Here is a 496,669-nt window from a genome sequence, read left to right as displayed (position 1 = left end):
GCAGTTAATTTGCATATCGCCCTGATTAGCCAATGGGAAGAGTGTTGGAGCCACGGTTAATTACCATGTTTCTCTTTTATTAGAGAGGATTTTACCAATATTTTCTTGTTTTTACCAACCCATTCTTCCAAAGATACCATAGTTTTCTGTCCTGATTTCTTTTAAAAAGTTCAGTGAAAAGGTTGCCAAATGCTGTAGGGAATCACAGACCTAATCAGATAACTTAGGCAGAAAACAGAAGTGTCTTTGTGCACAGTCCCTGGACTGAGGTACTTGACTTTTGGTTGATGAGCCGAAGAGAGGAACCATCCGTGGCTGGTGTCAAAGTGGCACATGTTTACTGTATTCTAATCTATTTTTAACAGTGTTGTCTTAATTCCAACACCTTTGCATTTTGCATGTCCTCTAAATCAGTGAGAAACACGACTGTCATTTTCAACTCCATACCCACACCACTATGCTTCTATTTTGTTCTTTGACAAAACAGACCGTCAGGTTGTGCAAGGGAAGCCTGGCAGAAAAATGAGCATTGCTCTGCAGGACATGATGGGCTCTCAGCTTGTGCAGTGTAGAAAGACTAGGAAGTCTAGCCATTGTGACTAATTTGTACATTTGTGGATTTTCTTTCTACCCAGAAACTGACAATTTTTTTTTCAGGTATCATTCATGTTAACATCTGATTCTACCTCTTTAAATGAACTTGATGTCATCTCTGATCTGATCACCTCAAATTATAATGCACCCTAAAAGTTTCCTTCATATCCAGGAAGATGAAAGTGGGATCAAGTATCTAGATTATCATCGCCTTGGTGAAAATCTCACAACACACTCGCTATCCATGCCCTGTCCCCTGAAATACAGCATCAAATATGTAATGATAAAATGTTTATTGCAGTTTTGTCTATAATATGGAAGAAAGGGGGAGAAAAAACTAAATAGCTGCAAACATTTACATTTGTACAAAGAAAATATGAAAAGAATGCAATGTTGGATATTCATTAGAATGTCAACTATGTTAAAATATTGCTGCATAGAAAAAGTTGGAAGAATATATACCAAAAATTAATAGGGAATATCTCTGAGTGGTGCAATATATGTGATTCTTAGTTCCTTCCCCCCCCCCCCCCGAATTTTAAATATTTCTGTAAGCTGAAACATTACATTTAATATATATATATATATATATATATATATATATATATATATATATTATTGATTTCAGAGAGGAAGGAAGAGGGAGAGAGAGAGATAGAAACATCAATGATCAGAGAGAATCATTGATCTGCTGCCTCCTGCATGCCCCCTACTGAGAAGTAAGCCCACAACCTGGGCGTGTGCCCTTGACCAGAATTGAACCCAGGACCCTTCAGTCCGCAGGCTGACACTCTATATACTGAGCCAAACCAGCTAGGCTGAAACATTACATTTTAAAAGTCATCTAAAAAATGTTGTTTGGAAGAAAGGAGGTAGTAAGGGAGAAAAGATGGAAGGGAGGGAAATGAGGGGGAAATTGACCAAAAAATTGAAACATAATTCCATTGAATTTAAGATGTGTTCATTTATTTAAGAAGCTGTTCAGTTTTGTATCTTAAGGAATCCAGCCAATGCAGTTTGGTCAGCAGCTCTCCCTCCTCCACACCCCAACAGGCCAGATCTCAGTTTTATGAACTGGCTTTGAAACACGCTGCTTAACACAGAGCAGGGATGTTTGGTGGACCTTCTGCTGATCGTGCTTGAAGTGGTTCTGTGAGAACAAAGCCTTGTACTCTCGAGGTGTGTGTGTGTGTGTGTGTGTGTGTGTGTGTTCTGAAATGCTGAAGGGTTCACTGATCTGGCCACACTCTCCCACCTGGCCTCCCTCCTTACAAAATCCTAGCATCTGTCAAACCCTGACTAAGGTTAAGGATACAACCTATAATGTGAAACAGGAGCCAGTAAATTATACTGTGATCAGACCTGAATGTTCCACCTGGTAGGCACCATGATTTACCTGGGTGTCAGGTGCTAAAATTTAGAGGTTGAACAGGGAGGAGGCAGAAGGAGACAGCTAATCCCAGGTGACTCACTAGTTATATGTGCTTATATTTGACTTTGGTTGTAAATGTGAAAATCAAACATTTTCTGGTTTAGCCAGAAGTAGGGGCTTTGTTGAGCCAACACTACCAAACCTGGGCATGTGTGAGTAATTTGGCCTTCCTTCCATGTGTCGACGTGACTGTTGCAGACTGGCTTTCTCCAAAAGAAAGCCATGAAGGCCTGTCCAGTGTGGCTCAGTGATTGGGTGTCGACCTATGAACCAGAAGGTCATGGTTCGATTCCTAGTCAGGGCACATGCCAGGGTTGTGGGTTTGATCCCCAGTGGGGGTCGAGCAAGAGGCAGCTGATCAATGATCCTCTCATTATTAATGTTTCTACCTCTCTTCTCCCTTCCTCTCTAAAATCAATAAAAATATAAAATTTTTTAAAATGATGGTCAACCACACTCAGGCTCGAAGATGTTCTGCTTCCTTTCCAGGGGAAGGATCGCTCTAACTGCAGTCTGTTAAACCCTAGAGGAAACCTGATTGGCCATTTAGGAAACATGCCTACCCCTGTGGGTAGGGCATGAGGAATGGGGGGAGGGTATAGAAATGATGATCCATGAACCCCTACAGAGTCAGAGAAGGGGAGTTTCCCAAAAGAAAAACACCGTTCCTAGAAGGGAGAGGAGAAGAAACAGATGTCTAAACACCCATGATACTAGATACTCCTTGAGCGCTTTGCAAAACATCTCAGTGTGGATTGCATTGTGCATGTTAAAATGTTATGTGTCGACTTTAATTTTGTGTGAGCAAAATGAAGACGTTGTGCATTTTGGTTAGATTTAATACTTAAGAAAATTAAAAACTATTAACAAAAGAGAGTGGAAAGGAAAAGAAATCATCCTTATTTTTGTTGAGTGAGGCATAAAATCTAGCTGTTTGTAGAGACTTTCCATTTAATATAGCTAACCTGTGAGCTAATGTTAGTACCCCTGATTTTACAAGTGGTGAATTTTCACTTCACAGATTTGTCCAAATTCACACAGTAAGTGACAAGGCCAGGGACCAAACCACGAATGTTGAAGACCAAAATCTACATAAACTTACCATCAAAGCGCTCTACCTAAAGAGTATTTTAGATCAACTCATTTGTAGGTCATCATTCCCAAAACATATATCTTTAAAGAAAAATGAACAAAAAATATTTTCAATTACTTTTATTACTTTGCATAAGCTTTTGATATTTTTAAAAGAATATTAAGTATTTTAATTGTATCAGCAAACATCTATGTTCAAGGTACTATATTAGAAGCAAAAATAAAAACAGCTGAAAAGAAAAACAAGGTAAAGTAATATTCTTGGGATTGGCATTATACTTGTCCAATACATCCATTCACATATTCACCGATGAAACATCGAGCACCTTTTATGTGTGATGTGCTATATCACACGTTAAAGGGCCTATTAGAAGGTTATTAGAAAATGAAAACAAATGAAAATCGCTGACCTTTTAATATAGGGCAGACATTAAAAATACACACAAATAAATGTAGTAGAATGTGTGATATGCCAAGAGATATCAGGAAAAAAAAATTGAGAAGTCAGGGAAATTTTGATTCCTAGCATGCCAAAGACATTCTGGAGAAAGTAACATTTATGTTGCATTTGAGAGTATGGATGGGATTTTGACAATTGGAGAAGGAGGCAAGGACATATTTTGGCTAAGTGTATCTCGTATTCAAAATTACACAATTACTCTATGGAGCAATACTAGTTCTGGAAAAACAGAAAAGGGCGTATACACCCTGAGACTGCTGACCGTTATGCACAGTTGGCTCTTCAACATGTTTTGTACCAAGAAAACAGTATTCCTATGTATTTAAATATTCTATGCTATTCTCAAAGTGTACTCATTATCATTCCACTTTGATAGAAGTCCTGTGCACTGCTCACATTTACTAGAAGTTGAATGATGAGGATAGTATTTGTCTTCTTCCTGGGGATTTAGAAGTCTACTCTTAGTCCGGTCCTATTGTGAAATCACTGCCCAGAGCAAATAACTAGTTCTCTGTATTTTCGTGTCTCAGGATTAAAATCAGAGTTGGGGTCAAGGCCTCCTCAAAATCAGAAGACAGGCAGATGGAATGTTTTGCAAATCAAATTCCTTGGAGGTTGCAAAAGATACCTTTGTGCAGAGAAACTAGGGCATGGAGTCATGGAAAAATTCAAATGCAGAGAGAGCCAGCTAGACTCAGGGACACTCAAGGTCAAAGCGTGGCTACATGCAACATTTGGCTCCTCTAAGCCTCAATTTCCTCCTCTTTGAAATGGTCATAATCACATATACCTCTCTGGGAAGGATGCTGTATCAGCTGCCAAAAAATTGTTTTCAACTGCATTGAAGTTTAATACTTTGATCGTTACCTCTGACTTTTCCTTGATGCTAATTAAGCCTGTGAGTTTTTAAAAGCCTAAGGAGTTTTGGCTAAAAGACTAGAATTTTATTTTTTTTTTATTTACCATATTGTCTTTTATTTTACTGTGGGTGAGTCACTTACTTGATCCCTTTTAAATCATTTTTCTCACTAGATACTCATGAAACAGAAAAGGTACAAAACATGCAACCTTTTCAATAGCAGAGAATTTCTTAAAAAATCAAAAGAGCAAAAGGTAGAACACACTCAGAACAAAATCGAAGTTCTGAAAGAGATGATTAAAATTTGGGGGAAAATAGTTTACGCAAGTACCATTACTTGGCTCACAAATATATCATTGGCCCAGAGACCTTAGAAAAGCTAACTCCTTTGAAACTTAGCTTGCTCAGAAGCAAAGTATAAAAATGTAGACATACTTTTGTCACCTAGTTAGGTAAAAGGTAGAATAATTACCCCTCTCCTTCCCCCTCCCCCTCATAAAAAAATATGTTCACATCCTAACTTCCAGAACCTGTAGAAATCAGGGCACATTTCTAAGGGGAATTAAAGGTTGTAAATGGAATTAAGGTTGCTAATCAGCTGACATACAGAGGGTGATTATCCTGGGTTATCCAGGGGGGCCCAGTGTAGTCATTAGGGTTCTTAACAGTGAAGAGAGAGGACGAGAGGCCAGAGTGATGTGAGGTGAGCACTTGGCCAGCTGTGGCTCACAGGAGTGCAGACAGCCTCTGGGAGCTGCAGAGGACAAGGAACAGATCCCGCCCCAGAGCCTCCAAAAGAAACAGCCCTGCCCATGGCCCCAGGAGACTGCTGTCAGATTTCTGCCCTGCAGAACTCTCAAATAATAAATGTGTTTTGCCTCAGTGGTTGAGCATTGACCTATGAACCAGAAGGTCACAGTTTGATTCCCGGCCAGGGCACATGCCCAGGTTGCAGGTTCAATCCCCAGTAGGGGCATGCAGGAGTCAGATGATTAATGATTCTCATCATCGATGTTTCTATCTCTCTCTTCCTCTCCCTTCCTCTCTGAAATCAATAAAAATATACTTAAAAATTAATAATAAATGTGTTTTAAGCCACTAAGTTTGTGGTAATTTATTATAGCAGTTATAGAAAACAAACCATATATGTAAATTCATGATATAATCCTATATAATTAAAGGCTAATACGAAAATCCTCTGAACAGTGGAACAACCGGTTGTGATGCACACTGACCACCAGGGGGCAGATGCTCAACACAGGAGCTGCCCCCTGGTGGTCAATGCAATTCCACAGGGGGAGCACTGCTCAGGTAGAAGCCGGGCTCATGGGTGCCAAGTGCAGCGGTGGTGGTGGGAGCCTCTCCTGCTTCTGTGGCAGCACTAAGGATGTCCGATTGCCAGCTTAGGCCCACTCCCTGGGTCAGTTGGACATCCCCCAAGGGCTCCCAGACTGCAAGAGGGCACAAGCCGGGCTGAGGAACCCCTCTGAGTGCATGAATTTCATGCACTGGGCCTCTAGTATTTCATATTTATTTACATTTTTTAAAATTATGCTAAGCTTAGATATTATCATTTAATAGAAAAAACATATAACTATAAAATTTGGTCAAAAATATTTACTATTCTTCACTTACCTGTTCTTAAATAATGAAATATGTGGATACAACATCAATTTGGGATAACTAGGTATGAGTTGTCATTATTCTAAACAAATATGAGTAGTCATAATTGATTCACTCACACAGAGACTAAAACAGTGGCCTTTATAAAATAAACATAATTCATCTTATGGACATCAGCTATTTGACACTTACTAAGCCTTGCCCATCACCCACCTTTCATCTCAGCATGCAAACTAATTAACCACTGAGAGGACCTTCCTGGTATAAGCACTAATATGTCAGGAAAATATTTATGACTTTATCCATTAAAATAGATAAAATATAAATTGCTTAGGCAGAGCTTTGAGAAAATAGAAACCCAAGACCATGGAGATGCTAATCATAAAGCAGTCTTGAGATTTTACTGCAGGTGGCACAATGCATTTTCCTGAAAGGTTGTTTAAAGGTAATATTTTTACTTTAGACAAGCTAATGAATAATGAATTGCTATGTCTCAGGAACTTCTATGCAGCCTCAGGAGTCTGCCATAAAAAAAGGCCTATTGCCCCAATGGTCAAACATTAAAAATAAAGAGATAGTTGCACTGGCAAGTGCGTGCTGTCCTTGGTAGCAACAAGAATATTCCCTGATTTTTTAAATGTACAACACCTTTCCATATTCACATTACCCCGGACTTATTCAATACTTACTGAGTTCCATAGAGAGCAAAATGAATGAACAGCCTCACTCTGGCTTACCTCCAATCCATCATGCAGGAACAAACTCCCTATCCTCTCAACTTTCTTCCAACTATTTCTTCAGGGTCCTATGGAGGCCACACACATGTTCCATGTAAGTGGAACCAAGTCCATTAGTCTTTACCATTGAAGAATTTCCTCCTCTCTGGCTTCAATGTTCACACTTCTATTAGTGCCGATTCCTAATGCAGTGGCCATTCTCCAATGCCCACAAAAGGGGCTACAGCTGCTAATCCCCACCAAAGGGACAGCCAGACACACCTACCTGTCTCCAGTGATACAGCTCTGAGTGCTGGTGCCAGGCATTGAGGGCATTGTCATCTGACCTGAGGGCTCTGTCTCTCGTTACTGCCAACGATTTTCTAGCATAGGATTTTCCCATTGTGTCAACTACCATGTCATTGACATTCTGTGTTCTCACATCTCCTCAATACAAAGAAAAGATTTTTCTTTGTATTGAGGGGAGGGAAGAAACATATACATACTATATGCTACATATAATATATGCTATATATAATAAAGCCTATATATATTAAAGCCTAAGCGACCATTATGACTGGACGACCAGATAACCGGCCAGTAGCTATGATGTGCACTGACCACCAGGGGGAGGAAGCTCAATGCAGAATCTGCCCCCTGGTGGTCAGTGCACTCCCACAGCCAACCTCCAACGGTCCCTCCCCGTGGCTGGCCGGCCCTGATGGCCCCAATCAGGCTGGCCGACCAACCTCCTGTGGTTTCTCCTCCCAGCTGGCCAACCTCCCGGCCCCGATCAGCCCAATGGGGACTGGGCGAGATGGCCCCAATTGGCCCCGATCACCGGCCAGGCCAAGGGACCCCACCTGTGCATGAATTCATGCACCAGGCCTCTAGTAGAATATATTATGCTATATAGCATAGAATATATAATACTATATATATATATATATTAAAATCAATGACATATATAGTGTTCATTTGCTTTGTTATTGCAGACCCCTTGATATAGGACTCAAATTTGAGCTCATGGCAACACTTTGAATGGCAGAATCACAACTCTCACTTTCCTTAAGACACACCATTTCCTCTGAGGCTCCTCACTTCACTCTAAACACAGACTCCTGTTGCGCATGCCCAGCCCTAGACAGCGCTGCACTAGGCTAGGAGGCATCTGTATGAATATGCTATGTGTTTACAGCTGGAACCCATTCTGATGGGTCAGTAGGAAATATTTCGGCTAGTCTCTTGCCTCCAGGACTTCCTAAATCCTAGTGTAAATATGGTGGAGGCTCACAAGGACACATTGAAAGGAATCACAGGGAAGTGCATTTCCCATGCCTTAGTTCCTTAACAATGGGAAAGATATTATTGCTAAATGATAATAAAGGCATCAATGTTTTATTTCAGGGTGTGTCAATGGATCTCATTTGCAAGGATATTTACTATAGAACAGAACAAACTATGACAAACTATTCCTTTCTGATACTGAAATGTGGCTCAAGGTCCCAATGTAGTCCATCAAGTAGAAACTGCTGTGTTCCAATGGCCATTCTCCTCTTCCTTTTTATAACAGACTAGAGGCCTGGTGCATGACATATGTGCACTGGGGTGGGGGGAGGGTCCACAGCCTGGCCAGCGCCCTCTCACAGTTCCGGACCCCTTGGGGGAGAGGACGTCCCCCATGGGGTCCCTAGCACTGTTGTGGAGGCGGGAGAGGCTCCCACCACCGCTACTGCACTCACCAGCTGTGAGCCTGGCTTCTGGCTGAGCAGCGCTCCCAGTGTGGGAGAACACTGACCACAAGGGGGCTGCTCCTGCGTTGAGCGTTTGCCCCCTGGTGGTCAGTGTGTGTCATAGCAACCGGTCATTCTGCTGTTCAGTCAATTTGCACATTAGCCTTTTATTATATAGGACTAGGGTCCCGGTGCACGAAATTCGTGCACTGGGTGGGGGCGGGGGGAGTGTCCCTCAGCCCAGCCTGCCCCCTCTCACATACTGGGAGCCCTCAGGCGTTGACCCCCATCACCCTCCAATCTCAGGATCGGCCCCTTGCCCAGGCCTGACGCCTCCGCCAGAGGTGTCAGGCTTGGACAGGGGACCCCCATTTCCCCCCGATCACTGGCTCTGACCCCTGCCCAGGCCTGATACCTCTGGCCCAGGAATCATGCCTGGGCAGGGGACCCCCATCTCCCTCTGATCACTTGCTCCACCCCCTGCCCAAGCCTGACACCTCTGACCCAGGCTTCAGGCCTGGGCAAGGGGACCCTCATATCCCCCCAATCACCAGCTCCGCCCCCTACCCAGGCCTGATGCCTCTGGCCCAGGCATCAGGCCTGGGCAGGGGACCCCCAGCCCCCTCCGATTGCTGGCTCCGCCCCCCGCCCAGGCCTGATGCCTCGGCCAGAGGAGTTGACCCTCATCACCCTCCAATCGCCGATCACCGGATCGGCCCCTTGCCCAGGCCTGAGGCCTCCGGCAGAGGTGTCAGGCCTGGGCAGGGGACCCCCAGCTCCCACCATTCCCGGCTCCGCCCCTGCTACCCACAATCTCTGGCACCACCCCTGCCAAGACCTAAGGCCTCTGGTGGAGGCATTAGTCCTGGGCAGGAGACCCCCCAGCTCCCCGCGATCTCCCGCTCTGCCCCTGCCTAGACCTAATGCCTCTGGCCAAGGCATTAGGCCTGGGCAGGGGACCCCCAGCTCCCTGCGGTTGCAGGTTCCACCCCTGCCTAGACCTAACACCTCTGGCCGAGGCTTCCGGCCTGGGCAGCGGGGACCCGCAGCTGCAGCGGCCCAGCAATCACGGGCTCCACTTTAGGCCCAGGCAAGGGACCCCTAGCTCCTGGGACTGCCAGCTTCGCCCATGCCCAGCTCCCATCACTGGCTCCACCCCTACTTCCCGCTATCACTGGCCAGGGCGGCAAAGGCACCCGATTCTCCGATCATGGCTGGGGGGCAGGGCAAAGGCGGCCTCTTAGCTCCCCTCTGGGTTTCCGATCACTGTCAGTGGCAGGGGGCTTTTTCCTGCTTTCCCTTTCGCCTCCCCGCATTGTGCCTACATATGCAAATTAACCACCATCTTTGTTGGCGGTTAACCGCCATCTTAGTTGGCAGTTAATTTGCATATTGCCCTGATTAGCCAATGAAAAAGTTAGCGGTCGTACGCTAATTACCATGTTTCTCTTTTATTAGATTAGATTCCTGAGATTTGTCTGAGCACATAGCCACTCAGTTAGAGAGGGGTAGACATGTGATTATGTTTCAGCAAATAGAATGTGAACAGAAGCACAGTGTACAACTTCTGGGTCATATTACTTAGGAAGGAGATTGGTTGCATTCCATGGTGCAGACTGAAACATGCAAACGTGCTGATGAGCTAGTTTCAACCAGGAAAAGTAACATGATAGATAGAACCTGGGTCCCTGGACAAGCTTACTCTGGGCCTATTCTGGACTGTGAAATGAGAAAGAAAAAATGTCTTATCTTGTTTGAGCCTGAGGAGAAGGGTTTCTTTGTTACAACAACTTAGTCTCTGTGCTAACAAATACAATGAGTCATTATAGAGCCATTAGCTTCTGAATAGATGAAACAGAGATTTAAAATTTGTATGTGACTAACCAGAGAAACTGTATGATACAAATTCAGGAACTGTGTAGTCAATGTGGGCCTATTGAGAAGAAAAACTGTGGGCTTAAATCTTAGATGTTACACTTTACAAATAGCATGATAGTCTGGAAATCAACCCTATACAAGATTTCATATGACAAAAGAGAATTATGTTAAAATAAAGAAAATTTTTGATGTCCTCTGTAGCCACTTCTCTCATATTAGTTCCTAGGCCATCATAGTAAAATGAGTAAATAAATAAAATTTAAAAGACAGTGATATCTAGTCTAGCTGCTATAACAAACACTCCCAAATTGGAAAGTACGATGAAAATTTTGTTCACCTTCATTTGACATCCAATGCAGCTGGGTATATTTCCCATGGGGCTCTTCTGTAACCCATGACTGCTACCTGGCTCCTTGTAACATTTTACTCACCATCTTGAAATTCTTTGCTCTCACTACATGGATGGGAGGAATATAGGGAAAGGGCCTAGGGAAGACACAGAGATACATTTTTATGCAGGCTTAGACATAAGAGCCAACATTTTCACTCACATTTCAATGGCTAGTCACACGCAAGACTGGGAATTATAGAGAGCTCATGAATATTCATAAGTATTTACAGTCTCTTCCACAGCAGCCATTTTGACTGCTCTGGAAAGCAAAATCCCCAAACATATTGGTTATGATCTGTTGTCCCCTTAAAGTCCTGATCCCCTGCAATTCTGTAAAATATTCTCTGAAGTGTAGTCTGCAACATATGCCAGATAGGAAGGATTCAGAAATAACCTCCATTCTGTTGGTGGGCAGAGAAAACAGCACCGGGGATTAGACCGACGGGGTCAGACTGGTCCTGGGTTCAGCAAACTTGGTACTTGAGTTCTGGCTAGGAAAGAATTCCGAGTCAACACTCAAAACTATAAGAACATTTATTTGTAAAATCACAGAGGTGGAAGAAGTAATTTGTAGAATAAATGGGCTTAGGAAGCAAATTATAGAGGCAAAGGAAGGGCCCTTGGAGCTTAGAAGTGGTGAAGGTAAAGGTGACACACCTGGGGAGATGGGGAGGGGACAGGGGAGGGAAAGGCTCCGCTGTGCTCTTGGGAGGAAGAGTGCTCTGGGTCCTCTGTCCTAAGGGGTTTAAGGGTGGAGTTTTAGGGGCGGTCCCAGGGGAAGATCTTAATAGACTACTCAGCAGCTTTCCAGGTGTGTCCTTTCAGGGTACAGGTCTTCACTGATTGATAGGTCGGTGCCAGGGCAGAGGGTCATTATTCAATGCACCTGGTCCTCAAGTCAGCCATGGCGTGGGGTTGCTTGTCTGATTTGCTGCTTTTCTGGGCTTGAAGCTGAAATACAACTGAGGCCTAGATGTTATCTCTAGGGAGGAAAGGTCAGGGGGTCCAAACCAAATCAACAGCAATATGCTAGGGTCGGAAAGATCACCCTGGGGGTGAGGTCCTGCCCTACAATTGTCCTTTGCTAGGCACCTAGGACTTTCTGCCCTGCTGACCTTCTGTTCCTGGCCCATCATCCTTGTTCTGCTCATGTTTGTCTAACTGCCTACCATATTTCTACAACCCTGGTCCTAATTTTATGGAAGTTGAGAGATCAAAATTTACTTTCACATTATTTCATTTGAAATTCGTGCTGAAATTATAAATTGCATCCTAACTTAGTTCTGAGTCAGAATTTATTTGGCCTTTCCAAGATATACCCATCACTGCTGTGGGCAATAATGAACCACCTTAAAAAAAGGGCTGGGCTAGGAGACAGAAGACTTGTGCTCATAGTCTGGCTGCATTCCCTACCTGTCTGTGTGGATTTGGGAGAATCACCCTCTCTGGACTCTGTTTTCTTATCTGTGAGAAAATAAGCAAGCAAAACACTAAAAGCTGGATGATCCTCCAAAGAATCCTTCTTCAGATTCTCACAAAACGGATTTCACTGTGGCTCAGTGGGATCCACCATGCAGGGCTCCTCCAAAGTGGAACATATATTGAAACACACTAGTCTTAAGAAACGGTGAGTGCACAAGTCCCTGCACACACTTGGGAAGTCACAGGAGCTGGACTACGATTTGGCAGAAAGGGGAGCCTAGCATGAAAGGAGACCCAGAGCTATTTAAGCCATGCGGGTCAGCAGCCTTGATGGCTGTTATATGCTCTCCCCATGTGATTGTGGGGGCACCTTTGGTGTATTTAAAAGGATCTAGAGATTTGAAACAATTTAATTTTATGTGGAAACATTTACAGCAGTCGAGGTATGAGAAAGTGGGAAGTAGACACCTAAAAAAATTACATGGGTTATTATATGGGTCTCTAGAGAATTCAGTGGGTTGAGTCCTTCCTGCAAAAAGTTAGACAGCATGCACAATCAACATTTCACACTGACCTCCATGAGCTCAGTGAGAACTGTTGGCTAACGTGTATGTCTTCCCTATTCCCCAGAAGGGCAATCCAGCTGGAGACACTCCTGAGATGTTCATGAAAAGAACAGCACTCCTTCAAAAGGACATTCTGCTTAGGGATCTCTGACCCTGTAAATCCAGACTCAGCCCAGCCAGGCATTCAGCCAGGTCTACCCACTCACACTGCTCACTTCTGAAGATTCCAGCTCTTCCTGCATAAGTCATCTGGGGGTCAGTGCAGATCATCTGAGCTGATGAAGACTTTGTCAACCCAATAAATTCTTAACAGGCACACCAATATGCCATGCAACAGCCAAAATAAAACATTTGTGGCAACGAAGACTTCCAAAATGTCTATCACCACAGGTTGGCCTGATGGCTAATAACCTTATTTATCACTTGGATCTACAGAGGGAAGATAGGGAGGACTTCTTTCTTAACACTGATAAATTTGGATCTTTACGTAATTAATGCCTGCAAGATACCAGCCTTATTAAGAAATATGAAACTTACATAATAATCTTTTTATTTGAATGCCTGTGGCTTATGTACTATGAAGAAAAAACTTAGAATTACTTGGCCTTCCCAGCCTGATGATTATGAGATACGTCTATTTTTTAAAAAAAATTCAAGATTACAAATAAAGCTGTCATGTAAGGCCAGGAGTAAAAATTAGGGAAAACTATTTTAAAACCTTGGTTCATACTGAAATCGCCTGGCTTTGGCAAGCATCTAACTAATTACAGACCTATTTTGTAATTTGGAATTAGGCCAAGCCATTAAGAGAGCTTATACGAAACAGCCCAGACTAATAAAAGAGGAACTCAAAAATGAGGATGAACCAAAAATGAGCAGAGCAGCTGCCGAACACCTGGTAGTTAATAAAAATTGAAGTCAAATGGCTGAACTATACAGTAAAAACCATGTCAAGATGACTATTTACAGAAAAAGAAGGAACCCTACAAAGAGAAGAAAAGAATTCAAGTTTCCCAAAGTAATGAATTCTATTTCAAATAATCCAAGATTAAACCACAGAGGATCTCAGGAGCAACCAGTAACTTGATTTCTATAGAAGTGGAAAAAAGATAGCAGAAAATTCATGTTCTATCTATAAGTACATGTAGAGAAATTGACAATTAGAAAATTAAAATGATCTTATTGCTTTTTCTTATTAAAAACTCCAAAAGAAAAGAGAATAGGACTGGAAGTAAGGAAACTTGTCATGAAGGAGGCTGTGACCTTGGGCAAATTATTGAACCTCTTTGTGCTTCAATTTCTCTTCTAAATTGAGGGACTTGTACTAGACAACATCTAAAGTTTGTTCCAATTCCAACATTCTGTCTCACGGAAACACTTGCAAAGTCTCAGCATGACTAAATCGGGGGAATGGTATGTTACTGAGAACAAGAGCCTGAGAGGGACTTTTTCACTTCTCATCATCGAATTAGGCCCACAGAGCCTAGAGTCAAAATTATCCCCTAATTTCCTGAATAGGACATTGTTTCTTGTGCCTAACAGACAATATGGCTGCCCCCAGGATACTGTGCAAAGTTGCCTAGAAACTTCTCAGTGTGCTTTGTCTTGAAGTGGATTCTTAACAGCACAGCCACAGTAAAAACATTTGCCCTTACAGTGGGGCCTTGACTTACGAGTTTAATTCGTTGGGAGACGGAGCTCGTTAAGGAGCTCGTTAACTCAAATTACTCTATCAACTCAATGCAAAAAATCACCCGAGAGACAGCTGGTATCTCAAAAAACTCATTAGTCGGGACACTCGTAAGTCAAGGCCCCACTGTACTTTGTCACAATAACTCCTGTTTAAGGGGCAGACCGGTTCTAATGTATAAGTGAAGAGAGTCCTTGGAGCTTTGCCTTTCTTGCCCACAATTCTTTTTTTTTTCTTTTAATATATTTTTATTGATTTCAGCGAGTAAGGGAGAGGGAGAGAGAGATGCAAACATCAATGATGAGTGAGAATCATTGAGCAACTGCCTCCTGCATGCCCCTACAGGGCATGTGCCTTGACCAGGAATCAAACCGTGACCTCCTGGTTCATGGGTTGACACTCAACCACTGAGTACACTGGCCAGGCTTGCCCATAATTCTAATAGCATCTTTTCCTCAGTACCCTCCCTCTGGCTTCACCCAATCCTCACATGCAGGACTGTGCCTGTGCAGACACCACTCATGATTAGAAGCACAGGTTTTCATGGTAGGAAAAGGTGAGCTTGTCAAAGGCAGACAGACACCTAGCACCAATCACAACCCCTGGCACAGAATAGGAGCTTAATAAATACCAGCAAATGGCTCACAAAGCACTTTAAGAGTAACCAACTTGATCTTATATTCCCTCAAGACCCTGCTGCCTCATCCAAAAAAGACCTCCCATCAGAGTCATTGGATGCTAATGTGTTTGCATGACCACTTACCAGGTCAGAGGAAAGCGTTCTAAAACAGACCAAATACCTTAACCCTAACGTTTAACCCAGCACTCAGAATGGGAGACAGAGAACAGTTCAGAATTTCTTCAATTTTTCCAATACACACACAGCCTCACCTTTCAATCACTTACCTTAATTACAATATGATGGCATAAAACCTTCACTTATTTGAAACCACAAGGATGGGCAATTTAAGAGTTAAAGGAAAGAGGGAAGGAGAATGGAAAAGGGAATCTAAGAGAAGAGAAGGAAAGCTCTATTTTTGAGCTCTGCTGAATTACAGGTACCATTCTCGGCACTTTACATAGTGTCTCCTTTAGGCCTCACGCTGTTAGATCTTCTGTTTACAGAAAAAGGAAAAGAGGTTCGCAGAAGCTGATTTACTTAACTGGAAAAATGGCAGAGCTGGGATTGAAGTCCAGCTATTTAAACAAAAAAAAATTTTTTTTTACTATTTATCTCTTTCAAAAAAATATTTTCATCTGTGTTTGGCTCAGGTGTTACACACTAGTACAAAGGGATCAGAGTAAAGCCCTACTCCCTCGGCTTGTGGCACATCTGTCTTTCTCTCTGCCAGGCCTCATACTCTGCCCTTTCAGGGCCCAACTCAACACTTCAAAGAAATTCTATTTTTTATTCAACTTGCCTTACACCAGCCAATGATATGCCACTATTATAGGTTGAATTGTGTTCCTCTGAAAGATGTTGAAGTCCTAAGCAATAGTACCTTATTTGAAAATAGGGTCTTTGCAGATATTGGCGTTAAGATAAGTTCATTAGGGTGGGCCCTAATCCAATCAGACTGGTGTCTGTATAAGAAGAGGAAATATGGACACTAACAGACACGCACACAGGGAGAATGCTACATGGAGACAAAGGCAGAGATCAGGGTGATGCATCTACATGCTAAGGAATGCCAACATGGGCAGCAAAGCACCAAAAGCTAGGAGAGAGTCTTGGAACAGCATCTCCTGCACACCCTCCGAAGGAATTAACCTTGATGACACCCTGGTTTTGGACATCCAGCCTCCTGAACTGTGAGACAGTACATTTCTGTTGTGCAAGCCACTCTGCTTTGGGACTTTGTTAAGACAGCCACTATGCAGCAAACACTAATAATACATAAGGCAACAGGAGAACAGCTGCAAATTATATAACACCAATTATTCAGAAAGATCAAGTAGAAATTCAGAAGGCAGAAGTAATCCAATATTTGTTCAATATATATTTATTCTACTCTGATCAGCCTAATATTCAGAAATGAGGCCATCAGATGTAAGCAAGTATTTTAATTACATTAATTGCTCACGAAAATAAAAGCTTTTAGTCTGCTAAGTAATTGTAATGCTCCCTAGAACTACAGTCTCTGAGATTCATGCATTGACAAATGTGTTTTTAATTCACAGAGGAAATTGATATTGCCCAGAAACTGGAAGAAGTTTAACTATTGAAACTCAGGCATAAGTTTCAACTCAGTGCAGGCAGGTTATGAGTTTGAAGACCCAGGGAATAAACAGCAACAGGCAAGGACACGCTTCATAGACACCTTTTTCCAGAACTCTTAGGAGTAGCCTCTAACAAACCCAATGCAGGATATACTTGCATATGCATTTCTAGTTTGTTTAAAAGCACAAAGGGAATAGAATTCAAATAGTATGGAAAATAAGTTTGTGCTTTAGTGGACCCAATTCCATTTGTTGGCAAATAGTGAAATCTACTTGTGAACTAGTTGGAAAAATCATCAAACACAGAGTTTAGATAACTTCCATTGTGTATCAAATGAGGGTAGTTGGCACCCAGAAAAGAAAAAGGGACCATGATAATCAGTTATATAGATCAGCACATTCTGTATTCTTCTGCATCTTATTGCTCATCAGCCTCCAGCCACCACTTTTCTTCCAGCTCCAGCTCATCAGAATGTAATATTTAAGAAAATATTTTAAAATTTACTGAGCAACTATAAATTGTTCTCATTAATGGAACAAATATGCATTTTTCTCGTATAGTAGGCCAGGCACCGTCCTAGGGTATAGTGGTAAACTGAACAGCTACAATTTCTGCCCTCTTAAAACCCACCCTTGAGCTCATTTGTAAACCTGTGTTTGAGGCAAAGGGAGTGCTTAGAAATATAATATACCTACAAGAAGTTTATGGTGTTTTGTGATGGCCAGACCCATTCAAGATCTCTCAAATAACAATTCAATGTACAACACAAGAGTGAGAATCCAAGAGGTGATATTAACAATTACTCCTGAGTTACATTTTAAAAAAAAATCATTGTCACAGACACCCACTGTTTTCTGCCTAACCCCTCTCCCCTTCCTCTATGAATTGTTCTAGCCCCACTCCAGCAGAGGCAGCCATGATTTAATGTAACCCTGCCCTCAGGGACTATATACATTGCCTCTATCATCTATAATCTAAAATGGACCATGATCACTGCTATAAACCCAGATAGCAGCTCAGGTTTTGCTGTCCTTTGGGATCCAAGGAAGATTGACTTAAATCCCCAGTTTTGTCCTGAAACTCACAAACACTTTCAGCTTCTACATTCTGCTCTGCCAACTTATTTTCACTCTGCCTCATGAGATTGCCTTTATTTTTACCATTTTCAAACTAAATGTGCCTCTCAAAAATAAATCACAAAATAAAAGCCTCACTCTAAAACACCCTAAAATGAAATACCAATGTCTATATCCTGACTCTTGAGTGTACTCTTGTGTTGAGGTAAAAAAAAAAAAAAAAAATCCAAATCTTTAAAGAATTTTTTAAAAATACATTTTTATTGATTTCAGAGTGAGAGAGAAAGATAGAAACATCAATGATGAGAGAAACTCATTGATCAGCTGCCTCCTGCATGTGTCCCACACTGGGGATCTAGCCCACAACCTGGCATGTGCCCTGACGGGAATTAAACCATGACCTCCTGGTTCATAGATTGACGTTCAACCACTGAGCCACATAGGCCAGGTTGTAAAGAATTTTTATGAGTTTATTTGAGCCAAACTGACGACATATGCAGGGAGCAAAATCTCAAATGCTCTGGAGAATAAGTTTTGCAGCTTCTTTTATGCATTTGGAATTAAGGAGGGAATGCAAGGAAGATGCCATGGAGGTGGGAGAAAGAAAGGTGGGCCTTGGACTACATGATAGTTAACAAGGTCATGTGCTCTCTTGAGGGTGGTCCGCTTTAGAAGGAGGGGTCTGAAAGAGGCATTTCAAAGGAGTGTTAACCTAGATGCACAAAAACAATGGACAGGGCTTGCTTGGGACAAAGGTAAGTAAATTTTCTCCTAAAAATGTCATATGCCTGGGGCATGACTATCCCGCATGACCTGCCCAGTTAGGAAGTTATGATCAGATCACCCAGTGAGGTTACTTTCCACAGAACCATTTTCTCACCCGCATCCGCCATGTCACTGGGCTGTTTCCCCCAGCCCCTGCTTGTCTCACAAACCCAGATTCATTGCTCATGCCCAGTGATTGGGCCACTTCTTTTATTGCCCTATCTTTTGCTCTTCTATTACCTATTTGAGGGATCATCAAGACCTTATTCTAAACAAAAGCAATTTCTTCCCTACGAATTCTGTTACCTGTTAATGAGATATTTAAAAAAAATCTCCCCTATGGACTATTAACCAAGTACTTTGGTAAAACATAAAATGGAGATAGTGATTCTGAAAAGACTTAAGTGAGAAGAAAACACTTAATGGGGTTTTAAAGGCTCAGCAAGTTTCCTCAGGCCAAAAATGAGAGAAGGAGATCACATAAAAAGGGGAAAGAAATGTAAGAACACAGAGCAGGTTTCAGGAACCTTAAGTGGTATCCCAGACATTTCACAAGTTCAATTCCAGGTCAGTTTGAAAAGTACCTGAAGGTGAGAGAGAGAGAGCATCTTGGAAAATGACCTATGGAAGTAAGGCTTTGTTATTGATCCCCCACAGTTTTTGCTTTTCATGATATGGCTAATCAGAGTTTCACATTGTCAGCTCTACAAATTGGTTTGTACCAATTCAGTGCCATGTATTAGGTACTTAATATGTGATAGGCAACCTGCTAAGAATTGGTGATGTAAGATGAATAAATGCTCAAAATGTTAATACACTGAGAAGAATTGGTGAAGAGCTTCCTACATAGCATGTCAGGACAGACACACCATCCACATCAGTAGCTGCATCAAGATATTGATCCCTTAAGTCTTTGGGACAACTAGGAAGAACCTGGTGTGGCCAGAACCTCCATCTAGTTGTCTCCAGCCATAAGCACCCTTCTCAGTTGACATCAGTGTGCAATACAAATATTGTGTGCCATGGGTACCATGCTGTGGAAATGGTTGGGACACACTAGTAGAGGTTAAGTCACTTGCAGAAACCCAGGTGAGCTGGATGAGTGTGCCGCCGTGTGATGGTGAAGAACACATGAACTTGAGAGCTACTAGTATTTATGAGGTAGAATCAACAGATGTTAACCTTATATCTCATCAGCTGCCAACCACAACATTGCTTCCAGCTCCAACTCATTAGAAAGCATTATCTAAGAACCTATTTTAAAAGGTACTGAGCAACTACTGATTTTTTTTAATGAATTGAACAAATATTTTGCTTCTGTAGTGGGCCAGGCACTGTGCTGAGATATAGTGGTAAACAGAATAGGTACAGTTTCTGTCCTCATAAAACCTATCCTTAATCTCAGTTATATACTTGGTACTTAAGGAATTTTAATCGGTTTTTTATTTTTATTTATTTATTTATTATTTTTTTAAAAATATGTTTTATTGATTTTTTACAGAGAGGAAGGGAGAGGGATAGAGAGTTAGGAACATTGATGAGAGAGAAACATCGATCAGCTGCCTCTTGCACACCCCCTACTGGGGATGTGTCTGCAACCAAGGTACATGCCCTTGACTGGAATCGAACCTGGGACCCTTCAGTCCACAAGCTGACGCTCTATCCACTGAGCCAAACCAGTTAGGGCAGGTTTTTTATTTTTTATGGGAGGTGAGGCTGAAGGAGAGGACAATGGGGGTTTAGATGAGGGGACCTTCTACAACAAGCCATTCATTAGAGAAGAGTAGGTACAAAGTTTGGAGAATTAAAAATGGTTGAACCTGGTCCTTGGGGGAGAGATTTTTATAGTGAAAAAATGGCTGAGAAGTTCTGAATTTCAGTAATTTGTTTTCTGCTGTACCTCTAAATATTTCTCTTGTTGGACAGCTCCAAATATGGGCCTTGAGAGAGTATTAGCAGAGGGAAGTCAGAAGTGGAGTATCCTGGGAGCTTTATAGGAGCTTTTCTCAACTTCACAGTATTAATCTTATTTTCTTATATCTACTATACATTCTTTTAAATTTCTCATTTGTGTGTTAATGTCCATTTAGAATAGCATCTTGCTCATGCCTTAAGGATGCACAATCTTGTCTTATCTCTTTAAGGATATCAAATGGCAGTTTTCTCTTTGATGTTTGTAAGTTTCTGCATAGTTTCTGGTTTCTTCAGATTGTCTATATCTGTGTGCTTTTTATTTTTATCTTTTATGTTAAGGTTCTTTGAGTATCTGGTTATCTGCTCATCTTTTAAGGAAAGGCAATAAAAAGCTGGACTAAGTTCTGTGGGGTGGATGCATTTTTGACTGTGGGCTCATGCTTTTTGGTCTTTAACCCAAGGGCACAAAACTAGCAATCCACAGGCTGAATCTGAGACCAATGTGTCTGTGCTTTGTTTTTGTTTTCAGTTTGATTTGCGTGCCTCTCACTATGGTTGTAACCTTTAACTCCCTATAAATCCCACCACTCCTTTTTGGTTAAGCTACTTTTAAGCTTGACATTCCTACCTAATACTTTTTGAAGGAGTCAAAATCTTGCTTATTTTTTAACATAAACTCAGATGCCCCTTGCTCTGTGACATCTTCCTTAATACCCTCAGGCCAACTGAAACTAGCCTCATCTGGGTTCCACCAGGTTTCATTCCTCTATCAGAGTCCTTGCCCCAGTCCTCCTTACTGCGACATATATGATGTGTACGTGGACATGGGATCCTCCATGTGACTGCACATCCTGTGGAAGCAGGGACTCTATTTCAGGCATGTTAGTCTCTCCTATAATAGCTTTAGTTAAAAAAAAATCAAGAAAGGTTACTTAAAAACCTTTGTGTTCAATGGGGCAGGGGTTGAAGGTAGAAAAGGAGAATAGGGAATCATAGATCAAACTTGATGCTCATCCCTGAGTATTTGATTATTAAAATCATGACCTGTAATCCCCCCACCTCAACCCCCAAAGTAAGCAACATGCCATGCCAGGCTGCAGTGTGGCTTCAATCTACTCGCCAGTGACTTCACAGAGCCTAATCTGTTTCACATGATAGAACGTTTCTCAAGCTGTAGGAGAAAGAAGAAAAAAACAACCCCCCAACATATCCAAATGAAAGAAGGAAGAGTTCTGCATTTGAAAAGGTAATTTATCCTCATTTGTGATCATGTGCCCTTTGAGAATTCAAATCAGATAAAGCATAAATCTTGGCATAGCTGCAAAGGTGCCCAGGCACGATAAATCATAGTTTGTGGCAAATGTTTTGAAGGCAGTTTTCAGACATCTGAGGCCTTAGCATCTCTCTGGTTTTATTTCACCATGGCCTTGATTGTAAAGTATCCTCAATGTTCCTAAGCAGCATGCATTATTTTATTTATCTATTTTTATTAAGATATATTTGACATATAGCACTGTATAAGATTAAGGCAGCAGTTCTCAACCTGTGGGTCGCGACCATCAGAAAACACATATAGCATGTCAGATATTTACATTACGATTCATAACAGTAGCAAAATTACAGTTATGAAGTAGCAATGAAAATAATTTTATGGTTGGGGGTCACCACTACATGAGGAACTGTATTAAAGGGTCACGGCATTAGGAAGGTTGAGAACCACTAGTTTAAGGTGTACACATATTGATTTGACACACTTATATTGCAATAAGATTGCCCTTGTAGCAATAGCTAACATCACATAATTATTATTTCTCCTAGGGCTGTGGACTAAGATCTAGTCTCTTAGCAAGTTTAATGTTTCTAATACAGTGTTGTTGTCTATAATCACTGTCCTGTGAAGTAGATCTCCGCGACTTATTTATCCACAAGTATATACTCTCAACATCTCTCCCACTCCCCTACCTCCTACCCCCTCAGCCCTTGGTACTCACCATTTTACTCTCTGCTTTTTAAAAAAATATATATTTTATTGATTTTTTACAGAGAGGAAGGGAGAGAGATAGAGAGTTAGAAACATCGATGAGAGAGAAACATCTATCAGCTGCCTCCTGCACACCCCTCACTGGGGATGTGTCCGCAATCAAGGCACATGCCCTTGACTGGAATCGAACCTGGGACCCTTTAGTCTGCAGCCTGAGGCTCTATCCACTGAACCAAACCGGTTAGGGCTACTCTCTGCTTTTTACAAGTTTGTTGTTTTAGATTCCACATATAAGAGGTATCACACAGTATTTGTCTTTGCCTGATTTATCTTACTCCTTTTCTTAAGAATCTTTTGCTTTTATTTGTACCATAACGTCTTCAAGATCCACTCATGCTGTGTTGTGGCAGGATTTCTAAGCAGCAGGGACTTTGGCCTCGCCTCGCATCCGTTTCCACTGAAAGCTCCAGGAACACAATCTGCACTCTCCTCCGTGCAGCTTTCCACCAGAGCTGAACCGGTCTTTTCCTGTTTTATTCAGCCACTCACGCTGGCCCAATGACACAGCATCAGCTAACTCTTCCTAATAATCTTTCCCTTCCAGGATGGTTTCAACACTGTGGGTTTGAAATTATTTGAGAGAGCCCTGGAAGTTACCAAATATAGGCGCATCCATGGGAACAGTAAGCAAAGTATGTTTGGATTCACACAAAGTTATGACTCTGCAAAGACCTTGAAGAACCAGATGGAGTTTAAGGACTGTATCTCCAAGTCCTGCACAACTGGACATGGGAGTTAAAGGGCAGACTGTGGTGCAGGCGGCCGCCTGAGTTCCTCCCCTTCCCGCCACTGCTCCATACAAACAGGGTGGTCTTGGGAGCTATATAAACTCTCTACGAGCCCAACCCCCATCTGTGAAATGGGCAAAATAATTGCTCCTACTTCAGAAGATGTTTGTGAAGATCAAATAAAATAATGTGCTTGAAACACATTTCATAAATATCAGTTGCCTTACTTTTTATTAACAAGACCACCAAGGCTGAAACACGCTGTCATACAAATAAACTACCAGAACAGTTGTCCATAGTTTTAGAAACTGGTTAGACCTCTATACCTGCCAAGTCCAAAGCCAGAATAAGCTGGTTGAATAAAACCAGAAGTGTTCAGAATTTAATATTTAAGCAAATAATTTTTAATACAACATTTGGAAGCAAGTATCATAAAGAAATGAGAAGCATATGGCTTCCAATTTTTTATTATTATAAAGAAAACTTTAGAAGGAATGCAATAAACTGCCAGGTCAATAACAATATTTTAACAATCTTTTGCTTTTATTAGAAATGCGACGGGACCTAAAATTCAAATTTTTCCTCCTGCCTAAAGGTGTATATCATGATCCATATGCAGAAACCCCTTACTCACCCAACAGAGGCCTAGATGGTAATGACAAAGGCTCTGGTAACCCAAACTGAACAAAAGAATAAACCATTGCCTAAGAGAATCCTCTTAATCACTTTTATTTGCCTTTCTAGGTCAAAAAACAAATAAGCAATATTTTTAAGACAAAGCACTTTATAAAATGTAATTTGTTTTGCTACCAATGTGTTTATTTTGTCTGGTTTAACTAAGTCAGTAGTAAGTTGACATATACAAAATAGTTAATGTTTTTTTTATGTATTTGGATAAGTTGGCTGATTTAAAATTAATCTAAATTAGTTTTTCTCTAACCGTCATCCTACAGAACACTGTTCCTGGAATGTTAATAAATATGCTAAGAGAAAAGCCTAGGAACACAAATGAGTTTGAGATAGAGGCATTCATTATATATATTTATCAGCATGTCAAATGCACATTAGCATATAAAAGACTGTAAGATGTCCTGTGCTGGAGAAATCTACTTTTTCTTTAACCCATTGTTTCCCAAAGTTATTTGAGCCCGGAACCCATTTTTCCCAGCTCCTCTTTTAGCATCCCACAGAACACAATTTGCAGAATTAAAATTTGAGGATGCATTGATTAAAATTAGGCAGGGTTCATTTTGCAATTCACTAAAAGGCTGTTAAACTGAAGATTGTCAAGGTTCTGCATATTAATAATAGCAATAACAACTATAATAATATGTAGCACTTATTGAGGACTTACTAAATCTTAAGGAAAAGCATGTCTTCCCTATTCCTTGCTTTCGATTCCCTTGAAAAGAGTTTTTCCTCAATATTTCCTGCCTCTTGTCCCAACCTTGCCTCTTCTTTTGTGAGGTGGAATGGTATCTTTGGCCAAAAGCCACTGGTCAATGTTTCTCTGTTAAGTGGAGGCTAACAGATTGAAAGTGAGCATGAACAAAGACACTAATCTTCCTCTATTTTCTCTGCATCTGGACCAGGGGCAATTAGTTAAGTGTCTGCTCCGCTGAAGCAAATTCTTTCTGGTAGATTGTTTCAAGGCCAAGAATGAAAAGTAGGGAGTTAGGAAGCCCATTTCATTGTTCATACTAAGTTGTGTCTTGTAACTTGGCCCTTATCATTGATGATGTGGATATTTTAGTTCTCCATGGAATAACTTTATTATATTTCAACTGATTCAGATTGGGCAGTGAATAGGGGTGTTGTTTTGGGCCCCCCTCATAACTTCAACAGCATATACCATTAATTCTGCACCACAGCATTTAGTCCTCACAACAACCAATTGCTGTAGATACCAGTAAATCCCCTTTTTACTGCTGAGGAAATGGAATCAGAGAGATTACGTAACTTACCAGAGGCGATGTAGTAAGTGGTCAATTTCAACATTAAAGAATGAAACATCATGCACATGATTTAATTACACTGTTACTATAACTAGTGCATCTCCTAGAATGGTGGTTGTTTTTGGACCCCTTTATTATTTATCTCTCAGTCCCACCTCAGTTATATAAAATGAACATTAAAAAACAACAACCTGGTCAGTGAATGAGATACTCAGGGAAGGTCTAAAATCAGAGAGATCTAAGTTAGAAAGTTCCAACTGACAGCTACCCCATCCACATGTCTTATTAGGCCCCCAAAGCATTAAAGATCTGAGTTAGTTATTCTGAAAAGATAGATTTCTGGCTTCTCTTGGAAAATGTGAACATCTGGGCAGCAGTGAGCCGGAGATGAAGAGCTACTGTCTCCTTTGGATGGAGCATGTATAGCACAGTTCACCTCGGCCTCCACTACATCACTTCATTTAAGTACTTTGCCTGCATGTGGTTCTGTAAACATTTCAATGTGCAGACATCCCCGCTCCATTTGCCCCTGTGGAACATCATGGCCATTGCAAGAATCCTGAGGCTAGATGTCCACATTTGTGGTCCAGCCACTCAATGAACATTAGGTGTCAATGTGAAACAGTCAAACGGTAGGTGGCATCTCTACAGAGGAGTGTCATTCAGTGTGGGTGCCCGTTTCAATCCCTCCAGCAAAAATGTTCAAGCTGCATCTGTAGAGACAGCATGGAGTGAGGAGGGCAGCTGGACTAGTAGGGGTCTGAGTCCACCACACACACTCAGCTCAGTGTGAATCTGCGTTGGGTATGAGGCGTCTGTGTAAATGTTAATGAATCAGGCTCTTCTGTGGCTCTAAAAATGTTGTAAAACTATTGTCCTCAAGCCCCTTATATTCTCATCTTCAATAATGACAATTCTTTTTATATCAGTGTCTTTCATGTAGCAGTTGCTCAATAAAAGTTTGTTCAATGAGTAAGTGAATAGACAGACTATGTGCATACTAGGGCAGTGATTGTCCTTCTCTTAAGAAATGTATATTTGAATTAGAGAGAAACACTCTGCTAAGGCCTCTTTCCATCTTCTGTGAGGTTCCATTTCTGAATCTCACTCCCACCCATCACCAGGATGAGGGAGGTTATTCCCCATTAGATTAGGTATTACCTCTTCCATCAGGATCTATTGAAAGGATTCTCTAATGACAATGATAAAAATATGTTCCCTCTTTGTAGGTACATCAAATATCAGAAAGCAGTGGACGATATATTTGGGGGAGGCACATTCTCATCCTGAAATAAGGTTTTATAGACCTGATTTTAAGATCAAAAGAAATGGCAGGTTCAAAATGTAAATAAACCATGGCTTATATTTTTCTCATGTTTTTTTCTTTTCTTTTCTTTTTTCTAATTTAAATTCTTTATTGTTTAAAGTATTACGTGAGTCTCATTTTTCCCCCATTGACCTCTCCCAGGCTGCTCCAACCCCCTAGCACAGGCCCTCACCCCTCTACTGTCAGTGTCCATTGGTTATGCTCACATGCATGCATACAAGTCCTTTGGTTGATCTCTTACCCCCTCACCCCGAGTCTTCCCTCATAGGTTGGACAGTCTGTTTGATGCTTCTATGTCTCTGGTTCTGCTTTTTGTTTTTTTGTTTTGTATGTGCTTCATTATTATATTTTTTTCTTTTTTATTGTTTAAAGTATTACATGTCTCCTTTCCCCCTGTTTGAACCCTCCCCAGCCACTCCCACCCTCCAGGACTAGCCCCCATGGCCCCAGTGTCCAAGCCCATTGGTTATGCCTAACATGCATGCATACAAGTCCTTTAGTTGATCTCTTACCTACCTCCCCCACTCCTTCCCCTGTCTTCCCTCTGACGTTGGACAGTCTGCTTGGTGTTTCTTTGCCTCTGGATCTATTTTTGGTCATCAGTTTATGTTGTTCATTATAGCCCACATATGAGTGAGATCATGTGGCATTTATCTTTCTCTGACTGGCTTCTTTTGCTTAGCATAATGCTCTCCAGTTCCATCCATGTTGTTGCAAATGGTAAGAAGTTCTTTTTTACAGCAGCATAATGTTCCATTGTGTAGATGTACCACAGTTTTCTAATCCACTCATCTGCTGATGGACACTTAGGCTGTTTCCAAATCTTAGCTATTGTAAACTGTGCTGCTTGGAACATAAGGGTGCATATATCCTTTCTGATTGGGGTTTCTCTTTTCTTGGGACCATGGCTTATATTTAAACATGCACAACTGTAGAATCACAGAACTTGAGAAGGAGTTGGAAGGAATCATCAGACAGAGTCTATTGTGCCAATCATAATGTTGAAATGCTGTACCGTGTTATTATACATATCAATTTGCTGAATGTCTATACAGTGTTAAGTATAGTGTGTTTCTTTTTAAAAAAATATTTTTTGTTGATTTCAAAGAGGAAGGGAGGAAGAGATAGAAACATCAATGATAAGAGAGAATCATTTTTCGGCTGCCTCTTGTACTCCCACAACCAAAGCATATGCCCTGACTGGGAATCGAACTGTGACTTCCTGGTTTATAGGTCAATGCTCAACCACTGAGCCATACTGGCTGGGCAGGTATAGTGTCTTTCTTAAAACAGCTGGTCATTAAAAAGTTTTCAAGATTGGATTTTAATAGGGGGAGTATTTAAATTATTCTTCAGTGCCATATAAGTCTGTTGGAGAGAAGTCATGCTTTGGGGTGATGGCAGATAAACACCATAATAAAACTATTTCCTGATTAGGGGTATTTGCTTGCATTTTACAAGACTTGGCTTAGACAAATTATTTGACTGGGCTGAGAGGTCATATGCAAATCTCTGATAGTCAAATGTTCAGAACTTCCTTTCAAGCTGCCAACAGTGCTGAAATAATCTAAGGAGCTCAAGGCTGAGAGATTTATCACCAGGGGATATCTTGAAGTGCGACTCTGCCCATTAGGGTAGTCAGCGAACAGACTTCCTCAAAAGGTCATGAAAGTGCTTACTGATAGCCATTTTTAAAGTTTAAGATTTCATAATAATATGAGCAGGGGATTTAAATGGTATTATTTTAAAGGGCATTATACTTGGACAGCTACAGAAAATTTAGCTGGGTAGTTCCTAGAGGGTATAGGCCCAGGAAATTCAAAGAAATCTCATTTCATTGTCCTTTGCTACAGGCGAACTCAGCCTCAAGTTAGCCTCCAGCTGGAGATCTGTGAGGGATCAAGTGAACAATGGACTTGAAGAGGCTCTGGACAGTGTATTCATCGCCAGGTGGCCTATGGGTCTCACCTGGGCAGACATTATAAGTAGCCCCATGCTTATCCTTGGGATACATCCAAGACCCCTAGTGGATGCCTGAAGCCACGGAGAGTACAGAACCCTATATATACTATGTTTTCCCCCTATACATACATACCTATGATAAAGTTTGATTTATAAATTACATACAGTAAGAAATGAACAAAAATAACTAATAATCAAATAGAACAACCATCACAATATCCTATATAATAAAAGGCTAATATGCAAATAGACTGAATGGCAAAACAACCAGAACAACCAAACAACCGGTCGCTATGATGTGTGCTGACCACCAGGGAGCATGTGCGGAACATGGCGGGTGTTGGCCATGGTGGGATGGTGGAGCAGGTAACTGGGGGTACCAGACCAAGGTGGGGGCACCAGTCGCTGGAGCGAGCCTCTGGTAGTTACTGAAAATTCTTTGCTCCCGCACACCGTGATACCCGGCGCTGGTCCTGATCACTCAGTGCCATCTGAGGGTGCAAGCGGCGGCTGCTGGCCTGATTGCCCCTGAGGGCTTCTCCACCTCCCTCTGCTCCTGAGGGGCGATAGGGGCAGCAGCCGCCACTCCCACCCACTGACAGCACCAGCCCCTCCCCCACTTGCTGCTGGCACCAGCCCCAATTGCTCTGTACCATCAGCAGGTGGGAGCAGGGCCGGCGCCGTCAGCACGTGGGAGCAGTGGCAGCAGGAGTAGGGCTGCCAGCAGACAGGGGACCATGGGGCCGTGGTGGGAGGGGCTGGGAAGGGGCCTGCAGGATGGGCCAAGACCCGCACCTGTGCCTACTGAGGCCTCATGGCCCACAGATCCTTTCAAGGTGCATGAATTCGTGCACTAGGCCCCTAGTCTACACTAATAAAAGACAAAGATGCTAATTGACCATACCTTCGCTATGCCCACCAGCCAATCAGAGCAACTATATGCAAATTAACCCAGCCAAAAAGGCGGTTAATTTGCATATACCAGCTGGGAGCAAAGACTGAAGACGACATAGAAGGAAGCCAAGCGCTGCAGAAGGGAGCAAAGTAGAGGTGGCGGAGATAGGAACGGAGCCAAGGCGGCCGGGGCGGGAGGCAGGAGGCAGGAGCGGAGCCGGGGCGTGGTGGGTGGTGGGGGTGTGGGGGGCGGGGAGGGCGGCTGCTGGCGGGCGGCAGGAGGTGGGAGGCGGCAGGCGGCGGTGGGAGGTGGGAGGGAGCCGAGGCGGCAGAGGCAAGAGCAAAGCCCTATTCTTGCAGGAATCTTCCTGCAACGGGCCTCTAGTATTATAATAAAAGTTATGTGAACATGGTCTCTCTCAACATATCTTATTGTACTTACTCACCATCTCACCTCAAGGAAGCACTTTATGGCTTCTCTGTGGCATCTCTGAATAGCCAGCATCACTGCTCTCCTGCTTTGGGGTCAGGATTAAGTAACATAAGGGTACGTTGGACATGGGCACTGTGATACTTTGACACTCAATCTGATAACCATGCTGGCTACTAAGTGACTAACGGGTGGGGTGTGTATACAGTGTGGATACACCCAACACAGGGATGATTCAAGTCCTGGGAGAGACTTCGTCATGCTACACAAACAGCATGCAATTTAAAACTTATGAATTATGTCCGAAATATTTCATTTAATATCTTTGGACTGCAGGTAACTGCAGGCAACCGAAACCATGGGAAAACAAAACTGCAGATAAGAGGGACTACTGTAGGCTAGCTAACCCAGCTCACCTTTCCAGTGCTCTTGTCCCTTCCCACGGAAGTTGACAAAGCTAAATACTAGCTACCCCAATCTATACCCTTGAGTTTAGAAATGGCCACATGACCCAGTACGCCAGTGAGGCAAGAAAAAAGTATGCTGGGGGATTGGGGCAAAGTAGTGTTTTTTCTTATAAAAACGGTGGCTAGCACTCACTTCCTCCTCTTCATCATTTTTGAGCATGCATGCTCATGTTTGGGGCTTTGGAAGCAATTTTGTAACATTGATTCTTGAACCAATGTCAGAGACCTGCTTCCTCCTGGTGGTGACATCATAAAAAGGGTTTTTGTGTTGTTTGTTTCTTGCAGCCAAAATACATAGTTGAGGACTAGTAATTCATTTTGTGTGGTTTTTAGCCTCTTTGTAATAACAGTTCACTGGATGGATTTCTCTCATTCAGAAAGAAAAAAAATCTTTAAACACCTAGAGCTGGGACCAGGGGATTGACTTTTACAGGAAGTTCTCAGATGATTGTCAGGTAGGTGGGTCTGCAAAAGTCAGTGAACTCCCACCTCTGGACCGCTGACTTCTAGCCTGAAAAAACAAAGGGCAGAAGCCAAGTTCAGAGCCACAGAGCCAGAAAGAATGAGAAGGAATGATCGGCCCCAACCCATTGTCTTCATTGTAAGCGAAGGATTCACATGAGCCTTGTCTCTCCACATGTCTAGGAAATCCACAAACACCATCAGAAGCTCAATTTCAAAGTCATCACCCCAACCATCAAGAATTCTTGTCTTTCCACAAATGGTCTGTCTGGCTTTAGTTTGAATCACTTTCTTTGTGTTAAATTCGACCCCAAGAAAAGGAAAAAAAAGAAAAAAGGAAAAAAGAATATCCTCTGAGTTTTAAAAGTGTGCCAGGAACTTCACGTGTCATGAACTTTTAACTTGGCTTTTCCACAAACCTTGTGAAGTGGATATTAGTGTCTCATATTCACAGTTAAGAAAAGGGAGGCTGGGAGAGATTATGTAACTAGTCCAAGGACCATCAGTGTTAGGGAACCCTTTTGTCAAATCTTTCTAGAGAGAATAAAATGATTAATCAGCATCTTTCTATGACCCTGCAGACAAAACACAGGATTATTTAAAGATACAGTCATCAAGCAATTTTTAGTCTTGATATATTTACATTCTCTTAGATACTACATTGGACCTAAGGAACATATTTTTTAAAACATCCTTTTAAACTCATCCCTCTCTTTCACCTGCCTGGTGTTCCCTCAACCCACTCCTCTGCACCTGATAGTATATGCTCTCATCTCCACCCATATTGCCTGCCTTGCCACTATGGCAGCAGTTCTCAACCTGTGGGTCGCGACCCCTTTGGCAGTCGAACGACCCTTTCACAGGGGTCACCTAAGACCATCCTGCATATCAGATATTTACATTATGATTCATAACAGTAGCAACATTACAGTTATGAAGTAGCAACGAAAATAATTTTAAGGTTGGGTCACAACATGAGGGACTGTATTTAAAGGGCCAGAAGGTTGAGAACCACTGCACTATGGGCTTTTAGGCTACTAAGAGTTCCAAAGGCCTGTCAATCAAGTATCAGCTTCGTGAAGCAAAGACAGGGGAAACATCACATTTCTTTACTTTCCTTAATTGTGCTAAATATGGTTCATTCCATAACCCACTAAGGTCTGTGGGAAATGTAACCTTGGTCATTTTGTGCGATGGATCAGTTGGAAAATGCCTTCAGTTGTATGTAACTGAGACTTAATGTGGCTTAAAGAAATAATGGTTATTGCATCAAGTGAAAGACATTGGAAGTAAGGAGTCCAGATATGGAAGCTTCACAGTCTTTAATTCCCAGGATCCTTTCCACGTTCTGCTCTGCCATTTCTGGTGCAGCATTTTCATGCTGGAGCTCCACCCATGGCATCAGAAATCCAGACAGGCAGGGAGGAGAAATGGCGAAAGGACATTTCCAAAGGCTCGACCCATCCAGTTCCTCCACCCTCTCTGCCAGATGTGTCCATGGAAACCTTCTCCGTGGCTTCTGCTGACAGGCACTTGGTGCTCAGTTTCCTGACAACCGTGCAGCTCAGAATGCATGGGAGAAAAGTGCATTGTGGAGACAGAACAAGATGCAAGTTTAAGCCACCACATTACCTACCACCAACTCTTCATTCCCAGTCCTCAGCCATCTATTAGTTATCTTTTTTTCTATCCTCACTCGAGGATTATTTTTTTATTTATTTTAGAGAGAGTGGAAGAGAGAGGGAAAGACAGAGAGAAATATCGATGTGAGAGAAACACATCAATTGGCTGCTTCCTGCATGTGCCCTGACCAGGGCCCCAGGCCAGGGAGGAGCCTGCAACCAAGGTATGTGCCCTTGACTGGAATCAAACCCAGGACCCTTCAGTCTGCAGGCCAACACTCTATCCACTGAGCCAAACCAGCTAGGGCAGTGATGGCGAAACTTTTGAGCTCGGCGTGTCAGCATTTTGAAAAACCCTAACTTAACTCTGGTGCTGTATCACATATAGAAATTTTTTGATATTTGCAACCATAGTAAAACAAAGACTTATATTTTTTATATTTATTTTATATCTTTAAATGCCATTTAACAAAGAAAAACCAACCAAAAAAATGAGTTCGCATGTCACCTCTGACACGCGTGTCATAGGTTCGCCATCACTGAGCTAGGGCTACTAGTTATCTTTTGATGATAACAAATAACCCCCACACTTAATAGCTTAAAATACAACCAGGTATTTACTCATGGGCTTGAATGCAATGATTCCCTTCCTGGGAGTTATTACCTCCAAGAGTGTCCTAGAAACGGGTAACTTGTGGCCTGACCTGAATGGTGTGGTGTTTCTTGCTCAGGAGTCTTCAATCTGGGCAGATCTTAATAGGAAAGTTTCATCTTTGTTCCAAAGGTATTGACTGGGAACATTCATGCAACTGCTTTCAGCGGGGGGCACTACTGGAGCTAGAAAGTCCAAGATGGTCTTTCCTTTTCCTCCAGGGCTTCTGTGGCCTTTTATCACTTAGTGTTCTAGACCATGCTTCTCCCATGGTGGCTGGATCCTTTGAGGGAGTATTCAAAGAAGGAGTAAAGAGAGGCTGAGAGTCCTTTAAGGAACTGGACTTGAAACGAGCCAGGAATCACTTCCTCCATATTCCATTGGTCAATGTGAGCCATAAGACCAGCCCAGATTCAAGGGGAGGGGAAAGAACCTCCACCACATTAAGGAATATGATCAGTGTAATCCCCATTCTATGCTTTCCCTTTGAGGTTAGACCATTCTTACTTTTTTTAAACAACAGGGTCCACATACTACATCCTCTTGGGACAAGCCTATGATAATTTCTTGGTGGACCTCACCTTTCAAAACAAAGATTTCCAGGCCTGCAAGAAAAAAGTTGCTACCACTATCCATGTGCCTTCCAGGAGGCAAGGGAGGGAACTTAACATAAATAGACTTTTTATGAAAGAGAAGTATCCTTGTCTTTCCTTTTGGGACTGAGAAAACAGCAGCAAAAAAGTAAACAAAATTTCAATAACTTATCCACTATGGTCACATTTGTGTGTATTTAAATATAGTTAGCTTTAATTCTCTGTTGTAGTTTGGTAGAATATAGCGATAAGAAACAAAGTTTAATGATGTTTATAAAGACTTGTTTTGACAGTTTCCACCTCATTTGCATTCAAGCCTAGCTATCATACTCCTTAGAAGAAGCAAAAAAATAATTAGATGGCTCGCATCTCCTTCCCCTTCTCATTGTTTAAAAAATATACATGGGGAATCATTACTATTAAAATTCAGCTCAAAGTAGCTAAGACAAAAAAAAGAACTTGTTGGTTCCTAAGCCTGGAAAATCCAAGTTAAGTCTGATTTCAAGTGTAGCCGGGTAGAGGAGCTCCAACATCATCTCTGCCCTTTGTTTTTCATGTTCTTGGCTACAATCCTCAATCACCTGACTCCATTCCCTCCTGCTGCAGATGACCTTCCTCCATGTAACCAGCAAAATAATTGCCAGTGGTCTCCACATAATTTTCTTCAAAAGTAGCCACTCCCGGGAAAAGTATCTTCTCCCATCCTAATAACAACCTCAGGGAAGGCTTTAATTTTCCTTTTTAGGTCACATGTACTCCTTTGGCTGGATTGCTTTCCTAGAGGGATTGTGTTATATACAGAAAAATGACACCACCCACCCCCAAAGATGTTCAAGTCCTAATTTCTGTAACCTGTGAAATATGTTACTTTCCTAGCAAAAGGGACTTTGCAGAAGTAGTTAAATTAAGGAGCTTGAGATGAGGGAATTATCCTGGATTATCTAAACAGGCCCAGTGTAATCAGAAGGATTCTTATAAGAGGGATGCAGGAAGAGCCAGAGTCTGAGAGAATGTAATAGGGTGATAGAAGCCCACGTTGAATTGATGTGAAGATGGAAGGAGCCACAAGCCAAGGGGCACAGGTGGTCTGGAGAGGCCGGGAAAGCCAAGGAAACAGCTTCTTCCCTAGAGCCTCCAGATGGAACCATCCCTTCCAATATCGATCTTGGACTTTGGCCTCTAGAAGTGTGAAAGAATAAATGTTTGTTCTTATAAGCCACTAAGTTTGTAGTCATTTGTTACAGCAGCATAGGAAACTAGTGTAAGTTGGGTTTCCTGATTTGGCTTAGTTTAGTTTATCTGTCTGATCTGTGGTCAGGGAGGGGGTAAGAGTTTCCAAAGGGTGGCGAGAGTGGCAATGCATGATTGATGGCATTGCCAGGACCACATGCAATCAGGCAGAATTTTACCCAGAGGAACATTCTTTGGTTATAAGAGGAAATGAATAAAAGAAAGGCTTAATATATCCAAGAACAAATAGACAACAACAATAGCTACCACAATCTAGTACTACCCAAAAGTAAAAATTCTAAGTCAGGCAGAAGAAAAGAACAAAGGAGGAAAGGGCATGTAGGACTTAGAACTTGGCCTAGATATTTTAAAAAAATCCACAAGCAGTAATAGCCAATGTTTTCCTTCTCTAACATCCTGAAAGACAGCGAATTATGAAGGACAAAGCACATGCCTTAGAATCAGTAACACCTAAGCTCAAATACTCCATGAAGAGCTGACCCTCTAATCAAGGTTTGCCTCAGTGAAGTGAGCGAGCTGGTGCTTTATCAATTCTTCCACAAAGAACACCTATTTTCATGGACAAGGAAAACAAATGCACACACTGAGCCCCTGGGAGTCCCACAAGGGATCTTATGCATGTGAACATTTTCTTGGATATTATTTCTATTATTTAAAGTTCAGGTTACTACTTGCTTTAATACAAAACTAATATTTTGAAAGTTCTGTGAGTTAAATTATTTTCTCTTTCAAGGGTTGAATTTGGTGAATAGTTAGTTCCAAGTAGTGTAATGCTGCCTGAAGATGCAATGTCACCAACTCCATAACCTACCGACTGAGTGATCATGATACTTCATAGCCTAAGACACATTCCTCACACTCAAGTACCTGAAACAATGGAGCCAACTACCTCCCAGAAGTATCAGTTGTACTCTAGTCATTTGTTTTACAAATATTTATTGAAGATCTGTTATATTGCAGACACATAGGCAAGCAATCTAAATTTTTATATTAAAGTAAACACAAATGTATTATAGAGAAGAATGCAAAATTAGCATGGGTTTTTTGTTGTTGTTTTTTTGTTTTTGTTTTTGTTTTTATATTTTATTGATTTTTTACAGAGAGGAAGGGAGAGAGATAGAGGGTTAGAAATATCGATGAGAGAGAAACATCGATCAGCTGCCCCCTGCACATCTCCTACTGGGGATGTGCCCGCAACCCAGGTACATGCCCTTGACCGGAACCGAACCTGGGACCTTTCAGTCCGCAGGCCGACGTTCTATCCACCGAGCCAAACCGGTTTCAGCGTGCATGGGTTTTTAAGAAAAAAATAAAGAACTCTCAAAGAATATTCCACCCTTGCAATGGTCTCATGCTATATCCCCAGAACTTCTCAGCTGGTAGGAGTGCAGAGTTTTATAAACTCCCATGTAAGGCATTAATAAAAATGCGTGTATTGTAATGTTTTCCTGTACCACAGGTCAAAATGGGTAGCTCAGAGCCTAATCTGCAGACATTTCTTATTGGAATCACAGAGTGATTTGTTTTTACCCCTTGAACTAGTGGCTGATATTTAAAACTCAGGGGTCATTTACTAAGTTGAATTTCTGGCTTCTCCTGAAATAAACTGAAAGAGCTAGCAACTTTGGGCCACCTCCTCATATATCAACAATCAGCTGGCTAGACAAGACCCAGCAGCTGGCCACTTCCTGTCCACACCACCAACCAGACTCATGGGCTGCTTCTCTATCCATGGAACCTACCTGGGCCTGGGAAGCATTTGAACCTATATCCTGAGTTCCAGTTTGAGTCATTTGGGTCATTTTGCAGTATTTAACACTGACTGATCCACATTTCTAAACTTGTCTATAATTTTCAGGATACTAGTCTTAATAGTCAGATATAGAAATTGGGCCTTCTCTGCCCAAGCCCCAAATCTGAGAATCAGAGAGCTGGAAGGGACCCACTTTTCTGATCATGATCAGAGGACTCTGAGGGTTGCCACACAACCACAGGGATCAGAAAGAGCCCAAGACTCCAGACTTCCTCTTAGGAAACAAGCAGACTCAAAATGTGTGTCTTCGCCAAACACAGTCCCAAGGAAAGTGGGCAAAGAGGGGATTAATGGAGGCTAAATTTTAGTGCATGCACTCTCCTTATAGGATATAGACTCCTCAGTGTTGAGAAAGGGGGAGAGGGTTCCCAAAATGTCTTTGGATTCTGTCAAGCACAGAGGGGTGGCCTCCTCGCCAGGACAGGGATAGTCAGGTAACGGAGTCCAAGTTCCCACAGCTCCGCTCGCGCGCGCGTGTGTGTGTGTGTGTGTGTGTGTGTGTGTGTCACAGTACCCACCTCGGGGGCAGTGAAGGTTCACCATGAGTCATGCTTTTGTTTTCTGGCCTCGGTACCTTGTGGTCTGGCAAGAATCAAGGCCTGGGATTTTGCAACAGCTGTTCATGTCACTGGGAAGGTGTGCACTGGGGTTACTTTTCTCAGCTCATGAGCACAAGTTTTGCTGCCAAAAGGCCATGTTTCTCAGCTAGAAAAATAATCTATCTGAAACCTGTGTGAAGTCTTAAATGCCAGGGTCTAAATTCTTACTGAAGCCATATAGTCTTTTTTAATACAGGTTTCAAGTGTATTACTCAAGAAAACATCATCTGCATAGTGCACCGTGTGCCCATCACCCCAAGCAAAGTCTCTTTCCTTCCCCACTTATCCCCCCTTTGCCCACCTCCTCCCCTTGCTATCACCACGCTGTGTCTATGTCTATGTGTTTTATGTATATCTTTTTTGCTTAAATCCTTAAGTTGTTCGCAGTCTCTAGTTCCAATTTAAGGTACCTAACTTCTAAAGGGAACAGCTGTGACAACTTTTCAAATGCTACCATAATTCTGGAGAAGCTCATCAGCACATAGTGATGAGCATCCGCATATAGATAAAGGCTCATTCTATATCTTTAACTTATCACAAAATGACTTCCTTATTGTTTCAGGAAACAGCCATTTTGTCCTTCATTCAGAAGTTCAATACACAAACTTCTCTCTACCAGGCCACCATTACAGCCTCCTTCATATCACTTGTAGCCCTGGTCTTTCTTGACCTCATTTTTACCCCATCCTGTGGGGGAAGTCTCCCTAATCCTTGATCTAGCGTTTGCTTCTCCCTGGACCCTTTCCAGCCTCTCCGTGGAGAGAGGCACTGTGTCCTCAGGATTGTGGCCATGGGAGAAATGTTGATTATGTGATGACCACAGGCACTACCTGTTCCCTGCAAACAGCACACAGCAATGCCACAGGGACTGCTGGCTCCCCTCTTGCTGTGGGAACTTGTTTTAACGTGTTTGGGATAATAAAACCAGCTACTTTCGTTAACAGATGTAACATTAAATCTCACCAAGCACACTTAGCTAACAAGCCAAGGATCTGAACCATAATTGTCTTGGGAGACAGTTAAGGGTCTGAAAAGTCATAGTTGGGCTATCAATACCATTAATTGGGAACTCATTAAAGCTCTCTGATCTCAATGCTCTCAAAATAAGATACTTATTTTGAAGGCAGTCATATTAACAAGGAAAGATTTTAAAGCCAACGGCATTTATGTGTATTGGAAGGGAAGAGAGTGGAATTTTTTATTTAGGTTATTATCTTTTTAAAAATCTGCCTCATGTGTCCAGATCCAAAGGTAGTATTAACAGAAAATTCTAGATAACATTTATTGCTGCAAGCATGTGTGATTGTCACTTTCATATGCAATGATATACTTTTAATAGTGATTCTTTGTCATCAATTCTGGGCCTCTTACCACAAAGTATTGACTCCTATACTAATAATTATTCTACTATAATTATTTTTTTCTCTCTGCTTATGTAGAATTCTTAAGGCTTTTGGTCTTGAGTCTTGTATAAGATGCAAATAATGCTGAGAGGAAGCATACCTTTTGTTATTACTAGTGGATATAACTGGAAAAAAATTAAACCTTAAGACAGATTGATTGTCACAGGTAGCCCTACTTCTAAGGCCTCTTGGAACCTATCCACCTACCCACCTTACTCCATTCTGGTCAACTTGTAAACTAAGAAGAAAGCACAAGGTAGCTCTTCTGTGCACAGATCAAGGGAGAGATATTGAGAAGAGTAAACAAGGAAACTACAAGTGGCTGAGAAATACCTAGAGACAAAGAATAATGGATTGGTTCCAAGAAATACCACACCACTCAGATCAGGCCACAAGTTATCTGTTTCCAGGACACCCTTAGGGGTCATTACTCCCAGGAAGGGAATCGTGCGTTCAATCCTCTGAGAAGCCAAGCATGCCTTCCTGATGAAACAGAATGCCAGCGTGCCAGCAGATAAGGATATTGTTCTGGAACAGAGGGGAACATACATAGGCTATTCTGAGAATACTTAAAAGTCATGATTACCCCACACACTGATCCAGACAAGTTAACTAGTGTGTGGGGAATGCAGAAGAGAAGCATTTTATTGACACAATTTTCCTTTTTCTTTAATTGCAACTGGTAATTCTCTTCTAATTACCATGAGTTGACCCAAGAAAGTGCAGAAGAAAAAAATATTTGCATTTGATTATATGCATTGTTGTTTTTCCTTCGGATAGGGGATGGGTGGGAGTGAATATTGAAAAGAAGGAAGCAGAAGCCATAAAGTAGGCCATACCCTGGGCTGAAGGAGACAGGATGTCTGGGGCAATATCACAGTCATCTGTGAAGCATCCCTGCTCCTTGGTCTACCACAAACTGGTACTCTGCAAATCACAAAGATATACATGTTTTTTCCAAAAGAAGAGAGTCAAAACCATTGTGTTATTCACCCTATTTTTCTTAAAAATGTTGTTTCACGTTTTAAAGAACACAATATTATGAAGAATCTTTTTCCAACTCTTTTTCTATTCTTTCTTCTTTTTAAAAGTGAAGGTTTCTTTGTGGGAGATTCTTCGAATTTTTATTGTTGAGGCAATTTCTATAAATAAGCGAAAACATTGCTTTGTGCATAATTTTCTTCTGCACTAAAACAGCTCACTCATTTTGGTTGTTATTGGTAAGAAAATATCCACCTGTTTGATCTTGAATTGTTATTTCCATGAACTGTAAAAAATAGTGACTCAAAGATACTTATGTCCCAGGAAGTTGTTAAGTAAAAGAGAAAAATGTACAAAAAGAATGCCATCTTGTGACTGCACCATTAGAATGACAATAAAACAAACATTTATTACCCGAGAAAGTAATGCTATGGTGTCCAAACAGGGGACCTCACATGGCAATATGAGTGTCTGAGATATTGGTGCACACTGAGAGGACCACAGTCTATGCCACACGATGCAGATGCCATCTTGTCCTTGGGACCCAAAGAGGATGACATTGCTCAGTGTGTTCCCTAGAACCAGGTATACCTGGGAAGGCAAATTATTTGGAGAGACCTACCAAAGGCTCTAGTTCCCTTTGGGCAATGCCACTGGGTGTGATGTTGACTGGTCTAAGGAGTGACACTGATTTCAAGATGACTGAGGAAGGTCCAAGGGACCTTGGGTGTTTGAATTCAGAAGAAAGCTGCTTTCTCGTGGTAGCCTAAAACAAATTTGATTTTTTGACACAGATGTACCCCAAATCCTGGAAATAATAACTTTGAAAATGCCAGTTAAAGTATATGAATTGTTTTTTAGCCAAGTAGTGAAAGACATAAGTTCAGTAAACATTTGTTATTTTAAAATGCTGATTAACAGCCAAAATGAGGTTTAGGTAAGGTCATGGTTTGTAGATCCAGTACTTATCATGAAGAAAAGCTGATGATATTTAGCATACATTTTGTGGTGGATGTCTAGATGGTTAATGATATCCTCCCACAAAACAAAGACTTTCTCCAGATGATACTTAAAAAAATATATAGGGCCTTAGCCAGTTTGGCTCAGTGACTAGAGTGTCGGCGAGCAGACTGAAGGGTCCTGGGTTCGATTAAGGGTATGTACCTGGTCGGGGCACATGCAAGAGGCAACCAATCGATGTGAATCTCTATGTCTCTCTCCCTCCCTTCCACTCTCTCTAAAAACCAATGGAAAAATATCCTCAGGTGAGGATTAACAACAACAAGAAAAATATATACATACACACATTTAGCCATATATGTACATATATGTATACACATATATCCTTTTCCAAGAGATTCAAATGTACATTATCATATAAAAATTCCAAGTAATCTTTCAGTAAAGGAATCTGCTCAACTTTACTAAGCACAGCATTTCCCAAACTTATTCGATTATGAAGCCCTTTTTGCCATGCAACCATTATTAACATCCCATAAAACCAAATCATGAAAATGCTGCCTCAGAACCTCACTTGAATCCATAATTACTCTATTTGGTCTACTGGTTCATTTTTTCCAACCTAGTTGTTTCAAGCTAGAAATATAGTCAACATATAAAAATAGATTCCTAAATAAAACCCCACACAGTTTCACTCAACTCAACCAGCTCACTGAAGTATCAGTGAAATCCCAAGGTTACATGTACACAGATCTGCTGCATAACACAGAACCGATGGCACCTTTGTGGGTTTTTTTTTTTACATTTGCAAACTAATACAGCATTGTCCCACCTTTTCAAAGGCAGATAGTCATAGCATTACCCATATACCAACTTACATTTGAAGAGAATTGTCTTTAGCATTTATTTATAGACATATTTGGCATAAAACAGAAAGTAAGTATTCCACACAACAAAGCAATGCCTGTGAGACTTTAATGTATCATTAAAAGTACCTTTAGCTTGAGCCAGGAATCCTTACCTCTAAATTAAACAAGAAAAGATTCGGCTTCGCTTAGAGAGTTGTATCAAAGCCTTGTTCTATCTTAAAACCTACTCATCAGTGTCTGTGGCATTGTCATCTCATCTTTGTGAAAAGGGAGTATTATGCTGGTAGATGGTATAAAATTCTTGCATTTTTAAGTGTTTGTAAAATCTGGCTCAAGAAAAACGCAAACCTGGAGAGGCAGCATTCACTCCTGCAGACAATGGGAGCACCCTCTGCTAGGTGGACTGACCTTACCCATTTCATCCCTCATGGCTGAATAATTTCTAGTAGAGTCAGGGATGTGCCAACCAATATTAAGGAATCATCTGAGTTCCCTTGAGATTAATATATTTCACACACACACACACACACACACACACACACCCCAAACTCACAAATACCTAGCAGGTATTTGACATCCTCTTGGGCTTAAAATGGGCCCAGCAACCACTTTCTGACTTGATAATTTTAGGAGCCTTCAATGCCAGTCGAGACAAGATTCTGCCCAAGCTTCATCTGTTAGCAATCTGTATTCACGTTAATTCCCCACAATCCAATCCTCTTGAGATAGCTGCTAATTAAATAGAAAAGTACCTAGATAAACTCATGTGATTATCATAATCTAATACTGCTAAATTGAACCCATGGGATAATTTAAATGGAAATTACATCTCCAGTCACTAGACTGATGTTATGACTCATTTTGTAATCAGCAATTCTTTTGACTTTGTTGATCTCCACCCCTAAACGGATGTCTTTAGACTGAGGTGGAAAGGATTGTTGGTTGGAATCTGGTCCTTAATACGGCTTTTGCGTATGTTTCCATACCTATAATTGGCACTGTGAGAATTGGAGGGTAATAAGATTGTTAATAGGGACTAATATCTCTACAATTCCATATGGAATGTTCTGAGTTTCAAAGAATTTATGTAACTTGAAGCAATTGTCTTTGAAGAGTGGTTTCTCCCTAGCTATCTGCCTCATAGAACAGCTAAATCAACCCTGATTGCTTTATAACTCTGGTAAATTGGGGACTGGCTGCCTTGTATTTTAGTTCTTCTAAGACTGCTTGCAATCCAAAAACTTGGAAGAAACAGCAAGACTAGGTGTGCTAATGAGGCCAGGTGAGAGCCAAGTTCTACAATAAATCATGCTTTTGGTGCTAATGGACTAGGGCCTACCAGCCGTGGGCAATCTACGGCCCTTGGGCGGATCCGGCCTATTTGAAATGAATAAAACTAAAAAAAAAAAAAAAAGACCGTACCCTTTTATGTAATGATGCTTACTTTGAATTTATATTAGTTCACACAAACACTCCATCCATGCTTTTGTTCCGGCCCTCCGGTCCAGTTTAAGAACCCATTATGGCCCTCGAGTCAAAAAGTTTGCCCACCCCTGGCTAGTCACTAGGCTAAACCTTTCCAATGCTTACGACTTCAAGTTGTATGAATTCAGCCTCTGCAAGAGATGCCACACCAGCCAGGTCTTAGGTGCAAGAGCCATCTGCTAGTGGGCATCCAAACAGTAACCCCGGAAGAAGATGCTTCAGAGAACACGGTCTCATGCCCATTACTTCTGAGAAAGGCCCCATCCTGTGCTACTAGAGAAAGGGTGCTTAGGTGCTAGTTCTGAGGACTGTAACTGACCCACATACCATTTTTTTAAAATTAACGGACAGCATTTTATTTTATTTATTTTTTAAATCTTTATTGTTAAAAGTGTTACCTATATCCCCCTTTTTCCCCCCATTCACTCCTCTGGCCAACCCTCCCCACCCACCCACCCAGGCCTTCACCACCCTATTGTCTGTGTCCATGGATTATGCATATATGCATACAAGTTCTTTGGTTGATCTCTTCCCACCCACCCACCCACCCAACTATCCACCCTGCCTTCCCTCTGAGATTCAACAGTTTGTTAAAGGAAAACATTTTAAATACAGATATTTCACATGTAAAAATTGGAAATTTTCTGAATCTCCTGAAAAATTGGAAGATCTGATCATATTAGTCTTAAATTCTCAAGAGCCAAAATGTTGTTCTGGCTGAGTAGCAGCTTCCTGCTTCAGATGGGGCATTTGTTTCCAAATCATCAGTTTGCCCCTGACAAGTTTTACTCTCCCCCTCACCTGGGCTCTGTAGGCATTTGAGTTTATAACCCATGCTTCAGTTGGAAGGGAGAACAGAGGAAGAAAGACATGTTTCAGAAATGAGTGATTCAGATTTAGGCTCTATAATTGACCACTTTCTTAGATAAACTTCCAGAATTTTATCTACTTCACTAGAGGCCCAGTGCACGAATTTGTGCACCAGTGGGGTCCCTTAGCTTGGCCTGTGGGATCGGGCCAAAACCAGCTCTCCAACATCCCCCGAGGGGTCCTGGATTGCAAGAGGGTGCAGGGCAGGCTGAGGGACGCCACTGGTGCACAATCAGGGCCGGGGAGGGATGTGGGAGGCTGGCCAGCCAGATCGGGACAGCAGGAGGGCTCCAGGGCATGTCCAGCCCACCTTGCTCAGTCCCGATTGGCCAGACCCCAGCAGCAAGCTAAACTACTGGTTGGAGCATCTGCCCCTTGGTGGTCAGTGCATGTCATAGCAAGCAGTTGAGTGGCCTCAGCATGTCATTAGCATATTATGCTTTGATTGGTTGAACAGCCAACTGGACGACCAGACACTTAACATATTAGGCTTTTATTATATAGGATGTTTGAAAGTCCCAGGATATTGACAATTTCACCATAGCCTAAGCATATGAGTTTTAAAACATATAGATGGCCTTATTTTAAGGAAAACAAAAAAAGACAGCCTATATCTAAAGATTATTTCATTTAATAGTATAGTTTCCAGAGCCCAATAAAACAAATATATTGATTAGTTTAAAAATGTCTACTTTTCAAGTTTTGAGGTGAAGGGGAGGGGAAAATATAAGCTAACCAGAAAGCCAAATCTTCTCTGGAAAGGGGGGGAAAAACCTGGACCTGTCATTTCTTTTTCTAAACCTTCATCAGATGAAAGGAAATCAGTAACACTTGCTTTACTTATAACTCTTTATCCAAAAACCCTAGAGTCCTGTATAGTGGTGATCTTAGATCTAAAAAGTGTATCTTAAGCTGGTTTCTGTGCCTCTCCATGCTTTGATTTCTTTTCAAGTGGCAGCTGTCTTGGATTTGCTCGTGCATATATTTCTTAACCTAATGCTAAATGAAATCAGATGAGGAAATAAAGGCAAGTCATCGCAGAAAGATCTCAAAGCCTGCATAAGTCTTTCAACCTTGTTAGAGACCCCATTTTGATTTTCTAATGTCTAACTCAAAGAATTTTACTGAACTATATATTTTTATTTTCATATATATACATATATATATATGCAATTCCAATAGCAATCAGAATTAAAGTCACTATTTATGAATCCTTTTCTTGAGAATAGACTTTAAATAGATTTTTAAAGTCTTATTGACTACAGTGTAAATTAAAGGTTGTAGACAGACGTGTTCTGTTTTAGCAGACAAGATTCTTTTAATATGAATCTTAATGGATTTGAGCAGGAAGGAGAGAATTCTCCATTGTTCATGTCATTGTTACTATCCTCTATTTTCTTCATTGGTTTTGTATCTCTCACCTATGCTACCTTGTTATCCCCAAAAGCATGTGAGTTTGTGACCCCTGGATTATCAATGAATGTACCAACATACTGTTCCCCACAAGTAAATTAGAGCCAGACTCAGAAAGAGAAAAAAAACTGTTCTGTAATCTTTACTTTAAAAAGAAATTCATGGGTTTTAAGAAACAGACTGTGTCAGGTTGTTTATTGATATATGCCCGAGCTGCAAATATATTTTAGGAGAAAGTTGGAGAGATGGCTCGGAGACAGTGGCTCTCAGATGTGAGCACATGTGCATCAGAATCACCCAGAGGACTTGTTAAAACACAGATTGCTGCCCCCCACCCCCAAGGTTTCTGATTGAATAGCCCTGGAGTCCAAGTATTCGCAGTTCTAACGGGTGTCCAGGGGATGCTGATGTAACTTGTCTAGGGCCCAAATTTTGAGAACTACTGGAGTAAGAAATACCCAGAGACTTGAAATAGTTGTAAAAGAAACTGTCAATTTTATTTTTCATCCCCCCTCTCCCCTCCCCCCGCACACACACACACAGACTTTATTTTCTTTACCAAATGATTAAAATTCCTGTAGACAGAACTTCATGGAGCAATAATGATAATGAATTACTGTGAAGGAATAAGTAATATTTGGAGGGATGTAGAGAGATGGGTTAGAAAGGTGGTTTGGGGTCGTAGGCTTTGTAAATACAGAGTACACTGATTTGAGAGAAACCAATTTCTAACTAGACAACACCAAGCGATGATGTGGGTTTTAGACACTTACTTGCAAAGATGATTCATACTACGGAGGCCTTTGGTCTGGTTATAAAAAAAAATTTATCAATTTTCTAAGAAAACAAAAAACCTTTGTTATGATCTTTTGTCAAATGATGGATGAGTTAGACATGAGAAAAAGCACTGTGCATTGCATAGTTTTGACATAAATCATGCAACAGGATTGACGATCACTGAGCCTTTGTTTTCATTGTTCTGCAAGTCCTTCTCCTATAGGCAATCACCAACGCATGCACCATCTCTCCCAAGGAATTCCTACAGGTTTCCAGAACCAGATATTGAGCCAGACTTTTCCTTTAGACCAAGATGATTAATTAGAAGTTCATTAGTGCTTTCACTACCTGGAATATAGTCTTCTCCTAAATAAATTCCAGTTGATAACGGTTAAGCAAATTTGTTTCAGGCAATGAGTTTTGAATGCTCTCAGTAGCTAAATTTTTTACTGTGACACCAAAGAAAACTCAGGTACGGTTTTGTACATGTGACACCCAGCTCCGCTCACACTTGACCCTGAGTCTGCTTTCCTCCAGATAATGCATCACAACGCCTTGCTTTCTACTTCAACTCTACTTCTATTACCTGCCATGTTTACACAACACATGACTTTTTTTCTCCAAAGTCTTCCTTGTCACTATCTGCAGCTATACTTGTAAAGTTACAAAGATTAATGAGTAGTCACTGTTGCTGCCATTGCTTTCAAACCTCTTTGGATTTCTGGATGTGAGTTGCCACTGAAATGCCCACTGATTTTTCTCTTTTCTCTAAAGTGAATTTATGCAGATCTGGATTATTTTTAAAAAGTCTTCTAAAGGATTATTTTTGTGAGTATTTTTGCATTATTTCTAAATCCCAGGACTGTGAGCAGTCTCTAAACTTGAAAAAATGTTAAATCATCACTTTCTAGAGTCATGTACTATACAAACCCAAGTCAGACCTTCAGAGGACATGCCATCAGAGTTGGTAGGAACACAAATACATCATCCTCTGCCTTAGAAGATGAAGAAGTATAAGGATGAGGATGAGGAGGAGGAGGAGGAGGAGGAGGAGGAGGAGGAGGAGGTAGTGGAGGAGGACGAAGACTAATGAGCACCTCACCCAGGCAGAGCTGTTCAGAGTGCAATGGGATATAAAAATGTAAGCAATATAGATCCGGGCAACAGCATAAATGAGATCTAAATCATTTACTGTAGGAGTACCGCACTCTCTCCCTTTTCATCAGGCTTAAAAATACACACCATGAGAATGCATTTGTTATCTCAGAGAGACTATACAACATAACACAGTAATCTCCAGGCTCAAAAGGAGACTGCCTGGGTTCAAGTTCATCTACTCATCATGTATCTATTGGACATTTTCCTGTCATGTCTAGTGAATCCTATATACAAAGAATTTTTAATCTAGGGGAATATGCAAAGGGAAAAAGGTCTCACTTAGGAAGAACAAAGAAGTGTGTGTGTGTGTGTGTGTGTGTGTGTGTGTGTGTGTGTTTGGAGGTCTAAGTGGTCAGAGATGGTAATATCTAAAAACAGTGTGTTCTAAAGTAATGCTCTTCAAACTATTGATCAATCCTCTGATTTTAAAATGAGTTTGGTGGACTGAGACTAGAATTTTGTTTTAAAGAGATTAACCAATAAATTTATATGCATATATGCATAATCCATGGACAGACAATAGTATGGAGGAGGCCTGGGGAGGGGAGGGGAGCTGGGTGGAGGAGATCAATTCAGGGAGGGAGGGCGGAATCTATAATACTTTCAACAATAAAGATAAGTTTTAAAAATAAAGAAAGAAATTACCACTGACCCCACTTATTTGTATCAAAGGACTTGGACCATGCAGATATGTTGCTCCAGTGGCAGTGGGATCCAAACAGTTCTCAGCATGTTTGGCGTCCTGAGGGGGTAAATGAGCTAGAGCCTGCTTTCAGAAACCTGAGGAACCTCCAGGGAGAACTCATCCTTGTCAAGGAAGAAGCAGGTTTCAGGAACTTGACTCAATCATTGTGAATTCAGTGTGACAGGAGATGGTTCAGTCTGTCTGGCCTTGCCCTGAGCATCCATATGGGTGCTAAAGAAAGAAAGGGAGGCTGAGCACAAAAATTGAAAAAGCTATTTAATTAAGCTCTGAGTACATTGCATCCTAGGCAGCACCGCTTTAAAACTCCACAAAGAGCAACTTGACCACAGACCACCTCACAGGCCCAGTGAGGGTTGTGATGGCAGAGATGGGGAGAAATGCAGAACCATCCACAGTGCCTGGGATCCTGCAGAGGAGAAGTGGTAACTACAAGGAGCAGACATATTTGTAAGTCCATGTGGACCCTCTTGGGTTTCTGTCAGGAGGGAGACAATAGCCGGAGAAATCTGAATTACTGATCTAAAAGTGATACCATTACTCCACACAGGCTACTGAGAGCAGAAAAGAAGTGTTGGTTGCATATACCATGAGAGAGAATCTATATATAGAAAAGTCTAAGCAACTGGCCGACCGGACAACTGGCCAGTCGGTCAGTTGCTATGACACACACTGACCACCAGGGAGTAGATGCTCAATGCAGGAGTGGAAACCACAGGCATGGAAACATGGAACAGACTGATGAATCTCAGAGGGAAGGGGGAGGGGGAAGGGCGGGAAGAGATTAACCAAAGATCTTATAGGTATACTAGAGGTCTGGTGCATGGGTCCCTCGGCCTGGCCTGCGCCCTCTCGCAATCCAGGACCCCTCGGGGGATGCTGGACTGCCGGTTTAGGCCCGATCCCCAAAGGCCAGGCTGAGGGACCCCACAGTTTCACAAATCCATGCACCAGGCCTCTAGTATTAAATAACAAGAGAAGAGAGAAAGCAAAGGGGAAAACAAAATTGGATGAATCTGACCACACACTTGAAGAGTCAGCAGCACTTTGACTCCAAAGCAATCTAGCCATCCATGGTCAGGCTGGAGGGCAAGCTTCTGCCTTCAGCAATATAAATGAGGAATATGCCCGAGGCCTGCAGCATCCTGATGAAATTACCATGCTTATTAGACTAAGGGATTGCTTTTCCCAAATTAAAATGCATCCTGTCCTGAGTGTACCTTCACATGATAGTGATGAGAGAAAATATATAAGGCACCAGTTTAGTGATTTTAAGCATATCTATATGCAAACCACTAAAAAGCCTATTTCCTCTTCACTTATGGGCCAATTTTACAGAGCAGGTGACCTATAACAACTCAAAAACGGCTTCCCCATGATCCTGTTTCATTCAGCATCAACATTCCAATCAGTATCCTATTTCCTTTAATATTCATAGGCATAGGCTTCAAAACAGACCTTTGTCAGCAATATAATTTGAGTCATTTGGAATTGTAAATGTATAAGGGCATGTATGCCCAGCCCAAGAAAATGACTGAAAGTGGACTTAAATCCAGGATAATGACCAAAGTCTGAAACCCTGGAATATTCCTGACCTCCCAAAACAGCCTCAGCTCTGTGCCCACTCATGATTGGTTCAGGTAATTTATAAGACATTGCAAACTCATCTCCCTTTTGCAAGGGAGTCACTTTAGAAAGAGAGTGGAATGAAAGTGAAACATTCAAGCATCTCATTCTCTAAGAAATTACCAGCTCACAATATTATTCTTCTGCTTGTAGTGTTCTTTGCTTTCCTCTAAAGAAATCTTAAGCTCATGTATATTTATGTTTTAAGTGAAACTTATCTGCTTGTCCAAAAAAGAAAGGAAAAGGGAGAAGGGGGGGTGGGGGAGGTCCTGAGAAATAGCAATAAGCAAAAATGAGGGTTTTGAGTACTTAGAAATGGGAAATAATTTTCTCAAAAAATAAAAGAGGATGCAAAAGTCATGTTATTATAAGATCTATGGCTGGTTCTCACTTGAAAACATTACTTCTGTTTGTGCTCAGGGATGTCTTCTCTAGGATCCTCTCCTCTAGGGAATTGTTTTTCTCAGCTCCCCCAGGCTTGGTACTTCATGAGGAGTTGCCTTAGTTCTTTCAAATTTCATTTGGATTTTATCTCGTTTCCAAGGCACAGAGAATAGTAAAAAGCTTTCTTCAAGAGGTTTTTGTATTTTATGCCCTAATACAGAGTACAGAGAAAATAATATTTCTCAGTTCTGACACAAGTATATGTCTTGGGTGGGGGAGGGGTGGGTGTTACGATGACGTGCTGAGCATTACACGATGAAAAAACAATTTAGAAAGCACTTAGCCCATAATCTACTCAAATAATTATATCTGTACTCTGAGAGAATGTCAGCTGAAGATTTTGTAAATTTAAAAACAAATTAAGATTCTATTTCTCAGAAAATTTGTATGCAATTACCTGCCTGAACCTATTGTTCACAGGTTACTAATCACTTCTTTGAGAATTCCAGTCCAGCTTGAATTGCTCCAATGATACCTTTAAAGTTCAAAGTTAGAACATTAACATTGCGTATTCAAGAATATGGTAAGGGGACCAAAAAAGAAAAAAAAGAACATAGGAAGGGTAAATAATTAATCACCTATTTGATATATATTTCTTGTTGCCTATTTTGGACTATATTCTACCAGTCAAAAAAATGAGAAATGGATTCACCCATAAGTAGCTTCAAACTTAATGGGGAAACTAAAACTCTACATAGATTAAAACTAGTGGCCAAATATTATTATGAATCATTATATCTTGTATAATTAGAAATATACTGTATTCCTATATAATAAAAGAGAAACATGTAAATTGACCACCCCCTCTGCTACACTCACCAGCCAATCAGGCGTGAGTATGCAAATTAACTTGACAAAGTAGGCAAGTTAATTTGCATACACAGGCACCAAGCGGCCTGGGTCCCGGGAACATCCTCAAGACCCAGGCTGCTCCTAGCCTGTAGGCCCGCCCATAGGCCCTGAGCGGCCGGGGTCCCAGAATGTCCATGGCCACTCGGGGTCTATGGGTGCAGGCGCCAAACGGATGTTCCCGCTCTGTGGCCACTTGCATGTGCACAAGCACCAAGCGGCGGCCTGGGTCCACGCCCCCCAGCCTGGTGCCCACAATGCACAGGGCTGGCTCCCGGCCTCGGGGGCGTGGCCCCTGGCGGCAGGGTCACACCCCTAGCCCAGTGGACACAACACAGGGCGTCATCTGTGCATGAGCTGCAGAGGAAACATCTTTTCTTTTCTTTTTTTTAAAAAAATATATTTTATTGATTTTTTTACAGAGAAGAGGAGAGAGAGATAGACAGTCAGAAACATCGATGAGAGAGAAACATCTATCATCTGCCTCCTGCACACTCCCCACTGAGGATGTGCCCCCAACCAAGGTACATGCCCTTAACAGGAATCAAACCTGGGACCCTTCAGTCTGCAGGCCAATGCTCTATCCACAGAGCCAAACCAGTTCAAGCTTAAACACCTTTTCTGACTGCTCATTGGCTAAGCTCCCTGTATGCCGCCACTAGCAGTGTTCTTGGTAACTTGGGTTATAAGAATCCAAGAAGGTGATTTAAGGTTTTTCCACCATACTCCTGGAGGAAAAAACGAAGGTCCGCTGCTGGAGGGGCTAATAAATGTCATATCCTGCCCTAGCCAGTTTGGCTCAGTGGATAGAGCCGAACCGCAGGGTCCGGGTTCGATTATGGTCAAGGGCATGTACCTAGGTTGCAGGCTCCTCCCTGGCCGGGGCCCAGGTCAGAGCTCATGCAGGAGGCAACCAATCAAAGTATCCCTCTCACATTGATGTTTCTCTCTATCTCTTCCTCTCTCTTCCACACTCTCTAAAAAAAATGGAAACATATCCTCAGGTGAGGATTAAAAAAAATAATAAATAAATAAATAAATGTCATATCCTATGAAAGACACAACTTGAAAATGCCTAAAGAAAGTTGTCATTTTTTCATGGTGAAGGGACTGGAGTCCGTGTTGATGAAAACACCTTGGCAGCTGCGGTGGCTGGCAGTGGCGGCGGCAGCGGGGTGATGGGGCTGGCACCTTCCCCTGATCAGCCCGGTTGCCTCCTGCAGAGGGAGGCCAGACTGTGGCTTAGGTATGTCCTAAGCCGTTGGTAGGACATCCCCTGAGGGCTCCCAGTCTGTGAGAGGGGGCAGGCTGGGCTAGGGAACCGGCCACCCCAGTGCACAAATTTCGTGCACCAGGCCCCTAGTATTATATAACATAATAAAGTGCTAATTTCTTGTTGCAGCAATAAATAGAAAAGTGGTTGGCTGGGACCCACCAATATAAGCTGTCATAGATCAGTGTCTATATGTATCAGGGAGTAATACACACACACACACACACACACACACATTATAATTATGTTTTCCAAACTTTTGTGATAATAGAAATCCCCCAGAGGACTGATTTTTTTTAATAGGCGTCCTCCAGACCTATTGAAATGAACTCTCCAGAGAAAGAGCTTGAGGATCTGTATTTACAACAAATGACTCAGGTGATTCAGATCAAGTAGGTTTAGAAAACATTACAGTCCTCACCACAATCTCATGAAAATATTATTACTTGTCTTTTATAATTGAGAAAATTAAGGTTAGAGAGATTAATTAACGACTCATAGGGCTCCCAAGTCAGGATAAAGCAATCTGACTTCCCCAACTTTTATTCCTTTCCCTGCACAAAGCTTCCTTTGTTCTCTGAGAAAATGATCAGGTTGGCTGTGGAAACATGGAATTAAAATACTTATTATAAAAAAATTCATTCCTATTGCTGCTTAAAAACAATGTTACAGTCTGTTTTAAAGTTCTGGCGAAGAGAATATTGAGTCCTTGAAATAAGAAAGTCTTTGTCAGAGGTAAAATGTAAAGATTTATGGGGAACACTGAGGCATTTTTTGTTCCAGGGAAACGTTGAGCATACATTTGAACCAAAGGACCAGTGCATGTGGAGAAAAATACTCCAGACTAAAGAAAGGAAGTTGTTCTGACAAACATAAGACGTAGGTTGCCACATTCTCTCTTTCTAACTCTTCCTGTATTACTTGTAATTCACAACTCGGAGCCATAGGGAGAAAAAACAAACTTCTTAAAAAAAATTTTAAAGTCTGGCCGCTGTGTTTCAGTGGTTGAACGTTGACCTATGAACCAAAAAGTCACTGGTTCGAGTCCCAGTTAGGGCATGTGCCCGGGTTTCAGGCTGGATCCCCAGTAGGGGGTGTGCAGGAGGCAGCCAATCAATGATTCTCATCATTGATGTTTCTATTTCTCTCTCCCTCTCCCTTCCTCTCTGAAATCAATAAAAACATATATTAAAAAATATGTACAAGAGTAGAGGAAAGAGTATAATAAATTCTTGTGGAGTTATCTCTTAATTTAAACAAATATCAGCACTTTGCCTGTCTTATTTCCCATCTCCTTTATTTTTTGTTTTGTTTGTTTTCTATGGGAATACTTTAAAGCAATTCCTAGACATCATATAATTTCATCAGTAAATATTTCTGTATGTATCTCTAACAGATAAGAGCCTTTTCTTTTCCATTGCCAATTGCAAACGATATAATGCACAAAATTAATAACAATTTTCTAACATCTCTATTACAGAAATACAACAGTGGTTTCTGTAGTTGGTCCATATATCACATTTATTTGCTGTGTGGTGCTCAGCACAGCCTGGGGTGAACCTGAGGGGGCTGGTGAAGGATTAAAGAAGACAGACAAGAGAATAAAGCTGGTGCTAGGTGGGACACTGCTCTCAGATGGAGAGACAGTGCCACAGCCTGTAAGCAGTCTTTATTTTGTAGCCAGATTCCATGAGGCAAAGTAAGGGCGTGGTCAAGATGTTTAGAATGTTCTCGTGGGTTTCGAATCTACTCAATTACATGCAACTGAACTCTATCAAGCTTTGTTTTGGCAGCACTTGCTGCACCTCCCACAGCCTATATCACTTAGCCACCTGGGACCACAGGTTTGGACCATAGGTCAAGCTTACAACTATAGCCTTTGGTTATAATTGTGCTGGGAGGGCTTTGCCCTCCAAGCTGGGACTTACACGTGGCTTTGCCACGAGAGGACTGTACTCTCTCATTAGTCTGAGGCTTGAACCTGTCCAAACACTGTAGCAGTTCTCAACAATTTGCTATCCTTTTAAATCTCTTTTATTCTATAACTAGAGGCCCGGTGCACGAAATTCATGCACTGGAGGAGGGGGCAGGGTGTCCCTCAGCCCAGCCTGCACCCTCTCCAATCTGGGACCCCTCGGGGGACATCCGACTGCCAGTTTAGGCCTGATCCCTATGGGAAATTCTGGGTCCCTCCAGTGGACACTGGTATTTAGAGACCACAATAAAGGTGTGAGGGTGCTCATCCCTTTTAGGCTTTTTCAGAGGGTGGAGCTAAATAAGATTACCAGGTGTTTGCTTGACTTCTTGTTGCTGATGACATAAATTTGAAACTAACAATACCAATATTAGTACTAACAAAAAGACTTTTGAGTGTGGATAAGATTCCTATCCCAAGAAAGATGTACAGTCAGAAATACTGTGTTTTAAAGTCACTTGAAAGAATATTTTCTTTTTGTAGTTGTGCCACCAACTTGATATACTATTATGTGTATTTGTTTCAGTTTGATTTAAATTGGGGGGATGACCTTTTTTTTCTTTCTGTCTTTTTCTTTTCAGTTTATAAGATTTGAATAATAAAAACTATAAAATAAGGTACAGTCAGAAATGGCCTACAATGTGGTGCCTCTGTTTCAATATTTTAATATAAGTATGTGTGCATATTGGGATAGCCTCCTCTTTTCTGACACAAAAGGTAGCACACACTGTTCTGTACCTGTTTTTTGTTTTTTTTTTCACTTAACATGTTGACCTGGAGATGACATCACATCAGTTGATAGAGACTTTCTTTATTCCTTTTCACAGCTGTGTTAAGTACTACATTTTGTAAATAGAGCACAGTTTTCTCAGTCAGTCCCCTATTAATGGACATTTGGCTTATTTCTAGATTTTTGCTATAACAAATTATGCCATAGTGAATAGAATTGTATATATGCTGTTTTGTATTCTTACCAGCATATCTATGGAAATTGCAATATTTTTAGAAGAGGAATAGTTTGGGCAAAAGGTAAATACATATGTAATTTTAGTAGATACTGATACCAAACAACCCTTAAAATGTTGTACTATTTTTGAATTCCTAAAGACAATATATGAGATTGCTTCTTTCTGCACAGCCTGACCAACACATATATTGTCTTTATTTTCCCCCACCTGATAGGTGAGCAATGGGTCTTCAGTGCAGTTTTAATTACAGTTCTTTTGTTATGAGCAAGAGGTTAAGGACGAAGTTTACATTTACATTCTGTTTTCCGTAAACTATTCCTTCTTGTCTCTAGCTCATTTTTTTCTATTTTTTTTTGGGGGGGGGGCGGGGGGCAAAAATATTTCAATTGTAGTTTAAGCTACCAAACGTTTTCCTATTGCTTATGCATTTAGTCATAAGTAAGAGTGTTTTTCCTACTCCCAGGTTATAGAAAACTTCATCCATACTTTCTTACAGTTCTTATTTGTACCCAAGATTTTAAACACGTTCCCAAAGAGACATTTATGTACATTAAAATATCAGTTTACAAATCCAAGTTTATGAAGTAGTGTCAAACATTGCAGTTGTCTACATGAGACATATTTAATAATCTGTCATGTTCACACTTGTCTTCATTCTTCTAAATGGCATCAGTCTGAAGTCGTCTTGCCTGCATGGTAAAATGATTTGTTAGTAAAGCAGAAAAGAGTATTTCCAGACTAATGTATGCCCTTTATGAATGAACATATTCAATCATTGAAAACTTTACCTTTCTAAAAGAAGGTAATGTAAACCATTACAATGCAGCCCACAATCCAGGCAATCAAGAGAAGAATAGGGACCAGAATGCGTGATGATGTAGATTCTGTTTAAAAATAAACAAAACAGAACAGATTTGGTAGGTCATTGGGGCATTTTATCTCCTGAAACAAGAGAATAAGAGGGATCTGGTGATAACAAAGGAGTAAATACACTCTCTAGTCATACCCATACATGACTATCAGTGTTTTTTCTACAAAAGGTACATGGGACTCAGCTGGGAATTTGGAATAGAAGGCCTGTGTTCACATCATAGGTCTTCCTTTTACAGTTATGTGACCTTGGGCCACTCTGAGCTTGAACTTCCCTATTTGTAAAATATGGATAATGAAACATGTGATATCTATCCCCTGAAGTTGTTTCGAGGATCAGATGAATTTGAATACACGCAAAGGCTTTGTAAACTCTACCCACTGTGTATGTGTAGTGAAGACAGCACACATTCATGTATGTGTGCAATAACACAAAGAGCAGCTGTTTACATACAAACAATTGACAATGACTCTGACGTAATTCCTACTAAACTAAATAATAATCACAACATAGGGAAAGGTATTGAAATTGTTCTTGGCCTTGATGGCTAACTTTACTCTAAAATATCATAGGGGGGAAAGCACTGTATTTTATATGATCATTCTTTTTTTAATCTTCACCCAGGATATTTTTCCATTGATTTTTATAGAGAGTGGAAGAGAGAGGGAAAGACAGAGAAACACTGATGTGAGAAAAACACATCATTTGGTTGCCTCCTGCATGAGTCCCTACAAGGGCCTGGGCTGGGGAGATGTCTGCAACCGAGTTACATGCCCTTGATCAGAATCGAAACCGGGACCTTCGGTCCTCAGGCCAACACTCTATCCACTGAGCCAAACCAGCTAGAGATATATGATCATTCTTGACTAGAGAAGAGAAATTCAGGACTTTTTTAAAAAAATTGTTCAATATAGCAACCAACACTGGACCAACACACACATAAAAGACATGAGTATAATGACTCCTCCTGTGTCTGCTGTTTGTACCCTGACCAATAAAAAACAACTTTTAAAATATATTTTTAAAATAATATTCACTGCATCTCAATCTTATTCTTTCAAACACACACATATCACACAATAGAATTAAAAAACGCACAGAAAGATATCATGTAAAATTAATGTTTTGGGTTAAGGACTCATATATTCTTAATTGAAAAGCACAATTAGATCGTATGCCATCGGCTAACAAAGAGGATGCATAATCTTAGCAATTGCATTTCTTCACTTTATAATTTTCATTACTTTAAAGTGTGGAGTTTTAAAAATACTATTAAAATACAATCATCTGGAAACTTCTAAAGACACGTCTAAAATTAAAAGATATTCTCATTAAAGCAAACTTTCGGAAGTTAAAATAAATATTAATCATTTAAATCTATGTTTCCAGAAATGTTGGAGTCTTTCTTAATTCTCAAAAATTAATTAGGTTTTCCTTGCTTCTCCACCTTCCTGTGACCTTGAACAAAGCATTAACCACTGAATGAAAAACCCTTCTCTTTATCTGCCATGTGGTATTGCTTTAAGGATAAAGTGAACATTAAGACATACCCTTTACTCTTATTTGAATGAAAGCCTTTTATGAATTAAGATGCCATTACAGTGGAAGTACATAATAGTACTTTTTTTGAGCTGTTCATATACGTGATTTAGTATTTCTCCCAATTTCAAAGAACTTAAAAGTGAATATTAATATTTTAATTGAGAATTATAACTGTTTTATATAGGGATATTTTAATATAATTCTAAAATGTACATATTATAAAGCCTTAATTATTTATAATTCCTTGTAAACCAATACAATTGATTGTGCCTTTTGACATTCAAACTATAACTGCATTTTTGTTCTTTAACACTAATATGTTAAGTTTTACCAAAAATCTGTCCCATTGCTCTGAAGTAGGAGTACAGGAACTCAACATAGCACAAATCAGCACAAAACCTTTTTTAAAATATGAAGACCAACTTCAAAATGCTTCTTTCTCTGTCCAGGCCTGAGCATGCCCAAGCAGTTACATCTGGAAGAATTCTTAAGGTCACAGTGCCCTGGAACAAGACTGTCCAAGTTCAAAACATGATGCCATCACTCTCTACGTGCATGGTTGCAGGCAAGTTACAAAATTTTGCTGTCTCTGCTTCCTTATCTGTAAAATTGGAATGATGATAATACTGCATATTTCATGAAACTGTCAGGACTAAAAGTAAGAATTCCTGTAGGCATTTAGAAACTATTTCTTGGACACAGCATATTCAATATCAGCCTTAATCATCTTTCTTAAATATAAAAAATATTTAAAAACCAGGAAAAAAATTTCAGATGCACAGCATATGAGAGATGACTAAGCCCATTTTATTTATTTTAATTTTAGAGTTAGAAAACAGGCTCAGAGAGATTGAGGTACTTCCTCAAACTCGCAGGCCATTCGTAGCAGCTCTGACACAGAATTCAAATGCCCTTAATTCTGGTCCAGCATGCCACAATACCGCAATCTAATCCCTCAAATCTAGTACCACCCTGGAGAATAGCTGACTTCTAACTCATCTTTCAAAACAAGTGTGAACAAATTCAGCTTTTAAATTTGTTTAATCCTTTCAGAATTGTCCACGAATATATAGACATGGTCCATACGCTGCACATCGAATGCACGCTTTTTGGCCACACTAACATACATGGTTAATGCTCTTTTAGCAGATATACCACATTCATCAGAATAACCGAGTAACACCAGATACCGGGAAGCAAAATAAGCCAGGGAGCCTGGGTCTTTTTTTTTTTGCCAAGACAGCCTGACGCTGAAATCTTACCTTTTTCAGCCATTCTTCCTGTCGTTGGGTGGGCTGATCAGCGCCAGGCTTACTTGTTACTGTTTTCCAGGGTCACTTTGAACTTTAAATAGAGAGATTATCTGAAGAGGGCAGCAGCTGCCCCTCTCCTGGCTGCCAATTGTGTGCAAGCAGAGCTCCTCTGGCAACTCTTAGCCTGTTGTGATGGAGGAAACAAGGGGCTGCATGGCCTAAAGAATGAAACAGGCTGAGTTATCCTAACCCAGAGATAGGCAGATTTCTAATTCACCCAATGCCTCCAGCCCACGTGAAGAAAACGCTCAGTGAAGGAATGCACAGAAGAAAAGTGGCATTGCAATTAGAGAAATGCTGCCCAAGAGGGAGGGTGATATATGGAAAAGAAAGGACTTTGAAGCTGGACAGACGTGACCTCAAATTCTAGCTCTGCTATGTCTGTAAGAAAGGTTGAATTGCTTAACACGGGAATCAGCTTCTTTAATTTTAAAATCAGGAGAGCAATACCTACCCATGAAAAAAAGTGTCATAAAAATGAAATGAAAAAGCTCTGGGAAATACAGACAGTTCTTTATTACATTATAGGATGCAAAAGATAAAACACATTAAATGCTGCCCCTTCCTATGAACCATTCTAAAAAGAGAAATTTTAATATAAAGGTACTAGAAGCAAAAACAATAAAAAGATGTTGTATTGCCAAGAATTATCAGAGAGCAGTCATAAGCTTGTTTTTATTAGCCAAAAAATAGGACATTTCATTTTTAAAAGTCCAACATGGTTTATGTAACATGACCTAGACTATGCTTGAGATTCTCATTGGAATAACTTTAATTTTTAGGTTTGGATAGAAAAGTTTTGCCAAATGACCCTGTGACCAACAAATAGCACCAATACTTCCCAAAACTCCAATATGAGATTGAGAGTGTCCTCCTTTAGAAGGTAAGACTTGCGTGATCAAAGCCACCTCCACAGAGTCCAAGAAGGACAGTTCCCTGCAAATGACCATGCCCCATCAAAATCCGCCAATGGGTCTCCATCTCCTAGAGAGTCAAAATCTGAACTCCTTGTTAGGGCACCTAAAAAGCCTCATCTCTACTTCCCCATTTGCAATGATGCTTCAGCCCCTGTGAGTTTCTTGCTGTTATATGAATTCAGGGTATGCTCCCATAGACATAGGTAAGAACACTTGATTTTCTACCTCAAGTCATATAGATTAGAGTATACAGCCAATAATCTGGTAATTTGATTATGTGGCATTTAAGCCAAGTTTATTACATGTCATTTAAGCCAAATTATCCCCTCTCTCTTCCTCTCTCTCTCTCTCTCTCCCTCTTTCATTTAACATTGAAAAAAAAAATGCCTGGCTATACCCAAGTAAGAGGAGAAATGATGTACAATCTATGCAATAAAATTCCTGGTAGAGTCAGATATTGTTTTTCAATCCTATCTAATAAAAGAGAAACATGGTAATTAGCCATATGGCCACTACCCTTCCCATTGGCTAATTAGTGAGATATGCAAATTAACTGCCAGCCAAGATGGCTGCCGGCAGCCAGGCAGCTTGAAGCGAACAGGGAGGCTTGCTTGCTTCAGTGACAGAGGACTCCAACGTTCCCCGCCTGCCTTGCCGGCCTCTGAGCTTGCAGTTTAAAACATTGTAACAAATATAGAAGCTAAACAGAACCCCAGAAACCTGTTTTCAGTCAGCCAGGCTTCAGCCAGCAAGACCGCAACATTGTTTCGAATACAGAAGGTAAACAAAGGCCAGAAACCTGCTTTAGCAGCCGAGCCTCAGAGAGAAGCCAGCTCTCAGCTCCAGTGACAGGCATAGAAGGTAAATAAATGCCAGAATAAAAAAAAAAGAAAAAAAGGAGAGGTTTGGAGCTTCAGTCACCCGCCAGCCTGAAAACAGCCCTCAGCCCCTCACCCAGACTGGCCAGGCACCCCCAGTGGGGACCCCCACCCTGAAGCAACAAGATGGCAGCTAATTTGCATACTGAAGGCAGGCGGCAGCAGGCAAGGCTGTCTGCGGTCTGGGACCCGAATCTGTGACCCTGCTGGGCGGGGGGCAGTGCTTGAGGCTGTCCGCTGTCCCGGGACCCAGATCTGTGACCCTGCCGGGTGGGGGTCAGTGCTTGAGGCTGTCCACGGGACCAAGACACGGATCTGTGACCCTGCCCGTCAGGGGGCAGCGCTTGAGGCTGTGCACGGTCCAGGGACTCAGATCCATGACCCTTCACGGAGGGGAGGCAGCCTTCAGCGCCCAGGAGTGACTGCGCAAGATCCGCCTCCTGGCCCAGAAGGTGCAGGATCGCAGGGACAGCCACCGTGGCGGGCCAGACTGATGTCCTCCTGGCCGCACCATGGGGGTTTGCGGATCTGCAAAGCCAGAGGCTTCCAGTGTGCACATACCCCCCTGGTGTGCGAACATCCCCCAGCACACTGTCACCCTCCCACGCCTGCAGCAGTTGCAAACCAAGGTGTGCACAAGTTCCCCCCGCCTCTCCACCGCACTTCCATCAACCCGGCATGCCTAACACCCCCACAGGATGTGCATACATCCCCTCTGATGCGCTCACGTCTTTTGGAGAGTGTCTGGGTGTTCTGGGTGCTGAGAGTGGGCGCCTGTGAGATGACAGTGAGAGGGCGGAGTGGTGATGCCCTGTTCCCATGGAGGCCAGTGCAGCTACGAGATCACCTCTGGGGGGTTAATGCAGGTGCTGAGGCAGGAGCAGGTGCAGACAGACACACCTGGTGGGCGCGGGCGGCCCTCTCTGAGGTGCCTTCGGTCAGCCTTCAAGATCAAGAGCCCAGAGGCAGAGAGGAATTCCGTCCTCTCAGTGAAACAGTGGGATAGTCGGGGTGACTAGAGGAGGAATGTGCACTTTGGGTGCCAGCACCCATGAATGAAGGCTGCCCTGACTGAGCCTTGCTTGCTTGGGGCCTAGCGCACTCCTGCCAGGCAACAGGTGACAGGACGTGCTTTTCCGAAGTAATGAGAGAAAACATTGATTCTCCTGCTGCCCATGAAGGTGGAAAGTGAAGTGGGGAGACATGTGGGGAATGAGCAAGGTTCCCTGTCTAGGGGTTCCAAATCTGCTTTTGTTTTCTTTCAACACTGACTAGAGATATACAGGGTGTCCCCCCAAAATGTATACACACTTTGAATACCTACTAATTCCAATGGTTTTAAGCATAAGAAAGGAACAACAATGGAGCTGTTATTTGTTAAAAGTGTGGGCACAAACAGGTAGTTGGACATTCCCTGAGGGGTCTCAGATTGGAGAGGGTGAAGGCCAGACTGAGGGGCCCCTTCTCCCCCCCCTACCCCAGTGCACGAATTTTGTGCACTGGGCTACTAGTACTAAATAATTATATATTGAACAAAGACTAATTGAGGACAAGATAGAGACAGAGAAAGAAGAAAAATGGTGATTGATCTCACTTAAATATACTGAAGTTCTTAACTAACTGGGCTGAAATGAATACACTATCTTAAGGCAAACAGGGAGAGAGAGATAAAGAGAAAGAGAAAGAGAGGGAGAGAGAGAAGAAACAGTGAGGTACCCTCCAAAGAACAAACATACATATATATGAGGGTAAAATAATTTGCCTAAAATAAATAAAAATAAAGATATAAAAAGGCCTGTGTTTCTCAGTAGTTAGAACATCAGTCCATGCACCAAAGGGTTTCCAGTTCAATTTCTGGTCAAGGACATGTACCTGTGTTGCAGGTTTACTTCCTACCCCTTGGTTGGGGCATGTGTAGGAAATAACTAGTTGATGTGTCTTATATGGATGTCTCTCTCTCTCTCTCTCTCTCTCTCTCTCTCTCTCCCTCCATCCCTCCCTCCCTTATGGGTACACTTTTTCTGGAAAGCAATGGGAAAAATATTTTTGGTGAGTATTAAGAAAACAAACAAACAAGAAAGATATAAAAAGGTTTCTACATTTTAAATATTTATTGTCATTTTAATTACCTTAATATTTTCCTTTTGCTAGAAAAAGGACTATTATTAACATTGTTGCTATCAGTTTGGATTTTGAGAGGAACTGCTTTATAACACATCATTTATTTTGCTTAGTTTTCTATAGAAAGAGAGAGGAGGAACAAAACTAATTCAGGGAACATTAATTGCTCAGAAAGGGGTACAATCTAGAATTCATTTCCTTGGTATCCTATCAGTAATTTTTTTAAGTTGTATAATATTATTAAGGAGAAAATGTTTTATTCATTAATAGACTAGTTTCACTTTGAATTCATAAACCCAAAGGCAAATATTTAACCATTTTTGAATTTTCCTCTTAAGCCATACTATTTAGGTATATTTTCTATTTCTACTTTGCATACTTAAAGATTTAGCTATCAAATTCCTTATTATCAAGATGACATTCGATTCTTCTAGGCTACTTCAGGTAAAAAAATGAAATATTTGCCTTCTAATGCAAGATAAATCAAACTTCTTTACTTTTCAAATATTTTTAACCACCAATTTAGTGTCTGCAATTGTAGTAGGTAGATATGAACATGGTAGATTAAATGGACAAATTCTATAAAGAGATTAACTACCAAAATGGATCCAAAAAGAAATAGACAATTTTAATAGACTTATATCAAGAGATCCAAGTCATAAACAAAGAATGTCCCACAAAAAAAAGTCCTGGAACAGATGGCTTCACTGGGACCTTCTACCAAACATTTAAAGAGTTAAGACCAATATGTCAAAAGCTCTCACCAAAAATAGAAGAGGAGGAAAGACCTCCCAACTCATTCTATGAAACTACTACTACCCTAATACCAAATCAAACATATGATAAGAAAACTACAGACCAATCTCTCTATTGAATATAGGTGCAAACATTTCAACAATAAACTAACAAACCAAATTCAGCAACATATAAAAAGCATAATACACCATAACCAAGTGGGATTTATTCCAGGAATGCAAAGTCAGCACAACATTTAAATACCAATTAATGTAATACACCATATTAATAGTATAAAAAACAAAAACCATATGATCATCTCAACAGACACAGAAAAAGCATTTGACAAATTCCAACACCATTTCAAGATAAAAACACTCAAGAAATAAGTAATAAAAGGGAACTTCCTCAACCTCATAAAGGGAATCTAAAAAAAAAAACCCATAGCTAACATCATACTTAATGGTGAGAGACTGGATGCTTCCCTCCCCCCCCCCCCACCCCAACATGAACAAGACAAGAATGCTCACCCTCATACTTTGATTCAATATTGTATGGGAGGTTGTAGCAGGAGATTTAGGCAGAATATGAAGTAAAAGGCATCCAAACTGGAAAAGAAATTAAACTATCTCTATTTTCAGATGACATGATCTTATATATAGAAAATCCTAAAGAATCTACAAAAAAAAAAAAAATCTGGTAGAGCCAGTTTTCAAATTCAGCAAGGTTGCAAGATACAAGTTCAACACACAAAAATCGGTTGTATTTCTACAAACTAGCAATGAACAGTTTTTAAATTAAATTAAGAAACAAAGTCATTTAAGTAGCATCAAGAGCCAGAAAATACTTAGAAATAAATTTAACCAAAAAATGTACAGGACTTGTAACTGAAGATTAACCAAAAAAATCCCTGAATGGAATTAAAGAAGATATAAATAAATGGAAAGATATTTTGTGTTCACTTAATATTGTTAAAGGTGGCAATACTACCCTAAGCAATATACAGATTTAAAATACTCTTATCTAAGTACCAATAGCCTCTTTTTTTTTTGCAGAAAGGGAAAAGCTACCCTTAAAATGTATATAAAATTGCAATTGATTCTGAATAATCAAAGCAATCTTGAAAATGAAAAACAAAGTTGGAGGACCCAATCTTACTGATTTCAAAACTTCCTACAAAGCTACAGTAATCAAGAATGTGTGGTATAGGCATAAGGACAGACATAGATTAATGAAATACAATTGAATGTCCAGAAATAAACCCATACACTTACAATCAAGTAATTTCAACAGGTATGCCAAGACAATATTTTAGAAAAAAAACAAAAACACAGACTCTTCAACAAATGATGCTGGGAAGACTAGTTTTCCACATGCAATAGAATGAAGGTGAACCCCCACCTCACACCATATAAAGAAATTAACTCAAAATACATCAAAGTAAATCAGGCAATGGATTCTTAAATAGAACACCTAAACTATAAGCATTTAAAGAAAAAAACAGAAAAATTGGCCTTTATTAAAATTTAAAACTTTTGTACATCAAAGGACACCATTAAGAAAGTAAAAAGAAAATAAATGGAATGAGAAAAAATATTTACAACTCATATGTCTGATAATGGTTTAGTATCCAGAACATATATGTAAGAATGTGTGTGTGTATGTGTGCGTGTGTGTTTATCTCAACAACAGATAACCAATTTAAAAATAGGCAAAGGATTTGAATAGACATTTATCCAAAGAAGATATACAAGTGGCACATGAAAATACATTCAAATCAGTAGTCACTAAGGAAATACAAATCAAAACCACAATAAGCTACCACTTTATCATCACTAAGATTTCTATAATAAAGACAGATAATAACAAGTGTCAACAAAGATATGGATAAATTAGAAAATTTATATAGCATTGGTAAGAATTTAAACTGATAAAGCCATTTTGAAAAAACAGTTTTTCAGTTCCTCAAAATATTAAATATAGAATTGCCTTATAACCCAGAATTGCCTTATAATCCATTCTTAGGTGTATATCCAAGGAATTGAAAACAGGTGTTCAAACAAAAACTATACACAAATGTGCATAGCAGCATTATTCATAATATTGAAAAAGTGAAGCCTGGCTGGTGTGGTTCAGTGGTTGAGCATCGACCCATGAACTAGGAAGATTATGACTTGATTCCTGATCAGGCACATGCCCTGGTTGTGTGCTCCATCCCCAGTAGGGGACATGCAGGAGGCAGCTGATCAATGATTCTCTTTCACTGATGTTTGTTCCTCTCCCTCCCTTCCCCTCCCTCTCTGAAATCAATAAAAATATTTTTAAAAAGTGTCCATAAACTGGTGAATGGATAAACTAAATGTGGTATATCCATATCATGTAATATTATTCAGTCATAAAAACAAATGAAGTTCTGATATATGCCACAACATGGTTGAACATTGAAAATATTATGCTAAGTGAAAGAAGCCATATTATATTCTTTGATTCCATTTATATAAAATGCCCCAAACAGTCAAATCTATAGAGATAGAATGCAGATTAGTGGTTGCTCAGGGTTGGGGGAAGATGGGGTGTGGAGTTTCTTTGGGGAGTGATGAAAATATTCTGGAATCAGATAGTGGCAATCGTTATACAACTTTGTGAATACACTAAAACCACTTTATTGTAAATATTAAAGCAGTGAATTTTATGGTATATAAATTATATCTAAATTTGTTAAAGTTAAAGTTTATATTAGATTTGAAATAAGGAAGTTCTAGAGAAGACCAGCTCCAACCCCGACCCCTAAGACAAAAAAAGGGGTGAGAACCAGAACAGGAGTGGGAGAAATGCCAGGAAAAATAGTAACAAAGTTAAAAATTTGGGGGCTTGAATGAAGTTTTATTGAGCACCTACTATATGCTAGATACCATTATAAGCAATAGGGATACATCAGTGAACAAAGATCCCTGCTCTCCTAAAGTGGCATTAAGAAAGATAATATGTGCTATGAAAAAAAGAAAAAGTGGGGCTGACTAAGATTAATAATTAGATTTATCCTAAAGCTGGCTTTTGCTGCCAGAATTAAAGAAAAGAAAGGAGTGTGGCTCGAGCAGGGTAAGCAAGGGAAGAGCAGGGAAAGAGGTCAGAGAGGTGAATAAGGAGGGTTTAATCAGTCATTGTTAGAATGTTGTTTTTCTCTGCATGGAACAGGTTTTAAAGAGAAAACTAACACGGTCTGACTTACATTTTTAAAGTATTATTCTGGCTGCTGTGTGATTGGGAGCAAAGATAGAAGCAAAGGGACTGACTGGTGAGGAGGCTACTGTAATAATCCAGACAAGAGTTGATGGGGACTCAGACTCGAGTGATGCTTGATGACTCATCAAAAAGGGGGACAATCAATGAGGCCAGAGAGTAGGGCGGTGCATTTATGATGGGTGTGACTAATAGGGTTCTGATAGATCAGGTGGGACTTTCCCATATTAGCAACTTCTGTTGACTGAGTTGCTGTGTGGAGAAATGTATGTGTTCAAAGTCCAATCAAAGGGCTCTGCAAACTGCTGTAGAATATATAGAGCAAGGTTTTTATAATCTGAGACGTTTGAAATGTGAAATGTATTGAAACTAATGAATAAGAAGCAACAAGGGTTACGGGGCTACCTGATCTTCCCCGGGACTCCTCCTTGCGTGTCACGGAAAGGGTGGTTTATCAAGTTTAAATGCCAGCTATGGTTCTAGCTGTGTGAACTGAAACAAGTGACATCTATTTCTTTATTTGGAAAATGAGAGGAAGAGCACTCAAGATTGTTGTAGAATTAGAGATAAGTGCATAAAAAGGGCTCAGCACCAGCCTTACACATAGTAGGTTCCCAGGACACGGTAGTTGTTGATATTAAACCATGATAAGCAGAGATAAAAGGAATGAAAAGTGACATCTACAAAGAATCAGATGTCCCCTGGTACATGTAATACATGTGCCCACAGTCATTGCCAAGACTTGTCTTAGAGGGACCATATCTATGGATCCTCAGGCCACAGAAAAGTTGGGGAGAGGGGTGTTTGCAGGAATCCATTTTTCAACTCCCATTGATTCCTCAATGCACTTATGATTTGGCTTCAGCCTTCGTTTTTCCAATGAAACAACTTATTACTAAGACCTAAGATGTTGCTAAAGACAATGGAAAATTTTCAGTCCTGATCTTACTTACTGGCATCCCTTGACTCCACTGGTTATTTTCTCCTCTTGAAGTTCTCTCTTCTCTTGTCTGCTGTGCTCAGACTTTCATCATTTTTGACTGCTCATTCTTAGTCTAATAGATTTATCCTCATCTACCCAAACATTAAGTATTGGTTCCAATATAAATATATCAGACTGAGTTTTCATGATAGGGAAAATAAATTGGAGAGAGCCAGTAAGTGCAATCACTAAGTCATGTGCACCTGGGACCGTCCAAAGCCTTGGGGAGTTCGGGAGGACCAGATGGGAGCCTGGTCAAGAATGGTGGTAGTGACAGCCACAGGCATGCCTGGATAGCAGCTGTTAATAAATAGGCAGTGAATTTCTGCAGTCAATTATGACACCGCCAGTTTTAAAAACTGCTGCCACTTTGCAGGACAAAATGTACACAGACTTAGATATAGAATTTAAATGTAAAGATTGACATGTTCAAAGGAAAAGAACACTATCTATAATAATAAAAGCATAATATGCAAATCAATGGAACGACCAAACAGAATGACCTTCCAGATGACCATGCACTGGCACCAGGCCAGCCAAGGTGGGTGCGATGTGATTGGTTGGGGGGCCTGGCCCACAATTCCCCCTCTAAGGGAGGTCCAAGCCAGCGGGGAGATCAATCGGGGTGGCTCCACAATCACCCCAAAGAGGGTTGCCCAGGCCACCCTCTGTGGGGTTATCATCGGAGGGTGGGGGAGCTCCACGGAACCAGGAACTGGGGGTGTGTGGCAGCTTACATGGGCAGCTCCAGGCCAAGGCGAGTCGGGGGTGGCGGGGCCACGAGGCAGCCAGGGCCTACCCTTTCATGAATTTCGTGCATCGAGTCTCTAGTTCAATATGATAAAGACAGAGGTAAAAATAAAATGCTATTTCAATGTCTTTCTCAGCGTAGTACTCGTGTTTGTGGAACCTGTGGCCTCAGCAATTTCCACTAAGGCAGAAACCAAAGGTCTTATTACTTCAGATTCAAGTTTATTGATTGAGTTGGATGGTTTTGTCATTCAGAGACTCCCTGTGCTTCAGACATGTCTCGGCTGTAAGAATTATCTGCACAGATATGATAGGTTCTAACATTCTCAGACAACAAACTAACTCATTGCTGAGTCATCACAGAGGGTGGAGTCGCAAGGGCTGTGCAGTCACCTTGAGGTGACAGAGCTTCGAATCTCTGCTTCACTAATATTTGTGGGACCTGGGGGCAGGTTACTGTCAGAAAGATTCTCCAAACTTGTAAAACAAAAAGTTTTGTTTTCACACTGGGACAAAGACAAAAGTCACCCAAGGATTGTCAAGACCTGTACTTAATTCATCTCATGTTTACTAATGATTAACGTTCCTATACTTAGGGAATTTACTTGCTAACTTGCACATTTTTGTCCAGTAGAAATGCAAATAATTTCCAACCAATGGAATAGATAACCCCAACTATCAATGGCCTGCTGGACATTAACCAGAGCTATCTCTACTTCAGCAATCTCATGCTAACATGTCTTTGTTAAGTATCTGATAAACAGACTAGCTTCTTAAATGCTCTTTGAACTGGTCATAACATATTTTCCTTTCTTAATTAATGAGTTCAATAAAATATTTTATTACGTTTATTGGGGTAACGTTGGTTAATAACATTATGTATCAATAAAATATTTGGTCCATGTCCTTTTTATATTTGCCTCAGAACACTGCTTTTATTTTGTAAAATGGAAATAATAAGACTTACTTTACAGGGTAGTTATGAGAATTAAGTGGCAAAGTCCATAAGGCACTTAGCACAGAATCTGTTGCTAAATAAATGTACATGAGGCCTTCTGGAATTTTTTTTTTACAAAATACTTCTATTTAATGTATTCATCTATATATATATAAAAAGCCAGCGACCATAACAGCCATAACGACCATAATGACCAGTCTCTATGATGCCCACTGTGGCCAGCCAACCGGCTCTATCAGGAGGTGGGACCAGCCGGCCAACCTCGAGGCCCCTCCCCCCTCCTAGCCTGCCCCTGATGGGACTCTCCCACCTCGATCAAGAACGAGTGGGGTGGCGGCCAAATGCCCCCTCCCTTTCCAGCCCTGCCCCTGATCAGCCTGCCTCACCATGATAGGCCCGCAGCCCCTTCCCCCGGCCAGCCCTCTCCTGATTGCACCCCTGCACCCCAATAGGGGGTGGGGCTGGCGCGCCAACCTCCTGCAGCTTCTCCCCCCCAGCCAGCCACACCCTGATGGGCTCCCACCACCCTGATTGGCCCACTGCCCCACCCCTGATTGGCCCCCCACCTCAATAGGGGATGGGGCCAGCCAGCCCACCACCCACAGCCCCTTCCCATGGCTGGTCCCACCCCCAGTGGGGGCGGGGCCCACTGGCCAATCAACTGTGGCCCCTCTCCCCAGCTGGCTGGCCCCTGATGGACTCTCACCCTGATCAAGGGTGGGCCGGTCAGCCGAACACCACCCCCCATTACCCCTGGCCAGCTCTGCCCCTGATTGGCCCACCCTGCCCCTGATCGAACCCACCACCCCAATAGGGAACAGGGCTGTCCAGCCAACCTCCTGCAGCCCCTCCCTGCAGCCAGCCCCACTTCTGATGGGCCCCCACAACCCTGATCAGCCCACATCCCCTCCCCTTGGATGGCTCCACCCCTGATCACCTTCCCCACCCCAATAGGGAGCGGGGCTGGCTGGCCAACCACCCATGGCCCCTCCCCCAGGCCGCTGGCCCCTGATTAGCACCCCCCACCCCATTCGGGGGTGGGGCCGGCCCACCGCCCACAGCCCCTTCCCATGGCCAGCCCCAATAGGGGGTTGGGGCTGCCAACCAATCACCCACAACCCCTTCCCTCAGCCAACCCAGCTGGCCAATGTCCTGCCATCTCCTCTTCCCAACAGGCCCAGCCCTGATCCACCCTGATTGGGGCCAGGCTGGCCAAACCCCAACCATGCACAAATTCATGTACTGGGCCTCTAGTATGTACATAAAAGTATATATCCTTAAATACATTTTTAACTAATATATATTATGATGTGCTAGCATTGTATTTGTGACCCAAATACACTAATTGGTTTATTCCTTCATGATCCTCCTTTATTATAGAAAACCAAGTCCCAGAGAGATTAAGCAATTTGTCAAACATCACATAGATCTCAGAATCAGAAGAGCGGAGCCAGGATGCCTGGCCAGGTATGGCTGATTCCAGAGCCAACACAATTCTAGCTCCCTAGACAGCGTCACTAGAACCATGCGAGAAGACAAAGTACAAATTACATACTATCCATAGAAAATATATACCAAACACACCACCATCAACATGCAACCGTTGAGGGTATTAGGGACGCTAAGTGAGGAATGTAAATATGTAATTTCACACGTCATAAAAGCACACGGCTTTTATAGCTTTCCAGTGTAGAGAGTAATCCAGGACAATCCCTCTGCTTTTGGAGTTCCTTCAGATTTCCAAGCATTCCTCCAAGAGATTCCTTTAAATGTTTCACTCTCACCATTAGAAATTCCTCTTCATACCCAACCTAATTACCTCATGCTGAGGGCTAGCCCTCTCCTTGGGATTCTTTAGTGATGGAAAACAGCTGGTCCCCAATCCCTGCATAAACTTGAAGCCCTCCATAGTAATAGTCTCTGAGATAATTCTAATATCTAAATCCTCTCTTTTTTACAAAAACATTTTCTAAAACTATGGTTATTTTATGTCCGGAGGAGAAGGAGGTTGTTGATGTTGCCCATATAAAGTGTTAAGTTGTGCTGACTGTTAAGGGGCTACTTTATAGTGAGGTGGTGAAGGTCATTGCCACACGATTGTTTTATGGTTTCTATGTGTCTGTTCATACCTCCTGAGGCCTTTTAACCTACATCATAACATTCCAGGCATTTGCAGTCCATTTCTCACACTCAGGGCCCTGTGGAAATCAAAACTGTACATGACCAAGGAAAATATGAGAAAAGCATGTAAACAGCAGAGAAATCTGAGGGGCTTTCCGTGTTTTATGTGAAGTGAATTCAGTCTTATTTTTCTAAAAAGAATATGATAGCATAGGAAAGAAATAAAATGAACATCCAACGTCTATAATAATAGGGTAAAAAAATTGTTTAAGTAAAGAAAAGATAGTCCATTCAAGACTCTTCCCGCTTCAGAACTCAGCTCTAGAAATCATAAGATAATGACAGAAATCTAGTCACATGTTAAGGATAGAACAAAAGATGGAAGGACTTACTGGGACTGAGTACTGTCCAAAAGAAAATCATTAACATACAAAAGTGATTTTTATAAAGATAAAAGCATCGATGCCCATTGCTTGAAAGAATTTATGAATGCATATTGCTTCAAAGAATAAAATCATTCTATACAGTGTTACAATTACATATTAATAAAAGATAATTATCAAGAGCTTCTGCCCTAACAGTTTCGAATCGGCCTGCAGACTGAAGGGTTTCAGGTTCAATTCCGGTCAAGGGCATGTACCTTGGTTGAGGGCACGTCCCCAGTAGGGGTGTGCAGGAGGCAGCTGATCGTGGTTTCTCTCATCGATGTTTCTTACTCTCTATCCCTCTCCCTTCCTCTCTGTAAAAATCAATATAAAATAATATATATTTTTTTTTAAAAAAAAGAGCTTCACTAGGAGCCATGCATTGTTTGAGACACATGAGCTACATTAACTCATATAATTCTCACAACACCCTATTAAATAAACTTACTTTTCCCAGTTTTACAGGAGGTTAAGTTACATGGCAAAAGTCAGGCTGGAGATCCATGGCAGATTTGGAATCCTGACACGTGGTCTAACTCCACAGTCTTTGCTTTTTAATTACTCTGCTGTACTAATATCACAAGATGATTTAACAAAGGACTTAGCTATTGAATCCACCAATTGGCAAAACAAATCATTCCCAAGAGTTCAGAGAAATAAAATGTTTTTGATTAATCTTCACTGGAGGATATTTTTCCATTGATTTTTTTAGAGAGTGGAAAAGAGGTGGAGAGACAGAGAGAGAAACATCAATGTGAGAGAGAGATACATTGATTGGTTGCCCCCCCCCGTACCCCCCCCCCCCACTCACCCCAACTGGGACCAGGGATCGATCCTGCAACCGAGGTACATGCCCTTGACTGGAATCGACCTGGGACCCTTCAGTCAGGCTGAAGCTCTATCTACTGGACCAAACCAGCTAGGGAAATAAATTTTAATTGCAACATTCTCTTGTGCTCCAATCACAGGTATGATGAAGCAAGACCATGCCCGTGGTTGGATTTTAAGAGGACCTTCATCAGATGCATGCTGCTGGCTCCAATCGAGATATTCCTGTAACCATCTCCACTGGAATACACTGGGATCTAATACACTCCAACTTCAGTGTTTCTTCTTTGAACTTATAGTCACTCCAGTGTGTCCATGCTTTTATGAAATTCTTCTAAGTATTATGTGTGTCTATATCCTCCTTCACCATGGGATTATGATTCCCCAAAAAGACCCCAAACTCTGCCTTCTTTATCCTTGGACTCTCAGCATCTAACTCTCTGTAATGCTCCTCTCTAACAAGCATGGACCAGTGGAGGGTACACCCAGGAGAGTGGTCACCTGGGGCATAGAGTGAAAACAAAGCACCTTAAAGATAGGGTGTCTGGTGTGAAAAAGCAGATGTTAGGCGCAGAGACCTGAGGTTGCCAACAATGAAGCCAGATAAATAGTCCAAACACATACTGCCTGGCCTACAGATTGAGATGAAAAGTGGGAACGAATAGGGGATAGGGGAAGGGGCTTAAGACTAATGGGTGTCAATGTAAAACCAGACTATTGTACATCAGACAAGCATCTATCTCATTTGGTTCCCATAGTGAAGTCTTTTAAATGGCACCAGTTCCATTTTGGCTGTGTTGCCACTTTTTGTTTGTTCAGTGGTATCTATTTAAATATCATACTATTTTTTTCCTATTTCATAAATGTAAGTGGGAAATGAAAACTGTGATGTACTTATTATAGAAACAAAAAGCACAGGACTTACAAAATTGTTACCCAGAGGTGAGATGTTCTATATGCTTTAGGTGATAACGTCTTAGCATCAATCTACAGTTCACTGGACTTAAACTGGTCAAGTGTGGATTCAATTATGAAGGGAAAATATGAAGTTTAAAAAGATGTAAAAATTGCCACGAAAACATCTTCATAACATATAATCTTCATACTGGCAATCAAATAATTTAATCTTTTTAATCCTCTTATATAACAAAGGTCTTTATCAAATATAACTGTGTTGTTCACCTTTCAGACCTTTGACTTTTAACAGATTTTCCAGAAACTCATTCTATAAAATAGTAGGGGACTCTCTGTGCAAAACTTTTAAGATCAGAAACATCACTATGTTAGGCCAGTGGCCCTCCACCAGGGACAGTTTTGCCCTCAAGGGAGACATTGGAAATGTCTGGAGGCATTTTTTGTTTGTTTATTTTTTAATTCATCTTTATTGTTGAAAGTATTACAGATGTCCCCTGGGCTAGGGGAGGAAGTGCTATTGGCATTCCATGAGTAGAGGCCAACGGATGCTGTTAAACATCCTCCAATGCATAAGCCCCATGACAAAGACTTATCTAGTCCAATAAATCAATAGTGCAAAGTTAAGAAATCTTGACTTAGGGCAAGAAAGGAGCTGTAAAAAACAAACAACCCTACTATCTCTGTGATTTAACATACCAAACGTTTATTGCCCCTGTCAATCCAAAGTGGGTTGGAAGTAGAGGGCCCTGCTCTTTACTGGCATTCAGATAAATAGGTTGCATCCATCCTGTGGCCACTGTAATCCTAGGGCTTCAAAATCTTCCACTAGATCTTTCTGGGAGACAAAGGAAAAGAGCCTTCAGAGAAATGCCTGGGAGATCCTTTGGACATGTTGTGTGTCAATCTATTCACATTCCATTGGCCAGAACTCAGTCCCATGCCTGTATCTCATGCCAAGGGAGGCCAGGAAATGTAGTCTGGTCATGTTTCCAAAAGTGAAAATAAGTTTGAGTACATACAGCCTCTGCTACCATGTCTTCGATACCTTTGTGACTAACAAAATACTTTGCTCATGGGTGCTTAATAACAATCGATTAATAATATGAATGAATACAAAGGAGTTTGTATTATTAGTATGAAGCAGCATTTCCTTTAAAAAAATAGGAACTAAAAGAATCTAAAAATAACATTTACTATTAGGTCATCTATAAATTTTATTTTAAACAATATATGTCTCACTATAATGAAATGTGATGGTTCACTACCCAAATTTTAAGCACTATTTCTAAAATAAAAGCATATATACTAATCGATGTTTACTTCATATCTTATACTTTTCAAAGTCATCATTATATGAACTAACATAACAAGTTTTTTCTCTAATTCATTTTTAAGGTTTCTTTTTGTGGAGTTTTGAATTGCTTGAATTTTAAAATAAAAGGCATACAACATTTACACAAATAACAAAATGACTACTCTTTTGTTTGTTTGTTTTTAATCCTCACCCGAGGATATTTTTCCATTGATCTTTAGAGAGAGAGAGAAATATCGATGTGAGAGAAACACATCGGTTGGTTGCCTCCTGCATGTGCCCAGACCAGGGCCCAGGCCGGGGAGAAGTCTGCAACCGAGGTACGTGCCCTTGACCCTGGGACCCTTCACTCTGCAGGCTGACCTCTATCCACTGAGCCAAACTGTACCGAATATGGCACAAAATGATTATTCTTATAAAATGAATGTAAAACCACCTATTGGCTTTCTCTATTTACCATATTTGCAAGGACGACAGATAAAACAGCAACCATGACCAATAAGATAATATTTCAATTTGACATTTTGACATTTTTAAAGAGATATTTTTAAAACATATGCTTCCTTAAAAAAAATAAAAGAAAAAAAAAGGCTAACTTAAAAATGATGAGTCTTGCATCATATCCCAAATGTCAAATATCTGTTTTCCAGGCCAAATTGAGTGTTTATTTCTATAAGGGAGAAAATAAAATTTTAATACCCTCAGTGAATAAATTAAATTAGTAGGCAACCATCTCCCCAGCTGCCTTGTATTGACATTGTTCTGAAATGAACTATTGGATTTAGTTTAGCAATGGATAGCATATTGCTTAAAAATAACCAGTTGCAGCAACTTCTATGTAATATGTTCCCTTCGTTTCTTTCTGAGTGCTGAAGTTTCTCTCACTATGGATTGTTTATGATATGTTAAGGAGTCCATCACCAGTAGAAAGTAAGGGTAGAGATAGAAAGGGTCATGATGAAACACTGTTTTCCATTGCAGAGGTGATAAAAATGCAGGGTGCCTCATAAATATGTATTTCTGACCCATTTGCTTACAGGGATGAAAGTATTTATGGTTTGGAAATCTCTAGCTATAAAAACATTCTGGTCTCTTCTATGGTATCAAGTAGCCTTTTATTGAAGTAGAGTTTTATGGTTAAGATATTACTGGGAAATCTGCCTTTAGAACATTAGTAATGCAATAAATTCCATCCAGCTCATCTAGGTTATTTTGGGCAGAACTATGTCTGAATGAGCCAACTGCATTTCACCAAAGATATTCTATTCTATTCAGAGGCTCCTATGTGATCTTCTTTGTCCTTGTCTTTTTTGAGATTAGACAAGAGGAGTCAGGATGGGAGTCTCTTGTATTTAGAGAATTTCAATCAAGAGATGACAAAAAAATTACTAAACAAGAATCTGTAGTGAACCCAAGTAACTGAACTGATCTTCACTAGCTATTGAATCACATTGCAGCTCATGAAAATATCATGTTGAGATCCATGAAGATCGTTTTCTATTTTGAATCTTCTGCATATGAAGTTTATAATAATGTTTTTCTTTCAAGTTTGGTATGGACACTATGAAGTCAACATTCTATAGCTGTATCACATATATCTGTTTTGTTTCCAAATTTGACTGAAAACACATGGATATACGAAGTGCATATGTATAAGATGCAGTTCAGTTTTGGAGTCAAATGTTCTGGGTTTCAGTGATGGCTCTACTACCCATTAGTTGTGTGGCCCTGGACAAGTTCCTTAGCAATCCTGTGCCTCACCATCCTGTCCTGTAACAGAATGACAACAAAAATAGCTATTGTGATGAGTAAATAGCATTATTATTCTCCTTCTGTATGTTCTCACATAAAGCACCCCACAAAATAATGGCACCACAGGAGGCATTCTGTACATAGTGATTGAATAAATTGCCCAGGGTTGGTTGAATATGGTCACAGAGGCATGTACTAGTAGTCCAATATGGGTGGGGGGATGTAGGGAGGCAGGGATTGAGAGTCAGAGAGAAATTAAAATCCACTTTAGAAATATAACTTCTGTTGAGTAAGTCAGTATTAGTTTTCTCATCTATAAAATGATGCCAAAAATAATGTTTTAAAAGATCATTGGAATTAGAAACAGTATATGGTGAGCTTTGGCAACATATCTGGCACTCAATAAATGATAGCTTTTACTAACAAGAATCTGTAATACTATGATCTGTTTCTACTCACAGAACAGCTCTGATACCAAATGTGTGGGGGTTTTCCCCACACCAACCAATTCTCCAGCTCTCCTGTCCTACAGTTCAGGTCTGATATTAACTATCCAGAGTTTATGCAGACCCCAAAAGCTAAGAGTTCAGTCCCACAGGCTGCCCCCACTTCAGACACCAATCACAAGTCCAGGTTTTTTCTGACCAACTGGCTACAAAATGAGGGTTCCCACAACCTCTTCTGGTTCAATGATTTTCTACAACAGACCACAGAGTTAATGAAAACAGTTACTGATTTGCACCCACCTACACATGGGAGGTGCTATCAGGCAGTTGGGTACCAAGGGTGACTTCTCCAACCTAACAGACCCCTGCCTCCACATGGACAGCTGAGACCACCAAAGATCAGCATGCTACCGTGAGAACAAGGCTAATACCATAAAGTCCAACTCACTCACATTATCGTGAATCTTTAATCTCCTTGTATATCCTCTAAATTGCTTGTTGGCTGATTAGAAAGTCAAACAGAAAAATGTTATGTTGTTTAAGAAAGGTGTGTTACAAATACAAAAGAAAAAGAAACTTGGGCTGCTCAATAAGTAATTCTCGTTGACCTGCAAATGTGGGATGACTTGCTGTCTTACCAGAGAAGAAATTGAAAGACTTACAATTTATTTTTTCATTACTGTAGTAACTTTCAAAGCATTGGGGGGGGGGGGGGGGGGGGAGGGATCTAAATTTTCCAATTCATTTTACAAAGCTGGAGAAGCTTTTTTAGATACTGAAATAGAAAACAAAACTATAGGTCAGCATTTCCAAAATTGATCCATGGATCACTCTTTCCAATACATAGTAATGAATAACACACACACACACACACAAACGATTTTGTGATCAAATAATTTAGATAAGTGAAACATATGATATCCTTTTCTTGAAGGCTCATATGCATTTTTGTGTAAAAGGCTCTAAGAAATTCTACAGTAAAGAAGCCAATGTAACCAAGACTTTCACATATTTATTTGACTGTAAGCAATCACTCCCTTATGGGAAGCCCAAACCCTTTTCTAAAGCAAAGAAGGTAAGAGACATAAAGCAATGATGACTAACTCAATTTGGAAACATATCAGATTTCATCAGGACAGTAGATAGAGACCACATCCCCTGCCACAGAAGTTCATAATAAATTTGTAATACCTCATAAGTCTGACAAATAATTATATGTATCTCTATGTACACATATAATTATTTAGATCTTTCAAAGAGTATTTATTCCCTTAAATATCAGCATTAATGTGATTTGTTTTTGCATTTATTTTTTTTTGTCGTTGGTTTTACAGACACCAGTGAAATTTGGAAGAATCAGAATTAGCCCCCGCCCTAGCCAGTTTGGCTCAGTGGATAGAGTGCCGTCCTGTGGCCTGAAGGGTCCCAGGTTCGATTCCGGTCAAGGGCACACTCGATCCTCGGTGGGGGGGTGTGTAGGAGGCAGCCACTCAGTGAGTGCTGTTGGAAGCCAAGGAGCTGGGGTGACCCCTCAGAGCTCTGCAGACTTGAGGCCAGGGGCCAGGCCTTTGTACCTCCACATTGACTGGTCTTTGGATGTGGCACCATAGGGAGAAGATAGAGCCTGGCACCCGATCTCCCCCACTTTGGTCAAGAGCTAAGCCTGGGGAAGGATTCAGCTGTGAGCTGGCAGCCTGCAGCCCTCAGAGCAGGGGGTGGGACGAAGGCATCCTGGGAGGTCTAACAAAGCCGCCACTTCCAGTCCCTGGAGTGGGACTGTTACTAATCAGTGATACTGAGCTGCAAGAATGTCTGACATTAGTAAAATGCAGCGAGAACTTCATTTCATGCTTGTCTACTCAGGTAAAATCCAAAGAATGAAAATCACCACAAAAAAATAAAAAAATAGAAGCTTGAGTGCAAGTTTGGTAAGAGGAGAAATAGATGTAGTGCGATTCTGAGATAATTGACATCTGCTGAAGCCTGATATTAAGTATTTATTTATTCCTATTTTAGTTCATTTGTCCTACATTTCACTTTCCTAAATAAATATTCATCTTCCTGGGGCAATGATTGAAATTACAAAATAGGATTCACTTCTTTTAAACTTCACCCGAACACATAAACTACTTATATTAATCTCGACTTCTTTTTACATAAAATCCATCAGTAGCTATCATTTTATGTTAGATGATCTGTGCAATTTCCTATGCAAATATTCCTTTAGTGTACTTGTTGAGTAATGATACAAAAACATAAGAGCAACCATATGTCACACTCTGATATAACGAGTATATGCATGGCCAATAAGGAAGTCTCATAAAGATATTTGTTTTTCTTTACCCTTTTTCCTTCTTTATCCCTTCCATTTAATATTAAAATGTAGAATACGTTAAAAAAGTATTTATTTAGATTCTCTCCCCCCCATACACGCACATACCATGTACGCCATGATCCTTAAATCAAGAAGACGTCGTCTAGCAATAGGTCCCAGTCAGAGAAATGTGACATCACTCTGATGAACGGACCTCAAATGAAGAACTTCACGTGCTTTTACTGACTAGGGCCCAAACTAAAAATATGCGCTTATAGATAAGTAATACAAATGCACAGGAACATTGGCTTAGTGATGGCTTTTTATTTGCCCCTATTACAGTGTGGTGGCTGCGAGATTGTTCTGTTTCCAAGCACCTAATCCACATAAAATGCAAAGTATTAACTCCCTACTTCCTCTTTCTTGGTCTTCACTGCATCTCAAAGCTAAAATGGCTCACATCAGCCTCCCCACCACAGTCACTCAGAGATTTTTTTTCCAAATTAACACGATTTAACAGAGACAAGCTAGGTGCACGATGCTTTCAGTTGCATCCACTAAAACCAACCTGAAAACCAGAAAATCATTAATTATTTTCAAGTCAAAGTTATAAAATGTTTAAAAATTTGATTGATTTTTAGTGGCACAATTTTCCGGGTGAAAGTATAGATGAAATACATATCACGAATTTTTCCTCAACCAGAGACCTGCCTTTTTTTCAAAGCGAATACACACGAATAGTTTGAGGATCATTCCTTCACCTAAATATGTTGAATAAGCTATTACATGTGAAGCATATAGTTTCAGAGCAAGAAAGAATCTTATGCCACCTTGTTTAACCAACCCATTTTATACTATAGATAAGGAAAGTGAGACCAGAATTTGGAAGCCACCCACCAAAGGGCATAGAGATAATTAGTACCCACTGTCACACAAGAATGCAACTCTCAAAGCAGTGTTCCTCCTGCAACAATAGCTCCATTAATATTTCAGAGCGTTTTTGTGTATTCTTGTTTTCGACTGCAATTAATTAATCACTGATTAACTTAATCTAGTAGGAGACCATGGTTCCTAATGCCATGGTTAACATTCATGCTTAAATGCCTAAGCTACTTTAGTATTTTGTGCATAATGAGGAAACTGAGGCCAGATTTTATATTTTGTATAAACCTGGGGAAACGTGGTTATGGAGTCACACAATTTATACACATCTAATATAGATTGCTTACCTGGGCCCCAGGCCCGTGCAAAAGAGCTGAGTCCATGAGACCCATGGAATGGTGGGTCTTATAACCTTCAGCAATGTTCTGCCTGGTAAGATGTTTCCAATTTCAAAGAAGGCATGGCCTAAGGCCAGCCCCGATCCTATAGCACAAATTAAAACCAGAATATAGTTTTGAAATCTGTAAGGCATTTTGAATGTCTGGTTAATCTTGCATTGTAATTTTCATTCTGCTTTCCCACTTTATTCAGAACAGGATTTTGTGGCAGAATTTTTAAAGATAATACAGAGGGTGGGGGGGATTCATCACAATATATCTTCCCAACCCCTCCAAGTCCTCTATTGCTTTTTGCTTTTATTTTGAATCTTACAAGAAGTATTCTCATATTTCACATAATTTCATCTTCATTTCCCGACACGATGAACTTTTGCTGAACGTATATTATAGGTTATCTATGGCAGATTAGTTCAGTCAATGTTTATGAAGCCAAGGTTAAAAGTTCAATTGCAGTAAGAGTCAAAGACCTTTACTCTGGCCCGTGGCCCTAAGACAGGTATGTTCCAGAACCCAACTACGCCTCTAATAAAAGATCGTAGGAAAACCCCACACAAGACTGAATGGCCTCCTCACACTACTTGGCAAATATCTTTTATGACACATCCTTGGTCTGGAAGCCAGTATCACAGTCTCACATACAAAGATCAGAGGGACTAATATTTTTTTTTAAAAAAACCAACTACATTTCAGGCCTTTCCCTGGACCCTAGGGACACAGTAATGAGAAGATTAGTCACTGTGCCTGCCTTCTCAGAGCTGCATTCTAAATTCTGCTTCTTCAGGAAGCTTGTTGGAAAATTTTCAACTAATCCTGATTTTCTTCTTCTCTGAGCTTCTACAGCACTTAGAATCTATAACTGAATACTAGACCACCTGGCACTGAAATTCTGCTTATTTCATTCATTCCTGCAACACTATTCATCTCATTTCCTCGACTAGATTACAAACCCCTTGAAATCAAGACCCATTGCCGTTTATTCTCTACCCCACACAGTGCCTACATGAGTGGTCCTCCGTTGATACCACTGACCGTTGCTTCTTAAACAGCTTTTTTAAAAATCAGAATTATGCCCTAACTGGTTTGGCTCAGTGGATAGAGCGTCGGCTTGTGGACTGAAGGGTCCCAGGTTCAATTCCGGTCAAGGGCATGTACCTTGGTTGCGGGCACATCCCCAGTAGTGGGTGTGCAGGAGGCAGCTGATCGATGTTTCTCTCTCATCGATGTTTGTAACTCTCTATCCCTCTCTCTTCCTCTCTGTAAAAAATCAATAAAATATATTTTTAAAAAATCAGAATTAAGAAAGACTGAATGAGTTCAGATAAAATTTTGACTGAGATTCATTTCCTTGAAAACTATCTTTCAAAACTTTGATAATAACCTTTAATCCACACAATATGCAAGGCCTACACACAAATTAATAAGTAACATATTCATACATAGCTGTTAATACACAGTCTCTATATAATATCAAGCAAAAAAGCAGATTATTAGAAAAAATACTAAAATAATATTAAGTTAAGCCATATGAAATTATGGGTTTTGTTACTCAGGAATGTTCACCACCCAGCAGGTCCACATGGGTAAACCTGTTATGAATTGTGCTTGGTTTTGGATGTGGACATTCTAGGTGAATTAAAATGTTTTTCATATGTTAGGGTATTTTTATGACTCTTCTCTTTGCCTACAGTGAACATTTATTTTAAATTAGAAAAACATTAAAATTATTGATTTATTGACTATAAGATTGAAGTTTTTTTTTTAAATCTCAGAAAAGATGGCTTTGCCACAGTAAGTCTGCCATCTGGCCTCTCGAATTCTTGGTCAGATCTGCTGCATTGGATCCAGCTCAAGGCTCCTTGAGAAATCGGCTCGTTAGTGTCTAACCCCCTCTAGTGAGCAGATCGCAAACCTCCGGTTCATCCCTATAATTACTTTTGAACAGAGGACCCTATACAGTTGATGCCAACATTGCTACTAGTATTTTTAAGTTGTAGAAAATTGTAAGCATGACTTTCTAAATGGGCTCAGTTCTTATTTTTTTCTGGACCAAATGCATCCAATATTTCTGTTATTAATGGGTCCAGTTTTTACCTTCAATTTCAATTGCAAAGACTCTGAGTAAAGAATAGTATCACATTAAGGACATCAGGGTTCGCTGGATCATCTACCACCTTTCTAACTTCAATGCCACGAATCCCTATTACCTAGTGTACATGCATAGGGATGATGCCCATGGGATTGACAGGGAAAACCAAATATGAGTTCGATAGAGGAGGGCTGAAAGTGATGATTAAATGCTACATATAATGAAGCCGGGGCCCAAGCCAAACATGGCTTTCAATGTTGGTATTTACTTAGAAATCAGAGAAGTGTCAGTCATTTATAGAATTTCAATTTAGCCTTCTCTTGAACTTATACTGTGAGTTGAGATTTATTGTGAACATTTTAATTTGATGCATCAAATAAATAAATGAGCATCTAAACTTACATATTCTTTTATAATTGTACCTCACTCACCTCCTAACTTGCTTATTGGTTGTTTTCTGAGGTTGAATTACTTCAGATGGCCCATCTACAGGAAAACTCCCCTCCGCCCCCAGGAAGGTCCCAGCCACAGACCCACACACATCTTTTGCTGCCCTTGACACTGGATGGGCTCTCTGTGAGACACAAGCCCCAGGCTGAAAACCACTCACATTTCCGACTTTTGTTGGTTCAACAAGCATTTCCTATGATCCTATTAGAAGTAAGCTACCCTGCTGCGTGCTGTGTGGAATAGGAAGGTAAATCTTTTCATTTATTCTGGAAATGGAAAAATCCCCAAGACAGCTGATAATCTAGAAAAGAGACTCATATCTGTATGGAAGTTGCTATACAAAGTGAGGCCGACTGTGACAAGGCCCCTGTGTCAGGTGCAAATGAAAGGTTGTGGAGCTGTGAGAATGGACAGGTGTCATCCTCACAGACGACTTTAGGGAGAAGGTGGCACTCGAGCTGGGCCTCAAAAAGTGACCCAACTCAAAATCTTTCCTCTGCCCATTCCCACCCATTCTCCTCTGCGCCAACCTCTTCTCTTCCAATTGTCTTCTCTTTTCTTGCTGATCACTGGTCAGAACTAAGTCATAGTGAGGGGCTGGTCAGACGCCAAGGGGGAGGTGGGCCTGGAAAAGGGAAACAGGAACAACAAGGTAAGAAGCCGGGAGATGGAGAGAAAGACACAAGGTGTCCCTCGGAGACAAGCAAAGACTTGCACTTCAGGACTCAGACGGGGCAACTCAAACTTGCTGTAGGCCCCTTGTAACATGTAGCGTGATACAGACCCAGGGACAAGGGTACAGGGCATGTAAAACACACCTACACCAAGACATGTCAATGCTGAGGGCTCCAGGCAGCAAGGCCTTTCCTTCTGCCAAGCACAGCTCTGGTGCAGGAGGGAAGAGTTGCTTCCACTCACGTGATAGCCAGGGGTCCTCCAGGCCGGGAGTGGGCCACTCTCCCTGGCTTATCCCAGCGAATTCAAAGCTTTGAGCTTAGGTTAACTTTGTTTGGATCATCATGTTTCATATACGTTGCGAAAGCAGAAAAAGCCCCAGTTGGTTTGGCTCAGTGGATAGAGCGTTGGCTGCGGACTGAAAATATATCAGAAAATGACCCATCCTTCTTATAATAGGGAATAGGACGGACTTTTCTTCAATGTCCATAATAATCTCCTGTTATAAGTAAAAAAATAGAGTGGTGTAGACCTGGGGAAACAGTCCTTCAAGGACTCAGCCCCACCTTATATCCTCACACAAATAACAGAAACCCCCAAACACTGAAACATGCAGGGAACAAGCCAGCGGCCCCTTCTGTCTATGCATCAACACTCTTTTCTCCTCCCCTTCTGTTCACTATTGACACCCCACCTTCCCCTGACCTCTGCCTCTGTAAGATAACCCCACCCCCCTCTCCAAGCTTTCAACCTCTGCCCTCCAAAAACACTTGGACTCGAGTCCTCTGAGAACTATCCAAGAGCCATGTAATCTCAGTGCCTCAGTTTCCTCACCTGTAGAATTACAGAAATGTCAAGAGGATCACACCAGATGGTGTTTATAAAGGAAGTGATTTTCATGTGTGTAAATTTTATGCACACGCTTCTTTGCAACTGAATGATTTTACGTGAGGTGATCTGCAAGCACGTTGTCTAGCACACAACAGTTCTCCAGCCCCATTGCTGTTGTCGCCTTGGAGTTGCCATCACTTACGCTATTATGTAAGTTAAGCATCGCATGTGTGAAAGTGGTTTATAAACTGTAAAGATCTATGCAAATGTGATATTGCTAATGATTTACTTACTCCGAGGTGTTACCTTTCCCTAGGGATATTTGTGTTTTATCTATAGACAAAATCTTAAGCTAACGTTGATGCTACATTGGTGGGGATTCAGTCTGCAGTCAAATGGGTTGGGGAAGAGAATGTAGGAAAGATGGACAATTTCCTCAGAGTCCCCCCCAAATTATATTAAGTGGGAAGAGTAAATCAACTTTAGGCTTTCTCTACATATAAAGGCAACTTTAAGTAAAGTTAGTGATTATTAAGGAAAAACAGATAGATTTTTCCAAACAGTGTGGCCTAACAGGATGTATTAGTCCTTGAATATTTCAGGTAGGTATCCTGGGACCTGACCATTACACAAGGACACACCTGCCAGCACACATGAGCAAGCACTCACACAACTGCGATCATGGGGTGCTGAGCCGGCTCCCCTCCCAGCTTTGCCCCTCCCTCACATCAGACAATTGGGAAAGGATCATTCTCTTTGAGGATGAGAATTGGGAAACTTCCATTGGACATGCAGAGGGGAGCCCTGAGAAGAGCTACAGCGAAGCATGAATCAGATGTCTAGAGAGGGCAGACCCAGCTGGAACCCATGCTTCCTCATTCCCACCACCCCACGCCCACACTGCCTTAGGGCAGCATCTAGCTTTTTAGTCCAGGGTCTGGGCAAATACAATCTCCAGTGTATTGGCCATGTAAGTTATTTTAAAAGAGAAGCTTTGTTAAATTACTCTTGTTTAGATTTAGCGCAGCCTCTCATTCCAGCAGATGGCAATGAAGAACTTTATATGGGTAAAGAACCCAGTATATGCCCTTAGATATTTACAACAATGTTTGTTCTGATATAACCAATGTTTAGGAATAAGAAGAAAATAGGAACCCACTCCTTCTCTTCTAAATGACATTTATTTTTCCCTCTTTTTTTGTAAACAAAAAATCCGAAACCCAAGTTTATTAATTCATCTGACCCACAATGTGATGCTGTGGCTCTGAACACGGTGCAGCAGAGGCTCGGTGGGCGATATTGAAATGAATGGCACAGAGAAACACTGGTGGGTCTGGTCTTTCTATACAGGGATAGTCACAAATAGCTCAACAACCATCTTTTAAAGATAACAAGTTTTAAAAAGACCCACTTCCTTCTGATTCTAAATATGAAGACTTGATGAAATCAAGATAGTTGGACCAGACCAGCATTTCCCAGATCAGCCCTTCTTCCAGATCTTCTGGCTTAGTAGGCCCATGTAAGGACTGAGATGTACACAACTTTTTTTTTTTTTTTTTTTTTTTAATAATTTTTATTTCTTAAAGTATTACAAAGAGTATTACATATGTCTCCTTTTTTCCCCCCCTTGACATTCCCCCGACCCCCACCCCCCGCCCCCCCCATCCCCGTGTCTTGTGTCCATTGGTTAATCTTATCTGCATGCATATAAGTCCTTCAGTTGGTCTCTTAATCCCCCCCGCAACCCTCCCCAGGCTTCCCACTGTAGTTTAACATTCTGTTCAATGTTGCTCTGCTTCTGTATCTACCCCTGTTCATCAGTCCATACTGGTCCCCTTTATTTGTCCCAACCTCACTGGAGTAGTCTCAACCTCACCAGGGCCGTCTGAGCCTCACCAGGGCCGTTTCAACCTCACCGGGGCCGTCCCTACCTCACGGGGGCCGTTTCAACCTCACCGGGGTCGTCCCTACCTCACGGGGGCCGTTTCAACCTGACCGGGGTTGTCCCTACCACACCGGGGCTGTTTCAACCTCACCGGGGTCGTCCCTACCACACCGGGGCCGTTTCGACCTGACCAGGGTCGTCCCTACCTCACGGGGGCCGTTTCAACCTCACTGGGGTCGTCCCTACCACACCGGGGCCGTTTCAACCTGACCGGGGTTGTCCCTACCACACCGGGGCCGTTTCAACCTGACCGGGGTTGTCCCTACCACACCGGGGCCGTTTCGACCTGACTGGGGTCGTCCCTACCTCACGGGGGCCGTTCCAACCTCACCGGGGTCGTCCCTACCTCACGGGGGCCGTTTCAACCTGACCGGGGTTGTCCCTACCACACCAGGGCCGTTTCGACCTGACCAGGGTCGTCCCTACCTCATGGGGGCCGTTTCAACCTCACCGGGGTCGTCCCTACCACACCGGGGCCGTTTCGACCTGACCAGGGTGGTCCCTACCTCACGGGGGCTGTTTCAACCTCACCGGGGTCGTCCCTACCACACCGGGGCCGTTTCGACCTGACCGGGGTCGTCCCTACCACACCGGGTCCGTTTCAACCTCACCGGGGCCATCCCGACCTCACCGGGGCCATCCCAGCCTTACCGGGGAAACAGAAAGTTTGGCCCTCTGTCCCCTGCCGGCGGCTCCCCGCTAGACAAAATCTCCAGGCGTTCCTGGTGGTTGAACATCCAGCACTCCTGCCCTCCACCAAGTGCACAGACTGCCTGTCTACTGTCCCCCAGCACCCCACAAGAGACTGGGACCAGTGGGCATGTTTGTGCGCTTGCTGGTACAGCAGTTCCACAGTGCCGGCCGAGTCAGGCCCAGCCCTGGCCGGCCCCGGACCCGACTCTGCCCCCCGATTGCGTCCCTCCCAGATGCAAGGAGCTGAAATCTGCAGCCTGCTGGGATGGGCTCTGTACTTGGTGCCTCTGCACATCCTACTCAGTCTCAATGCGCTTCTTTCTATGCGAGGAGTTGAAATCTGCAGTTTGTTGGGTTGGGCTCTGTACTTGGTGTCACATCCTACTCAGTCTCAATGTTCTTTCTCTCCTTCCAGTTGTAGAGCTTCCACTGGGCCAACTTTCCCATGGTTCTGTATGATAGGTGTTTGTCTGATATTTGGTAGTTTCGATGTTGTTGTGTGAGGTAGCACGCACAGGTCTCTTCCTTATGCCGCCATCCTGGTTCTCCTGGGTCTGCTTCTTGAGTGTGTCTCTCATGGCTGCGAGCAGTTGAAGTCTGCAATTTGTTGGGAAAGGCTGCAAAAGCGCAGGTGGGTCTTTTTGTGCACCTGGCACAGCTTGGATGGGGATGTAAATTGATTAGGGCTGAGACTCAGGGAGTCGCCATGGCGGAGCAAATAGCACTGGCTGAGTCTCCGCGGCCCCTTGACTCTCTGCCAGGGCTTTGTGTCCCCCAGTGCCGGCGAGCAGCTGTGCAACAGAGTCTCCCTCGCTTTCTGATGGCTGCAAGGCCGTGCTGCCTCTCCCCGTAGGGTCTGGTGCTTCATGATCCCGCCTGAACCAGCTCAGTGGATTTGAAAGATTGCCGAAGCAAAGGCGTTTCTACTTGTGAGTCTGGCACAGCCCAGATGGGAATGTAAATTGAGTAGGGCGGGGTCACAGGGAGTCGCCGGGGCGGAGACTCAGCGGCCCCTTGCCTATCCAGGACACCAGGACTTTGCGTCCCCCAGTGCCGGCGAGCAGCCGAGCGCCAGAGCCTCCCTCGCTTTCTGACCGCTGGAAGGCCGTGCTGTCTCTCGCCTTGGGGCCTGGGGCCTCAGAGACCCGCCCGAACCAGCTCAGTGGATTTGAGAGTTTGTAAAAGCACAGTCATTCCCTCTTGTGCCTCTGGGACAGCCCTGAGGGTAGGGCGGGGTCACAGGGAGTCGCCAGCGTGGAGGAAATAGCGATGGCGGCGTCTCCGCGCCCCTCGCCTCCCCGGGACACCAGGACTTCTTGTCCCTCAGTGCCGGCGAGCAGCCGCATGTCAGAGCTTCCCTCGCTCTCCGACCACTGCAAGGCCGTGGCCGCCTCTCCCTGTGGGACCTGGGGCCTCAGAGACCCGCCCCGCGCAAGCCCAGAGGATTCGAGGGTTCGTAAAAAACCGAGAATCCATTTGCAGCCCGCGTGGCGTGTGACTGCGTACCTCTGGTTTTGGTGCCTCCGTAGCTCCCACTCAGTCTCACTGCGCTTCTTTCTTTTCTTCCAGTTGTAGATCTCCCACTGGGCCAACTTCCCCATGGTTCTGAGTGGCGGTTGTTTACTTCATAGTTGATAGTTTCAATGATGCTGTGAGAGAGCAGCACACACAGGTCCGCTCCCTACGCCGCCATCTTGGTTCTTCGAGATGTACACAACTTTAAGTTCCCCAGAGGTTACCTGCCCAGGCTAGGCCAAAGGGGCTGTTAGACTCAGGGTGCAAGTTGACATTGATGCCCAAATATCCAAAGCATCATCCTGGACTTCCTCTTTTAGGGGGGGGTTACAGTGTGATGGGGTCCATTGGTCTGTGAACCTACAAGTGAATATGATAAACCTGATGTTGGGTTTGGGATCTTCCTGTCACATAGATGACCTCTGGTGTCCCTTCCAGCACCAAGGCCCTCACTACAGGAAGAACAGTCAGGGGCAGCAGAACCAGCTCCTGCTGGACCACTTGTCAGCTCAGCTGAAGCCAGAGCTGAGTCCTAAGAGTTCTGAACACAGTCTATTTGTAATACCGAAGAGCCTTTTATTCTGCATATGGACCTTGAATTGTGTATTGGGTACACATATGTATGCAAATACCACTTTTATATATCAACCAAAGGTGGTTATCAATATGAGGATTAAGAAATGCTGTTAATGCCATCTCCAAAAAAGAAAAAGAGCCATTATTTCCGTCTTTCAAAGAGCAACATATGGGATGAATACAGTTTTGAAGAAATACATCAACATTTATAATTATTGAACAAAAACTAACATGAGGCATAATATTGCTAATCTGCTTTACTTGAAAGCAGTTGGAACATGAGTATTAGCATATATTCCCTTTTCAGGGAGCCAATTTAACTTACAGCCAGACAACACAAAGCTCTGTAACTTAGACAGAAATAGCTATTAAAACTGTCAAAGGCAACACACACTTATGGATGAAAGCAAACTGTAGCTGATGGCTTGTCGCTTGCTCATATCTGCATTTCCCTTGGATCTGTGCTTGTCAATTCAAAATTATTCAGTTCCAATGAGTCATTTTTTTTGTTTTGATAGATGTCTGAGATTCCTTTTGGGAGGTGGAGATATTTATTTCTGAAATAAAAATAACAATGTACTCCCGTTGACAGAAGGGAGAAGGCCTCATTTTCCCAGTTTGCTCGTGGGGGTGGATTTCTTGCAATATCTCAAGAAAAGGAATTTTATGAGACTGGCATGGGAGGATGCAATATGGTAGAAATCTTTATTCCCATGGAATTAAATCCCTGAGTTTCCAAAGTCCTATTTCCTTTTGTCCCTCCATAAAAGAAGTGTAGTTTTGGCTTCAGTAGAACTAAAATCAGAGCCAGTGTCCAGCGTTTCCTGTCCATGTCTGCAAAGTCCAACACAGCATCGGGTGAGTTTAATTTTGTTTCCCTGTTGCAGTCCATCAGACCATGACATGTGGGGTCCACAGGTTCACATGGCTAAGAAGGAAACACAGGCAAATGCAAGGAAGCCAAGAATGAGCCACGAGCATAAGAGAGCAAGAACTCTGTTATGTAAAAGATTATGTATTCCCAAATTTTTGCATGCTTGCAGTGGTCACGCCCATTCTGGCCAATGACTTCTGTTCCCAAGTGTGACTGACAGACAAGTACCTTCCCTATGCCATCCCAACTTCACTGGACAGGCATCTGTCTTCCCTTGGTTGGATCCCTTCCCCCAGTATTTTGCAGGGAATAGGCTGGTAGTTCCCTGGAGAGTGCAAAGTTGCAGCTTCCTGGTGAAGCTGCCCAAATGACCATGCTTATAATGTCTGCCTTCCCTTTCTACCTTTCATCTTATTAATAACCAGCTAATTACAATGGTATCACTCCTACTGATTATTAGCAGATTGATTTTTACATATAAACCCCCAAAGAATCCACTTCAGAATATGCTGTATTTACAGAGATTTCTGGATACGGGTCTTCAGTTCCAGTATTCTCCTTCCTGCCCCTGCAGTCATCACTGTCAGTACCATTCTTTTTGCATTTGCTATATATCCCTAATTTGTGAAAACTTATGTTTTTGTTCTGTTTGTTTTTGTTTGCAGCTTGTTTACTGCCCAGACTAGACAGAGGGGGCTGTTAGACCCAGGGTCCAAGTTGACACTGATGCCCAGATATCTGAAGCATCATCCTGGCCCTCCTCTTTTAGGGAAGGGGTTCTGGTGTGATGGAGTCCATTGGGTCTATGAACCCTCCAAGCGAACATTTGCCTGGTTCTTAAATGTATCACTGGGATTGGTATGTTTAGTCAATGTCCGTACCCAGTGGGTGTAACTCCCACATTGGGTTTTCATCCTGTGAAAGAAGGGATCTCATGGTGGGGGAGGTCAAATTAAAGCCTCTAAAACTGCCCACCCCCAAACTTTTAAAAAATCACATCCCAGGGATTGGGAGAGCCCCTTGGTCCTTTCCTTTAATTCTCTAGTCTGGCCCTTGCAGAAACCAGGGGTTCTAGAGTGACTATTGAGAACTCATCCAGATAATATCCCCAATTGCAGTCACTGTGCCAGATGTGGTATTTTTCTAGAGCAGATTAGCACAGCTTCAGGTACATGGTATGTGGTCATGGATTTGGCATTTATGTTCTTTTCTATTCTAATCAGAAAAATGGATCAGAAAAAGTTTGCATTTACATGGTGTGGATAGCACTATACGATTACAATTTGTATTTGTCCCAGAGTTCTGTTAACTCTCCTCTCACTGGTCATAATACATCCCAAAGATATTTGGACTATTTCTATATCTTACAGTGAAGCATATTAATTCACATTATGCTAGGTAGGCTGTATAGTAGGAAGTTTAGCAAGCTGGAGGCCTTGGTAAGACTCATGTGCACTGGGAGGTAAAGATAAGTCTTATAAAGACCCACAGGGCTGCAGCAGTAAAAACTTTAGAGTCCAGAAGTGAGAGGAATGACATTAAATTGTCTCCAAAGTAGGAGGCTCAATGCATTCAGGTTCTGAAGGCAGCATATTGCACACCTGGGAATGCTGCTGCACCTCTACCAGACGGCACAGAAGACTGCCAGCCTTGAGGGAGCCCAGAGGAGAATAGAGCTCTGCAGCAGACCCAGGCTGTGGTGGCACAGGCAGCCCTGCCACCTGGACCCCTCAGCCAGCAGACCCCATGGTATTAGAGGTATTGGTGCTGGGAAAAGATGGTGTGGAGTGATGGTGAGCCCCAGTGGAGGATGACAACACGGGTCCTGGAGGTCTGGAACCAGGCCATGCCATAAGCAGGGAGGAATCTGCATTTGCTCTTGAGCCAGTGAGATGGACCGCTTGTCTGGGGCACCAAGCAGCCATGCCTCCAGAACTGCTCAGCACGCGCTTGGTCCTATCAGACCCCCCAAGTCATGATGTTGAGTGGGCCCAGCAGCAATTCATCACAAGATGGGAATGGTATATCTGGGATCAAAATGAGCTGGATCAGAGGACATGAGGAAGCTGCATGAGCAGGTAGCTCAGATCCTCTTGTCAAACACTTTGCCATCCCCTCCGTTCGAAGCTATGGCTATATGGGGAATTGCTGACAAGCAGCTGATGACCACAGTGCAAGGGTAGGTTGGCCCAGTAGGTGGTACAAGCTGAAAATGAACAGTAACTGTCTCAGCATCCCTCAATGTGGTCCTGAAAGAACAGTTGCAAGTCCTCTGCATGCGTATATCCAGGCCAGAAAATAATCTGGCCCATGGAAGTTGAACACCAGCAACATCTGACCCACACTGGAACAATTTACTGTTCAACTGAGGCCAGTGGTCGGCAAACTCATTAGTCAACACAGCCAAATGTCAACAGGACAATGATTGAAATTTCTTTTGAGAGCCAAATTTTTTAAAACTTAAACTTATAGGTAGATGCATTGTTATTAACTTAATTAGGGTACTCCTAAGGCAGGAAGAGCCACACTCAAGGGGTCAAAGAGCCTCATGTGGCTCACGAGCCGCAGTTTGCCGACCACGGAACTAACCAATACCCAGGATACCGTCACCGTCACAGGTGTTCATTATCCAGCAGATGCTCACTTTTTCATGTCAACTGACAACCTGAAAGCCAGGCAGCTGAGCTACCCTCAAGCTAATTGCAAATGATGTTTTTTGGAGTCCCAGATCTCTGCAGTTTCTAATAGCATCATCTGCACCTGCTGAGGGTGTAAGACTTTGATATTAGGTCACCTCACAAAACAGGTTTTGCCAGAAGCCCACGGGAAGCCTAGGATGCACACCTCCCCAACAATTCAAAGGAACAAATGCAAAGCTCTTCCCATATTAGTTACATTAATATCAAGAAGACCTGGCTGCCACTAAAAACAATAGACAGACTGTCACATATCAGAGGGAAGGCGTGGGTGGGAAAAGATCAACCAAAGAACTTGTATGCATATATGCATAACCCATGGACACAGACAATAGGGGGGCATGTTCGAAGGGGTCAATGGGGGGAAAGGGGAGCATATGTAATACTTTCAACAATAAAGAAGGTTAGTTCTTTGCAAAGTGGTAAAAAAATCGACCTTATTCCTTCTTGTATACCTTCCTCAGAAAAGGCATTACATTTTACATTTGGAAAGACAAATGCATAGTCGTTTGAATCACACTATATTCAGGAATCCAGCCCCGCACCTACTTTTATACATTGCCAGCAACTTAAATCACTTTCTGGTTATGCCAGCCCTGGGCAAACTACGGCCCGCGGGCCGGATCCGGCCCGTTTGAAATGAATAAAACTAAAAAAAAAAAAAAAAAGACCGTACCCTTTTATGTAATGATGTTTACTTTGAATTTATATTAGTTCACACAAACACTCCATCCATGCTTTTGTTCTGGCCCTCCGGTCCAGTTTAAGAACCCATTGTGGCCCTCGAGTCAAAAAGTTTGCCCACCCCTGGGTTATGCTTTCATTTGCTACCACACTTTCTGGAAGGCCTCCTTTCAAACACAATCTTACTGACAGGTTACTCGCTGCTCTGCAACATGGGAGCTGCTCTGTGGCCGTGCTTTTTGCTGAGTCTGACAGGTGCTGCCTCCCCTGGCTAAGCCGCCTACTCTGAACCTGACAGGGACTGTGTGTAACCTCTCTGTCACCTGTCCAGGCGGCGGAACATGCCAGGAAGCCAAATCCTTCTGCTGACTTCACTTAGCCCAGAGCGGGGAAAAATGATAGCTTTTCTGAACTGGCCCTGGGCAAAATCATCAACTATTTCAAGAGAAACTTAGAGCAGAAAGGAAGCATAGAAATCATCTAGTCTAATCCTTACATTTCGCAAATTGAAAAACCCTAAGTAGTGAAGGTACTTCTGCAAGGCCACTCAGCTAGAGAACAGGAAAATGCTAGTAGGCACGCTGTTATGACAAAGCCCCCTGACAAAGCGGAGTCATCTGCTGAGTTAGTTTGATTGGCCTCGAAATAGCCCTCCCCCCCCCCCCGCCCCATTACTTCTTCCCACACTGCCCAGCTCTTTTCTCTAGTTCTGACCCTCTCCTCTATCTTTGGTATCTCTCTGGTGAGTTCTAGCTGTTTCTTCCGGGGTGGTGTCTGCTGGGGTCTATTGAAGAGAATAGTTATGCTAGGTATTTTTTTATTTTCATTTTTGTTGCGTGTGTCTCCTTTTACCCCGATAAAACAGAAGGGTCCTGACCGGTTTGGCTCAGTGAATAGAGCGTAGGGCCAAGGACTGAAAGGTCCCGGGTTCAATTCCCGTGGAGGGCATGTACCTTAGTTGTGAGCTTGATCCCCAGTAGGGGCCGTGCAGGAGGCAGCTGATCCATGTTTCTCTCTCAACAATGTTTCTAACTCTCTATCCCTCTTCCTTCCTCTCTGTAAAAAATCAATGCAAATATATTTTTTTAAAAAAACAACAAAACAGAGGGAATTTAATTCAGGGATTTGGTTATATGGTTGCTGGAACAGTGAAAGAGCACAAAATAGCATGCCAACCTAACCCAGAGGTTAGTGACTGCGGGAAGCAGCTACCACCATGGTGTGTGTGAAGAGGGGTGCGGGGGGTGGGGGGGTGGCAACAGGAAAGAAGTGATGTTACCAGAGGCTAGACACCCACAGGAGGGCTCCTTTGATACAGGTGCTCCAACAGCTGTGGCTGGTGCCTGGATCTATGAAGGACATGCCACATGGTTGTTGTTCAAATCATTGCAACTGGCACGGCCGGAGTGGCTCGGTGGTTGAGTGTCAACATATGAACCAGGAAGTCATGGTTCGATTCCTGGTCAGGGCCCATGCCTGGGTTGCCGGCTCGATCCCCAGGAGGGCAGCCAATCAATGATTCTCTCTCATCATTGATGTTTCCATCTCTCCCTCTCCCTTCCTCTCTGAAATCAATTAAAATCTATTTTAAAAAACAACAACAATTCATTCCAACAGGTTTTATATTGCCACGAAAGAAAACAAAATGCTTAAGAAAAGGAACCATTTTGTAGCAACTGAAAGCCTTGTTGTGCTAACGAAAGAGTATTTTATGTAATCATTAAAGCCAGTCCCTTAAGGATATATACTAGGGAAAACTTTGCAGCCTGGTTCTAATTACTGCATGTACTTAGAAGTAATCAAAAACCATGTCTTAAAAAATATTCTGTAATTAAGACTGCTCACTCAGTTAGCTTTGACTTTTTCCCTATTCCAACTTGTCTGAATTAGTGAAGTTCTGACCAAGAGCAATAAATCAAAGCCATTATAATTACACTGTGTTTAGCATCATCCATCATAGGTCTGTACTAATTTGACTTGTAATTGTTTTTGTCATTGCTTACAGTTTTATTAACAATAGTAATTGCTACTATTTTATGAATGGTTGGTTATATAGCAAGTAATTTATAAAAATTTCACTTAACCATCCCAACTTATCTGTGAGGCACTGGTAAGTGTTATTTTCATTTCAGAGATGAGGAAGCAGTTCTGAAAACATCTGTGACTCACATCCACAAAGTGATTTTAGGGGGTTCTTCCTGATTTACATATTTACCTCAGTCCTTTATGCTATTACAGAAATTAAATGGAATTATATTTAAAATAATTCAAAACAACACATATTAATAAAAAGTATCCAAATGGAGCATATGGAACATCTTTATTATAGTTGTTATAGCATTTGTGTCTGCTAATCCCATCATCTCAGCCATTTCTACTGATTGATTTTTTTTTCTTGTTTATAGGTCTATTTTCCCACTTCTTTGCATACTTCGTTAGAGGTTGAATTTTGTCCCCCAAAAAGAAATATTGAAGTCCTATCCATGGTACCTCAGAATGTGACCTTACTTAGAAATAGGATTGTTGCAGATGTAATTAGTTAAGATAAGGTCATACTGCAGGAGGGTGGGCCCTTCATCCAACATAACTGATGCCCTTGTAAGAGGAGGAGAGGACAGGGGCCCGAGGAGATGTGGTGACAAGCAGAGATTAGAATAATACAGCTACAGGCCAAGGAACCTGAAGGATTGTCAGCTAGGAAGAGATAAGGAAGAATTCTACCCAGAGTCTTGGAGGGAACACGGCCCTGCTGACATCATGATTTTATACTTTGAGCCTCCATTTCTGTGTTTTCAAGCTACCACGTTTGTGTTCCTTTGCTCTGGCAGCCCTGGGACATGAATAAACCTGCTAATTTGGATTGGATGCTGAATATTGTGAACTTGACATTTTGGGGTCCTGGATTTTATTGTATCGCTTTAAAGAGTATTGGACTTATTCTAGCATTCAGTTGACTTACCTAGGAACAGTTTTATCCTTCTGAAAGTTGCTTTCAACGTTCATCAGGATGGATTAGGAGAAGCTATTGGTCTAGTGCTAATACTCTTCTTTAAAACTCTACTCAATGTCCGGGTCTTACAAGAACTCCCCACCCTTGCTGATGGAAATATGAACTATTCCCAGCCCAGGGTGAGCTCTGGAAAAATGTTTGACTTATGATGTCTGAGGGTCTTTGCCTGGCCTCAGGGAATTTCTTCTCATGCATGTGCCAATCTGGACTCAGCCAAAGACTGAAAAAGACCCATTTACAGGTCTCCAGAACTCACAGGGTAGCTCTCCCTTCTCTGGTATTCTGTTCCCAAAATTCTAGACACCTCTTCTCCCGGCATTCCAATTTCTGTCTCTTCAATCAGCCAGACTTCTGGGCTCTGCAACCTGGAAACTGCCCTTGGGCAGTAAGTCAGTCAATTGTAAGCTCACCTTATCATTTAGGTTGTCATTTTCTCAGGGATCACAGTCCTGTACTGCCTCTTAGCCAATGCCTGGAAACCTTGGTTTCATATATTTTATCTGATTTTCCTTTTTTCATGTTGGAGATTGAATCTAGTCCCTATTATATCATCATGGCTGGAAAGAATGTTATTTATCTTTTAAGCAAGAATATGGTGTTTTGAAACATTTCATTTCCCCCCCTTCTTAGTAGCTGAAGGGCACGTCCCACCTCGCTGCACTAATGTGCAACATGTCATGTATCCCTTGACACCAAAAGCTTTTTCTGTGACGCCTCCAAGAAAGAGAAATTTAAAAATTGAACCAGAGCCTGGCAGCTTGGACCCAAGGCACCTACTCTCAATAAACATCTTGTGTTACCGATGACTGTTAGAGGCAAACTGGTGACAGAAAGCACATTTTGCTTTTTTAAGTGATTTCATGAGCCAAGCAGATGGCAAGTTTTCTCACTTGTCAACAAATGCAAACCTAGTGACTCCCATCTTTGAAACAATCTTTACCTCAGCACCATGTTTGAGCCAGGGCAGGGTCGGGGGTTAGGCGGAGACAGGTGTGATGTGGTCACAGTCAGGTGTGATGGGATCATCAGAAACCAAGAAATTCACATAAGAATAAGTTGGACAAAAAGCAACACTCCGTATTAAAAACATGCTAAGTTATAGGCCTTATAAACATGCCAAACTCTATAGACTGACATTTTTACAGCAATTTCTAAATTATAAGACATTGCCACATTTATTTATTCCCTTCAGAACTACTTCATCCACAGTCTTCTATTGCTTGGCTGATGGCAATTCCACTCTCTGGACCCTCAGGCCGAAAGCCTGGAGTCATTATGGCTCATCTCCTCTCAGGCACCTCCTATCCAATCCATCAGCAAATCGAGTAAACTCTAAGTAGAAAATAGATCTAGATGCAACCACACCTCCACACCCCCACTGTCTGTGATACTGTCATCTCCTTCCTGGATTCCTGCAAGAGCCAGGTAGTCAACTTACCCCTGACCCAGCTCCCCAGAACTATTTTCTTTCTTTCTTTAAAAAAACGATATATATATATATATATATATATATATATATATATATATATATATATATTTCAGAGAGGAAGGGAAAGGGAGAGGGCAATAGAAACATCAATGATGAGAGTCATTGACTGGCTGGGAATCAAGCCCGAAACCCAGACATATGCCCTTGACGGGAATTGAACCTGAGACCCTTCCGGTCAACACTGAGCCAAACTGGCCAAAGCTCCCCAGGACTATTTTCAACCCAATAATCAGAATAATCCTAATATAAATCAGATTGTCACTCCCCTGCTCAAAACTTAACCAAGGCAGAGTAGGTTTCTTTTCTTTTTGCAGCCAAACTGTTTGATCAGTTCCTGACATCATGTGACAAGCCTCTAAAACAGAAACTGAAAATCCAATCATAAAGATTTGGAAGGGCAGGAATGTCACATCAAAATTTCTTAAGTCTAAGAAACTGCCTCCTTACCTAGCAAAAATCTCTTGTGTTTGTGGGAAGAAATGATGGAAGCAGCCATCATTAACTCCGAAAACTTCTAAGCTAGAACATACAGTGTAAGGGCAATCAGTCAATCACTTTTCATTCTTTTAAAATAAATCTTTGATGCTTTATAATGTGAATGATTCTGTCGTGAATGTAAAACAATCAGCTTTTTTGTTTAAAAAAGCAATAACGTGTTCCTGGTAAAAATGCTAGACGAAAAATATTCTCTTGGTTGCATGCCAACATGTTTCCTTTTAATGTATGCGAAAGCGTCTGAGCAGATAGAAACATCAGATCAGTGAGACATAAATTTCAATGTAGAAATTATTCATTGTACATGAGTCAACAATATTCCCTACAGGAAGCTCTGCCAGGTGCTACCAATCTAAAAAATATTGCCCTCCCAAGCCATGCATCATTCAGGGAGAGTTAAAAGAAAATCTTTGGTGTTTTTTTGATTGGGTTTCACCTAGCAATATTTCCAATGTCTATGTCCTTCATATCAGAAGGTCTCTAAAACAAGTTATTTCAAAAGAGGTCTTAAAAAGTGTTATAGAAAGCCACCTGGTGTTTCCAAACTTTCACCTATTGATGAACAAAAACAAAACACATGTTGATTCTGGCAGGGCCAACGTGGGGTTAAATAAATAAAATGTCTCTGTCCTCGGAGGAGGCATGACTTGGGCTGGGCCTTTGCTGGTATTTGGCTCATGAGAGAGAGGCAGTGCCATATGCAGTGAGAGCCAAGCACAAGTTTGTCCTGGAGACCAGGGGACTATTAGTCAGGGTGCGAGTGAGGCTGAGGACGGAAGAGCAGAGCAGGAGGGAGAAGGGTCTGAGTGAGGCCCTGGCAAACGAAGGCCCATGATCCAAGCAGCAAATGAAGTACTTGTTTACGGCAGGAGCAAAGCAGAGGCCCCGGAGAAGGAGAAACAAGAAACGTTGCCAAGTGGATTTGCAATTTTGCAAAAACACAATTCTAAAAAGGGGCTGTTTTCATTTCAACGCAGAAGTAACTCCTGTCTTCTACAGATGAGTGATGCTTTATTTGGAATCCTGTAAGGTGGGTGATGAAGGAGGTGTGACCCCATCATCGCCTTAGTTCCGGGGCTCTGGAAGGTCTTATTTGGGCTCCAAGTGGGGCTCTGGAGAAGAAAGCTGGGAAAGGGATAGGAAAAAATGCACCGGCGGGGGAGAGAGAGAAAGCAGCGGCTTGCAGAGATGACTTGAGCAGTGATGTATGAGGTGGCGGGAGCACAGCGAGAACCATTGCATTCCAGGTGTGAGGTGCTGGGAACGGCCAGGAGCACTCGTCCAGCGATAGTTTGAGGAGTCTTTCATTTATCATTATAAAAGGCAGTGTTAAAAGTAGCAGAATCCACTTTCATTCTATATTTGTATGGCAAATGTATCGTACTTATGTAGGTTAAATGTAACTGAAATTGTTAATATCATTTTTCATAGTCTCCCTAGGATAATGTAAAATCTTATAAGACATTACAGATAGATAGATGATAGACATAGATAGATGTGATTACATTACTGAAATTATTCATCAATGAATCTTTTCTGAAAGCTTTGAGATCATAGCTCACATACCATATAATTCGCTCACTTAAAGTGCATAATTGAACAGCTTTTAGTATATTTACAAATATGTGCAAACATCATCACAGTCTATTTTAGCACTTTTAAAAAAATATGTATATTTTATTGATTTTTCACAGAGAGGAAGGGAGAAGGATAGAGAGTTAGAAACATCGATCAGCTGCCTCCTGCACACCCCCTACCCCGCAACCAAGGTATATGCCCTTGACTGGAATCAAACCTGGGACCCTTCAGTCCATAGGCCGACACTCTATCCACTGGCCAAACCAGTTAGGGCTATTTTAGCATATCTTTATCACCTCTAAAATAAACATCACTTCCTTCATAATCACCTTCTACCTCCCTGGTCCACTTCCAGCCCCAGGCAATCACTAACATACTTTCTGTCTCCATAGACTTCCTATTCTGGATAGTTCATATGAATCAAGTCATACAGTATGTGGTCTCTTGTGACTGGTTTCATTCACATATGTTTTCAATGTTCACACATATTGTAGCACATATTAGTACTTCATTCTTTTTTTATGGCTAAATAATACTTCATTGCATGTGTGTACCATGTTTCATTTATCCATTCATCAGTTGATGGACATCTGGGTTGTTCCCACCTTTTGTTCATTAAGAATAACAACTGCAGCTTGCATAATCTTTGCTGGAATAAATATTCACACAAAAACTTTTCTATAGACATATGTTTTCATTTCTTTTGAGTCTATGCCTTAAAGTGGAACTTCTTGATACTATGGTAACTCTGTTAAATCATTTGAGACACTACTGGACTGTTTTTCAAAGTGTCTTCACCATTTTACATTCTCACCAGCTATGTATGAAGGTTTAGATTTCTCCACTTTCTCAACAACATTGGTTATAATCTGACTTTTGGGTCTAGCCATCTTAGTGGGTGTGAAGTGGTATCTCATTGTGGTTTTGGTTTGCATTCACCTGATAACTAGTGATGTTCATGTGCTTATTGGCCATTTATCCATCTTCCTTTAAGTGTCTGTTTAGATCCTTTGCTCACTTTTAAATTAGGTTACTGGGGTTTTTTTTATTATATATATATATATATGTATATATGTATATATATATATATATATATATATATATATATATATATATATATTGGTTTCTGAGAGGAAGGGAGAGGGAGAGATCAAAACAAAAATGATGAGAGAGAATCATTGATTGGCTGCCTTCTGCACGTCCCCTCCTGAGGATCAAGCCAGCAACCCGGGCATGTGCCCTGACCAGGAATCGTGACCTCCTGGTTCATAGGTCAACACTCAACCACTGAAACACGTTGGCTGGGCTTATTATTGAATTTTAAGAATTCTTTATATATTCTGGATGCTACCAGATCCTTATCAAATATATGATTTACAGCGATTTTCTCTCACTATGTCTTTTCACTTTCTTGATGGTATTCAGCGGTTCTCAACCTGTGGGTCGCGACCCCTGAAAATACATCCTGCATATCAGATATTTACATTACAATTCATAACAGTAGCAAAATTACAGTTATGAAGTAGCAACAAAAATAATTTTATGGTTGAGGGTCACCACAACATGAGGAACTGCATTAAAGGGTCGCAGCATCAGGAAGGTTGAGAACCACTGCTAAAGCATAAACATTTTTACCTTTGATGAAGTTCTATCTATTTTTTCCTTTGGTTGCTTGTGTTTTTGGTGTCATATCTAAGGATGATTTGCCAAACCAAAGGTTATGAAGGTTTACCTTTATGTTTCTCCCAAGAGTGTTGCAGTTACAGGTCTTACATGAAGGGCTCTGGTTTATTTTGAGTGAATTTTTGTACATGGCAGGAGGGAAGGGTTCAGTTTCATTGTTTTGCATGTGGCTCTCCAGTTGTTTCAGCACCAAAGACATTTCTTTCCACATTGGATGTTCTTAGAACCTTTTTAAAAACTCAGTTGACCGTAGACGTGCAGGTTTATTTCTAGATACAAAGTATAAATCCTCCAACTTTGTTCTTCTTTTTCAAGATTATTGGGTCCCTTACAATTTCATCTGAATTTTAGAACCATCTTACAGTTTCTACAAAGAGGTCAACTTCTTGCTTGGAAAAAAAAAGTAAAATAACAAATGCATTCCATTTAACACCTGAAAGATATTTTAAAGCCAGGCATCCCAATCGTGCAGGACAGGCACCTTATATTTTTGTCAAGAGCACATAAGAAAATTAAAAACTTTGTGTGTTTTTTAAATTTTTTTCAGCCAGGAAGGTTTAGCACTGTCAGATATTTCATCATATCTTCCTGGAGAGAGATTTAACTTTAAAACAAAACAAAAAAAAAAACAACAACAACAACAACAAAAAACATGGTCAGGTCCTGGGATTAAAGGTCAATGGGAACCATTTCTACTACTTAAATGAGTAAATACCCATCACCTCTTCCAATGTCCTAATTTAGATCTTTCCCCTTAAGTCTAATAAGGATAGAGCAGATGCCCATTTTAAAAATGCTCATTTCCCTTGCTGGTGAGCAGACAATGATCTCAGAGAACCTCTGAAGTTGATTGTCTTTTTGGAATTGGAAGAAATTGGAATTCCAAGAAGAGATCACTGGAGTTAGAGGAGGCTGATAGTGTTAGAAAATTATTGTTTCCTTGGCTTCTGACTGTGGTGATTTATATGAATTTTGTATAAATATGTATCATTGTTGGGTAAAATGTTACTTGTCCTAAAAGGAGCTCAAGAAGATAAAAGAATTTTTACTTTCCCCAACTCATTTTACTCAAAAATTTCTGGAAACACTAAATTCTAAAATACCTCAATGATACACCTTGGAATTTTTTGAATTAAGGAAAACATTCACATACATTCAAAGGGAGTCTCCCACTCCCTTTTCATAAGATATAGCCAAACAATCATTACCTAAAAGATGTAACTAAGCAATGTATTCCTAAATAAGCAAGAATCAAAGTTTGTCACCTCGTTAATCAAAACCATAAACGTCCATGGTCCTTTTCATTATTTCTATTTTTTCTCTAAACTTTTATCCCAAGAATTTATTTAGGCATTTATCATTAGAGCCTTAGAATTACATTTAGATTTTTCTTTCCAGGAAAATAAGACTACATAATCTTTGCTTTTCATAAAAGTATGTTTTTGCCAACAAGTGGAAAACATATTTGGATTTTTCCCATATGAACATGTTTTAGCAGCAAAAATGCTCCTCGTGAGGGGTTGGGCATTTGTGACCAAACACAATTGACTCACTCTGTAGCCATTTAAATTAGCAACATTATGTGACACGGCCAAGAGGCCAAAAAAGAGTTAGACACCCTGGGGTTGAGTTTTAGTGATGCTAACTCTTTAACTACATAATATGGGGCAAATTTATCTGGTTCAATTTCTTTAGCTTTACAAATAGAATAAAAATATAAATCTTATGGAATTACTCTGATTATTTTTTTTAAAGAAAAGAAAAAAAGAAAATTGGGTAATCTTTAACCCACAACAAAACTATAAAATATTCCCACAAGGTTCATGTGTTTTAATGCAAGATGCCCTGAATACTCTGCACTGAGCAGATAATAAACACACACACCAAAAAAAGCTTATGTAATTCTGCCCCAAGTCTGACTTAAAATTAATACTGTAATTTTGCTTATCTTTTAAAACCCACATATTATTTTGAGAAATAATTTGAATGATCTCATAGCACTGATACAGATCTTTGGGGAAAATAAGATTCTACTGCAGGATTTTCAGTCAGTTATCCGTCAGGGAGCAGAGAGAGACTGACTACTCAAATCACACTTTTAGCCACTTCTAAAAATAACATGCATTTCTCATTTTCCACCACTAGATGGCACACCTATACATAAATAAACCAGGGAATTTGTATAGGGGAGAAAATGAAATCTAGCCCAGTCCACATAACAATACCCAAGCTGGGTAGCCAAATTTGGGGCTCAGCTCCACCACTGCCCAGCTGTGAGACGCTAGACAAGTCATGTAACTGGCCTAAGCATTATGTCTTCATCTTAACAGTATGTGCCTCGTAGCATTGTTGTGAGGATTCAATGAAGTAATACATGAAATGCACTTAGTGCCTGGCACACAGTTAAGTACTCAATAATTATTGGCTGTTACTTTAAAAAAAATTAATTGGCATCTATTTCTATTTTTTTAATATGTTTTTACTGCTTTTAGAGAGAGAAGGAGAGAGAGATAGAGAAACATAGATCGGCTGCCTCCTGCACACCCCCTACTGGGGATCAAGCCTACAACTCAGGAATGTGCCCTGACAGGGAATCAAACCGATGACCTTTGGGATGACACTCAACCAACTGAGCCACACTGGCCAGGGCTTAGCTGTTACATTTTTCATTACTATTCTAGCGATTCAAAATCAGAGCCTCTTACTTTGCCTGAAATGAGGGCTCTCTGGTTTGAGTCTCACAAAATGAGGAAGAGGGCAGGATGTATCCCCTGAAGGGCCCAGCCTTGTCTCTGCGCTGTCCTGCCATGACCTTCGTGGCGGGTTTCAGGATCTGAAGGAGGGGCGACGCACAAATAAAAATGCTATACAAGAAATATGAATTTAGAAGGCATTGGGGGCCAGGTGGAGCCTCTTTCTTGAAGAGACACACCGAAACTGGGTCCCATCTGCTTTTACTCAGTTTTAGATACACATCTTGCCCTCAGTAAAGCACAGCAAACAGGTAGCAGACAGACTGTCTCTGAGGTCAGTAAAGACCAGTAAAGATCAGTAAGGTCCAGTAAACATTTAATTGGAGGCTATCAGGTCAGAAGATTGCTTCAAGCCACCACTATCTCACCACGAACAATCGGTGCTTAGCGTCAGCCCTGCTAACGCTCAAGGCCCATCGGCCTTCCACGTTCCTTGGTGCACTCTCATGACAGTATTGGCAAGCGGTGGCATCCCCCTACTAGGAAAGGGCCCCCAAGCTCCTGTGTCTTGATTTTTACCATGTGTGTATTACTTTTCCTGGGGCTACTTTCTAAAAAGGCCTTGTGTTGGCAATGTCCTTGTGCTGTCTGTAGGGTCACCAAAGGAGGAACCACGAGGCTGAAAGTAGAGAAGAATTATAAAGAGATTCCAGCACCCAGGGGGAGGGGTAGTCAGAAGTTTTAAAGGACTCTAGGTGGGCTTTTTCAGCGTGAATTTTCTGGGCAGGTACAGATCCTGGGCAAGTCCGGAGGAGAAAGTTACTGGTCTTAGCAAATGGAATGTGGTCTAAGTGAAAGGGACTGTCAGATGGAAAATGATCTAAAGGTCAGTTTCCCAGGGGAGGGGATATCAATTCAATTTTTTGACCAGACCTAACACTCTCTCCCTGCTTCCTCAGTTTCTAAACATGCCCAGGAAAGGTCTGGACCTGGGAGAGCTCAGGACTCCACAGCATTGCAGCAAAGGGGTATCTAGGGAGTGACCAGATGCAGCCGGCCTCCAACCCGAAGCAGAACTGGCCTGGGACAGGCAAGCCGAGTCCTGCCTGAGCACACAGACGGGGAGGGCCAGGCCGGTCTGGGCAGAATAGCAGAGGTGGGGACAAAATAGTCATGCTGAGGGCCAAAGCCAGAAGCAGATCTCATGGATAGAAGGGGTACTCCATGGGGGGAGCCCTCCGAGGCACTCCGGAGGGAAGGAGTTTGGGGACAACCTGAGAACCAGGAAGGAGAAACGCTTTTATACAGAAGTTGGAAGCAAAGAAACACGGGGTAAGAAGGAAAAACCTCTTTCCAGAGCACCAGCTTCAGTGGACACACAGACTCCATGAACCCCCACCTAGGTGCACCTGGGCACCTCAAATCCATACACAAAAGCAAAACCTCACCCCTGCCGGAGACCTGCTCTGGCATCTGCACCCCCTTTCTCGGGGAAGGCCCCCCAGCTCACTGGCCAAAAGCCAGGGGTCACTCTGAAGCCCTCCCTCACCCCCAGGGCCCACGTCCTTGAGCTCACCAACGTCAGAGTCACATGAACCACCCCCTCTGCCTCGGCCTCTCCCATTACCTGCAGAAGGAAGCCTTTGGCATGAAGCACAGGCCTTCCTAGCCTGAGCCCTGTCTGTCTGTCCTTCCATTCTCACCTGCCTGGTCCCTTCAGGCACCTCGGCTCCCTGTGTGATGAGCTGAATGGGTATAAGACTGAATAAATGCATCGCCACAACCAGAAGGGGATTTGGAATTTCCAAAGGGGTTAGATTTATTCGCAAATATTTTGCTGTCAAAGTCCATCTTTTAATAAAACACTCCTGGGTTTTCTTGTTAGACAGTTTTTTGTGGATTTAAAGGGGCCCTATCCATTGTGAAAGTAGAGATTACATCTTTCTCAGGCCTAGCCTAGCACTTCACATGATATTTGCTGAAAAGCAAGATTTAAATTCCAGGCTCTGGGAACTTCAAGTTCGAGTTTTCTTCCAAGATTGGGTCTTTGATATGGATCCTGACAATCTGTCTTGTACTCGGCAGAAGCAGAAAGGGCTAGAATGGATTCATGCTCCCTGTTTCTGCAGCAAGATGCCTATGGCAGGCAACTCTGACACCAGGCACAGGAAGGAGGAGGGAGAACTGAAGCTGTAGAGGAACCAATGTGTGCAAGGAGACAGGTGAGGAACTAAAGTTGATTTGTGGATAGAGCCTGTTGTAAATATACAGTCAGCCCTTTATATTCCTGGGTTTCATATCCATGGTTTCAACCAACCTCTAATGTAGCAGTTCTAAACCTGTAGGTCGCAACCCCTTTGGGGGTCGAACAACCCTTTCACAGGGGTTGCCTAAGACCATCGGAAAACACATATATAATTACATATTGTTTTTGTGATTAATCACTATGCTTTAATTATGTTCAATTTGTAACAATGAAATTGGGGGTCACCACAACATGAAGAACTGTATTAAGGGTCGTGGCATTAGGAAGGTTGAGAACCACTGGTCTAGGTGCTTTCTTGTTTTACACCTGCAATGAAATCAGACGTCTCTGGAGCTCTGGCATGTCTGAACAATGCATCAACTCCTTCCATCGTTTTCTTTTTGCAGAAAAAACTTTTTAACAAAATTATTGCTTATACCCCATGCAGATGCAATTAGAAAAACTGTTCCCTCCAATCAATCTTTTTTACTATCCCCACCCCCCCACCCCATAATCCAAAAAGAATTTGTTTATATGTTGGCTACAAGTTAATAAACCAGATATCAAAACATTTTTTAAAATGGTTCTATCATTAAATATACAAGTTGGTGTCTCCCCCAACAAGTTCCCCAACAATGCACACATAGAAGTGACCCCACAGTTAAACCCCATGTGTGTAGAAGGCCGGAAACCGTCTCCCCTCTGCCTGTGAGCAGGGATAGTGCTTCGCTTTTTAACCAACTCCAAAAGCAAGTATATCTACTGTTGAAATCCAGTGGACCCAGCACCTCTGTATTCCTGCCTCATTTCAGGAATTTTGCATTTTTGCAAAAAGAGTATTTTGACTATTGGCTTACACGTTCCAGATAGAGATTTGCACCAAACTAATTAACATACCATTACATAAACTTTAAAGAATGCCACCTGGTGCCTTGTGCTTATCACACAGGTCTATTATACTCAAGCACAGTTTCGAATACACTTACCATGCAGTCAAACCACCAAGTTAGGGGGCAGGGGCAGGATGGTCTGCACAGGTTTTAGGAAGTACAACAGCAACTCTGTGAGGCCGACTGTGGTGGGGAGCGCCGTGGGTCAGGAGCCTCGGAATCTGGTCCTCCCTGGCCATTGACAGGTCCAGCTGGATGACCTTGGGAAAGTCTCAGTTTCCATAGTTACACGGTTTTTGAATAATTAATTAAAATAATCAAACAGATGTTGCGTTACCGGTTTACCATTCACAACAAACTTGCACTGAAAATCTTGTTTCGGAACATTTTTCTCTAGGATTTAAAATAAAAAAACAATTTTTTAAAGAAAAATTTAGTCTTTATCCAGTAATATAAAATGTAAATAAAACTGGATATATTTGCTCATTAAAACTAGGATCTATACCTTTGAACTATGTGCTAGCTATCTGTGGGATTCTGGACTGCACTTCTGTCGTTGAACCACCAGGGGTCGTGATTTGAGCGCTGTGGCAGAGAACGGAGCAGGTTGGCTGTGTTATAGAATGTCAAGTGGGATTTTTCTTGATGTCCTAGAACTGTGGTTTAGGCTCTGAGCCAAAAACAAAGCTACTGGAGACCCTTTCTTAGTCCGGAGAGCTGACAACATCTGCCTGCAGGGGGCGCCAGTGGTGGGGCCTGCAGGCTTACAGACAATCCTCAGAATAAACTCGACCTCCCAGGGCATCCCAGCCCCTACTCAGACCATACAAGAGGAGGGAGGGAGTCTCTCATTGGGGGAGAGTAGCATCCATGGAGAGAGGCTAGGCTTACGCTCCCCAAAGTCAAGTGAGAGGCCCCAAGAGACTCTCTCATTACGATGGGGTATTTGCAAGAACGAGGGGGCAGCTCATTCCCTCATGTCTACTTAGCCCCTGACTTGCTGATCTGCCCCCAGAGGAGGACATGAGGCCTGGAATGAGGAGGGGGGAGCAGTGTGTGTGTGTGTGTGTGTGGGGGGGGGCACACTCCGTGAATGGCTGCAGCAGGAAGCCAGTTGGTGGCTGAGCTCATCTTGTCTTGCCTATTCTTCTCCTAACATCCGCCAGCCCAGGAGGGAACCCAGCTGTCCCTCCACAGCTGTCCCCAGCTCCCCCCAAACCTAATCATAATGTTCTCTGTAGCGCTTTCCAGTGGACAAAATGCTTTTGCCTGAGAGCGTGTTACCTAAATTCCATCGCAGTTCTATCTTGTGATTAGGAACTGACCCCATTTATAAAGAGGGACCCTCCCCAGGTGGCAAGCCTCGTGTTAAAACAGGACAATAGTCCTGCCAGCATGGCTCAGTGGTTGAGCATTGACCTATGAACCAGGAGGTCACGGTTCAACTCCCAGTCAGGACACATGCCCGGGTTGCGGGCTCGATCCCCAGTGGGGGTCATGCAGGAGGCAGCGGATCATTGATTCTCTCTCATCGATGTTTCTATCTCTCTCTCCCTCTCCCTTCCTCTCTGAAATCAATAAAAATATATTAAAACAAAACAAAACAGGACAAGCCGAAGATGGAGTTGCTTCGGCAAATAGAGACTTCATTGCAGTCTCTTGGCCCTCCCAGAGAGGAAAGCCTAAACCAGTCTGTCAGGAATTGCTTGGTCAAGCGCCAGTTTGGTAATCTGCTCATAGATCCAGCCATCCCCTCAAGAAAACCAACAACCACTCTGCTGTTTTGCCTCCTATGACATCCTGTGCCTGCTGCCTATAAAAGTCTTTCATTTTGTACAGCTCCTCGGAGCTCCTTGACATCTGCTCGATGGGATGCTGCCTGATTCTAATGGATTGGCTCAAACTCCTAACATTGTCACTATGCCTCAGTTTATCTTTTAACACTATAAATTGTAGGCGTGGGGATGCGTTCTCTGTCTTTGCTCACCCATCTTTCTTCTTCCCCATTGTTTAAGATTGTGATTTTTTTATAAAGGAGAAGCGGCTTTGTTACAGAAAATGGTGTTTGTGCACTTAAAATGCAAATCAGGTTAGTCATGCGTGTTTGATCTTACCACCTACCTGCTGATAATTTGCCCCCTGACGACAACCTCACTGCTCTTATTCTAACTCACTTACATCCACCAAGAAGGCGGGTGTTTCTGTCTTTTGTTGTTGTTCCCACTGGTTGGAGCTGTGCCAGACTGTTCCAGAGAAGAGGTTCAAGACATAATAATTGAATGAGTGAACAAGCCGACCAGTATGAAGTGCCAGTAGACATTCTTAGAGTCGGGAACACAGCCAAAGGCGTTCCTCCTGGCAAAAGTTATTTTTAAGTAAAAATACAATGATTCTAAAAAAATTATTTCAAACCTGATGAGAATTATAATTTGGGTTGAAAAGATGTTTATCTTCTCTTTCTTTTTCCCCGTCCCTCAAACCATTGCTGAGCACTGCCCAAGAGGACGCTTCCCAGCACTGATCTGGGGGTGAAATGAGAATTTAGGGATATGTGAAGGCTCGAGTGCACATGTGAGTGTATATGTGAGTGTGTGTGTGAGTGCGTGTGTGAGTGCGTGTGTGAGTGCGTGTGCCTGTGTGTGTTATAAAGTGGGGGAGGGGAGAGGAGCAGGTGATAGACAAGTAAGAATGGATGGGAAGGGAAAACTCTTGGAAGCAGCCTCCCACCTCTTTGCCACGTAAAGAAGGTTCAGATGAAAGCAAAACATTCAGGAGAAAGAGGCTTTTCCCCGCTACCAGTGGGACAGGTTCCCGATGACAAGGAAGGGCCTCGGAGAGTACAGCTGCCAGAAGCCATGTGGCTGATGGTCTGCATCCTCGCCTTCTGTAAGAAGCTCTCATCGGAACCACAGCCTCGGGTGTCCTCTGCATGTCACCAAAGCAATCATGCTGACGTCATCTCATAAATTCATTCAGAGGCCAACACTTCTCAGAGCAGTGCTGATCCTTCAGAAAGCCTGTCCAAAGCCTCTTGGCCTGAGAGATGTTTACAAAAATCATTGCACAGCGTGGGGTTCACTGGGCTGAAGATGAAGGAAACAGACTGGATTTTAAAAGCATTTGATAAAAATAAATGTCATCATGATGTTCCACCCTTTTCATTCATTTTTTCCAGTAAGATCCTGTTTGCTACTGGGCCATTCATTTCCCATTCCTCCCCGCAAGCATCCCACATCCTGGTTGAAGAACATGACCTGCAAGCGAAGAGAACGGCCTGGCTCCTGCACCTCTGAGGATGTGCTCGCTGGGCCTGTGGCTTGGAGCACAGTGACTGCCGCTCTAGGAGTTAAATGCCACCACCGAATCCCAGCAATCAGCAGAGGCCACCATGGAGAGGTGAGCTGAGCTTTGGGAGAATGCAGCGAGGTGGCCATTGGCTAGATTCCTGAAACGCAGTTATTTTCGAGCATTGTTTAGCAACATTGAAATGGCACTCATCACCTCCATCGTCATCACATCTGATATGTGCATGGCACTTTCTCAGAATTTGTCCAAACACCAAGACTGGCCAGTTGTCAGGATTTTTTGGAGTATGCGTTTTGATTGAATTAGTTGCCATCATTTAAAATTTGGGATACTTTACATTTAAAAAAAAATAGATTTCTAGCTTCTTTTAAGGGATAATATCTTCCCATTTCAGACTTAGGTTTCATCAAGAAACAAAAATCTCTGGAATCAAGTGGCAGCTGACCTTTTCTGACAGGACACGTTATATCTAGTTCACCGCAGTCCCCACTCCTCTCTATTGTCTTGCCATAACCCGTTACAACATATTCTCTGCTTGAACCATTTGCATTTGCAACTTCTGCTGTTCATGCAACAAAGTACTTTTGAAAATGTTCTTTGAGCATTTCAGAATGATTTCTGAAAAGACATTTTGGCTGTAGTGTGAGACTTAAAATGGAGGAAGGCAAGACCAGAATAGGTATCTTTCCTATAAATAAAGGCTTTCCTATATCTCAAAGTAGAATCTTGGCCTTTAATATGGACCTTATATCAAAACTTGGCGCAGTTAATAAATGAAGGTAAATGTTTTGCTGACATTGTCAAACATCTCTAAATATCATCGATGTGACTTCAACCTATTAAAACCATTATTTTGAAAACTATGGTCAACATGAATAGGACTTCCCATCTGAAGAGCACTGGAAATAGGTGTGTATCACAACTATTCAAAATAAATGAATATCTCAGCTCCTATTTGCATCTAAGTGCATACACAGTCACTCAGTCTCACACACTCACACGCATATTCATGCACTCACATGTACTTACATACAGTCACACACTCAATCACAGTCATACACTCATTCATGCACAGACTCATGTAGTTACACATACAGACACACAATCACACATACACTCTAATGTGCATACACTCACACACATGTATGTACAAGTGCTCACACACACACTCTCTCATATACACACTCATGTGAGAGCCAATGCAAAGAACACCATGCATTACACAGAATGGAAAAAGGAAAATGATGAATATCTATTTGGATTTAATTTTTTAAATCTTGCTAGTTCACGCTTATATTTGAAGGAAAGAGGGGACATCAGTCTGGGTCTGGGGATCCAGGTCTTGGAAATTTCCATCTTCAGAATGTATTAAGTCTGTCTGAGGAATGCACTTTGCACATTTCAGCATTAGGCTTCCCGGTGAGTTTGCAACAGCTTTAGTCTCTAAAAGAAAGGGCATCACCAGCTTTCTTGGAATCTGAACTTGCCGAAACATTTTTTAATCTGTATTTATGCTGCTTTATTAAAAGAGGAAAGGGTGAGCTTAACATCTCATTGCTAATAGAAATGATGAAGCAACAGTGAAGGAGGGTATGCTGGCTCTCAAGCACGGTCTGGGGGACTCGGGGGAGTGAGTTTTAGCTCCACCGCGGCCACTGACTAACTTCAGAGGCTTTGGGTAAGTCCCCTGAACTTTCTGAGTCCAGTATTTGCATTCACTGATACCAGGAGTTCTCTTCAGATTCAAGCTCTGCCATTTTTAATTGGGTGACAGTAGGTGAGGCGTTTTTTTCTTGCAGAATCTGCCTCTAAGCAGACCCTGGCACATGCATGCTCTGTGCAGTAAGCTGCCCGGACATCTGAAGCCCCCAATGTGCTCCTTACACCACCAGCACCAATTCAAACCTCTCTCTGCTGCACCACGACACTTTCTCTCAGGGAAGCTTGTGCCCGCACACTGAGGATAGACAAATGTGAGGCAAGGCGGCCGGTCAGCTCTCCAGCTGCTGCCTTCCGTGGGTGGACGTGAGAAAGAGCTGCAGCAGCATCTGCGCTCTGAGACTGACCGCATCCTGCCGGCCTCGGGGAACAAAAATCTGTGTGTGCACAAAGAAGACACACTCTTACCTATGTTGGAACTTGTCATCCTTGATTCCCACCCCTTGAATAAAACCCAGCAGGTTAGACACACCCGTGTCAGACAGCCATATGGGTCTGTCCCAGTTTTCATTCCAACCTTAGAAAACCTGAGAAGTAGGTAATGCGTGTGTGAGCTTAGGGCTGCTCCACGTTTACTCCTCGGACTTCCAACCCCAACACTGAATGCTCCCCACCGATCCCTGGCTTCACAGAGTACTCCACGATAGTACTCCACAATGGCAAAAACATCCTAAGCCTTTGCCCCTTTGTCCCCTTGGAAACCTACAAGTCCTTCATCCCCACCCATTAGTGCACAGCTCTTGGCCAAAAACATGCTATGATAGTGCAGATGGATGCATATTTAACTTGGCGCCAATTGAATTATATACAGTGGGGCCTTGACTTACGAGTGTCCCGACTAACGAGTTTTTTGAGATACCAGCTGTCTCTGGGCCAATTTTTTGCATTGAGTTGATAGAGTAATTTGAGTTAACAAGCTCCTTAATGAGCTTGGTCTCGGAACGAATTAAACTCGTAAATCAAGGCCCCACTGTACAAGGAGGAAAACAAAACAGAAATGTATTTACAGAAGCATGAGCCCAGTGCCTCTCCTGGTGTTCAATGGGAGGAGCAGTAACCTATTCCAGAGGGAAAAACTGCGGTGTGGGGCTCATCGAGAGGCAACAGTATCCACAAAAAAACCAGGTCCACCCAGCACCGTGCAATTCCATTGTAATGCAAGGCAAAGAATTGACATGTGACAAAAGCTTATTATTTCACCCATTATGAGTCATTTTTTTCTACTTTAACAGAGTTCTTCAGTGTCCAATATAAAACTGGGGTTCCTGTCATTTCTTTTTACCTCCGGGTAAGTAAGTGAGCACAATAGTTAGGGCCCACCAGCCTCATCTTCCTCCCCCAGGCCTCCGCTCCAACCACTCCAGGCTTTATTCTGGAAACTGCCATATATTTCCTTTAATGTTCTGACTTCATATTTTCCTATTAAAACAATATAAACCTATAAAAAGCTGAGTTCAAAAGCTATAAAGTAGCAAAATGACATGTACATTTTTCTTCTAAACTTTCATGTACATAAAAGATGAGCTCAATCCCATATAGACAATTATATGTTTTTATTTTTCTCTTAACACCATATAGCACAAGAAATTCCACATATGTTAACATCTCTTTGTAAACACCGTTTAAAGGGTACAGAACTTTGTCTGTCTGTTGTGGCTCAGTGGTTGAGTGTCAACCCATGAACCAGGAGGTCCCTGGTTTGGTTCCTGGTCAGGGCACATGCCCAGGTTGTTGGGCTCGATCCCCAGTAGGGGGTGTGCAGGAGGCAGTTGATAGATGTTTCTATCTCTCCCTTCCTCTCTCTCTAAAAATAAATAAAAACATATTTTAAAATAAATAATAAATAAACAAATAGTTACAGAACAGTCATCACATGAATATTTCATAATGTACTTAGGTGCCACCTGTGGTGTCAAGCATTTAGTTTGCTTCCACTTTTCACTATGACAACATGTCCTGATCATACGCACTTCAGGCTTCTCTGCTGTCATTATGTTGTCACCTATCTATCACATCTTTCCCTCTGTTCTCTGCCTGGTAAACTCCCCCTTACTCTTCAAGTCCCAGCTCAAGCCTTGTCTATTCTGGGACTAACCTGTCTGTAACTAACTCCTCAGGGTGAGTCACTTTCTATTCTGGGGTTCTACATTATCTTGTGTATATCTCTGTTACAATACCAATGATATTGTATAACATTAAGATATATGGGCATCTCTTCCACCAAAATATGACCTTTCTGAATATAGAGTCATGCATTTTTTATCTTTCTAACCATATCTCCTAGCACAATGCCTAGCACATAGTAGACACTCAACAAATATCTGCTAAATAAAAGACTTTCAGAGGAAAAGAGAAGTAGGGGGGAGGAGGTAGAAAGTGACCCAGAGAGGAAGGGAGAGGGAGAGAGAAATAGAAACATCAATGATCAGAGAGGGTCATTGATTGGCTGCCTCCTGCACACCCCAGGAATTGAACCTTGACCTCCTGGTTCATAGGTTGACACTCAACCACTGAGCCACACTGCTGGGCAGAAGGTGACTCCTTTGATAGCATAGGCAGCGGTTGATATTAATGAAAGAGAAGGGAGCCAGACATCTAATTAAAGCTGGATTAACTAGGAAATGGGAGCTTCCAGATGCTCCAGGGAACAGCCGCATTCTCCGCCCAACAGTTGCTAATCATAGTAGGGAGGAAGGACCAGCTTTTCAATCTCCCCAGGGGACAACCTGCCTGCTCTCCTAGATTATGGCGGGGGGGCGGGGGTAGGAACACCAGTAGAGGGGAAATTCCTCTGCTGAGGCATGCACAGTAGAAGCCATGATGGCACAGGGGTAGGGCCCAGCACAAGCCCGCAAAGAGCCAGGGAAGAGATTGGTTCGTTTGAAAGAAAGCCCGCTCTTTCCCAAGCCCGAGCTATATATTCAAATCTTAGCAAAGGCCCATAGGGCATTTTGCCTGTTGCCATGCTCTCCACAGCGCTGGTCATGGCCTGCAGCCTCGGTGATGGACATGCTGGTGGGGAAATGAGACACAGAATGTCTGCATCTTTGGGTTGGCCCTCTTGGGCCTGATGGGCATGGGTGCAGGCTGGCGGCCCCAGAGGCTGGACTTCCTTCACAGTGGGATACAGCCGAGAACCCTGGTCACAGATGAGACACCAGGCACCTGGGGACAGATAGTGCCTTGTTTTCACTCCAGTAAGCCTCAAGTCCTCCTCTGCGTGGGTCCCCAAAACACTTTTCTCCTGACTCGGAGGGAGAATCCCATGTCCACCAGCAACACTTTGTGTGCTGAGTGCCTGCAGAAGGAAGCTGCCCTTTGCTCGGGCATTCTGATGATCAGCCTCCCTCCCCACGGGACAAAAGAGAGTGACTGAATCCGGGCCGTTTGTCACCAGCGTTAGATGAGGCTTTCTCACAGAGGTGTCTAGCTTCCGGGGCCATGACTTCCCAGCTTTACAAACACCTCTTCCTCTCGGGTTTTCCGGAAGCCACAGCTCTGCACTGCTGTTCTCAGCTAAGGAGCACCTGCTGCTACCATGACCTTCCACGGCCCCAGAGCCCCACTTGGCACCACGTGAGGTGAGCTCACACTGTATCCACCCAGGGAATCCACAAGGAGATCTTACTGCCAAGGCTCGGCCCAGGTAATTTAAGATGCTGTTCAAGCAAATGGCATCACGCTGTACCATATCCGGAGGGAAAGTGTAATCTTTTTCCCCAAAATGTTTTTAAAACAACAGCACTGGCAGAAAGATAGTCCAGGCAATCCATAGAGACTATAGTAAATACCACAGATAAAGACCCAAATGCGCTAAACTAAATCACAAGGTGCCTTATATTTTAGTCACATGAAATTCTCCATGCTCACCTCTGTTTTCACAGAACCTCAATGAAAAGCCCTACAAAGAAGAGCCATGTCAGGGGCAGTCACCTCTCTGCCCAAACACACATGCCTATAATCATGGGAAACAACACCCACTACCCCACAAAATGGAAATATTTCAAGAAATTCATGCTAATGGTCTGTCCCAGTCCGGTAAGCTCTAGGTATGTCCAAGTTACCATCGTATCTTGGTAAAAGCCAAAATAAACTTAAATTCCTTGATTCAGAATTCAACTCCCAGGATTTAACCTTAAGAATAACCCAAAAGAAAAGATAAATTACAAATGTTTTTTTAAAATATTATTTGGGATAATGATACTACTATTCAAAAATAGAAGAATGATTACGCAAAGCAAGATGTTTGTACTTAGATGTTAACAGACTGATTTCTGGAACCAGACAGATCAAATAGAATGGATATTGCCTTAGAATAAATCACAGTATAGGAAGATTTGATAGAATTTCCCATGCACATGCTAGGAAGAAGGAACTTCTGCACCCCATACCACATCCAGAAAAAAACCACTACATAATATATGAGAATGAACAGCCTTGTCAGATTAAAGCAGGGCCGGGAAAGGGCTGGAGACGGTTGGTTGCCAGGATCTCATAAAATAAGGAAGGTGGGGACCATATGGCAGCCACAAACATTTTGGCCTCTGCGAGAAACACTGGGGATGTGCGGCATTCTAATAAATGGTGAAGGAAGGGACGTGGTGTTAGTGCACACCAGCTGCGCCACAGATGATCCAAATGACCAGTCAGATCCATGAGAATCAGTCCCTGAACACATGTACACGGAAAATAGCCGGGAAGGAACGCGGTAAGTAAAAACAATTGGTCTGCTCGTGTAGGAAGAGTATGGAGTAATTTTTCCCCTTAGAACTTCCTTTTTATTGATATCACTGTGCAATCAATGATTCAAGCACGTATTCCAATCAGCTTTTACACAGTGGCATGCGTTGGTTGATGGGACGCACTACATATCCTATTCATGATGTAGGGACTCCAACAGAAGGGCCATTGTGCATGTTCAACGGCCAGGAAAGAATCCTGTTTTCACTGATCAGCAGTTTTACGACCTCCTACCTCCTTCCCTTGCTGAGGCACCATGTCAGGGGAAATGACTCCAACACAGACTTCTTGTCCTCTTCCACTCCCGCCATGTGTCACCCACTGTGCCACATCTCAGATCTTAATGTGGTCCCTTGTCAAATCCAAATGGCTGCCCCTGACCCAATGTTCAGGCTAAACTGTGTGGAGGCGAGTTCTCTTCATACCTTTCTTTTAGGAAAGAAGTTCCTTGGCGAAGTCCAAGGCACACCTAGTGGTGATGAGGGTCAAGTATTGGTTCTTACTAACTTAAGTAGCCCCCTCTCCTTTGATATGGAAATGAGAAAGAATAATTCAATTAAGTTCCTCCAGGGTTTTATGCTAATAGCCTACTCTCTGGGACCAATGGTCATACTGCCAGGATCATCATCACCTCAGAGCATTTGCTGATATTAATATTAATAAAATACATGCAAATTGTTCATTCAGTAAATATTCATGGAGACAAGCCATGGGTACTGAGTAGTGACAGAGCTGAGGCAAGGATGCAGGTCCCCCTGCTCAAGGGATCTCGCCCTTACCCCAAGGCGTCCTGAGTGAGCCCTGATGCTGGGCAATTCACTCCTCAAGGAATACGATAGCAACGCTTGCACTGTGCTCACTTGAGGTCAATTTGGCTGCCCAAAGTGCCCTTTTTGTTTTGTTTTGTTTTGTTTTGTTTTGTTTTGTTTTGTTTTGTTTTGTTTTGAAACAGCAGCCTCACAACCCTCCTTGGGAGTTGTACTTTTACCAAAACCATCACCTGGTAACTCCCACCTCCACCCCATACACGCACCTATGTTTCTGTTAGCTTTTTATTTCCACATATTTAGCTCCCACTAAAAAGCTCTCCTTTTGAGGGAATGCTTTCAGCAATTGTGCTACCTACTTTGAAGTTGTTTCTCTTAAGCCATCAGCCTTTCTCTCTTCCCCCACTGTGAAATTGACTAAAAACAGCATGAAGCTAACAGGGTTTTGTATAGAGACTGGACATAGAATTGAAAAAGTCTGAGATTTTTCCCCCCTTCTTTTAACACAAGGCATCTTCTGCTGCATCTTTCATTATTGTTATCATTATTCACCAAAAGCTTTTGCTATCCAAAAAGATAATTCAGAACCAGGGACTTTCTTCAATCAATTGTTTCCAAGTAGAGCTCTCCTGGGGAATAATTTACATTCTAAATACAACATTAAAACCCTTTGTTGAATCGAGTAAGTAAAAGAAACCAACAAACTGGATTCTTCTGATTTTCTTTGCTCATTTGAGTTTATTCAACCCATAGCGCATTTTTTGGTAACGACAAATGGCAGGATATTTACCCCGTTTTGCTCAGAGAGAAATAAAAACAAAGGAGCTTTAAAAAACATCAGTGGTAGAAGTAGAGACACATCTGGGAGTTGTGTCTTACTCAACCTCACACCCACCAGCCCAGCACAACGCCTGGCACCCAACAGATGCCCCAGAAGTGTTTGGCAAATAAATGAGTGAGGGACACTGCTCAGGCACCAGCTCCTTCTTGGAAGAGTGGCTGGGGAGAGGCATTCAGCCAATAGCCTGGCCGCATTCCTGGCCCTGGCCCACTGAACACAGCAGAAGGTGTTATTAAAAATGTATCTCTCCCTGCCCTAGCTGGTTTGGCTCTGGGGATAGAATATCGGCCTGTAGACTGAAGGGTCCCAGGTTTGATTCCAGTCAGGGGCACATGCCGGGTTGTGGGCTCAATCCCCAGTAGGGGGACGGGGGTGGGGGCGTGCAGGAGGCAGCCAATCAATGATTCTCTCTCATCATTGATGTTTCTATCTCTCTCTCCCTTCCTCTCTGAAATCAATAAACATATATTTAAAAAAAATAAAAACGTATCTCTCCCTACAACCTGTGCCCACTTCAGATCATCCTCAAGAGGACTCTGTCTGGACATGAGGGTCCTCTAAAAGCTGTGCCCGAAGAAGCTTTCCGGGCTCCCTCTAGAATTGTAAAGGCCTGGAGTTCCAAGGGCTACCTCTGGGGTACAGGGCCTGAGCCCATCCTGCAGCTCTCCCAGCTGCCCCCACGGGCTCCTGCACAGATGCCAAAGGCTTCCTGGATAACCACGTGCTTTGGTTCCCAACATCATGTCTCCAGTAAGACAGCTTTCCTGAATTTCAAACACATTTCACATTTTCTCTTGAACATCCTTTGGGCATCTTATAGGAACCCTAAACTCAAGTCATTGACTTTCCCCAAGACATAAGCTAACCCTTGTGTGCCTCAATATCAGACTCACTGCTTCTGCATCTCAAGGGTACCCCATCTTCCCTCAGAAACACCTCCAAGCTTTGGTGAGGGCTGTTTGTGGGGGGCTAGGATCTCGTTGCACCAACATCTTGCTTGGAAAACTACTCATCCTTCAAGAACCTGTTCCACGTCACCTCCCCTGGCTGCCTGCCCCACTTCTCCGGAGTGGACGCAGCTTCTGAAGAGCTTTGTTCAAGGGTTTCAATAGCCCTTGTAATTTATCTGTTAGCTTATCTGTCGCCTCCTGACTGTGACCACCTCCCCACGGGTGGTTCTCAAAACCAAGTGAATGTCAAAATCACCCGGGGAGCTTTTAAAGCAGAGATTTTAAAATCTGCCTCATACCTGAAGATTCAGATTCAATAGGTCTGGGATGTGGAATTTCTAAAAGCTCCTGAGAGGATCCTGGGGATCAGCCACACGTGGGAGCTTCACCCTAGGTCATGGCCCCAGTGTTTCATTCAGCTTCTCATCAGCATGCGCATGGCATCAGCAGGTAATAGAAGACCCATTTTTGTTGGTTGTGAGGCTTGTGGGTGAATGGACAGACAGATGTCCAGCAGATGTTCAGGGGAAGTGAGACATTCTGACCTACTACAGATCAGAAGAACCTGAAAGAGAGGCTCACTTTAGTTTAGATTCTCTGGGAATGGACACAGAGCTGAGGCCCATCCCCAGCTCAGAAGAGCCTTGGCTCTCTGAGGGGAGCAGGCTGTCTATAGGCTCTCTCTTCTTCCTCATGCTTTCCTTCCTCACACCTCCTCCTCTTCAAAGGCTTTCATAGACCAGGAGCTGCTCCAATCTTCCCCTTGCATCAGATCAGGTGTCTCCATGGCCCGAGGGGTCACAGGACACAAGCCACAGACCTGAAGAACCTAGCTGAATGCCAAGATCCTGCGAATGGTCCCATAATTGGGGCCCAGGAGTTCAAATGGCCAAATGAGATCGCTGAGACAACCCAATCTCAGGAAGGTGAGGAAGACATGGCGTTGGAGTTGTGTGTGTTTCCTGCTGCACAGAAAAGAGAAAGGGCCTTCCTAGGTGCTGTCTCTCAGAGGCAGCCTCTGCTTCCCTGGCTCCCCCGCCATCTGGCAGCACTTGGAGCCCCTCGTGTGTGCTCTCTTTAAGAGCCATTTGAATCCGTATTTCAAGCTCAAGAGCATTTTCAATATAAAAAGGAGTCATGCTTGACTTAATTGTATTGCCTCGGGCTTCACCAGGAAAAGTAAGTGGGAGGGTAGGTGAGACAGACTCCTCTGCAAGCAGTGACATCTGCTGCTGCTGGTGAGGAGAATGCCCAGGGCATCGCCTTTCCACACAATTAGTCCAGCACATGAAAATAAAAACAACCCACTTTTCTTCCAGTCTGCCAGCCTCTTCGCATCCCTGGAAACAAACTCTCTGCCACTGGGCGACGTGACAGGCTGCCCGGCAACAAGCATCAGCTGTCACAGGCACCGTGCGAGCGGAGGCAAGGCTCCAGGGCCAAGCAGAAGAGTTCAGGACAGCCACCAAAGGGAGCCTCCAGATAAGCATGAGAGCATCAGGGTAGATGCAGGTCCAGAAGATGGGTCTCCAGGGTCTGCCTATGTTTCTAGGTCTGTTTCCACACGGAGAATTCATGGGTAATTTATACAAACACATCTCATCTCCTTGGAAAAACAATGGCACGATTAGAGCAAAAATAGACTCACCTAAACCTATAGCATTGACATTCTTAATCAACATAAAGCTGCAGAAATTCCAGCACTTTCCAAATGTTCCCAGCTGGTGGGTTCCCCATACTCAAGTTGAACGGAGAGGAGGAGATAGGCCTCCTCCTGTGGGTGGAGAGCCAGGTGGCTTCTCTGCTCCCTGCCACCTGCAAACCCTAGAATTGTCTTGTTACGGAATTTACCAGGCGACCAAAAAATACGCAGGAGTACAGGAAAAACACATTTATTTTCAGATGTTTCTCATATACTAGTACAGGACTCAGGGGAGGCTGTTTCTCTCCAAATCCTGAGCAAGCCAATATGGAGGAAGCTTTCCCTTTATACCCTTTGGTTTCTTTGTCCCCCAAATATGGATCATACTTCCGGACCTTTCGCGGGCTTTGCACAAAGCCCTGTGTGTTGGGGTGGGGGCCATGAAACCTCATCTAAAGGCCTGGCCCGGCGCAAGTGCTGATAACTCCGTCTGAGGGTTGTCAATTGTTCATGGTTTATGGCCTCTCTAAAATGGGAATAGTACTTAGGTAAACAGGTCTTGCAGGACCAGATAATTAAAGAAGGGGCAGTGACTAGACTATAGGCTAACAAGAATGTGCATTAGGTTACTGGCACAGATTCAGATTGCTAGCCCCCAAAAAATGTCTCATTTTCCCCATCATTCTGGCCAGAGCCATATGGCTCACTGGAGCCCTGGTCTGCGAATCAAGTGCCCCTGGAAAGGTTGGTGATATGAGTTAGTTCGCACTGCGCTGAGTGTTACCACATTTCAAAGTGAAGGAATTAATCCTGGTGTTGCATGTGGTGGTAGGCAAGTCCTTCAGTGGTTTGCATAGAAATATGTGTGAACAGCAATGCAATGTGTCTGCTAGGCCCACTGCCCCCTCTGGGATGCCATCCAGTTAGCTGTTTGGTATCACATAACCCTGCAACCCTGCTTACAGCTGGTGGACCACGGAGGCCTGCCTGGCTGAAGAGCTGCTTGGCTCAGGGACCTGCCAAACAGGCACAATTGTGACTGAATTGAGCTATTCAGATCTCACCACTTAGACCGTTTGAGAGCCTTGTGTTTAAAAAAAGAATTAACAGTTGGTAGAGGGACTAAAAATATTCTGCTTACCGAATAGGCAGACAAAGTTCCTATCTAATCACCAATGCCAAAAAAGTTATTTTTGGAAAGAATTGCCATTTTTAAATTGTGTAAAGCATTAAAGTAATCATCACAGGGGGTGGGATCAGAACCTCATCTAGTCTTATTTATATTTGCCTTAGAACTTCCTATGACATTTACTTTGAAATCTGGGGTAGGGAGGGGGGATTGGCCTACACATTTTCTAGTCCAAATATCTTTTTAAAAAATATATTTTTGTTGATTTCAGAGAAAAAGAGAGAGGGAGAGAGAGAGAGAAAGATAGAAACATCAATGATGAGAGAGAATCATTGATCGGTTGCCTCCTGCACACCCCACACTGGGGATCGAGCCCGCAACCCGGGCATATGCCCTGACCGGGAATCGAACCGTGACCTCCTGGTTCATAGGTCAATGCTCAACCACTGAACCACGCTGGCTGGGCTCTCATCCAAATATCTTAATGTGAACCTGAAAAAATATACAGAGAAGGGGCAGAAAGAAGCAATAGAAGCCAGGAGAAGGAGAGAAGAGAATTTCCAGCAGTCAGAGGGAAGGAGCAACAGATGCAAAGTCAAGGACTTGCTGGTGACCAGGCAGCAGAGAGGGAACTCAGCACCTGCTTCTGAGGGGACACAGACTGAAATGTCCCAGGTGCCCCAGGGCTGCTGATGGGGCCTCTCTTATCTCCCCACACAGCCTTGCTGCACGACCTTATATCCTGAGCCTGAGTGTGTCTTTGCTTCAGGAAGCTGAAAAGAGCCAAACTATGGCATCATGTTAGCAAGTAAAAGAAATATATTCAGATATTATCACCAAAGCCAAAGGTAAGGAACGTTAAAGGGAGTGGACAGAATATCATGATTTATGTGGCTCAGTTGAGAACTTTAATTCAAGATGAACTTTGAGTCGAAAGGCAAGCTGTGCAGAATGTGGAATACCTTCAAAACATGGAGGCAGGGATGAATACAGGTGAAACAGTCGGGAAGCCAGGGATATGTGGCCCAAGTACTGTGAATATCCAGAATAACTCTACTGTTCACATTTTAAACTCGAATCCCCAGTCTTTCAGCACAATTTCCTGTTCTTATCAGATACCAACTCCATCAATCCCACACCCACTTTCCCACATTTTTGCAGCATCCAGTCCCTTGGTGCCTGCTTGGAAGGTAGTGAGTTCTTATCTCTGTAGATGCTCAGGACGGGGAGGGATGATTGTCTATCAGAGATACGACTCAGGGCTCCCCTGGCCTTCTGAGAGTTATGCTGCTCTGACGGTGGAGAGAATTCAAGGACATATTACAAAGGTGATTCACATGCTTGAGTCTGGTAGCTGCAGGGGCCTGACCTTCCAATAAGCATTCCCTGTTTAAATGACCAAGGTTCTAAATTTTTAGGCTCAAAACGATCACAAAATAATTAAAGTGATAAATACTGAAAAACAGTAGCACTGGATTAGGAAACCACTGTGCCAATTTAAATAAGCTGAGTAATGTTATAGCCAGTGCCTTATAAAAGGCAAGACAGTGATGACATACAAATGACTATAATTAATGTATAACCTAATTTATGGGAGGAAATTGGTGCTGCTCAAGAATCCTACACGGTGTTTCTGTTTAAGACTTTTTAGGGCCATGACATCAGCCTCAAACAAAAAATGCTGAGATCAATTGAAACTTGCCTTAAGTTATTAGACTCCAATTTAGATCGAACTCAATTAAATGAAACCTACTAGTTCTAGGAAAACGTAGCATCAAATAAACTGCTCATAAAGTTGAAAACTGAATGACAACAACAACAAGCCTAATATATTGAATAAACTTGTCACCGATCTGAAATCTGTAAATGGTATTATCCAGACTGCTGTGAAAACTCTTGCATAGAAAGTCTACATTTGTTGGACTTGGGAGTACTATCTTATTATCTTTACATTATCATCAAGGCAGATGATCATTAACTATCCATCTTTATTTAGCCTTTAAAAAAATCAAATAAGAGGGTGTTTTATGCATCAATGAATGTCTCAGACATCTACCGATTTATAAAATTAAGGAGTAGAATTTTAGTAGAAGCCCCCGGAAATCCTAGGACAATCAAAGGTGACCATGTAATTATTTTTCTCTTCCTCAGGGAACAAAAGGAAGTTAATAGAGTGTAACCATTGCTTGTAAGCAAGTTACAAGAAGATCTGTGTGCCTCTTTTCCAGAAGGTAAATACACTGAGAAGAAAATGTAACACCTGCCCAATACGCTGCTCAAAGCTCTCCGTTAGACTGTGCTGACTTGCTTTCTACCGTTCTTATAGAGGAGAGAGAGAATCTCATCTCTCATGGTCCTGAATGAGTTAAAATAATTATTATTGACAGACACAACTGACCCAAAATGTCTGCTCTAAAGAAGGTCTGCCTCCCCGTGACCACTCTTCTCTGCTGGATCAGCCACTGCATTTGTACCCAAGACCTATGAGCAGAACCTCTCTATCACATCCCATTACCGAGCAAGCTCTGTCTTGGGATCCAGACTATGCAGATCTTTAAATCTCACATTCAGCAGAAAGCTGGAAGCAAAGCAGATAATATGTGACTATTTCTTAGCATTGTGCTTGAGTGTAAAAAAAAGGGAAAACAGACCCTTTCACTTAGCATCCTAAAATAGCCATCCAGTTGCAAGGAAAATAATAGCAATAACTACTAACCCGGGCTTTATTTTTTTTTAAATATATTTTATTGATTTTTTACAGAGAGGAAAGGAGAAAGATAGAGAGAGTTAGAAACATCAATGAGAGAGAAATATCAATCCGCTGCCTCCTGCACATCTCCTACTGGGGATGTGCCCGCAGCCCAGGTACATGCCCTTGACCGGAATTGAACCTGAGCCAAACCGGTTTCGGCCTAACCCGGGCTTTAGAAGCATCCTCTAATTTAGAAAAAGACCTATGACACTTTATTCAGTGGTTGATTGACTAATAACTACTCTGTTTCCTTGCAACTCCAGAACATTTACACATGTGCTTATGTGGTGAGCTGCATATATAGCCAGTGAAATAATCTCATGAAAATGTTCAAACAATAGTGAAAGAAATGCAATGAGAACAGCTTTAGCATTTCCACACAGGGTAAATCACGGGGATGTAAAGTACAGAATAGGAAACATAATAACTATATACAGTGCCAGGTGGGTACTAGACTTATGGGGGAATCACTTCATAAGTTATATAAATTTCTAACTATGATGCTGTATACCCAAAACTAATATAATATTGAGTGGCAACTATAATTGAAAATAATTTTTCAACCCTCCTTTCCCAAAAAACTCTTATCATTGTTTATCTGGAAAAGTAAATCCTAATTTGATGTTTAAGGGCTGTCACTATGGTGGTTGTTTTAATCCCTCTTTTAAAATATGTATAGAACTTTGTTAAGTAATAAACAATTTGGAAAATTTGGAAACCTAAAAACAATTTGGAAAATACTTCAGCTGTATGTATGCCATGGGGTATTAAGCAGTTCAAATGAAACAAATAGGGGGAAATGTATCTAGCTCATTAACTTTATTCAGCCACCCCATTTATGACCAAAAATTCTTCAGGAAAATAATACAATACTAAAAGCAAGTTTGAAACTAATGCTGCAGGGGGAAGTGGTCCTAAACCCTAAATAAGTTGAGTTTTAAAAGAAAAATAACAAAACCACTAGCTTGAAATCAAAACAAATTTTAAAAGGAATGCGGTATGGAGACTTTTTTGCAATTTAAATGATGAAACTATTTCATTTCATGCAAGCGAGGTACGATGTTTACACAAACCATTAAAAGTTGCTGGAATATATGAAATCCTAAGGAATCTTATAACACAGGCTGTGTGATGAATCACACAATACTGAATATAAACTAGCAGAGACAACACAAATTGAGATTTTAAATTTCCAAAAATGAGATCTGACATGTTTAATGGAAATGCTTATATTAATTATGGCACTTGGAAGCCTATATTAGAAAGACACTAAGCAAATCCATGTTCTCCTGGAATGCGGCTGCCCATCTGAGAGAACCTAACAAGTCAAATGGGGATAAATGGTTCTGTCTCAAAGCCAGTCCAGGAGAGCCCAGAGCTGACAACTTCCTGTCTCCCAGCCATGTGGAGTTGCCTTGGTGACTCTCTCCCTCCTCCTGGTGTGCTCTCCAAAAATACAACAAGCCAGATGCCTGCGGGTTCGCATGTGCCTAATGGAGCCTCTCGGAGCACCAAATGACCTGGAAATGTTTAATGCAGCTTTTGTCAGACCTAATTACTGGGATGTTCTCATACCCGCTCAGGGACTAATTATGATTGGTTATCAAGTTGGGTACAAAGCTATGGGCCAAGGCCACTGCCCACTTCACCGCTGCATGCAGAGTCTCTGGATATGTGCCCTGTCCGGAGAGGAACTACTCTCAAATGTTTTCTACAAATTGTCTTGTGACAAATTGCCACTGAGTCTATACACCATGTGTGATGGACTAAATATGTGTGACACCCCAAATTCGTATGTTGAAACCCTACCCTCAACATGATGGTATTAGGAGATGAGCCTTTGGAGGTCATTAGAGTTAGATGAGGTCGTGAAGGTAGAGCCCTTGTGAATGGGATTAGTGCCCTTACAAGTCACAAGGGAGATCAAGTGTAGGCAGACAGGAATTCTCCCTCCCTCTCTCTGTTCTCTAAGCTGTGAGGATTCAAGGAGAAGTCAGCATCTGTAACCCCACAGAGGACTCTCACCAGAACCTGGCCATGCTGGCACTCTGACCTTGGATTTCCAGCCTCCAAACTTTAATAGATTTATGTTGTTTATAAGATACCAAGTCTGGCCCTAACTGGTTTGGCTCAGTGGATAGAGAGTCTGCCTGCAGACTCAAGGGTCCCAGGTTTGATTCTGGTCAAGGGCATGTACCTTGGTTGCAGGTCGATGTTTCTCTCTCATCCATGTTTCTAGCACTCTATCTCTCTCCCTTCCTCTCTGTAAAAAACCAATAAAATATATTGAAAAAAAGATACCAAGTCTTTGGTACTTTGTTAAAACAGCCTTAACTAACATACCACCCCATAGCAGTGAGCACTAACATAGCAATTCCAATATGTTCCGTATCAAATTATTCCCATTTTATATGCATATCACTAGGGTACAGGCTCACAGAAATGTGAAAATCAGGCTTGAGCTTGGGTTACATTGATGTCTAGTGGGATAGGCTCAGTCCCTCAGAGCACCCTCTCCACTCTCCACCCTGCCACAGGCCTGGAAAGGGCACAGGATGCCGGCTTCTAAGGGCCCCAGGGAGTCTCTCAGTCTAGATGGCACCTTCTACTTCACTCAACTCCTCACTCAGCCTCAGGGACTCGTGTTGCACACCCCTTACTTTGTTTCATTCTTGTTCTCCTTTGGGACTTTGGAAGGAGAGAGTTGAGTACAATAGTCTTCTGTTTCTGGCTGTCATCATCAATCCTTGCTAAGCCCTTCTCTTATTTCTGTATTTTCTTCATCAAACCCAATCACACGCTTACTTCCCTTCCCCCTGCCCCATTGGCAATCATTCTAATGTGTTTAATATATATCCTTGGGTCTAACTGTGACTTGGAAAGATATGTAAATATGATCTCAATTCATATAAATAATAATATATACATATCATTCAGTTTCCAAGAGGAAACGACTCCTTCCTGGATGTAATATTCCCTGTGACTGCCATGTGGAAGTCTGTTATTTGCACCCACAGTTTATTACCAAGTACAGCCATATGATGCTTCAGGGATGGCTCCTTTACATTCTCAACAGAGAGGCCTGACAATTCCTGCTCCTCCACACAATACCATCCAACTTTCTAACTTTGGGCTGTCTGATGGTTGTAAAGTGACTCTTATTATTTTCAGTTGCATTTCTCTGATTTCTACTAAAATTGGACATCTCTTCACATACTTGTTACCCATTTAGATTTCTCTTTCTGTGGATTGCTTATTCTTTTGACCATTTATGACTCTTATAAGGTTTTTAATTTTTTATTACAACACTTTTCTTCATCCCTTGTAGGTTAATTCTAACTACTTTATTATGTTTGTTGTTAGAAATAGTGTCTTTTTCTATAGCATTTTTTAGTAAATTATTGCTATGGTAGACTTTTCTAAGTTTAACTAGCAAACTTCTAAACACTTTTATTAAACTAAGAGTTTGTTTATTAAGCTCTTATTTCTACGTGAATTCGTATGTCATCTGCAAAAACATGATGAGCTTGCTCTTCCTTCTAATCATTCTCTCTCTCATTTCTATTTCTTGTCTTTCTGCATGAGCCAGGACCTTCAATTATTTGTAGAACAGTAAGCAGTACTGATATGCCATATTCTTCTTTTGCTCCTGATCTAAACAGAAGTAAATTTAAAGTTTCTCCTTAAACATGATGTTTTCTGTAGAGATTTGTACATAATATTTACCTGATTAAGAAATTTGCCTTCATGTCTTAGTTTACTGTGAGGTACTATTTGTCTATTAATAGAAGTTAAAGCATCAATTTTTTTTCTATCTATTAATATGATGAGTTTTAATGATAGATTTTCTGATTTTATGTTAGTCTTACATTTCTGGGATAAATACTACTAGATCATATTATCCAGATATATAAAAGCCTAAGCGACTGTCCAACCATCCGACCAGTAGCAATGATGCACAATGACCACCAGGGGGCAGACGCTCAACGCAGGAGCTGCCAAGCTACGGTGACTTGGCAGCTGTGGTTCTCGGGTGATGCACCTGGAACCAGAGAGGAGGGAGCCTGATTCCAGGGTACATCACCTGAGAACTGCCCTCTCGCAATTCGGGGCTCCTAGGGGGATGTTGGAGAGCTGGTTTCAGCCCAATCTCCACAGGCCAGGCCGAGGAACCGCACCAGTGCATTAATCCGTGCACTGGGCCTCTAATAGTTCTATAATATGTGATTGGCTTTCATTATCTTACATTTTACACAGACATTTTCTTTCTTTGTCATAAATACAATGTACTTAATTTTTCTTTTGTTTTACTGACTCTGTTTTAGGAATCAAAATTATGCCAGCCTCAAAAATAACTAGGGTTGCAGTTAGTCTTTTCAATTTTCTGGAACAATTTACTTAGATGACAATTATTTGCTCCTTGAAATTCTGTTAGAATCCATCCATTAAAATAATAAGACTGAAACTTCTTTTTGAAGGTAGGATAATTTCCCTTTCAATTCCTTTAGTAGCCTTTGGTCCAATTGGAATTTCTGTGTTTAGATCTGAGAGTGATGGTTGTTTATAATTTTATTATTTTAAGACCTCTTTTAGTTGTAATTATTTCCCTCTTTTCATTGAGTATCTTATTTGCATGTTATCTTTTGTCTTTTATTAGTTTTCTCAAAGATTTGTCTCATCTTATTTTTAAAACTAGTATTTTGAAAGTTTTCAATATGTTATTCTCTATTTTTATTGCTCTTTATACTTTTGCTCTAAGATTTATTCTTTCCTTTCTTCATGTTTCTTGGGTTTTTATGGTGTAACTTTTTCTATCTTCTTAGACAAAACACTTTATTTTCTATTATATAAATGAAAGCTATAAATTTTTCTTCACAAATTGATTTAGTTCTACTCAACACATCTTGACATGTAATGCTTTTATTTTCAGTTTCCTTTCTGCAGTTTTTTCTTAAATATTTCTCTTGTAGAAACTTCCAATCTGAGAGTCTTTTTTTATTGGTTTAGTCCATTTACAATTCTGTTACATCAGAATTTTTTGTAACTTTATTTCGTATTTTCAATTATCATGATATTTTCAATTTATCATATATGTGGGAAGGGAGGTTCTTCATTACTAACTTCTATTAGATAAATTAATATATTTTTCTGATAGTTTTACAGTTATACATTCTATTTTTATTCTTCTGTTCATCCCTAACTTATTAAGATCTACATTTCTTTTGATTGTTTCCTATCAATTTCTTAATATTCATATTTATGTATTCCGCTCAAACAAGTCAAGGGTGAGAGATACTATAGATTTGCCCACTCAACAACTGCTTAAACTTCATACCAGCATATGGAGGTTAGAAAGCTGAAAAATGCATTTCTAAGATTTCTGTGCAGCTAGAGTGCCAGATATGGCTTATGCTTCTTCAATTCATTGCATGTACACTAGATCTTGAATTTTACATGTCTAGCAGCACTTTTGCCATCCGTTTCATTTGAATGTTTATTGATGTGAATCTACAATAAAAAAAGTTTTCACAATTGGAATCTATTGTACTAGTACATTTTCAACTGGAATCTACAACGTATACCTGGAGAACATTCTTAACCATCACATTGGAAATAGTTTATTCCCCACTTAGCTGAGCTTTTGAAAGAATTCGCTCGCTCTCTCTCTCTCTCCTTTTTCAGAGAGTTTTTTTTATTTTTTTGTAAGATCTTACTTGAGCCAAATTAACATCATATGCCAGGGAACAAGAACTCAATTGCTCTGGAGATACTATAGATTTGCCCACTCAATAACTGCTTAAACTTCATACCAGCATATGGAGGTATGAAGCTGCTTTTGTGCATTTGAAACTAAGTGTGTGTGTGTGGCGGGGGGGGGAGCTAAAAGAACTTATTAAGTACAAATTTTGAAAGGGATCTTAAAAAGCAATGGAGTAGTTAATGATTGTTATATTCCTTATGTATTCCTTCAATTTTTGAATTGTTTTCTTGCTCTTTGAAATGTTTGGGTGGATTAAGAGGTATTTAATCAAAGTATAACAACTGTTTCTAAAATATGTCATTTGGGACACATTTAGATTTGTTGGAGGTTCAGTCAGAAGTGATACTGAGTTCAGTACGTTGCTACTTGATTGACAGTCAGTGGAATTGGCATTTTTTTCTTGGGTAAGTCTTCCTTGGCACTGAAAATACTGGAAACAACTGTAAGAGTTGGGGTTTTTTATTTTTTATGTGTTCGTTTTATTTTGCTTTTAGGACAAATTGGGAAGCCTTTTTTCTATAAGGCCCCAAATGTGTCCTAAAAATATAATTCCTCTAGCAGGGGCCCAACTCTACTCAATGATAGCCTTCGGCCCAACCACCACAAAACCTGGTGTGAGGGGAGCCCACCCCACTCCATGGCATGGATGCAGCCAGGCCCTCTGGTGCCAGCGAAGTCATGGGGTGGGCCCAGCCTACCCAGCCTCTGTGGAATTGATTGCTTTCTCCAGATGGTTTTGGTTCTAGAGCCCACTTTCACTCTTAGCTCCCTGCTTGCTACCCCCCTGACCTCAGACAAGCCCACTCCATCCCCATATTTCATCTTCGCGCCTGGAACCAGCTGCGTTCCATGCCCCAGCTCCGTGCCCTGCCTAGGAAGGAGGTAACTGAGCAATGTGAAGCGTGGCCATTGTGCCCTCATGAGCCCTTCTTGGTAGCGAGCTGAGTATCAAAATGCTTCCCACTTGGGGGAAGATGGGAGAGAGGAACGTTGACTCGCAAAGAATATAGCATGGCTAAGGTCTACAATGCTACGGTCATTTAGTAGCACGGGAGGTGGAAGGAACCATCTGTTTACTGTGCTAAGTAAGCAAAAAGCAGACATCAGGGGAGACAAGGGACGGAGTGGAAGTAGAGTTGAACTGAAATTCAGGAGGCTCGTGTGATAGCCCCAGCTTTGCAGCAAGATGATCTTGGGGGAGGTCAATTAACCTCTGAGGACCTCAGCAGAACATCAACAGTCTGGGACTAGATGACACCAAAGCATTTTAAACCAACATACTTTTTTTCTTGACCCCAATTGACCGCTGCTACTAATGCAGGCATATATCAAACACAGCTGTTTGTTCATAATAGGGATTCAATATGCTAAACGGAGTGTTTACGGAAAACCTAATTAGGTGGGCTGTTTCTGATGTGATTCCAATGCCTTTGAAAAGTGTCCTTTGGTCTGCGCAGCCCTGACCCCAGCTGACTTATAGAGAACAGTAGCTATATCCGTATTAAAAATGCTTTGTCACCCACACAGTAGTTAATATAGTTCATTCTATGCAGCAAGTTTCAATTTTCAGTCAGTTTGTTTGTAAGCTAAAATGGAGTCACTTTCCACAAAATTATTTTCTACACATCTGGTAATAAAGCAAGACAGTGGCTGACGGGCAAAGAGGAAAGGTCATATCTCGAATGGTGACAAGCATCTCCATTCTCATCTCAGATGGCAAGATCAGAGGTTACTCCTAACATTTCCTTGGGTCCTTTCATTAGCTTGGACATTTACATAAACAAGAATTATTTTCCCCCAAATAGAAAGGCACTTAAGTACCATAAATTCACGTGTCTTTTTCAGAAGTTATTTACTAAGGATTAATTCATCATATAGAAAACCCGCTGTTAATAGGGCAAAGAACATAACTATAACCCAAGGCATGGGTTCAGAAATTTTGTACACATTGCAAAAAAAATAAAATATTGAATAACAACAATAGGCTCATCTCATTTTTCATTGACCCAAATGGTTGGTGTCATGAAAACAGTGTGATTTGTATACTATATCAATAATTCAATAGTCTGAAGTGGCATTAGAGTGAAAGCATTAATGTTGTTAAATTGTTTTACTGCAAAAAGCACTGAACAAAATCAAAGTAAAAAGAGAACATCCTATGAAGACTAATTTACTGGGTTGAGACTATTGTATATAAATAATCCACTAAAATAAATCCCTATTTAAAATAGTAGCATGCATCTTTTTCTCTCTATATTTGACTCTCAAACTGATATTAAGGGCTAACTTGGTTCTATATTAGAATGATCTAAAGATATGTAGTATTTTTGAGACATTATATTTTCTAGTTTTTAATGGTTATTCTTTTTCAAAATATATATTTTTATTGATTTCAGAGAGGAAGGGAAAGGGAGAGATAGAAACATCAATGATGAGAGAGAATCATCAATCTGCTGCCTCCTGCACGCCCCACACTGGGGATTGAGCCTACAGCCCGGACATATGCCCTGACCAGCAATCAAACCCTGACCTCCTGGTTCATAGATCGCTGCTCAACCACTTAGCCACACCAGCCAGGCTTAATGGTTATTCTTAATTCAAGTAAGATTTTTCTATCAAATATACTTTTAAAATCCTTTGTATCTATACTTTAGTGTGTTTCTTCAAAATTCTTTTTATCAGAACTCTTTCACTTAATCAATAGTTACTTAATTGAAATTGCTATGTGCTGGGATGATTAAATTTTCTTTAAAGTATTAATTAAGGTTAAGTGAAATGATGAGGGTGAGTTTCTAGTCCAATGGGACTTGTGTCCATATGGGAAAAGGAAGAGGCACCAAGGATGTTTGCACACAGAGGCAAGACCGTGTGAGGACACAGTGAGGAGGTAGCCATCTTCAGGCCAAGGAGAGGGACCTCATGAAAAACCAAATCTGTGACACTTGATCTTGGACTTCCAGCCTCCAGAACTGTGAGAAATAAATTCCTGTTGTTTAAACCACTCCATCTGTTACAATTTGCTATGGCAGGCTTAGCAGACTACATATATATATATATATATATATATATATATATATATATATATAGTGGGAACTAATCTCAATCCAAAAAATTACATATTCAGAAAATATTAATACTTTGTTATAGATCAATTTACATGGAATTTCAGAATCTGAACCCCACCTCCACCTCAGGTAGTATAGAACTTAACTTCATTCCACCCCAGGTTCTCCCAGGGCCAAGGCATGGAGAACGGGAGGTGAGGGCCCTATCTGGCCTTTGAGCCTTACGACATCCTTTGTCGACATTAGTCCTTCAGGTTGGGATCTCTGTGAAGCTGAAATGGTCCCATTGGCCTGGATGCACCGTTATGTGGTTTTCCTTTTCTGAGGTCACGTCACCTCCTCTTATACTGTATTACTCTTAGACTTGATCATGTTGAGTCCTGTTCTGTGTCCTTTGCTTTAAAGGGCCCCATTCTGTTCCTTCTCTGACCTCACCTCTCCCCATGGGCAAGGAGCCATGAAGCTAAGTGGCATGCCACTTGGAGCTGGTGTCTCCCTTCCAGACCCATTCCTCTGGATTCCTGGGATATTGGAATTCCCTCATCAGAAGGCCCTGAGCCCATTTCTTGAGTCTTTTCCCAGGATGGGGTTGACAGAGAAAAAAGGGGGCAGGTCTAGATAAGGATGGGTATGGAATTCTGAGGATCTTGAGAATTCTACCTTTAAACCTGATCTTTCACATTATCATGAAAGCCTTAAGATCCATCTTGCCAAGGTTTGGACTTGATTGGGACCCATCATCCCTCTTTCCTTCCAATTTCTCCCTTTTGGAATAAGCATGTCTATCCCAGATTCACAGTTGAGAGGAATTTTGGGATGGAATGAATGTATTCTGCATGCAAAAAGGGCACGATTTTAGGGAAGCCAGGGACAGAATGTTATAGACAAAAGGTATGTCCCTCCTAAAATCCATACATAGAAGCCATAACCCTTAATGTGATGATACTTGAAGATAGGGCCTTCAGGAGGTAACAGAGGTTAGATGAGGTCATACAAGTGGGTCCTCGTGATGGAATTGGTGCTGTATAAGAAGACACATGAGAGTGCTTGCTGTTATTCTCTCCCTCTCTTCCCTGTGAGGACACTGCAAGAAGGCAACTGCTTGCAAGCCGGAAATAGAGTCCTTGCTAAATCAGTCAGCACCTTGATCTTGAACTTCTAGCCTCAAGAACTGTGAGAAAATAAATTCTGATGTTTAAGTCACTCAGTCTATGGTATTTTGTTATGGCAGACCAAATGGACTAATTTGGGCAACACCTGGAGACCTGTTGGGAATGCAAATCTCTGAGCTCCACCCCAGACCTACTGAATCAGAAACTCTAGGTCTGGGGCCCAGCAGTCTGTATTTGACAGCACTCCAGGGGATTCTAATGCTTGCTTTTACTGCTCAAGGTGCAGTTTTTATTCTTTTATGTTCCTCCACCAGAACAACTTAGAGAATATTTTTTATGAGAACGTAGCTTTAGCCTTTTTAGAGCTGAAAGTGCTCCTTGTTCCATTATCAGCAGGATCTCAGATTCCCCATCAAGCTTTTGAATACAAAATGCAACTGCTGATAAAATGTGTGTTAAATTGATGTACCTGGTTAAAAATATCCCAAAAATCTACCAATATGCTCGATCTCAAAGAATTTTCAGATGCATCCTTTTGTTTCAAAGAAGATGGGTTTTTTCCCCATTTATTTTATCTTCTTTAAAATCTTGGTGGTAAGGCCTTAGGGAGCACATTTTGGAAACACATATCTCTTTATATGTATGTAGGCATTAAAATCACGAGGAGAGCCTGGCTGGTGTTGCTCAGTGGTTGAACATCAACCCATGCACCAAGAGGCCACCAGTTCAATTCCTGGTCAGGGCACATACCTGGGTTTTGGGCTCAATCCCCTGTGGGGGGCATGCAGGAGGCAGCCAATCAATGTTTCTCTCTCATTGATGTTTCTATCTCTCTTTCCTTCTTCCTACCCTTCTCTCTAAAATCAATAAAAACATATTTTAAAAACATTTTTAAGCCACAAGGGGATATGACAACTGCTTATTGCTTCAACCTCTTTCCTGAGATTCTTGGAAGACTTATGTCTCCCTAGCAATATTTAAATGGGGAGGGAATTTGGTGTAAAAAATAATTAATACTTGGATTTAGGTAAGCACAGCATGGCAAGTTTTTGTATGTGCCCTGTGAGAAGAACAGAAAAAGGAAGTCATATGTCTTAATGTACTTGCAACACATTCTTTACATGCCTCATGTTTTATTCAACCGTCACAGTACCTTGAGGTTGGTAGCATTATCTCCACTTATAAGTGAGCAAAATGTAGACTCAGACAGCGGGCATATGTATCTTACTGAAGGAAACTTGGTCAACCATTAGAAGTCTTGGGATTTGAATCCAAGGCTGCTTATGTCTAGAAAAGCCTCCACATTCCCAGACTATCACGCCGCCTGCGGAAAATGCATGACAACCTTACAGTCTGACCATCTTTGCAAAAACACCTGCAATATTGCAACTGCTTCATTCAGGCTCTCATAACTTTTGCTGTACTTGCTAGAAGAGCCTCCTAATGAATCTTTTAATCTCTAGCTGTTTTACCCATGTACCATGGCTAGAAGTGGTTCTCTGAAAAGTAAATTTAATCACATCACTCTCCCAACTAAAAATTCTCAACATCAGCCTTCAAGATTAAGCCCAAACTCCTTGACATGCCATCCAAGGACCCTCCCAACTTATCATTTGACTGCATGGCCAATGCTCTCCATGTCACCTCCCACCACTCCACTCCAGGAAGTCTATATGCTCTACCTTTACCACTTACAATCCCTGCTCACATCATGTCTCTTGCCTCTCTTCCCTGACACACATCCTTCTTTCTGCTCAGAATGCTCTTCCTGACCCGTTTTCCTTAACCAGCTCCTACTTGTTTTTCCAGGCCAACTTGCAGATTCATCTGTTCTCAGAAGCATCTCTCAATCTTTGCTGTCTAACTGGAGTATGTCTCTTTGTCTTGCTGTTCCTTCTGTCATGGCACTTACCATGGTGTATTAGAACTATATACTTATACAATGCTTTGTCCCAGGGCCTGCCAGTCCAGGACCACTAACTAAGTGAGCTATGGTTTCCTGGTGCGGGCCCTCTCTGCTTGGGCCTTGTGCACCCTTGAAATTGCCCTCCCACGTTCATGGGAATCCTCACGTGAAGTCTCACATTTGCTCATGATTAATTCCCTGTGCCTCCACAGCTACAGGAGACCTGTCTGGAGACTATTTACAGTCTCTGTCTCCAAATAGTTGCCCCTTCAGGACTACTTTTCCTTCTACTACCTACTGCTGCTACTGAGTGTGCTGCACCCATTTAACGTTCCAGGCCCTTTCTCAAGTGTGACAGAATCCATGTGGTGCCAAAGTAGGCCAACTACATTGCTTCGTTAGAGACTTTTGTGTGAAAACAATTACTTCTATTTTATTTTGTGTTTCACTTACAGTTCCCACACTCTGCCAAAGCCTCAGACAAAGGAGGTATGGGCCCCATTCCATTCTCAAAGCTAGTTTGATAACGAAGACCATAAATTTGAGCATAGCTTGTCCTGACTATTTCCCAGGAGAAATTCTTCTCCTGGAGGCTTCTTATTTTCACATGCAAATAGATTCCTAGTAGTCCTGTTCCCTCAGTAATCTAGATTTTCCCCAGAAAGCTCTACTCCCGGAAATAAACTCAATTTAGGCTTAAACTGATTATCCCCAGTACTCTCACCCATAATGCAAGGTACTGAATATTAAAAATAAAATAGGACATGGCTGTTATTTCTCTAAACTGAAGATACTATTGTAACTGAATACTTCACAGAGAGAAAAAAAAATGCATACTTTCCAGAGCCCTATCTTCAGTAAGAGAAAAAACTAATGGTGTTCCTCACAGGGGTGGGCCCTGGCCTTGGTGTTTGTTCATTCGCTTTCTTTATTCTCCCAGCCTGGGAGCCTACCTTACTAGGAAAGGAACAATATATGGGGCTGATTGAAGCCAGAGCTGAACACAAGGAGCCACTATGGTGGTCAGGCAGTGATTAAACCTTTTCAGGGGAAAAAGTTGCATACATACTTTGTCGTTCCCAAACATCCTCACACAGCTACAAATCCCCCCGAATCCAGCATTTTACGGAGAGTGTTTTATTTCCTGGCAGAGCTGATTTGGTCTCCTACAAGAGACAGATGAGAATTTGGCCAATGGGCTTCAAAAAAGCCCCTTTTTTTAAAGAAGGGGATGCATATCGTCAAATTTCTTTCTTTCCCTTCGGAAGTGACACTTTGCTAGATTCCACACATTTTACCCCGATGAGTGTTTACCTAGGGAAGTCCCAACCCAGAAACTTCTAGTTCAAAAACAGCTTGTGTGCCTAGCCAATTTGAGGAAGTCTAGTTGCCGGAAAACCCACTGGTTAAACGTGAGGCTAGAGAGCTATGTGGCAGGATTCAGAAAAGAGAAAGCTTATTTTCCCCCCAAATTGGAAGGCCAAGGCCTGGCTCTTAAAAAAAACAAGCACATCCCTGGTGCTAGGAGTATAGCCGTTGCCATGGCACCCATCCAGCTAAAGCTGCAAATGCTACAGAGGCTCCACAGAGACCAGATCCTCAGAGCTGACAGTGACAGTAAGAAGCAGCTGCTAAGTATATCTTAAAGCAACAAGAAAACCCCTCTGACAGGCTGCAGAGGGTCACATGTTCTAAGGTAAGCTCTTGGCAAGAACAGAGCTGCCATGGATAAATTCCTGTCTGCTCTTTTAAAATGCACTACGCTGGGTCATGTCTAGGGCAACAAAACTCAATCTATAGAACACTGAGAGTATCTACCTCCTTGGGTTTTCTCTACAGTACACATTGTAATTCTGTCCCCTTTTTGTTTTTTACCTTTAGCACATTAGGGAACTATTTTTTTTTAATTTTCATGGTTTGATTTTAGCATCCATTTGTCCAGTTTGCTCATTTAACGCATGAGGAAATTCATGTTCTAAGATGTTTATTATTACCTTGCTCAATCAAGTTCATATCCCTCATAAATAATCGAGCCAGGTCTGTCTAATTCCAAACAAGATCTACACTTTTTTCTCATTGGTCTATATTGCTTCCCTAAAACTAGTGGCAACTATATTTTGTCCTCTATCAGTTAAGAATGATTTGGGCTTCAAGTAACAATAACAACGATAACAAAAAACTGAGTATCTCAAACTATAAAGAAATGAAATCTGGACCTGGGTAGTTACAAAACTGGCTCAAAGGCAACCTAGGGTCAGGACTCTGAGGCAGCATCTCTGCAATTTTCATGACCTTCCTCACATGATCACAACATAGTCATTGCAAATGCATAAGGTCTACATGATCATGTCCAAGGCCAGGACAGGTGGACAGCTGCATAATAGGAGGAGGAAGATGAATTAGAATCATCATGATGGTCTTTCCTTTTATTAGGGAGTAAAATTCTACCTAGATTTCTCCCAGTTGACTTTCTCTTGTCTCACTGGACAGAACCTTGGACAATGGTAGCTGCAAGGGAGGCTGAAAAAGTGAGCATTTGGCTTTTCACTGCTGCTACAACAGGAGGCAGTTAATAGAAGTGCATTAGGATGGCCATTAAGTAGCCAATCAAAAGTGTTTGTCCCATGTCCTCACGGCCTCCAGGGAACCATTGTTGTATGGCACACTTCCTTGGTTCAGTGCTCATAGTCTTTTTCTAGAATTATTCTAAGAGCCTCTTAACTGAGAGTCCCTGTCCATAATCTACTCATTTAGTGGTAGAATTTGACTGAATCTTGAGTTGTCTTATTTATACTTTTCAGCCCTTTCCATCAACAGACCTAACAAACCAGCCATGTATTTAATACATAAGCATTTTGAGAACAGTTGTTTAGATTTTCTATATAGAAAATATTTACAACAAAAATACAGCAGAAGAACCCACTGTCTTTCCTTTCCCCCATAAGCAGTCTCACCCTGCTTAGTCCCAGTGTCAGTCACACAAGCTTTCCATATGATAGAAATCCCAGATGAACTTGAAATGTTGTACAGTGTCTGGAGGAAGAAAGAAGCACACACACACAGAGATGCCAAAATCAAAAGTGGGACTTATAAATTGTATGGAAATACAGGGGTTTTTAATTTTAATTTTAATTTTTTTAAATATATCTTATTGATTTTTTTTTTACAGAGAGGAAGGGAGAGGGATAGAGAGTTAGAAACATTGATGAGAGAGAGAGAAACATCAATTCAGCTGCCTTCTGTACACTCCCTACTGGGGATGTGCCCGCAACCAAGGTACATGCCCTTGGCTGGAATCGAACCTGGGACCCTTCAGTCCACAGGCCGACGCTCTATCCACTGAGCCAAACCCGTTAGGGCAGGGTTCTTTATTTTTAACACAACCATTGCAGTCTCAGTGCTGGTTTTCAGATTTATTGGCTTGGAAAATTAAGACTTTCCTATGGGATGTTTTATGCTTGCCACTTGGTAAAGTCACTAACTACTTGACTTAAAGCCCCAGACTCAAGAAAATTTTATCCGAAAAGCCACAGAGAACATCTGAATTTATTTTTTGTTTCCATAAACAAGGGCTGGAATGGTGCATCAATGAGAATACACAGCAGCAACCCCTAAGCACCTAAGCACCGCAGATTCCTGGAGGGGTCATTAACATTGTATTCCATGTAAATGGGCCCTCCCTGGAGCTTGGCAGCAGCAGCCTACCAATAGCTTCTACAAAACCCAGCAAACAGCACACCATTTAGCCTGAGAGATCGTCCCCACAAGATTTGTGCTCACAGTGATGAGACACTTTTTCCTGCTTGGACTTTGCCTATAAGGTTATGCATAAAAAACCATTCTGCTCAGAGCCCAGGCTGATTGAAATCTGAGCTGAGCAGTTGTCTTTCAGTTTTCATACCATGATGCATAGCTCTGGTTTTTAAATGACAAGAGGGCACCATGGTTCTCCAAATCCCCCACCCCTCTAGACAATGAAGACAAAGGACAGGATGAGGGAATGAAGGTTTGGTGAGGGTCAGAGGTAAGTGCCTGGCACAGACTGAGCAGAACTGGGGGCACACAAGCTATTAGGTTTCTGAAAAAAAGATGAAGGCTACTATTTTTCAGGCAGAAACTATGCCAATTTGGGAGAGCCTGAGTAGAGTGTGTTGGAAGAGAGAATATAGATTAGTCCACGGGAATCAGATTTAGTAGAAGAAAGCAGGCACAGAGTTTTTATTGTGCTTTTCATTCATTTAGCAACAGTAGATTTTGTGTCTATTGTGCAGGCACCCTGCTATGCCAGGCACTAGGGTGGGATTCAGCAGTGGAGGCAGACACGGTCCTTGCCCCCAGGTAGCTTACAGTCTGGTGGGCAAGGCAGACATTAAAAAATTACCATGCTAATAAGTATTCAATTTGAATTGTGAAAAATGATGGGGGTTCAGGACACAGTACCCTGAAACATGGCAATTTGGCATATTGAATATTTCAAGCTGATGAAATTTGAAAAAAAAAATGGCATATGCAGGAAGAACTTTTGACTTGCCCCTGAAGCAGGTCACAGAACCTTCATGTGAGAGATGCCCTCCCTACCCCTGATGGAGTATCCTATCTATTTCAGTCTATCTCCTTGGGCAGAGAGAAATCTGAAATAAGGCCTTGCTCGGTGCCCCCGCTCCCCCCGCCGCCCCGTTTACTACACTGAGCTCACTGCTGTCCGAACTTTTTACCCTTCATCAAACGTAACATAAAAACACTCAAAATTAACCATTTCTTTGGGTCTTCAAGTTCTTATGAAGGCTCCTGTGTCACATAAAACATAAATAAATTTGTATGTTTTTCTCTTTGTTAGTTTAATTTTCAGACCCAGCCAGGAATCCTAAGAGGATCTAGTAAAACTATTTTCTCCCCTCTACAAGCATTTCAAAGGAAAAATGCACAGCAGAAGAGTGAAAAACACAGGAACAAACCCAGACTGAGGCGGAGTGTGCACAGGGAAGTGATGTTTAAGCCCATGACCGATGAGTAGGGTCCAGCCTAGTGAAGAAGCCACTGGGTGCTGGAGGCAGAGGGAACGGCAGGCTGGGAGGCCCTGTGTGCAGAAGAACTTGGCACATTTGAGGACAGAAAGGAGGCTAGTGTGAGCCAACTGGGCACTGCAAAGCCCAGAGCTCAGACTGGCTACAGGAAGCAGAGGCTTTTCGAGAAAACCCCTTTCAGGTCCTGAACTTCAGTTCTGGATCACATCTAACAAAAGAGTCCCACTGGTCAGCACGTTAACCACCGTGTTGGAGGCCACCTTGCTCTGAGGCCACTGTTCTCTGCGCTGAACCGTCAGCAGAGCATAAATGTGTGCCCTAAAGCGATTCAGAGGTATTAGTAGAGGAAGCACCAGGTCTGAAGAGGCCAATGGCTATTCAAATCACTGATATTTGGGGTACTGGGTCAGGTTCCTGGGACCTCCCTTCAATCACATGTTAGCAACTGCCAACCACACAAGGTGGGGGAGCTGGCTTCAGACCAAAGCACCAGTTCCTCTGCAAAAAGCTCCCTCCCCTTCCTGTTGCCTCTGCTGCACACTAGTGATGGGCAGGCAGCCTGGCCAGTGACTTCAAGGTCTCTTTATTTCCTAGCATTTGGAAAGGGAAGAATTTCTATAATATGAGGCTTCAGGATTCAATTATTCCAGTTCCCTGTTAACCTATTGCATCAGCAATCCCTCCCAGTGGACAGGAGGGGAGAGAAGAGCTACATGAGTTTAAGGAGGCTGCCTGCCATCCAAGATGGTTTGAGGGGCAGCTTGTCACCCCACAGCCTTCTGCAGTCCCTCATTTCCATAGCAAACTCAGATCCTGGGGCTCAAGCAGCTAATTAGAAGACAAGTTACTCCCTTAACTGAGGTTGTCTTCCTCCATCATGCAAATAAGTGCAGAAGTTGTTCATTCCTTGCATTCTAATCTAGGCAAAGGCTTGGCCAAAAATAAAAAAAACCTTCCCACACTAACTTCCACTAAAGTGCTAATGCGGAACTAGTTGGAGCTCTTAAGATCTGTGCACCCCAGAAAGAGCCTGCTCCAACACCTAGGAAATAAAGAGACCTTGGAAATAAAGAGAACTTGAAGTCCTTGGGCAAAATAGCAAAGTGGAGGGCATAATTCTGTTTTGTTTTGTTTTAACTAAAGTCTAAAAGGACTCAGTAATGAGAGACTAAATATGCAAAGAGACAACAGCCAGACAATATATAGAATAGACCTCTAACCCACAACCTGCGGCAACGAATCCAGGAAAACAATCCATTATCTACATTAGCCAGGCCGGGAAGCCAACCCGCTGTCTAAATCAAACTTGTAGGAAATCAGACATTATCTCCAGTAAAACCTAGGAAACCAAACAAAAGCCCATGTAAGAATCAGCCCCAAAAGGCCAGGACTTGATTAATAACTGACAGCTTTCCTGCTTCCAATGTAGGACCAATTAGAAAGGCCCAGGTATGCACCCCGAACCAATTACATTGGAACCCAACTAAAGCTCCCCCATGCCACCGCCTCCAAGCAGGCATACCTCAAGCCTTCCCTCTTCCCACTGTAATGCTTTCCCACTCCTCCACCAGTCTTAGAGTATCTGCCAAAACCTTAATGACAATAGCTGGCTCCCTTGTAACAAAGCCAACAACACAGCCTTTGTTGTTTTCATTTGGTCAGTCTCCATTTCTCTCCACACTAGGATCCCATCACTTGCTGGCTACCTGGTACATCACTGGTCATCATCTCTGGACCTCAGTTTCCTTCTCTATACAATTGAGTTAGTATTGCTGCCCCTGTCCCTGTTATAGTATTGTGAGGAAGGAATAAATGCTTTGTAAACTAAAGCACTGAAGCAACTAAATTCTTCGGTTAGCAGAGGCAGCTAGGAGTTAAAAGAGAGGGGAACTAGACTGGCTGGGCCTGATTGAGTTTGGAATTTATACCTAATCAGGTTTAGGTCTAGAAGTTATAGCTTCAAATACCCGCAGGGAATAGCTGAATCTCTGCCAAGGGGATTAACATCTGTTAGTCCCCATATGAGGAGAAAGGACTGGCTTTCCAATCTCCCTAGGGAATCATTATCTGCCCCAATTACTGAGGGGGAGGGCAGGGGCAGTAAAGGAGAAATTCCTCTGTTGAGGCCTACACAGTAGAAGCCAAGATAGATGGCAACCATAAAGGGGAGATGTCTAGCCTGAGAAAAGGATTGGATTGGATGAGGGCATGGAATCCCAGAAGGTTCAAGAAAAGTATAGGATAGGGAAAGGGCTCAGCACAAGCCCACAGAAAGCCAGACAAGAAATTGGATAGCTTGAAAGAAAGCTTACCCCTTCCCAAACTTAAGAGAACACAATCAAAGCTTAACAAAGGCCCTGCTCAGGAGCATCCTCTCTCTGTAGCAGCCCCATGGCTCCAAGTCCAGCTCCAAGCACAGACCTGGTTGCAGGGCAGTCAGTCAGGAAGAGACTAGGCTAACCGGATGGGGCCAGAGACTGAGCTGGCATGTACTGAACTGAACTACGAAAGTGTCTGGTGCCCTGCAGATGCCCGGCCAGTGGCACAGAATCTCTGGACCCTGGCCTTTCTCCTCGGCTTGTGCAGACAAGGTTGGACTTCTTTCACAGCAGGATTGAGCTGACCACCTGTCGCAGATGAGACCCATATTTCTACTCCAATACATCTTATCACCACTCCTCATCCTCTCATGTGTGGGTCCCCTGACTTGCTTTTCTCATGACTGTGGAGGAGTCCCATTTCCACTGGCCACACTTCCTACTCTGGGAGCCCTATTTCCACTGGCCACACTTCCACTGTCTGTCTGTCCACCACTTTCTTCTGATCTTATCCTCCCTCCTCCCATTTCACAACTCTTGGACATAGTTCAGCATTTTGACTTTACTATATAAAACATGTGAAAAGTCATGTAAATGTCCATTGATATAGAATTTTAGAAATTGAGACATGTTGCATTTTTCTCCACTGCCAATGACTTAGCCTCTCTACCATCCATCCTTCTCTCTCTCCCACCCTTAACCCCTTCCATGTGAGTTTCTCTTCCCAAGGTATGCCTTTTATCCTGCCAGCTTCTCTGTGTCTCTTTCTCTCTCCTTCCTCTGTTGTTATTGGTGGCTTCTGTTCTCTGATGCTAGATTTGGGGATTTTCAAACTTATAAAATCCTGGAAGTTTTCCCTATTCGAGGACACATGTTGCTCTGGTGGGTCTGAGAGCATTTTAAAAGAAATACAGTTTCATTACTTTCAAGGACAAAAAGATAACACTGGTTAAAAAGGGAATAACAAAGCCTTGAAGGACTCAGAGTTGCAATTAGCCTATTCATTGTGTGAATGCAAATTCAGGTTCACTGATAGAGGAGCATTTTCTTTGTTTGTGCTCTTAATTCCATTAGCAAATTTTATTCTCTTAGTTGCATAAAATCCCATTACAGAGTAATATTCATCACAAAAATTAATCCCAGGGTCTCCTATAATTGCAAATATGAATCCCTGGTATAGCCCAGTGCTTTGCTCACATGATTGCAGCCAATTCTCCACACAACCTAACTGTGTACCATACACTCTGTGGCAGCAACCAGCCTGCCTTGCACGTGTGGGCCTAGAGCAGTGATTCCTGGGGCAATGGTTCTCAGACTTGAGGATGACCGTGTATGTTGCTGTCGGGGCCAGTAAAACTTTTCCTTTACCCCTTTTGTCCTTCTGCTGGTAAAATAATTTAAATGACATACTGCAGATTAACAGGAGAAAATAAAATTTTAATACATGCATGGGGAATTCACATAAGCATGAAAATTCCAAAAACAGTGAAGCTACTTGAAAAGTAGGTTTCTCGTGCCTGATTGATATGGCTCAGTGGTTGAGCATCGACCTACAAACCAGGAGGTCATGATTCAATTCCCGGACAGGGCACATACCCAGGTTGTGGGCTCCATCCCCAGTATGGGGAGTGCAGAAGGCAGCTGATCAATGATTCTCTCTCATCATTGACGTTTCAATCTCTCCCTTTCTGAAATCAATTGTGTGTGTGTGTGTGTGTGTGTGTGTGTGTAAAAGGAAAGTAGGCTCTTCATCATTAAATTAATACATAAAAGAATAGTCAGTTGACATCCACAAAGAGTCAGCATCAGGCGGCAGCTTTAAACCTACAGTGCTGATGATATATGGAGTGAAATTTTAGTTGATACCGAAAGCATATGATTAGGAGTCCCCTATCAATCATTCCATGTAATCCATGCCATACTCTTTCTTTAAAAAATGTTGCACCATAAATGCTGCCAGAAAGAGTAATTCTTTTCCACAATATTCTGAAGCTTATAATAATGTAAACTCTTTGAGAAATGGTAATAAACACTGGTGATAATAGTTGTGATTTCCTTCTGTTAGACAGTAGGAGGTTCACATATTAAGAATGCCAGAAGTTGGGAAACTAAAGTGTTAAATAAGGGTGCTTCTAGTAGATGTGGTAGGTAAATACCAGTTGTTGGTCTATGGCTGTCAAAGCAGTTAAGTTTGAGAAAAGGCAACATAATCCTGAATAAAAAAATTGTTTCTGACAGAATGAAGAGGATTTTTTATATCCAAGTCATCTTACACAACTGATATGCAATCATCTTGGGAAATATACCCCTGTATAATGACTTATCATCATTAGCATACTATCGCTAATGCAATGGTTAATGATCCTCGTTTTAATAGAATTGATGAGTTGAAATGGAATCATATCATCAATCCTGGGATTATTAATAGGTAATAGGATCAATACTGCTCCTGTTACTGGCCAAGGGTTTGAGCTTCCTATACAGTAAGTATATATTTGGTGGGTCTTGATATACAGATTTCTTTTTTTTTAATATATTTTATTGATTTTTTACAGAGAGGAGGGGAGAGGGATAGAGAGTTAGAAACATCGATGAGAGAGAAACATTAATCAGCTGCCTCCTGCACACTCCCCACTGGATATGTGCCCGCAACCAAGGTACATGCCCTTGACCGGAATCGAACCTGGGACCCTTGAGTCCACAGGCCGATGCTCTATCCTCTGAGCCAAACCGGTTAGGGCGATATACAGATTTCTTAGGAGAGAAGATAAATGGGAATTAAGGCAACTGCTAACTCTAAAACTGTAAGAAGTACTAAAATAATATATTCAATTGAGAGAACCAAAGGGCTAGTTGACAACAGGGCTAACATTCCATCTCTAATTAGGAGAATTACTACGTGGCTAGCTGCCACATTTGCTGTAAGCTGCATGCCAAGGGCTATTGGTTGACTGTTAATATGGTTCAGGGATTAGTGAAACAGATGTTCCATAGGGTACAAGATGTACAGACGAGCTTTTGGTTATACAAGGAAACCAATAATAACTGTCCCTGATACTTGTAGAGTTTTTGAGATTTGAGTGATTGTGGTAAATGTCTGGTATAGCACCCCTAACAGGTTTATAGAATAAATAAATAAAATAAGTCACATAAAGATTAGAGATCAAGCTTGTTCTTAGTGGCTGTGAATTAACTTTAGCTGTTTTTAAAGCAATTAGACTAATCATTGCTGGAATGTAATGAATTATGCAGTTCTTAAAAAAAAAGTTTGGTGGGAGAAACAGAATTGTTGGAAATATCATCAAGATGACAATAAGTAATCCTAATAATGTGGGATACTAAAAAAGACAAATATACTTTGCTTCATTTTGTTTCTCAAGGGGCTGTTTGGGTATTTCAAGTGTTTTGAGCAAGAATAGGCTAAAAAATTTGAATCAGAATTTTTAAATTGAAACTTGCTGTGGTTTTAGAATTTCTGATAAGACAGTAACGTTTCCTGGTGCTGTATCTAATTGGAGTATGTCATCAAGGAACAATTTGTAATCTCAATGTTTAACCAAAATTTTAATGATACAAGCTCCTTAATTAGTTTATAGTAAAGCTGCCGGTCAGCTTTTGAAATAGTCTACAGGTGCCATTTCAAGTGCTACGGTTGAGGCACAATTTCAAAGCACTGCTCTTAACAAATACTAGGTCTTGTGAATATTAACACTTTTTTACTTAAAACTTCTGAAATAGCATCTCTTTTTTGTTTGTTTCTTTTTTGGTCTGCATATGGCATAGCTCATGAGTAGAGCACATCTCTTCATAAGATTAATATATTGATCAGAAGTTCTATAGGTGGTAGGTACTATTTATCAAGTTCCGGGAGACAAAATGTCCCAGGTTTTGAATCTGTTGCTGAAATTATGTATGAATCAAAGTTAATCATAGTCTGTATAATTTCAACATCATTGATGTCCTGTTGTTTTTGTGATTATGAATAGGCTATTAATTTTATCCATTAAGTGCAGAATTCAGCAAAGAATTCATAAAGATTTAAAAAGAATTAAAATAATTGCAGGTAACATTTCAAACTGTTTCCACTTCATGAGTATCTATTGTGCTTAGGTAAGATAATTTGGCACATAATGAAATGCAATTATAAGGGCATAGTCACAGAAATGTAGCTTTTTTTTTATAATAAAAGTTACATTTTGAAACTATAGTTGGAATGGGTGTACCATTATGATATAAGGAATTTTAACCAATAAATAACTTTGACAAATATGTATAACAGTTTTCACTCATAATTAATCTGTAAGAAAAATCTTAGTTATAATGAGATTAAAGCTAATTTTGAGGAATTTGATTTTCCAGTGGATGATTGGTTTAGTGTTTCCAGTGTTTTCAGTACTTAAGATTGTGTATAAGTTGATTTTTCAAATGTTTGATATAATGGAGGGCATACTTCTGTTTTCAGGAAATGTTCCTCTAATTATAAATGTTATTAGCATTACTGTTTTGAGTGAGATAAATGACCCTCAATATGAGAGTGTTTGATGCTTTGTAAGCATGTATAACCTAGATAGTATGAGTATTGTCATAGCATACCAGAAAGACTACAACTATGTTGGGGGTGGTTAAATTAACACTTAGAGATACTATTGTAAAGTGGACTTTTGGCTCCTGTGACATGATGATTATCCTGAAATAATAGGCATCAGTCTGCAAAGCCTCCTGCTGCTACAGACAGGACATGGTGAAAAGGGGCAAAATCACAATATATATTGTTGGGATGATTAATTTTATGTACCAACTTGACTAGACAATGGTAACCAGATATTTGATCAAGTAGAATAGGATGATGCTGTGAAAGTACATTTCAGATGAGATTAACATTTAAATCAGTAGAGTTTGAGTAAAGTGGATTATTATTCATAATGTGGATGGGCCTCGTCCAATCAGTTAAAGGCCTTAAGAAATAAAATTGCTCTCCCTCAAGGAAAAGGAAATTCTGAGAGAATTCTGCAGGCTTTGAACTCAAGCTGCAACATCAATTCTTCCCTGGGTCTCCTGTCAGCCTATCTTACAGATTTTGGATTTGCCAGCCTTCATAATTGTGTAAGCCACTTCCCTAAAATAATCCCTCTCCCTCCTCTCTTCTCTCTCCTCTCTATCTCTCTCTTCTTCACCCTTCATCTCTCTGTCTCTTCTCATGCCTATTTCAAATTTAATTCTTAGAGAGGAAATATCTCAGCTCACTCGAAATAAAACTAAAGGGCAATTCATTCAAAGAATACTAATGAATGACAGATATTGTCAGAGAAAAGTTAACTATGCTAATGATTTTTCCTTGCTTTTGGTAAGAAATTATCTTTCCCTTAAAGAAAAAAGATAAGGAATGCGCTTGGCAAAGTTGAAGTGATTCATCTTATTCCTACAGGGTGAAGTGACCCACACACCATTTCATCATTTCAGACCAGCATTCATGTTAGGTTTCAAAGAAAATGTGATTGCTGAAAGGTAAAAACTAAGCACACCACAGGGAAGTCACAATATTCAACCTTTTCATCCTCCTAGTTTGCCTTTTCTCTCCTTCCAGCTTACATCTCTTTCCAGCTTGCCAAAATGAGACTCATTTATAAAACCAAGTATTTAGATGAGAAACTTTCTGCCTCAGTTTCATTGTATGTGGAAGACGGTTACTGGGGGAAATCTCAAATATTTTCTTTGACCTCCCTATATATCTCAGGTCCTTGATCCTGCTCTTTGAGTAATGCCCACAGTCTAAATCTTATTTTCTTAAGAATTATAACCCCAACTTTAGGAAGGAGAATGATAAATTTGTTTACTCCAAAATGACATGGATTCCCCCAAAACATTCCCCCTAATTGGTTGCATTTCCAGCTTTCTTGCACAGACAACATGGAACTCTGCATATACTTGTTTTGTCCCTCCCCCTTTGGCTCCTGGATAACTCCTTAAGATTTAGTTTAGATGTAACTTCTAAGCTTCTCTCCCTCTTCCTCTAAGGCAGGTGCTCCTCTTTTCTGTTCCCACAGAGACCTATGCATAGAGGCTAAAATATCCAAAGGCCAAGATTTGAACCCTAGTTTTTCATTTATTAACATTTTTTCTCTCATCTAGTATTTTGATTTCAATGTTCTTCATGCAATATAATCCCTTTGTGGACCTGCTTCTAAAACCAAGAATAGATGTTCACCACCAGCATGAGGGATTCTTCTATAGCCAATGGAGAACCTGGATGGAGATGGGCAGAAAGCTGGAAACTTTTCTAGTGTGCTCTAGAGCTATAACAGGACGCTCAGACAATAACAAACCAACAATCAAAACAGAACACCTATTCTCCTTTCTGAGAATGGTGAGAAAGAGCGAATGTAGCCTAAGAGAAGAAAGAATGGGACATTACATGAGCATTAACAGACGTCTTGAGCTTGAAACACTCCTCAGTGTTTATTAGAAGAAACTAAAAACCAAGCATCCTCTATGCTTTTAAAAATGTAACCTTGGTGCATCCAAATGTCATTAAATTATTTTGGAAGAGGAAGCTTTACCATATTTGAGACATGAGAGAATATAAACCCAGCATTTTGGAGTTATGCATATTCTGAATAGAAATAGATTTATTCCAGGCGAATAAGCACGAGGAGGCAGCTACCGAGTGTTCCGCATTCATTTAATTATTCCTCCTTAAGGAAAATATTTTACAACCATAATGGGGCAGCGAGGAGAAATCAAGCAAGTCAAAATGCCTTCAAGTACAACCAATGGCCTGGGGACTGCAGGAAGGATGCCATGTGTTAAGAACCCACTCAACTTGGCAGCCCTTAGGAAATAATTGAGGATCAGGAACTTTGGCCCCTTCAACTGCCCTAACAAGGACTTCTGCGGTACCAACCCGCACCTAACCTGTCAAAACGTAGCAGATAGCAGATTCTGAGGAGGAACTAGATTTTATCCTTAAAACTAGACGTAGAGTTGACAGGGAGGTGGGAAATGATCAGAAATGCCTACATGGAGAAAAATATGAGTAAATTTAGTGTAATTCTCTCATCATCAGCTCATCAAGAACCAAAAATAATTTTCCCTCTGGTTATATCTTATTAGTAGGCTGCATAGCCCCTTGAATATTAATAGTAATCATCTCCTCATATTATATATTAAAAGAAAATAAGCGATTTGTTTCAGAATTCTTGGGAAATTTTTCTGGGTTTCAGACATCATCTATTGCATTCTCTGCTTTTATGCCACTAAATAAAGCATGTGAAGCATTCACTGAGAAATGAGAAAAGCTCCCTCAAGTGTTCTCAACACAGTGCTAAGACTAAACTCGGCTTTGTAAGATCAATAGATTCGGTAACCCTTACAAATCCAAAAGAATGTCAATGTCTTCACTTATATAAGTGGTCAGTGTTGACATCAAGAAAAAGGAAAAATTACTGAGAACCAGCTGGATAAATATGTCCTTAAGAACAGCATAAAATGGACAAGCAAATGAAGGTCTGATCTCCTTATCAAACAGAGGCAAGAATGTCTACACTTAGATTTTTTTCCTGTGATGGTAAGACCTCTGAGAAATAACATTTTCAAAGGTATTTTTTTCTTACCACTATTGACTACAGGATATTTTGAAAAGTGCAGTCATCGAAAAAAGGTAAATGGCACCATATCAACTTCATCATCTGTAGCCATTTGGATTTTAATTTTCACTAAAGGTTATTCCATCCGCCGCCCCCGCCCCCCCCCCCCCCCCCCCGCCGACAACTCCCACTATACAGACCTGGAACTGTCACCTCCAGCTCTTTCTTTGCTCTTTGATGCATTGAAAATAGTTGTTTCCAGAATATGTTGCATGACAGAGAAGAAAGGGATTTAATAATATATTATAATTTACAAATCTCACTTGGCAAAATATGTGCATATAAATCAACATTTCTGGTGAAAGGCCCCAAATCTTTTTAGTCTCCCACTGAATACACTCAGTGTTCCACATGTGAATACATTCAGAGGAATAATGCATAAGGAAAGTGCCTCACTTGATAAAGGTGGATAAAAAAATAATTCAACAAGACAAACCTGACTTTAAGCCTCATTCAAGCCTTCAAGATAGAGATGGGAATCAGTCATATAGTTTTGTCCTAAAGTTGCCAAGGTGAAGGCCTGAGGGAGAAAGGCATCTAGCCTCTAGTCATAATAGTAGTATCATACTACTAAAAAAAAGAACTTACACACACACACACACACACACACGCTCATATACACCCTAGGAAAGAGTTTGATAAAATAAACAAACTGAACAGGGATTTTGGAATAGGGCAGAACTAAATTTGAATCCAAGCTTTTCACCGTGGTCAAACTACTCTTGACCTTGGTCAAATCATTTAATCTTGTTGAACTTCAAGTCCTTCATTTGGAAAATGGAGGAAATTAAATCTACTTTCTGGATTTTGTGAGGATTAGTTAGGTATTACGTGTACATGAACCTGACACATAGTAGGGGCACATCTGATTGTGGTTATCACACCTTTCATGTTCCTCACTCCCCAGATGAAGCAGGCTGGCAAGAAACAATAAAGGAACCATAACTCAAGTAACAGTTCTTAAATTACATCAGATCTTTCAAGCTGTATACTCTGCCTAGTGAAGAAAAACCTCACCTATGTTTCTGAAACCCTAGTATTATTGGCTTCTCCTGGAAAGAGTGAGGTAGTAAAGTTTAGATCTAAATTGTCTTACTATTAGCTCATTAGATACATAGAGTCCAAATAACATATAAAACAGTACATTTCCCTAGATTTGACTTATTTCTGGGGTAAGACCTTAGTTCTTAACTGTTAACACACACCCATACAGCCTTACAGAGAACAGAGAAATCTCCTCGCCTACTTCAGCTTTATCTTCCCTGTGCTTCTTTGGACATTAAAGAGGTTTCTCTTTGACTTTATGCCTTTAGAATATATTTTGTGTGTGTCCAGATAATCATCCCTTCATTCCACCAAATGCCATGTACATGGTTCTTGGATAGATAATTCTGGGCTGTAGAAGAGAGAAGAGAGGGAAAAAGTCCCTCATAGATGTCCTCATTTAAGGTGCGATAGCTTCCCAGTGATGAGCACTTTCACACTGTCCAGAAATCCTCTTGGCATCTCCAGAGTGTTCTTATGTGTTTTTCCACCAATGAGAAAGGAAAAGGAGAAACAGACCAATCCTGCTATGCCGCCCCCCCCCCCCCCCCACCATGGAAACTTCTCATTTCTCACAAAGACCAGTATCCTCAATCCCTTGTGTAGGTGAAAAGATACTGAGTTTTCTCCATTCAGACTTTGACAACACTGTGAGTCTCTAGATTTATTGTAGCTGGTCTCCCAGGGACAACAGATTACACACACTGATGATTGCTCTCCACCACCAACACTCCCTCTGTCATACCCACACACCATATGTCACTCTGCTTCCCGTATACCATTTGCAGACCCATTGAACACTGATGCGCCAGATTAAGTTCTTTACAGTGGGTGCACTTCCTTCCTGTTTAGGAGTGGTAGAAATCTCCCCCACAAACCTGCAGAGAGAAATCACTGAGCTCCAATATCCTAAACCCTCACCTTCAATGTCACCCTCCTTGTACATCTCTCCCTTCCTCTAGAGAAATAGGAGGGATTCTTGACTTTGGAATCAAGCCTTATCACCTCCTCATGGGTGATAAGGTCAACCTTCTGAGAAATAGTAGATCCTCTCTGCCTTCTGACTCCCAGATGAAGGAGAACATTCTGAGCCCTGGTTTGATCCAATCTTCAAACAAACTTTATAAACTTGAAGGTATTCTAGTTAGCCTTTTATTAGATTGAATGTTGTGTTCAAATACTGTTTACTATCCATCTATTAAGTATCCTGGATTGCTGATGCCTCTGCAGGTGATAATGAACTAGTCCTAGAATTTTTAATCCTAAACAATTGAAATTTTTGGTGGTAAACAACTCTCAAAAATTTTTCCTTAATCAGGATGGACCCAAGAGAGAAATCTTTAAATTGTTAAGATTTTTTTCTAACGTGTGTGGTATGTGCCTGGAAGGGAAAAGTGTCTGAACAGTTCATTGCCACCAAGATATCACTATATCTGGCCCACAAACAAAATAAAAGCCAACGTGAATTGTAATTCTAGGGATTTGCTGATTGAATGAGAAGTAGAGAGGCAGCCTTTTGCAGGAAATGTGGATGCAGCAGATCCAAAAGTCTCCTTTTGTCACCACATTCTCACCATCAGAGGCAGAACTGCCCTAAGAATCCCCAGGGCTTCTTTCCTCACCAAGTGGCTCAAGTCATCATGGGTCACTCGGGATCCTAGAAAGGCCTATTTTCAAATACTCCCAAGTCCATCTCTGGTGTGCTCAACAACTTTATACAGCATTTCATTTCTCCTGGTCCTGGAAAAGCCACGTTCCTTCCCTGCTACAGGGCTCCTTTTATCCTTCCTCCACTGTCCACAGCTCTGAGGATTCTCAACAAGGATTTTTTTCCACCCTATCCCACTGGGCCAATGGAAAGAAGTTGCCTAACAACTTCTCAGCAGTATGTGGGCATCTCTCCAAGATTTGTGTGTGTGTGTGTGTGTGTGTGTGTGTGTGTGTGTGTGTGTGTGTTTTCTCAGGAGTCAACTGAAAACAGCGACTCCTTTCCCAACAGTATAAGCCATTCAGAATTTGTAGTAAATATATTAATCCATATTTATCCATCTGTTTAATATTGTTATGCTTTCTTAAAGACTCTGTTTCTTTCTATTATCCTGGCACATTGTTTGTCCAATTCTAGGAAGAGGAAGAGAAAGGAGGAAAATATATGTCCTTCCACTCACAAGCACACAAAATCATGTACACAATTTTAAGATACACACTAACCACCTATACTAGTTTGCTAGGGCTGCCATAAAGTATCACAAATTGGGTGGCAGTAAAGAACTGGTTCATTGTGTCACAATTCTGGAAGCTAAAAATCCACAATCAAGATGTCGGCAGAGTTGGTTTCTTCCGAGAGCTCTAAGGAAAAATCTGTTCCAGGTCTCTCTCGTTGGCCTGTAGATGGCCATATTTCCCCTGTATCTCTCCACACTGTTTCTCCTCTATGCATGCCTATTTCTGGATCCATATTTCCCCTTTTTATACGAACACCATTTATATTGGATTAGAATCCACTTTAATGACCTCATTTTAATTTGATTACCTCAGTAAAGACCCTAGATATTTTGGGGAGAGGGGATCACATACTCAAATCAACACAGCTCATTTATAGACTCTGTTAAAGAACCCCCAGAATAAAGCATCATCCTGGTACAAGACGAAGTCTCTAGTGGCAGTTAGAAAAGAACTCTGTCTGGTTCTTACGTTGAGGCTCAATCAACAACCAAAACATAGTCCTCCCACCCACTAATTCACTGATCTCTTAAATTACATAGAGTTCATAAACATTTTTTTAAATATATTTTATTGATTTTTTTACAGAGAGGAAGGGAGAGAGATAGAGAGTTAGAATTCTCGATGAGAGAGAAACATCGATCAGCTGCCTCCTGCACACCCTCCACTGGGGATGTGCCCGCAACCAAGGTACATGCCCCTGACTGGAATCAAACCCGGGACCCTTCAGTCCGTAGGCCGACACTCCATCCACTGAGCCAAACTGGCCATGGCAATAAACATTTTTTATGCCAAGATTTTATATTTAATGTGAACTTTTTTCTGGCATCTTTAAGCTCAGCTTTCAAGTGGGTAATTTTAAAAATGCTCTTGGTGTTTTTCAGTAATTTTGTTCAAAATATTGTGCATAATTATTGAATTTTTTCATTTATTAACCAATGAATTAACAAAATTTGCTGAACAAGTTGCCAGAGTAAATAAAGTTGCATAGAAAATAAGTTGGCCACTTGCCAATTTTCTGTTTTGCATTTCCAGGCAGTTACCAACATGCTTTTGTACTCAAGCAAGACCAAGAAATTATCATTCATGTATTTACGCATTTTAGCTCAGGGCTTAGAAGAGTTCTTTGAAAGTTAATTGTCACTTTTGAAGAAATGTTTGGTAAAATTTGAAAATTTTCACTTACTTTAGAAGTTTGTTCTCCAACAAAATATTCTTTCTTCCATTGTCCTTTGAGCAAATGGCATTATAAGATATATTAAACCAAAAAGATAATATGGCTTTTAGAAAGGGGTATTGGTTTTATACAAATTTGAAATTTCAAAAGTACACCTGCTCCTCAGTCCCAGAGTCTATTTCAGAAACGAAAATCACTTTTTGCTTTCAGCTTTGATAAAGTTTTTATAAAGCCTACATCTTATTTTCCCCCAAATCCTCTAACTTAAAACAGTACTATCTTTTCATAAAGGTCTAAATATGCTTTCATTTTCTCATACAAACTCCCAAATAATTCTTGAGTTTCCCTCAAATAGAAATCCAATAAGAAAAATCAATGCTGGGAAGCAACATGAGCCTTTTTCTCTCATCATTCCTTTAATATTTAGGTGGAGACCCTCAAGCATTTAGTGACCCAAAGTTTTCCAGAAGGGAGAGGTCATCTGAACCTCAGGTACTTGAATCAAACCAATTCTAGATAGTGAAACTGGTGATGGTGGGGATGGGGGTGGGGAATACCTGAGAGAATATGTCATACTTAATAACTGAGACAGCTTATTAATGTCCAATATCACCTTGGGGTTTGGGTAGTTAATATCCTTCTATGTTAACTTTATTGGGCTTAGCATCTATTTTAGAATTATGTCCTATGTGATATCCCAGCCTATTCATCCACTCTCACTACTATTCAGTCTGAACATTCAAGGAGGTTGAGCCCATTGAACTCATGGCAGACACAGCTATGCCTGGAATGTCAGGTACCAGTCTGAAAAACTGACAGTCCAGCTCACCGGGTTCCTAAAGTGTAACCCCCATTTCTATTTCTACATCTTTACCTCTGGGTTGTCCAATTCCAGGATCTCCTACTTGGCCTGGGTAAATCCAATAGACACAATCATTAATATTTTCATAGTCTGGAATTTGTGAACTAATTTACATCTTACTTTCCAGAAAGAAATTTCCATATCAATATTTAGCAGTTATATAAGCAGTTTGGTCACCCAGGTTTGTGACTTGGTGGGTAGACCCAGTCTAGGAGGACACTTTCAAATAGAATGGTTGGCAATAAGAAGATACTTCCTTTTGAACCATGGCTCAAATGCTTCTGGGTTCCCACTTCGGTTTCTGATTTAGTGAAAGCTGGGAAGTGCAATCAGATCTTGAAGCACTCCCTAAAGGAGCAGGTTACTCTCAGTTCTGTGACCAGGTTCTATCCTCTTCTAGTATTTTTCCTCAAGTCAGTTTTTGGAAATTGAGAATTGTTTTTATTGGCACACACATGAGCCAGAGTTCTCCAGAGAAACAGAACCACTAGGAGATATACATACAGAGATTTATTATAAGGTATTGGCTCACATGAGAAGTCCCATGATCCACCATCTACAAGCTAAAGCTCCAGGAAAGCCAGTGGTGTAGTTTGGGGTTCTGAGAGCTGAAGAGCTGATGGTGTAGATTTCAGTCCAAGTCTGAAAGCCTGAGATGTAGGAGTGCTGATGGCAAGATAAGATCAATAATCAGGACGAGAGCAGCTTCAATCTTCCTCTGCTTTTTTGTTCTATTCAGGCCCTCAATGGATTGGATGAAGCCCACCCACACTGCAGAGGGCCATCAGCTTTACTCAGCCCATCAATTCCCATTTGAACCTATTCCAGAAACACTCTCATAGACACACCTAGAAATAAGGTCCCATGCCTCAGTCAAGTTGACATAAAATTAACTATCAAAGGCCATGCCGCCCAGGATTGCTACATGGACTCACTTCCTTCTAAGTAATGAAAATTGGGTTTTATTTCTCATTGGCACACCAGCTTATATGCTTCTTAGTAAGCCAAAAATGAACAACACTGGGGACCAGCACATATTTGCAACCAGTAGTTACTGCTTTATACAGATTCAATCTATTGTCTTTAACTGGTATGTGCTGTATGTAAACTAATTTAATATTGGCTCCCTTATCTTGTAACGGAGCATTCAGAATCCCCAATACATTCAGGTTAACTTGGCTTAGCATTATATTCTTGAGGAAGGCATGAAGGGGAACACCAACATAGAGAAATTGAATAAAACAGACAAAATGGTGGAGAAAAGGGAGGTGGGAAAAGTTCTACCATCTATCCTTGGGTCTTGGCAATAGGACAAGACAGAGCAGTTTTCCTACATTTTTTGGCAAGTAAAATGACAAGTAAGGATAGAATTCTGAGTTAGAAGCAGTGCATGAAAGTTATTTCTTTTTGAGGTAGTTTGTTTAAGATGGTAATGCCATTAATTAAATATAGTCTGCCAGGCCTAGAGACCCTACCTGGGCCTCTAGTAGTCTGATAAGACAGACATGGCCAGGAGCCTGGTTTACTGGTAGCAGTACTTTACCCAGCGTGAGTGTCCATCTTTATTAATTTATTTCTCCAACTAAATCTCCTCACCGATTTGCTGTGTTTTGGGGCTTCTGGCTTGAAAGATGAACTTTAATTTATAGAGATGTAACAATTTGACCTACAAACAACTATTTCTATAAAATGAAAGGGTTGCATTCAAGGTGAAATGAGTAACTACTATTTTCGCTTGCTCAGTTTCTAGCCTCCATCTTCTAGTAACAACATCCCATTTGGCTTAAGGTAACCACTGAAGCAGACATGTCCATTCCCTGACCGTGTTTTCTCAGTACTCACTTCTACTCTCAGAAGGCAGCTCACTGCAAAAATCCCATGACTCCTTGCCCAAGAAGTTTTGTTACAATAACGTGATCAATTTATACACAGGACAAGCCAGAAGTACCCAAGAGTTAATGTCCCAGAAGCCCTCAACAAATCATGTAAAGGGATACAGTGGGAAAATACCTTGGCTTTCTCATTTCTCAGTTCACATAACTCTGGTGTGTGATCTAAGCTGTCTCCCTGTGAGATTAAATTCCAGTTGCCTCAAGTGGGAACTGCTTTGATAACACATCCTTTATCGGCTTCCTTCCCTTTGCTGCCTCTCTTTCTCACTCCCAAATAAACCTCCTGGGATCAGTTCCCAAATGAACCACTTCCTCTTGAACCCTTGTCTCAGAGTCAGGCTCTGGGGGAACCTGAACCAAGACACTATCCCTGCCCAAGCAGACCCCAGCTTTTGGGGACTGGTAATCATGGTACGTTACATGCCCTGTCTCTGATAGTTGGACCTTGAGTGGAATCACACAAAGACTATTTCAGGGAGGCCAAGGCTGTTCAAAGGGTGTGCTCATTAGTTCTTTATGGATTGCTGTAGCCCCCCTGACACAGGTCATTTTTGAGCCAGATGCCTTAGTTGTTCTGCCCAATTCTATGAGTTACCCTATATAATTTCAATAAGTTCATTTTGGTATAAAATAGCTACAATTGCTTTCCATGACTTGCAGTCAAAGAAACCAATGAATATAGATGGGATGATATGGTAAGCCTTTTACAGCTATAAAGATCTTGTGATAAAAAATGAACGAGTTATTAAGAGTATCAGAGCACTAAATGCTATATATTTATTATTCATAAAGTCAAATCAATAGAAGTCACATTAAAATGTCAGTGTTTTCATTTTTTTTCACATTTTACTTGAAATAACATCTTCAGCTGGTGAGAATGTCTAACATTTTCACCCAATTCCCATGAATGGTGATTGATCTGGAAGAGTAAAATAACTTGGGGGAGGGGGAGGAAGGGGTTATTATGGTTGCCGTTGTTTTGTTTTTATCTGAGGTGGCTATTAAATTCCCATTTCCTAGTGTAGATCTTTAATTAAATGTTTCTAAGAGTAAGACATTCTTACTCTTTTTCTATGCAAATAATCCATAATGCTATAATCCTAGAGAAACCTATTTATGCTAATTTTACATAATTTTTTTTTTTTAAATTAAATCTTTATTGTTCAGATTATTACATTTGTTCCTCTTTTTTCCCCCCATAACTCCCCTCCTTCCAGCTCCCACCCCACCCTCCACCCTCACTCCCCACCCACTGTGTTCATCCATAGGTGCATGATTTTTGTCCAGTCACTTCCTGCATCTCCCACACCCCTTTTTCCCCCAAGAATAGTCAGTCTATTCCCTTTCTATGTCCCTGATTCTATTATAATCACCAGTTCATTCTGTACATCAGGTTATTTATTCACTTGATTCTTAGATTCATTTGTTGATAGATGCATGTTTGTTGTTCATAATTTGTATCTTTACCTTTTTCTTCTTCTTCCTCTTCTTAAAGGATACCTTTCAGCATTTCATATAATACTGGTTTGGCGGTGATGAACTCCTTTAGCTTTTCCTTATCTGTGAAGCTCTTTATTTGACCTTCAATTCTGAATGATAGCTTTGCTGGATAAAGTAATCTTGGTTGTAGGTTCTTGGTATTCAGCACTTTGAATATTTCTTGCCATTCCCTTCTGGCCTGCAAAGTTTCTGTTGAGAAATCAGCTGACAGTCGTATGGGTATTCCCTTGTAGGTAATTGAGCCTCTTTCTCTTGCTGCTTTTAAGATTTTCTCTTTGTCTTTTGCTCTTGGCATTTTAATGATGATGTGTCTTGGTGTGGTCCTCTTTGGATTCCTTTTGTTTGGGGTTCTCTGCGCTTCTTGGACCTGTAAGTCCATTTCTTTCACCAGGTGGGGGAAGTTTTCTGCCATTTTTTCTTGAAATAGGTTTTCAATATCTTGCTGTCTCTCATCTTCTGGCACTCCAATGACTCTGATATTAGACCGCTTAAAGCTGTCCCAGAGGCTCCTTACACTATCTTCACACTTTCGGATTCTTTTTTCATTTTGCTTTTCCAATTGGGTGTTTTTTGTCGAATCTTTTGTTTGATTATTGTACTCCTCTGGTCTGCTATTGGGTATAATATTCTTTATTTCAGTCCGTGTATGCTTACTTTCTAATTTCTTTATCGTAGCATCGAGGGTCTCATTAGTTTTCGTGAGGCTCTGCACAAATTTATGGCAAGCCCTCAAAATTGCGATTCTTAGCTCCATATCCTCCATTTCTGTCATGTTTCTTTGTCTCCGCATCTTTTATGCTTTCTTGGTGCACCCCCTTGTGGTCTCTGTGCGCAGTCTTGTTCTAGCCAAGCCTTAATTGTTGTAGTTAACACTAGAGGGATTTGACCCCCAGGCCGACTGGCTATAGGAATCAGCTGTAAGGAAAACGTCTGCCTTCTGGGGAGGCGCTAATCCAGCCTTTGCCTGAGGCGATCGGCAAATGGCTGTGCGCAGGGTTTGGGCGGGGCGGGATCAACAGGGCGGGCGGAGGGAGCAGTTATGGCCACGCTCAGTCCCGTTCCCAGAGGCTCTGCTTCTCAGAACCCCGGCAGCCGCTGCAAACCTCGGAGAGAAAGCTGCCCTCAGGTTCCAACTGATGCCGGATAATCCCGCTTCTCCCGTTTGAGTCTGGGTCCCTAGAGACTCGCCCGGATCTGGAGCCCAGAGTCTGAGACTCACTCCCGACCGAAAACGACAACCGCGCCCTCAGCCACCAGCCCGCTTTGCGCGCGCACCTCGGTACCTTTGTATTTTCCACACTGCGCCGCCTCTGAGCCTCGATTTGCTGTTCTCTTTCCTTCTAGTTGTAGAGTCTCTCTTCAGCCAGCCTTCCTGTGGTTCTGGGTGATGTCCGTTCAGTCTTTTAGTTGTATTTTTGAAATGGTTGTTTGCGGCAGCGGTCTCCGGTGTTTACCTACGCCGCCATCTTGGTCTCCTCTGTCCTTTTCTTGTTGAGTTGTCTAATTTTACATAATTGAACAAGAGAATTCATAGAGAAAAGCAATTTAAATATGATTTAAAGAGAGGCTCCTAATACCCAAATCTAGGAAAAGTTAAGAAACAAAACAAATAATGAGAGTAATGGATTACAACCCAGAATATAAAATGCATGTATTCATGAGTCCATAGTGATATAACTAGCTGACTAAGAAAATAAATTGGAGAGCAGAATTCCAATTAGTAAATGTGGAAGGAACGATAACAATGTAAAATCATCATTTGGTAACATTACAGTCATAACTATTCCAGCCAAGAATCATTAATAGATGCTAAAATTAGTAGGTGAAAGTGTGATGAGAAACAGAATATTTACAGAGTCTCAAATACCTTCCCCTAATACACCTACCAAATACAAAGTGGAAAATAGTAATGTTACAGTGGAGAGACTTGGAATACTCTGCTTTGTCCAAGTGATCCAAGTTAACATTGGCAGTAATGAGATAAAATGACATCATAGCCTCCTAACTTGATCTGCTAAAAAGGTGATGACTAATTTTCCATGTCAACTTGCCTGGCCCATGGGATACCAATGATATTTGGTTAAACATTATTCTGGGTGTGATTGTGAGGGTGTTTCTGGATGAGGTTAACATTTAAATTGATGGACTGAGTAAAGCAGATTGTGCTCCCCAACATGGGTGGGCTTCGTCCAATCAGCTGAAGGCCAGAGTAGAATAAACAGGTTGAGTAAGAACTCTTTCTCTCTGCCTTACTGCCTTCAAGCTGGGACATCACTCTTCTCCTGCATTTGAACTCAAACTTCCACTGAAACTATACCATTGGCTCTCCTGGACCTGGACTCCTCAGGCTCCATAATCGCATGAGCTAATTCTCTCTCTCTCTCTCTCTCTCTCTCTCTCTATATATATATATATATATATATATATATATATATATATATATATATTTCTCTCTCTCTCTCCTCTGTTTCTCTGGAGAACCCTGACTAATACAGATATTTTGGTACTGTGAGTAGTTGTAGAGTAAAAAAATTTTAAGAATGAGTTTTCTGAATTGATTCTGGTAATTCTGGGCTCTTTTGCTCTCTAATCTGATTAGATTTAAAGATGCTAATGGCTCTATTTCCAGTGGTAGAGAGACCACTGATAGTCCATGGCTTGATCTGGCAATAGAGATACACAAAATGTCTGTATTCGATACTCCTAATCAATCACTTATAAGAAGCAAGGAGCTGAGTGTGTACATGGTACTTAAAAAAATTTTTGGGAATCTAACAAATATAATGAGGTTGACTGGTTGCTCCTAATGTTATTAGACAAATAGTGAAAAGAAAATGATGAGCTCATGGTTACGAATTCCCAAATCAGACACCACATTAAGGACCTGAAAACTTCTGTTTGTGTCCTGAAGGACCCTAATCTCCTGTAGCTGCAGGGCTGAGATGGCTGAAAAGCAAAAGCAGAATCTCATCATGTTATTGGCTGAATTACAATACAAGTTCAACTCCCAGCCTCACAGAGTGTCTACAGTTAAAGTGAGGGCGTTGAATCGGAAAGAATGGGATCCTGAAAGCTAGCATGGGGACATGTGGAGAGACCCTAACAAAGCTGTGGACACTGAGCTCCCAAATTCTGATGAATCTTCTTTGCCAGTGGAAGAGACCACCCACGCTGAGTGGAAGCAGCATTGCACCAGGTATGTGAGATTTTTTATCAATAATGCATAACCTAAATTTAATTATGACAAAATATGAGACAGACCAAAATGGAGGGACATTTTACAAAATAACTGGCCAGTGCTCTTCAGAAGTGTCAAGGCTATGAAAGACAAAAAAACAAACAAACAGGTTGAGGAACTTTCACAGATTAAAGGAGACCAAGAAGATATGCAACTAAATGCAATGTGGAATTCTAGTGTGGAATGTGGTTCAGAAAAAGAAAAAAGATCATTAGTGGGATAATTGATAAAACTTGAATAAAGGCTGTAGATTAGTTAATAGTATTATATCAGTACTGACTTCCTGTTTCTGATCATTGTACTGTGGTTATTATAAGATGTGAACATTTGGGGAAGCTGGATGAAAGCTGTGCAGGAATTCTTTGTGCTATTTTTACAATGGTTTTATCCATCTTAAATGATCTCAAAATGGAAAAAGTTCAGAAATGAAAAAAAAAAGTTCAAAACATTTTTTAAAGTAAGTTACACAAACAAGCACTGAAATAGCAACTGGGGGTGGAGGCTACACTGAGGAAGTAAGTGTGAGAAACCCAGCACATTGATTATGCCCTCTGACACCGTAATGTGTTCAGAACAAGCTGTGATCTCGCTATGAAAAGGAAAATGGAAATAAGGAGCTAGTAGCCTGAAGAATAATGCCGAATATGACTTATTCAATGCGTAAATGTCAAAGGAATGCAGAGTGAAAACAAATTGAAGAGCTTGGAAGTCTTAAGAAAAATGTGACTGGAAACAAGGGGTGAATTTTGACATATGAGTGATTTCTTTCCTCTATAATATTTTGATAATAAAATATAAACATGTGCCTGGCTGCGATGGCTCAGTGGTTGAGCATCGACCTATAAACCTGGAGGGCATGGTTCGATTCCTGTTTGGGGCACATGCTTGGGTTGTGGGCTCCATCTCCAGTGAGGGGATGTGCAGGAGGCAGCCGATCGATGATTCTCTCTCATCACTGAAGTTTGTGTCTCTCTTTCACTCTCCCTTCCTCTCTGAAATCAATAAAAATATTTTTTTAAAAAGAAAAGAAAATTGACTTTCAGGTAGAATTTGATTTGAACTGGCAATGTCAGGCCTTATCACAAGTACCATTTGGCTCCAAATTGGCAGCTGGGAGAATCAGCAGAGGACAGGAGACAGATGCTCCTAAGTGTGAATTTCTATTTGAGAAAACATCCTCAGTCAGTTCATATACTCTGTGTTTCAAAAACATGGACACCAACACTCTGGACTCATGGAGGTTAATTGAGTAGGAAAAATAACATGATGAAACCATTTGAGAAAGATCTGTCCTGGGAACTGAATTTGCAAATGAATTTCAAGTAGGATCAACTCAAAACCCACGGAGATAATGAATTACAATCAAATAAGACAGGCAGGGCTGCTTCTTTGAAGAGGCTATGTTTCTTTATTAAAACACACACACTATTCTTCCCTTCCACAAAGAAATGCACTCTCTCTTTATTTATTTTTTGTTAATCCTCACCCGAGGATATTTTTCCATTGGTTTTTAGAGAGAGTGGAAGGGAGGGGAAGAGACAGAGAAAGAGAAACATCGATGTGAGAGAGACACACCCATTGGTTGCCTCCACACACACCCCAAACAGGGTCAAGGATAGAGCCTGCAACCCAGGTATATGTCCTTGACCAGAATAGAATCCGGGACCCTTCAGTCCACAGGCTGACACTCTATCCACTGAGCCAAACCAGCTAGGGCTCCAAGTTTGCTTTTAAACATGGGCTTTTTGGGGGCATCTCCTGTTTACCTGGCTGTGATGGAGAGAGTTATGCACAGAGAAATAGTTCTCTCCTGTGGACATTTGACAATGGGAGCAGGATAGTAAACGAGGACTGACAAGCCCAAGCAATCAGGGAGATGGGAGGGAGTGGCGATGCGGGGGAGCTGGAGGGTGCATGACCTCTGCTGAGGCCCTCTGTGTGCCTGCAACAGGGGTTTACCTGCAGAATGTGAGCCCCATGTTGTCAGACCTGCCAATTGTTCATGAAAAACTGAAGATCTACATTTTTCTGTGAAATAGCTTGACCTTGCAATGTTTACCTAAAGCTTTTTAAACTAGGTGCAGACTTCCTTCTTCAAATGCTGTCATCTCTTCCTTCCGTGACACTCTCCCAAGTTTCTTCCTTCGTTACTGCATGTTTCTCATCTCCTTTCCTTGGCCTTCCTCTTCTGCTCACCATCTAAAAACCTTCTCTCTACATCCTCTACCTGGGCAACCCCACCTGATCCACCTGTGCTGGACATTCCCAAACCCATATCCAGCCCTGATCTCTACCTGACACTCCAGGCTGTCAACTTGACCTCTCCAAATGTGTGCCTCATGGGAATCTCAAATTATCCTGACCAAGAGGGGCCTTTCCCCTGACCCACCCATACCTTTTCCTCGTCTCAGTAAATGGAACCACCATCCACCAACACATCCGTGATAGGAGAAAAAGAAGCCCCTTCTGCATGTGTGGTAAGATTTTATGCTTCATACATTTGTTCATGTTATTCCCTCTTCTTAGGAGACCCTTCCAGCTCCTTCCCCATCCTTTTCTCCTGGAAATTTTCTATTTATCCTTCAAAAATCAGTTCTAGCATCATCAGCTCCAGGAAGGGCTAAGCACATAATTTTATGGACCTAAGACACAATGAAAATGTGCATGGAGAAGTCAAGATTGACTGCCACCCAACCCAAGGATAGTGCCTCTACACAGGGGCACATGTGGTACCTGAACTGAGGGTGCAAGAGAGATCTCCATCCAATTGCCTGTCAAACATGCCTGTGGTGCTGCCAGCCCAGGTGGGGACACCTGACACCTTGCCTACCCCAGACACTGCAGGGTCCAAGCCTAACCTCTTCCTGCTGCTGGTCTATGCTTGGGATGAAGGGCAAGGTGACGGCAAGCAGCCTCCGGCCCCCTATTGCCTGCCTCTCTGCCCCAGAGCTGCTGAGAACCCCTCCTGGGAAGACAGGGAAGCAGCAGAAGGTAAATCTGAACTAAGCCCCTGACATATGCTCCATGTCCCATTGGACTTTATTTACAAAACATACATTCAAAGATAAAACGAATAAGAATTTCAAAGAAGGGACCACAAAGCATTAAACCTCCAGCATGGGCACTTCTGAGCATGGGCCCTAAGCTACTGGTTGTAAGCCAGTCCTGCCTCAAAGAGATTGTCCCTGACCAGCCCCAACCCCCCAAATTGAGCTAGCTGCCCCTTGCTGTGCTCCCTGCTCACCCCATGTTTGCCTTTGTCAGATTATGTTAATATTGTCTATTTATATGTATGTTTCACAAAATATTTTGTAAAATTCATAAGGTTAGGGAATTCAGCTAAATTTTTAAAAATTAATTTCTAGATCTTGGTATTGAAACTGCTTTTAATGGGCCTTAAAGAAGATGTTAAAATAACCAGACAAATACACTAACTGGCTGAGCTGAACCAAGTATATGCACTGTTGTTGCTTGGCCCTGCCACCACCACTTGCACCATGACAGCTGTCTGCTCACTCCCAGAACATCCCCAGCAATGGATCACACCTGACCCACAGTTTTATATCCCGACTACCATGCCCACTGCCACCACCACTGTTCGGGAAGTTTCCATGTACAGCTCTAGCTGACAAAGAGAGATCACCACATCTGACACCTGCCAGACTATACTCACGGAGGCTCTGGCTTCCTCAGGTAGCTGGGAAAGGCTAGGTAACAACACAGCTGGGAAGGTGGAGAAGACAACACCCTAAGAAAGCAGATGTCAACAATGAAAGGCAGGAGACAGGCAGGAGTCAACAGGTATTTGTCTGTCATTCCTTATCCTAATAGACTGAGCTGAAATGCAGTAATTTCATTTGGCCTCTCTGGAAATGTCTCACAAGACTGAGCAACCAGCTATGTTAGCTCTGAAGCCATGACCAGCTTGGTAATTCTTCTTGTCATTTCCCTCCTTCATTCCTTGCCTGGTTCCTTTCCCCCTTCCTCTTGCTTCCCTGGGACTGTACCTCCATAAAACATTAGCATGAAAGCTTTCCCTCAGATTGTCTTCTATAAAAAGCCAGCCTGAGGCAATTGGTAGCAGAAGTGGGGTAGTGATGATGGTTGGCAGGCTGTGGCATCAGAATTACTAATGCTCTTCCCTGTGGTTGATTGGGATAAGGTGGAGGTTTAGGGTAAGCCTATGGATATCAAGTTGGCACTGCAATTGATCAATATGAGGGTAATGATAATTATGAGACTGCCATGGCTGGCTACTTATGATGGGATTGAATTCCTTGATAGGCTAAGGGCAGCTGATTGTGCTTTTAAGACATTCTGTGAAAGGTAAAGATAGCTCTAAGGCAAGTAGTAAGACCAGATCATAAATATATCAAGAAAGAACCAGAGAAACATCAATGGGGGCAGATCTTGAGGGTGTTAGATCAAGAATCTGGAATTTGACTGAACAAGGAGAATTCATTCAAATGGACAACTCATCCATAACTTGTAATTTAATGTCTAACAGGTCTTAATGATGTCCCAATAACATTTAATGTCTACCAGTCCTAATATTACCTGGTATCACTGCTTAAAGCCTGCATTCAACAATGGCTCAGGAATTTTGTTGGAATTTACTTGGCAGAGTAATGAGGAAGGGTTCAGAAGGCTCAGGAAAAAAAAGAGTATTAGAATGAAGACATGCAAACTCACCTCCTGAGTATATTCTCCAGGGGGGACCAGGGCAGAATCCCTTGACTAAGAAATGTACTGATCATGGGGGCATGGACATTGTTGAGAAACTCACTGTTGGGTGTCCTTTTCAGACCAGGGTTGACAGTGGAAGATCCTGGCATATCCCTGGGCTTCTTAATATCAATGGGGATATTGGGATTCTGGAAAAATCAGAGGCCAGGTGAGTATAATTACCATACTGAGCAGAATGGCTTAGAATGGCAATCAAGGTGTTTTGGCCCCAAATGCCAAATGACCTATTATTACAGTTGATTTATGCTGTTTTTCCCAAAGGTAACACAGACAAACAACCCTCTAGAAAGTGGTTATCAGAGCTTGATCCTAAGAGCAGCAGCTTTAGCATCACCTTGGAACTTGTCTGAAAATGAAAATTCTGGTGACATGACCCAGCAATCTGTTTTAACTAGCCCTCTGGTTGATTGGATACATGTGAAAGCTTGAGAACCATTAAACTAAGGTTTTGTTTGATTTTTAAAGCCAAGAAGAATTGGCCACTGATGAGCATAGGCTGATGTCAGACATTATAATGGAAAATTGCAATTTCTAGTAACTAGATCTAAGTCACTTCACAGATCCAGAGCCCATTGTTGGAAGGAAAATCTGTGTCCCCACAATGACACCAAGAGGATAGCAAATAATTCTCTAACCCTTCCTCAAATTTGCCAGAATAATTGTGCACCAAAAAAAGGGAATAGCCCTGGCTGGTGTGGCTCAGTTGGTTGGGCATCATCACATGCACTGAAAGGTCACCAGTTTGATTCCCAGTCAGGGCATACACCCGAGTTGCTCGCTCAATCCCTGATCAGGGTGTGTGCGGGAGGTAGCTGATACATGTTTCTCTCTCAACTCAATGTTTTTCTCTCTCTCTCTTTCTCTAGGAGCAATAAGAACATTTTTTTTAAAAGAAAGGAAAGGGAATATCCAGTCTTCTTGAGAATGGTGAGACTGAGGTAACATCTGACACTGACATCAAAACATGGTCCTCCAGTTAAAATGGAACCTTATAGATACCAGACTACAAATGGTGTTTGGACTCAAGTCCATCTTACAGTGGATCTAATAGATCTAAGGACTCACTCTGTTGCTATTTCCCTAGTCTCTGAATGCCTAATGACACAGACATGCTTAGAAGTTGGCATTTGGTTTCCTGACCTGTGATTTAAGGAACAGTATGATAAAAAGGTGCAATGCATCTTCCCTCCAGGCCAAGACATTAAATCAGAAGCAGTATCACCTCCCCGAAAAAATTGCAGAAACTTGTTCCAACGAAGATTTAAAAGATTCATGGATGGAGATTCCCATAATATCCCTAGTCATTCCACCCATCTGGCCTCTGCAAAAAAAGGCATATGGCTCGTGGTGGATTGCTGTGGATTATTATAAACAAAGCAGTATCCCTAATGACAGTTTCTGTGCTTAGATATGATTTTTATTGGAGTAAATCAAGTCAACTTCTGGGACATCATTTGAGGCTTTTTCTCTACTGAATGCTTTATTCCTGATTCTTATCAACAGAGAGGACCAAAAGCAGTTAACCTTTATATTGCAAGGAGGGCAGTACATCTTCACTCTCTTGCCCGAGGTCTGTGTTAATTTTCCTGCTGTCTGTCATGGTCTATTCCGGAATGATATCAATCATCTTGATATTCTGCAGTCCATCATGCTAGCCTTCTATACTAATTGACATTTTACTAATTGGACCTAATAAGGAAAATGGGTCAAGTACTTTGAATGCCCTACTAAAACACATATATGTCAGAGGGTAGGTGGGAAGTCCTTGATGTTTAAGGAGCCTGATACATCAGTGAACTTTTTAGGGATCCAGTAGTCTGGAACATGAAGGTACACACCCTCTGAAGTAAAGCCTGACTATGGCACAAGTAACTGTGCAATTGGACTTGCCTGACATGAGCTTGGTGTTAACACAAACTCCCAGAAAAAGATTGAAAGGCATAGAAACAAACTACTGTGTTAAGGAAATGGTATCCTATATAATAAAAGCCTAATAGGCTAAGTGTCTGGTCATCCGGTCAGCCATTCAACCAATCAAAGCATAATATGCTAATGATATGCTAAGGCTGCTCAACTGCTCACTATGACGTGCACTGACCACCAGGGGGCAGACAGTAAATCAGTTGACCAGTCGCTATGATGTGCACCAACCACCAGGGAGCAGACGCTCTGACCAGTAGATTAGCTTGCTGCTGGGGTCCGGCCAATCAGGACTGAGCAAGATGGGCCAAACACACCCTGGAGCCCTACTGCGGTCCCTCCCTGGCCCCGATCATGCACCCATGGGGTCCCTTGGTCTGGCCTGCATCCTTTCAAAATCCAGGCTGAGGGATCCCCTCCCCCGAATGCACAAATTTTGTGCACCAGGCCTCTAGTGTTTAAAAAAAAAAAGACTCAAGTAGCCCAGAAGATGCAAAAACTATGACTTGTTGGCCTAGAACTTCGTATCACCTGCCCCTGTTACACAGGTGCTATTTCCTAAGCTCTCACCTATGGCCTCATGGGAAATTACCTATAACCAACTGATGGAGAAGGAAAAATCTTGAACCCAAGTCTTGATCAAAGACAGTTGCAATGCTATATGGGAGTTCTATAGAAATAAATCACTGTCACAATACAGTCCCTCTCATGAGTGACTCTGAAAATATAGGAATAGCCACAGGAGGTTCAAGAGTGTCAACCAGCTTCTCTTTGGCCAACCCACTGCTTGCACAATAGGCGAATGAACCAAGTAGCCCTGGTGGGAGGCTCAGAACCTATACATGGATCCAAAAGCAGGTGCTCCAGAAACCAAGGGGTAGAACTCGGCTTAGCCTCTCTCACCATCACTCTCAATGACCCAGTTGCAGAATTTGTACTTTCTGTCCCTACAACCTTGTATCTGCTGGGTTTGGAGATCTTGATTCCCAGAGGAGCATTCCTTCCCAGAAAACACATTAAGCATTTTACTGAACTGGAATTGAACTATTTTTAACTCAGCATGCCAATGGACAAGAAAAGGAAAGAATTTCTATACTGTATGGTTTGACTGTCATTCCAGTGGTTGCTACACAATGGGGACAAATACATGTACACCTACATTGCAGGACTCACTGAGGTACCTCTTGGAGATTCTGTGCCCAATGATAGCTATAAATGGACACTTACAGCAACTATTGCCTAACAAAGGAAAACAACAGAGAGTTCATGTATACCAGGGATGAGGGACTGTGCCAACATAACAAGCAAGCAACCTAGAGCATCTGATGGACTGACTAAAGGTGAGAGATACTAGAATGGGTGACAGACAAGGGAGTTGATAAATATCAGCTTTGAACCTGGGTCCCACTGCAGCAGTGAAAACTGTTGCTTGGTTTCTAATCCTCTTTAAAATCTTAGGTGATTGAAACTTACCACTACTTGGAAGGATTGGCCTTGCACCTCCTTTTTTAAGAAGTAGAGAAAGCATCTTGTTCTCATACAAGATCTAGGATATTATAACAGGATGCAAGTGAATCTGATTGGTGCAGGGATGTAGTATAGGAAACTCAGTCTATGCATCACCCTAGATCTACTCCATTCTACCCAGACAGCAACCATTTGCAACGCTTCTAGCTATCTGAAATATGCCCACAGTGTTTAAGTCTCAGCCACTGCCACTGAATACTGAAGGCCCCCACATTTAGCCCCAAATGATAGGGAGTGACTGCTACACTGCAGGCCAGAGGCTCTGCCTGCCCCAGGGGCTGCCTGGAAGGGCTACATACTACAACCTGGACATATAAGAAGTTAATGCCTTGTAAGGTGAACTTTACTACTGAAAGATGGTAAATGGGAAGGACACCAAGAGGTACTTTTCTCACCCTTCCTTCTCTCCGATAGACTGCTCTGAGGTGTGGTGTTTCCAAATGGCTTCTCAGGAGACATCTTGCAAATCTCAGCATCTGGCTGATTGTGTTGGGAAGATATGGCAATCTTATTAGCTCATCCTCTTGAACTTTCTTTCTTTCTTTTTTTTGTTTTTTCTTTTTTTCTTCTTTCTTTCTTTCTTTCTTTCTTTCTTTCTTGCCGCAATTGCCTTTATACTCATTCTTGCTTCCCTAGGAAAGCACCCACCTCACCCCCCCCAATACAATGTTAGCATGTTAGATTTTGCAGTAGGTACTTTTTCTGTAACACTGAGCAAGAAGTCAGCTATTTTCGTTTCTTTTAAAGAGTGGGTGATTCAGGACTCTGTTTCCAATCTGAAATTAAGGAGCTTAGAAGTCACCACTCCATCCTAACAGCAGTTATAAAGCAGAACAAAATGAAAAATTAACAGCTTTTTTTAAAAGATCTGTCACAGATATAAGGTCACAGGGTAAACCACCGCTCCCAAAGTTGGAGAGAATTTTTATATTTGAATACAGAAAATCACAACTTACCAGAGCAGAAACCCAGGAACAGTCACCTCCATGGGAACCAATGCTAGAGTAGGAAAACCTGTAATGGCTGAATTACTGGAGGCTCAGTGCGGACAATCTGAGAATTAAAAACTCCAGAGTGAACCAGTCACAGGGCCCCCACACATTTGTGAGTTTTACCTCCAGGAGCTCCACTAGGTCCTTACAGTGACTATGGAGAAAAATCACCTCAAGTTTCCAGCAGCAGAAGGACAAAAAGAACCATTTTGAAATATGCCAGAGGATTCTGTTCTTAACAAGCCTGGTACCTCTTTGCATCCAGTAAACATTTGATAAATTGATAAGGTAGGCAAATGTGAGAGAAAACATTTGTCCGATGTCTCAGTTTGTTGTATGTGTGGAAGGAGAAAAAAGCACAGAATCTTGTACCAGGCCTTGAGCTAGGGAAAAGGCACAGATCTAAATACTGCCCTCAGAGAAGTCAAAGTCCAATGGAGGAGGCAGACATGTGAACAGATTGATAAAACAGAGGGGAATTGGAGACCCCCAAATGGAATCAAGTAATTCTAGATAGGCTGGGTACAACCAGGGAAGAGAAGACGACAATCAGAGAAGACTCTCTAGAGAACAGGATCTTCCAAGATACATCTTGAAAAATGCAGTGTGCAAAGAAGGAAAGGGCATTCTAAGGTAGAGGAAAATAGGCTGTAGAAACAGACAAGGGTACCAAATCAAAGAAGACCTTGTATGCATCAATATGGAATCTTATTCTATAAATATGGAGATGCACTAAAGCAGCGGTTCTCAACCTGTGGGTAGCGACCCCTTTGGGGGTCAAACGACCCTTTCACAGGGGTCGCCTAAGACCATCGGAAAACACATATATAATTACATATTGTTTTTGTGATTAATCACTATGCTTTAATTATGTTCAATTTGTAACAATAAAAATACATCCTGCATATCAGATATTTACATTACGATTCATAACAGTAGCAAAATTACAGTTATGAAGTAGCAACAAAAATAATTTTATGGTTGGGTCACAACATGAGGAACTGTATTTAAAGGTCCAGAGAACCACTGCACTAAAGGCTTTTAAGCAGGAAAGATGGCTTGATCAGATTTCTGTAAAGAAACTTTACTCTGTCTTCTGTGGATAGTGTCACTGCTGTAGACAACTCTCCGAGCCACCTGTCACTGCTCAGCCTTGGAATATTCCATCTAGCTTATAAGAAACAAGTCAAATGAGAAAACTTTGAAACTACATAGTCAGAGACTGAGGGCTTCCTGGACTTGCTAGCTTGCAAAAGGAAGAAAAAAGTTGCAAGCCTGTTACTATCTTGCTTGAGATCTCACCTGCTGTGTGATTTCCTTGTGACTGTGTGAGTTCCTGATCCATTCTACTAAAAACTGAAAGAAACCATGGTTTGGAATCTAATCTGAGCACTCAAAGTTTGTGGTAAAATTGAAGATGTATTGCCTCCTCTGTGGGAAGCCACCCATTGTCTTCACTATTAGAGAAGTGTAAACAAGGATCCCGGAATGCTGGTGAACCTTGAGCCACTGGCAAGGGCCAGAGCTATGCACCGATTGTTTAGTCCAGACAATGGGGGCTCAAGCTATTTCCTGACCAAATAGTCTCAGAGTAAATCTTTCTAATATTTACTGACCTTTAAGTTAGTCTGTTTGTTATGGCAATTAACTGCCTGACTAATAGCTAGATGTGTATCAAAAATTGAATAAAAGGTTGGCAAGGCTTGGGCACCAGTGGAAGTCCTTTCCCTTGCACTGGGCTTTCTGCCTGGCCCCCAATATTTCCAAATTATTATTTCTTGTCTCGTCTCTTTCATTTACGTGCGGCCCCTTCTCCAGATCCCGAACCCTGAACCACGCGGGACGTGAAACATTCACACTCCTCTGCCTTATCAGGCCATCCTAAAACAGTAATTACGAACTTGCTTTCTCTTCTCTTCCTAAGTTCTATTAGTAGAAGAAGATTGCATGTATGGGCAACAAACACACATGGACACCAAGGGGTTGGTCTGATAACCTATCATTTGGCACCAAACGTATTTTACTATTAGATCACTTTGTGACAGGGTTGACATCCAAATGTAAACTCCTGGATTTCTGTAAGAACACAAATTCTGTCAAATTTCAATGGGCAGGCAGCTTCATTCCATCCCTTTGCAAATGAATTTCAACACATTTCATCATGCCAATCTCTTTTCAGACAAGTACACTTTAAAAACAAGCCAACATCTAAGGATCAAACTTTGTGGGTTCAGAACTCCCAAGAAGACAAAAACATCGCAAGTTCACTAAGGGAATGAAGAGGAGTAACTCTCCCTCTCACCATTACATTTCAATCCCAACCAGTGTCCCAGTACTTGTCCAAAGAGAGGAAGACCCTCAGCACTGGGGGAAGTTCAGAGCTGGGGACTGAGGGTAACCAGGGTCTGATTGCTTTCCTCCCCACTCTTTCCTCACATAACAAAGCTTTACGTAGTCTGATCTGCCAAACAAAGCATCTTGCCTGCTTTTTCCAACACGCCCCCCTCCCCTTCCCCCCCCCCCCCACCCCAGGATTTGGGAAGAAATTTTTAAAAAATCTTTATTGTTTAAAGTATTACATAGGTCCTCCTTTTTTCCCCATTAACCTCTTCCAGCCCACTCCCGTCCTCCCCACATTCCCCCACCCAGGCCCTCACCACCCATTGTCCACGGGTTATGCATATATGCATACAAGTTCATTGGTTGATCTCTTCCCAACCACCCTCCCCTGCAGGAAGGAATATTTTTAAACTAGCAATATCAACACCAAATGCAAGGAACTCATTATATTTGATTTCATTTCAAGTCACCTTACAAATATGGTCTTTGAAGCATAATGAAAACACCCAGAGACATAAACTGCTGCTTAAAACCGTCCCCTGTAGAACTTGTCCCTTCTGCTGCAAAGAGATGAAAAGGAAAATATTTCCAAGTGTTCTGAGTTCCTTACTTAACAGTCATCATATGAACTTCAATTGAAAAAAAAAGAAAGGGTCACCAAGTGTTTAAAAATCTGCTTTAATTATATTTTCATGAATTTCCGGAGAACATCATTGCAGTGAATGTTACAAAAAAGCAAAGAGAGACATCTGAACATGCAATAAAAAATGGATTCACAGTGAAAATAATGTATGTTGGTACTAAAATATAGTTACTTGGCTCCCTGAAGGAAAAGATTTCTTCTAATTATCTATTCACTTGGGTTTTATTAGGATAAAGTTTTGTGGGGGTATTTTTTCTCAAAAGCTTTGGGGGAAGTTTTCAATTTCTGCTACCATTGTTAGCGTCTGGAAGTCCCTCATTCTGAAAGCCATTATTTGCAGCCTATAATTTAATCAGAAAATTTAAAAGTACAACAAACAGCTTGGCAACTGTGTTCTTGTTACATACAAAGCCATTAGCAAAAATATGTAACAAAATTTATGTAAAACAAACAAGTTTGTCCTTATATACAGGAGTTTGCTTTATTCCACCCCCTCACCGCCTGCTGTAAAATGAGAGGGTCTGGGGGGGAGTAGCTACCAGAACTCTTATTCTGGTTGGGGGAGAGAAATCTTAAAAGGTAAGGTAACTATTTTAACCACCTTTTAACCGAGTTGTAAAAACGCATCTGGGCTTCTCAACAAAGGAGGAAAAATAGGAACGATGATAAATGGCTTTAAAATAAAGAATTCATCCCTCCGTCCTTTGCAAAGCTTCTTAGCTAACTCAGGTTAGAGAGTGAAAATGACTACATTGGTGACTGTGATTAGAGGTGAAACATACGTACACTGTCACCCAAGCCACTGAGAAGGTTCGCATGTAGGGCATGCACATATTTCATACCGACAGAGTTTACACCACAGGAGAGAAAGATCATATAGGTGCGTGGGGAGTGCCCCCCAAATCTATACATAAATGCAGGGAGAACTCATGGAGTCAAAGGGAGACCAACACAAGTTTAAAAATACCTGTCCAAATCATTTCAAAGCCAAGGACCCTGTTTACTGAAAACTCTTGACAGTCCTACAGAATACCTTGTAAACATGGAAAATGCGGCATTATGTAACTCACAGTCTCAAAAGAAAATAAATTTCTGGTTTATCATCGCTGCTTGGCTCTGTCTGCAAAACAGAATGATCCGAACAAAGCTGGTCGGTGTGGCCTGCGTGCAGGGCTGTGCATGCGCCTTCGGGGATGCCCCGGCCCTCCACGCCGCTGCCCTTGGCGTTGCTCAGGTAGCCGGCTATGTAGGAGCCCGTGGAGTGCCGGTTCCCTGCGGGCGCGGGCGCCGTGGGCTTGTTTCGAAGAACCACTCCAGCCACGTGGGCGGGGTTCACACCCTTTTGCTTGTTGGCTTCCTGCTTCTCCTTGGCCCGGCTGGCAATATTGCGCACTCTGCTCTGACTCCTGGATGACAGCTTTCTGACCAGCGCCCTGGGGAGCTGATTGGCATCCTGCTTTGCATACAGCACCTGGCAGCTGTCTTCCTGCTCCAAGGACACGAGTTTCCGCAGCTGCTCGGTCAGGGCATCCATAGGCTCTAACGACTGTGTCTTCACAGCCACACCCTTCCTGTCTCGGATGCCCGTTGTCACAAAACTCTTACTGATACACTGGTACTTGCTTTCGAAATTGCAGGCGATGTCCTCCGACGTTAAGTCCCCCAGGCTTTTGGATTTGCAAGGACTGGGCAGCTTCAGAACAGGCAGAGGAGGCTGCTGGGGCTGCTTGGGCGCAGGGGCATGCAAGTCTTGGGCACCAGACGGGGGCGCGCAGGTCTGGTTCATTTTTGCATCTGAATTGGAGAAGTGTTTGTGCATAATACCAGCACCCTGATAGGCTCGACAAGAATGACTTTGATTTTTGACATCTTGACTAGTGTTGAATATTTCTGAGACAGGAGGGTGGAGAGTCGCTTTGCAGTAGCCGTTTCTCAAGCCTCTTTGGAAATGGTCCACCACATCCCGGCTGTACTTCGGTTTGAAAGGAGAAGCAAGGGGACTTGTGCCTTCTCGCCTATAATCATAGGTGGTTATAGACAGATTTGCTGAGTCTCCATCAATTTCCACAAGACTGCTCTCCCCAGAAATTAGACAGAGTGTGGGGTCAGCTATTCCGTCTCCCAGGGTCAGGTCGGGGGAAGGGGCAAGGCTGTTCTTCAGGATTTCCCAGTCTTTCCCATTGGTGGGACTTTTTGGTAACCAGCAGTGAGAAGTGTTAGAGGAACATGGCAGGTTGCTCTCCGTGGCCCCTGTCTTGGCCTTAGCAGAAGGGCCATCATCTAGTTTGGCTTTAGAGATGTTAGGAGTGCAGGTAGTTTCACAAACCACTGTGTGTGTTGAGCGTTCAGAGGCCTCAGGACTTAAGAATGCAATCCGCTCAGGAGTTGAGCAGAATAAGGATGCCTTGGGTTTTCCCTTGGGAAAGTCATGCTGGAAGGGCATTTTTAGGTCCATGTTGGGCAAGGGAGGATGGTCTGACCTCATACGGGTGCCATGAAGAGGAGAAACAACTGTGAGGTTAGCCTGATCCTTGGTCTCCTCAAACTGGCCAATCAGTGCTGAGATGGAGCTGCCCGGCTCATTCTCATTCGTTAAAGTGACATTGTCGATAAGATGGGAAATGTCACTCTCCTGCAGAATCTCAGTAGAATGTAAGTCAGGTGTGTCAGGACAGAGCGTAGAGACATCTGACAAAGAAAAGGATGTTGTAGCTTGACCCTTACCGCAATTACCATCCACGTTTTTAATCTCCAGATCGCTCTGAGAAAGGATGCTTCCTGACAAGGTGCTTTTCCCTTCCACAGAGCCCCCGGCATTCCCATTCTCCTTAGTTTTCACACCATACAGATCTTGCGTTAGGTTAACTGCAGGATTAAGAACCAAATGCTTCCTTGGGGAGAGGGATTTGTTGCGGCAGCGGTGTTCCTGGCCATCACCTGACACTGTTGGTTTGGTTCTCCCACCCTTGGGACCTGGCACTCCCTCCTGTTCTGTGATTGACATCTTGGTAGTAGAAACAGCAGAGTCCCCTTGGCTGATGTCTTTGTGGAGGAGAGCGCTGGAGGAAGAGGATAACTTTTTGCTGAAATGTGGAAAGTGTTGATCTTTTATGCTTGCCTTCCCATTTCTGCTGCCATCCTCAGCTTCTGCTGAAGGAAACAGACAACATTTTAGGTGACATGTAGCACTTTATGTAGAAGCTGCACACACTCATGTTTGTCTTCAGACAGACAAATGGGGAATGTAAATCTGTCACATCATGAAAGGATATAATTATGGATTGCATAGATTTTCAACAAAGTATCTGTGTGATGAAGAAATGGTAAAATATATGTATAGGAATTTCACTGAAGTTTCCCTTTGAATATCTATTACATCAGTGGAGGATGTAATATTCATTATCCAAAAAAAAATGTCAATGAGTTACCATACTTTTACAGTGAGGATTACCTTAAGTTGTTTCCTATTCAGATTTGTACTACACAGAAGCATGGCAATAAAAACAGAACAAGACAGCTCTGTTAAACAAAGTATTGTGGTACCTGTAAGCAAGATACTATAAGTTTTCAGAGTTAAGCATGTTTTAAAAGTACAAATCATATTATTTTTAAAAATCATTCTGGCAAAAGATATAATTAATTTCTAAAACAAAATGGAAGGTGCAATAAATATATTAAAATGTCAATATATTGTCTTTAAAATGTAAAATTGAAGAATTGGTCACTAATTCTATCCCCTTGTGAATGCCTAATTTTCTGTTATCATATTTTTGTTTCTAGTACACACATTTTATATTGCAATCTCCCCGAAAAGAGGCAGCAAAATATCAAGCACAGTAAGGAAAACTGTAAAAACACACAAATCACAGCAATTTGGGGTACCCCATTATGCTTATTATGGTGCTAAGACAATATTGGGTGTTTAAGAATTCTTGAACATATTCTTTTAATAGTATTTCAATGCTTTCAGTCATAATCTATAAAAAAGAATTTGTTTAATTATTAAATATTTTCCTAACTAAAAATATTCATCATAAATCTTTGATAAACCCTAAAATTATAAGGAAAATAATTAAATTTCCAATGATGTTACCACTCAGAGTCAGGCACTGTAAGTTTTGTAGAGGAATAGAACTATGTATAGAATTTTCTATTCAGCATTTTCTCTACTTAATATTTTTTCTACATTATAACTTGAATCATTCCATGGCTATGTATTGCTCCATATTTGCCACAAATTTTATATATACTTATACATATACATATACATATACATATATGAAAGACTAACTTATATAATTGTTTTTTAAATGGAAAAAAGAAACATCACCTCAATATTACTTTCTAACTCACCTTAATAGTATTAACATCTTAATTTTGGCACTGACAGAATAACTACCAATTTTTGTTAAATATAGTTTTATTTTCCCCCAAATGGAGTTCTAATATAAATTTTGAATCATGTATTTCATCTTTCCTCTGATATTCCTCTTAACAAAAAATTTCAGACTTTTAAACTCCCTTTTCTTATTCAAATAAGCCATTCAAAAATTGGTGTGTCTCCCTAGAATATCTTTAAAATAAAAATCAATATAAGCAAAATGGTGCTTGTGAGAACATCGATTATTGAAATTAGATTGTATGATAAAAGGAGAATTTCCCAAAAGAAATAGGTATCACATTCTACTTGTCTGAAATTATTCTGATTTAATTAAAACATACTAGTTTCAGAGACATCAAACGAACACAGTTTTGGTGCTAAATTATCTAGAATAAGGCAGGAGGAGTCACCGACACAAGCCAAGAAGTCTTCGGTACATTGCAAGGCAAGCCTCACTGTTTATCAAGGTCTTGATATGAGTGAGGTATTATGGTCAAATTAGGGGAAAAGCTGGGTAACACGCTTGAGGAGCCTATGACCAGGAAGGAGCTGCAGGCAGGCTGCCTTCCCAGCAGCATCCAGGGATCAGGGAAATGAGGCCACAGGAAAACAGCGCCTGAGCTACCTCTGAGGAATCCGAGATGTTTAAGTGAAGATAGTAACTTGCTTTAACATCTGGTTTTCCCTCTTTCTCCATAAACATTCCCAATCACAGAAATGTATTATATGTTGGGGAGAGAAAAACAACTATATACAACTTCAGAAAAATCAATACATTCCTATTCCACCTGAGAGCAATCAGTATATATGGCACCCACCGGAAGACCAAGGTCTCTGCTCATAGTCTGCAGGCTTCACCTCTCCCTACCAGACCCAACAGATCCCTGCAGTCACACCTGCTGGTGTCTCATCACTCACTGTCACTCTCAGATGTCAATGTGAGTTGAGGCTTAAGCTCTTCTACCACCCTCTCCCCAAAGTTTAAAATCTGGTCTAAAAAAATCACTTTAGTCCGGCCGGTGTGGCTGAGTGTTGACCTATGAACAAGAAAGTTATCGTTCGACTCCCAGTCGGGCACATGCCCGGGGTTGCAGGCTCAATCCCCAGTAGGGGACGTGCAGGAGGCAGCCGATCAATGATTCTCATCATTGGTGTTTCTATCTCTCTCTCCCTCTCCCTTCCTCTCTGAAATCAATACAAATACATTTTTTTTTAAAAAAATAACTTTAACAATTACTTATTTTTCAGTGTGTTTTACTTTGACTACAAAATGTCAACCACATTATAATAACTAGAGATCAAAATGCTGCTTACAGGGGTCTCTTTTTAGAGAAACTTAAAGCATCTTACCCAGAGAGTTTTCTTTCCCGTCGGTGTCTTTTGCTGTTTCGGATACAGGCAGCGACAAAGCCCCCAGAAAGCACTTGTCAACAGGCATCGAGACCGGGCGCACCTGCAGGCTCCTTGTGGTCCTCCTCACAACACCATCCTGATCCCTTGCAGCCTCGGACACGGAGTCCTTTACCTCCACCACTTCCTGGAAGCCCATTTTGCTCTTTTTCCTGCCTTTGGCCGGCGCGCTGGCCGTGCGGCGGAGAATCCGATCTCCAATCGATCGCTTCCGCACGTAATGGGAATTGCTTTCTGAAGAACTGTGCCTGGGATTCTTATTGAACAGTCCCTTCAGACCTTGGAGCTGTCTGTTCTGGAGATACAAAAGGACCAAACTCAAAGTCAGCAAAGGCAGTGGTGTCAACAACTGGCCTTTCTTAAAATGACAGCTCCATGAAAAATGGAATACAAAATGGAAATTTTCAGCCATTGCAATATATTCAGACCAAGAAAACAGCAGCTCACAGCATGTTTGCACAACGTCATGCATGTCTGATCCATCTTTACTTTGTGAGGAAGGCAGCCTTCCAGAAGTTTCCTACCCGGAGGTGACTAGGGGGCAGGAAAAGTTTTCACAGTTAACAGACTGTTAAAAACTTCAGCCGCCTTAAAGCAACGGATGTGTGTTTCAAACTGGTAAGCGGGAAAATGGAGTGACATGAGAGAGCATGAGGCCGTAACTGTTTAAAAAAGACATATGTCAGCAAGAACACAGCACCATGCTGAGCAACTACCTTTGTAGCTCCTAGAAAGTGCAATATAGTGTAACTGGGGTTGAGTATTAAAGGGCTCCACTGCAAGGAAAGAGACAAACAGACAAGACACAATTTGGGCTCAGTTCAAGGTGGCACAAGTGAAAACAAAAGAAAAAAAAAAAGCATATATGCTTCTATAAACCCTGTCTTGAGGTTTCAGTGATTTTAGCCACAGGTTCATTCATGGCTCCACTCACCACCACCACCACCACCGCATGGCGGTTTGTGCATCCCAACCCAAACAGACCTTGAAAGTAATAAACTATATGACTTCTAAATGGACACTTGTTTAGGAGAGAGAAGTCTGTGGAACACTTTCTTTTTCATATTTTAATTTATTTCTGGATCAAGTTTTAAACAGCTTCTGAATTTTATTATTTCTGTCAAGTATGATAAATACTAGAAAAACTACTTCGTTACCCTGGGATTCCTAGAAATTCAAGAGTCATTTTTCGATCGTTTATATTTGTGTGTATTTAGGCCAGAGGAAAAAATATCAACAAGCAGCACAAACAGAAACCCAGGACTAAAACATAGAAAGTCGAGGAATAAAACTACATCACTTTTCGAGATTAGGATTCTTAGACATCCCATCACCTATGACTGATGTGAGAAACATACACGCCTAATCGAGGCTGAATTCATCCATTCCCTAGCAATTGCCTTGTAGTTGTGGTAATATCAATATCAGCCAACATTTTTGAGCATGTATTGTGTGCCAGGCAGATTTCTAAGGATAACATTGATTTATTTACGAGGTAGGTACTATTTTTACTCCACATTTACAGGTGAAAAAGCTGAGGCATAGAGGATGTATATGCATCTGCAGCGAAGCTCCCTGCTACGCATTCTTCCTGGGAAAGAACACAGCATTTCTGGGCCTTACTCAATGCTCCGAGTCCCTCCAAATCCCATCTGGTTCTGCAAGCGCCTTCCCGTGGCCAAGTCTCCAATTACTTGGCATGACTGGAGGACAGCCTGTTGATTTATCAACCTCAAGGGAGCCGCACAATGAAGTGAGCAGTGTCAGGAGAGAACTAGAATACATTTTTGTGGTCTTTTCTCTTAAGTCCTGTGGGTGGCTTTAAATTCATTCTTGAGTTTTAGGTTTTCTATGAAATACAATGGCATCCAATGAAGGCAGCCTGCCTAGAACTGGCTGGAATCATAGCTTGGGTTAGTACAAGTAATTCATCAAACAGCTGAGACACTACATTTCCCATTGCAGCCAGGCGGGACTTTTTAAGAATTAAAATAAAAATCAACATTTAACTCTATCTCCACTGTGTTAACCAATGATCATCTGTGAGAATAGTTTTCAGTCAAGCCCAGAGGGGCCCGCTGAGGGGAAAGGAATGGGTACACACCTCTAAGAGCAGGAGGAGCACATGTGGATGGGGACCTGAGCGCAGGACAGCACAGGGCTCCTGGGCTTCCCTACAATTTATGTTCGGAGGTACAGTCCTTTGATGCAGTCAGTCAATAAGTAACTTTGTTAAGGACAATATGATGGTTGCAAGCGGCTTTAACCCCTATAATCTTTCTCACCTTTCCAAAGATTTCATTGATTGTTATGTGGACAAATATGGATGCTTCTGTCAGCCCTTCCAAATAGACATGCCGGTAGCCTGATAAGAGAAGAAGAGAAAGCAGTTTTCTTTCATTGAACTTGCATTTGGCTTCCCCACTGGTACAGTCAAATTGGGATTTTGACTTTCCATTTCACAGAGCATGTCAACACACATATTATCATACAACGCGTTTAACATGTCATACATTGTGTATATCAACATCATATATTAAATCTTCCAAAGAAAACGGAATGGCCAGTCTAGAGAGGAAAGGCCAGGCCATACCTACCCGGCACTAAGCTGCTGAAGGTCACAGTTCTTTGCCCAACGAAGTCTCGTCCAATAGGATCGTGATCCCACACAAGGAACCGAACCAAAGCTATTTCTGGCATGTGTACTGTAAATGTCAGGGTTTCTTCCCACACAGGGTTAAATCCTCAGAGAAAACAGGAAAAGAAAAATCAGAAAAGTGAAGGGGTTGGATAAAAATGAATTGGCCACAACATCTGCAAAGCAGGCAGTGAAAATTGCTTGCGATGGTTATTAAACTCATGCAGAAGACCAAGCCGCCCCAGGATGCCTTACTGAAATAAAGCCTCGGAATTTACCCCATTGCTAGAAAATAATTGGTAAGAAAATTGCCTGTAAATGATTACATCAATTCTAATAATCTTTGATGCCAAATTGCACTGCAGAGAAAGCTCTTTCATGCCATATTCAGGATGCTTCAATGAGGTCAAAGTAGCTATAGTAGGGATCTCAGAATGTTTTAGCATAAAATGATAAAGGATGATTCCCACCCCCACCCCAACCCCCAGCAGAGAATTATGCCTCTCGCGCATCAAAAATTCTACTGCTGCAATAATCACTAGCAACTGTTTCATAAGGAAGGTTTCTTGCAGATTTCAATGCTTAGATATCACGCTATTTAATTCTTAAGGGAATCTTCTAAGGGTGGTAGGTCACGGTTCGTTTTTGTTTTCTTCTATTTAAGAAAAAAGATGTATATTACCAACTTTCAAAAATTACACAGGTAACACATGCTCCTTTTTTTAAAGTAGGAAAATAAGTATTTATAAATAATTTTATAGTTGAAAAACTGATAATCAGAGAAAATAATGTGCCTAGGGGCACAAAATTAGTACCATAGCCTAATTAGACTATTCATTATTGATTTTCAGTGGCTTCTTGTGAAGCAAGACCTTAATACATTCAGATGACATATTTTATAGCTACCAAAAATAAATAGAAAGGTCTATAATTCAATTTAAATTCTAAAAGCAAAACTCCATTTATTTCTTGGTAAGATTCAGATAAAATAATTATTTAAATTGATAAAAATTTAAGTACTCTAAGTTTTTCCTTTCTAAAAATGAATATAAATTTTATTATAATGTATGCACTAAGGGGCATCAGCATTTAACCATATTAAACACCTTAGTTAATGGCATAATTATGGACTGAAAAGCATTGAAATGCAGTCTCTCCTGAACAAAAGAAGAGATTTTCTTTGTCTTGACTTAGTGATGACCTCTCAATTACTTCTGGGTGAAGAAAATCTATTGAACACTGATAGGAAAATGCAATATAGAAAGTTCTTAAGCATGGTATTCAAGTAAGAAGTTTGTGCTACTCTTTTACCCCCAAATTCCTCTCCTTAAACTAGTGCTTAGAAAAACTCCCCTTTAGGCCTCTCTTTGAATTTCTAATGTCTCCAATGTTTTGAGAATTGAGAAGAACAAGTATGCAATAATGTTTATCAAACATATGAACAAACACAACTTTAGATGATTGCAAAGAAAAAGACACAAAGGTTGGGTAAAGAAAGCGGTCTTTACATTATAGCCAAAAAGACAAGAATGCTGCCCATTCACCACATGTGCATATTTAAGAAGACTTGCCAGAGCATGTTGCCTGAGCCTTAGAGTTTTACATGCTCCAGAAAACAGGAGAAATCATCAGGACATAGATGTGCAAAATAAAAACACAATATAAAAACAGGACGGAGGCATTTTCCTAAGTGGAGTTTTAACTCAGCCCTTTAAAATATAATTTATTCTTTTCATGAGAAAAAAATTTTTGCTTTGAAAGCAAAAATCTTGAGAGCCTGTTCATCAAAACATCTCATTCACTAATCCATGTTTACTTAGTTTTATGTGTTGAATAGCCCTTAACATAAACTCAGATGGCAGTTATGGACTTTAGGAATTTCTGTTCTACGTAGACACATTTTTCTTTTTCAATGCAAATTCTGTTTCTAGAGCACCCTGATTAAAGTGAACACAGATTGTCATCTTACCATTGTCATCCACCACACGGGTTTGATCTTTACAGCAATCTACCGGCAATCCAATAATTTCAACTTCAACAAAAGGATCGATGATCTACAAAGAGAGTGTATTATAATAACTCATACATTTCTACACACGTGTTAATTAATATGACAATACTGGCCAAAATGCCTGCATTTCAGCAGTAACCCATTTTATCAGGTGCTTGACAAGAAAAATAACTGTACTAGGTGCAATAGATTCTGCTACATGGGACAGAAATTTAAAAAATGGATTAAATTTTTGTTTGCCAATATCTATTAATGCTGTCCAAACTTTACCCAATGATCTACAACTTCAGTTCAGGGTATACACCCAACAGATGTGTGAGCTTTTGTCTTTGTACAAATGCTCAGAGCAGCTGTATTCATAATAGTGACATTGGAAACAATCTAAATGTCTATTATGAGTGGGATGGATACATTATGAGATATTCATTTAATGAATACTATACAGCAATGAAAAAGAACAAATTTCTGCTATATAGACATAATGTTGAGCAAGCCAGACCCAAAAGACTGAATACTGTAAAAGTAAGTTTACGAAAAGTTTGAGCACAGACGAAATTACTCTCTTACGATAGGGGTTGGTGTTTGATGAGGGAGCAGTACTGACTAGGAAGGACAGAAGCATTCTGGGGTGATGTCTTTGAACTGGGTTACATAATCATTAAGAGAGCTTATCCTCATTTGATTTGTGAATTTTAATGTAGTTAAATCAGTGGTACTATAATATAAATTTTAAAATATTTAAAAAGATTAAAAAATAATCAAAAGAAAAAATATGAGTGCTTATCTTCCTCCCACCCCCTCCACATTACCCCTCCTCTAGGGGAAGGCATCCTGCATTGCTGACCATCTGGAAGCTCATTACCTGGTGCAGGTTCCAGATAATGAGCAATGCAGGACTCAAACCCGAAGGGACCCAAGAGAGCTGAGAGAATGATTGAAGTCCAAGAAAATACATTTTTAGGAGCTTGGAGAGTAAAGAGAGTACAGATTCCTCATCTGTGAGCCGGAGATAACAGTGTCTGCTTCACCCCACCGTCACCCAGGTGAGACACCAGAAGAATGGAACCAGATAGTGGCAGCAAGACCGGGAAGAGATTTGGTAGGTAGGGCACCTAGCAGATGGTAATTTACTAGATGTGGAAAGAAAAAAAAAAAGGTGAAAATTAAAGATGACAATTTCTGATTGGGAGCAAGAAAAATTGTCATTTCATTCTCAGAAATATGAATAATATGAGAGGATAATGGAAGCCAGGGTGGGGAGAAAAACCTCTATCTTCATTTTCATTACTCTCTGACTAAAGGACAACATAGTAGTATCAGTACTGCAATTCTGTCTCTGATAGAAATCACAGATGTTCTCAAGTCATGTTTTGGTTGCTGCAGAAATCTTCATGTATCAGCTACACTCATCACAACTTAAAATTCCAATAGTTATTAGACCACCTCTAATCCTGCTATTTACTTACTGCCTTAATGAACACATATATTTGCATATCACAATTTTTTTGTAATATTTTGATAAGTGAATTTTAATATAATTGGTTTCTATGTAGCCCTATGGTATTTTATGCATTTAAAAACATTATTTTGAGAAGGGCCTCATGGCTCAAGAAAGTCATAATATCCTGATAAAGAACCTTATAAGCCAAGATAAGGAGGTTGGGTTTTGTTTTAATTACAAAGAAAGACAGTCCCTATACACTTAAAAGATTGCACTAACTCCACAGACTATGTATTAATTACAAAGGTAAAGAGATACCTATTTAATGAAGACAAAGAGTTTAGGTAATACTAAACTGCAGAGCTGCATGGTTTCCCATAACATTCACGGTCCAGAAATAACGGTTTAGCAGGTAGGAGTGGCAAAGAGCCTGAAGTGATGGGCCACTCCTGAGAGGAAAGGCATGAACATAGGAGGGCTGACAGGTCAGGAGAAAACTGTGGCCAAGAAGGTCAAGACCAGGTGTAATGGGAACAATGGAATAAGAGCTCTGGGAAGACAGGATGCTATGCTCATAGAAGAGACATTTTAAAATCATGCTACAGAGGTGTAGCAAGTAATGACAAGGTTCAGCATGTGGCCAGGAGCAGGTATCTGATGTGTAGCAGAGATGAGGGGATGAGGAATGTGGATGGAAAATTAAGACATACTCTTATGCAATGTTTCTATTGATAATAAAGTTGTTTTTGTACCCTAATGTTAGCATTGCCCATGCCAGTCTTGAATAATGAATTGAATCATATGAACTCATGCCTCCAAGGGCTGTGTGTGCTTTGCCCAAAAGAGCTGGTTAATATCTGGTGAGCTGAGATCAGTGGCTCGTTTATAAACACACACACACACACACACACACACACACACACACACACTTGACATTTTGGATGAAGCGTGAACCCAATAAGATAGTCACAAAATTAACCACTGGGTCACTCGTGGCTTACCTCTCCTCGGTCTCCAAACATGGAGTCCGGAGGTTTGGGAAGTTGTTGTCCACTGATCACTTTCAGGATGAGCTGCTTTTTGGGGTTGGCAGGAAGTGGATCACCAGAGAAAGGGTTGAAAGTACCTAAGCCAAGTAAGCAGATGTTAAAATATAACGTTAGTAGCATGGAAACACACACACGTACACACACACAGCTAAAGCTTGTAGAAAAAAGAAATGACAAATGCTGAGTTATTAGAGTGTGTCTTAGAGCCAAGAAACTATCAGGTAACTATCAGTGTGGCTTTTGTGTGAAGGCAACAGCAGCTGGCATTTCCAGAGCTGTGACTTTTGGTAAAATCCATGCTCCCATTCAAAGGAATGGGCCAATTTAAAGCAAGTGTCTGCGATGCAATTATCAACCGTGGCATGGGGGCAGGAGCAGCATTTTACTCAAATGCCAATAGTATAGGGGAGGGGAGCAGTTATGTCAGATTTAAATAATTTCCTAACCTAAACTATCTCGGCTATAGAGTAAATATAACAAACAGAAAGAGGATCTGAAATTAAGTAAATAGCAGAGAGAAAAAAACATACAAAGTAAAGAATCCTGAAGATACACCTGTCAACACATTTAACCTGAATTGTTAAAAATCCAATTTGGAGAATTTTAATAAGCAGAACCAAAAAACATGTTTTTTTTCCCCATCTAAAATGACATTATCTTTATTTCTTGTTAGCACTGTTTTGTATTGGAAATTCAATTTGGAGAATTTTAATAAGCAGAACCAAAAAAACATGTTCTTTTTTTTTTATCTAACACTACATTATCTTTCCTCTTTTGTTAGCACTGTTTTATAATTGGAACATACTGACTACAGAGCTTGATAAGCCCAGCCAGTGTGGCTCAGTGGTTGAGTATCGACCTGTAAAGCAGGAGGTCACGGTTCAATTCCTGGTCAGGGCACATGCTCGGGTTGTGGGCTTGATCCCCAGTGTGGGGCATGCAGGAGGCAGCCAATCAATGATTCTTTCTCATCATTGATGTTTCTCTCTCTCCCTCCCTCCCTTTCCTTTCCTTTCTGAAATCAATAAAAATATATTTTAAAAAATAAAGGGTTTGATAAAATTGTTTCAGGTGGTATTTTAATTTTGCCACTAGATTTCCAACTCATACACCCTAAGAAAGCTTCTGAGATGGCTCAAACCTTAGTAATGGTAGAAAGTCAAATTTAGAAGTAATGCCCAATGAATGTCATGCTGGGCACTAGATTTCAGATGGCAATCCATTGCTACCTCTGCCCTTCTTCACATACAAAACCTCAGGAGGGAACATTCTACACATCATAGCGTGACAATAGTTTTAATTTAGACTCCAACCTGAACCTACCTCTTTTTTGAAATCATGTTGCTAAACACTGGGGCATCACACTTTCCACAGAGCTCCTTCAATAGAGGTCACCTGCCTTCAGATACATGACTAGGAAATTAACACATACCTTTGCACATTTGCTGGGGTTTGAGGACATAGCCACAGTTTCCATTTGTCTTGAATTTGGCTCGGTTTAACTGCATGATTCGCCCTTCAGACTGGTAGTTCAGTGCCACTGTGCAAGTTCAAAGTTTGAGAGAATTAGGCAAAATGTCAGCATAGACTCAAGACAGGCAGAGGACCACGCCTTCCCGAGGGGTACACACCTAGCTGGCAGCCTGCGTTCCAGTAGGGCAATGGGTTGAAGTTACTGGAGTCAATGCGGTAGGCAGAGGGGTAAATCCTTGTGAGTTGCTTTTGGTTATAAATCATAAACTGCTCTGATTTCTGCTGAACCACCTGGTGTGCTCTTGTTTCACTGAATGATAACACATTTCCTATGGTTCCTGGCAATTTTTAATAAAGAAAAAAGAAAAGTGAGAACTACAGCAAAACAAACAAGCAAACCGGCAGTCAGACATCCCCCTCGAAATCTGGGACCACTGGCTCCTAACCGATCACCTGCCTGCCTACCTGATCGCCCCTAACTGCCTCTGCCTGCCTGTCTGATCGCCCCTAACTGCCCTCCCTTGCCAGCCTGATCTTGCCCCTAACTGCTCTCCCCTGCCAGCCTAATCTCTCCTAACTGCCTCTACCTGCCTGATTGCCCCTAACTGCCCTCCCCTGCCGGCCTGATCTTGCCCCCAACTGCCCTCTCTGCCTCGGCCCCCACCACCATGGCTATGTCCAGAAGGAAGTCGGATGTCCAGAAGATGGCCAATCGACCTGGTCTAATTAGCATATTACCCTTTTATTAGTATAGATAGATTATATAGGATAGGATTGCTTAAATGGGGGGGGAGGAGGGCTTTTTCAGCAGGAGGAGGTGCTCTTGGCAGACAAAAATACATAATCCCTATATCTGGACTGATAGCCAACCATATGCACTATACTGCCAAACCAGTCATTAAAAAATTGAACCACTCTCTTACACTGTACACCAAACAGCTGTTTCCCTTAAAACCCTTCCTTAGCCCCCAACTTAGGTTCTGCCTTTGCAGTTCACCCAGATTAGGTTCTGATTGGTCAGTTTCTATGCCAGTCAGTGTCAAAAGCTCCGCCTCCTAGGCAGCCATTGGCTCCTCGCACTTCACCTAGATTTGGTTCTGATTGGTCGGTTTCTATGCCAGTCAGCATCTCCGGGTCTATCTCCGGGCCTGATCAGAGAGGTGAGGCTGATCAGCAGTCCCCACGGAGGCCCGGAGAGAAACAGATGTGCAGCTGCTGGTGAAGCCCGAAGAGAAAAAGAGAGGCAATGGCTTATCAACAGCTGCCACGGAGGCTGTGGATCAGACCCTGCCTCTCTCTTTGGGACTCTCTCTGGGCCTGATCCACAGCCCCTTTGGCAGTCAGTGCTGGGTCACCATGGCAACCCAGCACTGACTGCAGGACTGACTTCCGGTCGGTTGAGCCTTTGGTCATTACGGACCCTGGGTTTTTATATATTAAGATGCCTGTTTGGACATCAGGATGGGTCAATCCAGGGCCAAGGACACTGCAGATTTGGGGTCATGATGAAGTAAACCTCCAAACATTTAATATCCTACCCTTCCCCTAATCATATCTTTTGCACCTTGTCTACAATATCCCCACTACTATCACCCCTTCCCCAAACATCCATACCTCACCCCCAAAATGACTACCATGTCTCCTGGGCCTGCTGGAAAAGGTCAGTCTAGATAAAGAGCCCAACTTGCCCAGAGCCTCATTTTCATTCCAATGTGTTCTGTGACAGCTGAGTGTGTCTAAACCCAGACTGAGTGACATGGCCCATGAAACCAAGGAGTAGAGCTATAGTCCAGCTGGGCCACTGACCTGAATTATATCCTGATTGTGCATGTTTATTAGAGCACAGTCTCCCAGGGCCCTGTTGTCCTTGGGGGTTGTACACCCTTAGATAGAAAATGCTGGCCAAGTGACTAACGACTACATTCCAGAGCTGGAGCTTGGAATAGTCATAAATACAGGTGGGAGGCAAAGCAATTAGAAAATTCATTTTTAATCTGATGATGTGCTTCAAATTAACTCTTTCCTTATCATGTATAGTTTATTGACATTAATTTATTAACTTATTCACAGCACAAGTATTCTAAAAATGATGTTATTTGAGGATTTTGATGAATACTTTGAACATGATAGGAGAAAATACAGTCTTTTTGACAAGTTAATGCAGATAATATAGTACTGTAATCAGTGTCACTGTTTGCTGTCTTTCCACATAAATATGCATACCACATTGTCATCAAGATGACCCTGATAGGCATATGTCAATTAATATATTAATGCAGTTGAGTTGTTTTGCATTAGAATAAGCCATTCACTCATTGTCTATTGTTCATTTTAAGGCTGAAAAGAAAACCCACAAAAGACAAAAACAGCTGAAGTTCAAAAGCTAAACAGTACTCAATACTACTTTTCTCTTAAGCTAATAGAATTATGATTTCCTAAGGCATTTGTTAGAAATTATATTCCTCTAAACCAAAACACCTTCAACTCCATTGAACCACTCCAGGTTTATTTTCTAGCTGTGGGCAGTTATTACAAGAATGTGTTTATTGTTCACATGCTGAGAATCCTACCGGTTATCATGCTTTCACATGAAATTAATTTAAAATGTTTATGTCACTACTTGAAGAAGAAATCAATATAAAAGAAAAGAAAATCTACAGATAGGAAAAGATACACTTGTGAGTTAGAGGGGGGGAAAAGAGATCTGAGGAAAAATCCTGGAGGTTTGAGAGGATATAAGTCGCCACAATGTCATTTCCCTTCACTAAGACTCACTGAGAAAATGGGAGATTCTGATTTACATTTAACTTCCACTCAAATTGAAACTATATTGAAAAGCCACATGAACATAGTTTATGTCTATAAACATTCATTAACTGGACAAAATAGAAATGAGAAGGGCTGAGAATAAAGGGGAATCGAGCAACTAGCAGGAAAGCCCAGGATAAGAACAGTTGTGACTAGAATTTCTCAACCCAATTTGTGGCAATTAATAGGTGAAAATCAGTGAAGAGTCAGCACTTCTGAAATTTTTCCTTCTTTCTTTCTTTTTGTTTTTTTTTGTTGTTGTTGTTGAAACCTCAACCTTTGGGTTAAATTGTTTTCATCAAAGTCAAATTTCCCAATGAGAAAATAGGAGGCTTTTCAAGGTGTTCTTTAGGCCAATTAATTTCTTCTTTTTTCCGGTTGTTCACATTGGGAATGGCCATCAAATCAGGGCAGGTCTCTATAGTTCAAGTGTGAGGGAAGCCCTACTCTGACACATTTGTCTTTTTTATAATAAAGTCCTCCTCTGCCCTGTAGGAAGTTTCTCTGGCCTCTAGACAATCAGGCAACCCCAGTAATCAACAGAGGCCTCCCTATGAGCTAAAAGCTTGGTCCTGGCCGTCAGTTCCCTGACAACTCAAGTGGGATTGTACCCAGTTCCAGAAATGTGTGCTGATGATCTGATTAACAAAAATTAATTAACTGTTGACAAAGAAAGGACAAGGATATTTATCCAGAAGAAAAAACAACACTCAGTCCTCACCATCGTCCACGATGTCTTGGGCCGCCACAGAGTTGGTGTACACCACCAAATCCGACAGCTCTCGGCAGAGCTTCATGGTTTTCCTCCGGCGACCCAACCTGTGAAATGCACAAGGGACTCATGATACTTTAGACCTGGAAGAAGTGTGGGCCTTTGTCTACTCTACCTTTCTTACCTGCTCCTCATGGAGCCAGGATTAGAACCCAGTGTGCTTCCTAGTTCAACACTCTTTCCACTAAAACCCTACTTATGTGGTGAATTCACAGCTCATTCAGAATCAGTCTCATATCCAGTTATCTTTAGGGGCCCCACTGCACTGAGCACTTTATCTTGTGATCCAATTCTCTAGATACATACAACTAAACCAGCCAAGGTGATGGGGATGGAGAGGCCCAGAGAGTCTAAGCAAGAAACATGGAGACACCTTCTTACCTGTACAGCTGGCCTATCTCCTTGCCAGGATTCTGCTGTGCATCTTCCTCATCATCAGTACTGTAAGATTTAGACTGTGATTTTGTGGTTTTCTGCTGGAAAACAGAGGAAGGGAGAGAGGAAGAGAAACATTGATTGTTTGCCTTCCAAGCAGTTCGTATCAACTACCACAATCCTGTTACTTTAAATTTGCACATCTGATCCCCTTCAGGGGATATGAGGCAGTGATCTTCTTATTCATTTTTACTTCCTTAGCACCTAAAGGGTCTGGCACATAATAAATCACAGTAAACTTAACAACAAACTCACTGCATCAGGTACATCTACAACATTCAGAGAATGGACTGGGCTTAAACACACACACACACACACACACACACACACACATACACACACACGGACAATAACTTGGAGGGAGAATAAATGCCCAGATATTGCACCTTGCCTGACCATTAATAACAAGCATGGCCATGGCCATAATTATAATACTAAGGCAAAACTGAGGATTTCATGCTCTAAAATTGACTTCCAAGCCACATAAAATGTAGGTCTTAGAAAGACCTTATTCGTCATGCATTGACGGTCTCTATAAGGAATGACGGTCAAAGAAGTAACATCTATTTAAATACTATTAAGGAATAACATATCATCTTTATAGGAAGCTCACTATTCATGTTGACTTATAAAAGGCAGATTTGATTTTTTTGAAAGCTAGCAGTATTATTTTTAATGATTAACCACCATGCCTGCTTTTGATCAGTATGCACTCAAATAACCATCTATATCAAACTGCTCTGTTGAGGTTTTGACCCCTTTTAATTTCTAGCAGCAGAAAGAAATTGTTACCCATAGGATTCAGGCTGAAAGGCTTCAGGACAAATCTGGTGTTGTCTGGACACATTCGCTGTTAGACATAACACCTTTTTGAAATGATGAGGTTTCGCTCCCATCACATTGGAGAGAACCCCATTATTTGGCAACACATACCTTCACAATACAAATGATGGGGAGGAAATTGCAGAAAACCTTGCCATCAAAACAGTTTCCACAAACCAACAAAGGCGAGACCTTCACACAGAGTAGCCTGGACACCTGGGGAATGTAGCTTTAAAAAAGTAAAGGGACTTCATACTCACATTGCCATTAGACCATGTCACCTTTCCGATCATCTCACGCTCAACAAATACAAAACCAGCTACACTGTTGGAATACACACACTCGACTCTGTTGCACTCAGAGCGAGCCACCAATTTGGTCTGGAACCTTCTCAGGTTCACAAACCTCGGTGCGCATGGTGTGGGAGCCCTAGCCTCTGAGGATCTCCTGTGCAAGCTGGCCAACCTCTCTAGCTTCCTATTGTGTTTCTTAAAAGGGCAGGGCAATAACATCTTTTTTAAAGAATTATTATTGTGGTGGTGATTAAATAAGATGGCATAGGAAGTCATCCTCTAAGCTACAGAATATTAACTTTCAATTTTAAGTACTATTAATACTTATTAAAATAATCTGTAAATAGTCTTGTAGGCATTCATTTTTATGGCATGAGACATAATAAATTCTATTTCTATGGTAGCACAAGTACAGCCTAAAAGGTTTACTTTGGAAAAGAAGTTTAATTTAAATCAGTAGCTGTAATCAAGAAATAAAATATTCTCTAATTCTACATATAATTAGTACCTTGAGGTGTTAAAATAAGTGTCTTTTTGAAGTTCCTTTTTAACATAAAAGGCAAAGAGAATTAAGAAATGAATCACCAATGGCAGATAATATTTGGAAAAATGATGATATATTTTCTTTACATACAGTTCGAACACTTTTTATCATGCTTAATGTACCGTGTAATCAATTTTTCATTTTACTTTTTTACTTAATGTTTTGCATGATGAGCTCTTTAGAGTGATCATCTTTTAGTGGCTGCATAATTGTCCATTGTGTGAATGAATCATGATTCACTTAAGAAGTCCTTATGGGTGAACATTTTGGTTGTTTTCAGTTTTTTGTTATAATGACTATTTTGGGGACCTTTTAAGAAATTATCCTACTGATGGGGCAGGAAATTCCAGATACAATATTCCTTAAAACACAAGAAATGTCCTTACAGAAACCTCACGCACAAAGTTCACCATCCAATAATTGATTAGTTATATAACCTTTTCACTGAGGAAAGTACAAGAATTATAAGCACCCAGCATGATGACATGCACCAAATGAAACCACCAAATGAGGAAATGGAATCTTATCTACCCTCCAAAGCCTTTTGATTCTTCCACTCAGCATTACCTTCTCCCCATAGGTAACTACTAATCTGACTTTTACCCAAATGATTTGGTTTTGCCTGTGTTTAAACTTCATATAAATTGAATCAAATTGCATGTATTCTCTTGGGTCTGGTTTCTTTTGCTCAGTATCATGTTTATAATTATTGTTTATAGTTGCAATTTTGTCATTTTTGCTGATAAATATTACCTTATGTGAAGATACCATAATTTTTATTCATTCTATTATTGATGGACACTTAAACTATTTCCTATTTATACTATTACAAATGCATATTCTCATTAGCATTGTATGAGAGTTTAACTTCCTCACCATCACTGGGTGTTGTCAGTCTCTTTATGTTTGCTATTGTGGTGGGTGTGTATGGAATCTCAATGGCATTTTAATTTGCATTTCCCAGGTAAGGGTGGGCACCTTTTCTAGATTAGCCATTTCAAGTCTTTTGTGAAGTGTCATATAAATCTTTTGCCCAGATTTTTTTATTATTATTATTTAGGGTACCTGTCTTTTTTATTGATTTGTAGGAATTCTTTATATTGTCAGGATACAAGACCTCTATTGCATGTATGTATTGCCAATATTCTTTGCCAGTATTACTTGCTTTTTGATACTTTTGATGAACAGCAATTCCTAAATTTCCAAGTCGTTTAATTATCAATATTTTCCTTTTCTGGAGGCCTATTTAAGCAACCTTCAGTTATTCCAAGGCCATGATGATATTCTCCAGTTACCTTCCAGATTTGATTTAAGTGAATTTCACACATTTTTCAATCTCATTTAGTACCTTATGTTTTCCAAAGTTGGTCATGAGGGATCGTCCATGTGATTTCTTTCCACTCTCCTTCACATCTGGATGCTGAGAAAATAAAGCATAATATAACTATTTTTCTTCTTTACTTTTATTTGTTCCTTCGTTCTGACGAAATGGCAGGCAAACTTCTCTGTCTGCCTCTAAGTGGGAAGCATGAGGTCACTTCCTCCTGCTACGCCCCCTCCAGTACAAGGTGGCAGAGTCTGCCAGGGGAACACTGACACGGAGAGGCCCAGGTACCAGCCAGGAGACAGGAACGGCCAGCAGCTGCCCAAAGCTGGGGTCAAAGGCCTCTCAGTGGCCCATCCAGTACCTGATCACAAGGCTCTCCACAGCATAGGATGTAGTCTTTTGAATGCCATGAGTGGGGATAAAATCACCTTCAGTTAAAATAGATTTAATTTTGAAAAATGGCCAAAAATCATTAAGAGCCAATTCTACCAAAAAACAAAACAAAACACATTGATCAAACACTTATTTGGAATTTTAAAAACATGAAATATAAATAAAATCCAAGCATATGTATGAGGTAATAAGATTATTTTTATTTAACTAAACCAGAGCAAAGCTTAGCTATTCATTGAAATAATTCCCTCTGTGGTCAGCACTGGAAAGATATATGAATTTTCCTCATGTGGGTTAATTTTCTAGGCTAGAGATCTCCTTGCTCAAGCTTCTCTCTTGTTAGGATGCAGGAAGGCCGCTCTGCTAAAAGGGTTTAGATTTTTATTAAGTTATCAACCCTAAAAAGTGTTCACTACTAATGACATGGTTTAAGGAGAGACCAGCACAACAGGCCATGCCCTCCCAGAACTTCCTGCTAAACCAAGAAGAAACAGAGATAACCCCATTCATGGAATGCATGTGGGTAAGTAAAACTATTTAAAATCAAATGGCCAGGGAGGGCATCCATATAGAATAATCAGAGATGCCATTTGGAGTGGGGAGTGGAGAAGACTATTAGTTGGAGAAAGAGGCAGTTCAGAAAATACTAGCGGGGTAGGGGGCTATAGGGTAATTTTAGTTGACGGTTTATATATATGGACTGCCTCTGAAGATCTATTAAAGCTGACCACTATCTGTTCAAAAATCCTGAAATTAAGAAGGTAGCCAGATGCGGTCATAGAAGCAACACTGCTCTCTAAGTTAGGAGACCCAGTCCTGCCACCAAGTGGCTACATGTCCATGGCAAGCCTCTTCTCCTGACCTGTTTTCTTATCTATGAAATGGAGGAGGAATGACCCAATTAACTTCTGAGTTCCTTTCTACTTCTAATAGCCCATCTATAGGGAGATCATGTCACTCATTGTCCCAAGCAGGACCCATTTAAGTGTGAAATGGGGTATTTTTAATAATTACATTAGGACAATAGATATAAAACAGGGTTGTCCCAGGCAAGTTAAGGTAAATGGGCATTCTATTTAGTAGGCACCTACTATGCCCCAAGGATTATGCTAAGTGCATTATATATATTCTCATTTAATATATACAACCATTTTTTGAGATAAGTATGATTAAAATCTCAATTTTACAGATTAAAAAAATCTGAAATATAGTGAAGTTAAAGAATATATCCAAAGTTACAAAGCTACCGCTAGTGATCAAATAGGGATTCTTCTTGCCTGGCTCACCCCCCTCCCACACCCTCTTTATATAGAAGTGTAATATAAAATAGATGTCTCCCAAACCATCCATTCAACAACTATTTATGAAGGTCTTGCTAAGTCCCAAGCACTAGAGAAGCCAGCACAATAATGGTTATCAAGAATGACATGGTTCTGGTCTTCATGGAATCTATAGTCTAGTTAGGTAGACAGATACTGAACAGTAGTTGCAAATGTGGTTTTAAAACTTTAGAAAAGAGAAGATAAAATAGGCTACTATGGGCAATATAAAGGGGATAGCTAACCCAATTCAGCACTCAAGTCAGGACTCACTTAAGACAACACATTGAAGCTGGAATTTAAAAGATTAAGCAGGACTTAGAGCAGATGTGGGAATGGAGTGTTCCAGGCAGAAGAAACGTAATGTGAGGAAGACAATGGAATAAACAGTTATGGCTGGTATGACAATTGTGAGAGGTGGTATGACAAGGAAAATGAGGAGATCTGAGACTGGAAAGGTAGGCAAGGATGCAATGATGCAGGTTCTTGGAAAGCCTAGTCAAAGAATTTGTTAGTTATCCCCAGCATAAAGGGAACCCACCAAAGAATTTTGAACAGTAGAGTAACATGATCAGATTTGCATTTTTTAAAGAACCATGCTAATTTCAGAGTGGAGATTCTATTGAAGAAGGGCAAGAGAAGTCTAGTTGAGAGTTGACATTGACCTAGATTGGGACACAGCCATGAAGAAGAAGGGAAGTAGACAGATGGGAGATGCGTCCAGGAAGTGCAATCAACAGGGCATGGAGGCTGCCCAAACCCAGACAGGTGGGAGGCTGCAGTATGTGGTGGGCTCAAGCTTCTCGGCTCACCTGCGCAAGCATGAGGAAGGTGAGTCCAGGGGTACTGGGCTTTCTCCTGTCATTTTCAGCCCTACCCATCCAACTTTTAACTATTTCTCACATTATTTTGCAACAGGAGATTTTTATTTCTCAAGCAATAGGAAGATAGAAATGGATGAAACTGGAGAAGCATTTCCCAAATGACAAATGTTCAGAAACAACACATATGATATGCTTTCTTTTTCCTGTCAAAGGACAAGTACCAGAGGGCATCTTATACCTGCTTCAGGTGTGCATGTAAGCCTTCATGCGTGGCCTTCAGTAGAGCCCTCACTGTGAAACTATCAGGATCTTCTTTGTCTCGAATCTGAGATTCTTTTAACAGTGACTCCAGTTTTTTCCTTATGAAAGACTCCACCTGGTGCTCAGTGGTCCCGTTATTCTGCAAAGAATTAAGCGATGGAAATGATTGTCCTTAAGAAACACAGAATCCATTAGAATACACCCTTCATTCAAGCCAACATTGCTTTTATAATTTGATTCTCTCTCAATTAACTGTAATAAGTTAACCTCATTGTACCATTTTGGTCCTCCCTCTCCCCCCACCAATCCCATTAAAAAATTATTATCATGATTGCATTCAACCCTCAAGAACCTTATAAAGTCTTATTGTCATTTCTATTTCAGAGATGCAAAATCTGATGCTTTGAGAAATTAAATAAGCTGCTCAAGTTTCCAGAGCTGGCAAGCAATTGACATAGGATTCAAACTCAGGTCTCTACACCCTTCCCACTGTGCTACTATATGCTCTCAAATGCGGGAAGGCCAGCAAGAATTTTTGGAGACTAAGTTTTCCATATCCACATAGATAAATTTGAGAGAAAAAAACATGCTATTTAAAACACACCACTTTCTTCACTGAAGGGAAAAGAATGTTATGGAAATCTCTGCATGGTAATTAAGATTTCAACAGTGATGAAAAGAAGGGCTTTCCTGCCATCCATAGTTCTAGCAAAGGTTCTACATTAGTAAAGCATGTTCTATAAACACACGAATGGGTTGGTTTTTCTAAAGCAGAAATTTATAAAGGAGGGTAGTGACAGATAAAGCTGGAAACATACTTTGGGACCAGATAGTAGAGGCATTAGAAAGCAGGAGGAGTGGAGGGGCTGAGAGTCTCTGGGTAGACAGTGCCAGATTAGCATTTTAGATATATTATGAACAGGTAGTGTGTCAGAGAGAGGAAAGGTGCCTGCAGATGAAAAGCCAGACCATGGTCCCACCACAAGCACTAAGAGCCTAGGCCAATGCACTGGTGGGCGACGGGATAAAGAGAAGAGAGCGTTTGAGAGCAAAATTCATTTTGCACAAAACAAATACATATCAAGCTGCTATATGCCAGGTGAGAAACATTAACAAGGCACAACCCCACCGAATCCTTGCTGTCACGGAGACAGACAGCCTCATCAATGGGTAATTATAGAAGCAGGTGCAAGTAGAGTGACAGATGTAAGGGATATCACAGGCACACAGAGGTGGGGGGAATGTTGGAGAGACTTGGGAATGTAGGAGAGATTTCCCAGAGCAGAGGACACCAGAGCCAAGCTGTAAAAAAAATGAGTGTATTAGTTTTTCTGTGACTGCTGTAACAAACTACCACAAACCTGGTTGTTCAAAACAAAAGAACTTTATTCTCATTCAGTTCCAAAGGCCAGAATATAAAATCAAGATGTTGGCAGAGTTGCACTCCCTCCCAAAGACACTAGCTTTCTTGGGATATATTCCTAGAAGTGGAATATATCCCAAGAAACCAGAAACACCAATCAGAAAGGATATATACATTCCTATGTTCATAGCAGCACAATTTACCATTGCAAAGATCTGGAAACAGCCTAAGTGCCCATCAGCAGATGAATGGGTTAGAAAACTGTGGTACATCTACACAATGGAATACTTCGCTGCTGTAAAAAAGAAGGAATTCTTACCATTTGCAACAGCATGGATGGAACTGGAGAGCATTATGCTAAGTGAAATAAGCCAGTCAATGAAAGAAAAATACCACATGATCTCACTCATTTGTGGATAATAAAGACCATTATAAACAGATGAACAAAAATAGATACAGAGGCAGAGCTGCCTTGAACAGACTGTCAAACTACAGCGGGAAGGCTGGGGAGAGTTGGGGGGCAGAGGGGGAGTAATAGATCAACCGAAGGACTTGTATGCATGCATATAAGCATAACCAATGGACACAAGACACTGGGGGGGTAGGGGAGGCCAGGAGATTGTCAAGGGGGGGGGGGGGAAGGAGACATATATAATACTCTTTGTAATACTTTAAGCAATAAAACAAAATTTAAAAAAAAAGACACTAGCTTTCTTGCTTCCTTCAGTTTACAGCGGCACCAAGCACTTACTGACTTGTGGCAGAATAACTCCTGCCTCTGTCCCGGTCATCACATAGCCTCCTCCTGGGTGTTCCCCCTCCTGTTTGTGTCCTCTCCTTTTCTTATGAGGACACTTGACATTAGATTTTTAAGTCCCACCCAGTCAATCCAAGATCCTTAATTACACCTGCAAATACCCTTTTCCCAAATAAGGTCACATTCACGGGTACCAGGGGTTTGGACTTGGACAAATCCTTCGGCGGCAACAAATCAATCTACTACAATGACCAAGAGCTGATCATCTGGCAGAGTAGGGTGAGAGCATTCAACATGAGCAAAAGCATGAGGAAAACAATAGCAAGGAGAACTAGTAACCATCTGAACATGGAGAAAAGAGCACAAGGATTTATAGAAAAAAAACAACTATATTGTGCTAAGACTCACAAAGCACGCTCACATAACAATATTTCATTTGAGCTGCCAGACACCCTTTAAGTTAGCACTAGGGTTAGACAAACTTTACTCATAATAATACAGAGGCAGAAAGATTCAAAAGCTTGTCCAAACACACATGCCTATGAAGTGGCTGAACTGGGACTTGAACCTAAGACTCCCAACATGAAATTGTGCCCATTTCACCACACAGTGCTGCAGCCATCCCTTTTATACTGTTCCAAATAAAGACAAATTCTTGAGTCAAGTTCGTCATGAGCAGGCTCATATTTTAAACAAGCATTATTCCTTTTTGACACCTGGAAAATATATGGCCAGTACCCCTCTGTGGAAAATACTAGGTTTCACTTAAGGTCGGAAGGGAATCCAAGAAAAGAACTCCAGGAAGCAAATCCCCCAATGCATTTGATCAAATGCCCCAGAGCCTGGCAGAGGACCTGCTTGGTAGGAAGACACAAAGAGAAAGCCTGCAAGAGCACCTGGTGTGCCCAGGTCACACAGAATGCCCCAAGTTCCCCTCCCTTTCCTTCTCTGGATCAGAGCACACTGAGTCGCAGACAGTGGGGAGATGAACTGTGGCCATTATGCACAGACACTCTCAATGTCAGCACAGCAAGGCTAAACATACAAAGCCAGGCCAACTGGTGCTGGTGAAATCGTGAATGATTAATGCAAAGGCTGTACTTACTCACTTCACAGCCTCTAAACACAGGGAGTTGTTGCTGAAGGAATGATATTCTGTGATTTTTTTTCCCTGTGATTTACAGCACAAGAAAATCAGCGGCCATGGGGAAACAAATAAAAGTGTGGCTGAGGTTTCATTAATATATTATCACTGGGGCTGGGAGCCCAATAGCACTGCTTAAAGGAAGCTGAGACAGACACACGACCTCACAACCTGCCAGCCATTGTGCAGCGGCACCAGGGACCACAGCTTCTTGCTCTTTTGTTCCCTGAGCTAGTGGGAAAGGGAGGATGCATGGTGGGGAGGGGGAGGGGGAAGCAGCCCTTTAGTGTGGCAAGGAGTCGTTTCCCCAAGGGAAGGAATCACCGTTCCGAATTCCTTTTCTGAGAAGTACATATGATCAGGAATACCTACTAAAAATAAATAAATCAAACATATAAACACATTCTTGTTTTATCTCTCACGAGAAAGAAAAGGATCGCTGAAAAAGTGAAGGGCTACCAAGAATCTTGGCCACTGCTCCAGGCTGGGAAGCAGCAGGAAAAGGGAGAGATTGGGGTAAAGGGGCTGACCCTTAAAGGCGGACCTTCTCAAACAGTGGTGCTCTACACTGAACACTACAATCACCAGAGGAGTGTTCCTAAACCCCAGGCACACACCCAGACCATTCACAGGGGAATCTCTGGGCAGGGACCTTGCACTGGGATTTTTGAAAGCTCCTCTGTCATTCCAATGTGCAGCCAAAGTTGAGCATCTTTGCTTTAAAGCAAACAAACAAAACACTGGACTCTCTCACCATCCCTGAATGTCTTCTGGCTCTCTGGGCTTGAGTCTGGAGGCAGGAAGAACAATATCGTAGCTGTGCTTGGTGAGTGCACTACAGCTTTGCAAACCCATAACCTGAAAGTCCTGGGCTGAAGAGCAGCTGCTACTCAGCCATGTACTCCTGTGCTCCCCTGTTTCCTGCCTGCTCCTTAGCTCCTTTAAAACACCTCCTTCTTCTGTTCAAGGACCAGGTGAGGACTTCCTTGAGCAATAATCATGCTGCTGCCGCCATTCTTGTTACTGATGATGTCTAGCATTTACTGAGCACAAATCATGTGTTGGGCATTCTTCTGAGTTTTTGCAGGGAATGAACTTAGCCCTTATTTTAAAGTTAAATTATTATTTTATTCTCTTAGTACATAAAGAGTCAAATTTTGCAAACAGGCAGAGAATGAGAGTGACTTATATTTCCTACAGGGAGAAATCACTTATTTTTATAATAATAGAGCCCATTGATTTGATTTGCTCTCAGTATGAATCAGACAGAATATAGAAGCCTTATTTTTTCCCTTTGTCTCAAGTTGCTTTCAAATAGCAACAGGTCTTTCAAAAGCACAGATTCTCAGGAGGATCAGGAGATAATTTCAGACTGCAGAACTCTCAAGATTTGATTGCTTGTCACCTAATGTATGTGTGTGATGTCATGGAGTCCTAGGATTGTAGACCTGCTCTTTCTCCAGCTCAGATGTCAATTTTGGACAGGAGAGGATACTACTGCCACAGTTCAAAGCCACGGGGATAGTCACTTTCCAGGAGTGTGAATGCAACTTATAAAACAGGTAATCAGGGAGAGAGAGAGAGAGAGAGAGAGAGAGAGACTGACTCAATAACATTTTGAAATATTATGATGTCCATTTAAAAAAGGGCGGGGGAAAAAAGGAGACATATGTAATACTCTTTGTAATAATTTAAGCAATAAAAAAATTATAAAAATTAAAAATTAAAAAAACAGATAAAAAAAAAAGAAGAAACTCAGGTTTAGAAAGGTGGGTGAGCTCCTCAAGGTCATACAGTTAGCAAGTGGTAGAGCCAGCTTGGAACTCAGGTAGCCTGGCTCCAGAGTCTGTGTGTTTAACAATTGCAACAATCTCTAATCTTCTCTGAGTGTTCCAGCCTGCTCTTACCTCCCTTTCCGATGAACCCACTTCCACTAAGTCAAAACCAAATGACCTAACAGTTTAAGTTTATAATTCATTTTTTTGCTCATAACGTGATTGTGCTTCTATAGTTAGATGGACTCAACTTTGAGGGGTCATACACAATTAATGTCACCCTGAAGGTCAAGGATGACCCATGTATTTCTCCTTATCTGAATCAATCACATTGAAATGAATGATTTTGTAGTTCCAGGAATCTTCTAGAAAAGCTTCATGTGATCCTACTTATGCAATATGAAATGAGGGGGGGGTCTCAGGAGGAGGCAGTTCCCAAATCACTAGATAAGAAGGGTGAATACAGAATGAAAGAGGGCGAAAGGGGAAAAATCCCATTCAAAATGAAGCCTTTAACTCAAAATTCTAAAACCAATGAGGAAAAGTAATGCCAAGACAGAGTGGTAAAAACATCAACACAAGGGACAGGATTTCACTCTTTCACTTTAAAATTAATGTGTTTAGATGCTCAAAGATATGAAGAAATAGCTCCATAAAAACACACACAAGAAACTAAGAAGTCAAATAATTAAATAAGAGCAAGTGTCTATAAAAAAGAACCAATAAATTTTGTAAATAAAGAGTATAGTACTGAAATGAAAAGAGCAATAGCTAAATAAACTCTAGACCCAAGTCAAAGAGATAATTAATGAATTGAAAAATAATATTGCAAATGGTACCCAGAAGTCAGCACAAAGGTAAATATATATATATTATGAATAAATATGAGATTTGGAGAATAGACTGAGAGATCCCAACATAAATCTAACAGGACTTCCAGAGAAACAGGACTGAAAAAGTGGCATAGAAACAATATTCAAAGAAAAAAAAATGGTTGATTTCCAGAATGAAAGAAAATATGAGCTAATAGGAAATGAATCCTGAGTGCTAAGAAAATAGCTAAATAAATCCACTCCTAGTCATTTAACAGTGAAAATACAGAACGATGAGATGGAAAGGGAAGACAGATTACCAACAAGAAAAGAAAAATTAGACTAATAAGAGACTTCTCCTCAGCAATTGTAGTTCCCAAAAGACAATACCTTTGAAACACAAGGAACATATATATATATATATATATATATATACAGTCATGCACTGCTTACCAATGGGGATACATTTTGAGAAATGTGTTGTTAGGAGATTTTGTCATTGTGCGAACATCATAGAGTACACTCACACAAACCTAGATGATATAGCTTACTACACACATAGGCTCCATGGTATTGCCACTGCTCCTGGGCCACAAGCCTGTACAGCATGTTACTCTGTATAAAACAACAATAGATTAAATCAAGCACAAGAGAAAATGATAAGATTAAGAGGCACATTGAACACGAGATGTATGAGGCTACTGCCGGTGTAACACAGCATACTGTAAACTTTTTTTCATAATTAGAAAAATATACTCTAAAATAATGATAAAATGTATGGTACATACATAAACCAATAACATAGTCCTTTATTATCATCATTGAAGATTATGTGTTGTACATAGTTGTATGTGCTATACTTGTACTAGTATACAACTGGCATTGGTTTGTTTACACCAGCATCATTACAAACATGTGAGTTATGTGTTGTGCTATGATGTTACCATGGCTATGACATCACTAGACGATAAGAATATTTCAGCTCCATTATAATCTTAAGGAACCATTGTCATTATAATCTTAAGGAACCATTGTCATACATGCAGTCCGTGGTTGACCAAAATGTCATTATGCAGTGCATGACTGTAATATATACATGATGTTAGACCTTAAATGTTCACTACCTTTACTCTTCGGCAGGATTGCAGAAGTGTAGCAGGTTCTAGAAACCACTGGAATCTTCCAGGGATCTTCCAGGCCACCTTGTCCATTCCCCACTCCTTGCTGCCAGGATACAACAGCATGTCCAGCATGTGGGCATTTAGTCTCTGTGTGAACACTTTCAGTAGCAAGACCTCACCACCTCATGAGGTAACTCATCCCTTCTATGAGTGCTGACAACTCTTAGCCCAACAAGACCCATAGGCCTTATAATAGCTCATTTATAAAAAAAAAATCACTTAGGAAGATGAATTTGTGGCGAAAGGAGTAGGAGGAGAGGAAAACAGTGGCTATGCTTAGTGTGAGATAGACACCCAGATTGAATAAAGTTTTTAGGGCATTAGTGTAATAAAAAGTTGTTACATGTTACTATACTAGGACTCATTTAAAACTTGTTGAAGGCTTGGTGTTTACGAGATGAGCTTCATAGAGGATTTTAGAAGAGGAGAAAAAAATCAGTGAAGTTGAAATATGATGGTGGAAAGTCTATAAGGCACCTTGACATTAGAAGACCCCATGAAGATGAATAATGGTGAGTTGGCTCACTGAATCATATCTGGTAACACTGTGGTTGAAAGGAAACTGTTCCCTATGCCTTTGAGTTGTGTGATTCTTGGATCATTAAACACACTGCTATACCTTGTGGCTTAGACATCATGAGCCCGAGTTTCTCTATGGCTGAAGCCACAAAACAGTAGGAGGTAGAAACGTAAAGGATTCAATTAATTCAACAGAAAGGAATTATTACATGAGAAATAGACTTTCTGTGTGATTTGAATCCCTTGGTTAGAAATAGCAGTAGACTAACAGGAATAGGAAGCCTGTGTGAGGGCTCTGCTTAACACGAAGGTAATGCTGGGCGAGCCACACATCCTACTTCTGATCTTTGTATTCACTGTTCCCTCTGCCTGGAACATTCTTCCCCAGATACCAGCATGGCTAACTCCTCACTTCCTTCAGGTCTTTGTTCACACGTGACCTTCTCTCTGAGACCTTTCCTGATCAATTTAAAACTTCAATAGACCCTTCACATACACACACTTTCTCCACTTTTTCTCTCGTTTTGTCCCTTTAGCACTTATCACTGCCTAGTACAGTGATAAGTATAGACGTTACTTACTTGTTTTAATTCTTGTCTATCCTCCCCTTCTCTCAATAATGTATAAACTCCATAAAGGCCAAGATTGTTGTCTGTTTTGTTTACTGATAGATGCCCCAACTCCTATAGCATGATGGTGGTATCTCCAATAAGAGATGCTGAATAAAAATTGGTTGAATGTGCAAATGTATCTTTAAGCCTCAGAAGTTAGTATTGCAATGTTCTTGAAAGCTAAGGTAAAATGTTTATTGCAATAATTGAGATATAACATAAATCTAACCACATCCTGTTGCATTACAACTGAGGTTAAGAACTCTCTCTAAGGTTTCACATAGTTATGCACAGTCCATCCTCTTTTGCAGAAATATGATCAGGCATTTGGGGTAAGATCAGGAAATTTACATTTGACATTCAGATAATGCATTGAACCCTCTGCTGACAATAGGAGTATAAATTGACTGATTACAGGATAATACTTCGGTTTTCAAAAGACAACAGCCCCATGACTTAGAAGAGTTCAAAATTAGAGAAAAAGGATTTGGAAAAGTGGAGTAAAAACTACAAATTTCCACTAGATTGTTGATTTCTTTTTTTCTTTTTAAATGTATTTTTATTGATTTCAGAGATGAAGGGAGAGGAAGAAAGAGATAGAAACATCAAGGATGAAAGAGAATCACTGATCCACTGCCTCCCGCATACCCTCCACTGGGGATTGAGCCTGAAACATGGGCACATGCCCTGACCAGAAATCAAACCATGACCTCCTGGTTCATAGGTTGATGCTCAACCACTGAGCCATACCAGCTGGGCTAGAATGTTGATTTCTTTATATATTTTCTCTCTGAAAGTGTAACAAAGACACACTTGTAAAATTTTACAATTGAAGTGTTTTCTGCCTTCACTTAGGCCCAAATCAAAGAATCTAAATTAAAAATCATAACTATCTCTATGGAATCATGTTTGAAACTATCTTCCCATATGGATTCTTAGAAACCAACTAAGAAGCTTTGAAGATAAGAGGAACTCAGTTGGATATTTTTACAGGTGAAGTTACTGATCTTTCCCTCTTAAGAAAAAACTATAGCTACTTAATTTTATAATTACAGATATTTAATTTAGAAAGTTAAAAGGCTCACTGGCATTAAAGAAAAAAATATATAAGTGGGTGGATGTAGAAACCGAACAACTTGGGTTTTACTCAGAGCAAAAAATGACTATATTGTAATAATAGCTAAATTTTTATCATCATTTTCACTAAAAACAGCATTCCCTAAACTTGTAACTTAGTCAAACCTCTTTGTTCCCTGTTTCAAATGAGGCTAGCAACCAACAGATCTTGGAAACAAGATGCAAAGATAATGAAAATCAGAGACAAAAGTCTGGTTTGTAAAACAAAGCTAAGACATTTGAGCCACATTACTCGTAATCACAAGTAATTAATCACAATATTGTAAATATCTGGGAGAGTAAAAAAGAAACTATTTAAAATATTAAGTGTATTTTCACTTATGTAAATAGATTTAGATTAATTTTCTAAAACCAGAGCCCCATTAGTGAGTGGTAATAAATTGAGCCAAGATAAACCATCAAAAGGCGAGAGATTAATACAGATGGTGATTTTTCCTTTTCACTTCAAGCTGAATCTTTTAAAGTGTATCAAAGCCAAGAAAGAAGTGTCTACTGAGACTTCAGCTGTCATTCAGCTCTTGCTTCTTTTCAGAATGATGCCGGCTCCCTTTGGTACCTAAAGGGAGGTAGCACAGCTACTACTGTCTAGAAGGGAACAGACCATTTTAACAATGTAATAGATAAACTCAGGGCAATAATGCAAATTAGAAGAATTTATACAAAACTTCACTGTTTTTTTGAGAGCAGAGTAATACAGTAGTCCTGATATCTAGAGAAGTACTACTTTTCTACAGAGGTGAAATTGTAATCCCTATACCAAACTAAGATGAGCAAATGCTACTCTCAGGGTATTATGCGATCCTGACAATCACATGAGTTGCAGAAGATGGGTGTGGCGGGGGCAAGGTTGAGAAATTCTAGTCCCCAGCTGGGAGGGGGTGTCCCTTTAAGCCTTACAGTTGCCCCTGGCTTGCATTTCCCTGGGATGACCTGGCTGAATGGTGCTTTTTTAGAAAGGCAGCTCCTTGATGTAGGACAGGGGTCTGAAGCACCATGTGGGTAACAAACTATTCTATGCCATTTTATTTATTTAAGATGTGGCAACTTAAAGAGCAAGCCAAGAGCCCCATGTCTGAAGGGGCTGGGACATCCTCTGGCCCATGGTCCATTTTCTTAGGGTGGGGATGGGCATCCTAGAGCCCCAAGCAGCTGGGTCCTGTGAGTCGGCCGTGACAGGCAGCATGCAGGGCTGCTAGCAAGAGCCAGAGAGACAATAGGAAAGTCAGTCTATTTCAACAAAGTCAGTGACATTTGGAACTGCAATTTGAGTTTTGCTCAAGTTGTGATAGCAGGGGATTTGGAGAGAGGGTCACATGGGTTAATCACTAACATTCCATCCAACTCGAAGACGCAAGACTTCTTGACACATTCCCTCAATAAACATTTGAGTGTCTGTGTGCAAGCACATGGAGTAACTTTCAACAAATATCCTTTTTTATCCAATAAATGACCTTATCTTGGTGAGGATTCCAACACAGCTGCAACTTTTACTGCAGCACATAGCAGGTAAAAATCAGGGCCAAGTCTGTCACTTACATAATGGAGCTTGAACTTGCACTCATCTTCAATTTCATCTGCACTGTCTTCATCAGAGACATCCCCTTCCTCTGCATCATCTCCAAGGTGATAAGGCAGCTTCTTACCCTGAAATGACACAAAACACTCAATATAAAAATGAAAATAAATTCACACTAGCCAAAAGATGGAAGCAATTCAAGTGTCCACCAACAGATGAGTCAGTAAACAAAATGTGATATATGCATACAATGGCATATTATTCAGCCAAAAAAAGGAAGAAAATTAGGACATTTGCTATGGCATGAACAAACCTTGAGGACATTAGGCTAAGTAAAATATCCATGACAAAAAGACAAACTATATGATTCCACTTATATGAGGCACCCAGAGAAGACAGATTCATAAAGACAGAAAATAGAATAGTGGTTACCAGGGCTATGGGGAGTTTTTTAATGGGTGTGGAGTTTCAGTTTTGCAGGAGGAAAAGAGTTCTGGGGATTAGATTAGTTACATGGCAGTGTGAATGTACTTAATGCTACTGAAATGTACACTTGAAAAGGTTGAGATGGCAGGTAAATATTAATATTGCATTGCACTACAATTTAAAAAATTTTTAATGTGAAAAATAAAAATGTGTAATCCCTTGGCCAATCATTACTTCAGACTGACTAGTAAGCAGATAGTTTGAGTTAAAAGCAAAACAAGGAAGAAGAGAATTTCAAGAAAAGGTAGATTAATTACTTTCAACTAAATATAAATTATTTACAGATGTTATATTTACAAATAAAAATCAGGCTTATTTTTGAGAATATATGGCTCACTATAACAAGCATAATCCCATTCCACATCCTTAAGAGAAGCATTATTTAGAGATAGATTAGATAGATATAGATTTATAGATATAGATATAGATGGAAAGTGTGTAAGTGTTTTAGTTATTATAATAATAAATAACTTGCCTATCTCCAAAGTGGTACATAGTCATTCAAATGATACCTTTTGGATCAGAAGTCACTCTGATACTAAAGAAACATAGGAAAATCAGTTTCTTTGTTTTTGCTTTAAACAGGAGCGTGATGGTTTATAGATCTATGTAATCTCCTTAAAGTTTGAAGAATGACCCTATTGCAAACAGACCTTGGCTGCCTTGCAATACTTCACTCACAGTCCACATTGCCCACCACTCCTTCCATTGAGTTCCTCAGTTTCCTGGCTCTGACTCCTCCTGATACCTATCAGCCCTGGGACATCCTGTGTCAAATGACCAAAGTCCAGTTATACAGAAGGGATTCAGTCCATATCAATATCTACCTTAAGTTTCGCTGTCTAAAATGGAAAGATTTCAATCAAATGGCCTTATTCCACATTGAACCTTCTGCTGCTGGCTACAGGTGATTCAGGAAACATGGAAGCATTTACAAGCTGATAAAGGTAACAGTTAGCTTTCTAACCCAGCCATCAGTATTCATCACAAGAATTTACTTTAGAAAGATTTTAAGAAAATTGACAGTGTTATCTCTGGCATTATTTGGAGCTTGTATTCAAAATGCTGCCTTACAACACCTTTTTGATGGAGTCAGTCTATAATTTTCATTTAAGACAGAAAAACAGGTTTGACCAATTACAAAGATGAATACTTTACCTCTTTCTCACCCGCTGCCCTCCCTTAAAGTCTTGCTATGACATCACAGTTACTTTGACTTTTTTGCACCTCCTATCTGATATCTGGCTTTTCTGTACACACCCCTTTTAGGCAACAAATAATCCAGTTTGAATATTCATACCCTACTGCTCTTCCTTAGGTATTTAGTCTCAAAACAATGCAACTCTCCGAGATGGTTTTAATCCAAACACAAAATGAACTGGAATTAAGTCAAATCACAAAGCAATCTGCCATCTCAAGGAACTGTCTTTCTGGCTATCCCTTGCATTAATAATATTCATTGCAGGTATTCAGTTTCCCTTCTCGAAAAAATCCGCTTAGGAAATGTCAGTTTATTCACCAACTGCTCCTTCGCATACTCGCAAGTCCTGTGGGCGCTGTCAGTGCTGTGCTCCGCTGGGAAGGGAGCTCTTCTCACTTATCCAGGGCCAAGCAACTGTGAAGACTTCCCCCACCCCCACCCCCACCCCCACCCTCGACAGTTATTGGAGCTTGAAATTGGAGAGAAGAATCTGAAAGAAATGCTTTCAGATATGGACACAGGAACCTTCTCCGCCCTGTACCCCACACAGTTCTCCAGTATGAACTAATACAAGACTAAAGTATTAAGCCTTTGGCTTACAGTATTGATGTTCTCACTTCATAAAAATAAATTCCAGAATCTGTGATCATTCGATAGCTAGCTTTTTCTTAAGGTAGGACTATAAATAATTTGGAGCAAGGTGCATACACAAATCAAGACAACCCTTCATGTACAAACTGTAACTATTATTCTCCTGAGAAACCAGTTTGTAGGGTGGGCGGGAGGGCTGAGTTGGTCATTCATGCCTTTAAATATGTTCCTTTGGGGAGTTACCTTCACTAGGATTTTGCCTTTCAGACTTTGAGGACTTGGAAGCTGCTTGGTCTCTCCTGGGTCTATGGATGACAGGTCCAGTTTGTCCTGGAATATTCCTTTCAGGTACTGAGCAATCTTCCTTTGCTGCTGGACACTGCAGTGATTCTCGATCGACAGTATGACCGGAAACCTGCGAGAATAGCAACACCTTCTAAAGGCAGAGCACGGCAACTCAGGGAGTTTCAGCAATCATTCCATGTTCATTATGTTCTTGCAATCCTAGTAACTTGTGAGAATGTGACTATTAAGATACTTCAACTGAGGAAAATGAGAGACGCATTAAAAAAAAAACAACCTCCTCTGGGTAAATATATTTTGCTAGACATAATGAATAAAAACCAATCCATATGGGATTGCTTAGTTTCCTATTTTGTATCATGGAAAAAATAACCATATATCTCTCTCTATCTATAGATATATGTAGATATACCTATATAGAAATTGATTTAAATGAAGAAAGGATAAAATTTTAAGAGTGATAAGAAGCCTAAAGAAATAAAACTCATATAATGTAATTCTGTCTTATTTATTCAAAAGTCCAGAAACATCTCAGAGACCCCTGAATATCCTAAAATGCAGATATCTACATTTAATATATCATATATGTTATAAATAAAATATACAAATAAAATACATAATCAGCCCCCAGCTTGAATATTATTCTTGAAGATAAAATAATGGAATATATAGGATCCCCTGCCAGGCATTTCAGTCATTTGTAGATAATCATATACTAGTCTTTACTTTCAGATAAAAAGAAAAAGAAAGAAAGCTCAAGCATCCCCTCTCCGCCGGCACTCAGGTTTCTGCGCAGAGAACTTGAGGCCAGAGAGACGTGATCAGCAAAGGCAGCCTGAGAGGTGGCGCCCAGGCCAGCAAGTGGAGCAGAACGGATTGTGTGATATCCTTCCTCTTCTGACTTTGTTTTCTTCCTCAGAGCGAGAAATTATTTCAAATTCAGACTGATTGATTTTTTTCAGTTTTCTATCACTATTTTCCAAAGTAATAGGTAATGTATAGGATGTCACAAAAAAATCTATATACACACTTTGATAAACCCTGGTTTAAAGATGCAACTAAAATTTAAGAAGGAAAAGTGGAATGAACTTTTGAAGTGTGCTAAACAGGCTTGTGAGTTGTTTTAATTTGAAGTGCTCTTCTCCGTAAGGATTCCAGAACTTGAAGCAAGCACTGTCAGGTCACCAGACACTCCCTTGAGATACACGCAGCAGGTCTTCTCAACAGGCTACTTCACATATTGGGAATGGAGTGGTAAAATCCCTTCTTCAACTCGGCTAAGACTAGCGTAATGGTACATCAGAAATCAGTACTCGAGGTTCTTCCATGAAGAACACACTGTAAACTAAACCTGCTACGCAGCAAGTGCCTCTTATTAGAACAGCATTTTAACCTCATGGTTAATTAATGACAAGACCAAATATTAAAAATTTCAAAGGCTACTAAGTTTCATAAGATTAATTTTATGCAATTTGAATTTGCTTCTTTAAATTGAAAAGTCATTTCTTGAGGGTCTGGTATATTGCAGGTACCTGCTAGGCAATAAAGAATGAATAAGACATAGCTTCATATTTTCCATGAGTTCATGATCTTTAAGACTTCAAAAAGAAAGCAAGTAACCAACAATTATAAGAAAGTGCTATATGACATAATAGGAATATGCTCAGGCGCTAAGAAGAGAAAAAGGGAGCATTTCATTCAGCTGGAGGCATCAGTAAGCAGTGAGTTTGCCAGAGGGACCCTGCTTAAACAGTCTTGTAGGATGAGTAAGAATTAGGCAGGTGGAATAATGGGGAAAGGTGTTGCAGATGGAGAGAATAGCATATGCCAGGGTTGGGAGTTGTGAAAGAACTGGGATCACTGGGAAATCCTAAAGAGAGCCAGTGAAGGCATAATCCTAAGTCTCATGAAAGAAGACGCTGGAAGACAAGGAAGGAGCCAGGCTTTGACGGGCATGGAAGACAAAGCTGTGTACTAGAGGGAGCTTTTGTGGGACTTTAAGACAAGAAATACAACTTGCTTATATTTTCAGAAAGAGAAATATTGCACCAGTGTGGAATATTTCCAAAAGGGGAAGTGAAAATAAAGAGAAGGCAATAGAGTCAAAGGATAATTTAAGAAGTAGAATTGAAAAGAATTGGCTGAATTGAGAATGACTCCCAGTTTCTGGCTAAAGCCACTGATCGGCAGTGCTACTCCTAACTAAAAAAAATAATAAAATAATAAAAAATACAGAGCCAGAGTAGGTTTGGAAGAATGAGATGTAAGTTCAGTTTAGGGGATAAGCTGCCTGATGTTAGAAGTGTTATCTTTTGTTCAGTGTTGTGGCTCCTTGCACCTACTATAGTATGCCTTTCTTAGAGTAGCACCATTAAATATCTAAGTAAATACTTGAATAAATAATGGCATTTATTGATTTTGAGGTACCTATAGGATGGATATGCAGATAAATTTTTACTAAGAATTTTTCTATATAGTTCTGAAACTTGGGGGGAAAGTTCTGGATATATGATTAGACAAATAACCAAAAAAGTAGGCCAAGGGCAACAACTTGGGAAATAATGACTATTAAAGAAATGAGGAAATGAAATAGAAGACCATATAGGCCAAAAAAGGAGAGTGAGAAATAATGACAGCAATGGAGGAGAGAATGTTATATCAGAAACTAAAAAAAGCAAGTATTAGGGAGAAAACAGTCAACAGTATCATATACCAAGGGGTCCACTAAAATAAGCTAGACACAGCAAGTCTGGAACCTAGATATTATTTTACTGAAATTTAGTACAATATCAATAAACTACTGTGTATAGTAACCTATGTTTCCAGACTTTATAGACACTCTGTACACCCTGGTTTAGAAATTTTGAGATCACTCTTTGCAAGACCACACTTTGAGGCCACGTCTAGAGACATGATGGGGTATGGGATAAATGGAGCATGAGAAAGTATGTACATAGAGTCCATATTATTTGTTTTATGTTTTGTTGGGTCGGAAGGAAAGAACCACGGTAGCAGAAAAGAGATGAATACTCCAAGGATGAGTGTGTGCTTTTGTAGTCACATTACATCAGGAGATGCTCCATGTGCCACCTTAGCTTAGCTCCCAGGTGTTGCTACACTTACTCATTCTTCACAAAGGCGTGCTTGTTGATGGTCTCCACAACATCTCTGAAGGGGATTTTTGAAGTGAGAGTATAACCATGGTGAACAACTGGCTCTCCATCTGGGCCATCCCAACAGTCAACTGCCAAAAACAAAGCTTCACATCAACAACCAAAAGTTTCTGGCATTTACTAATATTACTGGAAACATCAGACAAATATTATTTTATTTTTTGAGATTATACATATACCATGTTATGATCCTGCGGATGTCAAACAGAGAAATAGGTGTTTATTAGAATAAGGAATTAAAGATAAATAATTTGTTTGTGAGTGCTTATAAGTTAACAAAGATGTCATATTCACAATCAGCTTAGCATGTACCATGAACTCTCATTAGAAATTGATCTGAATCACCCTGACCAGTGTGGCTCCGTTGTATGAGCAGTGTCTCATTCTCCAAAAGGTCATTGGTTGATTCCTGGTCAGGTCACATGACAGGGTTGCAGTCTTGATCCCCAGTAGGGGGTATGCAGGAGGCAGCTGATTGATGCTTCTCTCTCACATCAATGTTTTTCTCTCTATCCCTCCCTTCCTCTCTTTCTAAAATCAATAAAAACATTTTTTAAAAAGAAAATAAAATTGATCTGAATCCAATCAAGTGTTCCAAGGATAGTGATATTTCTTAACATGTTGTTTCTTTAATTTCACGTCTTCAGTTTACTAGGGTCTTTTAATAAGTCACAGTGACCATCTCAAATCAATAACAAGGGTTTTCATTATTGTTTATTTAAAATCATTATGTTTCCATTAGATTTATTTCTATTTTATTAATTCTACCATAGTTATAAAATAACATTAACTTCTTAAGTTCAAATCCCCAGGTCCTGCCAAGATTTATGTGAATATGAGCAAATGATTAAATAATTTAAAGTCTTACTTTTCCCATCTATAAAAGGAAAATAGTAATAGCACTTGATCATAAGTCTCAGTGGTGATTAAGTATATATAAAGTTACTTATAATATGGCACATAGTAACTGATATGGTTATTGATAAATTGGTATTGTTATGTGTGTAGACAACCTCACTGGCTCCGAGCTGGAGAGACATTGGCTCCCTCACCATCCTCCCAGGCTTAGAGTTTGCCTTCTCTTTTTTTATCAGACTCATTTCTCAAAACACTGCTCCTTTGCTCAAAAGCCTACCAGGTACATAACTCAGCATCCAACACATATTATATACCCAGTAGATATATGCTAAATGTATTAATAAATATCCTACAGCAGCCCCTGCCTGCTTAACCCCAAGGTCCCTAAATCTGGTGCTAGAGACTGGCTAGCCATTCACTAAACTGCTTTCCCTTTCACCCTGGCACACAGCTGGACTAACTGACCAGCCTTCCCTTGCAGTGGGATGTGGTCATCAAACTGTGGGCAGAAATGGTGTGTACCACATCTAGGTCTGGTCTACAAAACCTTGCCCTACACCAAGCATGTCAAACTTGTGGCCCACGGGCCGCATGCAGCCCACGACAAATATTTTTGTGGTCAATATAACGGTATGTAAGAAACATTTTAATAAAAATTTCGGAACTTAAATTTTTACAATATCCTGTTATACATAATTATTAATAACAAACTACAATGTTTGCTAATGACTGATCACTGTAATCGTGTTGCATTCATTTCCCTTATGCGCCTTACGAGCAGGCACACCATTTCTCTCCACTAGTACTGGCAGCGAATATTTTAACAGTCAATTGCCACATCATTAGTCTTGGACTGATTTGTTTGGTGTGCGCAACAAGAAATATTTCGCTTTCAGAGAATAAGAAAAATGGCTTTATTTGTGTTACACTTATTAATTTGTGCAGTTACTCAGTGTCTGGCAAGTTAATGTTCAAGAAAAAATATTAATTTTTATTAAAATGTTCTATCACTTTATGTTAACGATTACTCATTTCAGCCCTTTGTATTCAGCATGTCTCTTATCGAAATAAACCTAGGTTTCTATGAAAATTCAATCTTTCATTTTTTTGTGGCCCACATAAACTTAAACCTTGTTTATTTGGCCTGTGTTAGCCTTTGAGTTTGACATGCTTGCCCTACACAGCCATCCCTGCTCTCTCTTCTTCTGTGACTTAGAAGCCATTGTTGAAGGTGGCACAGCCACAGGATAGAAAGAGCCTGGTCCCTAAGACTCACCCATTAGGAGCAACTGTTTTGAAGTTCATATAAGCAAGAAATGAACTTCAGTTGTTTTAAGGAAACAGATTTTTAGGTTTGATAGTTAAAGAAACTAGTATTGTCTTAATTAATATCCTAGCTCCTGTCTGACAAGTCAACCTTATTTCTCCTACACCCAAACTCACAGACTTATTCTTCCAGTTAGGCAAGTTTCCTCACATACAATCCCTGCCTCAGACCTTCCCTTCTTTCATTGAAGGTCACTGAATTGCCTCCTTTCACTTTCACTCTGCTTATCTAAATCCCAATCCAGGCTAAGCAGGATCCTCTAGAACCTTGACAGTTCTCATGGCGTTGGCCTAGGACAGTGGTCGGCAAACTCATTAGTCAACAGAGCCAAATATCAACAGTACAACGATTGAAATTTCTTTTGAGAGCCAAATTTTTTAAACTTAAAAACTATATAAGTAGGTACATTGTTATTAACCTACCTATACAGTTTAAGTACTGTTGATATTTGGCGCCACCCCGGCGCTGCGTATCCTGCGTCCCGCCTGCACCGAGCCTGCACCTAGTCTCCCGACCGACACCCCCCACTTCTTCTAACGCCACTTCTTCAAAATAGACTCGCCCAGGCCGAAAACCAACTTCTGCACATGGGCCACGAAGTTTCAATCGCACTGTACGTGTGCACCCGCACGTGGTATTTTGTGGAAGAGCCACACTCAAGGGGCCAAAGAGCCGCATGTGGCTCGCGAGCTGCGGTTTGCCAACCACTGGCCTCGGAGGTCACAAGCTCAAACACCAACAAGAGCCTAGCAGGCAACACAAATGAGAGCAGTAGGCCAACAGCAACTGTATGTCTAATGAGACAATTACTTGTCACTCTGGTTACCAGATTTGAGAAAAATCCAAAACCTAGGTGCTATTGCTGTGAAATTTTCCATTTTGTAGCTATTGACAATTAATCTATTTTTAAAATTACAATGTGACCAAACATAATTCTGCAGGCTGGATTTGGCTAATGGCATGCCAACTGAAACTGCCTTGTAATTAAGGCCACACAGTTCAGGACCATAGCTATTCTCTATTTTAGTAACACATTTCCTATATGTGTTTTGTATATTACCTCAAAATAATATCTCCATCTCCTTCTAAAACATGTTCACCATAACCATAATGTGATTTGATGGTTAATGTTATATGTCAACTTGTCTGGGCTATGATGCCCAGTTTTGGTCAAACACCAGTCTAGATGTTGCTATAAAGATATTTTTAGATGTAATTAACATTTACATCAATAAATTTTGGGTAAAGCAGATTATTCTCCATAATGTGAGAGGTGGGTCTCACCCAATCAGTTGGAGACCTTAAAGCAAATACTGATGTTTCCTAAAGAAACGATACAGAGAGAGAGAGAGAGAGAGAGAGAGAGAGAGAGAGATCTCCTATTGGTTCTAACACAGTTACCTATATTAATCAATTAAGCATTAATTGTTAAAATATTCTTATTTGGAAACATTTAGAGAAAATAAAAGAAAAAAAGAACATTCAAAGTTAATAGCATAGGAATAATGGAAACAAAGTTTAAGAATAAATATGCTATTGAGAAGACCAAAAGTTTTAAGACATTACTATGCAGGTTATATTTGGGCTTGCAAATGAGATCAAATGTATCAAAAGCATCTTCTCAGAAGAGAAGCTCCATCCATCCTTTGACATACACTTGGCATTCTTTCATTGGTCTTTGGATATAGGTGTTGAAAGAATAAACAGGTGTTTCAAAAATACAGAATTTTAACAATTTGTACCCTGATTTATAGTCCCATCTTGGATAAGAAAGAGCATAACAGGGTTCCTCACAAATGAACTAACCTTTTTCCCCCAAAATGCAACATAGACAAGGCAATGCCACCCCTGACCTCATTGTCATGGACACATACAAATAGCTCTTAAAACGACATTGATCATAAACTATTTGCTGATAGTTTCACACAGGCAGAATATCCATTGCCGATGATGCTTCTCCTAATGTTCAGATTTTAGGTCTGATTTCTTGACTGTCTGTTATCTATAATAATAAAAGCATAATATGCTAATTAGACCAGACATCCTTCCAAATGAAGCTGGGCTGAGAGGGAAGCCTGGGTCCCGGGTGCCTGCCAGTGGCCAGAAGGAAGCCCAGGTCCTGGGTGCCAAAGGGAAGCTGGTGCTGGCAGCCAGGGGAAGGAAGGCCTACTCTTGCACAAATTTCATGCATCAGGTCTCTAGTATGAAGATAACAACACTCCAAATGGTGCTGGCATCCTAACAGGTGGTGTCAGTAACCATATTTAAATGGCAGCGACATTTCCTGTAAAAGCTCATGCTGTCATGAGAATGCTAGCAAGGTCAAAATCTTCTAACCAATCCCCATAGCCACAAAACAATCAGGGCCCATTTTTCAACCAGACCATAGAGTAGAGGCCCCCAAAAGCACTCTGACAGGGTTGGTCAGTTGTAAAGGCCGAGCAGCTAACACGACATCTCTTCATAATGTCATTTAAAAACGTTCCACTTGATAGAGCTCCCAGTGATAACAGGAAAGGTTATAAACCGATTATACCAGCGATGCAACATCACTTCCATAATGAGAGTGAAAATCTCCTGGACAGAACATCCATATTTATTAAGTAATTCGGTCTGAAAATCAGGGGAATAAAAAGCCATGTAAAAAATGTTATCAATTTGATTTTGTGACAAGCCCACTTTACCAAGAAAGACTGACTGATTACTCTTCCCTAAGACACCATATGTATATCCTGACCAAGGACATTACTGCAGCTGAACACTATGACAGTGTGTGCCATCCCCACCCCCAGCCCAGGCCCCTGCCCTGTATCTCTATGATGTCAGACATGTATAACTTGTTGAGCGCTGAGGGAACAAAGGGTAGAGTAATGGCTAAGAGCAGAATGGCACCTCAAGACCTTTTGCTGCTCAAAAGCTTTATCTTTATGTGAATATTTTATGATCATCTTCATTATTATCAGTAGTTGCTTAAGTTACTCACTTGTCAATCACTATTGTCTGGAGGTGTTCTCTATATCCACAGCAAAAATGCCATGACTTAAAGTGTTATTTCCAGAGTGCTAAATTTGTAGTGAGCTTAATGGTTCTGTATGCAGATAGTTATAATGACTATCCACTTTTAAAATATGTTAATTTACTTTTGTAACTTTACTACTATTTTATATATAACTAGAGTCCCAGTGCACTATTGTCCAAGCAATCTTTCTAAACTTCAAACCTGATCATATCACTATAAGTATTAAGACTTTTTATTGGACCCTAGACACCAAAGCTGAAGTTGAAATCCCTCACTACAGCACTCAAAACCCTTTATGATTGACCCAAGTCTACTCAGCCTACCTGATTTGTCATACTTCTCTACCACGTATATGATTCAACTGCTGGAATTCTCACACTGTACTATTGCTTTAACTTCCATCCTTCCACTAGACTACGCTCCTTGGAGATAGAAACATGTCTTACATCTGTGTACTCACCCCCAGGAACCCACTATAAATCGAAAAAGTGTTGATAGACCATGAAGTATCCTGAAAACAAAAAGTAATCTTGAAATATTTTCCCCACTATTGAATCAAAAATACCTTTCTAGAAAAATTTTCATTGTTAATACAATTTTTCAGCAACCAAAGGTGTTATGTCCCAGCTGCAAGTACTGATCTCTCTCTCTCCTGACTGATAGTAGGGAGAAGCCAGAGAAGATTATGAGTTAAGGAAGACTTTACAATAGCAGGAAAATAATTCTCATTAGTGTGAGTGCATTTTTTAGGTCTCCTTTATTTGTGGAAGACTTGATGGACCAACTAAAGGATGTGTTCACCGACACAAACCGGAGCTCAGACAAAGGACGTACCTTCCACACAGCGACAGCCCTCTTGTAGCACCCGAGCGTACATGTCCACCTTGGACTGAGAGAGCAGCTGGTCCCCAGTCAGGTACGTGTTGTGAGAGGATGCGATATAGTAGTTGCACAGGGGCTGATCCATGTCCTGGTACACTTCATGGTGCAGTGGGTTAAATATATCACAAGCAGGACTTCGCATGTAGCTAGTGAAGCCTTTGGAAGAGAGAGTGGAGTACTATAGCTTTAAGGCATATGTACTTGACTGACTATAACAGGAACAAGAGAGATCAAATATGTTCATAGTGATTATCTTCGTGATTACCCCAGGACAGCCTTGGCAGGGAACACTGGAGCAATGAGATTTGTTGAGTCAAGTAATGACAAAAGCTTAAATATGACTTTTGGGAGTAGCAGTTTAAATATAACCTACAGAAAAACAGACTTTTTAAAAATTTTGATTGAGTGGGTTTCCTACAAAGCCATTCAGTAACTACTGAGCTCAAGCTAGGATTATGCTGTGTGACCTAATTGGTGACTGACACAATGTTAAAGCATTATTTATACTAAGCAGTAGAATGCTGTACCAATAATTTGATAGGTTATTAAGTAAATATGAAAAATAGGCACGGCCAAATTTAGGGTGTGATTATTTGACTATGAAATTGGCTTACAAAGATGCTGCTAATTGCCAGCACATTTAATAACTCTGAAATAATGCTTAAAGGTTATGTAGAAAACCCTATCAGTTTTTCTACAGTTTTCAAAATGTAATGTCTAAGTAGAAGAGGCATTCATTAGTATATGAATAAATACATGAATGACTCACAAGTACTTAAGTGGAATGGTTATTAGGGTAAATGGTTTCAAGGCTTCAAGAACCATATGGTAAAACTCTATCTGTAAATATCCTCTGAGACTCTGGAGAAGTTCTTCATGCCTTTCTTTATGGCCAAAACTCTGAAGTCATGTTTAATCCATCTTAGGGCCACACCAAGGAAAAGATTCACTTCTTAGCAAATGTCCAAATTAGTTTATTTTTTCTGGCTGTCTTTAAATGGTTTTTGATCATGTAAATTTTAAATTATTCCTCTTCATTTTAATTACCCTCAACCTCAGGAAGTAAGCACATGACACCAAAACCCCCTTGTCCACACAGCCTGGGAGCAAGGGGACGAGGCCAACAATAAAAAATGGTGAGATGAATCCTGGCTTTGCATGCTCTTCAGGGCAGCAAATGGCCCAGTGGTCTTTCACGAAGATATCTGTTCAGCCTGCAATTGATTTCCTTACATACTTTACATACACACAATTTAGACACACATGTAGCTAGTAGCTACATTCATATCATACTACTTATATATAAGATCCTTGGATGTAGATTCTGAGTATCTATCTGTTGGCAAATTACTTAACTTCTTTGAGCTTCACTTTTCTCGATGGTAAAATGAGATGGTTGTATTAAAGAGATTTGTGGTTCCAACAAACCTCTCCACTGCTACCAACTGGGTAAAACTGGCTCATTGTCAACATTTTTTAAGAAACATGTTCACTTTCAAGTCCCTAGTTTCCTAGATTACTTATTTTAGGGCTTAATTTCCCTTCATAAAATTATCAGGTTGAGGCTATTCCCCAAAATTAGCTATTTGAAAAAAGTCCAAATATTTCTTAGTATCTTCATACATGGTGGCTTCAAATTGCCTTGCGAGGAGTAAAAAATGTAAATTGTCATTGCAAAAGCAAAAGAAGTGGCAATATGATGGCATCTGCTTTATAGGAAAATAGGTATTGGAATCATCAGTAGTTCCAGAGATCTCTCTGATTTCTTTTTCTAAAATTTTTTCAAGAATTAAACTTAGTGAACTACATTGAAAAATGAGAAATTAAGAATTTTTGTTACTTTACCTTCTATGCCAAGAACGTTTTTCGCCTTATTTTCTTCTGAAACTTCAAATTTCCTTATGATGTCAAGGCAATAGTCTGTTGTCACATTATTCATCTAAACAAAACAGAACATTAGTCGAGTACCTGAAATATCATGATATGTGTTTCTCTACACTAAAAAAAGCTTAGTGCAAAGTGGGTTAATGAACAGTGTTTGTAGTTACTAATGTATAGCCACTTTATCTTTGCAAAAGATCATGCTCTCAATCTTCCTTGCATCTTTCACATTTAATCAGTGAAAACAACCCTTCCACTACTAGAAAAATGTGCTCTATGAAGCAATAAAATTAATTAAACAGAATTAATAATCAATGCAAATCCATTGCCAAAAATCCACTCACTGTAAGCTAGTAGCTAACTGCAAAAGCAGACACTGAAGTTTGCTAATCATAAATTTATGTTGAGAGAAAATGATTCTTTACCAAAACAAAGTGTTGTAGGTAAATCTACCTGTGCATTATCTGTATATATCCTTCCATTGAATCATGAGAGCAGCCTGTCATGTTGATTCAAGAACATAAAGGTTAGCAAGAAAAAGTAAAAAAGCTAGGCAAGATGGCTAGTGTATAGAAAGCTCTGGAGCTGGACTGCTTGTGTTCCAGTCAGCTAGCTGATGTCATTGACAGTGTGATCTTGAATGAGTCACTTACTTTCTCTGTGGCTTCCTTATAAGGCAGCTGTGAGGATTAAATGAATTAATATTTGTAACAATATTAATGGGAGGCACCAAAAGGCAGGACATGATATATTACTGAGTTGGCCTCAAGGTTGCTGCACGAACATTACATAATTAGTGTCACTGGGAAAAGTAAACTCTTCAGAAATAATGTCTTTAATTAAGTAGCAATACAAAGGATGTGATATTTGATCATAAATCCATTGAGCCCCATAGTTTAACAGTGATATTTAAAATACTAATGAATAGTGATAGAGGAAGCTAATCTTGTGAGCCAGTATTTCATATTTCAGTGATACTTCTCAGAAATTATATTATCTCTTAGGTTCAATGCTTATGATTTAGCAAAATCTAATTTTTTCTAAACAGTCTATTTAATAGCATTAAAATTTGCTAAGAGAGTTGGTCTTAAATATTCTTGCCACACACAAAAAAAATCATAGCTATATGAGTGTTGAATATGTTAATTAGCATTGTCGTCATTATTTCACAATGTATACATATATCAAATCCTCATATATGGTACACCTTTAATATTTTTATTCATCAAGTAAAACTCAATAAAGCTGGGAAAAACAAAAATATTATTTTTCTACTTTAGTGAGAAACAGAGTTTAAGGTAATATATATTAAAAAAAAAAAAAAGGCACTAGAACAAGACTTGGCCACAATTCAGCTGACACAATATTAAAAGATCTAATTTAAATATATTTAGGAATTCCCTTTGCTAATCAGGACTTAATTTACTTAGCCTTCTCATATGGTCAAACGCCAATTTCCCATCAGAATTATCAATGAATTATTATATTGCTAGTTAGGAATTATGTCATAGTAAATAAATACTTAGCTATATTGTTATTATAAAGGAAATTACTGTTGTATCTAAAATGAAATGTATAAGTTACCATTGGTTACTTTGTGTAAAAATATACATATCTATGCTCAACATCTTTAAGGTAAAAAATTATATGTGTTCAATTTATCACCCCCTCTTTAAAAAGCTGCTGAAACACGTTTTAAATAACTCATAGTAAGATTTTTTGGAATTTTGATGTTTCTACTTCTACCCTAAATTTAAACTATATATACATCCAACCCCAAGAAAAAATCCCATGCATCTTTCACAAATATTTTTAAGTAAACATTCAACTCAGTAGTCTAATAATACCTTTTGTTCCACCTTCAAAAATTGAGCCAATTCTTCCACAGTTAGGTGATCTTTCTTGTCACTGTAGCTCAAGAGCAACAAATAAAGGTCCCGTCTCAATGACATCATTTTGTAAAAAACACAAAACTCTTCAAATGTCAAAGTTCCCTGATTCTCATCTGTATCAGCTTCCTGAAAGAGGCATATTAAAATCATGTCAGGGTCAGAGTTTGAAACAAGAAATTCAGTGCTGGTAAATATTTACTATAAAAGAGAGAGTACACATTTTACAAATGGTACATATTCTTTTCTAGCATACATGGATCAGTTTTAAAATTGGCTATATATTAGGCCACAAGCAACGTCACAAATTATAAAGAATTAAGCTTATTTTAAAAACTAATTTCTCTCAGAACCATAAATTTATAAATCAATAAAGAAAACTGTGGGAACAACATAATACCCTTCTAAGTAGGAACTAAAATATGCACCACATATTAAAAGTTGTGTGATGAAGTTAAAGCAGTAGAGGAAACTTGAAGTTTTCAATTTATTCAAAAGCAAAGTAAATCAAAAATAGAGAAGTTAATAATTCAACTTAAAAATCTAGAAAAAAATTTAAGCTAAAGAAAATAGAAATAAATTATAAGCAAAAGCAGAAAGCAATGACATAGAAAACAAATGGATAGAACGTATCAAAGGTGAACAATTAAATCAAAAACTGATCTTTTGAAGAAACTAATGAAAAAGAGAAATCTCAGACAAGATAACATAAACAAAAGAGAGAAGACACACTTAACACATAACAAAAATGCCAGTCTCTCATCACTTTTGGAGCTGCTTTTCAATCACATATAAATGTCACCTATAACAAAAGCTCTGTTAATTCTGCATAGGTAGCTTAGTGCTCTTATAGCCATCAGCATCATTGGTACCTCCCTGCTTTTCTTCCACAGAAATCTGAAAAATCCATCTGCACGGATTTGTAGTTCAAATTATTTGTTTCTAGCAATTATTAAGCAAGAATCTTTCACCAGGTATCTTCCTTCTGATTGAATGAATTTGTCATAAAACTGTTGGGAATATATAATGAAAAACCAATCCATTTACATGCTCTTCTTCATTCTACATGTACACAATTGTAACTGAATAAAAACCGACAAGGAATCAATGGCATTTTGAAGTACTAGATTTTGTGAAGTACAGGCAGCTGTTATATGATTTTAAACATAGATTTGAAAGTCTGTTTTTATGAGCAAAAACTTTGATCAATATTTAATCAGACACAGTTTCTTTGTAAGGCTGATTGCCATTGTCTTCTGTAATTTTAAAGGTAGAGATAGATTGGTCCAGGGAATATCAATATTTGGGTGTTTGAGGCTCCTGGTTGTAGAGTTTTTGGACCCTAAGAAATTAGGTCTAATGGTCATGTTTCTTCCATAACTTTGTTTCAAAATATCTAACCCTGGATACAGAGATAAAACATTTTTCAAGACTTCCTTATATATGCCTAAAAAATTAAGAGTAGTAAAACTCTGAAGTTTAAACCATAGCATCAAAGACTTCAAAAGAAGCTATCCATACATTAAACGATTTTTTTTAAAGTCAGTTGAGCCCTAGCTGGTTTGGCTCAGTGGCTAGAGCATTGGTCCGTGGACTGAAGGGTCCTGGGTTCGATTCTGGTCAAGGGCACATGCCCAGGTTGCAGGCCCAATCCCCAGTAGGGGACATGCAAGAGGCAGCCAATCAATGATTCTCTCACATCATTGATGTTTCTATCTCTCTCTCCTTCTCCCTTCCTCTTTGAAATCAATAAGAATATATTTTAAAAATAAATAAAAATTAAAAATCAGTTGAATCTTGCATTGGAATAAATAGTCAAAGAAAATGCTAGGGAATCTTTAATGTCTTTATTAACAATTCAGTAAAAAATAGAGAGAGAGAGAGAGAGAGAGAGAGAGAGAGAGAGAGAGATTGTTCCTGAAATAATACTAAGATCCTTGGTTCTCCCACCACGAGTATTTACAGAACTCCGCAAGAAGCAAGGCCCAGTAGCAATGTTATACGTACAGCAGGCCCAACAGCTTCTCCACTCACTTCTGGCTTGATAAGTTCTTTAAATCAAATGTCATAAAAAGAGACCTTTAATGTTTTTTTAAAACTTCTCTAAAGGATTTACTGTGAGCCCAGAAACATTTGACATACACATTTCCTGATTCACCCTCTAAACTGCTTGATGCATTAAACATAAAAGGTGTCTGAAGTGGAAAAATACAGAATTAAAAACAGATCAATATCTTATGTTTCTTCCTTATCTTCCAAAAAGTACCCAGAAAATCATTATTTTTGTAGACGTAAACTTTACCCTCCTCTGTAAGCTTGGCCTGTCTGATTCAATCAGCAGCTACCTCTTCAGTACTATAAACACCACCTACAGAAAGGATCAGACGGGGACGTGGAGTTCACAACAGGACAAAAGTGAGATGTCACAGAGAGAGCCAGGAACATGGCAAATCTTTTTATATAGTTTAAAGAGAATTCACAAAATACATGACAACCTATTTCTCCTCCTAAGTCCCTCACTCCATCTCTGGGATTCCTTCTACAGCATATCTCATTCCTTCCTCTCAGGCTGTCCTCTTGTGTAATGGGACCAAGTTCTCCACAATGCAGACCATATCCAGCCTAGAGTTTCAAATGGCAGGACCACTGTAAGAGGTCACAGATGGAAGCCAGCCTCCACCTTCCACTCATTGTTGCAACTCACCCCTCATGTTATTTCTGCCCTTATCCCCTCTAAGAGCAAGTGATTAGAAAACAAAGCACAAAACATTGTAACATATCACCCCCTATACTTCTTTTTAGAGGTACAAAACACCACCTACGTAGTCAATGAGAAAATCATTACAAATCATAGATTATGCATGTGACTTGCCTCCAAAGAAGAGCCTTCCCTAAATTCATATCGCAGTAATTACTAATAATCTAACATTGTCTTCACACCAACTCAAACTTAGCAGAGCTGACTTCTACACCTACGGAGGACTAAGTTTGGGCCCATGGATTTTTTTCTCATGGAATTGCCAACAGGGGAAGAGCATCTCATCTAATACCAACAGGCAGTTGAATGAACTTCGGGAGAGCTCCTTAAACACATTTGCTGATTCACCCTCTAACCTGCTTGATGCATTAAACATAAAAGTGATACAGCACTTCTGAGTCCCATAGATTCTGAATTTTAAACTCATCTGAAACAAAATAGAGGACCCTTGGGGATTTCAACAAGTGCAATTTCTTTTGCATGTCTTTATTCTGATCCTCACAACAGTCTGTGAGGTGGACAGTTGAGATATTGCCATCCTATCTAGGAGACTTGATCACATTTACTCCATTATTTGTCAGGTAAGATGCTTATGATCACTCTCTGAAAACAGCAACAAGGCATTTTTAGGAAGTGAAATTATGAATGAAAGTGTGTTTTTTCCTTGATGGAACAAAATGTCTCTCTTTGTCAAAGAAAAACAAAGCAAAACACAGCAGGTAATATTAGCTTCCCAAAAATTAGCCCTTTAAAATACCTGAATACACCAATAACCACTCTTGTGGATTTTACCTAAGGCCAACTGGATTGTAAAAAACGTACCTGAAACATTTGTCTGACTTTTCTTCGGGGTAGGTTGACATTTAGTTTATGCATCAATTGGTGTATCTCTTCAATATTCAATAAGCCGTCACCATTCTTATCAGCTTCCTCAAAGGTCTGCTTCACCCACATGCAGAAACGTCAAGAAAAACACTTGTGTTTTCACAAAATAAAAGCTGCTTTCTAACAGAACACTCAGAAGAAATTCTTTTAAGGAGGCTCTTAGTGAGCTACTAATAGTGACAACAGAAGAAACGGGGGAAGGAGAACACAAACAGGCGATTCCCTTCTCTGAGATGAGTCAAGCCACGCTACTCTGAGAGGTTCAACTCCAACATTGTTATCCAATCGGTTAAGTATCTCTATGATGTGGTGAAACCCCAACTATTCCAAGCTTAGGCCTTCTCCGTCTATGACCTTTCATTTCATATCTTTTTACCTTCACAATACTCCATGGTACACAATCTTTTCAATTCCCTTTTCTGAGTTCCACTCCTACATTTAGAAATTTAGACCATCTAGTTCAATCTCCTTATTCACATGAGGATATAAACTAAAGGAGCGGGAGAAATTTAGAAAGGATTAGCAAGGGAACCAGGTACATAGGGTAGGCACTATCATGAACATCATCGCCATTTACAGATAACAACTCTGAGGCAAAAAAGTAACTCTCCCATGTGGATTTGGGGCTGGAACCCAGCACCAGTCTGAGTCTTCAACCACATCACCATATTGCTTCTAATAGATATGAGTACTGCATCTGCCTCCAATTCAACATGTTCATACTGCAGAAACAGCTTGAATTACACATTACACTGGATGAATTTTTTTTTCCTACAGCGAATTAAGATTCATTATTCTCATTATTCATTCACAGTTGAAGTTTTCAGGCCTAATTAAAATGTAATAATCATGAACATTCCAAATCTGTTCCCTCAATTAATGTAATTAAATGTGAGTCCAATTAAGGATGTCATACTATTATTAAGACATTATCTAAAACCCTATCAAATTATGACAAAACCATATGAGAATGGTTCCCAAACTCAAATAATGTTCGCTATTTTTGACATCAGCTTCCTTTTTATCATTCATTAATTTCCTCTTTCCTTTTCTCTTCTCATTTAAACAAATATCAACTACTTCTGAATTTTTTAACTGTTCTGTGCAGTTCTTGGGTATATGTGCTTTCCAGGTAGCATATTTTCAGAATATGAAATCACTCAGTTATCAACTGGTTGATTCAAATATGGAAACTTTCTACTGCTAGTAAACATGGGCAATCAAGTCAGGTTGAAGAACTATTGCCTAAGCTGGTATAAATTCTATTTAGAGTATTGTAACTTTAAAATGTTAAAAGTAATCCCCATGGTAATCACACACAAAAATAGCCAAAGAATATATGCAAAAGAAAATGAGAAATAACTTATATATTACACTGAAAAAAAAGTCAACTACACACAAAAGAAGACAGGAATGCAGAAAATGAGGGACAAAAAAAGCCATAAGGCATACAGATAAGAAATAGCACAATTACAGAACTCCCTTCTTATCAGTAATTACTTCAAATATAAATGGACTAAACTTTTTGGTCAAAAGTCAGAGATTGGCATTGGTAAAAACACAAAACCCAACTATATGTTGTCTTAAGAGATGCACTTGAGATCCAGAGACACAAACAGGTTGAAAATAAAAAGATGGGGGAAAAAAAGACTTTCTATGTAAATTAGGGGTGACTATACTAATGAAAAAAGATTATAAGAGACAAAGAATGACATTACATATTTATAAAAGGTTTGGTACAGCAAGAAGACATCAATATTATAAGCATTTATGCACCTAATGACAATCAAAATATATAAAGCAATAACTGAAAAAGGGAATCGTTCTATAATAATAGTTGGGGGCCTCAATACCCTACTCATAAGAATGAAACAACCAGATAGTAGACAAGTAAAGAAATAGAGAATTCAGCACAATAAACCTAGATCTCACAGACACACACACAACAATCTATACAATAATAACAATGTGCAAATTCTACTCAAGTGCACATAGGACACTTTTTAGGATAGACCATATTTTAGGCCACAAATTAAGTCTTTATATTTAAAAAGATAGATACACAAAGTGACTTTTCTGATCACAATGGGATAAAGTTAGAAGTCAAAAAAAATCTGGAAAATTCACAAAACTGTGGAATTTAAACAATATACTCTTAAACAACCAATAGATTGAAGAATAAATCACAAAAGAAATTAGGAAAGACTTTCAAATGAATGAAAATGAAAGCACAACATATAAAACCTTATGGAATGCAGTGAAAGCATTGTTAAGGGGGAGATATAAAGCTATAAATTCTTACATTAAAAAACAAAAAAAGAACTCAAATCAACAACCTAACTTTACAACCTAAGAAACTAGGGGGAGAAAAAAACTTAACCCAAACCTAACAAAAGGAAGAAATAAGAAAAGTCAGTACAAAGATAAGTGAAATAGAGAATAGAAAAACAATAGGGAAAAAAAATCAATGAAACCAAAAGTTAGTTGTTCAAAAAGATCAACAAAATTGATTAACCTTAAGCTGGATGGACTAAGAACAAAAGAGAAGACTCAAATTACAAATATCAGAAGTGAAAATGAGAACATTACTACTGATTCTACAGAAATAAAAAAGATAATTAGAGTACTATGTACAACCATATGCCAACAAATTGGATAACAGATGAAATGGAAAAATTTCTTAAAACACAAAACCTACCAAATCTAATCACAAAGGAATAAAAAATCTGAATATATCTATAACTAATATAGAGATTGAATCAGTAATAAAAAAAAAATCTCAACAAAATAAAGCCCTGGTCTTGATGGCTTCGCTAGTGGATTCTACCAAACATCTAAAAACGAATACCAACCCTTCTTAAATTTTTCCAAAAAACTAAAGAAGAGGGAACACTTCCTCACTCATTCTGTGAGGCCAGTATTACTCTGATATCAAAGCCAGACAAAGACACAAGAAAACTACAGACCAATTTCTCTTATGATCATTGAGTTTTTAAAAACACTCAGCAGCCCTAGCCGATTTGGCTCATTGAATAGAGTGTCAGCCTGTGGACTAAAGGATCCTCGGTTCGATTCCTGACAAGGGTACATATCTCAGTTGCAGGCTCAATCCCTGGCCCCAGTCAGGGTGTGTGCGGGAGGCAATCAATCGATGTATCTTTCTCACATCAATATTTCTCTCTCTCTCTCTGACTCTTCTATTCTCTTTCTTAAAAAAATTATTTTAAAAAAATTTAAAAAGAAGAATAGAACTGGAGAACTAAAAGTTCCTGATTTCAAAACTTACTACAAAGCTACAGAAATCAAAATAGTGTGATATTGGCTTAAAGACAAATATATAGACTATTGGAATAAAATACACAGCCTAAAAAGAAACTCTCACATATATGATTGAATGATTATTGACAAGGGTGGCAAGACAATTTGATTAGAAAAATAACAGTCTTTTCAACAAATGGTGCCAAAAAGAAATTGGATATCAATATTCAAAAGAATGAAGCTGGACCCTTTACCTAACACCATTTACAAAAATTAACTCAAAATGAATTAAGGACCTAAATGTAAGACCTGAAACAATAAAAATCTTGGAAGAAAACAGAACAAAAGCTTCATAACAATGGATTTGATGATGATTTCTTATATAAGATACCAAAGGTACAGGTAACAAATGGAACTTCATGAAAATTTAAAAATTGTATGTATCAAATGACACTGTCAACAGAGTAAAGGCAACTCACAGAATGAAAGCAAATATTTTAAAATTATATATCTGATAAGGGATTCATATCCAAACAATGTAGAGAACTCCTAAAACTTAATGACCAAACAAAAAAATGCCAACCTGCTTCAAAACTGGGCACAGGACTTGAGTAGCCATTTCTCCAAAGAAGTTATATGAATGGCCAACAAGCACATGAAAAGATGCCCAACATCACCAACATTAGGAAAATGCAATTAAAAGCCCTGGCTGGTTTGGCTCAGTGACTAAAGCATCAGCCTGTGGACTGAAGGATCCCGGGTTCGATTCGGGTCAAGGGCATATGCCTGGTTGCGGGGCTCGATCCCCAGAGGGGGGCGTGCAGGAGGCAGCCAATCAATAATTCTCTCTCATCATTGATTTTCTATCTCTCCCTCTCCCTTCCTCTCTGAAATCAATAAAAATATATATATTTTTAAAAACTACCACCTCACATTCATTAGAATGACTACTATCAAAAGAACAGAAAACAAGTGTGGTGCAGATGTGGAGAAATTGGAACCCTTGTGCACTGATGGTGGGAATGTAAAATGATACAGCTACTGTGGAAACCAGTATGGCAGGTCCTCAAAAAATTAAAAATATAATTAACAAAAGGAAGTCAACACACTGAAGATGGCAGAACCTAGGTCTCCGTGACATCTCTGGGCCACTGATTAACCAACCCTGGAACTGCCCCATTTCAGATCTCTTGTTCATGAAAAATAAATACGCCTTATTGTTTAATAAATATTGCCTTAAACAATATTAGTATGGTTGCGTGGCTTGCACCAAAAAGCATTCTTACTGGTTCAGTATTTTTGTTTGTTTTTCCCAAAGGTTAGGAAGTTAAGAAGGAAACTAACAGAATAAAGCAGAAAAAGTTGTTCCTATGTTTGTTCTCTTATGAATCCAAGTTGCATTTATCTTCATGCTGAGAATACTGATGAAAGCTCATCAGCTAAGGAGTTCACACTGTCAAAACCCTTTTCTGGGCTGAGTATTTCCCCTCTCCTCCAACAATACCCCAGGTGAGGGATTACAGCCAGATTAATATAAATTTATCACCACTCTTGGCAAAAAATTAAGGCGCACATTCCAATGACAGCAAGGAAGTGGTACTACTCCCTACACACGGACAGGAGGCACATGTACTCTAAGGCCATTCAAAATGTGCAGAAGGAACAAAAAAGCAGTCTCATACCCTCACTTCACAGCTAAGAAAACTGAGGCCAGAACCACCAGCTCGATCCCAGCAGGAGAGGTGCCTTTCAGACCAAGTACATCAATCATTTAACTTGTTAGCACTGCAGAACCACAAGAATGGGTTTAACCAATAATGAAACTCGGCCTCCCATCTCTCAAGCAATTTACAGAGGATAAATGTTAAGTAAAATTTAAGTTCCCCTGGAATGTCAATCAGTTCCGTTTCCAAACTGTACTAAGAGAGAGGGAAAGTAGAAAGGAGCTAAGTCCTGGGTACATAATTGGAACTCAAAAAATATTTGTTAAACTAAACTAGCTATAACAAAGCAGGGTTTTTCTCTAATACGAATAAATGCTTTCCTGGTTATCTCATCTCTCTGGGGAAACTTCATTTTGGATATTTCTTGGAGCTAAATTCAGTCTGTTCTGAAGAAGTCTGCTTCTGACTTTATATACACTTGTTTTTATGTGTTTCACACATTCGTTTACTTTCTGTGAGAGTGAGGAGGAAATAGTGAGGGCTAGGGGTAAAGAAAGAAAAAAATTGGGGGAAAATAAGCATAGACTGATCATCACTTACACACACACACACACACACACACACACACACCACCATTCCACACAGAACTCAAACATAACATTTTCGGAAGGATATTGGTCATGAGTCCTTTGCCTTTTGGCAAGGGAATCTTCATCACTGATGCCGGCCATCAGGTACTTGAGGCCTGTGATCCAGGTGCGGGCCTCCTCGGGGTTGGAGGTGATGAGGTCCAGGGACTCCATGTGGTTACCATGGTAGATGGTAAAGCAGCAGCTGGGGTCAAAGTTCCCCTCAGCTTGTCTGTGGAATATTTCAGACTGCCGACCCTCGGTGACTTTGTAAATGGAGTCGATAAGTACTGTGAGGCAAGTGAAATACATGACAGGTGAAGATATGGACACAGACTTTAAAAAAAAAAAAGGAAAAGCAAAATCATTTTAAATTTTTAAAAATAAGCATGAACAAGGTCATTGTCCGTGAGCTGGGGTTTTTTAAGTCTAAATGTGACATGCAAGCCCTGTCACTTACTGCTAGGAACCTTCTCTACATGAGACTTTACCTTCCTGGGCAGACTAGACAATGCCCTCCCAGGTATTGAGTCTGGATGGGTTGAAATTTATGATAAAATGATAGATATGCCCAGTGGGGCAAGAAGACTGGTAGAAGAGGGAGCTAATAAATATGTCAAATTTACAGTTCACATATTTATGCAGGGAAAACATACAAAGACCTAGAGCCAACTTTGGTGTTTTAAATATGCATAAGAAGATAAAAAAAAATTGAAAGGAAAAAAAATTAGTGGTAACCAAATAGCACAGTTAAAAGTGATTGGCATTTATAGTAAGGATGCTATTATGAGAAGTAGAGCAGGGCTAAGAGAGATGGAAAAGAACAAGGTGGCATCCCAGGGAAAGAGGCATAAAGATGCAGAAGCATAAGGCCCACCCCAGAGATGCTGAGCAGGCCATTCATGCTGGACTGCAAAGCTCAAGAGGGGAATCCAGGAGTAAAAGCTGGAGGGGTAGTGAGAGGCTAGATTGTGCAGAGCCTAGAACAATAGACGAGAGATTAGCACTATTTATGCAGTGGGGCAGCACTGAACATTTGTATCAGAGAAGCACTACAAGGAATGTTATGTACTTTAAACTAAAACAATATGTTTTATTTGCTTCTTTATAGATAAACATAAATCAGAAGAGTTGCATATCCTGTTGATTGCCCACAAACACCATCCTCTTCTCCCCTCTGCCTTAATAGCAGAGTCCCAATTTTCTTCTGGTATTCTCATGGTCCCTACATGATTCAGGAAAATGAGTATGTGCCCAGCCCCAGGGCAAATTCTGGTGGGGCTCAGCCACTGGGGTGTCCTCATTCATATTTCTTACGATTGATTTAGGTGTGGGAATGCATCCTGGCTCTAACCAAGGAGACTGGGGCAATGTGCCATGAGTCAAAGGTCTAGAAAGAGGTTCTTCTCTTCTAAAAAGGAAGTAAAAGAAGAGAAGCTTCCTTTCTGCCTCTTCACTGTTATGTCAGGTTGTGCGGCCCAGAACAGCTGAACCCTTGGTTACAATGCACCAGGGACAGAGCCAAGAGCACTCAACAAAACAGAACTAGAGACTCAGTACCCCATACCTGGGGTCTGCCAACCTCTGGGTTTCTTGTCATGTAAGGTAATAAATTTGTTTGTCATGTAAGCCTAATTTGGTCCAGGTCTTCTGCTACTTGAAGGAGAAAGCATCAGAACTGATCAAAGCAGAAAAAACTAGCAAAATGGAAATTGGTTAGGAGACTTCGCAACAGGCCACCAGAAAGGAGATGAGACCCTGGACAAGGTTCGTGTGACAAGAGGATGGAAGGAGCAGATGAGAGAGGCATTACAGGAGACCACGGGACTTGGTGCTGAGTAGAAGGTGTGAGAGACAGGCCTTAACAAGGAGTCAGATCAAAGCTATTTTACTTGATTTCATTAAAACAATTTTCTTAACTTATTAATCAGTCAACTGTGCTCAGAAAATGGCAAAACACTTTAACTGATCTATATTCATAACATCCATTGGATTTATGATACCCATAAACTTTCATAGGAAAATGAAAGACCTCAGGCTATAAAATCTCATATGCCAAGTAAAATATATATACATATACATGCGTGTGTGTGTGTGTATAATGTCTCCAACGCAGGGGAAATATTAACATTTATAGAATTCATGAACAAGAAAACTTTTATGGATTTAAATTCCCCAAATAATTTAAAAAGCAAAAATGGTGGAGGAGAAAATGGCGGAGGCTTAGACGGACGTGTTGGTGCTTCGTCCCGGACCAGATAGGGGCGAGCAGCTGAAACGGGTAACAATCAGCCCGTTCAAGCTGGGGAGGTTCAGCTGAGAGACAGTCTGCAGCCAGGAAAGACAGAAAACTCCTAAAAAATGCGGATGGTTAGAGATTGAGGCTGAAACCTCCCTCTGGGCGCCAGCGCAGCGGCGAGACCGCGCCATCTCAGGCAGCGTTTACCAGCATCCAGAGATCGGCTACTAACCCGGAGGCAACGATTCGCAAACAGCGCGACTGCAAGAGCCAAGGGGAGACCTGCACCCCTCCACGGAAAGATTCAAGCAACAGCGGCCTCCTGATCACCACACGCTCTGCCTGGGGAACAGTTGCTGCGTCTGAAGCTTCCCTCCACCAGCCAGAAGAGCCACCACAACTGTGAACAGCACCCGTCAGAGGCCCTGCTATCAACAGAGGAGCCGCTGCTACCACAACCGCCCAAGGAGCAACCACAGACCGAGGAGCCACTGCCACCCAGGGAGCAGCCACTGCCACCTAGGGTCCAGCCACTGAACGATTCAACAACTAGTAATGTCAGTGAGATCAAACATGGGTAGACAAAGAAACCCCCAAAGGAAAGAAAAGGAGGACTCGCCAGAAAAGCAGCTAAGTGAGACAGAGATATGCAACATGACGGAAAAAGAATTCAGAATAAGGTTCCTAGAGTACATGCACCGGATGTTCAAGAAGCAAGAAGAAACAGATGAAAAACTCAACTACGTATGCAAGAAGCTAGAAGAAACAGATGAAAAAATCAACAACTTAAGTAAGTCCCAAGAAGAAATGAAGAGCGACTTAGCTGCAATAAAAAACATCATTGAAAGTATCAATAGTAGACTGGGAGAAGCGGAGGACCAAATCAGTGAATTAGAAGACAAGGAAGCAAAACACACTCAAACTGTACTGCAAATGGAGAAAAAAATTAAAAGACAGGAGGAGAGGCTAAGGGAACTCTGGGACAACATGAAACGAAGCAACATACGAATAATAGGGGTGCCAGAACAACAGAAAGATGAACATGGATTAGAAAACCTATTCGAAGAAATAATATCAGAAAACTTCCCTGAGGTGGGGAAGAAAAAAGTCACACAAGCCCAGAGAGTCCCAAACAAGGTGAACCCGAAAAGACCCACACCAAGACACATCATAATTACCATGGCAAATGTTCAGGATAAAGAGAGAATCTTACAGGCTGCAAGAGAGAGACGGAAAGTAACATACAAGGGATCTCCCATTAGATTATCAAATGATTTCTCAACAGAAACACATCAGGCCAGAAAAGAATGGACGGAAATCTACAAAGTGATGCAAAGCAAAGGACTGAATCCAAGAATACTCTATCCAGCAAGGCTATCATTCAAAATTGAAGGGGAAATAAGAAGCTTCACAGACAAAAAAGGGCTAAGGGAGTTTATCACCACCAAGCCAGCCATGCAAGAAATGCTAAAGGGACTGGTGTAAAAGAAGAAATATCAAGCTCAGAAAGAAAACAGCCACACACACACACACAAAAGAAATGGCTACAAACAAGTACCTTTCAATAATAACTTTAAATGTAAATGGACTAAATGCTCCAAATAAAAGACATCGAGTGGCTGAATGGATAAAAAAACATGACCCATACATCTGCTGTCTACAAGAGACCCACCTCATTGGAAAGGACTCACACAGACTGAAAGTGAAGGGATGGAAAAATATCTTTCACGCAAATGGAAAGGAAAAGAAAGCTGGGGTAGCAATACTTATATCTGACAAAATACATCTCAAAGTGAAGGCCATAACCAGAGATAAGGAAGGCCACTTCATAATACTAAAGGGATCAATACAACAAGAAGATATAACCCTGGTAAACATATATGCACCCAATGCAGGAGCACCCACATACATAAGAAAACTTCTGGAAGATATCAGGGGAGATATCGACAATAACACAATCATAGTAGGGGACTTTAATACACCATTGACATCACTGGATAAATCCGCTAGACAAACAATCAGCAAAGAAACAGCAATCCTAAATGACTCACTAGATCAGATGGACTTAATTGACATCTTCAGAACACTACACCCCACAGCTGCGGAATATACATTCCTCTCAGGTGCTCATGGGACATATTCAAAAATAGACCACATATTGGGTCACAAGCAAAGTCTCCACAAATTCAAGAAGATTGAGATCATAAAAAGCATCTTCTCAGACCACGATGGCATAATGTTAGAAATAAACTACAATAAAAACAACCCAAAATACTCAAACACTTGGAAGCTGAATAGCATGTTATTAAATATTGATTGGGTTACCGATGACATCAAAGAAGAAATTAAAAACATCCTGGACACTAATGACAATGAAAACACAACAATCCAAAACCTCTGGGACACAATGAAAGCAGTCCTGAGAGGAAAGTTTATAGCTCTACAGGCCTATCTCAAAAAACAAGAAAAAATGGTAGTTAATCATCTAACTCTACAACTCAAAGAATTAGAAAGAGAGCAACAAGAAAACCACAGAGTGAGCAGAAGGAAGGAGATAATAAAGATTAGAGCAGAAATCAATGACATAGAGACCAAAAAAACAATACAGAAAATCAATGAAACCAAGAGCTGGTTCTTTGAAAGGATAAACAAGATTGACAAACCCCTCGCCAGGCTCACCAAGAAGCAAAGAGAAAGGTCCCAAATAAACCAAATCAGAAATGATAGAGGCGAAATAACAACAGACCCCACAGAAATACAAATGATTGTTAAACAATACTACGGGCAACTCTACTCCAACAAACTAGACAACCTGGAGGAAATGGACAAATTCCTAGAAAAATACAACATTCCAAAACTCAATCAGGAAGAATCTAAAAACCTCAATAGGCCAATAACTATGGAAGAAATTGAAGCAGTCATCAGAAAGCTTCCAGCAAACAAAAGCCCAGGGCCAGACGGCTTCACAGGGGAGTTCTACCAAACATTCAAGGAAGAACTAAAACCTACCCTCCTCAGACTACTACAAAAAATTCAAGAGGAAGGAACACTTCCAAGCTCATTCTATGAAGCCAGCATCACCCTAATACCAAAACCAGGTAAAGACATCACAATGAAAGAGAATTACAGGCCAATATCCCTCATGAACATAGATGCCAAAAACCTCAACAAAATCTTAGCAAATCGGATCCAGCAGTACATCAGAAGGATCATACACCATGACCAAGTAGGATTTATCCCAGAGATGCAAGGATGGTACAACATCCGTAAATCAATAAATGTGATACATCACATAAACAAATTGAAAGAAAAAAACCACATGGTCATATCAATTGATGCAGAAAAAGCATTCGACAAAATCCAACACCCATTTTTGATAAAAACTCTCAGAAAGGTGGGAATAGAAGGATCATACCTCAACATAATAAAAGCCATATATGACAGGCCCACAGCCAACATCATACTCAATGGACAAAAACTAACACCATTTCCCCTAAGAACAGGAACAAGACAGGGATGCCCACTCTCACCACTCCTGTTCAACATAGTACTGGAAGTATTAGCCATTGCAATTAGGCAAGAAGAAGAAATAAAAGGCATCCAAATTGGAAAAGAGGAAGTAAAACTGTCCTTATTTGCAGATGACATGATATTATACATACAAAACCCTAGAGACTCCATCAAAAAGCTACTAGACTTAATACATGAATTTGGCAATGTAGCAGGATACAAAATTAACCCCAAGAAATCTGAGGCATTTCTATACACCAATAGTGAACTTTCAGAAAGAGAGATTAGAAAAACAATCCCATTTACCATCGCACCAAAAAAATTAAGATACCTAGGAATAAACTTAACTAAAGAGGTTAAAGACCTCTACTCAGAAAACTACAGGACGTTGAAAAAAGAGATAGAGGAAGACATAAACAGATGGAAGAACATACCATGTTCTTGGATTGGTAGAATCAACATCATTAAAATGTCCATACTACCCAAAGCAATCTATAAATTCAACGCACTTCCCATTAAAATACCAATGGCCTTCTTCAAAGATCTAGAACGAACTCTCCAAAAATTCATCTGGAATAAAAAAAGACCCCGAATAGCTGCAGCGATCCTGAGAAAGAACAAAGTAGGTGGGATCTCAATGCCAGATATCAAACTGTATTACAAAGCCACTGTTCTCAAAACTGCCTGGTACTGGCACAAGAACAGACATATAGACCAGTGGAATAGAATAGAGAGTCCAGAAATTAGCCCGAACCAATATGCTCAATTAATTTTTGACAAAGGAGGCAAGAACATACAATGGAGCCAAGATAGTCTCTTCAATAAATGGTGTTGGGAAAATTGGACAGATATATGCAAGAAAATGAAACTAGACCACCAACTTACACCATACACAAGAATAAACTCAAAATGGATAAAGGACTTAAATGTAAGACAGGAAACCATAAAAATTCTAGAAGATTACAAAGGCAACAAAATCTCAGACTTATGCCAAAACAATTTCTTCACTGATACAGCTCCTAGGGCAGTTGAAACTAAAGAGAAACTGAACAAATGGGACTACATCAAAATAAAAAGCTTCTGCACAGCAAAAGAAACCATCAACAAAACAACAAGAAAACCCACCTCTTGGGAAAACATATTTGCCAACGTCATATCTGATAAGGGCTTAATCTCCAAAATTTATAGGGAACTCATACAACTTAACAAAAAGAAGATAAACAATCCAATCAAAAAATGGGCAAAGGATCTAAATAGACACCTTTCAAAAGAGGACATTCAGAAAGCCAAGAGACATATGAAAACATGCTCAAAGTCACTAATCATCCGAGAGATGCAAATCAAAACAACAATGAGGTACCATCTCACACCTGTCAGAATGGCCACCATCAACAAATCAACAAACGACAAGTGCTGGAGAGGATGTGGAGAAAAAGGAACACTTGTGCACTGCTGGTGGGAATGCAGACTGGTGCAGCCACTATGGAAGGCAGTATGGAGGTTCCTCAAAAAATTGGAAATGGAACTCCCATTTGACCCTGTGATCCCACTTCTAGGAATATATCCCAAGAAACCAGAAACACCAATCAGAAAGGATATATGTAACCAGATGTTCATAGCAGCACAATTCACCATAGCTAAGATCTGGAAACAGCCTAAGTGCCCATCAGTAGATGAATGGATTAGAAAACTGTGGTACATCTACACGATGGAATACTATGCTGCTGTTAAAAAGAAGGAACTCCTACCATTTGCAACATCATGGATGGAACTGGAGAGCATTATGCTAAGTGAAACAAGCCAGTCATTGAAGGAAAAATACCACATGATCTCACTCATTCATGGATAATAAAGACCATTACAAACTTTTGAACAATAATAGATACAGAGGCAGAGCTGCCTCAAACTGATTGTCAAACTGCAGTGGGAAGGCCAGAGAGAGTTGGGGGGCGGGAGGGAGGGGAGTAAGAGTTCAACCGAAGGACTTGTATGCATGCATATAAGCATAACTAATGGACATAAGACACTGGGGGGTAAGGGAGGGTAGGGGTTTGTCAAGGGCGGGGGGGAAAAAAAGGACACTTATGTAATACCCTTTGTAATACTTTAAGCGAAAAATTAAAAAAAAAGAAAAAAAAAAAAAAAAAAAAAAAAAAAAAAAAAGCAAAAATGGTTATAACTTATTCTGCCTCTCCACATCCTTTAACAGCTGAGCCCAAAACTTGCAAAAAATATTGATGGTCCAGAGGTCTGAAGCTTCCACAGAAGCCACCCAACATAACCCACATATAACTGTGTCAGGACACACAAAAAATTCAGAGATGGATCTTACTTTTTGCCTTCTCACTCTTCCTGGAGGGTCTCCATCGGAGGCGGGTCCGGTGCTCATCCAGGTAAAAGAGCCGGACGAGCCCTTTGGTCCCACGCTTCAGTTTGATCATCTGTGTCCCGGACTGCATTACACTCATGCATCTTTCAACTACAAGAGATCAAAGCACATTCAGCTCTCAGACAATGCATGTGGGTACTGGTGTTCAGAAACTTCACTGTCAAATAAAACCTGATTCACCCCTAAAAACACCCAGGACCAGAAGACAAATTTGCTACAGATACTCTAGGAAGAGTTGTTAAGCAATTTATCAGGCTTAAGCCAGGAAAAAAACCATACTTATTGGAATAAAATTGTACTTCCAGGTACACAATGCATTACTGCTGCACAAAGTCATCTTTTGTTCAAGGGGGTAACACGTTTTTTGGTGTGAGACTGATGACCATTTGATACTTGGATCTATATTCATAAAGCAAGGTCTCAGATTTCATGTCAGCTCTTCTAAGTTCTTACATAGCCAGCTGTAAAAGCATCTTATGATAATGCCTTAAAAGGCAATCAACAGAAACATAATTGGCAAAATGTTTCAACAACTGCCGAATTGTATGATGGCTACATATGGGTTCATCTATATCTATATATATAAAAGCCTAAGTGACCATTATGACCAGTCGACTGAATGACCAGTCGACTGGTTGCTATGACGACACACTAACCACCAGGGGGCAGACACTCAACGCAGGAGCTGCCCCCTGGTGGTCAGTGCACTCCCACAGCCAACCTCCTGTAGCTGGCCAACCTCCCATGGTCCCTCCCCCTAGCTGGCCCCAAACCGCCCCCATCACTGGCCAGGCAGAGGGACCCCACATGTGCACGAATTCGTGCACCGGGCCTCTAGTATATATATAAAAGCCTAAGTGACCAGCCAACTGGCCGGTAGCTATGACACACAATGATCACCAGGGGGCAGATTCTCAATGCAGGAGCTGCTGAGCTGCAGTGACTTGGCAGCTGTGGTTCTCGGGTGACAAACCCAGAAGCAGAGAGAAGGGAGCCGATTCCAGGGTGCAACACCTGAGAACCGCCCTCTCGCAATTCAGGACCCCTCAGGGGATGTTGGAGAGCTGGTTTTGGCCCAATCCTCATAGGTCAGGCTGAGGGACCCCACCTGCCGGAGGGACCCCACTCACTCAGAGAAAACCTCAAGCTGCGCCGCCTGTGTGTGGCCAGCCAGGGAGGGACCGCGTAAGGTTGGCTCCAGGGCATGTCCCACCTGTCTCACCCAGTCCCGCGCCATCGGCCACCTTCTAATTAATTTCCTTTCAATGTGCATGAATCCGTGCACCAGGGCACTAGTATTATTATATTTATGTATGTTTGCAAATAACTAAATAAATATCATTTTAAATATAATTTTAAAAATCAAGTTTTCACAATTGAACATCATTTTTTTTTTTACTTCCCAGCATCATAACCCTCTTCCTTTCCTGCCAAAAACTTTCTGGTTATTCTTTAAGTCACTCATTTTTCCCTCCATTTTTAGTCATATGGACTGTTTAAAATTGATCTACCCTTCAGCTCCAGGGTATCTCATCACTGTGGTTACAGTAATTGGTTCAGAAATGGGCATGTGATTGAATCTAAGACAACTGGGACTTCTGGAAAAAATGGATTTTAACCCCTCTATACCTAAATTTTGCAGCCCAGGGCTTCCAGCTTCCATCTGAGATCCATGAAAAGCAAGTCTGCTTGAAACAGAACCCAAAGCTGAGCTGATAAATAGGAAGGGAGAAAAATGTCGAGGTCCTGCTATTTGAGCCCTGTCTCAAGCCCCTCGTGAAATTGGAGACATATCCCTGAACTATTTAGTTTCTGCTCAAATAGCTTCAATTTGAGTTTTCTGGCACTTGCAACACAGAGAATTTTAACCAATATATCAATAATACTTCTATCTCAGCTTGAGCAAGCTAATTAACCTGTCAAGTTCTGATTCTACCTCTAGGATTTTATGAGGCTAAACCGAAAGTTGCTAACTTCCAGAGATAGAATCTAGTGACAGCTCCTCTAAAGAAAACCCTTGTTGAACTAAAAGGAAGGCTTATCCTAAGAGAAGGGGCCTGGTGTATAACAGAGGGAAATAAGGATCTAGACATAAAAGATGTGCTGATGAATTAAACTGCAAGGATTTTCCAAATAGAGAATAACTTGGTGATTGAATTCTGGTAATATCCAAATAGCTTCTTGTACAAGTGAAAGCTATCATTTAATTCTCTCTGCTTTGAGACGAACCTTGTAAGAAGAGGCCATTGGTGTTGCCTGTTTCCCCGTCACTGGTAACTGGAAATACTCTTTTCCCATTTCATGTGCCTTTGGTGGCCTGTCAATCACCCAACTAAGACATGTGCACCTGACTTAAGCTTCCAGCAAATCTGTCTCCTTCCACGGGAGCAGAGCACTGAACAAAAACAGCACTGAGCCGTTGCAGTGGCCAAGACTTAAGAGATGCTCCTGATTGGCCACTCCAACATGCCACAGTTGTCAGAGTTATTCTTCCTGAGGGTGACAAATTATTCCATTTCCCCTTGATTCTGCAACTTATGCAATACTCCTCCAAGTGTTCTTTTATCATATCAGCCAGAAACAGCTTTTACTTCATCAACAAATACAAAGGCACATATCTAACCCTTAGAGCACTAGAAGCATCTAGCTGAATACCCACAAACAGTACGACGTTAGAAAGAGATCAAAGAAACACAATAAATAAACTTTAACAACATTAGACTTCAACTTTGCTGGCTGAGTATCTTATCTTTACTAAGAAAGATAATTTGACCCCAAAGCTTAACAGTGCATGTGCAAGGTACTCATTACAGGGCCTATAACCAACATTCACTATATCCTCCATGAAGAACCTTTCTTCACCCCAAAAATTAACGGAGAATAACATAAAGTTAAGTACGATTTTAAGAACTGATATTACAAGGGAAGGGAAATGTAGCTTGCTCTTACTCACCTTACCTGACAAATCAAATACCCAAGTAATAAAAATAATGCTTCTTAAAATGTTTACTTTGAAGCACAGAACAAAATTTAAGATTTAGTTTCACTCTAATAAATTTACCCACCACTGAGCACCATTCAGTTAGGTAATGAGAGCCACGAATTTCAATTCTTGACAGTCACATTGACCATCTCATACCAGTAATTAAAGGGAGAACAGAAGAGAGTATGTCATCGTATCAAGATAAAATCAAATCAAACTAACCAAGCCAAAACACCCAAAAAACTCTATTAGAATGTCAATAAACAGATGTTCATAGAGCAACTCCTTGTTCTAGGCACAGGGCTATGTAATGAGGGAAAGCAAAAAGCAAGAAGACTTCTCTTCAAATTAAAGAGGTTGAATTTTAAGAGAATGAAGCATCTAAAGAGACCATTATGGTAGTTCAGAGCTGTGGTTAAGAACACCAAGTTTGGATCTAGACAGCGTGGGGTAGAACTCCAGGTCTGCCACTTAGTAGCTGTATGACGTTGGGCAAGATATTTAATCCCTCTGTGTCTCCATTTGCTTATCTATAAAATGGGGGATAATATTATTTACCTCTTGAGTTGCTGTTAATTGGATGAGTTTATTCAAGTGGAGTACTGAAAATGGTCCTGGCACATCATAAACACTATAAATGGTAGTTACTATTATGGTTTTATTATTGAAATGTTTTTAAAATAAATGCCAAGTCAGAAATAAAGACAGAAATACTATGGGGATCTATAGAAAAAGGAGTCTACAGTGAGCTAGAATGGGGAGAAGTATGGTAATAAAACAGAATCAGTGAAGACTTGGGGGCAGGAAAGAGGAGAGGTATGATCAAAGGGTAGGGAAAGACGGGCCTCCATCTTTGGAAGAGTGACTCAAAGGGCATTGACAGGATATATGAATCCATGGGCCGGACAAGACTGGACTGTAGAGGGTTAGAGGTGCTGGATTAACATTTTAATCCATTGGCAATGAGAGATTCACTAGATATTTCTGAGCAAAGGAGTGACAGGATAAAAGACATAATTTAGGAATGTATGTCTTTGGGGAGAGAGAATAAAATAAATTGTTTAAGCCAGAGTAAAGAAGTTGAAGTAACTGAACCATCACAGATCTATAAAGCAAGGACTATAAATCCATAGACTGTCCACATACGTGACAGTGCCCTCTGCTTTGCTCACACTGCCTTTTGTTCCCCTTCCTTTCCACAGTCCCATTTCTTTTCCCTGAAATGGAATTGCTATGGCTACAATATCTGGACAATTTAACAGGAAAAACACAGTGATATAAACGAATTATCAGTTACTTGAGCTAACAAATACCACCTACCACTTAGCAAATACCATCCAGAGAAACAAAACATTTTAGAAAATGGGATCCAATCCCTTAGAGAGGGAGTATGTTTACACAATATATTACTGTAAATATTCACTAGCTTCACATTTATCCCACCAACTCAGCCGTGGGCTAAGACTCTAGCACCATCCAGTAGAGTAGGCAAGCATACATGATCAAAATGTCCTTGCAGAGCGAGGCTTTGAAACAATACGCTGCCTAAATTGTTTATGGAGCTGCTTTCCACTTTCTCCGTGATCTTTCCCTGTCACACAGAAAAGCCATTTGGTTAGAGTCAAATTGAAAAATCAAGTCCAATGGAGTCCTGAGAGTCATTATAGCCCACTTCTCCCTGCCTCAAACAGTCCATTGAGTTGTCCAGTTAACCAGAGAAAGAAAACCCTCAAGTCATTCCTTGTAATTCATCCCAGTAGGTAATGATCACCAATGTTGGAGACAAAATATTCTTCCAGAGTCCTTTAATCACTTGTGTCAGCATAAGCCAATTTCTTCATGCTCTGCCTTCAGTAGAGGAATTAACAGGGGTTACTACCCCCCTTAAAAGTCATTCTCCAACCATTCTGGGTCAGTCAATTCCATTAAATGGGATGAGAAACAAGGGAACAAAGAAGGAATTCCAGAAGCAGGTCAACAAGGACAGAGTCCCAGTGGCTTAGAATGGAACACCCTCATCACACACATTTCCAGTGCTGGAAAGAGTCTGGGGAAAGTCTGCAAATGTGGGCTATACATTCAGGCAGCTACCAACACGTGCATAATCCCTTGGAGCCCACGTCATTCTCCCTATGATAGCCTTAATATTTTTAGAAAACACGTTATGTGAACACAATGCAGCAACATTCAAGAATATTAAGGGAGAAATGCCCATCAACCCCTCACATAATACACATATTGTTTTGGTCTATTATGGTCCAGATCTTAATATGTACACAATTTGACACACTGGTTGCAATCATGATACTTAAGCCATTTGGCCCTCTGCTTTATTTCATTTGCATTATAAACAGTTTTCCATGTTTCTACACAGTCTTAATAATTATCATTTTAATGGCTGCCTTATAGTATAGTATAAATATTTAAAGAGCAGAAGAAAGGAGTAGAGAACTATATTCTAACTTTATTACATAATTAGAGTTTAAAACTTAACAGAGTCTCATCTGTAAAATGAAAGGGCTAACAAAGTGGTCTGCAAAGTCCTTTAGAATTAACTCCCTATCAGGATTAAATCAATCATTTTGCTACAGTTTAAAGTAGGTAAATTTCCTTAGGGGCTATCAGTTCAATAAATCTTCAAGTAGAAAATACTGTAAATCTATACTAATAAAAGGGTAATATGATAATTAGGCTGGGTCGACCGGCCATCTTCCAGACGTCCGACTTTCTTCCAAAGGCCATGATGGTGGGAGTATCAGTCCAGATATAGAGATTATGTATTTCTGTCTGCCAAGAGCATCTCCTCCTGCTGAAAAAGCCCCCCCTCATTTAAGCAATCCTATCCTATATAATCTATCTTTACTAATAAAAGGGTAATATGCTAATTAGACCAGGTCGACCGGCCATCTTCCGGACATCTGACTTCCTTCTGGACAAAGCCATGATGGTGGGGGCTAAGGCAGAGGCAGTTAGGGGCGATCAGCCCGGCAAGGGAAGGTTATTGAGGGCGACCAGGCCAGCAGTGGAGGGCAGTTGGGGGCATTAGGAAGGCAGGCAGGTGAGTGGTTAGGAGCCAGTGGTCCTGGATTGTGAGAGGGCTGTCCTGGATTGGAGAGGGTGCAGGCTGGGCTGAGGGACCACCACCGCCCCCCCCCCCCCCGTGCACGAATTTCATGCACCGGGCCTCTTGTGCATCGGGCCTCTAATATATATATATATATATATATATATATATATATATATATATATATACATACACACACACACTTGTGATATGAAGTATCCTAATACAAAGCATGTATCCTTTGGGGGGAGATTCCCAACATTTCCACTATGTATATATGATATCAAGAGGTTCAATTCTTTCAGCCATGTTTGAAGCAGAGATAGTCACAGTCTGTTAGGAATGCCAAACATGCCATCCAATGCTGATTTTTATAGCAGCTTTAAGGTATACGTTATATACACTAACATTGACCTGTCTTAAATGTACAGTTCAATAGCTTTAGTGTATTTACAGTTATGTGGTGATCTAATTTTAGAACAGTTCCATCACCCTAGCTCTATGCTTTTAAAAGCCAAGATGCAAGATCGTCTCCAACAGTAATAAGCACAGCTGGTACCCTGCTCCTTCTCTGCTGGAAAGGTCACCTGGAGACTGGGCTGCAATATAGGGCTACAGCCATGCCTGCGTTAGGCCATACAAGAATATCACTTGCACTTTCTTGTGAACACACCTATCACCAAACTGTGCATTGGCAGGCAAAACAAACGTGCGCATCATCTGCAAGAGTGTCTTTTCAGCAAAAAGGTTCATGAAAAAATGTGCATTGATTTCTTGCCAGCTTCCATCGATCAGAGTAAATCTGAGTGACTGAAAGGAATTAGTTTCTGAAAACAATTTCATTTCCAGTGGAAAAAGGTGTCAAATGATACAGGTAATGTTTCTCTCAGAGGAAGAGAAGGGAGAGTTCCTACAATCACCAGAGAAGTAAAGGGCATGTGTAATTCTCAGCACAGACCAAAAACAGATTCAAGGCCTGGTACACAATGAATATAAGATACCTTGCTGAGGGCAGTGCAGCAGGAGGGGTCAGCCCACAGGCCCAGGGCCAGAGAGCCAGGAGCAAAAGGCCGTTCTGGTTATTCCCTCAACCTAAAATTGCATTTTCCTCCGAGCTCTGAGTCCATAAAACAACTGACCTGCATCCCATTAATGTTTTATCTTTCAGGAAGACAAAATTCCTGTTTATCCAAAAGCCTTTAAGAATAGCTTAAAAGAAAAAAAAACAAAACCTGATTCACATCTGGACATTTTACTGTGGACATGAATGTTTTGGATGACCTTTATATAAAATATAACTGCTCTTCACAGAAAATGGCTTCACCTGAAAAGCTCTCCCTCACCAATAGTCGGGCTTTAAAGTCAAGTCATATCAGCTTATGAATAAATGTGTTTCCAAACAACCAGGGAAAACTCCACTCTTACTAAGTCAAGATTCTTCCCAGTGAAGAGCAAACAATGTAGAGATCACTGTTTTTTTATGCCATTGCTTAAATCACTCCCATGGCAAAGATAAGATTATTTGAAAAGGTTTTAGAAACTAATTGGTTAGCAGTAACATTTTGGAACTTGTTTGCAAACCTATAGGCACACAGTCAACGTAGGTACATTTGGGGGAATTTAAGTCAGAGTGAAAGAAATTAATCAGTAATTTTTAAAATGTCAGAACCTTTTTTCTATTTTACTAAAGCCTTACATAACACTTTTGTTCTTTTAATGAAACCTATATTATATTCAACAATTGTTTCTGTTCCATAATTGTTAGCTCTGGGAAACAAATGAAATACAAATAAGAATTCATAACAATACAGTTCCGTTGGTTTTATTTAATGTCATCCCATTGGGGAAGGGGACATGAATTAATTTTAAATTTAGTTTCATCTATTATGTAAAGAGTTTTCTACTTCAACATAAGATCAGAAGTGACAGTGACATCAACATTCTGCAATGTGGTTTGTTATTTTTTAAAAATCCTTTAAAACAAACAAATCAAAAACAGACTCAGAAGCAGAGGAAAAACCGATGGTTGGCAAAGGAAAGGGGGTTGAGGGAGGAGTGAAAAAGGGAAATAAGAGGTACAAGCTTCCAGCTATGAACCACGGAGATGGAGTGTACAGCACAGGGAATATAGTCAATATGCTATAATAACTACACAGTGACAGATTGTTACTAGATTGCAGTGATTACATCATAAGATACATAAATATTGAATCACCATGTTATATGCCTGAAAATAATATAACATTATATGTCAACTATACTTTAATTTAAAAAATTTAAATAAAAAATTTTTTTAAATAAAATTCATACATGTGTGAAACATATATACCTCAGATCATATTTCATCATTTTTTCAGTAATATGACATTGGACTAAATATTTGGGGCAAAATCCCCAAGCCACATTAAGTACTGGCCTTTATTTATAGAGTACCTTGTCATCTAACAAGTCTATTTCATAGTTTGCCACACTGGCTGTACATCAAAATCAACTGGGACCTTCCTAACGTGTTGATCACAAAACCCCAATACAGAGCAATTAAATCAACATCTGTTGGGGTGGGGCTAGGGTGGGCATCTGTTTTATTACTAGAGGTCTGGTGCACAAAATTCATGCACGGGAGGGAGGGTCCCTCAGCCCAACCTGCACCCTCTCCAATCCAGGACCCCTCAGGGGATATTCAACTGCCAGTTTAGGCCCGATCCCTGCATGATCGGGCCTAAACCAGCAGTCAGACATCCCTCTTGCAATCCAGGACTGCTGGCTCCTAACTGCTTGTCTCCCTGCCTGCCTGATCTCCCCTAACTGCCTCTGCCTGCCAGCCTGACTGCTCCCTAACTGCTCTCCCCTGCTGACCTGATCACCCCCTATCTGCTCTCCCCTGATGATGTGATTTCCCACCCCCTAACTGCTCTCCCCTGCCGGCCTGATCGCCCCTAACTGCCTCTGCCTCAGCCCCTGCCACCGTGGCTTTGTTCAGTCTAATTAGCATATTACCCTTTTATTAGTATAGATGCTTCCCAGGGAGTCTACTGTATATCCAGAGTTAAAATTATTGACATATATATCATGTGGCTTATTCTCTTAAGATCTCTGAAGTTAGTAAAATAATTAATTGTCTCTGTAGAGCAGATGAGCAAAGAACTTGGCTGAGGTCATAAAGCTAGTAAGTGGCAAAGTCAGCTTTGAAACTAGGTGCCCTGATCCCAGTGCAATTCTCTCCATTTCACTATGTGTAATGTCTGCCTGCAGGTCCTGTCTGGGCCAGTAACTGGCTGATCACTGATAAGTCCTTTAAACAGACTTGACTGCAATTTTCTGAAAATAAAGAACCTGTTTGCTGGTTCCTAAGACCTTTCTTGCCACGCACTGGGAATCTATAATATACCAGGTCTAGGTTTTGGAAACTATTGTTTTTTAGTTTCCTTGCATTATTATAGTGTCTCTGTTACTGGTTTTAAGAGCTTGTTTATGACTGAAGATGTTAACCATTTCTCATGCATTGCAAAGATATGAACATATGAACAATAAGGACTTGGGCAGGGGAGAAGGAGGTTGCTCAGAGATTAAGTGAACTCCAGAGGAGACAGAATTTGAGCCTGACCCTTGAAGATCATAATAAGAATACTTAATAAATTTTTTAAAATTGTTCTTATTCTATGGTTGTGCACATTTTTTTATCCTCAGAGTGTATAAATGGTAGCTATGATTATTTAAAATGAATTATAACTTCACACCTGTTAGAGTGGCCATTATCAACAAGACAAGCAGTAACAAGTGTTGGAGAGGTTGTAGAGCAAAGGGAACCTTCACTCACTGCTTGTGGGAATGGAGACTGGTACAACCACAATAGAAAGCAGTGACGTGATTCCTCAAAAAATTAAGAATAGAGCCCAGCCGGCATGGCTCAGTGATTGAGCGTCGACCTATGAACCAAGAGGTCATGATTCAATTCCCAGTCAGGGCACATGCCCAGGTTGTGGGCTCAATCCCCAGTGTAGGCCATGCAGGAGGCAGCCAATCAATGATTCTCTCTCATCATTGATGTTTCTTGCTCTTGCTCTCTCTCCCTCTCCCTTCCCCTCTGAAATTAATAAAAATATATTTAAAAAATTAAGAATAGCTCTATCATGACCCAGCAATCCCTCTCCTGGGTATATACCCGAAAAACTTGAAAACATATATTCGCAAAGATATATGCTCCCCTATGTTCATTGCAGCATTATTCACAGTGACCAAGACATGGAAACAACCAATGGGTTCCATGATAGAGGACTTGATAAAGATGTGTTACATAAATATACACAATGGAATACTACTCGGCCATAATAAAAGATGAAATACTGCCATTTGTAACAACATGAATGGACCTTGAGAATATCATGCTAGGTGAAATAAGTCAGTCAGAAAAAGCTAAGAACCATATGACTTCACTCATATGTGGGATATAAAACTGAAACTCGTGAACACAAACAACAGTGTGGTGGCTGCCAGGAGGAAGTGAGTAGGGGGTAAATGGGGTCCTAATATATGGTTATTGGAGAAGATTTGACTTTGGGTGGTGGGCACACAGTGCAATATACAGATCTTGCAACAGAAACCACACCTGAAACCTATGTGATCATATTAACCAATGTCAGCCTAATAAATTTAATTTTAAAAATAGATAAAAACTAAAATAAAATGAATTAAAAATACGCTGTTCACCACATTAAAAACTATACCTTAATGTTTATTCTTATCCTATATAATACAGGCTAATATGCAAATTGACCAAACAGCAGAACAACCAGTTCTTATGATGCATACTGACCACCTGGGGGCAGATGCTCAACGCAGGAGCTTCCCCCTGGTAATCAGTGCACTCCCACAGGGGAGAGCTGCTCAGTCAGAAGCCCTGAGCTGGGCTCACAGCTGGCAAATGCAGCGATGTTGGGAGCCTCTCCTCCCTCCACAGCAGCGCTAAGGCTGTCAGACTGACAGCTCCTGGACTGAGGGCTCCTGGACTGTGAGAGGGCACAGGCCAGAATGAGGGACCCTCCCCTCCCCCCAAGTGCACAAATTTCATACACCGGGCCTCTAGTTAAGGTATAATTTTCTACACAGTCTTAATACTTACAATTTTAATGGCTATGTTTCATTTATTGCTTACTCCTAATCTTGGCTGTTTCTTGGGTGACATTGGGCAAGGGCAATTTATTTGGCTATATGAATAAGGTTTAACCTTCCCTAAAACCAGTAAATATTTTCTCTTAGTTCTATATGATACAAAAAGTATCTCTACTGGGCAAGTTTTTTTAAAGTTTACCATACCACACGTGAATTTTAAAGTACTAGCTTATTTTTGATTGCTGGTTGGGGAGTGTACATTATTGATAGGAGGCAAAAGTTGAATGCAATCCTTGGACAAATCTAATTTCTCCTATGGCAGCAACTGGACCCCAATCCTGGCTTTCTTTAGCGTTTAGACTCCTAGACCACTTCTCCAGATATCCTTGCTGCTTAAGAATCTGCATTTAAAAGCTCTCCCTGGTAATTCTGAGGCATGCTTAAGTTTGCAGACCACATCTCCAGACACCATTACACTTTACCTACTTAGTATGTGGTCATTGGGAGCCAGCCAGTTTCCTTCATTGGACCTTAATTCAGAGTCACTTGTATGACAGAAGCAAAGGCTTATTGCTCAGTTGCATGTTAGGACATTAGCTCAAGGTCTCACCCCATACTTATAAAATATGAAATATCCCAGTTAAATATCCCAGTGAGGATTAAAAGATGAAATGCTGATGGTCAAATAATCATTATTGCTTGCTTCTCTATAATCTCTTGTTCTGTTGGGGGCAGCTCAATATTTCACAATTTTAGATGTGTCCTAACTTGTACACGGGTGCCTCCTTAGTTTTGAGCCTTAATGACAAATAGCATTTTATCTGACCTCACCCACACCCCATCTAGACTCATGTCTTTGAAAAGAAAGATACCTCTATAGCAGCGATTTTCAACTGGTGTGTTGCAAAACCTGACTATTTAGTCAGGGGCACTGACCTCATTTCCCTTAGATTGTCAAATTTTTTAAAAATGATGACAGCTAACACAACAATAACCATCCAATGTGAATGGGTCAAAATTATAACTATGTTTTGTAATATCAGCAAAAAATATCTTCGTGTGTGTACCACAGAATTTCCATAATTAGTTTATGTGTGTCATGAGATGAAAAAGGTTGAAAATCACTGCTCTATAAAATACCTATCCAGTGTGCTACATACACTGACAGAAAATAAGTATTTATTGAGGTAGTTATTATCTCATTCATTTCTTAAATTAACTGTGCACACTTCCTACCTGGGTTTAATTGCATTTTAAAAAAGACTACCTATTCTGTATTCCAAAAATTCATAAGCTCCCAGCAGTTCCCAGTTCTTACACCCAAACTCTTATTTCCTCCACCAACTATTGTTTTTTAGTTTCCTTGCATTATTATAGTGTCTCTGTTACTGGTTTTAAGAGCTTGTTTATGACTGAAGATGTTAACCATAATTTCTCCTTGGAGAAATTATCCTACTTCATGCATTGCAAATGAAATACCATTTTTTTTGTTACTATTTTACTCTGGTGTTTTAGTTTTGGTTGTATCAAACTTGTGCATTAAATGGAATCATGTTCTGTTTAATAATAATAATAATAATAATAATTTTTTTAATTTAAAAAAATAGAGAAGGGGCAGGAGTCAAGAAAGCTTAACTGATTTCATGTAAACTGTCCTAATTTTATCCATTCAGGTTTCACTTCGGTGCCTTTTTTATATATTTTTTTTATTGTTGATAGTATTACAGATGTCTCCCATCCCCCTCCCTTTACTCCCCTCCTACCAGCCCATACCCACCCACCCCCAGGTCTTCACCCCCCTATTGCCCGTGTCCATGGACTATGCATATAAGTATATAAGTTCTTTGGTTTCTCTCTTGTGTGTCTTTAAGGCTTTCCATCTAAGAGTCAAATAACAGAAAATGGAAGAAGTGATCACATTTTCTCTAGAAAACAAGTGCCTCTCCACCCACAAGCCTGCGATGCTCTCAGCCACTGGTCTCCCAGGGCTGAAGATTGCAGAGCCCACCTGCTGGGTGAGCAGGCCTGGTACCTGCCATCCACAGCCAGTTGGAAATCCAGTTGTATGGCATTTAAAAAGCAGGCACCTTATTTCTGTGGCAGGTGTCTTTCAGGGAAAAAAGAATCCATGCTAAGAAAGAAAAAATATTTCCATGTGGTAAGGAAAATGCCTGGGAGAATCCCCTCAGGTTTATTTTTCAAAAATCATTTGTCCTCACCCAGACCCTGGTCCTAATATTACAAGTTTCCCTTTTAAAAATGTAATATCATATAAACATCACTAAGTAACCAAGCATTCATCACAGCTAATGTGTGGCATTTTGATTGGAGTTACTATCCCAAATCACTGCACTATAGATCTTAAAATCATTTTTAAGTAAAAATAAAATCTAAAAATGGGAGAAAGATAAAAAAAACTGAAAATTTCTTTTAAGCCACATTTGCATATATAATCAGAACAGATGTGCTATAAAGTTTTCTAAACAGTCAATCCCAGAGAAAAGGCCTGCATTAAACCATAATTGCCTGGATATAAGATTTCTTGAGTCTCTCTGCATTCAGAAATAATTAGACTAACCCACACACATGCACATGAACACAGACATTCACACACTTCTTCAGCAGAACCAGGCTGACCATTGAGCAAGAATAAACAAGGCTGAGCCGTGTATACATGATTAACCTGTGGTTGATGTGGTATTTCAAGTAAGTCATTGGAAACATACAAGAATTGATGAGGGATAGAAAAAAAAATGTCTTGGAGGACAGGAGAGTGTTAGGGAAGAAGCAAAAAAGAATAGAAAATATTAAACACAACAGTGCCAAAGACAAGGAGCAACTGGAAGTAAAAGTTTAGATGGTGAGGAAGAGAGTCAGTAAGAAAGACACAAAATATAAGAAAGAGCTGTGATTCCAGGAAAAAAAAAGTAGGAGGTAGGTAGGAAAGATGACAAACACCTGACAGCCATGTCAATATCAGAAACACAGGACACTGGGAGAGTCATATGACACTGATAGGTCAGTGAAATGCAGGGCGTATCATCCCAAAGAAAGCACTGAGGCAACAGTATAAGTCAGCACTCCACTGGTGCGCAGCCTTCCCAGGATGCCCTGGGCCACAACATTCAGTACAGGTGTGAACAACATAGAGGCCCTCATCATTTTGTCTCCCAGTGTGTTTAATCTGTACGTAGAACATGTCATCGACAAAAACTGGGCTGGACTCAGAGGAAGGAGGAGTGACACTTGGTGGAAGAAACATCAATAATAAGAGATGCAGAAAGTGGCAGAAAGTGGCCATCTTTAAACATCTTACTGGCAGAAAGTGGCCATGATTGAAACAACTTCTGGATAAAAATGAAAAAATAGGTGCTGAAGCAGGACTGCATTTGAACATCAAGAAGACAAGAATCATGACTAGAGAAGAAACACACAACTTTAACAGAGGCAATAAAGACAGTGAAATTGTTAGAGATGTTGCTTACTTACCTCGGTTCAGTCGTCGTTTCAAATGAAGACTGAGGCCAAGAACTCAGGAAAAGGCTGAGACTCGGAAGGGCAGCCAGGGAAGAATTAGAAAAGATCACCAAGAGCAAAGCTGTGTGATGAGAGACCAAGGCTAAGATCATCCACACCCTCGTTTCTCAATTACTATGTGCAAATGTGAAAGGTGAACGGTGAAGAAGTCAAATGGGGGGTGAAGGGGAGAAATGATGCATCTGAAATATGGTGCAGGGAAAAAGGGGACATATGTCATACTTTCAATAATAAGAATTAAAGAAAAAGAAAGAAAGAAATATGGTGCGGGAAGGAGAACTCCACAGATACCCTGGACTGCCAGAAACAGGAACAAGCAGGGCCTAGAGCAGGGGTGGGCAACCTTTTTGTGAGTGTGTGCCAAAACCAGCAAAATCTCTGACTCAAAATTCTTCTGCGTGCTAACCCTAATTTTTTTAGAACATGTTACGCCTACTTGATATCTCTTAAGGTATACGTATGTGAAGAACCTTGGAGAAATAATAAAATTCATTTGAGAGACAAAAACACAATATATGATGATGAAAAAATACATTTATTTTTTACTGTATACATGTACACTGATAGTCGGACAGAAAACTTTATGACTCCGTTTGATATTATCAGTGGGACTTTTGCTGCTGCATCACTGATGACAGAGATTTTACAACAGGTTTATATTTCGTGACCTTCAGAGATATGCACGAGCTACTACTTTCATCCGTCAGGCTACTCCTATTATGAGACTTAACAAAACTCATCACTGAGAACAAAGATTCACAAGCGTATGTGGATGAAACCAAAACACTGGTCGAATCTAAGAAGGCAGGGAGAGTTAAGGCAGAGGCATAGAAATTGCTCTTCCCCTCTCTCGTCAATCCATGTCTATGGCCTTTAAGATAACTTGTTATGTAAAATTATTTATTTATCTAAGTTGCACCTACACTGAATTTATCTGAAAAATAAAAAAGTCGATATTAAGAAAAAAAAATGTAAATGGAAGATTATAAGAGAGGGTTTCACGTGCCAGCAAAAGTTACTGGCGTGCCATGTTTGGCACGCATGCCAGGGGTTGCCCACCCCTGGCCTAGAGCAAATTAAGCCTAAAGCATGGCTGGAGGTGACAATACAAAACTAAAGCTATCCTACTTCAGGCATGTCATGAGATGGCAGGTTCTAAAGAAAAGACAATAATGCTGGGAAAAAAACAGAAGGCAGCAAGAAAAGAGGACGACCAAATACTAGATGGATTGATTCCATAGAAGAAGCCAGAGGTGTGAGTCTACGGGAGCTGAGCGGGGCTGCTGAAGACAGGACATAGGAGACAGCACTCATTCAAGGGTGGCCAGGAGTCGGAGCTGACTCAAAGGCTCGTAATACACACAGACCCTCATCTCATCAGGCTGCTTTCCTGAACATCTATTCCAGGACAATTATGTCGCAGTCTGCATGCTATTTTGAATTTCTGCAACTGATTCAGCACTGTAATTGCTGATAAATACTGTAATCAGAAATTCTTTTCCTCTCGCAGAGCAAGGGCAATGCCATCATCAGCGTTTATCCCCACAATCCTGATCTGAAAAGCAAGAAAGCACCAACTAGTCCTGCATCTTCCTGCAATCTCAGAAAATACTCGCAGCACTGTGCAAGCAGTGTGATACTAATGACAGAAGAAACTGCTGGTTGAATGATACAAAAGCATCTGTCAGCATTTAGGAAACAATTACCACTACCGGACATTTACATGAGCCCATCCTAGGTGAACAATGACCAGAAGGACCGTTTTGTTGTTAAGTACTTATCTCAGCAACAGAAAAACAAACAAGGTTCATTTAACTAAAATCCCATTTCCGACCAATGTACCGTTCCTTCTGTTCTTGACATGTGGGGACCCAAGGTTAAGCCACTCTGGCCAGCTTGACTCATCTAAAGCAGCTTTCCATTTCACAGTGACCATCAGCTCGGCCAGATGGTCGATGTAGCTTGAGAGAGCAGGCCATCTCAGCAAATGATAACTACTGTGTTGGAAAAGAGCTGCTCTCAGTGGCAGAAATGTTCCGACTACCGAAAGCTCCAGGTGGAACCCCCACTGAACCAGTTGATGTGCAGTCACAAAGTGCCCTATTCCAACCCACCTCAGCACACACTACTGCCTATACTTCTATTGCAACAAAAAGCCACATCTTCTTTAAATTACTTGCCATGCTTTAATCCAGAATTTGAAACTATTCAGGGCAACTCAAACAAGTATCGACTGCCTTCTAGAGATATCACCATAACCATGAACAAGTCAGCTGTCAAGCAGTTTATTGGTGGGGATTAAATATTTCCCAATCCAAAATGCAGTTTTTAAAATACAATTTCTGCCTTTCTCTTCTGTATTCTGAGATGACTAGGCCTAAGTCAATTAACTGTGCCTCTATAAAGCCATGCCCATGTAGGCACTTTAAAAGCTCAATCAGCCGAAACCGGTTTGGCTCAGTGGATAGAGCATCAGCCTGCGGACTGAAAGGTCCCAGGTTCGATTCCGGTCAAGGGCATGTACCTGGGTTGCAGGCACATTCCCAGTGGGAGATGTGCAGGAGGCAGCTGATCGATGTTTCTCTCTCATCGATGTTTCTAACTCTCTATCTCTCTCCCTTCCTCTCTGTAAAAAATCAATAAAATATATTAAAAACAAAAAAACTCAATCACCCCTGAAAAAAATAAAATAAAAATATAAAATTCTGAATCACAAAAGATTTTTAAGAGCGCTGTTTAAAGCAGCGGTGGGGGAACCTTATTTCTGCCAAGGGCCATTTAAATATTTATATCATTCACAGGCCATACAAAATTGTCAACTTAAAAATTAGCCCTCTATATTTCGTCAAGCATTTCATTAACTCCTAATGCCTTGGCAGGGCTAGACCAAATAATTTCGGGCCATACATTCCCCACCCCTGACTTAAAGGAAGATCTTATAAACAAAAAATACTGGTGCAGTTTATTTAAAAAATGAAAGAAAAAATAAAGGAAAAATGGACAGGAAAGAAGAGAAAAAAAAACAGAAAAGAAAGGCTTTCTTAATATTTTATCTCATTTATGGGAGTCCTTATTAGTGAACTAAAGAGGAAGGCTTCACATGATCTCTAATATTAATGCTATGAATACTCATGGCAATCACATTATGGAAGTAATTGCCACGTGAATTTTTGATACTAATAAAAACCTCATTTCCACCTTGACAGATTCCAGATCAGGGCACATGCTCAGGTTGTGCTCAATCTCCAGTAGGGTGTACGCAGGAGGCAGCCAACAATGATTCTCTCTCATCTTTGATGTTTCTATCTCTCTCTCCCTCTCCCATCCTCTCTGAAATCAATAAAAATATATTTTTAAAAAATGTTCACATATCCTTCTGAAACGATCAATCTAATTTCTTGGAATCAAAACAGCTCAGGTAAAATAGGATATTCATGACCAAGAGAGGGAAGTATTGTAAGTCAAAGAGATTGGCCATTGTCCCTCCAACGAAGCAACACAGTGTGTTGTGCAAGTATGGTGTGCCTGCACTGTAAGAGGATAAAACAAAAACAACAAAAAAACAATGCTCAATTGAGCCTCCTACCTATGACCGGTAAATAAGAAATAAACACTGCCTAGGGTAGCACTGAACAAGATAAGCCTCCTTTTCTTGAATCACAAGATCAGAAAAGTTGCATGACCCTTCTGTTTGCCATAAGGCTCACGGTGGTGAGAAGGGCTGAACCTGTGGGGCAGCAGGTCACCAAGACCAACAGAGAGCAGTAGGGCACTTGCAGGGAAATGAGGACTAAATGAAGACTAAAAGGATGTGCCCTATGACTGGGGGGCCAGAGGTAGGCTCACTAAGATGCAGAGCAAAGGTGTGATCCTGGGCTCCAGAACCGAGGCTGAAGAAAACTGCTTCCAATGGCTTTCAGAACTGCTGCTTCAGTAAGCAGGGCCCAAGCGGTCTGAGAAAGCAGACTGAGCTTCTCTACCAAAAACAGAACCATCCCTCGTGCCAGAGAGAGGACGATCACAGAATGTAAGAGGGGTGGGAGCAGAGAGAGGTGCTCAGGGACCAACCAGATCCCTAATGTATCTCTTTAAAGACAGAGTGTAGTGTTGACTACCTAGCTGAGTCTTACACTATTCTCTGCACTTGTCTGTACAGCTGAGATAGCCCCTATGGAGAGAGTAGAGTTCAATGGTAAGAGCCTGGACTCTGGCTGGGCACCTCGAGTGAGTTAGTTACGTCTCTAGACTCACTTCCTTCATTTGTAACATGGTATGATAAAGTATCTGCTTCATTCAAGACTAAATGAATTAACATAAGTGAAGTGCTATCAATAGTGCCTGATACATAATAATGCCAGACTCCTAAAATGCCATTTATTTAATATTTTAAAATTAAGATTTCCCTGCCCTATTACCAGCTACAGTTATATCCCCATTTGGCCTCCATCTCCTTTTTCCTTCCCATCCATTTCTCCAACACTCCAACTGCCCAAATGCTTAGTAATAGTTCTTTTACACCACTAGGTATTTCTGCAGCTTCTATCGCCTCCGCCTGGTATTTCAGTCGACTTGAAAGTCTGAAAGCAGAGTGCCCCGTTGGAAAAGAAGAATGTTCAACCCTTCAGTCAGAGCTCCCAGCAGTTGTTGATAGTCAATCCCACAGCCTGCTCTGTGAGTATTATGTATATTATGTACTTTCCTTCAACACTCAAAACAAGATTCAGACTTGATTTTAACCTGTTCCACCCCAAAGGTTAGACAGACCCTTTAACCCAAACAAAAACAGTCTTTATGGTTGCAGTACGCCCTGTTATTCTGACATGTGCTTAAATGTTTGGCTTGCAAAGCAAACTCTACAGAGATCTGTGTGTTTCTTGCCTGCCAGTCTAGCGGTACCACCTGATGGAAAGCCATGCCTTGGGGCAAAACCCTGCATAGAAAATTGATTTTTAAACATCTAATCAATTGTTGCTTTTCCTTAAAAAATGAACTATGCATTGAACTACTCCTGAATTGCTAACTGTTAAATGCTTTGGACTGCAAGTAAAAAAAAAAAAAAGACCAACTACAAACTCCTTAACCAATAAAGAGGGTTTTTTAAATTCCCCCTAAGAAGTTTGAAAGGAAGTAACATGGATAATTTATGTTCAAGAATTCACCAAAAGTCCAAGTTTCTTCCTTAACTGATGGGCTGCCCGATGGCCGCAGCAGCTTCAGGCATCGTGTCCCAGGGTCATTTCATGCAGCTTTTTTCAAAGGAAAACTTTCTCAGGAGTGTCCTGATTTTCCTCGTGTCTCATTGGCCAGAATTGGTCATGTGTCCCTGCCTACACAAAGCATTCAGAGGAAACTAAAATAACCAATCTGATCAAGACTCCCCCAGACAGCAGATGCTCAGACCTCCCTTGAATAGGATTAACCTGATTGAGGCTCTGTTAGAAAAAAAGGAAGCTGCTGTTGTTCTTATAACAAGTTTAAATCAAGATAACGTTCTGGGAAAGTTTTTAAATGAAAGCTTCTAGGTATGATTTAACTTTTTCAACTTCAACTAAATAATTAGATTTGGTGTCTCAAAGTGTAATCCCATGCCAGTCTGCAAACTGGTTGTGGTATGTGCAAAGCGAGGTAAGTGTAGAAACTGAAAAAACTTAGAGACTTTTATCACAATGGACAGAAAATTTTATAGTTAAATTCAATGAAAAATTTGGAGCTTGTCTTTTTTTATCTTGGTTTTTATTATCAGCAATTTATTTTTATTGTATTCTACAAAAATGATCAGTCCATGGTGGCCTCAAAATTGGGGTGGGGGCCCCAGTCATTCACCAGGGAGAGACTGCCCTATGCAATTTGTCTAATTTTAGTTTATATGTTATACACAAAGCAAGTTAAATTCTACCTTTAACTGTCATAACACATTCAAAGCAGCTTTTTTCTCCCAACCTGACTAAGGTCTAGGACTTTTAGAGCTAAATGTGTGGTATGAGCATTGTAAAATATACTTGAATATAAAAATTACATTACTAAGTAAAACTATCTAGGACTAATGAGCCTTGGGCCCGAGGTCCAACTAGTCCATTCCAAAAGAGTCTCAACCTTTAACTTCAGCCAGCCCCTGGACACAACATCATGTAAAAAGCGGGTAAGATTTGCATCTCTCCAATGATTAGTGACTTTCAGCATGTTTTCATATGTCTCTTGGCCTTCCTTATGTCCTCTTTTGAAAAGTATCTATTTAGGTCTATTGCTCTTTTTTTAAAAATATATTTTATTGATTTTTTACAGAGAGGAAGGGAGAGGGATAGAGAGTTAGAAACATCGATGAGAGAGAAACATCGATCAGCCACCTCCTGCATACCCCGTACTGGGGATGTGCCTGCAACCAAGGTACATGCCCTTGACCGGAATCAAACCCGGGACCCTTCAGTCCGCAGGCCGATGTCCTACCCACCGAGCCAAACTGGTCAGGGCCATTGCCCATTTTTTGATTGGGTTGTTTATCTTCCTTTTGTTAAGTTGTATGAGTTCCCTGTAAATATTGGAGATTAAACCCTTATTGGAGATAACATTGGCAAATATGTTCTCCCATGCCGTGGGCTTTCTTGTTGTTTTGTTGATGGTTTCTTTTGCTGTGCAGAAGCTTTTTATTTATATGTAGTTCCATTTGTTTATTTTCTCTTTAGTTTCCATTGCCCTAGGAGCTGTATCGGTGAAGATATTGCTTCGGCGTATGTCTGAGATTTTGCTGCCTGTGGATTCCTCTAAGATTTTTATGCTTTCCCAACTTACATTTAAGTCCTTTATCCATTTTGAGTTTATTTTTGTAAATGGTATAAATTGGTTGTCTAATTTCATTTTTTTGCATGTATCTGTCCAATCTTCCCAACACCATTTCTTAAAGAGACTGTCTTGACTCCATTGTATGCTCTTGCCTCCTCTATTAAATATTAATTGAGCAAATGGTTTGGGTTGATTTCTGGGTTCTCTAGTCTATTCCATTGGTCTATATGTCTGTTCTTGTGCCAGTACCAGGTAGTTTTGAGAACAGTGGCTTTGTAATACAGCTTGATATCTGGTATTGAGATCCCTCCTACTTTGTTCTTCTTTCTCAGGATTGCTGCAGCTATTTGGAGTCTTTTTTTATTCCAGATGAATTTTTGGAGAGTTCATTCTAGGTCTGTGAAATATGCCATTGGTATTTTAATGGGTAGTGCATTGAATCTATATATTGCTTTGGGTAGTATGAACATTTTAAAGATGTTGATTCTACCAATCCATGAATATAGTATATTCTTCCATCTGTTTATGTCTTCCTCTATCTCTTTTTTCAGTGTCCTGTAGTTTTCCAAGTACAGGTCTTTTATCTCCTTAGTTAAGTTTATTCCTAGGTATCTTAATTTTTTTGATGCAATGGTAAATGGGATTGTTGGTTTTTTTATCTCTCTTTCTGTAAGTTCACTATTTTTTATATTTTTATTGATTTCAGAGAGGAAGGGGGAGAGAGAGAGAGAGAGAGAGATAGAAACATCAACGATGAGAGAGAATCATGGATCAGCTGCCTCCTGCATGCCCCCTACTGGGGATAAGCCCACAACCTGGGCATGTGCCCTTGACCAGAATTGAACCTGGACCCTTTAGGCTGCAGGCTGATGTTCTATCCACTGAGCCAAACCAGCTAGGGCTGTAAGTTCACTATTGGTGTATTAAAATGCCATCGATTTCTGGGCATTAATTTTGTATCCTGCTACATTTCCAAATTCATTTAATAAGTCTAATAATTTTTTGATGGAGTCTTTAGGGTTTTCTATGTACAGTATGTCATCTGCAAATAATGACAGTTTTACTTCTTTTTTTCCAATTTGGATACCTTTTATTTCTTCTTCTTGTCTAATTGCTATGGCTAGCACTTCCAGTACTATGTCAAACAGCATTGGTGAAAGTGGGCATCCCTGTCTGGTTCCTGTTCTTAGGTGAAATGGTTTTAGTTTTGCCCATTGAATATGATGTTGGCTGTAGATCTGTCATATAAGGCTTTTATTATGTTGAGGTATGATTCTTCTATTCCCACTTTGCTGAGGGTTTTTATCAAGAAAGGGTGTTAGATTTTGTCAAATGCTTTTTCTGCATCAATTGATATGACTATGTGAATTTTATCTCTCAATTTGTTTATGTGATGTACCACGTTTATTGATTTGAGCAAATCAAAATGAAAATGAGGTACCATCTCACACCTGTCAGAATGGCTATCATCAACAAATCAACAAATGACAAGTGCTGCCGAGGATACAGAGAAAAAGGAACCCTCGTGCACTGGTGGGAATGCAGACTGGTACAGCCACTGTAGAAAACAGTATGGAGTTTCCTCAAAAAAACTAAAAATGGAACTCCCATTTGACCCAGTGATCCTACTTCTAGGAATATATCCCAAGAAACTAGAAACACCAATCAGAAAGGATATATGCACCCCTATGTTCATAGCGGCACAATTTACAATAGCTAAGATTTGGAAACAGCCTAAGTGCCCATCAGCAGATGAATGGATGAAAAAACTGTGGTACATCTACACAATGGAACACTTCACTGCTGTAAAAAGGAAGGAACTATCATTTGCAACAGCATGGATGGACCTGGAGAGCATTATGCTAAGCAAAATAAGTCAGTCAGAGAAAGATAAATACCACATGATCTCACTCATTTGTGGAATATAATGAACAACATAAACTGATGAACAAAAACAGATCCAGAGACAGAGAAGCATCGATCAGACCATCAAACCTCAGAGGGAAGGCAGGGGAGGGTGGGGGTAAGGGTGAGAGATCAACCAAAGGACTTGTATGCATGCATATAAGCATAACCAATGGACACAGACACCAGGAGGGTGAGGACATGAGCAGGGGGGTGGGGGGACAATGGAGGGGTAAGGACACATATGTAATACCTTAATCAATAAAGAAAATTTAAAAAATACTGGAAAAAAATAGCAGGCAAGAGAAAGTTGTGCATGAATTTGACCAGGCCAACATTATTTGAAAAAACTTGTTAGGTCCTGTTATAACACAAATTGAGAAAAGTCCTTAGGATGAACAAAATGTTACTATCATTAAGAACTGGATTTAAAGTTAATATCACTTTTTCCTTCAACTGAGAATAGCACCTACATTCAATTAGCACTTTAGGTCTTCTGCTATAGAAAATGTGTTTTGTAAATAGTCTCACATCTTATCATATGTAGTTTCTCAGACAGAAATCATATTAATTAATTCTTGAACCTCTCCATAAAGGACAGGACAGACCTGTAGTTAATACTGAACATTAGGAGGTTATTTTTGCTAATTATGATGTTTCATAATTAGCATACATCAATAACACATATTCATACCCAAACAAAGAACCTCTTACCTACCTGGGTATGTTGGTTTTGTTTTGGGGTTTTTTCAGTAGATTTAAAGTAACCTTTCAAATCACCAATTGCAGAGATAACATTCATCTCAAAATGTATTCAAATTACAGGGCCTTTATGAAATTATTAACATACCATCTTCTCATGAAAAGCTCCCCCACATCCCTGAGCGCACCAGCCAAGGCACTCACAAAGGAGCCAAGAGGCTCAGCAGTTAAGAATTTTAAATTGATTCTTGAATGGCAGCTTCACAGTAAAGCTCATTCTGAGTGTTAGCACATCTCTGCTGGCATTTGTTAGTGTTACGCTTTCTTCTCCTTGATTATTTCCCATTGGTTACTGTGACATGGCTCTCTTTATTTTAGGTATTCAATTTTAAGAACAAAAGTTCAATTAAGCTCCCTCCATCACTACAGGATAATTTGGTTTCATATATTTAACAAACAGGCTCACCTACAGGTCGCTTTGTGGGAGTCTCCTACTGTTCGTTCACTATCACCCTAAGAAACATTCAAGAGATAGAACTTCTTAACAGTTCCCTTTACTGAACTTAAAAAATAGAATGCAGCCCGGCCACTGTGGCACAGTGGTTGAGTGTTGACCTATGAACCAGGAGGTCACAGTTCGATTCCCGGTCAGGGCACATGCCCAGGCAGGAGGCAGCCAATCATGATTCTCATCATTGATGATTCTTTCTCTCTCCCCCTCTCCCTTCCTCTCTGAAATCAATAAGAATATTTTTTTAAAAAATACAATGCTATACTTCCCACCAGTGCAAGTCCCTCACCACAACCAGGTCCCACAAAGAGCTAAACTGAAGCCCAACAGAAGAGAGTGACAACGCTGCATTTCTGCTAGGCTCTCCTCCCTCAACTATGGACACGCAGAACAGCTGACTAGGCCATCAAAGCTCACCCTCCTCTTCCCGAAGCAGCCAGCTGTAACTTCATTTTAGACTTAGGCTATGGTTTTTTTTCTATGCACATGAATGTTTATTTGTGAAGTCTTGACTTCGAGCTATCTCCAATTCTAAAAATAACGTGGGCAAGTTCTATCATCTTAAAGCTTCAGCTTCCCAGATTATGCCAAATCTATCTCTTGCTATTTAATTAATGTCATAAGTATAATGTGGTGCAACGTTGCTGTTGGAAAACTTCTATTTTTCCAACATGTCTATTCTCCTACACATAACTAGAATGAGTAAAACTTCTGACTAAATCATAGACACATATACAGGCAAATGATTAAAGGGTTTGACTGCCTGCCATAACATTGGAACAAGATCTGGGGTCGAAGACTAATGAATAAAGGGTTATAACCCTGGACAAGCAATTAAATGCAGCATAAATATATAACACTAGAGGCCCGGTGCACAAAAATTTGTGCACTCAGGGGGGGGGGGGTCCCCCAGCCCGGCCTGCGCCCTCTCACAGTCTGAGACCCCTCGGGAGATAATGACCTGCTGGCTTAGGCCTGCTCCCGGGTGGCAGAGGGCAGGCCCAATCCCTAAGTGCAGCCCCTGGTCAGGCTCAGAGCAGGGCCGATTGGGGAGCTGGGGCGCCGCCCCGTCATGCACAGAGCAGGGCGGATCGGGAGGTTGCAATGCCACCCTCAGTGTAGACTGATTGGGGGGTTGGGGCACCGCCCCCTGTTACACTCAAGGCAGGGTCGATGGGGAGGTTGTGGCACCACCCCCTGTCATGCACAGAGCAGGGCCGATCGGGGGGTTGGGGCGCTGCCCCCTGTCACTAACAGAGCAGGGCCGATCAGGGGGTGGGGTGCTGCCCCCTGTCACTCACAGAGCAGGGCCAATCAGGGGGTTGGGGCGCTGCTCCCTGTCACTCACAGAGCAGGGTCCATCAGGGGGTTGAGGTACTCCCTCCTGTCACTCACAGAGTAGGGCCAATAGGGGAGCTGGGGCACCGCCCCCTGTCACACACAGAGCAGGGCGGATCAAGGGGTTGGGGCGCTGCACCCTGTTACACTCAGGGCAGGGCCGATGGAGAGGTTATGGTTCTACCCTGTCACACACAGAGCAAGGCCCGTGGAGGGGGGTTGGGGCGCCACTCTCTATCACCCACAGAGCAGGGCCGATCAGGGGGTTGGGGCGCCACCACTGTCACACTCAGGGCAGGGCCGATGGAGAGATTATGGTTCTACCCTGTCACACACAGAGCAGGGCCGGTGGGGGCGGGGGGTTGGGGCACCACACCCTGTCACACACAGAGCAGGGTCGATCAGGGGGTTGGTGCGCTGCACCCTGTCACACACAGAGCCGCAGGGCAATCGGGGGATTGGGGAGCTCCCCCCTATCAGGCACAGAGCAGGGCTGATCAGGGGGTTTGGGCGCTGCCCCCTGTCACGCTGATCCCGGTGCTGGGAGCCTCGCTGCTCCACTGATCCCGGTGCCAGGAGGCATATTACCCTTTTATTATATAGAATAGAGGCCTGGTGCATGGGTAGGGGCTGGCTGGTTTGCCCTGAAGGGTCCTGGATCAGGGTGGGGGTCCCCACTGGGGTGCCTGGCCAGGCTGGCTGAGGCGCTGAGGGCTGTTTTCCCGCTGGCAGTTGATTAAAAGCTCCCAACCGCTCCTTGTTTTCTTTTTTTTTTTTTTATTCTGGGCCAGCTTTAGCTCTGAGGCCTCGCTGCTGAAAACATGGATACAATGTTGCGGTCCAGGGCTGACTGAAAGCCGGTTTTGTTTAGCTTCTTATTTGCAACATAGTAATAGTTGCTTAGAGTTGCAGTTGAGAGTCCGGCAAGTGAGGCGGGGAATGTTGGAGTCTGCAGTCCCTGGAGGAAGCAAGCCTCCCTGCTCGCTTCAGTGCATGGCTGCCGGCCGCCATCTTGGCTGACAGTTAATTTGCATAAGGATACGCTGATTAGCCAATGGGAAGGGTAGCGGTCGTACACCAATTACCATGTTTCTCTTTTATTAGTGTAGATTATTTTCCTCAAAAAAAAGAGTTTAAACTACATATGATTACATTCCATAAATTATATTGCAGCACCTTAAACAATCTAGATAATTAATAAATATTTATTAAACAAATGAATGAATAAAATTAAACAACAACAACATATCACCTGGTTGGAAAGGTAAATTCTTCATCGCATTAAGCTTCTCACAAATAAACCATGTAGATGGCAATCAGTCCTTAGTACCAAAGACAAAAACAGAAGTCCATTTGAAGACATTTGAGAGTAATGAGAGGAGGGGTACGCACAGATCACAGGTTGAAAATCTAAAAGCACTCCCTGGGTTTTTATCCGGGAGCATTTTAAACACTCCCACTCTTAAAAATGGCAGCCTGCGTTCATAGCCAGTACCCACGTGCTTCATCCCCAGGCTCAAGGGAGGGAGTGCTGGGGCATCCATCAGGTTCACATTCCCAGGAACTTGTAACGGAGCCTGAGGAACTAGTCTCCATCTCTGATGATCACTTGCAAGCCAGTGAGCTAAACCAGGGAGCTGTGAAGTGGTCCTTTCTGAGCACACCAAGGCAGAGAAAGGCAGTGTGCAAAGAGAGGGCAGATGGCAGGGAGAGCCATGGAGATCACGGATAGGCACTGAAGAGCCTAGGCTCCCAGCTCCAGTCTCTTGTGAAGCCTCACCATCCTCGGTTTCTTGACATGACAATATCCAAGTTATCTGGGGGATAAAATGGTGGAGTGGGATAAAAATAAGGACTGAGAAGAAAGGATGCAATACAGTTTGGACTTCCTTTGAGGGCTCTAAGAGCCACTGAAGGGTTTTAAGCAGAAAGTGACCACGATCAGAAATCATCTTTACAAACACCACCCTGGCTCAGAGTAGAGAATGAGTTGGAATAGAGCAAGAGTGCAATGAGGAGGCTTTTGTGGTAATTCAACAGCCCATGTCCCAGGGAAGTATCTGTTGCTTATGTGCGCTGCTGCCTGCTGGCATAATTTAAACCGATGGGCTCTTTGTCTTCAAAAGGGCATGTTTTATGTAAGATGTCTAAACAGTACATGGAAACTCATTCTGTGGCACCCCGGCATAATAAATGATTAGACTGTTGGTCTAAAGTCTCCATGATTATGTAATTAAATCATTAGGACTGGAGATTAAGTCACCAGGGAGCTCCCATTATTTAACTGAGCGGTATTTCAGGATCGCCTAGGGAGAATATCACTCCACTGCTCTTCTAGCACGGTCTTCAACATTCCTTCCTGAGTGTGGTAGATCTTTCCTTACCCTCTCAAAGAAATGTCAACAAATGAATTTGTAAGGTAACTCTTGGTAGCAGATACTTTTGCTAATTTCACAAAATCTTTCTAAACCCCTCAAGATTTACGGCTCTCTGTGCTTCTTCTAAATATAACTGACTATTAAACTGACTCAGGAGAGAGGTAGAATGCAAGTTAGACTTTGAAATGTAGACCATAGTGGCTGTGCATTTAGAATGAACTTAGCTTTGTATAACTATTCTGTCTCTACAACAGGTGCAGCTACTGAAATGTTTTTGAAACTGATTTTCAATCTAAAAATAAACCACAAAAACAAATGCCTTTTAGATTATTTCACTGACCTTGACATTTATTATTTCCTTAACTTAAAAATCTTGAGAATATAGACCTAGAGGGTATTATGCTAAGTGAAATAAGTCAGAGAAAGACAACTACCATATGATTTCACTGATAAGTGGAATCTAAAGTACAATACCAACAAACAAACAAAACAGAAACAGACTCATAGGTTTAAAGAACAGAGTGACAGTTGCCAGAGGGAAGGAAGGTTGGGAGACTGAGTGAAATAGGTGAAGGGATTGACAAGTACAAATTGGTGACTACAAAATAGTCATGAGGATGTAAAGTACAGCATAGGGCAGTCAATAATGTTGTAATAACTATGTATAGTGCCAGGTGGGTACTGGAGATATCAAGGGGACAATTTTTAAAGTATATGATTGTCTAACCACTATGCTGTACAACTAATATAAATAATATTGAATCTAAAATGTAATTAAATTTTTAAATTATTTTTTTTTAATCTTGAGAATTCAACTCAGTGTTTCCTATAGCCTGACTTTATATATCTTTTCCTAGACTTAACTGGTCATAAACATTATACTGCCTTATATGTCTACCTATATAATAAGCCCCCAAATCCCCTAACTATGTTTGATCCATTTTCTGGTCAAAATTGTGGGAGGGGCTTTTCATCAAAGCAAGTTTAGAGCACCTGAATCCTGCAATGGAAAATTCATACTAACCCACCCCCCGCCCCTGCCCGCCTCAAAAAAAAAAAAAAAAACACCACACAAAAACATTTTTGGCAAGAAAGTTATGAAACACTAGGCCAGAATTAATTCTGTTTAGATCAGCCAAAAATCTTAATAAAACCGCTAATTCAAAGACTCGCCAGCTGCTGAAGGGTGGCATAGTAAAAAATAGGTCAAGGGCAACTTGCCCAGCTACAAGAAGAGCAAAATCATTAATACAATAATAAAAAGGACCGATAAAATTTATCAAGCACATAATATGTCCTCACACTAGTATTCACGGTGCTTGGCATGCTTGGAGTCACTTAATAACCCTGTGAGCAGTACTATTATCATCCCTATATTACAGCAGAGGCATAAATAAGCTAAGTAGCTTCGCCAAGGTCACCGAACCAAGAAGCGGTGGAATACGTTTCCAGCGTCCACAATGAACTACTTCCCAAGGCCCAGATGTGACTTCGGATTTTCTAGAAATCACTACATTCCTTGGCACAATGAAAGCAGAAAGAAAAAAAAATTTACTCAGGGTACATTGCAGGCTCTTCCATGCTGCCTCCACCATCACTTTCATCAAAAGAAATCTAAGGGACTCCATTTTGCAGTCGTTTCTCATTTTAAAAAGACAGATGTATAAATAAATGGCATCCTCAAGACTTCCGTATTAAAATGACATTCAGTGGAACAGTCCTGTGGGACCCAGAGGTGAAATGCATTTCCCAGTTAAGGATCACAGGAACCCCTTTACAGGCAGGGGGTGGTGGGGACTATCAGTGCATTAGGGCGCAGAGCACCCGTAGGTCACAGAGTTCTCCATGGAACACAGCCCAGGCTCTTCAGGAAGGACTCACGCACTTAGCTCCGTCACACACACCAGGGACAATGACACAGCAGAGAACTGGCTAGAATGTCAACAAAGAAATCATCCAAGTATATTCGGCAATTTGGATTTTGCCCATTAATATTGTTGCTCCTTTTAGAACAAGTGCTCTGTTGCCAAGGGTCTCCATTCAAGTGGAAACTGTTATAATTTTTTCCCTATGGGATGTCCTTCCTTAGCCGCCGTTAACCAAATTTCAACTGACCTTAGTTGTTTTATGGAAATACAGGTTAAGAATCACTGATCTAAAATAAAAGCCCTTGTGATTAATCTAACACTTTATTCTAAATAACTGCCTGTCTTCCACGCTAACTAGTAGAGAATTTTGCCTTTTCCCTCATCTCTCCAAGACATTAAGCTTATGTTTGGGATGTTTAAATAAGCAGCAATTAGAACTCAATGTAGAACTAAGACCAAACATCCCTATTTTCTGGTTCTGAGAGATAAGGCTTTAGGCAAACAAGCAAAAAAAAGCTATGATGATTAGCTAATCCAATTACAAAATACAGAATAGAATGCATACCTATTCTCTGTCCATTTTGAATGATGTCAGGCACTGGATTGGACAAATGGCAGAAAATTCACATGAATAACTGCTCATATAGGAACTTTACCTAAAGTATTTAAATTTCCATGGACATATATGGAAAACAAATTCTCAAACATTGGAGGCTATATTTCCCTGGATAATATTTTCAAATATTATCCAGGGAAACATAGATTTGGCTTAATTTTGTTATTTGTTTTCCTAAAAATAATGGCCCATGTGATTGGATACACACAGTTGCATGTTCTGTTTGTTATTGAAAGCAACGTAGGTTTAGGAGTCCACAACCGTCTACACGAGAAGCAAAACAGCATGATTTTAAAAATAAATAAATAAAAATAAAATAAAATAAAACAACCTCTGGCAGGCACTGTTCATTGCTTATACAAGCACTGTGGCCATGTGCCTAGCTAAAAATATTTCCCAGCCTCCTTTGCACATATAGGTGGTCATGTGACTAAACTCTGGCCAATGTGATCCAAGTGCAACTTCATGAGTGCGTCTGTATGAAAGGTATTTTTAAAAGGGGGCTGATTCAGTTAGCAGTTGCCTTTTGTTCTTGATCCTTCCTGATATTTGAATGTAGATTTGATGGCTGAAACCACAGCAGCCATCTTATAATCACAAGGCTTCCTTGAATAAGAAACCTAGCTCTTTCCCTTAGCCCCCAAACTTCTCCCTCACATCAAACAGCTTAATAATTACAAAAGTCCTAATGAACAATGGTAGAGCAGAAAGACAAAAGAAACCTGAAACCTAGAAGGGCACAGAGTTGCCACACCTACCCTTAGGATTTTTATATGTAGAAAAAGTCTTTTCTTGTTAAGACACTGATTTTTAGATTTCATGTTATATTTACCTGAACTTACATCATACTAATGGGAGCCAACCTCCAAGAGAGCCCACCCTGCCAAATAGTCAGACAGCCTTGACTCTGGATAGTCATGTCTTTGTTTAGTCTCATACCACATTGAAGCAGGCAGTCTGGAGAATGGCATAAGTGACCATGTCATTTCGAATTATTCCACTCTGGGGTTAGCCAGTCACAGCATCATAAAGAGACTCAACCAGCCCCGTGGAGACACCATGAAGAGGAACTGAGGTCTCCCACCAGCAACAACTTCAGAACCACATGAGTGAGCCACCTTGAAAGTGGATCCTCCAACCTGTTAAACCTTCAGGTGACTACAATCTCAGCTACTATCTAACTGCATTCCCATGAGACATGCTAAGCCAGAACCACCCAGCCAAGACATTTCTGAATTCCTGACTCAGAGAAACTATGAAAGGTAGTAAATGGTTGTTCATTTACAGATAATATGTTAGCAGCAATCCTATCTAATAATAGACAAACATGGTAATTGACTGTACCTTCACTACGCCTCCCATTGGCTAATCAGCACGATATGCAAATTAAACGCCAACAAAGATGGTGGCTAATTTGCATACTGCAGGCAGGGCAGGACAGCGCCATCCCACCTGCCCCGCCGCCATCAGGGCCTGCTATTTGCCACCTGGGGTGGTGGGGCAGGACAGCGCCATCCCACCTGCCCTGCCGCCATCCGGGCCTGCAATCTGACCCAGGGCGGCCGGCCGAGGCAGCAGCAATCCTCCGGCCCGCCCGGGCATCCCGTGTGCGACCCTACACAGGGCGGCGGGGCAGGACAGCATGGTTCCTCTGTCACCCCAGCTTCCTCATCACAGCTCCCTTGGGGGCCTAAGCCTTCAGTCAGACATCCCCCGAGGGCACCCTGGATGCCAGAAGGATGTCTGACTGCAAGCTTAGGCCTGATCCCCCGGGGAGTGGGCCTAAGTCGACAGGTGGACATTCCCCCAAGGGGTCCTGGACTGCAAATGGGCGCAGGCCAGGCTGAGGGACCCCCCCCCCCCCCAGTGCACAAATTTTTGTGCACCGGGCCTCTAGTAGATAATAAAATGTGTGCCTGTTGGTATTAATCCTCCAGAATACCCTGGTATTGTAGTGTAGTGACCATCTATATATTTAAAAAGCCAACAACCTGAACGCTGTAATGACCAGAACGACCGGTCGCTATGACGCCCACTGTGGCCAGCGAACCAGCCCAATCTGGGGGTGGGACCAGCCGGCCAACCTCCTGAAGCCCCTCCCCCCACCCAGCCCCATCCTGATCAGCCCACGGCCACTCCCCCCAGCCAGCTCTGCCCCCGATCACCGCGCCCCCCCTCCCCCCCCCCCCCCCAATCAGGGCAGATCAAGGCTGGCCAACCTCCCGCCACCTCCTCCTCCCAACAGGCCCAGCCCCAATTGGGGAAGATTGGGGCCAGGCCGGCCGGACCCCACCCGTGCACAAATTCGTGCACTGGGCCTCTAGTTAAATTAATAATGAACTGCTCAAAATTATTCCATTAGTTATATTCTGCATTACCATTTGATTTAACCTGCCAACATGCTGCTGGTAGCATGTAAGCACCACAAAAGAAGACCATGTCTGGTTTTGCTCATCGTTGCATTTCTTCAATATATACAACAGAACTAGGCATGGAGGACATGCTCAATACGTATTTGTTGAATAAGTGAGTCAATAAGTATATGACTGGAGAATAAAGGAATAAGTGGCAGTCAGGGACTAAGGTGTATTTAGGTGAGTGATTTTTCTTTTCTTCTCTCTTTGCTGGCTAGTCCCACAGGACCACTGGCATGCTGTACATCCAAGAGCCTGCCTAGTCCCTGATTATTATTGGGCCCAGAAAAGAAAATTGACCTGAGGTGACATCCTGAATTGGTTTCCATTGCTGGAATATACGCTTCTTGTTTTAAATTCCAAAGAAAAACCAGAGTCACTGGAATAAAGAATCAATAATGTTAGTAGAATGGCATAATTACAGACGCAGCACCTTGGAAGCCAGAAGGGGACAAAGACAAAGCTACAGAAAGATAAGGGGCATGACAGGTGGGGTTACACAGCCCTACTCCCCAGAGTCACAGCCCTAATCCATGATCTCTGGGGCCGAGAGCTCTTTAATCCCCAATTTGAAACACACTTGATGTGCATTTAACAGGTGTAAACACTACTAATTCCAAAAAGTATACAATAAAAGAAACAATTTTTGAAGGAGGAAAGGAATTTCTAAGAAATCAGATTCAAATCTTGATTTTTTGCTGAATCATGTTTAGACTATTCTTATTTTACATTTCCAATTACTAGATCAAAACAGAGAAAAAATATTCACTTCCTAATATTCCCCTTTTCTGTCACTAGGATAGCTGCTCTTTTTAAAGTCAAACCCAAGCCAATGTGCTGGCAGTAACACTAAGCCGGGTGAACTCCTGTACACGTTCCTGTCTGAATAAAGATTGGCAAGCTCCCTTTTTCAGGCAAAATTCCTTTTTCACTTATTTTTAGCAAAGTACAGCTATTTGCCAGTATTAGCCCTAGATTCTAAAGGAAAGTGATAAAATGAGAATGCTGTTTATTGACACAGCATTTCATAATTTTCAAGCCCCTTCTCCTACATGATCTCACCTATTTCCCATAGAAAGCCTTGGGACAAAATGGGGAGGAAATACTGAAACCTCATTCCTAAAACTCCAAGTCCTCATGTCTGATTGCTCCTAGACATCTCCATCCAGGTGTACCCCAGACACTTCAAACTCAGCAAATGTAAAACCACACCCTCCTTTGGCCCCATGGTTTTAAAGGTACCCGGGATTTGTTTTAAAATCTCAGTATGTATAGAAAGTGACACAGACGTGGATATAGCTAACAGGAAGGAGAGGTTTGGTATACCCTCAGTCCCTAGAAACAGGAAGCCCTGAGACATGGGGAAGGCCACACAGGGAAGCACCAGGGTGGGTCAGGAAGCAGAGGGACCCAGTAGGGATGGGAGTAGGAGGTGGGCAAGAGCCTTTATTGTGGTTTTGGCAAGAAGGATCAGGTCAGGCAGGAAAAGCATGCTTAGGACTGACTAGTTTAAATAATGTTAGCGGCTCCAGGGCTTAGGGGCTGTCCCTAGTTGCTTGGTATCTGGGCACTGGGTGATTAGGGAAGGTGAATAGTGACCTGCATATGAGAGACTGATAAAGGAGGCAGCTGAGCATGAGGAATCTGGATTGGTTAGTTTTTTTATTTTTTTATCGATTTCAGAGAGGAAGGGAGAGGGAAAGGGAGATAGGAACTTCAGTGATGACAGAGAATCATCGATCAGCTACCTCCTGCACACCCCATACTGGGGATCAAGCTCGAAACTTGGGCATATGCCCTGACCAGGAATCCAACCGGTGACCTCTTGGTTCCGGGTCAATGCTCAATCACTGAGCCACGCTGGTTGGGTTGGGTTGGATTGGTGAGTTTTTTATATGAAAGGTGTGCTCACGTGTGAGTTGTTTATCATCTCTAAGAATCAGCTCCCCTGGGAGGGGTAGTCCCCCAGGGGAAGGCCCCAGATATGAAAACATCAGAATACAGAAAATAAAAAGAAATGGTTAATATAGCTGCCTACACATTGTCCTTTCCCCCCCCTCCTAGTTTAGTCTCAGGAATGGGTGGCATCACCAACCACCCACTGGCCCAAGCCAGACACCCTGTCACTGCTTACTTCTCCATTCTCCTACACCACACCCTACCTTCTCCCTCTTGGGTATTTCCCCTGTCCCCTTACTGCTCAATCCTTCATCTCTAAACTTGGCTGTCATACCATAACCTTTTATATGACATTTTGGAGGCTAACTAGTGTCATGATCCTACCTCACCCTCTCCTCTTTTCAGCACTAACAACAATGGTAACCTTCTTAATGTGCAACTCTAACCTCTTAACTCCCATGCTTAAATCCTTTGAAGACCTTTATCTTTAAAAGTGAAATGGTATCTCAACTTCATAATAAGAGTCCCCTAAACTCTTTAGTAAAACTGGCCTTCTAAGAATAGTGCCCATTTTATCCTGACGCTCCTTCAAGTGACCTAAGAGGGTAAAATCACCACAATTTGGAAAACACGGGTCTAAGTAAGGAGCCTAAACCAAGTCCCTCCTGGAGCAGCACTCCTAACCAGCCTCCTGCCCCAAGCTCACGCCCTTGACAATCCACTAATTCTGAAACCGTAAACCTAGGAACACATTGTGCTTCTGATAATGTCTTTGACATGATTTTGCTGGGCTGCCTTTTCATGAAACAGCTCAGTGAAGCAATGGAGTACAGGAGACATTACACTATATACCTGTTGGGGCATAAAATACTAGTATATCCACAAATTCTTGGACACTCCTGTCATTGAAAGATCAAGTCCAGTTCTCCCACCACTTGGATGTAGGCTGGCCTCAGTGACTCATATTTAATAAGCAGAATTCATCCCCGGAACAAAATCTGACAGTATAGAGTCAACCTGTTTGCAGCTGCGCAAAATTCACCATTACCTTCATTCTTGATTTCCAACTCCCCTCCCAGGGAGTAAAACAATTTTATACAAATGCAGTATCATGCAGGGCCAGCTCCATTTGCTCTTCCTAGTCAGCAGGCTGAGAATGTAAAAGCATAGCTAATAAAAAATGCATGTATTCTTCACCTCAGAGTCAATAAGGAAAATGAATGTGCTCTCCCACCCAGCATAACAACAAGCATTTGTGTTCCTAACAATTCAAATAAATCCCTACATACACTTTCACAGTTCCAGGGTGAAAGATGTTTGACTGCTTCATTCAAAAGTACTTTCATAAGAATGTTCCTGGGGACGGTACCAGCAAGCCAAGGCACATATCCTAAACCTTTCTCCCAAACTTGCCGAATCTTTGAGCTAAATCAAAAGACACAATTAACAATCTGTGTTTTCTTTGTAGATTAACAAAGCAGACAATTTAGAAGATCAGAGAGGGAGGGGTGGGGAAAGATGTACATAGAACTCTAGGAAAAAATGCAGAGTCCAAATATCCAGATGGTCTTTGATATGGAAAAGGGTTTAAGTGATAATTGGCAAATACTTAAATCTATCTCATCTCCTCACTCTAAACTTAATGAGAACTTCCAAAGTCTTTCTAAAAAAGAAATAAATTTTAAAATATTAAAACACAGAGGTAAGAGAAAAAGGAGAATCATCCATCCTAAAACAGAATAAGCATTAATTCTTTTTGTACTGAACAAGTGTCAAGCATCAGTGGAATATCTAATCTGGTACTAAGAATTTCTGAGCCTACGGCAAAGCTAGATTTTTAAATTCTGAGTACTTGACCAGTTCTCGGTTCTTAACTTGGTATTGCTGTCCCCATCATATGTAGCATAGGCGTTTTGGCAGGGTTCTGGGAAGGAGCAATTTGTGCCTTCATCCTGCTGTGTTTACCAGAAGTCAGTTAAAGAAGAACGGAAAGCTCCAAAGAGTTAAAAATTTGACTCTTGGGTTAAATGAGATAAAAAGCATAATTTAATCAACAATGTTTTCATCTTAAAATACTCCGGCCCTGGGAGTAAGTAGCAAGATAGCTCGGGAATTTAAATTCTTCCCCAACCCCAAGGGACAGAGGTGGTGGTACCGGAGATTTCCTAATGCTCGGGTTCAACAGTCTTACATTCATCAAATCAGATTAAAATCAAACAAACAAGAACAGGCAGAAGAACCATGAGATGCTGGTGGTCTGCAAAGGAAAAAGAAGTCATAACAAGGCAACTTTAGGGAGAGTGGGACCACTTATAGCCCAGGTACGTTTGCATAGACCTCTGGTCTACCTGTCCTCCCTGCAAAGGAGGCTCCTCCTGGACAAAGTCCCCGTTTCCCTGGCTAATGGCCAGCTTTCAGCAAGGATAAAGGCCTGGTCACATTTAAATTAGCCAAAGCGCTGCAGTTATTTATACAGTCACCTGTTCCATCTTTTAGCAAATAAACAGCGAGTGTCTGCAGTATAACAAAGTGTATTTCTAGGGGCCAAAGACACAGTAATGAGAATGACAGACAGAATGCCTATGCTCAGTAAGCAGGAGTGATCCACAATTAACAATAAATTACACAAAGTATTTCATAATATTTGTCATAAGTGCCACAGAAAGAGAAGTGTAGAGAGAGAAAACAAATGACATAGGACCTGCCAAAGCTTGAGCTACCACGGAAGGCCTCTCTGAGGAGGTGGCTTTTCATCTGAGCTCAGGCTGAGATGAAATCAGCAGTCAGCCAGGGAGAAGGCAAGGGGAGCAGTCCATTGCAAGGACACATGCAGGAGCACTGGGGCCGTGTGGTGGGAGAGGAAGTAGGGCCCACCTCACAGGATCTCTCGGGCCAGGCCAAAGATCTTGGTTTTCATCCTAAGAGCAGTAGAAATCTGCCATAGGCTTTTACTAACCAGGGAGGTGAAGTGATGAACTTGGCCTTTTGTAAAGATCAGTCTGGCTGTGGTTCCAATGATACTTCAGGAGGACAAGACTGGGGCTGTCTACCAAGTACACTAGGTGACTTAGACAAGAGCAGAACTGACGTATGTGGGCTAATAATTTGGGGTCCTCTTCAACTAGAAGTCTTCACATATTTGTTCAACACTGACTTAGAGACATGTCTGAAAATGTTTGACGAATGTGGGGCAAAAGAGCCTCTCCTCCATTGCCCTAGGTAATTCTGTTTGGGTCCCCAAATATCCTGATCAACAGAAAAACCAGGCCACTCAGTAGACCTTGTCCTCCCTACAAGGAGGCCCAAAGATCATCTGACAAGCACATACCCCTCAGGCAGAGCCCCACATATGGTGTGCTGGTTGAGTAGCCCAGCACACCCTATATACTACAGTACAGAGAATCCCTGTTATGGGAGATGGGAAAACAGAGGTCTCACTTCTCTACCCAACCTGCTTTCTCCATTTCATATTTTCAGCTCTGATTTAGAGTAGGATGATTGCAGTGGGAACAGCAGGAAAGAGAACAATTCCAAAGTGAATTAAGTAAAACTAATCAGACTCAGGTAGTGTGTGACAAAAGACATATGGAAGGCATGGGAGAGGAAAATGTGATACTTTTGCAATTTCCTGTGGTCTTCCTCAAACTAGTCAGAAAGTAAATAAATAACAACAACAACAAAAACACACCCTGTCATATAAATAATAAAAATACATACAGAGCCATTTATAGCTTGTACCATTTCACTTTCATTACATTATGTGACTATCATAACAGTTCCATGAGACATGACAGATATAACTCTTGTTTCAAAAGTGGAACTCACCGAAGATCACGTAATTAGTGTACAGCAGAAAAACAAAACCCAAATCAAGAACTCTGAATGCAAACCCATGCTCTTGCTATAAAACACATTGCCCTAAGTGACAGAATAATCTAATAGTGCCACAAACAAGCACTCAGTGGGCTCCCATCATCCTGGAGAGCCTGCCAGAGGAGATAACCACACAAGCCACATGTCATTTGGGAGCCTGGAATGAGCCGAAGTCACCAAACTGGAACATGTCTCTTAAACTAAAGAAGGAAAGGCAGAGCACACTATGAACAAAGTCAGAAATTAAAAGAAAATGGGTGAAGATATTTGCAATATATGTGACAAATATTGTATATGCCGCATATTCAATGTGCTATTACAAGTCAATAAGAAAAAATGGTTATATGGGGCGGGGGGGGGGACTGGCACGAGGGGGATAAAGGTGGGAGGAAATGGGAGATATCTGGAATACTATCAAAATAAAAATATATCTAAAAAAGAAAAATGGTTATAGAAGAGGACATTATCAGTGTACATGAAAAGATGTTCAACAATGCTAACAATTCAAGAAATGCAGATTGAACCAATAATAACCCATTGCTGGCTACAGTAGAGTCTGATACTGGGATTTATAAGAAGAAATATGTATTTGGTCTTCCTTCCTGGCACATAGCTCCTAAAATCCTTGGAATTTCCTAAGTGCTGAGTATGATCAAGGTGAATAAGGTGACTTCTTGAGAGCCCCTGGGTAAAATAAGTGTGGGGGCTGGTTGCCAGTGGCACTCCCTTAACCTCCATGGAGGGAGAGGGGCTGGAAATTGAGCTGAATCGCCAATGGCTGTGATTTAATCAACCACGCCTAAGTAATGAAACTTCCATAAAAACCCAAAGGTCAGGGCTCAGAGAGCTTCTGGGTTGGTGAACACTGGGAGATTTGGGGAGACTGGTGCACTCAAAGAACACAGAAGCTCCTCACTCTTTCCCCCATATCATGCCCTATGTGTCTCTTCCATCTGGCTATTCCCGAGCTAAAATCTTTTCTAATAAACAGGTAATCTAGTAAGTAAATGTTTTCCTGAGTTCTGGGAGCCACTCTAGCAAATTAATCAAACCCAAGGAAGGGATCATGGAAACCTCTGACTTAAAGTCGATTGGGATTTGCAATTGGCATCTTAACCTGGGAGCATTCTTGGGGGACTGAGACCTTAACCTGTGGAATCTGATGTTATCTCCAGATAGCTAGTGTCTGAATTGAGTTGCATTATAGGACATCCAGTTGGTATCAGAGAACTGCTTGGCATTGGGGGGGGGGGGGGGGTAAGGAGGGGCCCACATATCAGAATTGGGAGAATTGTAGTGAATAAACATGCATTCTCACAGACTGGGGCAATTTAGCAACACCTATCAAAATGTTCCTATTCTTCAAGCCTGCAACTTCAATTCTTGAAGCTTAGAGGCTGCACAAGGACACAAGGCATATATAAATGAATGTCTGTTACAGCATTATTGGTAAGAGCAAAAACACTTAAACACCCATCCACAGAGAACTAGTTTCTTAAAATACTGTTGTTAAAAAGAATAAGACAGATATATAGTAGTATATGTAAAAAATCTGAATGTGTCTTTGTACAGAGAGTGGGAAAGAGAGAGAAAATCAAAACCAATTAATCAAACAGAATCTATCCTATCTAATAATAGAGAAACATGGTAATTAGCTGTACCTCCACTACCCTTCCCATTGGCTAATCAGGGCGATATGCACATTAACTGCCAACCAAGATGGCGAACAGGAGGCTTGCTTGCTTCAGTGACGGAGGAAGCCAATGTTCCCCGCCTGCCGCTGCCGGCCTCTGAGCTTTTAGTTTAAGAAACATTGTTACAAATATAGAAGCTAAACAAAACCCCAGAAACCTGCTTTCAGCCAGCCGGGCCTCAGAGCTGGAGTTGAAACAGTGTATCGATTATAGAACCCAAACAAACCAGATACCTGCTTTCAGCAGCCAAGGTCTCAGAGCTGGAGCCGAGCCTCAGAGAGAAAGCCGGCTCTCAGTTCCAGTGACAGCCATAGAAGGTAAATAAATCCAAGAATAAAAAAAAAAAGAAAAAAAGGAGAGGTTGGGAGCTTCAGTCACCCGCCAGCCTGAAAATGGCCCTCAGCCCCTCACCCAGACTGGCCAGGCACCCCAGTGGGGACCCCCACCCTGAAGGGGGTGTGACCAGCGGCAAACAGCCATCATCCCCTCACCCAGGCTGGCCAGGCACCCAAGCGGGACCCCCACCCTGATCCAGGACACCCTTCAGGGCAAACCAGCCGGCCCCCACCTGTGCACCAGGCCTCTGTCCTATATAGTAAAAGGGTAATATGCCTCCCAGCACCGGGATCAGCGGAGCCGCGAGGCCTCCCAAACCTGGGATCAGCAGAGCCTCCCAGCACCGGGATCAGCGGAGCTGCAAGGCTTCCTGGCACCGGGATCAACGGAGCCGCGAGGCCTCACTGCCCCTGTGTCAAGGAGAGCCTCGAGGCCTCCCAGCACCAGGATCAGCGGAGCCTCGAGGCCTCCTGGCCCCTGGAGCGGCATGACAGGGGGCAGAGCCCAAACCCCCTGATCACCCTGCGGCTCTGTGTGTGACAGGGGGCGGGGCCACAACCTCCCTATCCGCCCTGCTCTGTTTGTGACAGGGGAAGGTGCCCCAACCCCCTGATCGGCCCTGCTCTGTGCCTGATAGGGGGGAGCTCCCCAACGCCCTGATCGGCCCTGCTCTGTATGTGACAGGGTGCAGCGCCCCAACCCCGCCATGGGCCCTGCTCTGTGTGTGACAGGGTGGAGCCGCAACCTCCCCATCAGCCCTGCCCTGAGTGTGACAGGGGGGAGTGCCCCAACTCCCTGATCGGCCCTGCTCTGTGGGTGACAGGGGGCGGTGCCCCAACCCCCTGATCCTCCCTGCTCTGTGTGTGACAGGGGGCGGTGCCCCAACTCCCCTATCGGCCCTACTCTATGCGTGACAGGGGGGAGCCCAACAACCCCCTGACCAGCCCTGCTCTATGGGTGACAGGAGGCGGCGCCCCAACCCCCTGATCGGCACTGCTCTGTGTGTGACAGGGTACAGAGCCCCAACCCCCCTGATGGGCCCTGCTCTGTGGGTGACAGGGGGTGGCGCGGCAACCTCCTCATTGACCCTGCCTTGAGTGTGACAGGGGGCGGCGCCCCAACCCCCCAATCCGCCCTGCTCTGAGCCTGACCAGGGGCTGCACCTAGGGATTGGGCCTGCCCTCTGCCACCCGGGAGCGGGCTTAAGCCAGCATGTTGTTATCTCCAGAGGGGTCCCAGACTGTGAGAGGGCACAAGTGGGGCTGGGGGACAACCCCCCCCCCCCCCACGCCAGTGCACAAATTTTTGTGCACCGGGCCTCTAGAATATATATAAAACCCTAATATGCAAATAGACCAAACTACAGAACAACCGGTCACTATGACATGTGCTGACCACTAGGGGGTGCACGTGGAACATGGTGGGAGTCGGCCATGATGGGATGGTGGAGCAGGTGAGCGGGGATGCCAGACCCAGGCGGGGTGCTGGTGGCTGTCATCAGGGCGAGCCTCTGGTGGTTACTGAAAATTCTTTGCTCCTGTGCGCCACAGTCCCGCCCAGCGCTCTCACCTGCTGCCGTCGCCCGGTGCCAGCCCCGATTGCTCGGCGCCATCAGCGGATGTGAGCAGTGGCTGCTGGCCCCAATCACCCCTGAGGGCTTTTCCACCTCCCCCTGCTCCTGAGGGGTGATGGGGGGGGCGGGGGGGGAGCAGACGCCGCTCCCACCCGCTGCTGGCACCAGCCCCAATCACTCCACGCCATCAGCATATGGGACCAGCAGCGGCAGTGGGAGCAGGGCTGCCAGCAGACAGGAGACCAGGGGCCACAGCAGGAGGGGCCGGGCGGGGGTGCGGAGGATGGGCCGAGACCTGCCTCTGTGCCCACCGCAGCCTTACAGACCACAGTTCCTTTCAAGGTGCACAAATTCGTGCATTGGGCCCCTAGTGTAGAATAAAACACATTATTATTACTAAGATAAACTAGGTTTGCTTGTGTATGGGGCAAAGTTAGGAAATACACACACCAAACTGCCAATTGTGACTACCTACCAAAGGGGGAATAGCAAGCAAAGGAGTGGAGAAGTACAGTTCAAAGGAGGATTTTTACATTTATTTTACATATTTCTGTATTACTAACTTTCCAATGACAAGCATATATTATAATTTTTTAATTAGTAAGAATATTTTAATATTTAAGAAACCTCAGGAGCATAATGTCCTTCAGCAAAAAGTAAAATACAATGTTGTGTAAGCATACTCCACTCTTACTCACTTTACTCGTGGACTGCTTTATGTTTTAATATGAAATTACTTTCCAAGCTTATCTCACATGAAACATTAGTATATGAAATCCTGGCTTTCTTCTTCCACTTTTATTAACAGGCAGATTTGCTGTTCCAATTACCTCCATTGAAGGGCAAATTCTAAATCCGTTCTCAGAAATGACCAATTCTCACCTCTGATAAACTAAAAGGCAACCTGCATCTCTATCAGCCTCCACTTTCAAGTCCTAACTTCCTCAGCTTCCCTCCCTCCAGGAACCTTTACAAATCTGTAAGTTATGCCTCACCGCCTTTGGACTCATGCAGGTAACCATGCAGAACAAGCTTATTAATTTGACTTTCACAGCGAACATAATGATCAAATTATTCTAAACGAGCAGGAGGACAGAGTAAAGTCTGAGTTGTTGTTAGCATTTACTTGACTTTACATCTAACCCTACCTCTCATTTCTCCAAGCGTTCCGGGAGAGTTTTGGCAATGGGGAGCCAGTTAACTTTAATCACTCATGTTGCTAGATCCCTCAAATAGTGTAACATTCACACTAAAAATCTCTACATCATACTCCTTAGATCTGATTAATTTATAGCTTGCTAATAATCTCTATTGGCACCACATCATGTATCTAATGCTTGCAAAGAAGCCAGCATGGCGTAGATGGCCAGGCGAAGACGATTATCCACCGGAGTCCCATGGAGTCAGTAGGACAAAGCCACATTCGGTTACAAGAGGCCAGAATTCTCCTTCAGGTGAGTAAAGGGAAAGAGTTCTGTTTTGTTTTATGTTTGAGACCCTATTGAATACATTCACATTTTCTGAGCCTGTGTTAAACATAGCATTACATTTTCAAGATCATTTCTTCACCAAACATTTAATACTAGACATCACCTACCGTTCGTAGAGTGCATAGTATATGAAGGGAGATCATTAAGGGCTTTAGCTCATTTGCTTGTGCTCCAGCACCTGCTACCTAGCCTCAGTGAGTTGTGTATCACACTCTCAGGCACTCTCGCATTCGTTGACCATTTCTGCACCAAGTTCACTTCTACTCCTGCCATCATTGCTGGTGACAGTGACTTAATAGTTGATGACACACCCAACATGCTGGGATTTTTATCCCTTGGCCTCCTCACTTCCAATCACCTTGTCCTCCACCCCCCTAATTCTCACACTTCAATGATCCCAGCCTAGACCTCTAATGATCACTAGTTGCATAATTCCTAACATCTCCACTTCAAGCTTTCCACTAGACTACCACCACTGGTTTTGGTTTTCCCCCTTTCCTCTGGTATCCCAATGACAAAAAAAGAGAGAACACTAGCAAACCTACTCAAGAAAAAAAGGGAAAGTATAATAAACAAAATAAGAAACTGCAAAAGGGGAAAATATTGAAACAGAGTAGATACTTAGAATACCAAAAGACGATATTTCACCAACTCTAGGCAAAAAAAATTTGGAAACCTAAGTCAAAGGGATAATTTCCTAAAAAACACATTGTCCCCAATTTGGCCCCAAATACAGATAATAAACTTAAACATCAATTTTCATATGTGAAATAGAAAAGATTCTCCCTCAAAATAAAAACAACCCCATAGCCCTAGCCGGTTTGGCTCAGTGGATAGAGTGTCGGCCTGCGGACTGAAGGGTCCTGGGTTCGATTCCGGTAGAGGGCACATGCCTGGGTTGTGGGCTTGATCTCCAGTGTGAGGCGTGCAGGAGGCAGCCAATCAATGATTCTCTCTCATCATTGATGTTTCTATCTCTCTCTCCCTCTTCCTTCCTCTCTGAAATCAATAAAAATATATTTTAAAAAAAGAAAAGAAAAAACAACCCATAAGGAAGCACAAGCTCCATGTGGTTTTATGGGGGGAATTCTAACAAACCTTCAAAGAATTGATAACCCTTATGCTACTTGAACTGTTCCAGAGTATAGGAAAGAAAGCATAAACTACCAAATTCATTTTATCAAGCAGATATAATACTAATACCTAAACTTGACTTCATAAAGATTGCACAAAAATAGCTACAAAACAACTTCACTTATAAATACTGATATAAAAATCAGATATAAAATGAATAACATGTAAAAAATATAATAATGCTTCAACAAGTGGGATTTTTCCAGGAATGCAAGGAAAATTTCATTTGTAGGCAATCCATAATGTAATTCACCATTTTAACAAATATAAGAAGAAAAATCATATGATTCTTTTGAGCGATACTAAAAAGGCCATAAGGGCCTACTATAGAATTCATTGCCATTTCTTATTTAAAATAGAAAGCATCTAAATCATAAAGGAATTTGAAGATGATATAATATTTATATAGAGCATTTGAAAATATTTATATTTCCATTAAAAAACTATTAGAAATAAAAATCAATGAATTCATTAAAGTTTCAGGATACAAAATCAATATACAGAAATCAATTGTGCTTCTACAAACTAACAAAATGTCTGAAAATGAAATTTTTAAAAAACTCATTCACAAATAAGAAAAAATACAATAAAATAGTTAGGAGTAAATTTAACCAAGGAGGTGAAAGACCTGTACACTAAAAAGTATAAGACATTGATGAAAGAAATTGAAAACAAAAACAAGTGGAAATCTATCTCAATTTCATGGATGAGAACGATTAATATTATTAAAATGACCACACTACCTAAAGCCATTTATATATTCAATGCAATCCCTATCAAAATTCCAATGGTATTTTTGTAGAAATAGAAAAACAAACCTAGCCCTAACCAGTTTGGCTCAGTGGACAGAGCGTCGGCCTGCGGACTCAAGGGTCCCAGTTTCGATTCTGGTCAAGGGCATGTACCTTTGTTGCGGGCACATCCCCAGTAGGGAGTGTGCAGGATGCAGCTGATCAATGTTTCTCTCTCATCGATGTTTCTAACTCTCTATCCCTCTCCCTTCCTCTCTGTAAAAAATCAATAAAATATATTTTTAAAAAAAGAAAAGAAAAACAAACCTAAAATTTGTATGGAATCGCAAAAGATCACAATTAGCCAAAGCAATCCTGAGCAACAAGAACAAAGCTGGAGGCATCATTCTTTCTTATTTCAAATTATATTACAAAGCTATAGTAATCAAAACAGTATGATACTGGCATAAATATAGATACATAGACCAATGGAACAGAAATAGAGCCTAGAAATAAATAAGCATATATGGTCAACTAATGTTTAACAAGGGAGGTGTAAATACTCAATGAGTAAAGGATAGCCTCTTCTATGAATGTATTGGGAAAACTGGATAACAACATGAAGAAAAATAAAATTGGGTCTATATCTTACACCATTCATAAAAATTAACTCAAAATGGACTTAAACATAAAAAACTGAATCCATAAAACTCCTAGAAGAAAACATAGGGGCAGGGGGGAGTTCCTTGACATGGGTCTTGGTAACAATTTTTTTGATATGAAACCAAAAACACAAGTAACAAAAGAAAAAAGTGGGACTATATCAAACTAAAAGCTTCTGCACAACAAGAGAAACAATCAACAAAATGAAAAAGCAACCTATAGAATGGGATAATGTTTGACAATTATACATTTAATATCAAAAATATATGAAGAACACATATAACTCAATAGCAAAAACAAACAATCTGATTTAAAAATGAGGAAAGGAACTGAATAGACATTTTTTTAATAAGATATACAAATGCCCAATAAGTACATGAAATTTGCTCAGCATCTCTAATCATAAGAGAAATGCAAGTCAAAATCACAACTAGGAATATATCCTAAGAAACCAGAAACACCAATCAAAAAGAATATATGCACCCCTATGTTCATAGGAGCATAATTTACATAGCTAAGATTTGGAAACAGCCCAAGTGCCCATCAGCAGACGAGTGTATAAAAACGCCGTAGAACATTTACACAATGGAATACTACATAGCTATATATAAAAAAAGAACTCTTACCATTTGCAACAGCATGGATGGACCTGGAAAGTATTAAGCTAAGCAAAATAAGGCAGTCAGAGAAAGATAAGTATCACATGATCACACTCATATGTGGAATCTAATGAACAAAATAACTGATGAACAAAATAGATCCAGAGACATAGAAGCATTGAACAGATTGACGAATTTCAGAGGGATGGCGGGTGTTGGGAGAGATGGGTGGATGGGTGGGCAGTGATTAACCAGGGAATTTATATGCATATATACATAACCTGTGGACACAGACAATACAGTTGTGAAGGCCTGAGAGGGGTGGGTGTGGAGTGGAGGGGGTTCAAGGGGAAAAATAAAATAAAATAAAGGAGACATCTGTAATACTTTCAACCGTAAAGATAAATAGTTTTAAAATCACAAAGGGATATCACCTCATACCTGTTAAAATGGCTATCATCCAAAAGTCAAGAGACAAGTGTTGGCAAGGATGTGGCAAAAAGGAACCCTTGTGCACTGTTGGCAGGAATGCAAATTAGTACAACTGCTAAGGAAAACAGTGTGGATGTTCCTCTAAAAATAAAACTACCATATGATCCAACAATTCTATATCTGGGAATATATCCAAAAGAAACGAAAACAGTCTCTAAGAGCTACCTGCACTCCCATGTTTATTCAAGCATTATTCACAGCAGTGAGGACATGGAAACAACCTATGTGATGTGATACACATACAAGCCCCCCACAGGATATTATTTATCCATGAAAAAAAAAGAAAATCCTATTTACCACATCATAAAAGAAACTTAGCATCATGCTAAGCAAAATAAGTCAGACAGAGAAAGACAAATACTATATGGTATCCTTTGTAAGTGGAATCTGAAAAAGCCTAACTCATAGAAACAGAATGAAAAGTGGTTGCCAGGGGCTAGAGCATTGGGAAATGAGGTGATGTTGGGCAAAGGGGACAAACTTCCAGTTATAAGATGAGTAAGTTCTAAGGATCTAAAATTCTTAAGAATGCTACAGAAACTCAAGGCATTTGAAATTGAGATGGCAGCAGCAAATCTCAAACTCCAAGGCTATTTGCAGCCAGCTTCAGTAGGTGTTACGCAATAAGGACTGTTCTATAGCTAAAGGTCCTTGGAATCCCACTGTGTGCTCAGCACTATACAGGGGAAAACAGCACTGTTTCTGTGCCTGAGAAACATATATTCCAATCTAATATCCTAATATTAGAAGTTATTTAGTTACAGGTGCACCTGAACTTTAGCTAAGTAGTTTCAAAGACTGGGGGGGAGGGGGGGAGGGTGTCTAAAATAATTCTTCCACCCACTTATCCATATCAGTCTCTTGAGTTCCGCCTCATCTTTTGTGCATTTGGGTTTTGTATTACTGAAAGAAAATCAACATGCTTCTCTTTTAAAAAAAAAAAAGTCTCTTGTTGAAAAATAGATTGACAATTTTCCTTTTCCTATGTACCTTAGGGTGAGTGGCTCCCTCAGGATGACTTCATAGGTAATTGAATTTGATATGAAATTTACCAAATAGCAAAGGTCTGATATGCTCTGCAGAACATCCCATATAGCTCAAATCCCTACCCGCCTGCAGATTTCAAACATAATGCCACATGGAGAATTGGCACATGGAAGAATAGAGAAGTTTTGTCCCCTTAGTGAATCAGCAGAATCTATAAAGAAAGCCCAACAATTGATCCATCCATATTCTAGCTGGGGGTCCATCACCTGTACAGTTCAGTAAAAGACCTTGAAAATACTGTTTGGACAAGCTTCTAATTCACTAGAATTAGAGGAACTAAGGCCATAATCTTAAATCAATAAATCAATCATTTTCTTTGTAATAAGCTTTGAGACTAGCAAAATAAGAAGCCAGGGAGAACAGTGAATGCATTACAATCAAATAGCCCCAGTCCCCATGAGAACTCTGAATCATTCATTGATATTTGCTTCCTGTGTTTATGTATTTCTTTCTCTTCTTTTGCAATAATTAAAAGGGATATTAAATCTTTAGTTTCAATTGCAAAACTCCCAATAATTTATCAGTAAACAATAATTGAAGACCCACTCCATGTAGGGCATTGTTGTAGCTTCTAGAGATGCCAAGTGGAACGAGATTTTGTCCCTGTTCTCCATTTTTTTTACAGCAACACAACCTGCTATTTTCAATGGCTAAATTCTACGAATTCTATGGGCATACCTTGTGGTTATGCACCCTTTTAAAATCTAACTGCTCAAAACAAAAACAAAAAAGAGAAAGCTACAAAAATGTACATGCTAAACATAGCTGCAAAAACACCTCCTTTGTAATATGTGATTTAATCGAGTTAGACAAGTGCCTTTGGTTAAATTTGAGTAACTAAGAATATGCACAAAGAAGTCAATCTTGACCCAGTTCTATCATTAACTAACTGCTGAAATCTTTTGCTCTTTTTTTCCCTCTTTCCTCTAGGGCCCCTCTCCCCGCTTTCCATAAGCCAGCCAAAGTGTTCCACCTTCTGATTATTTCATTTGAAGAGACTGCTGCTCCAGATATTAGCGTCTATAAAAATAATATCTCTTAGCAAACGTCTCCCTATCTCTCATACATAAGAAGGGATCTGCCCATTCCTTTTGTATCTTCTCCCACTAAGCTGTGTGTGCCTCAAGGAAGGACTCTGGCTTATTTATCTTACTTACCATCCTTGGCAAGTAGTATAACAGCTACTAGGCAATCAATAAATGTCGCTCCACGAACTTCCCCTCCATCATCTATCTTAATATCTCTACAAGCTCAATACTGAATTCGTACCGGCTGATTATAAACTCTTAGCTTGCCAATCATTAGAGGAAAAGACTTACTAGCAAGTTTGCACCACCCTTGTTCAGGCTGGTAGGTCTTCAAAGTAGCAAAGTCAGGCTACATAACAAGCAGAAACTAACATTAATGAGACAGTGCACTTGTAATATCAAAGCATGCTTCAGTCAACTGTCCTTTACTCTCTGCAATTATCACTCCCTTCATAGTTGCCAACCATAATAGATTGAACAGTGATGTGTCATAAACAGTGTGGTGACTATACTAATTATAATGGTGAGAAGGGGCATTTGCTTATGTTCAGAGAAAAACCTGGCAAAGGCAGCACAGAAAAGGGGATTCTGCAGGGACTGAACTCAGTCAGGGTCCCTGATTATCTTGGCTATTTGGCTACTCAAAGAGCACAAAGGAGCCTAGGGTGCGACGCATCTTTCCTACTGAAATTGCTTTCCAGCTACATAATTTCTGAACTACAGGCCTCCAAGAAAGATTTCAGCCCCTTAGTCAAGATTCTCGGAGCATCTGCTATGTCTCAGACACTGACCTAAAACAGCAAATGAAAAAGACCTCAGATGTTCAGTCTAGTCCAAAGGTCAGCAAACTTCTTCTGTAAGGAGACAGATAGTAAATGTTTTAGTCTTTAGGGGCCATGGAGTCTCTGTGACAATCATTCAACTTCGAGTGTAGTGCAAAAATGACCTTAGAAAAGTATTTAAACTATTGAGTATGCGTGTGTCACTAAAGCTGCATTTTCAAAAACAGGCAGCTGGCCAGGTTTGGCCCAACAGAGTTTGCCAATTCTCCGTCTAATCCATGAGTCAAGTACATATTTTTTACAATGCAAAACAGTAAGATCTGTGTTAATGGAAGTTTCTCCTTGTATTTGCACAACATTTTTGAAACAATGAAGCTACTAGTATTTCATATTCGCTGACTCAAAATTTAATCTGCACACCAAACTGTGGTAGTGGGGAGGTCTATTACCCCATTTTACTAGTATAAGTGAGAAAACTGAGGCTCAATCAACTTAAAGAACTTTAAGTCATTCCACAGTGAGGGGTGACTTTTCAAAAATCAGTTATTTACTGTACATTTAGGTAGTTTCCCTTTTATTGCTTTTTACAAAAAAAAATACTGCAATCAACATTCCTATTGCTATATCTTTGTGCAAGTACTTTTACTAGTTTCTGGAAGTAAAGCTGCTGAGCTAAAGGGTTTTGTCCATTGTCAAACTGCCCTTCAGAAATACGAATTCAGATCCCCACTAACCATGCAGAAAGTGCCCATTTTCCCGCACCTCTGCTGACACTAGATATTTTTTTAATCCTTTGGCAATCAGGTAAGAAAAAAAAAAAACACCCTGTAACTCTTTTAATTTTGGAAAACTCAATGTTTTTTAGTCCTCTTCCTTGGAAGTTTTAAAAACATCCTCTCTGTTTGGTCTGTGTGCTTCCTTTACTCAATCGGTCTAAATGACTAGATGCAGAGGGACTTAGGGATTTGAAAGACTTAGCATGAAAGAAGTCAGCGCAAATGATCAAATATTAATTCTTCTCAGAGAAGACTGAATATTATGGATGAGCTGTGATTATCAAAATTGAGTGGGTAAGCTGTTTTTGCATTTATATAAGACTAAATAAGCTGTTTTTGTTAATTAAAGCCAGCTGAGGGTTTAACTTATTGCATCCTTAGTTTTCTCTTTTCACACCTTTATCATATGCTTAACTTAACTTGGTTATATAGGAGCTAGGTAAAATGATAGGTACATGATGAGGGTGGAAAAAACAATCACAAATAGAGCACTGCCATAGGTTGTCAACCGTGAGAGAAAGGAAGGAATGGAACACAGACAAGGTGCATGTGGAAGGTACTAAAATGAGCAAGCATGCATTATTAGGGGAAAGATGCACAATTTACTGAAGGCCTATGTACTGAGCACTCGGTAAGATTTGTTACACTATCATCTCATTTAATTCTCACAACTTTTCGAAATGCATAGAATCCATGTTTTTTAATGAGGAAAATGAGTACCAGTGAAATTGGCCTAGGTGATTACTGAAAAAGCTAAGCTGCTATTAGAAACTTTGTTTGTCTTTTGTTCCTATTTTTTTTTCCACATCCCATATTCACCCACCATGGTACCAAAGCACTGGAGAGATCCTGGATTAGAACTTCTGGGTGTCCCTGCCACCAGTGTCCCTCTTCTCTCATTTTGGGGTACAAGGGAACAAAAGAAATTATAATATTAAAAAAAGAGAACAGGCCCTGTTCTAGACCTATCAACCAGAAGGTCATTCCCAGTTAGGGCACGTGCCCAGGTTGCGGGCTTGCTCCCCAGTGGTGATTCTCTCTCATCATTGATGTTTCTCTCTCTCTCTCTCTCTCCCTCTCCCTTTCTCTCTGGAAGCAATAAAAATATTTTTTTAAAAAAAGAGAGAACAGGTTGCATGTGAGAATGAGAAAGTTACCAGAAACATGAATAAGAGAACAAGGAAATAAACTATGTATTGAGTAAATGAGAAATTAAAAAAAGGAATGTAAACTTAGAATTGTGCCCAGAAGACAAGAATAAATGAGTATAGAATAAAGTAGTAGGACAATAAAGCAGTGGCATGGAAAAAGCGCACATTAGTCAAATGAAGAAATTTAAAAAGACAGATAATACCAAACACCACAGAATTATAAAGCTGGATGGTTCAACCAAGAAACAATATGGCCAGCCCCTTAATCTTGACTTGTCCCTAAAGGAACCCATTTTTCACTCTCTTAATATTCGTTACCACATGCAGTGACTAAAACTGTAGCCTCTCTTCAAATAAGTGCCATATACACCCAGTGTTTATTTTACAACAAGCATGTCAAACTCGGGGCCTGTGGGCAGCATGCGGCCCACAACGAATATTTTTGTGGCCTAGCCAATACAATGGTATGTAAGAAATGTTTTAATAAAAATTTCATAACTTAATTTTTACAATATCCTATTGTACATAATCTATATGTATAAAAGCCCAGTGACTGAATGGCAGAACAACCAGAACAACTGGTCGACCAGTCGCTATGATGCGCGCTGATCACCAGGGGGCAGGCGCTCAGCGCAGGAGCTGCCCCCTGGTGGTCAGTGCGCTCCCACAGTGGGAGTGCCACTCAGCTGACTGGGATGAACAGCACTGCCACAGCGGGCAATCCCCGCAGGCCATGCCCCTCCATCAGTGCACAAATCCATGCACGGGGCCTCTAGTTATTAATAACGAACTACAATGTTTGCTAATGACTGATTATTATAATCATGTTGCATTAATTTCCCTTACACGCCATACACGCAGGCACACCATTTCTCTCCACTAATACTAGCAACAAATATTTTAGCAGCTGATTGCCACGTCATTAGTCTCGGACTGACTTATTTGGTGTGAGCAACAGGCAATACTTCCCTTTCGGAGAACAAGAAAAATAGGTTTATTTGTGTTACACTTATTAATTTATGCAGTTATTCAGTGTCTGGTAAGTTAATGTTCAAGAAAAAATATTAACTTTTATTAAAATGTTCTATTATTTTATGTTAACGATTACTCATTTATTTCAGCCCTTTGTATTCAGCATGTCTCTTATCGAAATAAACCGAGGTTTCTATGAAAATTGAAGCTTTTGTGTTTTTTTGCAGTCCCCTATACTTAAACCTTGTTTATTTGGCCTGTGTTAGCCTTTGAGTTTGACATGCTTCGTTTATAATGTTAGCCAGGGCCTGATCACACCGTTTGCACTAACAGCTGACCGTTTCATCAGCTTCTTGCTCTCCTCAATCCTCAGGGCTTCTGCCAGGCCTGCCAATATTTGTGTGGTTTTGTTTTTGTTCTTATTGACATGTCTGAGCTTAGAATAAGAAAAGCCAAGGAAAGGATGTGAGGGCGATCTGGCTGCGACATCTGTCACCCCATTGATCGCCAGGGTTGATTCGGCTGATCTGGCTGGCTAGGCGGGTGTCCCCCTCCTCCCTCACCGATCCATGTTCGTCCCTCCCGAAGCTGCGCGTTCGGTCGAAGAGGACGACCTTCCCCCCCCCACCCCACCCCACCCCCCCCCCCGTCGAGGAGAGGACCGGTCTTCGGTCAAGGGTATACGAGTAGCTGCGCTCCCCTGCTAGAACCTCCAAACAAGAAAAGCCAAGGAAAGCATCTTAGAAAAACCCCCTAGCCCAACACAAAGGGTGGGCATCTGCTCCAAGATCTTCCAGCTACTACATGTCAGGGCCGGAGTAATACAAACCATTGATTCTTATCTTGTGTCTGGTTTTATAAATCAAAAAAAAAAAAAAATAACCTAAATTTTATTTCAATGAAAAAGAAACCAATGAAATGAGAAAACTAGGGCAAGGAAGTTTAAACCCAAAAAGGAAGAGTTTGTGGAAGAAAGGTCACAACCAACAGAAGAATGAGTGCCCCAGAGTGGGGACAGTAAGAAACACAAGGGTAAGAAGAATAGAAGAACTTCATTCTTCGTTTGTTCTATTTTTCATTTGCCCTCGTGAATATATATTGCTTCCATTCACCACTCCTTTAGGAAAAAGGGGTATAAATTTGAGACGGGAAAAAGTAGTGAGAGAATATGGAATGAAGTTCAGAATGACCATGTACCATGATCAAATATGAAGAGGACTGGCCAGCCAAATTCTTTAAATAAAATGAAAAGTAAGTGGTAGGTGAGAAACTCGAGACATGATCTCTCTTCCTCTCCCCCTGCACCACCAATATTTATATATCCCTATTCATTATGCCCCCATGCCTGCCTTCACTCATGTTCCTAGTTAATTTTCTGGACTTTTCGTTTTTCAAAACATCAATGAGAACCTGAGGGAAAAGAATAAGTAAATGTAAAAAAAAATACAAAAATGAGAATAAGGAAAGTATAAAATAATTGAAATTAACCTTCTAATCTCAGTATCAGGAGAATGCTCACTGTATGAGGACATTGAGTTACTAGGTCTAAGTAACTAAATGATAAGAGCCAAATAAATAATAGCTGAAGTCCTATCTCATGTTCATTCTGGGATTCAACAAGTAGAAATAGGAAGGTGGGGTTATGGAAGGGACCACACAATTTAAATTTTTCATTCTTCTTGTTGATCACATAAAAATGTAATGCCCTATAAGATCTTCATTACTAATGTGACTCCTCTCTGTATAAGTGTGCATACACATAGACATATACACACATACATTCCTGGAAGAATGCAAATCTACATGCCAAAATATCAACCATGGTACTATATGAGGGGTGGGAAAGGCCAGGAGAAATTTCATTTAATGCCTAATATAAATCAATAGTGTTTGATTTATTTTTAAAAACAACCATCGGATATAACTTTGGACATTCAAAATGAAACAAAGAAAAAGAAAAGGGCAAATGATGACAAATAAACTTAGACATGAGGGGGGAATGTGCAAAGAGAAATTATGAAAGAAAGCAAAAAATTATCCTTTACAGCTTTTATTTCATCTTCTTTTCTCTTCTCCTGATTTTGTATCTACATTGGGCAGGGGTTGCCTCCGACTCCTGCTTGTATAGTCTCTCAAGTTTTATCTTTTCTCATCCTCCCTAGAAAAACAGACATACTGATACCATTTTTAAAGAAAAACAAGAAGCAACAGGTCACTGGATTAGACAAAAACCTTATGTTATACACATCTACAACCATGACTAATTTTTTAAACAGATCAATAGAAACAATCATTCACCTTTCTTCAAAGAGATAGCTGAAGTAACTCTAGCTCACTCATGGTAGCTTCTGTTTTGTTGACAAGTAATTAGAGATAGTACAGGATCATTTGTCAAAAACTCAACAAGGGTTCATGGCCTTATATGCCTGAACTAATTTCTCAAGTAGATTGCAGGACACTTAATCTTTGGCTGTTTGAATCAATTCTTCACAGTACTTCTTTTCTATAATACCATGTTTTTTTTCCTAAATTACCACTCCTTTTTCCCCTAAAACAGCAATTTTATATCATCCATCCACTACAGATCTTACCATTTCTCCCTTTCTTCATTAGATCCAACCCAAACTTCTCAGGGGCATATCAAAACCCTTGTGTGATGTGGGCCCACCATAACCATTCTTGCCCGACTGCTTCCTTACACCACACCACTCTTCCTTCTGTCTCTCACTCAGGAAGTAGTCATTTACAGGTCTATTTACTCAAGGGAAAAACAGGCCAGCCTGTGGGCTAGGGAAAGGGAGATGCAGAACGCAGAAGTTAGACTGAGTTGTCTTTATAGAGAAGGTAGAGAATTTTTTACAGAGAAAGCAATCGTTTGTTTCCTTCCTATGAAAATAATATCAAGAAGAAAAGGAGCATGATTGCGAGTCCAGGTTCCAAAGTTGGCCAACAGGACTCAAACGTCAGCTCGCCCAATTACAGTTTGACCTAGAACAAATTATTTTCCTCTCCATGCACCTCAGATTCCTCAACCCAAAGTGAAGGTTGCAACTATACATGCCTTGTTGAGTTAGGATGAAGACTATAACTGTCAAAATTATTATTAGCACCAGGGGGGTGAGGTCATGAATGGGAGCGGGGTGGGGGGCTGGGGTAATGGGGGGATAAGGACACATATGTGACACCTTAATCAATAAAGAAAAAAATATTATTAGGCACTCAATTTTTCTAATGAGTTTGATGCAATCATCTAGTATAGAGATATCCAAAATCTGTCCTTTTCCTCAGACATCTTTTTCTGAAGCAATATCCTTAACTAAAATGAACTTAGGTGATGACTTTGCTCTCATGAGAATTTACATATTCACAACAATGTAATATTATGTAGTTATAGTATGTAAACTTTTCTTATTAATTTTTTAAATCAACCTATGATTGAAACATGGAAGGGGTAATTATAAGTACAGAAAAAGAATGGAAAGATTATTATATGTGATAGAAGTTAGGAGGGATAGTGAGATAAAGGATTGGTAAAAGGAGTGCTATGGTCATAGTATTTCTATTTGGCAGAGCAGGAAACAAGCGTGTAAGTGAATTGTTAAAGTTCAAAGGTAATCAAAAGAGTAACTGAAAGACATTTGGGGGTGATGGAATAGGTGAACTAATTCCTCATCTACCACTGGAGATAATATCAAAATAGAAAAATCAATAGATAATAGTATAAGTACATCATTCAGAAATATGAAAGTAACACTAAAACCCAACAAAAAGTAAAGTAAAATAGTTCAAAGTAGTTTATTTAAGAAAGAGGTGAAGAGGACTAAGAGGGGAACCATACTTTCTGTACTAATTCTTTTATACTAGTAAAAATGTTTTATACTAGATTGAAATTTTCAACTGTTTTTAAAAATAAGAAAATGTAACTGAAAAAATCAAAATACCAACTAAAACCACTAGAATAAACCTACATGAAGAAAACCCAAAATCTTTACTAACATAAAAGAAAACCCAAAATATGGTGGGTCCTACCACGTTCCTGAAAGGGAAGACTTAATATCTTAGAGTTGGTGGTTCTGCTCAGTTATTCCATAAATGCAATTCCAATAAAAAAATCCTAAAGGATTATTTTGGAGACTAAACAGACTGTTTATAAAATTTATCTGGGCCCTGGCTGGTTTGGCTCAGTGGATTGAGCAGCGGCCTGTGGACTGAAGAGTCCCAGGTTCGATTCCGGTCAAGGGCACATGCCCGGGTTGCAGGCTCAATCCCCAGTGGGGATATACAGGAGGCAACTGATCAGTGATTCTCTCTCATCATTGATGTTTCTATCGCTCTCTCCCTCTCCCTTCTTCTCTAAAACCTATAAAAATATATTTTTAAAAAATTATCTGGAATAGAACAGACCTAAAAAAAAAATTTTTTTTTAATAAGAACAATGATGGAGAACTTGTCCTAATAGATAGTTCAGAACTAGACTAATAGATCTGTGGAACAGAATAAAGTACACAGTATCATGAGTATCATTTTCATTAAATAAGAAAATCGCCATTTTTAACAAAGTTAAATACCAAGACATGGCCACTGACCTCCCTACTCTATGTGATATTTGGACTGTGATGCAAGCAACATGACAACATTCAAATCAATGTCCCGTAACCTAAAAGAGGTTGAGTTGGAGTTCTCTGAGCTTCTTGGGGAAATACATTTTTTATTTCTGTAAAAAAAAAAGAGCAGAAATACTCATAACTGGCACAATCCTATCTAATGGACAAGAGGTTTCAAATGTAGTAAGAGCAGAAATGTTAAGTTTCATATCAGGCAATTACTAATTTATAGCTGAATGATCCCAACTACAAGACAGTAACCGGGGGAAAAAGGCATGTGCAGAGGAAGAAGCAGTGTGAATTCTAGGGCAGCTTTGATCAGGGGCAAAGGATATCAGTGTGAACTTGAGAGTACAATGTATCTAAGCTAAGAACCTTGAATAGAAATCATTGTATTCTCACCCATTTACTGCAACAGCCTTCTGGTCTCCCTTGCTCCAGCCTCATTCCTCCCCTCAGCCTCTAAACTATTGATTGATCTTTCTAAAGAGAGATCTTTCTGAAAATCAAATCAGATTAGTCTCTCCCCAGCTTAAAACCTTCTGCTGCTTTGTAATATATATATATTTCAAATATATTAACCTGGATATGAGGTCTTTATTATAACACCTGGCCCTTGCCTACTTCTTCATCTTTGATCTTTGCTTATCTACCTGATGTAATTATTTGTATTCTTCAAGTGTCAGTTCAAATGTCACCTCCAGCAGTCCTTTGCTGACTTCTCCACGCTCAAGGTACCACTGGAATGCTCCTCTATCCCAGTGCTACCGTAATTACAGTGATACAAGCATGTCTTTGCACTATACCATGAGTTACTAAAAAAGAGTTTAATACATTTATCCTTTATATCGTCAATGAGCACTTTGTATGTATATAAAGCATTCAATATATCAGTGATTTTGCCAATTATTAGCAGTTAAAAATTCCTTAAGAAACTCAATTTTCCCCTCCCTAAAAATGGTCTTGTACAAAGAATTCAAATGACATAATGAGAGAAATCACAAGCATCCTAATGTTTAGCATCTCCTAAGAGCAAAAATCTTTGTGATTGAAAAGAATAGGTCCAGCCATCATGATCAAACTTGATTTTGGCCACAGACCTACTTCATGTCTTGGAGAAATTTGTGCAGTCTATGTTTTTTCTCCTTAAAAAAAAGAATGAGATTGCTGTGGTTTCTCCTTGCTCTAGAAATCTAGGACTCACCCCTACACTGACATCAGCCCTATTAAGCATCCACACACAGCACGCACACTGCCAGCATGTAGGTTACACAGAGTCAAGGGGAAACTTAGTAGCAGATGCTACCAAAGTTCTAGGTCAACGTGTGTGTTTTTATTTGCACTCTAAAACAGATATGATTTCTTTTCAATTAGATGAAATGTGCATTATTCTTATTTCAAGTAGATGAAATGTGCATTATTCTTATTTCTATGATTATATCAGTTTACATTTCTGTGGTCCTTTCCCATATTCCAAATGCTTTCAGAGACATTATACCAGTAATTCTTATAAAAACCTTGTGAAGAAAGCAAGAGAGTAGTATTATATTTTGTTACTAAAAAGGAAATTGGGGTTGGCAGACATAACAAGATTATAAAAAACACTTGCCTTAGATGCCTAAAGCTTGATCTGACATCTGTTTTTATGTTGCAGTTCAAGTCCCTTACACATTGCTTTAAGAATCACGAAGATGAATTCTAACTGGGAAGCTAATAATAGTAATTTCCTAAGTATATGCATAAATACAAAATGTAGGAGCAGACATGAGTTTTACACTTAATATACAGCTTTAAAACTAAGGAGGTGCCATCTAAATTGAGGTTTCTTCTTCCTTGGTCTTCCTGGCTCTCAATGAACATTTTTCAACTTTGTATCCCCATTCATTGAAAACACTTCCACTAACATTACTGTTAATAAGACAACTCAGGATTTATGAGAAATCAGACTCCATGAATTTTATATACTGTGAAGTTGATCTGTATATTTTAAGATGTTCCACTTAAAACTGATCTGGAATTCAAAAGAAATTATTTTAAAATAGTCTTGCAACCTACTAAGATGATTTTAATACCAAGATGTACAGTCAGTAAAGGAAATTTTTCACTCTGCAAAATAAACCATAAAAATAAATCATTGAAAATCTATGAAGTAAAATGTGAAATATATACTCATTTTTAAAAATCTCTAGTCAGACCATCAGTATGTGAAGACATCTACCTTGAAGCAAGACATCTTACCTTTGTCAACTTTAAAAGCTTATACAACTAGAAAAACTCATTCCAATTTCCATAATGTTTAAGAATTAAAGCTTAATTTCCACTTTAATTTCATCTTAAAGATTATGTGGTGAAAGTAATAGAGGTCATTTTCGTCATTACTTCCATGATGTATAAAACAAGACAATCCTGATAGTATTCTAATCAATTCAATTTACTCCTACATTCAACTCCTACACACAAGAGTTCCTAAAACACATTAAAAGTCAAAATTCTAAATGGAAAATCCTCTACCTGTATACCGAGTAAAGCAAATTCTACCCTGTTTTGTATAAAAGGTCCTTCCAAGGCTTAGAAAAGTCAGTTATACTCCAGATCTCTCAACCAGGGTCCCATTTCTATTTTGAATAAGAAGCAAGCATCGATGCTGCTACTGTGAACATGACACACTGAAGTTGATACTGCAACTAGCAACAATCTCTAGGCAGACTCTCCGATCCAGCACCAAAGTGATAAAGTTCCATTTGAGTAGATGCACATGAATAATCTGAAATGCCAGACCAATTTCAGGTTGAAGATAAGTTTAGAAGACATTTCTTGACATGCCATTTATTCTGTCTGACCAGGCAGGAACATTTCTGATCATTCAAGAACAGTCTCCATGTATTTTAAATTTCTGCTCTCTTAACTTGTCTTTAAAATGTTCCCTTCACGCTATCAGAGCTAACAGATAGGCTCTAAGAACAGGATACGTGGATTCTGCCTCCATTTTATCTATGCCAAATACTTAGGCCATTTCGTTTTAGAAAGCTAATTATAAACATTTTGTATTATCATTATAAAATGATTGTAATTATGAAACATGGCTATCTTTGATACAATTGGGAATCATTCTGTCCAGGTTATCAGAAAAAGTAAAAATACAGCTTAATTCATCATTATTCAAACTGAAAATAAGACTTGACAATGTTTAAATTAAAACCCACAGTTTGTAAGCATTAGACAAAATCTTTAAGTACATCTGTGCTTCAACCTAAGAATTCAGAAGATTTTGTCACTGACCACTGTATTACAATAATGCACTTCCAATTTATCAGCATGCAAATTCCACCATTATAAAAGTACACATTTGCAAGAAAACAAGCTCTTTTGCCTAATAAAAAATACTTTGCTACCTTTTCATCTCACATTGAAATATAATATTATCAATATGCTGTCAAGAGTCAGATAAACCTTTAATTTAACTAAACATGAATCAAAATAAGAAATGTATACCATCTCTTATTAGGACTATTATACTTACCATAAAATTAGTAGTATGACTCTTACCTTTTTCTGGACTTAAGTTTTTATACACTTCAAGGTCTGCCATTAAGTTTAATATTGTTACACATCATTGGCAAGAGCAGTAAAATTTCTCTCTAAAGGCAAAGCCTTTTCCTGATACACATCTCCAAAAAAGGAAAAGGGAGGGGGGAAAGGCAAAGAAATCCTTAGCAGTCCCAAGAACTTGGCTCACGCTGCCCTGCATAGCATGATGAGATCTTCCCAATGCAGGCTTTATCGTGTGGAGAAAAGAAATCCAGGAGATATGGGTATAGAACTTTGTCCCAAAGTGAAAAGCACAGCCAGATAAGAACACTGGAAGCATCTGCTCAGGGCTGCCGCTATTGTGGGAATGCAGGCGCTGTGGCTACTTTGGGTATGAGACGTGCATGCTTAGTGCAGCGCTTAGAGCCCACGAGCATTATGCACATGTAATGTCTGGGAAGTGTAGGACTTTAAGCATCAAAGAAAGCCTCCTCACCTACAGAGGGCATTGAGAAAACACTGATTGCCATGGTAGTGACGCAGGCTGAATGCAGACAGGGAACATGCACACGCACACACACACACACACACACACACACAGAGAGAGAGAGAGGGAGAGAGAGAGAGAGAGAGAAGCACACACACACTCTCAGAAGCAAGCATCACTGCATTGGAGGCTAAAGGAATCTGTTAAAAATAAGCCATGTGTGGTCCTCTACGCTGTACACTACTTTTGTGCCGGTAGGGTTAAACACATATTTATTGACTAGTATTGCCCTGTTTTTAAAAATCTTTCCCTTGATTTTTATTCTTACTCCACGCACAATGATCACAGAAAGGCTGGAATGTTTCCAACTTAGAATGAAAGAGGTGACAGTTTCAAGACACTTGGACAGTGAGAGTTCCTTCTCAGGTAAAAATAAATCACATGCCTGTGAGCAAAGTAGCATGAATGGCTCTTAAAAAAAACAGTTTTTAGTGAATGAACCAGCATATTATAAGAGTATAATTTTCCCTGAAGAATATATATAAGAATGACTTGCATGTTTTAATCAACTTCTTTATAGAAGTAGGTAGACAGACAGGCAAACAGATATTTCACAAGCAAATGTACTGTAGTCTTGCATTGAGTTGTAACCAAGTCTTTGCATCTGAGAATTAACTCCCTTACTCCCAGAATTCTCTTTCTAATATTAATGTCCCCTGCTCTTTTCTTCTCCCCAGCTTCAGCTGTGCCCTTAAGGCTCCCGGCACCTCCCATTCTGGACATGCCAGTGTCAATCCCGTTACTCCATTGCCTTCAAGACTAACCCACCCCACTCTTCTAAGGTATCAAATTCTGCCTCGATTCCCATTCACCTCTTTTCCAATTTCTTAAATATTTTTGAGAAATTTGAATTTTAAAGTTGTGTAGATGTGTATGCAAGTACACATAATTAGAATATTCTTTTTGCAAGATATATCTGACACTGATATAGACACAACTACACAAAATAGCAGTTAAGAGTTTAGGAGCTCATCTGCCTGGGTTCAAATCCTGCCTCTGCCACCAACCAGCTGTGTGACCTTAGGCAAGTTACTTAAATTCTTTGCTCCTTGGTTTCCTTGTTTGTACAATAGGCACAATAGTTCCCACCCTAAAGTGATATTGAAAGTATCCATTCAATACACAAAATGCTTAGAATCACAATTATTTCATATTATTATTATTATACTATTGTTATTAATCTTGAAATTCTGGAAAAGCAGGGGACTTCATTGTTTAATCTGAACTAACCCAGACTTAAAACACAGTGTGGCACCCCAAAACTTGAGATCTCAGAAATACCCAGTCCTGTTAAATAATTCAAATGATTGATGCTCCCAGGTAATCTTATAACACAAAATTGTTTCCATAACATGAAAGGGCCAAATGATGGATTCCTACTTCCTTTGGCTTCCCAGAAACAAAGCTACCCAAAAAGCAAAGTGCATCTTTGGGCTGATTTCCCACTCAAAAAAAAAAAAAAAAAAGAGATGGAGGTCAAAGTTCTCCCAAGGAAGGCTTGGAAAAACCTCCCTTCCCTTTTCCTCCCAAAGAGCAATCTTGTAATATCAACACAAGGGAGGTCAGGAGAGGAGAAGGGAGCCAACTGCTCCTCACCCTCCTCATCCACAGGGAATCTTCTCCCAACAGGTTCTTCATCCCTCTCATCCTGTCACCCTCAGAGCGCTCCAGCTCCACCCTGGAAAGGCCGGCAGATAGGTCAGATATGGAGCCTAACACCGCAGCAATGAACAGTGCCTCAGGATTATCTTTAGTGACTCCGGGGCACTCTGAGGACCACTCATGCTCCCAAGGTGAACACTCAGAGGCTCTGTGGGGGAGGTGGGGGAGCTTTTAAAGAGCAGGCCTGGCCCATGCATATGCATTTGACTACCAAGGAACACTCATGGATTTTTGAGAGCCTAGAAATATCTATCCCTTACTAAACATCCAATTCTTCAGCATCAGCGAATAACCTTCTATGCAGCCCATGGGAAAGAATCAGAAAACTTAAACACCTACCCTAAAGTTGGCAGGTATACTGGATGAATAGCACATAACCCCTGATTACTCCTCATGTTCTCCCAACTGAAGGTCATGTACAATGTCAAGTCTAGGCCAATCAGCTTTGGGGAGCAGTGGTGCTTCCACTAACAGGTCACCTCAAGAACCATTTGGCTTTAAAAAAAATTTTCTTACCTGAAATCCTCATTTGAAAAGGTTGGGCCTTTTCCAGATCAATTCTAGCCCAGTGCTTGGCACATAGTAACTATCTTAGCTGTCTTCCATTTTTAATCATTAGACCTAATATGGAAATACCTTTCACCATTCAGGTGAAAGATAGAGAAAAATATATCTGAGTTCAGCTCCTGAATTTAAGAGTGAAGGATCTGAAACCCCATCTGCCATAGTTTTCCTCATTTTTCACATCTGAGTTCTAACTTCTGTTGTATTAAAGAAATATCATAGAGTGAAAAAGTCAAAAGATGGCTTCAGAGTCCAGTGAAGCAAAGTTCTGAGTCCTAGCTTTCTCCTCTACTCACTGCATGATCTTGGGGAGTTATGGGTAGGGTGGTCAAATAAAAGAGGACACCCAGTTAAATTTGAGCTTCAGATAAACAACAAATAACATTTTAGTATGAGTATACCCCATGCAATATTTTCTGTATTTTTATTTGTTAAACCTGACGACCCAACTGAGGGGAGCTCTCTAAGCATAACTATTCGCATCTGGGGAGTGTAGTACCCAGGTCATAGGATATATCTAAAGGGTAAATGAGCTCACATAGGCCAACCCCAGTGCTAGGACAAGTAAGTATTCAATAGCTAGAAGTTAAGTGAATGGCCACACCAACCACTGGTTTGGTATAACTTAATTTAATCAAGTATCACACTGAAGAGGTTCTACTGTACTTTCTCCCTATACCTCCACCTCACCAGTTGCATAATTCTGAACCAAGACAAACTCAGGGCAAAAGTATGGCACTTATCTGCCCTCTGAGACTCCCAAATCCAATCAGAAAACCTACTGACACAAACACGGGAGCCACCTCACTTCATGAGACAATTGTTATAAAAGCTACCATTTATCAAACATTACCTTCTCTAATCTTCACAATAATTCTGCAAGAAAACATAATAGGACCCATATTTTAAAGGGAAGAAAACAGATTCAAGTTGGACAAATTGTCCAAGATAGCACAGCTATGCTAGAACCAGGAGCAAACCCAAGCCCACTCCCAATCCAGGCCCTTCCCACGGGCTCCATGATTCAGGTCATGGGAACCATCTGTGAGATTTCAGGCCTAACTTTAAAATTCCTCATTTTTTCCAATTAGAACTATTCCCACACAATTGCAGAAGCTGTGAGTGCCTCTGGCATAGACACACAGAAATGCTTAGGAAGAAAAATAGTCTACAAAGCCATGATCCTTATTTATCCATACAATTTTTGAAGCAGATTCAGCTTTCCTCACAATGCACAGCAGTGCAAAGCAAGTGAAGAGCAGCAGTGGTTTCACAGTGAAAGAGCCTCTTGGTGGTGCCCAGCTGGCTTACCATACTCTTTTTTTTCTTTATGGGAGAGATATAACTATATATTTTAATGATACAGAAGGTGTCCTATAGGTCACACACTATTGTCAAATAAATCAGTTTGGGAGTTCCCCTACATTAAAATCTGACATGCATCAGTGGACAGCAATTGCCATGCATTTTTAAGCATCTGAATCCTAAAACAAGCTGAATATTACCCACATTTAATTCTGCTATGTTCCATGGGACAGAGAAGAGTCACCCTTAAGCCCAACTGCCTTTTTGAAATGGTGCCTCCTTGCTGATTTCTTCATCTCCCCTTCGAGATCTTGGCTTTAAAATAAAATTTCTCATTATTTCTTGGAAAGACTTGACTATCAGTCACATCGCTTGAGACTTTATAAGTTAGCATGAAAATTTACGGGCACATCACTGTCAGTTGATGAAGATGTCAATATGATTCAAAGGAAAATCCTTGGGAGCCTGGTTTCAGCTTGAGCTACCCACGAGCCACCAAGACCTCTCAGGCAAGACTTTATTCACAGATCCTGTGAGAGACCTAGGAGCTTGCAGCCAGCAAACACGTATGAAGAGCATTTCAACTGCTTTTGGTGGAGACTCAGTTAAATGTGAAATTCAACTGACAGTTGGGTTTCGTGAACTCACAGCCAGCTATAAATAAAGGCACCCAGGTTCATAAATCAGCATCCACTGTCTGCATCTCTAGCATCAGTTCTGATCAGTGTTAATTATAACATTAACAGAGAGAATTAACCAGAGACAGGTAGGCACAGGGGAGTCTCTAATGGTTGTTGACAGTGACACATATTAAAGCAAACATCTACTCTGAGGGCCGAAGCTTTAATTACATTCTCAAAACTCCCGTAGTGACATATTCACGTCCCCTCCCCACAGCACTCAGAAGGCATTTGTGCCCTTGAACAGAGAAGCCCCCTTACCTCTGAACTGAGCAGCTGGAGTAGGTATGTTACTAGAGGACATTTCCCCATGCCTAAATCTGACATCTCTGGGTCGAACAGAAGGCAGATGATATCTACCCAGGGGTCACAATGTGTGCACTCGAATGGGAGGCACATGTGATCCTCATAATGCAAACCCCTTATCTGGCAGTACTGAACCCCAGAACACTACTCACACAAACTGATCCCATAATGCAAACCCTAAGGAAGGAGGAGTTAGGGAAAGGGGAGAAGAGATTCTAGATTATTAAACACTCCCCCCGACCCAAACAAAGCTCTTCTGAGTATAAAAAGAGTTGAGAACAACTCTGATCCCCTGAATCCAAAGTCAATAGCCACCAAAGCTCAGATCAAAGAGACCGTCTCTTACAGGCCAGGCCAGCCCAAGCCACGGCCTGGCTAAGGAGGATCCAAACTCCAGCAGCGAGAGGGGACCCCAGCCTCTGCCAACATCAGGGCTGTTGCCGTGGCATAGCTGACCAGTGTATCTCTGGGAGAGCTGAGTGGCCATAACCCCCGGAAGGACAGGAAAGGAGATGTGCTCCTCTGAAAATCTAATCCTGTAATGTCTGGGAGAGACCTTTTAGTAACAAAACATGACCTTCAGCGAAATGATGACCTCAAAGGACCTAGACCAGTGATGGCGAACCTATGACACGCGTGTCAGAGGTGACACGCGAACTCATTTTTTTGGTTGATTTTTCTTTGTGAAATGGCATTTAAATATATAAAATAAATATCAAAAATGTAAGTCTTTGTTTTACTATGGTTGCAAATATCAAAAAATTTCTATATGTGACACGGCACCAGAGTTAAGTTAGGGTTTTTCAAAATGCCGAGCTCAAAAGGTTCGCCATCACTGACCTAGATAGAGACAAATCACCCTTCTTTCTAGAAGAAAACCAAGGAAAGAGATTGTACTGACAACTCTGGTGTCAAGTTTCAATATGTCACAGCACACAGTACTATCACAACAGTCTAAATTCCTAACCTAAATACCCTACAGAAATTTTTTTTTAAATCAACTCCTTTGTCCCTTTCTTGATGAAACAGAAAGTGGCTGTTCTCCACGTCAATAGTGCATTTTTTTACACACATTAAAACTTTTGTAGTGACTCTACCACAAGTCCAATAACTTCACTACTTTAACCTTTCTCCTTGTCTTAGTATCCTCAACAACAATCGTGATGTGCCAATTTTTTTGTTCCGCCTAAAAGGCACCTCAACAGGTAGATGGGACATAGCAACCAGGAGGACCATAATGGAAACTGGAGAGCAGGAAGGGTGAATGTCTTGTTCCCCGATGTATCCTCGGGAATACATCAGGACAATAGTGAGCACCAAGAAGGTCTGAAAGCAGGAAGAACCACCCAACACAGAAACTCAGATTGCAGGTAGTTTTCCAGTTCCCAGGAAGACCGCAAAAGATGGGAGCACGAAGAAAACCAGTTGCTGGGACTGTGATCCTTGGTACCGGTGAATGAGGGAATGATCACAGGCCGCCTTTTCTGTATAACCAGGGAGAAGATCATGGGCATTTCCCTTGTGATGGGAACTAGCAATCCATTACAGTTTTTCAAATGGCATTCTAGTTAACACTTTACCCTAGGAATTTAGGATGAGAGAGAGAGAGAGAGAGCCTGTGGTACCAAAAGAAGGTAGAGTTCCTTAGGAGGAAAAGAGGAAGGATGGTTCAATTACAAATCTAGAAATAATTAAGTACAGTGGCTGAGAACTGAGAGCATGGAGTAATTAAAAGCAACATGACAGACACCAACTGTGTAATGAAAATTTAAATCTTGGTTCCACCAGATAGCTCGGCATCCCAAGTCAAGTTAGTTTCCCCACCTACAGATTAGAAAGTTCCTAGCCCAGGACCTAGGCCAGCCACATAATCTCCAGGTCCAGTGAAAAGTGGAAATTTGGGCTTTTTTGTTTTCAAAAAATAAAGCATTTCAAAAATAAAGAATTTTTATGAAGCCGTAACATTTTCTCCATCTTTGTTACTTTCTTTTTCCCAGGTCTGTTTCCCTATAGATATTAGTTGGGAGGGGAGGGGGGGAATCTTTTAAAAATAAGGACCTTAAAAAAATAATAAAGGGCTCCATCAATGTTGTTTCCTAGGTTGATAACTGTGCTGTGGTTCTATAAGGGAATATCTTTATTCTTGAGAAATACACTGAGGTATTTATGGGCAAAGGACCATGAGATATGCAATTTATTTTCAAATTATTCCAGGAAAGTAATTGTGTGTGTGTGTGTGTGTGTGTGTGATGATAAGGATAATGATAATCATATAGGGTAAAGACCAACAGTAAACAAATCTGGTTAAAGGCTATATGGAGGTTCTTTGTTATATTCATACTAGAGGCCCGATGCACAAAATTCGTGCCAGAGTAGGCCTTCCTTCCCCCGGCCACCAGCAGGCACCTGGGACCTGGGCTTCCCTTACAGCCCCAGCTTCATCTGGAAGGTCATCCAGAAGGACATCCGGAAGGACATCCGGTCTAATTAGCATATTACACTTTTATTATTATAGATTCTTGCAACTTTTCTGTGAAGATAAAATTATCTATACATATATAAAAGGCTAACATGCAAAGTGACCCCTCGGGAGTTTGATTGCTCACTATGATGTGTGCTGACCACCAGAGGGCGGCGCGAAATGAAGGAAGGCCCCAGCCAGCAGCTGGCAGCTGGCAGCTGGGGAAGGGAGGCCCCAACTGGCAGCCAGCAGCCGGAAGGGCCCGATTGGCCCTGATTGCCGGCCAGCCCTAGGTACCCTTACAGTGCACAAATTTCATGCACCGAGTCTCTAGTTTCTAAAGAAAAGGCCAACATAACATAAAGGTCCCATATGAGCACAGAAGGAGGAAGAGGTAACGGCAAAGAGAGACAAGGTTGTAAACTCTATACAGAGAGAAACTATTTCTACTTTGTTAATTCTGGAACCCCCAGTACAGACCCAGATCAACAAATATTTAAAGCAAGCAGGAGAAAAGGCAGCAATATCCTGTGTTCAAACCAGACTGGGGAATAAGAACCTGGAGCGCGAACAAAAGATTGATAGCTATGCCAGTGCCTGGGAATCAGGGAGCTGCCTCTGTTTAGAATAAGACCAAAGAATCGTGGGCACAGGGGCACATGTAGAGTGGTCAGTACCACTCCCTGCACCACACTGCCCAGGGCCTTGGTTCTCACCACTTACTAAAAATTTAGTTAGACCCGACTTAGGCCCACCATTTAACCTTTCTAAGCCTCAGGGTCCTCAGTGATACAATGTGGGAGGTTGCTAATTAACTTACCATAAACTTACTGGGCATCTCCCATATGCCAGGCATGTCTCCTGTTCCAGAGCTTTCATTCTAGAAGGGATCTACAAACTGACTGCATTAAATTATTTCTTGGCGTCTTTTCCAGCCATGAAAATTCTATACAAAACCTCCGGAGCTTTTCACTTCAAAGATAAGCATGAGTATTACAGCATAACCACTCTCTAACATCCTCATAGCAAAGGCATATTCTCTTGAAGGTGAAAAACTTATATGAGATGCCCAATGTTTTTTAATTTAAAAAAAAAAAGAATCCATCCCCATGAACAGTGAAATGCTTGAGAGCATATATAACTGAGCCTTCTGTCAATAATTAAGTCGGTTTTCGCAGCCAAAATTCTTATTTCTTGACAAGTCATACAAATAGGTATTTTAAAACTCTAACAAAGCTCTATACCTAGAAAAAAAAACACTATAAATGATAGGAACTCTTTTTAAAGCAATAAATGTATCAATGAAAAATAACTTTGAAGTGTAGATTAATGATTAGTATTAAAATTTAAAACATCAAAAGTATTTTAATTTTCTGCTCCATTAGTTCTCCTCATTCATAGTCAGCTAGCACAAAAATGGTTACAAAGGCTAATTTTGTTAAAGACCTTGGAGAAAAGAGGAAAGAACTGATCTTTCATGAATACTAAAGATGATAAAATAGGAAACCAATAACATTTTATCACTTTATAAAAAAATTAATCCAATCTAGAAATAATCTAGTACTATGATTTATACTGAACTTGTTATCTAGCCAAGAAAAAAATTTATGTCATTAGTATCAAAAACAAAGTACTTACAGATACCAGATATTAAACCTCTGCACTGATTTTTATAATTTAGGAGAAATGGCAAGGGATAGAGGATCAAAATATATAATTAGAGAACAAAATAAGAGGTATATGAGAATATTATTTCCCTGATGGGTTCTCAGGAGCTAAAATAGGCATACATCTATGAAAATGGTCTCAAAACATAGGCTGAAAGTTGAAATAATGAAACTAAAAGTGTTTGTCCTTGAAAAACGACCATTCTCACCCTGGCCAGTGTTGCTCAGTTGGTTAGGGTGTTGTCCCGTGCACTGGAAGGTCACAGGTTCGATTCCAGTCAGGGCACATACCTAGGTTGTGGGTTCCAGCCCCAGTTGGGGTGAGAGGCAACTGATTGATACATCTCTCTCATCTCTCTCTCTCTCAAATCCCTCATTCACATGACTTCTCAAGTCCTCTCGAGTTACAATCTGACAAGCATCATTTGCAGACCAGGGAGTTGCTTATATCCTGTTTCAGACATAGGAGGTTCCAATTTTTAAGTCGATTCTTACAAAGAAAATTACATGGGCATTTGTTGCCCTTGTGTCTCCTACTTGGGAATCAGCTCATTGGGATACCATTTGGGGTCTTTCCTCACACATGTGTCTGCCCTCTAAATGCTTTGGTTGGTGGAAAGCAGTTCTTCTCTTCCCCCACACCCTATCCTTTTTCCACCTGCCTGTTCCCTGGAGCATAGGGAATAGTCCCTCAGTCAGAGGACTCACACACAAGCCCAGTGGATCTCCCAGAGCAGAGCTGTTCACACTTTACAGTGTATAGAGCTCTCCTGGGAATCTTGTTAAAATGCAGATTCCAATTCTGTTAGTCCTGGGTGGGGCTGTGAGTCTGCATTTCTGACTAAGCTCTAGGCAGATACCAGCTTTCTGCTCCCATGCCCAGTTCTCTAAGCACCACCTTCTCAGCCTGAGGGCAACTCATCATGGTATCTCCACGGCATCCTCTAATGGCCTCCAAAGAGTCTTGAAGCTCTTTGAAAACCTTAAAACCCACTCCCTCGGTTGCTTTAAAAGATACAAGTTTGTGTAGCACATCACTGTTTCACAATAGTGGGGAAAGCCCTAGATTTAAAAGTATGACAAATTCCTATGTGTCAACCACATGGACCTATGTGCAAAGAAGGTGTCGTGCAAAACAAGAGTGACCTGAGAAGTCAAGATTTCTCCTTTATAACTCTGAAACTTCTAGGAATAACACAGGGACCCTGAGCATCATTTTTCTCACACGTAGAGTTGATAAAGGTAGACAGATGTCTACGGGATGACAAAGCTTTCCTTCTACAAAATGTGTGTGTATCTCTTAAGTCTCTAGGTACCCCTTAATTTTCAAAGGTTGATAAACAATTTAATAATACTCAAGTTTATATCTTATGTACTCCAAGTACTGTCCTCCCATTTCCAGTGTTGCATATTTATTTCTGTATCAATTCTTTAAATTATCCTGCTGTGAACTGTGTTGTCCTCAATATGGATTAATCAAAACAAAGAACAATTAGTTAGGGCTAGAGTACATTCTTTGTTGCCTGTTGTTACAGACCTTCCCAAAGTATTTCTGTTTACCAGCAGGAGGCCATAGATAACATTGTGAAGTCAGTTAATGCTCAAAGATATACTACTATCTTTATATCATGTAACAGATATATTGGCTGTAAAGTTAAGACAAATCACATTTTAAGAGCACTATGAAAGAATGATATTAAAAGGAATATGAAATTTGTTAGAAAAGAATAAAATAACTAAATGAAGGTAAACATATTAGTTGCCTACACTCCTCTGCATAAAATCATGATTTTCATGTACCAGTTTTGCACAAACTAGCAAATACATACTGTAGTAAATCAGTAAACTAATAACCTAATTTAGTTCCTAATTTAGTTCTGATTAGATCAATATTTTAGTCAATCAGCCACTGTAGTCCAATGATTCTCACACTTTCCACTGCATCAAAATCACTTGGGATAAAGATATGTAAATATATAGGTAAAGATGTAGAGATAACAAAGGGAGGAAGGGAGGGAGGAAGGCAGGGAGGGAGGAAGGCAGGAAGGCAGGAAGGGTGGGAGGGAGGGAGAGAGGAAGACAGCTGGGGCCCACCCCCCAGAGTGATTTAACTGGGCTTGGGGAGAATATTTTTTAAGCACTCCAACAGATTCTAATGTATAACAAGAGTTGAGAATCACTAGTCTTTAGTTTTTAATCATTTTAAGTGTAATCTTAAAACACATACTGAAATTATAGATTTTTTGTTTCTTTTTTTTTCTTTATTAAGGTATTACATATGTGTCCTTAGCCCCTCCTTGTCCCCCGACCCCTTCCACCCCCCCACTCATGACCTCACCCCCCTGGTGTCTGTGTCCTTTGGTTATGCTTATATGCATGCATACAAGTACTTTGGTTGATCTCTCCCCCTTACCTCCACCCTCCCCTACCTTCCCTCTGAGGTTTGATGGTCTGATGCTAAGCGAAATAAGCCAGTCAAGAGAAAGATAAATATCACATGATCTCACTCATTTTTGTGTTTCGTTAGTCTTTTCTGTACTCTCTAACTTTTCTCCAGTGAGCCTGTGTTGCTATCATCAGGAAAAAAAAAAATTTTAAGTGAAAAAATTTTCTCAAAGAAAACCACCATCCATAAAATCCCAAGCATAACTGGCCCTTCTCCATTTCCTATTTATTCTATATTCTAACACACTATTTGTTTCTATATCCTTCTTCCTAGACGCCCAGTCATCCCCTACCTACAAGGTTAGCATAAAATGGGCTATACTCACAGAATATAACCATTATCAAATTCATAAATAATGTAGTTCCATTGAGAAAGTATTCTTTGTCACCTTAAGTCTGGGATTTTCAACCCACCAGAATCACTGGAGGACTTCTAAAAATCCCCCCAGGCCCTGGATACACCTCGGACCAATGAAATCAGGGCTAAACCTCTGGGCTGGGCCCCACACAAAAATATGCATATTGATTCCCATGTGCAGCCAAGGCTGGCAACCACCGGCTAAATTACAAGTCTCCACACCTGGAGATAAGCTTCTGCTGGCTGAAAAGCACAATACCTTGAAATTCTGACACTGGTGTAATTTCAAAGAATGGTTGGTTATTTGCGGCTATGCATTGATGTTCTATTTCAAGTTGGCAAGGAGTAAAAATAAAACACTAAATAATAAATGTGATCACTGTTCTTCCTTTTAATTGGGCAAAGTCACCATCTTCTACATTTAAATACAGGAAATTCTGAGAACACTGTTATGTGTCAGTCATGTATTCCAACGAAAAGACAAATATGGGGAAAGAAAGCTGAATTAAAACTGTCTTCACAGAGTCCACATTTATCCTACCAGGTGGGTGTTATTTCTCAGAGTAACTTTTCTACCTGGAAGTGACTTTGTACTCTCACATTGCTTGAGATTCTAAGATGAAAGGCCTATATGCTGACCATTTTCTTGTTTGTAAATCTGAAATAAAAGTGCATGTTCTTAACTTTTAAAGAAGCTGTGTGCTGTTTAATTATTCTCCTCATGTACCCCCAGGCCGCCTCTCTTCAGAGAAAACTGGTGCTTTTGTTTTTGCAGGTCTATTTTATGCTCTCTGGGGTAAAAATTAACCCAGAGACAAAACTCTGTGATGAGATTTTTCAGACACCAGCAGCAGAGAATTTTAATAGTATGCAAAATACTGCATTTAACAGCTTTTACTAACAGTGTCATTTTAATGAGCAAAACCTCCATTTTCAGAGTTGAGTAAAATAAACACACAGATAACCAATGGAAATTCTGAAAAGTACTACATGAATTCAAAAAGTCTAAAAAATTCTTTTAAAGAAATGGGTTTGTCCTTTTCCATTTCAAGGCATTATACCTTTGTGATAAGCTTTTCTAAAGCACACTAGGATTCTCAGCAGAAGTGGCCTTTCCGTCTCAGTGTCAGGAAGGAGTGGTTTATGGGTATTCTTTTGTTCAAGGCAAAGCATGAGTGAAGGAAAGAAAAGGGTTTGCAGCCAGAGAAATGATGCATTCCACAGCACAAACATTAAAGGCCAAACGTAACAGAGAGTGCCAAAATAACAAACAGGAAGTTGTTCTCATCTCCCCTACTAAATAAACTGAGTGAAGTCACTCAGAAATATTTTATTGAGTGTATGCAATGCACTCTACTATGGACTGTAGAGAGAAGTCAGGATAGTCTTTGTCGCCTGGCACTTAGAAGGTAGGAGGTGGGGGACAGAAATTAAATCGTTACCACGAAATTAATTGTGATGGTGCAATAAAGCAGCAATGCAAGGAGATAGGAGAGCATAAGACTGGGCCTGACATGGTCTGGGAAGGGACCTTCACTTAGATCTGAAGAATGAACTAAAAGCTGGCTAAGTGAAGAAGGGGTAAGTTTTGTGGGCAAGGAACATAAAGGTTGGTGTAGCTGGGGTGTAAAAGGGAGGGAAAGGGTGAGCTAGGGCTGGAGAGGCAGTGGGTACCAGTGGGGAAGTGGGAGTTCTGCTCCAGTATGTTGAATCTGAAGAGCTGGAAGGCATCTGTGGAGCCACATCAAGTAAGAGATGGAAATCTGGGGATGGAGCACAGAGGGTTGGCCTAAGCTAGGCACACACTATTGAAAGTTATCAGCATATTAGTTAGGAGTTGAAATTGTGCATGTGGGTAAAACACACGCTAGGCTATGGGTTTTGAATTAAAAATCTAGATATCCCTTTGAAATCAACAAGTGGCACTTATGATAACCCCAAACATATTTGTTGAAAGGAATGAACCCTAAGAAAATATAAACTATCACAGGTCTATCGGGATGAATTTTCATTTACACAGCATAAGGGGACAAACTAGAATTTTCAATCTTTGTTTTGATAGATGGGAGACAGTATTTTGTGGAGTTTTTTATTACAAATGAAATCCTAACAATTATTACTGTGGTCCAAGAAAGAAATCTAGACCTTTGTATAACTAAATTAAATAATTATGTTGTCCTGGAAGAACCCTAAATCTGCTTGTGGAAAGACATTTCATCCGCCCCATCAGTCTCTGTGCATAATTTAGCCACAGAGTAGGAAAAGACAATTGGGAAAAAGAGAGAGCAGAGGAAAATTAATTGTAATTATGGAAATGAAGCTTAAAGAACAATGGTCTAAATCTGTAACAGGTTTAACGAGAAATAATTCTCATAAGTAACCACTTAAAAGTCTGCAAATCTGAAAAAAAAAAGTGGACTGTTTATTAGACATATTTCTTCCTTCTAATTTAGTAATTAGAAAATTGGTATTTTCAAGCCTAAAGGATTAAAATCATTAAGGACCTTTCTGCTTGGCTGGACTGCCAATGGCCACATGTTTAAGAGAAAGAATGTGACAGTCAATGGCAAAGGCCAGCCAAGAATCTCCCTTGACACAATAGGCTTGTTTCAGACAACTAAAGCTAAAGCTTCAAAGACAGAGCATTGTTACTTCTCACACACCTGAGCTTCCCCGGTATCCAGATCTTCAACTTGCCACTTTCCTGTACAGCATTACAGAGCCTGAATGACCTCTACATAGAAAGCATGACATACCCAGCAAAATCTCCCCATCAGGTTAGATTCCCCATGGGGAAAGAGGTTGAGACACCTCAACATGGGTTTTTATAAATCTAGTTTGTTGCCTGGTACTGATCAATCCAGCTACACAATCTTTCAGAAGCAAGCACAACAAAGAACACCAGCACCAGTGCATTTAGGGAAATGAAGTCACCTAAGCCAAAATGTTAATGGACAAGGACCAGCCTGGAGTGGCTCTACAGGTGTCCAAGGAGAATTGTCAGGGGTAAGGGGATGGAATTCCATCCACTCAAAATCCCATTACCTGAGCCCTATTATGTGTACAATGAGGTGGTTGGACTGGCAGAGATGGCATCACCCCAGTGACAAGCAGGGGGGAAGCTACAAAAGAAGGATTCAGAGATTTCTTATGGCAAATGTGTGTAGCAGCAGCTCTCATAACTGTGAGAAGAGACTGCAGTTGACAGATGTGGGATGAGAAAGAAGACAACTTCATATTCCATCCCGTCCTCCAGAGCCCGCAGCAGTCTGCACAACTCCATGGGAAGAAACATGGAGTAAGACAAAGTGCAGGGGCCAGACAGGTACCAAAGTGTCCTCAGGGCAAGGGAAGCCATGCCTCCGCCAGAGGGAATTAGAAATGGGCAGTGAATGGGGCTGCAGAGTGGTGGGTCCTCCTTGAAGAGCCAAGTGAAAGGAAACATCTTCAGAAGATGGAACCAGAGGGAGCCTTGATCTCCTCACCACCACTGGCATACAAACAGGTTATTTCCTTTGTGTCTTATCCAAACATAAGTATCCATTTTGTAAGGCCTAAAGGGTTGGTTCTGATTTATCTCAGACAAGGGAAGAGGAAAAGTGTGCAAATCAAATGGGTCAGTTAATTCGCAGCAGATTCTTCGATTAGTGTCTGTTTAACAGTGGGGTGATGGGGAGAGGTAGAGAGACAGCATTTCTTGAAATTTTAGCACTTGGGAGTTTAGAGGTCATTTGTCCTTAAGGTGCAGCATTTTAGTGACATGGAAACTTAGTCCCAAAGGGAAAACTCACCCAAAGCAACACAACTAGAGGGCAGCCCTTGCAAGGTGCCACTCCTGGGTCAGGCCTTGTTAAACCTTCACTGAGTCTGGCACACTTGCAAGATGTACCAGAACATCACAGACCTGGAAATCTACAAGCCCTCAACGCTTTCTGCCTGCGGCCATCATTGGAGGGTGAGGCTAAAGAGAAATCTACTGGGCAAGGCTCTTTCCAGAATTCATTCTATTATAATCTATCAAATTTAAATGACTCAAGTATATCTCCTCCTTTAAATCCTATCTTCTTTTTACTTTAATTCTTTTCCTCAATTTGTCCTTGAAATTTTTCCATGCAATGTTCCTCTCTAAGAGATAATACTTCTGACCTTGATGTTCACAAAAGCTTAATTATCAGTGCATTAATAGGAATCAATGTGTGCTGATATTTTCTGGAAGAGTATGTCATTGGCTGGAAAAGCTAGGCTTTGGCTTAGTGCAGGAGGGGCACTCTCATATAAAATCTAGTAATACTCCCAAACCCCTAAAGCAGGCAGGCTTTAGAAGTCACAATTTGCAAATAAAGTAGCTAAGGAGAACCATAATTCACTTCTACATAATTCCTCTCTCTTTCAGATTTACCAGGCAGGATCTGGCATTCTTCCTTGTCCAGTGAGGATGGAATTCCAGTGAAGGGGAACTTCTCTATTCTTTTTCTTTTTTTATTTTCTTTTCTTAATTTTTTTAAAATATATTTTATTGACTTCAGAGAGGAAGGGAGAGAAAGAGAGGGATAGAAACATCAATTATGAGTAAGAATCATTGACCAGCTGCCTCCTGCACAACCCCTACTGGGGATTGAGCTCACAACCAGGGCATATACCCTGACCAGGAATCAAACCATGACCTACTGATTCATAGGTCGACGCTCAACCACTGATCCACGTCAGTCGGGCTCTTTTTCTTCAAAGAAAAAATACAATGACACTTGTTCAGAAAGATTGCTTGTCCGTCCTAGCTATTGGTCTCTTCACGGTCAAGAGGAACTCATAAACATCACATACACACACACACACACACACACACACACGCTTCTTTAAAAAAAAAAAAATGTAGCCCTAGCTGGTTTGGCTCAGTGGATAAAGGGTCCCAGGTTTGAATCTGGTCAAGGGCACATGCTGGGGTTGCAGGCTGGATCCCCAGTGGGGGGTGTGCAGGAGGCAGCCAATCAATGACTCTCTCTCACCATTAATGTTTCTATCTCTCTCCCCCTCTCCTTTCTTCTCTGAAATCAATAAAAAAACATTTTTTTAAAAAAGAGACATTGACAACCTAGAATTTTTTTTAAAAGGAGCTTTTTGCAAGTGCAGAGCTAACTACAAAGTTTACAGTTAAAAGGAAGCCTTACCTCCTCTTCAACACCATCTTGACAGCCATTCCATCCCACCTCCTGGCCTATAGGACACTCCCATTCACCGCACACCCACCCATGGTGCTGCTAGAAGAGAACTTTGCAATCTGGCCAAACCCTCATTTTAGAGACAAGCAAACTGAGGGTCTCCTAGGTGACAAAGGCTACACAAGTTAATAGCAAAACTGGAAACAAAACTAGTTCCAGGATCCCATTCCAGCCTACGTTCCTTCACGAACTAGCAATCTGGTTTCTGTCCTCACTTCACTGACTAGGCCTCTGGCCATGAAGCGGAGGCTGGATTAAAGAAATTTATTTATTTAAACCAAAGTAATTGGTTTCATTAGAAGGTTGTTGTGAGGCAAAGTAAAAATACATATGAGGCTTTTTTTTTTTTTTAATTCTCACCTGAGGATATTTTTCCCATTGATATTTAGAGAGAGACGGGAAGGGAGAAAGGATGGGGAAGGGAGAGAGAGAGAGAAACATAGATATAAGAGACACATTGACTGGTTATCTCCTGAGCATCCCAACCAGGGCCAGGGATTGAACATGAAACCAAGGAACGTGCCCTTGACCGGGAATCGAAACTGAGACCCTTTGGTCTGTGGGCCAACACTCTAACCACTAAGCAAAACTGGCCAGGGCCATATGAGGAACTTTTTGAAAAGACATACTACATAAATATTTAATAAGAGAACGATCCTTAATTTCATCCCTAGATAGTAAGAGACATTCATAATTCAATCCAAAATATCCTAGTCTAGATTTATGATGGTTATTCAGAAATATCCACATGTTAAGAAACAACAAGCCCAAAATGGAGTCACTTGTGCTAAGCCCCATGTCAGCAAACAAGACTTAATAGCTAACTTAACTACAGTTACAACTTCCCTCAGGAATGTCATCTTAATCAGCCAGTCTGGAATTTCCTGGTCAACATTAATGAGGTAATTCTCCTAACAAACTTTCTTGCTCCCCAAAGATAGGTGACCTTCCCCAAAATAATCATTTCTTCATTTATGAGTTCCTTGTCCCACCCTCCCTCTTTCTTTACAAACCTTCCCCTTTCTACAGCCCTCCAGGGCTCCTTTCTACTTGCTAGATGGGATGCTGCTCAATTAATGAATTGGTCAATAAAGCCAATTAGATCTTTGAAATTTACTCGATTACATTTTTATTTAACACTTATAACAAAATGACAGCAACAGAAATAAATTTCAATATAGTAAGTTGGGATGATACTACAATAACTTATAGGAAAGCAATTAATTTTTTCCCAACATCACAATAATAACTAGCAATGCATGAAAACAAAAATTAAGTCACCTCTAAGTACATTCTATTAAGAAATTCAAATGTTTGAAAAAGCTTATGTGCATAAGAAATTGTATATATTAATTAAAAATACAGTGATTATTGGTTAAAGAACCTGTCCCGCCTGGCGTGTTCTTCCAGTGGTTAGAGCATGAGCCCATGAACAGAAGGGTCAAAGGTTCGATTCCCAGTCAAGGACATGTACCTTGCTTACAGGTTTGATTCCTGGTCCCGGTCAGGGCACATGCAGGAGGCAGCCACGCAATATGATCAAACCTGTCTCTCTCACATTGATGTTAGGAGTTGAAATTGTGCATGTGGGTAAAACACATGCTAGGCTATGGGCTTTAATTTAAATTTTTAATTTCTCTCTCTCTCTCTCTCTCTCCCCTCCCTCCCTCCCATTCTCTCTCTCTCTCTCAAGATCAATGGGGGAAGGAGATATGACTCTCTCTTTTTCTTTCTTTCCCTCCCTCCCTCCCATTCTCTCCCTCTCTCTAAAGATCAATGGGGGGAGGAGGTGGGAAGAACCTGTGTCCCAGGTTCAAAAAATGCTGCAATTTACTTCAACCAAGAAAAACAGCTGAGGATATAAGTAATTTTTAAATAAAAATACTTTGATGAATGTATAAGACATTAAAAGGTTAAAACTATACAAATCATCCTTTGCCCAAGTTTTTTCTCTGTTTCAAATATATCAGAAGAATAAAAGCCAAGTAGAGAAAAACTCCAGCGAATGGATTCCTTACAAGTACGCAATCCCCTTGAATTCAATAGATTCCCTAAAAATCTGAGCAAAGGACAGACTAGTGGGAAATACAAAAACAACTTTTCATAACTCTTAACTAGATACCGCTCATCACTGGACACAGAATTAAGTCAAATCAACCAGCTCATGTCTGTTGACTAGCATCCACCATTTCCCAGATTTTCCAAATAGTCCGTTTCTATATCTGGATTATTGCTAAAATGAAATAGATAAAAGACTGACAGAAACAGACTAGTAACAGGGTTTCTCTTTTGGATTGTGGGTAATTTTCTAAATTGTTTCCAGTGAGAACCATAAAATCAGGCTATGAATATGCTTCATGAACTGTGAAACAGTACAACTATTCACATTCTTATTGCTACTTATATTGACCATTTTAGCCCACATAACCCTCACTTTAATGTAGTTTTTTTCTGCTGGGAATTCCACTTAAATCTGTGTAAAAGGAGTCTGGCCGGCACAATTTGCACATCCAACTCTGTGTATTCTATAAGTCAATTATCTTGCAGAGGAAACGGTTGTTTTCTGTTTATAATGGGCAATTTTCTTTGTGTTTTGATTGATTTAAATGTTAAAACAATTATGGGGAGACAAGGAGAAGCCAAGCTAATCCACAAAAAGCTTCCAAATGCCCATCCTATGTTCCTGAAGCCCCTCTAAAAGAAATCTGACATTTCTGACTAAACATGTCCTGTCCCTTTCTTCTCTCAGAAATGTTCTGAAATCCTCTTCAAAGATATTATCACTAGAGCTCGCTGGGCTTAAAATATACCAAGAATCCTGACAACTTTCCATTACATTAAATAAGTTACTATATTAAAAACATTAATTTTCTGCAGAGGTAAAGAAGAGCAGAGGCATCATTCTTTGCTGAATTACATAGCCTTAGGCATAAAAATCCAAAATGATATTTTATGCTACCAGAAACACTTAAAGCTACTGCTTCACTATAAATGAATAGAATTATAATTCTAATTGGCTTTAATCATTTTAATCTTAAGCAGATGTAAAATCTCTGCAACCTTTCAAAAGGCATAATTCTTGAATGTAAAAAGTAATCTGTTCATATTTTAAGCATTCTACTGCCCTCTTGTGTATGTCATGTTTAGTGAAAATGAAGCTCACAAAATGTAGTAATTCTTATTCTCAGAATTACTTCAATGGGATCTCAGATATTAGAACTCAAAAGAACCTCAAAAACTCATCAAGACCGGCATGTTCATTTAACAGAGGAGGGAAAGAAGATCCTGAAGGATTATATAACCCGCTCAAGATCACATAGGACTAGTTAATACAGGAGAAAATACAGTTGAATAGAACTTAAACCTCTCAGGGTACTAATTTCTCTACTGAAATGGAGATGACAGCCTGGAAGACAACAGTAAGGTTTTGAAGTTAGGCGGAACACAATTTAAATTTTAGAAAACCACCTCACCACCTCTCCCAAGCCTCTGTTTTGCCCATCCATAAAATGGGATGAGTAATAACTATTGCAAAGGTATTGAAAGGATTCAATACGCAATGATCATCAAGCCCTCAGCATAAGTATCTGCAATATAGTAGTACACTCAGTGGTTATACAACTATAAACACACATAGGAAATGGTTTTTAAATCGTTATAAACTTGAGATCTCTGGACAAAGCCATCCTAACATAATGTATGAAGGCATGAAAATCTGAACTTCTTCAAAACTGGCACAATATGAAACTTGAAAAAATAAAGCTAGTTTTTCTAACACTTGTGTTTCTTCTATTACCATATTTATATTTTTAATACAAAGTACTAACCTGGAGAGTATTAATGCTAAGCAAAATAAGTCAGTCCGAGAAAGACAAGTATCACATGATCTCACTCATATGGGGAATCTAATGAACAAAGTAAATTGTTGAACAAAGTAGATCCAGAGACATAGAAGCATGGGAACAGACTGTTGAATCTCAGAGGAAAGCCGGGGGTGGGGGAGCGGTGAAATCAACTAAAGAACTTGTATGCATATATTCATAACCCATGGACACAGTAGAGTGGTGGAGGCCTGGGGCAGGAGGTAGGGGCAGACTAGAAGGGGTCAATGGGAGAAAAAAGGGGACATATGTAATACTTTTAACAATAAAGAGGTTTTTTTTAAGTTCTGAGAGAAAATACCACACAGCAAGCACTGTATGTAAGTGATGAAGCAATGAACAAGACCCCTTCCATGAGGGTCACAGAAAAACAAAACAGGACCCAGCGCTCCAGGTTAAGTCACGATTCCCACGTCTCCTGTCCTAAGGGCCCTTCCTTCACCTGCAAGGCGAAGAGGCCAAGAGCCGGCCTGAAAAGGTGGGGGCCGACATTTCCGTTCCGCTCTTGCTAATAATTAGCTCAACGTGGGCTGGTCATCTCATCTCTGCTCCCCTTTCTTGACCTATAAAATAAAATCATCTCCTACCTAGGGAAGTCCTATAGTGAGGTGGTACAAGGAATGTGGAAAAAAATCCTGTAAACTCTTAACTGCTTTAATAAAGTTTGTTATCTTAAACATTTTAAAGTAATAAAAACACTGTCTGTCACCAAATTGGGGAAGAAAAAACAAACTTAGAAAGCTGAAGGCAGCTGAGATTATGGGATCCTGTCAAAGTCCTCCACTGCCTGTGAAATCTCTTTTTCTGCTACAATTCCACCGGCTTTTGTGGAGATTACACCAAAAATTCTGGAAACACATAAATCCTTGCCTCTCAAATAAATCTCACTCAAGGGTATCCCTGATAGCAGGATTGGCAGAGCTTATCCCTGACTGTACACCACAACATAAACAAGTCAGAAGGATAAAAGCAATCACTCTTTGTGCGCCACGCAAATGACTAATCCCGGTTCCTCTGTGATTTACGGCTGTGGTAAGACACCCCGATAGCGCTGGTTAAATGCTGTGAACTGCTCTGTGGTGGCTTTACATGCGGCCCGATCGAAGGCACACACCGTGCTGGTAATAAGTCCTGATTGACGATCCACAAGTTTCAAACATCTGAAAGGGGTATTTCTGGAACTGACCATGTAGTAGAAGAGAAAAGGCACTGAGAGCCATAGCTAGTCTGGATCAGTGGATAGAGCGGCAGCCTGTGAACTGAAGGGTCCCAGGTTCAATTGCGGTCAAGGACACATGCCCAGGTTGCGGGCTTGATTCCCAGTAGGGGGCGTGCAGGAGGCAGCCGATCATGATTGTCTCTCATCACTGATGTTTCTATCTCTCTCTCCCTCTCCCTTCCTTTCTGAAATCAATAAAAATATATTTAAAAGAAGAAAAAAGAAAGAAAAGGCACTGACATAAACGAACCTGTAAGGCACAGAGTGATAGCACATGTGGTAGCTGAGGTGGGGCACACTGCTTACAACTGTGGGGAAGGGGTCCAATGGAGTTCCTTGGTAATTACCCATAAACAAGTTCACTCAAGCTCTTGGCTCAACCCAACAATTATGCCACCCTTGCACCCAGAGGCTGGAAGAAAAGTGCTGTCAGAGACACAGTCAAAAGCCACCCACACAAACACCCAAGGCAGCTCACCGTGAAACACGCTGTTGTCCACCAGAAAATGCCTGCGGTACTGCACACAGTTCCTTTTCTCCGAGTTCCAGTAACTCATCGTCGCAGGAGTTCTGGCACAGCATCAAAACCAAATTGCCCTGTCAAGGGAAAGAGAATGGGACAGAAATGAAGAAAATGACAGCCACACGCTCACACTGGCAACATAACAGTTACCCGGCATTAGGGGGCAACCCATTGTGCATACAACTTCTCCTCGCAGGGAGCTGGAATCCCCCAGGCCCTGCGAAATGTCCCTGAGTCCTCCCAGGGGGTAGAATGTCAATTACCACATAGCTGCTGTCTACAGGGAAGATAAACCTAACCGGGAACAAGTTTCAGGACTGGTTTATGTGCTCCAGGTCTCAGCCATATTCGGCCAGGACCCTAACCTGCCGATGCTGGTAACTTTTCAGGACGTTGCAATAGGAGAGGAGGTGACTCACGGAAGGGTGACTGTCACTCCCAGTTGCTGAACTTTGTGTCCCTTCCTCTAGTGGACTAAGTGACCCATGGCGATCTTAGAAATATATAGCAGCATCCATGTAGCCCTAGAGAAGCCAAACGCAGTAGCAATGTCTGCCTCCCTCTTATGGATTCTTCACAGGTGTCCCTGTAGGACCAGTAGGGCCTGGCTCTGCTCAGGCTGAACTTACTGGTGCAACTAGAATCGGGCACAGGCCTCAAGGGGAGTGACCAAGAAGCGCTGCCTACTCCTCCGCAGGGCTTGCCCCTCCGCAGACAGAGAAACACAATGCTAACTAGAGCAAGGACTTGAAAAGCACAGATCCGAACTGATGACTTAAACTCCTCCAAACGCTGATGTGCATAACCCTGAACAAGGCCCCCTTTGTTCCCAGGATTTGGCTAAAGCAACTTTTCAGAATTCCAACTCTTTTTTCTGGTCACAGAATAAACCCAAGCAAGGCTGGCATGAAGGGAAGCCCACAGGTGGGAAACAATTTGTCATCTGTCCTATTAAAATAATCTAGAGTTTTGTCAAGGTACTCCAGGATGAAGTCAGCCCCTTGGTGAAAAAAGTAAATAAACGATCAGAGCTTTGTCTATTCATTCATGGGACAACTGGTGCAAGTTCCTAACGCTTTGACCAGAGCTTTATCCCTGGCTCCCTAAGGCTCATTCTTAACCCTCCCCAACAGTGATCTGATCTCACTGACTCCAACCTATCCTACCTTTTCTCTGGCTCCAGGTTCTTCTAGCCTCTTCCCCTCCTGGCTAAGTCTGTCTGCCTCTTACTCCCTCAGGCTGAAAATGAGTCCCAGCACTCCAAGATAAAATCTCCTACTGACCCTACTGCAAACATGACAGAAAACGGCAGATTATGAAGACAACCTCCCCCACCTGCCCTCTCCTCTCTCCACCCAATACTGCATACTACAGAGATCTCTTCTTTAAAAAAGAATTTTAGACATATAAATAATGCCTAAATTCTTTTTAATTGAAAGTCCTCTCTGCCCTCATTTAATGTCCTTATTCCGGAATGACCAATTTTGTTTAGTGTGTGTGTGTATCATTCCAATTCCTTTTTTATGCATATCTATAATAATAAAAGCATAATATGCTAATTAGACCAGATGTCCTTCTGGACAAAGCTGGTGCCAGCAGCCAGGGAAAGGAAGGCCTACTCTTGCATGAATTTTGTGCATCGAGCCTCTAGTGTATATATACATACACATATACATGTGTATATGTAATCCTCACATGAGGATATGTTCATTGATTACAGAAAGAGAGAAAGAGAGGGAGGGAGAGAGAGAAAGAGAGAGAGAAACATTGATGTGAGACCAAAACATCAATCAGCTGCCTCCTGTATGCACCCAACCAGTGATCAAACCCACAACCTAAGCACGCGCCCTGATTGGGAATTGGAAATAATTGTCCATAATATCAGTAGTAACTATTTCCTACAAAGAGTGTCTTTATGATTTACATTGAAAATATTTTAAGTTACATGGAATTAAACAGGACCCTGTCTATATTCATGATCATTTTTCCTACTAACTTGATCTTATGATTTCACATGCCATTCTATATTTTGCACTCTCTTCATTCTCAGTCTAAGGAAGAAGGTTATTGGAAGATGAAAGGATACTGTGCATTTGTATAAGTTTATCGAAACATATGCACATACCTGACTCCCATTAGGCTTCCTTTTAACTGGATGAAAGGAGAGAAGAAGGATTATATTAGAGTAAGTGATTCACCCATGCTACTAGGAAAAGGTAGCAATGGAACTTGAAATCTTATTTCAGATTGCAAACCCAAGGTTCTAGCCATGACAGGCTAGGAGGAACTAAAGTGCTCTGTAATGTGGTGGCTTTTAAATATATCCTACAAAGTCTTGTACATTTCTCCCTTTCAACTGTAGAAGAATCTAATTTGCCTTCCTTTGACTAGGCTGGACTCAGTGGTTCATTTCTAACAAAATCAGTTGGAATTGATGCTATGAGTCTTTTGGGACTAGGTCATAAAAAGGATACAGCTTCTGACTGGCTCCCTGTCTCTCTCAGGATGCTTGCCCTGGGAACCTAGCCACCAACTTGAAAGAAAGCCCAGGTAGGAGTGTTCCAGCTGACAGCCCAGCTAGGCCCTCAGCCAACAACCACCATCAACCATAGACATGTGAGTGAATAAACCTGCAAAGGATTCTAAACCCAGCTTTCAAGACTTCCAGATGAGGCCCCAGACAGAAGAGCAGAGACAAGCCCCGTCTGTATTTCTGATGCACAAAAACAGTGAAAGATAATAAATAATTGTTGTTGTTTGAAGACACTAAGATTTGGGATAATTTGTTACATAGCAATAGATCATGAACATAGGTAATGCCATCAGATATATCCAATGAGGGTGGGACTTTCAACTTTTTGAGGATAGAGACACAAATCCACAGAGATGCCTATAATATTGAGATAGTTGAGCACTGACTCATGGACTAGGCTTTCCAACTTCCAGATCTTTTTGTTCACACTGCAATCACTGCCCTTTTCTTTAAGGGCTGGGTAAAATGTCACTGCCTTCCTGAAATGCCCCCAGGAATCTCTCCCTCAAACTTACCTAAAACTCTCTTATGCACTCAATTATCATAATCCTGTCTACCAGTTTTGAGAACCTACTATGTGTCAGGAATTGTAGTAAGGCTTCACATCAGTGGGTCTCAACTTTTGACTACACATTAGAATCAATCACTCTGGGTAGCCTTCCAACCCCCACTCTCAGGCCACACTCCTGACCAATTACATCAGAACTTCTGGGCGTGGGATTCAGGCATTGGCAGATTTTTAAATTCCACTGATGATTCCAAAGTACAGCCAAAGCTGAACACCACTCTTCATGTACATTACCTCTACTCCTTGAAGAAACTCTTCTGTGTGGGTATTTAATTCTTCAAAAAATAACAATTTAAATTGCATTAGAAATGTACTTCCAATGCACCTTGAATTCAATTTGAAATTATTTGATCAATATCCAGGCAAAAGCAAAGATGTTTAAAAACAGATTTTTTTTAAAACTTTCCTTTGGAGCTCCCAAAATGCTTACTAACCCTCCTAAGAGGTCTATGTAGTTTCAGATTCTACTATTTCATGGTCTACTTTTTTCACTTACAACTTACTAGTATGTTGACACTCTTGTTGTATCAATAAATATACTTCCACAGAATAAATGTAATTTGAAAAAGAAACTGTAATCAACTCTGCTCAAAGGCTGCACACTCCAAAAACTCTAAGGCAGCAAGACACAAAAGGAGCCTTGTAAGCATGCAGAGATTCATGCATCAGGTGAACTAAGAAAAATTAACTTTAAGTTTAAATGCACCTAACCTCATTTTATAATTGATTAGTAACTTCTAGAATCATTCTACATTTCTAATTTTTGCCATATTTACCTGTACCAGGTACATGATTAAAATTGCCAATGTCAAACTCTATGACAGTCAGCACTCTGTAGCAGTAGACACCGCCAATAAAGAAAACATTAAATTCTTGGATGACACCGTTAACTAAGAAAAGCAGGAAGTGTTTTGAGTAAAAAATATGTGTCAATGCTTTTAAAACTCTACAAAGGAAAAAGAAATCCTTCACACCAGCACCCATTTAAATTAACTAGAGCCCCCTAAGAAAAAGCTCACGGTGGCAGACATCTACTGGTTGCTTTCTCCCACTTACTGTCCATGAGATCTAGGTGATGTCAGCTTCATCCCGACTCAGGTGGGCATGTGGCTTGGCCCTGACAAATCAGAGAACTGCCACGGTCCAGGCCATGACATGGGAGGTGCACATGGCCCGTTTCAGACCACTGAGAGTCAGATATGGATTTCTGTTTGAACTGTTGTAGAAACTTCCTTGTCTTTTGGACTTGAAATTGCGAGGCCATATAGTTGTGAAGTCACAAAACCTAAATTCCTGGCAGCCATCTTGTCATTACAGGGGAAATCTGGGCAAACTAGATCCAACCCAGAGAAATGGAGAGACTAAGTCCTGTTGATATCATTGAAGTCACACTGAAGCTAGAGCTATCACTGCACCCTTTAGTTAAATAAACCAATACATTTCCCTTTTGTATTTTAGTTAGTTTTGTTTAAACACCATTGAGTTGGGTTGTCTGTCACTTGCAATCAAAGAGTCCCGACTGATGAAATGTGTCAGCAGAGCCAAGTGTAAAGAGAACCCACCTGGCAGTCATGAGCTCTCTATTCTGGTTTCAATCTAACAACTGGTTCACTGGCGGACCTTGAGCAAGTTGTTCCAACTGGTCCTCTGAGAGTTGCAAAATATGGCTCTGTATTTACTTGGGCTTTCCCTAGGGATCTGCTACCTTCAAGTCCTTTCTTCTGGTAGCAAAGGATTCCCTGACACCCTCTGAAGGCATTTAAGCAGAATAAAACCTGAAATCTTATCTTCATCTTCAGAATTCCCTTAGCTGTTCGTACACCTGAGACAAATCCATGTCACTGCTGTAACTGTCTTTCATGAAAGACTACAAAGCTGTTCAAGTCACTTAAATGCCTTAATAAAAGACAAACTATACAGGAATCAGGAATTCTAACACGAAGGAGGGGAAAATAGGAAAACCTTTAAAAGAGAATCTGGGGGAGGGGTATATATGTGTGTATGTATATATATTTTTAAGTAGAGGGATTTATCTTCTACATGCTGACTACTATGTGCACCTCTTTTTCTACTGCGAGTACCACTACCACAGCTCATTCTCCTCTGGCACCCGCCTTCCATTAAATCAACCGTCCTACCGCTTTACATTCTTTCCTAATAATATTATTTGTGGTTTATACAATATTTCCATTTATATCTTGTATTTTTTTAGTGACCCTTACAATAACTCTGTGACCAATGCATTATTAAGCATGAGTTCAAAGAGGCTAATAGGAAACAGCAGGTTGCAAACCCACTGTCCCCAGTCCAGGGCTATGCTCTGTCCTACAGTGTTTCCCCCTGCAGTCTGCTTCCCTATGGAAGAGCCTAGTGTCGCTTTTCATGATAAATAAGGCTAATTCTTCCCACCTCCACCATTCAATCCCATTCCACTTGTTCCTCCAGCCAGGAGCTGTTGAAGTATACAGATTGGATGGAATCAGAGCAAAGTATTGGTTTTCTGAGCATCAAATAGTGGTAGGTTTCTTTGCAATGAAGTTTAAGTAAGCTACTTGTACCAAGTTCAAAAATTCCAAGGCCAAGTTTTCTAGCCAAACAACACTGTGAAAATTGTCTCAAGGGCTCATGTGTTCTCCAAATTGCTAACAACAGGGAAGAAGGCTATAGCCACACCTTAAACATAATGTATAAACTCACCCTGTTGGAAAAAAGAATAACTAGCTCATGGGATGTAGTAAGGTACCAGGGGCCATGGGAAAACGCCCAATGGAAGTCAAGAGGCCAGTCCTCCCTCTAAACTGTGTCAGGTAAATCCCTTCACGCCCTGTGCTCTGGCTGCCTCATCTATGTAACCACAAAAAAGTGGTGGTGAATGAGATGGTCTCTCAGAGCTTCCAACCTTAATATTTCACATTGTATTAAAAAGTATTATGGGCAACCCCTCCTAATATCCCAATCCATTCATCTTTAATTATAAATTAAAATAGTCCTGAGAAACCACAGAGTTAATTCCCATTAGTAATACAGCATTTAACTTATATGAAGAAGTGCTGATTTCCTTCCCGTTAAGCCTTGCTGAGAGACAAAAGACATAATAAGCTTTGACAGTAATATATGTAAAACATTAAGTGCTTAGAAACAGGAAGGCATAGGGGAAAAGGTCCCAAAATTAAGTCCTGAACCTCATAGCCTCTGACACAGAACGTTTGGGAATTTCAGTATCCAGGTTCCCTTAACGTTGAGAATTCAAACTACAGACAGTTCCCAACTTATGATGGTTTGATTTATGATTTTCCAATTTCACAATGGTATGAAAATGATGCCCACACAACCATTCTGCCTTTCACTTTCAGTACTGTATTCAACAAATTACTTTATTCAGCATTTTGCTCTAAAATAGGCTTTGTTGCCCTGGCCAGTTTGGCTCAGTGGATAGAGCGTTGGACTGCAGACTCAAGGGTCCCAGGTTCGATTCCGGTCAGGGGCATGTACCTTGGTTGCAGGCACATCCCCGGTAGGGAGTGTGCAGGAGGCAGCTGATCGATGTTTCTCTCATCGATGTTTCTAAGTCTCTATCCCTCTCCCTTCCTCTCTGTAAAAAATCAATAAAATTTATTTTAAAAATAAATAAATAAATAAATAAATAAATAAATAAATAAATAAAATGGGCTTTGTTTTAGATGACTTTCCCCAACTGTTAGTGTTTTGAGCATGTTTAAAGTAGGCTAGGCTAAGCTGTGATGCTCAGTAGGTTAGGTATATTAAATGCATTTTTCGACTTAAAATATTTTCAACTTACAATGGGTATGTCTGGACAGAGCACCATGGTAAATCAAGGAGCATCTGTAAATCCAGTTAAGAAGGTAAGATTTCAAAGAGAGCTGCCCCTTCTCTCATTTCTCCACTAATTTTAAGGCAAATTAAGAGAATTACACAGTGCAGGGAGGGGTGGGAGGGGCCAAGGTTCCTCTTTCTCTGGCCCAGGCCCAGAAGTGTCTTGACTCTCCCCACCCTCACAAGTCCCCTCCCCCACTTCCCACAGGTTTCTAAGGATTTCCAAACTGGTTGTTAAAAGGCTCTGCAAACAGCGTAATTCCATCGCTAGCTCCCTCCCAGCTATGTACACAAAGGGAAAGAAATAAAAGGGTACTTTGTTCATTTTTTAAAGTTCACAAGAGACACCACTAAACCCCAAGGTCCTGGTATGTTTTCTTTTAGTTGTCACTTTCTGGCTTAATACATTGTGGTCACAGATCTACTGTATAATACCAGTCATTTGATAATTGTTAAGACTTGCTTGATGACATAGTTTGAGGTCACTTTTTATGAATTTTTGTGTGTGTTTGAAAATAATGTGTTATGCAGTTTGAGATGTAGTGCTCTTCACATGTCTATCAGCTCAAACTTATCGATCATACTGTTCAAATCTTGTATGTGATAACTGATCTTTTTCCCACTTTATCAAGAACTGAGAAAGTATATTACAATCTCACTGGGGATATATACGTCTCTCATTGAAGTGCTGTCAGTTTTTGTTTACTATACATTGAGGCCATGTTATTAGATGCATACAAGTTTTTTTTTTATATTTCTAAGTTGCAACTTTTTAACCAATATGACCCTCATTGTCTCTAAAACATTTGGGCGTGGGGGGGGATTTAAAGTCTATTTTGTCTAATGTCAATATTGCCAGCTTTCTTTTCTTTTTTTTTATCAACTATTTATCTCTAGCTATTATTTTACTTTTAACCTTTCTATATCCTTATAGTTAAACATCTACACTAATAAAAGAGAAACATGGTAATTAGCGTACAACTGCTACCCTTCCCATTGGCTAATCAGCATATCCTTATGCAAATTAACTGTCAGCCAAGATGGCGGCTGGCAGCCATGCACTGAAGCGAGCAGGGAGGCTTGCTTGCTCCAGTGACTGCGGACTCCAGCGTTCCCCGCCTGCCACTGCTGGCCTCTCAGCTGCAACTCTAAGCAACTATGTACTATGTTGCAAATAAGAAGCTAAACAAAACCCCAGAAACCAGCAGGACTGAAAGCCAGCCCGACCGCAACATTGTATCGATGTTTTCAGCAGCGAGGCCTCAGAGCTAAAGCTGGCCCAGAATAAAAAAAAAGGAGCGGTTGGGAGCTTCAGTCACCCGCTTCTGGAAAACAGCCCTCAGCCCCTCACCCAGACTGGCCAGGCACCCCAGTGGGGACCCTCACCCTGATCCAGGACACCCTTCAGGGCAAACTAGCCGGCCCCAACCCATGCACCAGGCCTCTATTCTATATAGTAAAAGGGTAATATGCCTCCCAGCACCGGGATCAGCGGAGCAGCGAGGCTCCCGGCACCGGGATCAACGTGACAGGGGGCAGTGCCCAAACCCCCTGATCAGCCCTGCTCTGTGCCTGATAGGGGGGAGCTCCCCAATCCCCTGATTGCCCTGCGGCTCTGTGTGTGACAGGGGGAAGCTCCCCAACCTCCTGATCGCCCTGTGGCTCTGTGTGTGACAGGGGGCGGGGCCACAACCCCCGCCCTCCCCCACGGGCCCTGCTCTGTGTGTGACAGGGGGCAGGGCCACAACCCCCGCCCCCCCCCCCCCCACGGGCCCTGCTCTGTGTGTGACAGGGTAGAGCCATAACCTCTCCATCGGCCCTGCCCTGAGTGTGACAGTGGCGGCGCCCCAACCCCCTGATCGGCCCTGCTCTGTGGGTGATAGAGGGTGGTGCCCCAACTCCCCTCCACGGGCCTTGCTCTGTGTGTGACAGGGTAGAGCCATAACCTCCCCATTGGCCCTGCCCTGAGTGTGACAGGGTGCAGCGCCCCAACCCCCTGATCCACCCTGCTCTGTGTGTGACAGGGGGGAGCTCCTCAACCCCCTGATGGGCCCTGCTCTGTGCATGACAGGGGGGAGCTCCCCAACCCCCTGATCGACCCTGCTCTGTGTGTGACAGGGTACGGAGCCCCAACCCCCCTGATGGGCCCTGCTCTGTGAGTGACAGGGGGCAGCGCCCCAACCCCCTGATCGGCCCTGCTCTGTGCGTGACAGGGGGTGGCGCCGCAACCTCCCCATCGACCCTGCCTTGAGTGTGACAGGGGGCGGTGCCCCAACCCCCCAATCGGCCCTACCCTGAGCGTGACTGAGGGTGGCATCGCAACCTCCCGATCCGCCCTGCTCTGTGCATGACGGGGCAGCACCCCAACTCCCCAATCGGCTCTGCTCTGAGCCTGACCAGGGGCTGCACCTAGGGATTGGGCCTGCCCTCTGCCACCCAGGAGCAGGCCTAAGCCAGCAGGTCATTATCTCTCGAGGGGTCCCAGACTGCGAGAGGGCACAGGCCGGGCTGGGGACCCCGCCCCCCCCCCCCCCCCAGTGCACAAATTTTTGTGCACCGGGCCTCTAGTGTTTTTTATAAATAGCATACATCTATATTTTCATTTTTCATACACTCTAACAATCTATGATACCTTTAGATTTATTATAATTACTGATACATATGGATTTGTTTCTACATCTTATTTTGTGCTTGCTATTTGTTTTACCTATTTATACTTCTTTTCTGAGCTTCCTTGACTTCAAGACTTATTATTTTTCTCATTTCAAATTTTCCCCATTAGCTAGAAAGGTATTCATTCTTTTAATAATTTTAGTGACTGCCTTAGAAATTTTAACATGCACATTTCACTTATGAAAGTCTAAATTTAATCAATATCGCTAACTTCCTCCTGAACTATGCAAGAACTTTAGAAGATATTAACTAACTCCTTCTGCTTCTCCAACTATGTCACTTATTTTATGTAGTTCCCACTGAAAACATCATCATTATTATTTTACTAGAGGCCCGGTGCACAAAATTCGTGCACTGGGGGGTGGGGGTCCCTCAGCCCAGCCTGTGGGACTGCCTCTCTCACAGTCCAGGAGCCCTCAGTGGATGTCCTACTGACAGCCACAGTCTGGCAGCAGAGGCTCGGAGTAGTTGCAGTGTGTGTGTGTGTGTGTGTGTGTGTGTGTCTGCCTGCTGGGGGCCTGCCCCCAGCCACACTGTGGAGGCTTGGAGCAGGCGCCCCTCTGTGTTGGTCTCTCAGGCTCCTGGCCTCCCCTGCATGTTGTTATCTCCCTTGAGCTGTGGCCAGGGTGGGGTGCTGCCTGCAGGCCCCGCTTGCCTCCTCGCGGATTGCCACGGTGACCCGGGAGCAGGCCCTGCTGGGTGCTGCCTGTGGGCCATGCTTTCCTGCTCGTGGATCACCACGGCTACCCCAGAGCAGGCCCTGCTGGGGGCTGCCTGTGCACCGTGCTTTCCTGCTCCCAGATCCCCGCAGCGACCCGGGAGCAGGCCCTGCTGGGTGCTGCCTGCTGGGGGCTGCCTGCAGCCGCGCTTTCCTGATCCCGGATCACCGCGGCGACCTATGAGCAGGCCCTGCTGGGGGCTGCCTGCCGCCCTGCTTGCCTGCTCCAGGGCCGCATGACCTGTTCACAGGTCGTGGAGGCAATGCCTACTGGGCTCACGTTGCCAGGGTGAGGCTGCCAGCGTTCTGCCCTGTGCTATGGGCACCTCCATCTTTGACATGGAGTTATGGTTAATTTGTATATTACTCCTTTATTAGATAGGATACAGTCAATATGTACTTTAACTCACAAATATTCCCTTTATTTGCACTTCATTACTTTCTGTTTCTGAGACCTTCTACCTGGAAATAATTTTCTTCTTCCTGAAGTACAATTGACTTTTAAGCAAGGTGGAATTAGAGATGCCGACCCCCTGCAGTCGAAAATCTACTTATAATTTTGCATCCATGGATTCAACAAACTGCAGATCAAAACTATGATTGGGAATGCAAAAATACTATTTTTCACTTAGAGTTGGTTGAATCCTCAGGTGCAAAATCCAAGGTTAGGATGGACTGACTGTACTTACTGAAAAAATCCATGTGTAAGTGGGCCTGCATAGTTCAAACCCATATTATTCAAGAGTCAACTGCCTATCCTTCTGGTGAGCATCTGCTAGAACAAACTCTCCAGGTTTTTGTAAGTCTGAAAAGTCTTTATTTTGTCCTTGTTTTTAAAAGATTTTTTAAAATAGAACACTGAACTGACAGTTAATTTCTGTCAGTGCATGAAAAATAACATTCTACTGCCTTCTGGTTTCTACTGTTGCACTATCAGGATGATCTGTCATGTCTTTGAAGATAAGCTGCCTCTTCTCTCTGACCTTGGTGAAGATCTTCTCATTATCTGTTGTGTCCTGCAAACAGCCAACACAATATTGAAGGAGAACAAAGTTGGAAGACTATTACTATCCAACTTCAAGACTTACTCTAAAACTACAATAATCAAGAGAGTGTAATATTTGAGAAAGAATAGACAAATATATCAATAGAACAGAATAGAGAGCCAAAAAACAGACCCACATAACTAGGAATCAACGTATCTCTGACCAAGGAGCAAAGGCAATATCATAGAGCAAAAACAATCATTTCCACAAATGATGCTGGAACAACTGGACATCCGCATGCAGAAAGATGAATCTAGAAACAGACTTATACCCTTCACAAAAACTTCAAGTGAATAATGCAAAACTATAAAACTCCTAGAAATTAACATAAACCTCGATGACCTGGAGCAAGCATGTCAAACTCGGCCACTGAGTTTGATATGCGTGATTGGTGATGACTTTCCAGATACAACACCAAAGGCACTATCCATGAAAGAAAGAATAAATAATCTGGATTTCATAAAAATTTTAAATATGTCATGGCCTGCATCACAGAACAGGTCTCAACCCTGGTCAACAAGAGAATAATAGGTCTCTACCGTCAGTTTGATGAGACCATCAATAAGTACAAGTAGGATGTGCCCAACCCTCACAGTGGCAAGATGTGAAAGACCACCTATTGTCTTCACTAGCTGATAAGCGTAGACAGAGAACCCCCCGAAGGCTGGGTACCTTTGAAGCCCTAGCAAAGGTCGGAGCTGGGCGCCACATGTTTGTCCAAACAGTGGTAGCTGAAGCAACTTCCCCATTTATTATTATGTAAATCCTTGCTGATGGGCTAGAGTGCCTGTTGCCGGGGGTCACCTGCCTAAGGGCTATGCTATGGGTGTATCCCAGATCAATAAAAGCTTGGTAAGGCCTGAGCACCAGTGGAAGTCCTTCTCCTTGAGTTGGACTTGCCCACCTGGTCCCCCAATATTTCCAAATTATCTCTTGTCTCTTCTCTTTCATTTGTGTGCGGCTCCTCATCCAGGTCCTGAACCCTGATCCACATGGGACGTGGAGGGAAACATTTACCAACAGCAAGAAGAGCCTGAGATGAAACACAAGGCCTTGACCAGGGAGTGAGACTGCACTACTGCAGTCCAGGCTGAAAATAGAGGGCTCTGCCCTGTGCGACAAGTGAGCAAGGAGAAGCTGGGTGCATAGGTCAAAGAGCTGGTGCTGCAATTGACAGTGGAAGCTGAGCAGCTGGTGGTTGGTGAGCTAAAGAAAGACATCTACATGGAGAACCAGAAGGTCATGTCAGGAAAGTGACAGGAGCTGGTCACCAAGATTGACTACATCTTAGATGCTCTGTAGCCCCTGCCAGTGATCCTCAGAGTGGGCCCAGGGTGAAAATCAAGGTCAATGAATACTGGCATGTATATTTTGCAAAAGGCCTTCAAGGAACAGAAGCCAGTCCCTGCCTCAGGCAATACAAAAAAGCTTGTTTTATCCCTAAAGTGTTCCTTAAAAAAAAAAAAACACCAAACACTTTAAATTCCATTAAAATCAAAATAGCTTTGTGTTTTCAATGAAGAAAATTTAAATATTTGATTGCTTTTGTTTTGTTCTGAAGACAAGGATATTCTTTCAACCCTTATTTTACTCCCTCTAATTCCTGATGTTTGGGTATTTTGCAAGTGTGTGTGTTTTTTAAAGCACTAAGACCAAATGAAAATAAAGCAGGGACTATGAACATCTGTTTTGTTCTGCTGAAAAAAAATTTTTTTTAACTTCCACTCTGTGAAAGACAAGGTCAAGAGAATGAGAGAACAAACTGCAGACTGGGAGAAAATATTTGCAAGAAAACATATAATAAAGGACTGTTATTCAAAATATACACTGAGCAACTAAGATGGCCCTAGTTGGGTAGCTCAGTTGCTTAAAGCATCATCCTGATATACCAAGGTTGCAGGTTTGATCCCCAATCAGGGCACATACAGAGTGGCATGGAGATATCTCTCTCTCTCTCAAAAAAAAAGAATATATATGTATATATATGTATATATATATATATATAAACACACACACACACACACACTCACACTAATAAAAGACAAACATGCAAATTGACCGTACCTTTGCTATGCCTTAAGCCATGCCCACCAGCCCATCAGAGCAACTATATGCAAATTAACCCAACCAAGATGGCGGCCAGCAGCCACAGAGCTGGAGCAAGCAGGAGGCTTGGTTGCCCCAGTGATGGAGGAAACCAAGCTTCCCGCCTGCCACAGCCGGCTCTGAGCTCCACTCAAGGCAACAAAGTTTCAATTATAGATGATAAATAAACCCCAGATACCTGCTTTCAGCCGTCTGTGGTCCTGGAGCTGGAGCGAGAAGGAGGCTTAGGTTTCCCCTGGCAATGGAGGAAGCCAAGGTTCCCACCCGCCCTGGCCAGCTCTGAGCTCCACTCAAGGCTACAATGTTTCAATTATAGAAGGTAAATAAATCCCAGAATAAAAAGAGAAAAAGAAAAAAAGGAGAGGCTGGGAGCTTCCGTCGCCGGGGGGGGCTTGGCCAGCCTGAAAATGGCCCTCAGCCCCTCACCCAGACTGTCCAGGAACCCCAGTGGGGACCCCCCACACTAAAGGGGGTGTGGCCAGCCTGAAAACAGCCATCAGCCCCTCACCCAGGCTGGCCAAACCTCCATGGGGTGAGGGTTCCCACTCGGGGGGGGGGGGGGGGGGGGGGCTTGGCCAGCCTGAAAATGGCCCTCAGCTCCTCACCCAGGCTGGCCAGGCACCCCAGTGGGGACCCCCACCCTGAAGGGGGTGTGACCAGCTGCAAACAGCCATCAACCCCTCACCCAGGCTGGCCAGGCACCCCAGTGGGGACCCTCATCCTGAAGGGGGTGTGACCAGCTGCAAACAGCCATCAACCCCTCACCCAGGCTGGCCAGGCACCCCAGTGGGGACCCCCACCCTGAAGGGGGTGTGACCAGCCTGCAAACAGCCATCAGCCCCTCACCCAGGCTGGCCAGGCACCCCAACAGGACCCCCACCCTGATCCAGGACACCCTTCAGGGCAAACCAGCTGGCCCCCACCCGTGCACCAGGCCTCTATCCTATATGATAAAAGGGTAATATGCAAATTGATCAACAGCAGAACGACTAGGAATGACTGGTCACTATGACACACACTGACCACCAGGGGGCAGATGCTCAATGGAGGAGCTGTCCCATGGTGGTCAGTGCGCTCCCACAGGGGGAGCTCTGCTCAGCCACAAGCCAGGCTGAAGGCTGCCAGCACAGCAGTGGTGGCGGGAGCCTCTCCCGCCTCCTCGGCAGCACTAAGAATGTCCGACTGCAGCTTAGGTCTGCTCCCTGCTGGTAAGTGGACATCCCCCGAGGGCTCCCAGGCTCCCTGGGAGATCGGGCCCAAGCCAGCAGGTGAACATCCTCTGAGGGGTCCCAGACTGCAAGAGGGCATAGGCCGGGCTGAGGGACGCCCCCGAGTGCACAAATTTTTGTGCACTGGGCCTCTAGTATATATATAAACTTTTTAATGAATAAGGAGAAGAGAATATTTTTTAAAAGGAACTAAGGTACTTCATATCATATGTCATCAGAAAATGCAAATTAAAATGAGATACCACTGCACACCTCTTAGAATGGCCAAAATTCAGAATACTGACAACACAAAATGTGAACTCTCATTCATTACTGGTGGAAAAGTAAAATGGAAACACTTCAGAAAACAATTTGGCAGTTTGGCACCAGACCCCTAGCCCAGAATCCCAGAGCTGGGAAAAGAAGTCCCTATGGGCAGTAAGAACTACAGGCTGTAAACACCAGTGCAGATTGGGGCTCAGTGACACAGAGGCTGCTGTAAACCCAAGCTATTCTTCTTAAAAGGCCAGCACTACAAACTGAACTTACAAGGTCCCGCTTCCTCTGAGCTCCAACAGGACGAGGCTCTGGGGAGCACAGACACATACGAGGAGGAACTGGATTGTCTGGCATTGAGGCAGGAACTCGGGGCAGCTTTCTCCCAAATGGAGGTGCTCGCAGGTATCATTGTTCCTATGCTGGGACCTGCCATTGCAGGGCTGACTGGCAGCCATTTCTGTTTGCTCCGCCCTGGTGATTCCCTAAAACCCGGCCTCATCCAATTTACAACCTCACCCAAGCTGCCTGAAGCAGCTTTTGCAAATAAATGGCCTGCCCTTACTCAGGTTAAAAAGTCTCAAACAAGCTGCAGCTGGGTCAGGAAGCCCCAAACCTATCAATAAAAGGCCCAAGACCAGCACCTGCCTTGCTTCATAGCAGGGCCTCATCTGGGCACTTCCAAACCTGATACAAAGAGGATACAAAAAGAAGGAATCTGCAGATCTCTCTATAGCTCCTTCTGGGTGGCCCCAGGGAATGACTAACTTTGCACCTCCCTGGAGACCCAAGAGCCAGTGTGCCCAGGGGTCAGTGTCAGACCATACCAGATTACAACTACACATCCATAGGTGACACACTCAAGGGGAAGACTCAGTGAGCACCAAAGCCCCACTGCAGCAAGTCCTGCTCCATAGGGGTGTCTCCTGCACAGAAGCTCTCCCACTGTAGTTGCAGCTGGTCCTCACAGCCAATTGGCCTGGAGGTCAGTTCCTCCCAATGATACCAACAGCAATCAAGGCTCAACTACAACAAGACTGTGCACACAGCCCACAAAAGGGTATACCTAGAGTTCTCAGCTCAGGTGACTGGGGAGGCTGAGACACTGGGTCCTATAGAACACTTACTACACAAGGCCACTCTACCCAATACATAGAAACAAACACAGGGAAGCAGCCAAAATGCAGAGACAAAGAAACATGTCACAAATGAAAGAAATGGAAGTAAGCAAACTACTGGATATAAAAACACGGTTATAAGGTTACTCAAGAATCTTCTAGAAACCTCAAAAAAAATGGAAAAAGACCAGTTAGAAATTAAGCAAACACTGACTGAAATAAAGAATACTATACGGGGATTCAACAGTACAGTAGAGGATTCTGAGAATCAAATTAATGATTTGAAATATGAGGAAGCAAAAAAACACCCAACCAGAAGAGCAAAAAGAAGAAAGAATCCAAAAATATGAAGATAGTGTAAGGAGCTCCTGGGACAACTTCAGGGGTACCAACATTCTCGGTGCCAGAAGAAGAGAGAGAGCAAGATATTGAAAACCTATTTGAAGAAATAATGACAGAAAACTTCCCCTAACTGGTGAAAGAAATAGACTCACAAGTCCAGGAAGCACAGAGAGTCCCAAACAAGAGGAACCCAAAGAGGGCCACACCAAGACACATCATAATTAAAATGCCAAGGGCAAAAGCAAAGAGAGAATCTTAAAAGCAGCAAGAGAAAAGCAGTTAGTTACCTACAAGGGAATGCCCATACAACTGTCAGCTGATTTCTCAACAGAAACTACGCAGGCCAGAAGCGAGTGGCAAGAAATATTCAAAGTGATAACTAGCAAGGACCTACAACCAAGATGACTCTACCCAGCAAAGCTATCATTTAGAATTGAAGGTCAGATAAAGAGCTTCACAGATAATAAGAAAAAGCTAAAGGAATTCATCACCACCAAACCAGTATGATATGAAATATTGAAGGGTATTCTTTAAGAGGAACAAGAAGAAAAAGATCAAAAATATAAACAACAAAATGGCAACAAATGCACACCTATCAACAATTGGATCTAAAAATCAAAATAAACAAATAAGAAATCTAATGAACAGAATAAACTGGTGAATAAAATAGAATCAGAGGCATGGAAATGGAACAAACTGAAGATTCTCAGAGGAAGGGGGGTGAGAAGGGGGACAGGAAGAGGTTAAACAAAGATCTTATATGCATATATGCATTACCTATAGACACAGACAATAGGGTGGCAGAGGCGTAGGGTGGGAACCGGTGGAGGGGGGTCAATGGGGGCGGGGGGGGGGGGGAGGGGGGAAGAGGGACATCTGTAAGAATCTCAACAATAAAGATATATATATGCAAATAACAATCAGAGAAAGGTTAAGTAAATTATAAAGAAAAAAGAAAGAAATGAGCTATCAAGCCATGAAAAGACATGGAGGAATCTTAAATGCATATTACAAAGTGCAAAAAGCCAATCTGAAAAAGTGATATACTGTGTGATTCCAACTGGATGACATTTTGGAAAAGGCAAAACTATGGAGACATAGAAGAGATCAGTGATTGCTTGGGGTTGAAGGGTGGAGAGGGATGAATAGGCAGAGCACAGAACTTTCAGGGCACTGGAAAAACTCTGTACAATCCCATAATGATGGGTACATTTCATTATACATGTGCCCAATCCCATAGAAAGTACAATACCAATCAATTGTAACAAATTTTAACTCCTGCAGAGGACATTGATAATGGGGAGGCAATGAATGTGTGGTGGCAGGGGATACATGGGAAATCTCTGCACCTTCCCTTGATTTTGCTGTGAACCTAAAACTGCTTTCTTTAAAAAGTTTTTAAAAAACAATTAAGGAGCTCTATACTGATATGAAATCATATACAAGATACATTATTATAAGAAAAAATACAGAATCATGTGGATGATGTACTACCATTTGATTTTTAAAAGGAGGAAAAAAGCATACATATATAATATCTTTTAAAAAAATACATTAGGAATAACTCTGTTGGTCTATTAGAGAAAGAACTGACTGGCTAAAAAACAGAAGTGTGAGAGAGAATATTCACTAAATGCCCTTTTAAGCAGTTATTCAGTTATTCTTTTCTAACAAATGAAAAGTAACAGCAGTAACAATTCTGGGAGGAAAATAGATGCTTTTTTATTTATTTCACCAAATTTTAGATAAGAAATGTTCAAGACTGTACTGAGAGCTGGCCCTGACTTGAGTTTTTGCTTTTGACTGAAACTTGGACATTAAATAATAGACTTCACTTTTCTCTTTTGACAAGTGAAAAAGAAGTTGGTCCACAGTTTGTGTTTACTCTTTTCTAAGACCGTATTTTAATCATTTACCCAGTAAACAGAAAAATACTTTCAATTCACAACCTATTTAAAACAAGAAAAGCCATGGTTCAGAATAAAACATTTGTATACAAGTTTCTTTTTTTTTTCTCCTTCTTTTTCAATTTGAGAAGACAAAATGTCAGTGTTCTGACATTCACATTCAGAACTGCTCAGGAAAATAAAAGAATAATCACATTACAGGGATTTCTCTGAAGGGTGGGGGGACTGTAGAGGGGGGAGAAGAAATTTCTAGTCTCATTCTTTTATAAACAAATACACTGCCAGCATAAAATAGGGTTAGTAGCTCAGGAGTGGGACAAGTCCGATTCCCATTGGCCCACTGAGTCTGGCTACAGCCAATAACTGATGCTTTATGAGAGGAAAGAAAACTGAAAAATAAAAAAAGCCCTCCACAGCCCTGTTATCAAAATCCAGAAAAGTTTAAAGAACACTGCTTTTAAAAGTTACTAAATGTGAAAAAAAAATTACTGAATGTGAACTTTGGTGAGACTTAGAGAGATAAATAAGAAAGATAATTGCTTTCCTTTTCTTTAAAATTGCTTCCCAGTCTCCTATTTCTACTACTTAGGAGCCATGAGGTGGTTACTTATTTATTATTGAAACCCAAGGTTTTTTTAATTTTAATTTTATTTATTAAGTTGAAATTTCAAAATTCAAAAGAAACAAACTATATACAATGAATAGCATATACTATACAACGAATAGGTACCTGTCTCCCAGCAACCAACATTATTAGTTTCTTGTGTGTCCTTCCAGAGATGTTTTATATGCATAAAGAAACCCTCCCTTTTTTTCTCAACCCTGCCTTTTCTCTTTTACAAAAGTGGTTGTATGGAATCAATAGTCTTTTAAGTTAAAATGAAAATCAAACGGGTCTTTACATCATCCTAACTTCTTAGATGAGCACCTTACTCTCTTCGACAAAGAAATCTCTTTCCAAAAAATTAATTTATTTTCAATAGCTCCCATATCACTCAAAGTTAAGTCAAAAAGAAATAGGAGGTCTAGAGAACTAAATTCCATATGATGGCACAGCAAATCAACTCACTTCACTCCTGGTCCAGAATTGTGACCCCTTCAACGTTCCCACCAGGGGTAGTTTTTCAGGGGTTCCATTGGAATTCCATGGAGACCTATTCTGAAGTCCAGAGGCCCCTTCAATGAAACTGAAGAGGGAGAGAAGAGGGAAGTGGGAAGCTGAATTCAAATGTTTGGCTCTTGTGACTAGCAACAAGGAAGTGAAGGCAGATGAAAGAGAAACCATGATTGCCTTAGGTCAGTTAATCAGTAACTCACGTATGCTAGCATTAAACTAGATCCTTCTGCCTTCCAGTGGCAATTTAACAGGTAAAGCTTGGGCACCTGAATGGCCAGACAGCTTTGTAAGTCTTTGGCTAAAATTCAGAACCAGCCACAGAGAAAAGAGGCTGCTGGTGGGATAAGCTACAGAAAACAAACTCATGAAGAGGGAAATCCAGAGAGCCTTCTAGGGTTCTATGCTGTATCTGAATTCCCGGCTGAGTTGCAAAGCGGAGTTCCGGCGTGGCGTGCTTTCAAGTTGTGGGGTGCTACCAAGAACACTAGGCCAGGCGTCTACCGGCAATGTCAGGGTTCAAGTCCCAACTCAGCTGTGTGAATGTGGACATTCCCGGGCCTCAGTTTCTTCCTGGGTAAACCGGCTCGAAAATACTGCAAATCTCAGGACGGTCCAATTTCCATTTCCCAACACCCCAGCAGAGCAGTTTTGAGAGCTCCAAAACTCCAGCTTCTGGCAATAAGTTTAGAAATTTTCAGCAACTGTCCAAGGTGATTCTGATCTCCAATTTGAAAAACATTACAGGAAGACACCATCTGGTTCTATCCAGCACTAAGTCTCTCAAATACTATCCCAAGAAAAATAAGTGAGCAAAGTTTATAGAAGAGAAAACCAATATTTAAGTCTTGGGGTGCCAGGAAACACATTAAAACCATGAGGGGTTCTCGACCCACTGCAATTTGACAATTTAGAAGTGAAGGGTGGGCTACTTTGATGTGGAAAAGCATCCGCAGAGGAGAACCTAAACACCACTCACTTCTAAACAAATAGCCAACATAGTTTATAAACAAAGTCTTGAATGTTTTTCTGGAGCCTGGCCTGAATTTATAACCTCCTAACCTCCAAGCAGGAAACGCAGCTCCTCCACTCACCAGAAAGCTGGTCAGAATCACTTCTATTTGTCTGTACTTTGGATGGAATGGTATATTTGAAAAGAAAATCACTCAATATTTTTCACAAATATAGTCTTACTCTTCTGAGTGGCAAGGTGATGTGATACAGCATAGAGGCAGGCAGACCTGGGTTCAAATTCCAAGTCTGTTCCATGCTCACGCAGATCCTGGGCAAGAAACTAACCTCTCTGAGCCTCATCAGTAATATGGGATAATAATTTCTGCATCTCTCGATTATTATGAGTTTTAAAATGACATACAGCAAATGCCCAGGCACAGGGTTGGAATATATTAATGCTCATTTCCCTCTTTTCTTCCAGAACCCCTTGTCTAAGGTATTTACTAGACAATAAATAACCAGAAAAACTGTTACCCCTTGTATTAAATCTAATCATGCCAGGATCCCTCAGGCCAAGATAGATACTGAAAAAGACTTTCTGTATTTATGCATGTGTACCATGTACATTCTCATGACACATACATGCTTATAACAAAATGTATAATCAAAAGGTGTCCACAGCCAATTCCACCCAATGAAACTAGATTAAATCACATAACATTGCTGATGTTTGACCATTTTATATCTACAACGACAGCAATTTCATATAGTTGCAAATACCAAATGTAGAGCAAGGATTTCCTATCTGCCCAACCCAGACTTCCTGGGATTATTAAAAATCAAAACCTTGGCATTTTCATCCCAGTTCTGCCATTTATTGGCTGTGTGACTTCAAGAAAATCATTTAGCAACCTTGGACCGGCGTTTCCTGGTTTATACAACAAACATGGTATCTACCTTGGTATCTTTTTCTGTAATTTGATGACAATAAAGAGGCACAGGTAGGTAGTTTAGTACATCCAACATGCAGAGTTGGTGGGAATGTTTTTAACTTTGCTATAAAAGTTTTCTCAGTTGTCCCTTCTGCATCCATCCTGCCCTCTTACTTTGAAGCACAGAAGACAGCGACCTTGAGGATAACAACATAAAGCTGTGTAAACTTCTTCACAGGGTTCTTAAAATGCACTTCTAATTTGGCACACCCTCCCACAGCAGTACTGGATTTCTCCTTAAACAAAAATGGTCACGGGTGTCAAAGAGATGTGAGTGAGTGTCCACTGAACTGTGTCTAAATGATTTTCCTTGTGAGCAGAGCCAGCCTGGAATGAGCCCCTGTGAGGGAGAAGAGGGAGCATGCTTCCCAGGCAGAGGAGGCATTGTTGGAACTAATGAGTTCTGCACCACTTGGTCCACAATCACAGCAGAGCCTGATTTTCCTAGACAAAGAGCAATAACCAAATGGGGGTGCTCTTCAGCAAGCTTCTCTGAGCTGATCGTTGTTGACTCAGGAGGTGGTGTAGTCTCCCTACCCTTCCATGTCCTACGAATGGTAAGAGGAAAACATTTATCAACTTTGGTCAATATTAGGCCAGGTTTGTCGTGGCTATAATGGATTTTTATCGTCTAAACTCACTAAAAATGCCTAGAAATTACTCCAGCTCAAAAATTAAAATGTTTCAGTGCCCTATTGTATTCCTTTTATCCATCTACCATAATTTTACCTCCCCCCGCCACCCCTACCATTTTGGGGGGTGGGGGTGGTTTGCCTTATTTTCAGAGAAATAATAGTCATGATCCTTCAAGCATGCAGGCCAACACTATTCTTAGAAGGGAGCTGCAGGAGGTTTATTATGCCATGAAACAGAGAGCCAGAACAAAGGACTACTGAATCACTCACCTTATCTTCATCTAAGAAACCCTAGAATTACAGGGTTCCTCTGTTCCTCTCAAACTCAAGAGCTGCACTTGCCAAGACTAGGTTTTAGGGCCGAGTCTGTACTACAAAACTGTAAGCAGATAGGTGCCCACAATGCTTTCTACCACAAATATAGACTCTTAATCTAAAATGCTCAAAAACAATGTTCAGCATTTTTTTTTCTAACCAAAGTTTAAGCACTTGTTTCTGAATCTAGAAATCTGATTGCTCAGCACTAAATAAACTGTTCTCCTTAAGAGAACCATACATAGGAAGCATCTTTACCCTGAAAAACCTGAAAAGCATTAGAATTATTTCAGAACTCACAGTTCTTACTTAGTTCACTGAGGGCAGGGACCTAGATTTATTTCTCTTGCCTTATGTGTAATTAGTTTTCAATAAATATGTGTGGACTAAATGAAGAAGTTAAGTAGAAAACATTTAATTAAGAGTTTTCACAGTATATTTTGGCACCTTCACATGAAGCACCTCGATCATATTCTATTTTTATAATTCCATCCTTATACTTCTTTAGAAAACAGATTCTAAAAATAAATTTAACTGCTGGTGATGATGTGGGAAGATGTATCAAACAGCAGCAGTACCTTCAACTGCTTTTATGAAGAATCCGGTGCAGCTATAAATCCTTGGCTCTACCCATCAGCCTTCACTCCCTTTGTCTCATTCCCACCGCCTCTGCCCAGCCTCCCCCCAAGCACTCCCAATCTCATTATCCATGATCTGCTAAACTGCAGTGTACCTCCTGAAGCCAGCAGAAACACATGTCACTGAGAATTAGGGAATTGGAGCCCGTTACAAGCCATCAAATAGGGTCACACAGTATCTGAACCTGAAAATGAGGAGTTTTTCTATTTTTTTTTTAACTGTGAGAAAAGGGGGGGAGGACTTAATGAAACATTTTTAAGCATTTGATCTAGATAGAGTGCACAATGTACAGGCATTTATAATGAATGGGAAGGGAGAGGTAACGTGTTATTTGCTAATCATCTGAAAAGTAATATTGACTTCATTTGCTGATGGTGGAAGGATATTCTCTGAAAACTTCTCCCATGAATAGCCTTGAAGGCAAATTACTTAAAAACAGGACACAGCGCTATTACTTCATCTGAGGTATTTTTATGCCACACTTTACCCACGGAAGAGAACTCCATTTTACATTCATTCTAACCAATGTTTATTTAATATAAGCCACTAGGTATATCAATCCTACTGCCAAATGCTGTTGCAACCTGAGAAAAATGAGCACTGAGAAGCTACAGCTCCTGCATACTCCTTAAGATGTGTACCCTTGCCAAATGCTAGCCTGTGTGTAAACAAACGGGAGTTTTAAAAAGGGGGATGGAGCTGTCAAGACTCACAAGTTTAAGAAAAGAAAAATGACTCTCTTCACAGAAGTCTTGAGAAATCTGACTGGCTTGCTCAAGGCTTTTTGAAACATTCCCTGCAGATCATTTCTAAGATTAACCCCAGAAACGACCAAAACGCCAGAGCTACTGGAAAAACAATCACCTCTCGGGAGACAGTCTTTGTCTCTTCTCACTGGCGTTTTCTTTGGTCCGTTTTGGAGCGCAGCTCGTTCTCACTGACAGGCCAGGAGGAGACACAGGTGCTGTGGGTGGCGCACGCCCTGCTCTCCACCTCGCGGACAGGAGGCTCAGGGCTGTCCCCGTCAGACAAGCACCTGGTATTTTTTTGAAATGCCTAACCAGGAAGTAACTATATTTTATTCGTCTCCACTTTCCTGGGCTAGAAGAAGGAGGGGAGAAAAGTCTCAATTACTGCCCTCATTAGCAATTTCTCACCATTTTCTTCCGTCTATGATCACAGTGGTCATGTCGGCACGCGGGAGGGTGTGGGGGTGTCTAGTTTTCCATTGAGTTGGTGATTGTTCTAACGCTGAATTCCTAGGGTCCGAATGAGACCATAAACTGATTCCACGATACAAACAACAAAGAAAAGGCCCTGAGGGGAGGGGGACAGGGCGGCACAGACGCTCCCCGGGGATCAGGACTTTGGGGCGCGCAGGGTAGCGTCTCGGACTCGCGGCCCTGTCGCCATGGGAACCCCGCGCAGGCGCAGAGCGTGGCCGCCGAGCGGTCCGACCTTCCTCCGCGGTCCCGCGCCGCTCGGATGCCCCTAGTTGAGTCCAGGAAAAGGCAACGGAGCAAATCCTCCCCGCACGGAGAGCACCCGGTCTGCTCCGACAGGGTCCTGCGAGAGGTCAGCGAGCTCAGGAAGGACCGTGAGACTCCCTCCGACTTCCCCGCACCGCGCTCGCCTTGCTGGGAAACGCGAGCCTGCTCTCTCCGCGGGTCCCCGCGATCCCGCGTGGGGTGGCGGGGGGATGAAGCATCCAGCAAGTACCAGTATGCGTTACCTTCCACCCGGCGAGACCCCACCCACCACCGCAAGAGACCGGAGAATTAAGTTCTTGCGTGAGCTCACACACCCACGTCCTTCTGAAAGATGGGACCCCAAGACCAGCCGGGGTCCAGGTCTCCGCACAGAGCCTTGCGGGGTCCCCACGCACAACGCACACACAGTCCCAAAGAGCGTGTCCCGGCCCGGACTGCAGAGAGGAGCTCGGCCACCTGCTCCCTTGCACACCTGGGCTGGCGGAACCAGTCCCCTCTTTTCTTTCTCGTTTCCCCCAAAAGCACTGACCTGCTCAACTTTGAGGGTTCGGCAGAGGAAGGATTCTTCGGGGTCCTCGGCACAGGAGCCACCTCCAAAGTGCTGGGGTGATGAGTAACCGACTCCTGTGGCTCCAACTCCAAAACCCTGTCAAGGGTCTGGAAAGCCCCCCAAAAGGGCACTTGGTCCCCACCAGTCAGCAAACCCCTCCTCCCCAGCGAGCCGGGCTGGGAAGAGCGGGGCGCGGGGCCACACAACCTGCTTTCTCATTCAAATCCTCACGCTCACTCTGCAGCCCCCTCCCTCCGCCCGCAGCTCCCGCGGAAATCAGGAACTGGAGCTTGGGGGAGTGGACTGGAGCTCCCGCCGCCTCCAAGGACTCCAACCTGCTGGGTGGAGGGGCCGAGGGCAGGACCTTGACCCCTGGGCCGGCACCCCCTGGCGGGGTTCCCCGGCAGGCAGGAGCCAGCAGTACTGGGAATGAAGTCTTTTCCTCTAAAGTTTCAAAGGCTCCCAAACCCAGGACACCCCCTTGGTATTCAGTTCAGGGATGTGTTCGGGGGTGGCAGGGTAAAGGAGTTTGGCGAAACGACACCGGAGGTGAGGGTGCAGCGACTGGAAGCTGCAGTTTGCACCAAAGTAAACCAATGTCAGGACCACATCTTAAAGAGAATCCCGAACCGCCTATCTTTCCGCCTCTCCTGTTTTCTACCATTCTAGGAAAATAGCATCTTTTGTGGCGTTACAACCAAGGAGATCTGCTTTGAGCCAAGTGCAGCGAAGACTGAGGAAGAGTACAGGGTACGTTTTATTTGTCCCTCTGCTTCCGAATGCTTTCCTGAAGGGTTAACAGGCCAGTTATTCAATCAGATCCGTTGGCTGGCGGACTCAAACGGCCAGTCTGCGGTGAGTTAGAGCGTGGCCCGGCGGAGGGAAGCGTGCACACAGTAGGCACTCAAAGGGTGATGAAACCAGGAAGTGCACTGAGCGCACCAGCGCGGCGAGTGAGCGGGTTGGCGCGGCTGCTGGCAGGCTGACAGCCGCTGGCCTCGGCGGCCGCGGTGTGATCCGGCGTCGGCGTTCCAGGATTTGCATTTATCAGCCTTCATTCAACCTGCCCTATTGTTAGTTCAAAGCCTGCCTGGGAGGGACTTGGAGACACTGCTCCGCACTCACCTTCAGTTTAAAATTCTCCACCAATAAGAAGGTCCTAGAAAAGCTGGCAGGATGGGGTTGGCAGGGGTTTTCTGGACTTTGTGACAACATAAGCTAAAGTCATTTTCTGTTTCATGCGTGAATTTGCTCAGGAAGTTTCAAATGAGTCCAACGCCTGAAGAGCCGGGCCTGGCTGCCCGTCCACTTTGACGGACACCTAGTAGGGGGCCGGGGGGTAGCACCGTGACCTCTTAGCGACAGATCTAGGGTTTCACCTTTTCATCCCACTTAGCCGATACCATAGAAACAACCCATTTGTATTATTCAATTCAACAGAGGCAATTACAATGTCACAGCAAAGCACCATGGGCAAGAAGAAACTTTATCCTGAAAGCAATCCTGGGTTCTGAGAAAAGAAAGGAAAAGCCATCAGAATAGTCCCTTGAATTTCTTCCTGGCCGGGTAGGGTACCAGGAAGAAATCAGTTTGGAAAAAGACATAAAAGGTCTTTGGGCTCCATAGAAAGAAACCTCCCCAAATTTACTTAAAAAAAAAAAAATACCCACACAAATTCCCAATTTATCAGAAATTAAACAGACAATCTTTCTTCCCCCAAATTGTTTTTTTGCTTTTTTTTTTTTTTTTTTTTGAGATTTGTTTTGCTTGCAATCTCCATGGTAAATAGGAAGACAAAAAAGGAAAGGCAGAGAGAAAGATACCAAGACAACCCTTCACACAGCTAGGTGTCTTTCTCATATCTGAAAAACCAGCCAAGGATGCACGTGTTGAAATAAACTCAGACATAAAGTTCATACCAAGAGCACTTGTTTGAAGTGCATTCTGTATTTTGACAGTTTTAATGCCCATAATTGTGTGAACTTTAAAATTGTTTAATTATGCAATATTTTAAACCTATAAAAAACAAGGCAAACATCCATGTAATACTCTTGCTCCCCCTACCACTTTTTAAAATAAAATATCACAACTACTGCTAAAAACACATCTCCTCTTCCTCCCCCAAAGCGACCAATCTGAAGTTGGTGTTGTTAGCGTAAAGAGTGTGAGTCATACTAAAGCGTGTTTAGGACATACACCTTTGTGTATATGTCCATCAATCTTTTTTTAAAAAGTCTTTATTGTTGAAGGTATTACATGGTCCTCCTTTTTCCCTCATTAATCCCTTCCAGTCCGCTCCCATCCCCCCCTCTCCATAAACCTTTTAATGTAACTTTTCCCTCTGAGTCCTCTTTTCATACCATTAACCAGAGAAAATTTAACCAAAACTAAGAAAATGTTGTTACATTGGTAAGTTTTTGGAACAGGACAGAACTACGTTTCCCTGCTGTGACAATCAGAGGAAATCATAACAAAGGGATTAGACAGTGGTTAGTAAACAGCCTCTGTAGGTTGCCCAAGCCCTCCCATGGTTACCAAAAAGTCAATAGAAGAAGAAAACACACAATACCCCTTTACTTCTCTGGCTACGGGAAGAATTGGGGAGAATGGGATCTAGGTTACCACATCTTTGAGCTATATGTCCTCTATGGTAATAAAGTACCTTTTTTGAATGCTCTCTTGGTCCTGTAAGTCATAATCTTTTAGTAAGGATTTTCCAAGTGTAAAGGGCTCCTACTTGTAGCTCAATTCAAGGTTGAAACCAGCCCTGCTGAAAAATCTGGAGTTAAATCCTCCTAGCTTCCCCATTCAGGGGACCTACATCCGTGCAGTGAGTTACATAGAGCCCCTGACCGAGGTCCTTTGACTTAACCTCCTCCCAGCAGTAAAAGGGCTGTGAAAGCACCGATTTTTCTTACATCCCATTGACTGGTGGTGAAAGACATCCTTCCCAACCCCCACCCTCCTCTAGCTTCCAGAGCGATGACTCTCATTAATTATACTGGCACAGCCCTGCCTGGCCTCCTTGCTAAAGAGCTGCCAGATTTCTACCTATCACCTCTGCCTTGACACAGAGTGTGCGCTGACACCAGGATCACAGAAAATCCTGTAAAAGCTGCCTGATACACGGTAAGATGATGGATGTACCCTGTGGTTGGGCTCGCTGTGCTGCATATCATCAGGGGTTTGTTAGAAAACTCTACTGGGAATCTGTGTTGGAAGCAGATTTTTCTAACTGTACAAAATGGTGCCTTCAATTACAAAAAAAAAAAAAAAAAAATTGCCATATTTAAGATACTCAGATTTAACCAGCAGTAATCTTTGAGTCATATCCATGAGTGAAGGAGATGAATATTATCTCTATTTCAGTCAATGCCTCAAGAAGTCAAGAGAATAATCAGAGCTTAACGATTATCAAGGAGGAGGCATCCCTCTTTCAACACATTTTTGTTGAGTACTTGCCATGTACCAGGCACTGCTCTAGATTATAAGTCTTAGCCAGAGTAGATAGTACTGGAGGACAAAGCAGTAGCTGTCTTTAAAGCCTTACTCCCCATATTGTTCAAGACTTTTTGGATACAAATAAGAAAACCCCATTTCAAACTAGCTTGAGGGGGAAAGCCAATGTACTCACTCTCGCCTTAAGACAGGGGAAAAGGATAAGGGCTTCAGGAATGACTGGATCCAGGAATTCAGAATCATTAATCTCTTGCATTCATTCTTACTTTTGCTTCTATTCTTTCTCTCACTGCTTTTCTCAATGTCTTGACCTTATTCTCTCCTATTACATGTGTGCTTCCTCTATAGCAGCGGTTCTCAACCTGTGGGTCGCGACCCCTTTGGGGGTCGAACGACCCTTTCACAGGGGTCACCTACGACCATCGGAAAACAAATATATAATTGCATATTGTTTTGTGATTAATCACTATACTTTAATTATGTTCAATTTGTAACAATGAAAATACATCCTGCATATCAGATATTTTCATTATGATTCATAACAGTAGCAAAATTACAGCTATGAAGTAGCAACGAAAATAATTTTATGGTTGGGGGTCACCACAACATGAGGAACTGTATTAAAGGGTCGTGGCATTAGGAAGGTTGAGAACCACTGTTCTAGAGGCGTGCATTTCTTCCATAACCGAGACCATCGCACTGCAACAATGTGTTAATTTATGCATTTAAGTATTGCAGTGAATTCTCCACATTCCTGAATATATAAAAGATTGCCAAAATATTCATAATTTTTGAAACTCGCGACTAATACATAGTGCTTCATGATGATTCTACTTTTGTGTACATATGAAAATTTCTGTGAAAAACAGAAAACACAAAACAAAACAAAACAAAACAAAACAAAACAAGGGGCCACCCCCAACTGCCCCCCCCCCCCACCCCCCAGTCCTTCCTGATGGACTCAGGAAGTTTCTCTTCTTCTTAAAGAAAAAGAAATCGCTGTCATATACATATGAATCTGTACAAAGGTGTTTATGTCTTTCTTAGGTGGCCGATTCAGGAGGGGGTACTGTAGGGAACACCTGCTCTTTTTATCTGCCAGAATCCCTTCCTACCCTCCCATGGGGAACAAATCCTTCCTGTGTTATCTTCTAACTAAATAGGACCAATACATGTGAAGCTCTTCACAAAATGCCTAGTACAAACTGAGCTCCTAGAAATGTCAATTATTTTTAGTTATTGTTAATCTATTTAAAGGATTTACAGGCTAAAAAACTCTACACACTGAAATGTATTTTGCCTATGGAGGGAAAAAATTTAAGGCTAAACCCCTTACCAACAGACAATAACATTTTTACGTGATCCATGTTTAACTGTGCTATTCATACTTTTTTCTATAACAAGCCTACATAATTTCTCCTTTTATATGGCAATGCCAAATGTTACAGGCAAATGCACTTTTTCACCTTACAAATAAGGAAAAAATATGTAGATTAAATTGTCAAGATGAGGAATGAGTTTGGGCTAGGTATCAGAATTCTAAACTCGACTTTAAAACTTTGACAAAATAATTCACCCTGTGAATGCTGGACAGAGACAAAATAGCAGTGCTGTGCCCACCTAGGTTTAAGTTCTTCAATTCAACTACGGTTTTCTTAGACCCCAGTTATGCTTCTCAAGAGATTTGTAGTTCCCAGCATAGAACGAATACCTTTTAAAAGGCAGAAAATATGCTAATTAAAGTGAAATTTCCCCTCTTTCTATTTTTCTCCAACTTGCTTCATTGTTTTTCCCGCTGGGGCCTTGGAGGGTTGGGGATGAAGTATTTTAGAGGAAACAATAGTGCCCCAGGACTGAGCCCCTTTTCCTTCTTCCTTAGAGCTTCTCAGCTCAGCTCTGTGAGGCTCCTTTCCAGAAAGACCTCCCACAGAGCCAATATCTACAGCTTTCAGGATGGTCAGAGCCTGCTGGGCAGGACCAACAAATAACTGAAGTCTATACTTTGCCCTAGGAAGTAGTATTGAAGCTCTGAAATGACATATTTCCATTATGCTATAAACTGGGTTCCCCTTCCTATACTACCATTAAAAATTCCTGCCCTCACTGTGGCTCTGTTGGTTGGAGTGTCATCCAGTACAAGAGAAGGTGGTGGGTTCGATTCCAGGTCAGTCCAGGTGGGGGTGTGTGCGGGAGGCAACCAATCAATGTTTCTCTCTCACTTGATCTTTCCCTCCTTTCCTCTCTCTAAAAGAAATACCAATTTTAAAAAATCCTGCAGAATCCCATATAATTAAAAAAACACACATATCTTCATAATCTATCTAATTGCAGACCAGTATTCTAATACAACAATCTTTTTTGTAGACATTGAACAAAAGTTTGGAGAAATGAGTAAGTTGTATTGCAGAGACAAAAAGAACAAAGAGCCCTAGCCAGTTTGGCTTAGTGGATAGAGCGTCAGCCTGCAGACTGAAGGGTCCCAGGTTCAGTTCTGGTCAAGGGGGCATGCAGGAGGCAGCAGATCAATGATTCTCTCTTATCACTGATGTTTCTATGTCTCTCTCCCTCTCCCTTCCTTCTGAAATAAATAAAAATGTATTTTTTAAAAAAGAAAGTAACTGATAAGACCGAATATAAATCCTAACGCTTTGAAAGCGGATGGGGGATGGGGATTACATCATGAGGAAAATCCTTCTATTTCTGTACTATTTGGAATCTTAATGGGGTATGTACTCTCTATTACCAACATCTGTGTTTTTAAAAAAAAAAAACAAACAGAAAACAAATGGTTAGGTTTTTCCACACAAACGTAGTAAAAGGAAAAACTGCATTTAAAAAGCTGTGTTTTTGTTACTTTTATGTGTGTGTGTGTGTATGTGTGTGTGTATTTAAACTAAATATGCTTTAGGGGCTTTATTTGCCCAAAATAAATATCATTTTTAAAGTTTGACAATTTTAAAAAATGTTCTTTCAGAACATTTAAGACAAATTTATCTTCATGGTGTAGGTCAGGATCATAAGATGTACAGGCAAATATAATTTCCAGTGAGCAAGAAACTGGGCTAAATGCTGTGGTGGAAGCAGAAATCATTCAAAATTTAACAAGGTATGGTATACCTTGGAGAATAGGGAAGACAGATGAATAGAAAATAGGCTGATGAATGATTATGTGACAAGTGTTAAACTAGGTATGTGCACAGTGTTGTGAAAGAACAGAAGAGGGCGCTATTACTCAATTTCATTACTAAATTGCCTACAAGCTGTGTTTTGATAAATAAAACAGACAATAGAAACAATTATCCTAATACCTCCATTTTTAAAAAACTTCATTACTGTCTGAATTACTTGTTGTCCTCACTTTAGTTATCGAAATCTATTCTTTGGGTTTCTTCAAAAGACTGTGCTAGAAAATGAGTTCTTCTATAGTGATTTTCCAGTGACTCATATGTTTTTATAGTACACACATTAAAATATAATTACAGGGAATATATATATATATATATATATATATATATATATATATATTTACAACAAAAAATTAACAAAACAATGCCTATCTTTTCTATTTGCAATGCACCCTGATATATTTTAATCTGTTCTTTTTTCTTTTTTAAATGCTGGTGGCACCCATTTAATTGATTCCACATCTCACTAATAGTTCACGGCCTACCATTGAAAAACACTGCTCGGATATGTCCATTAAAAATGTAAAAGAAGCAAAACATTCTGAGTATAAAGATCAGAACACAAATAAGTGTGGTCAGCAGGACCCCAACTGCACACCTTTTCCCCAGTAAATTGCTAGATCTCAAAGCCATACAGGATTAAATCTCTGGGGGTGGAGGTGGGGTTGTGGTAAGGCCTGTGATTGCTCAACACTTTGGCCATGAACCCACATCAACAGAAAGGGGCTTCTAAAGTTTCCCGCCCTCAAAGAGTGGATCTTCCCCCAAGGATTATTTTTGAAGAGGCTATGGAGGATAACTCAGATGAGGATAGCTCATCTTCAGCGAGCAGAGCAGGGGCACCCAGACTGACTAACCAAGAAATTCACACTCAGCAGGACTGGGAGTCATCATTATCCCTGCCCAGCAGGGTAAGACATATGCTATGAACTACTGACATCCTATTTTCCTCCATATTATATATATTGGGTGCATCGACATTTGACCTTAGGCTTCCAGATCATAAGGAACTACCTCTGGGCATGACCAGAAGGAATTCTTATCACTCAAAGATCCCAAACTAGCTCATGAACTTACTACCTATATGAACTCTACCTCCTTTCAAAGAATACTGAACCCTCAATCTAATTCAATTTTATGATAGGTTGCAAAACTTCCAAATATCTAGCTAATTAAAGGCATCATTCCCTGATTTCCATCATTGACACCTTTTTTGTATTTTAACATTTGTTTAATATTTTGATGTGATATTTTGATATTTTGAATGGAAGTTAGGTGAATAAGCTCAATGGCCATCTTGAAATAGAAGTATAGTTGATTCATTTAGAAAGTTTTTTGCTATTTGTATCCTTAACTGTTAGACACTCAGAGCAAGGATGATGGTCTAGGTATAGAAACTCACCAGGGCAGAAAGCTCCAGATGCCGAGCAAGGAGCAAAACTGAGAAAACAAGAACCTCACCCCCAGGGTAACCTGTCATCCCTTAGCATATCTGTGGTCGTGCGGTTTGGACAACAGCTCTTTCACATTTCAGGTCAGGTGGTGTAGACCCCCTGACCTTTTCCTCCCTAGAGATAACATCTAGGCCTCAGTTGTATTTCAGCTCCAGGCCCAGAAAAGCAGCAAAACCAGACAAGTAGCACCATGGCTGACTCAGGACCAGCTGGATTGACTAATGACACCAACCAATCAGTGGAGACCATGACCCTAAAAGAGCACACCTGGAAAGCTGATAAATATTCTATTAAGACCCTCCCCTGATAGGACCCCTAAGATTTCCACCTGCAAAAAAGAGGTAAATACACTCAGAACAAAGGACCCAATCTGTGCTCTCCCTGCAAGGAGCACACCCATGCCATCCCTTCCTTCTCTCCTACCCCCACAGGCACGTATTCCCTAACCTCGAAGGGACCCCGTGAGACTTTCAACCAGGGGAGCAATGGTCAGTGGTAGTTCGTCTCAGGCTTACCCCCTGAACCTGTCTCCAAAGCCCCATTTTATCTGTGTAGCCCTTCCCTTTGGATACCCCCACCTCCCATGCCCTTTTCCTTAAATAAATTCCATTTTCTTGCCAAAACCGGTTTGGCTCAGTTGATAGAGCGTCGGCCTGCGGACTGAAAGGTCCCAGGTTCGATTCCGGTCAAGGGCATGTACCTGGGTTGCGGGCATATCCCCAATGGGACATGTGCAGGAGGCAGCTGGTCGATGTTTCTCTCTCATTGATGTTTCTAACTCTCTATCTCTCTCCCTTCCTCTCTGTAAAAAATCAAAAAAAATATATTTTAAAAAAAATTCCATTTTCTTTCATCACTGTCTGAGATGGCTATTTAGCCCGCCCAGGCACCACCCACTGTAACCTTTCATTAACATTTTAAGTTTTAATCTTGGCTTTTTTCTTTTCTTCAGTCTTTTTGTTAATTTGCATTCATTGAAATAGCTGCTTTGGAAACAGCATTAGAAGAGTTCCAAACCACTGATGGGGGTTCAGGACACACTACCCCCAAAATATGGCACCTTAACATAGTTGACATTTTAAGCTGAAGGAGTCTGAGAAAATAGCCAGAGCAGAAAAATCGCTTGACCTCCTCCTTCATCCAGAAACACGTCATAAAACCCTCATGTAAGAGGTGCGTGGGAGGAAAGGAGCACCCTTATCTCCAGTGGCAAAGGACACCAAGAGGAATCCTAACAAACAGGTCTTGCTAAGTTTTCCCCAGGTTACTGCAATCACCTCCTACTCCTTAGCCTACCATCTGCCTCCATGGCCTTGCGCTCTCCAGCAAACCTAGCACAAAATACTCAGCTCTGTTTCTTTGGGTCATTTCCTTACGAACCTCTCATGTCACAAATAAATGTGTATGTTTTTCTGTTGTTAATCAGTCTTTGTTAGTTTAATTTTCAGACCCAGCCAGGAACTCCTTCCCACACCACAAAGAAGAGCAGGGATGCCGTTTCCATTCCAGCTATCTCTGCAGCAGCTGCTGCTCCTCAATGTATGTCGTTCCTTTGAATGGTGCCTTACACAAGAGTGATTCTGTTGGTGCCTGGAACTTCTGAAATGCTGCTCTTTCTTGGCGTCTTGAACCATGTTGACTTTTTATGAAAAGCCACTGTCTCTAAATCAATGCCATATACAACCACTGGATTTGGGTCAGACTGTCAACAAAATGCCTGCTGACAGCACATGGAGTAACGTTTCCCCAGGAGAAACTCACATGTCAAAGGTGCAAACTCACCTTGATGAGGAACCAGATGATGCTGGAGAAATCCAGAAGAGGCTAAAACTCTGGGCCAAGTATTATCTGCCTGCTGCAGATGCAGTTAATTCTCCTAAAGCAAATTTTGCAAGTGTACCAGGTTGGTTTGAAGTACTGGCCACTGCACTAATCATGTCACATCTTTAAAAAAAAATTTTTTTTGTTAATCTTTGCTAGAGGATATTTTCCCATTGATTTTTAGGGAGAGTGGATGAGAGAGGGAAAGACAGAAAGAAACATTGATGTGAGAGAAACACATTGACTGGAATCGAACCCGGACCTTTTGGTCCTCAGGCCGACACTCTATCCACTGAGCAAAACCGGCTAGGGCCACCTCACATCTTTACCACACTCAGAGAGATCAGGAATATGCAAGAGATAGCCTAACTATTGGGATCAGTGACCCTAATATTTTGAGTCAAGTTTTTTAAAGATGACATTTTGGGCAGCAGATTTCCCAAACTTTCCCATTGGTGAGAAAGGTAAGCTGATTTAGAAGGTTTCACAACCAAGAGACATAAGAGGTTCTGGATAACTAAGAGTTTATGGGGCAGCAACCATCCCTTCTCTCTCCCCTTCACATAGGGGAGGAGGATGATTTGACATTAGCACTTCACTCCCCGTTCTACAAGACTGAGGGCACCATATATCCTGTTGTCAATAAGTTGGGAAATAGTGACGATCTCTTTTGACATTTGCTATGCTACTAGACCTGCCAGCACCCATTTCCTGAGACAAGGAGAAAGAAGCATGACAAAAACAGGGAAGCAGAAGAAATCAAGATGGCGGCATTAGGTAAACACCGGCTGCCTCCCACAACAAATTCCAAAATACAACTAAAAGACGGAACGGACATCATCCAGAACCACAGGAAGGCTGGCTGAGTGGAAATTCTACAACTAGAAGGAAAGAGAAAAGCATACCGAGATTCAGAAGAGGTGTGGTGCGGAAGTAAAATACAAAGGTTGCAGAGGTGCATTCGGAGAGGGCTGCTGGCTGAGGACACAGTTGTTGTTTTCAATTGGGAGGGAGTCTCAAGCTCTGAGCTCCAGTTCCGGGCGGGCGAGTCTCTGGGGACCCAGACTCAAACGGGAGAAATGGGACTGTCTGGCATCAGTCGGAACTCGAGGGAAGCTTTCTCTCGGAGGTGCTTGCAGTGATTGCTGGGGCCTCTGAGGGTAGGACTGAGGGCAGCCATAACTGCTCGCTCCATCCTGTTGATCCCCTGGAACCCCACCCCGCCCAAGGCTTTGCATATGAAAGGCCCTGCCCTTTGTAATCTGAAAATTACATAACAAACTGCAGCTGGCCCAAGGCCCTAGGGCAACTTGCATTGCTTCACAGCTGGCTTCTGCTGAGTAACCTCAGGCAGAGGCTAGATTAGCACCTCCTTAGAGATCCAGGAGCCAGTTCTCCCACTGCAGAAACAGTGAATTCTCACAGTCAATTGGCCCGGAGGTCAATCCCTCCCAATGTTACCTACAACAATCAAGGCTTAACTACAACAAGACTGTGCACAAAAACCACAAGGGGTTGCACCAAGAGTGTCTACCTCAGGTAATTGGGGAGGCTGAGCCACTGGGCCCTATAGGACACTTAGCAGAGAAAGCCACTCTATCAACACAGCAAAGCATAAAAAATGCCAAGACAAAGAAACAGGACACAAATGACAGAAATGGAGGAAAGCAAACTACTGGATATAGAGTTCAAAACAACACTTTTAAGGTGTTTCAAGAATTTTTTAGAAACCGCTGATAAACTTAATGAGACCCTCAAGAAATTTAGTGAGACCTTCGACGTTGTGATAAAGGACCAACTAGAAATTAAGCATGCACTTACTGAAATAAAGAATATTATGCAGACTCCCAACAGCAGACCAGAGGGTCGCAAGAATCAAGTCAAAGATTTGAAATACGAAGAAGCAAAAAACACCCAACTGGAAAAGCAAAATGAAAAAAAGAATCCAAAAATATTAAGATAGTGTAAGGAGACTCTGGGACAACTTCAAGCGTAACAACATCCGAATTATAGGGGTGCCAGAAGAAGAGAGAGAGCAAGATATTGAAAACCTATTTGAAGAAATAATGACAGAAAACTTCCCCTACCTGGTGAAAGAAATAGACTTCCAAGTCCAGGAAGCGCAGAGAACCCCAAACAAAAGGAATCCAAAGAGGACCACACCAAGACACATCATAATTAAAATGCCAAGAGCAAAAGACAAAGAGAGAATCTTAAAAGCAGCAAGAGAAAGACAGTCAATTACCTACACGGGAGTACCCATACGACTGTCAGCTGATTTCTCAACAGAAACCTTGCAGGCCAGAAGGGAGTGACAAGAAATATTCAAAGTGATGAATACCAAGAATCTACAACCAAGATTACTTTATCCAGCAAAGCTATCATTCAGAATTGAAGGTCAGATAAAGAGCTTCACAGATAAGAAAAAACTAAAGGAGTTCATCACCACCAAACCAGTATTATATGAAATGCTGAAAGGTATCCGTTAAGAAGAGGAAGAAGAAGAAAAAGGTAAAGATACAAATTATGAACAACAAATACACATCTATCAACAAGCGAATCTAAAAATCAAGTGAATAAATAATCTGATGAACAGAATAAACTGGTGATTATAATAGAATCAAGGGCATTGAAAGGGAGTGAACTGACTATTCTTGGGGGGGAAAGGGGTGTAGGGGATGAGGGAAGAGACTGGACAAAAATCGTGCACCTATGAAGGAGGACAGTGAGGGGGGTGAGGGCAGAGGGTGGGAGGGGAACCAGGTGGAGGGGAGCTGTGGGGGGGAAAAAAGAGGAACAACTGTAATAATCTGAACAATAAAGATTTAATTTAATAAAAAAAAAAGAAATAACAACAGCAGCAACAAAAAAAAAACAGGGAAGAGAGAGGAAGTGCCTGGTGGAGAGCCTATATTCCTACTTAGTACTATAAAAATACATGAACTTCCTGTAAGTTGAACTAACTCCATGGAAAGTGGCAGGACTGAAGCCAATTGCTATATATCCCTCCTCCCAACATATACACCCATGAGTGAAGTGATTACAGTCCAGTCGCCTTCCACAAGCAAACTCATGTGTCCTTGCCACCCGAGATATAGGGATCCAGAAGTAAAAGGCTCTATACTAGGTGGGGAGAGAAAGCAGTAAGACTCTCTCCCAAGAGAGGGGACTATGACAGGGAACCCCTAGAGAGCCCTCATGGAACTACCATATGTGCCAGAGAAGAGCCAGCATTTGGACACCTGTTTCATGGATAGAACCAACAGAAACATCAAAACAAATAGAAGGCAAAGTGTAAGGAGACCCTGGTTGTCTGTTTCCCCCTGGTTGCTAGAATATGCTTTTAGCTGCCCAATCCTAACAGTGCCAGATCATGTGTATGGGCATAGTTTTTACGCTCCTCCTACATTTTATTCATCATTAATCATGATAAAGCTGGCATTGCTGTCAACATCTCATGTGTAAGAAGTCTGATTGGGAAATGAAAAACAAATAAAACCTAAAAAAGGAAATGTGGATCTAGAAGAAAATAGATTGATAAGGGTCATAAAAATCCAATCCTCTAGAAAAAACAATAAGAACTAAATTCATTTCATAAAAATATATTTAAAAAGGAAAGGGGCCTACATACCCAAATGCCAAAGGAAAGAAGGCCAGGGGGGAAAGATGGTCATGGATTCTGTTTTGAAGTCAGGAGAGAGACCAAGAAATAGTAAATCCTCTATTTGAGGAAGGCAAAGAACCTGGGCTTTAGTCAGAAATTCAGCCTAAAAGAAAGTTTTCCACTTTTTCAAATGGCCCTGTCATAAACATCTCCAGTGACAAAGATCTAGCCTCTCTGCAAGTATCTAGTTCACCATGCCCTTTTGTCATCAAACAAGCTTATCTACAATAGGCACCAGAGACAAAGAACAGAAAAGCAGAGGTGGTTGGCCCAGATTAATGCTACTGGCCAATGGGATTCTTCCTAACCTTCAAGTAGATATTAATCCTGCCACTGTTTAAGTGGAGAACAAGAATATTCAGCAAATGGTGACTGCACATGACAGGAGTCCCACTGATCTATTTTTCTTCTTGCCCACTTTGTCCATAAAATCAGTTCCTTACTACATCATCCAGGAAAAGGTTAGACTGTATCATCTAAAGACCTGTACCGCCTCACCTCCACCTGGCTTAACTGGAAAGACAACTGCACACTGGCTGAGCTGGTAAAGGTCATCAGAACTAATTACAGTGTTAACTAGGATGAGATCTGACATCACTTGGAAACAAACTGCAAATACAAATGGCTCAAATACAATGAGCTTGCCACAAAACTCATCTAAATGTACTGTTAACTTCTCCATAAATAAAAACATCCCCTTAAAACAAAACCAAGAGCTATTGAGGCTTCAGACCCAGATAATAAAGACTAGTATATAACCCTAACAGACTGAAATGCTTATACTCTCTCTGACTCTATCTTAATTCTAGCTAGCCTGTGCTTTTCCCATGGCCTTCAGGAGAATGGTTCCTGCATATAATTATAGATATGCTAATTATTAAGGGAATTCTGCTTGAGGCTTGAGCTTTTGGCAAAGATTTGCAGGAGCCTCAAGATCAGACTTAGATTAGCAGGGATCAAACAGACCAGGAAGAAAAAGATTTAGAGATTTCATGCTCTTTCTTTGATCCTTGTTGGGGCCTAGGTGTCACACACTTCTTGGTTTGCCCGTTCTCCCTTCCTGTCACATAAAAGAAGCCTGAATTCTGGGCTCTTGTAAAGTGGACTTGCAGAGGCTGTAAGGCCCCAGCTTATCAAGCTGGCACCTTCTCAATGAACAAACCTTTCTTTACTCCAAACTGACATTTTGAATATTGGTCTTTTGAACCATCAGGCATCAGAACCTTGAATCAGTAACATAACATCTTTTTCTAACCCAAATGTGATGAAATCAAATCACACACACAAAGAAAATCTTTGGAAAACATGTGACCTCACTTAAAAATTAATGTTGGGAAATCCATGTTGTTATATTTTAACCAGGCAGCAGCAGTAAACCTCTCACTCCGGATTATTGATTCTCAAGGAGTCAACTATTTGGACCAGATGATGCTTCTGACTTTTGTCTGTATTGCACATCATTAAGAACAAGGTCTATAGACATTGTGGATGTTGGGAATTATTGTCGGCTTTGTAAAAGAAGCTTTGTACTGTCAGGATGGTTTTAGCAGCAAGTATGTACCAAGTCCTAAATTAACAAACTGGCATTAAAATAAACAAATTTATTATTTCACATAATGAGAAGTTGGGAGGTAAGATCTTTCAAGGGTTGGCTACTTTAGGAGTTCAGCAATGACATAGGCATCTCTATTCTATTTTCTGCTGCCATCCTAAGCATATTGTTTTTTATCCTCATGATTATTTCCTTCATAATTGTCCTCAAGATTTTGTTGTCCTCATCTAAAAACAGGTAGAAATTTGCCATTCTTTTTTTCTAGGAATGGAATGAACTTCTCTAGTAGCACTGCCCCAAATTAAAAACAGTAAGCAGATGAGAGAAAAGAGTAGCCTCAGACATGGGTTATAAACAGCTCCTTTATTATAAATAATCAAACTTGATAAAACTGGAAGAAATATTCTCTTTAAAAAAAAACAAACTTAAATATGGCTGCCCAAAATAACTAAAGAACACAATGACCCATACAATTAAATTCTCTCTTCAAATATCAGCACAACATGTATATATCCCCCAACCTGGTACATTTTTATAGAGTGTTTAATTTTTCCTAAAAGCATATTACATTAATCATATTTTGTTTAAATTATTCTGATGTCACCTTTATAACAATCATCTCTTAAATATTTAAATACCATGGAAATACAACTTGGGTCAGTTTGAGAAATTCCCATTTCAACTCAATGAAATATGTCCATATAGCTACATATTTTACTCTTTTCAGAGTAGGTCACCTCTAGACCTCTTGGAATATTTCACCCTTTTCTACGAAAGTGTATGCGACTCATAAGTTCTCTGAACTTCAGTATTAAGGAGCTGTCTTTCCATGCTTCACAAGTACTTCTAAATTTGTCATAATAACTTTCTTTTTTCAGGTTGAAATCTGATCCAATTTTTTTAAAATAACTATCTTTCTTCCAATATTCTCCCCAGGAGTCTTTGAATTTTTCCAAATAAGATTTTTTTTCATATTCTTCCTTCCATATTCCTTCTCCTTTTTTTAAGGCTGTTAATTCAGCTTTAAGTAAGCGTTTGTGAATTTTCCAATACATTTTAGAATCATGATTTAGTCCTTTAACAAGAACAGTTTTGCCAAGGCCTCTTCTCAAAATGTCTTCATTTAGGTTCACATTAAAAAATCTACCCTGGAATGAAAAATAACACAAACCAATTATTTAAGAAAATTGCTAGTAAGCCCATACCATCTATTTATTTTAAATTGAGTCATTCAGCAACTTTAGTCCACCAGAGAAAAGCCAAAAAGCAAAAGGGTCCCCAAGGGCTTAAAACAGCTAATTTGTAATTCAAGAATTTCATCACTAGAAGAGATACTTGCTCAAATTCAGTTGCCTGTTTTATAACATATCACTCTCAGCCTCGCTGTTCTAGCCCAAAGAGGCTTAGAAGCAGAAAAATGCATAAAAAGCAGGTTTTTTGTTTGTTGTTTTGTAGAAGAATGGATCATACAAGATAGGCAAACTGACAGAAGGCCACAGTAAAAGAAACTAAAATAGTAAGCAAATGCAAAATGAACTGAATCATCATGAAAATATTAAATTAGGTTCAGAATTCCAGCGTTTTGGAAGGCGTTAGCATGTAAATGAATTTTTTAAAGACTTTCCACAAAATAATTAACATAAAAATAGGCCTGACCTGGAATCTTCATCCTTCAGAAAATTTCATTCATGGAATCCCTCACTTCCTAGTGAAACTGGATACATGGGATTTCCTGTCCCCACACCCCACTAAGTTACAAAGTAAAGGAGATCCTGATTAGCTATTTCTATACTCCTTGTGGGACTTTAACAAATTACTGTATTAATAATTTCATAGCTTCATTAGACAAGTAATTTACAGTTAAATTCTAAAAATGTGAAAACTCCAGGTTTAAAGTAGGAGATGTTTTCTAGGACTAGTTAAAGAAAAAGTAACCTTTTGCTCCTTTAAATACAGCAACTTTTGCCCTAGCGAGTTTGGCATAGTGCATAGAGCATTGGCCCTTGGATTGAAGAGATGCAGGTTCAATTGCGGTCAAGGGCATGTATCTTGATTGCAGGCTGGATCAGGTTGGGGTGCATACAGGAGGCAACCAACTGATGTGTCTCCCTCACATCAATGTTTCTCTCTCTCTCTGCCTCTCCCCCTCCCTTCCACACTCTCTAAAAATCAATAAAAAAATATCCTCAGGTAAGGATTAACAAAAAAAAAAAATCCCACAAAATAAATACAGTGAGTTTTGGTATAGGAGTTAATAAGTACAGTTTTTTAAAGTTTATCATATTTTTCTCAATCATTTAAATTTTAAGAGCTCATTCCCTTACGCCAAAATCAGAATAATTAAAATTCAACCTCACACATTAGCAAAATTCAACAGATGTGTAAATTACCACAATATACATATGCACCATTTGGTCACCTGCTAGGAAGCAATACAAGGTAAAATACACAAGGTGAAGTGTGGGCTCAGAAGCCAGAAAGAGCTAGGTTTAAATACAGGTTGGTTACCCTGCCTCCCATTGTTGCAGAAAGAATGAATGGGCCAAATTTCCCAGACACAAGTGGGAATAAGGTTCTTGGGATACAGCTGAAATAAGCATTTTCAGAAGCCCCCATGGAGGATGGGATGTGGAAGAGGCTTTATTTGCATAAAGTTGTATATCTCGGGTTGTAAGGTCCCCTGCCCCTTAAGCCAGTCCTGGAAAAGGTGTAGCCGGGATTCCAGCAGAGCCAGAAGCAAGGCCGGTGTCCAGAGCTTCCATTCCATGCTGCAGCCCCGTGTAGTTTAGCATCCAAGTTCATTAAAGCCCATTAATTCATTGTGCGTGCCTGGTGGCTGTGAACCACATGGGCACAGGGGAGCACATCCCTGCCACAGAAGAGCCCTGAATGGGGTGCTTGAGAAGAAAAGAGAGAAGGAAGGAACTTCCTTGGTTTGGAAGTTTACATATTCAGGTTTCAAGCACTTGTAGTAGCCATGCCTATTCTGGCCAATTACCTGTTCCCAGATGTGACTGACGGGAAAGCACCTTCCCATGTCACTCAGAACTTTACTGGGCATGTGTCTCAACTGTCCCTTCCCCCATGGTTCAGCAGGGGACAGACTTGGGAGTGTTAAATGTAGCTTTTTGGCAAAGCTGTATAAATGGCATGCCTATGTGAGGTTGAAACGGCCCCTGTGAGGTTGAAACGGCCCCTGTGAAGCTGAGACAGCCCCTGTGAGGCTGGGACAGCCCCTGAGAGGCTGCAACGGCCCCTGTGAGGTTGCGATGGCCCCTGTGAGGCCAACACGGTCCCTGTGAGGCTGAGACGGCCCCTGTGAGGCTGAGACGGTCCCTGCGAGGCTGCACCAGCCCCTGGGAAGCTGAGAAAAATACCACATGATCTCACTCATTTATGGATAATAAAGACCATTATAAACTGATGAACAAAAATAAATACAGAGGCAGAGCAGCATTGAACAGACTGTCAAACTACAGTGGGAAGCCTGGGGAGGGTTGTTGTTGGGGGGAGGGGTGGTAAGAGATCAATGGAAGAATTTGTATGCATGCATATAAGCATAACCAATGGACACAAGACATGGGGGGTAGGGGAGGCCGGGGGAATGTCAAGGGGGGGAAAAAAGGAGACATATGTAATACTTTAAGAAATAAAACAAAATTAAATAAATGGCATGCCTATGTTATTTAACCTTCCCTTTCCTCCTTTTCTGTTAAATAATAGCCAGGTTATTACAATGGTATCACCATCTGTGAATGGGAATATAAACAGTGACTCTATAGGGTGGTTTTGAAGATAAATAAAATATATTCCTCAATTTAAAAGAGATGATGATATTTTTGAAATGCCTTTGGCATCTCTTATATGATTCTGTATCATTAATTTACTTTTGAATGCAAGATGCTTTGGATAATTCTTATTTTGATAGAAATGAATATGATCTAGACATGCAAAAAAATAATGGATTCCATTAGGCTTTCTATAAATAATTCAAAAACTAAAGAATTAAAGTAGTTACTATTCTAATCACTTATCAAAAATATGTTTTTATTTATTTCAGAGAGAGGAAGCGAGAGGGAGAGGGAGATATAAAATCAATGATGAGGAAGAACCATCCATCAGCTGCCTCCTGCATGCTCCCAATGGGGATCAAGCCTAAAATCCGGGCATGTGCCCTGACCTGGAATTGAACTGTGACTTCCTGGTTCATGGGTTGACACCCAACCACTGAGCCGCATCTGCAGGGTTCTAATAATTAAGGTTATTGTTTCTTCAAATTATTATTGTTTATTATACAACTAGAGGCCCGGTGCACGGGGGTGGGTCCCTCAGCCTGACCTGCACCCTCTCCAATCTGGGAGCCCACAGGAGATGACCTACTGACGGTTTAGGCCCACTCCCCATGGTTCTCTGCTCTCTGCAGACCTGTCTGCTTGTCGCTGCCACAGGTCCTGGTGTCTGCTCTCTGCGGGGTCCTGCTTGCCCATCGCAACCATGGCCAGGGCCAAGCAGGGCCCTGCTGCCTGTTCTCTGTGGGGGCCTGCTTGCCCCTTACGGGGGCCAGGGCTAAAAGAACAACTCCAGAGGGGCTGAGGGGGCTGGGCACTGCCATCTTTGCGACAGTGTGACAGTTAATTTGCATATTCTGTCTTTATTAGATAGGATAAGGAACTTTAAAAATAAGAAAAGTACTCAAAAAAGATTTTCCTTAAATTAGCAATGTTTAGAGTCAATAATTTTAAATTTTTCCTTCATCTTAATTTTCTATTTTTTATAATAAACATATATAATAATAAACTAAAGTTTATTATCCTAACTAATAAAAGAGAAACATGGTAATTAACTGTAACTTCGCTACCATTCCCATTGGCTAATTAGGGCAATATGCAAATTAACTGCCAATCAAGATGGCGGCCGGCAGCCAGGCAGCTGAAGTGAACAGGGAGGCTTGCTTGCTCCAGTGACGGAGGAAGCCAGGGTTCCCTGCCTGCCTTGCCGGCCTCTGAGCTTGCTCTCTAAGAAACATTGTTGTAAATATAGAAGCTAAACAAAACTCCAGAAACCAGCCATCAGAGCTGGAGCGAGCAGGACCGAAACAGGGCAGCCGAGGCCTCAAGCTGGAGCCTGCCTCAGAGCTAAAGCCGGCTCTCAGCTCCAGTGACAGCTATAGAAGGTAAATAAATCCCAGAATAAAAAAGAAAAAAGAAAAAAGGAGAGGTTGGGAGCTTCAGTCGCCCGCCAGCCTGAAAACGGCCCTCAGCCCCTCACCCAGACTGGCCAGGCACCCCTGTGGGGACCCCCACCCTGAAGGGGGTGTGACCAGCGGCAAACAGCCATCATCCCATCATCCAGGCTGGCCAGGCACCCCAGTGTGGGACCCCCACCCTGATCCGGCACACCCTTCAGGGCAAACCAGCTGGCCCCCACCCATGCACCTGGCCTCTATCCTATATAGTAAAAGGGTAATATGCCTCCCAGCACCGGGATCAGCAGAGCCACAAGGCCTCCCGAAACTGGGATCAGCGGAACCACGAGGCCTCACGCCCCAGGATCAGCGGAGTCGCGAGGCCTCCCGAACCCGGGATCAGCGGAAGCGAGGCCTCCCGAACCTGGGATCAGCGGAGCCACGAGGCCTCCTGGCACCAGAATCAGAGGAGCCGAGAGGCCTCCTGGCACCGGGATCAGTGGAGCCGCGAGGCCTCACTGCGCTGGTGTCAGGTGGAGCCGCGAGGCCTCTGAGCACTGGGATCAGCGAAGCCGCGAGGCCTCCTGGCCCCTGGTGCAGCGTGACAGGGGGCAGCGCCCAAACCCCCTGATCGCCCTGCGGCTCTGTGTGTGACAGGGGGCGGGGTCACAACCTCCCTATCCACACTGCTCTGTTCCTGACAGGGGAAGGCGCCCCAACCCCCTGATTAGCCCTGCTCTGTGCCTGATAGGGGGGAGCTCCCCAACCCCCTGATCAGCCCTGCTCTGTGCCTGATAGGGGGGAGCTCCCCAAACCCCTGATTGGCCCTGCCCTGTGTGTGACAGGGTGCGGCGCCCCAACCCCCCCATGGGCCCTGCTCTGTGTGTGACAGCAGCAGCGCCCCAACCCCCTGATCGGCCCTGCTCTGTGGGTGACAGGGGGCGGCGCCCCAACCCCCTGATCGGCCCTGCTCTGTGTGTGACAGGGGTCGGTGCCCCAACTCCCCTATCAGCCCTACTCTGTGCGTGACAGGGGGGAGCTCCCCAACCCCCTGATCGGTCCTGCTCTGTGCATGACAGGGGGTGGCGCCGCAACCTCCCCATCAACCCTGCCTTGAGTGTGACAGGGGGCGGCGCCCCAACCCCCCAATCGGCCCTACCCTGAGTGTGACTGGGGGTGGCATCCCAACCTCCCGATCTGCCCTGCTCTGTGCATGCAGGGGGCGGTGCCCCAACTCCCCAATCGGTCCTGCTCTGAGCCCAACCAGGGGCTGCACCTAGGGATTGGGCCTGCCCTCTGCCACCCGGGAGCAGGCCTAAGCCAGCAGGTCATTATCTCCCGAGGGGTCCCAGACTGTGAGAGGGCACAAGTGGGGCTGAGAGACACCACCTCCCCGCCAGTGCACAAATTTTTGTGCACTGGGCCTCTAGTTTTTAATAATAAACTAAAATTTCATAACAGAATTTACATATGAAACATCTGATTCTCTAAACATAATCACTATGAGTAGCAGTTTTAAAAGGCAAAAATATTCAGTCCCATTATATAGCCAATGTTCTAATTCAGTGATGGTGAACCTATGACATGCGTGTCAGATGTGACACGCGAACTCATTTTTTGGTTGATTTTTCTTTGTTAAATGGCATTTAAATATATAAAACAAATATCAAAATATAAGTCTTTGTTTAACTATGGTTGTAAATATCAAAAAATTTCTATATGTGACACAGCACCAGAGTTAACACATTGTATGCGGGAAACGTATTTATAAAACGTATAAATACATTTCCCGCATACAATGTGTTAAGTTAGGGTTTTTCAAAATGCTGACACTCCGAGCTCAAAAGGTTCGCCATCACTGTTCTAATTAATGGCATATTAATGTGTAAATAAAAAGAATAAAATATTGCTTATTATTTCTTCACACTACTTACCTTATTCACTAAAAGGTAGCAAAAGAGTACTGAATTCTCCTTTCCGAGAAGCTGGAACCACAGTAGTTGGGAAGGTTTTAGTTCTTTTTGTAACCACACCTTCCCAGATTTCGTGAGTTCTACTCCAGCCAGCTTAACCAACAAAACACCACCGGGCTCTTCTAAAAAGGTTAGGTAGAGAAGAGAGTAGCTTTAATACTGTGTTGTGAACGCAAATTTCAAAATCATTTACCCCCCCTCCCCAAATCAATTAAATGTATTGTTTATTTATAAATACCCAGGTTCTCTAGATGTAAGTCTATTTATTTCTATGCTCAAGCTTTCTTTTAAAAGAAGACAAGTATATAACAGAATAATTTCAAAAACCTACTTCAGTCTCTACAACAGGATGTGGGAATTTGAGGAGGAAAGAACCAGCCTCTGCCCAGCCCTCCTTGTCCCCTTCTTCCCTATGCCCTAGCCACTTGAGTCTTCACATGGCTTATCACAAGAGCCAAGCTCATTCCCATACACGTTCTCTCATTCTTCAGGTCTCTGATTAAATAGCAACTCCTCAATGACCATTTTATAGGTATAGGTTCCTCCTTTACATGATCCCCAATAATCTACATCCTAGCACCCAGCTCCTTCTCTTATAGCTCTAAGAACAATTTTCATTTGCTTGTTGTCCATCTTCCACCTAGACTGTAAGCTCCAAGAGGTAGAGTGGTCTTGTTTCACTCAGCACTGTACAGCTAGTACAGGGCCTAGAACACATCTGAATCTTGATTTGAATAAATCAACAACAGGCACTTAATATTTGTGGAATGAATGCTTGAATGCCTGAATAAAATAATGAGTAGTTGATAAAAGGGAGGGAAGGAAGAAAGGAAATCTGGAGCTAAAGTGTTCCTTGTATGTTAAGTCCAAGAGTTTAGAGTTATTAAAAATTAAAATGAAATTTTTTTGCTATTTTATAAATAACTTCTAATAAAGGAGCACTAAATAGTTATTTAGTCTTATTATACTTGCACCTTACTTACTTCTCCATGACGATATAATAGGTAAAGTAATAGGAATATGTTCAATTTCTAAAACATCCTCAGTTAGTCGGCGTAATCGTCCACGTAGTTTAACATTCTTTTTTATAAATTCTAGTGGAATGTCTGAAGAACTTGTAAATTTTGATGTCTGATGATTTACAAGGAGAAAAATACAACATTTTGTTATTATTCACTTTAAAATTGTGTTAAATTATTAAACATTAACAAGAAGACAGCCATTGAAAAATTTTTATTTGGTTCTTAATTTTATATTAATATTTAATATGATTTAATCAAAAGTGTTTATGGGGCATTCTTTAGAAATATTTGTCACCCTTTTACTATTTCAAGCTACTATATAGTGCACATTGAACAGATTCCTAACTTCTAAAAGCTTACATCCTCAAAATGTAACACAATTCATCAAAAAGAAGTGAGTATAATGAATATATATCTGTACCTTGCACCACACAAGTCTGGTTAAATAGTCACTATCCTATTCCACAGATGTGCAATCTACTCATACAGGTACTGCTGGGAAAACCTAAGCCAAATTAAGTCAAATTAAAATAGAACTTTTAATCAACAAGACTTTTTTTTACTTATTTTTTATCTCATAGGAGAAAAATTACAAAAAAGGTCAACATTAGAAATTTAATTAAATACCTAAAGCCCTAGAGTTAGTCAATATTTTATACCTATCTCTTCCACATTAACAATACTATAGGGACACAGGGATGAGCTTCATTCATAATCATGGCTAACTAAGAGCTTCACATATGTAGGATAAATTAGTACCCAACTTCCTAAGGCAGTAAAGTTGAACTAAACATTACCAAAAAAAGTTACACACAAGAAATATATTGTAGCAGACAAATTCTGCATGTGGAACACTCAATGGGACAAATGACTTGGTAACTCTTCTAACAAATCAATGGCTTGGTGGGAAATATAGGTATGGTGAATTGTTATAAAATAAGACTTAAGTCTTATTTTATAACAATTCACCATACCTATATAACGAACAAACACAATTTCTGGACCATCTGAATCCTGATTTGAATAAATCATCTACTTAAAAAAGACATTACTGAGACAATCAAAGAAATTTTAATATGGACTGGGTCTGAAATACTAAGAGATTATTAATTAAATTATATGTCATATGACAAACAGGTATCAATGAGCTTCTTGATGCAATATAATAAGAAGTATACACCACCTTCTTGTTCACACTAAATCTAATGAGGAAACACACACCCCCAGACTGTGGGACATTCTATAAAACAATTGGCTTGGACTTGGTTGAGCACTGTCTTCTATTCTGAAAGGTTGCATGTTTGATTCTCTGTCAGAGCACTAATGGGAGGCAACTGATCAATGTTTCTCTCTCACATTGATGTTTCTTCTTCTCTTTCTCTCTCTCTAAAAAGAATTGATAGTAAGTTCAAGGCACTTAAGATAAAAGTGCTGACATGGAATTAGGGGGGAAAGGCAACAGTTAGAAAAGATGTAGTGTAGTAATGCTATGTAGTCAATGAGAATATAAAACAATATATAAATAATAAGTGTAGGAAATAATTAAATACAGAAACCATAAATCCATGCCCAATTGCAACATGACATTAAAATACATCCTTTAGCAAGTACAGTTATAAAAAAACTTGTAAGTCTTGAAATATCAAATGAATTTCCACAAAGTGTTTATTATTAAAACTGTATTGAAAGTGCAAAAAAAAATATGCTAACTGAAAGCATAAATTATTTTTTATACTGGGCATGTTGCTTTATTCATTGCACAACTGATCTTAAAGAGTGTTGCAAATTAGAGGAAGCATACATTTTTCAGTTCAGAGAGACATAATTTAACTCTGATCTAAATCTGAAACTGCTATAGAAACCAGTTTTGAGATATTCCACAATGTCGGAAATGCAAATTTAGTGATTATACCATTCTCGCAAACTAAATCCTTTTCAGATTCCCTTTTAACCATGAAGAAAGTGATTATGGAAATACAGGATGTGCAATTACTTGCCATACAAAATACTGTGGATGTGTTACTGTTAAACAAGAGCTTAATTGTTCATTGTCCTAAAATACTATTTAAAATTTCTAAGATGAATAACAAAATGCTACACTGCTTGAGATAAAAACTGAAGTGAGAAAAAAGTAACTGTCTACTGCTTCTCATAATGTCTTGTTCATTGTTTAACTTACCAGTCGAACACTTCTTAGAAGTAATGATATTCCAGCTACGGCCATTATGGTGCTGATGTTCTTCAGAAAGAGATTCAATGATTAATTCTCACAACAGTGAAAGTACTAATTAGAAAGGGAAAAAAGGACAGTCCCCCTAACCGTCCAAATAAGGTACATTCTTCAACTGAAGGCCTACTTATTCCAAAAAACTTTAACTGCCCACCTATTAGTCGTCTTTTTCTCCCAAGTAATCTGGCATGCACAGTTAATTGTTCACAGAATAATGTATTGTTCTCTATTATTGTATTCCTTTATCCATGAGTTCCTTGAAAGCAAGGATCAGTTTAATACTTCTTCGTGTAATGCCAACAATAACTCACATAACCCTGAGTCTACAGTGGGGATGTAAGTATTTGGGTAGAAAACTTTAGCACCAAAACCAAAACCTTAAAATACCACATCTTGGGAAATACATGTGGGCAAGTAGTTGAGAAAAATTTAGCGATGCTTTTATAGTGTTTTCTATAAACTGAAATGGGTGTTTAATTTAAAAATAAGGACCCTGCAGCTCCCTACACAGAAGCAAGACTCTCACAGGATTTTCTTCAATAAATGCAAGTGGGTATATAAGAAATGACGCTGAAAGTGTGCACACGGTACATTCTGAGATGGGTTCCTTGGAATAATACATCCCTGTACTAAAACACTGCTTCCACTCCCAATCCTGCTAATGCCATTTTTCCATTTGAAAAAGCCCAGGCATCTCTTCCTGCTTACCTGGCAGCGTGGAGGCCTGATCAGTTCACACCTACATACCCACCACTCACTAATGCCACATCTCTTCATCTAGCACAGCGGTTCTCAACCTGTGGGTCGCGACCCCTTTGGGGGTCGAACGACCCTTTCACAGGGGTCGCCTAAGACCATCATCGGAAAACACATCTATAATTACATATTGTTCTTGTGATTAATCACTATGCTTTAATTATGTTCAATTTGTAACAATGAAAATACATCCTGTATATCAGATATTTACATTACGATTCATAACAGTAGCAAAATTACAGTTATGAAGTAGCAACGAAAATAATTTTATGGTTGGGGGTCACAACATGAGGAACTGTGAAAGGGTTGCGGCATCAGGAAGGTTGAGAACCGCTGATCTAGCGCTTACTTTACGGAGGGGAGCTGCACTCCTCGTGTGAAACCAGACATGGTCCTAGCCCTCTGTGCTGCTTGGCCACAGGGCATTTTTAAGGCATTGATCCTACCCGACTTCTCAGGAGAATTCAACCCCGTTCATCATTCCTTCTGAAAACATTCCCCTCACTTGGCTTCCTCCACCCCCCCACCCGCCTTCACTGTTCCTTTGCCCATCTTGGCTGGCCACCCTCCTTTTCACTCCCCAGTTTCTAAACTGTTAGGGAGGCCTCGATGGCAACGAGGGCTTCTTCCGTAGTGTCTCTGACTCGCTTCCAGATGCCATCCACGCTTTAACCATAGCAGACCGCTGTATCGATTTTTAGGTCATTTCCACACAAAGGTGGACTATTGGCGCTGGATGAAAGGCAGACCTATTTTCTACAATGTCTCCAAGTTCCATCTTATTCTAACCACTTGTTGGCATGTAACTAACATTTTTCTATGTCATGTTGGTTTTTCCTCTTTAATGCTCAGGAGCCCAGGTATAGGGGACAGTTAGGTTCAGGGCCTCGGGTCTGGTAGACTTAAACTCCTTGGGGTGTAGAGCGCATCCCCAACGCTTCACGCCCACACCGGCTCCCTTCCACACGGGGCTCCGCACCCGCTGCCCACACATCAGCGGGAGCTGCACGTCTAATGCCCACGGTCACGTTCACCCGTCTCTCTTTCCAAGTCCCACGGGCATCTTCAAGTTCCCGAGCCCCCAAAGGGCCGCTGGGTTTTCCTAACAAAACATGTACCCCCACCACTCCCTCCCGGCAACGCCTGCCGCGTCCAGCAGGGGGCAGCCCGGTGCCTCTCCTCGGACCCCACACCAGGTCTGAGCCGCAGCCCTCACAGCCCGGCGCCCCAGACCTCCCTCCGCGCTAGGACGCCAGCGGCTTCTCACTTCGCTGGAAAAGCAGCAAAACAAAACGGTCTCCCCAGCCCCACGGGCCCACGTGCTCGGCCCTCCTCCAGGGACCGGAGGACCCGCGGCGCCCGCCCTCGGTGCCCCATGACCCGGCCCCCGGCTGGCGGTCACCGGCCAGCGAGGCGGCGCCGGCCTCCCCGGCCCGCGGCCCCGCGCCCACCACCTGCCCGGCCGGCGGGGCTGCGGTACCCGAACGAGGCGCAGGTTGTCGTCCGCCCACTGCGACATCCTCGCCACCACATTGGGCACCGCTCCTTCTCCGTCGGCCGGTGGCGAAGCCGGGGCCTCGGGCCGCCCCGCCATGTTGCTCCCGGCCTCGCCGAGCCCGCGCCGCGCCGCGCTCCCACGGGCGGGCGGCAGAGGGCGCCCCTCCCACGGGCGGGTGGCAGGGGGCGCCGCGCTGCGCTCCCACGGGTGGGCGCCAGAGGGCGCCGCTCCCAAGGGCGGGCGGCAGGTGCGGATCCGCGATCCCCTAGCTGTTGGGGGCGCCGCGCTGGCTGATAGCGGGGGTTCCCTACACCCCCGCCTGGGAGTGTCCGAAGGGCCGGCTATTCCCTCCTTCCGTCGCCTGCGGGTGGAGGGGGGCTCCCACCCGCCATGAGACATCCCAACGGTGACCCCTCCACACTCTGCAGAGTTTTTCCCAGGCGTGAGTGCTCCCTATGAGGCAGGCGTGGGGATTGAAGGATTCTCCCTTGTGCTCCAGGGAAGCGGATCACTTTGTGATTTGAATGAACGCAGCTGCAGTGTGGGTTCCGCGCTGCCCTGAAGGACATTGAAGCAGTTCATTTCTCCACTTACAGCGACAATTCTTTGAGCTCGTTAAGAGGACCATGCCACTGAGCCATGTCCTGTTCATCTGCCCCCTCCAGTCTTCAGTTCTTCGACGCTGTGCTTTAGCGTTGTAAGCATTCCCTTGAAAATAGCTTCAACTCCAATCCCCTCGCCCCCCGCCTTCTTTGCACTTGTCTGGCAAAATCTCAACATTGGACTACACCCAGCCTCACCAAACAGTTGGAGTCTAGTATGGAGAGATCTTCAGCTTTTTTCATGATAAGCTGCAAATGTATACTTTTATATGAAATCACCCTGTTTTGAAATGAAATGTTGGCAAAACACTGTGCTGGGCATAAAATATGTTAAGGGAGAGACTATTGACTTTCTGTGTATTATCTCTGATTTAATGGCTTTGCATTACAAAGCAATGTCAAAACTCCTTAGGCTCATGTAAAGGGATGCAGAATGGAGGTTCTGACTAGCTAAGCTCTTCTGTCCTACTCCCTCCTCCATTCATTAGGCCTCAAGCTCACTGAGCTTCTCTCTGCTCTTCACACATGGCAAGTTCATCCCTGCCTTAAAGCCTTTGCACTTCACTGTTTTCTCTGCCTAGAATGCCTTGATCCCTCCTCCCTTTGGCCCTCTACCCCACCACCACCCTCAAGCCCGGCTCCTTATCCTCTCAGTTTAAGTATCATATTCACAAAGAGTCTTTTCTAAACACTCCCTCTCAAGTAGTGCCGGAAGCCGATCCACCTTGCTGCTTGACACAGTCGCTGCAGGGAAGAAACATCTGCACAGCTTATATTTCAAGGGACCTGGTGTATATGGCATATGTTTGCTCCCCTTCTTGGAGCTATGTGTTTTAACCAAGGTCACCTCTCCGAGAAAGGTTGTTTCCCCAGGTGAGGATGTTTCCCAGGAGTTAGGGAGGGAATAAAACCCCTTAACTAAGTGCCAGGCGGGTAATTAATCACTTTAACTACAAACAATCACTCTTAAGCTACATAATCTTTACTTAGGATAATCTCCTTCAGTTACTCCCTTGTAGCTTAATAGAACAATAGAGTAACCTTGGAATGGAGATAAGAAACTAACCTTTGGAATAGAATTGATAGGATTAAAATCAACTGGTATAAATACAGATGTAACAAGACAATATAGACCGAACCTGGCTGGAGAACCTAGCCAGAGAACCTGGCTTTGCTGATCATCTGAACGCTGCCTCTGTGTCATTTCTCCTTCGCCGACTCCATCCACACCTTTGGGAACCCCTGGACCTGCTGGGGTTGGACCCCAACATCTGGTGCCCGAGTTCACCGAACAAATTCTGCTGCAGCCATGGCGGCCTCCACCCTGGCCGGGAAGCAGAGAATTCCCAAAGTGGCCAAGGTGAAAAACAAAGCCCCGCTAAAGTACAGATCACTGCGGAACAGCTTTTAAGAGAAGCTAAAGAAAGAGAACTTGAGCTTCTTCCACCTCCACCTCAACAGAAGATCACAGATGAAGAAGAGTTAAATGATGACAAACTAAGGAAAAGGAAGACTTTTGAAGATAACATAAGAAAAAACAGGACTGTGATTAGTAACTGGATAAAATATTCACAATGGGAAGAGAGTCTAAAGGAGATTCAAAGGGCTCTATCCATATACGAACGTGCTTTAGATGTGGACTATGGAAATATTACACTCTGGCTGAAATATGCGGAAATGGAAATGAAGAATCGCCAAGTCAACCATGCCCGAAATATCTGGGACCAGGCCATAACAACTCTGCCCCGAGTCAACCAGTTCTGGTACAAATACACATACATGGAGGAGATGCTGGGAAATGTGGCTGGTGCCCGGCAGGTGTTTGAGCGCTGGATGGAATGGCAGCCAGAGGAGCAAGCCTGGCACTCCTACATCAACTTTGAGCTGCGATCGGGCCCACACCATTTATGAGAGATTTGTACTTGTGCACCCTGATGTTAAGAACTGGATCAAGTATGCCCGCTTTGAAGAAAAACATGGTTATTTTGCCCATGCACGGAAAGCGTACGAGAGGGCTGTGGAATTCTTTGGAGATGAACATATGGATGAACGCCTTTATGTTGCCTTTGCCAAATTTGAAGAAATCAGAAAGAATCTGAAAGGGTACGAGTGATTTACAAGTATGCCCTGGATAGAATTTCAAAACAAGAGGCCCAAGAGCTCTTTAAAAATTATATCTTTGAGAAGAAGTTTGGTGATAGGCTGGGTATTGAAGACATCATTGTGAGCAAACGGAGTTTCCAATATGAAGAAGAAGTGAAGGCTAATCCACACAATTATGATGCCTGGTTTGATTACCTGCGCTTGGTGGAAAGTGATGCAGAAGCAGAAACTGTACGAGAAGTCTATGAAAGAGCTATTGCCAATGTCCCGCCCATTCAGGAGAAGAGACATTGGAAGCGTTACATCTATCTTTGGGTCAACTATGCACTCTATGAAGAACTGGAGGCAAAGGATCCTGAAAGGACAAGACAGGTGTATCAAGCCTCTTTGGAACTAATTCCTCATAAAAAGTTCACATTTGCCAAAATGTGGCTACTATATGCACAATTTGAAATAAGACAGAAAAATTTACCATTTGCCCGAAGAGGTTTGGGGACTTCCATAGGCAAATGTCCAAAGAACAAGTTATTTAAAGGTTACATAGAATTGGAGCTACAGCTTCGAGAATTTGACAGATGTCGGAAGCTTTATGAAAAGTTCCTGGAATTTGGACCTGAAAATTGTACCTCTTGGATTAAATTTGCAGAATTAGAAACAATCCTTGGCGATATTGAGAGAGCCCATGCAATCTACGAGTTAGCCATCAGCCAGCCACGCTTAGATATGCCAGAGGTGCTCTGGAAATCATACATTGATTTTGAAATTGAGCAGGAAGAAACTGAAAGAACGCGCAATCTTTACCGACAATTGCTTCAACGACAATTGCTTCAACGGACACAACATGTCAAGGTATGGATCAGTTTTGCACAGTTTGAGTTGTCTTCAGGGAAAGGAGGAAGTTTGCTGAAATGCAGACAAATTTATGAAGAGGCTAACAAAACCATGCGAAACTGTGAGGAAAAGGAAGAGAGACTTATGTTGCTGGAATCTTGGAGAAACTTTGAAGATGATTTTGGAACTACGTCAGATAAAGAAAGAGTGGACAAACTCATGCCAAAGAAAGTAAAAAAGAGAAGAAAGGTCCAGGCGGATGATGGGTCTGATGCAGGCTGGGAAGAATACTATGATTACATCTTTCCAGAAGATGCTGCCAACCAACCAAATCTCAAGCTCCTGGCCATGGCCAAACTTTGGAAGAAACAACAACAGGAAAAGGAGGCTGCCGAGCAAGACCCAGAGAAGGACATTGATGAGAGTGAATCCTGATATTGCTCATACCGATGTTTTATTATTTTTATAAATTAAGTTTAGAACTCTGTGAGTCCTGTAAGTTTTCATATATTTCACCAGTAATGAAGTGACTGAGATCTTTGGCAGCTATTTTTTTAGTTCTTTTAAAAATGCTCTTGGGCTAGTTAGGTGGGTGGGGGTTGTGAGTAAAGGAATTTCTTTTTTAACTGCTGGATTTCTTTGATGGAATCCAAACATTTTTTATCCACATAATGCACTAGGAAATCTAATTGAGGTAACATTTAGCATCAATTTTAGATGAAATGTAGGCTTTTGAAAGAATCTTTTTCTAGAAGTTTTCAAGTTACATTCTATAGTAACTTTTAAGGTGTAGTTTTCTCATGCCTATCTTTTTCATAAAGAACCTGGACCTGCTGGGGTTGGACCCCAACAAAGTAGGTCCTCACCATATACAACATAAAATTAAATTTGTAATTTTATAGACTGACCAACAGGCTTTATGTTTATTCCTTTCCTTCTCCACTAGTCTGAAGGTCAGGACTGTGTCTCTTAACTATGTCTGTGTCTATGCCCAAATAGCCAGTGTGAAGGACAGCTCCTGATACATAGGAGAAGCTTATTAAATATTAGCTGAATGAGAGATATCCTCTTCAGTTCTCTATACGGCAAAATCTCTACCTAACCTTCCTGCTCCTCTGTTTTGTCCTCCTCTTCTTCCCTTCCTCTGCCTTCCAGACCAATTCAGTCCTACAGCCTTTAGGGAACTAGTAATTAGAATTCACATGAATTAAAGAGTACTAGTCAAAAAAATAAAATGCCGCATAAATGTATTTTTATTTATAAATCTTTGCTTCTCCTGTATGATTTCAAAGACAACTAGATAAAACAGTATTTATAAAACCGTGCTGATGGGCTTATAATGTATAAAGATATAATTTGTATGACAATAGGAGGGGGATAGAGGGGACAGAACTGTATTGGAGCAAAGTTTTTGTATGCCATTCTAATTGATCCCTGCGCTTTATGTAAATTATACCTTTATTTTTTATTTTTTTTAAATAGGTGGAGGAAGACTTTTGGATAGTATAATGATACTTGTAGAAACAAAGGACCTGAAGCTGGTTATCTGGCAATGATCAGGAATTGCAACATAGCTAGGTCTCATGTCTAGAATATAGTTTGGGCTACATTCAGGATCTAATACAACTCTCTTGAGTTTAGGGACCAACATTGCCCCTTCCTCAGAAACAGAAGTTCATTGATCCCTACAAATATTATTAACCTAGTGTTGCAAATATTAACCTATCTCCAACAAATAAATGTCTGCCTCGCTGTGTATTTTTTATTCTCCTTTCACTACTAACACACACTTTTTATCTCACACTGTTTGTATGACTTCCTAAAAAAACTATGATTGGTCTAGGTATTATCGTTCATATCAAGCAAAGTTTTTATGCCAAGACAACTAATGAACTGATAGCTGTTCTATAAATTGGCTATGTTTCAGTCAGAGATAATCAGCTGGAGTCAGTATGACTAGGTTAAGCGCTCAAAAATGGCCACGTAAGCTTAACCATAAAGCTAGAGTTGCTTTGCTACGCCTGGGACTCTGAACACGGCATCTGTCCTCAGAAGGGGATGGGGTAAGCATGTAAAAGAAAACCGCCTCTCCAGAGTATTCTACAAAAAATAACTCTTTACCGCCTTTCTCCCATAGCCCTTTCTTTGCTGAGTAAATCATGAACCTTCAAAGGAGAAAGATGTCAAGAAATTTTTATTGCAAAGAAGACAATAAATTTATTAAATCAAAGTAAGAATCAAAAACTATGAGACTCACCAACATATTAAGAAAATGTATAGATATATGCCTGTAGCAGCTTGTAATCTTTCTATCAAGTTCAGAATTAAATATTCTTACAGGATTGTCCTATTTGTATGCATTGCTCTGCCATTCCACTCCATCATGTAATAAGCCCAATTTAGAAAGGCGGATAGTGAAACTCTGAAATATTTCCCTCCTGAGGTTATCATTAGAATCTTAGCACTTATTAAACTTAACATGAACAGTTTACTTTTCATTTTGATGAAAAGAATAGGCTTTAATATTTATATTTTACAATAGTGACTGATTAACTGTAATGACTAGGGTACTCAATTTTAGAGACTTATGATAATTCTCTAAGAATTATGCCAATACCTTATTCATTTCTGTAGTGCTATTTAAACATTATTCTTCACACAAAATGCTTATAAAAAGTTATGTCTCTATTGACAATAAAAAACAATTGAAAAGTAGCAACCTTTTTCTCAGTGCTTCAAGACTTCATATAAGCTATGCAAATTAATACTATTGACATTTTAATATATATTTAATTATATACTTGGCAAATTTGTTTTAAAGATGAACTATGATTAATCACAGAATTTTCATTTTGCTACATAGAACTTTTCTCCTACAAAATGTCCACTCTGCCCCCAACGTTAAAACAAAACACACTCCTAAAAAGCAATCTTTATAATCCAACAGTTAAATGAAGTTCCTCTTCACTTAAGGGGAGGGCATGAGTCCTATACATTAATTATTCTGCCCTGATACAGGACTTGCCTCTACCAAAATAGAATCCCACCAAGGAATATTAGCTCTCCATGCCCATTCTACCTTGCTAAAAATTTAGAGAGGTAAAATGAAGAATCTAATAGAAGTTCTCAACAGGTAAGGAAATGGGAAGGCTCTCAACCTCAAACTAAATAATGATTGCATTGACAGTTTGGCACTTGCCCAATCAGGCAGGGTTTAAGCCTAAGTGGAAAAGAACATGGTGTAAAATAGGTATTTTAAACCTTCAAACAGAGAATGAAATCAAAGACACTGGTTTAAAAAAAAAGTCTTGCTCGGCCAGCATAGCTCAGTGGTTGAGCGTCAATTTATGAACCAGGAGGTCACAGTTCGATTCCTGGTCAGGGCACATGCCTGGGTTGCAGGCTCGATCCCGTGTAGGGCGTACAGGAAGCAGCTGATCAATGATTCTCTCTCATCATTGATGTTTCTATCTTTCCCTCCCTCTCTGAAATCAATAAAAATATATATATATATATATTTTAAAAGTGTCAGTAGTTACAATGCACTGTATCATCTTCCCCTCTGTAACTAAAGTGGCTATTAAATGTAACCTAGTTATAACATTTTTTTTTTTTACTTTCTCTAATACTAAGGTAAAATACACTATGGAAATCTGCATGGAATGTTGGTTCTTTATTTTTAGCAGGTTCGGTGTTACATAGTTTTACTCCTTTCAAGTACATGAGAAAATATGATCCCCCAAAATAAAAAAAACAAATCTGGTCTTGTATTATATTAAATCTTGATCTCCACCATTTAATATAAAATGAATTTTGGGGGGTTTCTGTTAAGGCAAAATAGAAGTTTTTCATCAGAAAAAAAAGGATTAAACGGCTAAGATATATCTTTTGTGGGATAAAATTCACCTTTACGTCCCTCTTCCACCAGTACTATCTTATCTGTCCTAATCCCTTCAAGGTTCAAGATCAGTAGCACAAACAGAAATTTTCTAGTTTTCATTGTAGATTTTTTCTTTTAAAATTGTTTTCAGGATGCTTTAAACATTAGCTTTACAACTATTATTTCAAATTTATGTTTACAATTCATCATACAGCCCACATTCAGTAAGGTTAGGACTTTACACCTTTTTGGATCACAGTCCATTTAAGATTTTAACAAGAGCTCTTTCCAGAGAAACAAAAAATTACATCTAGTTTTACAAGAAATTCAGGGGTTTCAAGTCTCCACTGATATCTGTTTAGCCGAAAAGTCCTAGTAATAAAGGAATGAAATAAAATAATAGGTTTAGATTGAAGGTTTAGATTTCAAAGGTTTAATATGTGTGTTTTTTTAAAAAGCAGTCTATTTTAGGTGTTGAACAAATTTTTTATGATTGGTCAAGCAAAGTTAAAATATTTACAAAGGAGGGAGTTTTTAGTTTTAGTCTTAGCTGATCTTACAAGAACTTTTCAAACTCTTATTAGATGTATACAGGCTACAACAATTGTGCAAATGGAGATAGTGCTATAAAGAGACATGTTCATAACCAGTATTAGCCAGTAAATATATACATGAACCAGAGGAGTTAATGTTCATCCTTGAAGCAAGAATTTATCAAAATTAATCAGTAAAAAAAATAAAATACACAAAATAGGCAGTACTTTCTAGTACTATTGATTTACAATAAACAGACCCTCAGATTTAGGTAGATTATTTGTTAAAACACCATCAGTTATCAATGTACGCTATATAGCAAGCATGTCAAACTCGCAGCCCACAACAAATATTTTTGTGATCCAACCAATATAAGGGTATGTAAGAAAAGTTTTAATAAAAATTTTGTGACTTAATTTTTACAATATCCTGTTAGACATATTAATAATGAACTACAATGTTCGCTAATGGCTGATTACTATAATTGTGTTGCATTCATTTCCCTTACACGCCTTACGCGCAGACACATGATTTCTCTCCACTAATACTAGCTTTGAATATTTTAGCAGCCGATTGCCATGTCATTAGTCTTGTACTGACTTGTTTGATGTGTGCAACAGGAAATATTTCACTTTCAGAGAACAAGAAAAGTAGGTTTATTTGGATTATGCTTATTAATTTGTGCAGTTATTCAGTGCGTGGTAAAGTTAATGTTCAAGAAAAAATATTAATTTTTATTAAAATGTACTATTATTTTGTTAGCGATTACTCATTTATTTCATCCCTTTGTATTCAGCATGTCTCTATCGAAATAAACCTATGTTTCTATGAAAACTGAAGCTTTTATTTTTTTGTGGCCCACATAAACTTAAACCTGTTTTATTTGGCTTGTGTTAGCTTTTGAGTTTGACATGCTTGCTATATTGTTAAACATAGCTATTAATAAGTCATTCTGGATGCACTACAAGCATGTATCCAAATAACCAAATGACTACAATCTATATTAATAAAAGCATAATATGCTAATTAGATCGGACAGCCAAACGACCTTCCAGACGTCATTTCAGATATCCTTCCGGACTAAGCCGCGGTGGCGGGGGCCGAGGCAGAGGCAGTTAGGGGCGATCAGGCAGGCAGGGGAGCAGTTAGGGGTGATAAGGCAGGCAGGGGAGTGGTTAGGGGCATCAGGCAGAGGCAGTTAGGGGCGATCAGGCAGGCAGGCAGGCAGAGTGGTTAGGGGTGATCAGACAGGCAGGCAGGGCAGCAGTTAGGAGCCAGCGGTCCTGGATTGCGAGGGTGCAGGCTGGGCTAAGGAACCCCCCCCCCCTTCCAGTGCACAAATTTCGTGCACCTGGCCTCTGGTCTATATATATAATAGCCTAAGTGACTGTTACGACCGGGCGCTATGACAACACACTGACCATAAGGGGCAAACGCTCAATGCAGAAGCTGCCTCCTGGTGGTCAGTGCGCACCCACAGCCAACCTCCCATGGCCGGCCAACCTCCTGCGGTGTGTGTGTGTGTGTGTGTGTGTGTGTGTGTCCCCGGCTAGCCAGCCCTGATCCCTGATCACTAGCCAGGCTGAGGGACCCCACCCATGCATGAATTCATGCACTGGGCCTCTCGTTTAAAATAATTGTTAATTTCTAGAGCAAATGCAATTACTGGCTTCCACCTCATAGTTAAAAGCTTAAAAATATTTTAAAACTTCAGTCATTAAATATTTGTACTTGAAAATATGTTGGAAAGTATGTATAATTTGTAATAACATGAATGAAAAAGAAATAAAAGGTAATTCTGGCAATGTGAGCTCCCTACTCCAAAAACTAAAAATCAAAAAACATTTCACATATGATAGTTAAGTGGGCTTTTTATTTATTCAAGTAAACATTTTGATTATAATACATGATAATTCACATGTGACACAGTACTGGAGTCTATTGTTTGGTGTAGTCTCCTTGTCTGTAGGATGACTTTCTAGGTGATTCTGCAGAATCTGACACCAATGCCCAACACTGGCTTCCCAATGGCCATGCACGGGTTTAGAGGCCGCTGCCTTCATCTATCTTTCTTCGGATGCCAAATGCCATTTTCTCCCACCCAGTTTATCCTCCATTACTTATAAAAACCCCACTCTAAAATTCAACCTATGTTATAAAGTTAAAAAAAAACAGGAGTTAGTGTATATTTTCCAAAAAAAATATTACTAAGTAAGACTCTACTTATAATCTCTTTTTTTCCTCTAACTTCAATTTTGAATGATTTACTATATAATCTTTAAAAAGTCAGAGTAATACACAACACAAAATATGCAAAGAACCTTATTACCAAATGTACATAATATGTTGGAAATTTCTAAAGTACTAAAAAGCTTAATTCTGGAATAGCCATTCTCTACTGGCTGCTATCGTTTACAAACAGAAGACTGTGCTTTAATAAGTGGAAATACAGTACCTGATTTGGTATAAAGTAATTGTGAGATGTTTTCTCACCAGTAAAGTGCTTAATTAAGAAACATTCTTCCACCACATGATTTAATTTATCAAAGGCACAAAATATCTCTGTCTCACTGCTTTAAACATTTTTTTCACTTAAATTTTACTTAATCTGAAAGCTTTACTGTTCTTTTTTTTTTCTGGTAAAAAACAAACAAAAAAACTACTTGAAGAAAAAACATTTAATTTTTATTTTCAAAACTTTGCCACAAACATGTATTTAACACTAAATTTGATCCCCTCATGAGATTTCTGTGTGCCATGTAGCTCTTATGACAAAAACATATGCAAACTTTAGGGTAAAAGTTAACAAGAAATAAAAACTCCAAAAAAGTGTAGACAGGGGAATCAATAAATTAAATATCATAGCTTCCATTTTATAAAAAAATAGTTTGAATAATCTTCTTATAAATCTTTAATGCCTACAAAAGCAGGAACTACATTTCAAATAGTCTTTTAAACACATATTCATTAGTACAATGTGGTTGTGGTCAGAAAAATAACAACTAAAATGGCATTTCAGTCAGCAGTCTAAATTCTCTTTTCAGGAAATTCCACATAGAATTTAACAACTTGCAATTCAAAATGAAGTTTAACTTTCAACAGGTCAGGACTGTTATAATTAATATCTGCTTATCACACTCTTTTCCATTGAATATATTTTACTAAAATTTTAAATACAGCTTGAGGATAGGAACTGATAACAATACTTGACTGCATGGTTATGCTTTGCTGCCTAAAAAATACTTTGGTCAGTAAATTAAAAAGATATAAATCAAACAAGGTCTAAAAAGTTGTTTTAGAACAAATTTCCTGACCTTAAGTGAACTGTAAATACACTAACAAGTCAAGGAAAAATATAATCATGTATGCAGAGAGGTCTCTATTTTTTAACCATTTGGCATTTTATAGCAATAATTTCCGTGTTTAAAATAATATTTTATACTCCTGTTCACTGATTATCATAGCTCTCTGAATTAAAACTATAGTTACCTTTTTTAGAATGTCCAGTAATAAATGCATTAATTGTTCCTTTTGCACTTCCATGAAGACAGTCCTTCATCCTGTAACTTTTTAAATTTTGGACCAAAACAGAACCACCACCCAAATCCAATAAGCACACAAATAATGGACTCCACATAATAGCCATCCAGCGCTGTAACACATGAGCCACCGAGTTTTTTGCAAAGCTGTAAAAATAAAACTATAATAAATATTCCATAATTTCAAAATGGAAGTATTTACAAACTTACATGTTTCTACTTTGTAATTTAAAAGACTGATCAAAATTTATTTTTGTTACATGTTAATATATCTTAATCTTTCTAATGCTACTAAGAAGGTTAGAGCAATTTTTAGCTCATGCTATAAACAATACTCCAAAAGTCAGCTAATGGTTACTTTGAAATAATCAACAAACTACTAACTACTTGGTTTTACCTATAATTGTTAAATGAATAGCTAATGAAATTTCCCTTTTGCTGTCATTAAAAAAACTTAACTATTAACAATGCATTTATTAAGTACCTATTGTGTACAACAGCGATCCTAGGTGGAAAGAGTGACTGCTCCTCCCTTGTTGAGAAGCATCCTCAAGTAAACTACTCTTATTGATTTCAGTTGCATTAAAACCCTTAGTTATGATGGGAAAGATGTAGATTTCTGTACGAGAAACTATGGGCAGACATGGTTTTTAAAATAGATATATACTTCTAAAGGCAAAGCGAGGAAATTAATACCTTAATATTAGTTTAATGTTATTTAAAATTACAACATACTTACCTCAATAGTATCAGGTGTTCGACAACTCTGGTTTGATGCTCCTACACACTCTTTCACAGTGAGGGGATCCACTAACCAAAGGGCTACTGTAGAAGGCCAGTTTCCTCCCAGATTGGACACGGTGTTTAAAAGGGTCATATATGTTCCTCCAATAAGTGGATCACTAACCTTTGCATTAAAAGCCATTATGGAAACATACATACTGTACAATGTAACCTACAAGGAAAATGTAAAACATCTTTAATATGATTAGGCTTTATAAAGCTATAGTCTGAATTAAGAAAATCAAAATTATAAACCTTAAAATTAATTTTCATGACCCTTATTAAACTCAAGTAAAAAAACATTTATTGAACATTTTTTATTGACTAGGCTTTAGGCCAGATCATGACAATATAAAGATGACTAAGACAGTCTCTCTGTGCCCTTCAAGAATTTATTCTAGGCTGAGAAAATAGGTAATAAATAAATATGATGAAATGCAGTAAGTATTCTAAATAGAAGTATACAAATTGTACTACTGGGGCTTAGATAAATGAGAGCTTAATTTACTATAAGTAGTCAAGGAAGGCTCAAATGAGAAAATGACAGATGAGGTGGCCTTGAAGCAATATGCAAAACCCCATATTTGTACTGTAACTAAATATCTATATATAGAGAGCCAGGGTTCGTAACGTCCAAAATGACCAAAGGGACGACCAAACGCCAGGCTGCACGCGCACAGGCTCAGGTGGGCAGGGCCTGGTGGGCAGGCTGAACTGCTGACCTCTCGGAGAGAGAGAGGCGGGCCTTGCCAGCAGCTGAGCCTCTCTCTCTCTCTCTCTCTCTCCAAGAGGTCAGCAGTTCAGCCTGCTCGCCAGCAGCCTGGGGCGGCTGCTGATCAGTCCCGCCTCTCTGATCAGGCCTGGAGATAGGCCTGGAGATGCTGACTGGCATAGAAACCGACCAATCCGAACCAAATCTGGGTAAACTGCAAGAAGCCAATGGCTGCCTAGGAGGGGGAGCTTTTGATGCTGACTTGCATAGAAACTGACCAATCAGAACCTAATCTGGCTAAACCTGCGAAGGCAAAACCTAAGGTGAGGGCTGAGGAGGGGTTTTAAGGGCAACAGCTATTTGGTGTAAGGTGTAAGAAAGAGGTTCAATTTTTTAATGACTGGTTTGGCAGTATAGTGCATATGGCTAGCTATCAATCCAGATATAGGGATTATGTATTTTTGTCTGTCAAGAGCATCTCCTCCTGCTGAAAAAGGCCTTTCCCCCCCATTTAAGCAATCCTATCCTATATAATCTATCTATACTACTAAAAAGGTAATTTTATTACCCAAGGGGTCCCCAGTTGGAGAAGGTGCAGGCTGGGCTGAGGGAATACCCCCTCCCCGTGCACAAATTTCATGCACTAGGCCACTAGTCTATTATATATATAAAAGGCTAATATGCAAAGTGTCCCCTCAGGAGTTTGACCAGGAGACCGGGAGTTTGATCTCTCGCTATGATGTGTGCTGACCACCGGGGGGCAGCGCAGAACGAAGGAAGGCCCTGGCCTGCAGCCCAAAGGCCCCAATTGGCCCCGATTGCTGACCAGGCCTAGAGACCCTACCTGTGCAGGAATTTTGTGCACTGGGCCTCTAGTATCATATATGTGTGTATATTTATTTTATGTATATATGTATTATACATGTAAGCACTCAAATATAATTTTTGTCTATATACATAGAAAAAAAATTTCAAAATGTATGTGACAAATTGAAGAAAAAAAATCTTAAAGGCAAAAGTGCTTAAGAGGCAAGAATTAACCCTCCATTTAGGAATATGGAAATAAACCATGCTTCCAAGACAGCATTCCCTTGAATATTGTCCCATGGGATGTTACAATATCAAATAAGACTGAGAAACACTGTTACATAAAATTAAACAGGTCCCTTTCACTGTAGGCCTTTTGAAAGCCTTTAGGATATAAACTCCTTAGGGCAGGGATTTCGGCATGGTTTATTCACTGTTATACTTTAGTACTTAGAATGTTTTCTATCACGGAATCAGTGTCCACTTCATATTTGTTGAAGGAATGATTAAGATGCTACATAAAGAGGGGTTGTGTCATGTATCATTTCTCAAATTTACTTGGCCTTGTACCTTTTCTCCCACAAAGCATCTGGTTGTCTGGGTTTCAATGACTACACTTTAAAAAATTCTCTAATGAAATCTAAAGCCAAATGAACGATTTTTGGACTACTACATCATAGTTTTCTTTTACTTAGACGGGTAGTAAAGCATTTGTTAAGCTAAAGCACTTCTTTTAACTTTTATTTAACTAAGTATTGCAAAATAAAAGAAAATTACATTTGACACCCTGGCCTCGATGGTTTGCATAGTCAGACATGATCCACTGGAGTTCTTTTAAATGAGACAACTGGATGCAAAAAAATTACTGAGATTATTTGGTGGACATATTTTTAGTTTCAGTTAAAAACAAAGTGAGGAGTCGATAAATATAACTTTCAAAATGTAACTATAACTTTCAAACGTTTAGTTAGGTTTCATTGAAAAATCCAAAGCGACTCTAAAATACACATTAGCAATAACTGCAGTTGAGTCCCAAGGATTCTGCTGGGCATCTGCCATTTACTTGAATCACTTGCCCCCAAACAAAACCCCACTGTGCAACAGTAGCTTAGGTTAGGCTATAGCAAAGTGGGTATCACTTTCTTTAGGGATTATAAACATATTTAATAAAGAAAGAAAAACAGATTGACACACAGCTTCCAAAACCACAAAGAGTAAGTTATAACTTTCAAAACAGAATCTAAATCAAAAACCTGTAACCTTTAACCCAGTAGCCATCCTTATTTTTTAATACTTACAGAAAGAAAAAAAATATTGGGACTAGAGGAAAGAAAGAACCCAAGTCTAGGGATGGACTGAGAAATACTTAGTAAGGATAGAATTACTAGTTTGAAATAAATTCTGAAATGTAAAAAATATTTGTCAAATGAACAAAAAAATGAAATGAATAAAGAAAGCACTCTTTTTATTAATAGAACTCATTAAATCAAAAGTAGTAAGGGTTAAAGTACACTGTCAAATAATTTCATTGTCAGATCTGTGCTTAGATCTTAAAATTTATTATCATTATTTTAAAGCCACTGTAGAAAAATGTCTTTTTTTATTTTACCAGGAACAGTTTACTTCCTCAGAAAACTATAAGAAGCTTACCTGGTGTAACGCATAACTCAGCAGCAGCATGATATAGTAATATACAGGGAATCCCCCTTGATGTTCTACTTCAGGAGTCCACCAAACCAGCAGAGCAAACTCTAATCCAAGCAATAATCTATAGGGGAAAAAAATGGAGCTGACTTCCATTTTAGGTTAAAAAACAACTAAAACAGAAATCTGTGTGTCTACCGCAGGAAAGAAGCTTGTATCTAAAATCTATTAAGCTGGAGACCACCAAGATGGCGGCATCGGTTAAACACCGGAGATTGCTGCCGCTAACAACCACTTCAAAAATACAACTAGCCGAAACCGGTTTGGCTCAGTGGATGGAGCGTCGGCCTGCGGACTGAAAGGTCCCAGGTTCGATCCCGGTCAAGGGCATGTACCTGGGTTGCGGGCACATCCCCAGTGGGAGATGTGCAGGAGGCAGCTGATCGATATTTCTCTCTCATCGATGTTTCTGACTCTCTATCTCTCTCCCTTCCTCTCTGTAAAAAATCAATAAAATCTATTTAAAAAAAACAAACAAAAAACAAAAATACAACTAAAAGACGGAACGGACATCACCCAGAACCACAGGAAGGCTGGCTGAGGAGAGACTCTTCAACTAGAAGGAAAGACAACAGCATACCGAGGCTCAGAGGAGGCGCAGTGTGGAAAATTTAAAGGTGCGGAGGTGCGTGCACAAAGCGGGCTGGTGGCTGAGGGCGCAGTTGTCGTTTTCAATCAGGAGGGAGTCTCAGACTCTGAGCTCCAGATCTGGGCGAGTCTCTAGGGACTCAGACTCAAACGGGAGAAGCGGGATTGTCTAGCATCAGTTGGAACGTGAGGACAGCTTTCTCTCCGAGGTTTGCAGCGGTTGCCGGGGTTCTGAGAAGCAGAGCCTCTGGGAAGGGACTGAGAGCAGCCATAACTGCTCCCTCCGCCAGCCCTGTTGAGCCCGCCCCGCCCAAGCCCTGCGCAGAGCCATTTGCCGGATCGCCTCAGGCAAAGGCTAGATTAGCACCTCCCCAGAGGACAGAAGTTTTCCCACAGCTGATTCTCACAGCCAGTCGACCTGGTGGTCAAATCCCTCTAGTATTAACTACAACAATCAAGGCTTAATTAGAACAAGACTGCGCACAAAGACCACAAGGGGGTGCACCAAGAAAGCATAAAAAATGCGGAGACAAAAAAACATGACAGAAAGGGAGGATATACAGCTAAAAAACGAAATTTTGAGGGCTTGCAATAAACTTGAGGAGAGCCTCACGAAAACTAATGAGACCCTCGATGCTATGATAAACAAACAACTAGAAATTAAGCATACACGGACTGAAATAAAGAATATCATACCCAATAGCAGACCAGAGGAGCGTAAGAATCAAGCCAAAGATTTGAAATGCGAAGAAGCAAAAAACACCCAACCGGAAAAGCAAAATGAAATAAGAATCCGAAAATACGAAGATAGTATAAGGAGCCTCTTGGACAGCTTCAAGCGCACTAATATCAGAATTATAGGGGTGCCAGAAGATGAGAGACAGCAAGATATTGAAAACCTATTTGAAGAAATAATGGCAGAAAACTTCCCCCACCTGGTGAAAGAAATGGACTTACAGGTCCAAGAAGCGCAGAGAACCCCAAACAAAAGGAACCCAAAGAGGACCACACCAAGACACATCATAATTAAAATGCCACGAGCAAAAGACAAAGAGAGAATCTTAAAAGCAGCAAGAGAAAGAGACTCAATTACCTACAAGGGAATACCCATATGACTGTCAGCTGATTTCTCAACAGAAACTTTGCAGGCCAGAAGGGAATGGCAAGAAATATTCAAAGTGCTGAATACCAAGAACCTACAACCAAGATTACTTTATCCAGCAAAGCTATCATTCAGAATTGAAGGTCAGATAAAGAGCTTCACAGGTAAGGAAAAGCTAAAGGAGTTCATCACCACTAAACCAGTATTATATGAAATGCTGAAAGGTATCTTTTAAGAAGAGGAAGAAGAAAAAGGTAAAGATACAAATTGTGAACAACAAACATGCATCTATCAACAAGTGAATCTAAGAATCAAGTGAATAAATAATCTGATGTACAGAATGAACTGGTGACTATAATGAATCAGGGACATAGAAAGGGAATGGACTGACTATTCTTTTTTTTTTTTTTAAATATATTTTATTGATTTTTTACAGAGAGGAAAGGAGAGGGATAGAGAGCTAGAAACATCGATGAGAGAGAAACATCGATCAGCTGCCTCCTGCACGCCCCCCAGTGGGGATGTGCCCACAACCAAGGTACATGCCCTTGACCGGAATCAAACCCAGGACCCTTGAGTCCGCAGGCCGACGCTCTATCCACTGAGCAAAACCGGTTCGGCAGAAAGGGAATGGACTGACTATTCTTGGGGAGGAAAGGGGAATGGGAGATGCAGGAAGAGACTGGACAAAAATCGTGCAACTATGGATGAGGACAGTGGGTGGGGAGTGAGGGTGGAGGGTGGGGCGGGAACTGGGAGGAGGAGAGTTATGGAGGGGGGAAAGAGGAACAAATGTAATCTGAACAATAAAGATTTAATTAAAAAAAATAAAACCTATTAAGCTAAAAAAGAGAGAAAAGTGTATATAAAAGATATTAAAGATGCTTTCAAGCCTTTTTCTATATATACTCTACATACAGGTATTAGTGACACTAATGAATGTTCCTCATTTAACCTTTCTTATTTAAGAAGATTCTATTTTGTTTTTACCTGTAGGGCATGGCTTTGTAAAATACATCTAGTGGCCGGGGACCTGAAGTGTACTTGCTGATAATCAGAGGCAATATTATCTGTAAAGGAACCATTGGAACTGCCAATAAGGCTAAATGTTCTTTAGGTACTCCCTCTTCTACCAATTTCAGTCCTGTTACTGCATCTGCTGCTGAAAAACCAATCTGCAATATAAAAACAGAAAAATATTTTAATTTGTGACTTAAGAAATATTTTCTTCCAAGCATATGTAAGTTCTCAATAAACTCAATCTCATGATTAACCCCTGACAGTTACAAGTATGTTATTATATCTGGTACAACAATCAAGATAGAGAAGGTGCACTTTGCCCTATGGTCTACTAACAATATTCAGTGAAAACAACTAAAAATTCAGCACTCTTAGGAACTGTACATGGCTCTAATTACAACAAAATTTCCACTTCAAAAGTTCAATCTGTTAAAATAAAGTGTCCAAATCCAAACTTACTGATTTGTTTAAGTTTTTTAAAAAAGTCATTAATTGCCAAAACCGGTTTGGCTCAGTGGATAGAGCGTCGGCCTGCGGACTGAAAGGTCCCAGGTTCGATTCCGGTCAAGGGCATATACCTTGGTTGCGGGCACATCCCTGGTCGGGGGTGTGCAGGAGGCGGCTGATCGATGTTTCTCTCTCATCGATGTTTCTGACTCTCTATCTCTCTCCCTTCCTCTCTGTAAAAAATCAATAAAATATATTTTAAAAAAAAAAGTCATTAATTGACTCCAAATAAATCTGGTTAAAATGGAGAATCACTGCCACATATACACATTTTTGATGATTTCTGACTGACCATATAATACAAATTTCAAGTCTCCTAATATTTCAAAAGTAATTCTGAGAAAACATTATATCTGAGAAGTTAAATAAAATGAGGGAGAAGAAAAAAGCATAGATTAATTCTTAAAAACAACAACAAAAGTAAGGATGTTAAGAGTAGTAAGTAAAGGTTGAGGTGAATTAAGATATTTAGATAATCTCAAATTATTTCCCCATAAATTACTTTTTAATTACAAAAGGAAAGTAATGTTATAATGGGTTAACAAAGTAATCAAAGTTAACAGCAGTTAGTGGAATAAAGGAACATGAAATGGCTTCTGAAGTAATTACTTCTGTGATATTTCTGACATATTTGTATAACTGAGTCTAGAAATAAACATCAGACAAACATAAATGAAAGGCCAATATTCTTTTAAAAATGTCCAGGTCATAAAGACCAAAGAAAGGCTCATGCCAACTAAATGTAACGTGTGGTCCTGGGTTGGATTTCTAACAAGAAAAAAATAGGTTATAAAGGCTATTACTGGGACAATGGGAGAAATTTAAATATGGACTATGATTAGGTATTAATATTGTATCAATTTAAAATATCCTGCCCTGGCTGGGTGCCTCAGTTGATTGGAGCACTGTCCCATACACCAAAAGGTTGGCGGTTTGGATTCCCGGTCAGGGCACATACCTAGATTAAAGGTTCCATCCTGTAACAGGGTGCATAGGGGAGGCAACTGATCTATGTTTCTCTCTCACATTGATGTTTCTCTCTCTCTCTCTTTCTCTTCCATCCTCTCTCTACAAATCAATGGAAACATATCCTTGGCTAAGGATAAAAAAAAACAAAACCCTGATTATTTTATTAAGTGTGGCTTTGCCATTCTTAGGAAATACATACTTATGATATTTATGGATAAAGGGTCATGGTATGTACAAATTACTCTCAAACATTTCAAAAGAAATAGGTAATAGAGTGCAAATTTACAAAATAAAGGGGAACTAAAAGTTAATAGAGAAGTTGGATAGGTTATATGTGAATTCTTTAAACAGTAAATTTTTAATAAGTATGAAACTCTATCAAATAAAAAAAAATTGTTTAAAGAAATATACTTTAACTTACTGGAATGGAGCCAAAAAGCAAATTTCACCATAAAAATATTAAAGGTCAAAGATATTTCACTTAACATCAGACAAAGTCTAGAAAATAAGTCTAGAAAATAAGTCTAGAAAATAATTTCACCATTCTCTTTGTAAAAATCAGATATACAAACTCACTTCAACATTTACTCTGTCTTAAAACTGGTATAGATAGGAGATATTTGTAATAGACACAACTAACAAAAACCTCAAATCTAGGATATATAAAAAATCAAAATTCTACAAATTTAAAGAAAAAGTCAACTCTGAATATTCATATGGCCATAATCATATGAAAAATGCTCAACTTCTTTAGTCATCAGGGAAATGAAAATCATAACCATAATGAGATGCCTCTACATACCCACCAAAAAGGCTAAAATTGAAAAGACAATCTGTTCTCAAGTCTGTGAAGCAACTGGAACTCAAATACTGCTGATGATAGAATTGAAACAACAACCTCTTTGGAAACTTGTTTGGCAATGTATACTAATGCAAATATTTATGACCCAACAAGTCTATACTTAGGTATTTACTCATCTAAATGTTCACCTAGGTTCACCAAAAGTAATATATAAAAATATTCATAGAAACAATATTCATAATAGTCCAAAAGTAGAAATAACCTAAATATTTGTTGATAAAATTGTGGCAAATTCATATGGAATGCTATAAGCAATGAGATGAACAAACTACTGCTAAAATTAACAATATAGATAAATTATACAAATACAGGGTGTCCCCAAAACTGTATAAATACTTTGAATACCACTATTAATTCCAATGGCTTATATCTGAAAAGAAAGAAACATCAATTTTGCCATCAGCTGTTAAACTTTGTTTTGGGACACTCTGTACAATGTTGAGTAAAAGAATATAAGAGCTAGACATAAGAATACATACTGGATATTTCATTTATATAAAACTCAAGAGATTTCTAATACTAAAAGTTAAGAGAGATGTCAGTTTTGGTGAAATTTACTTTAAAAGGAGAACATGGGATTCTAGACTCTGTAACTGAAGCACCTCCTTATATATTACTGGTGACAGTAAAAATTATTATAATCTTTTAAAAAATAATTTAGCAATTATATTTACTGACCCACTAATTGCCCATTTAAGAATCTATTGTTAGGAAATAGTCAGAACATCAAAGAAATACTTATGCAAAAAGTACTCACTAGAACATTTTTATAATTAAAAACACTAAGCAAATTAAATATGCAATACAAAAATGACTGAATAAATTATGGTAACTTTATACAATGTGACAATTATATAGTTATTTAAAAGTTTTCAAATATGATTTAATGATACAGGCACATGGGATCATAAGACAAAAATATGATAAAAATTTATATACAGTATGATCCTATTACACTTTTAAAGTGTTTATGTTTATATATAAATATATATAGCATTAATATCAAATTGATTATAAAAGTAATTTATTATATTTCTGTATATAAAGTATATGTATGCACACACACACATAGGGGAAAATATACCAAAGAAAATATATCAAAAATGTTACCAAAGGTGATTTCTATATGTAATTAGTTAATATAGTCTTCCTTGAACCTTTTAGCATTTCCTACACTTGAACCTTTAATTTCTCAAGTTTAAGCCTCCTTCATGTTTCCTTAAAATGTAACCCACCTTATCATTAGAGAGGAGAAAACACTATTTCAAAACACTGAAGCTACAATTTTTACCTCAAAGTTGTCAAAGATAGTTGTAAAGTGTTTATGTAGATAAGTTTAAATATTAATATGAAATTCCTATCACTGATTTTAGATTTTAGGAGTATAAATTTCAACAATAGCAATAGCTCATTTTAACAAAGTATACTCACCTTTCTTCTAGCATATGTCTTTAAAATGTTTTAGAGCTATAAGATTAGGACATCTTAATACAGAAAACAAAGAATAAAATCAACATCACCAAAATCCCCACTTCTTTTATGGTTTAAATGAACTTGTAATAGTCATATATTTCTATATCATATAAATCACATCTTAAATAAATAACTGTACTATATCTGATGTTAAATGTATACTCATTATAATAGTAGAGAGCTATTAGTTTTTTCAAGGCAGTCACTTGTATACTAAGCATTAATATCATTCATTAAATAAAATTTCACTTTTACTAGACTTACTTCAAATTGGTATAATTCTTTTCAAAATCCCAAATATTTAGCTTACTTTGAAATTATATTTGATATCACACACCTTTTAAAACACATTTAATAAACCGAAAATTGTTTTTTGTGTTAAATTCTAATAGTAGTGGAAAAGAACCTATGATATGAAAAGACAACAGAAGTATTTTACCATATTGGTAATTATAACAGAATGGTAAATTAGCTTTATAAATCTCTTACCTTTGCAGTTAGAATCAGAAGGCAAAATGTCAGAACTGCCGGCATTTTTATAATTGCAAAAAGCAGCTTGTAAGTATCTGTGATACCTTGGGTTTCTTCTTTTCCTACTGATACCTCTTTGTTTTCTTTTTTCACAATGGCAACTAAAGTTGTCGTTACCAAAAATACAGCTCCCCAGAAAAAAAGGAAATCTGAAATTTAAAATGTTAAAATCTGTAACTTCTGAAATAGCATAACTTCATTGATAGTATATAATTCTATATATAATTATAGTAACTTTTCCTCACAAAACCTTGGTTTAAAAAAGTAACACAATGTGCCTATCATGTTTAAGGTACCATAGTACCAGGCAATACAGATGAATGAGGCAGTCCTAGCTCTGTTAAAACATATATAGCACAGACTCAAACAAGGGGAGAAAACAAGGGTTACAGGCATTTAATGGGTTAAATGAAACAAAAGTCTGTCATTTTATTCAAGAAAAGTTCTGGGACGCCCTACCCAATTTGGCTCAGTGGAAAGAACATCAGTCCACGAACTGAAGGGTCCTGGGTTTGATTCTGGTCAAGAGCACACACCTTGGTTGCAGGCTCAATCCTCAGCCTTGATCCAACCAATTGATGTGTCTTTCTCACATCCATGTTTTTCAATCTCTGTCTCTCCCCCTCCCTTCCACTCTCTAAAAATCTATGTTACTCCCCAGTGAGGAGTAACAAAAAGAAAAAGGAGAGAAAAGTTCTGGGAGATGATTTTCATATCCCATAAGCACCATCAGTCATAATTCTTAAGCACTTAAGCCATTTTAGTTCTTTGTTAAATCATGACAATTTAGACAATAAACAGGTGATATTTTTATTTTTAAACTTTTGAAAAAACTGTTTAAGAATAGTCTTCTCTTTTCAATACTGAGATACAGAAACAATTTCTTCATATTTGTAGTTGCACAATGGGGAGACATGAAGATTACTGTTTGGGTTGTTCGGTGAAAGACAGTTGGACCATCAGCCATTATTTTGAACAAATTAAGCAGGAGAAGTGAATATGTTCTGAAAGATTCTGTGTAATAGCTAAAAATAATAGTAATAATAAGGGCACCACTTACTGAGTATATATAATGTGCCATAAGTGTGCTGAGCATTTTACATATGCCATCTCCTTTACTGCAACAACCCAATAGATTAGTCCCCATCATAATAAAAAAATTATTATGATGGGGCCCTGCTCTGTGCCTGATAGGGGGGAGCTCCCCAATCCCCTGATTGCCCTGCGGCTCTGTGTTTGACAGGGTGCAGCACACCAACCCCCTGATTGGCCCTGCTCTGTGTGTGACAGGATGCTGCGCCCCAACCCCCCCCCCTCCCCCACGGGCCCTGCTCTGTGTGTGACAGGGTAGAGCCATAACTTCTCCATCAGCCCTGCCCCGAGTGTGACAGTGGCGGCGCCCCAACCCCCTGATCCACCCTGCTCTGTGTGTGACAGGGGGCGGTGGCCCAACTCCCCTATCGGCCCTACTCTGTGAGTGACAGGGGGGAGCTCCCCAACCCCCTGATTGACCCTGCTCTGTGTGACAGAGTACAGAGCCCCAACCCCCCTGATTGGCCCTGCTCTGTGAGTGACAGGGGGCAGCGCCCCAACCCCCTGATGCGCCCTGCTCTGTGACAGGGGGCAGCGCCCCAACCCCCTGATCGGCCCTGCTCTGTGCGTGACAGGGGGTGGTGCCACAACCTCCCCATCGACCCTGCCTTGAGTGTGACAGGGGGCAGTGCCCCAACCCCCCAATCGGCCCTACCCTGAGCGTGACTGAGGGTGGCATCGCAACCTCCCGATCCGCCCTGCTCTGTGCATGACGGGGCAGCGCCCCGACTCCCCAATCAGCCCTGCTCTGAGCCTGACCAGGGGCTGCACTTAGGGATTGGGCCTGTCCTTTGCCACCGGGGAGCAGGCCTAAGCCAGCAGGTTGTTATCTCCCGAGGGGTCCCAGACTGCCAGAGGGCACAGGCCGGGCTGGGGGACCCCCCTCCCCCCGTCCCCCGAGCGCACAAATTTTTGTGCACCGGGCCTCTAGTAATATATAAAAAGCCAGGGGCCATCACGATCGAAACAACCGAACGGACGACCGAACAGCAGGCTGCGTGGGGCAACCAGGCTGGCAGGGGGGTTAGAGAGGAACAACCAAATGACTGAACAGCAGGCTGCGTGGGGCAACCAGGCTGGCGGGGGGGGGGGGGGGGGGGGTTGGGTGAGTGGGGGGGGGTTTAGTGAGGGATGACCAAATGACTGAACAGCAGGCTGCGTGGGGTGACCAGGCCGGCAGGGGGGGCAATTGGGGGTGACCAGGCCGGCATGGGGGGCAGTTGGGGGCAACCAGGCTGGCAGGGGATATAGTTGGGGGTGACCAGGCTGACAGGGGGGCAGTTGGGAGTGACCAGACCGGCAGGGGGAGCAGTTAAGGGCAATCAGGCTGGCAGGCAGGTGAGCAGTTAGGAGCCAGCAGCCCCGGATTGTGAGAGGGATGTCCGACTGCCGGTTTAGGCCCGATCCCCGGCTGGGCTGAGGAGACCCCCACTCTGTGCACAAATTTTGTGCACTGGGCTCTAGTCCTATATAATAAGAGCCTAATATGCAAATCGACCAAACAGTGGAATGACTGGTCCCTATGACACGCACTGACCACCAGATGCTCAATGCAGGAGCTGCCCCCTGGTGGTCAGTGTGTTTCCATAGGGGGAGCGCCGCTCAGCCAGAAGCCAGGCTCACACTAAGGCAGGCAGTAAGGAGTGAGGGGTCCTGGACTGAGAGAGCCCCGGACTGCGAGAGGGATGTCTGACTGCCAGCTTAGGCCCAATCTCCTTGGCAGGTGGACATTCCCCAAGGGGTCCCCAACTGCAAGGGGGCACAGGCCGGGCTGAGGGACACACCTGAGTGTACGAATTTCGCGTACTGAGCCTCTAGTTGATAAACAGGCTTAGAGAGGTTATGCCTTAAGTTACATTCTAAGTCAGGGATAAAATTGTGATTTTTATGCCTTATATAATTAATTTCAAAACCTGAATCTCCTTAGCTACCCTGAGAAATGCATCTTTGTATGCCACTATAAAACTTATTGGATAACCCTATCCAGTTTCCTCATCTATAAAATAAAAGGCCTTGGCTAGAAAATCCCAGGTGCTTTCTAGCTCTATCATTTTAAATTTATAATCAATTTTATATGTGTTTACTTGTTTTTTTATTGCTCATATAGCACAACTTACTGTTCATGGAGCCTAATCACCTTTTTTCAAAAACAAGTAGAGCATTCTTCAATCAGGGCTTTTCCTTTGCATTTAGTCTTGCTTCCCTGCTGTGCAAGCTGAAGGTGATCACTTCTACTTGAACCTCACTTACGATGGAGGCATATAGCAATATTTGGTTAGACCAATTTTCACTTCAGTATTTAAGTGTTCCTTTCTTATATGCTATCAGATTTGATTTCATAGCAAATATGTGAGTCAGGCAAAGCAGGCATTATTATTATAAAGACATGAGGAAAAGAAGCCCAGAATATTTAAATCTTTGCCAAAGGTACAAATTTTAAGAGGCAGAACTTGAATCTGAATTCGAGTTTTATAATCTTTCAATTATTTCACCCTATCTGCATAAAAATTTTTTAAAATTAACATTGAAATAAGAATTCACTTGAATTGGCTAATTATTTAGTCTCCACAACCCCAACCAAAACCAGGGCTATACTATAAAAAAATGACACAAATTAAAGAAACTAAAATGCTTCAAGCACATATGGAAATTGGTATTCTGAGGCGAGTTCTTTCTCCAACATGGAAAAGTTATACTTGATTTTAGATATTAGAAGAAAAACACACAACATTCTTAAACGCAATGGTATTACTATTTTAAAATAGTAATCTGTACAAGTTATGATTAAAGTTAATCAAAACAGCACCTTTACAATTTCTAGTTTATGTTAATAAAACATTTGGAATCTGATTCTAAAGGAATGAACAACAATGTAAGATTATTCTTTAAATAAGGCTAACGTTCATTATTTTTGCATCCTTAATGTCATCTGTGAAATGTGACAAATAATGACTTGTTTACAGAATTTCACCTACATTATTTTTTAATTCTTATATGTTTTTATTGATTTTTGGAGAGAGAGGAAGGGAAAGGGATAGACAGATAGAAACATCAATGAGAGAGAAACACCATCAATTGGCTGCCTCAAGTCCACACTCCACAACCTGGGCATGTGCCCTAACTGGGAATCAAACCATGACCTCCAAGTCAACTACTGAGCCACACTGGCTGTGCTCATCAACTAGTACATTATTATTCTCATTCAGAAAGATTTTGTTCCTCATTTGGTTTAAATGAACTGTTTAAGAAACCCTAAAAACATGTATTATTATCACCGTCACAAGAAATTTCAATTAATGGTCTGTACATAAATGTTAAGTGAAAATTAAAAGTTTGTCAGTTATATGCCGCATTAAGAATTCCAGTTCTCTTTTTAAAAAAATTTGCTTAGTATATTCCTCCATTTTAGTGAACAAAATCTTCATCTAGAATTTAAAGTCCTTGATACGAGTACCAGGAAGAAGAAGAAAAAAAAAGAATAAGAACAAGTTAAACAAGTTTCAGTATGTGCAGGTAAGATTATTTGTAATTTCCTTGTGCTTTGAGGATAAAACAACAGTGCACATCAAAGAAGGAAGTACTAACTGCATGATTCAGAGCCCTAATTTAAAGCTTTTCCATTGCTCACATGAACAGAATAAAGCTAATAGCTCACAAAGAGAAGCATTACCACTGCCAGAAAATATGTTAAGTTTTATGGACATCATTACCATAAATACTGACCATTAGACTATTGGCTATTATTTATTAACATTGTTTAAGGTAATGGATTTTTTTAATGAAGGTTACTTTTTTTTTGTTAATCCTCACCTGAGGATTTCTTTCCCCATTGATTTTTAGAGAGAGTGGAAGGGAGGGAGTGGGGGAGAGGCAAGAGTGGTAGAGAAAGAAAGAGAGAGAGAGGGAGAGGCAGAGAGAGAGAGACATCGATGTGAGAGAAACACATCGACTGGTTGCCTTCCAAACACACCCTCTACTGGGGCCAGGATGGAACTGGCAACCCAGGATTTGATTCCCCATATCCTTGACTGGGAATCAAATCCTCAACCCTTTGGTGCACTAGCTAACACTCTAACCATTGAGTCACCCTGGCCAGGGCTAAAGCTTAATTTTTTAAATTATTATACAGAAATTAGCTTAGGTTTTTTATTTTATAATATTTACCCAGAGATTAGTTTTTAAGGTAATGAATTAGTTTTTTTTAATAACTTTTACTTTATTATCATACAGTAAAACTAAATATTTTTAGTATACAGTTCTATGAGTTTTAATACATGTATCTATTTCAAATCACAACCATAATCAAGATTCAGAACAGTTCCATCACTCCCCAAAACTCCCTCAGGCTATCCATCACCTTCTTCTCACCCACAACCCCTAGCAACTATCAATCTGTTCTTCATCTCTATAATTTCATCTTTTGAGAATGTAAGAAGGTGTTTTAACCTTAGATATAGATGCTAAAGTATGTATTACAGCCTATATAAGAATAACTGATCTATCTAGAAATAAGTCAGTTAGTTCTACCCAATTCTAAATAGCATTGTTAGTTACATAAAATATATTAATGAATACTGCTTCAGAAAGCAAGACAAAGAATTGGTCCTGCTCTCTTCCTAGTTCAAAGCATGAATGTTTTATAAATACATTCTGTTTTTACTATTATCATCACCAGTTTGATTAGCTTCACACTTACAGCATCAATTTTTCAAAACAACAGTTCCTTTTTCTCTAACTCCTAATGTGTATACCTATCTATAAACAAGCTGATTCATAAACTGTTAATATGTTTAACTCTCTGGTATCAGACTATCCCTCTCCTGCCCCCAAACCCATCGCAATCACTTCTTTTATTCATTATTGTCACCACTGCTTGTAGAGGAATTGGCCTCAACTACCAGCTGGACTTAGCCGAAACACATATTTCACATGAATCAAACTAGTGTTTTAAAATTAGGAGAGAATAAAACAACACAAAAAGAAAATTTCAGCTTCTGAATACTCATAAAATCTAGCAATCCTAGGATCCTGTTACCACAGGCAACAATTTATTGGTGTTGAAACTCCCTGCCTTTATTATATATATATATATATATATATATATATATGTATGATTTTTTTAAAATTGATTTCAGAGAGGAAGGGAGAAGGAGTGAGATATAGAAACATCAATGATGAGAGAGAATCGTTGATCAGCAGCTCCTTCACATCCCACACTGGAGATCGACCCTGCAACCCAGGCATGTGACCTAACCCTGACCAGGAATCAAACCATGACCTCCTGGCTCATAGGTCGATGCTCAACCACTGAACCATACCGGCTGGGCAAAACTCCCTGCCTTTAGATGAGCATGGGTTTTCCAGGTCATCATTGTCCCCTCCAATCCCTGCATTCTTGCCCCAACCCACTCCTTTACATTATCCATTTATCCCCTTCCATCATTTTGGTTTACAAACCTCCATTATAGACTATAGATTCCTTAGGAGCAGAGAATTCCCAGGTCTTATTCATTAAATATAACACTGGCTAGCACCAAATAGGCAGTCAGGGATGAGTAAATGAATAACATATATCACTTTAAAAAACAAACAAACATAAAACCACTTTTAAACCTGTCACTTCTGGGCATTAGGTATTCTAGGAGTAGGGTGATGATTTTTAACATCAGCAGTCATAGTGCTACTTTTCTCTAGTAGAAAAGCCCAATGACATGCACATATTATATTTAGTATTATGTTACATTACATACATATTATATTTAAGGAGTCCGGAAATTTAACCCTGTAGATATATCTCTACCTTTAACTAGTCACTTGGCTGCAGTTTTTTCATCTATAATAAAGGAATTGAAATATATTATTCTTTCAAGTCATAAAACATTGTTCTTTTTTTTTTTTTTTTAATATATTTTATTGATTTTTTTACAGAGAGGAAAGAAGAGAGATAGAGAGTTAGAAACATCGATCAGCTGCCTCCTGCACATCTCCTACTGGGGATGTGCCTGCAACCCAGGTACATGCCCTTGACCGGAATCGAACCCAGGACCCTTCAGTCCGCAGGCCGATGCTCTATCCACTGAGCCAAACCGGTTTTGGCAAAACATTATGTTCTTATCTCTATGTTCTTCTGGGTTCCTTTAATCAATTCCTGCAGCTTAAAAAGTCATCCCTTTTTGCTAAGATCCTTGAAAACCAAATGTGGCAGGACAGAAAAAGCCCACTTCTGAGTTCAGTACTGTCCTGGACCCTTCAAGGTACCAAAGCCAATCTCAGCATAGTAGTGGTTTTGTTTCTAAGGGATTCCATCTTACCCTGTCCTTCTTGTCCCATATTTATTCTTTAGATTACTGCTTTCTAGATGGCAAAAACTGTTCTTTCTCAATATTTTCCACCTCCATGTATCTGTAACACTCAAAGTGTTAATCACAAAACGTATTTTAGAATTTCACAAAAAACTATGCCTACTTTTAATTTCCCGATTTTCTAGGCATCTGCCTCAGTGTTTGGCTCTTCTTTTATTACCTAAGCCTGTGTTCGGCAAACTGCAGCTCGCGAGCCACATGCAGCTTTTTGGCCCCTTGAGTGTAGCTCTTCCACAAAATACCACGTGCGGGCGCACGTACAGTGCGATTGAAATTTCGTGGCCCATGTGTAGTTTTTGGTTTTCTGCCTGGGCGAGTCTATTTTGAAGAAGTACTGTTGGTATTTGACTCTGTTGACTAATGAGTTTGCCTACCACTGACCTAAGCAATTTTATTTCCTTCATGATTATTTCTGTGCTTTTTAAATTCCTCGAAACCACTATTTATTTTTTCTTAGTTATACTAAATTTCAGAAAGTACAAGGCCACAAATGTGATATGTGCAGTCATAGAGACAAATGAAAATTCAGAAATTCTTCAACTCTTAACTTACTAAAATGTTTGAACCAGAAACAGCAGTCCACTACAGACATAAAAAGTTAAATTAAATAGTAAGCTATTTCTACAATTTCCTGAAGAACAAAGTTCAAATTCCACAGAATAAACAGCTATTCAAAATAAAAAGTCAGTGTAAATAGAACTGCAATAGCACAATTTCCATCTTCCCATTAGGGAACAGCTCTGGATAAAGGAGGACATAATTATAATGGCTCCTGAATACCATTCTCTGGAATGATGTTTTATCAATCACTCTTATATTAAGAGAAACTTATAATTTACCTTGTTAGTAATTTAGTTTCTATAGCCTCTCTTTTTAAAATATATTTCTTTATTGATTTCAGAGAGGAAGGGAGGAGAGAGATAGAAACATCAATGATGAGAGAGTATCATTGATTGGCTGCCTCCTGCACACCCCACACTGGGGATGGAGCCCGCAACCCAGGCATGTGCCCTTGGCCAGAATCGAACCTGGGACCTTTCAGTCTGCAGGCCGATGCTCTATCCACTGAGCCAAGCAGGCTAGGGCTCTATAGCCTCTTAAATCTTACTTTCTCTACTGAGACTTTTGTATATTAAGTAACACATCATCTCATTAATCTTTCCTGGTGGCCTGAACAGTCCAGTAAACAATGAAAAGCAAGACATATAAAAAGCAACAAGGTGCCAATATGATGCAATCACACATTATTTTTAGGCAGAGATTTATCCATAGAGCAGGGGTGGGACCCCAGAACATTCAGAGACAAATCTATCTATTGCAAAGCAATGAGCTCTCAAACATTTTTGGCTTCAAACCAACTGATGAAAAGTACAATGATCATTTCATCAGTAGTAGTGGCGCACTAGCAGTTTGAGGAGGTAGAAAGGGGGTCCTATAGGGGGTATATAGTGAGCCACTAGCAATAATGAGCTTTCCTTCAATGTCACAGGGGGATTTCAGGGAACGAGTAGTTCAGTTGTGGATCCCTCCCTCCTCAAGACACTCCCCAAATATTATAACTCTTACACTTCCCTCACCACACGCCTACCTGACATTTATGCTGTTGGGAATTCCTAAAATAGCACTGGGAAGATGAAAGTTTAGCTGTTTAAATTCATCATCACTACCAGAATGAAGAATTCTACTACATTAGGTTATTACCGATATTGGTAATTTTACTTCTGCTTCCCAGTTGTTAGGAAAGTTTAAAAAAAAAATCCTCAGAAAACCTTACAGAGGCATGTCTTTTACTCAAGCAGAAAAAGAGGAAATTTTGTACTAGATAATCCAATTTCTTACTAGATAAACTTCAAACTCTTCCTCATAGCATTTAAATGAAATCTTACTCATTTGGTCACTACCTTTCTTTCCGCACCATTTCCCAAACCCAGTCCCTACAATTACTGCTTCAGGCACTTTGAACATCACAGGCATCCTGTACTTTTTGTTCCTTGCTTCTTCACAGTGCATTTTCACCTGGTGTTGGGCAATCTGGAGTTCCACTTACCCACTTCATGGAATCTTACAACTGAACAAGGTCACCTATCTGCTTATGAAGTCTGACTCCCACAAGCAGTTAATAAGCAACAGTGTGCTCCCCTAAAATGTGTCTCTCTTCTGTTCCTTGTGGGTTGGACTCTGCTTTATAGCAGGCCCTTAGCAGTCTGTCACTTAGCCCGCTAGTTAATGTTTGAATAAATTAAGCCTATTCCTTTCACAAGAGGGCTAAATAAAGACTCTTGGCATAAGAATAGGGGAAAGGAACCAGAAAGCATGGAGCTAGAAATCTCAATCCAAGGAACAAGAAAAGTAACATGTGAACCACGGATGTCAGATTAGATTCGTGTCTTCACACCAGCCGTACTTTTAAAAAATGTGTATTAGTCAACAGATTCCTACCCTGAGTTGTGTATGCCATTCTACAACAATGCTATTGCATACGTTGTCTCTCCCTGCTTACTGCCAGGTACTGATCAATTAAGATTACTCCAATGTCGTCATGATGGCTGAAGCTCATTTTAGTGGGACAGGGAACTTACCTCAGGTCATCTCCCACAAAATGAATTCTAGTGAATTAAGTAATGAGCTTCCCTTCCATGTCACACACTGTCAAAAGGGCTCATACACGTAAGATAAACCTAACAGCATATTAAATACCTGCAAGAGTAACGATCCCCCTGGGTTGAGGCTGAAACCGCAAATATTTGTTGCAAAAGTCGGCAGATTCAAGGGCCAAAAACAAAACATTGCCCAAAAAGTAGCCCGCTGTCTGGCCCACCGAGTTGCAAGTCGAAGCATAGCCCACGTTCTCCCGGGATAACATCGTTAATGCCCAACCATCCACAGCGATGTCCTGCGTGGCAGCCAGGAATTCAAACAAGAAGAACGTCACCGTGAGGGCAACCACATCGGGGGCCCTGCCATCCGTGTTCCCGAGCAAGCGGTCCACCTGAGTGGACAGGTAGATCATGAAGATTCCCAGGATGTACTGCGTAGGGACCAGCCACGACTTTCGCCGACCGAAGTTCCTAAAGTAAACTGCATCCACCAAGGGGGCCCAGAGCAATTTGAGGCTGAAGGGCCAGAAGACTAAACTGAAGAAAGCTTGGTCTGTATAGCTAATATTTTTGCTCTGCAAAATGAGCGGTATGCTTCCCGCCAGGCCCAGAGGAATGCCCTGAAGCACGTACAGAAAAAGCAACAGCAAAATGCTGCTTAATTCGGCCCGGCAGCTCCGCGGGGGTTTGGAGAAACCACTGGTGCTGCTGTCCCAAAGAAGAGCTTCTTTGTCCCCTTCTCCGCCCACCACGTCCGGGTGACAGTCATCCCAGCTGCCCGGCGGCAGGGGGCCGCTCCTCATATCCAGAGCGTGGTTGAAAGTCCCTGGCCGTCGTTGCCGACTGTTCTCTTTGTGGGAGACGGTGGGTGACATCTCTGAGGAGATGCCAGGGCTGGGCGTCCTGGATCCGTCTACTAGTCTGAGGTCCGAGGCTGCCTCTTGGACCAGGGTCTAGGTGTGTGTTCAGAGAGGGAGTCGGGGCGCGGGGTGACAAGGGTGCTTCTTACTGCGGCTCGGAGTGCTGAAGCCGGAAGCCGGCCCCCAAGCCGGAGACCCAGGCGCCGACCGGGTAGGTGCCCCTTGGAGCGGCGTCAAGGAGGCTGAAGGAGCCCCCCGGGCAGCCGCGCCGGGCAGGGGGTTGGGGGACGGGGCCGTGGTGCTACGATGGAAACCGGAGCCTAAGTGCGGCGAGACCGAACGGCCAGTCCCGGCACCGGCCTCCAGCTCGCGCCGCTACCGAAGCGGCTGACAGCACTTTCTCCACGGGACTCCAGAGGTGCCGGGTAACTTCCTGCCTCCTGCTTCAGGAAGTGGTCCTCTTCTCAAATAAGCCGGGTCCCGCCTTCCCAGCCAGCCAATCAGGGCACGCTCCCGGGGCCCAGTTGGAAAACGACACCTGGTAGGAACCCACGACTCGGGCGGCCGGGATCTCGTGGGAGGGTTAACGCGGGCGCACAGTGCGGCGGGGGGCGGGGCGCCGGGAGAGCTCGGGCTCTGTGAGCGCATGCGGCCGTCTGGAGCGCGTGGGCCTAGGTCATTGGGCGCCTGCTGCCACGTGAGGGCGGGCTGAGCCCAGCGGCGCCCGCGCTGGTGCTCCGACCTGGGCAGCCTCCAAAGCCGCAGGAGCCCAGGGAGGCTGCTCAGTCCGCTGAGGGAGCACAATGCCCAAGCTGCACCCTGAGAATTGTGCAGTGCCCTTGCTTTCGTGGGCTGGACAGAAACCGGGAGAGGAGGGTTGAAGTTTAAAGTGTGCTAACCTCAGGCAAGGGTGCTTTGTGACCTCAAAAGGGTAGAAAAATAGCTAAATGGTGAAGCGATGTCTTACAAAGCCCATTTGTAGAATAAAAGAAACTTCCAAGAGGTGTCAGACATCTCTAGTCCGTTTTTTCCAACGTGGAGGAAGACATGTAGGGGTGTTGGGGTCTAGGTGACCCCATGCACTAGTTGGGTGGATTGGAATCATAAGACTCATTACATACTGTAACGCCCTGGACGCAAGCTGCTGTCACAAAGAACCAAGAGACGCTTCTCATGCAAAAAGCAAAGGGTTTATTGTTTCCAGCATGCCGGGACTCACAGCTTACTCTGAGCACAGAGCAGCGGCTGCGAGCCCCGACCAAGAGTTTAAGCACATATTATATACTTTTTAGCAAACGGGGGAAGTAACCTGGGGTCATTCTACTGGAGATCTGGCGCGTGTGAGTCAACATACAACATACATCTATCTGCTTTCGGTGGGGAGGGAATGTAGTTTGGAATTTTTCACTAATGATCTGGCTTTCTAAGTGAGTTAATGCCTGTCTGGTTTCTTATCAGGTCGTTTGTCCTTCAGTTCCCTCCCTGGCTGCAGCCATCTCCCGTAACCTCCCTGGCTGCAGCTGTCTCCCATAAAAGTTGTTTGTTCTGTCTGCCTTTTCTGACCCTCCTGATTATATTGGCGCCTCTCACATACCACTATTTTTAAGCTACTGTAAAAGCTCTTGTAGGAGCCAATATTAAGATTTTGTTTCCTTTTAACTCAATATGTATTCATTATTGAAATGATAAGAGAAAATAACCTTAGGGAACCAATAGCATCATTTGTAATATAAATTGATTGATTTGGAATATGGTGTTGGAGGAGAGCTCTACCAATATCCTGAACCGCCAGAAAGATGAACAAATGGGGCCTAGAGCAAATTCGTTGTGTGAAGCCATTCAAAACAATACAATTTTCCTCAACTATTTACAGGCCAATCAGGAGCGTCCATACAGTAACTGATACATCTTGTAACTGACAACAAAAGATGAGATGATGAGTTAATTTTTATAGGCCACTTGGTTAAGGTTGACCAAACTGATTCTTGGTATTTATTCTGGTTAGGTGTAGGTTGACAAGAAAATTAAATACAAACTTTCCTTTTTCTTTTTGCTTCTATGCTATTGAAAACTTCCAAACCAGGTCCTTAAAAAAAAAATTGGAATTGTACAGTTAACATTTGTGCATTTCAGCAGGGGTTAAGGGGAGGGAGGGACGAGCATAGATGATTAGGGAAGTGGAACTACTTTGTATGATACCATACTGACTATAATGGCAGTCATATGTCATATATTTGTCCAAACCTGTAGCATATACAACGAGTCAACCCTAATGTAAACTATGAACTTTGGATGATAATGGTGTGTCAATGTAGCTTCATCAATTGTCACAAATGTACCACTCTGTGAGGGATGTTGATAATGGAGGAGGCAATGTATGAGTGGAGATGGGGAGGGGGGGGGCAGTTAATAATAATTATTCTCTGTACTTTCTGCTCAATTGTGCTGTGAACCTAAAACTGCTTTTTCCCCCTAAAACTTCTTTTTCAAAAAGGTCTACTTTTGCCGAAGCCGGTTTGGCTCAGTGGATGGAGCGTCGGCCTGCGGACTGAAGGGTCCGGGGTTCGATTCCGGTCGGGGGCATGTGCCTGGGTTGCGGGCACATCCCCAGTGGGGGATGTGCAGGAGGCGGCTGGTCGATGTTTCTCTCTCATCGATGTTTCTGGCTCTCTGTCTCTCTCCCTTCCTCTCTGTAAAAAATCAATAAAATATAAAAAAAAAAAAAAAAAAAGGTCTACTTTTAAAAATCTGTGCATTTCAAAATATGTAAATTTTATCTCATTAAAAAAGGAATTGTAAAAAAATACTTGCATGGGTGTTGGGGTGGTTGTTTGATAAATTAAGAATGGCAGATTATTACACTGACTGGGTAGCTCAATTAGTTAGAGCATCGTCCAGATACAGCAAGGTGTGAGTTCTATTCCTGGTCAGGGTACATATAAGAATCAAACAAAGATGCATAAATAAGTAGAACAACAAATCAATGTTTCTCTTGCTCTCTCTCCCATCCTTCCCTTCTAAAAAAAAAAAAAAAAAAAAAAAAAAGGAAAGAAAAGCAGATCATCAATGATTATTGATGTTTGCTGATATTGGGAGTTCATTATACCACTAGAGGCCCAGTGCATGAATTCGTGCATGGGTGGGATCAGGCAGGCAGGTGAGCTGTTAGGGGCAATCAAGCACGCAGGTGAGTGGTTAGGGGCGATCAGGCAGGCAGGCAGAGTGGTTAGGGGCAATCAAGCAGTCAGGCAGAGGGGTTGGGGCAATCAGGCAGGCAGGTGAGTGGTTAGTGGTGATCAGGCATGCAGGCAGGCAAGCGGTTAGGAGCCAGTGGTCCCAGATTGCGAGAGGGGTGTCTGACTGCCAGTTTAGGCCCGACCCCTAAACTGGCCTAAACTGGCAGTCGGACATTCCCCAAGGGGTCCAGGATTGTGAGAGGGTGCAGGCCAGGCTGAGGGACCCCTGCCCCCATGCATGAATTTCATGCACCGGGCCACTAGTGAAAAATAAGAACAAAACAAAACAAATAAAAGATAAATTGGTCAATAGCCATTTTTAGTTCTGTTATTCAACCTGTTTCAGAAAACAAAAACAAAACTGAACTACAAAAATATAGAATTTTACTGGAAGGATATTGCTGGCTTCCCAGAATCAGTGGAAGGCTAGGAGACCTGGCTTAGCAAAATCACAGAAACCAATGCAGCTCAAGGCTTGATATCAGAAGTTACAACTATGGATTTACAGAAAACTTTCCCCAAAACTGCTCCAATGCCAGGTCTGTGATCTTTGAGCTTTATGATTTTCCCTGGGCTGCATTACAAAAATTAATACCACCATCTAGTGGCCCCTTCCTAAATCTATGTGTGGTTGTATATTTCTTGACTGGGTTTCCAGTTCACTATCATCTGAATTATATCTTCTATATATTCCTCAGAATTTTTAATTGATTTGGTGGTGGTGGAGTCAGGTTTATTGAAGTATAATTTACATACAAGTAAAATTGTACACTAAGTAAAATTTTAGTGTACAGTTCTATGAATTTTGACAAATAAATGAGTAACCACCGCCACAATCAAGGTATGGAAGTTTCATTAGTCCAAACAATGCCCTTGTATTCCTTTGAAGTCAATCTCTCCACCCATCCTCCAGTCCCTGGCAACCATTGATTTGTTTTTTCCCCCTATAGTTTTGCCTTTTCTGAAATGTTATATAAATGAAATCATACACTGTGTAACCTTTTGAGTCTAGCTTCTTTCAGTGAGCATAATACATTGGGATTTATCCACGTTGTCACCTGATTGTTAATTCTCCCCCTCTACCACTGATGCCCCCACTTCTGTTTTTGTTTTCTCTCCCTTGGAATTCTGAGCTGACATATAGGCAATCTTGTTATCCTGAAACTGTGGTGATGAAGAGGCCATATAGAGGCAGAGATGTCAGATGGGCCGTAGCTTTTGCAGCCTCAGCTGCTTGAGTCTCCCAGTTCAGGTGTCAGAGATGTGAAGTAGGAAAGCCTTCAGATGATTCTTGCTTCCAGCCTTTGAGCCACTCTAGCTGAGGCCTAGTAGAGTCAGGCTCTGGGCTGTAGCACATCTACATTAGGGCAGAGAAGAGCTGCCCCTTGTCCAAACTATCGTAAAATAAAGCATTGTTTTAAGCCAGTAGGTTTTAGGGTGTTTATTACAAAGAAATAGATAACTGGAACAAATACAGGCCTGTTATTTTCTGGAATGTGCCTCCATTTGGGTTTACCTGATGTCTGCTTACAATCAGGTTACACATTTTAGGCAAGCACTGAAGTAATACTGTGTTCATCTCACTGTATTCATCAGATGACTCATGATGCTAATTTGTTCCACTGTTGTTGATGTTAACTTTGATCACTAGAATAAGGAGGTATCTTCAGGTTTCTTCACTGTAAAGTTACTCTTTTTCCTTAAATAATTAATGATTATTTTGTAGGGAGAGACTTTGGGACAATGTAAATAAAACCTCTTCTTGATCCAGCTTTCATTGATGAACTTTACCATCCATGTTTCTTGTCTAAATTTATTATTATTTCTTTGATGGTTGCAAAATGATTTTCTAATTCAATTGTTCCTTTGACTCTTATTAGTTGATATTCTATGATAAGGAGTTTCTCCCCATTTAATCATTCATTTCTTTCTTTATATAGTTACTAGAGTCCCGGTGCATAAAAATTCGTGCCTTCAGGGGGGTCCTTCAGCCCAGCCTGTGCCCTCTCACAGTCCAGGACCCCTTAGGGGATGTCCACCTGCTGGCTTAGGCCTGCTCCCCGGGGGATCGGGCCTAAACTGGCAGTCAGACATCCCTCTGGCAGCCCGGGAGCCCTTGGAGGATGTCCAACTGAAGGCAGGGAGCAGGCCTAAGCCACAGTTGGATATCCTTAGTGCTGCCTAGGAGGAGGGAGAGACTGCAGCCACTGCCACTGTGCTCACAGCCATCAGCCCTGCTTGTGGATGAGCGGAGCTCCCCCTGTGGAATGCACTGACCACCAGGGGGCAGCTCCTGCATTGAGCATCTGCCCCCTGGTGGTCAGTGCGCATCATAGCGACTGATCGTTCCTGGTGGTTCCCCCATTAGGGTCAATTTGCATATTATCCTTTTATCATATAGGATACAATGATGGATTCCTAACTGAATCAGCAGCTATAATCTGTTTACCATCACTTTTTTTTCGGATTAAAACATTTTGTCTCATTGATAAAGGAGGCTCCCCATAGGTTGTACTTTTATTGTTGATGAAACTGGTCTCTTTTATAGCTGAATGTCTTCAAAGGTCATCATCTCCCAGGAGGAAGCAGAAGCCTGAAGACTAAGGCTGTAAAGGAAGGACCAGATGTGATTTTAGGTGCTAATGCCAGAGGAGAAATGCCTGTGAGTACCTTTATTAGTATCATTGTTCTTTTTTTTTTTTTTAAATATATTTTATTGATTTTTTACAGAGAGGAAGGGAGAAGGACAGAGAGTTAGAAACATTGATGAGAGAAAGCATCGATCAGCTGCCTCCTGCACACTGCCCACTGGGGATTTGCCCGCAACCAAGGTACATGCCCTTGACCGGAATCAAACCTGGGACCCTTTAGTCCCCAGGTTGATGCTCTATCCAGTGAGCCAAACCAGCTAGGGCTCATTGTTGTTCTTATTAGGGCTCCAGTTACAAAATTCTGGTTACAACCTAATAAAGGACTTGTATCCAGAATATATAAAGAACTCTTATAACTCAATAATAAAACAACCCAGTAAAAATGAGCAAAATATTTGAAGAGACATCTCAGCAGAGATATAGATCACATACAAGTACATGATCATCGTTAGTCAACATCAGTGAGATACCATCACACACCTGCTTAAAGGCTACAATGAAGATCGAAGATATGTGTTGGCAAGGAGGTGGAGCACCTGAAACTCTCATACCCTGCTGGTGGGAATACAAACTGACTCAGCCCCTTTGGAATACAGTTTGGTATTTTCTTATGAAATTGTGTGTGTGTGTGTGCGCGCGCGCGCGCCATCACGATCTGTCCCACATTTGGCCAGTAAAAGTCCTCTCAAACTGACTCCTGTGTCCCTCTGACATGTCCCCATTATTCTTGAGTACTTCTTTACTTTCTGGCACACACAAACACACACAAAATGTTTCTGGTCATTTATCCTTGCCTCAGTCTTAAATCAGCCATTTCTCCCAAAAGCCCTGGTTCCTATTGCTGGAGAATGGTATTTAAAACCCAGTATCTGGGTGCTATGTTTGCTCATTGCTACTGGGATGATACTGCAGCCAGGGCTTTCTGTGGACAGAGACAAGTGAACAGGTAAATACAGTGGAGGGTGGTGAGTACTAGTGAAGGGAAAAGGGTTATGGGAGCACAAAAGAGAAAGATACATCTATCCCAAGACTGCAGAGTTGTGGGGAGGGGAACAGAACTATTCTAGACAGAAGATATTTAGGTTCAAAGGGCCCCAAATAGGAGAGAACATTTCATGTTTAAGGAAATAAAGCAGTTTAATATAGCTGTAGAGTACAGTGAGGAGAAAGTGGTAAAAGATCGGGCTACAAGATAAAAAGGGGCTGACCAAATCTCCAAGTACCAAGCAAGCAATGATAGAACTTAGTTTATCCTGATAGCAATGGGAAGCCATTAATAAGGGATACACGATTACATTTTATTTTTGAGCAGTTGTTCACAAATTTTAAAAAAACTCACATATCATCCTAAAAGGATTTTGAAACACTATGTACTTCCACATTTTAAGTTGACATCTAATATTTTTCATACATTTAAAAGTTATTTTTTTGTTAATGGGAGGTTTAAAATAATAAACATTTTGAAAGATGAAATGAGATGACTACAGATTACACCTGAAATAAATATTCAATGATACGATGCACACAAAATCTGGAATTATCTATCTATGGATTTTATGAATTGTTTCTTTAAAAATGTGTTAGTCCCAGAAACCTCACAATTACATTTACAAGAATCAGCATCACTATCCTGTGTTGCCTAAGTTGTTCTGAATTCAGGGCAATTTTTACCCTGAATAAAAATATGTATAAGGAAGGAAGATTTTACATGTTTAAGATGCTTTAACTAATCATTAAATGAAGTTCTTTGATTTCTACTTTACCCAAAGATAATGTAACAGGAACTGAATTTACCTTTCTGCCTGTAACAACCAAAAACTTCAGAGAAAATATCTACACTAATAAAAGAGAAACATGGTAATTAGCGTACGACCGCTACCCTTCCCATTGGCTAATCAGTGTATCCTTATGCAAATTAACTGTCAGCCAAGATAGCGGCTGGCAGCCATGCACTGAAGCGAGCAGGGAGGCTTGCTTCCTCCAGTGACTGCAGACTCCAACGTTCCCCGCCTAACTTGCCAGCCTCTCAGCTGCAACTCTAAGCAACTATTACTATGTTGCAAATAAGAAGCTAATCAAAACCCCAGAAACCGGCTTTCAGTCTGCCCCGGACCGCAACATTGTATCGATGTTTTCAGCAGCGAGGCCTCAGAGCTAAAGCTGGCCCAGAATAAAAAAAAAAAAAAAGAAAACAAGGAGTGGTTGGAAGCTTCAGTCACTCGCCAGCCGGAAAACAGCCCTCAGCCCTTCACCCAGACTGGCCAGGCACCCCAGTGGGGACCCCCACCCTGATCCAGGACACCCTTCAGGGCAAACCAGCCAGCCCCTACCCGTGCCCCAGGCCTCTATTCTATATAGTAAAAGGGTAATATGCCTCCCAGCACCGGAATCAGTGGAGCAGCGAGGGTCCCGGCACCGGGATCAGCGTGACCGGGGGCAGCGCCCAAACCCCCTGATCGCCCTGTGGCTCTGTGTGTGACAGGGGGCGGGGCCACAACCTCCCTATCCACCCTGCTCTGTTCGTGACAGGGGAAGGCGCCCCAACCCCCTGATCAGCCCTGCTCTGTGCCTGATAGGGGGGAGCTCCCCAATCCCCTGATTGCCCTGCGGCTCTGTGTGTGACAGGGTGCAGCACACCAAGCCCCTAATCGGCCCTGCTCTGTGTGTGACAGTGTGCGGCGCCCCAACCCCCCCCCCCCCCCCCCCCCCCCCGTCGGGACCTGCTCGGTGTGTGACAGGGTAGAGCCATAACCTCTCCATCGGCCCTGCCCTGAGTGTGACAGTGGCGGTGCCCCAACCCCCTGATCGGCCGGCTCTGTGGGTAATAGAGGGTGGCGCCCCAACCCCCCTCCACGGGCCTTGCTCTGTGTGTGACAGGGTAGAGCCATGACCTCCCCATTGGCCCTGCCCTGAGTGTGACAGGGTACAGCGCCCCAACCCCTTGATCCGCCCTGCTCTGTGTGTGACTGGGGGAGCTCCTCAACCCCCTGATCGGCCCTACTCTGTGCGTGACAGGGTACGGAGCCCCAACCCCCCTCATGGGCCCTACTCTGTGAGTGACAGGGGGCAGTGCCCCAACCCCCTGATGGGCCCTGCTCTGTGAGTGACAGGGGGCAGCGCCCCCACCCCCTGATGGGCCCTGCTCTGTGCGTGACAGGGGGTGGCACTGCAACCTCTCCATCGACCCTGCCTTGAGTGTGACAGGGGGTGGTGCCCCAAGCCCCCAATTGGCTCTACCCTGAGCGTGACTGAGAGTGGCATCGCAACCTCCCGATCCACCCTGCTCTGTGCATGACGGGGCGGCGCCCCAACTCCCCAATCGGCCCTGCTCTGAGCCTGACCAGGGGCTGCACTTAGGGATTGGGAGTGCCCTCTGCCACCCGGGAGCAGGCCTAAGCCAGCAGGTTGTTATCTCCCGAGGGGTCCCAGACTGCGAGAGGGCACAGGCCGGGCTGGGGGACCCGCCCCCCCAGTGCACAAATTTTTGTGCACTGGGCCTCTAGTACAAAATAATGGTTATAGAATACTGGATATCAAGCTTCAACGTGCAGTGACTCCTGAAAGACAGGAAACAAAAAGTCCTTCGGTTGATCTCTTACCCACCGCCCCCCCCCCCCCGCCCCTTCCCCAACCCTCCCTGCCTTCCCACTGGAGTTTGACAGTCTGTTCAATGCTGCTCTGCCTCTGTATCTATTTTTGTTCATCAGTTTATAAATGGTCTTTATTATCCATAAATGAATGAGATCATGTGGTAGCAAATGTTTTTATTTATTACCCAACCCGAAGTTAGCCTCTCAGGTGACCAAATTCATAACAATATCTCATCCTGATGGTGTCAGAGTAGTTGGAAGGTCTGCCATCCGTTCTCCACAAAGCAATCAGAATAAAAACATTGTTTGCTGTGCAAACTGAGTTCACGACTAGTCCCCTGGCCCAGCCGCTCCCAAACCTCTTCCCTTTTGGAAATTTTACCCCGTTGTGGAACTTTTGAGGGACGTAAGTGATCCAATCACACTTTGACATCCCTTGAGAGGTCACCACGAAAACTCCTTGGAGCAGCCCTGGCCTCCTTCAGGTTCCCAAACCTGTGATGAGGTTGCGCACTGGGGCCCACCTCTCTAATCTCCAACTCATCGGCGCCAGCGTCTCGCATTGGTCCGAGGCTGCAGGGATGCGGGAGAACAGTAAGGCGGCGGCGGCTTGGGTTTTGCTTGGGGGCGGGCCTTTACGGCGGGGGTGGAGCGGGGCGCCTCGGACCCCTTCTCCTCTGGCCCGCTGCCCCCGTGCGGGGGCGGGAGGGGCGGAGCCTTCCGGGCGCCGCGGGCTCCTCCTCCCAGGGGCGGGCGAAGCGCGTTCCTTTCCATGGGGGCGGGGCTTGGCGACGGGGGCGGAGCCAGGCACCTCAGGCCCCGCCTCCGTGGGCGGGCAGGCCGGAGACTGGGCGGGTTTATTCTCCGGAGCGCAGGCCTCGGCGGCCCTGCGGACCCGGAGGAGGGGCCGGGCGCTGAAAGCCCCGCCTCTGGAAGCCGCTGTTTTAGCCGCGGAGCGTTGGGGGCTGCCCACAACTCGGTGGCCCAGCCAAACGGGCTCTGGCTCCTCCCAGTGGCCGGCCGGGGCGGAAGCAGGAGGCGGGGTAGCGTGTGCGCGGCCGGTCTCTTCTCCCGCGGCGCTGGGGCCCGCGCTCCGCCGCTGCTGGATCCAGCGCTTCGCCGGCGGCCAGTTTCTCCCCGCGCCCGCCCGCTCATCCACCAGGCCTTTCTCTCCGTCGCGGCCCGCGGCGTCCACCCGGCCGGCCCTCTCCCGCCCCGTCTCCTACTCTGCCCGCCGCGGCCCCGGCCCCGATGGCTCTGTGCAACGGAGACTCCAAGGTCAGTCTCTGGCGTGGGGTCCCCGCCTCGCCGCCTCCGGACGAAGGCGAGACTCAGGGGCCGCGAAGCTACGCCGCGGGGCCCTTCCGCGCCCCCTCACCCCAACCCGTTTGCGCAGCCCTGCGGCCGGGGCAGCGGCGCGTCGGGGAGGCACCGGTCGGGGCCTGTGGCGTGCTTTCTCCTGGAGAGGGGCAGGTGCTTTGTTGATTTCGTCTGCGTGTCGGGGTTCCTGCGCCCGCTGGGCTCCGGGCGTCGGGGAGGGCGTCAGTCCCCCGCGGCCGCACCGCCGGCCCCGGCCTCCCCGCGTCTCTGTGGGGCGCCGGTCCGCGGAGCGCGGTCCGAGGGTGGGGGTAGGGAGGCGAGCGGGTGTGTGTGTGTGTGTGGGGGGGGGCTTTCTCAGCCCGCATCCCGTCCCTTCAGGAGGATGGGGGCCTTTGTGGCGATCCCGGGGCCCGCTCGGGCCTCGCGTGCGGGGATCGAGCTGGGCTATCCCCTCGTCTTCCCGCCACCCCCGTTTCCCGCCTGCCCTCGGTGGGGCCCATCCCGCCCCCCACGCCAGCCTCAGGGTCGGCGGCGGCGAGGCCGGCCCTCGGTGCAGCCGTGCGACCGCTGCCCCCCCCGCCCCCCACCTCCCCGACGGGTGGCCCGAGGGTCGCGCACCCCGTTCCCCTCCCCCACCCTCCGAGGGATGGAGCGTTTCCAGCCCCGCCCCGCCCCGCGGGCGCGCTCCCTACGGTACAGGTTCCTCCGGCGGCCGGACGGGCTCCCGCCGCGGAGAGCGGTCCCTGGGATGCGGGCCCCCGCCCCCGCGCCGGCAGGCAGGGGAAGCCGGGAGTCCCGGCAGCGGGAAAAGTTGCTAACTCGGCGCGGGGAGAGCGCGTTGGGGCCCGGCGGCGCTGCTCGCCACCCCCGGCTCACTTTTCTCTACCTTCACGCGCCTCGCTCGCGAATCAAGCGCCTTCGCTTTCATTTCGGGGTTACGGTGTAAGTTGGCGCGGAACCCTCGCCGACCCTCCCCGGAGTCAGGTTCATCCGCGGGAACCGGCGTGGTGTGGAACTGCGATTTCCCTGAGCAGGTGTGCCCCCCTCCCCTGCCCGCTGTTGAGGTCCTGGCTTGAAGGACTCACTCCATTACATGTCATGCAGGTGTGTGGAGTTTTAAAGGTCAGGTGTGAACGGGGGTGGAGGGGGGGGTGTCAGGTGGTACTGTCTTACTCAGGCTGTGTTCTCTGACCGAGGTGATGCCTGAGTGTCACACTGGCATCGGTTCTCAACCTGTGGGTCGCGACCCCTTTGGGGGTTGAACGACCCTTTCACAGGGGTCGCCTAAGACCATTGGAAAACACATATATAATTTCATATTGTTTTTATGCTTTAATTATGTTCAATTTGTAACAATGAAAATACATCCTGCATATCAGATATTTACATTACGATTCATAACAGTTGCAACATTACAGTTATGAAGTAGCAACGAAAATAATTTTATGGTTGGGGGTCCCACAACATGAGGAACTGTATTTAAAGGGCCAGAAGGTTGAGAACCACTGTGTGACTAGTGGGTCCTCTCCGTGAATGCTTGCTTAGCATTTGGTAAGCATTCAGGTGGTGTTGGTTGAACAGATGAGTCAGGTTGTACAGCAGCTGATACATACTCTTTTCAGACTGAGGAAACTGACGCTCAGACTCGTTAGAGCTCTTTCTCAGGATGAAATAGGTGAATGAAGACACTCGAACCCTTAGTTTCTGACCTTAGAATGAAACCTCGGCGTACAGCTCTTTCCTGTACACTAGGTAACAGAGCATTTTTCTTCCCTTGTATTTTGAGCCCTTACAACTCATTGGCAAGATTCAGCTTTGTCCTGGTAGAGGAAATGACGGTGTTACTAGAAGGACCCAAACCTCCTTTTGCAAAGTACTGGTTTGTGGTGATTTGAGAAGAGCATTTTTACAAAATTAAGTAACAGAAGAAAGTTCAAGATTCAGTTTCCAAACTACTTTATCTGTCTCAGGAATATAGAATATACACTTTCTTCCTAGATGCTATTTTTTTTTTCAACTTGAATTTTAAAGAGTATCAGGTGAATTGTTGATTAAGTTTTTTTATTTCAAGCTCCTTTATGTTTTATAACAATCAGGTGTGCGTGTGTGTGTGCGTGTGTGTTTTTAACTGTACTAATTAGATATGGACTGAATTGGAAGCATTTTCAAGAGGCATGGAAATAACATATTTCATCAAATCTATGATTATGTCACATACTCCTAAGTGGCGGGGGAGAGGGGCAACAATTAAACCACGATATGTCATTGATCATAGGAAACATTTCAAGTGAAGAGATGTTTAAGTATGGGAAATATGAGTAATAAGGTAAGTGAAATGACATATTCCTAAGAGATGCACCTGGAAATCTGAGTAGGCATCCTCTTTCCATAGCTTGCCACTGGACCACCTCTCCCTCTGGAGTAAAATACAAATACTGGACCACGCTTACTTTGTACATCTGTTGTGTCTCTGATAGTTGTGTGTAAATCCTAGTTCATAAAGGGAGGAGAGAACTGATTTTGATTCCTATTCTGGTGTATTTCAATTTTTATCAGGAATTTCTAGAATGACTTTTCTTTTTTACATGATAGAAATTCAGGAGAGATCTAAAATCTGTAAAAGCATTTGGACTGTTTTCATTAGTCTTGTCCATCTAGAGCAGTGGTCCTCAAACTTTTTAAACAGGGGGCCAGTTCACTGTCCCTCAGACCGTTGGAGGGCCGGACTATAGTTTAAAAAAAAACTATGAACAAATTCCTATGCACACTGCACATATCTTATTTTGAAGTAAAAAAACAAAACGGGAACAAATACAATATTTGTATTTGCATGTGGCCCGCAGGCTGTAGTTTCAGGATCCCTGATCTAGAGTATTATTTTAGAGCTGGAAAGGACCTTTATGTGTTCCAGCTTCATATGCCGAAAAAACAGCTGGGACTTAAAACCTGGTTGTTGTTTTTTTTGTTTGTTTTCAGGGCTACTTTGGTTAACTACTCAAGATAAATTTTTGTTTCTTTAACAGATGTTATTTAAAGATCTTAAAGTAAACAAAAACATAGGCCTAGTCAGTAATTCTTTTTTAAAAAAATATATTTTTATTGATTTCAGAGAGGGAGAGAGAGAGAGAGAAACATCAATGATGAGAGAGAATCATTGATTGGCTGCCTTCTGCACACCCCTTACTGGGGAATCGAGCCTGCAACCCGGGCATGTGCCCTTGATCAGAATTGAGCCCTGGACCCTTCAGTCTACAGGCCGACGCTCTATCCCAGGGGTGGGCAAACTTTTTTACTCGAGGGCCACAATGGGTTCTTAAAGTGGACCGGAGGGCCGGAACAAAAGCATGGATGGAGTGTTTGTGTGAACTAATATAAATTCAAAGTAAACATCATTACATAAAAGGGTACGGTCTTTTTTTTTTTAGTTTTATTCATTTCAAATGGGCCGGATCTGGCCTGCGGGCCGTAGTTTGCCCACGGCTGCTCTATCCCCTGAGCCAAACCAGCCAGGGGTTAGTAATTCTTTAAAAAATGTTCACAACTATTCAGTGTTGTATATGAATAGAATGTATGCCAAGTATTAGATGTAATAACTTTTTCAATTTTATTAAAGTAGGATTAATGGTCTTTGGGCTACTTGTCAAGTTTCCCACATTTTGGTCCTATGCAAACTTCAGACTCTTGTTTGCTTGGAGTAGAAGTGGGCTTTGCCTCACCATCTTCACTGAAATATTAACTATGTTATTATAAATTAAAGTTGGATTAAAGTTGTTTTATAAATACTTATTGATGTTAAAAATTTAAATTTGGCACTTTAAGTATAAGTTTTTGTACTTGAATGGGAAGAAGACCTGAATTTTTATCTGGGATGTATTGAGAATTGTCATTTGATAATCCTATAGTACATTTTTTCAGAGGTCAAAGATGGTTTGTTTGTTTTCTTTGCTTCAGATTTTGTTCTGTTAAAATATTAATCTAGAATGGAAGAGCTGTTGCAGACAAAAGGAATGGTTTATGGTTTTTATTGTTTTCTGTTCTTAGACTTGAAAGGTTTTGAAATTCCTCTAGGAGCTTCAGATGACCTTGCCTTTAGTGTAGGCCAACTTGTCTCTTAAGGAAAATAATTGTCTTTCAAGAATTTTAAAAAATATTTAGGCTTGTCCTATACTGTTCAAATATATTTCTTACTGGTTTTTTTTAGGCCATTTAATGAATTATATTCCAAAAGATGCTGTTGGATGTAGTAAATAATTGTTTGCTATCCACAATGATAAAAATTTCCTCCATTATGGTATTTACTATTTTCATGATTCCTACAAACCTAAACTCTATTTAGATGCTCAAAATGAATGAAATCCTCTGGGTTAATACATAATTCTGAAACACTTTGTGAAACAACAAATATAAAGTAATTGTTTCATAGGATTTTGAATCTTTGTATAGCATATATAATTCTGGGTTGTGTAGAGTATTCTTTTTCCATGCTTATTGTGGAATAGAGATGTTTTTGTGTTTGCTCAAGAATCACAGTGGTTCCAAAAATAGGTTTATTTTAGTAATAATGTGAGATGAGTTGATATGCTTGTTGGTGGACCCTTGTCATGGCTTTGGGTTCTCGGTTTGAGGACCCAGGAAATGCTTTATGTAGTTATGTCTACATATTGCCTAACAGAGTCCATTATAATGTGATAGGGAATATAAAGGGTTTCATTAATAGTAGTGTGATTATATATTCTCTGTCTAAACTGGGGCACTTGATCCTAAAAGGAGGTGCTAAAATAAGTTGAATTTCTAATAACTTAATTTTATAATTGCTGTAAAATAATGTTACCAAACACATAAAGCTATTTTTAGGTATTTGATAAGAAAACCTTTATCAATTTGTCTGTGAGGTACAGTATCCTGTCCAGCACATCTTGGGCTCACCAGGCCTACCTCTCTAGAGGTAATGACCAGTGCCTCTTTCTAGTTTCTCTTCCCTGATGTCTTTCCTTCATTAGTTACCCCTTAAAAAAAAGATAAGTATGCATTTATATTGAAATAAATAGTAAAACTACTATTTAGTATAGTATAACTTAAAACATTAGAAACATTAAAAATTGCTGTTTCTTTGTAAAAAAATTATCAAGAATGAGTGTTGTCTTTCCCTTCACATCTTTTCTATGCTTTGATGGCTTTCAACATGCTATACCCTTTGCATGTTGAATGTCATGAAATATCTCCAAGAATTACTTTAATTTGAAGTATTTTCCTGGAGTCACTTCCTCTGGGACATCCTTTTCATCACAGAGACTTTTCTCATTGATGCTGATAAGTTTGCTTTTGCCAAGTTCCTCTGACTGCACAGTCTAGAAGTGCTCAAACTGCAACCATGTCATCATTGCCACAGCCAACTATTTCTTCTGTAACTGCATTTACATTGGATTAGAATTTCACTTCTAGCATATCACTTTTCATGTTTTTGCTACACCTTCATCTTTGTTGTTAAGTTTCCACTTTGGATTATCCATATGTTATAATGTCATATGGATTTATCACTGGGTGTCAAGAAGGTAACCACTTATACTTTTGTCTGTTTGTTGTACAGTGACCAATTACCAACAGATTTTGAAAGAAGGGACGTGATTGGTCACTGATAAAGATGTTTATCTGTCGTTTATGTGATGATTTGCGGACTGAAGAACTGGCATTGAAGTTTGTACTCTATCTACTCACAGTTGATATGTTAATGAAATTTGAGCCATGTTTTTGGGGGCTAATCTTAGTTAAACCTTGGAATAAAACATGATAACAAATTTGTGCATATCAGAATCATGCAAAGTGAAAACTGCCTGTAATGTGAAAAAAACAAACAGATTGAACTTGGATTTGGTGAAAAATGTGAAGGTGATAATGAGACTGAATGGCATAGTGGTCTTTCGAAAATACTTTATTCTTTCTTTTTTCTTCACTTAAAAATATGTATGGAGATGCATATAGATTAATTGAAAAGAACAACAGTATTAATGAATCCAAAGCAGGGTTTTATTTTTTATTTATTTATTTATTTATTTATTTTATTTTTTCCAGTGGGGTGGTGGGGGTTTGCCTGGGCTGGGAAAGGATGGGGGAGGGGATCAAATGGGAAAAAAGGAGATATAGGTAAAACTTTAGACAATAAAAGAAAAATAGTTTATTCTTTACCAAAAAAATAGATTAAGATTAAGGGATTGTAGATATATTCCTTAAAGTGCATTGTGTGTGTGTTTGTGTTTGTATGTGTGAAGGCAAAGGTCTGGAAGGAAAAAAGTTTTAGTATTTCTTGCACTAATATATTCTGTAAACTGCTTCTTTCTGTGACCTGATTTTTCTACATTGCTCAGTATTCCTAATTAAAACCATATTTATGATCTGAGTAATTCTTTCTGGCCTGTGATTGGCCTTTTGCAAATCCTCCTCTGTAGATGGTTGTGATCATTGCTTTTTTTCATTACTGTAGCAGAAATGTTAGTGGTGTTGCCCTAACCAGCGGTTCTCAACCTGTGGGTCGCGACCCCTTTGGCAGTCGAATGACCCTTTCACAGGAGTCGCCTAAGACCATCCTGCATATCAGATATTTACATTACGATTCATAACAGTAGCAACATTACAGTTATGAAGTAGCAACGAAAATAATTTTATGGTTGGGTCACAACATTGAGGAACTGTATTTAAAGGGCCAGAAGGTTGAGAACCACTGTGCCTAACCGGTTTGGCGCAGTGGATAGAGCGTCGGCCTGCAGACTGAAGGGTCCCAGGTTCGATTCCAGTCAAGGGCACGTACCTTGGTTGCCAACACATCCCCAGTAGGGTGTGTGCAGGAGGCAGCTGATCGATGTTTCTCTCTCATCAGTGTTTCTAACTCTATCTCTCTCCCTTCCTCTCTGTAAAAAAATCAATAAAATATATATTTTTTAAAAAAGAAGTGTTAGTGGTGTTATGAGATCTGCATTTATTTTTTCATGTGAAGGAAAAGGATTATACAAGGGCCAAAAAGACTAACTTACACTTTTTTTAATGTGCAAATTTTACAACTGGAGGCGGGAAAAACTCAAAATATGTTTATTGTATACATGTAGAACATACCAAAGAACATAGAGGGCAATATTTAAGATCGCCTAAAGTGCTATCACTCAGATACAACCTCTGTTAATACTTTGGTGTATATCTGTTTAGACTTTTTTTTCATACATGCACACATACACTATTGTGTTTTACAACATATTTAAAAATGAAACCATAGTGTATATGCTTCCTCCAAGTGGATTTCCAGTGTATTTACACATTTTAAAAGCTTTTTCATAAGTTCAAATATTCAGAACAGCTAGAGACTAGACTAAAATGAATGTACCTATCAGTCATTTTTTTTTTTTAGTCTTCACCCAAGGTATGTTTTTATTGATTTGAGAGAGAGGGAGGGGAAAAGAGAGACATCAGTGTGAGAGAAACAGCGATTGTTTCCCATCTGTGCTCCGACTGGGGATCTATCCTGCAACCTAGGTTTAGGTATGTGCCCTGACCGGGAATCCAGTCCACAGCTTTTTAGTGTACAGGATGATGCTCCAGCCAACTAAGTTACTCGGCCAGGGCACTATCACCTGACTGATTTCAGTACATAAGCAGTCATGTTTTATCCATACCCACCTGCACTTGCATTCTTTTGTACCCAGTTCCAGGAAAATATTTCAGCACACAGAGTTAATTTTATGTTTTGCCAGACTGCCTCCCAGAAAAGTGTCAATATTCTACACAGAGATAAGATTTTTAAAAAAACCTTTAAAATTTTTATTGTTATGGGTAGATGCATATATATCATTTTCCTAATAAAGAGAGTTTGGGCATGCTTATACTCTGGCATCAAATTTTACAGTTTCTCATCAGTACATCCATCATAAGAAAGCCGTGAGTACCAAGTAGGGTCACCATATAATTTATTGTCCAATTGGATGCTTTTGAGATTTGAAAGAGGCATTATTAATAATGCCAGTATAACAGACATAAATCAGGACTATATTTGGCACGACTGGATTGTATGCTTACCATATTATTAGATAATACATGTAGGATGGTCTATACATAAAGTGACTATATCATATAGTCAGTAAAGGGTAGCTTTTATTAAAGTGTTTATGTATGCTGGTATATGGATATGTATGAAAATCTTCACTTTAAAAGAAGTGTTTTGAATTGGCAACTTAGAAAGTTCTAAGTTAACAGTTTTTGTTTCTGTGTGTTTTTGGAGTTGACTGTGACAACTGTTTCTTAAAGTAGCTTTAATTTTCATAATTAAGACGTTTGTATTAATATTTGCAGCTGGAGAATGCTGGAGGAGACATTAAGGATGGCTGCCACCACTATGAAGGAGCTGTGGTCATTCTGGATGCTGGTGCTCAGTACGGGAAAGTCATAGATCGAAGAGTGAGGGAACTGTTTGTGCAGTCGGAACTCTTCCCATTGGAAACACCAGCATTTGCTATAAAAGAGCATGGATTCCGGTAGACTTTTTTCTTATGTTTTTCTGAGAATCTTGAGCATACATTTTAGGGTATTTTATTATTAACTTGCTTGGGCACTGCATTTCTTTTAAATGAATATATGACATGGAATGGTTTTACAAGAAATTTCCCATGGTTCGGATTTTAAAAAAAGGAAATATTTAAGTTTTTCAGTTAAAAAGATTACCTTAACTTTAATTGCACAGTCATGAGAAAGGGAGAGAGGAGAGAGAGAGAGAGAGAGAGAGAGAAACATCAATGATGAGAGAGAATCATTGATTGGCTGCCTCCTGCACATTCTCTACCGGGGATCGAGCCCACAACCCGACATGTGTCCCTGACTGAAATTGAACCTGGGACCCTTCAGTCCACAGGCTGAGGCTCTATTCACTGAGCCAAAACAGCTAGGGCAGGATTTGCATTTGAATGTTTTATCCTATATAATAAAAGGTTAATATGCAAATTGACCTCCCCTTGACTGGGAGTTTGACCAGGAGGCGGGGGGGGGGGGGCGGGGGGCGGCCCGCCAACCGCATGTGGTCCCTCCCCCGGCCCTACCCATGCATGAATTTGTGCACTGGGCCTCTAGTGTTTTATAAGATTACTGGGTTAGACTATGTAAGGCTATTGTGGTCATTCATTCATTGATCCCAGAGCATTTCATCAAAGGACAATATACAGTGGCTAGAATACTTAAATGAGAAGAATTCTGTGCACAGAATTTTGCTTCCTATGCCAAGAAACTAATTTCTATAAGATGAAGATTTCTTAAGTCTTATATAAGGGCTAATTCCACAGCTTGTACTCTTAGAACTAGTCCAAATGACAGCAAACACACACACGCAAACACACACACACACACACACACACACACACACACACACTATGTTTCTTCCTTAAACAGCTATTTCTGGTTAATTCTATGCCTTTTCTTATTAAAGGGTTGGGAAATGTCTGGCCGGGCCATATAAGGCCTGAAAAATCATTTAGTCTGGCCCTGCCAACGCATTAGGGGTGAGTTAACCAAATATAGCAGGCTAATTTTTAAGTTGATAATTTTGTATGGCCCATAAATGATGTTATAAATATCCAAATGGCCCTTGGCAGAAGAAAGGTTCCCCACCCTTGCATTAAGCTAGTACTCTTTCTTATCCAGAAGTAAGCAACTGCAGTTTATATCCTTAATTGGCTTTTAAATGTTAATGCTATGTTTTTTTCAAAAATTAATTTTTTCTTAAAACTATTTTAAGAGCAAAAAATTCACATTTAAAGACTTCAAAGACATGTATACATTATCCTGTGATTCTTGTTTCTGAATTATACTGAATTGGAAATCTGAAAAGGCAGGTTTACCTAACTCTGTACTAGTCTTCAGATGCAGATTAAAACAGCTATCTTTTAAAAAAAATTTTTTTTAGTTTCTTTATTGATTAAGGTATTACATATGTGTCCTTATCCCCCCATTGCCTCCCCAACCCCCGCTCATGCCCTCATACCCCTGGTGTCTGTGTCCATTGGTTAGGCTTATATGCATTCATACAAGTCCTTTGGTTGTTCTCTCCCCCTTACCCCCACCCTCCCCTACTTTCCCTCTGAGGTTTGATGGTCTGATTGATGCTTCTGTGTCTCTAGATCTGTTTTTGTTCATCAGTTTATGTTGTTCATTATATTCCACAAATGAGTGAGATCATGTGATATTTATCTTTCTCTGACTGACTTATTTCCCTTAGGATAATGCTCTCCAGGTCCATCCATGCTGTTGCAAATGGTAGGAATTCCTTCCTTTTTACAGCAGTGTAGTATTCCATTATGTAGATGTACCACAGTTTTTTCATCCATTCATCTGCTGATGGGCACTTAGGCTGTTTTCAAATCTTAGCTATTGTAAATTGTGCTGCTATGAACATAGGGGTGCATATATCCTTTCTGATTAGTGTTTCTAGTTTCTTGGGATATATTCCTAGAAGTGGGATCACTGGGTCAAATGGGAGTTCCATTTTTAGTTTTTTGAGGAAACTCTATACTGTTCTCCATAGTAGCTGCACTAGCCTGCATTTCCACCAGTAGTGCCTGAGGGTTCCTTTTCTCCGCATTCTTGCCAGCACTTGTCATTTGTTGATTTGTTGATAATAGCCATTCTGACAAGTGTGAGGTGGTACCTCATAGTCGTTTTGATTTGCATCTCTCAGATGATTAGTGACTTTGAGCATGTTTTCATAGGTCTCTAGGCCTTCCTTCTGTCTTCTTTAGAAAAGTATTTAGGTCCTTTGCCCATTTTTTGATTGGGATGTTTATCTTCCTTTTGTTAAGTTGTATGAGTTCCCTGTAAATGTTGGAGATTAAACCCTTATCGGAGATAACATTGTCAAATATGTTCTCCCATGCAGTGGGTTTTCTTGTTGTTTTGTTGATGGTTTCTTTTGCTGTTGATGGTTTCTTTTGCTAGTTTCATTTTTTTTGCATGTACCTGTCCAATTTTCCCAGCACCATTTATTGAAGAGACTGTCTTGACTCCATTGTATGCTCTTGCATCCTTTGTCAAATATTAATTGAGCATAGTGGTTTGGGAACAGCCTTTTTGTATAATTTTAGAGTAAGAAGGGATCCTTGAGTTTATTTAATTCATTTGTCTTCATTTGCCATTGGGAATCAATTTTAAGAGAATCAAAGACGGTGAAAAATCCAAATGGCTCTTTGTCAAATCCAAGCTTCTTCATTCCACAACCCAAAAGAAACCAACAAAACATTCCCAGCAAACTAACCCAGACTAATTGTTTTAGAGTAGGATAGATAAATACTTGGTAATAGAAGTCTAATTGTTTTTCTTGTCACTTGATCATAAAAAGTTCCTAGATCTTGCTTGTGTCTAGAGCTTCTTTTCTTTGTAGGAGAATAGGAACTATGTGGGTTTTATTACTGTAATCTTTGCTGCTGAGATAAATATTTGACCACACCTGGTTTTGTTTTTGTTTTTTTAGAATAAATGTTAGTTTTATGACATAAGAGACATCTTAACCTACTTGTTTGTAGAACCTTGATCTGCTTGATAACATAAAGTTGATATCTGGAATGCCTGATGGCTTATTGGGCCTCGTAATTGTAAATAAGTTTCAAAATAATAGCAGCATAGAAATAGAAGACTCAGAATGAGTGATTAGCTTTTCTCAAGATTTACTGAGATGAGAATTTTCATAATTGGTGTAAGTACTGCTTGAGTTTTTATCCTTGGCTAAGACCATTGCCTTTTCAAGTATTATGACTCTTAGAGCTTTGAGTTATTTATTAGATTAATGTGGGATGCTGGGCAGTCCTATAGTGATTATCCTTTATAAAACTAAATATATTGAAATTATAGAGGTTGTGAATATTAAATATATTTTATAGAATTTTAGCTTCTACATATTTAGGATGCCAGGTTACATATCTACACTTAGGTTTAACAATCTGACGCACCCCTTTAGAATTGTTGTCTTAAAGATGTTATATTTATCATATGAGCAGGTTGTCTTTAGTTTTTTTATAAAGAAGATAGGCTAACAAACAATATATAATATAATTCATATTACTAATACAAAGTTCCAAAAGTGGGGCTTTTGAGTTCACTTAAATTATTGTTATATATTTTTTAAAATGCTTGGTGTGGGAGGAGGATGAAGAAGGTAAAGGGGTCAAATTTATGGTGACAGAAAGAAACTAGACTTTGGGTGGTAAGCATACAATGCAATATGCAGGTGATGTATTATAGAATTGTATACCTGAAACTTATATAATGTTACTAACCTCTGTCTCTCCAATAAATTTAATAAATAAAAAAATAGCGCTAGCTGGTTTGGCTCAGTGGATAGAGTGTCAGCCTGTGGACTGAAGGGTCCTGGGTTTGATTCTTGTCAAGAGTTCATGCCTGGGGTTGTGGGCTCGATCCCCAGTAGAGGGGATATGCAGGAGGCAGCCAATCAATGATTCTCTCTCATCATTGATGTCTCTATCTCTCTCTCCCCTCTTCTTTTCTCTCTGAAATCAATAAAAATATATTTAAAAAATTAAATAAATGCTCTAGCTTGCTGAGAAATTTTTATGAATTTGACATATTATTCTTCTGGATATATCGTAAGCCTAGCATTTTAGTTGATATGCTTTTAGATGGCAGGCAGCCACTAATTATAAATTGTAATCCAGATTTATTTGTAAGTAGATTTTGGTTAGATCTTGGAATGCATTTTCCTTTAGAAATATAGATAAATCAGGATTCCTGCAAACTCAGACTTAAGATGAGTCTGAGAATATCTTAAATTGAGTAAAGGGCCTAAGTTTGCCTGTTGTATGTAAGTGGGCATGTGTGGCAAACTGAATAGCATATATGATATGTATGATAGTATGATAGTGCAACTCTGTGATTCAGTATTTGTAGCCATCTGAGAGTAAAGGGCTGGTTTTGCCTGATTTTTTCCTTCTTTTCTTAAATAAGATCCAGAAATCTGAATTTTTTTGTAAAATTCATAATAATAATAAAATATTCTAAATTTTTTTGAGTGAATACTGAAGGCCAAATTTGATGTGTCAGTGGCCTGGTGAGGAACATGGGCCTCAGTTTGTAGCTTCCTTTATACTAATACTTTGATTCTCAAGTTAACCTATAGAATGCTCTGTGAGTTGTAGTGTAGTTAAGATATAATATTGACCTCGGTTCTGGGAGCAGGGCATATGGGGCTCAAGTGATGTTAGCTCCCTTTTCCTGGGTCTCAAGTAAAATTGTTGGGAATATTGGACAGGTTTTGAAGAGGCCAAGTTAGGTAATTCTCCACATTCTGCATTTCTTTGTTGTAGAATATGTTGCTCTGAGTCATCCAGAGCCTTCATAATACCTTTAGTTGTCCTTTTGTGACCTGCTTTACTCCTTGCCTCTCAGAAGGACATATACACTGAGTGGCCAGATTATTATGACCGACCAGATTATTATGACCACTCCATCAATACTTCATTGACACTTCCAAAAATACTGAATATTGAAAACTTCCTAAGCAAATACTCTCAAGGTTTTATTATTATTATTATTTGCATAACTAATTCTTCATTGTACTGATGGGGTGGTCATAATAATCAGGCCGGTCATAATAATCTGGCCACTCAGTGTATGTTCTCCATCTTTTAGAATTCTCATTTACTTCTTCCATTAATGAGGAAAACAATCAAAACAAATTTATGCCACCTTAATAGATAGAAACATTGGTATTTATATATTTGGAAGTTGTGCTTATTAACAAATAAATGTTGACTTGAGGCTTCCACACATTGCAGTAAAGTAGAGTAAGTATAATTAAGCTCTTTGGGAGGATATTAATTAGTTGTGATAGAATCTAGATATCTACAATGTACCAAAAACATAAACTCATTGAATCTGTAGGTTTTGTATAAAAGTTCACTGACTCTTGCTTAAATCCACAGTGCTATTATCATCTCTGGAGGACCTAATTCTGTGTATGCAGAAGATGCTCCCTGGTTTGATCCAGCAATATTCACTATTGGCAAGCCTGTTCTTGGAATTTGCTATGGCATGCAGGTACATCTGTAAATTTGCTTTAAAAGCTGACTTAATTTTATTCTGTTTGTGAATCCCACTCTATTAGTATTTTCTGTTTTAAGACTATTTAGGATATTTAGTTGTATGAGATAATTTGTGCATATTATATCTGTTTGTGAGTTGTTACACTGGTAAGGCAGAATGGACCTGAGTGGGAATCTATTTTTAGAAAAGTAGCTCTATTACTGCATATAACAATACTGTCCATTAAAATAAAAACAAGTTTGACATTCAAATTTACATAAAAGTAGCAGAAATAGTACACAGAGCTCCTGTATACTTTTGCTTAGTTCCGTTGACATTTTTAATCATTTGAGAGTAAGTTGCAGACATGATATCCTTTCTTTGTATTTCCTAAGTATTAGAACTTTGCCCTACATAGCCACAGTACAACTATCAAAATCAGAAGTTAACATTGATTCAGTGTTAGAATCTAATCCACAGACTTGATTCACATTTCACTGTTTTTCTTATTAATGTCCATTGTAAATCCTGGATCCATTCCAACCATGTGTTGTATTTAAGTTGTCATGATTCTTTGACTTCTTTAGTTTGGACCCATTTCTTTGTCTTTCCTTCTCTTTCATGACCTAGATAGGTTTTATTTTTAAGTTACTTTTACACTATCCCTCAGTTTTGGTTTGTTTGATGTTTCTTCATTGTTAGGTTCAGGTCATATATTTTTGGAAGGAGTACCACAGAAGAGATGCTGTGGTCTTCCCAGAGCATATCATTAGGAGACATACAATGTTGATTTGTGCCTTGACTGGTGATATTAATTTTGGTCATTTGGTTATGATGGTCACTGTAATATTAATAATTATTTGTACTTTGGGGCTGTACAAAAGCAAGAATAAATAGGGACTAATTGAGATGTTGAGATAAGCTATTCTCCTATGAGTGAAATGTTTAGAAATATATTTTGGCTCATTTAATGTATTCTTTGCTTACTTTATTTTTAAGTAGTATAAGTTTAACAGGTAAGTAGAATGTGATTATTGAATAAGATGATAGATAATACTGAGCCTATAACATGTTACATTCTCACTTATCAAAGAACTAGGGGCCCAGTGCACGAATTCGTGTACCTTGAAAGGAACTGTGGGCCGCGAGGCTGTGATGAGCATAGGGATGGGTCTCGGCCCATCCTCCATGCCCCCGCCCGGCCCCTGCTGCCACAGCCCCCGGTCCCCTGTCTGCTGGCAGCCCCGCTACCACCACCACTCCCATGCACTAATGGCGCCAGCCCCACTTGCACCCACTGATGGCGTGGAGTGATTGGGGCCCGTGCCAGCAGCGGGAGTGAGCAGCGGCTGCTGCTTCTCACCCCTCAGGAGCAGGGGGAGGTGGAGAAGCCCTCAGTGGCAATCGGGGCTGGCTCCTGGTGCCGGCAGCGGGTGCAAGCAGTGGCTCCAGCGCCGGCTGTGGGTGCAAGCAGGGCCTGCACCGGCAGTGGGTGTGAGTGGCGGCTCCAGCGCCAGCAGCAGGTGCAAGAGGTGGCTGCCGGCCCCAATCGCTCCTCAGGAGCAGGGGAAGGTGGAGAAGCCCTGAGGGGAGATTGGGGCCAGCTGCCGCTGCTTGTACCCGCTGATAGTGCCAAGCAATTGGGGCTGGCACCGGGTGCTGGCAGAGAGTGCAAGTGGGGCTGGTGCCTGCAGCAGGTGCGAGTGCTGGGCAGGACCATGGCACACAGGAGCAAAGAATTTTCAGTAACCACCAGAGGCTTGCCCAGGTGACAGTGACTGGAGCCCCGCCTTGGTCTGGCGCACCCGCTCACCTGCTCCACCATCCTGCCGCGGCTGACACCCACCATGTTCCGTGCTCTGCTGCCGATGTCTGCCATGTTCCGCACGCGCCCCCTGGTGGTCAGTGAATGTCATAGCCACCGGTTGTTCGGTTGTTCTGCTGTTCAGTCTATTTGCATATTAGGGTTTATATATATAGATGATTTCTTCAATATGATCTATTTACTGAGAAGGTGGGAATATAAATAAATACATTTAAGAAAAGTTATCCCTGGTGATAAGCAAAATGACTTTCCAGTTAAGATGATTTTAAAAATGCATCTTATTTAACCAGATCATCTGAAAATTGAATTAGATGGGAAAGTATTCCCTGAGTAATACATTATTGGTAACTGACATGTTATAGTATTTTGCCTTTTCTAGCTAGTGTCAGAAGCAATGTACTTTTTTTTTTTAATGCAGAATTATCTGCCATGATAAGAATAGCCAAGTAAATATAGTGACTGTGGATTAACTGGTTTGTGAATTATCTTGACCTCTTTTCCCTTTTGACCAACTTCTGGCTTAGCACATACTAAAGTGGAAGGGAGGATAGGGTCAGAATACAAGTGGAATTAATCTAATTGTGAGATCCTAATTGACCAAAATGGAATTGGTGTTAATTAAAAATCAGCTTTTTAATTTCCTCATAACCTGGTCCTCCCTAATTGATTATTGAGAATTATCTGTTAATTTTTAATTTCTTGCATAAATGACTTGATAAAGATGTATCATTTTTCCCAATGGCTGAGTTGTTTTAAGTCCTTGTATTGAGCATAATTTAAATTTTTCTAAGTGGGCAAAACCATTCTGATTGAAACTATTGTGCTCTAATATGAATATTGTACCGGGGAAGCTGTTTAAAAGGTAGAAAGTGAACAGACCAATATATTTTCTTCTAACTGACTCTGGAGTTTCAGTGAAGGAAAGAAATATAAATCAATCTATCTAGCCCTAACCGGTTTTGCTCAGTGGATAGAGCGTCGGCCTGCAGACTGAAGGGTCCCAGACATGTAGTCCAGTATAGGTCAACATAGGTTTTACAGTGACTTTAAGAGAACATTAAGGCCCTAACCGGTTTGGCTCAGTGGATAGAGCGTCGGCCTGCGGACTCAAGGGTCCCAGGTTCGATTCCGGTCAAGGGCATGTATTTTGGTTGCGGGCACATCCCCAGTGGGGAGCGTGCAGGAGGCAGCTAATCGATGTTTCTCTCTCATCGATGTTTCTAACTCTCTATCCCTCTCCCTTCTCTGTAAAAAAATCAATAAAATATATTTAAAAAAATATTTTTTTAAATAAATCAATAAATCAATCTATGTATATATAAAAACCTAAGTGACCGAACAACTGGTTACTATGATGTGCACTGACCACCAGAGGACAGGCACTCAACGCAGGAGCTATCCCCTGGGTCAGTGTAATCCCACAGTGGGAGCACCACTCAGCTGACCAACGGATGCCAGATGCAGGGCTCATAGCTGGCAAGAGCCACTGTGGCGGTTCGAGCCTCCCTCGATTGGGACTGACTGGGCACGAGCCCGTGGCAGGTGCAGCAGGGCCGGGATGAGCGGGAATGACAGGCAAGAGAGGCAGGCAGCGTTGGACTGCTGGTTTCGCCCCATCCCTGCAGGCCAGGGATCCGGCTGAAACCAGCAGTCTGACATCCCCTTGGGGTCCTGGATTGCGAGCGGCGCAGGCCAGGCTGAGGACCCCACCTGTGCACAAATCCGTGCACTGGGCCTCTAGTGTTCATATAAAAATGTGAATATTTTATTATTTCTATTTTTGATACAAGAGCAGGATATTAAAAATCACTGGTCTAGAAGACAGCTTTACCAGACTTCATTTCTTGCTAATTGTTTGTTGTGGTTATCCACTTTGATTTAGAAGAAATACTGATCACTAAAAATATGTCAAGTACAAAGTAAAAACTCTACAATAGATATTTTCTTCTATAGGCAAATAAGCATTGCATAGTAAAAGGCTCGTTTTCCCCTGTTAATGTTTTCTGAAAAGCCAAATGGTGTTATGAATTTGACTTGGATAATAACTTATTTTTAGGTTTTCCCACTTAATATTCAAAAGAATATATATTTTTAGAAGAGCCTGCATCCCATTGCATTGAACATTGGAAATTGGCTGACTTTAAAAATATACCTTTGCCCCAGGATGTAATTTATTGATCTACTTTGTCAGAGTAGTCAATATTAATTATATAGCACAACTTAATAATTAAGTTAAAAGGGTTTTGGTATACTGAGAGGCATTTTAACATCTTGTAAAGAAGAGTCTCACAGGATTTTTTTTTTCACCCACTTATAGTAAAATTGGTCTGGAAAATGCTTCCTTAATTTAAATGGTAGAGGCTGACTATTTCTCCATTATGTCAGCTCTCCATATAAATATAAGGCCACATTTTGCTGTCATTCAATAGGGATGTTATGGTAGCCAGGGCCAGGCCTACTTATGTTAAATGCATAAAAAGGTTTGCCTTTATATCATCAGCTTTCATAGTAGAATAATGGAATAGACTTGCCACTTCTTAAGGACTTAGTTGGGCAGTTTTAGCACCAAAGGTCTCACTTGAATGTGTACCTTTGTGTACCCCTTTGGCATCCTGAAACTTTAGTAATTTACATATTTCTGTACCGTATTTCTCCTTTAACTATACTCTCTTGTAAGAGCCTTTCTAATTGCGTCCTATTAATTGCTTTTCTTTAGAAGAAAAAAAATCTTTAGGAGAAAAAAATTCTTTGCTTCCTTCTCCTTTTATCTTTATTACTAATTTACCCCCAGTTAGCATTATAGAGTATTAGTAGACCTTTTGAAACTTCCTTTATACTTTTCTCTCTCTACATTCTTCTCTTCTCCCCCCAGGAGTAACGCTTTATTTCACATAGGTTTATATTGTGAAATAATATATTTGCCTACTGACCTTTATATAATTGAAATCATACCGCATGCATTATTTTCAACTTTGGTTTTGAGATTCATCCGTGTTAATACATTTTAATTGTATGTTATTTATTTTCACTATTGAATTTATTGTTTTAATATATCACAGATTAATTATATATTCCACTGTTAGTATTACTGGTCTTTTTCCAGTTTTTGCTATTACAGGCAGTACTGCCATAAATATTTTTGTACTTTTCTTCTATGTTGTACATACACAGACTTTTCTCTAGGGCAGTGGTTCCCAACCTTCCTAATGCCGCGACCCTTTAATACAGTTCCTCATGTTGTGGTGACCCCCAACCATAAAATTATTTTCGTTGCTACTTCATAACTATAATTTTGCTACTGTTATGAATCGTAATGTAAATATCTGATATGCAGGGTGTATTTTCATTGTTTCAAATTGAACATAATTAAAGCATAGTGAGCCCTAGCCGGTTTGGCTCAGTGGATAGAGCGTCGGCCTGCGGACTCAAGGGTCCCGGGTTCAATTCCGGTCAAGGGCATGTACCTTGGTTGCGGGCACATCCCCAGTGGGGAGTGTGCAGGAGGCAGCTGATCGATGTTTCTCTCTCATCGATGTTTCTAACTCTCTGTCCCTCTCCCTTCCTCTCTGTAAAAATCAATAAAATATATTTAAAAAAAAATTAAAGCATAGTGATTAATCACAAAAACAATATGTAATTATATATTCAATATGTGTTTTCCAATGGTCTGTGAAAGGGTCGTTTGACCCCCAAAGGGGTTGCGACCCATAGGTTGAGAACCGCTGCTCTAGGGTAACCATAAGTTGAAATGCTGAGTCTCAGCTTCACTAAGTAACGATATTCCCACTCTCTCCCACCAACTCCCCGACTTCAACACACCCCCTTCTTCCCCATTTGCGTTTCCTCAGCAGTATATAAAAATTCTTGTGCTCCATATCCCTGCCAATCCTTGACATGGTCAGATTTTTTTGTTGTTTTTATTTTTCTATCTGAGGAGGCACTAAATAGGATCACATTGTAGTCTTAGTGTTCATTTTCCTTATTATTGTAAAATTTGTATGCTTATTTGCCGTTGTGTCTGCTTTACTGTAAAACATGATTTTTGTCCATATTCTATTAAATTGCTTTTTAAAAATTCATTTGTATATGTTGAATACTAAATTTTTGCCAGTTATGTATATTGCAGACAATTTTACAGATTGTGACTTTATTGCAGATAGTTTCTAGATTGTGTGATTTTTCATTCTTTATAATTTCATTTGGGTTTTTAATTGTTTTTTTAGAGTTCTAAGAAACATCTTTATTACAAGCACTTGATTTTTTACACACTTCCACAAGGTTTTGTCAAATTGTTTTTATTTACAGAATTTCTCTGTTTTCCTCCCAAACCTAATATTGTAAAGCTTTGGCATATAATATAGATAAAATAGGGGTTGATCTCATGGGGGTGGTAGACCTGGAGTACTACAGGGATTTCTTTGAGGCATTTAGGACTTTGGGATTTTTAGGAATCCATGCTGAAAACCATTTCTTTAAGTTAAAATAGAATATTAAAACAAAAATTTAATAAGATAATAAATTATCTTTATTACACATAAAATTATCCCCATCTCCCACAAACACACACTTAGCTGATTGTTCAACTTCTTGCACTTTTAAAAAAAAATTTTTGATTTGAGGGAGAGAGAGAGAAAGAGGAAGAGAGAGAGAGAAAGAGGGAGAGAGAGAGAAAGATGGAGGGAGAAACATCGATTTGTTGTTCCACTGTTTTGTTTTTGTTTATTGATTTCAGAGAGAGAGAGAGAGAGAGAGACTTGCTACCCTACCCACTTATATTTTCGCTGGTTGATTGTTTGTGTGTGCCCTGACTGGAGATAGAACCCACAACCTTGGCTTATGGGGAGGACGTTCTAACCAACTGAGCTACTTGGTCAGGGTCTTAACTCCTTGTACTTTGAACCTTAAGTTGCATAGTCAGGAACCAAAAATAAGTATGAAAGCCTCTGAACAGGTGATATAGCTTTACACTTTACTGCAAGCCATTGGCTTTATAAAAAGCCTTTAATTTGGAACTTTATGGACTTTAAAATTGTATAGAATTCCAACAGCTTTGGTTATCTTGATTGCTCAGCTGTCTTGTATAAGAACTGCGAATTTGAGGTTCATTGACCAAAGGTTCTTTGAGTATATAGAAGCAGATTTCACTCAGCAAATTTGAATGACTGCTCTGAGCCACATACTTTGTTAGTCTATTGGGACTATGAAGAGAACTAAAGGCGTGAAAACATGTTCTCTTTTGGTAATCATGCAGCGTGAATGGCTGGAGTAGAGAATGAAGGGGAAGATAAGAGGTGAAATTAAACAGTAGGCATTTAATGACAAGTCTTTGTTTAATATAAGGGACTTGTACTTTGTCCTATAGTGAAGGAGTCAGCAAACTATAGCCTCTTGCCACCGCAATAAAGCAAGTTGTAATCTTTTTGCTGGTGGAAGTTCTTGCCTTCAATTTGTTTTTTAAAAAAAAAAGGCAAAAATCTGTGTAGAGCAATAAAGTGGTGAGCGCAATAAAAATGAGTTATACCTGTGTTGGGTTTAACCAGTTAACTGTCATGCGTCCAAAACAGAAACCATCCAGCTTGCGTCTATAGATGCTTATGGCGTACAAAGGGTTAAACAAGGTTTAGCAAGTTTCTTTTCTAATAGGCTTAACCCAAACTTTCATTGCAGGAAGGCTTATTGTGAATGCCTAAGAGGAGAATATAGAGGGCAGCATTTGGTGATGGTTTTGAAGAATATGCCACTGCACTATAAGAATGAGCATTTAGGTAGCATTTGCCTGCTTTTCTGATGGAGTCTGGGTCAACTGGCATCATGCATTATTATGGCAGTTATCTTATGACACTTGTTATGGAGCAGACATATCAAGATGAATTGTAATGATGATATCAATGCAAATTTAATGTTTGTAAAAATCTTGTTCGTATTTATTTGGTATTGGGAGTTTGGGCATTTGTAAATGTAAGTAAGATTGATTGACACAAGGAAGGGCAGGATGAAGAGGCCATTTGGAATAAAAGTCTGTAGGTATATGGGGTTTGAACAAATGAGTTTAATTGAAAGACCAGATTTTTTTTTGCTTATCCCATCTCCATAGCACAGTCTTCTGCAAGCTTTCAGACTGTACCTTTGGGGCCACAGATTAAACAGGTTGGAGGAATTTAGACATATCTAATTTTAATACCACAAATCTTCTGTTGTTTACTATAGCCTTTTCTAAGCTCATATTACTTTTTAAATTGAACTCAGATGAAAGTATTAGAGAAACTTACTTTTAACAGATGAATTAATTAAAGTATACTAAATGGGAAATCTGCTGGTATTGAACAGAAATTAACCTCAGGTCAGATTTTTAATCTAGTTTTGTTTTATAACTATGTCTCTTAATTAACTGTGTAATTATATAATAATGCCAAGGTATCTACATTTATCAAAACTCCTTTTATTTTTGGTCACAGACATAATATATCCTGAAAACAAGGAATATAATTATGAAATTAGGGTAATTAAGAAAATAGCTAATTTTCTTTTGATTTATATTAACATTAATTTATTTTATCTTTGAACAGATGATGAATAAAGTATTTGGAGGTACTGTGCACAAAAAAAATGTTAGAGAAGATGGAGTCTTCAGTATTACCATGGATAACACATGCTCATTATTCAGGTATGACAGATATTTTTAGATGAATGAGAATAGGAGTAGATTATTTAAAGTTGTGATTGTTATGCTTCAAAATTGGAGACTGTAATTCAGTATTGGCCAAAGGTGTAATTGTCATAGTATCTGTCTTCCAGTTGAGTGACAGCAGAGGATGTGGTGATGTTCACTAAGAATAAGGAAAGCACTTATTATTATGTAATTTAAAAGCACCTTTGCAGTCTTGGACACCTATTTGGGATTGCATATTGTGATTCCAACATTTGTAGTTTTCCCTTTTCGCTCTTTGATGTAGAGTGTGATTCTAAACATGTATGCCAGATGTGGCAGATGGATACCGTTGTAAACTGTCCTGCTTCTACCAAATGCATTTATATACCTTTCCCCACCACATTCTTATTGTTACTTAGCAAGCCACCCATTTGTTGGACTCATTTCTTAATATGTGCTTTGTCTCCCTCCTAACTTTATCTGCATTGAGCATAACTGTACCTGGTATGCTGTCTTTTTAATACAGTGAATTTATTAACTGATTTTATTGCTACATGGTAATATACTTGGTGTATAACTTTAAAATTGGTGAATGAGCTGTTCACTAGCTTCCTAGAATTGTTTATCTCTGCTTTACTAAAAAAAAGCAAATAAACTGCTGAGTTTTCATTCAGTTTTCTGAAAGACCAGAAAATTTAAGTGTTAGTCACTTGCTTGCTTTTTTGTTTTGTTTTTTCCACGTTTGAGGTAAAGCCAATTTTTGACCTAGATTTAATATTCTTTTATTGGCTTTTTAAAATAATGGATAGAAAACATTTAAATTCCAGCAGTGTTGCACTGTTATGTGCTTATTTTTATTTTCCTGATTAAACTAGAATTTCTAAAGTAAAAGAACAAACTCCCAGTTACAAGATGAATGAATTCTGGAGATCTAATGTACAGCAATGGTGACTATAGTTATAACACTGTATTGTATAAGTGAATGTTGCTAAGGAGTAGATCTTAAATGTTCTCACCACACACACACACAAATGGTAACTGTGAAGTGATGGATGTGTTAACTAACCTTACTGTGGTTATTTCACTGTATATATAATTATGTTGTGCACCTTAAACTTGCACGATGTTTAGGTTAATTATATCTCAATAAAGCTGGGGGAAAAAACACAGTAAAAGAACCCATTAATCATGTCTTTAATTAACATATTTATGTGTTATATTTTACTTTTTGTGTGTTTAGGGGCCTTCAGAAGGAAGAAATTGTTTTGCTTACTCATGGAGATAGTGTAGACAAAGTAGCTGATGGATTCAAGGTTGTGGCACGTTCTGGGAACATCGTGGCAGGTGAAAATTATAAAATTTTGCAGATTTAAAAAAATTTATCTGAGAAATCTAAAATATGTTTCTTATGAAATACTGTTTTTGATTTTTTCTTATTTTTAAAGGATAACTTAAATGTCATAGGATTAATCATTAATTTGTGAAGGGAATTAAGTATTGGAAGGTTTACCTAGAAGTCACTGGTTTGCTCTGAAATACTTTTAAAAATGTTTATCCTAACAAGTTTTTCAGATATAAAACAGCAGCTATACTTTTATAGTTCGGGAAAAATTTGAGAACTGTCCATTTTTCTAGGGTGCTATGTTTATAATTGCCTTTTAAAATGCCTTTCTTAGGTATGCATAGGCATGTATCTTGGATGGCTGCAAAACAGGATTTCTCTGAACCAGGGCTGGCAAACTGACCTCTGGGTCAAATCCAGCATGTAGACCTGTTTTTGTATATGGAACTAAGAATTATTTTTACATTATTAAAGGGTTATAATAGAAGAGACTGTACATGTGTGTTCCTAAAATTTTTACTATCTAGCTCTCTGTAGAAAGTTTGTCAACCCATACTCTGAAACCATTTTTGTTCGGGTTTTTTTTTAAGAAGAGGAATTGCTTTTCTGGCTGTTTGTAATCACTTGCTTACTTGATAACTGTAATGTAAATAAATTACCAGTAATTCTGGAAAAAAAGAAAAAAGTGGGTTAATTAATAAAGTTCTTTTTTGTTTGAAATGCCATATCCAAATAATAAGTTGAAAAAAAAAAGATTTGTCATGGCTAAAATGAATTAAGTAAACTGCCCTCAGTTACTTAACAGGCTAATATATTAGCATAAGAATGATCAAGAATGGTTTTCATAGTGACATGTTTTTATTTCATTTAAAAGATCAGCAGTGGTAGGTGGTGGCTTATGTGTTTTTATTCATTCAACAAATATTTGAGTATCTGCTATGTACCATGCACAGTTCTAGGTGCCAAGATACAGTAATGAACAAAATGGACAAAATATTTGTTTACTTTCTAGTGGAGGGGAGGGATAGATGATACAGATTATGTCGGTTGTCAGTGGTTATGAAGTGCATGGAAAAAGTAGGTAAAGAAAGTAGTGTTGCAGAGCATGTATGATTAGGGTTGTTTTATTAGATCTTCAGGGAAGGTATTTCTGTAAGATGATATTGGACATGAAGGAAGGAAGTACAAACCCTTCTGGATATTTGGGGAGAAAGGAAAGAGCAGTACAAAGCTTCTGGGATAGGACCATGTTTGAGGAACAGCAAGGAGACTGGTTGGAGTGGAGAAACATGGGGGAGAGTGTTAGCAGTTGAGGCAGAGAGGTTATGGGGACCAGAACACAGGACCTTTGAGGCCATTATGAAACCATTTGCTTTACTCATAATGAGGTGGGGTTAAGGAGATATGTCATCTAATTTCAGGATTATCGTGGCTATAATGAGAAGAAAAGAGACAAAGTCAAATGTGGAAGCAGGGAGGCTCAGTAGAAATCTATGGTAGTAATCGGGAAAGGAGAGAATGGTGTAAGGAACAGTGTAATAGAGATGGAAGCGGTAGGGAGTAATTGGGTTCTCATAGAGATCTTGTACATATTTTGTTAGATTATACCTAACTAATATACCTAAGTATTTCATTTTTGTGGGTGAGTTAATTATATTGTGTTTTAAATTTCAAATTCTACTTCTTCATTGTTGGTGTATAAGAAAGCAATGAACTTTTGGTATTAACCTGTATCCTACAGTCCTGCTCTAATCATTTATTATTCAGGAGTGTTTTTGTTGTTGATACTTTCAGGTTTTTTGCATAGACCTGGGGTGAGAACATGGTTTATTTTGGTAATCACGCTAGCTTGAATGGCTGGAGTAGAGAATGAAAGGGAGATGAGAAGTAAAATTTATGAGACAGTGGCCATTTAATGACAACTCTTTGTTTAATATAAGGAACTTGAACTTTGTCCTGTAGTCAAGGAATCAGCAAACTACAGCCTTCTGCCAAATCGGGCTCACTGCCTGTTTTTTATAACCTGCAAGCTAAGAATGGTTTTTATGTTTTCAAATGGTTGGAAAAAATTTTTTAAGAGAATTATATTTTATAATGTGAAAATTAAATGAAATTCAGACATCAGTGTTCATAACTGAAGTTTTATTGGAACATAGCAGCATCCATTACTTAAGGTATTATCTATTGATGCTTTTAGTTGCTGTAGTGACAGTAGAGCCTGCAAAGGCCAAAAATACTTACTCTGGCCCTTTCTAGGAAAAATTTACCAAATCCTGCTGGCCATAAAATTCACAAAATTGTGGGGTCCCCCGATGACTGGGTTCTTCTGGAGTTTTTGTCTCAGATTTGTTCTTGCTGAGCCTCTAGCAATTCATCAATTGTGTTCAGGTTTCCCACATCAGCAGTTTGCACCCATGGGTTTCTGCTATGTTAAACTGTCATTCTCTGTATTCACTGTCAGTCTCTCTAAGGGCAGTAGTCAGCTTTTTACTTCTTGTTAGAACATAGTGGCATCTTCCAGCTTTTTACATTCCAGATTGGAAACGGAAGTTAGACTGGATTCTGACATGTTTTGAAGGGAGAGGATATACTTTTTGGGCTTGCATGTGGAGTGGGGAAATGAGGGTAGGGTCAAGTTTAACTCCCAAATTTTTCGGCCTGAGCAGCCCAAGGATGGCGTTTCTGTTTACCTGATGGGGAAGATTGCATAAGTTTGGGTTTGCATATTTAATTAAAGATGCCTTATTAAAAATTGAAATGAAGGTATGAGTAGACAGTTGTATATATGAGTCTGGACTAGAGAGGGGAGAACTGGGCTGGAGGTACAAATTTGGGAGTGTACCAACAAGGGTTTGGGTAGAATTTAAGGTCATGAGAGTGAGATCACTCAGAATGTACAGAGAAGAGATTTAAGGCTGAGTAGTGGGCAACTTGCATGAATGGAGAGGGATAAGATGAAGAGGAACTAACAAAAGATTCAGAAGGAGCAGACAATGAAATAAGTGAGTAGAGTAAGTGGTGTCTTCGAAGCCAAGTAAAGAAAGTGTGAGAGGTACTTTGGTATAGTAGAATGAGTATGAATTTGGGAGTCCTCCAGGCCTGTTTTTAACTACGTAACTAGCTGTGAGTTCAGGCAAGTTTCTTGATATCTCAGAGCCATAAATGGGTAATACATGCACATGTGAAATATCTAGTCTAACATCTGCTGCCTAGTAGTTAATCAGAGTTGTTAGAAGCACATTAGTCCAGTTAGTGAAGTTATATTTGTGATTAATGGTACACTTGAAGTATTCTATCTGGTCTAATATATGAGGTTCTCAGAGAGAAAATTGGTACCTGCACATTCTAGATGAAAGCCATGTGGGTCCAAGAACCAAAATTGAGTTATTGCATTTAGTAGTCAAGACAATTGAAGTAATCTAGGTGAAGTGAGGTTACTGTGAAATAATCTCTGTAGGACTTATTTTATTATCACATAGTTCACTAATTGCTGCATAAGGAAAAACTTTTATAAAGAAAGATCATGATGATAGAATTTTTATTATTTTTTCCTGTTGCTAAAAATCCAGCTAACTCATACCAATTTTCACATTTATTGGGGAAGAAATTATTAAGAATTATTGTGAATACTAGTTGAGTCTTTTCAGTATGAAAAAAATTAAATTTATGATTATTTTTTCTGTAAAGGTATAGCAAATGAGTCTAAAAAATTATATGGAGTACAGTTCCACCCTGAAGTTGGCCTTACAGAAAATGGGAAAGCTGTACTGAAGAACTTCCTCTTTGATATAGCTGGGTGCAGTGGGACCTTCACTGTGCAGAACAGAGAACTGGAGTGTATTCGAGAGATCAAAGAGAAAGTAGGCACATCAAAAGTTTTGGTAAGCAATTTACATCCCAAAGTCTGCAAATTTATGTAATAATATTGGAGCTCAGAGCTGGCTTCCTCAACATTATAGCCCTTCAGTGCTGACTGGGTTCATACGCTTTGGGAGTTGCACTGTTTCAGAGTGCTTTTTCAGTTACCATACATTCCTTTGGTAACAGTGTCTTAGGTAACGATTTAAGCTGATAGTTTTTATTTCCTTTTTGCTTATTTTAATCAATTTGATCTTTTACATTTCACCCTATAGGTTTTACTCAGTGGTGGAGTAGACTCAACAGTTTGTACAGCTTTGCTGAATCGTGCTTTGAACCAAGATCAAATCATTGCTGTGCACATTGATAATGGCTTTATGAGAAAACGAGAAAGCCAGTCTGTAGAAGAGGCCCTCAAAAAACTTGGAATTCAGGTCAAAGGTATTGATGACTCCCAGAAAAGTTAATTTGCATGTCAGAACTTGTTTAATCAAATCTAGCCTGTAGTTTAAGTAAGCACATTGTCTTAACCTTAAAGTTCAGTTTTTCCAGTAATCTCAGGGTTGAAAATATTTATTTTTATTTTTATAATTATTTCTAGTTCAGGAGGGATTCCAGTATAAATTTTAAAACTTTTGCTTATTCCTAATGTTATACATAGATCAAAAACCTACCATTTTCCAGCTATCATTTTCTTCTACTCATTCTGTTTCTTTTTTTAAGTTATCTTTTCCCATCCATAATATTATTTATGCATGAGAATACCCAAGCCTTCCTATAAAGGTATGTCTGTACAGATTATTTTACAAACAGTAAGGCTTATATGAAGAAGAGGACTGAAAAGTCTACAGTCACTTTTTTTTAAAGGCCACTAATCAACTTCTTAGGCCATAACTGCATTTACATTTGTGGAAATCTTTTCTTTAAAAACAAAACAAAACCAACAAGATGCAATCACTAGTTATAGTGAAGTCATGTCAGTAGTTTAATGATGCAAACCGTATACATTACTGAGTTATTTGAAATCATTGCCCAAAGATTGAATATAAGGCGAAGACTTGTAATTAAACATGTTGTGAAGACGAGTCTATTTCTCCTTTCAAAGCTTCACTAAAATGACAGTATGGGTATAAAACAAGTGTAATGCCACAAGGACAAAGAACAGAGAAGGGAATATGGGGCTAATGGTTTCAACAAAATGTTGGAAGGTGGAAAGCAGATTATCTCTAAGCTAATAAAGTTTAAACTTCATGACCCTTTACAAGTCAAACCTTTTCCAAAATCCTGGGAGGGACCCTAGTATTATCTTCAGATGGTCATATATTTTTATGAAATTTACAAAGTAAGAAATTTTAATAACTTATAGTTAATTAAGTTAACAGTCTTTTCTCTAGCTTGCCCTCTGTTGGTGGTGGTTGAGTAGCTGTGGGCATTTTGGATTAGGCTAAGAAAAAGTTGAGTAAGGTATATTGCTAGTGGTGGGTCTTGCTTTCAATTTGTAAAAAAGCAACATCTGGGAGAAGCAATAAAGTGAAGCACAAAGCGAGATATGCCTGTACATACGTTTTTTATAGTTCATTTCATGTTTGCCTTGTGATCTTTTTTTAAATACTTAATTTGTCAGTTCTATTTCTTTTTTTATGTATTAACCCTCCTGGTTGTTTTTTTTTGTTTTCTCGTTTGTTATTTTTTATTGATTTCAGAGAGGAAGGGAGAGAGAGAGAGAGAGAGAGAGAGAAACAAACATCAGTGATGAGAATCATTGATCGGCTGCCTCCTGCACACCCCCTACTGGGGATCAAGCCTGCAACCCGGGCATGTGCCCTTGACTGGAATCGAACCTGGGACCCTTCAGTCCACAGGCAGACGCTGTATCCACTTAAGCAAAGCAGCTAAGGCAGTGGTCAGCAAACTGCGGCTCATGAGCATGGGCCACGAAGTTTCAACCTCACTGTATGTGCGTGCCCGTACATGGTATTTTGTGGAAGAGCCACACTCAAGGGGCCAAAGAGCCGCATGTGGCTCGCGAGCTGCAGTTTGCCGACCACTGAGCTAGGGCTCAATTCTATTTCTTGAAAGGGGCTTCCAAATTATAAAAATTTTTAGCCCCACAAAAACTGCATTGTTCCTGGTAACTGACGTAGTAGAATGGAGGACTCCAAAACCTTGGTTGTGAGGATGAGGGGAGAAAGCCAACAAAAAGCAAGACTTCTGGGGAGGCTCAGTAATCAGAAGCATTGGCTTCCTTGTGGGCCCTGGTTCTCTGGGTGAGCCTAAAATGGATTGGTTGGAAATCTGGGAAGCAGATTCTTTTCCTTACTTAACATGGGAACAAATTGCTGTTGTCCCTCCCCATCAGAGGACTGGGTTCATTCTCTATAGAGAGGCTAATGAGGAGAGGCTTTGGACTTTGGCAAATTTATAATGCCAGGCATAGTTGAGAGTGAAAATAAGATTTTACATTAAAAACAGTAGGATTAAGTAGAAATGTATGTACTGAATAGTGACTCTCTCACCCCACCACTACTGCGGATAGGCAGGAGATTGGAGGTGTCTTCTCTGGAGTAAAGTACTTAAGAGAAAGATCCACAAATTCACTGTTGGTCCCCCAATGAAAAAGCAAGCTGCCTTGTCATCTTACAGTGAAGCACACCAGTTGTTCTTATTACCAAACTAGAGGCCTGGTGCATGGATTCATGCACTGGTGGGGTCCCTCAGCCTGGCCTGTACCCTCTCGCAATCTGGGACCCCTCGAGGGATGTAGTAGTGCACAAAGTGGCAGGCGGCCGGAGAGGAGCCCGAGCCCGGGCCAGGCACTGTGCCACTCCTGCTTCCGCTTAACCTAGCCCCACTGCGCCTGCCGCCGTCGCAGCTTGGTAGTGCTGCCGTGGAGGCAGGAGAGGCTTGTGCCACTGTAGCTGTGCTTGCCAGCCGTGAGCCCGGCGTCCGGCACTCGGCAGTCAGCTGAGCGGCACTCCTGCTGTGGGAGCACACTGACCATCAGGGAGTAGCTCCCGTGTTGAGCGTCTGCCCCCTGGTGGTTGTGAACGTCATAGTGACCGGTCGACCTGTCGTTCGGTCACTTTGGCTTTTATATATATAGACTAGAGGCCCGGTGTATTCGTGTACTAGTGAGGTCCCTCGGCATGGCCTGTGAGGATTGGGCCGAAACCAGCAGTCCAACACCGCCTGCCTCTCCTGCCTGCCATGGGCTCGCGCCCAGTCATTCCCGATCGGGAGAGGCTCACTCCACAACAGCAGCGCTCACCAGCTGTGAGCCCTGCGTTTGGCACCCATCAGTCAACTGAGTGGCTCTCCTGCTGTGGGAGCACAGTGACCACCAGGGGTCAGCTCCTGCGTTGAGCGTCTGCCCACTGGTGGTTAGTGCGCGTCAGAGCGACGGGTTGACCAGTCATTTGGTCGCTTAGGCTTTTGTATATATGGATAGAGATCTTAGTCAGTTTTTGAATACCTTGTTCTTAAATATAAGTGGACAGTCAAGGGTCACTAAACGTATGTTCATAAACATAAGTTTTTCAATAGACTAGTCTATGTAGTTCTGAGAACTTAAGATCACTGTTTGTGAACCATTGCTTTTAATTTCCTTGGAGCCATGATTTTCTGCTGTTACTTTTGCCTGTTGTTCTGGTGGCGCACTGAGTAGGGGAAAAACAACCAGCATAATTTATGCTATCATGAGCCTAGATCTGTGGTCGGCAAACTGTGGCTTGTGAGCCACATGCGGCTTTTTGACCCCTTGAGTATGGCTCTTCCACAAAATACCACGTGCGGACGCGCACGTACAGTGCGATTGAAACTTCGTGGCCCATGCACAGAAGTTGGTATTTTGTGGAAGGGCCACACTCAAGGGGCCAAAGAGCCGCATGTGGCTCGAGAGCCCTGGTTTGCTGAGCCGCAGTTTGCTGTGACCACTGGCCTAGATCATTAAATGTCACGGGATTCACAAAACAAAATTAATGAGTGCATCTGTCTAGACCAGGGGTGGGCAAACTTTTTGACTCGAGGGCCACAATGGGTTCTTAAACTGAACCGGAGGGCCGGAACAAAAGCACGGATGGAGTGTTTGTGTGAACTAATATAAATTCAAAGTAAACATCATTACATAAAAGGGTACGGTCTTTTTTTTTTTTTAGTTTTATTCATTTCAAACGGGCCGGATCCGGCCTGCGGGCCGTAGTTTGCCCACGGCTGGTCTAGACTCTATTAATCATGGTTTATTGATTGTTCTGGAATATGTAGGCAAATTAATGGGAGATAAAAGGACCCATTTTGCTTTTATTTCTGTAGTTTGATTTGTTAGTATGATATTTAAAAATCTTTTTAAAAAAGATTAAAACATGTTTCTGCTCCCTCGCCCAGTGATAAATGCTGCTCATTCTTTCTACAATGGAACAACAACTCTACCAATATCAGATGAAGATAGAACTCCACGAAAAAGAATCAGCAAAACGTTAAATATGACAACAAGTCCTGAGGAGAAAAGAAAAATCATTGGGGATACTTTTGTTAAGGTACCTTTTTAATATCCTCAATGTGTAGTGTTTTCAAGGTGAATTTTAGTATTTGTTTTTTCTTGCCATTATATCAAATAACCAAATTTGCTAATTTTTATTTTATTTTTGGATAAGAGTTTTACTGTATATTACTACTATATAGACCAATAGTATAAATTGTTTTATATTTTAAAAACATGTATACTTATGTTTTGCTATTGATTTGATTTAACTATTTTAAGAATAGGTATTTTCAATTGATATTAGACTTTCAGTATTTCAGTGACTGGTTTTTAGCTTTTGAATAGGGGGAATGTTTGCATACCTTTTTGAATCATGTTAAAGCATGTTCTTTTTTTTTTTTTTAAATCTTTATTGTTCAGATTATTACATTAGTTACTCTTTTTTCCCACCATAACTCCCCTCCACCCAGTTCCCACCCCACCCTCCGCCCTCACTCCCCACCCACTGTCCTCATCCATAAGTGCACGATTATTGTCTAATCTCTTCACTCACCCCCACACCCCTTTCCCCCACCCCAAGAATAGTCAGTCCATTCCCATTCTATGTCCCTGATTCTATTACAGTCACCAGTTCATACTGTTCATCAGATTATTTATTCACTTGATTTTTAGATTCACTTGTTGATAGATGTGTATTTGTTGTTCATAATTTGTATCTTTACCTTTTTCTTCTTCTTCCTCTTCTTAAAGGATACCTTTCAGCATTTCATATAATACTGGTTTGGTGGTGATGAACTCCTTTAGCTTTTTCTTATCTGTGAAGCTCTTTATCTGGCCTTCACTTCTGAATGATAGCTTTGCTGGATAAAGTAATCTTGGTTGTAGGTTCTTGGTATTCATCACTTTGAATATTTCTTGCCACTCCCTTCTGGCCTGCAAAGTTTCTGTTGAGAAATCAGCTGACAGTCGTATGGGTACTCCCTTGTAGGTAACTGATTTTCTTTCTCTTGCTGCTTTTAGGATTCTCTTTTTGTCTTTTGCTCTTGGCATTTTAATGATGATGTGTCTTGGTGTGGTCCTCTTTGGGTTCCTTTTGTTTGGGGTTCTCTGCGCTTCCTGGACTTGGAAGTCTATTCCTTTCACCAGGTAGGGGAAGTTTTCTGTCATTATTTCTTCAAATAGGTTTTCAATATCTTGCTCTCTCTCATCTTCTGGCACCCCTATAATTCGGATGTTGGTACGCTTGAAGATGTCCCAGAGGCTCCTTACACTATCTTCGTATTTTTGGATTCTTTTTTCATTTTGCTTTTCCAGTTGGGTGTTTTTTGCTTCTTCGTATTTCAAATCTTTGACTTGATTCTTGTGATCCTCTGGTCTCCTGTTGGGAGTCTGTATAATATTCTTTATTTCAGTCAATGTATGCTTAATTTCTAGTTGGTCCTTTATCACAACATCAAGGGTCTCATTAGATTTCTTGAGGATCTCACTACATTTATCGGCGGTCTCACCAGTCTTCTTGAAGATCTCACTACATTTACCGGCAGTCTCACCAGTCTTTTCGAGGGCCTTACTAAATTTATCGGCGGCTTCTAGACAGTTCTTTAAAGACCTTAAAAGTGTGATTTTGAACTCTATATCCAACAGTTTGCTTTCCTCCAATTCTGTTGTTTGTGTCCTGTTTCTTTGTCTCGGCATTTTTTATGCTTCGCTGTGTCGATAGAGTGCCTTTCTTTACTAAGTGTCCCAATTACCTGAGGTAGACACTCTTGGTGCACCCCCGTGTGGGCTTTGTGCACAGTCTTGTAGTTAAGCCTTGATTGTTGTAGTTATCACTGTGAGGAATTGACCTCCAGGCCAATTGGCTGTGAGAATCAGCTGTGTCTGCGGTGGGAGAACTTCTGTGCTGGAGACACCCCTCTGGGGCTAGACTTGCTTCGATGGGGCTTTTGTGCTCATTGAGTCTGCCCCCTGAGTGTGTCTTTTATGGTTCCACGGATGGTCCCACTCTGACCTCTGGGCTTCCTGGCTCCTGGATCTCTAGGGAGGTGCTAATCTAGCCTTTGCCTGAGGCTATCCAGCAAAAGTCTCCCTGCAGGGCTTGGGCCGGGCGGGTCCCACAGGATCAACAGGGCGGGGTTAGCAATTATGGCTGCTCTCAGTCTTGCCCTCAGAGGCTCTGCTTCTCAGTGTCCCAGTAATCGCTGCAAGCCCCTGGGAGAGAAAGCTGCCCTAGGGTTCTGAGCGATGCCAGACAGTCCCGCTTCTCCCGTATGAGTCTGGGTCCCTAGAGACTCGCCCGGAACTGGAGCTCAGAGCCCGAGACTCCCTCCCGATTGAAAACGACAACCGCGCCCTCAGCAGCCAGCCCGCTCCGCATGCACTCCGCACCTTAGTATTTTACTTCGGCACTACGCCTCCTCTGAGCCTCGGTATGCTTTTCTCTTTCCTCCTAGTTGTAGAACTTCCACTCAGCCAGTCTTCCTGTGGTTCTGGATGATGTCCGTTCCATCTTTTAGTTGTATTTTTGAAGTGGTTGTTCGAGGCAGCAAACTCCGGTGTTTACCTATGCCGCCATCTTGGTTTTTCTCTAAAGCATGTTCTTTAAAGAACATATGTTGTTAAAGGAGTTTATTTTAGGAGTTGGTAGATTTCATCCTGTCAGTATTGCCCAAGGACTTTGAGAAATTTAGCTGAAAGTATAAAATTTTGCTGTCTTTTTAAGAGTCATCTTTTAAAAGGCTTTTTTACTCCTGTTGGTTATAGATTGCCAATGAAGTAATTGGAGAAATGAACCTGAAACCTGAGGAGGTTTTCCTTGCCCAAGGTACTTTACGGCCTGATCTAATTGAAAGTGCATCCCTTGTTGCAAGTGGCAAAGCTGAACTCATCAAGACCCATCACAATGACACAGAGCTTATCAGAAAGTTGAGAGAAGAGGTAGGTAAAAACTTATGCAAACTTTCCCATAAAGCCTCTTTCCTCCCCCCTTAACCATTTTTAAGTGTACAGTTCAGTAGTGTTAGGTGTATTTGCATTGTTGTGAAACAGATTTCTATAATTTTTCATGTTGCAAAACTGAAATGCTCTATACCTATTGAACAACAGCTACTGTTTTCTCCTTCTCCCTAACCCAGTAATGGCGAACCTTTTGAGCTCGGCGTGTCAACATTTTGAAAAACCCTAACTTAACTCTGGTTCCGTGTCACATATAGAAATTTTTTGATATTTGCAACTATAGTATAAAAAAGATTTATATTTTTGATATTTATTTTACATATTTAAATGCCATTTAACAAAGAAAAATCAACCAAAAAAATGAGTTCCCATGTCACCTCTGACACGCATGTCATAGGTTCGCCATCACTGCCCTAACCCCTGATAACCACCATTCTACTTTGTTTCAGTGAATTTCACTACTTCAGATAGCTTATATAAGTAAAATCATTTTGTGACTAGCTTATTTCACTTACCATAGGTCCTCAAGGTTAATCCATGTTAAGATGTCCTTTTTAAGGCTGAATAATATTCTGTTGTATGTATATACACATTTTGTTTATCCATCGATCTGTCAGTGGACATTTTGGTTACTTCCACTTTTGGCTATTGTAAATTATACTATGAATCTGGGTTTGCACATATCTCTGGTAGACCCTGCTTTCAAAGTTCTTTTGGATATATACCAAGAAGTGGGATTGCTAGATCATGTAGTTGTTTTTTTTTTTTTTTTTTTTTAAATGTTTCATTAATATTTTTTGGAAAAAAAAAAAGAGGGGGGGGGGAGAGAGAGAGAGAGAGAGAAACATTGATCGGCTGCGCTCCTACATGCTCCCAAGTGGGGATTGAGCTTGCAACCTAGGCATGTGCCCTGACTGGGAATCAAACTGGTGAACTCTTGGTGCATGGGACATTGGTCAACCAACTGAGCCACTCTGTCTGGGCAAGATCATGTAGTTCTATTTTTAATATTTTGAGGTTTCCTTCATGTTTTCATAGTGGTTACACCATCTTACATTCCCATTAACAATGCCAAGAGTTCTAATTTCTCTACACCTTGCCAACACTTGTTATTTTCTGTTGTTTTGGTAGTAGCTATCATAAGGCTGTGAATTATGTCTCTTTATTTTGTGCATCTTAGTGTGTAGTGGTAATGCATTGTAGTTTTGTTTTGTATTTCCCTAATAGCTAATGATGCTAAATACCTTTTCCTGTGCTTATTGGCTATTTGTATATCTTCTTTGGAGAAATATCAATTCAGATATTTTTCCCCTTTTTAAATTGGTTTGTTTATCTTTTCATTGAATTGTAAGTGTTCTTATATATTCTAGTTACAAGTCTTTTGTAAGATACATGATTTACCTTCTGTGTTGTCTTTTCACTTTCTTGATGGCATCATTTGGAGAGTTTTATTTTGAAACACTAGTATATATTTAATTTGCCTTGTATTCTAACAAAAACTATATCAGAGAAAAGGGAAGGTTTGCTTTGATTTATTTATATTTAAAAGGTTTATATTTAAAATGTGTTTCAAAGAGAAATAAGATCACCGAAATGTTTATCTAATGCCTATAAGCATACAGGAGGAAACGAAGTTTTAAAAACTGATTTTTAAATCTGAGGTAAAAGACAATAGGGAAAGCCAATAATTTATTACCCTTTGTTTCCATGTGATTTTGGTTACTAGTTTGTACTAATTGTTTTTTCCCCCTTATATAGGGGAAAGTAATAGAACCTCTGAAAGATTTTCATAAAGATGAAGTGAGAGTTTTAGGCAGAGAACTCGGACTTCCAGAAGAGTTAGTTTCCAGGCATCCATTTCCAGGTAAAATTAAAATGGAATTGTTTGATTTGTTCTTAGACCTTCGTGTTGAAGAAAAATCAATTCAGACAATTTTGAAAGAATTTGTTATCACAAGGAAAATGTAACTTGAGAGAAAGAAAAAGGTGTGTAGGGAATAAACATTTTTTTAGTGTCTAGTGTATATACTTCATTTTATTAAGTAGTTATTTTCCATTGTATTTATATTTAAATATACCATACCAAAATTATATGATGACATATCATTTTGCCATCAGATGAGAAAACCAAGGCATCGAAATATTTTAATAACATTGCCACACAATTATCGGTGTCAGAGCTGGGATTTTGTATATTCTTTCTATGATACCATGATGGAAGACAGGGTTAAAACTTGGTTCTCTGAAATCCTTTTGCCATGGGTCATTTATCTGAATGGCTGAACCACTTCTTTGCACAGGCCATATGTAACTAATTTATGAGCAAATAAAGAATAGTCAGATGAAATAGTTATTTTGTCATATAGAAAAACAGAGGTGATATTTGTTTAAAGTTGGGATTGAGAATCTTGTTTTTTAAATGAGTTCTTGAATTTGGGCAAGATTTGTACTTCAGTTTCTAGCTCTCAGTATTTGGTGATAAGTTGAGAAAATGGTTTAATGAAATTTAAAAAAAGTAATAGTTCACGTTTCTTGAGTGCTGGTATGTGCTAGGCATTTTGCTGCATATTTTACAAATACTGTCTTATTTGATCCTCACAATAGAAACTATTTGCAATGGTGATATAGCAACTATATAAAAAATAATAAATTTTCCGGTCAGTAAAACTGGAAAGAAAACCTTGAAATGGCACAGCACATGGATATTAATTTTTGGAAGGGTTTTATATTTTGGGAGTAGTGACATTTTTATATTAAAATTTCAAAATAATTTTTAAATTATTACTTTTCACTTTAGGTCCTGGTCTGGCAATTAGAGTAATATGTGCTGAAGAACCTTACATTTGTAAGGACTTTCCTGAAACCAACAACATTTTGAAAATAGTAGCTGATTTCTCTGCAAGTGTTAAGAAGGTAATTATGTTGGATTTATACTGGTATATTACTAGAGGCCCAGTGCACGAAAATCTTGCACTTGGCGGGGCGGGGGGGGTCCTTCAGCCCGGCCTGTGCCCTCTCATAGTCCGGGAGCCCTCAGGGGATGTCTGACTGCTGAGGAGGCAGGAGAGGCTCCCGCCACCACCGCTGCACTCGCCAGCAATGAGCCCGGCTTCTGGCTGAGCGGCGCTCCCCTGTGGGGCGCACTGACCACCAGGGGCAGCTCCTGCATTGAGTGTCTGCCCCCTGGTGGTCAGTGAGCCTCATAGCAACCGGTCGTTCCGCCGTTCGGTCGATTTGCATATTAGATTTTATATAGATAGATATAGATAGATGTCTCCTTTTTCCCCCATCCACCCCTCCCTGGCCACTCCCACCCCCAAGGACAAGCCCCCACCACCCCAGGGTCCATGTCCATTGGTTATGCTAATATGCATGCATACAGGTCCTTTGGTTGATCTCTTCCCTCTGATGTTTGATGGTCCGTTTGGTATTTCTTTGTTTCTGGATCTATTTTTGTTCAGTTTATGTTCTTCATTACATTCCATAAATGAGTGAGATCATGTGATATTTATCTTTCTCTGACTGGCTTATTTCGCTTAGCATAATGCTCTTCAGGTCCATCCATGCTGTTGCAATGGTAGGAGTTCCCTCCATTTTATAGCAGCATAGTATTCCATTGTGTAGATGTACCACAGTTTTTCATCCACTCATCTGCTGATGGGCACTTAGGCTGTTTCCAAATCTTAGCTATTATAAATTGTGCTGCTATGAACATAGGGGTGCATATATCCTTTCTGATTGGTGTTTCTAGTTTCTTGGGATATATTCCTAGAAGTGGGATTACTGGGTTGAATAGGAGTTCCATTTTTAACTTTTTGAGGAAACCACTGTTGTCCACAGTGGCTGCACCAGTCTGCATCCCCACCAGCAGTGCATGAGGGTTCCTTTTTCTCCGCATCCTCGCCAGCACTTGTCATTTGTTGATTTGTTGATGATAGCCATTCTGACAGGTGTGAGATGGTACCTCATTGTTGTTTTGATTTTTGCATCTCTTGGATGATTAGTGACTTTGGGCATATTTTCATGTGTCTTTTGACCTTCCATATGTCCTCTTCCAAAAAGTACTATTTAGGTCCTTTGCCCATTTTTTGATTGGATTGTTTATCTTCCTTTTGTTAACACTCCGGTGTGGGGTGAATTTCCCGCCAAAATATAAGATGGCGCGGGCAATTATTTAGGTTTCCCGCGCAAAATCAGGGATTTTTATGATACCTATTACCCCAATGGGTATGAAACGGTTCGCATACGCAGGTAGGTATCTTTGTGAACGGCAAACAAACAAATATTTGGTAATACGCAGTTACAATCGGCCCGAGTTTACACGTTTCCCGCACTCCACCGCAAATCTATATGAACCGAGTTAACACTTGGAGTGCGGGTGAATTTCCCGCCAAAATATAAGATGGCTCTGTCTTTTGGTTTTGTTCCATCCACCAAAAGGGTGGATTACAAACAAATATTTGGTAATACGCAGTTACAATCGGCCCGAGTTTACACGTTTCCCGCACTCCACCGCAAATCTATATGAACCGAGTTAAGACGGCTCCCGCGGAGTATGCGCAATTCACGCGAGCCGACTTAACTCGTTTCCCCCACTCCAAGTGTTAAGTTGTATGAGTTCCCTGTAAATGTTGGAGATTAAATCCTTATTGGAGATAACATTGGCAAATATGTTCTCCCATGCAGTGGGCTTTCTTGTTGTTTCGTTGGTTTCTTTTGCTGTACAGAAGCTTTTTATTTTGATGTAGTTCCATTTGTTTATTTTCTGAAAAGGTGTTTTAGAATACTCTATATCTGTTAAAAGAAAACAAGGGGGATTATTTCAGGTCCAATTGAGGATGAATGGAAAAGCCTTCCAGTCCATCTGTAGTTTTGGTGCCTAAATTCATAACCTGTGTTGTCTGAAAACCTGCAAGCTGAGAAGTTAATTCTTATTTAAAGTGGACCTTGGTTGGTAGTGCTTCCAAGTGTCAGGCAAGAAGCAATGTAAATTAATTTACTCTTTGGAATATCTTCAAGCAGGCCTCAAAGAATTCCCATAGATACAGTTCTAGCAAATATGAGCTTACAATAAAAAAATTACAAAATATTTATAGAAAAAGGACTCCATGAATGAGAGCTAGTGGAAACTATCAGAAAACCCTCAAACGCTTCAAATACTGGGATTAGCAGATAGATAATATAAAGGACATAAAATTAAGAGAAGCAGCAGATAATAAGAATAAGGTATATGATAAGTGTATAAAAAATGACTGGGCAGTTTTTAAAAAATTAAATTGTAGAAATGAAAATAATAGCTGAAATTAAACAGCTTTAGAAAGATGTTAAGAAATTATCCAGAAATCAGAACAATGGATAGAAGTTAAGATAGAATGAGAAGGTCATCTTTAACATATTTTCAGAAGAAGGTAATAGACAAAAGTATTTGGATTTCTCCACACTGGTTGAAACTATTTGAAACCATGCCTGAGATTCAGGAGAACGTAACACATTGCTATCGGAATAAATGAAGAGAATTTGATACCGAGTTGGCATACCTAGCAAAACTGCATTCTGCCAAAGACAAAGCAGCTGCAGAGGAAAGGTGGTTTTACTCTACAAAGAAAAGACTAGTATACAGAAAGCAGTAGTAAAAGCAAGAAGACTTCAAAGTTCCAAGAGAAAATAATGGTGAACAATAGTGAACAGATACACTGTCTGCTAAAAGTAGGGCAAAATAGAGACATTTTCAGATAAACACAGTTTACTACCAACAGTGCAGTATACACACCCCTTGGCTGTGTATTAGAATCACCTGGGGCAGCTTTTTTTTTTTAGTATGTTTTTATTAATTTTAGAGAGAAATATAGACTGGTTGCCTCCTGCTACATGCCCCCCTACTGGGGATCCAGCTGGAAACCTGGGAATGTGCCTTGACCTGGAATCAAATCCTATTGACCTTTTGTTGCATGGAACAACACTTAATCAACTGAGCCACACTGGCCAGGGTTGGGGGAGCTTTTGAAGTATACTATGCTTGGACCCCTTCTTCCTTGAATTTCTTATTTAATCCAAGATAGAACCTGATTATACCAAGTAATTTGAGTGTACAGTGAGGCTTGAGAACCACTGTTATTTTATTATTTTATTTTTTGAGAACCACTGTTTTAAAGGGCTGACTTTAGGAGAAGCAAAAGGATCTCAGAAGAAAGGTCTGATATGCAAGAAAAAAATGGTAAACAAAAGAAAATGGAAAATGGTAAACAAAAAAAAAATGGTAAAGAAAATGGTAAACAAAGAAAAGAAAATGGTAACATTCAAGCAAACATGGAATATATAATAAAAGTAATGATCTATAATTATTGGTGTTTATTTTTAAAATATTACAATAATATGTAGTTAAAATAACATGTAAACCCACAAGGGGATTGATTGGAGTTAAAGCATTTAAATATGCTTGCATTGTTTGCCAAGTGGTTAGAGAGATTCTCTTGTTAAATATGCATGATAACATTTAAGGGGAACTCTAAAAGAATAAAAACAGGGTTAGGATTTATACTGCATAGTACACACAAGTCAAAGAGAGATGCCCAATAGGATCTATTGCTATAAAGCAGTAAATGTAGATATCTAAGATAGTAATAGATCCCAAAAGAGTGAGTACCTTATTTCTTGAAGCCTTAAGAAATATCTGTGTGTGTTTTTTTTCCAGCCGCATACGCTATTACAAAGAGTCAAAGCCTGCACAACAGAAGAGGACCAGGAGAAACTGATGCAAATTACAAGTCTGCATTCACTGAATGCCTTTCTGTTGCCAATTAAAACTGTAGGTGTGCAGGTGAGTTGTGTGAATCCATTGCCCTGTGACATGACTTTCTGCAGATGTTCTTTTCATTATTGTTCAAATAGGAATGATTTAGGGAAATAAAATATGAAAATATGTAAAAAGGTAATGTTTTATATAATATTTATGGAGTGAACAAGATTATAGGAACTCAATATTCAGGCTGAGATCTTGTAGTTTTGGAACATCTGTCATCTCTAACCAAAAGTAAAAATTCAAAGAATGACTTGCTTTAGGGTTTGCTTGCTTGCTTCTGCCTTGAAGGATAGTCACCAAGAGGTCATGTTCTCATTTATCCTTCTTGGTATGAAATGTACTATTGCTTTAGAAGTTTTTAATTGCAAGAAGGCCCCCTGATGAACGTTATCCACCACTTAGGTCTCATTCTCAACTTGTGTATTTCTTAAACTAGTGGTCTATTTCTTTTATGTCTTCTCTCTTTTAGCTTTGATAATGTACAAATGACATTTGTGTATTTATTGTTCTGTCTTTCCAATTGTAAAAGCATGTGAGGATCATATAGTTTTTACTTTTATAATGCTATTCGTATTCCTATATAATAAAAACCTAATATGCTAAGTGTCCGGTTGTCTGGTTGTCTGTTCAACCAACCAAAGTGTAATATGCTAATGATATGTGAAGGCTGCTCAACCGCTCGCTATGACATACACTGACCACCAGGGGGCAGACAGTCGACCGGTTGGCCAGTCGCTATGATGTGCACTGACCAGTAGGGGGAAGACGCTCCGACTGGTAGGTTAGCTTGCTGCTGGAGTCCAGCCAATCAGGACTAAGCAGATACACCCTGGAACTCTCCTGCGGTCCTTCCCCAGCTGGCCAACTTCCCACATCCCTCCCCAGCCCCAATTGTGCACCAGTGAGGTCCCTCAGCCTGGCCTGCTCCCTCTTGCAATCTGGGTCCCCTCGGGGGATGTTGGAGAGCCGGTTTCAGCCTTACCGTGGAACAGCTGGTTTCTATGATGCACACTGACTACCAGAGGGCAGACACTCAATGCAGGAGCTGCCCCATGGTGGTCAGTGCCAGGCTCACAGCTGGCGAGTGCAGCAGTGGTGGTGGGAGCCTCTCCCGCCTCTGCATAGTGCTAAGAATGTCTGACTGACGGCTTAGGCCTGCTTCCCAGGGGGAGCGGGCTGAGAGACCCCGCCAACCCCCAAGTTTACGAATTTCGTGCACTGGGTCTCTAGTTAGATTATATTAAGTTCTCCTTTGTTTATATGCTCTTCAAGTGAAAAAGGAAGGTTTTTTTTTTTTGTTAGAGTTTGTAGTAAAATGAAAACCAGAAAAGGTGTCAATAATTTAGCTTAGTGATATGATTGTCAGATATTGGGATAATGTGTTTATAATGGCCTTGAAGAATAGAATTATGTATGGAAGAAAATGAACTGTTTTAGAGATTATTCATGTAAAACTTAATATATATACTCTTTTTCCTGAATTTGTTGGATGAGTGACTTTTTAAGAAATGAAGCTTATTTAGGTTCCACTACTCTTCCATCAAAATGAAAGTTCTTTTTTTGGTTAGATATTTAACTTTATTCTGGTCTCTTGGGCCTTTGGAGAGCCTTGGAAGCCCAGTAAAAGTCCTAATTCACGGTTAGTGTAGTAATGAAATTTATTTTCTAAATCCCAAAGTAAACCATACTTGGGGAGAAAAAATCAAAATGCAGTACATTTAAAAGTAATTTTTCCTATTGTTGCTCTTCAGTTGTGTTGTATGTGTTCTTCCAGATACAGTTATTTTAACAAGACAATAAAGGGAATTACAGATGCACTTTTTTTAACTGAACATAATGAACTTTTCACGCCATTACAGATTATTCTTAACTGCTGGCTTGTATTCCATATATGGTTATATCATACTTTAATCATTCCTCTACATATGGGCATTTAAATTGCTTTCAGTATTTTAATGTTACAGGCATTTCAGCAAGTAATATTTTATTTCTTTAAGCAGTTGCTCATGTGCTTCTGTAAGCTCATTTCCTGTTTCTCGGGTTAAAAGCATGTACAATTATTTTATTACTAGAGGCCCGGTGCATGAAATTAGTGCACTTGCAGGGGGAGTCCCTCAGCCCAGCCTGCACCCTCTCGCAGTCGGGGGCTCTCGCAGTCCAGGACCCCTCGCTTCTTACTGCCTGCCTGCAGAGGAGGCAGGAGAGGCTCCCGCCATTGCTGCTGCGCTCGCCAGCTGTGAGCCTGGCTTTTGGCTAAGCAGTACTCCCCTTGGGGAGTGCACTGACCACCAGGGGCAGCTCCTGCATAGAACATCTGCCCCCTGGTGGTCAGGGCACATCATAGCGACTGGTCGTTCCGCTGTTCGGTCAATTTGCATATTAGGGTTTTATTATATAGGGTATGATTTTTATCTTTTTAATATATATCTATATTTACAGACATATATATTTTATTGATTTCAGAGAGGAAGGGAGAAAGAGAGAGAGATAGAAACATTAATGATGAGAATCATTGATTGGCTGCCTCCTGCATGCCCCCTACTGGGGATCGAGCTGCAATCTGGGCATATGCCTTTGACTAGAATTGAACCTGGGTCCCTTCAGTCCGCAGGCTGATGCTCTATCCACTGAGCCAAACCAGCTAGGGCAAAAGCATGTACATCTTAAACTTTAATAGATACTGTCAAATTAGCATTCACGTAGCCTAAATTCTCATTTTTTTCAGTATACTGGTTATTAGGGTAGTTTAATGACTCTTTAAAAATTGCTCTTTAGTGTAATTTGACTTTTTATTTATTTATTTATTTATTTTTATTTTTATTTTTTTAAATCTTTATTGTTCAGATTATTACATTTGTTCCTCTTTTTTCCCCCCATAACTCCCCTCCTTCCAGCTCCCACCCCACCCTCCACCCTCACTCCCCACCCACTGAGTTCATCCATAGGTGCATGATTTTTGTCCAGTCACTTCCCGCATCTCCCACACCCCTTTTCCCCCAAGAATAGTCAGTCCATTCCCTTTCTATGTCCCTGATTCATTATAGTCACCAGTTCATTCTGTACATCAGGTTATTTATTCACTTGATTCTTAGATTCATTTGTTGATAGATGCATATTTGTTGTTCATAATTTGTATCTTTACCTTTTTCTTCTTCTTCCTCTTCTTAAAGGATACCTTTCAGCATTTCATATAATACTGGTTTGGCGGTGATGAACTCCTTTAGTTTTTCCTTATCTGTGAAGCTCTTTATCTGACCTTCAATTCTGAATGATAGCTTTGCTGGATAAAGTAATCTTGGTTGTAGGTTCTTGGTATTCAGCACTTTGAATATTTCTTGCCATTCCCTTCTGGCCTGCAAAGTTTCTGTTGAGAAATCAGCTGACAGGCGTATGGGTATTCCCTTGTAGGTAATTGAGCCTCTTTCTCTTGCTGCTTTTAAGATTTTCTCTTTGTCTTTTGCTCTTGGCATTTTAATGATGATGTGTCTTGGTGTGGTCCTCTTTGGATTCCTTTTGTTTGGGGTTCTCTGCGCTTCTTGGACCTGTAAGTCCATTTCTTTCTCCAGGTGGGGGAAGTTTTCTGCCATTATTTCTTGAAATAGGTTTTCAATATCTTGCTGTCTCTCATCTTCTGGCACTCCAATGACTCTGATATTAGTCCGCTTAAAGCTGTCCCAGAGGCTCCTTACACTATATTCACACTTTCGGATTCTTTTTTCATTTTGCTTTTCCAATTGGGTGTTTTTTGTCGAATCTTTGGTTTGATTCTTGTGCTCCTCTGGTCTGCTATTGGGTATAATATTCTTTATTTCAGTCCGTGTATGCTTACTTTCTAATTTCTTTATCGTAGCATCGAGGGTCTCATTAGTTTTCGTGAGGCTCTGCACAAATTTATGGCAAGCCCTCAAAATTGCGATTCTTAGCTCCATATCCTCCATTTCTGTCATGTTTTTTTGTCTCCACATCTTTTATGCTTTCTTGGTGCACCCTCTTGTGGTCTCTGTGCGCAGTCTTGTTCTAGCCAAGCCTTAATTGTTGTAGTTAACACTAGAGGGATTTGACCACCAGGCCGACTGGCTGTGGAAATCAGCTGTGGGAAAACTTCAGTCTAATTTGATTTTTTAAAAAAGAAAATTACTTGGATTAAACAGGACAAAAAAAAGGGGAATTAATATTATAACCAATTTTATTCACTTGTTTTTTAGTAACTTTTTAAGCTCATTTTTATTTTTTATCTGACTTAAGAATCCTTTTTTCACCTAATCAACATGGGCAGATCTTGTCTTCCAAGTTAAGTGTGCTGGCTGCCCACATTTGGGCAGGTACTTAGAATGAGATCCCAATGGGCTTCTGGCATGTGTTGAATAAATTCTTAAAATTACCATGACACTTTATGTCTGAACTGATTTAGGTAGAATTTAATATGAGATTTAAATTTATGATTTATTTATATCATTAGAGAAGTATCCATATAGCCTCTATATAATAAAAGGGTAATATGCAAATTGACCGAACAGCAGAACGACCGGTTGCTATCACACACACTGACCACCAGGGGGCAGACGCTCAACGCAAGAGCTGCCCCCTGGTGGTCTGTGCACTCCCAGAGGGGGAGCACAGCTCAGCCAGAAGCCAGACTGATGGCTGGTGAGTGCAGCAACGGTGGTGGGAGTCTCTCTGGCCTTCGTGGCAGCGCTAAGGATGTCCGACTGACGGCTCCCGGACTGCTAAAGGGTGCAGGCCCGGCTGAGGTATGTCCCCACTTCCCCAGTGCACAAATGTCATGCACCAGGCCTCTAATACTTTTATAAACAAGTTTCTTTTCAAAAAGGATTACTATTAATGGTGTCATCATGCATGAAATGTTTTCTGGTCCATTTTTTGACTTCAACAAAACCATTATTTTTTTTTATTGTCTAAAGTTTTACATATGTCTCCTTTTTCCCCACTTGACCCTCCCCCCTCCAGCCAGCCATTCCCACCCCGGGCAAGCACCCACTGCCCCAGCCCCAGTGTCTTTTTCCATTGGTTTTGCTAATATGCATGGATACAAAGTCCTTTGGTTGCTCTCTAAACACCGCAACCCCACCCCTGGCCATTTGTCTCTGGATCTATTCTTGTTAATCAAATTATATTGATCATTATATCCCACATATGAGTGAGATCATGTGATATTTATTTTTCTCCGACTGGCTTAGCATAATGCTCTCCAGTTCCATACATTCTGTTGCAAATGATAAAAGTTTCTTCTTTATAGTGGTGTAGTATTCCATTGAGTAGATGTACCATAGGTTTTTAATCCACTCACCTGCAAAACCATTAAAATTATTGAATGCATTTTTACTTTCAGGGTGATTGTCGTTCCTACAGTTATGTGTGTGGAATCTCCAGTAAAGATGAGCCTGACTGGGAATCACTTATTTTCCTGGCTAGGCTTATACCTCGCATGTGTCACAACATTAACAGGTTTGTTCTACAGTGGGAGCAGGGGATAAGGTGTAATGGAAGGATAAGTTGTTGTTGCTGTTTTTTAATATGTTTTTATTGATTCCTTTAGAGAGAGAGGAAGGGAGAGGGATAGAGAGATAAAAACATCAATGAGAGAGAAATATCGGTTGGCTGCTTCCTGCACTCCCCAAATTGGGGATTGAGCCCAAAATCTGGACATGTGTGCCCTGATGGAATCAAACTGGTGACCTCTTGGCTCATGGGTTGACCCTCAAACACTGAGCCACACCAACTGGGTAAGGTGTTTTTTTGAAGGACCAAAAGGCTCAAGTGTAGATACAGATATATCTACTTAGGTCACAATTGAGTAGATATTTAATATCTTGTGTTTTGTTTCTTCAACACAATGCATTTATCTGCTTTAAAAAAGGCAGTTTTAAGTCATGTCTTCCAAATTAGCAGCTTACACTACCTATTTTATGGTAACATGTTTTATTCCAAAGGATTGAAAAAAATATCTGAAGGCTGTAGAATTACAAGTTAGGGGCTTAGTTAATTTAATAATAATCAGGAAATCAAAGAAAAGAAATAGGCATATGCCAGATATCATTAAAATAACTACATGTATAATTGATTTTCAATTTAGTTTTTCAGATTTATTTTTCCTTTAATTTGCACATTAATTTTTATGTTGGATATATCAATAGCTGAGTTATAATTTTTGTCTATTTTACAATACATTATCCTTTGTATAGTTCAATAATCTCAGCTTGTTTGGTGCCAGATTGCTCATTAAGTATTCTTATTTCACAGTTGTTCACTCTTGTTTTTTTATTTTTTTTATTTTTTAGTGGGTATTGGGTGGTTAACAACCAAAAATAATTACTTGATGTTTTAGTTTATTCAAGTTTGCTGCAGAAATTAGAAATCTTTCCATTGGTGGTTACCTAGCAGAGTGTGTATTGTTCTCCAACTGCCTGCTGTTGGGCCTTCCAGATAAGGAGTCACAGGGAAACCATGTTTTTTACTGGTGGGAATATGCCTATTAAGAGGTTTACTCTGATGAACCTAAGGCCCCCACATAAGGAAGCACCTTTAATACACTGAAAAAGAGTGAATTTTAAAATAAATAATGGTAAGTTTGTAAATACCTATTTTTATTTACTTATTATATAGGCAATTTTTATTGATTGAATTCGTCTACCAAGACATGGCAGCTCTGCAATTTGAGCCACAGAGCTTTAATTTTTGTTACTTGGAAATCAGTATGTGGAAGATGGGAAGGGCTAGCAAATAGCATATACTCCTTCTGCATATCATGGTGCTTCTCTATTTGTTGTTGTTGTTGTTAATCCTCACCTGAGGATATTTTTCCATTGATTTTTAGAGAGTGGAAGGGAGGTGGGAGAGACAGAGAGAAAAACACCGATGTGAGAGAGACACATCAACTGGTTGCCTCCCGCATGTGCTCCAACCTGGTCAGGGATGGACCTGCAGTAGAGGTATATGCCCTTGTCTGCAATCTAACCTGGGACCCTTCGTTCATGGGCCAACGCTCTATCCACTGAACCAAACTGGCTAGGATTGTAATTAACTCTTTTGAATGGAGATAATTGTTTTGGTTAAAGTAATGGCTCATAATTCATCTTCTGAATAATGCTAATACTTAAACTTTAGAGGTCAAATGGAGTATTTCCTTTCCCTAATTTTGACTCCCCTGCTCTTGCTATGCAATTAGTACATTCTTACAGTTTATCTCCCTCTCTTTTTCTTTTGCCGAGGTTACTCACCCATGTTTAAACTTAGTCTCTGTCCTTTATATGCTGGTTTCTCTTCCTGTCTTTTCTTTCTTCTGTTTTTCTCTCTCCTTGCACAACCCTTCCTTTCCTATCCCCCATAAAAAATGTCTAACAAATAAGCAACAACAATAAACCTACTACATTTTAAAATATGAACCTAACAAGCCCTTAAAAGAAAGAGTCTTCGTAAGTTTTAGATTTTGCTAAGCTCCTTTTTAGGAATTAGAAATACATTTTAAAATTGTTTCCCATTTTTTGGTGTCTCTCTCTCTCCCCCCTGGCCCCCATTGCCATTAGATGGAATCTTTGTAGAGAGAGCGACTGCTCCAGTTTGGCTGTTCTACCTATCCCTGCACATTTATTATCACTCTTGTTTGTAAGAAATTAGACCAAAAAAATCAAGTTGTGGCATTCTCTTGTCTACTTGCCTTTTCCTTTAAGGATTGTTTATGAGCTCTAGGAACTATGTTGCTAAATAGAAATGTGTCTTACTTTCTCTGGGACAAAACTTTTTTTCCTGCTACAGTATATTTTGGAGGAGGCAATGAAGTAGTTGGTGGTAGTGGTGGTTTTGATCTGTTACTGTTTTCTTCTGTGTGCTTTATTCCAAGTATATATTAAGAAGAAAAGAAAAGCATAACTAAACTTAACTATGGGAGATTGCCAAGGGAGATTGATTTTCTTTACTAAAGCCAGATAGGGCTAAGGGAAAGGGACAATTAGTTGCCTGCTGGCTGGAGTTGGGATGGGGAAGCGAGGTGGCACTCCTATCTCTACCCTGACTGCCTCTTTTTTCCTGAGTGAAGGTTGTACAACAGATCCTCCAAACAGTGGTAAGATTCCCCTTGAGTTGTTTGAGCCTAATTTCCTCAAGCTATGTTCCAAACCCTACTTTTATTAACATCTGCAGTGGTGTATCTTCATATCTTTCAAATAGATATTTACTGAAAGCACTTATGAGTTATTCCTTTTAGAAGGAACTAGTAGGATACCAAGTTTTGGTGTCCATTTTGGTTACATTTTTAATAAAGCGGAAAGGAGAATCTTTCCTTGGGATTAGTGTTGCCCAAAATGAAAAAAAGATTGAGTAGTCAAATAAGTTTGGGAAATTCATTGTAGCCTCATCTTGGATGTTTCCAGTGCATATTAGCATATTATAATTTCTGAAGTTTTGTGGTAAAAACCTGTTTATTTGTTCAACTCACTGTTTCCCCAAGCTTATGAGTATTAATTTCCTGGGGCTACCGGAACACATTACCACAGAGAAGCTAAAACAAGAAATTATTCATTCTCTCACAATTCTGGAGGCTAAAAGTCTAAGATCAAGGTGTCAGCAGGGTCATGCTCTCTGAAGGCTCTAGGGGAGGATCCTTTCCTGCCTCTTCCTAGTTTCTGGTGTTTGGTGGCAGTCCTTGGCTTGTGGCAGTATAACGCCAATCTTCTCAATTCTCACATGCCCTCTTCTGTCTGTGTGTGTTACGTTCCCAGATTTCTCTGGTTTTAGAAAGACACCCAGTCATTGGATTAACGGCCACCCTGACGTTATCTTAACTTGATTACATCTGCAAATATCCTATTTGCACCACAGGTTCCAGTTGGATATGATATATTGGGGACACTCTAACTCAAGACATTAAATGAAAAGAGGAATATGATAATCACATATATCTTTGCACATTCTGAGATATTAGTCTTCTAGAGAATACACTTTGAGGAAGGTACATGGAACATAGGTCCCTCTATAATTTTATATTCTAACCAACCCATTTGGGGATTTGAAGTGGGTAGGAGAGGGGCCTAAGAATAAATGGAAAGAATGTTATTCCTTGTGCATTGCTTATCATACTAAATTGTAATTCTCTGTAATTTTCTCTTCCCTCCTTCTAGAGTTGTCTATATATTTGGCCCACCAGTTAAAGAGCCTCCTACGGATGTTACTCCCACTTTCTTGACAACAGGGGTGCTCAGTACTTTACGCCAAGCTGATTTTGAGGCTCAGAACATTCTCAGGGAGTCCGGTAAGTTGCTCATGTTGCTTATCACGGCACGCTCTAACTAAAATTTGGATGCTTGGCATTGTGATTTCTAGTAGAATAATAAGATTCTTAATTTTTAGGTGCTTTCATGTTTATGGATAATTCTATGATGTTGCCTTCATAAAAAACTTATCCACCCTTTGGCTGTGTGCAGGCATGTGCAGAGTGGCAAAAAATTTGAGTTGCCCAACTTGCAACTGATGTTGAACAAGGCAGTACTCTGCTTTCTTGTTCTAGTTCTACTGTAAACAAATGTTCTTTTTGTAGGCTATTTAGTGGCATATTTTTGGCATTTTCATGCTTTTGGTTGGTGATTTCACTGTTTAAAATGTCCCCCAAGCATAGTGCTGAGGTGCTGTCTAGATTTCTAAGCACAGGAAGGCTGTGATGTGCCTCAGAGAGAAAATATGTAGGTTAGCAAGGTTTGTTCATGCCTGAATTATAGTGCTGTTGGCTGTGAATTCAATGTTAATGAATCTGCAATAAATATTAAATACATAAAAAAAGGTATGTACTGATCGGTTGATGAAAATGTGACCAGAGGCTTGCAAGAACCTAACTGTATTTCCTCTAGACCATAACTACCACGAATTAGAAGAATAGGCTTTATGTTGTATACGTTACATACATATAGTGTCATCACTACATCATAGCACTACAGTCAAATTTTATTACTTGTATTTGTGATTGAGTTTACTTAAAATGCCGTGAGAGTAGCTGGAAACAATGCACAATGGCTGTCCTAACTGGTGTGTGTATGTGACTTCAGATATTGTCTGGGAGGGTTTTATTGAACTAGGTCGCAGTGCTTTTCCATGGATGGTGATTGGCTCTCTATGTTAACTTCCTTTCTCTAGGTTATGCTGGAAAAATCAGTCAGATGCCGGTGATTTTGACACCATTACATTTTGATCGGGACCCACTTCAGAAGCAGCCTTCATGCCAGAGATCTGTGGTTATTCGAACCTTTATTACTAGTGATTTCATGACTGGTATACCTGCAACACCTGGCAATGAGATCCCTGTAGAGGTAATTTATATATTCCTTCTAATGTATATTTTCAATGCCTCATACATTTTATAATATGGCGAGTGGAATAGACTATGACAATGTTGATATTGGTTTTCTGTTCAGAAGACAGGCTCTTTTTATCTCCACATGATTGTTCAGTACACTGTAGTAGAAAAAGGCCTTAAATATATTAAAACCCTCTAGATGTCTGATTACCATATGGAGAGGAACCAAACAACTCTAATCTATAACTTTATTTAATTTTGCCAACCAACCTCTACTTTACAAATAATATTTTCTAAGTAAAGAAGAAAACCTGAGGAGTGAAGAAAAGTTTATTGGAAATAAGGATGAGAATTGATGGCATTATGACCAGAAACCCAAGAATTTTTTAATGTTCTGCTACCAGCAATTCAATTTTTGATCACCGTCTCCCTCTCCTATTCTCTCTCCACCAAGGAGTCATTTGCTTGTTAGAAGATGAAAATCACACTGAGCTTTTGTTAGTTGGACCACTGCTCCAGTAGCTAATGCAAGGCTCTGGTTGTAGCTGCACAGCTGGGCTGGGAAATGTGGCTTACAGTCTGTTTTTTGATAGGCTCAGATTTGCCAAATTTTTGTTCAGTGACCAGGCTTTCTCCTCCTGTACACTTGTCAGTGGTTATTATTATAATGCATTATGCACCACCTTGGTAGATTAGCCACAGATAATTTGTGAAGAATTGGCTTAAACACATAAAATACTATGTTTAGATGCCAGAGCAATGTGAAATTGCTATGAATGTTTCTAAACACTTGTCGTGGACCTGCGACAAACATAACCCGTAGGCTCACACCTATCTGTGGGCCGTACTTTGAGTAGTATTGAATTTAAGTGACTTCAACCTATAGAGGGAAGTAGGTTTACTACCTAAAATTAATCAGAGGCCATCCCATGTACATAGAAGGAAATAGTAAAAATAGATTACAGTTTCAAATTGCAAATGCAAGCCCTTTGGGTTTTTTGGACATGCAGTGGATTCTTTTAATTGTAATCTTTGTTTTATAACAGGTGGTGTTAAAGATGGTCACTGAGATTAAGAAGATTCCTGGTATTTCTCGAATTATGTATGACTTAACATCAAAGCCCCCAGGAACTACTGAGTGGGAGTAATAAACTTCTTGTTTCACTAAAGTACTGTGTGCAGTTTAAATTAATTAGAGACCATTCCCAGTATTGACACGCAGTACTGTGAAGAGTGCTGGAGCAGCTATATTACATCTGAATTCTTCACAGCAAAAATTTATGGCCTGAAGGCTGAGTTGGGAATAACTAAAGGGGACTGAAGTTTGTACGGGTATAATCAACGCATCATTGCCTACACTCAGACAGATTGACACTGCATTTGCCTTTCCCTCACTTGTTCTTTATGTGTAAACTTACTGTTGCTATTGATGTCTGTCAATGAAGATGTATGGAGGTGGGTGAGTTTGGGGTATTAATGGGCTTCCAAGTTCCCTTGCCAGTTTCTAAGAGCTGTTAGAAAACTCCCGTGACTTAGTATGTATGCCTGTTGGAGAATCTGAGTTTCCATGTCAATAACCTCGTTTCTCCAAAGGGTGGGGGAAGTGATGAACATGTCAGATAAAGGTATAGGTGGACTGTTCCAGCCACTTTTTCAGTACACTGGCATTATAAATGTAAGCTACTTTAAGATGAAAAGCACTAGGAATTTGCAGAAGTGCTTTAGAATTTCATGATACCACAGCCATGGGAGAAAGAAACTATGAGTGGTCTCAGTTTAAAATGTTTTCAAATCTTGTTTCCCATAGATGTCATGTTGCTCACGTAGCTTTTTCACTAATAAGGAGCTTTATCCTCCCTGCCTTATATTGCCTACTACAGCAGCCTGGATAGGAAGTTTCTGTTCTCTTCCTAGAAGAGACTGGCTTTGGTGCAGCATCAAGTTTGAGGGCTTTAATCTCGTTTGGTCAGAGGGGAAGCTCTAAGACCACGAAGACCATTGTGCATGCCCGCAGCTTACAAATGCACGCCCGCAGCTTCTATTACCTAGTGAAGAGTTGTAAAATGAACTCTTAGATGTCATGTGTTAGGTTCATTACCCACTGCCCAGAAGACTGACTAGTCTTGGTTTGTGCGCGCAATTGCCAAACTTTGTAATCCTACCAGCTGTAAGAGAAGATTCAAGAAGTGGTGTAAGACTTGTTCCCATTGCCACCAGTTTCTGCCAGATCCTTTGTAACATTTATGTAAGTACTATAAAAATAGGCAGTATTAGACGTGTATTCTACAACCATTTCTCAGTATTTTAGCTGATGTTACTATTTAAGAATGTTACCATGTTTTTCTTCTTTTGTTTATTGAAGTATAATTGATATGCAACATATTAGTTTTAGGTGTCTATATTTTTCTCATACCACTTACATCTCAGGTTGCTGCCTCTTATTTTCAAAATTCTGTATTAAGGTATAAAATTTTGTATGGGATTCAGTGTTAGACTAATAAAATTATGCGTGGCAGATGTCTTCATTCTGGCTGGCCCAGAGGACAAGAAAACTGTTGCTGGACCGTCAAGGGAAGAACTCTGTCTATTGTAACCGATATCCTTACTTGAGACCAAGGAGTCCATTGACTTCTATAAAACTTGAAAGGTTCCTTCTCTGTCCTGATGATGGGTTATTCTTAATGGCCCTTTGAAAAGAGGATATGTTAGTGATCTGGCCTTTAGACCTGGAATAGACAACCTATAAAGGGCTTACAAATATTTATGTTTATGTGAAAAATTTCTAGCAAAAGTGTCTTATAATTTTGTTTTCAGGCAAATATTAGGAATCTGTAGTAATAGTTGTTTTTTTGTGTCCCCGCCCCTAGAGTGCATTCAAGGGAACAATGCTCCCCTGAATAGTACATGTAAAGGGTTAGGTCATGGAAGCTTGGAAAGTGCTATTCACTTGTCCTTCCATTTTGGGGACTCATGGTATATATTGCATTCAAAACTCTGAGAAATTTTGAAGTTAACAATTGTTAAAATTTTTTTAGCCTGATGTTTTCCTGATATTTATTCACTAAACCCCTTCTTATATAGTCCTACTTAATACTGGAAAATGGTTTCTCCAAAGCACAGCTTGACATGATAGAAAAAATTAAAATTTCAGAAATTCCCTCACACTTTGTACCCTCTCTTCCTCTGCAAAGCACTTTTGTGCCATATAGTATTATTCTATACCTTTGGAGTATTTCATTTGAGCATCTGAGAAACGTTAAGATTATAATCCCATTTTACACTTAAGGAAACAAGCTCAGTTTAGTAATGGATACCTAAGGAGTTTCAGAATTAAATGTGATCCTTGGTAGGTCATGATGGCATTCCTGTCATTCACCACTCACCTGGGTACCTCTCTAATATGCCTTGTTTCTTTGCACCTATTAGAAGCAGAGTAGCAGAGCACTGGAAGCATCGTTTGGGAAGCATAAGATTGGGAAGTACAAAAGAATATTTAAGAACCAGATACAATATTTAAGAACCCATCTTTTGCTGCCTTCTTCCTGAAGCAGCAGCATGCATGTAGCTAAATAAGAATTGTAAAAGTTTGTTTCTTGCTGTGTTTGGGTTTAACTCCTGAGAGCCTGTTCTACCAAAATCCTTGAATGAAACCTCGAGAGAATGAAGGCATTCAGATTAGGTAGGTGGGATTGTCCTTTAATTTTTTTCCCCACATCAGATATGACCCAAAGGTAAATATAAAAATACATTGTAAAGTCAAATGTTACTCCCTTTTTTGAAGCTATGGCATAGGTAAGCAGGGTTTGAACAGTTGAATCTTCCGTTGTGATCATGACACTTGGAAAATGCCCATCAACATGTACCCGCTGGCAATCTTTTCATTGTGTGTTTTTGGGAAAGTTGGCAGAATATGCTTTTGCTTTGAGACCAGTAAAGAGTCTCCCACAATCAGTTGTAGACAGGTAATCGTTGGCAGAGCTGGAGTTCAAATCCAGGCTTGCAGCTCTCTGCCTTGAAGAAGTAATGCTCTATGGGCCTTTGTGGTAAGGCCTAACAGGAAGTTACCAGTGTAATAGACCATCAGGGATAAATGTACTTCCAAAGTGTTAAATCATCTTCTTTTTGATGGCTAGTGATTAGTGTTTGGAGATAGTAGTATCTTCCAGAAATTCCTCTGACACTCATGCCCAATGTTATACCTCTGTTTCTTTCTACCTTTATATACTACTCCACTATTCTACACTCTGCTCCTTTCTCCCCCTCTTTTCTGAATTCTCATTGGAATTTGTTGAGGACACACCTCAATGGAGGCTCCTTTCATTGTCCCAAATTAATATAATTGGAAACTGAATACAAGTTGGATGCCTTCACCATCGGAAAGCATTCCTTTTGTCCCTACTGAGGTAGCTGAGCCACACAGGTGGCATAGGAGCTCAGGATAGTTCACCACTGCAGGGTGTTGACAATAGTGATGTTGCATCCTTGGCTCTTATATTCCTGAGTGTTTCATTTAATGACAAGAGGTTTGTACTCTCCCAGTCCAAAATGCCAGCTCCCAGCCCTGGTCTTCATATTGAAGAGGCCCAGGTATGCTACCCAACTCTTTCTGCCAGTGGTTCTCAACCCTGGGTGCCTATTACTACTGCCCGAGGACTTAAGTCTGGGTCATGCCCAGACCCCTCCATCAACTCAAATGTGAATCTTGGTGGGGCTCAAGCATTGGCAGTTTTTAAGTCTCTCCACTGGAACAAATTGTTAATGAGGAATATACCTGGCCTATCTGGTTATGGTTTAAAGTCTTAGACAAACCTATAGATGAGAAGAGAAGGCCATAGATACTGCCTTGTTGAAGATCTCATAGCTAAATTAGTTCAGAACTAGGGACCAGACTCCAGAACTGAGTCTAACACTGCATTGTTGCTCAGACCCTCAAAAGGTATGTTTGGTGATATTTAAGGCAGCTGACATAAATGTTGCCCCTGTTGTTGCTTCTCTCAATCTATTTTTTATTTTAGAAAGAGGAAGGGAGAGGGAGAGAGAAACATCAATAAGAGAATCATTGATTAGCTGTCACGCCCCCCTACTGGGGATTGAGCCCAGGCCAGGACATGTAGCCCTGACCTGGAATCAAACCATGACCTGGTTCACGGGTCGACGCCCAGACAGGCAGTCCACCCCTATGCTGCAGCCACCTTTCCAAATCTGAGTCTGGCCAGATCATGAAACTGATACTGAGCTAGTCCTGTACCTACTCCGAGTCCTGGAGCTGTGTTGGAATAATTCTCTGGAGAGCTAGAGATTACCTGCCAGAAACCTAAGTTCCTGAGTGAGAATCTTTTGAGCACCTCCATCTTAATTTACCTACCCACTAGGGTCTTTGTTCACTGGTGATTCCTGTGGCATTTTTTGACTTTGTTAAGGCCCTTTGATTAACAAAGTCATGAAACTTTGGGCAGAGTTTGGCTATTTCTTAAGTATACTAAAAGTAACCAACCGAAGTGGAGTGTATGCTTTTGGAGAATACAGATATCTAAGGTAAGACATTTTCTGTCTTTGAATCTACTATGACCTTAAGGTATTAAATGAAGAAGTGAATGTAACCTTTGGAACAGACTTTTCATAAAGAAATATTTTGTTAATTGGAGTAAGTAGTATAGTTGTGAAATAATCGTGTAATTGTTCATGGCATACTTGTATGTTGTGATAATGTTGGCATAAAACCGCTTTGCTAAATTAATGTGAAATGACTTTAATGCCTTTTGTCTTCAATATGCGTCATAAAGGAGGAAACCACTTTCACCATTTGTCGTTAAGCTTCAGTGTTCATGAGATAGTCAGAAGCAAGAGCAAAGAGGACAGACACTATCGGAACATGGGAAATAAGAAATTGCATAGACTATCAGGGGTTTCTGGATAATGAACTTAATCTCTTACATATGTGAGAGGGTGGGCAGCATTTTGCCTAGAATGTTAACAGTGAGCATAGTGGACATAAAATACTGGGTAGCTTTTTATTTAAATCATTAGCTTAAAGGGGTATGTATTTGTGTTTCTGAAATTAAAATCATACACTTTTTTTATATTTATATTGGATCAAATCTGTTCCCAATTTCTTAAGACAAATTACCTTTATTAATTTGATACAAAAGTTGGATCCATTTCATTGTTCAGAACTATGTTATCAGAGTTGATCAAACTTGTCAAAGTAAATGTGTATATGAATGAGTTACCAATATGAGGATCTGAGGAAATAACTGTGTTCAGAACCAATTCCCTCATTACTCTCAGGTAGCTCCAGTATGTTTCCTTCACAGCATTGATCTGGTCTGGCCTGCTATCTGAGAAGACTTTAATTCAGCTGTATTTTTGAAAAGTTTTTATTGTTTTAACATGGCTCAAATCAATATTGAGTTTATATCTTAAACTCTCAAAAACCTATCATTCTCTCTTTTTTAGAAAAATTCTACTGTTATCAAAAGCTATATTTCATGCCATAGCTACATAGGGTGTTTTTTTTTTTGTTTTTTGTAGATTGTTACTGGATTATTATAATTTTATACGCACACACACACACACACACACACACACGATACTAGAAAAGCAACTAGGAATTTCACTCTAACCTCACTGTTACCCAAATACTGTGTTGAATTCTAATTACTCTTTCATATTTCAGAATGCTATTATACATGCAGTTTTATATTACAGTTCACTTAGCAATATGTCACTTGCCAACACATTTAAAAAAATATCACCACAGAGAAAAGTATATTTTAAAAATTTCCACTTAATGTGGCTACATTGACTAGTGAGGAGCATGAGAGCCTTTTGTCAAGATGCCTTTACCTAATTGCATTAGGATGATTGATATTTGCTCTAATATCTAAGTAAAAGCTTCAATAGACAAAATATTGACCTAAGTGCAAGAAAATTCCAGCTTCTGATTCTTCTAGAAAGCAGCATCTTTACAGTTATGGTGGTAAGGATGTAATGATATAATGAATGGAACTATTTATTGCTTTGTTTTTTATGGAAAAAGGTTCTAGGAATTATATATACTATGTCCATAATCAATCTCCTTAAGATTTTTCAAACATACACAACTAGCATCCCATTCATATTCCTATTCCTTAGATTCAAGAATTGGTACTTTTACTTAATGATTGAATAAATGATGTAGCACATAGTGAGATTTCCCAGAAGTTGGTAATAAGTATCCAGAGATTTAAAAATCAATAGCCCAGCCAGCATGGCTCAGTGGTTGAGCATCAACCTATGAATCAGGAGGTCACAGTTCGATTCCCAGTCGGGGCACATGCCCTGGTTATGGGCTCAATCCCCAGTAGGGGGTGTGCAGGAGGCAGCCGATCAGTGAGTCTCATCATTGATGTTTCTCTCTCTCCCTTCCTCTCTGAAATCAATAAAAATATATTAAAAAAGAAAAAGAAAAGCACAGCATTTAGTAGTGGGTGGTAGACCCAGCTTCAGGTGGTCTGAACAATTTCCATGGTGCTTATGGTTAGACTGGCCTGTTCAGGTTTCCTTTAGAAACTCTTCTTAGTTCTTCTCTGGATCTTGTGCTCTTTCCCAAGGATAAAAGGAGAGTTGTAGAAAAGAAGGTTAGGCCATTAAATCTCAATGAGGACTTCAAGATTGTGTTTCAGCTTTTGTTGCAGCAGAGAAACACTGTTTAGCTCATGACTCAGGAAGTGAAGACTGATGGTGTTTATCCCAGGAGGTTTATTTTTGAGTGCTAATGCGCTGCCAAGTGGCCTGGCAAATGCGAGGCAGCCAGAGGCTGCATTAATTTTGTGGTGTAAGGCTAGAAGAGCAGGAGATTTATTATCCATCGTAATTACTATAAACATTTGGCATTTATTCAGTAAGGGGAAGGCATATGTAATGTGACATTTATTATCTTCCGAGCCCATGTAGGTTCGTTGTGGCAGTAACTACTGACTGAGCACCTGTTCTGTGCACTGCACTGTGCTGGACTCCAGAGAGCACTCCACGCCTGGAGGAGACACAGGCATGTCTGGTTCCTCTGACTCCCTCACCATTGCCAACTCTCCATGTGCATATATGTATTTTTGTTTGGGCAACACTATGTTTTTAAAATCAGGAGACTTTGTAGAAAGAATCAAGATTTTTGGCCTCTCGAAAAATGGGGAGATTTGTGAATTTTTGCCAACCGTCCCGTATGGCACAGCTGGCTGCAGCTGCATTGCTATTGCCCACTCCGGCAGCAGTATGAATATCCAGGACTCCACGTGGAATCTAGGTAGGTTAAGGAGCTTAATGTGAAAAATAAAACTAAAGTTTATGGGAGGAAATGCAGGAAAGTATCTTTGTCTTGCTGTTTGAGGACAGATTTCTTAAATAAGACTCCAGATAGTTTACACTGTACATGGAAATTTTATTTTATTTAAAAAAATATTTTTTATTGATTTCAGAGAGGAAGGGGGGGGGGAGAGAGAGAGAGAGAGAGGAGAGAAACATCAATGATGAGAGAGAATCATTGAGTGACTGCCTCCTGCACGCCCCCAGGGGATTGAAAAAATTAAATCTGACACTTTGTTATTGAGCCTGAAACCCAGGCATGTGCCCTTGACCAGAATCGAACCTGGGACCCGTCAGTCCGCAGGCTGACACTCTATCCACTGAGCCAAACCAGCTAGGGCATGGGAAATTTATTTTTATCAGAATTAAAGGTTCTTACTCATCATTGGTCATCATAGAGAAGCAATCTACAGGAAAACAGCTTGGAACAACTATTTTCAGTATATAAAACCAAGAAGGAATTAACCATTTAGATTCTAGAATATTCAAGGAATTGTTGAACATAATTTTAACTTACAGCCAGAAAAGTCAGAAATATAGAATGTTGATAAGTAATGAATAAAAAGGGAAGTTTGGATAATTATTAAATATCTTAAGTGAATGTAATCAGAAAATGCAATTTAAAAGGAAATGACTCCATTTTCCCATAATTCATTTGGTAAAAATTAGGAAGTCAGATAATATCAAACAGTGGCCAACCCTGCTCTTGAGGGGACATGAAAATTCTCGTGTGCAGCTGGTGGAGGTAGAAATGGCTCTTCGCGTGAGCTCTGTGAGCAGGGCAGGGTGAAATGAAGAATGTGTATGTGCTCTGCCTAGAATTTCATGCCTGAGGTCATGTCAACATCCATGGGTGAGCCTGACTTGAGCAGCTCTGCTGCCCAACACTAGGTGTTGCAGTTGCCTGTTATCCAGTCACACATTTTTTATCTTCCTGTTTGGTTGTTCTCAATGTGTTCATTTATCTCCACTCAACAAAGTCCTCCTGTGCATAAAACCATCAAGTGCCCTACTCCACCTTTGCCCAAGCAGTATTTTTCTAAAAGCCAGAGGGACAATTCCTGTGATTTAGCTACCCTAATGTTGCTGGATCTGGAGTGGCAGATGGTGGTTGGATATTACAAGACCCCTTTGCCCTCTTCCTCCATTTTCAGCCTGTTTGTACATTGATCCTCTCTGTGCAGACTTGGCTAGAGATGGGTGAAGCACCCTCCTAGGAACCGCGTTAATGATAAGCCCAAATCTGGGTCTCTGAAGAGTGACACTGCCTTTCATTTGCAGAGTCTGGAAGCCCCTCTGGCCTTTGCCATATTGAAATTTTGCAGCAACTGTGATATTTAGAGAGGACACATATGCAGAATGGGCACGGGGGGAGGACTCACAGTCTTCTCAGCAGAGGGCCTCCCTGCAGGCTGGATTTATTAGATTTTTCACTTTCCTTCACCATTTGAATTTCCAAATCTTATTTACTTTAAAGCAGCTGAATTGTACCCGAACACTGCAGCCTTAGTCCCTGGGGGCCAAGAGCATCTGCGGAATTCTTCCAACTGTCTACAAGCAGCATCTGTTTTGAGTCTCCTGTGCTTACCTCCTCAGACAAAGGGACATCTCACAGTGCTGGGATTTTTGTGATAAAAAAAATGTATCAATGAGTGTATCTTACATCTCAGTTTTTTCAATAACTTATGCTTCATGTTAATATTTCTAGTTTAGGAGTAACTGAAGTGATTTCTTAATGCTTAACAGAGCAAAATGTGTTGCTTAGCTTTGAGTCATTCATGCATGCATGCATGCATGCATTCAATAAGTGCTTTCTGAACACATGTATCAGGTATGTGGCTCTTACTCTCACCAGGTAATTGTTAGGTTGTCCTCTTCCTTTGATGATGAGATTATGTGTTGCATATTTTGGAATGGTTTACATTTGCTGCGTGGCTTTTCAAATTATTAAGTAGGGAGTAGATGTTCTTGAAAATGGAAGGAAGATCTATTGGTACCTTCTAACTGACTTGACTTCTCACTCAGTAGTAATCTGGATGGTTAGGTTTTAGTGAACATAATCTGCTTTTCATGCTGAGCTGGAGTGAGGCATTTTATGGTGTGTGGTGTGGTATAGTATAGTACCGTATATCACACTACAGGGTAGTATATGGGTATACATCAGATTCATAGAATAGCTCAAGGGATCTTGGGTAAGTGTCTTAAATCTCTATGCCTCAGTTTACTTAAAATTATAGGAATATTTGTGCTTGGTATAACTAAAAAAAATTAGGCGAGGTACTGTATGTGCTCAGCACATAGTATAGGCTCATTAAATATCAGTCTCTTTTATGGCCTCCTATGAGGAACATAAAAAAGGTAGAAAGCCCAGGGCTAGTCCTCAGGAACTAAGGGTCTACTTAGGGAGATGAGACATAGCCTCTATGTAAAATCACCACAGCACATGCCTCTGAGCGGAACCCTAAATAGCATGAATTCACTTACACCTCATTACACCAATTTTAGAACTCAAAAATGACTTTTCTCATAAAGTTCATTTATTTATACTTGATGTCCAGAAGGCGTTTTATAAACCAACAACCTTTCCAGGGGAAGTGAAATGCTTGAGTTTTAAATAACGCTCAAACACACATGCACACACACACACACACACACACACGCACAAGAATATCAGTGACTCAGGGTTCCATCAGGATGTTCAGCTGAAAGTTCTGCAAATGTTTGATCCATGTGGTGACAGCTCATAGAATATGTTATTTTTCGTGTTTGCAAATAACTGTCTAAATGGAAATCTGTTTAAAGAGATTCTATTTAATATATATGTACTGAAAGCAATTTATCTTGCTATATTTTATATTAAAAGACTTGAAAGCCCTACTATATGTCCTCATGTGTTTTGAGGTGCAGGTCATGGCAGGAAAACTTGAACGTGTCATTTGATAGCGCCAGTTCAATGTGAGTCAATGCTAGGTCAGTGATCTCTAGCAGTTGCCTCTTTTGAAGTGGTTATTTTAAAATCCTCATTGGTCTTATGCCAGAAGGTTCAGTGAAAAAAGCAAGAACTTTGAAGACAATGAGACTTAGGTTCTAGCCATATCCCTTGGAATGAGGTATTCAGAATTTGCTGGCATGGAAGTGGTAACATTTGCATAGGAGACAGGGATCAAGGATTGTTACTTTTCTCTTCCCATGTTAACTGCTATTACAACATCTCTGATGATCTAAATTTTCCCAAATGATGAGTAGTGTAAGACAGGCCACTTGGGACCTCCCCAAGGGCACTAACTAGGAAGGTGGCCCCAGCCACATGCCAGTGCTTCAGCTGTCTTGGGAAGAGATGGTTCTGGACATAACATGTGTCTGAAGTTGAAACCTCAAGGCTTATTCTTCAGTGGTGAGCTTATCAACGCTTTGGAGGAAGTCTTAATGACCAGCCGAGTGTCTGCTGACATTACATCTCACAAAGTTGCTGGTGTCACACATAGGGACAGTGTAGCTGCAGGTTCTCAGATCACCTTCTGGGACGGCTGTGTTATTCTGAAGCCTGGAGGTGGCGCCTGTGAAGGTGGGGGTGGGAGGCTGGGTGAAGGGTTGGGAATAAGGGGACTCCAGATATGGCGGCAGTGAAAGAAGGGCACTGATGGAGTGTTTAAAGGAGTCAGGGCCCTGGCTGGTTTGGCTCAGTGGATAGAGTACAGGCCTGCAGACTGAAGGGTCCCGGGTTCGATTCCGGTCGGGGGCACATGCCTGGGTGGTAGGCTCAATCCCTGGTGGGGGGCATGCGGGAGGCAGCTGATCAATGATTCTCTCTCATCATTGATGTTTCTCTCTCCCTTTCCCTTCCTCTCTGAAATTAATAAAAAAAAAATAAAAATATTAAAGGAGTAGGGATTGGGAATTCTTAATTACTCTTTGCCATGGAGAAGCAATTAACATACACATCAAGAGCAGAGTTGAGACTTGACTACAGGTCTTGTTCTGCCTCCAGTTCTCATAGTCTCCCTAGTCTGGCCATTCCCAATGAGACGATGTATGTATGGACTAGGGGCAATAGGAGTAGCTTATTTGGCCAGCCTTCCCCTTGGTGCAGGTGCTCAGGTATCAGTGGCCACTGCTCCCGAGCCCATGCTCAGCTCTTGGTGTGCCTCTCTAGGAGCTCCTGTGCCCCCGATGTGTTTTTTGAGGGGATTGATGTAAACTTTTGGCTCTTTTCTCCCCCTGTGTTGGAGTGTTCTCAGAGGTGGAGAAGTCAGAGCTCTACATGGCCTTATTCACAACTCCCTGAATGAACTTGCACCAGTCTCAACCTCGCTGGGCACTGGGGACAAAAGTACTTATTTCACTTGCTTTACATGTTTGATGCTAGATTAAAGTGAGAAAATGCATGCCAAGAAGACTCTTCATTTGAAATGGAAGGATCCAAAGCATACAGAGAGAAGCATTTTTAAGGATTCCTGGAAGAGCAGAATAAGATTTAATGTGTCCTTGAAGTAAATAAGGTATTTTGTGTTAAAGCCCACCAACGAAAGGCCATCAGGAACACACTGAGTGTAATGAAAAGAAGTGTGGTTTATTTTTCTTGCTGTAGCAAGACTGCAAGTGCTCCCAAGGAACCTGGAGGAGCTGGGAGAAGCATCTTGTAGCAGGTGAATGGGTTCTGGGTGATACCAGGTGGGTCTAAGGTTGTGGAGGCCAATTGTGGACCAGCTGTTTGAGGAGAGAGCAGCGGGTTTGTGATTGTGCATCTTAGCGTGTTTATCAGTCAGTCAGGAGGACTGGCGTGGGTGGGCGTGCTCTTCCCGAGGAGCAGGAGCAGCAGTCTCTCCTGTTAAACAGAAGAGGGGGATGTTTCACCACTTTTGTGGTTGCAGAGTGGCCTTATCTCTGTCTTATTCTCAATGCAGTCATGGAGTGGCCTTGTTTAGACATTTTTCTCTTTGAGTGTGGCTTATATTCTGTTGGGAACAAAGTGGCCTAAATGCCAGCAGGGCTGCTTTCTCACCTGGTTTTATGTGTATTTACTTAGCCCCTTTTGTGGAAGGCAAAGATGGAATTTATATTCTAGAAGAGTGCCAAGGCTGACCACTGGCACAGAGGGTCTCTGATTGGGTTTTGGAAGTTGTTTAAAAAATGAGAATTAAGTTACAGAACAAAAATGGGGAGCATCAACCACCACAAAAACCCCAGGAGTGGAGCATCCGGGAGAGTGCGTGGTGAGGCGTGGGCCGGAAGCGATTCCAGAGTCAGGGGCAGCTTCTACAGGCAGGTGTCTGCACATGGTACCTGTGAGGAGGCCACAAAAGGTGTGCAGAATTCTTGTTTTCTGACTTTATTTTATTTTTATTTTTTTAATACATTTTTAATTGAGTTTAGAGAAAGAAAGGGAGAGGGAGAGGGAGACAGAAGAAATATCAATGATGAGAGAGAATCATTGATCGGCTGCTTCCTGCATGCCACTCCTTACCCCCAAACCTCCACTCCCCACACACATACACACTGGGGATTGGACCTACAACCCAGGCATGTGCCTGACTGGGAATCGAACTGTGACCTGCTGATTTGTAGGTTGATGCTCAACCACTGAGCCACGCCAGCCGGTCTGCACAATCTTCACTTTAATCTTTATTTGATTGAGATAAATGGGAGTGGTAAACTGGCAACACTGGTTACTTCTGGGAAGTGATACCTATGGGTTCAGGAAGAAGATGTCACTCTTTGCTTTATACACATAGATTATTTATACTTTATGGGCTAATGATTTTTAATTAAGAAAAACAAAAAAAATGAAACAATGTAAGAAATGGCAGGTAGAATGTGTGATTTGATCCAGAGATGCTCTCTAAGGGATGATTTTAGAATTAATTTTTTTTTTTGGAAGGGAAATTCAACATTTCCTTTTGGGAAGGGATTGGTGTAGGTATCTTGGATCTGTTTAAAAGATCCTATATAATAAAAGGGTAACATGCGCTCCCACAGGTGGAGCTCTGCTCAGCCACAAGCCAGGCTGACGGCTGCGAGCTCAGCGGCAGTGGCGGAAGCCTCTCCTGCCTCCTCAGCAGTGCTAAGGATGTCTGACGGTGGCTTAGGCTTGCTCCCTGCAGGGGAGACATCCCCTGAAGTCTCCTGGGTTGCCAGAGGGATGTCTGACTGCCAGCTTAGGCCTGATCCCCAAGGCCGGCAGGTGAACAACCCCAAGGGGTCCCGGACTGCGAGAGGACGCAGGCCGGGATGAAGGACCCCCGCTCCATCCCCACCCCAGTGCACAAACTTCATGTACCAGGCCTCTAGTAATTTTAATAAAAAGCTAAAAATCATGATTCTCATACAAATATAAAATGAAAATTTTCAATGATTTTTTTTGATTCATTAATTAATGGAGAACCAGCCAGTTTGAGAATAACCAGAAATGTTGAAATGAATTTTCTCAATAAATGTAAAACTGGCTTCGTGGAGAGAGAAGGGTATCAGTTTGTTCTCTAAAAAAATTTATTTATTTATTTATTTATTTATTTTAGAGAGAAAGGAGAGGCAGAAAGATAGAAACATCAAAAATGAGAGAGCATCATTGATCGACTGCCTCCTACACACCCCCTATGGGGATCAAGCCACAATCAGGCATGTGCCCTAACAGGTAACAGTGGCCTTTTGGTTCATGGGTCAATGCTCAACCTCTGAGCCACACTGCCAGGCATTAGTTTGTTCTGACAGATATCCTTTAGGGGAATAGCTCTGCTTCTGGTTCTAAATGCAATAAAGTTTACTCAATTTGGGCTTAATTCCATTAAGAATCCCATTCTTAAATGCATAGGAATTAGTCTGAGGTTTGCTCTGCCAACCATTTCTTTGTAGGTGATGAAAATTAATACTATAAATATGATTCTGATCATGTCTGGGGTGTTACTAGTGATTTACATTTTAAGAGCAACTATATTCCAGACATCTTAGAAATATTATTTAGATATTTAGTTAAATTAAACATATATTTACTGTTTAGACTGCCAAGTTCTGAGAGAAAAATTTGTGCATTCTGGTATGAGTTAATGAAATTGCAAATCTGACTTATTTTGATGATCTCTCTCAACCACAGTTTGAGTGAATGAACCAATGAACAAGGAATATGGTAGTCCAATTTGAGTTATTGTATGTATCCTACTAAATTAAATAAAATTTATTTTATGCCCAAAATCTTTCCATAATGGTAGTTTCTAAGGAATTATTGGCTCAAAGCAATTGGGTGATACCATTTTGTTATTCGACAAACTTTGAGAAAGCATGATTGTGAGCCAAATAAATTTATTAGCTTGTTTCACTGAAATGCATTGGAACAACTAGATAAATAATCTTAGCCAGGTTTCAAAGTGCTTCTGATCCAGTCAGAAGTGACTTTGATAATTAAGCCACAATAATCAGGTATTACTGAACACTTGACTGTTGAATACAGAATACTATGTACTGATGATAGCACTTACTGAAGTATAAAAAAAGGTATTTTTCAATGCTAATAAAACATATTGTTAAATAGATCATTTAAGATGTGCAAATGCCTTTTTTTAGATATTAAAACCAAGCAGATACTTCTTCTGGTTGGTTTTAATATGTATCTATGTGGCAGACCCATTTTAGCCTAAGATTTTGTCAGGTTGATTAGAACTATACCATTTTCAGAAAGCCAGGACCCACTTCCTAAGATCTTAATGAATTCTATCCCCTGGCACATTGTCATCCAAGGTTAGTCAGGCATCTCAGCCATGACATTCTGCAAGGGAATCTAAAACACTGAAGGTGGAATTTTATGGGTATTGAAGGTAAAGAAAATGATGCGTATCTTTTGTTTGTTTAGTGTTCCTTTTTGCATTAGGAAATTCAATAACCTGAATAAATGACTACCTTAGTAGCCAGGGGATAAAGAAACTAATAATGCTAGCAAGACACTTTATTTTGTGCCAGCATCTATATTGAGTGCCACACCTGCTTTTTCACAGTTATGCTTAATCCTCAGATCAAACTTAGAATTGTTTCTGTTTTTCACATATGAGGAAACTGTAGAATAGTTAAGTGACTTGCCCAAGGCCATGCAGTTAGTAAGCGGTAGAGCCAAGCCTCCAAGTCCTGAAGACAGATCATCACACTTAATCTCTGCTTTGTAAAGAAACAAATATTTTTGAAATGATTTTTCAAAATTATTTTTGGTAATTAAAAATTACTTTTTTTTCTGTAGTCCTTCTACCATTAGAGCTATACCATGAGGATTTTTGGTGCCAAGGAAAGGGAAAAATATTCCTCTGGAGAAAGGAAGTTCATGGGACTGGTAAGAAGGAAGCTATGACATAAGGAGAATTGTTCCCAGAAGAGAAAGTAAATAGGAAGTCCTTCTAGTGGGAGAGGAAGAAAGGGGCTGAGAAAGAGGAGGGCCTGATAAGAGTTTCTTGGCTCTCCATGTCCTCAGGGTTAAACATCTAAACAGGCTTTTGGCTGTCAGATGGTAGCCAGACTGGGGAGACTGTAGGCCAGGGGTGGGCAACCTTTTTGTGAGTACGTGCCCAAACCAGCAAAATCTCTGACTCAAAATTCTTCTGCGTGCTAACCCTAATTTTTTGAGAACATGTTACGCCTACTTGATATCTCTTAAGGTGTATGTATGTGAAGAACCTTGAAGAAATAATAAAATTCGAGCGACAAAAACACAGTATATGATGATGAAAAATACATTTATTTTTTAATGTATACATGTTATGTAAAATTATTTATTTATCTAAGATGCACCTACACTGAATTTATCTGAAAAATAAAAAAAATAGATATTAAGAAAAAAATTGTAAATGAAAGAGAGGGTTTCGCGTGCCAGCAAAAATTACTGGCGTGCCATGTTTGGCACAGGTGCCAGGGGTTGCCCACCCCTGCTGTAGGCTGTTGAGGGTTTTTTATGGCACCATTGCATGGCTTTGTTCAGAAGTGGTGTCAGGGAGAGATGTTTCCATGAAGGGCCTAAAACAGTGCCGCTGTTCTCTGTGGTCTGTACCAGGGCACACTGGAGAGTTACAGGTACTTCTGCATGAAAGTGCAGAGGACTGATAGGCCAGAAGAAGCCTGATGTCATGGAAAGGAGGTCTCTGAGTGAAGGGCCTTGTGAATGGAAGTATGAGTAGCGGTCTACAGCCTTGTTTGCGGGTACTGACATGATAGCCACAAGAATGATCAAAGGGATGAGGCCAGCAAGGACCCAGAAGATGGCACATGTACCAGAGGCTCTTCCCCACCTTGCCATGAACTTTCCCTTGAACTAAGAGGGAAGGGAAATTGGTCGGGGAGACTTCTTATGAGGAAAGAAACCCCCATAATGAAGAGTCTAAATCTAAAATGCATTGGTCATTTAACATGGAAAAATATACTATTACTTTTATTTGGCAGAATCAAATGTTCCTCCCCAACCTCATCCCAACTCTACCTCAATGGCATCAGGAAAAATGGTGGCAGAAGAGACTGGAGCAAGATGAGAACAGTTGTGGAAAATAGTTACATTTCGGCCCATTTGGATCATTATGAATTCTGATTTTGCTATATCATATGGATGTGTGCCATAAACACTGAAAGTCACTTCTGGCAAGTTGAGCAGTAACGTACTTCCCTTAAAAGCAGACTGATTGGCATGACCCCTAAGGCACTAGGAGTTCCTTGAACCTTGAGTAGACGTCAGTCCACAACTTCTGGCCACATCTGCCTCCTCACTGGAAATCCCCAATAGACAGGGGCAGAGCTACTGGTAATGCCTCCTATTGTTTATCCTTTAAGACAGATGAGCAGCTGGGATATGTGTACTCCCATGGGCAGGTCACTGATGAGAAAATGCATCAAAGCCACTAAGGACCTTTGTGACCTTGAGAATATTGCTTATCTTTTTGGAGCTCCAGCTTCATGCAGAAGGTGGAAATAAACATGAAATCGTATTTGCTGCATATAGTTTTTGTAAGGGTTGGTGAACAATGAGACAAATATGCTGTGGAATGACACACCGTTATTGTTATTGTTATTGTTAAGACTTTTGTCATTGCTATTATTGTTGTT

The 496,669-nt window shown here is 41.0% G+C and overlaps 6 protein-coding genes across 8 annotated transcripts; 2 read left to right on the top strand and 4 right to left on the bottom strand.

Annotated features, from left to right (window-relative positions):
* Positions 1 to 55,540: 55,540 nt before the first annotated feature.
* STRIT1 (small transmembrane regulator of ion transport 1) lies at positions 55,541 to 58,772 on the bottom strand. Its single transcript, XM_070406942.1, has 3 exons — positions 58,658 to 58,772; positions 55,771 to 55,866; positions 55,541 to 55,671 (listed from the first exon to the last, which is right to left on the bottom strand). The coding sequence occupies exons 1-2, from the start codon at positions 58,668 to 58,670 to the stop codon at positions 55,775 to 55,777; spliced, it is 105 nt and encodes a 34-aa protein (XP_070263043.1). The 5' UTR covers positions 58,671 to 58,772; the 3' UTR covers positions 55,541 to 55,671; positions 55,771 to 55,774.
* Positions 58,773 to 176,587: 117,815 nt separating this feature from the next.
* Positions 176,588 to 348,556, bottom strand: PLCH1 (phospholipase C eta 1). Its single transcript, XM_070406941.1, has 24 exons — positions 348,334 to 348,556; positions 328,891 to 329,009; positions 244,471 to 244,617; positions 236,436 to 236,679; positions 230,776 to 230,905; positions 227,154 to 227,324; positions 225,271 to 225,364; positions 223,378 to 223,581; positions 217,290 to 217,410; positions 214,107 to 214,278; positions 211,606 to 211,713; positions 200,748 to 200,909; positions 197,995 to 198,066; positions 194,934 to 195,025; positions 194,502 to 194,599; positions 191,131 to 191,310; positions 190,932 to 191,039; positions 189,452 to 189,576; positions 186,968 to 187,052; positions 184,958 to 185,104; positions 184,646 to 184,725; positions 183,077 to 183,136; positions 182,301 to 182,655; positions 176,588 to 179,719 (listed from the first exon to the last, which is right to left on the bottom strand). The coding sequence occupies exons 2-24, from the start codon at positions 328,967 to 328,969 to the stop codon at positions 177,636 to 177,638; spliced, it is 5,118 nt and encodes a 1,705-aa protein (XP_070263042.1). The 5' UTR covers positions 328,970 to 329,009; positions 348,334 to 348,556; the 3' UTR covers positions 176,588 to 177,635.
* A 20,893-nt stretch (positions 348,557 to 369,449) lies between these two features.
* On the bottom strand, positions 369,450 to 381,861 carry CUNH3orf33 (chromosome unknown C3orf33 homolog). Its single transcript, XM_070406940.1, has 5 exons — positions 381,735 to 381,861; positions 379,448 to 379,507; positions 377,230 to 377,377; positions 376,208 to 376,368; positions 369,450 to 370,236 (listed from the first exon to the last, which is right to left on the bottom strand). Exons 1-5 carry the CDS (start codon positions 381,846 to 381,848, stop codon positions 369,847 to 369,849), a joined length of 873 nt encoding a protein of 290 aa, XP_070263041.1. The 5' UTR covers positions 381,849 to 381,861; the 3' UTR covers positions 369,450 to 369,846.
* Positions 379,465 to 415,638, bottom strand: SLC33A1 (solute carrier family 33 member 1). 3 transcript variants are annotated; one of them, XM_070406939.1, is made up of 7 exons: positions 414,451 to 415,638; positions 404,258 to 404,448; positions 399,928 to 400,112; positions 397,194 to 397,311; positions 393,981 to 394,196; positions 393,192 to 393,388; positions 379,465 to 379,507 (listed from the first exon to the last, which is right to left on the bottom strand). In XM_070406939.1, exons 1-6 carry the CDS (start codon positions 415,223 to 415,225, stop codon positions 393,221 to 393,223), a joined length of 1,653 nt encoding a protein of 550 aa, XP_070263040.1. In that variant the 5' UTR covers positions 415,226 to 415,638; the 3' UTR covers positions 379,465 to 379,507; positions 393,192 to 393,220. The 3 variants fall into 3 exon arrangements, with proteins under 3 accessions (XP_070263040.1, XP_070263039.1, XP_070263038.1); XM_070406938.1 differs by lacking the exon at positions 379,465 to 379,507 and adding an exon at positions 387,491 to 391,850; XM_070406937.1 differs by lacking the exon at positions 379,465 to 379,507 and having other exon boundaries at positions 392,366 to 393,388.
* Positions 383,664 to 385,723, top strand: LOC139002287 (crooked neck-like protein 1). Its single transcript, XM_070403655.1, is given in 4 exon segments — positions 383,664 to 383,724; positions 383,727 to 384,240; positions 384,242 to 384,432; positions 384,435 to 385,723. Coding segments are annotated over 4 exon segments (2,055 nt in total).
* Positions 415,639 to 425,762: 10,124 nt separating the features above from the next.
* On the top strand, positions 425,763 to 479,436 carry GMPS (guanine monophosphate synthase). The gene is made up of 16 exons (XM_070406936.1): positions 425,763 to 425,965; positions 434,339 to 434,520; positions 439,963 to 440,077; positions 448,454 to 448,551; positions 449,777 to 449,880; positions 453,566 to 453,759; positions 454,012 to 454,177; positions 458,117 to 458,268; positions 460,977 to 461,150; positions 462,927 to 463,032; positions 463,966 to 464,081; positions 467,860 to 467,985; positions 473,318 to 473,433; positions 477,102 to 477,232; positions 478,108 to 478,280; positions 479,314 to 479,436. The coding sequence occupies exons 1-16, from the start codon at positions 425,939 to 425,941 to the stop codon at positions 479,413 to 479,415; spliced, it is 2,082 nt and encodes a 693-aa protein (XP_070263037.1). The 5' UTR covers positions 425,763 to 425,938; the 3' UTR covers positions 479,416 to 479,436.
* The last annotated feature ends 17,233 nt before the right edge of the window (positions 479,437 to 496,669 follow it).

Source organism: Myotis yumanensis, unplaced genomic scaffold (genome assembly GCF_028538775.1).
Source record: "Myotis yumanensis isolate MYYU_CA2020_CCGP unplaced genomic scaffold, mMyoYum1.0.hap1 SCAF_2, whole genome shotgun sequence".
NCBI classification, from domain to species: domain Eukaryota; kingdom Metazoa; phylum Chordata; class Mammalia; order Chiroptera; family Vespertilionidae; genus Myotis; species Myotis yumanensis.
Note: the sequence above shows the minus strand (reverse complement) of the source record. Positions and strands in the feature narration are given on the sequence as shown.

What these genes read in the sequence shown, in the direction of transcription:
- CUNH3orf33 (XM_070406940.1), bottom strand. Translation starts at nt 381,848, where the DNA reads ATGGCGGGGCGGCCCGAGGCCCCGGCTTCGCCACCGGCCGACGGAGAA. An exon ending in TATTATATCGTCATGGAGAA is followed by an intron (nt 376,369 to 377,229) that starts GTAAGTAAGGTG and finishes TAACCTTTTTAG; the next exon opens with AAGAGCCCGGTGGTGTTTTG. An exon ending in GCTACCTTTTAGTGAATAAG is followed by an intron (nt 370,237 to 376,207) that starts GTAAGTAGTGTG and finishes TTTTCATTCCAG; the next exon opens with GGTAGATTTTTTAATGTGAA.
- PLCH1 (XM_070406941.1), bottom strand. Translation starts at nt 328,969, where the DNA reads ATGAGTTACTGGAACTCGGAGAAAAGGAACTGTGTGCAGTACCGCAGG. An exon ending in GAAGAGTGAGAAGGCAAAAA is followed by an intron (nt 236,680 to 244,470) that starts GTAAGATCCATC and finishes CTTGCCTCACAG; the next exon opens with TACTTATCGACTCCATTTAC. An exon ending in AAGTCAGACAAATGTTTCAG is followed by an intron (nt 227,325 to 230,775) that starts GTACGTTTTTTA and finishes TGCCTCTTTCAG; the next exon opens with GAAGCTGATACAGATGAGAA.
- SLC33A1 (XM_070406939.1), bottom strand. Translation starts at nt 415,225, where the DNA reads ATGTCACCCACCGTCTCCCACAAAGAGAACAGTCGGCAACGACGGCCA. An exon ending in GGGGATCGTTACTCTTGCAG is followed by an intron (nt 404,449 to 414,450) that starts GTATTTAATATG and finishes TTTAAATTTCAG; the next exon opens with ATTTCCTTTTTTTCTGGGGA. An exon ending in TTCTGATTCTAACTGCAAAG is followed by an intron (nt 400,113 to 404,257) that starts GTAAGAGATTTA and finishes TTTATATTGCAG; the next exon opens with ATTGGTTTTTCAGCAGCAGA.
- GMPS (XM_070406936.1), top strand. Translation starts at nt 425,939, where the DNA reads ATGGCTCTGTGCAACGGAGACTCCAAG. An exon ending in TTCCAGGCATCCATTTCCAG is followed by an intron (nt 463,033 to 463,965) that starts GTAAAATTAAAA and finishes TTTTCACTTTAG; the next exon opens with GTCCTGGTCTGGCAATTAGA. An exon ending in TCTCTGCAAGTGTTAAGAAG is followed by an intron (nt 464,082 to 467,859) that starts GTAATTATGTTG and finishes TTTTTTTTCCAG; the next exon opens with CCGCATACGCTATTACAAAG.